A 502,853-nucleotide genomic window follows, 5' to 3' on the forward strand; every position below is an offset into this window, starting at 1 on the left:
TGTTTTGGCTGCAAGACAGACTGGAACAGAATAGCAGGGATTTGACACATAAAAGGACTATTAACGATGCGTCCAAGTTAATCTCGAGCCAGGAAGCCGTCTGGAGTTCAGCACCCAGGGAGCCGGCGGCACAAAACACAGCCGACAGCCAAATCCCTGCTCTGCCTCCACCACAGGAGTTGGTGACACGTGTATACGTGCATACACATACACACGTGTACACACATGCACACACACTGTGCTGTGCACACATGTGTGTACCTTGCATCCATGTATGGGTACACTTGCATGCCCTTATACACAGCTCACATGTGCACGCACAGGCATGTGTATAGATGCATGGGGACATGCACACGCATAAAGGGGGAGGCAGTAGGGGCATGTGAAGGGTGTGCTTGGATTCTCCCGAACTCCGGTTCCCTCTTTTATGGAATAAACCCACTGGCTGTACTTCTGCCAATCACTGAAGTTTTGTGCATTTTTTTACACACAGTGACAGCCTGTAGAATGCTCCGGAATTTCTTCACCGCAGCTCAATTTTGTAAGCACTGACTGACTTCTCTGCCAGCCAAACAGGGCACTCCAGGGCATTCGGAAATATCCGGAATGTTTTGAATCCTCACCCCGACTCCCAGTGGGAGGAGGTGAGGACACTGTACGGTGATGGCCAAGCCTCCAACCAGGAGTGATGCCACCCGAAACGCTGCGACGTGTGCACTCACGGCTGGGGAGGCACAGCCGCTGTCACAGGTGTGTCTGCGGAATTTTCCAGAGAGAGCCTACCTGGAAGGGTGCCCAATTTCAGGAGGCTGGGTGCAGGAGGGAGTGAACGGTCCGCTGGGCATCCCCGGCCCCCTGGCTGCCTGGCCACCTGGCCAGAGCCTCTGGACCACTCCCACCCACACGAGGATGGCAGGTGGGCTGTGCGGACCCTCTGCTACCCTCCCCTGCGGAGGCGCATGCTCCTGCAGGCAAGAGCCAGCAGCTGCCCGTTCCTGGGCCCATGTGGGCTCCCACACGAAGGGATAGCAACCCCAGCAAGCCCTGGGCGGCATCACAGCGGCTGACACTCCAGGTAACCCCGCCTGGTGACCCCCCCAGGTAACCCCGCCTGGTAACCCCCCCCAGGACACTTCCCGCAGATGCTCTCTCCTCCTCTTAGCCGAGTGCAAGAGGCGAAGCCCCTGCCAGCTCCCCTCCTTTCAAGATGACATGACTCCCCACAGAGGATCCCACCCCACACCCCAGACTCTGGGTGCCCCTTCCCCAGCAGTGCCTCCAGCCCGGCCGATGAGGGCAGAGAGAGGCCACCAGGGCTTCCTTCTAGGAAGTGGGGTGCACGCCCACCTGCCTTCGCCTGCTTGTGAAGTTAGACTGTTTCCTCGCTGGAAAGCTGGGGCCCAGTCGCCCCAACCCCACTCAGCAGGCGTCGTGTGCACAGAGGACGGACAGGGACGGGGTGGGGGTGGCCTCATGCCCGTCCCACCTCTGTCCTGCCCACCGACAACCTCGTGGGGCCTCTGTGCACCTGGAGGGAAAACTGAGCCCCCACATGGGGTCAGAGTTTGTGTCCAAGAACCGGGCAGGAGGGGCTCTGTACAACCTCAGGGAGCCCCGCCACAGGGAGCAGTTCGTGGGCCAGGGCGTGGGGAAACCAGCCGGACTCCCCCGCAGCCCAGACACCCCAGGGGAGCCCCAAGAAGGCGCGGTGACAACTTCCATTCACACAGACGACGTCCCTCAGCTTCTGGGCCCACGGTGGGCGCCTCCCAGTGAACACGCAGCCACGGCCCCACATCCTTATTGCGGGCGGACGGGCACGGGGGCCACGGTGGGCGCCTCCCAGTGAACACGCAGCCATGGGCCCCACATCCTTATTGCGGGCAGACGGGCACGGGGGCACGGTGGGCGCCTCCCAGTGAACACGCAGCCACGGGCCCCGCCACGACCCCACATCCTTATCGCGGGCGGACGGGCACGGGGGCCACAGTGGGCGCTTCCCAGTGAACACGCAGCCACGGCCCCACATCCTTATCGTAGGCGGACGGAAACGGGGCCACGGTGGGCGCCTCCCAGTGAACACGCAGCCACGGGCCCCACATCCTTATCGCGGGCGGACGGGCACGGGGGCCACGGAGGCGGGTCAGGATGAGGCATGAGCATCGTGAACGTTCGGTGGAGGTCCCACGGCCACACACGGAGGATGGAGGCCAGAGGCAGGGCCAGAGGACAGTCCCGCCAGCCGGGGAGATGGCCTTCCGGCCATCCCTCCCTCAGGCCTTGGTCAAGGTCAAGGGCGTGACCCCTGGCCCCCTGACGTCAATCCCAGCGCTCTGAAGGCTGCTATCTGCTGCCGGGAACCAGGCGAGGCCGTCAGCTGGGGCCTCGTTAGCCTGCGGCTCTGAGGGCCTGCTGGGAACATCTGAGGACAGCGACTGCCTTCTCGAGTCTGTGAGAGGCACGTGGAGGGCACCTCGGAAAGTGAACCTCGCTCTCTTCCTCTAGAAGAGGAGAATCAGCCTCCAGAAGGTTCCAATGGGGGGTGGGGGGTATGGGATGGTCTCCCATCGAGAAGATAGGGAGGCTCCAAGTGAGATCACCCCTCGTCCAAGGTCGTGAGTGAGGTCATGCCTCATCCAAGGTCATGGTGAGGTCACGCCTCTTCCAAGGTCATGAGTGAGGTCACTACTCATCGAAGGGCTCACAGCTCCTCCCAAGCTCTTATCACATTGAAACGCCAGAAGCCTCGGGCCTCCCACGTCCTTGGAGGAGCTCAGATCTCAGTGAGGAGAGAGAGGAGCACAGGGAACCCCCGACCCCCCGCCCCCCGACCCCAGACAACACAGGACAGACCCCCGGGTGGCAGGAAAGGCAGCGTGGGGCCGGGGTGCTGGGGTCCCTGCCCAGGGGGTCTGTCCGGGGGACGCAGGGGGACCATCACACACGCACAGCCATCACGGGGCCTGAGCGCGTGCACAGACGCGGTCAGAGGGCACCGCCCCCCCGCACCTGTGTTGGGGATTATTCCGATTTAAACGGGGGTGCGGAGGGTCGTTGCCACTCAGCTCGCCCAAACCTCACCACCTCCGTCTGTGAAAATCACGGCCTCACAGGCAGCAAGGGCAAAGGGGGACCCGGGCAGCCCGGCTGCTGTGGAAATGGGGTGCACATGCGCCCCACTTTTAGAAAATGAGGCTCAGGTGCTACGAGGTTTCCCCACGCAGCCCCAGCACAGGGCCCCCTTCCTTAGGGCGGGGGCCCTGGACTCTCCTCGGGGAAGGGGGGACCCTGAGGGCGAGGCCTCATCACTATGGCTGCACCCTGCTCCTCAAGCCAGCAGGACCCAGCGCCCGGGGTGCCAAAGGCCTGGGGGCTCAGCCCCACCCTCCTCAGGAATGGGGGGGCCGAGGGGGGCACTGCTTTTCCTGCAGCCAGGCCCCCGGCCCCGTGCCCACCCCAGGCTGCATGGGCCTCGTTCCCTGCCTCAGGGTTTTCCCGTTTTCACCCCAAATGGCCCCACAGTTCTTCCTCAACCTGGCCACACCCTCTGTCCCCCGCGGGCTGCGCTCTGGGGCCACAGGGACCCCCGATTTCCCCCTCAGCTCCCGCAGCGCCCCGCGAGGAAGCAGAGCCTCCTGGCCAGGGAGCCAAGTGAGGAGGGCGCATGTGAGGTGCCCGCCCGCCCTCCACACCTGGCACCTCAGCAAACGCCCAGGAAGTCGGCGTCCTGGGCCAGTGGCTCTGGGCAGGGCAGGGCCCGGGCAGGCCTTTCCGCTGGAGACGGAACATATTCTCGGGGTAAAGATTAACCAGCGGCCACCAGCTGGCCTGGGCCTGGCCCCGCCGCTTGGGCCTCCCGCCGCACAGGCCTTCCCGGCGTGTCGCCATCACCACGTCCCGGGGCCGAGCCAGAGCAGGCCGGTCTGCTCCCCGAGACACGGAGAAGCAGGGCCAGCCGGGCAACTGCTCCCCAGATCACAGGCGCGGCAGCGGCTCCCAGACGGGACCATTCGCCCAAAGGAAAGCCAGGCTCCAGAGACAGATCGGGCCTTTAGCCGAAAATAACACCAAGCAACCCGAAGGCTCTTTTTTTTTTTAAACAAAAGCCATTCTTCCCGCTTTCTCATCGCATTCATCACGGAGTTTACACGATCTGTCAAATCCAGGGAGACGGGGCCCCTCGCCCCTCCCCGCGGGCCTGGCTGCTGCCGTGGGCTCCCTGCCCAGCGCGCAGACACGGGCAGACACGAGTGGACGCAGGCGGGGCCCCACGACCGTGCTGGACGACACAGGTGAAGGGGCTTCAGAGAGTCTGTGCTCACGTCCGGGGGGAGCCCACGGGTGCGAAGCAGGGGCCCCACGGAGCCGCCGAGCCCCTCAGCACCGATGACACGCAGATGGGTCCGCCACTCGGCGAAGACCATGCGGCTGGAGGGGACGGCCGTCTGACACCTGCTGCCGCGGGTGGGCCCTGGGGGCATGACGCTGAGGAAGCCAGCGGTCACAGGGCAGGCACTGTGCAAGCCCACTGGCAGGAGGCCCCTAACGCAGCCGATTCATCCGACAGAAAGGAGACGGTGGTGCCAGGGGCGGGGGCGGGGCAGTGAGTGTGTGATGGGGACAGAGGCCCAGCTTTGCAGGAGGATGAGCTGTGGACGGACGTGGTAACGGCCACACAAAATGTGAGAGTACGTAGTGCCACCGAGCTGTGCACTTAAAAGTGATCGGGCCCGGCCGGCGTGGCTCAGTGGTTGAGCATCGACCTATGAACCAGGAGGTCAGGGTTCGATTCCCGGTCAGGGCACAGGCCCGGTTGCGGGCTCCATCCCCCGTGTGGGGTGTGCAGGAGGCAGCTGGTCCATGATTCTCTCTCATCATTGATGTTCCTGTCTCTCTCTCTCCCTCTCCCTTTCTCTCTGACATCAATAACAATATATTTTTTAAATAAAATAAAAATGAAAAAAATAGTAAATTTTACGTCACATGTATTTTGCCACAATCAAAAGAAGTTTGTGTTCTTTGACCTGGAACGGCCTTAGATGTCCTCCAAGGACATGACTAGCCGGGCTCTTGCCCCGCGATGACCCGACAGGGCTGACCGCAGGCTGTGGTGACCGCAGGCTCAATGGTCACCGCACCCTGGGCCGCACGTCCACGGACAGGGCACCCACTGTGCTGTCGTCCACACGCGTGAGCGCAGCTGTGACGGTGGAGAGGCTGTCCCAGCCGCGTCGACGCCAAAAGGTACCAGATAGTGCACTTGCTCTCAGCTTGTAAACTGGACACAGAGCGTGCCCGGCGCAAGCGGGGGACGCGCTGCGGGCAGCCCTCCTTCCTGCGCCCCTTCTCCGTCTGCTCGGAGACTGCGCGAGCGCACGTAAATGACAAATCACTTTGTGGACAAGGTCAAAGGACAACTTAGGAGCAAAGACACGTCCATGATCTGAGACCCTCCTGCCCTGAGCACCCCCCCCACCCCGACCTCCCGCCGCCCCTGCTGTCTCACAGGCCTGCCCGTGGGATCAGACAGGACGGACTCGATGCTCCAGCAGGGCCCGGGCTGTGGAGACCCAGGACCCCAGTAAGGAGGGCCCAGAGCCACACGCTGGACAAACAGCCCAATCACACAAACCACACCCGCAGGGAGCGTGTGGTGAGTCCCCAGAGCCGGCTGTGTCCGGGGCTGCAGGGAGGGGACCACGGGGCAGTCACCGTGACAAAGGGCAGCTTTGCCCAGGTTTGTGGCTGCTGGGCCCGGCCGTCCCCTCCCAGCTGCCGCCTGAAGCCTGAACTGTACCTTTGATCCGTGTCCAGAATCATCCGTGGGGCGGGGGCGCTCAGGGAGGTGATGGATTACAACGGAGCAGAGCGCCAGGCCCCAGTCAATGGGGCCCTTTTGTTCAGCTCCGGGAGGAATGTGTGCAGAACTCAGGCGCCCGCTAATGGCCCAGCCCGGCCCCAGGGCGAGCAGCCAGATGTGGGCCTGCTCCCCATCCAGCTGCGGTGAGAGAGGGGACACCCCCAGCGGGGTCCAGGGCCCTCCTCTCTGTGTCTTCCAAACCTCAGACCTGGAGAGCCGGGGCCCGTGTTCACCACACTCACGGGCGCTGCCACACAGGAGGTGTGGCCCTGGGCCCACCTGGAGGGTCCCCTGTGCAGGCGCAGCCTGGCCGGAGGGGAGCAGCCTGGCTGGAGGGGAGCAGCCTGGCCTGGAGGGGAGCAGCCTGGCCGGAGGGGAGCAGCCTGGCCGGAGGGAAGGCTAGCAGCGGTGCCCAGAGTCTGATACACGTGAGAACAAGGCCGCTGCAGGGACACGTGGGGAGCTATTCTCTCTCCCAGGACAGAGGAAGAGGAAGGCAGCAGCCTCCACGTGCGAATTAGAGCCCGAATTAGAGCTGTGGAGGAAGGAAGGGCTGTACAGGGGGGCGCAGCCCCCCCGGCGCCCCCCCTCCCGCCCCCAGGAAGCAGCTGCGGCAGGAACCCTGGACAGCTGTGGCCCGGGCTCCTCAAAACTTTGCCCAGACCGGGGGGTGGGGGGACAGGTGGGGGGCCTTGGAGACCCCTGGTCTTAGGAAGAAGTCCCAGCACTGCAAAGGGACCTGGGTTCCATTCGGGGACCCCACCCAGCACCGCACCCCCACACCCACTCGCAGCTCGGGTCCCTAGGGATTTAGGGGGTCCTCACCTTCTGTGGACGATGGCCAGGCCCAGGCTCTGTCCCCAGACACATCTGAGTTCCAACCTGACCTGGACCACCAGGCCTGGGACAGGCACGTTTTTTAAGCTCAGCGAGTCTCTGCCCAATCCCAAGAAAAGGAGACAAAGCCACGCCTTGCAAGGCTGGGAGTGTCCGGTCATGGCCCTGTTCTTGCAAGGTGACTGAGCTGGGAGCAGAGGGTCTTGTTGCCTACCCAGGGGACATATTAGCAAAGGTGTATCTCCGGGAGGTGGTGGCTCTGAAGACTGCTCCCCCAGAGGGCCTTTTCATGGCCACTGACAGGGACACCAGACACATACATATCTTTATTATTTAGCCCATTTGGGACAAAATATATTGATTCCGGATCACTACCTTCTTTTTTTTTTTTTAATTAGCATAACTCTTTATAAAAGTCTAGGGGTCACCATGATGACCGTCAATCCCTCAGTGACACTTATGGCATCTAACAGTGGCCACCTGCCTCCGCTGGCCCCTCCCTCCTGTCCAGCAGGGGCAGCCCCCAGCAGGGGTCTGGGACACCAGTGGGTGGGGCTGGTAGGGAGCAAGGCGGTGGCGGGACATCACTGCTCCCACCTGAGCTCCCTGACTCACGGCAGCCAGGATGGCGGGAGGGTCGCACGGCAGCCAGAGCCAGAGGGCTGCCAGCCCCCCTCTCGTTTCCCTGACCTGTGAGAGGGGCCCCCACCAGTGCCGGGTCAGAAACGCTCCCGTCTCGGCCTCTCCCCCCCCTAGGCCATTTGTACCCGCCCCCCCCCCCCCAACAAGACCACGGCCCAGGCACAGACTCTGACCCCGTGACCCTGAGCTCCCAGGGTCACATCTGCAAGTGGCTCCATTTGAAACCACGAGGTGCCAAAGCTACTTATAAAGGCCAGTCTGCATCCAGAGGCACCAGCGGGACCGGCTTTTCCTTCCGCTGGGGATTTGTAAACAAAGAATCCCAGGGCTCCGCCGGGGGAGGCCTGCTGTGAGGACAGGTGCAGGCCCCTCAGGGGCAGGCCTCGCACCCACTGTCCGGCCCAATCCCGGGCACACGCCCCACTCCACACTCTCTGTCTCAGTTTGCACATCTGCAAAATGGATCTTAACCCCAACTACCCCCCAGGGTTGTCATTTGGATGAAATGAACGCAGGCAGAGCCCTCAGTACCAGCAAACACCCACGCACAGGCTGTGGCTCTGTGTCTGAGGCCGGACTGGCTCTATTTCACAGGAGGGTCCCTACCACCTTGTCCCGGGGGCAGGACTGTCCAGAGGCCCAGGTGCCCCAGCCCAGCAGCCCTCCCAGAACTGCCTTTCTTAATACTTGTTGATTGATTTGCAAATAGAAGCTCCCGGGGCCCAAAGGCGGAAGACAAAACCTCCAGGACAAGCACATCCAGTTCCCAAGGCACCAGCCACGCACCTCAGGGCCGTCACAGCCCAAAGCCTCCGGGAAGCACCCAGGCTTGCGCCCGACTCCCACACTGCACTGCAGCTGGGGTGAGCGCCCCGCAGGTCCTGCCTCACGTCACTGCCAGGAGCCAAAGAGAAGCGGGGCCTCTGCCCCGGGATCAAAGCTGTGAGAGGCTGCGGCTGATCGTAGGCAGCGCCCTCCCCGTGCTCCCCCCCAGGTGCCCACACCCCGCGCGTTTATGTTCCCGCCGGTTAGAGAGGGGGTCGCCCACTGGCCTCCCGGGAACGGAGGGGGCTCTGTCCTTCCCGCCACCCGCCACCGACTTTCAAGTCGCTTCCAGCAAAGGAGCCAGCGCAGGGCGCACGGACCCGCCCGAGACCCTCGCCCTCCTCCCGCTTGTCAGCGGCGGCAGCACATGCCACAGGTGGCCGCCTCCCCCGGCGACAGAGGGGGCGCAGGGGCCCTCCGCCTGCCCCCGCAGGGAAAGTGGGGACACACGCGCCCCGAGACTGCGGCCCGGGCGGGAGGGCTGCCGCGTCCCTGTGGCGTCCCGGCTCGGCTCCCCGCCCCGCAGTCCCGGACGGTCCTGGAGAGTGAAGTCCACTCGGGCAGCGCCGCTCCGGCCTGCGCCCCGGACCCAGACCCGTCCCCCCACCTCCGCCCGCGCCCCGACCCCGGCCCCAGCCCCCAGTCCCGCCCCAGCAAGTCCCTGCGCGCCCCGATCCCCGCCCCGCGCCCCCTGACCGTGTCTCCACTCCCCGTCCGGGACCGCGGCCGAGCCCGGTCCCCTCGCGCCCCGATTCCCCTGCCCGCGCGCCCCAACCCCTCCCCGGGGCGCAGACGCAGGCGCCGGACCCGAAACAAAGAGGGCGGCGTGGCCCCTCCGGTACCTGGCGAGCGGCGGTCCCGCGGCGATGGCGCAGCAGCCCGGGCGCCGACAGGAGGAGCGGGCGTCCTCCCGGCTCGCGGCCGCCGCAGGGCCCCCTCGAGGCCGCGAAGGGCAATCGCGCCGCCCGCGCCGCGTTGGCCCGTCACCTGGCCTCGCCGCCCTAACAGTGCGGCCGAGCGGGGCGGGCCGGGGTCCCGTGCGCCCCAGGGGCCTCCCGGTGGGGGCCGGGGACTAGGGGACCCATGGAGCAGCCCTCCCGAGTGTCCCGGGGCTGCCTCCGGCGCGGGCGGGCTGAGTGCTGGTTCCTGCACAACTTCCCTCCCGGGTCCCTCCTCCCCTCCGAGGACAGGGCTCAGAGTGGATGCTCCCTGCCCGCTGGCAGCTTCCAGGCCCCTGGGGTCCTGCGAACATAAAGCCACGGGGACCCTCCCAGGCCCGGCCCCTGGAGGGAGGGAGGAGGCAAGACTTCAGGGGTCATGTGACTTCTTCAAGGGCAGCATCCAGAGAGGCCGGGGCAGACAGGGAAGGAGTCCAGGCAGAGGGATGCTCAGAGCAGCGGAGGCAGGTAGATGCCGGCCTCCCCAAGACCCAGGGCCCCACTCAGCTCTGCCTCAGTTTCCCCGCGGCAGAAGCCTGGGGAGTGGGCAGCAGGCTCTCAGAGACACTCCAGTAAAGGCAGGCCCTTCTGCACCCACACCGGATGCAGGGAAACCCCAGGACACCAGGAAGCCCCAGCAGGAAAGCTCTCCACCCTCCCTCCAGCACCAGGGACTAGACTGTCCGCCACCCCACCCGGAGGAGGGCGGGGCCTGGGAGTGTTTTAGCAGGAACGGCCCCCATTCAGGACGCCACACCCAAAGCCGCCCTTGCCCTCGCCCTCCCGGTGGGGCCCTGCGGTGCTGCCCCTGCTGGGAGCAGGCGAAGAAAGGGAGCTACAGGCAGGGGGCCGGGTTCCCCCTGAGAAGCGAAGTCCAGGCACTCAGATTCCACTCTGACCCTGCACCGCCCTTAGGGAGACCGGAGGCCCCTGCTGTGCTGGGTGGTCGTTATGTCTAGAGACACGTGGCTCCCCCTGACTGGGCTGGCCATTCATTCCGCCTTCCAGGGGCCGGAGGGGGCAGGACGTCCCAGGGAAGGAGCCTCCAGGGGTGCGGAGGGCACAGCCAGCTGACCCCTGAGTGGGGCTGAGGCTGGTACCTTTTTCTGTGCCCTCTTTACTGAGAGGGAACCAGATTAAAGTCCTCAGTAACTTGCCCGGCTGGTGGCGTGGCTCAGATGGTTGGGCACCATCCCATGCACCAAGAGGTCACCTGTTCGATTCCCGGTCAGGGCATAGCACCAGGTTGCAGGCTCGATCCCCTGCAACCCAGGAGGCGGGGGCAGCCAATTGATGCCTCCCCCTCCCTCTCCCTTCCTCTCATTCTAAAATCAATAAAAAACATATCTTATATAATAAAAAGCTAATATGCAAATTGACTGAACAGCAGAACAATTGGCCGCTATGACGCACTGACCACCAGGGGGAGCATCTGCCCCCTTGTGGTCAGTGCGCTCCCACAGGGGGAGTGCTGCTCAGCCAGAAGCTGGGCTCACGGCTGGCGAGCACAGCGGTGGTGGCGGGAGCCTCTCCCACCTCCACGACAGCGCTAAGGATGTCCGACTGACGGCTTAGGCCTGCTCCCCGCGGGCTCCCGGACTGCGAGAGGGCGCAGGCCAGGCTGAGGGAGCCCCTCTAGTTAAATGTAATAATGAGGCAGCTTGCCGGAAGTCCCCCAGCCGATCAGAGCAGAACACCGCCCCAGCCGCCCGCTCCGCCGCCCGCTCTGCACAGCTGGACCAACGTACTCTTTGATGAAACACCTTCCCTACTGGACGGCTTCAGGCCGACACCACCCATCGCCCGGCACCACGGAACCTGCCACAGGGCAAGGTCGTCTGGGTGGAATGACTAAGTGAACTTGAACTTCGTCGGGTATGAAATTGACAGGTTTGCCACAACCTCACAGCTGGAAAGCTGGGGCTCTTCACTGCCCTCCGGACGCCTCTCCTAATCTCCCCTCGAAGGCCGCCCTGACATCCCCTGCCGGCTGGGACGCCTCGTTTCTGGGACCACATCTCGCACGCTCACACAGCGCCTGGCCTCGCACTCCCCGCGTGTCCCCGGGAGGGAGAAGGCACACCGGCCGTGTCCTCACGCTGACCCGAGCCCGGGCTCCCCCAAGCGCAGACACCCACATCCTCCCGGTGGGAGGCTCCCGGGCCAGGCCTCCCCACTTCACAGGCCGCAACCATGAGTTTCCAAGAATTTAAACAAAAGCGGGGCCTGTGGCAATTATCTGGAAGAGGGAAAGCACATTTTTTCCATTCTTACCCGTCCCAGATACCTCAAATCCGAAAACAAAGTCTCAAGATGGAGCTGAGGGGAAGCAGCCCCCTGCCAAGAGCCCTGAGCCTCCCGCAGGCGCAGGCGGAGGAGGGGCAGGGGGCTCCCTGTCTCCACCCCCACCCCCCAGGCCGCTCCGCTCCTCTCAGCCAGGAGTGCAGGAGCACTTGCTGGGAGCCTGTCACTGCATAAGGATGGCCTCAGCGATGGCCAGGGTCCAACAGCTTTGTGTCCCAGGACCTAAGGGAGTACGTGGGCCAGGACTTGGATCTGTTCTCCCTTTTCTTTCTGCCACTGAGCATTCTTTTCCAAAGCGCCGCTTAAGGAGGCAGCAGGAATGTGGTGGGAGATGCGGCTTCCGGCTCCAGGGCACAGCACGGAGTGTGAGCACCGCCTGCGGGTCCCTGAGACACCGCGTGCCCCCCCCACCCCCCTACCCCCCCCCCCCCCCGCCCCGGACATGCCAGCCGCTCCTCCCTGCCCTGCTCTCCCCAGACATGGCCTCACCTTCCCGATCCCAGGCCCACAGGGGGCCTCGGTTCCCCCCAGGCCCACGCACCAGCCTCTGCAGAACAGGGGAGCCCTCAGCCTGGACGCAGTGACCTCTGGGCTGCCGACCGGTCCTGGGAAGAGGCTCCTAGAGGTGACAGTCACTCCGAGCGGCCGTGCTGTCCTGGGGCCAGGCCGTCAGTCCTGATGGGAGCCCCGAAGGGGTGACCTCACACCAGGCCCCTTCGCCCCGGGGCCATCCCCACAGGAGGCTGCTGCCTGTGTCCGAAATGGGTCATCCCAGGGTGTGCGGGCGCCCGTGAGGGCCGACTGCTACCACATGCGCAGCAGCGGAAGCAGCAGGGATGCCGGCGGGAATTTAGGGTACAGGCGGCAGAGGCGGGGGGCCGTGCGGTACATGAGCAGCTCATTCTCGTATTGTCACTGGCCAATTACTGCATGATTTTCCACATGAACAACTGTCAGCCGACTTTTGCTCCTTCCTGTATAACAACGTCTGACTTTTATCCCGAGGATATAACAGGAAAAATACAATCCTTTTGTCCACTGCATTTTATAAAATCAGACCGAGTGCATTTGTACGCAGTACTTTATAGTAACAACAGCAATCGAATCACAGATCTGTGACCGTCTGACGCCGTGTCCTGGGGGTGCCGCTAACTGGCCATCCCACAGGAGGGTGGTGGAGTCGGTGGCGGTCCGATCCGTGGGCTCCCGTTGTTCTCACGGGCACCTAACCCGGAGCCCGCGGAGGGGCGGTGCGTGGAGAGGGGGGATTCCCGCACAGCGCCAGGGCAGGCCCAGGGGACCTGGTCGCCCAGCACAGCCTGCGGGAGGGGAGCCCTCAGGCAGCACCCTCAGCCTCGGCTGAGAACCTGTGTTCTCCGAACTGGGGGGTGGGGGCTGGCCACCTCCCCAACAGGACTGGGACTGCGGCGAGCTTGGGTCCCCTGGCCGAGCACACAGTCCTCACAACCCGAATGGCGTCCCCATGGCCCCGGGATGTGATATTTCCCCACCAGAGAACAGAAGACAGAAGCAGCTACGCCAGGAGGCCAGGGGCCTAGGGAGGTGGGCACGGAGCCCCTCCCCGCCACACCCTCAGCCGTGTCCTGTCTGGTGCTCACAGCCCCACCTGCAGGGCCCCAGACAACCACGCGCTGGGCCAGAGGGCACCTGCACGGGGAAGCTGGGCTCATGCCCTCACTGGGCCCTGGAGGCTGGGAAAGCCCTTTGCAAACCCAGCTGCAACCCAGGCGGACATCTCGGAGGAGTCAGCGTGGAGAACCAGCTACCGCGCTGAGGACCGAGCGGGAACTGATCCCCGCCCACTGGCTGCACAGAGTCCCAGCCACCGACGCCCCGCGTGGATGTGGAGGAGAGCCTGGGCTGAGGTGCTAGAGGCCACTGAGGGGGCAGGAGGAGGAGGAGGGCCCCCCGGCCAGGGCCCCACCCAGCACCTCTCCCTGAGGATCACAGGGGCCGCAGGGCGCCTCGTGGTATCTTTGGCCACATCCCACCTGTGCCATGAATCAGAGGCCGTAAGGGACTAACTGTGCCCCCCCCAAATCCACATACTGGGGTCCGACGGGATTTAGAGACGGGGTGTTTGTAGGTGATGAAATAAGGCCCAGGTTCTGCCCTGACACTGAGCCCAGCCCAGGGCCCAGCGGCTCGCTGGAGGTGGAGGCCCGTCAGCCAGGCCCCCGGAGCCCTGCTCCCATGACCCGCGCTGGTCCCCGGGCAGGCGCCGGGCTGGGGGGACTGTCCAGTCTTCCCGCTCCCACACTGGACGCTGCAGAGAAATGACCGTCAGAGCAGCAGCCGCTGGCTGAGGCTGTGGGTTTGCTGCGTTTTGCACGTTAACAATCATGACTCTCGGGAGAGCTACTCAGATGCTACTCAGCAGCTTTCCACGGAGAACCGACACCTCGCACACGGGCGAGGCGCTGGGGCCCGTCCTGGCCCGGCTGGGCCCATCCTCCCGGCCTCCCCTCAGACATCCTGGTCCTAGGGGACCCCGGCTCTGACCCCCAACCCAGTCCCATCAGCCTTTGGCCCAGGCCCTGCCCTCACAGCTCAGAGCTCCCGCGCTTGGGGCGGGCTTTCCATCCCCTAGCACCTTCCTGCTTCCAAGCCCCGTGGCCTCTGCACGGCGCACCCGTTTCTAAGCCTCGGACCACAGTTCTGGGCAACGACACCATTTTCTGCGGATGACGGGTCCGGAGGGAGGAGGGGCGAGCCCGCAGCCACCAACCTGCAGGTGCCCAGGCCCGTCTGCCGCCACGGGGAGCTCTGTGACCAGGAGCCGGAGCCTCCCTCCGTTCTGTACCCGAGCGGGTGTCCTCCATGCACACCTGCAGCCCCCACACTCAGCGTCGGATGAAACGCCAGCTGTGCAGATGCCACCGACAGCCACCAGGAGGGTCAGGGGGACGCTGGGCATCCGCCTCCCTGCCTGCTGAGCCCCTGCCGGGCCTGCCAGGGGCCACGGGAAATTAGGGCCCTGAAAGGTAAGACCAGAGCACTGTGAGCTGCTTCCCCCCCCCCCCCCCCTCCCGCACACACACAGAGACACGTTCCAGGATTATATATAAAATCTTACTACTCTGAGGCCTTGACTTACGAGTGTCCCGACTAACGAGTTTTTTGAGATACCAGCTGTCTCTTGGCCCATTTTTTGCATTGAGTTGACAGAGTAATTTGAGTTAACGAGCTCCTTAAGGAGGAGCTCGGAAGGAATTAAACTCGTAAATCAAGGCCCCACTGTACTTTACAAAGTAAGATTCCTCCTAGAAATACCTTCCTTCGAAACAGGGGGGTGGCTTTGAAAAGCGCACATGCACCCTCTGAGGAATGCATCGGCTGCTCTTGGAGGCCTCCCCCGCACCCCCCCAACCTCTGGCTCCAGGACGCCTCCGGCCCGCAACTGGGAGGCAGTGCGAGGGCTGCTCGGGGATGGCCCACGACCCCTCTGACCTCAGGCCCTGTGCTCTGCTGGTTCTGGTTCTGGTTCTGAAGTTTGAGAGCGCCCCTCTGGCTGACCTGTGGCCGACCTACGATGAAGATAAAGCCAGGTGCTCTCACTCCCTGCAGAGCTGAGGGGCCCTGCACCCCCAAATGGCACCCCTGTCTCCTCATAACAGTGAACTCCCTGGGGTACAGCCTGGAGCCAGCAGGGCGCCTGGAGGGGAAATCCTAGCATGGCCAGTGATTTGCTGTGCGGCTTGGCAAGGTAAGGAACCTCTCTGGGCCTCTGCTTCTTCCTGGCTGGTTTAAGGGCTCAGCACTGAGCCAGCCAATCAGCACGTGCCCCGTGCTGGGCTGCCAGCCAATCCCAGCCCTGCGGGCGATGTTGGCCCTGCCACTCTCCTGGGGCTGGAATGTGACCCGCACTCAGGGGAGCCCCAGACGGCCGAGCAGCAGAGATCCTGGGGCAGAAGCCGCTCCCTGGGCCCCCCTCCCCGCTGGGCCCCCTCCCGATGCGATGCGGAGCCGAGGCCTGGAAGCGGAATGGGGGCCTGCCTTCCGCACAGCCCTGCTGGGGGAGGGGCGGCCGCGGGGGATCCTGACCAAGCTCCGCATTCCAGGCCGAATTCCAGCCCAGGAATGTGCTGCCTGGGGCCTGCCTGTTCTGTCCTGGCCGCCCAGGAGGTGTGTCGGCCTGAGAGCTGAGCTCTGTCACCTTCATCAGGAGCCCCCTTTCTGCTTCACTGGGGGGTGGGGGGGTGCCTGTGTGTGGGGGGGTGAGGGGGGGGGAGAGCCTGTGTGTGGGGGGTGGGCAGGGAAGAATCTGAGTGAATTAGGAATCTGATGCCCAGCGGTCCTGGGGGGAAGGCCAGCTGCCGGCCCGGGGTCCAGCTCACTGCTCCCCTGCAGAACCGGCTGACTGACCGGAAGTGGGGGGCACAGGGAGTGGGGCTCACAGCTGCAGACTGTTGTGCAGCCTGAGAGCAGCCTGAACACGGGGCAAGAGACAGCACGTCCGGTCCAGAAAGGAGGCTTGGAAGGAGCCGCACTCAACTCCGCTCCCCACAAAGGGCAGGAGAGTCCCCATGTGTCCCTCACTGAGCCCCCCAGGAATCTCCTCTGGTGCCCAGGCCCCCACACTCACTCATTACTCCCTCACTCAGCCCCAGAGGGAACCATTGGGCCAGTTTGCTCAGAGGCTGCCAAACAGCACCCAAGAAACCCCAGCCCTCGGGGGAAACCCTGAAAAAACCCAACCCCCCAGTGTGGAACCCTGAGAAACCACAGCTCCCCATGGTTTCACCCCAAATCCCCAGGCCCACAGGATTACATCCATAGAAACTGCCGGGGTCCCGCAGGCCATACTCTGAGAAACGGCAGGATCCCCAGGGTTGCACCCCAAGAACTATCAGGACCTCCAGGGTTTCTGAGCATAAGCAAGTGTGAGTGTGCTTGACTCATGTCCAATATGTGTGTGTGAACAGACATGTGCATGTGCACACACGCACACACGTGCATCCCAAAACAAAGTCGTGCCCCTGTAGACAAAGGCAGAGTGGTCGCGGGACCCGCGGTTCCGGGGAGACCAGGCACTGCCCCACTCCCTTCTCTCTGGCCGGGGGACTTCCAGTCACTGGGCCCGGCCTGGAGTGGTCCCTCCTCCCTCCCACAGTCGCTGGGGGAGGGGCTGGTGGCCCAGGGCCTCCAGCGCTGGCTCCCTTGGTGAGCGCCTGGGGCAGACTTAGAAAACCATAAAAACAAACTCTTCCAAGTTCCAAAGTCTCAGAAGGAAAGCCATCGCCGCTGTGCACCACCTGCGCCTCCGGGGATAGGACAGCGCCCCACCCCCGTGGCCCCTCCCACGCAGCCAGCTGGCCACCCACCTCCCTCCTTGGCCCCTTTCCCCGATTCCAACCACATTCCAACCAAGTTTCTACTGTGACTCAGGAAGGACCTTGGCAATAGATTTCGGGTCCAAGTCCAAGGCCAGGCACCAAGGCCAGCGTCTGTCCAATTTCCACCGTCTCCCCCTCAGCCACTGCTCCTCCCCGTTTTATATGAGAAGCTCAGTCCCAGCGCAGAGAAAACCGGAGGGAACAGCCAGGACCTGCCGCACGCTCCCCCCGCCCCCCTCGACCACCCCCTCCCCCCAAACCCTGGTAGGACGCCAGCCAGGCCTGTTTTCCTGGCGGCTCTCAGGCCGAGCTCTGATAAAGTGGCCTAGCCGGTCTAGCTTCCCCCATTGCCCACAGGCCGCGGCCTGACCCCGGTGGCTGTGGACGTCACCGTCACCGTCACCACACGTGCCTCCTGGAGGGCTGCTTCTGTCCTTGCGCCCGAAAGAGCGGGATGAACGCCTTCCCTGTGCCGCCACCGCCGGGCAAGTTCGAAGGCAGAGGTGGGCGTCCAGCACTCACACCAACAGGTGCAGGGCCCCAGGCGGGCAGTGTGTCCTCTCCCCTCTGTCCCTGGGGCGGGGCCTCCGGACTTGCTGGGCACACGGGTCACGGGGGCGGGGGCTTGAGGTCTGGAGCGGGACCGAGATCGGGCACTTCTCACAGACCCAGGACACCGGGGCCCGGGTCTGGGCCGCGCCCAGGGCCTGTGCAGGAGGGAGGGTGGCAGCCTGAGAGACGGCGGGGCAGTGAGCAGTGCCATTCCGATGCCCCTGCCGGCCCAGGACCCCCCCTGGGGAGTCAGGCTGCTCTGGGCCGGACCTGGTCCGCCTCCGCCTCCTGCTGGTGGCCTCGCTCGGGGCCGGCACTGGGCCACCTTGGGGTCCGTAGGTGACGGGGCCACCTCGCCCATCGGGAGGCCCTGTGCGAGCAGAGCCTGCGTCTGCAGGAATTGGGATCGTGGCGTCGAGGCATCTGTGACCGCCAGCCCAGTGTGAGTCCGGGGCTGGGCCGAGGTCACACTGTGGGATGGGGGCCCAGGGCCGGCTTCGTCCAGGGACGGAACCGCGGACAGGCCCGGAAACCACTCACTCGGCGCTAACTCCTTCCGCACCGGCCGAGCTCAGAGCTGTGGCAGCCCTGCCAGGTGCTCACAGCCCAGAGGGAAGCGAAATAGGGACAAAATAAAAACAAGTGGGCCCACTCCCACCCTGGAGGAACCCAGAGCCTGGGCCCCAAACCGCCTCGTTCCCAGAGCCGCTGGTGCAAAGCCGACGCCTGACTTTGATGCCTCGGCCACACTGTGTCCCCCACCCGAGGCCGCGACCTCTCCTGGCGCCCAGAGAGGAGCTGCTCTGGAGGCCTGGCCGGGAGGTGCTGGCCGCTGGGAGGGCAGGATTCCTGGCCGGGGCTCCCGCAGGCCGGCCTATTTCAGCCAAAAGCCTCAGGCACCCCACGGAGGCTCAGTGAGAGGCTCCGCCGCCTCTGGGCACCACACTGCGGATGGCGTTCATGCTGTTAATCATATTTAAGCCAAAAATGCGCCCTAGCCCCAGTGTGCCCCCCACCCCTCCCATCCGTCAGGGAGACACCAGGAATGAAATGGCAACATTGTAAACGGTCGCAGGAGCCAGGCCTCTAAAATAGACTGGAAATTACAGGACGCCAGTGGGACCCAAGGAAGCCTGAGGTTCCCACGGCCAGGCCTGCTGGGGTGTGGGTGTGAGGAGCCCAGCTCCCCTGTGTTCAGGAGGATCGGGGGGTACCCAGTCCCGGGCCCCAGGGAAAACCCAAGCTGTGTGCCTGGGTGCGGGGTGCGGGGTACAGGGGTGCGGGGTGCGGGGTGCGGGTTGCGGGTGCGGTGCCTGGGTGCGGGGTGCGGGGTGCGGGGTGGGCTGTGAGCTCCTGGCCTTGCCTGCCTCTCAGGCCTTGCGTTTGGCAGCGGGATGGCCGTGGGAGGCGGCTCTCGCGGTGGGACAGTGGTTGTTTGTGGGGACGGCGTGGGCACTGGGAGGGCCACAGGTGGCTGGGAGGCGGTTACGCGGGTGCACCCACACCGTGGTCATTCGCTGGGCGTGGGAGCCCTTTGCTGTGTGTTCCCGGGAGGCACCGTGGAGGGAGGAGCGAGGCCGTAAACCCGTTAACGGTGACGACACTGACTAATGTCACCGAACGTTTACTAGGTGGAAAGCCAGGGGAAAACAAACTTTCAAAAAATGTGTAAGCCATTTGGGGGATTCCCGTTTTATAGACGTAACGGACCAGGTTACGGTGTACGCGCAGGGTTAGGGGCACAGCATGGTGACCCGACTCACATGCACCCTGAGGTGTGACCACAGAAGCCCATCGGCCCCGATGGCGGGAGAAAAAGGAAAAGAAACGATATCCATGTTCTTTGTTCTGCGGCCACGTTCTGTGACGGGGCGTCACCAAGGTCGCCACGGTCACCGCCCACTGTGCCCGACTCCTCCATCTCGGCCCCGGCGCGGTGCCCGCCCGCCCCTTCCTCTTGCAGCCACGGCTCTGCTGCTGTGTCCGTGCGCGTGGTGCTGGGTGTGCTTTCCAAGGTCTCACGTGTGAGAGGCCACGCAGTGCGTGTCTTTCTCCGCTGGCTTCTCTGAGCGTGACCCCCTCGGGCCCCTCCACGGCCGGCATGGAGACTTCGCTCTCTTTACGGCCGAGTCGCTCCATTGTAGATGCACACGCCCGTCCACCTTGGCGCCTTCCCATCACCCGTGGGCGGACTCCGAGCTGTGCCCGTCTTCGCCACTGTGAAGAACGCCACAGCCGGGGCGCAGACGCGGGGGCGTGTGCATTTGGGGGGCAGTGTTCTCTTCCCTCAGACACACCCAGAGGGATCGCGGGTTGGGCGGTGGTCCTATTTTTAACTTTTGAGGAACCTCATGCTGTTTGCATAGTGGCCGCAGCAGCAGCATTTGCATCTCGCCGACATTCACAGGGTGGGAAGTGGGGTCACCCATCCCCCCACCCCGCCGCCCCTCCCCCTCTCCCAGCTGCGGGCCTCCTGAACCAGGCCGAATGCGGGTCGGACGACGGCGCGGAGCACTGAACGCTCACTCCCTGGCCCTCACAGAGGAGCCGGGACGCTGCTGGAAGCTCTCTCCTCCTTACTGTACGGACTTCAGCCTCCATTGCATTGAGCCAGCAACACCCCAGAGTTTCTCCCCCGAACAGATCCGGTGCCTTTAAGACGTGTGGAGCGGCAGGCCCGAGGCGGTCACAGCAGGTGGCACCTGCCGAGCCAGCCCACCTGCAGCTGCCCACCCTCCGGCTCGCGCTCTCTCTCTCTCTCTCTCTCTCTCTCTCTCTCTCTCTCTCTCTCTCTCTCTCTCGGTGTCTGCTATTCTTAGCCCAGCCCTGACGCTTCCCGTCAGCAGCATGCAAAGCGAGACTGCCGCAGCCGGGCACAAGGACAGCCTGCCGGTCAGCAGTGACGCGACGGCCCAGGGGCAGCGCTCAGCCTCCTGCCTGTGCCTTCTGCGTCCTGTGACAGCCGGCGTTGCCCTGCACGCTCCCCAAGGCCCTGGGCTGGGTCATTGTCCCCACGTGAAAGGTAGAGGTGACAAAGCAGCCAGGGCCAGACTGCAGAGGGTCATAAGCCCAGTTACTGAGTCCCCTCCTCCCCCAGGGACTCTGCTGGCCCTCCAGCAGCCCTCACACCTGCCAGGAGGCCCTACGCTCCCTGGAGAAAGCTCACAGTGCTGTACCTTTGCGGGGAGACCCAGGGGTGTGAGGATGGACACAGGCCCCCCAAGTAACTGGGAAGAGCAGAGCCACCAGGAGCAGCCACCCCGCCATCCCCACCCCACCTCACCCAGGCCCCATCTGCCCCCAGCCCAGTCCCCAGGGCCACATCTGTGCTGAGTGACATGTGCCCTCTGAAAAGCCATGAAGCGAACTGTCCCAGGATTGACAGGTGCTCTCAACACGTCCGCATGGAGAGCGAGGCCACCCGGCCGGCCTGGGACTGCCGCCTGCGAGGCTCTGTCCGGCTGTTTAAACAAACTCGAAAGGCGAGTCAGAGGGCCCGGTGACAGAGGCCAGGGGTGGCCCGTCCCCACCTGGAAAGGCCCAGGAAGGGAGGTCACCGGGAAGGGGGTGAAGGGCAGGGTGTGCCCATGCAGGGACCACCTCCTGGGCCCTCCGAGCAGGAGCGGGGGTGATGGATGCACCCGGGACAGAGACACCTCATGGAGAAGGTCTGTGCGAGAGGGTCAGGGTGGAGTCAGCAGCCACCCTAAGTCCGTGAGGCCTGAGGGCTGTGACCTGGAGCCCTCAGCTCCCAGCACTGGGCGGTCCTGCCAGGAGCAGGTCACTGTAGGCGGATTCTTGGGGGCAGAGCCATCAACTCCTCCCCCCAGTGCCACTGCCCCTCCCCAGGGGCCCAGCCAGAGCCACCAGGGCCGGCCCATCATGCCCAGGGATGACCTCTCCACTCCGTGCCCTCACTGCTCACTGGGGGGACTTGGAAGGCACTGGACACAGGACAGGGAGTGAAAGTCAGTGACGTCAGTAGTAGTGCCACGGGCAGAAGTGCGCGTGGTGGGCGTGAGTGACGCTGGAGGGGACTGTGGGAAGGAGAAGGGGGACCAGAGGCTGCGAGGTCCCCAGCCTCTGTGCACTGATGTGGTGACACAGCCACTCACTTCTGTGTGTGCTGCACGGGGACAGCACAGCCGCACGCCACATGGAACCACACAGGCCTACCTGGGATTCCCTACAGATGCATCGCGTGTCTACACATCCTGGCTTCCTAACCCGCTGTTGGAGGCGAGTAAACGTTTTAACCAGCACAGACGGAGCCGGCTTTAGCTGCGTGCGCGGTTTCATCCTGTAAGTCTCCGGCCCACGGCACAGGTGCTAGGGATGCTCGTGTCCTCCCCCCGGCAGTGACTGTGGGGCCGCTGGAGCGCCTGCTCCCCGTTTCCTGGTTGTTTAAACGCTGGGTTGGGCGCGTTCCCGGGCTCCAGACCCACAGCCCAGGGGATCGCAGTCCAGTTCAAACCCCCTTCTCGTGGGAGAAGGCACCCCTGACCTGGCCCTGTTAGTCCACCTTCAAAGCCGTTTTTCTTCTCACGTGCCAGCACCCAGTCCTCGTTGGTCCCCCTCACACTGACATCGGAGAGACTGAGTATTTGAATGTGAGCCCCAGTGGACCGGGACGCCGGGGTTCAGCCGGGCGCAGACCCGCGCGGGCTGCCTGAGTGGGCGCTGCGGGCCAGGCCCATGCTGTGCACTCAGCGCTCATGCCCGCCTTCACATGCGAGGCCGAGGCTCAGCCGGCACCGGACCGTTTCACAGAGCGACTGAAACACGAAATGTTAAGACAAATGGCATCATTGTTTGCCTACATCTTTTATACATAGTTTTGAACAGTTACCTAGGGCTGTTTCGGATCTTACTTTAAAAGATAGACTGGTTTGTATTATATGCAAGTAGAAAATTTGACTTTTTCCAAGAGTAACCCATAAATTTTTAAATCATCTTTCACTCGTATTAAACATGTGGTTTTTGCATCGCCAAGAATGTCAGGATAGTTTATGACGTTCAGAAACTGGTCGTTACTTAAAACGCAGGTGCGACGTCGGGGGGAGTGTTCTGCCCGAGTTGCTGTTCTTGGATATTTCGATGTAGAAAGCTTGTAAGTAGAAGAGCAGAGCTTTGTCCTTGAGTCTTACACTATGATTTTCTCTCTCATTTGTGATGGTTTTAACATTGCATAATATTAGTTCTTCATTAAATCGTTAAAAATTTACGTCTTCGATATTTGCTCCCCTCCTGTGGCAGAGGGAGCGAGGGAACCTGGAACGGTAAGGTGTGGCAGGTTGAAAAGCGCGGCTGGGCGAACCGGAACGTTCTGGAAGCCGTGTCTGGAGGGGAGAGCCCGGTGGAATTCCTGAAGGCCCATTGGGCACACGGGGACCCACTGGGCACTGCACTGGTGAGGACACACCGCCCTCTGGGCACGCTGATCTGCCTGGCGCCCTACGCCGGCCGCCTGGGTGGTGCTGTGCTGGCCACCTGCTGCCAAGGCCGCCCCCACATGCACCCGACGACCTCATCCACTCTCAGGGCTGCAACTGTCATCTACCAGCCATGGGTACCCCAAAGGGTACCCCAGCCCAGGCTCTTCCTGAACCTCAGTCCCTGAGGCACCTTCACCAGGTCCTCAGGGACCAACCCAGCGCCTTGGCTCAGACCCACAGCTCCTCACATCTGCATCCCCGCAGGCCCTGTCTTCCCAGCAGGCCAGGCTGGCGCGATCCGTCTGCTTGCCTTCGGGGCCTCTGCGACCCCTCCATTAGCCATGAGTTTTGTTCTGTTGATTTCATGTCCTAGATTCCTCTCCAAACCCTCCATCTTCTCGGTTCCGCCACCTGCCTCAGGTCAGCCAGTCTGGCTATCTCCTGCCACATCTTTAAAATATATTTTAATTGATTTCGGAGAGATGAGAAGGGAAAGGGAGAGAGAGAAACATCAATGAGAGAATCATCCATCGGCTGCCTCCTGCACGCCCCACACTGGGGATCGAGCCTGCAACCACTCAACCACTGAGCCACGCCAGCCAGGCTCGCCCACATTTCTTAGAAAGTGCCCTGAACAGGCTCGGTCCTTCCCGTGGGGGAGCTGGTCTCTGATGCTCTGTGGGGACAGGTTACCCCGGCTCCCTGGGCTCCAAGGTTATCCCCGGGGTTGGGCTCCAGAGAAGGTTCCGGTGAGAATTCTCTCGCAGACACCACTGGGTTGAGTCCCAGGCACATCCCTGCCATATGGAGTTCTGCACTGAAAAGTTCACAGTGTGTCTTGTAAAACCGTGTGGAACGCAGGCCAACTATAAGGAGCAATAAATCCCCCTTGGACTGCGTTCCAGGAAATGCTTGGTCTCCACCATCAGAGGCGCCTGCTTTTTGTTGTCAGAGCTTCAGGTCTGCATGCGTGGGTCTCCTCCGCTGAGGCGCCGGGAAAGGGGGACCAGATTCGTCAGCCGAGAACCGTAACTGCCGGCTCTGCTCTGAGGCCACGGCCCCTGCTCCTCGGGGCTCCCTCAACCCTCAGTGGGGGCCTCGGCTTTGTCTCCTGTCGTTACCTCCTGGTCTTCACCCTCATGTTAGTACAGTGGGGCCTTGACTTACGAGTTTAATTCGTTAGGAGACCGAGCTCGTGAAGGAGCTCGTTAACTCAAAGTACTCTATCAACTCAATGCAAAAAATCGGCTGAGAAACAGCTGGTATCTCAAAACACTCATTAGTCGGGACACTCTAAGTCAAGGCCCCACTGTACCAAGTTGCAACTTCACTTCCCCTGAGAAAGGAGCATAGCCCTCGGCTGCGCCTTCTCCACACCACTGTTCCCATCTTGTTCAGCCCCCCTGCTCTCAGGCTGGGAGGACGTCACTCTTCCTTTGTGTCCCCTTGGCACCCCGACTTTCCTCTGCCAAGTCAGCTCCCAAACCACCCTCAGTGCGATCTTCCTGAGACTCACGCGGTGGGTGAGCTCTGACAAGTGAGGTTCTTACGCGTGTGATGTGTGCACATATGAATGCCCACATGCACGAACACATGTGAATGCATACGTATCCGCACACAGTGTGTGCACACATGTGCATGTATGCGCATGTGTACGGATGCACACACACACACACACACACACACACATGCATGCGTGTACATTACTTACCCAGGGAGAGAACAGCTGTGTTGAGCCTGGGCTTTGCTATGAGCAGTGAAGTACTCAGAGTCACACGCACCTAAAGGCTCTAAACACCCTGAGGGGCTGGGCGGAGGCTCGTTGCCTCTGAAATGGAGTCGGGTTTGTGCTGCAGCCGAGCTCGCCATCCCAACTGGGCAAGTTTGAGTCAGGGCCCCACTGGAGCAGACGGTGAGGGGCCACGGCGGGGCCCCAGCTGAGAGGAGAGGCCCTGCCCATCTCGGGGAGCGGCTGCTTAGCACCCCGAGGGGAGGTGCTGAGGAACGACCTACGTGCTCCTGACAGCGGGTGGCATCTGCCACAGCCACGGGCGCTCCCCTGTGGCTAACAAAGGAAGGGCCTCTCACCCGGAGCTCTCGCCTCCTTCCTTATCTCCTGGAGGCATCGTGAGAACTGGAGCCCAGGGTCGATGTGGGGTGGCCGCCGTCCCGAGGCCCCAGGCAGCTTCCACACAGACATCCTGTCACTGCCCACGGCTCTGGCCGCCTTTGACCTTGCTGTCAACTCGCAGTGAAGGCCTCTCCCCAGTGGCCGGGCCACTGTAAACACTCAGGATGATCGTAATGACAAGAACCGTGGCGGCTGCGGCAGGAGGCGGCCAGACCCCAGACTCACTGGGGACTGCAGGACGCCGGGTCCCGGGCTCGCGGGCACGGAGAGTTCATCAATCAGGATAATTAGGTGCTGCTCTGAGTATGTGGGATTCTTTGTCAGCGCGCGCAGCGTTTATGGGAAGCAGGACGATGGCTGACCACCCCGGCCACACACACAAAACTCAGGGCACGGACCTGGCACGGCGCCTCCTTCCCATGCCCACCGCCCCCCCCCCCAAGCCTGCCCTGGACCACACATTCCTGTCCGTCCTCCCTGCATGCAGGTGGGAATGGCAGCCAGGACACCGCTGGTGGGGAAGGCTCCCCTGGAGATGCAGGCCCAGAGCTAGGCTTTGGGAAGTAGAGGCTAACACATCAGTGTCAACCTGGGTCGGGGCCACGCTGAGCTCCCCACGGCGTCACCTCCATCCTCACAGCCAGAGAAGGAACATGGGAGCCTGGGTATGAACCACAACCCCAGTCTCCACAGACCCGTGGGTCAGTCAGGCCGGGCTCTGCTGCTGTAACAAACATCCCCGAATCTCAGGGCTTGTTTCCATGCAGGTAAGGCCCCCTGCGGCCCGTGGCTGTGCGGGCAGCCACGCCTGTGTGTTTGTCAGCCCTTGGGCCGCTCCTGCATCCTGCCTGCCATCTCCACGGAGGTGGCCTGTGCCTTCCCACAAGGCAGACAAGTTCATGGAAGCCCCCCCCCCCCCCCACGCATTCTAGCTGCTGCCCAGGACGGCTCTGCTCTTCCGGGCACACTCAGGGCCTACCCCCCAGCTGCCAGAGGCCTGGAGATGGGGGGCTGCTGTGTGTCTGCAGGCAGTCACTGGGTCCTTCCACTTCCCACAGCACCCCAGTGGCCCTGCCGTGGCCCCTCACCGTCTGCTCCATCGGGGCCCTGACTCGAACTTGCTCAGTGCAGCTGGGAAGTCCAGCAGAAACCAGCCAAGCCCACAAGGCCCTGCCCCAGGGCCCCGCCAGTGGTGGGGGTGAGGTCATCAGGCCTCCAGTAGCCTGAAACTTGGACACAGAAAGTCTCTGCCCACGGATAAAACCCAAACCTCCCTGCCTGCCCTTCCTTTGATCTAGCGGCCAAGGGCCGAGTCGGGCTGTGGACAGGATGGGAGCTAGGACCCTGGTGCCCATGGTGACTTTAGGATCAGCCGGAGGGCCCACCACAGAGCCCAGCTGCAGAGTGAGGCTGATAGGAATCCCCGCGCACCCGTCAGAGGGGGAGTTTGGCACCAACACAGGTGGTCAGGGCCCCCATGGCTGGCCCTGGTCAGCTCAGAGCGGCGGGTGTCCTGACCATGACCCTCGAGTCTGACCCGTCCAGACCCTCTGGCTCTGAGATTGGAGCTGGGAGGAGGGGAGGATGGCGGGAGCGACGGAGGACCACGCCCCAGGCAGCAGGGGCACCGCCCCAGTGATGCGCACGAGCGCTGGAATCGCCCTCAGAAGCAGGTGAGCTCTGTGAGGCCGTGTGCCCGGCACACCCTCCTGCCCAGCTCGCAATGACGGCCACAAACTGCCCAGAAGAGGCCCAAACAAGGAACTTTAACAACAGGGTTGACCTTGAAGGAGCCCTAAGCCCTGACTCCTGTGGGGCTGGACCCCGATGCCATTATGGGGACACGTTCGTTTGTGAGTAAAAGGCTAGGATGGCTACCTCCTGGGCCCTGGTACCAGACATTTGTTAGACGTGATCCTAGCTGTTGTTTGGAGGTATGATTTAGACGAGATTAAGAGGAGATCAGTGGACTTTTAGTAAATACAGCAGATAACGCTCACAGTGTGTGGGCCTCACCTCACCAGTCCAAGGGCTCCCGGGAAAGGCTGGCCTCCCTGAGCAGGAGGGGGCGGCTCCAGAGCCTTCGGACACTGACTGCCCTGGGTCTCCAGCCTGCAGATGTGGCCTGGCGCTCACACTCCACGCCTGTGAGAGCCAGTCCCCCGAGGAATCACACTCTCCCCTCACTCCCTCTCTGCCTCACTGGCTCCGTTTCTCTGAAGACCCCTGATAGCTCAGCTCATAACACATGAGCTGACACAGAACCGTTTTGTTCAGAAACCAGTGGGAAGAGCCCCATGTGACGAGGGCCCCCTCTGAGCTGCTGCGCAGACAGGACAGGCCTCTCCTGGCCTCAGGCCGTGTCTGCAGGACGCTGACATGCCCTTCCTGGATGCAGAGCTGCTGTGGACCTGCCCTCAGTCCGCAAAACACACCACACAGGAGACCCCAGGCCCACGCCCCCCCCCCCACCCCCACCCCCCGTCGAGGCTGTGCTGTGCACACCCCAATGCGGCACGAACATTCTCCTGACGTCGCCTCGGGCATGGATCACGCTGCAGGCGGGAAGCCGCATTGCGCGCACTGACTTGGGCCTCATGGAACATTCCCTGTTACCGGGTTACACGTGGGCGTTACGCCAACAGTGGGCTTTGACGCATGTGTAATCAAGAATCAAATAAAGATGCCTGGCTGGTGTGGCTCATTTGGTTGCGCATTGACCTATGAACCTAGAGGTCACAGTTTGATTGCCCGTCAGGGTACATGCCCCGGTTTGAGGGCATGATCCCCTCTCTCTAAAAAAAAAAAAAAATCAATAAAAAAAGCTTTAAAAAAAAGAATCAAATAAAGAGAAAGTTACAGCACAGAGTCACCCACTGGTGAAGTGGTGGGATTTGGTGCCAGACAAAACCTGGTGCTCCCTCGGCACGTTCCTGGTGTGTCTGCCTCAGTTTCCTCACGGTGACCAGACCTGCCTACTTCGTGGCTGGTTAGAATGTTAAATGACCAAAGGAGATGGAGGGGTAAAATGGCCCGTGGAGCCAGTGACCGCAGATGTCGGCCCCTCTGAGGGTGTCGGCGGGAGGTCAGACCCAGCGGGACTGGGGGCAGCAGGAAGCATGACCCCTGGGCGCTAGGGCCTCCCACCCAGGCCGGCTGGCACCCCAGCTGCTGCCCGGCTGTTTTTTACCAGGACACCTGCTGTTTTCCCATGAAGCCAGCGCTGAGTTCAACCAAGCCGAGCCCCCCCGCCCAACTGAACATCAGCCAGACGCTCGCCCGGAGCCAGGTGGAGGCGGTCTGGCCGGATGGCGAAGGGCTAAGCCGATTACCGCGCAGCGATGCCGGTTAGGGAAGATGTACTGTCCCCATCAGCGGCGGCCGGCGGAGAACAGGATCTGCGTCCAGCGTTCTCGATGGGCAGCCTGGCCAGGGCGGGGCTCGGCCCCGTGTCCACCCATCACGTCCATCAGGGGAAATGGGCTTGGGCTCTGGCCGCTGTGCATTCTTAGACCGTCCAGGCATCGCCCGTTCTTCATTCTGATTGTCGCTGGAAATGCCAGTTCCCTGAGCTTTCGATGCTTTCCCAGGAACAATCAAGGGGAAGACGATGTGGATGCGGACCCTGCAACCTGAGTGCGGAAGCTGCCATTTCCCCTCTGAGTGCCAGACGGAACAGAGTGCCTCGAGGTGGCCGCGGCCCCTCGGCACCTCCCGCGGCGCAGTGGGAAGGCCGTGAAATCGGAGGCACCAGGCAGAGGCGATGACCAACACACCAGACACAGCCGGCAGCCCTTGATCCGGGGACACCCTCTCCGCTCCCATTACTTTTGATTGTTATTCCTACAATTTCCTTTTTATGCATCTTATGACGTAGGAGACATATAATGTGGGCCACATGTGCACTTTCCTCTAATGCTCAGAGGATCCAAGAATCAGGACAGAGAATTACAAGGCTATAAAAACAATCACATCCGGAGATCCGCTAAGAGCTTTAGCTCCACATCTTCTCCCCAAATGTCCGCGTCCACAGAGAGCCTGCGCCCGGGGGAGGCTTTCAAAGACCTTTTACGAGGACTGTTTACAGTTAGAAGACCCAGACAGGCTCATGTTTAAAAAGATGTGAAGACTAAAAATGTTCCTGCCCAGAGAGCTCCTCATCTTCCCTGCGATGTGTGCAGCTCAGATGGGAATCAGACTATTTGAACTAGAAGGTTTCCACTCTCCGGGGCAACACCCGTTTCACAGAGGGCGGGCGTGTGGGAGACAGCGCGGGGCTTCCGCCTGTGTTCAGGCCTCGCTGCGCCACCTGAGCTCTCTGGCAGCGCCAGGCCTTTCGCTATCTCCTGCCCACCCCGAGCACCGAGACTCCAGGTTAGGGACTGGTTCTCGTCAGCACAGCGTCGTGACCACACGTCTGAGGCATGCTCACCGACTATGGATACCCGTGTCCCCGGCTCCCCTCCACCCGAGTCCTTGTGTGACTCACCCCCACCCCTCTCTCCTTCTCCCAAGGTCGCCGCTGTGCTGACCTCGAGTGTCATCGCTCAGTCCCGCTCAGTCTTGTATACAGTGCCCCACCCCCATCCGTGGTGTTGCCTTCATGGTTTCAGTTGCCCATGGTCAATCACAGTCTGAAAATATTAAATAGAAAATCGCAGAGATAAGCAACTCATACGTTTTAGATCACATGCCGTTCTGAGTGGCAGTGAATCGTCCCACCCTCTGGCTGTGCTGAGTCCCAGCACCGGGCGTCAGCAGGCTGGTTGCCCAGCAGCGGCTCCGCGGAGGAGCCCCTGGAGACGCTGGACTCAGGGCACGTTCACATCCGGGCCTCAGTGGAAGGGCCGCGTTCAGATTCCAGACACACAAAGGCCAAAGGAGCCCACTCCACGACCCACCCCAGGAGACGCGGAGGCACTGCACTGAGCTGGACAGCAGGCACTGGCTGGTGCAAGGGAGCGTTTGCGAGAATAACCTCACTGGAAAGGTGAGCATCAGCCATGGTGCTAGATCAGCCACTGACAGAGCTGGTGAGAAGGTTAAAAGGCACGAAGAGGAAAGTGACCGTAATTAGGACAGAGATGTCTGACCACAAGCTATGGGCCGAGAGGGGCATGCTGTGGCCTGGGAACGGGATGGAACGAGTTGTTATCCACTTAAAATGGAATTAGGCTGCTACCTGGGAACTGACAGGCCCCACAAACTGAAGCACAAGGTACACGAAGGAGGAACGATAAGCACCACTGAAGAAAGTCATCGAACCGCGAGGAAGACGGCCAGGAGGGAGGACAAGAGGAGGCTCAAACCTGCAGGAACCGTGAAGGACCTGACTTGCAGCGGGTGCACACCATCAATAAACACTTTAAATGTAAATGGACTCATTCTCCAATCAAAGACAAGCGGCGGATGAGTAGGAAAACAGGGCCCAGCTACACGCTGCCTGCAGGCGACCCATTGCAGGCGTGAGGACACGCAGACTGAAGGGAAGGGGTGCAAACAGAACCAAAAGGAGGTTGGAGCAGCTGCGCGCATAGCAGCAGAATCCGCTTTCAAAACAACACTGTAATGAGAGACAAAGACGGGAGTTACAGGGTGACACAGGGGTCACTCCAAGAGGACCTAACATCTAAAATAGCAAGAGCATAACACGCTAATTAGACCAGACGTCCTTCTGGACGTCCCTCTGGACAACCTTCCGGACGAAGCAGGGGCCAAAGGGAAGCCGGTGCTGGCAGCCAGGGGAAGGAAGGTCTACTCTTGCACAAATTTTGTGCATAAGCCTCTAGTTTGTAACTATGTACACACTCAACACAAAAGCACCTGAATATATAAAGTAAATATTAGCAGACCTGAAAGGAGAAACAGACAATAATAGTGGGGGTTTTAATACCCACCCCACTTACATCAATGGACAGATCGTCAGACAGAAAATCCACAAGGAACCGTCAGCCTTAAAGGACCTCACACCACATGGACTTATATACAGGACATTCCATCCCAAAGCAACAGAACACACATTGGTTCTCAAGGGCACACAACTCATTTTTCCAGGATAAAACATATGCTCGGCCACAAAACAAGTCTTAATCAATTCAAGAAGATTGAACTCATATGAACCAACTTTTTGAATCAAATGGTATGAAATAAAAAATTAACTACAAGAAGAAAACTGGAAATTTCACAAATATGTGAAGATTAAACAACATGCTACTGAATAGCCAATGGGTCAAAGAAGAACGCAAAAGAGAAAGAAAAAAGTGCCCGAGACGAGCAAAGATGGAAGCATGGTGCGCCAAAGTGTGCGGGTGCCCAAAGCCGCTGTCAGACCAGCGATAAACGGCGACACAGAAACAAGACAGACAACCCAGCGCTGCACCCCAAGGAGCTAGAAAAGGAAGAGAAAATAAAGCCCAAAATCAGTAGAAGGAAGGAAATAATAAAGATCAGAGAAGAAATCAATGAAATACAGACTTAAAGGGCAACAGAGAAGAAGAAAAGAGCTAAGAGCTGGTTCTTTGAAAAGATAAAATGGACAAACCCATAGCAAGATTCAACAAGAAAAAAGATATTGGACTCAAATAAAATCAGAAGTGAAAGAGGTGATGTTATAAAATATCACAGAAATACAAAGGAGTATAAGAGACTATGATGAACAATGATATGCCAACAAACTGGACAACCTGGAAGAAATTATTAAATTCCTATAAACATTAACCCATCAAGACCAAATCAGGATTAAGCAGAAATCTGAATAGCCCGGTGACTAGTAAGGAGATTGGATCAGTAATCAAAAACCTCCCAACAAACAAAAGTCCAAGTGTTCCCTTAAAAATGGGAAGAAGATGGGAATAGACGTTTTCCCAGAGAAGACACGCAGATCGCCATCGGGTATGAGAAGATGCTCAACATCACCGATCATCAGGGAAATGCAAGTCAGAACAAGAGCTGTGCCTCACACCTGTCAGGACGGCTGCTGCCGCAAGAAACAGTAAGTGCTGGCGAGGACGGGGCAAGGGAGCCTGTGATGGGGATGTGACTGGTGCAGCCACGATGGAGAACAGTATGGAGGTTCCTCAACAACATAAGAGAACGAGCACATGACCCAGCAATTCCACTTTGGGGTATTTATCTGAAGGAAATGAAATCACTAACTGGAAAAGGTATCTGCACCCCCATGTTCACTGCAGCATGACTTACACTAGCCAAGATAGGGAAGCAACCTCAGTGTCCGTGGATGGAGGGAGGGTACAGAAAACACGGCACACGCACACACACACACACACACACTCACACACACACACACACACACACACACACACACACACACTGGAATACTATCCAACCATAAGAAGGAATAAAATCTTGCCATTTGTGACAACTTGAATGGACCTCGAGGGCATTATATTAAGTGAAAAAGATTCTTATATGTGGAATCTTTAAAAAACCAACCAAACAAAAACACAACCCAAGCTCACAGATACAGAGAACAGATTGGTGGTTGCAGAGGAAGGAGTTGGAGGATAAAATAAATGAGTGCAGGGGATATGAATTTATTTTTAAAACTTTAAAAGAGAGTAACTAATGTAAGAGCTGGTTAATTCTGTTGAGAATTAAAAAAGACAAGCAAACCCCAGCTCCTGGGCTCCGATTCTATCCCCCCCCCCCCCCCCCCCCCCCCCACCATCCGTGGCCAGGACCCGGACCCACATGCAGGGGGCAGTGCCGGTGAACTCAGATGCCCATTCCCAAACGGTAAGTGGCTGATCTGACGTGCCTGCCTCGGGTGGACAGTCACTCTAGGACAGAGTCTATGAACAGCCCCCTTGGCCTCTGGGAGCAGACGCACAGCGGCTGTGAATGGGCTGCAGCTGTCCTGTGTTTCTGAGAAAATGGAAGGATGGTTGGTGTTCTTTCGAGCCTGGTTCATGGGGTCACAGCTGATGTGACGTCAGGGGGAGTGGGGCCCCCCCATCACCGGGACGGTCAGAAAGGCCAGCCCTGCTGTTCGCTCACTTCGGCCCCTTCCACAAACCAGGTCCTCTGTGCTCGTCCATCACAGCTTAATCCCTGGGATGGAAATGAGGCCGCGATTCGATTTCCCGGGAGCTTCATTAGAAGGAGGGAAATTGAATTTACCCAGGACGGGAGGAAGCGGTTGAATGAGGACCATGACCGGTGATTGAATTTGGGTCCCTGCACGCTCCCTGTGATTTGATTCTGACCCACGGACCCAGCACCAAGACGGCACAGGCCTGCCTTCCACGCAGACGCCGGCATCTGCGGGACCAGCCCGGTGGGGCATCTGCTCTGAGGAACATGTGGCCAGCTCGCTCCTCAGGCAGAACCGGGTCCTGGGGGGTTAGGGGGGTGGTGTCCTCACCGGCCCTGAGAGCTGTCCCTCAAGCCCTTAACACCCTCCCAGGGCAACTGCCTCTGCTGTTCCTCTGAGATGATGAGGCCTCAGGCTGGGGACGCCGGTGAGAAAGCGCCAGGCTGGGCGTCACTTCTGGAAGGAGCTTCCGTGGGGAAGGACCCGCAGCCTGCAGGGACCCAGTCCCCGTGGCTGAGCTTCTGGCCCCCCCACTCCCCTCAATGGCGCCCTGTTGGGTCTTGCCCGCAGGGGAAGTACTGTTTGTGACAGGCCCACAGCCAGCTCCAGGCTGGGTTACTGAAGAGGGAGTCCCCCGCGTGGAAGCCCCAGCAATGAGAGTTCTAAAGAGACACAGCGCCCAGTGCCAGTGCGAGGCAGGCGCTGCCCCGGGGCACGGCTGTGAGGGCACTGCCTTCGTCTCTAAGAGCAACCTGCAATTATTCTGGCTGAACTGTGTCCCTCAAATCCTGGTGCTGAAGTCCCAGCCCTGGGCCGGCAGAGTGTGGACAGAGGGCACAGGCGCCCGCCCCCTGCCCATCCTCTGTCCTGAGAGGCAGGATGACCGCAGGGGCCCCTCGGCTTTGGGTGCTGACACAAGTGGAAGGCATCCCATGGAAACAGCCTCTTCTTGTGTGGCCTGGAGCAGCCCTGTGACCTCTGACCCCAACAGGAACAAGGTGTGCCTCCCTGAGTCTCCCTGGCAGCGAGGCCGGAGAGTAAACCTGAGCCCATGTGCACTCCCTTCCCTGCAGGTGAGGAAGGCCAAGCCCGCGGCCCTCTGATCACTGCTCTGGTGTTTACAGCGGAGACAGGCGGCTCCTTCACCTTCTCCTCGAGGCAGGAGCACTCCCACCCAGCCTCCCCTTCTCTCCCCAATCAGATCGGAGCCTGCAGGGCTCAGTGGCCAAACACAGGCCCCGGACACAGGCCCAGACTTGGTCCTGGGACAGGCCTGGGAGAGGCTTTGGAGCCTGGCATAGCCAGGCCTGGGGAGATGGCGAGGCCCAGGGGGCTGTGTCCAGTGCCCTGAGGGGGATTACAGAGGACAGCACCCCCCTCCACCGCTCCCGCAGGGCGTACAGGAGGCGGTGTGTCTCCAGGCGTTTCTCGGCGCGTTGGCAGGAACCTGCGGTGCCCCAGCAGCTTGAGGGTTTGCTGGCTTCACCTCCTACACCCTCACACTTGAACTTGTGCTGAGCTGGCAGCAGGGGATGACAATGAGGGTCATTTCCCTGTTTCCTCGATGGCTGATGGTTTGGGCAGCTCCCATTTGCTTATCAGCCATTCAGGTTCCATATGAGTATGGAACCACAGAAGACCCTGAAGAGCCAAAGCAATCTTGAGCTAAAACATACACAAAACACTTCCTTATGTCACACTACATTGCAAAGCTATAGTCCTCAAAACAGTATGGTCCTGGCATAAAAACGGACAGAGACGATGGGACAGAATAGAGAGCCAGGAAAAGGCCACATGCCTACTGTCACCTGGCGTTGACAAGGGCACTGGGCGGGAACACACAGCGAGAGAACAGTCTCCTCACAAACTGTTGGAAAGATTGGACACGCACCTCAGCCCACACCGTCACAAACAGTGACTGCAAACGGACGAGAGAGGAGCCCACAGCGAGACCAGGGCCTGCGGCACACGGACCCCGGCCCAGGGGCAGCCCAGCCTCCTGCCACCTCCCCTGCCAGGACAGATGCCCTGGAACACGGCACTCAATGACTGCTTCTGGATGAAGGAATCGCGAGAACAGCCGGCCACTCCAGAGCCCCTGGGACGAAACAACAGCCTTCAGTGAGGATGTATCCTCCGCATCTTGTGACTTTGCTGGGGGAGGCAGGTGCTCTCTGGCGCCCAGCAGGCGTGGTGCGAGCCATAGGCCACACGACTCAAGCAGGGAAGTCCCATCTGGACGCCCTGTCACAGCTCAGAGATGTAAATGGGGCCTGATCCCAGCCTGCCAACCACGCACTCGACTCCCCTCGCAGAGGAGACCGCCATGTTCCCAGAGGCAGCGGTGCGCACGGAGACTGAAGTGCGTGCTCCGAGCAGGCCCGTGGCTGCCAGGCCCCGTGCCACGTGCCCACGTGGACCATCCCGATTCTGGTGGAACCGCCCTCAGGCTCCACTGGACTCTGCTCTAGGCGGGCGGGCACCTTGTCCGGGGTCTGCCTGATCCGGACACCCCTGACCCTCCCAGGGGCCTGGCCCAGCCCTGCCCCATCACAGCCCACACCCCAAGACTCCGGAGCCGTGTCCACCGCCGCCTGCTCTCACGCCCCTTCTCCCACACTCCAAACAGGAATTTTGAACCTATTTTTAATCCAAAAGTAGGAGCGAATGCTCCAAATTCAATAACCAGCTTAGCAAATTCTGATCCGAGCCTGCAGATCTTTAAAGTTTCAAACATCAGCCCAGCCAAACTCGAAGTGTCCATCTGCATAACCATTTCATGTTGACTCAGGGAATCAGGAAAAATGAGAGCTATTAGTCTGCAGGATTCAATTGTTAACTTTACAAAACGAGGACCTCATTTCAAAATCTCATTTAACGATCTGACTTCCATCCTGGCCGGTTTCGTTGCATTTATTAGATTTCTGAGATAACTTGCACGATCAGACTCAATAGACAGAATAGAAATTCCGCCAAATAAGATTTTAGCCTTTGATACCGAGAGAGTCAGTTAGGCGGACATACAAACGAGCCTCCCACTCGCAGCTCCAGGCGCCTGGCAGAGGAGCCGGGAAAGAGCCGAGTGGGTCCCACCCCACCTCGAACCCGGATGGACAAGTCTGACATGTAAACCTGGTTCCACGTGGCTTCTCACTGCGCGTGGGAGCTGGCCCAGTGGCACCTCTGGGGGCCTGGCGTTCCTCGTGCGTGAAGGAGACCCGTGTTGTAAGCACCTCAGCACAGCCCAGGCCGCAGCGGTTCCTCGATGCCTGAGGGCTGAAAGGAAACAGATCCCACATCAGCCTGCATGAGCGGTAGAAGGAAGAGCAATCAGTGCCCCCGCCATGGGCGGGGGGGGGGGGGGGGGAGGGGGGGGAGGGGCTGTGGGCGCCCAGGCATGGAGACCGTGGGGCAGAAGACGTGGGGGCATGCGCACACTCAGGTGGGAGACCCTGAGTGCCCGCCCCAGGACAGCCTGGAGGTGCCCGTCCTCACTTCCCCCCGCACAGCTGTGTGACCTGGGACAAATTACTTGACCTCTCTGTGCATTATCAGAGCGAGTCAGGAGGAACAATGTGGAAACCTCACCTGGCACTGCCAACGTGCACGGGTGCTCTTTGAGGCCTGCAGCCCTGGCCAAGCTGGGCACCGGTGTTGGGGAGGGGGCCACCCAGGGTAGTCCCTTTGCCCGGTAGAAGGCCACTGCGTGCAGCTCCTCTCTGTGGGAACTGGGACCAGGAGAGGAGGAGGAGGCCAGCAGAGCCGAGGAGGAGGCGGAAGAGAGCCCAGGAAACCCTGGGAGAGGCCGGCAGCTGGCCTTTCGCTGCCTGAGTCACTGGGGAACCCAGGGAACAATGCACCGCAGGTGGTGATGCGCAGCCGCAGCGTCCGATCCTCACCCTCCCACAGATGCCATCTTCACTGTGAGTGGCTCAGGCAAGAAGCAACGCCCCGAAGTTAGAAACTCACATGGGGCTGTTTCCTGAGACCAGGGCACCCAGAGGCGCCTGTCCTGAGTCCAGCCACTGTGATGCCAGCGACACCACCGTGGGGCCGACGCCCTGCGCACCTGCTGCAGGTGAGGCCCGGCCGGGCGGGCAGTGCTGCTTCTGTGGGAACCCAGCCCGAGGCCTCAGAGCAGCCGCCTGAAGACCGTGTTTCCCGGGAAGAGGATGCGGGTTACAGGTCGTCCTGCGGCTGCGCCGCCTCCTCGTGGAGAGCAGGTGGGGTGGAGGTGCCCGCTGCAGCCACATGGTCACCTGGGCGTCTCCCAGGCCTTGACATGAGTCTCCGTGACCACAGGCTGTGACGGCCGGGACCTGCAGGGGCCTGAGCTGCGCACGTAGCCGACTGCCCCCCGTGTACCTGCAGCAGAAGCGCTCACAGGAGAGGGGATCTGCCCAGAGTGTGCTGAGGGGCTGGAGCTGACAAGGTCTCCTTCCCGAGTGTGGAGGGCAGGGCCTGCCAGTGGCAGCGTCAGGCACAGCTCGGCTTTGAACTCGAAGCGGATTCCTGTTTTAATGTTATCAGCTCCTTCCTTTCTTTTTTCCTTTCTTATTATGAAATGCTTTACACTTGATCTTAGCCAAAAGGCCGAGAAGTGATACTGCGATGTGTGTTAGAAATTAGACGTTGAAATATACAGGTGCGGGCCGGGAGGAAAGCAGACATGTCCCCTCATTGGGGTGAAGGCTACTCACGTCCTTCCTGAGGAGGAGCCGTGTCTGCTCCTGACTCGATCTCATGTGAGGCGTGTGGCCCTCAGCCTGTGCGGGGCTGTCGGTGTGGGGTGTGGACACCGCGGCAGTAAATCCAAGGACTGGCCTGTGGCTCTGTCTTTTCACATCTGGGATTCTGTCCGGTTCTGATATCCATGTGCTGCTTTATTTCACAGAAACGCCTCTGGAAGCTTTTCTCCGCCCCTGAGCTCTGGAACTGCCTGACAGGGGGCACGCCCGCGTTCCTAGGAACCTGGTGTGTTTCATGGGGCGCCCTGGGCGAGGGGGCTCTCGGGGGTTAGCTCTTGAGACCCTGTGCACATCGGATCCACGTCTGGTACATGGGAGTCTCGATACTGCTCTCTCTTCCCAAATGCTCTGAATTCATCCTGTTTCCTTAAGGTTATCTTCCTTAAGGTTTCCTTTCTCACTTGTATTTCATTCCTTTATTGTACTCACTTTTATTGGTTCATAGGGTCATCGCTTGGGTTAATTGATCTTTGCTGTTGATTTAATTAAATTATACACTCAGCTTTGCAAATTCCTTCTTTGTGCTCTTAGTTTGCATGTGCAGACACGTGTGGGTGCAGGCGTGTGCATGTGTGATGCACACATGGGTGCAGGCATGTGCCTGTGTGTGATGCACATCTGCATGTGTGCATTTTTCCTGCCTGCTTGAGTACATACATAGTTTACTGTCACTGGTTGTTGCCCCATAACATACGCCAGAAATGCCAGTGTGAACCGTATGGTATGAAGATAAGTGCCTGCTCATCTGCTAATGCTTCCAGTTCACTGCTTTCATGTTACAAACATAAGTGGTCCCCTCTCCTTTTTCTTTCCACTCTTTCACAGTTCTCATTATATGACCTAGTCTATAAAGCTGTTTTGCTCAGGTTTCTACTGACATGCACACGTAAAGTTTTTCACGATGTGCATGATCGTTCATACGTAGCTTGGAAATGACCGGGTAGTTTCACTCACTCGGAGGAGGCTGGTGGGGACCAGGAGGTATTGGGTGCCAGCAGGACACCTCCGTGTCTTCATCCATCACCTACGGGGCTTGTTCTGCTTTTAACAGATGCGGATCCATTTCTCTCCTGGATACAATTATTTGTAAATATATGGATCTATGTCTAATCCAGGAACTTCTCTTAAGTGGTGTCTTCCAATACTTCCCTGTTCCCTGTTCCGGCCTCTGAGGGGACACTGGCCATGCGTGTCCTGGCTGACCTCCATGTGGTCACCGCCCACAGCCGGGTCTCACTCCTCTCTCCTCTCCTCCAGCTGCCACCCCCCCTCCCTCCTGTGGATCTACGGCTCTTTGTCGCTTCACCTTTTCTTCCCCATTTCTGACCTCAACTCCCAGCCTCTCGTTCGCCTTCGTGCATCGCGTAGCGCTTTCATCCGGGCTTTTCCCATGAGCTCACTTGGTGTGGAGACCACCGATCTGTCCCAGCCAATCTGTCCGCTGTCTGACCCAGCCGATCTGTCCGCCGTCTGACCTTCGCATCCTTCTCCGTGGCAGCTGGTGATGACCCTTCCCTGCAGCGCGTTCGCACAGGCCTGGTGACGACATGCGTCCCTCCGACGGCCACTTCTCCCCCAGGGCCCCCGCTTTGCATGAGGGAGCCCTTCCCAGGAGAGGCTAGAAGCGTCTGAGAGCAGGCGCTTCCCCAGGGAGACACAGCCACTGGGCGTGTGCCATGACAACTCTCGGCTGCAACTCTCTCTGGATCCGGGGAAGCCACCACTGGGAGGTGTCGGCATGGGGCCCAGCTCCCTTCCTGTCCGTGTGCACCTGGTGTGTGGCTCCAGGTGTGAGCCACCGACAGCCCCTCCCCCGGCTGCCACATCAGCAGCTGTGGACAAAGATGGCTTTCCTTCAAGCCTGGTCCCAAGCTCTGTGGTGTGGGGTCCAGGCAGGTTCCGTCCACTCTTTTGTTCTAGTACCTTTTCTTCCAGACCAGGGTCTCTGTGGGCCCTCTGTGCTCCCCGGACGTGGCGCGTCCTCCCTGCCTCGGGCCTAATTTTCACTGCTGGGCCGCCAGTGGATCCTGCTCATGTTCTGGGTCACAGCTATTTCTCGGGGCCTCCGAATGGAGCCCACTCTGTCCTCAGTCTCCTTGCGGATTCCAGCTTTAGTCAGACATTCCTGTCCCCATGTGGAGCTGGAAGTCCCATCGCACATGTTACACCGACCCTCAGTTCCTGCCGGAGCGCCTCTTGCCACGGCTGTCACCCACGCTCCCGGGACAGGCATGCACACGGGGTGTGGAACGGCGACTATCTCCCACTTCCTCTGAGACTTACACAGTGAAGAGAACGGATACACCCCTTTTCACGTGCTTACCCCCGCAGCCTGGTCATCAGAAGCCCCCAGCGAGGGGCTGCCTTCTGCCCTGGCCCCAGCCTGTGGCACGTCCCGGGGCGGCTGCGCTGGGAGAGGGACGGGGAGGCGGGCGGACAGACTGTCGATCTTCAGCAGCAGCTCATCCAGCAGGTCTGCAAACTCATCCAGGGAGGGGTTCTGGAGGGAGGAAAAGAGACTAGTACGGCCTCCAGGAGCCGAATCCCCCTCATTCTCTGAAGCCTTTCATGGCACTGACGTTAGGTGGCATGTGCTGTGTTAGGGAGCGCACGGGACCCACATCTCCGTGCCCTCACGCACTGCGTCATCCACAGGCGTGCGCAGACCCTCACGTTGTACAAAGCGTGCACACCTGTCCCTCGTTCAGCACATCACACAGGTGTGCATCTAGGCCAGTGGTTCTCAACTTGGCTGCACATTAGAATCACCTGGGAATCTTTTTACAATCCCGATTTCTGGGCCTCATCCTCCGGAAATTCTGTTTCTTTGTTACTAATGTTGTGGCCCCACCCCACAGCAAAGAAACAGAATTTCCAGAGGATGAGGCCCAGAAATCAGGATTTTAAAAAGATTCCCAGGTGATTCTAGTGTGCAGCCAAGTTGAGAACCACTGATCTAAGTGCTAAGGTTCAGACACCCACATGAAGGACTGTAAAGTGGACTTGGAGGCAGTCATCTACGGAAAGTGCGACAAGCAGTGAAGCCCACACACGCCCACTGCCACCACGCGTGTGGCTGGCTCAGAGCTGCCCTGGGCGGCGCCAGAACGCCAGCCCTCGCAGCAGCTGGGCCCAGTGTGCACAGACCTGCTTTGTTCTGTTTGACTCGGGTCGGGGGGCCGACACTCAGTGGCTAAAAGGACAGAACAGGGGGCGTGCGATGGGGAGAATCCCAGTGCCCCTCTTGCCGACCCTGCAGGGTCATTCGAGGATAGAGGAGTTAGTGGGGGAGCCTGGGCTTGTGAACAGTGATGCCTTTAGAACTGTCAGTAAAGGCCTGTGGCTTTGCAGGGATATTGGTGCAGAATCACAGTCTCGCTTTCATAACTAAAAGCAAAGTTCTGCATCGAAACCGTCGCCTTGGACGGGCTCGCTGATGCAAGCCCGGAGCTTACGTGGTGCGTGGCCGGCTCAGCCTCCTCTGGCTGCCGCCTCTCCAACCCTAGCGAAGAGCAGGCCGCCCCCCACACGTAGGTCATCACGTCTGCAAGTCTCACAAGAGATTGGCTTTGAAAAGATTTTCGTTTGGGAACAAAAGCCATGAGGGAACCTCTGAGCTGGAAAAAATGAAAAAATAAAGACAAACTTCATGTTATTAAGCAAAAAATAGCTTTGTGAATTTGTTCAACTGTAAATGGAGATCATATCTGATATTTTATTTCCTGTCCATAAGGCAGCAGTTGCGTAGCAAAAAAGTCAGGCAGCTCTCTCTCATGAACTGAGCTAAATTGCAGCAAGATTCTGAACTGGACCTGCGTTTCCACAGGCAAGATCCACGTCTCCGTTTTGGCTCCCCCTAGCAGGCCCCACGGGCTGTGCGTGACCCCGCCCCAATGCGCTCCCGCCTGGAGACAGAAAGGGCCCCGCAGAAGGACACAGCTTGCCCTTGTTACAGAAACGAGCTAGCGAAGGTCCCTGCAAATTGGTCCCGGGTGGTGTGTTTCCCGCTGCAGGCTGAGACCTGCTAGCTCAAAAGCTGGCATGCACACTGGATCATGTAAAGAGCACAGACAGCAGCGTTTTAGCCCTTGGGAGCTGCTTTGTGTCCCACAGAACCTCAGACAGCTGTCACCCCTGGAAAGACAGGGCCCTGCAGGTATAAGCCCCAATGCTGCTGCCCTTGGGAGCTCTCTGACCTGGAGACTTCCCGTGTGTTGCTGGGCAACTTTCCACACACAAAACCCTCCCCAAGACTGCCCTCCCCCTCTCCCCATGACACAGCCCTTGGAGTGTCTCAAGGTGTGAGGGACATAGGCACATGTGAACCTGTCACCATGGTGTCCACATGCAGTTGTGGGGGTCGGGCGGGCAGCTAGGGATCTGGGTTGGTGTAGCCAGGGAAGCTCCTAGGGTGACCCCACACTGAACGTTGTCTTCTGAGACTCATAGGATTTACACATGGTGGGTGGAGGGGCGGGGCTGCAGGGAGGCGGTGAGGTGAGGCGCGTGGCCCACGTGCCATCAGGCTCCCAGGGGCACTGTGCCTGGTCGGACACAGAGCAGGCTCCCGGCACTGTCTTCATAGGAACACCTGGAGTAGTTTCTGAAAATCGGGGTGCTCGGTCCCATCGCTGGGAAAGGAGACAGCAAACCTGGGGAGGGAACTAGGGAGGGCCCGGCTGAGAACCCGAAGACCAGGGTGCCAGAGCAGGCAGAGGGTGGGGCGGGGTGGGGTGGGGCGGGCGGGGCAGTGTGGCGATAGCAGGAGGCCTACCTATATCTTCCTTTCAGGTGAGCAGTGAGAAATGGTCAATACAGGCGAGCTGAGCCACTGCAGGGACAGAGAACTGCTAAGGAAGCGTTGTGTTTACTGAGATGGGACTATCAGCGGATGTCCTGTATTTTTACTGGTAAGTCGTCAGCCCTAAGTAGGGGCGGCAGGGAAGGTCACGGGGAACCGTTGAAGGAGTTTAAGCCAGAGGCTGTGTGTGTGCAGGCATGTGTGTGCGCACATGTGTGTGTATGTGTGTGTGCATGTGGTGCGTGTGACATGACTAGGGTTGCATGTGGCAGGTCAGCAGGAGGGTGGGACGCAGGGAGCCCCATTCCTAACTCAGCCCCAAGCCCAGAGAACATGTTCTGCGCAGCTGGCTGTTGGGAGATACTCCAGGAGATGGGAAGATCGAGGTAACAGGACAAGGGGCAGCTTGCACGGCCACAGTGAGATTCTGCCTGAAATCAGGTGGGAGAGAAGGGGTGTGGCTCAGGCTGGGAGGCTCCCTGGAAGAGGCAGCATCCTGGAGTGATTGGTCATCTTGTTGAAACTGTCTAGCCGACTGGACCAGGTTCAGCCCTGCCCAACGCAGGAGAGATGGGCCTCGGGAGTCATGACCGTGACATCTGGCCGGCAGAGGATGAAACGTCTGCTAACCCTGCCCTCAGAGTCCAGGCTGGGCACGTACCATTCCTATCCACAGAGTGGTCACTGCTGCCAGGAGGGCTGTGCGGCACCCAGCCGTGGCCTGCCCCTCCGCCTTGGAGAGGCCCGGGAACGTGTCTCCTGGAAAACGGTGGGAGGCGTCTGCGAAGGTGCCCGATGGAGGAGCCACAGTAAGGAGCGGAATCCCACGCAGGTGGGCGTGGGCAGCCAGCACCAGGACCCCCGCCAGCTGCAGAGGAAAACCCGCCACATTGACCTTCTGAGCATGGAGTCATGGGAGCCCCAGAATGTGGCGGGAACTTCTAAACGCTTTAAAATAAGAAAAAGCCTGGAGGAGCTGTTTTCGGATTGTTGATCACATCATCTGGTATAAGACCTTGGCCCCGCCTCGGGCCTCCTGTGCCAGCTCCGCCCCACTCGTCCCAGGCGCTCAGCCCAGGCACCCTTCTCCCCTGGTCCTCCTCCCACCAGCGCCCCTCCTCCTTGCCATCTGCACCCCGAGCTGCTGGAGGCCATGCCTGCTGCCAGGGGCACCTGTGTCACTGTTTCTGCTCCTGGTGCCCCTCGAGGGCTCAGTAAAACAGGCCACTTAGGAAAGGAGGGGGAGAGCAGTCTCGTGCTGAGTGTAGCTCAGTGACGTCCCGTTGTCTGTGGTAACAGGCCGGGAACTTGGCCCAGACACACGCTGCTCCCTCATCCACCCACACAGGCCGAAGCGAGGGAGGTAAGAAGGCCACGCACCCCTCCTGCACCGAGCAAGCACCCAGGAGGTGGTGCTGACCACACACATCATAACAATAACACGCCAGGGAGAGCCGGAGCAGAGCGTGTAAATGCCCTAACGCTATCCTGAGAGGAGAAGTCTCACCCCTGGTGCGAGGACGCCCGCGAGGGAGCGGCGTGTGGCGAAGATGCAGGACGCCACTGCGCTGTGAGAGCCGAGCAGACGGAGGCATTTCAGGGCCAGGAGGAACGACAGGGTTCCCTGGAGCCACCTCGCCCTCTGCGGCAGAGAACACAGCAGCCACGTGTCACCCTGTTACAGGGCGCACAGCGTCATCACCCCTGCGGGCCGGGCACAAGGGAGGCGTGCTCTGGGGTGAGGAGCACCCAGCCACGCTGTGAGAGGGTGCGCGTGTCAGGCTGCAGAGGGAAGGCACGAGGGAGGAGCAACTAGAGTTAGAGCTTTTCGGAAGGGCCAGCTCCAAGTCTGATCTTGCGGCTCCATAGCGGTCAGGCCCGCTCAGGCCCGGCGCTGCGAGTCGCAGCTTCAGGACCAAGTGGGGAAGGCCACCTCCACACGGCACGTGGAGAACTCAGTGCCCGCCCCCCGCCTCTGTGTGGGAATGAGCGCCTGATCGACAACATTCCTCACGCACGTTTGTAACATTTAATCTTCATAAAACTAGAAGCGCCCCGATTTCTACCGACGGATCCTGGGCTCTGGGAGAGGAGATGACAGAACAAGAGCCGCCTGGCTGAGCAACAGCAGGCCCAGGCCCACCTGTGTGGCCCCAACGCCCGTCCTACCTGATTCCATGACGCCATGGGACTGAGGTCCACAAAGCCCTGCAGGAGCCCCATGTGCAACTGGTTGGTCACCTCCCCGGCCAGAGAGAGCAGGTGGCCGGAGGCTGCGTACCAGGCCAGGCTGGCCCCGGCGAGGGGCAGCTGCGGGTCAGAGAGAGACCGTCAGACGGGCTGCGACCTGGGGGGCAGGGGATGACACCGCCTCGGCGCCTTCAGGCTTACGCCGTGGGGACGGCCCTGCGCTGGCCGAGTGGTGCGCAGGCAGGCCCGGCATAGCTATGTCTGCTGCGAGTTGTGAGGGACACAGGGCCTACCTCCAGCCAGGCCCCAGGTTTTTGCCAGTAGCCAGGGATGCCCTCCTCGGCCAGGCGGAAGAGCTGGAGACACAGGTGGGTCAGGGTGAGCGCCAGGAAGGCCAGCTGGAGGAGCGCGAAATAAGAGATGACAAAAGTCCGGTGAATTGTGTGGGAAGCTTGAAACCCCTGCCTACCCTCAGGAGTGGGCTCGATCCCAGCATGTTCTTGGCCGTGTGAAGCTCTGAGACACATGTGGTCTTTGCAGGCCCCCGGGCATTTGCACCTCTCCACCCACCAGCCTCAGAGACCCGCCCGCGGGCGACAGGGATGCACGTGAGCTCGAGATGGGTGCCCTCATGGAAGCCCTGCCCTGTGAGAACTGCCCAGCGCCCAGGACGTCTCCTGCCCCCCCTGCCCACCCCCAATCCTTCCTCATGATGCTCAAGAGAAAGAGTGCTCATGAATTTGGAAAACATATGAAATGTATTAACAGTTTCCTTGGCCACGTCAAACCTTTGAAAGATCCTGCACATAAGAAATTTCTTAAAGTTCTGTCTATGATGATCTCACCTTGATGATTTCCCATCTACCATGACTTCACTCGCCCCCTCACCCCCTCCCTCCCTGAGAGCAGCAGTGGCCCTGGCCTGTCTGAGGTCACGCGGCCTTGTAGGGCCCTGTGCACCTTCCAGTGAACACTTTAAAACTAAAAATGCCTCTTTGGGACCCCTCCCTCCCTTTGGGGACAAGGGAGTGTGCTGCCGCCACAGATCAGGGGCTGGGCCCCAGGACAAGAATGAGAACAGTAGCAGCCACGTCACAGAAGCTGGAACATGTGTGGACAGCATTGGGTAACCCACAGCTAAGCTTCGAATACTCATCTTTGGTTCTCACAGGTGAGGGACGTCCGTGTCTGAGTGGCAGCCTGAGTGAGCCCTGGACAGGGCCTGGGCTTCAGCCCTAAGCCCCCCACATGGCATCTGTACCCCGAGAGCTGCTCCCTGGGGGTCTTCCTGTCCTGTGCCCACACCAGCGGGCATGGCAGGGGTCTGTGGAGGGCAGGTGGGGGCACTGTGCTCCTCGGGTGGCCGAGAGGCCGGTGAGCTCACCTGGGGAAGCAGCAGGTGGTACCGTGGGGCTGGGTCACTATGGAAGACGGTGACCGACTTCACGAGGGGGGAAAGGGCGAGGCCCCCGGCCGGGAGCAGCGCCACACGCAGGGACACGTGGGAGAAGAGGCGGGTGGGGGGGTTGTAGAGGACGAAGTGCACGGACACGGCCCTGGTGCGGTGATCCACCCAGCGGCGAGCCCTGAGGCCAGTCAGCACGGCGCGGGCTGCGGGCCTGCAGAGCATGCAAATCAGAGGGGGGAAGCCGTGCAGGGAGGCTTCCAGCCCAGGCCCTGCCGGCCCCTGCTGTGGCCCAGCATTCCCAGGACTGCACGGGTGGCCGTCTGTGTCCTCCGACTCCTCACTGCCCACTGCCCCTCTCTCCTTGCCCAGGTGGGACCCCAGGCTGAGGGGACCCTGGAGAAGGGCAGCCTTCCCTGTTCCAGGGGCCCACTTGGGAGAGATCGCCATCTCTCGCCCCAGGACGTGGGAGCGATGGACAGGCAAGTGTGGACGACTTGGACCTCCAATCACACTGACCTTGTCCTGCCCAGGCTGAGCTCACAGTGCTCCCTGCAGGTTGTGGGGTCACTTGGGGCCACTCTGTGGGTCTCTGCATTGGTCACAGAGGGGGTTTCAGAGCCTCCAACTTTGGGGTGACATGTAGGTAGAGAGTCTTTGGGGAGCACGGAGAGCGGCCTGGAAAGCTGCAGAGCCAACCAGAACCAGAGCAGGAGTCAGAGGCGCTTCCACGTCTGCCTTCACCCTGGGGTGTCTGGCCAGGCCATGTGGGCACATGCTGACCTCAAACATGGCCCAAGCCCCTCAGTCCCCTGCGTCGCCCCCAGCTCCCGCCTGAGCCAAGGACCCGATCCCTCAGGAAAGGCTGCACCTGGGGTGACCCCATTCTGAGCTGGGACGTCAGTGAGTTTCCATCACCAGTGATGCAGGGGCGTGCCGTCCTCATCCCCCCCCCGTCAGGACAAGGTCTGTGACATTCCAGTTTGAGATGGAAGCGCCTGGATTTGCAGGACCAGGAGGGAGGCCACTCGGGGAGGAGTTGGGCCAGAGGAGAGGGAGGTGAAGGTGGTCGCCCTGCCCCCCAGCCCAGTGCCCACGATTCATCACAGCCAGAGATGGCACAAGGGCCTGGGTTTCCTGCCCATGGGTTGCTCAGACTTTTCACATTCCATGTGTTTTTAGAAGTAAAAAGAAAGAGCACCTGACCTCGTCGCCTCTTACCTCACATGAAGGGTCAGGAGAAAGTTTTATTTGCTTAAGGACTGCCGGACCTATGAGGTAGCATGTTCCTCCGAGAGCTCCAGGCTGAGGAAAGGAGGACATGGCCGCACTGAAGCCTGCATCCCTCACCCAGCACAGCCACATGGTGAGCCTGTGCTCCTCACCCAGCACAGCCACACTGTGAGCCTGGCACCCCTCCCCCAGCACAGCCACACTGTGAGCCTGGCACCCTCCCCCAGCACAGCCACACTGTGAGCCTGTACACCCTCCCCCAGCACAGCCACGCTGTGAGCCTGGCACCCTCCCCCAGCACAGCCACACTGTGAGCCTGTACACCCTCCCCCAGCACAGCCACACTGTGAGCCTGTACACCCTCCCCCAGCACAGCCACACTGTGAGCCTGGCACCCTCCCCCAGCACAGCCACACTGTGAGCCTGTACACCCTCCCCCAGCACAGCCGCACTGTGAGCCTGTACACCCTCCCCCAGCACAGCCACACTGTGAGCCTGGCACCCTCCCCCAGCACAGCCACACTGTGAGCCTGTACACCCTCCCCCAGCACAGCCGCACTGTGAGCCTGGCACCCTCCCCCAGCACAGCCACACTGTGAGCCTGGCACCCTCCCCCAGCACAGCCACACTGTGAGCCTGGCACCCTCCCCCAGCACAGCCACACTGTGAGCCTGGCACCCTCCCCCAGCACAGCCACACTGTGAGCCTGGCACCCTCCCCCAGCACAGCCACACTGTGAGCCTGGCACCCTCCCCCAGCACAGCCACACTGTGAGCCTGGCACCCTCACCCAGCACAGCCACACTGTGAGCCTGGCACCCTCCCCCAGCACAGCCACACTGTGAGCCTGGCACCCTCCCCCAGCACAGCCACACTGTGAGCCTGTACACCCACCCCAGCACAGCCACACTGTGAGCCTGGCACCCTCCCCCAGCACAGCCACACTGTGAGCCTGTACACCCTCCCCCAGCACAGCCACACTGTGAGCCTGTACACCCTCCCCCAGCACAGCCACACTGTGAGCCTGGCACCCTCCCCCCAGCACAGCCACACTGTGAGCCTGGCACCCTCCCCCCAGCACAGCCACACTGTGAGCCTGGCACCCTCCCCCAGCACAGCCACACTGTGAGCCTGGCACCCTCCCCCAGCACAGCCACACTGTGAGCCTGGCACCCTCACCCAGCACAGCCACACTGTGAGCCTGGCCCCCCTCCCCCAGCACAGCCACACTGTGAGCCTGTACACCCTCCCCAGCACAGCCACACTGTGAGCCTGTACACCCTCCCCCAGCACAGCCACACTGTGAGCCTGTACACCCTCCCCCAGCACAGCCACACTGTGAGCCTGGCACCCTCCCCCCAGCACAGCCACACTGTGAGCCTGTACACCCTCCCCCAGCACAGCCACACTGTGAGCCTGGCACCCTCCCCCCAGCACAGCCACACTGTGAGCCTGTACACCCTCCCCCAGCACAGCCACACTGTGAGCCTGGCACCCTCCCCCAGCACAGCCACACTGTGAGCCTGGCACCCTCCCCCAGCACAGCCACACTGTGAGCCTGTACACCCTCCCCCAGCACAGCCACACTGTGAGCCTGTACACCCTCCCCCAGCACAGCCACACTGTGAGCCTGTACACCCTCCCTCAGCACAGCCACACTGTGAGCCTGTACACCCTCCCCCAGCACAGCCACACTGAGAGCCTGTACACCCTCCCCCAGCACAGCCACACTGTGAGCCTGTACACCCTCCCCAGCACAGCCACACTGTGAGCCTGTACACCCTCCCCCAGCACAGCCACACTGTGAGCCTGTACACCCTCCCCCAGCACAGCCACACTGTGAGCCTGTACACCCTCCCCCAGCACAGCCACACTGTGAGCCTGGCACCCTCCCCCAGCACAGCCACACTGTGAGCCTGGCACCCTCCCCCAGCACAGCCACACTGAGAGCCTGTACACCCTCCCCCAGCACAGCCACACTGAGAGCCTGTACACCCTCACCCAGCACAGCCACACTGTGAGCCTGTACACCCTCACCCAGCACAGCCACACTGTGAGCCTGTACACCCTCCCCCAGCACAGCCACACTGAGAGCCTGTACACCCTCCCCCAGCACAGCCACACTGTGAGCCTGTACACCCTCCCCCAGCACAGCCACACTGAGAGCCTGTACACCCTCCCCCAGCACAGCCACACTGAGAGCCTGTACACCCTCCCCCAGCACAGCCACACTGTGAGCCTGTACACCCTCCCCGAGCACAGCCACACTGTGAGCCTGTACACCCTCCCCCAGCACAGCCACACTGTGAGCCTGTACACCCTCCCCCAGCACAGCCACACTGAGAGCCTGTACACCCTCACCCAGCACAGCCACACTGTGAGCCTGGCACCCTCCCCCAGCACAGCCACACTGTGAGCCTGTACACCCTCCCCCAGCACAGCCACACTGTGAGCCTGTACACCCTCCCCCAGCACAGCCACACTGTGAGCCTGTACACCCTCCCCCAGCACAGCCACACTGTGAGCCTGTACACCCTCCCCCAGCACAGCCACACTGTGAGCCTGTACACCCTCCCCCAGCACAGCCACACTGTGAGCCTGTACACCCTCCCCCAGCACAGCCACACTGTGAGCCTGTACACCCTCCCCCCAGCACAGCCACACTGTGAGCCTGGCACCCTCCCCCAGCACAGCCACACTGTGAGCCTGGCACCCTCACCCAGCACAGCCACACTGAGAGCCTGTACACCGTCACCCAGCACAGCCACACTGAGAGCCTGTACACCCTCCCCCAGCACAGCCACACTGTGAGCCTGTACACGCTTCCCCAGCACAGCCACACTGTGAGCCTGTACACCCTCCACCAGCACAGCCACACTGTGAGCCTGTACACCCTCCCCCAGCACAGCCACACTGAGAGCCTGTACACCCTCACCCAGCACAGCCACACTGTGAGCCTGTACACCCTCACCCAGCACAGCCACACTGAGAGCCTGTACACCCTCACCCAGCACAGCCACACTGTGAGCCTGTACACCCTCCCCCAGCACAGCCACACTGTGAGCCTGTACACCCTCACCCAGCACAGCCGCACTGTGAGCCTGGCACCCTCCCCCAGCACAGCCACACTGTGAGCCTGTACACCCTCACCCAGCACAGCCACACTGTGAGCCTGTACACCCTCCCCCAGCACAGCCACACTGTGAGCCTGGCACCCTCCCCCAGCACAGCCACACTGAGAGCCTGTACACCCTCACCCAGCACAGCCACACTGTGAGCCTGTACACCCTCCCCCAGCACAGCCACACTGTGAGCCTGTACACCCTCCCCCAGCACAGCCACACTGTGAGCCTGTACACCCTCCCCCAGCACAGCCACACTGTGAGCCTGGCACCCTCCCCCAGCACAGCCGCACTGTGAGCCTGGCACCCTCCCCCAGCACAGCCACACTGTGAGCCTGGCACCCTCCCCCAGAACAGCCGCACTGTGAGCCTGTACACCCTCCCCCAGCACAGCCACACTGTGAGCCTGTACACCCTCCCCCAGCACAGCCCCACTGTCAGCCTGTACACCCTCCCCCAGACAGCCACACTGTGAGCCTGTACACCCTCCCCCAGCACAGCCACACTGTGAGCCTGTACACCCTCCCCCAGCACAGCCACACTGTCAGCCTGTACACCCTCCCCCAGCACAGCCACACTGTCAGCCTGGCACCCTCCCCCAGCACAGCCACACTGTGAGCCTGTACACCCTCACCCAGCACAGCCACACTGTGAGCCTGTACACCCTCCCCCAGCACAGCCACACTGTGAGCCTGGCACCCTCCCCCAGCACAGCCACACTGAGAGCCTGTACACCCTCACCCAGCACAGCCACACTGTGAGCCTGTACACCCTCCCCCAGCACAGCCACACTGTGAGCCTGTACACCCTCCCCCAGCACAGCCACACTGTGAGCCTGTACACCCTCCCCCAGCACAGCCACACTGTGAGCCTGTACACCCTCCCCCAGCACAGCCACACTGTGAGCCTGTACACCCTCCCCCAGCATAGCCACAGTGTGAGCCTGTACACCCTCCCCCAGCACAGCCACACTGTGAGCCTGGCACCCTCCCCCAGCACAGCCGCACTGTGAGCCTGGCACCCTCCCCCAGCACAGCCACACTGTGAGCCTGGCACCCTCCCCCAGAACAGCCGCACTGTGAGCCTGTACACCCTCCCCCAGCACAGCCACACTGTGAGCCTGTACACCCTCCCCCAGCACAGCCACACTGTCAGCCTGTACACCCTCCCCCAGACAGCCACACTGTGAGCCTGTACACCCTCCCCCAGCACAGCCACACTGTGAGCCTGTACACCCTCCCCCAGCACAGCCACACTGTCAGACTGTACACCCACCCCCAGCACAGCCACACTGTCAGCCTGGCACCCTCCCCCAGCACAGCCACACTGTGAGCCTGTACACCCTCACCCAGCACAGCCACACTGTGAGCCTGTCCACCCTCCCCCAGCACAGCCACACTGTGAGCCTGGCACCCTCCCCCAGCACAGCCACACTGAGAGCCTGTACACCCTCACCCAGCACAGCCACACTGTGAGCCTGTACACCCTCCCCCAGCACAGCCACACTGTGAGCCTGTACACCCTCCCCCAGCACAGCCACACTGTGAGCCTGTACACCCTCCCCCAGCACAGCCACACTGTGAGCCTGTACACCCTCCCCCAGCACAGCCACACTGTGAGCCTGTACACCCTCCCCCAGCATAGCCACAGTGTGAGCCTGTACACCCTCCCCCAGCACAGCCACACTGTGAGCCTGTACACCCTCCCCCAGCACAGCTGCACTTTGAGCCTGTACACCCTCCCCCAGCACCGCCACACTGTGAGCCTGTACACCCTCCCCCAGCACAGCCACACTGTCAGCCTGGCTCCCTTCCCCAGCACAGCCACACTGTGAGCCTGTACACCCTCCCCCAGCACAGCCGCACTGTGAGCCTGGCACCCTCACCCAGCACAGCCACACTGTGAGCCTGGCACCCTCCCCCATCACAGCCACACTGTGAGCCTGTACACCCTCACCCAGCACAGCCACACTGTGAGCCTGGCACCCTCCCCCAGCACAGCCACACTGTGAGCCTGTACACCCTCACCCAGCACAGCCACACTGTGAGCCTGGCACCCTCCCCCAGCACAGCCACACTGTGAGCCTGTACACCCTCACCCAGCACAGCCGCACTGTGAGCCTGGCACCCTCCCCCAGCACATCATTCTGGACCTACGCATTGTTGCCATGACCCCGCCCACTGCGGTGGTGGAGCAGAGGGAAGCCCACCTGAGCGCCGGGCACGCCGACTGGGTACATGCCATCCAGCAGTGTGGTCAGGCTCCAGTCCCACCAGGCATCCACGCTGCTTAGGCTGCCGGAGGAGCTCCTGGCACCTCTTAACGCAAGAGCAGAAACAAAAAGTCACTCTGTAACAGAGATGGCAGGCAGTCTGGTCTGCGGGAGCTAAGCGGAAGCCATCTGCAGCATGAGGCACAGGGCCCTGGAGCGCCTGGCCCCTGAGCAGCAGCGAGAGGACAGGACAGGACAGTGGACTCGTTCCTGGTGGCTCACCCGCTCAGTCACCCTCTAACCTGCGCCTCTGGGGAGGACCAGCGCCTGCCCGGCCCTCTTCTGGGTGCTGGGGACACGGACAATCAGATCCCTGTCCTGTCAAATCCCATGTCACAAACACATAAGCCAAACACATCAGTGACAAACATCAGGGAGAGAAAACAGCAAGAGACACCGGCGTGGGCCGTGGGCAGTGGGCAGGGGAACCTTAGTTTGAGCAGCCGGGAACTTCAGCACGCGGGGACGTTTCAGCAGAGAGTGAAGGCGATGGAGGTGTCCACAGGGATGTCTGAGGGGCAGGCACAGGCCAGGATGGGCATGTGCCAGGGGTTACGGGAGGGCATGGAGACCACTGAACGGGGGCCGAGCCAGCACAGGACCCGCAGATAGACACATGGTGCTCTCTACACCACCACCCGCTGGCCATGGCTTCTCCTCCCTCCCAGCCTGCAGACCAGAGCAGCAGACCCAGCTCTGACGGCTGAGGTCAGATGAGGCGCACAAGCCAGGCGCACACGGCACAGGGAGGGTCAACAAGCCTAGCGTGCTGCCTCCCAGTGAGCTACTGACCCGTGAGGTAGCCGTCTGCTGCCCCTCGCCCCAGGGAGCTGACCCCAGGACACTGAGCGCTTCAGACAACGAAACCCGTCAGCTCAGCCAAGACGCCCGCTGAACAGAGCCTGGCCATCGTGACAAACGCGGGCCACGTGCGAGGAAAGGAGACAGAGCAACATGGAGCTTGTGGCAGGTCAGTGACATGTCACCAATGTGTGGACTCAGAGGAGGGCAGGGCGGGCCACCTCCCTCCCCATCATGGCCTTCACCGCTCATAGCTTCCTGTGTTTCCAGAGCCCAGGCTCCCCCTGCCCCCCTCCCCGCTGCACGGGCTCCTGGGCCAGCTGTGTGCCGCCCTGAGTGGCTGGAGGCCCCAGGGTGAGCTTCTCAGGTCCAGGAGGCCACCCAAATGATCACTTTGCTGAGCACATGGTGCCACCTGCTGGCAGGAACTGTCCATAATCAACCTTGAACCCCCGGGCCTACCTGGTGAAGGTGTTCCGGATGGCGTGGTTGAGAGAGTGTTCATCCCGGGGGGAAGTCGCGTGGGTTATAAGCAGGTGTAGGAGCAGCATGAGGACGGACATGCAGGTGTCCCTGTAAGAAAGACATTGGGAATGGCGTTTTCACAGGCCGCTGTGCAGACCCAGCTGACCGTTTCCAGTGGACACTTTCGTGTAAGGGTGAGGCCTGTGAGGAGGCTCATGTTTCTGCATATTGGCATCCAAGTTCCCCAGTGCCATCCTCAGAATGAACTGCCTTTGTGCTTTTGTCAAAGACCCGCTGGGCATCCGTGTGGGTCTATTTCCGGGCTCTGTCCTGCTGGTCTGCGTGTGCACCACGCGGTGTCTCGGGTCCAGGGCTTTAGGCCCAGCCCTGAGGTCGGGGACTGGCAGCCTCTGACTGCCCTTTTCCGGGATGGCTCTGGCCAGGCCAGCCCCTTGCTTCCTGCACACATTCGGAATCAGTCTGTCGGCGTCTACAAGTTCAGCTGGCGGGTTTGGGCTGAGGCCGCATGGACTCTACGCCGGAAGATCTGACACGGGCCGCGCCGCGCGTCCGGCCACGAGCGCAGCGTCTCTCCCTTGCTCCAGAGCTGAGCTCTTCTCTCGGGTCTAGTGGTTTTCAGATCCAAACACCGCGCTTTCTTCCACCCGGGGCTGAGCGCTTCGTTTCCCGAGCGCCGTCAGTGGCTTCGCTGTTTCAACCTCCGGGTCCCACTGCCCGTGGCTGAGGTGGGAACCTGACTGGGCTCCCGCCGACTGGATCCTGTGACCCTTCGGGTCCCCGTGCTAGTGCATCCCAGGAGCCTTTCTCAGGATCATTAGGGGTTTTCTGTGTAGACCAGCCGTGGGCAAACTACGGCCCGCGGGCGAGATCCGGCCCGTTCGGCTGTTCTATCCGGCCCGCGGAGCCGAAAGAGCGGAGGGTTCTCTTGCTCTCTCCTCTGCTCCTTCACCACAGCAGTGTTAACATGGCAACGTCGGGAAACACGGCTGCAGCTCCTTCTTCTGAGTCTAGTTTAAGAACCCATTGTGGCCCTCGAGTCAAAAAGTTTGCCCACCCCTGGTGTAGACTATGCACGCCACCTGCCAGCAGGCTGTTTTATTCTTCCTTTCACATCTATAAGCTTTCCGCTCTTTTCCTTGCCCACGGCCCGGCTTGGACTTCCTGGAGGGGCAGTAGGAGCCGGGCTTCCACCTGAACCAAGCACTCACTGTCCAGCAGGTGTGAGGGTAGGTGGGGTCACAGAGGCCCCCTATGAGTGTGGGGACATTCCCTTCTAGTCCTACTTTGCGGAGAGGTTTTCTCGTGTTGTTTTCATGGAGCATCAATTGTGTCAAATGCTTTCTGTACGTCTCCCGAGATGCTCATGTGACTTGTCTTGTTGGATCTGTTCAGACGGTGAACCACGTCAACTCCTTCTTGTGTCTCTCACCCACAGGGAGCACCGCGTCTGTCTCCGCTGGTCTCTCTGTGCCGGTCTCTCCGGCCTCCCCGAGGCGCGCGGGGTGCTGCCCCTGGGATCCGCGAGCGGGCACGGAGCCTGAGCACATTCGGACCGGCTGAGTGGGAGGTCACCCTGCAGGGGACGTGTTTGCTGCCAGGAGACACTTGACGTCTGGTCCTTCTTTTTCTTCCTTTATGTTGGTCGCTGTGACGATCAATGCTTAGGCCCATGAATTCATCAAAGGCTGCCCATGGTCAGGTGGGGCCTGTCGCTTCCTGTAGGGCTGTGGCAGGTCCATAGGGAAAAAGGGCCAGTAAATCTGCCACCACTTCCCAGGCCTGGAGTCCATGGAAAGACGGCCGAGCCTCCGTTGTGTTTGCTCACGCTGGTCCCGGGGTGGCATCTGGCGCCCTCATGGCTGCCCCTCCAGCGTGTGGGTGTCAGGGATCCCCACGTGCTTCACGAACGGCACCAGCGAGATGAGAGGGAGAGCAGGCAACGCCGGGAAGTCAGAGAAAGATCCGCTCCCCACAGCCGTCCAGCCCCACCCACGACCAGGTGGGGGTGTCATCCAGAGAAAGGTGTCAGAGGCCACCCTGGGGAGGCTTACCAGGCACAGGCACTTCCTAACTTTTGGGTTTTATCTAAAAAGCATCATGTCGATGTTGCGCTGAGCCACAACGTATTTAACAGGCAGAGGTTTGAGAACATTGCCCTGGCTCCATCCGCGTCCCAGGTAGAGGTGTTTATCTTACGGCTCCAGCACCGTGTGTGTCCCGCCTGCTCACCACCAGCTCCTGCAGAGCCCGGTTACTCCAGCTTCTTGGCATCCCGTGGACTGGGCGCATGGCGGTGGCTCTGGGCCAGCGAGGCGTCCCCCTTCGCTCCCCCTCCCAGATGCTGGCAGGCTGCTCTGGACAAGAGCGCGGGACCTGCACCCACCTCAGCACTGCCCGGGTGCGCGTCTGTCTCCGCATCCTCTCCCGCGTGGCCCTGAGCCACGCTGTGGACGGTGGACGCGCCCTGCGCAGGCGACGAGCTTGCTGTCGCTCAGCCAAGACCTGTGGGGAGGAGAGGGCCGTGGGCCTGGGGCTGCAGAGCAAGGGGGTGAGGCCTAAGTGCCCGCCAAGCCCAGGAGGATAGGGTCACCGCCTTTGCACTTGGCCTGGGGTTTGTTGGGCAGCTGTCCGGGGAGGCAGGAGACTGTTTTCACTCTGTCCCATCGCCATGGCCACGCTGGCAGGGCCCCGACACAGTCTCGGTCACATCCAGCTACAGGGCAGTTCGCTTCCAGAGCTCAAAGTGGGGAAAGCCATTTTAAAGTGCACTCGTGCCCGGCTGGCATGGCTCAGTGGTTGAACATCAACCTATGAACCAGGAGTCACGGTTCGATTCCCAGTCAGGGCACAGGCCCGGGTTGTGGGCTCCATCCCCAGTGGGGAGCGTGCAGGAGGCAGCTGATCAATGATTCTCTCTCATCATTGATATTTCTATCTCGCTCTCCCTCTTGCTTCCTCTCTCTGAAATCAATAAAAATATATTTAAAATAAATAAAGTGCATTCTTAGCAAGAAATGACCTTTGCTTTCCATGGTCACAGCTCCCGACCAGTCATTCCACATGAGCACACAAGGCCCACACAGGCCACAGGCACTCCCCCGTGGGGCTGGCACACCTCTCTCCTTTTTGTCATCCATGCGACCAGGACAATACTGTGCACATCGGGAAAAACTGATCTGGAAGGAAGCAGGAGGGAGGGAGGAGGTTTCTGTGAGCCCATTGACGTGCAAAAGGCCTCAGCTTCTCCAAAATCAGTCCTCCTCTGCTTCAGTGTAGAATAAGCTGGTTTTCTCGTGGTCTGGCTCTTTCGGGATCGGGGCGAAGGTAAGGGAGCTCAAGAACTAGAATGCCCCAGAGGTCTCTAAAGGTGCAGCCAAATTTGGATTCAGAATGTGATTCAGACACGCACGCCGAGGCCACAGCAAGCTCTAAGCTCAGTGACCCTGCAGGCCCCAGACCCATCCTCACTCTCTCAACCACGCCTGGGCCGCGGGGACGGCTGCAGCAGGACGCGTGGGGAGCGTGGGTGCAGGAGAGCCCCGCCAGGCCTGTGCCCAGGCCCTTGGTGGCCTCCTGTAAAGACTCAGTGAAGAAGCTCTTGTCGTCTCTCCTTTTCCAAGCGAAGCCCAGAGCCACCAGGCCCACCTGCAGGGACAGGGACAGTGCAGTCACCACGCCCTGTCTGTGCCCCATGGAGCTGGCCTGCTCCCCGGTCAGGACCCCAGGGCTCAGTTCACCTGCCTTCACTCCCGCCCGCCTGCTCCCAGCACGGCTTCCCTAAGGCTGATGTCCTCCGGAGCACTGGGCGCCGAGGGCCGTGTGAGACCAACAGCCACCACCGTCAGCCCTGCCTCCTGCCGCTCATCAGGCTGCGACACGGCAGGGACACGTCCCCACACGCAGGCACCATCCCCTCCCGGCCCGATGGTGGACGCGACTCCCACGCCGAGGGCTGCTCACCATAAGGGGCTGGGTGACGAAGACACAGCAGGTCACGGAGATGGTCAGCAGGCACAGCCACTGCCCGCACTGCGCGGGGCCGAACCTGCCGGGAGACATGCCGTCACCTCCTGTCTGTGCTCAGGGCCCAGCTGGACCATCCCCCCCATGACAGGGGACTGATGAAGGTGGGGCGCAGGGCAAGGGGCAATGAGTGGGCTTGTTTTTCTGCCCAACAAAGGGGAGTGAGTCTCCTCCTGCTCAGAGGGGTCGCCAGCCACCCTGAAGCTGCTCAGTGAAGAGAAAGGAGATCCCACACAGGTGGCAGTGGAGGTGGAGGTGGAGGTGGAGGTGGAGGTGATGGAGGTGGAGATGATGGAGGTGGAGGTGGAGGTGGAGGTGGAGGTGGAGGTGGAGATGATGGAGGTGGAGATGGAGGTGGAGGTGGAGGTGGAGGTGGAGATGATGGAGATGGAGATGGATGCGGGGATGGGGAGGGCAATAACAGTAATAACAGCTTCACATCTGCTGAGAGGAGCAGGCACACGCCTGAGCTAACAGGGTCGCTGAGGATCGCCTCTGCTCCCCTAACCCCAAGAGGCACCATCCGCTGGGACTCTCGTAGTTTAGGAGGTGGCCCTTGGAGCCATGACGAATGACCCTGGAGTTGCAGGCGATGGGCCGAGCTGCCGGGGACCAGCCAAGCAGGTGTGGGGAGCGCAGCATCACCCCTACGACACAGGCTCTGCTTCCTCTCCCAGGTGTGCGCTTCCTTCATCATCAGGTGACTGCTAAGGGCATGTTCTTTGCCCTGTCAGAGCTCAGCAGCCGGTTCCCTCCCACCTTGGGGAGGGTCCTGCGACCTCTCCTATCATGGGAGCAGCGAACTCCCGTGGGGTTTGCACAGGACGCTCTTCGCCCCGGGGGATGGGGGAGCCGCGAGGACTGAGACAGCCAGAGCCACTTCCGGGCCCCACCTTACAAGTTCCCCAAACCCAGGGGTTTCCTTATAGACAGTGGACTTGCCGTCCAAAGACCTGAGAATGTTTCACAGCTCACCTGTATCCTAGAAACACTGTCCCCACGCCACAGGCCACAGAGACCATCCCGCAAATGGCCCACGCTGCAGAGCGTAACCACGGCCGCGGCGCCCTTGGCCACGGGGTTGTGACGTGTCCTTCGAACGCACGGCTGGGGGCTAAGGAAGAGAAGACAGAGGCCAGTCTGTGAGCAGCCCTCGTCGTGTCCAACCACACCCAGTGTGGTCACTGATTTTGTGTCACCTGACTGGCTCACAGGGTGCCCAGCTCCTGCGCCACACCCCAACTCTCCCAACGGCCAATGCAGGACGGGCAGGAAGGGGCCAGGCGTGGCACACCCACCACCCACGTCACCTTGTAAACCGGGAATGCAGTCTCTCTTCTCCCTCAGAGCCCACTGGCCAAGCTCAGCCCCGCAGGCCTCCAGCTCAGGGGGCGGCTGGGTGGCCCCATGGCCGCTGGCTGCGCTCTGGGCCTGGGCTCCCCCACAGAGAACGGCCGGTGCGCTTCGCTAGAAAAGACCAGGTGAGGGTGAGGCTGTGCCCCGGGAACGTGGTGCCCTCCACAGCAACTCCCTTGTGAGCCTCTCGGGAGGGCGTGGCCTGGCCGACCTCGTCATGCCTCAGGCTGGGATGGATCCTGGGGGAGGCGCAGGGCAGCCCCAGGCAATGACAGGACACTGACTACTAACAGGCCCTTTGAAGCCGAGAGCGAGTGTGCACCTGCCCCTGGGTGGCTGTGTGACCTGGGGCAGGGGTGGGGTTTGGGCAGAAGGAGAGGGAGCCAGCCTGGTGTGGGGACAGGGCAGTGGAGGCAAGAGCAGCCAGAACACAGGCCTGGGGATGAGTGCCAGGCTCAGGGGCGGGCTCTGAGCAAGGACCTGAGTCCAGAGAGCACAGGAGCCACACCCGACACGCTGCCACGGACAAGAGTCCACTGAAGCTACAGAGGCTGAGGCCTGGGATGGCGGCACCCAGCACAGGCAGTGCCTCGTGTCCCCTCACTCCCTCCGCTGCCCAGCATCTCTTCCACAGACCTGCCCACCCCTCGCCCTCGCCCTCGCCCTGCACTGGGCCTGGGGCCTCTGTCCCCCACAGGACCCATATGTGCTCATGGCTCCTCACGCCCTTCCCACCCTGAGCCTGGCCGTCTGTGGCTCCCAGGGCAGGCGGGGCTGCGCTCAGTGGGGCGGCGGACCTCCTGCAGGGTAAGGACACATTCAGGACGGCGCCCCAGGGCCTGCCCAGGACAGGGCCGCGCAGACGGGACCGGGCACCTGGCTGAGCCTGAAGAGCAGCGACAAGAGCTGTGCCCCCGGAGAAGCCAGGAGGGTGCACAGGAAGCCCATCCAGAAGGACCTGAGGGGGACGCCGGCCGGACCGACACTTGGCGGGAGCTGCAGGGACAACAGAGAAACGTCGCCCCAAGTCAGTGCGGCCCAGAGTGCGGTCATTTGTCATCATGATGCAGTCCATGTGAGCATGTGCGTCGTGGGTAATCACATGGGCAGTCCATGTGAGTGCGTGTGTCATACTTCACGGAGTTCTCTCTCCCTGAACCTTGGACTCCCACGCAGGAGTGAAAAAAGAAATCACCGGAAACGCTGCTTTTCTCCCGCACAAGCCCTCTGGATGGAACAAACGTTTGCTGAGCGCTCCCTCGGCGCCAGGCACCATGAGCAAAGCTGGCTGAATCCTCGCTAGACTCTGACAAGAAGCCATCAATCCCCAACGCGTCCCCAACATAAAAGCAGAGGGAAGATCAGACAACTGTCTGCCTTGGAGGAGGAGCCAACCTCAGGTTCCGGGCCGTGGCCAGTGTCACCGGTGGGTGGACACAGCTGTCCCCTCATGCTGCTCAGTGAGACCCCTACCACCTGCTCACACATCCCACACTCGCTCTTTTCAAAGAAGAACCTGCTGACTTGCAGCTGTGACAGTGACTCCTGAGCCCTGTGCCCTCTGTGGACGCACCACCGGCCCCCCCGCCCCGCCCCGCCCCTTGAGAGCCCTGCATCACCTTCCCAGCCACGCGGGCTGGGAATGGCCGTGAGGTTGTCATAGAAGCAGATGTGACTGCTGTTCCTGCACAGCGGGCTGTGACGGCCTCAGGAGCAGCGGGGTCACTGCTCTAACCGCCTGCCCTGACGTAGAGTTCGCCTCCGTCTCGTGGGGACGCGGACCAGAGCTGCCACTGCAAACTGGCGTTGCACAGCCGGGTGTGGCCATCAGAATTCCTGCTTTTCTGTCATAGGGAACTTGAACTACTTGCTAACCTACAACAAGTTGGGGGGTTCTCACAGGACCCTCCAGGCTGCTGTCCCCTGAGCACCAGCTGAGGGTGGCACGGGGCTCCCTCACGGCCAGTCAGCGGAGACACAGCGGCTGCCCGCAGACACCCCTGGGTCCCGCCAGGCCCACATCACCCCTGGCCTTGAGCACGGGGTCCCTTCCCTGTTGTGAACCCCTCCGAGAACCATGAACCTCGCTAACATGAGTCAGGAAGGTGTCACCCTGCAGGTCTGGGACTCGGGGCCGCTAAAGGAAAGTGTCCCACCTGCCTGTGTCCTGCGGTGGTGACCAGGGCCGCCAGGCAGGCGTAGGCGCACAGCAGGGCGAAGGCCACGCTGAGGCGCGGCGTGTGCAGGAGGCCCCGGCCCGCCGGCCGGCTGTGCACCGAGGCCCACACGTGGAGGTCCTCCAGCTGCTCCGTGAACCTGGAGAACAGGAGCTGGAACGAAACACAAGACCTCGCTGCACCAGGCGTTGCACCAACAGCACAGACACAGCAGCGATCTGACGGCAGCGGCTCAACTGCTGTGGCCCCAGCCTGTGCTCAGCCCCTCAGCCCACGGGACCTACCCTATGCTCTCGGCACACTGGGCGTGCCAGCCCCCTCCACTGGGCCTGAGCTCTGGGACCCTGTCCCCCGCCTCGCCTGTGTCTCCCTCAAGTGTCTTCACGCCCGTCTCTAGAGCCTCCATTCACAGACCTCACCGCGCACACCAGTCGCGTCTCTCCTTGCTGGTCCCTACAGACTCTGAATCCCTCACACTTGGCCCCTCCCAGTGCAGCTAAATGCACAGGGGAAGGCCAGCTCTCCATACCTCCCGCACTGTGTCCGCCCATGGCCGGGGGCCACCTGGGGACACGATGGCACCTACCTTCCGGAAGCCGAGGCCCCCGCGCAGACAGGCCAGCTCCCGCTCCACGCGGCCATCCCGCCTGCCCGCGGCCAGCCAGCACTCGGCGGGGAAGAACCAGTGCCCCCGTCCCTGGCGCAGCTCCTTCACCATCACGTGGCTGACGTACCAGGCGGGACAGGCCCCGCTGCTGTCGTGCCACAGGCGGACCTTCCGGAGTGGGCCCAGAGCAGCCGGAGTGCTGCAGGCACAGCATGGCGTCAGCTTCTCACCCTCAGGCGGGAAGGACTCGTCTATAAGCAGGGACCCAGGAGGCCCCCCGGGAACAGGCCGCAGGGGCGGGGACCCCGCGGAGCTCCCCCAAATCCAGTCTCTCTAACCTCACGGGTCTGTCCACATGGAGCGCCACAGCTGACCTATGTCAGTGGGGACATAGCCTGTGAATATGATCGTCCAGGGAAGAGCAGCTCCCACCTCCTGCCCGCCCCAGGCTGTCCTCCTGGTTAACCCTTTACCCACCCGGCTCTGCATGCCTCCTGCCCTCGTCACCCTCGTTTGGGGTGAAACTAACTCCTTCACGCAGGTTTAGTGACAGAAAACGCATGGTTATGCAGGTACCAGCATGTAAGCCAATCAGCCTTCGTCCTTCTGTCCGTCCCTCACATGGGCGTGCTATCAGTCAACCTCAGATACGCTGTGAACACACTGAGCCTGTCCCCATGGAGCCACCAGTCCCGCTGGAGAGCCGGCCTGACGGCCACACCAGGCCCCACAGCTGCTTCCCGGGCTCTGCGGGCGAGTCCCATACCTGAGGACGAAGGTGTGTCTGGAGTTCCGTTCAAACAGCGGCTTCTCTGGGCAGCAGAGCTCTCTGGGCTCTGAAAGTCCATCTTCACCACATAAAATGATGTAGACCTCCAAACACAGACACGGGGTCAGAGTTCAATTACTGAGCCCGTGACCCTAACCAGTGCTGGGCAGGGCCCCCCTGCACCCTCCTCCCAGCCCTCCCCCCATACCCCCATCCAGGAAGCCAGCGCCCCATATAGACCCCGCGACCTGTCCCGGGACAGTCCCTGACGGGAGGGAGGGGGTAGGAAAGGCCAGTTGCCCCCTCGGGTCACTGGGCACATGGCTAGCTCACGTGTGGCTGCGTGGCTGTCTCACACGAGGGCCCACCCTCCTCCCTGCACTCAGGGCACCGGGTGGGTGAGGGGCCCCATAGACACAGGGTGCGTGTCCTCAGCAGCTGGGCTCGCTGCTCCTTGCTGGGCGGCTTTTGTGGTAAGAAACGTACAATTCTGATGCAGTGCCATCTACCCACCTTCACTGAGGAAAAACCCTTACTTATTTCTGCTCTTTTACATCCTCTCCCGTCGCCAGGGGTGTACTGCCTTGGAGTGACTTCTAAGTGTTTCCACCTTTAAGTCTCTAGCCTTCAGGAGCGCGTTTCTGGGCATCGCGTGACATGAGGTTTCACGTTGCTTTTCCACATGAAGCCACCGTCCCTGAGCACCTCACTGCGTGACTCCTGCTCTGCTCTGGGCTGCACGGCCCCGACATGCCTCGCCTGCAGTCTGTCCCATGCCCTGTCTGTCCGTCTCCTGACATGCGACACTGTCCTAGCCCGTCCCACTCCAGCTGCCTGGTGCCCCTCGGAGTCTGCCTGCCCCCTCTGCTGGTGACACCACCCTCTAAGTTCTGATTTCTTGTGTTTTCTTCCAGGTAAATGTTAGAATCCGTTTTTCAAGCTCCACATAACCCTTCCTGAAGTTTTGGTTGGACTTCATTGACTTTAACCTCTTTGTGCCTGGTTTTCACCTGTATGGGTCTGTTAATAGAACTCTTTCCAAAGTGTTTTGAGGTTTGGGGGGAGTAAAAAAAAAACCCAACATAGTAAAGTCCTAATTCCTGTTAGCTGGTGTTATTACTATTAATGTTAAAGGTTAATGTGGGAGAAATGACAAGGAAAACTGGTTTTCCCGTCCATGAATGAATATTACTGTATATTTACACTAGAAGCCCAGTGCACAATATTCGTGCACTTGTGGGGGGGAGGTCCCCTCAGCCCGGCCTGCGCCCTCCCGCAGGCTGGGAGCCCTCACTCCTTACCACCCGCCTGCTCACTGCTCCTTAGCGCTGCCACGGAGGCAAGAGAGGCTCCCACCACCACTGCTGCACTCGCCAGCTGTGAGCCTGGCTTCTGGCTGCGCGTCTGCCCCCTGGTGGTCAGTGTGCATCATAGCAACCGGTCATTCTGGTCGTTCTGCCTTAACAATCTCTTAGGCTCTTATTATATAGACTAGAAGCCTGGTGCACAAAATTCATGCGGGGGGGGGGGGGGTCCCTCAGTCCGGCCTGCACACTCTTGCAGTCCGAGACCCCTCACTCCTTACTGCCCAGCTCACTACTCCTTAGAGCTGCCGTGGAGGCGGGAGAGGCTCCCACCACCACCGCTGCACTCGCAGCCGTGAGCTGGCCTCTGGCTGAGCAGCACTCCCGCTGTGGGAGTGCACTGACCACCAGGGGGCAGCTCCTGCTTTGAGCATCTGCCCCCTGGTGGTCAGTGCACATCATAGCGACTGGTCATTAACCATTTGGTCAATTTGCATATTAGTCTTTTATTATATAGGATATTTTATGCATATTGTGCCAGTTTTCTCATGATGGTCTTGTGGGTGCCCGGTGTGGTCATGATGGGGAACATGTGGTCTCAGTAATGTTTCCTATGTGGTCCTTGTTGTTGCATGAAGATGCCTTTGAGGGTTTTTACTGTGAGAATAAAAAAGTCATCTTTTCTGTCAGAGAACAGTTTAGGCAGCCGCCATGCTGGCTGCGTGACTTGGCAGTCACCATGTTGGCTGCAGGGCTTGCGGCTCCCTGGGGTCCGCCATCTTGAAATGGCAAAGGCCAATCCCCCCCTTTGAATCAGCCAATCGCGCAGACTGTGTGCCTGCGCTCCAGTCAGGAGTGAGGGCAGGCCAGGCGTGGCTCCCGGACCAGGTGCCTCCTGCAGGAGAGACGCGGCCTGCTGCCCGGCTCCGAGTGCGCTTCCTATTCCGCCAGGACCCTGGAGGGGGCTCGCCTTACTCTTACATTTATGGAATCATGGAATCCAGCGATTTTGTTAAACTTTCGTATTGATTCTCATTATTTGGCCGAAGACCTTCTTACATTTTCTATGCAGACATCAGATCGCCTGCCAGGAACTAATGTTCTCTCCTTCCAAACCTTAGATTCTTGTTTTGTTCTTGTCCTGTTGTCCTCCCTGGAGTTTCCAGGACAGGATGGACAGACAGATGGCCACATCGCCAAGCCATGCACCCACACCTGTGCACACACTGTCCACACCCACACGTGTCTCCCGGATGCCCAAGCACCTTTGCAGTGAAGCGGGCCGGAGCCCGGAAGCCCGTGTCCACGACAACCGCGTACAGCTGGTGACTGGGCGGGGCACTGTCTTGCAGGAAAATGTAACCCGCTTTCTTTTTCTCACGACGATCCATACGTTTGCTTTTAGTGACCAAAAGGGCATAAAGAATTGTAATGGCCACAATAAAAATACTGGGGAGCAGGTTTTCCGGGCGTCTGTAAATAAAGGAGCAGAATAGACAGGGAAAATAAACATGCAATCAGAGACCAGCCGATGTTCCCCACACAGGGCTAATATATGTGCACACACACAGAGCTAACGCATGTGCATGCACACACAAGGCTAACACATGCACACTCATGCACTGGCTAACACACACATGCACACTGGCCAACTCACACGCACATAGGGCCAACACATGCTCGCACATGCATACTGGCTAATACACGTGCACACACAGGGCTAACATGTGCACATACACGCACACACACTGGCTAATTCACATGCACACACAGGGCTAACATGTGCACACACACAGGGCTTACACAGGCACACTCATGCACTGGCTAACACACATCTGCATACACACGCACACTGGCTAATTAACATGCACATGCACACATGGCACACATGTTCACGCGTGCACGCTGGCTAACACGTGTGAAGACACACATGTCTAACACACGTGCACACACACACAGAAAGGGATTCCCCAGCCCAGTGGTGTCTGAAAGCACAGAGGTACTTGCTGTTCCCTGTGTCCTAGTCCCTGACTCCTGGTGACCTCACACCACCAGCATCGGCAGCATTAGTCATTAGCTTATTATTAACTATGGGACCCACTCACCGCTACCCAGGAACCCACTCTCGCCTATTGAATGACCAGGCGGCGTCCCTAAGGCATCCATGTGAGGAGGAGAATGACACCCAGCACCAGGGAATGCAGACTCAGGCCCCACAAATGAGGCGCTGACCCCGTACGGCCTTGGCAGCCTGGTGCCCCTTGTGGGGGATGGACAGACAGATGGACGAGGCAGCGAGCTCCTGCTGCCCCAGCTCACGTTCTGCTGGCCCACATTTCAGCCTGAATATACAGAGCTGTCTACGCAGTGCGATGGCAGGGGCGTTGCAGATTCGCCCCTGAAGCGGGCCCTGCTGAGGAGCAACGGGGCCAGGACAGCAAGAGAGCAGCAGCCGCGGGTCCGGCTGTGTCGCCACTGTGGACACTCACCCACTGGTCAGTCACAACGGCCCAGATTCACACTGACTTCCGTGTGTCCGTCCCTCCCCTGCCAGCAAGTGTGAGCTGACAGTCGGACATGGGCAACTAGGCAATAGTGAGTAACAATCACCTATTAACCGGCAGGTTCTGAAGAGCAAAAGGATCCCAAGTAGCAGGGTCCACGCTCTGCTGACTGACTCCTGGGCAGCCAGTGGCCAGGGAGATAAAAAGGGCCTGGCCTAGAAGGCGGGACTCACCCCCGGAACTGGGCAACGTCCCTGGATTCAAAGCTGGCGTTCAGGCTTCTCCTTGCGATGGAGTAGGCGGCGAGGAGGTTGTAGCTGGGAGGGAGAGGCGGTTAAGTGTGCGAGTGTTCACGGGCGCCCGCCGAGGCGGGGGGGGGGGGGGGCGTGGCAGGGGAGGGGCGGTAGAAGGGCAAGGGGGGGAAAGGTATGAGCTCCAGTGGCTCCCGTGACGGGTTACGACTCAGACCCAGCGAGAAGGGTCAGCTAGTGAGTTAGACGTGGGGCTCGGCCTCTGCGTCTGTGCGCGGCTTCCAAGGCCACGACACTGCTGTCCTTGGCGTGGACCTGGGGCGCATCGCAGACATCTTTGTGAGGCCAGGGGACCAGAGTGCTGACATCTCCATGACAACGCCGTCCCCCCACCCCCTCCAGTCCAGCCTCAGCCCAGGGACAGACTGTGCGCTGTGTCTGCAGTCCGGGCGCAGCCGGTGCCCGTCACGGGTCACCGTGAAGACGGACTCTCCCACAGCAAACCTGTCCCCCTCACTGCCCCATGGGTAGGGCCCTTCGGCGCTGATTCTGTGCCCTGGCTCCCAGGTGCCAGCAGAGAACCATGCAGCAGAGAGCGGACAATTGCTTTAATGCAGAAACGAACACATGACTGTCCCAGGGAACACTGAGCCTAACCGCCAGCCGGAGCAGGCTCCCAGCATCGGCGCTGCGCGCACCGGAGCAGACTGAGGAGCCACGGATGGCGGCCAGCACCGCACACGGTGGTCTGGACACACGGATGGCGGCCGGCACCGCACACGGTGGTCTGGACACACTGCCTCCTCCCAGGCAGCTAGGAGATAGCTTTGTGATTCAACCTTTCTTAAGATGACGGTGATTTCTACACGTGCCTACGAGGTGTTTCTACTGTAACAAACAGCCACGGCCGCTGACAGAACAGCCAGCTCTGCATCTGGATAAAGAGTTCCTGACCGAGGGCCACGCCCGATGCTCCCGGAAATTCCTGGGTGGCTGCAGTCGGTGTAGCGACGCATGTCCCGTGGTAAAGGTCACCCTCACGACTACGCAGAGGGGCAGGCGTGGGGTCCCAGGGTGGGGTGGGGAGAGCAGAAGCCCCACCCGAGGGGGGTCATCAGCATGAGCAGGACACAGCGACCCACACGGGTCTCATCCACCCACCGGCTCCTTCAACCACCAAATGTTCGCTGAGCACCACCCACACCCTGGGGGGAGGCATGTGAACTCCCCTGGGGCTGCCGCAGGCGGGCCAGACGCGGGAGGAAGCCATCCCTGCAAACCTGACTGCTGCAGCATCGCCTCACCTGCAGTTCACCTTCCCTGGGGAAGCCGCCGGCTGTGGGGGAAGACTCTCAGGCTCCCGCCGCGGGTCCCAGAGCAGGCAGTGGACCCCCTGGAAACGCACCACGTAGCTCACGGTCTCGGCCAAGTACCTGTTGGGAGATTCCCTGTCGTAGTCCGCATCCAACAGGGACAGGTACCCCTGGGTGTGGCCTGAAAGAGAAAATGTAAATTAAGAATCACAACCTGGGGTTTGGGAAAAGGCACCACCTGTTCCTGCAGTGGACGAGCGGCGGATGGACAGCAGCACCGCGACCCACGCCACAGCAGGGGCTTCCTCACGGGACCGACAGAGGGCCACGGCATCCCGTCCACCGACCTTCCAGCGCAGCCGCCGGCACGGAGACGTGCGCCGTGAGCCCCTCCCACAGGTGCAGCTGCCTCAGCAGGAAGTCGGCAGGAGTCGGCTTCTCGGAGAACCTGTGACAAGCAGAGCCGTGAGCACAGTCTGGTCTTGGTCTTTCCTCTCCGGGCTTTGCCACCTGCTTTTGTGCAGACACCTTTTCACCAGTGAGGCAGGCTGGGCCCCACGCACCACATCGTCATGAGAACTGTGTGGCACTCACTCTTTGCTTCACTAGAAAAAACACCAGCATGGCCGGTGTGGCTCAGTGGTTGAGCATCGACCTACGAACCGGGAGGTCACAGTTCGATTCCTGTCAGGGCACATGCCTGGGTTTCAGGCTCGATCCCAGTGCGGGGCGTGCAGGAGGCAGCCCATCCATGATGTTTCTATCTCTCTCTCCCACTTCCTTCCTCTCTGCAATCTATAAAAATATATTTTTTTAAATGAAAGATTGAGAGTCCTGCCCAGATGTGCACTGAGAGTCCTGGACGGACACCTGCGCTCTCTCCATAGTCCAGTCTCTCCTGCAAATGGCAGGCTGGGTCCGTCTGAGGCAGCAACACCTCCTCCCTGAGCGGCCGTCACTCCATCTCTTCCACAACCCGCCGCACTCCGCTGCAGAGTGCAACCTCACTCAGGAGTTCTCACGGGCATGTCTCCTGCCCTGACCCCACTACCCACAGCGTCAGCCACGCACCTCACCAGCAACATGACGGGGAACGCCCTGGCGGCCGGCTGGGAGAACTCCACTCGGATCTGCAGGGCCTCCGGGCTGGCTGCAGACAGCCCAGTGAAGTGGTGGACGTTCACTCTATCCCGAAGCAGCACAAACGTCGTTTCATTTCTCCTGTCACCCTGTCAGCATGTGGACAACGAGCAGAGTTGGCTTTCGGAAAAGTGAAGACGTCGCATGTCACCAGGGCAGCCTAAATGCAGCTGAGGGGACCGGGCAGGGCTGTCCTCACCGGGCCATCTTCCTCCCCGAACTCCGCGGTCACGGGCGTCCTCAGCCGTGGCCTGTGCAGGGGCCTTCGGCTGGAGCAGCGGTGCAGGGACAGGGCCAGCAGAGCACCAACCTAGGGACACAGAGCGCCTTGCAGTGGTGACGCCAGCCAGGTGGCGGCTACATCATCGGGGAACACAGGGGTCACTGGCCAGGGGGCGTCACGGCAGGACGGGGTGGGGGATGGCTTCATGTGCACAGCTCTTATTAAGTTAATCATTCTTAAAGTTTGTTAAAGTATTTTATTTCTTATTCTAAAAGCTCATATGAAAGCCACAGCTGCCGAGTGACAGTGAGCAGAGGCACAGATGTCCCCCAGCACTGCTGAGCCCTGCGAGCCTTACCCGAGGATGCCTGCCTGGGGCGTCCGGGTGCTCCTGGGTGGGGACACACTGGGCGGGCAGCAAATGTTCTACTTTTGTTTTTGCGTGAAATCTTCCAAAGCCACTACAATTCCCTGGTTGACATAGCTTGATTAGCTACCTATGGATTCCCCTGAGTGATGCATTCACATAACCAGTGGGCGGGCTGTCTGCAGAGCAGCCAGGTTCTCAGAACTACGGTCGTTCTGAATAAACACATAAAGCTTGTCGCTTTAAGGAAATCTCTCCTGTTTCCTGGGAGGTGGGGGGAGGAAACAAGAGGTCCCAGTGTCTCTGGAGCCCTGGGCGCCTGGACGAAGTGCCTCCAGATGGGCAGACACCTGCTCACTCCACCTCCACCTCCACCGGGTATGTCTCTACACAACTGCACTTTTTAGGCTGAAAAAACTCACTTTAATCTCTATTTCTTTATTGCTTGTTAGTTGGGATTATTTTCATGTCTATTTCCCTAAAAGGAGGTGTGTGACTGCTGTTGAAAATGAGCATTTTTGAACCACATGATGAGTTTGTCATTCATTTGTGTACGCTCATCCATCAGACATTATTGGGGCCCAGGGAGCCAGGCCCTCGAGCGAGAGTCTGCGCACAGAAACAGGAGCATGGCGCTGGGGCCCGGCCCCAACCCCCTTGACCTGGACACAAGCAGATGTGAAGCCTGTGTTCACAGCCCAGAAACGCTGGCACCTCCTCCCCGCGCCCCCACTGCCACACGCCCTCGGCTCTGGTCCCCTCGTGGCTCAGCCTCCCGGGACCCGTGGCCAGCCTCACCGTGACGCGCGCCCAGCCCACTCCGCCTCCGACTTCGATGGTGGGTCCAAGCGGCGGCACAGGAAGTGCTCACCTGGCCGGGAGCGCGTCCCTGCAGAAAGGAGCTCCTCCTGAAGAGCAGGAGCTGGCTCACGTAGCAGGGGCTGGGCTCCCGCCCGGCCAGGTCTGCAGGGAGGCGCACCTGGACGGGGCCCAGGCTCTGCACGGAGCTCTGAGGGTGGCGATGAAGCTGCGCCTGGACCTCCGTCTGCCCGGCGCTCACGTGGACCCGGTGCTCGCCGCGTGAGGACAGGCAGCCCTGGAACAGCACAGGTCCGATATTGACGGGCGGGACCACCTTCCGGATCAGACCCAAGAGGCAGAAACACCTGGAAAGGCCCGAGCCAGGGCTGGACCCCAGGACGGGGCAGCCCTGTGCCCGGGATGCGAGCTGCTTTTGTGTCGATGCGTCTTCCTGAGATGCTCCACTCACTTGTGCCCACAGCTGGCTCCGGGGGCGCCTCAGCCCCAGGGAGCCAAGACCTTGACTACTACATGCGGGACTGCCAGGGCCACGAGCACAGCGCCACGGGCGCAGAGCAGGCAGCGCGGGAGGTGCCGTCTAAATGTGCCGACTGCTGCTCGACTGCGGTCACTGGGCTCACATCGAACACCCGTTCACTCTCTCCTTTCCCCAGCATCACACCAAGTATCAGCTACGTGACCAGCAGGTCTGGGCAGGGGGGAGGATAAATGGGGACCGAGACATGGAAGCTTCTGGAAGGAACCCAACCAATCCTGACACACTGTCCTGTGGTCACTACAGCAGGAACACATAAACGACCGCTGGCGGCCAGGTCTGTCGGGGCTGCTTCCACATAACACCACCACCCACCCGCCTTACTCCCTGCGCCCCTCAGGGGACAGGCCCCCATGTCCCTCATGGAAACCCACTGGACCCAGGGGACGGGCAGGGGTGACATCCACTGCACATTGCACTACCCACGAAACACAGCTCACCGTGAACATTCCCCAAGACCAAGGTCCCCGGCATCGTAGCCATCAGACCCCAGGACCCCAGTTCATTGTGGGTTTTGAGAGCAATTACTAAGCCAGTTCCTGTCCGAGGGAGGAGCAGCTGTTACCCGAGGAGGAGGAGGACCGTACCAGCAGCACATCTGCGATGGCCTGAGCACCTTCCTCCAGCAGGCGGCCGGAGCTCCTTGAGTGACCGTGGTCGCTGGCCTCCAGGACCCCGGACACGAGAAGGATGAGCTCCCGCACCTGGCCCGCCTCCACCGCGCAGCCTGCGGGGGGCCGGCTGGGGGCCAGCAGCGTGTGTGCGCAGCCGAGGATGAGAAGAGCGCTTGCGAGGCTCATCTGCGTGGAAACAGGCAGGGGTAGAGGCCCCTCAACAGCGCCCACGCCACCTGGCCTGCCCTCCGGGAGGGACACCACACGCCAGGCAGGGAGGACGGGCCAGGTCCGGATCTGGATCGGCACCAACTTCACAAGTGACATTAACTCCCCAGAGTCTGTCCCCAGACCCGTAAAGTGACCAGAGGAGAATAGAGGCCTTGGCAAGCTAAGCGCGTCCCAGGGAACGTGGCTGGGCTGTTCGCTGCTCGCGGAGGTGACCCACATCGAAACGGTGACCTTCTGCCTGAACCGAACCTGCCTGCGGGTGCTCACAGGGCCCTCACAGGACTCGGAGCTGCCCGAGGTCCCTGTGAGGGAAGCAGCAGGGACACGCCTGGACCAAGGGACTCACCTTGTTGGGGAAGCGCAGCAGGTCCCTCAGCAGGAGGACAGAGTCGGTCGCTTCCCCCTGACCAGGAGAAACGGAAATGACAAGATGACAAGGCAGGGAGTCAGCCGTCAGTCACGGCCGCACGGCTCAGCTCGCTGTGCAGAGATGGAGCAGACCCCACGTTTGGGCTCAGACAAAGGGAGGCTGACATGGGAGAGACCGTCACCTCGGGCCCACATTTTCCAGCCTATGTGGCCCCCCTGCCCTGCGCCCGCTGGCTACCCCCTACCCTATCAGGAGGGGACTGAGGGCTCAGGGACCAGAGTACAGCAGGGGGAGCTGAGCCCCATGGTGACAATGGAGTGTGCCCTTAGATGTGGCTGTTGTTGCCATGGTGACAATGGAGTGTGCCCTTAGATGTGGCTGTTGTTGCCATGGTGACAATGGAGTGTGCCCTTAGATGTGGCTGTCCTCGCCATGGTGACAATGGAGTGTGCCCTTAGATGTGGCTGTCCTCGCCATGGTGATGCCACAGTGACGATGGCGTAGATGTGACTATCCTCTGTGACAGTGGCAGGACGGAGGCATAGCCATGCTGGTGAGGACAGTGCCACAGCAGTACGTGGTCGCTGCCCTGGAAGCCACAGAATCGTAAGCCTCACTGTTGAGCTGTTGTTACCAGGTGGGATTGGGTTGGGTTTATATCATTTTCTCCTACGTGGCTGATGTGGGTCTCTAGTAACCAGCCCACTGGTCTGTGAGACGTGTGCACAAGTGAGAGCCACAGCCCCACGTCAGCGCGCAGGCCGGCCCACCAGTCTCATGACTGATGGTACCTCACAGCACGACCACTTGCTAGCGAGCTGACCAGTCTCAGTCCCTGCTGCACAGACAGACCTACAGACACTCTGGGCCATACCTGGTCCTGGGGAGCTAATCTGCAGATTGAAGAAATGAACGCGTCCTGGATTCGGGACCACTGGCCACAGGAGGGGCTCCCGCCCTCCCTAGCCCAGCGACTCAGAACCCTGGTGGTCACGGCAACATAGTTCCTGACTTCCGTGTCACTGCCCATCTGCTGGAGGGTAGAGAGGTTCCTCAGGCTAGCATTGTACCTGAAGGACACAGAGCAGTTACCATGATCGTCCAACACGTTCAAAACGCTCCGGCCCACCCACCGCAAGTGTGGTATCCACGACAGAAACACTCTGGGGCGGGTCTGTGCAGAGGAAACGGAAAAGACACAGGGAGGAGTCACATCAAATCCTATGAACCTCCTTTTCAGAGCTGAACAGGCCCTAGAGCCACACAGAGTGACACAGACACATGGCAGGTGAAGGGAGTCAGTGCGAGCTGGACAGGAGACGCCGACAGCTGCAGGGGCTGGTGGTCCCATAGGCAGAGGTGATGAGCAGCACCCAGACCCACAGAGTGGATGGGATGATGCACATGGCCACGTGTGGTCAGTCCAGGAACATAGGAGTGATTCAGGGTGAAACCAATCTATGAAATGCACCAGATCAGCAGGCGGAAGGACAAGCCCTCATGATCATCTCAATGGATCTAGCAGAGCACTGACAAAATCCAATGGCCTTGGTGATAATGTCACCCAAATCCACGAGTGCAGGGCCTTCTCCCACCTGCTCACAGGCACCTGTGGAGAACCTACGTCAGCGCCACCCAAAGAGAGGCTGCGGGCGGACTGCCGCCTGCCCAGGCCTGGGGCAGGACCAGGATCTCAGCCTCTGCCACGTCTGCTCAGCGGAAAAAGCAGCAGGAGTGCGCAGCCGAGAGGGAGTGACACCCTCTCTCATCACTGGTGGCACGTCTCATTCACAGAAAACCCCATGGAATATGCTAGAAGCCCACCAGAGCTAGCGAGTGCGTGCAAGGCTGCAGGACACACGATCCACACGCAAGTATCAGTGTACACTACGGAAAACGCCAAGTAACTATGAACACAAGTCCATTTGTAGTAACATCAAAAAGAACAAAATACTTATGATCCATTTAACAAAAAGTTCAACGTTTGTACCCTGAAAACTGTACGATGTGACTGAGGAAAGCAAAGATCTAAGTCCACGGGAAACTGCTCCTGGTTAGAAGGCTCATGTCGCCAAGGCAGCAATGTTCCCAAGGGGACATCCAGGCTCCAGGCAACCATCAACATCCCAGGGGCTTTGGTAGAAACGGACCAACTATTAACCAGGAGGCTCAGAGTAACCACAACAACCCTGAAAACGCAGGCTCAGCTGCGGGTTCATGCTCCCCATTTCAAAGGTTACTTGGCACTCAGCAGTTGGACAGTGTGGTCCTGGTGTAAGAGACTTGAAAGTCAATGGAATAGCATTGACAGCCCAGAAATAGACACTAACGCTTGTGGCCCACTGACTTCTGACAAAGGGATGAAGACGGTTCGGGGGAGGGGACCTTTCTGGCCTGTGGTGCAGGGACACTGCTTGGCTACGTGCAGAAGCGCAGGCCTGGAGCCTGCCTCGCACCACACGCCCCAGCTCCAAGGCTCAGCTCCGTGAGGGAGACCGCGAGGCTCTCAGAAGAGGGCAGGAGTGACCGTCCTGGCCTGGGGTGGGTGGTAATTTCTTAAATGCACCAAAAGCACCAGCAGTAAGAGAACAGGTTGGACTTCATCAAACTTAAAACTTTTGTGTGTCAGTGACACCACATGGAAGAGAAAACCCAACCCGTGGCAGGAGAAATGTGCACAAGTCACTTCCCTGACGAGGGATGTCGCCAGAACATGAGGGACTCGCAGCCTCAGTCATGGAGAGGCAGCCGGTGAAGACCACGGTGTCAGGACAGACAGCGATGGTTCAAAGCCCGTGGACAGATGCCAGCACTGTCCGTCACCAGGGCCAGGCACAAAGCAAGCTGGTGGGCACGATGCGGGACCCACAGGTACACGAGCAGCCGCTTGGGAAAACAGTCTGGCAGGACCTCACAATGGTCAACACAGCATGACTGTGAGACCCGGCAACCACGCCCAGGAATCCACCTGAGACAGGAAAACACGTCCACATCTACGCTCACAACAGCACCGTTCGCACAAGCCATCAGCTGATGATGGAGAAAAACTGTGGCGCATCCAAGACAAACTGTCATTCAGTCACAAAGAGGAATGAGGTCTGGCAACAAGGATGCACCTCACACACGTAACAGGAAGTGAGTCCAGGAAGCCAGTCACAGAAGACCACCTGGGGCATCACCCCATTGACATAAAAGGTCCAGAATCAGCAAGTCTGGGGACAGAAGTGGGCTCTCGGATGAGACCCAGGGCTGGGGCTGGAGGGAGGAAGCTGGGTGGGGGCAGGGATGGGACCAATGAGAACAAGGACTGTGGAATCGATGAAATGTCCTTGTCTGGCTGAAACCGGTTTGGCTCAGTGGATAGAGCGTCGGCTTGCGGGCTCAAAGGTCCCAGGTTCGATTCTGGTCAAGGGCATGTACCTGGGTTGCGGGCACATCCCCAGTGGGAGATGTGCAGGAGGCAGCTGATCGATGTTTCTCTCTCATCGATGTTTCTAACTCTATATCTTTCTCTCCCTTCCTCTCTGTAAAAAATCAATAAAATATATTTAAAAAAAAAAAAAAAGAAATGTCCTTGTCTGGCAACTCTAAGTGTAGGAAACCCAAGGATGTGTGCACTGCAGACAGGCGAACCCCATGGTATATGAGTGACACCCCATGAAGAGTGAGCTGTGCGAAGAAAGACGACGAGCAGTGCAGTCCCAGAGCGCAAGCGGGAAGCCCGCGCAGACGTTGGGGACTGGGCTGCAGGCGCCACCAAGTACTCCACGGAGGCAGCTGGGGACACAGAGCCTCACTCACACATCCTCGCCGGGGCAGCAGTCCCCATGGAGACGGGGCAGCACAGTCACGGCCACGGCACAGGGCTGCGTCTGGGAGCCGTCACCATCGGTGATCACAGTGGACACCAGGACTGGAAGGGACAAGCAGAGGTCAGCGCCTGTGTCGGCAGAGAAACTTCTTCAAACGCAATGGCAAGGGAGAGACAGAGCCCAGAGGATCAGTCCCGACACCACTGGCCCATCTGTGTGCTGGGCGGTGACGGGACCTCCAGGAGGCAGAGCTGAGGCAACTCCACACGGATCAGGGCAGGGAGGGGGGTGCCTGCGTAACCGAGAGGGAAGCAGCCCGCAGAATGGGGTGGGGGCAGGCAGCTATCGTGCGGAGGGTCAGGAAATGAGTCATGGCGCACACGCTCACTCCCTGTCACTGGCCTGCACTGTGTACCCGAGGCAGCAAGATGCCAGGGTGACCAGGACCGCCCGTCTCAACCTCCCTGCCTACTCAGGACTACAGTCAAGTTAAAAACGTGGTGAGTGCCAAGCGGGCAAGGCCAGGGAGGGGTCCGCAGACCCCGAGGTGCAGGTCCAGGCTGGTACTGCTGGAACCAGGGCCGAGGGAGGGCAGGGCTACGGCAGGTCCAGACGAAGGCGTGGAGAACCCCACTGAAGTAATTTATGCACAGACATGGGCATGGCAGGAAGCAGCTTTTTGGGGACTCGGGAACTCCTTCCTGTGACAGGGCCAGGGTTTGTGGTGGGGGCCCTGCTGGGGAGGCGGAGCGGAGTCCTGCCCACCATCTGTCTGTCTGTCCGGGACTCACCTTGATAACCGTCCACGGGCTCCCCAGCTGGCAGTGCAAAGTAGTGCTGGGCGTCTGTCCCACGGTACAGGGTGTACTTGGAGGCGTTTCCTATCTGGTAACCAAACTCATAGCGGAAGTCCTGCGATCCGTTCCGTAGTGAAGGAAAGAGCACAGGTGAGCAAACAGCATTACCCCCAGTAAGTCCTCACACCCCGTCCTCACCCACCCAAGGTCAGGCACAGATGGGCTGGGGCAGGTACACGCGGCTGTGTCTGTCACTCTCGGCCGTGGGCCCTCCTGGCCGGGACCTGGGACAGTCACAGATGCACAGAGTCGGGGGGATGAGGACACTCGCACCCCCAGCGTTTCTTCAGAGGCAGATGGGGTCTATCCTTCAGGACAGACGGGGTCTGCGTGCTCACCGGTCTCCCCGACGTGCAGAAGACGCTGAAGACGGTGTCTGCCTCGAGGCCACGGTGGGGCTGCACCTGGCAGGCCACGTCCCGCGGAGCCTGGTTGACGGTCACATACAGCTGAGCCTTCCCTAGAAAGCTGTGCCCTGAAGCTGCAGAGAGAGGGGGTAGCACCTGCATGCTGGGAACCAAAGGCAGCCCCGGAGGTTCCCAAAGCGCAGACCGTGTGGCCCCCAGATCTGCGGCTTTGGTGTTGCTGTGACCTTGATAGACCGCGACCCCGGGCCACCCCAACCTGCTGGGTCAGACCCAGAGGGGCCGGCAACCTGCGCCAGCGCCTGTCTCAAGGGACGCTGGGCCCGGGACCCCTGCCATGCGGCACCCACTGATGCAGCACTATTTGGGTGCCCAAGACCCTGAGAGATTGGTGGACGGACGAGACCTGGGAGCCAGACAACAGCCTCGCCAGCAGAATCCACCCCCAGCAAACCAGACCCTCCACTCCCGCTGTGTGCAGCCCTGTCCGGAATATGCAAGTATCGCTGCTGACTCTACAGCACTGATAGGGTTTATATTTGGCTTCTATAAGCTGCACTGATACTGTAAATGTTTCCTGTGATGCCATACAGCATTCAAAATCAATGTCATAAATAAGTATAGTACAGTGGGGCCTTGACTTACGAGTGTCCCGACTAACGAGTTTTTTGAGATACCAGCTGTCTCTCCGCAGATTTTTTGCATTGAGTTGATAGAGTAATTTGAGTTAATGAGCTCCTTAACGAGCTCGGTCTCGGAACGAATTAAACTCGTAAGTCAAGGCCCCACTGTATTCTCTAAACTGCATAAAACGATTGTTTCCCAATGACTAAACATTTCATTTTCCATTACCCTGAAATGATAATTCTCATGCATAAAGTTGTTTTTTACTTTCGATGTCTTTTTCTTGAAATAAATTACAGGCACGAGTTACATGTGTTAAATTGTATAAAACTCCGAGGACGCTGACCCTCATCCTAACAGCAGGCACGCGGCTCAGCTCCCCGCCAGGCCCAGGGGCCACCTACCCACCACTGCTTGCAGGACGTATGTCTCTCCAGGGCGCAGTGAGTGCGGCTTCACTGTCACCGTCTGTCCCGTGACCCCTGCGGAAAAGGAGGGGCGGGGACCACTCGTCAGGGCACCCCAAGGGCAGCAGCTCAGACACACCCTTCCTCGGCCACTGCGGCTGAAGGAGGCAAAGAGGTCCCATTAGCCCTGCTTGTCTCACCTGGAAAGGCCACGTCTGTTCGTTACCTCCGGCCCCTTATTACAAAGCAAGAAGCTCATCTCTGCTCCTGCTCAGAGTCAAACGGAGCCCAGTCCAGGGGCCGGTCAGAAGGCCCTCGCCTCCCAGGAAGGAGAGGACTCTGGGAAGAACGCTGTCCATGTGTTTTGAGGAGGCCCCTCAACCAAGTGGGTCCCTTTCAAACGACATCCTAGTTCAGTGGTCGGCAAACTGCGGCTCGCGAGCCACAGGCGGCTCTTTGGCCCCTTGAGTGTGGCTCTTCCTAAGCCTTAGGAGTACCCTGATTAAGTTAATAACAATGTACCTACCTATAGAGTTTAAGTTTAAAAAATTTGGCTCTCAAAAGAAATTTCAATCACTGTCCTGTTGATATTTGGCTCTGTGGACTAATGCGTTTGCCGACCACTGGCCTAGTGTCTGCAGGAGCGGGAGGGACTCCTGGACCCGAGAGAGACTGCGGACCACGGGGCCCGAGATCTCAAAGACAGAGGCTCACTCAGCCGCCGCCATGCTCCTCGGGCAGCATCCTGCACTCAGTCTGCAGGCCTGGGGCCCACACCCCAGCAGACACACCCACACCCGGGGAGGCGCACCCACACCCGGGGAGGCACACACACACCCGGGGAGGCACACACACACCCGGGGAGGCGCACACACACCCGGGAGGCACACACACACCCGGGCACAACACACCACACCCGGGGAGGCGCACCCACACCCGGGGAGGCACACACACACCCGGGGAGGCACACACACACCGGGGGAGGCGCACACACACCCGGGGAGGCACACACACACCCGGGAGGCGCACACACACCCTGGGAGGCGCACACACACCCCGGCAGGCATACAGGATGCGTGCACAAGGGGGCGGCACTGTCCTCTGCGCCTGTGCCTGCTCAGCAGCCTCTTCCCCCTACTTTGCAAAAGGGGGGGACACCCGCAGGCCTGTGGCCACTGAGGGACGAGCACAACTAAAAAGGCATCGTGACCCCCAGTCTGTCTCTAGTCCAAGGAGAAGGCCCAGGAGAAATGGGGGGAGGGGGAGGCTGGTGTCGGAACCTCTGCGACCGCTAAGGTTCCAGGGCAGAGGGGCGCTCATACCGGACACGGTGTAGCCCTGAAAAACGGCTCGGCTCACGGGGGACTTGGGCCAGTCGACCAGGAGTGCAGGCCAGGCACTGGCGGTCGGGAGGAAGGGGCCCACCAGGTTGTCCCCATCCCCATGGCTCCCGTCCTCACTGGCACTGGGTCCTGACGCTGAGAGGTGCATGCTGGTCCCTAGGAGACACGCCGGGTCAGGGATGGCGGAGACAAAGGTGGCCATGGTTCCCTTAAAGTGCTAGTGGTTCAAGGCTGAGATCAGTGCTGCCCACTCTCTCGGGACCCGCTTGTCTAAACGTCTCCGACGGCACATAGGACAAATGTCGCCTCGCACGATCAGTGGTTCCGCGGCATTTCCTCAGCTCACATGTGCTTGGGTCACAGCCAGGAGTGAGTCTACAGGAAACACCACGGCAGATGGAGTGGACCCTGCCATGTGGACGTCTAGGTGAGGATGTCGGGAAACACTCGAGGAGACACACCACGAGCAGAGGAAAGCTGGTGACAGAAGTGCTCTGGGGAGACAGAGCAGGCGCACAGAGGGGCTGGGACGGGCCGTTCTAGAGCCGGGTGGGCAGCCCGGGGGAGAGGCTCAGACAGAGGGAATGGGCTTTAGAAAAAGCTGCTCAGGGAGGGTCTGGGTGTGGCTGGAGGGGAGCAGGAAAGAAGAGATGAGACCTCAGCTCCCTCCGTCGTCCCCCGTGTGGGCCCTGGGAGGCAGGCCTGGCGTGCTGGGCCGGGCTGGGTGTGTGAGGTGACTGGGCCGCGGGCCTGGGCAGAGAGACAATGTCTGTCTGTCCAGCAGGGGGAGGGTGCCAGGCTTGCTCAGGAAACGCCGACTTTGGACTCCAAACAAATGCCGTTAAACAAGGTGAAATGATAAAGTGGATCCATGTTGGGGTTAGAAGGACTGAACCATCAGGAGGAGTGACTTGTGAGCGCAGGCCTTTCCCTCATTCAACGTTATTTATGAAGCGCCTGCTGGGAGTGTGAAGTGAGCCCCTCACGGGCCTGGGGGAGCAGAAGGAGCATGGGGTGGTCAGAGGAACCAGCATCCAGGCTGATCAGGGGGACGGCCAAAGAGCACAGCACAGTGAGTCATAAACAAAGGGCTCACTGACCACCCATCTGGTCATGCGGTAGACAAGTCACTCTCGCTCACTCAATATTCATTCAACAAACAAACTGTCCGCGGCTGTGCATCTATTACGCATTGTTCATGGGCTGGATGAACCACTCTCTCCTGGTCATGCGTTGTCAGCGAGAACATGCGCACTGAGGGCCAACACAAGTGTACAGCTGCCTTGGAAACCTTCCCTTCCCAGACAAGAGGGAGCTAAAGGAGTTCATCACCAACAAACCGGTGTTACAAGAAACTTAAAGGAACTTCTTTAAAAGAAGAAGGAAAAAAAAAGATCAAACTATAAATAATAAAATGGCGGAAATTACATGTCTGTCAGCAATCACTAGGTGTACATGGATTAAATGCTCCGACCAAAAGATGTAGGATGGTGAATGGACAAGAAAGCAAGACCTTCACATGTGCTGCCTACAAGAAACCCACTCAGATCCACAGGTGCAGGCTGTGAGTCGAGGGTGGAAAAGATATTTCATGGAAATGGGAACTTGAAAGGCGGGGCAGCAGTAACTATACCAGGACATTTAAAATGAAGGCTATACCACAAGATAGAGAAGGGCCAGCAACTCTACTTCTGGGTGCTTATCTGAAGAAACCCAAACACTATTCAAAGAGACGTGTACACTCCTGTAGTCACTGCAGTGTTTTTACAGGAGCCAAGGCGTGCACGCAACCGAGTGCCCAGCAGTAGACGCGCATATAGGATGGAATATGACTCGGCCGTAGGAAAGGGTGAAATCTTGCCATTTGTGACAGCATGGAGGGACCTCAAGGGTACTGTGTTGAGTGAAATAAGTCAGACAGAGAAAGATAAATACCATATAATTTCAATTATACGTGGAATCTAAAAAAACAATGAACAGAAAGACTCATAGATACAGAGAACATACTGGTGGTTGCCAGAGGAGAGCGGTTGGGGGATGGGTGAAGAAGGTGAAGGGATTGAGAAGCACAGATTGGCCCTGGCCAGTGTTGCTCAGTGGATAGAGCACCGACCTGTGGACTCAAGAGTCCCGGGTTCGATTCCGGTCAAGGGCACATGCCCCGGTTGTGGGCTCTATCCCCAGTGGGGGCATGTAGGAGGCAGCCGATCAATGATTCTCTCTCATCATTGGTGTTTCTATCTCTCTCTCTTTCCCTTCCTCTCTGAAGTAAATAAAAATATATTTTTTAAAAAGAGAAGCACAGATTGGCTGTTACAAAATAGTCACGGGGCTATGAAGTACAGCACAGGGAATATAGTCAACAGTATTGTAATAGCTATGAATGGTGCCGGGTGGGTACTGGAAATATCAGGTGGACCACTTAATAAAACATATAAATGTCTAATCACTATGGTGTGCACCTGAAATTAATGTCATATCCTGTCAACTAAAATGGAAAAATAAAAATTATTTTAAAACAGGAAACATGCCTTGCAGAGCAGAGTAAAGAGACAGAAAGAGTCCGAGGACAGGGGGGTGGGGGTACACACTCTGGGCTGGGGAGGGGCGGTGAGGTGAGGCCTGGGGAGGAGCGCCGAGGGAGGCCTGTTGGCAGATGCCGCCCATGTCCGAGGACGGGAGAGGGGCAGTGTCGGGGCCTGGGCTCCCCAGCAGGTGAGCTGGAAACAGGGCCAGACCGTGCCACCCAAAGCGGCGCAGACCGCCCTCAGCCTTGGAGCACAGGGAGGGGCCTGGGTTCAGAGGAGAGCAGACTCACAGGCAGCCGGCTGCCGTCCTCTCGAGGGCACCGCTTCTTGGACGTCACTGTAATAGGCCTCAAAGTCTGCGTGAAGGACAGAATGAGAGTGTTTCCCGTAAACCAGGCTCCCCTGAAACACACAGGACCCCGAGGGAGCACACACGTCGCCCTGGGCCACCTCAGGGCCCCAGCCCTGCTCTGCGGGCACAAAACCCCCAGAGGCCACGCCCAGCACATGGGACAGTGGGGAGGCAGTCGCTGTCCCTGCTCCCCCAACGAGTAGGCTCCGTGTGATTAGTTGGGGGGATGCCGAGGCCCAGAACTGTCCTCCAGGGGCCTCACTCTTGTCTCCCATGGGAGACACCGATAGGAGTGTCCGGCTGCCACTGTCACCTTTCTGTCCCCAGGCATTTCCCTCCTACACTTGAGGGGTTCATGGAGGCTCTCCCACCAACAACCCCAAGGCTGGGACTCTGGGGTGCAGCCCTTTGCCAGGGCACAGGACCATGACCCTGAGCGGCCACGCTGGATAGCATCAGGGAGGGACAGGGGGCAGGTGAGTGCTGGGCCAGAGCCTGGATCACTGACAAGGAATGTCTCTCACCTTCTAGGCACTGAAATAGCTCCTGTCCCACCTGAAAGCGGGGACACCGGGCACCCGTGGTCATTGGGGAGGAAGGATGAGGAGGTGGTGTGGGCAGAGCCTGGCTCAGTCGACTCTCCTGGACCCGTCAGAGACGAACACCAGGCCCGGAGGGCACCCCCAGGGCGAGGGCAGGTACCAGTGAGGGGACAGCACTTACCAGGGGGGTGAGGGGTTGGGCTCCCCAGGGACCCCTCATCCCAGGGATCCCCTTCTGGGGCCACAGGGTCACCAGCAGCGGGAACTTGGGGTGCGGGGACCATGGACTCCGTGGAGGCTCTCCCCGTGGCTGAGAGGTCAGCCCGGCCCAGGGTCCAGGGCCGTGGCTCCCGTGCGAATGGCACAGGCGTGGCGTGGGGCTCTGCCCTCCGTGGCCTCGGGGACCGTGGGTAGGACTCGGGAAGCTTCAACACAGACCCCAATCCTGAGGAGCCCAGCAGCCCCACGGTTCTGCAAAAGGGAACTTGAACACAGAAGACATTTGGTTTCTCTACGTGTACAGATTCCACGAGCATGTTCTGTCCTGAACAACCACCACATGAAAACTGCACCTAGAGGTGTCGCGGGGCAGGCCGGCTGCTGGGAGGCTGGCCCGTCCATCTCCCCTGGGTTCGCCTCCCACAGGTCCCGCCACACGCTCTGCACCCCACTGGGGCGTTCACAAGGATGCTAGAAACTTCTGGGCGCATGGAGCCTCTCCTGACCCGCATTCACCTGCCCGTGCCACAGGACTTAGGAAACAGGGTCAAGAGCAAGGAACAACTTTGCAAGGACGTGGAAGTAGAGCCCACAGCCCTGTCAGCATCCCTGTCGCCACATGAGTCAGATTCTGTGAGAACAGGGCTGGGCCACACCCGAGAGGACGAGCGCTGGCCATGGAGAAAGGGCAGCCACACGGTGACCCCGCGCCCTGGGACACTGAGTACAGGCTCGGCTTCAGACCCACACGGTCACCGGCCAGATGGCACGCGACCCTCCGTGTCATCCTGTTCCTTCAACACAGGGCCACTCCCAGTGTGTAAGCTTCCCGTGGCGCCGAGGAAGCATAAACACGTGAGGAGTGTGGGCGGCACCGCCCTGCTGAGGGCCGCACAGCCAGCTCAGAACACAGCCCCTCCGCTGTCCGGTCCCCGTGGCCCCCGCACGACATCACCCCCGGCCCAAAGCCAGGAGCCTGCCACCCACACCCGCGCCCGCCACCAGGGCTGTGTTCCCACATGTGACTTCTCGTGACTTTGCCTCCTTGCAAAGTCTTAGGACTCACATTTTCCACCCAAGAAAAGAGTCTCAGAGCAGCGCTCCCATCACAGCCGGTGTGCGGAGCGAGGACCACCTTCCACGGCTCTTGGTCCCACGAGTGGCCCCGAGGACAGCAGGAGGGGAGGGACAATGGCCCCAGCAGAGTGGTGGGGGCGTGTGCTATTTCAAAGCACCCAGTGCGTTTGTCACCCGGGAGAGCTGCCCCAGTGGGTACAGCGCAGCCCAGGCTGAGAGCAGCAGCTGAGGCTCCTCGTCTCGGCTGTCACCGCCGCCCTCCCAAGTGTGAAGCCAGGAGGGACTGGGGACGAATAGCTCATGGCCGAGACCAGACACGTTGGGTCAAACCAATTAGATCTCACGCATTTTAGCAATCTCAAAATAACCGCTCCGCCAACAAAGCCAAGCATCGCATGCCCTCACTTGCTTGGCTCAGCAGGTAGAGCGTCGGCCTGTGGACTGAAGGAGTCCAGGTTTGATTCTGGTCAAGGGCACATACCTCGGTTGCAGGCTCAATCCCCAGCCCAGGTCAGGTGCTTGCAGGAGGCAACCATTCGATGTGTCTCTCTCACATCCATGTTTCTCTCTGTCTCTCCCTCTCCCACTTCCTCTCTCTAAAAAAATAAAATGAAAACGAAGCTGGTCTGTACCTTCCTCTCTGTCCCTTCCTGTCGCGTTGACCAAAAAGAGGTCCCAGGAGTAAGAGAGGGCCGCCTCCCCGCAGTCTTCACAAGCCGCCCGCAGCGAAAGCTCCTCGTTCCAGTTCACAGGGACGCCTCGGAATGTCTCCCAGGAGATGTGCACACGCCTGCAACGTGCAAACCAGGCCGGAGCTCCAGAAAACAGGGCAAGACGCTCTGGCCGCATTTTCCAGGTCAGGTTTGTTCAGATCACCTGGTCCCGGGGGCTGATGCACCACCTCACCCCACCACTCAGGGAAGCTCTGGAGCTCACCCAGCGCAGGCTGTGACCACGAGGTGTTTTTACACAAGTAACTGCCCAGACCCCCTGCAGGATCCAGGGACGGAGGCCGCCTGCCCGGTGTCCCGTGGAGCTGAGGGCACTAGGCGGCACCCACCCCCGCCCACCAGGAGGCCAGAGCAGCTGTGGCACACGCCGACCTGCATTCAGGGTCGGGGGCTGGGCGTGGCCCTCGGTGCCCGTGGCCTCCGTGGCCTCCGTGACGTCACACTCAGCTGACAGGTGCCTCCCCCCTGTGGGCCCATGGTGCCCAGTGGCGCCTGGAGGCCAGGACAGAGGCCCTGAGACACTCAGCCTCTGTGCCCTCGGCCCTGGGCCCTGGAGCCAACCCCGTCTCCAGGCAGCTGCTAGGAGGCGAGGGCACCTCCCCCTTGGAGCCCCATGTCAGCACAGCGGGTCGGTGTCTGAGCCCATCTCCCACGCGTACACAGTGGGTTTGTCGGTGTCTGAGCCCATCTCCCACGCACACAGTGGTTTCTTTGGTGGCTCCCACCCCCCCAGCCTGGCTTGGGGCACCCAGATGGGCATTGTGGGGCAGCAGGGCAGCTGGCACCTGAGCGCCACGTCGGGGAGGGTGGACAGGAACACCTGCGCCTCGGAAGAGTTCCGGCCGTGGCTGGACACTGTCAATGTCACAAGAAACTGGTCGTAGCCACTGCTGAGAGAGTCCGCTGCGAAGGACAGGGTGGGCGCCCCGGCATCCGGGCTGCGTGGAGAGGGCCCAGTGAAGCAGGGGCGGCCGGGGGCACTGGCTGGGGTGCACGCCCAGTGATACCTGTGGGGAAGCGATGGAGGGGCTGACGTGCCGGGTCTGGTCAGTTAGCGACCGTGGTGTCACCAAGTGGCTTTCCTGGGGGGCCTGCTAGGGAGCAGCGGATGGTTCTCAGGGGTGCATGTTCCAGGTTACCGACGTGGACGGTGTCAGTGGAGTGTGGACAGTGTCCATGGCAGGACACTGGGTCAGGCACCCAAGGATGGGGAGTGGGTGGAGATGAGGACCAAGGCCTGAGCCCAGGGCCCCGACACTGAGGGACCCAGCACATGGAGGCTACTCATGTTTATTTCTGCCCCTTTCCAAAGCTCCCTTACGTTCTGATCCTAAATGAAACACTACTTTGATAAAAGTCTAAGTCCTTAAAATTGTGTAGATTATAACTCAGCGCCCCAGAGCTGAGTGTGGAGAGGGCAGAGGAGGAGAAAGGCTGGGACGAGGAGGAGGGGCCCCACAGCCCCAGTGCTCACCTGAGAGTGGCCCCGGGCCTGTCGGGGTCGTAGGACAGGGACCCCCTGAGGACCATGGTAGACAAGGGCGTCCTGGGGACGAACAGGTGTGTGCCCTCAGAGATCACGCTGACAGGTGCCCGGGCACGCACCTCCACTCCCACGCAATAGTTGCTGTGCACGGGACTGCCTCGCACCTGCACCTGGAACGTAGGCAACAAGGGGGCGTCAGTGAGGCAGGCAGGGTGCCCACTAGAGACAGAAGGGCTGGAGTCTAGGAGCAGCAGGCCCACTGGGGACAGAGGGGCTGGAGTCTGGGAGCAGGAGGCCCATTGGGGACAGAGGGGCTGGAGTCTGGGAGCAGCCCACTGGGGACAGAGGGGCTGGAGTCTTAGAGCAGCAGGCCCACTGGGGACAGAGGGGCTGGGGTCTAGGAGCAGCAGGCCCACTGGGGACAGAGGGGCTGGAGTCTGGGAGCAGCAGGCCCACTGGGGACAGAGGGGCTGGAGTCTGGAGCAGCAGGCCCACTGGGGACAGAGGGGCTGGAGTCTTAGAGCAGCAGGCCCACTGGGGACAGAGGGGCTGGGGTCTAGGAGCAGCAGGCCCACTGGGGACAGAGGGGCTGGGGTACAGGAACAGCAGGCCCACTGGGGACAGAGGGGCTGGGGTATAGGAGCAGCAGGCCCATTGGGGACAGAGGGGCTGGGGTATAGGAGCAGCAGGCCCAATGGGGACAGAGGGGCTGGGGTATAGGAGCAGCAGGCCCATTGGGGACAGAGGGGCTGGGGTACAGGAGCAGCAGGCCCACTGGGGACAGAGGGGCTGGGGTACAGGAGCAGCAGGCCCACTGGGGACAGAGGGGCAGGAGTCTGAGAGCAGGAGGCCCACTGGGGACAGAGGGGCTGGGGTGCAGGAGCAGGACCATTGTCCTCTCCGTGTGTGTTATCATGAAGCTGGGGTTCTGGGTCTGGGGACATAAGAACACCCAACTATTCCCTGGTTTATAACCTCTCTGCTGACAGTAAATTTTCCCATGGTGTTGATTTTGTTTAGCTTACCCTTGCTTAAGCTCCCTTTCTAACCCCAAACATATCATGGCCTTAAAGGAATGCCAGGGATTTAAGAGAACCCTCCTCTGGGACAGACCGGTCCAGGTCCCAGGGTCTCTGAGACTGATGGGAAGGGAGCATGAGCTTTGGCAGGTGCCACCTCCAGCTGCTGCCCACCTGGGCCAGCGCAGTGTAGTTCCCGGGTTCCAGGAAGTAGTGGGGGACAGTGAAGGTCTGCCTGTGGGTGCTAATGGCAGGAGGCAGGGGCACCGGCGACCCCGCGGAATTGGTGAGGCTCCAGCTGTAGGAGAGGCCTTGGGAGATGTCACAGAGAATGGCGGCTTCGAAGGTCACTCCCAGGGTCACAGGCTGGGACCGCCACACCTGCGTGAGGAGAAAGATGTCTCTTTAGAAATGCGTCTACCTGGTCCAGAGGAAGTGGTTCAAGATGCAGGACTTCAAGTCTGTGTCTGTGTGATCACAGTCAGTGAGAATAAAGACTTATACACTCAATGAGAAAAACCCCTATAAGCATAAATTAATGGGAAAATATGAAAGGAAAAGGTCAATAGATTTGAATATATAAACATTTTAAACTTTGAATATAAAAATATTATTTAAAAAAGCAATCAGAGAAAAAGGGAAATCATTTGCAAAATATATGACAGGGTTAATATTTAAAATCAATAGAAAATTTTCAAAGTCTCCAACAGAAAACTGAGCAACTGATCATTGGAAACCGAGCAATTGATCACTGGAAACAAAAGAAAGTAACTGCATTTCAAACAAGTAACATAGAATGAAGATGTGTTTCAAGTGACCTTAATATACAGCATTTTGAGGCTCTAGTCCAAGCATGTCAAACTCAAAGGCTAACACGGACCAAATAAACGAGGTGTGCGGCCCACGGGCGTCTGGAGCACTAAGAGACGATGTCGACAGCCCATGGAACAACGGAACAAAATATTCCCGAGGACTGTCCTTCAGGTGCAGTGCAAGTGCAGATCCTGCCCAGTGGAACGAACGCCCACGCTGGCCACAGGTGCAGGGCGCCCCCTGGAGGACGTTTAGGGAAGCTCTCCCGTTGAAACTGGAAAGAACCGAGTCTGGAGCTGGGAAGTAGGACTTTAAACAACACCTTGGTATTTGTTGCAAACAACTTTACCTTTGGCTTTCTTTAAATGACTCTAGTCATTACCGAAATTACTTTACAATTGTGCTTATTGTTTCTATCCTGGATATGAGCGATCCCAGCATTTGTCACTTCACAGCCCAGATTTGTGGGCACCTAACACTGAGATGCTGATTCTTATCCCAGTGATCATAACACACAAAACTAGGAAATGCCTGGGGCGGGAGTCGGCTCTGAGAGGCTGACATGTGGGCCAGGCTTCTCCAGGCCCAGGGAGATGTGAGGTCCTGGGGCTCAGGACCTGGAGGGAGAATCCCATGGAAAGGCCACGGGCCCTGGCCTGGCCCTGGGCGTGTCTGTGCTCCCTCATCTCCGTGGCCACATCAGGGCAGGAGGCGCCCGACCTAAGACTCGGGCCCAGTGACCAGCCTCTTGCTAGAAGCCACGGAGAGCTCCTGGCAAATGCAGCCACGCCACAGGCTCCCGTGCGTCTGTGTGGGCACTCTGACCCTAAAAAGGGGAAGTTGCTCCAAGTCAGAAGCCTCAAGGGGTAAAAGGACTAGAAAGCAGCCCTAGTTTTGTACCCACAGCAGGTGCTCACCAAGCAAATGACCACCTCCCGGCTCTCCTTTCTCCTGAACACACTCCAGCTCCTAGCACAGGGGTCTTACCAGCTCGTCCAGATGCACTGAGCCGAACCCAGAGTAATGCGCGAATGGAGGCAGACTCAGAGGCCTGAGGCAGGCGTGTCCCTCCCTGGGGCCGGTCGACTCCGGGACCTCGGGAGCCCTCCCAGGTGCCCTCATGACCAACGCAGGGGGCTGACCTGGAGGAGCGCCCCTACTCGCCCCCCCTCCTCCCCGGAGAAAGGCTGACTTTGGTCAGTGACTGCAGGCCTTACCTGCACCTGCCCCGGCCCCATGTTCTTCACAGGGGGCGGCTGGCAGGGCCTGCGCACGACGAAAAGGTGCTTCCTCAGGGAGACGGTGCTGACGGCATTGAAGGCGACGACCTCAACCGTGAACTCTCCTTCCCTGGGAGGAGACAAACACAGACACGGAGACACAGAGTCCACCCCGGAAAGCGGCCCTTCATCCTCACACCCAGCGGGTCTGTGTGTCACGGTCAGGAGGCCATCCCAGAGGCCACCATGCCCATCCATAGGCAGCTGCCCGCCCAGCACAGGCCGGGACAGACACCGAACCCAGACTGCTGGCACCTGCTCTGCAAGGAGCAAGCACCTACAGGGGACATGCTGCCTCCCTCCTAGGAGCCCCACCCACAGCAGGGCTCGCCTCTGTACCCCTCAGGGACACCCTCAGGCCCCCAGGTGGTGGGCATCCGGACCTGGGTCTGGGGACCTCCGGACCTTCGTGTGCTCTGTTTCCTGTCCTGGAGGTGGCAGACCCCACCGCCTGGAGGCAAGGTCGGCCGGGGGGGGAAGGGGGGGGGGCGGGCAGAGGGGCCCAGCTGGGTGAGAGGCAAGACCGGGAAGGGTGTGGCAGGTAGTTGCTGGCCAAGACGTGGTGCTTTCTGAGGAAACACATGTTTGTTCTGCAAATGATGCCCGTGGGCAGGCACTCAGGACTGCAGGGGTCGCGCATGGAGGTCCCGGAGCACGAGAACGCGGGTCCTGCTGACAGTGCGCTCACCTGCTGTAGACGTGGCTGGCAGAGCTATTCCCCAGGCCACCAGTGCCATCCCCAAAGTCCCAGCGGTAAGCCACGTCGGTGCCAAAGCTGACTCTGAACTGGAAGGTCATGGGAGTGTTCACCAGAGCCGAGTCCGCGGCCACGAGTCCGCTGGCCACCACTCTCCTCTGCACCTGGACACGGCGGGGCTCTGAGACCACGCTGCCCATTCCATTGGAAGCCTGCACCACCACACGGTACCTGCGGGGGGACAGGAGGGTCAGGTGGTGACCAGCGCCAGGTCAGAGACAGACTCTGAGAGAAACTCCACCGTCTCCCAAGAAAGGCGGGAGCTCGCGGTCATCTTTAGGAATGATGGGAGCGCCCGGTGGTTGCGCCTCACTGGGCAGAGGGGTGACACCTTGGCCTTCCTCTTGATCGTGGAGGCACCAGTCACGGCCATGGAGAGACTGCCACCGTCCTTGCAGGAGGAACACACTTAGGCCGCATGGGGCGGAATGGCACCTGCGCCTGGACTGCCTGGTTTCAAGGCCCCACCCTCTGCTGCGGCCTTCAGATCTACGTGTGTGACCAAACCACGGGCAGCACTCTGTGTGAGGGTGACACGACCTCATGTCAGCGCCAGCTTGGCATCTGCAGGCTGCGCTGCGCCTGCCACAGCTGCCCGTGGTGAGGACCACTACGCACCACTGGGGGACACCGAGCCTTCTCTGGATGCTCCTGCGCCTGGTCCTCATGGGCAGGTCTTCTCCGAAGAACCACGTGAACTCCAGGGGAGTGGTTTCCTTGGTAACGGCCACAAAAGTGATGTCGGTGTCAGTGGCAAACACAGTTCCATTGGTGTAGACAGAGACGGCTGTGACAGAGGGTGTAAGGGAGTACCTCAGCGGGAGGGCTGGGATCTGCCAGGGAAGTCGCGTCCCCACCTTCCCGCGTGGCCACGGGCATCTGGACGCCTGACTGTACACGGAGCAGTGGTGGGCACCTGGGGGCACTGGGCCCGAGCTCATCAGGGGACCCGGCCCCTCTGCTGACTCTGCATGGAACCGCCCACCTGCTCATGCCTCCGGGTCTGTGGTTCATGGCGAGTGGGGCCAGGGCAGAGCGAACCACAGACCTGGTGCTGCCATGGCCTTCACCTCAACTGACTGCAAAGGGTTCATTAGACCTGGAGTTAGAACAGAAACGTACGCTGCATCCGATATCGCACGGCCATGCTGGACCAGGCCCGCCTGCCCCCCACGTGGGTCTGCAAGGCGAAGGACACGTTACAGGAGGAAGTGGATGGAAAACAGTGGGAAACGGTGGTGCCTGGAAGGAAAGTGAAAGGCAGAGGGAGACCGTCTCAGAGCTGCTTCCCTTGTCACACATGCCCATAGTTCCCATTCTTCCATCTTCTCTCCTTCAATTCCAATACATTCAAAATTCAAAGTTTGTGTTTTGGAAACAGACAGGCCTGGGAAACATGTACTTTGTCACAAAATTTCTCTCAGTAAAATGTTAAGTGTTGCCCGGCTGGTGTTGCTCAGTGGTTAAGCATCGACCTATGAACCAGGAGGTTACAGTTCGATTTCCGGTCAGGGCACATGCCTGGGTTGTGGGCTCGATCCCCAGTGTGGGGCATGCAGGAGGCAGCCAGTCAATGATTCTCTCTCATCATTGATGTTTCTATCTCTCTTTCCCTCTCCCTTTCTCTCTGAAATCAATAAATATATATATATATTTTAAAAAGTTAAGTGTTTTCTCTCTGGAGAGGGCCCTGCCTGGATGCTGTGTCGGTGCCTTTGAAATGGTTTGCTTCTGTGTTGCATGGGGACTTGTGAGGATGTGGACGCCCAGAGCATGGGGCCGGGTGCCCAGCGCCCAGGTGCACGGCTTACTTCTCAGATCCGTGGGGGAGCCCCCGAAGGCACACATGGAGCCCCTGAGGCCACTGCTGGCATTCAGGAACACAGATGTGGCCTCGGGGCCCAGTTCCACGTAGTAAGGTCCAAGTCGCACCTCAGCTCCGTGAGACTCGCTGTAAAGGACCGTCTGGAGCGCGTAGACACCTTCTGCACAGAGAAGAAGGTGGTTGCTTGGGGAGTGTGACAAGCACGCACAGCAGCTAACACTGTGGCTTGGCCGGGGGGCAGGGGCGGGGGGACCAGCATGTGAAATGCCATGACACACAGCGGCCACACTGTTCCTTTCTCCTGTGGGAACAGGGCCGACTCGTGGGCTTGCTCCCCTGCTGTGGCTCAGCCCCCCAGTCCACAGGGCGCAGCACGTGGCTTCACACTCTGCTGTCTCACACTCTTAGGAAGGTTATTAACAAGGGGTGGCATCTTCATTTTGCCTTGGGCCCTGAGGATTACGTAGCTAATTCTGTGTGGAAAAGTCGCAAGAATGAAAATAGATGTTGGCCTCCCACAGCTGGGCAAGAAGACACTTCAGTAACCGTCCAGTGGAAATGGACTGTAGGACCATCACGGCAGGCTATGGAGTGGCCCCGTGCTTCCTGGCTTCGCACCGGATGACACGACCCCGTAACCCTGCAGGCTGCCCTGCTCAGGCTGGCCATCTCCACCCCGTGAACTGGTGCTAGACTGTGCAGGTGCCTGCGCATGGATGGCTCTCCTCAGCTGTGTTTGTGTGAAGAAGCTGGCTAGCCCGCTGAGTCACACGAGACCCCTGACTGACGTCCCCATCGCCCTGGTGACAGCCAGCCCACCGCCAGGAGCAGCCTCTGATGGAAACCGCCTGAGAGGAGGAGCTCCGGGCTGCGGGCGGTTGTAACACGGCGGCAGGTAATGACCGTCAGCAACTCCCTAATCCAGTGATGGCGAACCTATGACACGTGTGTCAGAGGTGACACGCGAACTCATTTTTTTGGTTGATTTTTCTGTTAAATGGCATTTAAATATATAAAATAAATATCAAAAATATAAATCTTTGTTTTACTATGGTTGCAAATATCAAAAAATTTCTATATGTGACACGGCACCAGAGTTAAGTTAGGGTTTTTCAAAATGCTGACACGCCAAGCTCAAAAGGTTCGCCATCACTGCCCTAATCCCAACCCCACCTGTGGGTTTTCACTTGCTTATCTGACTCCCAGCTTTAACATGTTAGGTCTGTGGTCGGCAAACTGGGGCTCGCAAGCCACATGCGGCTCTTTGGCCCCTTGAGTGTGGCTCTTCCTAAGCCTTAGGAGTACCCTAATTAAGTTAATAACAGTGTACGTAGCTACATAGTTTAAGTTTAAAAAATTTGGCTCTCAAAAGAAATTTCAATCGTACTGCTGATATTTGGCTCTGTTGACTAATGAGTTTGCCGACCACTGGCCTAGACAAGTCTCAACTGGGCTGACTGGGCACTTCAAGCCTCTGCCACGTACCTGTTCCATGCCAGTAGCTACCTCAGGAATGTCCTCATGGAGATGACAGAAGCACAAGAAGAGCAAGGCCTCTCGAGCTGTAGACTTAGAAGCACCACACTTTCACTTCTGCCTCATTCTATTCCCCAAAGCCAGGCACATGGTCAAGTCAGGAGACAGAGGCAGAGGACACTTCAAAGTTAAATGCCCAAGGGGGGGGGGGGTGGATGCAGAGAGGGTAAAAGATCATCCAACCCATCAGCAAGACCTATCAATTCTACCTTAGAAGTACTTTGCACACCTGTCCAATACTCCTTCTATCTTATTGCTACCACCACTTCAGTTCACCATGATCTCTCTTACCTATCACCACCTGACTGCTCTGTCCAAATCTTTCTTGCCCATTCCTTCTCAGACCATTCTCAATGCAGCAATGAGAATCAACTTAAAAAGAAAACCTGCTCTGACCACTCATTTAATTAAGTCTGCCAAATGGTTTCCTATTGTTCTCAGGATAAAGGTGAAAATCCTGACAAAGGCCTGAATTGTTTTCAATTTTCAATGGAGGGGTTGTTTTAAAGCAAATAGATGAACTGGGTGAAAGGGAGAAAGAGAGTGAAGATGGAGTGTGGGAAAGAGAGGCTTTGTAATGACTTCCATGTGAGGACAGCCTGGGACCCCTGTCTCCAACCTCATCTCCTTCCATCCTCTCTTTCACTTTATGGTTGGAACACATCCTAATTCCCCAACTTGTACACTATGTCAAGCCTCCGGGGTCTTGTGTGGACTGCTCTGGAAGAACTGCAATAATAAGCTAGAGATTAGGATGAGATAATAAGTAGTCAATATACCCATAGCTCTCCCAATATGCTCTCTTGATGTTCTCACCATCTTTTTATCTAGATAAACATGTGCACATGGTTATGCCAGGGTGAGGTGAGAGTAGTCTACAGGTGTGACAACTCATCCGAGAGGTTTTTGAGCCTGAGTCTGAGATACAACTGTTCAGTGGGCTTTGCGGAGAAGAAATCTAAGAGGATGGGGTCAGAGGAATGGGTTGGAAAACATACCCATGGTGCAACTTCTTCACTAAGTTAGGCAACCCGCTCTCTGGAAAAGAACTATTAAGCCAAGACTTTCTTCAGGACCGAGGCTGAGCAGAGATGCCTTTTAGTCCACAGGGAGTTCCCCTGTGATTCTTTCAGAGTTTGAGAAGGCTTCTCAGCAGCTAGGCACACATCACCTTATTCCCTGTCTCTTCTCCCCAATTTTCTCGGGGGAATATTTCTGAAGATTAGAGACATGGAAAGAAATGACATACTCTCCTTTTCTCTCTCCTCATGTAGGGATTTCACAATGGAACTACAGGGGTCCTGTAGAATTCTTTCTCTCTCAGTGATCCACAAGAGACAACTGTGAGTGCTTCAACCTCAACAAGTGGTCTTAGTTGAATCTACAGAAAGAAGAAGGTGATTGAAACTCTCTACTTTAGGCCCTAAAAAAAAAGAGACGAGAGGAGTGTAGATTGGTTTGGCTCAATGGATACGGCATTGGCCCGGGGATTGAAGGGCCTGAGGTTCGAATGCAGCCCAGGACGAGAGAGAGAGAGAGAGAGAGAGAGAGAGAGAGAGAGAGAGGGAGGAGGAGGGAGGGAAGAAGGTGCTGCCTCTTTTCCTCCCTCCCTCCTCCCCAGAGGCGAGGGAGCAAGGGGGAGCACCGCTGGTGGAGGAGGGAGGAGGAGGAAGGAGAAGGAGGATGCCTCTTTTTGAGTGAGAGGAGCTTTTTGTGCTGGAGGAGCAAGAGGAGCTTTTTGGGCGGGAGGAGAGGAGGAGGGAGGAGAGGAGGTGGAGGGAGGAGAGGAGGGGGGTGGAGAGGAGGAGGAGGGAGGAGAGGAGGTGGAGGGAGGAGAGGAGGGGGGTGGAGAGGAGGAGGAGGGAGGAGAGGACGAAGGAGGAGAGGAGGAGGAGGGTGGAGAGGAGGAGGAGGGAGGAGAGGACGAAGGAGGAGAGGAGGAGGGGGGTGGAGTGGAGGAGGAGGGAGGAGAGGACGAAGGAGGAGAGGAGGAGGGTGGAGAGGAAGAGGAGGGAGAAGAGGTCGAGGAGTGAGGAGAGGTGGAGGAGGCCCAGTGTCCCAGCACCATTCTTTGGGCCTTCCTGTCCTCAGCATGCCCCGCCCCCTTGCTCCTGAGCACATACCTCTCCTGTACCGGTGGAAGGTGGTGACAGCCACGTCCCCAGTAGCACGGTGGGTCCTCATCTGAACCCCAGAACCATCCCCAAAGTCCATCACCAGACACCTATCAGCTTCAGGAGTGATTTGAACCCGGAACCGCAGACTAGGAAGTGCCTGAGCATCAGCTTCTGGGAAGCGAGGGGCGACAGGATCCGCAGCGTCCTCGGGGCCCAGGGCTGGGAAGGCAGCAGCGGGACACTGAGCGTAGGGCCAGAGCTGCTGGTGCCCAGGCTGGAGCGTGGAGAGGCTGATGGTGCAGGGAGGGCCGGGAGGAAGGCCGTGGGGGCTGTGGGGAGAGGGTACAACCTCAGATCTCAGGACAGTGACACATTACCGGGAGGAACAGGATGCAGCAGGGAGCAGCCGCCAGCAAGGTCTGTGGGGCCTGATCGCGGGCTCACGGTCACTGTTCTCAAAGTGGGGTCCCAGCGCAGCATGAACTAGGACAGAGCCTCCCAGCAGCAAGAGGACACTTTCAAGGCCGGGTAAACAGTGCTAGCGCCTCAGGGCACCAGTAGGAAACAGCGCCACCTGCGTGGTCCTGAGCCTGTGCCTTGAAGCAGCGGCCAGCGCTGCCACTGCCCCTGACGTGAACAAGGCAGATGCAAGATCATGGCTCACTGGGCATTCCCCATGAAGGCAGAGAGCCCCCTAGCAGGGACACTGGCCTCCACGCCACTCTCACCCTACCTTCTGGGCCAGACGGCAGGCTGTGAAGTCGGGATGCTGGTCTGAGCAGATGCGGCCACCTGGATGGGGACCCCCGTGGTGACATCTGTCCTGGGAAGCAGCTCGGGGGCCAGGTCCTCTGCAGAGCGCAGTGGCCGCACAGCACAGGAGGGGACCTCCACCTTCAGGCTGCAGAGCCCCGCGGGACAGGCGCACTGGAATTCAGGGTGACACCGGCGAGGGTCAGGTGGGCGGCGGGGTCTGCGCTGGTGCGTCCTCAGCCAGCAGCCAGCAGGGCTCCCAAGCTCAGTGGCTCCGGCGCTGGTGCCGCCCAGGAAGAGGCAGGCATTCCTACCCTCCGGGGCAGCCAGGAATGCTCCTGGGCCCGCAGTCACCCCAAGGCTCGGTCAGCAGAACTGGGCACAGTGACAGCAGATGTCCACGCTGCGCCCGGCCAGGCGGGTGGAAGTGAGCACTTTTACATCAGCTATAAACCCAAGTCGACAGCGGTGTCCAAAGGACCAGAACTTCAAAATACGGGTCCCAACAGGCCCGAGGGTCACCTGCACCCCAGACACCCACCTGGACCAGCTCACAGAAGGCACCGTCCAATTCCCCAATAGCACACATCGGGCGGTGGTGCCGACCCGGGCCACCACGGCTCCAGCAGCCTGCGATTCCCACCAAAGGTCCCCGGGGGCCTCTGAACAGGAGGGAGAGGAAGCCTGTCAGTCTCCCTCCCCGGTGCTGCCCTTGGCTGCTGCTGGGAGAGTGAAGGGCACGGCTCAGAGCTCAGCGGCCCTCAAGGACCCCTGGAGCCTCAGGCAACGCTCCCTCTCCGCACTGACTCCACATGCAGAGCTCACTCCCAGGCCCCACCCCTGCGCCCTCAGGTGTCAGCGGGGTCCCTGCCCCGAGACTCAGGAGCCGCCACCTCCCCACCAGAGCCAGCCCAGGGCCCAATAAATGCGACAGCCCTCCAGGTGCCGCTGCTGCAGCAGTGACCGCCTGAGTTCATGGACACCACACGACCACTGTAGCGCTCACACCCTTGTGGCAGCAAAGGGGACACGGTGGCCAATGTGGGGTGAGCTGTCAGTGTCTGGATTAGTCTTTGCTACAGCACAGGCCAGGCAAGGAGGCTCAGACCGGGGTCTCCTCGTCACCATGGCACCTAAAACAGCAGCTGGATAGAAGCTCAGTCTGTGTATGGTCCTTTAATCCCAGCAACTCCTGCAAAAATCCCTTTTTCCCTCCATTGACATGAAGGTGGAATGTTCCTTTTGAAAGAAATACTGAATTCATACTTGGAAACACAGCCTATAAGTCACCTGGGAACAGGCAGCTCACCTCTCCTGGTCGCCAGAAACTCCCGGGGCCGGCTCCTGGGCCGTGGGGACTGAGGTCTTCCCTGGGGTGGGTTGGTCATAGCTGCGGTGGCCGGCCGGCCGGCTTCGCCCAAAATCCCCTAGGAGACAGTGAATGGGAGCAGCTCCTGGTGTCAGGACACGCACCACACCACGGACTACAGGACGCCCAACACCCTCCTGATCACAGATGCACGCTCCCCGCCCTCTCAGAGCTCCTCTTAACAAGTGCGCTTTACACAGGGGTCGCGTGTCTGCCCAAGACAAGCCATCTCTCTGGGCACTGCAGGATTCCAAGGAGGTCCGATAACTGGGGACAAGGACTTGGGGGATGGCTACAGGCATCCTCACTGCCCCCACCCCCAGCTCTTAGTTTCATTTGGTGTTGCACCAATCACTCTCTCTGCCCCAGGACTGTGTGTGGATTAGTATTTACCCGAAGAAAGGACCAAGAAGACAGGGTGTTTTGTGGCTCAGAATGGCTCCCAGGATGGGGTGGGGGTGGGGGTACTTGGAAGGGTCCAGGGAGGGTGGCTGAGAACCTGTGGGTTCCGGGCCCAGGCACGTTTCTGTGAACTGTTCCCAGGATTTGCTGTCCCCAAACGCTGACAGGCTAGTGGCCAACAGAGCACGGGCCCCTGCAGAGCTCAAGGTCTGTGCTGGGCTGACTGGCCCCTCATAGCCCCCGCCCTCTGGCTCCTTCCCGCTGTGTCTGTTGGGGGTAAACCCCAGCCCCTTCAGGAAGTGTGTGCCTGCCTGTCCATGTCCTGTGCCTACAGGAAGGACCACTGCAGACAGAGTCCCCTCTGAAGCCTGCGGTGTCCTCTGACCTGGAGGAGGGCATTACACACAGTCTGAAGATTACATGGGGAAGTAGGCAAAAGGTATGCCAAATGGGCAGTTCACAGGTAATGCAGGCTGGGGGTTTGCAAAGGGCTGTCAGCTCTGGTTTCTGCAACAAGGTTGTTAATCTCTCCATGATAACAGGCAGCTCCCAGATGAGGAGGATGGGCTGCGCTCCCAGGTACCGAGTACCTGCCCACTGAGCTGGCCCCCACCCCACAGGTCAGAGGGACCAGAGGATGACACCCTGCTCTGCCTTTTCCTCCCGGGGGATCCGGACGTACTCTACATGCCCCAGGAGTGAAGTGTGCAAGGCCACACACGTAACCCGAGATGACAAGGAGCAGAGGTGCCACGACTGAGGGAGAACTGTCGCTGTGTGTCCAGCCCACATGCTGGCCACAGCCACAGAGCTGCCTGAGCTGGATTCAAAATAAATAAGGTTAAGCCCCGCTGGTGTGGCTCAGTGGCTAAGCATCAACCTATGAACCAGGAGGTCACAGTATGATTCCCAGTCAGGGCTCATGGCCAGGTTACAGGCTCCATCCCCCGTGTGCAGGAGGCAGCCGATCAATGATTCCCTCACCATTGATGTCTCTCTCTCTCCCTCTCCCTTCCTCTCTGAGATCAATAAAACATATTAAAACAGTCAGGTTAGGGTTAGGGTGAGTTTCTCCATCACACTGGCCACATGTCCAGGGCTCAGGGTCCGGACACAGAATGACTGTCACCCTGGAGTGTCCTGGTGGCCGGCACTGGGTGGGGCTGGGGCCTGACCCCGCGGTCATCAGCACAGTAGGACCAGGAGCTGCCCTGAAGCTGGACAGTGTCACCTTGTTTCCGAGGCGACTTCCAGGACAAATATTCCTGGTGCAATTCGTTAAATGGCTTTGAGAAGGGCTCCTTTTAGGAGATCCCCACCCAAGCTCCTCCTTAGGAAGGATCAGACTCACCAGGACTTGACGGGCGGGAGTCCCTGAGGCCTGGATTAAGGGGGTGAGGGGGGGAACCGTGCAGGGCAGAAGCCCCGCTGGCAGGAGCCTGGAGCCCCGGGAAGCAAAGCATGCACCCAGCTACCCACTGTCCTTTGTCTCCACTAACTTGATGAACAAAAGCCTATTTGGATTTTTTAACCACAAGTTCTGTATTTCAGGTTTAATGCCCAGTGTTCAGTTCTGCTCCTCCTGACTCCATAGGACACAGTGCTTAAGGGGCACTGATCCAGAGGACAATTGCTACCTGAGAGCGATAAGAGCCCTCCCGGCACCCAGCCCTCCCCCACACCCGGCCCTCCCCCGCACCCGGCCCTCCCTCCCCCACACAGCCCTCCCCAGCACCCAGCCCTCCCCCACACCCAGCCCTCCCAGGCACCCAGCCCTCCCAGGCACCCAGCCCTCCCCGGCACCCAGCCCTCCCTCCCCGGCACCCAGCCCTCCCCAGCCAGCACGCGGAGCAGCGCAGTGCCCAGGCACAGTTTGGTCACCACTTGGACTCAGGCAAAAACAAGAGGCAATTGCTAGATCCTGGTGAGAGTCCACGTACCTTCCTCTGCGCAGCTCCCAGGCCCGGGCAGCAGGAAGCAGAGCAGCGCCAGGGCTGGGACCAGCAGCCTCCTCCCCGGCTCCATGGCTCCCGCCTCCCCGTCACAGCCCAGGCGAAGCCATGAGGGCAGGGCTCTTAAAGGCTTGACCCTCCCCCTGGCCAGCACCTGTGGACAATCAGCCAACTGTGAGTTCCCTCAGAAACACTCCTCACCCCCACCCCCACCCCACCCGCAGGGCTGCTTCCCTCAGATCAAAGTGTCCTGAGGGTGTTATGCGTCCTCCCTCCATGGGGCTCAACACAGCTGCACTAAAGTCAACCTGCTCTCCCCCTGGGGTGACTGTGACACAGCTGGTGACACGGCTGGTGCTGTGTCCATCACAGGACACCTAGAGCCAGTGTCCGAGGTAGAGGACGCACAAACCTGCTGCCCCGGGACTGTGAGTGGCCCTTTGTCTGGTGCACTCATAGCTGTGAATGAGCACATGGCACCAGGTCCTCCACACCCTCCCCCCTCCCCACTGGCTGCAGAAGAAAATGCAACGTCCATCGTCCATCGCTCTGTGTTCAATGCCCTGACGGTCATCCCAAGGGCGCCTGGTCCTTTGATCCCTGGGAGTGAAGGGATGACTTCCGCCCCACCTGCTCCCTCCATGCCCCTCCCCCTCTCTCTGCAAAGACACCTGTGGCGATGCCACCTGAGGGACAGCGACCGTCCCAGCACCAACCACTCTCAGCACTGCAGGGTCTAGTGACCATCTTGATTTCCCTCAGGCGCGTCAGGGACAGGAAGTCGCCATGACCACCGCTGCCCTCACCTCGTCCCAGTGCATTAGTGCAGGGAGCGTGGCACACACTCAGGAGAAGTTTTTAGTGTCTGCTCATCTGTGTCACTTCAGCCCACGCTCACCCCCACCAGCCTGGCTCTCATCCTTCGTCCTCTTCTTGGGAGTACTTTCCCCTAAAGCCACAGGGAATAAAAACATTATTCAGCCCAGCTGGTGTGGTTCAGTGGCTGAGTGTTGACCTATGAACCAGGAGGTCAGGGTTCAATTCCTGGTTGGGGCACATTCCCCGGGGTTGCAGGCTCGACCCCCAGCAGGGGGCATGCAGGAGGCAGCCCATCAATGATTCTCTCTCATCATTGATGTTTCTATCTCTTTCTCCTTCTTCCTTCCTCTCTGAAATCAATAAAATTATATTTTAAAAAACAACACACAAAACCAACATTATTCAGTAGCAATACCTGATGTCTTAAGACAGGACAGAATCCTCTGGAAGTCTTTGCCATCTGGGTCATCTCACCACGTGATGCAAGTCCAGCACAGTGTCTGCTGTGCGGGGTTCAGGACCAGCCCACATCCACAGATGGCCCCTCGACACCTCAGGGCCAAGCTGGAGCCACCCCTGGATCCCACACATCCAAAATGGAGGGTCCCATGTCCTCAAGACAGGAGAGTCACCAGACACTGACCTCACATTCCTGACTCACAGGACCGTGTGCTGTAGGCGTTGACGCAGTGGAGCCAGGGCTGGGGGGGGGGTGGACGGGGGGGTGGGCAGGCACAGCCATCACCTCCTGCTGCTCCTCCTGCCACCTCTGGGGCCGCCATCCCTGACATCCCCAGATGGGTATCACTTAGTCGACAGCATGCCAAGCAGAGAGGAATGACAGCTGGCTTAGGATGTTGTAAAAATTGCATGGAAACCAGCTTCACCACAGCAGATTTGAAACTAAGATGCTTTCCAGGTTCCTAAAATGATTGGTGGGTGTTAACTTTGACATGTATTACTCATTATCCCAGCCACTTAGCCACAGTGATGGAAAGGGCTACACATGAGACAGAATTCTGGGTCCTGATCCCATCCCTGCCACTGGCCGGGAGAGCCCTTCACCGGACCTGCCAAGTAAAGGAGCCGCAGGGCAAACCCCGAGCGCGGCTGCGCTGCCTGCCTGTCCTCCCCGGACGGCACCGCGGAGGGAGGCACCTGCTAGTTCTTGAGGGAAGAACAGAAGGGCCGCTTTGAGTGATGCAGGGGAAGAGGCTCCTCCACTGTTAACGCACCTTCAGCAGCAGCCTGGGGGCAGAAGGGCCGCCACGGGCTCCCAGGGACAGAGGCCGGCAGACAGGGGAGCCCAGGGCGCAGAAGTGCTCAGGTGGGTCCTGCCGGGCCTGTGGCCACACCTCGCTGAGCTGGAGACAGTGCCTGGGAAGAAGCGCCATGTCAGCAGTTGTTGGTACAGGAGGGCTCGCAGCTCCAATAAAAGGCCTGTGTAAAGTCTGGATGGATAATTCCCTTTCAATTTCTTAACAGCAAAACAAAACAGACATGAGAACAAAGAAGTAATGATAGGGGCAGAAATAGAGTATTTGGGGACCAGCTATAATTGTAAGAAATATTAATCCTGCTCTGTTACCCGTGATTGTTTTATTCTGATTAAAGGATGCACATTCTAACCTCCTGGGAGTTGCACTCGGTACCTGGGAGCTCACCTGGAAATGCAGCCCAACCGCCTCATCCGGGAGCTGCCTGTCATCATGGGAAGATTAACAACCTTGTTGCAGAAACCAGAGCCAGACAGCCCTTTGCAAACCCCCAGCCTTTGCATACTCCCAGCCTTTGTATACCTGCAGGCCTTTGCAAATCTCCAGCCTGCATTACCTGTGAACTGCCCATTTGGCATACCTTTTGCCTACTTTCCCGTGTAATCTTCATCCTTCTGCCCAGTATAAGCAGCTGGCTTATGGTGGAGGCAGAGCAGATGTTTGTGGGTGACCTGCTGCTCTCCCCGCTGCCGGCAGTATTGGGATAAACGCTCATATGACTCAACCCTGTCTCTGCTGAATTGGCTCAAGTCGTGAGACAGCGTGGACCCATTGATTGTCTGCTTACACATTCTGGCAACCACGAAGGGACGTAAGCGAGGGACTCCTCTGGGGTGGGTACTGGGAATCCCAGTGCCTGGAATGGGGTTTCCTGGGGCTGAGGCCTGGACTCTTATTTGCAGCACTGCCAGGTATTGTCCTGTTTTGAGTCCCAGCTGCAGCCTCAGCAATCCCGTCTCACCTAAGACCTAAGTTGGATCAAGCGTGTTTGTATGACAGGAGGAGGAATCAAGCGCGTTTGTACAGCAGGAGACGCAGTTGCTGCCTCTCTGCACTTCTTTGTAAGGCCTGTGCATGGCGCCGAGGGTATTTTACTGCCTCTCGTCTGGGCGAGCCTGATCAGCTGGGTGGCAAGAGACCTCCGGTGGTCCTTGCCTGGTCTTGGAGCCCTTAGTCTGACCCACTCTGGTACGAGACACTGCTCTGCTTCAGTGGTTGTTTCTATGCCAGGCATCCTGAGGTTTCCGTGGCTGGACAGACAAGGAGCATGGTGAGCTCTTGTCTGTAGGTTGTGCGCGCCTGTAAATATTGTACAGAGTGTCTCTGTTGTTGTTTTGGGTCTTTTGTTTTTTGGTTTGTTAACGATGGGCCTCATCCCACTCTGGGGAGCCCCCTGCTGGCGGCAGGGGGAACCCGTGGCAAGGATTGCAGGAACGTCCCAGCAGCTGCTGAGAGTTCTCACTCAGGGGACCTTCCTTGCTCTCCCACGAAGGCACCAGCCACTGGAATTCACCCAAGTCTACAGGTACTGCAGGCAAGCCTGATGGCCGCTAGGTGGCTCAGCTTCTTTGCCTTGTAGGGCTAAGTAAAGCTAAATCATGAGATCCCAACAAAGCATTTTTTTAAAAGTCTATATGATCAATTGTTATTTTTATTGTGTTCATGCAAACAATCAAGCTAAATTGTAACTAGACTTAATACAGTAAATAAATTGGTCTTAATGTGGCTCTTTAATAAAAATGAGGGTGACTTTAGGGGAAAAATGTGTTTCAATAGGGAATTATTAGAACTGAAATGTTTTTTCCTTTCACCAGACTATTTGTTGTAATTCTTGATATTCTAACTTTCGCCCAGTAATACTAAACTTTATAACACAGTTCGTCTCCACCAGATCACAAGCCCTACTTGTGCTCAAGGAAACCACGTCTAGACACCACTGCCACTTCCTTCTGTGCCTAGGCCTCATTGTCCTGACGGAGAGCAAGGATCTCTTGACTCAAACAAAACTTTGTTCCTCCTCAACATGAAGCAGTTTCAGAAGAGACTCTAGGCCCCTTCCCCATGAAAGATTTCAGAGCCCAGATCCTTGTGGGGGGTGTGGTGGGCAGTTAGACAGAATGAGCAGAGCAAGGACGATGGGCCAACCGGAGAAATGGACGGACCCTGAAACATGCTTCTCACCACTCCCACCGCACTGACGCTGGCTGTGGAGGAACCTATGCAGACGGACCTTTACATTTTGCCTAGTGGGACTATTGCTAATATGTAAAAATTACTCTATTCATTTTGGGAAGAAAGTCACATATGGGGACTTTTATGTGTTGGGACCCACTGTCTGGGAAAAGGGTGCAGGGATGTTTTCTTTAAAAGTTGCTGCAGTGGCTTCCTGTGTGGGATGTCTTTTACTGGGTGTCCTAGTTATTGTCTTTCAGTATTAATAACTACAGTATGACTTGGTCTGATCATTTCACCCTCCCTTATAGTAATGGACATACTAAGCTGCCGGCTGGCTGGTTTCTGATATGTAGGGTGACTGTTTACTCATATATCCCTGCCAAAAGCACCGAGGGGCCTTGTTCCTTAGCACAACTAGTCTTTATGCCCCAGAAACATAACAGGGTCCGAACCAGAAGAGACCTTCTCACGGCCGTTGCACTAGACTGCAATGATCACCTCCCCCGGTGGAGCCCTGCTGACTATTGCTTTAACCATCTTTGTTGTGCCAGTAATGGTAGGCCCCTTAATGTAGAAGTGACCCGGCTAGCCTGTAGCAGGGTCAAAGCGCTGAATGCCACTTCCAGGGCTATACAGGGGATAAATCAAGAGCTGAGCCAGGTGAGGGACACAGTTCTAAAGAATTGGGCAGCAAGATTACTTACTGTTGCGGCATAACATGATTGTGAGGAATTTAAAGGACTGTGCTGTCTTAATCTTTCTGACAATTCTAGATAGAAAACAACATTCAACAAATTAGGGAAACCATCTCCAAAGTAAAACACAAGGTTTGTTTTGTTTTTTATGGATTTGACTTCATCAACCTAACTTCCTGGCTACCTAACCTGTTTGGGATGTGGGAATTCTCTTAAATTTTTCTCCTGTTTATTTTTTGTAGTCTGATAGCTTACTGCTGTATTCAATCTCTTCCTATTTTGAGACCCTGCATTCCATCCCCAAGAACTGCTATCGAGGCAGAAGCAAATGCAGTCTGGCAGGATGAGATTTTTCATCTAAAACAAATCTCATAGATATGAGATGGTAAAAATAGCAATGGGGAAATGATAGGGACATAAATAGAATACTGGGGACCAGCTATAAGTTTAAGAAAGATTAATCATGCTCTGTTAACCGTGATTGTTTCATTCTGATTAAAGAGGGCACATTCTAATCTGGCTGGGAGTTGCACTTCATTACCTGGGAGCTCACCTGGAAATACGGCCCCTCCTCCCCATCCCAGAGCTGCCTATTATCATGGAAAGATTAACAACCTTGTTGCAGAAAACAGAGCTAACAGCCCTTTGCATACTCCCAGCCTTTGCATACCCGCAGGCCTTTGCAAATCTCCAGCCTACATTACCTGTGAACTGCTCATTTGGCATACCTTTTGCCTACTTCCCCATGAAGTGCAACTCCCAGCCAGATTAGAATGTGCCCTCTTTAATCAGAATGAAACAATCACGGTAATCTTCATCCTTCCACCCAATATAAGCAGCTGGCTTATGGTGGGGGCAGAGCAGATTTTTGTGGATGACCTGCTGCTCTCCCATACTGTCAGCAGGACTGGAATAAATGCTCATATATGATTCAAACCTGTCTCTGCTTTATTGGCTCAAGTAGTGACAGGCAGTGCAGACCCATTGATTGCCCAGTTACAATAATATGAAGTAACATGTTTATTCAACTATTTCATTAATTTAATTTCTAGTTAAATTATCATGGAGGGAAAAATAAGGGAAATGTACAGAATTTGTGCTGCTGTGAAGACATATTGACAAATGACTGAGCACATCACCCCGTGCCTCTCCGGGTCATGGCAATGGTCTCCGGGCTCCGTGCAGTTGGCAGTGCTAGGACAAGGCCGGGATGAAGTACTGGAGGGACACGTCCTCGTGGAGCAGGTCAAAGTGCACCATCTTGTGACTCACGATATCTGGGGACAGAAAACACCCATCACTATGGAGCCTCTGCGCACAGGGCTGCTCCCTGAATCCAGGACCCACTGAAGACGACGTCTGCTCCAGGAACGCCCAGTCCCCACAGGGATGGTCTGCAAAGGCGAGGTCAGGCACCGCCAGGTACAGGGCAAACTTCAGGCAGAGGCACAGGGCAGATGGAGCGCCCCAGACGAGGAGTGATGGCAGAGCGAGAGGACCCAGCAGCCAGGACCCATGACCACAGGACGTGGAAGACAGAAGCACTTCCAAGCAAAGTAAGTCTCCTCTCAGGGACTGTGATATCAGCAGCAAGGAGACAAGTGAGCCCTTCCTCAGGTACAGGGAACGAGCGTGTGCTCAGGTACAGGGAGTGAGTGTGTGCTCAGGTAGGGAAGGAGCGTGTGCTCAGGTAGGGAAGGAGCGTGTGCTCAGGTACAGGGAATGAGCGTCTGCTCAGGTAGGGAAGGAGCGTGTGCTCAGGTACAGGGAGTGAGCGTGTGCTCAGGTAGGGAAGGAGCGTGTGCTCAGGTAGGGAAGGAGCGTGTGCTCAGGTACAGGGAGTGAGCGTGTGCTCAGGTAGGGAAGGAGCGTGTGCTCAGGTACAGGGAGTGAGCGTGTGCTCAGGTAGGGAAGGAGCGTGTGCTCAGGTAGGGAAGGAGCGTGGGCTCAGGTAGGGAAGGAGCGTGTGCTCAGGTACAGGGAGTGAGTGTGTGCTCAGGTAGGGAAGGAGCGTGTGCTCAGGTAGGGAAGGAGCGTGTGCTCAGGTAGGGAAGGAGCGTGTGCTCTGGCAGGGAAGGGGCCTGTGCTCTGGCAGGGAAGGGGCCTGTGCTCAGGCAGGGAAGGGGCGTGTGCTCAGGCAGGGAAGGAGCGTGTGCTCAGGCAGGGAAGGAGCGTGTGCTCAGGCAGGGAAGGAGCGTGTGCTCAGGCAGGTTAGGAGCGTGTGCTCAGGCAGGGAAGGAGCGTGTGCTCAGGCAGGTGAGCTGCTGAGGACTGGCCGACCAGAGCCAAGGGAGGGGTCAAGAGGACACAGACGTCAGCTTGAGACACAGGAAGAAACCTAGGCATCGTGAGGGGAACCTAAATCCAAGCCAGATGGTGTCAGGGCTGTGCACATGTCAGGTCAGATTAACAAGACAGTCAGCGCATTCTTCCGCAGCCCCTCTGGGTGCAGAGACCATGCCTGATGCCCGGTGAGACAGCACAGCCCCACCTCTGTTACCTCTGAACCCGGGGAAATCCCAATCATCTGCCGGCCCTGGAAAATCAGAGGCCACGTGACCCAGCCGCCATGCATTACGAGACCACAAACCAGCTGAGAGACCACAGGTGACTCAAGCGTGTGAACTATGAAAACAATCACAGGCACACTCACTGCAGACGCCCCTTGTGGGATTCACTTGTTGTCCAGCAAGAAACTGCAGGAACTTCCGGATGTCCACCTGCACCTCCGCCATCTGCTCTGGGCTGCGGTCCTCAGACTCGTTTTCAGAGGCTAAAATGACAGGAACAGATAGATGTAAAAGCAGACTGTTTGCTTAAATAAATGAGCTGTGTTACCCTGATGTTAGCATACTGGACAAATAGTGCGAGATGGAGATAGGGCCCTTTGTTAAGCAAGAACTTATTAAATCCTGACTCTGAAATACTATGTCAATTTCCAGGAAATCTTCATTTCCAGGGCCTTGAAACATGACCCAATCTCCCCCTTTAGGTCAAAGAAGATGGCATCCCTTAGTACACGTGTATAGTTAATGCTTCGTACGCTTATGGACAGCTAATCAAGGCCTCTCATTCCAGAGCGGAAAGAGTCCTTTCAACTATGGAAAGCATCAAGGTAAGAAAACCCTCTTTCTTGTTCATTAAAACGAACACAATGAGGGAGACCAGAGTAAGTCCTCTCCCTCAGCATTACCAAAGCTTTGACCACATGGGCCTCACTCTCCCCACAGCACCCCTCCACTGTGAAGGCCCAGCCCCAGAGCGATGCTAAAATGTGCACAGCAACCCTGGGGTGAGACATACCAATTCTGAAAGTGGAAGGGCCCAGCATAACTGTTTGGGACACAGGCGTGACTGAAAGGGTTTCAGGTCACTAGCAAACGCATTCCCCAGGTCCTTGGCCTCTGTCCCTCCACCCACCCCACCCACACTGTGACTGCAGCACAGGCCTCCAATCCATCCATCAGCCGTGCTCACCACTCACTGAACTGATTCCATGGCCTATCACCTCGCAGGAGACAGGCAATCTGCTCACCTGAGAAAAGTCTGCATTTGCTCATCTAGTCCTCTAAGTGTTAGAGACCCAAGGAGGAGGAAAGGAGAAACGTCATCTACCTTCCAACTGTGCTCCAGGTGGGAACTTTTCATCTTTAGTCGCAGAAACAGGGACTTAAGAGCGGGGATGGCGCCACGTTTCCAGACCGAGCCCACCCTCCAGCCAGGCACACTCATGCCCAGGAGGCCTGTCTCTCCACGCCACTGTGCATCCCAGCAGCACGTAAGCCAGCCTGTCGCCTGTCTCCCCAAGCATAAAACAGTCTCCCGAATTTCACCCTCTTCCCGTTCATTCAGAGGCATCAGTAAGGTGTGAAACAACTTTTCAGAAGCAAAACACAATCTACCAGAAAACCTACCTGATGGCGGATTCCCAAGATCTTTAAAATGAGTTGTAACGCACACTAGTTCCGACTCTATTTTCAGGTTCAAGTCTCCATTGAGATTTGCTTCAATAATCTGCAAGTGGAGTATTTCACAAAGTCTTAAAAAAGAAAAAGAAAGCAAAAAAAAAAAAAAATAAAGTAAAAATACACCACAAACATCAACTTCCATACCAGGTGACGAGGGAGCCTACAAACCCCCAGCTCCCTCCTGACAGCACCAGGACCCGCATGGCATGGCAACAGAGAGAAGACAGGCCAGAGGACAGGGCCTCGGAACACCCCGCAGGGAGGAGCCCTCAGAGCAGAGACCTCGGCAGGGACAGGTGAACAGGTAGAGGCTGGTGGGCGAGGCCTGGGAGGCTGGCTCCCTCAGGAGAAACGCCGGGAGGGGAGAAGTCACAGGGAAGGGGACGGCACCCTGGGTTATGAGGGGAGGGAACGAGGGAACGAGGGAGCGAGCTCAGAGGTCCCGCAGGGGAGGCTCCGAGTGCTCCGGGCCTCTATTGTGGCTCCTGCTGGCTCAGCCCTGCACAGAGAATCACGGGTCCTTAGACGGCTGCCCTGCCTCCCTCAGGCTTGGAAGCTCTCCCGGGGCCCCCAGGGCATCCCCAGAGGAAGCTCCCAGGCTGACGACAGCCCAACGGTAGGCAGGCACGGGAGCACATGTCAGCACAGCTCTCACTGCTTCGCCCGAAGCCAATTGTCAATTAAATGAGCTCTGAGACTAAGCCATGAAAGAAAATTACTCTTAACTGGACACAACTGTAGAGATGAAATGGCCCATGAACCTTTTCCAGGTTTCAGAAAACCTCTGCAATTCCAAAGAGCTCTAAAAAGCCAACCTTCACTCCAGGACCGGCCAGCACGCGAATGGCCCACTGAGTGCAGTCCCACAGGGGCCTGGATGCTGAGACAGTTCCCTTTCCCAGGAGCCAGCAGGTGGGCAGGGTCCTGAGACACCAGCAGGGAACTTACCAGGCAACACCGAGCGGCTCAGAGGAGGGTCGGAAGGACCCCTGGCAACGGGAGAAGCCTGGGAGCTAAGTGCTTTCCAGGGCGATATGGGCAGACAGAACCGGGAAAGAGCTGGCACTGGGGGAAGGGCGCACCTTGAGGGTGGTCCTGCAGGGAGGGTGTGGCCATGTGACAAGGATGAGGACTGGCAGAGGGTGAAAATCCAAAGTTTATGCTGCATCAGGTGGGCAGTGGTTTTTAAAAGCTTCAAGGACACATGACAGGCGCTTGGTTGAATGGAGGAAGAATTCAGGAGGACCAGCTGACACTGAGGCTCCTCCACACAAGGCCCGGCTGCCCCGCGGTGCCATGTCCCGCTGCACAGTGGGCGCCACAAAGACAGAACAGCCACGTGCCATCTACTTGGCATGAGAGCTCTTAGAGTGAGACGTTGTGGCCTGGCCTCACAGGACACTCAACTCACTGCCAAAACCAGCACCTCATAAAACACAGACGTTAGCAGATGTGCAATGTCTTTCCTAGCGTAAGGGAGGGAAGCCAGAGCGGCTGAGCGTGTCAAATCTACTGTGCCGGGGTCCAGCCCCAGCAGGTCCAGGGGTCCCCAAAGGTGTGGACGGAGTCGGCGAGGAAGGAATGACAGAGACAGCGTTCAGTTGATCAGCAGCCTAGCCAGTATCTCTAGCCAAGTTCTGGTCAGGATCTCCAGCGAAGTTCTGGTTCGGTTCTCTCACTAGGTTCTCCAGCCAGGTTCTGTAGCCGGGTTCTCCAGGTTCTCCAGCCAGGTTCTGTAGCCATGTTCCCTCGCTAGGTTCTCCAGCCAGGTTCTGTCCAGGTTCTCCAGCCAGGTTCAGTCACCAGGTTCTAGTCAGGTTCTCTTGCCATGTTCTATCCAGGTTCCGTAGCCAGGTTCTGTCTCTAGGTTCTTCAGCCAGGTTCTCTCGCTAGGTTCTGTCTCTAGGTTCGGTGGCCAGTTTCTGTCCAGGGTCTTTTGCCATGTTCTGTCTCTAGGTTCTGTGTCTAGGTTCTGTGTAGGTTCTGTGTCCTGTTGTCTTGTTACATCTGTATTTATACCAGTTGATTCCAATCCTATCAATCTCTATTCCAAAGGTTAGGGCATTTCTAATCTCCATTCCAGGGAGTAAAGATTATGTAGCCTAAGCCTGATTGTTCGTAGTTAAAGTGATTAATTACCCGCCTGGCACTTAGTTAAGGGGTTTTATTCCCTCCCTAACTTCAGGGGAAAATCCCTACCTGGGGAAACAACCTTTCTCAGAGAGGTGACCTTGGTTAAAACATGGTGCCAAGAAGGTGAGCAAACATATTAAGAACAGTATGCCATATATGCCAGGTCCCTTGAAACAGAAAGGATGGACCGGCTCCCGGAACTACTGTGAGTATAAACACAGGCAGGAGGCCGATGTGGACACTCTCCCCAGGGAGCCCCTGGAGACACTCGGGCAGGTTCCTCAGGGCACCTGGGAAGCTGTAGCTCTCAACCACCGCAATGAGGGGACCCCGCATGCTGAGTGCCAGGGCACCCACACCTCGGGCAGGCGTGCAGCCCACAGCAAACACTTCAGAGCTCTTTGCTAAAGAAGTTGTGACTTACAAGCTGATTGCTGATATTTTTCATTTTTTCCACAACGCTCTTCATCGTCTTCAAGACCGGCAGATAAATGCTCACCTACAGGCCCAATGAGAAAACCAGAGCATGAGAATGTCCGTACAGCAAGTGCTGGCAGGTGCCCGCTCACTACCTGGGTTTGGAATGCGTGGAAGCTTAAAAGCTCCAGAATCCTGGGTTTTTAACCTGTCTGAATAAAGTTCTTTTTAAAATATGAAAATAAAAACTATCAGAGTTTCACTAGCTCACTCCTGCCTCTGGTTACCTCGGCGACCGGTCCCCGTGGCACTTCTGGTCCCAGGACCCGCCTTCAGCTAGAGGCCTTCATGCACCCGGGACACGGTGGTCCTCTGAGGGATGCCCTAGACTCAGGCCTTTCCACCCAAAAACGCGAGGGGGAAGTGCCTGCACCAGCGTCAGAGGGTTCCCACTGTGCCTGGTGCCCTGCTGCTTCCCAGGAGGGGCCTCTAGAATTCCCTCTCCATCCCCCTCCTTCCGTCAGTGTGAGCGGGAGGCAAAGGAGCCCGGGCATCACCATAGTCCCTGCCCCGGGACCAGTCTGCGGAGCGGAAGGGCCTCCCTGCTGGCTGTCACCGGCCGGACATCGCTCCTCACCGACATGGCAGCGTCCCTCTGGGACCCACACCGGTGCCCGCGGCCACCACCCGGCAGGAACGCCAAGGGCTTCCAGGGCAGGCTAGTTGCACGGCCGTCCCTGGGTGGACATTCCCTCTCCACCGGCATTCCTGCCACGCCGGGCTGACTGAGGGTCTTACGGGAACAACCCCAGGCACAGGCCCCCTTCCTCCTGGAGCAGCCTTCAGAAAGGAGCATCCTTTCCAACCAGCAGACCAGACGGCAAAGCCCGTGCTGACAGCGGGGAACTAATGACGCCGCTGGACACCGGGGAGCCACGGGGCTGCCATCACTCACATCAGCGTCTGGGACTGTGGGCTCCTGCAGGTTCCTCCACAGCTTCCTGGGAATGACCTTCACGGGGATGTCGTGGGTCACCATGCGGCTGCTGCTCGACACAGACACCTGCGAGGAACCAGCGGGCCTGAGGGGCGGAGGAAGCCTGCCGGCCACGCAGGTGGGTGCTCTCCGTTCCCACGGAGCCATCGCCACCGCACGCACGGTGTGCAGGTCACGGGGGCACCTGCCCTGCGGCCCCGCTGCCATGACCCCCCACCCCTGCTGCGGCCACTGCCCAGCGGGGCCCCTCCTCACCAGCTCTATGGACACCGTCAGGCAGGGGAAGTGCTTGTTGGTCAGCTTGACCTTCAAGGCCCGGGCGTTCTGCGCGGTTTTCAGGGCGCGGGAGAGGTTCTCGGCCGCGAGCTCCACGTAGATGGCATTGTTGTCCTCGGAGACGCCTTCCATCTGGAACTCGCTGAAGAAGTTCTCCTGGGGGCGGCGCGGGGTCAGGGGCCCGGCCGGGGAGGGAGGCGGAGGCGGAGGCGGGAGGGGCGGCTCACCTGGGGCAGCTCGCACCACATGCTGACGCCGCCGCCCGCTGGGTCGGCCAGGATGAAGTTGAGCGCGTGCGGGCGGATGCGCAGGGTGCAGGTGCGGGCGAGCTTGGCCACCATGCAGCTGACGCCTGCGGGGGGCGCGGGTCACGTGCGGGGCCTGGAGGCCGGCGCGGCCCAGGCGCACGTGGGTGGGGTGAGGACACCGAGGCTCCCAGGGCAGCAGCTCGGCCCCCAAGAACCGCCTGTGCCAGGTTAGGGCCGCCCCGGGACCAGTCCGGCCCCAAACCAGCTGGGGCCCCACTGCCCACGGCCGCCCACGGCCGCCCCCAGCCCCGCCCCCTCAGCCCCTCAGCCCTAGCCCCGCCCCCCTCAGCCCCTCAGTTCCGCGCCCCCAGCCCCTCAGCTCCGCGCCCCCAGCCCCTCAGCCGTAGCCCCTCAGCTCCGCGCCCCCAGCCCCTCAGCCGTAGCCCCTCAGCTCCGCGCCCCCAGCCCCTCAGCCGTAGCCCCTCAGCTCCGCGCCCCCAGCCCCTCAGCTCCGCGCCCCCAGCCCCTCAGCCGTAGCCCCTCAGCTCAGCGCCCCAATTCCTCAGCCACCAGCCCCTCAGCCCCAGCCCCTCAGCTCCGCGCCCCCAGCCCCTCAGCCGTAGCCCCTCAGCTCAGCGCCCCAATTCCTCAGCCACCAGCCCCTCAGCCCCAGCCCCTCAGCTCCGCGCCCCCAGCCCCAGCCCCTCAGCTCCGCGCCCCCAGCCCCTCAGCCCCGCGCCTCTCAGCTCCAGGGAAGCCCTCCGCGCGCCCCTCCGCCGTCGGCCCGCCCTCCCCTCGCTCCCTCCACACCCCCGGGCGGCCGCGACCCGCTCACGCGTGAAGTGGTTGAGACAGGCTGCGTCCGCAATCTTGGCGCGAAACTTCATGGCGGGACAGGACCCGCCAGGGAGACCTGTGGCGGCGGACTGGAGTCCCGCCCTCAGCGTCACGCCCTCAGAGTCCCGCCCTCAGCTTCCGGCCCTCAGCGTCCCGCCCTCAGAGTCCCGCTCTCAGTTTCCGGCCCTCAGTGTCCCTTCCTCAGCGTCCCGCCCTCGGCATCCGGCTGGAAACGCCGGCCCGCGCCCCTTGGTTCCGCCCTTGGTGGGGAGGCGGTGGCTCTGCTTTAGAATGCAGCATCCTCAGCCCCAGGTGTGAGAAGGGGTTCTAGGGGTAAAGAACGTTGACACCGCCCTGGCTGGTTTGGCTCAGTGGATAGAGCGTCAGCCTGCGGACTGCAAGGTCCCAGGTTCGGTTCCGGTCAAGGGCATGTGCCTTGGTTGCAGGCACATCCCTAGTAGGAGGTGTGCAGGAGGCAGCTGATGGATGTTTCTCTCTCATCCATGTTTCTGGCTTTCTATCCCTCTCCCTTCCTCTCTGTGAAAAATCAATAAAATATATATTTTTAAAAAAAGAACGTTGACACCGACGGCCACTTGTTTTTTTAACTATATTTTTACTGATTTCAGAGAGAAGGGAGGCGGACAGAGAAACATCAATGATTAGAATCATGGATCGGCCGCCTCCTGCAGCCCCCGACAAGGGATGGAGCCCGCAACCTGTACCTGTGCCCTGAGCCGGAATCCAACCCTGACCTTCTGGTTCCTAGGCCGACGCTCAACCACTGAGCCACACCAGCCGGGCCTATTGCCACTTTTATTAAAATATCAAAAAAACAATGGTTCATTTGTAAAGGGTTAAATAAAATGCTCGGATGCATGCATCTGCTGCAGAGCAGGCAACTTTAGATCCCACTCAGCCACCCTGGATTATGGTTTAAAATTTAAAATTGGATTTTAAAGAACAGTGACATTAAGTGATGATTCTGCAATTTGTCTCCTGATGAATTTCACTGGGTCCTGTTAAAGTTCTTACAGCATAAGTAACAGAAACGATGTAGACTTTAAAAAGTAAAACAAGCCCCAGCTGGTTGGCTTACTCGCAGTGGTTCTCAACCTGTGGGTCGCCACCCTCTCACAGGGGTCGCCTAAGACCATCGGGAAACACAGATATAATTACATATTGTTTTTGTGATCAATCACTATGCTTTAATTATGTTCAATTTGTAACAATGAAATTGGGGGTCACCACAGCATGAGGAACTGTATTAAAGGGTCGTGGCATTAGGAAGGTTGAGAACCACTGGCTTAGAGGATGGAACATTGGTCTGTGGACTGAAGGGTTCGATTCCGGTCAAGGGCACGAACCTTAGTTGCAGGCTCATCCCCAGCCCTGGTTGGGGCGCATGTGAGAGGCAACCAATCGATGTGTCTCTCTCACATTGCAATGTTTCTCTCTGTCTCTCCCCCTTCATTCCACTCTCTAAAATTCTATGGAAAAAAATCAAAATAAAATTCAATGAAAAAGTATCCTCGGTTGAGGATTAACAAACAAACAAAAAAAGAAAGACCGTGAAATAATACATCTTTTTCTAGAAAAATTCATTTGTTAATGTTCCAACAACATGATTCATCCTCAAAAGCGAAACCATCACCAGGAGATTGAAACCACTTTCACAGTTTTTATTAGTAAAATTCATTCACTTTTTACGGGCAAGTGTGAACCCTCTATTTGATTTCTACACGTGCAGTAAGTCTAAGAAAGAAGAACACGAGTATTCCGGACCCATGGTCGTGGCCATGGGCACCAGACCCTCTACCCATGGCCCCCGGGGCGGCCGTGGACCCGGAATCTGTACAAACACGTGTACTTCGGATGTCCCCAGTTGCTGAGGATTCTAAGTTTCACACACAATAAGGGCTCAGACACTTCATGCTGGAAAAAAAGAAGAGAGAAAATTAATGGCTTATCAAGAAACCCATCTCAAAGGGTCCTAAGGAATTCGGTTGTAATGGGCAAGGAACTCTTTCCTGCCTTAAGTGCAATCACACAAGCTCTAACGCAGTGGTTCTCAACCTTCCTAATGCCGCGACCCTTTAATACAGTTCCTCATGCTGTGGTGACCCCCAATTTCATTGTTACAAATTGAACATAATTAAAGCATAGTGATTAATCACAAAAACAATATGTAATTATATCTGTGTTTTCCGATGGTCTTAGGCGACCCCTGTGAAAGGGTCGTTCGGCCCACAGGTTGAGAACCACTGCTCTAATGGATGAGAAGTGAGCCACTATGAATAAAGAGCTCCTAAGAGGACAAACGCAGGGCGAGGAGAAGACAAGGTGGCCTGGACAGCCACGGGCTCCCACTGCCATGGACACTGCCACTGCCACACCCCACAGAGCTGCCTGCTGGCCACCCCACGGTGGGAGGGAGACACACAGACACTCAATCAAATATGAAACTCCACAGGTACATTCATTTCTAACATTGCTTCTTCCCCATTGGCTGAGCAGTGTCCTAAAACCCTTATTTTAATGATGGAGGTGCCCTCTCCATCTCACTACTCCCTGGGGGTGATGAGAAGCAATGAGATTTTATTTCACACTAGAGGCCTGGTGCACAGAATTCATGCACCAGGGGCGGGGGTTCCCTCAGCCCGGCCTGTGCCCTCTCTCAGTCTGGGACCCCTTGGGGGATGTCCACCTGCCAGCTTAGGCCCGATCCCCAGCAGTTAGACATCTCTCTCGCAGTCTAGGGATCTTGCAGTCTGGAACCCCTCCCTCCTTACTGCCCGCCTGCAGCGGAGGTGGGAGGGGCTCCCACCACCACCACCGCTGCACTCGCCAGCTGTGAGCCTGGCTTCTGGCTGAGCAGTGTTCTCCCAGTGGGAGCACACTGACCACCAGGGGGAAGCTCCCGCATTGAGCATCTGCCCCTGGTGGCCAGTGCACATCATAGCGACCATTGTTCCACTGTTTGGTCAATTTGCATACTAGGGTTTTATTATATAGGAGGATGCCTTAACGACTTCAGGAGGGGTTACATGTTAACAGCTGCTGTTTTTCTTTCTTTTTTAAAATATATTTTATTGCCGAAACCGGTTTGGCTCAGTGGATAGAGCGTCGGCCTGCGGACTGAAAGGTCCCAGGTTCGATTCCGGTCAAGGGCATGTACCTGGGTTGCAGGCATATCCCCAGTAGGAGATGTGCAGGAGGCAGCTGATCGATGTTTCTCTCTCATCGATGTTTCTAACTCTCTATCTCTCTCCCTTCCTCTCTGTAAAAAATCAATAAAATATATTTAAAAAATAAAAATAAAATAAAATATATTTTATTGAAATCAGAGAGGAAGGGAGAAGAAAAGAGAGAGATAGACGCATCCATGATGAGAGAGAATCTTGGATTGGCTGCCTCCTGAATGCCTCGCACTAGGGATCTAGCCCACAACTCGGGCATGTGTCTTGGCCAGGAATCAGACCATGACCTCCTGGTCCAGAGGTCATCGCTCAACCACTGAGCCTTGCCGGCCAGCACAACAGCTGGTGTTTTTTCCCATTGAGTGAGGAAGTTTACCTGCCTTATCTGGTATCAAGTATTTATTCTCTCTCCCTCTGACTTCCTTTTTGCCTCCAACACATCACACAGAAGGTGAGACAGTGACTAACTAACCTAATAGCTTCAAGGGAACCAAACAGGGAAGGGAAGGGCTGAGCAGGTGAATATACATCTATATCTATCTATCTATCTATCTATCTATGAATGAAACCCTAAATGCACACCCCCACACTCCTCCCAGGGACAGAGCCACGAGCAACCTAATCCGGGCGCTCGTTACCTGCAGCTCAAATGTTTGCACGGTGGTTCCTGTTTTGTTATACACAAACCGACCGAGGGAAATCTCTTCTCCTTCACACTCTTTCGAGATGCCCTGTGAGGAAAGTGACAGAAAGGAGGCTGCAAGGAGCGGATTCTCCATCAAAGTCAACGGGGCAGCTGTGTGGTCAAGTGGCGCCCATTCTCCAGGTGCCTTGGGGTGCCAGGTGCCAGCAGCACTGTGCAAATAGCCAAATGCGTGGAATCAGCTCAAAGGTCCATCAAATGATGAATGGAAAAGTAAAATGCAACTTAAAAAGCAAAATATTGGCACGTTATATAACATAGGTGAGCCTTGAAAACACGGTACCAAGTGAAAGCAGCAATTTCACAAGAGACCACACAGGTGATTCCATTTATATGACCCGTCCAGAAGGCCGGTCTATGGAGACACAGTAGATTGGTGGCTGCCCAGGGCTGGGGGACGGAGGGAGTGGGTGGTGGGAGGTGGCAGCTAAGAGGTACAGGGTTTCTTTGTGGAATAACAAAAGTACGGTCAAATGGATGATGGTGATGGATACATAGATCTGTGCGTATACCAAAGCCACTGACGTGTACATTTTAAATGGATGAATGACGTGCGTGTGAATTATGTCTCCGTAATTAAGACACAAACAATGAGGCTGGGAAGCCATGGAAGGGAGCTGGTCATTTCCCATCGGAGAACCTCAGTAGACAATAACCAAACCCGAAAAGTCAAGAAATTAGTAAAAGCAAATACGAAGGCGACAGGAACCTAAATCATTATTTTCAGCTAAAACAGTTCAAGTGGAAGCTTCCAGAGAGTAAAAGTCGGGGGCAGAAGTGGGACAAGGACAAACCGTGTTTTGTTATAAACACGTGGAAATGTCGATGTTTTCATGCTACATGTCTGAGTCTGATGGAGTAAAATTAGGTGCTAGCAATCACCTGGTCCGACCCGCTCGCTGCGTAGACGGCAAAGTGGAGCCTGGGATACGCGGGACTTGGTCCCGGTGATACAAACGGTCCGCTGCACAGCTCAGACCCAGCTCCCCCTTCCTGGCCCACCGCCCTCTCCCCTACCCTCTCTGAACGGAGATTCAGGGGGATTCTCACGTGGACAGAAAACTCCTTGGGGGCGCTGGAGATGCTTCCCGAGGGAGACACCCTCTCGGAGATGTGCTCCATGGTCACCGAGGTGGGGACGATCTTGCCGGCGAGCTTGATCAGGGCGTGGCCCTGAGAACCTGGGAAGGCCCAGCACCTTCCAGGGTGAACATCCGGCTGGAAAGAAGACAGAGCTCAGCTCTTACCTGGTTACAGAAATCCACCCACAATATTGGCCGGCTGGTCGCTACTGGCCACAGGTCTCGCTTACACCTACACTCTAAAGCAGCGGTCGCCAACCAGTGGTGCGCGGACTGCTGGTGGTCCCTGAGGCCCAAAAGGCTGGCGACCACAGTTCTAAAGGCCCTGCCTGGGATGCGTGTCAAACAGGAGAACTTCAGACACCTATAGGGTTGGTTATCCTTCCAGCTCACGTTCTACTTATATCTGTTAGAGCCCTTTGTTATGTGAGAATCTTTTCTTTCAGTGCTCTAACTGGACTAGAAGCTACTAGAAGGCAGTTAGTTGGTAGAGTGGTGATGGGGTGCTGGGGTGCTGAGGGTGGAGAAGGTATTGATGGTGGTGGTAGTGATCACTGTGATGGCGATGGAGGTGATGGTGATCATGGTTATGGAGGTGATGGTGGTTATGGAGGTGATGACGGTAGTGGTGGTGGTGATGGTGGTGGTGGTGGTGGTGGTGGTGGTGGTGGTGGTAGTGGTGGTGGTGGTGGTGGCGGCGAATGTGGTGGTGGTGGTGGTGATGGTGGTGGAGAGGGTGGTGGTGATGATGGTAATGGTGATGGTGGTGGAGAGGGTGGTGGTAGTGATAGTGATGGTGGAGAGGGTGGTGGTAGTGATGGTGGTGGTGGAGAGGGTGGTGGTGATAGTGATGGTGATGAGGGTGGTGGTAGTGATGGTGTTGAGGGTGGTGGTAGTGGTGGTGGTGATGGTGGCGGTGGTGGTGAGGGTGGTGGTGGTGGTGATGGTGGTGGTGGTGGTGGTAATGGTGGTAGTGGTGGCGGTAGGGGTGGTAGTGGTGGCGGTGGTGGTGGTGGTGGTGGTGGTGATGGTGGTGGTGGTGGTGAGGGTGGTGGTGGTGATGGTGGTGGTGGTGATGGTGATGGTGATGGTGGTGGTGGTGGTGGTGGTGGTGATGGAGATGTTAATGGTGGTGATAGTGAGAATGGTGCTGGTCCTGGTGTTCAGGGAAATAAAAGATGTACCATTTCCTAGCTCTAGACCAGTGGTTCTCAACCTTGGCTGCACATTAGAACCACCTGGGAATCTTTTTAAAATCCTGATTTCTGGGCCTCATCCTCCGGGAATTCTGTTTCTGTGTCACTCATGTTGTGGCCTCACCCCATAACAAAGAAACAGAATTTCTGGAGGATGAGGCCCAGAAATCAGGATTTTAAAAAGATTCCCAGGTGATTCTGGTGTGCAGCCGAGGTCGAGAACCACTGGTCTAGACTGTCTCTGGGGTGAGATTCACAGGTTTGCCTGAAGGTGTTTAGAAATTGGAAACCATCTTCAGGTGTGTAAGCTCGAGTAGGAGAGCTCTGCCACCTGTTGCTGTCTAGTGCCTTTCGAAGTGAAGTTCGTGGGCATTTTATCTGGAACTTTCCCCTGTTGTATTGGACTTGCTAACAATGTGCTGGCTGAAAGCATGTGGCTCAGCACAGGCACTCGGGGCACGGACCCCCAACACCTGTGAGCTGGGACGGAATGTGTTGATGGAAAGGGGGCCACGGAGCCACGTAAAGATGCGGACTGTGTCTGTCCTGTGTGAGACGTTCATCATCTAATTTACCGACCTTCAAATAATACATTAGTAATTAATCAATCACAGTTTCCTGACCATAAAATAAGGACGAACTCGTGTGACCTGATGACTATGAATACTCAAGGAGGTAGGTTCAGGTCCTGTGACACGTTCAGAGTTGCTCCCATTTTAGACATTAATGTTTTAAGGATAAAAATATGAACAAAATTCTAAACTAGAAACAGGCTGCTCGCCGTCTAGCCCTCACCTGGAGGATGCTCTCTGGGGGCATTTCGTAATTTAAGAACCCGATCCCGTGCCAGTACAGCTTTGCTTTGTCGCTTTTATAACTTTCCGAGGTCCCAGCTTCAATGATGGAGGCCCCTAAAATGACCACATAGTTTTTCAAGTAAAAAGTTAAAAAACGCAAAACACCTTGTGTGGGTTTCACTGATGTTGTTGGAAAAGGAGGGCTGGGCCGTGTGTGCTGAGCAGTTGCACAGCATTTTGGAAACGCTGTTGTGATCAAACACGGACCCTGAGGCCACTGCTTTAGAGACGGGACTGTGGTGGGCAGCTGTTCCCAGAGGCACAGGGACCCCTTTTAACCACTCACGTGACAGGGGAGGTTTTAGGCCTAAGTATTTTATGTGTGTGTGTGTGTGTGTGTGTGTGTGTGTGTGTTTTAATAACTGTTGTGAATAGTACTGTTTTTTTCTTTTTAAACATATTTTTTACTGTTGCTAGTATTACAGTATTGCCCATCCCCACCTTTACCCCCCCCCTCCCAATAGTACTGTTTTAAATTTTTCTTTTTCTAATCTTTTATGACTAATATCTGAAAACTGTATATATAGGATTTAACTTAACCTCACTGATTAGTTCTAGATTTTTTTGGTGATTTTAGTGCAAAAGTGTAAAGGGCTCTACTGCCTGTGACGTGAACCTAATGGCTGCCCCTGAGGCGCTGGGAACGCAGCTTTCTCTGTGGTCTTTTCCACGCTAACGAAGCGACTCCGTGTTTGCTCTGAGACTTGCACCAACTCGGAGCAAACAACAACCATTTCTATTCTCCTTTTCTGTCTGGATGTGTTCATTTCTCTCCCTCCCACATGACCAGATAGATACATGTTCTCCTAATAAGGAAATATAGAGAGTCCTGCTGGTGTGGCTCAGTGGTTGAGCGTCGACCTATGAACCAGGAGGTCAGGGTTTGATTCCCAGTCAGGGCACATGCCCAGGTTGTGGGCTCAACATCCAGTAGCGGGTGTGCAGGAGGCAGCTGATCCATGATTCTCTCTCATCATTGATGTTTCTCTCTCTCTCCCTCTCCCTTCCTCTTGGAAAAAAAATAACAAAATATTAAAAAAGAAAGAAAGAAACAGAGAGAAATATACAGAACAGAGACACTATTGAAGCGTTTTCCCTCCTCACTCACCTGCCGACTTCAGGGCATAATCCGCCCTCTGGACTTGGTCTTCTCTCAGCTTCTTAAGCACATAGTTTACCAACTTCGACATTTCCTGCACAAATTTAAAAACCATGTTCTGTTAAGTCCCTGCCGACTGCTGAAGTCTGGACTGTGTGCGCTGTGCCTGCAGACCCCAGGCCCCTCACCTGCAGAACAATAATAATAATAGTGAGAGTGTTTACCAGCCGCAGGTGGGCGGGCCCTGCAGTCTCACCTGCACAGCTTGGCGGGCTCAGCGCGTCCCAGGGAGCTGAGCTGTGCTCCCCCCTCCCCGCCCCAGGTCACAGAGCACGTCAGACCTCCAGCCCCTCCAAGGCCCTCATGACCACCCAGCGAGATGGCACTGCCTGTGCGACCTGTTGGGTCCCCTCCTTCACCACCGTCTCTGCTCGCTAACGAAGACTGGAACGTTCTATAGCCATTTAGGAGGAAGTTAGTGACAGAAAGTGCGTGGTTGCTCATGATAGAAATTCACTCACCTTGTCCGTGACCTCCGCCTGGCCCTGGGCCTCCATGGGGTCGCCATCGGGGCTCCCGCTGTAATTGTGCAGACTGGCCCGTGTGTCTCTCAGCAACGCCTTCAGAACTTCGATTTGTTCCATTAAAAGTAGAATTTCACGCAAGTTGCTTTCCAAAGTCTGGCTCTCCTTCCTGTGAATGGAGACCCCCCAACCCCCATGTGAGAAGAGGGAGAGACTGGCTTCCGGTGGGTGCTGTGCTCCGGGGCAAAGAGCAGAAAGATAAACCTGAGGGCAGGGAGCCCAGGGGGCACCGCATCTCAGCACTCCTGCAAAGTGAGGACTCGGGGAGGCAGTCCTGAGGGTGCGAGGGCCCCGGGTGGGCTCGGCCAACCTCAGGGTTCCTGTCTCTCCGGAGCCCTGTTGCCCTGACCTGAGGCTGGTGACTCGCCCACACCCACCCCTCCCACCGACAGGAGCACCGGCCTGGAGTGTGGCACAGAGCAGCCTGGGGGGCCTCAGACCAGCCTCAGGCGAGGGGTGGAGGAGGGCCCAGCCCGGGGCCAGATTTTCCCTTAGCAAAGGGGTTCTGCTACCTTTACCGTCTGAAAATTCCTGGTCATGTCAAGCCCATAGGTATTTCTCTTATGGAGAAAAGGTAAACACAAATCTCCTATTGCTTTTCCAATTTGTAGAACAACGCATGTTCCCAATTTGGAAAATGCAAAACCTTTGGAGAGATAAGCACTGTGGCACTTTAGTGCGTGTGCAAGTGTCATTCTATACAACAGAATGGAGACCATCGTTACAATTTTGTGTCCCAGGCACCTCCCCAATCATTGTCTGTTTCAGATATTCCCGTGGCTCCCTGGGGCTGGGTGGGCTGTCACTTATTCCCCCACGGCCGGGTTCCTTATCTTTCCACTGTCTGAATCGTAAATGATACTGAAGGCACCTCCGTTGTGAAACAATTATCTACAGAAGCAGAAATGACGATCGTTTTCTAATTTTACAAAAACACGTCAGTATTGGGAGCCACAGTGGACAGGCCCACATGTCTGAGCGCCTCACTCACTTGAAGAGTTCCCGCTGCTCCTTGGGCATCTGACGTTGGGCCTGGAAAAAGAAAGCATCTGAATCCCGCCTGTTCCTCCCAAAACCCCAAGGATTGCTCTTTGTTGGTTGGTTGGTTGGTTAATCCTCACCCAAGGATATTTTTTCCATTGATTGTTAGAGAGAGTGGCAGGCAGAGAGGGGGAGAGGGGGAGAAACATGTGAGAGAGAGACATCGATTGGTTGCCTCCCACTCAGGCCTGACTGGAGCCTGGGAATCAAACCCGCAACCCTGCGCTCTACTACTGAGCCACACTGGCCAGACCCGATACCTCAAGTTAAACCAGATCACTTCTGGGAATCTAGCCGTGGCAGGGCTGCCCCTGGGGAAATGATGGCTGCTCCAGGCAGGGTTTCGCTGCCAACCAATGCCCTGCTGGCAGCAAGTGCTTTGTGATCATGGGTCCTCAGCTCCTCGTTGGCCGTGACCGTGATGATGTGGTGGCTGAGGCCGCGCCCTGTGTGACAGCAGGCTGTGTCCTCCACATACGCTGCCCACAGCTCAGACCGCGGGCCGGGCTCTGAACGTCTGGTGTGAATTTCGGGTCCAGAGCAGACAGCATGCTGCGCTCACACGCGTGGTGTCCCCAGTCGTCCTGAGCCGGCCTCCTCGCCCACACGTGCGTTTAGTGGTCTTCTCACTAAGGGGTCACTAAGGGGTCACTTTGAGGTCAGTGAGCAGGCACCCACTGTGCGTCCAGCCCTCCGGTGCCACGTTGTAGCCGTGGCACACGGGGAGGTGGAAGCCGGCTGTGGAAGCGGCATGAAGTCACGGCGATGCCGGCTCAAGGGTCACCTGGAGACGGTGACTGTTCTCTTAGGAACTGATCCCAAGTGAACAATCGAGGATGGTGGAAAGACTGAGCCCAGTGGCGTTTATGTTTATAATGTTGGAAAATTGCAAACAATCCAACGTGTGGAAGTCTGTGTTGAACGCATTGTTTCTGTTTGTTTGTATTTGCTAATCCCCACACGAGGGTATTTTCCCATTGGCTTTTAGAGACAGTGGGAGGGAGGGGGTGAGGAGGAGAGAGACATCGACACGAGAGACACACATCTACTGGTTGCTTACTGCATGCACCCCAACAGGGCCAGGGATTGAACCTGTAACCCAGGTACTTGACCTTGACAGGGAATCAAACCCATGACCCACCAGTGTGCAGGACAATACTCTAACCATTGAGCAACACTAGTCAGAGCTGAGTACATGATTTATGGTGTTCTTAGTCAGCCATAAAACGCTGTTATGCATCGTTGAAGAGATTATAGAAAGAGCCACCATCAGCCTCTGGGCGGGTTGGGGGTGGGGGGCGGGCACAGAGCTCAGGAGTGAAGGCCAGAGGGACCCCTCCTCCTGAGAGCCACTGCCTGGGGGGAACCACTGAACAGACTCTGGTCCCGCTTTATCTCCACGAGATGCCACGTGCAAACACGGAGGACCTCGCACCTACACTCGCCCTGTAGCAATCCAGCCTCAGTGAGCGACTCCCATGATCTAGCCAGCATCACCTGGTAGTTGGAGAGCCGGGAGCCGTATTCCGCGATCACAGTGTAGAGCCGCCGGGGCTTCTGGGTGGAGTGTCCTCTCGGCCACACGTGGCTCCGGAACCCTGTGCGGGAAGACCGGTCGGTGGGTGGGGGCGGGGGGGGGGGTGCCAGGAACACGGCGCGGCGCTTTACACGCATCAGCAGGGCTCTCTCCGCTCGGAGGAGCACAGACCCTTGGGCGACGGACAACACAAGGTGCTGAAAACCTGGTCCCCCCTCCCAGCCAGCCAAGCGGACCAGGATCGACGCTCTGGGAATTCTGATGTCAAATCCAAACGCCACAGCGCACCCAGGGCTGAGGGAAAGGGCAGGCCCTGTGGGGAGGATGACAGCCTTTCTGCTCGCCTGCCTGCCTCCTCCCACAGCCACGGGGAGGCGGGGCCCCGGGTTCAGCTGCTGGTGTCAGCAGGCGACACTGACCTTGTTCTGTTTTGTTTTAAATATATTTTGATTGATGTCAGAGAGGAAGGGAGAGGGAGAGAGAGAGAGAACCATCAATGATGAGAGAGAATCATGGATGGGCTGCCTCCTGCACGCCCCACACTGGGGATCAAGCCCGCAACCCGGGCACGTGCCCTGCCAGGGAATCAAACCCTGACCTCCCGGTTCATAGGTCGACACTCAACCACTGAGCCACACCGGCCAGGCCAGACCTTGTTCTTAAACGGCGGTGACTGAGCTGGGAGCTGGCAGTGCCCCCTGGCCAGCTGGTTAGAGGCTGGCCTTTGGTTTCCCCGCTCCCTTGGGCCAGAATGGCTTTCTGGGAGGCCGCAATGTCTGTTGAAAGATTTCGAGTCATAAACTGGCTATGCCCACCCAGGCAGGGGACAGAGAATGAGGGAGTGGCAGACAGACAGGAAAGCTTGGAGGGAGGAGGCAGAGGGCGTGAGAAGGAAAAGGGGTGCCATGCGCATGCTCAGAAAAGACCCCAGAGACCCCTGTGCTTGCAGTCCCAGCAAACAGCACCTCGAGTGCTGCCCAGTTATCGGGTGGCATTTCCTGGCAGTAACTGGGTGGAAGCCTTGGTTTCCATGGGCATCCTCTCTTCCCGTGGTCCATAAATTGAAGAGCAATTTCCCAGTGTATGGGGGTGAGGGTGGGGTGCGGATGAAGTGGGGGTGGAGGTGGGGGGTGCGATACAGACACTCAGAAAACTGCTCGCCGACCGTTCACGGCCATTTTGTCCAAAATCCTGTGATGAGTGATAGTCTTTGCGGAGTCACTCAGAGTTAGAAAAGGTCAATGGTATGTGTCTGCAATAAAAATGTCAAGTTTTAATGTTAAAGCAATTTCTGTTTTTAAACCATGATCTTAAGAGAAAAAAAAAGTGCTTTCTAAGTTTTCAATAAAGAAGTCTGCTTTGCTCTAGCCCAGTGGTTCTCAACCTTCCTGATGCCGCGACCCTTTAATACAGTTCCTCATGTTATGACCCCCAACCATAAAATTATTTTCGTTGCTACTTCATCACTGTAATTTTGCTACTGTTATGAATCGTAATGTAATTATATATGTGCTTTCTGATGGTCTTAGGAAACCCCTGTGAAAGGGTCGTTCGACCCCCAAAGGGGTCGCGACCCACAGGTTGAGAACTGCTGCCCTAGCCGGTTTAGCTCAGTGTATAGAGCGTTGGCCTGCAGATTGAAGGGTACGGGTTCAATTCCCGTCAAGGGCACATACCTGGGTTGCGGGATCGATCCCCAGTAGGGGGTGTGCAGGAGGTAGCCGATCAATGATTCTCCCTCATCATTGATGTTTCTCTCTCCCTTCCTCTCCGAAACTGATAAAGATATATATAAAAAGAAAAGAGAAGAAAAAACCCCCTGCTTTCACAATTAAAAATAATTTTTAAAAAAAGCTTCAGACGTGTGCAGCCACTTCCGGCGATTTCCGTGTCATTTACGTGGTCCTCCCGCCGTGGTCTCCTCACACAGACGCCCTGAAGTGGCCTGAGGACCATGGCTTAGGGAGGCTTACCGACGAGGAGGAGAGTCAGTGCCAGCACCACACTCAGGACAACCTTCCACGACCGCGTCAGCCTGGAAAGAATAAACACAGCGGGAGGAATTCCACAGGGTCCCTAGGACGCGTCCATCGAACCCTCCCCCAAGTCAGCAGAGGCGCTTGTGGGGCTGCCTTTGTGACTTAATGCCTAATCCACTGTCTTTGGAATTGAGAGAAAATCCTTTCCAGGATGGTATCCAATGGCACCATATCCACCAAGATTCATGAAGTTTCTTTTTTAAAAAAAAAATTTTTTTTATCGATTTTAGAGAGGAAGGAGAGGGAGAGAGAGAATGAAACATCAATGATGAGCGAGAATCACTGATCAGCTGCCTCCTGCACACCCCACACTGGGGATCAAGCCCACAACCTGGGCCTGTGCCCTGACAGGGAATAGACCGTGACCTCCTGGCTCATAGGTCAACGCTCAACCCCTGAGCCACCGAGGCTGGGCCCAGGCTCACTAAGTGTCGGTGTAAACCCTGGTGCAGGCGGGGCCTTGCAAAGCCACCTGTGCCTGGCCCCACCTGGGGGACTCGGCCTCCCTCCCTGCGTGGGGACTCCCACACTTGCTCTCACAGCAACTTGGTAGCACTCCCTCCTCTTACTTCATGGGCGCTTCTGGCAGGGGCTTCGTGCGTGTGTGGGGGGGCCGGGGGGGATGATTACTTTGGCCTTCCCAGCAGCAGAACAGCGCGGGCAGGGAGAGGGGCTGGGGGTGGGGGAGGCACAGGGCCTCCCTGCTGCCTGCTGGCAGGTGGTTGCACACCTGTTCTAAGGAGACGAACCACAGCTGTGGGCTCAAGCTGTGGCCTTTACCACGGTGCGGTCAGGTCCCCTGCAGGGGCGTGGGAAAGAAGCCCCCGTGTCCGGAGTCCCCGCTGAGCCCCGCAGACCGCAGGCCGCGCACGGTGAGGGGTGAGGAGGCGGCGTGTGAGCGGTCAGAGGCCCTCTCAGCAGTCTTGCTTCCTGTCGGTCTCCGGTGTGCGGCACAGCGGTTAGAAAACCACCGCTCAGAGCGGCCCCTGCTGCTTCCCCCACCGGCCACACCGTCACCCCGTGCCGGGACCGCGCCCCCCACCGGCCACACCGTCACCCCGTGCCGGGACCGCGCCCCCCACCGGCCCACACCGTCATCCCGTGCCGGGACCGCGCCCCCCACCGGCCCACACCGTCACCTTGGGCCTGGGACTGTGCCCCCCACCGGCCACACCGTCACCTTGGGCCTGGGACTGTGCCCCCCACCGGCCACACCGTCACCCCGTGCCGGGACCGCGCCCCCCACCGGCCCACACCCTCACCTTGGGCCTGGGACTGTGCCCCCCCCCGGCCACACCGTCACCCCGTGCCGGGACCGCGCCCCCCACCGGCCACACCGTCACCCCGTGCCAGGACCGCGCCCCCCACCGGCCACACCATCACCTTGGGCCTGGGACTGTGCCCCCCACCGGCCACACCGTCACCTCGTGCCGGGACCGTGCCCTGGGCTGCAGGCTGCGTCGCGGCTCTCCTGCCTCCCCAGGTGTCCTGCTTCATCCCTCCACCTTCTCGTGCAGCCCCACCCGCTCCCTCTGACGGCTTCCGTCTGTGCTGTCTGTGAGTCTGTTTCTAGTCTGTTCACAAGGCGCTGGTCCTGCTCTTGTGCTAGTGACATAGCCAGTCAGCGAAGGAGAGGAGGTTCCTTCTCTTAAGCAGGGGCTTCTCCTCCGTGGCCCCGTCCCAGCCGCCGGATTCACCCGGACGTCTGGCCTAGGCCGGTGGTCGGCAAACTCATCAGTCCACAGAGCCAAATAGCAACAGGACAACGACTGGAATTTCTTCTGAGAGCCACATTTTTTAAACTTAAACTCTATAGGGAGGTACACTGTTATTAACTTAATCAGGGTGCTCCTAAGGCTTAGGAAGAGCCGCACTCAAGGGGCCAAAGAGCCACCTGTGGCTCGCGAGCCGGTTTGCCGGCCACGGGGACTCAAGGCCGCCACAGCGGGGTCTGTGGTCCCGAGGAGCTGTGAGAGCAAACGGAAAAGGAGAAAAGCTCCTACTGGGCTACTGCCCAGGAGCGCCGATCCGACGGGACGCGTTCTGCAAAGCGACGCACCTGCTGCGGGCGGCGGGGCCCTCGCGCCCCTGGACCAAAGCCTGGATGCTGTCGCTGCCACTGCTGCTGGCCTCTCCCGCCAGGCCCTGCGCGGGCTCCGTCCTCCCGCTCATCCCGGGGACCGGGGCCGGCAGGAAGAGCGTCCACCTGCTTCCCGTCTTTATCGCGTGGAAGCCAGGAGGCTGCGCATGGTGGCTGGGCTGGCTCGCTGTCTTGCTTCCCAGTGTTTCTCCGCTGAGGGGGAAACTGGAGTGAGCGGGTCTGAGTGCCGGGCCCTCTGTTGTGTCACCCTCTGTGATGCGTCACAATGGCTGCCAGGGTGCAGGCCTCTCTCCTCTCTGTCACGCCCCGATGCCCTTGACGGGGGTTTATAGCAGCACCTGCCCACCCTGCCACGGACTGTGAAGGCCCCAGAACCTAACGGGGTACAAGGGTGAAAGAAATAGGATTTTTATCATTTCTCTTCCTGCCCAGCCAGGGTGGCTCAGTGGTTGAGCGTCGACTATGAACCAGGAGGTCACAGTTCAAATCCTGGTCAGGGCACAGGCTGATCCATGATTCTCTCTCATCATTGATGTTTCTCTCTCTCCCTCTCCCTTCCTCTCTGAAATCTATAAAAATATATTAACAATCTTATATAATAAAGAGGTAATATGCAAATTAACCATCACACCCTCACAAGATGGCTGTCTATGACCAGCCTGTTAGGCAGTTTAGTGAGGGATGACCAAACGACTGAACAGCAGGCTGTGTGGGGTGACCAGGCCAGCAGGGGAGCCATGAGGGGCGACCAGGCCAGCAGGGGGGCAGTTGGAGGTGACCAGGCTAGCAGGGGGGCAGTAACAGGTGACCAGGCTGGCAGGGAGGGCAGTTAGCGGTGACCAGGCCAGTGGGGGGCTACAATTGGGGGCAACCAGGCCAGCAGGGGGGGGCGCGGGCAGTTAGGAGCGACCAGGACAACAGGGAGGGGGCAGTTGGGGGCAACCTGGCCAACACACAGAGACAGTGAGGGGCGATCAGGCTGGTGTGGGGGGCAGTTAGAGGCGACCAGGCAGGCAGGCAGGTGAGCGATTAGGAGCCAGCAGTCCAGGATTGTGAGAGGGATGTCTGACTACTGGTTTAGGCCTGATCCCCAGGTTACAGGTTCAATTTCCCAGTCAGGTCATACCTAGATTGTGGGTTTGATCTCTGGTCGAGGTGCATGAGGAGGCAATCTATTGATGCTTCTCACATTGATGGTTCTCTGTCCCCAGGATCAGGCCTAAACCAGAAGTTGGACATCCCCCAAGGGGTCCTGGATTGGAGAGGGTGCAGGCTGGGCTGAGGGGAACCCTCCTGCCCGTGCATGAATTTCGTGCACCAGGCCTCTAGTAAGAAATAAAAAAAACTCCGTCTGGAAACCATTCGCTTCCTGGTGAGCACTGTCTTCCCGTGGCGGGGTCCTAGGCAGCCTGGGGTGTCGGGTGGCAGGCTGGCTCCGAGGGGGGGTCTCCCACTTTCACTGCCACTCCTGCCCCTCGTGTTTATCGGCTCCCGTGGCTCCCGGGCCTCTTACATTTCCTGTAGACGGTGTGGGTGGGACATAAAGAAACCCCACCCGCTCTGGGCCTCGTTTTCCCAATGAGGCTGAAAACCAAAAAGGCTACATGATACTGACACCCATAACCATTTCTCCAAAGGGCAGCTTGTCCTTCATTTATGTTCGATTACCTTCAAAGAGAAAACACCACGCTTCCAAGCCCCTTGGGTTTGTGAGAGCCGGGTCTAAGGAGTGTGGCTCGGTGGTTGAGTGTCGACCTACGAACCAGGAGGTCAGGGTTTGATTCCCGGTCAGGGCACATGCTTGGGTTGCGGGCTCCGTGCCCAGTGGGGGAAGGAGTGTGCCTGGGTGATGGCCTCTCGGCTGCTTGGGGTTGGCGTGTGTCACGGGGTGAGCAGAGCAGAAAGTGACGGTGAGTCCTGGGGGTTTACATAAATCTGAGTCCGTCAACAACAGGGCAAAGGGGAGAGACTAGGCCGCAGGGAGGGTCGAGGGCTCTGAAAAATCGAAATTTTACTCAAAAACATTTTTTCTCAAAATAGTCACAAACAGGAGACATCCACATAAGATATACTTACAATAACGTCTCTATAGATCAACATCTTGTAGCTATATCAGATATTCTAAAATATACACTATATATAGACATCTACCTGTAGATAGGCGTATAAGACATTTCTATTTATAATATATTTTATCAAAACATCTATAAATAAAACTGAATAAAATTGTGCACAAAGTGAGGTCAGACATGAGGAGACGTTGGGTCCTTCCAAACGCGGAGAAGTGTTACATGACAGAAGGACCACCTGTGGCAAATGCAGGCACTGAAGACACGGAGCTGTTCTCATTCTAAACAGGTGGTTCTCGCTCCCCTGCCCGTTGGCCGGCACCTTCCCTGGAGTCCAGAGCAGTGGTTCTCAACCTGGGCTGCACATTAGCATCACCTGGGAATCTTTTTAAAATCCTGATTTCTGGGCCTCATCCTCCGGAAATTCTGTTTCTTTGTTACTCATGTTGTGGCCTCACCCCATAACAAAGAAACAGCATTTCCGGAGGATGAGGCCCAGAAATCAGGATTTTAAAAAGATTCCCAGGTGGTTCTAATGTGCAGCCCAGGTTGAGAACCACTGGGTGTGATCTGGCATCTGCAAACGGTGGGAGTTTCAGTCATACCCCAAAGGTCAAAACTTCCGGAGCACTCTTCATTATGACTCAGAAATCGACTTCGATTAGTAAGGGGGTGTCCGCATGGCTACACTCTGGCTCTCCTATGAACCCCGTTCAGAAATAGAAAGAGAGACTGTAGCCAGGGGCTCCAGCTCCTGCGATCAACTATTTGTAAAGACCTCTGGAGGGCACAGTCCCGGTGGTGGATGCTGTGACTTGTGCAAAAGAAAGCTCTGTTATTTCCGCGACGGCCTAACTGCCTCTACACACAGCAGGACAAAGAGTGGGCGTTGCAATGGGAAGTGCTGACTGCCCACACGAGGGGCCAGCCGTAGACCCTGAGAATTCATCGCAATATTGTGGGAGAACTGTGTAGACACGGAGCTGTGGCTAGTTCCCGCCACGAGGTACCTTCTCATCGCCGCTCCTGGGCCCCTGCCTTCTGCTGGACTGCCAGGCTTTCCCTGTTCTGTAAAAGCAACACCTTGTCTCACTAAAGTTGCCAAATGAGCGCCCTTAACATGTGTTGATTTCAGAAACATTTTCAGCACGACCAAAGCTCCGTGCTCCTCCCACAGCTCCCATAGCTCCCCTGGTCTGGCCACAGCAGGCCAACCCTGGTCCTCGCTCAGTGTCCATCCGGGGCGGCAGGGAGCTAGCTCTCCAGGAACAAAACCGCAGGGGCCTGGCGGCCGCTCAGACACCCTGAGCCCTGTGCAGACCCCCAGCCCGGGGGCAGGCGGCATGCCCCGCCCTCCACCTGTGCGGACACCCAGCCCCGGGAGCAGGCGGCATGCCCCGCCCTCCACCTGTGCGGACCCCCAGTCCGGGGAGCAGGCGGCATGCCCCGCCCTCCACCTGTGCGGGCCCCCAGTCCGGGGAGCAGGCGGCATGCCCCGCCCTCCACCTGTGCGGACCCCAAGTCCAGTCCTGCCAAACTTTCTCAACTCACAGAAAGAGTCCTGAAAAATCCAGGTTCGAGAAAAGGCGCGTCCAGGATAAGGTTACGGCTGGTGCACAGTCTGATGCTGAGGGTCTGTATTCGTCCTCTTCTTTAAGTGCACTAAGTAAACGAGCGTTTTCGGGGACCGCTTTGGGGAAACTCGGGGTGGGGCAGGTGGGGGGGGGAGGACGCGGAGACCGGCCCCGCCCCCTTCGCGGCCCCACCCACTCGGGTCCCGGGCGGTTGACTGGCAGGGTCCGCGCTCCGCCCCTGTCCCTCATTGGCCTGCTGCGGCCCCACAGGCTGCCCCGATTGGCTGTCGGAACTCCAGCCGCGCCCGCCGGTTGGCCACCCGGCCGTTGCCCGGGCGACGCGAGTTGTTGTGGTTGCGCGCCGCGCAGGGAGTTGGTGATTGGCCCCGCCGCCCGCCGGGGAGACTTTGGCCTCTGGCGCCGCGGGAGGTGCCCACCAGACCCTCGGCGAGCAGGTGAGCGGGGCGGGCAGCCAGGGGTCTGGACGGGGAGGGGGTCACCTGGGAACCCGCTGTCCTCTGCTGTACGCCTGTTGGGACGTGCACGCCCTGCCCGAGTGATGACACGTCTGCATTTGGGTCAGGTGGAGGCGGACGGACAGGCAGAGCGGGGTGCGGACCTGGCCTCTGCAAGAGCTCAGCCCGGCGCGGTGCCCTGCTTCCCGGCTCATCGCGAACACCTGCCAGGAGTGTCTCCGGATTCCCTGCTTCCCGGCTCATCGCGAACACCGACCCCGCGTGTCTCCCGGCATGAGGAACGCCAGCAAGGAGCTGCCTGGCGCCAGCGGCCGCTACGCTCCCTGCGGTGAGTGCCCAGCCCAAGGAGCCCCGCAGCCTCTGCTGCTGGACAGCTCCGCGCCCAGCGTCCCGCGTGCCTGTGGACAGACCAACACGTGATACCCCCAAAGAAAGGGGCACAATGTATGCTCCTGTGCCCCGGTGTCACAGCAAGGCTGAAAGGGAAATGTGGGGGGCGGGGGCGGGATAGTCCTTTCCCCCCATTTTCAGAAACAAAAGGAAACAGAAAACCGAGTTAACTTTGTCCCCTGCTTAAGTGTCTGGACACAGAAACCAGGGTCCCCTGGAGGTGGTGTGGCTTTGCGCTTAGCAGGGTTTGAAGCTGGGCGGGGAGAAGGCGGAGGCCTGGTGATGAGGGCTGTTTTTGCCTTTGTTCGGTTGCTCCCCATCCTGGGAAGGTCTGGAGAGGGGGTGGAGGCGACCCAGGAGCTGGCGGCCAGCGGCAGGGTGGGGCAGCCGGCAGGCTCAAGAGGGACAGAGCTTGGCCTTCATGTGATCTAGCAACCCTTCCAGTCTGAGCTCTAACTGTGACCACTGGGGGAGAGAGGGACAGGGGGACAGGAAGCATGGTGGTTTCCCCTTCTCTGCCACAGGCTCTCAGCCTATGTGTGGCCTCTGGGGCCTCAGTGAGCGGCCTCCCTGTATGAAGAAGCCCTGAAATAAGCACTTTTATACACTAACATTTAACCTCAAAACAGCACGACGAGGTATCATTAAACCCTGGTTATAGGTGAGGAAGCTGAGGCACAGGGTCCGAGGATGCTGCCGGAGGTCGCACCCCTCACAGGTGGCCCCTCTGCCCAGCTGGACCCCTGTTCCCTGAGGCCTCGGCGGCCAAAACAAGGGGAGCGGTGTCTCTGGGAGTCCCTGTGGGGTGTGGCTGTGCCATGCAGCTCTGTGCTTGGAGACGGGAGAGCTGCCGGCTGGGTCCTCGCGGTCCTTCTCCTTCAGCTGTCTCCTGGCTGACAGAGGAGGGCGGTCATAGAAACCCACACCAGAGTCAGTGACCTGGGGCCATGCAAGGACTCATCACCTTTGAGCGACAGAAGCTGCAAGATGATTCTTGTCCCCTTCGGTTGTGTGTGTGGTGGTGACCGTGGGGCTCAGTGGGCAGGGCCCTGGCTCTCTGAGCTCCTTTGCACCCGGTTATAATGGCGGACCCAAAGCTTCCAGTAATGAGAAGAATGAGGCTCTGTGTTCCCTGTGGATTAATTAGTCATCAAGACAGAAAGGGAAAAGGGAGCGAGACGTGCGTGCCTTCCCTCTGAGAGAGAAACGATTCAACCGGAATGCGAGCTGCGTGCGTATGAAGCTCCTAAACTCGCGATTCTTAGTGTGATTCTCAGGGAGTGTTCTACCCCTCCTTACACCTTCCCCAGTGGGGTTCCCTCCTTTTCGCAGCGGCAGTGGCGATGCAGCTAATCACTGCCCCCCGGCAATCGGCAAGACTTCCGTGTTCAATATTCACTTGCATGCAGTGAGCCACAAAATCAACAGAATGTTAGAGAGAGAGAGAGACAGAGAGGGAGAGAGGTTAAGAACGGGCTTACACAGTTGTGAAGCAGGCAGGTCCGATACCTGCAGGGTGGGCAGTCGCCTGGGCCCTGCAGAGCTGGTGCTGTAGTCCTGGGTCTGAAGGGAGCTGGAGGCTGAATTCCTCCCCCTGGGACCTCGGTCTTTTCTCCTACGTCCTTGTCCTTGAACTGATTAGGTGCAGCCCACCCACAATGTGGAGGGCGACCTGCCTTTCTCAGAGTCTGCAGATCTGAGTGTCAGTCTCACCTCCCCAGCATGTGCGTCCCGTGGTCCCAGGGACAATGCGACCCTTCCCGGCACAGCATTCTCCCAGGCAGCGGGCCACACCTACCCGAACCTCACTGCAATGACCCAACCTTGGCCGCCTCCTCTCCCTAGACTGGTATTACCACCTCCCCGTGAAGCGATCGGAGAAGGCTGTGGACGCCCCGCCCATGTCCCAGATCCCAGGCCTCAGCGAGCTCCGGGACACCCCCAGCGGACACCTGCTGGGGACTCGGAGGTACTGGGTCAAAGACACGGACTCAGAGTATGTGAAGTTGGCCAAGCAAGGCGGCCGGCCTGGTAAGCACCCAGCGCTCGGTCTCTGTCCTGGGGGACAGCGGTGGGCCATCGCCATCATCCCTTCCTATGAAAGTCTCCCTGACTGAAGCTGGTGGGGGTGTCAGGCTGTTAGAGATGAGGTTATGGGGCAGGTGGGGGTGTCAGGCCCTTGGTGATGGAGGTTATGGGGCAGGTGGGGGTGTCAGGCCCTTGGTGATGGAGGTTATGGGGCAGGTGGGGGTGTCAGGCCCTTGGAGATGGAGGTTATGGGGCAGGTAGGGGGTGTCAGGCTGTTGGAGATGGAGGTTATGGGGTAGGTGGGGGCGTCAGGCCCTTGGAGATGAGGTTATGGGGCAGGTGGGGGTGTCAGGCCCTTGGTGATGGAGGTTATGGGGCAGGTGGGGGTGTCAGGCCCTTGGTGATGGAGGTTATGGGGCAGGTAGGGGGTGTCAGGCTGTTGGAGATGGAGGTTATGGGGTAGGTGGGGGCGTCAGGCCCTTGGAGATGAGGTTATGGGGCAGGTGGGGGTGTCAGGCCCTTGGTGATGGAGGTTATGGGGCAGGTGGGGGTGTCAGGCCCTTGGTGATGGAGGTTATGGGGAAGGTGGGGGGGTCAGGCCCTTGGTGATGGAGGTTATGGGGCAGGTGGGGGTGTCAGGCCCTTGGTGATGGAGGTTATGGGGCAGGTGGGGGTGTCAGGCCCTTGGAGATGGAGGTTATGGGGCAGGTAGGGGGTGTCAGGCCGTTGGAGATGGAGGTTATGGGGTAGGTGGGGGCGTCAGGCCCTTGGAGATGAGGTTATGGGGCAGGTGGGGGTGTCAGGCCCTTGGTGATGGAGGTTATGGGGCAGGTGGGGGTGTCAGGCCCTTGGTGATGGAGGTTATGGGGCAGGTGGGGGTGTCAGGCCCTTGGAGATGGAGGTTATGGGGCAGGTAGGGGGTGTCAGGCTGTTGGAGATGAGGTTATGGGGCAGGTGGGGGTGTCAGGCCCTTGGAGATGGAGGTTATGGGGCAGGTGGGGGTGTCAGGCTGTTGGAGATGAGGTTATGGGGCAGGTGGGGGTGTCAGGCCATTGGAGATGGAGGTTATGGGGTAGGTGGGGGTGTCAGGCTGTTGGTGATGAGGTTATGGGGCAGGTGGGGGTGTCAGGCCCTTGGTGATGGAGGTTATGGGGCAGGTGGGGGTGTCAGGCTGTTGGTGATGAGGTTATGGGGCAGGTGGGGGTGTCAGGCCATTGGAGATGGAGGTTATGGGGCAGGTGGGGGTGTCAGGCTGTTGGAGATGAGGTTATGGGGCAGGTGGGGGTGTCAGGCCATTGGAGATGGAGGTTATGGGGCAGGTGGGGGTGTCAGGCTGTTGGTGATGAGGTTATGGGGCAGGTGGGGGTGTCAGGCCCTTGGAGATGGAGGTTATGGGGCAGGTGGGGGTGTCAGGCTGTTGGAGATGAGGTTATGGGGCAGGTGGGGGTGTCAGGCCCTTGGAGATGGAGGTTATGGGGCAGGTGGGGGTGTCAGGCCATTGGAGATGGAGGTTATGGGGCAGGTAGGGGTGTCAGGCTGTTGGTGATGAAGGTTATGGGGCAGGTGGGGGTGGTCTCTCCCCAGCGATGGGCTGCCTCTATGAGAAGTTGGGCTCCATAGACGGGACCCGGAGTTGGCCCTGGGGGACTTGCTCCCACCTTTGCCGTCATTCTCATCTCTGGGTCTCACGGCAGAGCCTCAGGGAGCTGCTCCCAGGCAGAGCTCACCGGCCTTGCGGACCGGCCTGCGAGGTGCCTGTCCCTGTGGTTGCTCTTGTCCTGAGCCTCATGGGTCCTGAGCAGTGGTACCCGGTGAGCCCAGCTGTGGTTTGAGGAGAGGGCACCGCCTGGCTGACCAGGAGAAGGAGGCTGCCCACAACGCCCCACGCTGCCCTCTTCACAGGGGGCACTGAGGGTGCTGACCATTGTTTTCTGGCTGCCTTGACCCCCCCCCCGAACAGCGATTCTCAACCTGTGGGTCGCGACCCCTTTGGGGGTCGAACGACCCTTTCACAGGGGTCGCCTAAGACCATCAGAAAACACATATATAATTACATATTGTTTCTGTGATTAATCACTATGCTTTAATTATGTTCAATGTGTAACAATGACATTGGGGGCCACCACCACATGAGGAACTGGATTAAAGGGTCACGGCATAAGGAAGGCTGAGAACCACTGGCTCAGAGGTTGTCATGGGGAATGAAAACCAAAATGACAGCATCTGGCTGCGATGTTAAAGGGCCAGAGCAAGCCCTCAGGCTCATCCACATGAAGCACCCAGCGCAGGCCGCCCGCTCCGGCCGGGGTTCGAGGACAGGAGGGGTCAGCCGGCAAATCTGATTAGCGATGTGTCCGCCTTAACCTCCAGCGATGGCGGTGAGAGGACTAGCGGGGGACAGACAGAGATGAGCTAGAGAGCGGGGTGCCGGCGGGGGTGCCGGCGGGGTGCCGGTGGGGGTGCAGGCGGGGGTGCCAGCGGGGGTGCCGGCGGAGGTGCCAGCGGGGGTGCCGGCGGGGGTGCCGGCGGGGGTGCCGGCGGAGGTGGTGATAGGGACAGAGCAGAGGGGAGGAGGCCGCCGATGGGAGGATGAAGCTGAGCCTGGGATCTGGCTGAATCCTGCAGCAGAATTGGTCCTGTTCTTGCAGCTATTCTCAGCATCAGAAATGTTTAAAAATTGAAAGTTAAACTTCTCTTACTGAGAGTAAGAAGGCAGTCGTGTTGGCTGCCGCCATTGTTCCCCTGTTCCTACCTTCCCTTTGCTGCTGAAACCGACCCTCAACCACCCCCTCCCCCCCCCCCCCCCCCCCCGCCCTGCAAAGCCCTTGGGTGGGCATGGGGAGGACGGGCAGTGAAGGCCAGAGCAACCAGAGAGGAGGCAGGCGGGTGGCGCTAGCCAGGACGACTTCTCCCTAAACTGCTGTGGGGTCAGGGACAGCCCCTCAGAGGCAGAGGAGACCAGACTGCCCCAGACTGCAGGGCGAGACCTGAGGAGTTCTGCCCCCTCAGATGTCAGCCTGAAGCGACCACCCACCCGCGGACAGGGGTGGGTGCTGGAGGCCGCAGATGCCTGCTTAGGCGGGGGTGGCGTGGGGGGATGGGGGTGGGGGGGATGGGCGAGCATGGGATGTCCCTCCTCAACACCAGGCAGGATGCCCTGCCCTCAGCATGTGCACAGGGGGCTGAGGACCAGGGCCACCTGGTTCCTATAGCCCTGGAGCCCAGAGCCAACCCGGAGGTCGGCAGCCCTGAACCCTGTGCCCACTGGCCGTGGGCGTGCCCGGGGGCGGAGCCGCTCACCTGCCCCTTTGCTTTGAGATCTGCTGATGCACCTGGCCCCCGGCTCCAGGAAGGGTACGCCTGCCGCCTACTCCCTGCCCGACTGGTACGTCCACCACAGCCAGCCGCCCGCGGCCAGCCAGAGGCGGTGAGTCCTTCGTCCTCACAGGAGAAGGGAGTTGAACTGATTTTTAAAAAACACCTGTGATTTCTGGCTTCACCTCAGGATTCTGGGAAGCAGGCCCTGGAGAAGGGCGATGCGTTCATTCTCAGAACCTGGAGGGAAGGGCTGGAGGCCCCAGGAAAGGAGAAAGGGTGGTGCTACCTGAAGACAGGCAGAGGAAGATGGAGGGGGAGGGGGAGAGATAGAGGGGGGGGTGGGGCAGATGGAGGGGGGAGGGGCAGATGGAAGTGGAGGGGCAGATGGAGGGGGAGGGGCAGATGGAGGGGGTGGGAGAGGGGAGGTAGAGGGGGTGGGGGAGGGGGAGATAGAGGGGGAAGTGGAGAGAGGAGGTGGTGGAGGAGTTGGAGGGGCGAGGGGGAGGGGAAGTGGAGGGGAAGTTGGCCAGAGGAGATGGAGGGGGAGGGGCAGATGGAAGTGGAGGGGCAGATGGAGGGGGTGGGGGAGGGGGAAGTGGAGAGAGGAGGTGGTGGAGGAGCTGGAGGGGGAGGGGGAGGGGAAGTGGAGGGGAAGTTGGCCAGAGGAGATGGAGGGGGAGGGGCAGATGAAGGGGGTGGGGGAGGGGGAGTGGGAGGGAGAGTGGAGGGGAAGTGGCGCAGAGGAGATGGAGGGGAGGGCTGGAGGGGAAGGGGGAGGGAAGTGGAGGGGAAGTCGGCCAGAGGAGGTGGAGGGGAACTGGAAGGGGAGGGAAGTGGAGGGGGGAAGTCGGCCAGAGGCGGTGGAGGGGGAACTGGCAAGGGGAGGGAAGTGGATGGGAAGTCGGCCAGAGGAGGTGGAGGGGAACTGGAAGGGGAGGGGAAGTGGAGGGGAAGTCGCCAGAGGGGGTGGTAGGGGGACTGGAAGGGGAGGGACGTGGAGGGGAGGGTGGGCCAGGCGGAGGCTGTAGGGGAGGGCGAAGTGGAGGGGAAGGTGGAAGAGGAGATGGTGGGGGACTGAAGGGGAGGGAAGTGGATGGCGGTGGCCAGAGGAGGTGGATGGGGAACTGGGAGGGGAGGGAACGTGGAGGGGAGGGTGGCCAGAGGAGGTGGATGGTGGAAGGTGGAAGGGGAGGGGAAGTGGAGGGGAAGTCGGCCAGAGGAGATGGAGGGGGACTGGAAGGGGAGGGGGAAGTGGAGGGGAAGGGTGGCCAGAGGAGGTGGAGGGGAACTGGAAGTGGGAGGGTAACGTGGAGGGGAAGTCGGTCCCGAGTGAGGTGGAGGGGAACTGGAAGGGGAAGGGAAGTGGAGGGGAGGGTGGCCAGAGGAGATGGAGATGGAGGTGGAGGGAGCTGGAAGGGGAGGGGAGTGGTAGGGGAGGGTGGCCAGAGGAGGTGGAGGGGAACTGGAAGGGGGAGGGAGTGGAGGGGAGGGTGGCGAGAGGGGGGAGGGGAAGGGGAGGGGGGGGAGTGGAGGGGAATGGCAGAGGGATGGAGGGGAAGAGGAGGGGGGGAAAGGGGGAGGGAGGGGGAGTGGAGAGAGGAGGTGGAGGAGGAGGGGAGGGGAGGGAAGTGGAGGGGAGTCGGCCAGAGGAGGGAGGGGAACTGGGAGGGGGGGAAGTGGAGGGGGAGTGGCCAGAGGAGGTGGGGGGAACTGGAGGGGAGGGAAGTGGAGGGGGAAGTGGAGAGAGGAGGTGGAGGGGAACTGGAAGGGGAGGGAAGTGGAGGGGAAGGTGGCCAGAGGAGGTGGAGGGGAACTGGAAGGGGAGGGAAGTGGAGGGGAAGTCGGCCAAGGAAGTGGAGGGGAAACTGGAAGGGGAGGGGGAAGTGAGGGGAAGGCGGCCAGAGAGAGGGAGGGGTACTGGAAGGGGAGGAAGTGGGGGGAGGGTGGCCAGAGGAGGGGGAGGGGATACTGAATGGGGGGAAGTGGAGGGAAGGTGGCCTAGAGAGATGGAGTGAACTGGAAGGGGGGAGTGGAGGGGAAGTGGTAAGGAGGTGAGGGGAACTGGAAGGGGAGGGGAAGTGGAGGGGAAGGTGGCCAGAGGAGGTGGGAGGGGTACTGGAAGGGGAGGGGAAGTGGAGGGGAAGTCGGCCAGAGGAGATGGAGGGGGACTGGAAGGGGAGGGGAAGTGGAGGGGAAGGTGGCCAGCGGAGTGGAGGGGAACTGGAAGGGGAGGGGAAGTGGGGGGAAGGGGGCCAGAGGAGGTGGAGGGGAACTGGAAGGGAGGGACGTGGAGGGGAAGGGGGCCAGAGGAGATGGAGGGGAACTGGAAGGGGAGGGAAGTGGAGGGGAAGGTGGCCAGAGGAGGTGGAGGGGAACTGGAAGGGGAGGGAGAGAGTGGAGGGGGAAGTCGGCCAGAGGAGATGGAGGGGGAGGGGAGGGGAGTGGAGGGGAAGTTGGCCAGAGGAGATGAGTGGACCTGGAAGGGGAGGGGAAGTGGAGGGGAAGTCGGCCAGAGGCGATGGAGGGGGACTGGAAGGGGAGGGAAGTGGAGGGGAAGTCGGCCAGCGGAGATGGAGGGACTGGAAGGGGAGGGGAAGTGGAGGGGAAGTCGGCCAGAGGAGATGGAGGGGGACTGGAAGGGGAGGGAAGTGGAGGGGAAGTCGGCCAGAGGAGATGGAGGGGGACTGGAAGGGGAGGGGAAGTGGAGGGAAGTCGGCCAGAGGAGATGGAGGGGGACTGGAAGGGGAGGGGAAGTGGAGGGGAAGTCGGCCAGAGGAGATGGAGGGGGACTGGAAGGGGAGGGAAGTGGAGGGGGTCGGCCAGAGGAGATGGAGGGGACTGGAAGGGGAGGGGAAGTGGAGGGGAAGTCGGCCAGAGGAGATGGAGGGGAACTGGAAGGGGAGGGGAAGTGGAGGGGAAGTCGGCCAGAGGAGATGGAGGGGGACTGGAAGGGGAGGGGAAGTGGAGGGGAAGTCGGCCAGAGGAGATGGAGGGGGACTGGAAGGGGAGGGGAAGTGGAGGGGAAGTCGGCCAGAGGAGATGGAGGGGAACTGGAAGGGGAGGGAAGTGGAGGGGAGGGTGGCCAGAGGAGGTGGAGGGGAACTGGAAGGGGAGGGAAGTGGAGGGGAAGGTGGCCAGAGGAGGTGGAGGGGAACTGGAAGGGGAGGGAAGTGGAGGGGAAGGTGGCCAGAGGAGGTGGAGGGGAACTGGAAGGGGAGGGGAAGTGGAGGGGAAGGTGGCCAGAGGAGGTGGAGGGGAACTGGAAGGGGAGGGAAGTGGAGGGGAGGGTGGCCAGAGGAGGTGGAGGGGAACTGGAAGGGGAGGGGAAGTGGAGGGGAAGTCGGCCAGAGGAGATGGAGGGGGACTGGAAGGGGAGGGGAAGTGGAGGGGAAGGTGGCCAGAGGAGGTGGAGGGGAACTGGAAGGGGTAGGGAAGTGGAGGGGAAGTCGGCCAGAGGAGATGGAGGGGAACTGGAAGGGGAGGGAAGTGGAGGGGAGGGTGGCCAGAGGAGGTGGAGGGGAACTGGAAGGGGAGGGAAGTGGAGGGGAAGTCGGCCAGAGGAGGTGGAGGGGAACTGGAAGGGGAGGGGAAGTGGAGGGGAAGTCGGCCAGAGGAGATGGAGGGGGACTGGAAGGGGAGGGTGGAGGGGAGGTAAATGGTAAGGGGGGAGGTGAGGAAGCAGCGGGCAGCTGACGGGGTCTCCCTGGGTCTCTGCAGGAGGCTGGCTGCCTACATGCCCGACTACATGGTTCACAAAGAGTTTAGCCCCGACCTGGCCAACGGGAATTACGAGTCCCGAAGGGGGCCCTTCGACTTTGACGTGAAGACCATCTGGCAGAGAGAGGCTGAGGAGCTGGATACGAAGAGGAAGGTGATGCGCCCGCACAGAGGCCTCGCGGCCGGGCTGTGGCCCCTGAAGGGGGGTGTTGCCGCTGGTGCTGGTGCGTCTCCTGTTGTCCGTGAACCACAGGCTCTGAACTTTAAACTGGGGTCTCCTGAGAGGCAGCGGGCCGCCCAGCCCTCGCATTCCCGCATCACCCCTTCCTCCTGGGAAGGCAGCCTGGTAGCCGGCACCCCTGGGGCCCGACCTGGCTTCCCCGCGGCACAGGCAGCGAGAGCCAGGTGTGGTGTGCAGACCCCTGGTCGCTCATGGCTTGTCTTACCCTTCGCTTGTTTCTCATCTTGGTGACGGTCATGAAGCCATTGCCAACCCTTGCAGACAGGCCGTGTGGACGCGGGCAGGCCGTGTGGACATGGGCAGGCCGTGTGGCTGAGGGCAGGCCGTGTGGATGAGGGCAGGCCATGTGGACGTGGGCAGGCCGTCTGGATGCAGACAGGCTGTGTGGACGTGGGCAGGTTGTATGGACAGGCAGGCCGTGTGGACGCGGGCAGGTTGTATGGACAGGCAGGCCGTGTGGACGTGGGCAGGCCGTGTGGATGCAGACAGGCCGTGTGGACGCGGGCAGGTTGTATGGACAGGCAGGCCGTGTGGACGAGGGCAGGCCGTGTGGATGCAGACAGGCTGTGTGGACGTGGGCAGGTTGTATGGACAGGCAGGCCGTGTGGACGCGGGCAGGTTGTATGGGCACACAGGCCGTGTGGACGCGGGCAGGCCATGTAGGAGGCAGGTTTTCACTGCACGTCCGTCGGATAAACGCTGACCAGCTGGGTCATGGCACGGGCATGTTGACCTTCATGAGAAGTCGCCTGCACTGTGGCCGCATCATGTTCTGGCCCTGCTCCCCACAGCACAGGGCAGCTGGGTGCTCCACGCCCTCACGCCCTTGTCCTTGTCAGGTTTGAGCCGTTCTGGCAGGTGCCTCCCGTGGTGGCTTAAACGGCATCTCCCGGGGCTGGTGATGCGTCACGCATCTTTTCATGTGCTCCCCCACCCCCAGCATCTTCGTCGGTAAAGCATCTGTCCTAATCTCGCCCATTTTAATTTTAATTAATTAATTAATATTTTTAAAAAATTGATTTCAGAGAGGAAGGGAGAGAGAGATGGAAACATCAATGATGAGAGAGAATCATGGATCGGCTGCCTCCTGCACGGGCCCCCACTGGGGATTGAGCCCGCAACCCCGGCCTGTGCCCTGACCAGGAATCTACCCGTGACCTCCTGGCTCATAGGTCGATGCTCAACTGCTGAGCTCCGCCGGCCGGTGTGGCCGTTTTAAATCAAGCCTGCTCTCTGGCGGCTGGAGAGTCCCTGGTGTCGCCTGGAGACCCTTCCCTGGACCGGAGCCCGACCTGCATCTGGTCCCCGTCGGTGGCTTGCCTCTTCCTTCCTTCTTCTCTTCACACTGTCTCCGGGAGAACAGAAGTTCTTGGTCTGGATAAAGTCTGATTCATCTGTTTGTTTCATTTATGACTTTATATCTATGAAATCTCTGTCTGACCCCTGGTCACAGTCTTTCCCTGGGACTTGGACTAAAAGTTTCACAGCTCCCCTCCCCCCACCCCCAGCATCCGTCCTTCTTCCCAGCACGCCCCAGCTTTTATTTCGGGAGTAACCTTCCCATCACCCCTCGTGCCTGTCACTTGCCGGGTCCCTGGTTCTATTTCTGAACATCAGCCCCACTCTCCTCGGTCCGTGCCCACCTCCGCTCCGCCAGGACCTCCTCCTCCTCAGCTTGTGCCTTCCAGGTCACCACAGTCCCCCCTTCCCTCCTCTGTGCCCCCCGGAGTTCTTGGGCTGCAGCAAGCCCGCTACCTCAGACACACACGCTGGGTGCCTGGTGGCGGGGCTGTGCCGAGTGACGCACCAGCAGGTCCCTCTCTGCCCTGGCTGGACGGCAAGGAGCCCACCTTCAGCCCTGTCCACTCTGGCTCCCTGTCAACGGCTCAGGGAGACCCCGGACCCCAGCTGGGGCTGAGCGGGGACCCTGCCCTCCCCCGGTATTTCCCGCCTGAGCTGCTCTGCCTCCCTCCTCAGTCGGGGCGTCTTTGCTGGAGCAGCGGTGCTGTGAACGCAACGCCGTGGTCTCCTCACCGCGGTGTTGACAGGGTTGCTGCACTGTGTGGCACCGTGGCTCCTGTGTGTGCGTGTGTGTGCGTGTGTGTGCGTGTGCGTGCGTGTGTGTGTGTGTGTGCGCGTGCGTGTGTGTGCGCGTGCGTGTGTGTGCGTGTGTGTGTGCGTGTGTGCGTGCGTGCGCGTGCGTGCATGTGCGTGTGTGTGCGTGTGTGTGCGTGTGTGTGAGAGAGAGAGAGAGAGAGAGAGAGGGAGAGACGCGCGCTGTGCTGGCTGCGAGCCGCCTTCTCGGCGCTGGCTGCTGAGCGCTTTTCACTGAACCAGGGTTTGTGCGTTTCTCTCCCAGGTGAGGCTCCCCGCCATTCACTCCAGGTCCCCCAGCAAAGCGGGGCCCCCGCTGGGCCCCCGAGATCCTGCAGGACGTAGGCTCTCCTTCCCCCCCATGTAAGTGCTGGGGCTCCCACGCTGGCGGGCTCGGTGGGGTTTGGTCTTGGGTCCACGTGACCAGTGACCAAGAGGCAGCCACACGCTGGCTCACGTGGGCCTGAGGACAGCGGTTCCCGCCACGTGTGGAATATGGCTCTGAGGTTGCAACTTCCCAGCGCCTGGCCTGCTGCCTGCTGCCGGCTGCTCCGTTCCCCTCTCAGCAGGAGGCGTCTCTTCACTCGCCTCAAATGGTGCTGCAATTAATGGGTCAGTTGTCTAATTCTTCAGAGAGAGAGAGAGAGAGAGAGAGAGAGAGAGAGAGAGAGAGAGTGTCCGTGATGTTTTAAGGAACAATAAGCATCTAATTTATTGTCAGGATGTTTGCTGAGAACTCAGAATTACCATTAACCTTGGTACTTCTGCTTGTCGTTGATTTCTTCTCTCGTTCTCAGGCCTGGTCACAAAACCAGTTCCCCCACCAACTTCTCCAAACTCATCAGCAACGGCTACAGGGATGAGTGGCTGCAGCAGCGAGCCGACGCGGACAAGAGCACCCCACAGCCGTCCCCAGCGCCCCCAGCGCCCAAGTCCCCGAAGGACCTTGAGGGGCAGGATGCTGAGCAGCTCTCAGACCCGGAGGCTCCGGAAGGCTCTGCGGAGGCTCAAGGTGAGGTGCACCCAGCCGGCCCGGGCCCGGGGCTGCCCCGGAGGAAGGGGTGTTGTCCTGGTGCCCACCGGGCCCTGGCCCCACGCAGCCCCACGGGACCCCAGGTGGCCGGCCAGTTCTGTTGCCCGCACACCCTCCCCCCACTGTCCGGCCGATACGTGAGCGGTTCCCACCAGCTGCTGTCAGAAGTGCACTTTTGAGCTTTACCGTGGCCGTTGTGTCCTGTGATGTACCGTTGTCAGTAACGCAGCCTTTTGGGAGTTTTTTCAAGTCGTTACTAGAAGCACTAATTCTTTTAAAACGTGTTCTGCTTCATGACATTGAACAACGAACGTGCTTGTTCTTTATTCCAGAGTCTTCTCCATCAAGTGAGTGTTTTTAGAACGGTATTTGCATCGAAACACAAAAGAGGCTGGACACAAACATCAAGGAAGTTCTTCAACCTGCAGCCGAGGCCGCCCAGCCGCCCTGGACGTCCCTCCCCAACCTGCACGCACTCCAAGGGCGACGTTGGCCGAACAGCCGAGTCCTAGACCCAGGGCTTGGGGGCGGCGAGAGAAGAAGCACATACACTATTATCACAAGAACCTGTAGCTTTGTTTTTATGCACAAATAACACAAATAACACACAGTGCAGTTCAGAGACGTGCGCTGCGTCCCACACCAGTGAGGCGCGAGGGCGGCGATAATGGAGAGGCCAGGGCCCAGGGCCTCGCCTGCAGGGACAGTCAGGATTTTAGCATCGTTTTGGTGCAGTTTCACGTATAGAATTACTTCATCACTGACCAGACATGTAACCTCGCCAAGAACTATCGTTTAACATCGTATAAGCTTATACACTTTCTTTAAAAAAAAATTTTTTTTTTTTATTGATGTCAAAGTGGAAGGGAGAGGGAGAGAGAGAGGGGAAACATCAACGATGAGAGAGAATCATGGGTCAGCTGCCTCCTGCACAACCCCGACCGGGGATCAAGCCCGTAGTCCGGGCGGGCGTGTGCTCTGAATGGGAATCGAACCCTGACCTCCTGGCTCATAGGTCGGCGCTCAACTGAGCCCCTCCCCCGGCTGTGCTGGCTTTCCTTTATTTAAAATTATCGGCCACACTGTTCCACTTCCCGTCCGCTCACGGCTGCGCTCTGCATTGCAGGTCCAGGCTCCGCTCAGGCCACAGGGACGCCCACTGAGCCCAAGTAACCGAGCCCAGGATGTGGGAGCATCACGTTGGGACTCCGATGGCTAGATATGAGCCGACCATGTCTCGGCCGTGCTTATAAGGCTCCTGCTCTGCGTTACCAATATAGATTCTCATGAAATAATTGTGTTAAAACAGGTTTGACGTCACTGTGGTGCAGGCGGCGCGAGGGGGGGCGGTTTGCTCCGTGCATTTCTCTGGGGTGCTAAGGAGGGGCCTTTGGGGCGCCATGCCTCCCCCACCCGGGAAGGCCCAGCATCGGGGACCCACTTCCTCCCCATCACCAGCTGGCATCACCCCGACGTGGGTCCCCCTGGTGGTGACATTTTCATTGAAGGCTGTTGTTCAGACTTTAGCTAGAAGAAACTCACAGACTCTCCCTTGATGGGGCCCTGTAATCTCTGCAGAAGTCATTTTTCTGTTAAAAAATTAATTCCAGAATATTGGGATGTACTTTATATCGAGAAAAGGATTAACTTATTAGACCTCAAAGTTTTAAACCTTTAATGTAGAAGCACTGGAGCATTTGCAAGTTTTAAATGTTTGCTAAGTTTTCAATAAACTGGGATCTATACGATTAAACATATATTTTGTCCTTCAAGTAAAAATGTCTTTAATTTCAGTGTTTAACTTAGTAGTCTTCGCAAAAATTCTTTAGTAGTCTGGCTTCTCTTGTTTTATAAATGTTGTTACTGTTTGTATGCAATGAGCAGTTTTCACATTTTGTACATTTCACTCACTCGTAAAATAGTCGTTTTCTAATGAAAGAGTGCCAGAGACAAATAAGGTCACCAACATTTTAGCTTCGTTCCTGGAGTAATGCATCATGCCCCAGCTCACCTGATGAGAAGTTGCCAATTAGTTTTTTCACTGCGATATTAAGTGAGCTCACGCGTCTATATTGTTTGGTCAAACCGACGTCACTGGGGAATGTATGCGATTGAATAGGAGGAATGTAGCATTTTAATAGATTTATTTTCCTTCTTTTCTTCCTCTCCTCCTCCTTCCTCTCCCTCAGTTCCAACCTCATTCTCAAACATCCCCACCCTAAGAAAAATACTGGGGAACAGAGATCAGTAACTTACAACTGTTTTTTAAAAATATATTTTACTGATTTTTTACAGAGAGGAAGGGAGAGGGACAGAGAATTAGAAACATTGATCAGCTGCCTCCTGCACACCCCCCACCTGGATGTGCCCGAAACCAAGGTACATGCCCTTGACCGTATCGAACCTGGGACCCTTGAGTCCGCAGCCCGGCGCTCTATCCACTGAGCCACACCGGTTAGGGCACAACTGTTTTTTTTAAATAATAGTCAACCTCAAACCCATATGGTGGGGACATAAAGTTTACATAGGTGCTTTTTTGAAAAACATGTTTATATTGATTTTTTTTTTTAGAGACAGGAGGGGAGAGGGAGAGACAGAAACATCAATGATGAGAGAGCATCATTGATGCGCTGCCTCCTGCACGCCCCCTCCTGGGGATCGGAGTCCGCGCCGGGCCGTGTCCTGACCCGAATCGAACCCTCAGTCCGATGCTCTCTCCACGGGGCCAAACCGGCCAGGGCCGCAAGGACCGAGTTGTCACTTGACAAGCCAGTCTTCCGCGTTAGATTTCCCGGCTCCTGGAGATGGAAGTTCCTCCCCCGCTGCCCCCTCGCCCCCCCCCCCTTCCCCCAGCAGCAGGCAGGGCGCCCCCCGCCCCGCGCGCCCTCGGGAGGGTATTGGCCGCAGGTGGCCGCGCGGTCCGACCGGCAGCTCCGCGCCTCGGCCGGTGGCTGAGCGGATGGTCACTTCCTCCCCCTGCGCCCGCGGCTCCCGGCTGGGAAGGTCCCCGACGGGGTACGAGGCCGGGGCGACCCGCTGGGCGCAGGGACGTGGCCCAGCCCCCGTTCCCGACCCGCTGGGTCCGCTCCGCATTCGTCCTCCCCGCCGGGGCGGGGCGTCCCCGTCCGACCTGCACTCCCGCACCGGCGGCGGCCGCGGGGACCGGGCTCCCCCGAAGCGTCCGGCCGTCAGACGGGGAGGACAGCGCCCGGCAGGTCCCGTCGGTGGCGGGGGCGGCGCGGGGAGGGCCCGGGGCGTTCCCCGCCCGCGCGCTCCGGGGAGTAAACAATCGGCGGAAAGGGCGGGGAGGCCGGGGGCGCGGCCCGGGGGCGGGCGGACCGGGGCTCGGAACCCAAGTTCCCTTTACTCCGGGTTACCTCCCCGTTCCAGTCGGACGCGCAGCCTCCGGCCCCGCGTGTCCGCCCCAGAACCCCGGTTCCTCGGGCCCCGCGAGGTGTGTGTCGCCGGCGGCGCGCGCAGGTGGCGCGGCCAGGGTAGCAGCTCCCGCGGTGAGTGGTCCTCGGCCCGGCCCCGCTTCCGGGAGCCACGGACGGACCCGGGAGGACCTCGGCTGTTTGCTGGGAGGATGTGAGGGGCGCGGGCGGGAGGCGCTGCAGGAGGAAGAGAGAGGGCGCCCGGAAAGGATGCGAGGGAGGGGGCGCGCGGGGGGGGGGGCGCGCGGGAGGGTGGGCTTCCTCGCGTCCACCCACAGCGGCCTGTCCCGTGTCCTCGAACCCGGGGCACAGCGGGGTGTGGGTCCCCGGCCAGGTTCCACCTGTTGGAGGCGGGATCAGCAGGGTTACCCCCCCCACCCCCACCCCGCAGAGAGCCTCCCACCCCCAGGCCACGCTTTCCAAACCCGGCGGAAGGGGGCGCGGGAGCCCCGAGAACTCCCCGTTTCCTGCGGGGAGAGCAGCTGCACTTTGGACAAGAAGGTTTCGCAGCGCCCAATGGACCCCAGTGGGTGCGGAGCCCGCAGCGACAGATGGTCACAGCGCACGGACTGGCGGCGCAAGAGAAACTGGACTGTCCTAGGTCAAAGGGCACACGGTCCCCGCCGGGAGGGAGCGGGTCCTTCGCAGCTCCTGTCCGCGGTGGGCGGGCCTGGGGCCTGGGGAGCGTCACTGGCTGTCCCCAGATGGCCCCTTCCTAAGCCAGGGCTTGGCCAAGCGGCTCATGGTCTCCCGGGAGCGCGGCGGGCACCGCCGGCACCTTCCTGGACCAGGCGGCACCTCCCTGGCCTGAGGTCAGAGCCTGCCGGGCCCCTGCCCCGCGGGGCGCTTACAGAGAAACCCTGCGTGAAATGCTGCCCGCCGACCCCGCGTTTTCTGCAGGCACCTGAGGACTCCAGGCAACCTTGGCCTTCCCCTGGACACTCCCCACTCCCCGGGTTGTAAGTCCATAAGCAGCCACCCGCCCTGCCCCCGCCCGCCAGCGCTTTGGCTCACACCCGCTCCTGCCCTCTGGGGCTAAAGAGTCCTTCCGTTCTGTTCTGTTCCGTTCACTGGCTCAGAGCTTGTCGCTGAGAAATGGGGATTTCCTAGATTTGAAACCACGCCCTGCCCATCCTCCCAGAGTCCGCTGTCAGGGTGCCGCTTGGGCCCAGCCCTGCTCCTTGGCCGGCTCCAGGGAGCTCCCGGTCCTTTCCTGGGCCCCATCGCTGGCTGTCACTCCGCTGGCTCCTCCCGGAGAGATTACAGTCTAGGTTCCCGCAGGGGGAGCACATTGCAGTTAAAGCGGATAAGTTAGTTTTCCTTCCAATGGTTTCTGTCCAAGTGGACTTTTTTTTGTCTTTCCTGATTGTCAAGTTAATAGTCGCCGTAAAAAAAATAGTAAATAACAAAGTGAAACTTCCAGCTGCTTCTACTACCTAAAGGCAAACTCCCGCCCCTCCCCCCAACACACACAGTTGAAATATGAACTGTGTTCACTTAAGATACCATAAGTATTTGCATACCGTGGGTGAGGGGCCCCTGCTACACCTGAGAGCTCAGGGGAGGCCTGCGTGGGGGCCTCACAAGCTCAGAGACCAGCACCCACAGAGGGCGGCGTGGACGTAATCCCGGAGGAAGCCTGGGCCTCTGTGTGCAGAACAGGCAGCGGAAGGGCCGTCTCCGCGTCATCCCAGGCCCCGGGTGCTGCCTCCGGCAGTTGTCTTTGGTTTGTCTCCATAAACCCTTACGAGGCTTTTTCTTCGCGGGAGCTATTTACACAAAGTAACGTGCCTGTCTGGCTTGTACTTTAATGGGTGATGTTAAAAAATGTTAACTCCCTTTTAATTTATTTATTTTTAAAACTCCCCTTTTTAAAATAAAGGGTTTATGAGGCCATCGCTAGCCAAAAAGGGAGGTTGCAAGTTTTCCAGACATTCCAAAGTTTTGTTACCATAGATGCAAAAACACAGCCGGCTCGGTGAAGATCACAGTTGATTTTTGTCAGGGAAGATGCCAGCCTGGGATGTGACTGCCCACCATAGACTGCTTTTTAATTAAATGTTAACTGCAGGCCATCCTTTGTGGTTAATTAGGTCTCTGAGGGTTAGTCAGGTTGGCACGTGGCCCCTCTCTGTCCACAGGGGCCAGAGCAGAACCTGGCACGCGGCGTCCTGGCCAGGAGTCCGGGACCCCCTCCTGCTGCAGGGACAGCCCAGCCCTGCTGCGGAGGGCAGGCCTGTCTCAGGACACGGCGCATCCCTTCCGAGGGAGAGGTCTGAGCATCGTGTACAGGGTCAGAGGAAATGCTCCCTGAAACTGCTGCAGCAGCATTGCCTCGGTGCCAGGGTCCAGCCTCACCCGCTGAGCAGGAGGCTGGGCCGCGGCCAAGCTGTCAGTTTCCTGGAAGGTGCCTCTCAGGACAAAGGGCGCACACAGCGTCTCAGCCGCAGCCAGCGCCTTGCTGCTCTCGGAGCAGACTTTAAGAAAGAGATGTTTCGATTGACTTCAGAGAGGAAGGGAGAGGGAGCGAGAGAAGCATCGATGAGAGGATCATGGATGGGCTGCCTCCTGCACGCCCCCCACTGGGGATGAGCCCACAACCCGGGCCTGTGCCCTCGGCTGGGAACCGAACTGTGACCTCCTGGTTCATAGGTCGGCGCTCAACCACTGAGCCACGCCGTCCGGGCCAAGCCCTGTCCTTTTGACTTCAGCGGGGACTCTTGCGCGGACATGATTGACAAACTCTTTGGCCACTGATTCAACTTCAAGCCCCTCTCCCCTCCCCAGGGTGGGGGTGGCTGAGGGGTCCAGTCCTCCCATCACGTGCTTGGTTCTGGCAACCAGCTGGTCCTCAGGTGCGGCCCTAAGGTCACTTCATCGATATAACAAAAGACACCGTTCATAGCAGCACAGCTCACCAAGCTAAGGTCTGGAAGCAGCCCGAGTGCCCATCAGCAGATGAGTGGGTGAGAAAACTGGTACATCTACACAATGGAATCCTAGGCTGCGGTAAAAAGGAAGGATATACCATTCGCAATAGCGTGGATGGAACTGGAGAGCATTATGCTAAGCGAAATAAGCCAGTCGGAGAAAGATAAATACCGCATGATCTCACTAATTTATGGAATATGATGAACAACATAAACTGATGAACAAAAACAGATCCAGAGACAGAGAAGCATCCATCAGACTGTCAAACCTCAGAGGGAAGGTAGGGGAGGGTGGGGGTTAGGGGGAGCGATCAACCAGAGGACTTGTATGCTAGCATATAGGCCTAACCAATGGACACAGACACCAGGGGGGTGAGGGCATGAGTGGGGGGCTGGAGGAGGGGGGGGCGATGGGGGTACAGGACACAGATGTAATACCTTAATCCAGCGGTTCTCAACCTGTGGGTCTCGACCCCTTTGGCAGTCGAACGACCCTTTCACAGGGGTCGCCTAAGACCATCCTGCATATCAGATATTTACATGATGATTCATAACAGTAGCAACATTACCGTTATGAAGTAGCAATGAAAGTAATTTTATGGTTGGGTCACAACATGAACTGTATTTAAAGGGCCAGAAGGTTGAGAACCGCTGCTAATCAATAAAGAAAGGAAAATCAATAAAAAGACACTGTTCCCATCTCAGCAGGATGTGGCAAGGGCCTAGGAGCTCTGCCAGGAATGGGAGGAAGACCGAGTATGTTTGTAACCCGCATCAGACCCTGGGACTGGCCTCACTGCTGCCCCTCAGGACTCGCTGGCCTCCTCAGCTCCCTTCGCTGGGCCCAAGGCTGGCGTCTGCAGAGCAGTGACATGTCGATGCCGGGGGACAAGCCAGGGGAGGAGAGGAAGCTGTAGGGAAGCCTCAGCTGCAGGCCCAGCCGGCTCGTTTTCTCCGCGTTGGGGACTGGCTGGCGATAACAGTGACCGGCCCTTCCTCCACAGGCACCTGTGGGGTGTTAGCTGGGTGGCCCGGTGTCTGACAGGTGGCTGGGGAGATACCTGGTTGGGAACCTGCCCTGGCTGGATGGGCCTGGCTGCTCTTGGTGACGCCGTTCACCCCATTTCCTGCCTCGGCGTTGGGTGGCCCTGGTGTCACTCTGCTCATCGCTAAGCTCGGTGTCCCTCCCGCCAGGCGCCAGGCTGGGGGAACCTGGAGCCGCCCAGGTGCCAGGCCAGGTGCTCGGGGACCAGCTGTGTCAGCCGAGTCCCCTGCGCGCTGTGGCTCGGCTCTCCGCCTCCCCGCGGAGCCCTGTCCTAGGCCATGTTTGGTGCCCAAAGTCTATGGGGTTGTTCCCTCCCGGGCAGAGGACCCAGCACCAGCCTCAGTCCTCCCCCCGGGGCAGGTCCCTGGAGCTGGTGCCTGAGCAGCACCCCCTCTCCGAGCGGCGCTGGGGACCTGAGGGAGGACAGGGAACGCGCTGGAAGCACAGGCGGCAGGGGGTCTGCTGGGTGGAGGCGCCTTTCACTGTCTGCAGGTTACCTGGCTTCCCTGACGGCCATGACCTCGGACCCTACCAGGGGTCACTGTGGTTCAGTCCGTTTAACAAGCGGCCACTGGACTGAGGGCCTCTGCTCTGATGCCCTCAGCAAACCGATCCTGGCGGTGCCTCGAGGTCCCCAAATGAGGCCACGAGGCACAGCCAGTCTCCAGCGGCCAGCCCTGCCCAGCCTCCTCCTGCCCCCTCCCTCCCCTCCCGTCCCCTCCCAGGCTCTCGGGGCTGGGCTCGCCCCACTTGCGGTTTGACTTGATCTGCCCTCAGAGCCCGCAGCGTGCTTGTGGCTCAGTTTTCCGTTTCACACGGTTCCCTGTTGCCCCCAGGGTCCTGCTGTGGCTGCCAGGATGGCTCTCCAGGGAGGTGGCGCCAAGGAGCCCGAGACCCACAGGTGAGCCCGGGGCAGGGTTTGGGTTGTGCTGACTGAGGGGACCGTGCCAGCGGCCGCTCAGGACGGGCTGGGGACTGAGACGGGTGCAGAGCTGGGTGGAGGGGTGGTTTCGTGCTCAGCTCTGCCCCGCGTGGGGTTTACCGGACACCTGGACACGCTTCAGGAACTTGGCCCCGTTCTCCCCAGCTCCCTCTTGGTCCTGAATCTTCAGCACTTTCTGGGTTTTTCTCAGTTTTCGTTGGTCGTTCTCATGGCACCTTTTATGTTTATTTGCTGGAAAAGCACCCATTTCCTGTGTTAGTCCCGGTTCCTGTACGGACTTCAAGTCCACTAGCTTTTCTTGTTTCCTGGACACTCACTGCCCCGCCTCTGCCGGGCTGACCCGGGGTGACCTGGGCACCCTGCCCTGCTGCAGTGGCCCCCAGGTCCCGGCGACCTCTGATCTTGAGCCTCTGGGAGCCCCTGCTTGGGGGGACTCGCAGGAACTCCTCTGTGACCCCGAGGCCTCTCAGGCTGGTCACGTGTCCAGGTGGTAACCGCACAGGCACACCTAGCCCCCTCCCTCCGTCCCTGGGGGCTCTGAGCCGTTTCCACGTGCCAGGTGGCCTTGCGAGCGTTACCTGCGGAGATGACTTTGTTTGAACTGGTAGAATCCCTGCTGCTTTCCGTGGTGGACAACCAGGAGGCCCTGTCCCCGACTCTGAGCCCCCCTTGGGTTGAGGACCCCGGGGCTGTGAGGGGAAGTGGTTGAAGCGAAGTTGCAGAAGGGGAGCCGGGCTCCACAGGAGTCACCCCTTCCCTCGCTCCGTCATTGTTCACCCTCCTTCAGTTTTATGTCCACCTGCTGAGGGGCCGTGCCTGGCGAGGCCTCCGCTGCGTGTGGCCTCCGTTGCGTGCGGCCTCTACTGAAGCTGTGACCCCGAGCCCTCGGCATGGGGGTCACTGAGTTATTAGGTCCCAGGATTAGGGACTCATCCCCACAAAGTCGAACGCCTTCTGCCTGACCGTCCGGTGTCTCTGACACGCAGTGCAGGGCCCGACGTGAGGCCGGCCTTGGACTCGGCGTGGTCCCCGCAGCCTCCCCAGCTCCCCAGCCCCTGCTCCCTGGTCCCACCCGCCCTGACACAGCCGGTCTCTCCCTGCTGGTCTGTGCCTCACGCCAGCACATACTTGGTAGTTGAGTAAGGTGAGTGAACAAAGCAGAACTAAGCTGCTTCACGTCTGTGGGCTGGAGACACCGTTACTCAACAATGTGCCCGTGACTCGTCATGTAAAACCCTTCAAGATGCATGTGAGCCCGTCCCAGTCCGTCTCGGGGCGAGTCCACGCCGGCTGGTTTGAAACCATTGCTGGCCCCCAGGGACCACAGCCCTGTTGCGCTGTCCTCTCCCAGAATCGGAGCGACAGGGAGGCAGCGGGCCTTCTGCTGGCGCCCGGCACGCACAGCGCCCTGAGGCCTCATCGCGGGACCTGGTCCCATTAACGGCTGCTGGCGCTCGGAGCTCAGAGGCCGGGGGCGAAGTCAGGCTTCTGCTTGGCCCACAGGTCAGCGGGGGCCCTGGTGACACAGACGCCTGGGTGTGGTCCCTGGAGAGTGGCCTCCCGGGCCCAGGAGAGCGAAACACACCCTGAGTCTGGAGACCCAAGGAGCCTGGTCAGGACTGGTCAGGGGGCGGGGCAGACAGGTGTGGTCCGGGCATCGCGGTGACCTGGGGTCTGTGGTGACCGAGAGGAGCCCACAGCAGCCGCCAGCACGTCCCCTTTTACAGAAAGATCTTTACTGCGCTGTGTCCAGCTTTTCTGTACGAGTACCAGCCTTTCGAAATGTTCAGGTGTGAGCCGATTTGGATGCCACTGCAGGGAAGTGGGAGGGGGCGTCGGGGTGGGAGCCCTGTAGTGGACGGCCGATGCCCAAGCCAGATGGAGGCTAGATGAGATGGTAGAGGAGACGGAGGAGAGGACGCCGTGAAGGCTAAGACGGACGGACAGGATGGGGATGCGATGGCAGTTGAGGCAGACTGGGCGCCTCTTTTTGTAAGTGAGGTCCTATCGGGACGGCCATGCTCCCTGGCGTGTTGCCGGCGCTCCCTTTCGTGGGACGATGGCAGAGCTCAGGGACTCGCTAACCAGAAACTCTTGGTCCCTGGCAATGTTTTCCCTCTGCTCCTGTCCTTGGTGAATGTGACGTTTTAAAAATAAGGTCAAGTTTATATGTGTGAAGTGAACTTGAGTTGGGTAGCAACCGGCTGTACCTTTTGTATGGGATTGAGCCTTTTTTTAAATTTTGTTAATCCTCACCCAAGAATATTTTTTCCCTTGATTTTTAGAGAGAGTGGGAGGGAGGTAAGGAGGGAGAGAGAGACAGAGAGAGAAACATCGATGTGAGAGAGATACATGGATTGGTTGTCTCTCACACCCACCCCAACTGGGACCAGGGATTGAACCTGCAACCCAGGGATGTGCCCTTGACCAGGAATCAAACCCTCGTTCTGTGTGTGGACTGAGGCTCCACCACTGAGCCACACTGGCCAGGGCCTGTGATTGAGCCTTTCGATCTATTAAGAGAGATTCATCCGTGGGCTGCCTCCTCCATGCCCCCAACTGGTTATTGAGCCCACAACCGGGGCATGTGCCCTGACCGGGAATTGAACCATGACCTCCTGGCTGATGAGTTGATGCTCCACCACTGAGCCACACTGGTTGGGCAAACCTTTTGATCTTGTCCATTTTAGGTTCCTTGGGTTGTTTCAAATCCGCTCTCCAGACAGGGCCCTGGGTGTGGGGAGGGGGGAGGGGGAGAGAAGGGGGAGAGGGGAGACAGGAGGTGGAGCCTGGCGTGCGGGGGCCGGTCCTTCCCGCCACGGGCCACATGCTGACCTCGGGCCCTCGTCGCCATGCGGCCACTGGACCCGGTGCTCGGCTGACCTCCCGCTCTCCTGGTGTGGAACAGCAACCGCTGCGTCCGGCTCTGTAACCCGAACATCGCGACGATGAAGGAGGACATCCTCTACCACCTCAGCCTCAGCACCAGCTCGCACGACCTCCCGGCCATGTTCGGGGACGTGAAGGTGAGGAGCTTCCCTCAGCCCCTTTGTCGGCGGCCTGAGCCAACGCCCCCACAGAGGACACTCACCAAGCGACAGGCTTATCGGAATTTTGCGAGTTGTTCCTGGTCTGCGTACCAGCTCGTGAGGAGCAGAAGCTGTCCTCAGGCCTGCCCGTGGGCCCCTCTGATTCCTTGCGCGTTTAGGGGGTAATGGGACCCATGCGAGTGGGTTTCCTAGTGCGCCTCTGAGGGAACAGGAGACGCCGGCGGTGTCTAGGGCGCAGGAGTCAGAGGGGCTGCGCGGTGTGTGGTCCGTGAGTAACACGCACACGGTGACACCCACCTGTTCAGCCGCCTCAGTGGCTTGTTTCATCTTTAGAGACTTAGCTCTTTGACCATTAACGCCCTTAAGCTGGCGCGCTTATTTGCTTTTCTTGTGTAAAACAAAATGAGAAGCTCTTATATACAGACTAGAGGCCCGGTGCACGAAATTCGTGCACAGGGGCAGGGGACCCTCAGCCTGGCCTGCACCCTCTCGCAATCCAGGACCCCTTGGGGGATATCCGACTGCCAGTTTAGGCCCGATCCCAGTCGGATTAGACAGGATCGGGCCTAAACCTGTAGTCGGACATCCCTCTCGCAGTCGGGGACCACTGGCTCCTAACTGCTCACCTGCCTGTCTGCCTGCCTGATCGCCCCTAACTGCCTCTGCCTCAGCCCCTACCACCATGGCTTCGTCTGGAAGGATGTCCAGAAGGTCGCTTGGCTGTCCAGTCTAATTAGCATATTACGCTTTTATTATTATAGATGGGTGACTGCATTAGTTCTCTGGGTCCCGCCCCTCCATGGCCACTTCCCAGGCCCCCACCAGCCCCGGATGCTTGCCACGTGTTGGCCATTTGGTGCTTGGGTGGTGGTGAGAGGTGGTAGACAGAAGCCCATTTTATGTTATTATTTTTTTAATTTTTATTTTTTAAAATATGTTTTTATTGATTTCAGAGAGGAAGGGAGAAGGAGAGAGTGATAGAAACATCCATGATGAGAGAGAATCATTGATTGGCTGCCTCCTGCAGGCCCCACACTGGGGATCGAGCCCACAACCCAGGCATGTGCCCTGACCGGAAACTGAGCCCTGACCTCCTGGTTCCTAGGTCGATGCTCGACCGCTGAGCCACGCCGGCCGGGGCCAGAAGCCCACTTTACAGGCGGGCTGTGGGGTCTGGGCCGCACAGCGAGGAGCCGGCGCTGTCCTAGTCCACCCCCGGCTCCCCAGACCCCGTGCTGCACGGCCGGCAGGCAGGGCCCCATCCCACCTCCCAGAGAAGCAGGTCTGGGCCCGCGTCTGGCGAGCCGTGGCTTTGCTGAGTGTGACCCCACCAGCCTGGCCCCCGGACTCGTGAGCGTCGAGTCACCAGGAGGCGCCCAGGCAGGCTGTTCGGTGGGGCCAGGGAGCTGCATTTCTAGCAAGTTCCAGGAGGCGCATGTGTCGCTGGGGGGGGTGGGCCCTGCGCCCACCGCTCTGTCCTCTGCCCGCAGTTTGTGTGCGTCGGGGGCAGCCCCTCCCGGATGAGTGCCTTCGCCAAGTACGTGGCCTCGGAGCTGGGCCTGGGCCAGTCGGGCGAGGACCACCCCAACATCTGCACGGGGACCGACCGCTTCGTCATGTTCAAAGTGGGGCCCGTGCTATCGGTCAGCGTGAGTACCTGTCCCTCGGGCGGCCGGTCCGGGCTCTGCAGGCCCCTGTCCTCCACACACAGGCCGGTCAGGCCGGGAGGAGGAGGCAGAACTGAGGAGGCACCATCGGCCGCGGCCAGCAGTTAGTGCAGGAGCCGGGAGTGGGAGGAAAGGAAGAGAGGAAAGCCGGCAGGTGGGGGGCCGTGCGGGGCTGGCTGTGTGACACGGTCCTTGGGGACAGCTCTGTGCCGCCTCCCGAGGTGCGCGGCTGAGGTTCGTGCTCTGTGGCTGCTGGGGGTGGGGAGGAGGGCTTTGGGGGTGGGGGGTGCGGCAGCACACACGGGCCGCGGAGCCTGACGCCCCTTCCTCCCGCCAGCACGGCATGGGCGTCCCCTCCATGGCCATCATGCTGCACGAGGTGCTCAAGCTGCTGTACCACGCCCGCTGCTCGGGCGTCACCGCCATCCGCCTGGGCACATCGGGCGGCATAGGTGAGTGGCCGCGTGGCCGGGACTTGCCTGTTCTTAGAATGTTACCCGTGAGCCCGGCTGGTGTGGTTCAGTGGTTGAGGGTGGACCCATGAACCAGGAGGTCAGGGTTCAGTTCCGGTCAGGGCACAGGCCCGGGTTGCGGGCTCCATGCCCAGGAGGCAGCCGGTCCGTGATTCTCTCTCATCATGGGTGTTTCTCTCTCTCTCTCCTCTTCCATCCTCTCTGAAATCAATAGAAACACGTATTTAAGAAAAAATAGAACGTTGCCAGTGCTTCAGCGTGTGGCGTGCCGACCGGCTGGTCTCCCGCACGCGCTCGGTCGTGCCCTCCACCCCCAGCGGCGGTGACACCGCTTCTGTCCTCAGGTCTGGAGCCCGGCTCCGTGGTGATCACCCGGCAGGCGGTGGACGCCTGCTTCAAGCCCGAGTTCGAGCAGCTGGTGCTGGGGAAGCGCGTGGTCCGCGGCACCGACCTGGACGCGGGGCTGGCTCAGGAGCTGCTGCAGTGCTCCGCGGACCTGGGCGAGTTCCCCACGGTCATGGGCAACACCATGTGCACCCTGGACTTCTACGAAGGTGCCGGTGGGCGGGTCCCGGCGGGAGGCGGGGAGGGAGGGAGGGAGGTCTCACCGGTGTGTCCATGTCAGGCGCCACGCCTGCTGGGAGTGGCGGTTTGGGCTCCAGGGCAGGTGGGTGCAGGGGTGTTGGGGGGGTCGAAGCATCCCTGCGCCCTGGTGGGGAGCACCCCATCAGCATGGCCCTCTCCTCGTGTCTGCAGGGCAGGGCCGTCTGGACGGGGCCCTGTGCTCCTACACGGAGCAGGACAAGCAGGAGTACCTGCGGGCAGCCCACGCGGCCGGCGTCCGCAACATCGAGATGGAGTCGTCTGTCTTGGCTGCCATGTGCAGCGCCTGCGGCCTCCCAGGTAGGCGGGCACTGGGCCGCCACCCGCTCCCTTCTCCCGCCCAGTCCATCCTCTCGGGTCCCCACCCCAGCGTCCCCGCCCCAGCGTCTGCCTTCCGCCCGCATCTGTCCCCGAGCCTGTGCTGGACGGGGTGATGCCTGTGATGGTCACGCGGCCGAGGGCAGGATTCTCCGTATCTGGGAGCCCCGGGCCACCAGGTGGGCTGAGGATGGTGGCACCAGCTCCCTCAGGTTTTCTGGGCAACAAGCCCACCACCAGCCCTGCGGTGGGTCTGCTTTCAGCCTTGGATTTGAGAGCCCTGCCTCCCAGCCGGGGATGTGCCTGGGACTCGGTGGGAAGCAAAGGCGGAAGGAAGAGGAGGCCCCAGGCCTCTGTGCTCTCCACCCGTCCACATGCCTGTGGGTCCCACAGGGCCCCATCTCCTGGGGATGACAGGTGGCGCCTTGTCCTTGTCTCATCGGCGCCCTGAGCTGGAAGCCCTGCCCCTCCCGCTGACGGCCCTTTGCCCTCCGCAGCGGCCGTGGTGTGCGTCACCTTACTGGACCGCCTGCGCGGGGACCAGGTCTCCAGCCCCCACGACCTGCTGGCCAAGTTTGAGCAGCGGCCGCAGCGGCTGGTCGTCCACTTCATCAAGAAGAGGCTGGCGGGGGCCTGAGGTCCCTGCGTTCCGGAGACGGAGCCGAGCTCGTCGCGGCTGCAAATAAAATCGCTGTCCAGTCCCCTCTGCGTCCTGTGCACTTGATGAGGGAGCCCAAGGCGGCCTCCGCCCCAGGGTCCCTCGGGCTCCGGGGAGCTGTTCGCGCGGATCGGCCTGATCTGGGATTTCTGTGTGAACGTCCCTCTGAAATGAAAGTATTTCTGGGGGGAAATTTCAGACTTTTAAACGCTAATGGTTGTCCGAGTTCACATCGCTAAGCACGAGGTCTGATTCTAGGGCCAGACATTCCCTTCCTCGTGTCGCCCCACAGCCCTCTGCAGCGAGAGCCACGAACACCCAGAGGCAGCTACGGAGGCTGAGGAGGAAACGCCCCCAGGAGCACACGCACACGCGTGTCACGGTGGACCCTGAGCAACACGGGTTTGAGCTGCGCAGGTCCACTCAGACATGGAGTTTTTCTTTTTTAGAGGATTTTTTAAAAATTGATTTTTAGAGCGAGAGGGAGAGAGAGAAACATAGATTCCTTGGTTGATTGCTTTTTAAAAAATCCTCACCTGGGGATATGTTTTTGTCGTTAATTGGTTTGAGAGAGAGAGAGAGAGAGAGAGAGAGAGAGAGAGAGAGACATGAATCGGTTGCCTCCAGTACACTCCTGACTGGGGATCGAACCTGCAACCGTGTTGTGTCGGGTGACGCTCTGACCAGCCGAGCAGCCCAGCCTGGGCCAGACGCGGGTTCTGTCGTTGGACCACAGCTGCATTGCTGTGCGGTGTCCACCCACATGCTCCGGGGTGCCTGGCGGCTGGGACTGTCGCGTGGAGGCCGGCTCTAGTTACCCGTAGTCGGTCACCTGCGCGGGAGGTGGCCCGCACCGGGTGTTGCTTCCCGGTCCACGGTCTATACGCAGTTCCCTCGTCGCACACAGCCGCATTTCCGGAAACTTCTGTGTCCGCCTCATGATGCTGCCATAACGGGCCGGTCCCCACGCGCAGCCGATGGGGCTGGGTCCTTGGGCCTGTGGGTTGGGATGGTCACGTCTGGCGAGTCGGCCGTGGCTTGTGGAGTCCATGTCAGGGTGGCCACTCTCTGGTGTTGGATCCTGTCGTGAGCACCGGAGGGGTGTTTCCTGGCTGTGCCCGGAGGCCCCTTCCCCCTGCCTGTCCTGCGCCCACCGTGTCCGGCTCTGCTCTGGCGGTCAGCTGAGTGACGGGGGCAGGGCAGTGTCAGACCCGGGGTGTCGCTGTGTGTGGCCCGTGCGCTCTAGCGAAGGCCCTTCCCTGGGACCCTGAGTCACTCCAGGCGGAGGGTCAGGTCGGCTCAGAGGAGGAGCTGCTCCCTGCTCGCGCCTGGAGGCTGTGCTGTGGAGAAGCAGCCCCGGGGCTCTCCCTCGCCTCCGCCAGTGGCTCTGCTGCCCCGACCAGGAGGCTGACCAGGAGGGCAAGTGCTGGAGGGCCGGGCCGTCAGAGCCCCCGGGGAGCCTGTCCACTATGACCCCAGCCCGGGGAGCCTGTCCGCTATGACCCCAGCCCGGGGAGCCTGTCCGCTATGACCCCAGCCCGAGGCGCAGGACCCGAACTCTGTCCTCCGGTCCCAGGCCACTGTCCTCTTCTGCCACCTGTCCCCAAGTTCCCAAGTGCCCCAGACTCCAGCTGGGTGTTGCCCGTCATACCTCAGCCCCGGCCGAGAGTGGCCCCGAGGCCAGTGCGCCGTGGACGCAGGCTCGCTTCTGTGTGGATAGTCGCCAGGCCCAGTGGGCTGCGGCCCCACACTTGCCTGGGAGGGGGGAGGGGCTCATCGCCTGGCCTGTGGGGGCCCCTCCCACCCTTCCCAGGCACCTGTGGCCTCTAGGGACCTGGCCACTCCTGGGAGCGCACCTGGCCAGCAGAGGGGGCACCCACACTGGGCAACTGGCACATTGAAGCTGAAGGAGCTCCTCCCAGCCAGAGGGCTGGTCTCAGGGGCCTCCTCCCACAACCTGGAGCTGAGGCCCCCGAGGGGCAGGGTGGGGGGGCCAGGGCTCCCATGAGGACCTGAGGCTCCAAGCCAGCCTGCACCACCTCCTGCTGGCCACGGGTGGGACGACACGTCACTTACCCCACAGGTGCTGCCTGTCAGCGGGCGGCCCCTCCCTCATGGCCTGCGTGAGGCTGCGAGATGACCTCCTGGGGCCGGACAGTGCCCAGCGCAGGGAGCACCCTCTGAGCAAAGGAGCTTGTTTTGATGGGATAAGAATAACTTCTATCCGGACAACTGAACTCGGATTTAGTCTGGTTACTAAGGTGACTCAAGGTGACCTGGAAAACGCCCTCAAACACGTGTTACCTGGGTTCCTCGCTGCACGGCCCCCCACCGGGTCCTGGCCTGCTCCCGGCTCCCTCCCTCCCCGGTGATGAGAGTGGCTCTCTGAGCAGGGGCAGGTGACAGCGACACTACGCCCTCGCTGCCTGGGCGGGTCAGAGAGAATTGGGGACGATGCTGGGTCCGTTCTGAGGGAACTGTCAGGTCCGATTTGGGAAGCTGAGTCTGGTGTCTCAGGCACCTTGTAACTGGGGGGTGGGGGGTCCCGGGGCGAGGTGTCCAGGTGTAGGTGAAACTGGGGTGAGGCGTTCAGGTGTTTTCATGGAGAAGTACTATTCAGCGCAAATGGAAGGTGGGAGAGTGATTTAGGCCTCAGATTCTCCAGTGGACAGGCGGGAACCCTCCTCACCGCCCTCCTGCCCACCCACTCGGGTGTGGGTGGCCTCCCTCTCGACGTCCCCAATGGATCTATGGGGGTTCCTTTAATTTCCTTAGCTCCGAGGGCACCAGACAGCACGGGAAGATGAAACCTCGTGTTTCTATCCATTTGCCGTCTTTGGAACAAATATGCTTTCACTACAAGTTGGAATTATGGTTTTCTATTAGAGTGAGGAGCAAGACTAATTCAGATTCATGAGAAGTTATTGAAATTAGCTGGATGGAATTTCAGTGTCAGAGAAAATGAGTTATTTAAACCACCCAAGAGGTTATTTATTTTTTCAGGATTTATAAATTACAATTAAATAAGGAACATTTGGGTCATGCAAGTTCTTTCAACTCTAAAACTTCTAATTGCTTATTGCCCCTAATTCTCATAAAGCTTTTAAACCGAGACAAAGAGGCCGTTTCACCTGAAACTGCGGAATAATTTACGTTTCCGTTTTTAAACTGCATTAGCATAACCTTTCAGAGGGACCAGCCGCGTGTGTGTGTGTTAATCTCCTACATCCAGGTTTGGGGCGTGCTCATCCGGGGGAGCTCGTCAGCTCTGACCGAAGCACGTTAGTCTGCAGCGGGTGTCCGAGCAGGGCTCCATGAGTGCGGAGGGACGGAGACGAGGGTCTCAGCCCTCGGGGCCTCGGTCCTCAGTCCTTCCTGTGCTTTTTTAAATTGATTTCAGGGAGAGGAAGAGAGAGAGAGAGAGAAGCATTGATGAGAAAGAAACATCTATGGGCCGCCTCCTGCACGCCCCCTACTGGGCAGGTGCCCTGACTGGGAATTGAACTGGTGACCTCTGGGTGGTGCATGGGGCGACATTCAGCCACTGAGCAGCACTGGCCGGCAGGTCTGGCTGTCCTGGATTAGCCCGTCCTCTCCGCGGTGTGTGCCGGCCTCCTGGCCACCTCTCCGCGGACTCCAGCCTTAATGGACAGGATCTAGCTGAGTGGCAGGGGAGAAGGGATGGGGTGGGGAGGCAGCAAGGAGCGGACGCGGGGCTGGTCCTGTGATCCCTGTAGGCACGGAGCAGCGGGGACCCGGCTAGAGTGACCGGCTCTTCTTCGTGACAGCCTCCGCGTCAGAGCGGGTCCCCAGGACGTTCCATCCTCAGGATCCTTTCAGACCAACGCCTGTCCGCCTGCTCCACGTTCCCTCCGGACCTGGGTCAGGTGCAGGCCCCGCCTCAGCCTCCCAGCCGGCCTCGCCTGCAGGCGCACACGGGCAAGCTTAGCAGCTGGGGCCTCCTTTGTCAGCTGTGAGAATCGGTCCCTGGGTGGTCATGACCCAGTCCCGCCTGCAGGTGCAGGTCAACAAGACACCTATGATCCCACAGTCCTGGAGCTGGTTGCAGTCACGTACGTGCATGCAAACTGGCCGGTACAGACCTGAAATAGGAGCACCCCATGACTGGGGAGTTTCCTAATCCTGGTTTTTAGAAATAATGACAGTCTCCCAGGATGGGAAGTGCTGTTCATGTTACCTGCCAAGGATCAGGTGTGTTACCTGCAAAGGATCAGTCGTGTTACCTGCCAAAGGAACCAGGTAGCGACACTCAGAGGGCAGAATGGGCCTGGAGAAGGTGAGGCCAGGGAGACAGGGCGCTGGCAACAGCAAACCCAAGTCTGTGCGTGCCCGTGCGTGCGAGCTCCCCCCCCCACCCCCCCACCCCCAGGCGGTGGCCCTCACGCTGGAGCAGGGAAATGTGTAACTAGAAGGTGAAAGCTATGGTCTGGGAAAGGCAGGCCCACAGGGCACTTGGGCCGCCCGCTGCTGAGGCCTGGGCCGGGTTCCCGTTGCAAAAGCCGTCGGCCGGGACTCAGGGTGGGTGAAGCGCTTTATGAAACGGGTGACCACAAACTCTGGGTGTCCGAGGGGCCCAGGAGCCCGGCCGCCCGGCCTTGGCCTCGGACGGAGTGGTGCAGCAGCTGCCGCTGAACCGTCTGAGCCGTAGGGCTGGTGAAAGGCGAAGGCGTGGGAATCCCCTGGGTTCAGGGTCCCGTCCCCTCGAGCTGCAGGGCGGGCGGACCCTCGGCTGCGCCTCCTCATGGGCCTTTGGGGCGAGCGGGTGAAGGAGAGGGGAGAGGGGGGAGGGGCGACAGCACCTCTGAGGTGAACCCTCCGCCCTTGGTCCCGGGGTCCAGCCCTGCCATGTCCTCTGGGAGGAGTGACCCCATCCATCAGCCCGAGGGGGGCTGGGCGCAGGGGGAGCTCGCTCCCTTCCCGGGAGAGGCCCGGGGCTGCCCCGGCCTCAGCCCTCTGCCGGGAAAGGAGAGATTTCCCCGCAGACACTCAGCAGGAGGGCATCGGATGCCCGCTGGGGGGGGGGGCATGGCCCCGCTGGCGTCACCGCCTCTGCGGGGGGTGTGACTGAGGAGCACACGCCCCGGCCGCAGGTATAAGCCGCCTTCGGCTCTCCGCCCAGAGCACAGAGCTTCCCGCCCAGAAAGCATGTGGCCGGCCGGGCGCCAGCTCAGGGCCCTGGTCTGGAAGAACTGGCTGGTCCGATGCCGGCACCGGGTGAGTGGGGCCCCTGGGGGGGACCGAGGCGTGGGGCTGCCCCTCCTGCAGGGAGCCCGGAGGCTCAGGCGGTGAGCCGGGACCTGCCCCGCCAGACCCGAGGCCCGCGCACCGCCGGTGGCGTGTGGTCAGGAGAGGCGGGCGTGGGGGCTCGGAAAGGATAGCAGGCGGAGCTTCAGCGCAGCCGTGGCTTCGCCTCTTGTGAACTCGAACCTGTGGGTCCTCCGGCGGCGGGACCAGGTGTGACCTTAGTCCATGGCCCTTAGTCCGTGCGTCCTGCCCCCCTCCCCACCCCATTGCCCTCGGCTGGCCCGGTCCCCGCAGGAGCGCCGGGCGGCCCAGCGTTACCCTCTCCTGCCGGGCGTTCGTGTGGGTTCGCCTCCTCTGGACTGAATCCAGGTGATGGGGGCGCTCAGAGTAGCTTGTGGTTTCTGTTATTCCTCACCAGCATGTCCCCCTCCCTGGTCTTCAGACATGGAAGCGGGGAGCGGGCAGGGGGGAGGGATACAGACACCTTGACAGGTTGCCTCCTGCACCTGCCCCGACCGGGAGCCTGCAGCTGAGGCTCCTGCCCTTGACTGGGATCAGACCCCAGGCCCTCGGCCGCCGGCATCTCACCCTCCAGCCCAGCAGCCAGGATGGAGCCCAGCCTGTAGCCGGCGCCCGTGGGCGGCCCTGTGCCCGGTCCACTCGCTGCCCGCCCAGCAGGGCCCCCAGCAGCACCCGCCTGGCCGTGCCTGAGCAGCCTCATTGCATTGGCAGGGTTGGTGGGGGTGGGCCGGCCCTACGGCCACGGAGCTCATAGCGTCCCCTTATGTCCAGTCTGACGAACATCAGCCTGAGGCTTCTTTCTCATTTGAACAATTTCATGACACAACAAAAAGAAAAAATGTTGTCAGGGAAAAAGGAAATGTATGTTTTTAAGTTTAACAAATTAATAACAAGAAATAACATAAAAGAAATTATAAAATAACGCCTGCTGCTCAGAGTCCTCCTCGTTCTGCAGTCTTGGGGGTTTGATGTGGACGAGAAGCTGACCCACTGCGGCTGCACAGCCCCACCTGCCCGTCACATCCCAGAGCGGTGACTGTTCTCGGGGCGCAATGATGTTCTCGGGGCGCAGTGATGGTCTCGGGGCGCAGTACTGTTCTCGGGGCGCAGTACTGTTCTCAGGGTGCAGTGACTGTTCTCGGGGCGCAGTGACTGTTCTCGGGGCGCAGTACTGTTCTCAGGGTGCAGTGCCTGTTCTCGGGGCGCAGTACTGTTCTCAGGGCGCAGTGACTGTTCTCGGGGTGCAGTGATGTTCTCGGGGTGCAGTACTGTTCTCGGGGCGCAGTGAATGTTCTCAGGGCGCAGTGACTGTTCTCGGGCGCAGTGACTGTTCTCAGGGCGCAGTGACTGTTCTCGGGGCGCAGTACTGTTCTCGGGGCGCAGTACTGTTCTCGGGGCGCAGTACTGTTCTCAGGGTGCAGTGACTGTTCTCAGGGCGCAGTGACTGTTCTTGGGGTGCAGTGATGTTCTCGGGGTGCAGTACTGTTCTCGGGGCGCAGTGAATGTTCTCAGGGCGCAGTGACTGTTCTCGGGCGCAGTGACTGTTCTCAGGGCGCAGTGACTGTTCTCGGGGAGCAGTACTGTTCTCAGGGCGCAGTGACTGTTCTCGGGCGCAGTGACTGTTCTCAGGGCGCAGTGACTGTTCTCGGGGAGCAGTACTGTTCTCAGGGCGCAGTGACTGTTCTCGGGCGCAGTACTGTTCTTGGGGCGCAGTACTGTTCTCGGGGCGCAGTACTGTTCTCAGGGTGCAGTGACTGTTCTCAGGGCGCAGTGACTGTTCTCGGGGTGCAGTGATGTTCTCGGGGCGCAGTACTGTTCTCGGGGCGCAGTGAATGTTCTCAGGGCGCAGTGACTGTTCTCGGGCGCAGTGATTGTTCTCGGGGCGCAGTCATGTTCTCGGGGCGCAGGGGCCTTTCTCAGACAGGTGCCTCCAGTCTCTGTCTGCATCTGGCCTGACTGCCCTGTCCCCTCCCTGGTCAACGGGCTCCAATTCCCCTGACAGGTGAGCACTGGTGCTGGCCTTTGGGTGTGGTGAGCGTTTCCCGAGGACCTGGGCCAGTGGAGGGGCTGAGCTGAGCTTCGTGCAAGGACATCTTGTCCTAAAAATGCGTGGTCCTCTCCCGACGGTGGGTTCGCAGGCCGACAGAAATAATAAAACTCGGCTCAACCTCGTCCCTCTCCACACGAACCACTGGATTCTTGCTTTCAGGGCCACTTTCTCTTAGACGCAGACGCAAATGATGGCTCCTTCACCGGGCTTCTCCTAACCCCGACTTCTCCTCCCCCCCCCAGGCTTCTCCTAACCCCTAGGCTTCTCCTCTCCCCAGGCTTCTCCTCCCCCCTAGACTTCTCCCCCCCCCCAGGCTTCTCCTCCCCCCAGGCTTCTCCTCCCCTCAGGCTTCTCCTAACCCCTAGGCTTCTCCTCTCCCCAGGCTTCTCCTCCCCCCTAGGCTTCTCCTCCCCCCCAGGCTTCTCCTCCCCCCCAGGCTTCTCCTCTCCCCAGGCTTCTCCTCCCCCCTAGGCTTCTCCTCCCCCCCAGGCTTCTCCTCCCCCCCAGGCTTCTCCTCTCCCCAGGCTTCTCCTCCCCCCTAGGCTTCTCCCCCTCCCCAGGATTCTCCCCCCCAGGCTTCTCCTCCCCCCAGGCTTCTCCTCCCCCCTAGGCTTCTCCTACCCCCCCCAGGCTTCTCCTCCCCCCAGGCTTCTCCTCCCCCCCAGGCTTCTCCTCCCCCCTAGGCTTCTCCTCCCCCCAGGATTCTCCCCCCCAGGCTTCTCCTCCCCCCAGGCTTCTCTTCCCCCTAGGCTTCTCCTACCCCCCCCCAGGCTTCTCCTCCCCCCAGGCTTCTCCTACCCCCCCAGGCTTCTCCTCCCCCCCCCCAGGCTTCTCCTCCCCCAGGCTTCTCCTCCCCCCAGGCTTCTCCTCCTCCCAGGCTTCTCCTCCCCCCCAGGCTTCTCCTCCCCCCCAGGCTTCTCCTCCCCCCAGGCTTCTCCTCCCCCCAGGCTTCTCCTCCCCCCAGGCTTCTCCTCCCCCCAGGCTTCTCCTACCCCCCCAGGCTTCTCCTCCCCCCAGGCTTCTCCTCCCCCCAGGCTTCTCCTCCCCCCCAGGCTTCTCCTACCCCCCAGGCTTCTCCTACCCCCCCAGGCTTTTCCTCCCCCCCAGGCTTCTCCTACCCCCCCAGGCTTCTCCTCCCCCCAGGCTTCTCCTCCCCCCCAGGCTTCTCCTCCCCCCCAGGCTTCTCCTACCCCCCCCAGGCTTCTCCTCCTCCCAGGCTTCTCCTACCCCCCCCAGGCTTCTCCTCCCCCCAGGCTTCTCCTCCCCCCCAGGCTTCTCCTCCCCCCAGGCTTCTCCTACCCCCCCCAGGCTTCTCCTCCCCCCAGGCTTCTCCTACCCCCCCAGGCTTCTCCTCCCCCCAGGCTTCTCCCCCCCCCCCAGGCTTCTCCTACCCCCCCCAGGCTTCTCCTACCCCCCCCAGGCTTCTCCTCCCCCCAGGCTTCTCCTCCCCCCAGGCTTCTCCTACCCCCCCAGGCTTTTCCTCCCCCCCAGGCTTCTCCCCCCCCCCCAGGCTTCTCCTCCCCCCAGGCTTCTCCTCCCCCCTAGGCTTCTCCTCCCCCCCAGGCTTCTCCTAACCCCGACTTCTCTTCCCCCCAGGCTTCTCCTCCCCCCTAGGCTTCTCCTTCCCCTGGGCTTCTTCCCTGGCTCCCAGGAAGCCCCTGAGGCTCTTGGCTCCACACTGGAGGGCTCTGCACTCAGCACAAAGCTGAGTTCAAGCCACACCCCCCTCCTGTTAGAGAACCCCAGGAAAGGCTTGGTATCTGCCTCCTGCCTTAGGGCCTGGTCCTCACAGCCCCACTGGGAAGCCACTTGTTTTCTCTAAAATCCTCAGCCTGAGCTCCAAGGACCTCCCACCTCAGAACCTGCATGTGTGCGTTCGTGCGTGTGTGTGCGCGTGTGTGTGCGTGTGTGTGTGTGTGCGTGCGCGCATGCGTGTGGGTGTGCTTTTATAAAACAAACCCTCACATTTCTTTGAGGTTTTGTCCACCCCTGGATTCAGGTGCTGAAAGCCGAACTTGGTGTTGACGGATAGTCTCCCTTGGAGTCAATGAACACGTTGCTCACAGTTTCTGTATTTTCGGAAATTGCAAAAAATGACAGATATCCAGCCCCAGAAGTCAAGTAACTTTTTCTTTTAAGTTTGTTTAAGTCTTAGAGGTAGATTTTTGCTGGTTTTGTATCATCACCTATGTGGTTTTCATGTGCTGGAAAGGTCCAGGAGGCTGAGCAGGACCCAGAGGTTAGAGGTCAGGAGCCTGACCTCTCCGATAGGCAGGCTGGGAAAGGATGGAAGGATGGTTTCTGACAAGATGCTGTAGTTGTTGGGTGTGTAAGTTTTGTTGTTGTTGTTTTATTTTTTGAGCAAAAGCAAAGTTTCATTACAGAAACACTCCCTGCTGCGGGGAGGGGACCCAAGCGGGTGGTTGTGTTTTAAAAAAGCAGCAGAATAGCTTCATACGAGGGAAAAACAGGAAGTTTGAGCAATAACAGATCGGGGCTGCAAGTGCTGGGGAAGGAGTTAAAGCAGCGGTTCTCAACCTGTGGGCCGCGACCCCTTTGGCGGCCGAACGACCCTTTCACAGGGGTCGCCAAAGACCATCCTGCATATCAGATATTTACATGACGATTCATAACAGTAGCAACATGACAGTGATGAAGTAGCAACGACAATAATTTTATGGCTGGGTCACAGCATGAACTGTATTTAAAGGGCCAGCAGGTTGAGAACCACTGGGTTAAAGGAATGATGACCTGTCAGTGGTTTTACACTAAAAAAGGTTAAAAATGGAGTCACTGATGTGGAATCTTGTGCTAAAAGGGGTGACTAAGGCTCGTGCCCCAAATCCTTTCACCTGGAGTCCTGGTGAGCCAACACGGGCTCTCCGCAGCCCGGCAAGGCCGTCGGTGGGCAGCCCCACGGTGGGGAGTGTATCAGTCAGCGCAGCCGTAACAAATACCAAGGCCGCGCCTTCAGCACATGCTTATAGCTCAGCGAGGCGTCGAGGAGAGTTAGGTCTGGGTGTGGGCGGGCTGGGTCCTCCTGGGGCCTCTGGGTGCTCTCATGTCTCCCCTCTGTTTGTCTGTGTCCTAGCTTCTCCTTATTTTTGTTTCTGACAATTTTACTCAACTATTTGGGGAAAATGCATCCTTTTTTTAAAAATCCTCACCCAAGAATATTTTTCCCATTGATTTTTTTTTTAGAGAGAGAGTAGAAGGGAGAGGGAGACACAGAGGGAGAGAAACATCGATGTGAGAGAGATGCATCGATTAGTTGCCTCCTGTTCACACCCCGACTGGGAACGGGGCTTGAGCCTGCAACCAAGGTTCGTGCCCTTGACTGGGAATTGAACCCGCAACCCTGCAGTCTGTGGGCCGAGGCTCTAACCACTGAACAACAGAGCAGGGCAAAATGTATTCCTTTTACGTGGAAGCAGGTTGTTACAGCGACAGATGGAAGCTCGGGCTGTTTCTAAAGGACGGAGCAGGGCATCGGGTTCTGGTTTTATGGGACGCAGCCCGACTGGACGAGGCCCACCTGCTGCCTGAACCTCATCTTAACCAACCGCACCTGTGAGCCCTGTTCCCAAATCAGCTGATGGTCTGAGGTCAGGGGTCAGGACTTCATCGAGGGAATTTGGGGGCACAGTTCAGCCCATGGCGGCGTGTTGGCACCGTCCGCTGGGCTCTGTCCTGTGAGCCCAAGGAGACTCATGCTCGCCCCCATTGCTTGGGCCTTCTGAATGGTACAGGGCCCCCAGGTGGCTTAGACTCAGTGCCACCCCCACCCCCACCCCAGGGAGAAAGATGCTGCTTAGCCCACTGGTGTCAAGTAAAGAGACTCCCTCCAAGTCGTCCTCCCTAAGACCCCTCACCTTCTGGGCTCAGCACGGAGGGAACGAGGACCCCGCCGCACCCTGCCCTCCTGTGGGGTGGGGGGCCGAGCAGTAGGTTCAGGCTCTCGGTGGGACTCCTGTTAGTGTGAACCCGAGTTCCTTGCTGTTTTACAAACAAACCTGATACTCTGGGAAAGCTGGACGGCATGCCCCAAGGGCACAATGGAATTTCACGCCCAGCGCAGAGCCCTTTGTCTCCAAGGAGCAGAGGCCTCAGCTAATTACAGGCTTCCTGCCGCTTCCTGGATATTCTAGCCGCACCCAACGAGGTGTGTCCTCTCACCCAGTGAGGTCTCCCTCCTTCATTCCTTTACAGTTTTATTGTTTGCACAGAATGTTTTATTCCTTGTGGTTTTCAGTTGCAACCAAAACCACCAGCTCCCTGAGCAACTGGAGGATTTAGAAATGGGTTTGCCCTGGCTGGTTTGGCTCGGTGGATAGAGCATCAGCCTGTGGGTAAAAGGGCCCTGGGTTCGATTCCCATCAAGGGCATGTACTTTGCTACTCCCTGGCCTGGGTCCTGGTCGGGGTGCGTGCAGAAGGCAGCCAACCGATGTGTCTCTCTCATATCAGTGTTTCTCTGTCTTTCCTTCTCCCTTCCACTCTCCCTAAAAATCAATGGAAAAAAAATCCTTGTGTGAAGATTAACAGATAAACAACAAAAAAATGGGTTTGAACTCTGTCTGTATGACGCTTTGTTGAAGCGGAAGGAAAGTTACTTCGTCTTCAGGCCTGAGATTCAGCCCAGGTTCCGTCACAGCTGGTGCAAGGATACGGGGCAAACGAGCTATGTCCTTGGTGTGCTGTGTGCAAAGCGGGCTCCCCACTGCTAGCTGGGAGGGCGAGGGTGGGTGACTAAGGGCTTGGCAGCACTGCAGGGCGTGCGAGTGAGGACGGGGCCTGGTCTCCTTGACCTCGGCACCTGAGAAGAGCCTGCCTGCGGCCTCTGCTTCCTCTCCTTTCTCCAGTGACCTCTGGGGCCCTGTCCCCAACCATTGTTCTCAGAGACCCAGGGCAGGGCTGGCGATGACACCTTCACAGGGGGCTCAGCCTGGCCAGTGTGCCATTTTAAAATAATGTTTAAAAAAATGTTTTTATTGATCTCAGAGAGAAAGGGAGAGGGAGAGAGAGAGAAACATCAATGATGAGAGAGAATCATCACCGGCTGCCTTCTGCACGCCCCCCTCTGGGGACCGAGCCTGCAACCCAGGCCTGTGCCCTGACCAGGAATCGAACCGTGACCTCCTGGTTCATAGGCTGATGCTCAACCATGGAGCCACCCAGCCAGGCCTGTTCGCCATTTTTTAAGAGACGGAGATACCGTAACGCTTTGCAGTTTATTCAGCACTATTTTATTTAAAATCAACCACTTCCCCAGGTCCTTTGCCTCGCGGAGTTCCTCTGGCCATGCACGCTGTTCATCATCCTGACAGCACTTCGTTTTCAAGAACCTCCCCGGCACCGAGACAACTGTGAGTGTCCCCTTATTGCAGATCTCAGGGAGAGCGTGCAGCCCTCCTTCTGCTCCCGGGAGCTCGGGCTCTGAGTGGACGCATGGGAGGGCTCCCCTGTCCTATCACAGAGGCTCCGGTTCTGGGGTGTCGGCAGCAGCGTTTACAGCTTCCCTCTTGGAGTAATAGCCACATGGCTGCTCACTCTGCCAGACAGATTGCTTCTTCTAGCTACGCTGACCCACCGGGGCTCGTGGGCAGCTGTCCACCCGGTTCTGTGGGGCACGCCGTGTGGATGTGTGACTTCCACATTCCCAACAGTCACCAGCGTCCCAGCCATTCTCATCCATCGCGCGTGTGTGTGTGTGTGTGTGTGTGTGTGTGTGTGTGTGTGAAGGGCAGGGGGCGGAGTGTGTGCCAAGTGTCGGGGGGAACGTGAGCAGCACTTGCCTAAGGAAGGTGGCTTATTGGGGCCACATTAGTCCTGAAAACCTAGGGTCCCGTCTGGTTTTTCTAAACTTCTTTGTTTTATATGATCATTAGCAGCTACACTCAAACATTTAAGAATGCAAGGGGTAATAGACTTCAGAATTTTGCCCAAATTAACCCCCCCCCTCCCCTCCGAGTGGAACAGAATTAATTAGGCAATAGCATGATAGGACAGGTTACTCTTCTGATTCTAACTCAGTAGCAGTGCATTTCTGCAGCCGGGTGCATGGGTCATCTCCTTGCACCCACCTCCAGGTTACTTGCAGCCCCGGGACCTGCCCAGCCGGGGTGTCCTCCCTTTTGTCCGGGGCCTCCTCTGCAACACCGGGGCGCGGTGCCGGAACACGAGCGACCCGGGGCCCACGCAGCACCATCTCCGGTAAGAGACGCAGCGCCTCTCAGAGCCCGTGGGGAGCGGGGCGAGCACAGGCGCCAGGCTTTTAGTAGCACCTCTGTCACTGGGGACGGGTCAGAGGCCATGACAAGCACAGAGGTAGAGTGCCAAGGAAAACGGTTTATTAAACGCAGATGCGCATGGCAGTGCCTTTCCAGCCCGAGTGGTTCCCACAGCTGTTCCCCAAAGTGGTTGCTGAGCAACTGGCACGTGCCATTTGCATGCAAAGGTTTGTTCCTGTGGTTGAGCCCGACTTCAGAACAACCCGCTGAGCTACCCGTTCACGCTGGTGTCCAGTGCTGGCCTGAGCCGCCCGTGTGGTTGTTGGCCGCGCCCCTGCCGCCCGTAACTGAGCTTTTCCTTCTGGGCCTGGCCCCTCCCTTCACCAGGCGACAGGTGTGCAGCTCTGACCCTTCCCCAGGCCACACCTGTGCTTCCTGTGGCATCAAAGACCACACAGAGAAAGAGCGGGAAGTCTTTTCTGAAACAAGAGCCAAAACAAAGGGCGTCACTTCGAGGCCCTGCCTGGCCCGGGAGCCTCTGGGAGGGGCGGGGAGGGAGCGCTGTCTCCGGGCGGTAGTTTGAACTTACCGGCTACAAATGGCCTGCGTTTCGGTTCCTCGGAACCTCCTGCCACTGATGAGCTAAGACATTTAAAGGTAAAGATGTGGAAACAGGCTCTTTACCTCTCAGCCTGGTGCACTCTACACGGCGCTTACGTTGTCTGAGATGGGTATTGTGTATCCAAGCATTATGCAAAGAGCATCATGTGGAAATAGTCTGAAAGCAGAGCCCAAGACAGTCGAGGGTCTTCTTGTGTGTGTAGAGGAGGAAGGTGTTAACGTAAAAAAACCATTGAAACCTGTAAAGAATTTTTGTGAGTTTATTGGAGCCAAACTGTTGACATATGCCGGAAAGCAGAACCTCAACGAATTGAGATAGTGCTCCGGAGAATGGCGGGGTTACATCCGTATTTATACATTCCAATCAAAGGAGGAACGTAGGTGGGTTCCATGAAATTCATTGGTGACAGACTAAGGAGGAGGGATAAAGCAAAGCAGGGAAACCCCTGAGACTGGATAAACAGTAAGATGATGGACACATGCTTATGGGGGTGCAGGAACAATTAACATGGTGATGAAGGAATCTGTGGTCTCTGTCCTGGGCCCAGCACACCTGGCCGTGCCCCAGGGGCTCCAGGTACAGGAAGTCACAAGTTACCCCGACATTTCAAGGGTATGTTATCACAGACGCAAAAAGACAGATAGGCTCAGTGAAGGTAAAGGTTGACCTTGTCAGTGAAGATATCGGCTTAGGACGTAACTGCCCACCATAACTGCTTTTAGTTAAGGTTTAATTCCAGACCATCCTTTGTGGTGACTTTAGGTCTCGAAGTTTGCAAGACCACCATGCAGGCCTCTCCTGAGCTTGTCAGGTCAGCATGTGGCCCCTTTCGTCCACAAAGGGTTAATGTAAAAACATTCAAACCTGTAAAGAATTTCTGTGAGTTTATTTGAGCCAAACTGTCAACAATTGCTGGGAAGCAGTACCTCAACAGCTTGGGATTACGCTCAGGAGAATGGCGGGTTTTCATCTATTTGTATACATTGCAATCAAAGGAGGGGACGTAGGTGGGTTACATGAAATCCACTGGTGATAGCTTAGGGAGGCGGGAGAAACCTCTGGGACTGGATAAAAAGTGAAATGATAGACATATACTTAGATGGGTGCAGGATAGTCAACAGTCAAAATTAACATGATAATGAAGGAATTTATGGTCTCTGTCCTGGCGCCCAGCACATTAGGTTATGCCCCGAGGGGTCCGGAAAAAGGGAAGTTACCAGTTGCCCAGACATTTCACGAGTGTGTTATCATAGATGCAAAAAGACAGACAGGCAGCCCTAACGGCTTTGGCTCAGTGGATAGAGCGTCAGCCTGCGGGCTCAAGGGTCCCAGGTTTGATTCCGGTCAAGGGCATGTACCTTGGTTGCGGGCATATCCCCAGTGGGAGGTGTGCAAGAGGCAGTTGATCGATGTTTCTCTCTCATCGATGTTTCTAACTCTCTATCCCTCTCCCTTCCTCTCTGTAAAAAATCAATAAAATATATTAAAAAAAAAAAAAAAAAAGACAGACAGGCTCAATTAAGGTAAAGGTTAACCTTGTCAGGGAAGATACCGGCCTAGGACGTGACTCCCCACCATCACTGCTTTAGTTAAAGTTTAGTTTCAGACCATCCTTGTGGTGGCTTTAGGTCTGAGTTCACAAGGCCGCCACGCAGGCCTCCCCTGGGCTGTCAGGTCAGCATGTGGCCCCTTCATCTGGGCAGCACACAGAACCTCTCGGGGAGCAGCGGAAGGGCTCGAGCTCTCCGGCACCTCTCAGGTGCTCATGTCCCTCCTCACTCAGAACAGGAACCTGAAATGCTGTTCGCATGGGAACGGGGGGCAGTGGGGGAGGGGGGCTTCCCACCAGACGGCACTGGCCCTGCCCCCTTCAGTTCTGTGAATCAGCGCACCCTTGAACCTGTTTCTCAGGTACCTACTTCCAGTGTTGTGAGTGTTAAAGGCAAAATAATTTAAAAAATATTTTTATTGATTTCAGAGAGGAAGGGAGAAGGGGAAAGAGATAGAAACATCAATGATGAGAGAGAATCACTGATCAGCTGCCTCCTGCACGCTCCCACACTAGGGATGGAGCCCGCAACCCAGGCCTGTGCCCACCAGGGATCAAACCGTCGATAGGTCGACGCTCAACCACTGAGCCACACCGGCCGGGCAAAGGCCAAACACTTAACACAGCAAGCCTGGCGCAGAGGGGGTTCCCGGAAGCCAGCTCGCGTCCCTGGCTGGTAGTGACCTGTTTCTCCACGCCAGGGAGTAACTGTCCTTTCCTCTGGGTCCCTGCACTTCAGGCTCCGGTCAGTGTGCTGGACGCAGGGATGACAGCGGGAGCCGGACAGGGCCCCCGCCTGCGAGAGCCGTGGTCTTCACAGCAGCGGCACCTCGGGGCTGTGACTGACAGCAGGGAGGCCCGCGTGTGAGAAATGAGGTGCAGTAGAGGAAGACCTGAGGAAAGAGGGGGGAAAGAGGCACCAGGAAGGTGCCCACACACGGGCTAGCTCACCTCTGGCTTCTGACCCTGCCCCCGACGGCCCTTTCTCATTGGTTCTTATGTTGGTTCAACGATGAAGTCAGTTGACCTTTATTGCCATCAATAAACATCCACGTGGCCTCAGTTTGCAGATGCTCTGAGGCCAGTTTCCATTCAAGTCTGTGGAAACACGATCTCGGCTAATTGAGTGTGAACTTCCAGGCCCTTCCTAATCCCCCCGGGAAAGTTCTTGGGCACAAGTCCCAGGTTTCCTCCCATCTGGGCTGTTATGATTCTGCAAACCCACTTCCCTTCCTGGTTTTGCTACGTGGAGCCTCCCCCTTAGCTGGCCAGGAGGGTTTTGGGGCTCACGGGCAGGGTCATTGGGGGTTGGTGGAGAGCGGCAGGAGGCAGGGCTGGAGGGTGCAGGGGGCTAGGGTCCCTGAGCAGAATTGCTTCCTCAGACCTCAGCCGACTTGATTTTAGTGATTTCAGTTTGACTGTGGTGACTCCATTTTATTTCTCACTTTATGCCCCTCTCCTCCCCCCCACCCCCCCTGCCCTCAGCCGTTCCCCACCTCTGGGCCGTCTGATAGTCTCTGACCAGCCTGTAACCCCCACTTGTTCCCACTGGCCAACCATTTTTTTTCTCAGGTTTCAGCCCAACATCACCTCCGCTCAGGCCAATCTTGAGCGCAGTCTCTACAACACACTTCCACGCACACGCAGCCTCATCAGATCTCACTGACCGTCCTCCTGCCATTTACTTCACCCACAGTTTCGAGGCGCATCTGTGGACTCCCCTCCTGTGTCCTCCATACCCAGGGGCGGTGGTGCCTCCGTTCACTGGTGCGTTTATTCCCAGCACCTTGCACAGGGCGTGCTGCAGCACATGCGAAAAATAAATGAAAAAAAGTGACTAATAACCATGTAAAATGGTTACACTTCACAGATAATAACGGGATTGAGAGCAACTTTCTAATTTTAAGTTGGCAAAGGTTGTGAAAACCTGAATTCCACTCTGGATGACAAGCAAGGAAAATGGGTTCCTCGGGCAGCCGGTGGAAGGGGAAATGGGCACAGGTTGCATTGACAATGACTTGATACTTGGCATCAGGAATCTTAAAAACGCGCAGGACACGTCCTCCTGTAGAGGGCTCTGTTGGGCTATCATTCTGCTTGCCTGAAGTCCGTCTAGGTTCGGAGCCACAGATGCCCATCACGAGATCCATGACCTGGCCTTCTTACAAGAGATGCAGGACCTGGCCGATGACGTGCGCGAGCTGATGGACAAGGCAACAGACTTAAAACAACTGTGGGTGGAACGCTCCCGGGCTCCAGGCAAGTCAAGCTCACACTGTCAGCCTCTCACCTGGACACGGGCCTGAGCAGCCCGTCAAGTCCGGGTCACAGAGCAGCCCTGCACTGGGCCGGGCGGCCCTTCTTCCTCTTAGAATAGGCGCCCTGCCTGGATGAGGCCCAGCACCCAGAGAGGCTGCGGAGGGCGAGCGAGGTTCCCACCACCTCCCCCGGGATGGCACACTGGGCACAGCCTTCAGAGCGGCTGCAGCTCACCCTGCTCATCTCTGCAGACCCCCCTCCATTCTCTGTCCTCCTTTCTCCTGTTATTGCTTCCTTCTCATCCCCTCTTCCTTTTTTAAGTCCGATCCTGCCTTACACACACACACACACACACACACACACACACACACACACACACCCCTTGATCACTTGGTTCCTCCCTCTGGTAGACTTGAATGGGTCTTTCTATGCTCATAACACTTCAGTTATGATCTCTTATGCTTGGACCTCAGGGTGGGGGGCAGGTAATTGCCTATCTTTCCACAGCTGAGTTATTGCCTACAAACTTCATCCATACTTTGGGGTCACAGTGATCCTGTTCTCGTGCTTCCCCCGCAACTTTTTAACACAACCCCATCCAGAGTTGCCAGGTAAAATACACGACATTCAGTTAAATTTGAATTTCAGGTAAACAATTTTTTAGTTTAAGTGTGTTTTTATTTCCTAAATCTGGCAACCCTAAGAACCCACTTGCAATTTTTTAACGTTTCCTCACCAGAAGATATTTTTCCATTGATTTTTTTTAGAGAGAGTGGAAGGGAGAGGGAGAGACAGAGAGAAACGTTGATGTGAGAGAGAGACATCAATTGGTTGTCCCCCGCATGTATCCAGACCAGGGCTGGGGATTGAGCCTGCAACCAAGATACATACATGCCCTTGACTGGAATCTAACCTGGACCCTTCAGTCCACAGGCCAACAGTTTATCCACTGAGCCAAGCAGGCTAGGTCCAATTTTTCTTTTTAAGTGATTTTTTCCCTCTTTATAGAGTAATACAAGAAAGTGAAATAGAAAGTTTGGCAGAGAAACGAAGCAGGTGAAGTTATGTATTATTTCTAAGAGAGAAACCAGCACCTTTGTGCAGGGTGGAGCCAGGAGGGGCAGACTTCACCATGGACCAGATGCATTACCACGGACTAGAACGGTTCCAAACACGAACGATGGAGTCCTGATTAGCAGGTGCCCTTGGGATCATTGTACTTTAGTAAAATGTGTTTTTCAAATGAGCTTCTCAACATTCTGTTAAAGAGAGAACTAAGTTTTATGAGAGGCAATCTCCGCTTCATTTTCAGTTTGCCACTATTTGAGCCATTTCTCACGATAAAAGAAAATCTCTATTCACAGCACAACAAATGTCTTGGTTTTCTACACCAAGTAATTCTTCAGTTCTCTGTGGGCACTCACTAGGTCTGGAAAATCACAATTTTTTGCTTTTCCTCAACTTTTTCTTTCTTTTTTTTTTGTTGTTTTGTTTTTTTGTTTTTTTTAATTAAATCTTTATTGTTCAGAATATTACATTTGTTCCTCTTTTTTTTCCCCCCATAACTCCCCTCCTCCCAGTTCCCGCCCCACCCTCCGCCCTCACTCCCCACCCACTGTCCTCATCCATAGGTCCACGATTTTTGTCCAGTCTCTTCCCGCATCCCCCACACCCCTTTCCCCCCCAGGAATAGTCAGTCCATTCCCTTTCTATGTCCCTGATTCTATTATAATCAACAGTTCATTCTGCTCATCAGATTATTTATTCACTTGATTCTTAGATTCACTTGTTGATAGATGCATATTTGTTGTTCATAATTAGTATCTTTACCTTTTTCTTCCTCTTCCTCTTCTTAAAGGATACCTTTCAGCATTTCATATAATCCTGGTTTGGTGGTGATGAACTCCTTTAGCTTTTCCTTATCTGTGAAGCTCTTTATCTGACCTTCAATTCTGAATGATAGCTTTGCTGGATAAAGTAATCTTGGTTGCAGGTTCTTGGTATTCATCACTTTGAATATTTCTTGCCACTCCCTTCTGGCCTGCAAAGTTTCTGTTGAGAAATCAGCTGACAGTCGTATGGGTATTCCCTTGTAGGTAACTGAGTTTCTTTCTCTTGCTGTTTTTAAGATTCTCTCTTTATCTTTTGCTCTTGGCATTTTAATTATGATGTGTCTTGGTGTGGTCCTCTTTGGATTCCTTTTGTTTGGGGTTCTCCGCGCTTCTTGGACCTGTAAGTCCATTTCTTTCACCAGGTGGGGGAAGTTTTCTGTCATTATTTCTTCAAATAGGTTTTCAATATCTTGCTCTCTCTCATCTTCTGGCACCCCTATAATTCTGATGTTGGTACGCTTGAAGCTGTCCCAGAGGCTCCTTACACTATCCTCGCATTTTTGGATTCTTTTTTCATTCCGCCCCTCCGGTTGGGTGTTTTTTGCTTCCTCGCATTTCAAATCATTGACTTGATTCTTGCGCTCCTCTGGTCTGCTGTCGGGAGTCTGTATAATATTCATTATTTCAGTCCGTGTATGCTTAATTTCTAGTTGGTTCCCCAATATAAGATCGAGGGTCTCATTAGTTTTCTTGTAGATCTCATTAAGTTTATCGGCGGCTTCTAAACAGTTCTTGAGAGACCTTAAAAGTGTGGTTCTGAACTCTATATCTTCCATTGACAATTTTGTCCTGTTTCTTTGTCTCCGCATTTTGTTATGCTTCCTTGGTGCACCCCCTAGTGGTCTTTGTGTGCAGTCTTATAGTTAAACCTTGTTGTAGCTAATTCCAGGGAGGGTTTGACCTCCAGGCCAAGTGGCTATGAGAATCAGCTGTGTCAGCAGTGAGAGAACTTCTGTCCTCTAGGGAGGTGCTAATCTAGCCTTTGCCTGAGGCTATCCGGCAAATGCCTCTGTGCAGGGCTTGGGCGGGGCGGGTCGCACAGGATCAACAGGGTGGGCCGGAGAGAGCAGTTATGGCGGCTCTCAGTCCTGTCCCCAGGGGCTCTGCCTCTCTGAGTCCCAGCACCCGCTGCAGACCTCGGAGAGAAAGCTGCACTCGCTCTGACCGAAGCCAGACAGTCCCGATTCTCCCGTTTGAGTCTGGGCCCCTAAAGACTCGCCCGTATCTGGAGCTCAGAGTCTGCGACTCCCTCCCGATTGAAAACGCCAACCGCGCCCTCCGCCGCCAGCCTGCTCCGCGCACTCCGCACCTCAGAATTTGACTTCAGCACTGCGCCTCCTCTGAGTGTCCGTATGCGTTTCTCTTTCCTCCTAGTTGTAGGACTTCCACTCAGCCAGCGTTCCTGTGGTTCTGGGTGATGTCCCTTCCGTTTTTTGGTTTCACTTTTGAAGTAGTTGTTCAAAGCAGCAAACTCCGGTGTTAACCTATGCCGCCATCTTGGTTCAACTTTTTCTTTCTTTGCTTTCTTTTCCTTCACGTTCTCTGTTCTGTCCTGAATGGTCACAATGCCTGTGGAATGAGAGATTGATAAAATTATACTTTTTCTGCAAATTAGTGAAGTCTAGTTTACCAATTTCCCCAGGAATTTACTTTACTATCCATGTGTTTTAGAAATCGAAAGTGGCTGTCTATCCTTCAGTCAGGCATGTAACCATATTGTGGCCCAGACTCTGTGTTGGGCCTTTTGATTTTAGAACTAAACGGCCGCTGAGCAAGTGCGCTCTGACTGCTGGCTGAACTAACACGTCTGAAATCTTCTCTGTTGTAGGTTCTCCTTATGGCCCCAGCTTCTTAACAGTAAGTATTGTGCCAGAAGTTTGAAACATGGTCTTCAGAGACAAAACGGTTAGGCTGCAAACACGGTTTCAATCTCCTGATTTTATCTTCAGCAACAGCCTGTGGACTCTGGTCTGGGGAAGGCACACTCCCGGAGGAGATGGGCTGGAAGAGGAGCTTGGTCTGGGTTCAGGGCAGCAGGTGCAGTGAGGCCTGGGGCGGAGCAGCAGGTGCAGTGAGGCCTGGGGGCGGAGCAGCAGGTGCAGTGAGGCCTGGGGCGGAGCAGCAGGTGCAGTGAGGCCTGGGGGCGGAGCAGCAGGTGCAGTGAGGCCTGGGGCGGAGCAGCAGGTGCAGTGAGGCCTGGGGCGGAGCTCTGATGTCTGTGACATCAGGTTAGCGCTGAATCCCGCATCTGGGTCCTCCTGACTCGCCCTGGGCACGACTCCCGCTGCGGCCCAGGTGTCGCCACTGAGGGGTCCTTGCGCCCGGATGGTCCAGCGGGGCCGGGAGGGTGGAGCACCTTCACCACAGGAGGAGGTAGGGCTTCTGCATCCGCTGGTTCTACTGCGGGTCTGACTCGATGGCCGGGGTTTGGAGTCGCCCGAGAAGAAGCTGGAAGGAAGCAGGACCCGGATGGTACCGCGTCCTGGTGGGACCTGATTGGTTGAGGACATCACTCCCTGTGCGTCGGCTTTTCCTTCCGACTCTGACCAGCCGCAGTGGCAGGCACTGAGCGCATTGAAACGTTGAAACGGGTCCGCGGGGACCGGTCCCCGCAGGTTGGTTCCGCGTCCCGAGGTCTCCGCTCAGCGCTGGGCGGTGACTGCGCCTGCGCGGACGGCCTGGCCCGGCGCCGAGGAGCAGGTCCGGGCACCACTGGCCTGAGGACCAGGCCCGACGGGGCCGCGAGAGACGGAGAGGCCGGGGCCGCGGGGGGAGGCCGGGGCCGCGGGGGGGGGGGGGGGGAGCCGGGGCGGTGGCCGTGGGCCGAGCCCGGGGCCCGCGGACGTGGGGCCTGTGTCCCGGGCGGCGAGGGGCACAGGGAGGCCCTTCCCGGACATGACGGCGCTGCCGCCAGGAGACAGCACGTGGGGCGCAGGTGCGGCCGGGGTCCCCCACCGCCCGGGCGGCCCCCAGCGCCCCCTCTGCGCTTCGCCTCGCGAGCTGGGCCCACGCCCGGTGCCCACGGGCCCGCCCCGCCCGCACCTCGGCCGCCGCCTGCGGTGGAAGCAGCTCCGGCCCGGAGGGCGCTCCGCGAGGTTGGACCGGCTCCTCGCCGGCCTCGTTCTTCTCCGGGAGGAAGAGGCCGCTGTGGGTTCTCACCGAGGCTGTTGGGAAAACGCTCCTGTAGCTGTCATTGTTGTTCATCTTCACTGGATGCTTCCCCATTGGTTCTTGGAGAGGGAGGGGGGAGGGGGAGAGGGAGGGGGGCAAGGGGGAGGGAGGGGGCAGGGAGGGGGAGGGGGAGGCGGCCATCCATGTGACCGCGGGCCTGGGCTGAGACCCAAACCCATGACCCTCGGGTCTCACTGCTGAGCACACGGCCAGGGCTGGCCGTCATCTTTATTTCCCTTTCTCCGCACCGACGTTTCAGTGGTGGTGCCACCAAGCCCTGCGCGGCGGTGGGGAGGGGCTGGGGAAGGGTTGGGGATGTCCGTGGGGAGTGTTCCGATCGGACAGGGTGTGTCACTGCCATTGGGTTTAGCTGCGGTAACAGAAAAGCCCGTCGCAGCGGGTGTCCCTTACGCACAATGGAACACTCCTTCATTGCTAAGACCTGCCTTGCAGTCAGGGAAATTGGCTACAAGAGCAGACCTCGGCCCCTCTTTCCCGGTCCACACTGGCACATTTAAAAGCCCGACCTCACAGTCTTTGTACATCTATCTGTTCACAGCACTGTGACGTAGCAGGCATGGTCTCTGCCAGCTGAGGTTCTGGCTTCTTACACTCTGCAGCCCATGCCCCATCATTTAATTGATTAACACAAATAAAGAGAAAAACCCTTGGTATCTTTTTCGATCAGGTAGATCTCAACAAGACCGAGGAGGTGATAGCGGCATTGGAAAGCCTTCACCAGCAGCCCCAGGTCTGGGACTTCCTGCTTTTCCTGCCCAGACTGTACGCACATCCTGTCCCCATCGACGATGGCCTCCGCGGTGCCACCCGCCTTCTCCAGGCTGTCTTGAAGTAAGATACAAAGAAAGTACAACGAATTGTAGGTGTGGGGTGCTTCCTCCTCACTTTTTTAATGGGAAATTATATATATACCTGAGTAATTATTATTTTTAAATCCTCACCCAAGGGTATTTTTTCCATTGATTTTTAGAATAGAATGGAGGGAGTGAGGGAGGGTGAGAGAGAGAGAAACATTGATGTGAGACACATTGATTGATTACCTCCTGCACGCACCCTGACCAGGGCTGGGAATCAAACCTGTAACCCAGATACATGCCCTTGACCAGGAATCAGATCTGAGACCCTTCTGTGCATTGGCCGATGCTCTAACCACTTGAGCAACACCAGCCAGGGCTCCGAGTAATTATTGGATAACTAGAGGCCCAGTGCACAAAATTTGTGCACTCAGTGGGGTCCCTCAGCCTAGCCTGCACGCTCTTTCAGTCCAGGAGCCCTCAGGGGATGTCTGACTGACGGCTTAGGCCCGGGGGGGGGTGGGGGTGGGAGCAGGCCTAAGCCGTCAGTCAGACATCCTTAGCACTGCCGCGGAGGCAGGAGAAGATCCCGCCACCACCGCTGCACTCACCAGCCATGAGCCTGGCTTCTGGCTGAGCGGCACTTCCCCTGTGGGAGTGCACTGACCACCAGGGGGCAGCTCCTGTGTTGAGCATCTGTCCCCTGGTGGTCACTGTGTGTCACAGTGACCTGTAGTTCCACCTTTTGGTCGATTTGCATATTAGCCTTTAATTATATAGGATTGGACAAGAAAAACTCCACCGTGATGTCATCCCAAAGCTGGAATTCCTGGTCTCCGCCTGCCCTCATGTACCTGTGTAAATATTTTACATAAGTGCAGCAATGCTGTTCAGAGCACATTTTCCTTGATTTAAATTTTTTAACCATTGGCATTTCATTTGCTCTTAGAGTCCTCAAGTGAACATTTTTTAAAAATACATTTTATTGATTTTTTACAGAGAGGAAGGGAGAGGGATAGAGAGTTAGAAACATCAATGAGAGAGAAACATCGATCAGCTGCCTCCTGCACACCCCCTACTGGGGATGTGCCGGCAACCAAGGTACATGCCCTTGACCGGAATCGAACCCGGGACCCTTCAGTCCGCAGGCCGACGCTCTATCCACTGAGCCAAACCAGTCAGGGCTCAAGTGAACATTTTTATGCCTGCGTAACATTCCCTTTTGGTACCATGCCACCTACCATATGTACTTGGATGTTTGGTTATTCCTGAGTTTTTCACTATTAGAGATATGACACGTATATAATAAGTTTAACTAATTTGAGCATGGCTTCCCAAGTTGTTACGAAGGCGTATTTGTCAGTGTAGGAAGAAGGAACGTATTTTGACAATTGTTGGTTTGATTTGTCACTTACACATTTGCACACCTGGAGTGCTTCCCCGGCACGACCGGTTTTCAGTGGCGTCTCCTGTAACCTGGGCTCTGCGGTGTGCAGGATGCCACGCGAGATCTTCCTCACAAGAAGCTGCAGGGAAGAACCTCTCTGGAGCACAACTTACGTCTTTTTGGTCTCGTGTTGCTAAAATTCAGATATTTTCCCATGTCAGTTGAATGGATTTTCAAATTTACACGTTCAAGCATAATTAGTTATGAAGTAAAATACTGATATATAAAAACAACGTTAACACTACAAGCATGTGGACTCCCTGAGGCCTGTGTGTGAAGGGGTTAGATAAACACGATCGCTGACCACTCGGATCCGGAGGTTAAGACGGCGTCCCAGGGGGCGCCTTCCAGACGTGAGCTGAGCACCTGCCCTGGAGGCAGCTGGGCTGATGCTCACCTGCCTTCTGCGATGACAGTGCTTCGCACCCTGGCTGCCCTGCTGATGGTTGGAAAGTGTCAGAGACTCGGGTTCTGTCCCAGGCAGAGCGGGAGGTGGCCCGGGTGCCAAGTGTTCATGAGAGGGACTGGGCTGTTCTGTGGAGTCCCGAGTCCAGGGCGTTGCGGCCACATTGAAAGCCACCACGAATGCTGCGTGTGGCTGGCCCGGCACAGCTGCAGGGGCTGGCACAGTGGCTGGGGCGGAAGAGTGGAGTCCATGCCCTGTGCCAGCGACCAGCTCACGCTGCTTTGCTTTTGTTTGGTTCCAGTTCCTTAGCTTCTCTGGAAGATCTAGATTGGCTGCCACTCAACCCTGCTACCTCCAGGGTTTCCAAAATGCTGCTGAAGGTGACCATTTCCGCGCTGACGTTCCTGCAGGACCATGGAGTGGCAGCCGCTGGTGCGGGTGGGTACCTAAGCGGTTCCGGTATTTCAAGTGGTTCACCTGTTAAATTTATTGACAACCGACGGAGCTCAAGTGCTGTTCAAATCACTTAAAATATAAAGGCAACAAGAATAGCTGTTTCTTTAAGAAAAGGCAGCAGTAGACTGGGAATTGGCGCCTCTGACCTGCACAGGGAGAGCTTACACAGAGACTTCTGTGCTCCTTCCCAGTGTCCCGCCTGTGGAGCCGCCTCGCACGACCCCCTCCAGACCCAGGCCCCCAGCTCTTCCCGCTGCCGGTGGCTCAGCGGAGGGAGGACCTGTGGACAGGAAGGGGTCCGCTGGCCCTGCCGGAGGGAAGCCAGGCTGCAGTGTTTACCTCGCTCTCCTGTGGGCTCATCGCAGCAGGAGCCACGGGTTCTTAATTCAGCACAGAGCCCAGCGGAGTGGGGGACACACAGACCCCCTCGCGGAACCCTTCCGCCACCTCCGTTAACAAATGCGTTGTCATTAGGAAGCTCAGGCTCTGTGCGTCATCCAAATTACACGATCCACTTACCTTACAATTGGAAATATAATTACAGTTAAGAATGTAATTAAAATTAGTGATGTGCTGTTAACTTTCAGTGAGTGAGAGCTAAGAGCCATCACAGAACAGCTTCCGGAGGCAGCTACAAATTGTCTTCATTAATTGTGTCTCCAAAGACGAGCAGAGGACAGCGCGCGAGGGGAGGGGAAGGCCCTCAGTGGCTCCGGCTCGGGGCCGGCCGTGCTCTGTTCGGGATTGTTCATCCGCGTGCTCTGAGCTGTCATTAGCCCCGACTTCCAGAACCCAAGTTGTCGTTCTGATGTTAGACCGATCGGACAGTGTTCCACCCGCTCCTGGGCTGATGTGACTATTTCCCTTTCTTTCCCGAATTCTGTGATCATTGTAACTTGGATGATGCACAGAACCTTAGAGATCCGCAGTCATTCCCGCCGGGAGCAGGCGCCCTCCCCACACGGCCGCACCAGGGCCAGCCTGGGTTTGCTTCTCCTACTTGACTGACCCAATAGCATTGGGTTGCCCTTTGCTTTCCCTTTGAAAGTGAAGGCGCTGTTCTCTGAACTGCGGCGACAGCACCTGCCACAGTGCTGAGGAAGTGACCTGTCCCCCCTGCTGCCTTGCAGAGCCGGTGCGCGGCCTGTCCCTGCGTGGCCTGCTGCGGGCCCCCCAGGAGGTGCAGGCGGACCTGCAGGCCTGGTTTGGATTTGACGACCTCCACGCGGAGCAAATCCTGAATTACTCGGCTGAACTGGACGAGGTGCGCACACTTCCTCTCCTCTCGCGCTTGGCTTTCTCCTTGAGAGACTGGGAATCAATCGCGTGGGCAGGTGGACGCCTTGCTCAGCCATTATCCGGGTCCCTGACTGCTGGGTTGTCAGGGTCCCCCCTCCCCCAACAGAGCCTTGTCATGTGCTCCCTGCCTTCCATGACTGCGTGTGAACGATCTGTTTTGATGTCGGGTGGAGCCACCGTACTGATTGCCGTGAGCTTCATCATCCCCAAGTCTGTGACGTCCGGGGCCTTTGTGACTGGGTGTTAATTATGACCTCATTTTAAAGACAACTGTATTTATACCGTCTCAAACACGTCCGCTTAGTTTGGGAGCATGTTTCACTTGTTTAGAAATGTACCTACTGCTTTCTCCTCTGGGAATGGGAGTGGGGAGGAAGGAGAAATGGGGCTGATGAAAGTGTCGCACCCATCCATTGTTGCAGTTTGTAGTCTTTAATGTCCGAGACATTCAGCCACAATGCAGCTGTGACCAATCCTTTCAGTCTCCCGACCTTGTAAGATGGGCCGTCTGTCACCTCGATGGCCTGTGGATGTCTCTTGACCAGACGCTGTTGCCCCTCAGTCACCGTTGTGACAGTCGCCCTTGTTTCTGACCACAGGTGCTCCATCGGTGGCGGGAGGGCGGCCGAGGCCTGGCGGCGCTTAGGAGCCTGCTGGAGCGAGACCGCTCCCTGCAAGAGGTGGCGGACGCTTTGCAGGCTGGGCTGCTCCTGCTGACGGGCAGCGCGACAACGGAAGGCCCCGGCGGCCACGCTCCGCCAAACGCGTAAGACACACTTCCCGTTTCAGGGTTCTTAGCCCAGAGCACACTGAGGGTTAAAGGGTGAAACTGTTAGAAACGAATTCTTAAAACTGCTGGATCCTGAATCCCAGGCTAGTGAGCCTGTGCAAGGAGGCCACCTGATGGGCAGGGGGTTTGAGAAGGGCCAGCATTTTGGATGTTAGGTTTTATGTCGTTGACGTCTGTTTAAAGATGAACAATAACATTTGTTTCCTATTTAATGAATTTCTCCTTTATCTTTATTAGCCTTTTTACTAAATTTAGTTTGATCTTTTTCCAGCTTCTTGGTTTTCAGGTTTTCTTTCTTTGTAACAGATGCTAGGGCCACCCCCTCTCCTCACAGAGCTCTGGTACATTCCACACAGTTGGATGAGCAGGGCTCTGTCATCAATTTCTAATATTTCCAATTCAAAATCTCCTCATATTTATTGTGAGTTCTTCTGACTCATAGTTATTTAGAAGCAGATCGCTTAATTTCCATGGACATGTGGGGGCTTTTCAAGTTACTTTTAAAGATTGATTTCTAGTTTTGTTTTAGTGAGAGGACATACTCTGGATGTTTTAGACTCTGAATTTTGTAAGATGAACTTTATGCTCACACAATCGATTTTGGTAAATATATGTGCTCTTCCAAAGAACATGACTTCTGTTGTCGGGTACCGGGGTTTATGCATATTAATTAGGTTAAGTATGTTCCTTGTTCGGTCCAAGTCGCCCCCAGCTTACCTGTTTCCATCTGTCTGTCCTTCATCTCGGCCAGAGGGGAAGTCGAGTCAGAAGGATTCCGAGTCCTCTTTTGTTAGGTTTCCAACAGAATCAAGGAACCACTGTGGCCTTTCCTAGACCTGACGTTCCACCCTCCTGAAGTCACCATGCTTTTGTCCTGTTGGGGTGTGAGGGACGCGGTGGGACAGAGCTTGGCATTAGAGCAGGGCTCACAAACTTGGAGTGGATCAAACCTCTCTGTGAAGTTTGCCGTCATATGCAAGTCTGGACCTGCCGCAGAAACGCTGACTCGCCGTGTGCAGGGCCCAGGTTTCTGTAGGTGAACGGGTTCTACAGTTGGTTCGGAGCACACCTGCACCTCTAGGCCTGGACTCTCACTCCCGGGAGGAGGAGGAGGATGGGAAGGAGAACCAGTGCCTTGCCTTACTCTCCTGAAAGTCTCAAATGTTTAATAGCCCAAGAGAGACGGCAACAACCACGGCGTCTGTATGCGCTCCATGGCACGTTCAGGGTTGTGCTTGTGCTTGTAGCAGCCGGCACGGTACCTTCCTGATAGAGGCCAGATGGTGGTGGTAAATGAGTCGGTAGAAGGACAGGAAGCCACCAATGTAAGACAGCGGAGCTGGAGGTGACTGGGAGGTGGACCTCTCCCAGGGAGGGAGAACACGGGGCCACGTGCCTTCCTGTTCCTGCCCTCTTTGAAATGTTTCTTTTCCCACGAATGGAAATGATGATGTACCTCAGAAGGCTGTGGAGGGATGACTGGGATTGTGGCTGTGGCTGTGGCTGTACAGATTGTGAAGGGACACAAAGACCGTGGGGCCACATTCCACTCATGGCACTGGCTCTATACCAAGGGCTCTTCATGCACAGCCGCCTCCTCCCACCCCGCGACCCACGGACCCCAGCGCTGTCAGCCCTGATGACACGCCCCGTGTGTGTGCAGACGCTTCTCGGAGGGCCGGGCAGATGAAGGCGTGGGTCCCTGGCTGGAGCTTTTTCGTTCCAATGGGCATGTTTTCCGTGTTCCGTGGGCCAGAGTAGCCACTCTCTGTCCTGCAAACAACAGGCTCGATTGAGCCCGTGTTTTCTCTGCTCCGGACCCAGGTGTTAGAGAGCAGCACCGCTCAGCTCCTGTGTTTGATCGTCCTGTGTCTCCTGGGCCCAAGTCACACAGCAGGATTAGACTTAAAGAGGTTGAGAAAGGTTCACCCTTTAAGCCATTAATAGCCAAATCTCTTATCCACAATTCTGAAATCTAACGATTCTGTTGACCCTCCACACGTGGTCTGAGTCCATTCCTGGGTTTCTCAGTGGACAGACGTGTCACTGGGTTGGGAAGGGGCTGCCCCAGCCCCTGTGGGTGAAGGGGGCATTGTCACTCATCTGATAGGTGCGCCATGTTTTCTTCCTGATGTCTGAGACACACGGGGCCCAGGGCTTCCCCAATGGGCTTGTCGCTCCTGAGTCAGGACTTCTGTTCACAAGTGTGGGCCTGTCCTGACTCCTCAGCTGCTACTGTGGCAGAACTCTTGTTTTAAAGGTGTGTATTTTAAAAATAAACACTTAGAGGAAAAGTACCCCATGAGGTTGTAATGGTGGGAGGTACAGGAATTGCTTTCCAGAACAGGGACCCAACACTGGTCCTCAGAGCACCAGACAGTGTCTGACTCACGCTGCCCGGGGGACAATCCCTGCAGCCAAGACATTGGGATGTGATGAGGAATTGCACCCTAAGGTTCTTCTGCATAAATAAGCAGCAGACCTGTCTCTAACAGCCATACGGAGGAAAATGGGCTATTTCGGCGCAGCAAGCAGGTTTTTAGCTAAATACTGGCAGCTGCATTGCAGAGTTCTAAACACGTTCAGATGCTCACATTCATATAATTCCTACTGGGAAAACACACTGTCTAGTAAATATTTCATTTATCTTTAACAATAAATCTGATTATTATCTTGAAAATTTGTAGGTTGACTTTATCTTTCTTTTTTTCTGATACCAATATAGTTCTGTTAATATTGTAGGGTCTTAAATGCCACAAAGGAACATCTCATGAAGGAAAAGAAGTTGGATGCCCTTGAGGATGAGCAAATGAACTTTCTTTTGTCCTTCGTGGGATTTTTGGAGAAATTGTTGTTGCCTAACCCTTTTGACTCATCCAGCGGTCCCACTGAGACACTTCTAAATGCAAGTCATTCCTGGATAAATCACTTAAAGAATTTAGGAAGAGAGCCATCTGGTTTTGATGCTCAGAAACTTTTGGAATTTGGCAAAGAGGCGATTGAAAAAATGCACACTCTTAAAAAGGAGGAATCAAGCTATATTTTGAGATTTATGGAAACAGTACTTTCTGGAATTAACCCCAAGCTCCTGGAATTGTGGACGTACGGCATTTCCAAAGGAAAGAGAACTAAATTCGAAAACTTGTCTACACTTTCAAATTTTTCTGTTCTAGAAAATGAGAGGATTCTTAGTAAAAGCTTTAATTTTTCCAAGTTGTTTCACTCGGATTGGCCTGAGTCACCAGCTGTGGGAATAGATTTTGTTCATCTAAGTGAATCTATAATCCACAGTCTCTATGAACTTGGGTTCCTGAGCCAGGAGCAAGTCTCGGAGGCTCTGGACACTGTCTATGCTGTGAGGAATGCATCTGCTCTTTTCTCGGCCCTTTCTGAACCGCAAAGACAAGAAGTTGATAACATTTTGACTCATATCTATCTAAATGTCTTTAAGGACCCAGATTCAGCTTTTCTTCTGCAGGTTTATTCTTCATTTCACCAATACACTGACAAATTATTGGGCATCCAGAGGAGAGAGTCTTTGCTCTCTTTCCTGACTCAAACTTCGAAGCACATTTTTGAGATTTTGAAGCAATTTAATTTTCAGAATATCAGCAAAGCATTTGCATTTTTATATGAGACAACAGAACTTCTTGGGGGAATTTCTGAAGTATCTTATTGTCAGCAATTGCTTTCAGTTTTCAACTTTTTGGAGCTTCAAGCCCAGTCCCTGTTGTCCGCAGAGCACCCAGAGTTGGAAGTGATCCACGCTACTTTGACCGGCCTCAAACAGCTGCTCATGGGGGATGAAGATTTTCGTATTTCTTTATTTCAGTATGTGAACCAGCTCTTCAACAGTTCAGTAGGAACCCTGTTGGGTAATGAATGCTTTGCTTTGAATAATAAAATCACTTCTTCTCTGAGTTACTCAGTAGATGGAGGGCCTCCACTTACTCTTCTGTGGGCACAGATTCATTCAAACCTCTCCGCAGATGGCAGCGTGTTCAGTGAGCGGGTGGCTGTTCACTGTTCCATTTCGTGGCTTCAGGCGTGGGCTGAAATCTGGGGAAGCACAGCTCAGATGTTGGAGCTGGATGTGAATGCTTTCACTCCTCTTCATATCGCGCTTACCCAGCTTTTGGGTGAACTGGAAAGTGATGTGAAAATTTCTGAAAGCTGCCAGGGAATATTTCCCATTCATCGCCCTGCTACACTCATATTAAACCTGCTGAAAAACATGACTCAAGGTGGCGGCTTCCATGACCGGGACGATTTTCGGGATCTCAGGGCCCTCTGGGGAGCAGTACGTGATGCATTGGTTAGAGTCAAGTTGCTCCACCCGGACCAGGTGGAGAAATCCCTTTCCACCCTGGACACCGCCCTGAGTCAGCTGCAGGCATTTCCGCTCAACACAAGAGCAGGCAGGGAGTTTTTGTATTCTGTGCTCAATGTGTTCACGGGGGTAAGTAATACCTCAGGCTATAGAGACAGACATACACACTTGGTCAATCACTTCCTTTTAAATAACCTCACGGATTATGAAGTAAACTCTGAAAGCATCATCACTGACCTAAGAGAAACAATATTATTTCTTAGAAATGTGTCACATGACCATACTTTATTGTCCTGTGCTGATAGTTTCCAAAACATCATTGAATTTATTTTGGAAGATGGCTTATTACATGTAAATACTTCACAGAGGGCGTTACGTATTCTGGCCATGTTAAATTCCTTCTTTTCCTCCGAGGACATCGTGAGTAGACTGGAAGGATGCGTTGAGTGGGTGGACATCTTCAATCATTCGTATGTGGCCTATAACCCTAGTTTTTCACAAGGCCCTCTTCAGGGTGTTTTGAAGCATTTCAGTGATGTGGAAAATAAAATTAATTCTACATTGACACTTGTTACTTGGCTGTTGAATACAGTGGAATCTGGTTGTTCGTTGAATAAGTCAAATGTAAATTGTATGGCTATTTACTTAAAAAATGTAACTGACTTCCTAAATGTTATACTTACAGCAGTATTTGAAAAAGAAAAGGCACCAAAATTGGAGATTTTATTAACTCTTTTAAATAATTCCACAAACCAAGTAAGTATGCTTATCAACAACTTAACAAGAGACTTTGAATTTGCATCTCAATCCAACTGGAAACATTTTACTGAATTAATTCTAAGACCTATAGAAATGTCAGAAGAAATTCCTAGCCGATTTCAAAATACTTGGTTGCATTTAGTAGATCTGGGGAAAGAAATTCAAGAACTTGTGAAAGATATTTTCCCTAACATTCTGGAAAATAACTTCTCTTCTAAAGCTGAAAAGTTCTTAAATATATTTACTGCCAGTCCAAAGGAAAAGGATATACATCGTTTAGGTAATTCACTTTTTCATTTAGCAAGTTACCTTGTCTTCAACTTATCAGATGATCTCCAAAATTCACCCCAAATAATTCCACGTGAAATAATGAGAGCTGTGGGTCTTGGTATTCAACTGATTAGGGATGTGTTCAACTCCCTAATGCCCCCAGTCCATCACAATATTCCAGAAGATCCAGGTAATAATAAAGTTTTAAAGAAGATAGCTTCTTTCCTTCTCACCCTAAAGAAGACCGACATAGACCTTCTGGTAGACCAACTCGAACAAGTTGGTGAAAGCCTAATGGATTTTATAAAGAATATCAGTAGACCAGGTACTGACAGTTTGGGGGTCAAGTTGCTTGTTGGCTTGATGGAGAAGTTTGTAGACAGCTCCCATTCTTGGAATGTCAATCATCTGCTGAGGCTGTCACGCCTGTTCCCCAGAGAGGACGTGGATGCTGTGGTGGATCTGTACTATGCCCTCCCTCGCGCTGTGAGGCTCCTGCAGAGAGTGGTGGACAAGAACGTCACCAAAGCCCTCAAGGATGTCTACGACTTCACAGCCCTTCATGGCATAGGCATTTCTCATGTCACCAAGGAAGACTTCATGTTTGTGATGAAAACTCTCCTGGACACCATTGAATTAGTATCAGATAAGCCAGGGGTTCTTGCCCAGGTTGTAACTTGCCTTCCTGTGGTTTGGTGCCGGAATTACACAATATCTGGATTTCAGCAGGATCCAGAATTAGAAGCCTGTAATGGCCGCTTTTACAGCAAAGTGGCTAGTATACTTGACCACCTCCACCTGTCTCCCCCGGGTGAAGTTTCACAATGTTCAAACAAAAGCTCACGGATGGAAATAACTAAGAAAATGGTCTGCGTAATTCGTGAGCTAGTGGACTGGAGCTCCATTCTTCTAGAGCTGTCTGAAGTCTTCCACGTGAAAACCTCGCTTGTGAAAACTGTGCAAGAATTTAGGCGTAAGGTGTTTCCATTTGTCCTATCTGGAAATCAGAGCAAGGGTAGCACCTCTGGACTCTGTCCTCCTGGCCCCTTGAAGCAAGTTGCTTTACAAATCATAGAAAAGTTTAGAAACGTCAGTTTTACAAAAGCTACGTCAGATGAAAACATTCTTGATAACTTAGCTCTTTTAAACAGGGTCCTTAACAATGAAGGCGCAGAGGCATCTCTTAGGAGCCTTCCCTTAAGTTTGGGAAGGGTGATAAATTCACTTTCTGGGGATGAGAGCCTAGGAAATAGTACTCGCTCTGTAGTCTCTCTATTCATGATGTTTTTGAATTCAAACCTTCTAGGAAGGCATTTCGAAGCACTATCGAGTTTTATTAAAAAGAGTAAAACAGCTTACAAGTTTGAAGATCTGTGGCTTGAGTCTGAACAAGCCATGAAAGATCCAAACCTCAATTTCAAGAGAAGAACCCTGTTCTCTAAAATAAATGAAGAGATTCCAATGATTAACTCAGTGGCTCTTCAGAAAATGACTGAGCAACTTATCCACATTTTGGAAAGCCTGAATTCATCATCGTTGCCTTCATCAGAAACGACTGGAGGTTTTCCATCCGTCACAAAAAACTGGCTTCATAAACATGCAAGTGAAGAACACTCCAGAATAATACAAATATTATTCCTCCTTCTGGTCAGTGAGAGTTCAACATTGATTAAAGATATTAATACCTTTTCGGATTATCTCAAAAACATTTCCAGAGGAGGTGATTCTCACGTTGACCTTCTTGCTCAACTGGTCAACCAAGAACAGTCAACCAATTTCTCAGTTGCTAGGTTGCTTTTGAAAAGCTTCCTAATGAATTCAGTCAATAACTTAGCTGCGGGCTCTCGACAAGCAGCCTGGAACTTAAGTGACACTGACCTTCAGATCCTGAATCTCATTAACCTCACCTTGAACCAGACACCGTTAGAAAAGGGTGAGAGGGTACTTCTCCCTCCAGGAGGCATGGTGGAGTCCATGGGACAGCTTTTGAAAACATTCTTCACCTTTTTAGAAAAGGAAAATTCTGAGAATAAAACATCTCTTTTGCCGAAAGACCTCCACGACATCGTTGCAGAGATGAGGTGAGTCTGCTTCTGTGCAGTACATGTTGTTACACATTCAACCCACTTTACCTCCCGCGGCGCACCTGCCACGAGCAGCACTGTGCCTGGCCCTGTGAAAGCTCTTTGAAGTGAATTGTGGCCTAGCGAACATCTTACTGAAACGTCAGGGTAAAGTAACTGATGACTGTTGTTTAACTACTAAACATACATAGAAACTGCTTAGCCCCTGGCAATTAGTCACTTACTCTACTTTCTTGTCTTTTTTGATTATGAATATAATTATGAAATTCTGTTATATGAAATTAAAATTAGTTTTTAAATATTTACGCATATGAATCATGGTCATAATTCAAATTATTGTAATAACTGTCTAATCGCAACTGAGGAGTTTAAATATTTTCAGTTTATGTACTGTGATGTTTATATTTGGGAATTGACAAAATTCAAAAATTTTAAAACTAACAGTCACATGTTTTTCCCATATACCCTTTTCCATCCCTTTGAAGCTTGCCAACAAGCTTTATTTTGTTTGGAACAAATATTAACTTTCATTGGCGGTGTATTTTAGCATCAGCAACCAGTCAGTATTATCCCCCCATAATGCTCATATAAAACAAAAATAAAAACTATATGTTTTAATCTTTCCATTGCTAAACATGAAATAAAAAATATATATTTACAGCTTTGTCCCAAAGGATAAAGTTTTAGAAATTCTGAAAGTGGACCAATTTCTTACCTACATGAAAGAAGAAAAATTGATGAGCATTTTTTCAAGGTTAAAGGAGACTGTATATCACCTAATCAAAGGATGGTTCATGTCAGACCACACAGACTTTTATTTTGATAATCACCGAGGATGGAAGTTCCTGCGAGATTTATTTAATGCTCTTCTAAGTAAAACTTCTGTGAAAAATAAGACTGAAAATAATTTGGAGTTTCTTACCCAGGTAAGTCAGTTGTTTTTCCACATGAATAGTTCTGCAAACCTCTCCCAGCGCAGCCACCAGCTCCAGGCAGCTCTTCACCGCATGCGAGAAGCCTCACTAGAGATAGCAACTGTTACGGATTCTCTTTTAAACTCTCCCAACCAGGACCTCCGTGCCGCGTGTCCTTCCCTCCGAGAGGTTCTATTTGCTCACCTGACTGATCTGCTTTCCTTCACAAACCACTCATTCCCTCGAAGAAACAGAGCAACATTAGAAACTACTAAGAGCTTTCTTGGTGTTACCTCAAGAGCTGGTGGAGGACGTCCCGCCCCGGAACCCCTCCCGGAAATGCCTGGTGCTCTAGGCGTGCTGGTGAGCGCAGGTGTGGAAATGAGGGACCTGGCCGCGTCTGTGAACTCCACTGTGGCGCTGCTCCAGCTCGCCAAGAAAGTTTCCCGGAAGGTGGCCGCTGCGTTGGAAACTCATCCTGTCTCGGGTACCAACGACACCATGAAATTCTTTGATTCTCTATATTCCATTTTGCAACAGAATGTTGGAAATGTTGTGAATGAAATAACTGCTTTGAAAAAAGTGGATCAGTTAGTATTTGAAAATATAAATGACGTGTTGATGCCATTTCTGGACTTGGCCTTTGGGATGATTGGGATCAAACCTAATATTTCCCAAAACTCTGGTATTTTCAATATATCATCTAGCATATTATCCTATGTGAACCAGTCCAGGGACTTTTCTGATATTTCAGAAGAAATTGCAGAATTTTTAACTTCTGGGGAAATCAATTTGGGAGACATGGAACATCTTCTGGTAGCAATTAACAATGGAACTCAAATATTTTCTATCGATTCTGTCAACGTATGGGAAGAAATCCTAGATTGCTTAATTTCTATAAATCACATCCCCAACCAGACAGACTTACTACGTCCGAATCCCGTTTCCACACGTGGTTTCCCTTGGGATGCTAATGCAGTGGCCCTGGTTTTGGATGAAATGCGGTCACGAGACAGCACGGACCTGGGGCCCCTCTTGGGAATGGTGGCTGACCTGGCCGTCGCTCTGTGGGGTCCCTTAGAGAAGGATGCCTTGAATGTTTCTCAGCTGTGGCTGACGTGGGCTCAGCATGCACACGCCCTTTTGAAAGCCGTGGGGACAGCTGTGGAGGTCGCCCATGGAGGCGCCGGGAGTGGAGCCTGGGCTCTCACCTCCTCTCTGATTCGGGCAGTGACGCCTCGGCACCTGGAGGAAGCCGCCCGGAGCGTGCTGAGCGGGGCAGCGCTCCTGCGGAAAGAGCTTCTCTTGAGCAACCCTCAGTGGACAAGTTCTGCAGAAACTGCGCTTCAGCCCGTCCTTGAGCTTTTCCTTAATGCAGCCTCTGGAAAGAGTGTCACATCAGAGAAAGGGGAGAAGGCCCGGAGAGAGAGGACCGCCTCTCCTGACCTCACACCGGCACCGGCACCGGCACCGTGTGAGAACTGCGTGAAGGGGTTAATTGCGTGGACGGAGTCCTGGCAGGAAGTCCTGGCAGATGAAAGGTATTTCACACTCGCTGTTTCCTACCACAGCGGCTAAAGCAGGACAGGCAGGGCGTACACTGACCAGGGCCCGTGTCCTCACTTCATCTTCATTATTGTCCGAAGGCAGCTTCCATGGCGCGAGTCAAGTCCAGTCTCTTTCACTGTCTGACTCATTTATTTGCAAATAGAATTTGAATTTATCCACAAATTTTCAAAGGTAAATTATTTTATTTTCAACAGTAAAAACCTCTTAACTCTGTTCACCTATCCCAAGACTCGGTCGATACACAGCCTTTCTGTTCATGTGCTCGAGCAGCCACAGGTCACGCTGTGTCAGGTGAGACAGAGGCCACACGCCTCCCACAGGAAACGCTGCTTCTAGCTGTGACTGCGGGGCTACAGCGAGGGGCCAGGCAGCGGTTGGCTTCCTCCCTCTTTAGATTCAACCTCACACGACCTGGCTGACCCACTCCAAGCACTGCCCCCGCCCCTGGATGGTAGGTTGGGGAACCCTGCTCTGAGAAGCCTGCACATGTCAGGCTCAGTTGTCTGCTGCCTTAGGTTGCAGGACTTGCTCCCATGTCTCAGAGATGCTCTGGATGTCCCAGGCCACCCTTTCTTCTTTTTTAAATCCTCACCTGAGGATAAGTTTTTATTGATTTTTTAGACAGAGAGGGGGAGAGGGGCAGAGAGAGGGGGAGAGAATGAGAGCGAGAGAGAGGCATTAATCGGTTGCCTCTGATAAGGGTCCCAACCAGAGATCAAACCCGCAACCTAGGTATGTGCCCTGCCTGGGAATTGAACCTGCAGCCTTTTGGTGCAAGGAGACCCGAGCACTTGTCTCCACAGTGTCAGCTCACAGGACCAGCGCCTCCCTGGGAGCTGGTGGGAACCTGCCCGTCGAAGCCTGTGTGTGATGAGCAAGGTCGCCGGTGCTCTGCAGCCATGCTGTCGTCTGACATCCTGGCCTCGACCTCACTCCTCATTTAGAGGCTGGGACCCTGAGACAGGGACAGTGCGTTTTCATACTCAGAACAACACATCTACTGAGCAAGAATGAAAGTCACCCTCATGGCTGTGCAGAGACTGAATAGTGACTCTTGCTCCCAGGCCCCGATCATGTGACACAACTGAAATATAATAATTAAATCTCATGATTTACCAAAATACATATTAACCTGATGGTGATTAGTAAATGGCTCTACACACCGTCATGGTTTTTTTTTTTTTTTTTTTTTGGCCAGAAAGATGAATTCTTATGTTTGTTCTTCTGTGGCTAAAACACAGTTCAGTAATAACTAGGCTCAGCCACCTTCTCTTCCGGTTCGTCTGTGTTTCCTTGTAGCCGAGAAGTAGACCTTTGTCTCGTATCTGGAGCAGTGCTCGGCTCTCCCGTCTAGCTCCCCGAGGCTGGCCTACAGAGGTGTCAGGTGACTTCAGACTCTGTCACCTGCAGGGGCTCATGGCAACTCCGCAGAAACCCGTTTTCGGCAGCTCGCGGATTGCAGCGGCCCGTCCCAGTGCATTTAGTCACAGCGCTGAGCTCACGTGGTCCTGGCGTGGCAGCACCAGGCTGAAAGCCGTGCCTGCGGTCGAGCAGGAGGCCCTGGTGGTGTGCGCGGTGCCGGGGCCCGGAGTCCCCACTCGTGTGCTGCCACTTGTTCCCGGGCACAGGGAGGACGCCGTGGCCCACACCTTCACCCTTTAATGGCGTTTCTTTCTCTCCCGAGTGTTGCCAGAATGTGCCAGGATTCCCAGCCGCCCGGGAAGCCCGCAGCAGCCGTGGGGACCCTGCACAGAGCGAGGACGCTGGTTCTGCGTGTGCTGCTCATGCTCACAGGTGGGCCGCTCCGTGGGAAATGCTGCTCACGCCCCGGTCTCCAGGCCTGGCTGTCAGCGCGACGGTGGACACCTCCCTAGTTTCTTTGAGGGTGACATGCAGCCTTCCTAGCCTGGCGGCCGAGGCCCTGAGGGGTCAGAGCTGGGGTGGCTCTCCAGGAGGCCTGCCTCCACCCCTCGCTGGCCGTGGCTTGAGCAGACCTCTGTCAGATGCGATGCCGAGGCGCTCACTAGTGTGTGTACAGCTCCCTCCTCTAGCAGAGTCGTGTTTCTTGAAGGCAGCCGCCATGTCGGCACCTGGTGCACATCCTGTGCCTGGCACAGAGGATGCTCTTTCCTCCCCTCCCCCAGGTGTGCTGAGGGACCCACGCGGTCACCTGAACGCAGGGCCCTCGGTGCTCATGTTTCAGGCTTTCCTACCACCGTCTGACTTCCCCGAGGGCAGGGTCTGCTGCTGACTCCATCCATCCGCGTCCCCCCCAGCACCTGTGCAGTGAATGACTAACCCAGCGGTCCTCACACTTTTTAAACGGGGTCCGTTCACTGTCCCTCAGGCCGCTGGAGGGCCGGACTATAGTTTAAAAAAGCATTATGAACAACTTCCTATGCACACTGCACATATCTTATTTTGAAGTAAAAAAACAAAACGGGAACAAATACAGTATTTGTATTTGCATGTGGCCCGTGGGCCGTAGTTTGAGGACCCCTCGACTAAATGTTTGGATTGTAAATGAATTAACTCGTCTACTGAGGTCCTGCTTGCCAAGTCCTTTCCTGCATATCTCAGTGAGCTCTCCCCTCTGTGCTGCTGCTGAAGGAAATGCTGGGCTGCCTCCCAGGAAACCCGCTGGCCACGGAGGGTCTTGTTTTCTGAAAGGGAGTCTGTTTCTGGGTGGGGGTGTGAGGCCCGGGCAGCACGGTCAGTGCAGGGCCTCAGTGCCCAGGTGCCGGGAGGAGGCTGCGCGGGTCGTGCTTGTTGCTCTTCCGCCCGCTTATGTGGCACCCTGCGCCCAGCCACCTCGGAGGTGTGATGATGCTGACATCTCAGTCAGCTAGTGGGAGGGCAGCGGAAGGAATTTACATTCAATAATACCTGAATTTATGTGCGTTTTGTCATTCTGCACTGTGGCTGCTAAATTAATATAGCATACTTGAAGTTAAATTAGTAACAGAAAGTTAATTTTGAATTTTTACATTTCACAACAAGAAAACTCAAATATGTCATCTGCAGGGGAGGCGGTGACAGGCCCAGAGAAGGTACCGATAGGATTCGGGCCCGAATGGGCCACAGTGGGCATGGCTGCTCCTCCAGCATCCGGGCGCGCAGTCAGCCCAGTGACTTTCCTACTGGAAATGGAGTAGCTATTAACATGCCACTGAGCTGAGTTTGAAGCAGGAGGAGAGCTGTCATTTCCTCCTGCGGATCGAATACTTGAATCATGTCGGGATGAGCGTGTGAGAACAGTGACCCGGACAAGAAGTGAGCACAGCCCTGCACAGTCTGGCCCCGAGTGTGCGTGCCGGGGGTCCGTGCAGCTGGGATGAGCCCCTGTCGGTCCGCACAGTCGGGGGCAGGAGTGCAAGACCCTGCGCCGGGGCCGCAGGTGTTCTGAGGCCGGGCCCCGAAAGGCAGGCCGGAGGGGAGGCAGCACAGTGCAGGAGGTGCAGGAGGTGCAGGAGGTGCAGGGGACTGGGGAGCTGGAGCTGGGGAGTGAGCTGGGGGAGGCCCTACATGTGACCTGAGCCTTCGGAGGACCCATAACAGCAGCTCCCTTTAGGGGGAGCCTCAGGCTCAGAGAGGAAGGCGGTGCAGGGGTGAGCTGGGGCGGAGACCCAGCGGGTGCTGTCAGGAGGAGAGATGGCTGTGAGGATGTGAGGTGGGGGGAGATTTTTGGATGTGACCTATGAGTATGCAGGCTGGGTGCCCTAACCTTGATCAGTGTGCCACTTTCCTTCCTTTTGGGACTGAAAGGGCACTGCCATCTCTGCTCAGGGACAGTAGGTGAGAATCTGAACCCTAACCCAAACCCTAACCCCTAAACCCTAGCCCTAGCCCTAGTCCTAAACCCAAGCCCTAACCCTAAGCCCTAACACTAAATCCTAAACCCTAACCCTAACCCTAACTGTAATGCTAGCCCTAGCCCTAATCCTAATCCCCTAGCCCTGGCCCTTACCCATGATATTGATTTCTGCTGAGTCTGGTTTTGATTTTTTGCTGAGTTAGGCTCTTGATTTTTTTTGACTGAGTCATGGTTTTGAATTTCTGCCAAGTCATGGCTTTGCCTTTTTGCTGAGTCATGGCTTTGAATTTTTGCTGAGTGAGTAATTTGAATGGGAGAGAAGCTAGATATCAGAGAAAATGGAAAGAATGAGTCAAGAAGAGAGAGATCAGAGAAAATAGAAGTGGGAAATCAAAGAAAATGGGGGGAATGAAGAGAGAAGTGAGAGGGCAGAGAAAATGTAGAGAATGGGGAGAGAAGCAAGATTTCAGAGAAAACAGAGGGAATGAGGAGAGAAGCTCAGAGTGAGTGAGTACCTTGCCCAGCAGGTGCAGAAGAGGGACCACTGTGGGGACATGGCTGAGGGAAACGCATTTCTGTCCATCGGGTAGGCCCAGGAAACTGAGTAACTAGTTACATTTGGAACTGAAAAGCCACAGCTCTCCCCTCATGTTCCAAGGTTCATTTTGATGATTTAAGAAATCTCTGAATTTGTATCACTTTGAGTCTTTAAGAAATGACACCGGGAGAGCAGCTCCTTCCGGAGAAAAGGGGTGAGTAATTATTCTCTGTCTCCTCTGGCAGAAAACCCATCCTTGGCCAGGGATGCCCTGTGTGCTGCTCGGAGCTGCCAGCCAGGTGGGATGCGGTGGCTCATTGTGTCTGCTCTGCAGGGGGTCCCTGTGCTGCGTGACCTCTACCAGGTTGGTTGTCTTTCATGTTTCAGAGTTTCATGTCCATGGGGTTGGCCCGTGCAGCTTGCTGGTGCTGGGTGTGGGGAGCAGTGAGGGCCCGTGCAGCTTGCTGGTGCTGGGTGTGGGGAGCAGTGAGGGCCCGTGCAGCTTGCTGGTGCTGGGTGTGGGGAGCAGTGAGGGCCCCTGAGCTTGCTGACGGTGTGCACGGTGGTGTGGGGAGCAGCGTGGGCCCCCCGAGATTGCTGACGGTGTGCACGGTGGTGTGGGGAGTGTGGGCCCCTGAGCTTGCTGATGGTGTGCACGGTGGTGGGAGCAGTGAGGGCCCCTGAGCTTGCTGACGGTGTGCACGGTGGTGTGGGGAGTCAGGGCTGCAGGTAGTTATCACTTGTGAACTGGAGGTGCCTTCCTGTGAGGGGTGTCACGCGGAGCCCCAGGGCCATGCCTTCCTCCAGCCTGCATTCTCGGGACCGCCTGACTCCTCACTGTTTCTCTCGTTCTGGGAAAATGAGCTGAAACCTCCCAGCACGTGGGCTCAGACCTGACCCCTGACTCAGCTGCGTTCTGACTCGTTGCTGTTCCAGGACCTGGAGAAGGTGTGGTCCGCGCCCGGTCAGCTGGACTGTGAGGGTCTCCGCAGAAACCTCTCCCGCTCCCTGCGGCGCTTCAGGAGGCGCCTGGAGAGCTCCGCCGCCCGGGGCTGTGCGTGCCCGCCCGCGTGGGACTGGACCCCGCGGCGCCTGCACACGTATGTCAGTGGGCCCGCTGCACCACGGTTTCCTTCAGGTGGGCGCTGCCTTGCCTTTTCCAGTTACGGATTGCAGGCAGCAGCGTGGGCCGCACCTTACCGTGTGCACAGTAACGTGTGTTGTGAGATGGGAGAGCAGCGCTAGCTCTCAGGCTTTGCGGTGGTCGCGGGCTTAGATCCGATGCTGAGACCCGACACTACAGTCAGAGGTTCCCAAACGACTTCCTCACAGTGGAGTCATTGTTTTATGTTCTCCAAGTACAAACCACAGGAGGGGAAATCGGGCACTTGGTATCCTGCTGGAGTGAGGCATTCTTCCGACTCCTAGTTCCTGAGACATCCCTGTGTTCCATCCACCCCTTCATTTTAGTCCTCACCGGAGGACACACTTACTGACTTGAGAGAGAGGAAGAGGGAGGGAGGGAGAGACACAGTGGTGTGAGAGTGAAACATCAATTGGTTGCCTCCCGCATGCACCCTGACTGGGGATGGAACCCACAACTTGGGTATGTGTCCCGACTGGAATCAAACCCACCACCTTTCTGTGCACAGGACGATGCTCCAACCGCCCGAGCCACCCGGCCAGGGCAATGTGCACCCTTATTCCCCAGACTCATCCCGCCCAGCGGGGGGCCCTGCAGCAAGGATTGGGGCGCAGTGTCACTGAGTGGTCGCCCACACAGAGTGCCAGGAGACATGTCTGCTGGTGTGAGGACTCCGTGGAGATGCCATCTTGTGGTCGCTCCCCTCCGGGGGCCAGGCAGGGCTCCCCACCGGGGGCCAGGCAGGGCTCCCCACCCGGCACCGCCTCTGTCGTGGCGTCTTGTGTAAATCAGCTTTAATTTCTGCCATTTCAGGTTGGCCCAGAGGCTCGAAAAGATTTTGTTTCCTGGGAATTTGATGATGACTTCTCCTAGCAGTTTCACAGGAGCTGTGGGTAAGTATGTGGTTCTTCCAAGTTTGCGTGATTAAAGGTGAAGTTCAGTTTCTCACACAAAAATATGATCAAAATAAAACATAAAAGAGAAAAGTCATGCTGTTGTGATTAATAACAGTTCAGAGCTCGGCTGGCTTGAGGGGTTTGGGGTGAAGGAGGCAGGTCCTCAAATCCTGCTGCCAAACCTGCCCTGCTCCCAGGCCACGCGGGGACCCATGGCCCTCACTCTGGCAGTTCACAGCCGCCTGTGGCATTAGTGCCCGGGCCTGGGGCCCCCGGCAGTCCATGACCCTTCTCTGGTGGAAAGCGGTAGATAAGTAGATGCATGGAGGGAAGGGAGGCACGTGGTCCTGCTCCTAAGGGAACCTCTTCCCGGAGGAAATCTATAATGTGCAGGTCCCAGAGAGAGCAGGGAGAGCCGCCGCGCCCGGGGCTGCTGGGCTCCGGTGAACCGGTGAACCTGCCGGCTCCGAGGGGCGGGGAGAGCCGCTGCGCCCGGGGCTGCTGGGCTCCGGTGAACCGGTGAACCTGCTGGCTCCGAGGAGCGGGCGGGGCTCAGGGTGCGGTCAGTAAGACCATGTGGTGTTGGCGTGGCTGCGGCTGCGGGAGGAAACGGGCCTCGCCAGGTGTTAGCATCGAACCTCGTTTTCAGTACCAGCCCCGGCATGCGTTACTGTATTGTTTCTCCCGCTGCTGTTTCTCAGATGGGAGAGTGAGAGACCTGGTGAGGAACCTCACCGCCTTCACCGAGGAGCTTCGCTCTGCCCACCTCTCAGATGACACCATCAGCAGTATTTTGGAAGCAGATATTTCCCGCTCACAGGTACAGTGTGGCCGCTTCCGCCCTCCTCCCGCCCTCCCACACCGGGCTGGGCTGCTGTGATCCATGCCACCCGGAGGCAGAGGGAACTGAGGTGCCCTTGTCTGATGCCAACACCTCGGGGCCCTTAGTGTCACAGTGTTGCCTCCCTGGGGTGAGGAAGGATGAACTTGGCGATATACTTACTCCAGGGATTCTAGCCCCGACGCACACCCCACACGTCTCAAACTGTCCGAGTGAGCTATGGCCGCCTGTAGGGAGAGAGCAGCTGTACCGTCTTACCGCTAGTGTGGTGGGCTGTGGTGAGGGGCTGGGCCCCGCAGGGTGGCTGAGATGCATGGCAGGGCGACTGAGCTAGGGGGTGGGGACGCACGGAGGGCGGGGCAGGCAGGTGAACCTCATGCTGCTCTGGGAAGCACCTGAGTCTTAGCAGGTATTTCTAGCTGCCCTTCCAGCACTTCGGCCAGTTGAGGGTTTACTTTCCCCGCAGAGAACCTTCCAGACCAGTCACCATGAAGATGGCTTTCCAGTGAACATTTTTATTGACAGTCAGCTGGACCCCAATTCCATGTGTTAAATTTCATGTGGATTCTGGCTAATTGGGGCTAAATGCAAACTGTGGCAGGTAGATCAGTTAATGGAGAATGAATCTGTACTAAGAAAGAAATAGAGCGAAGCTAGGAACCCAGAATTCAAATGACAGCATCAGCAAGCTCTTTGTGGTTGTCACAGAACATCTGTCTTGAAGGACAATCCCAAAAAGCGGCTCATTGAGTGCCACGTACCTGGGTAGGGGGTGAGGTGGTAGGAGAGGCCCCAGTGCCTGGGTGGGGGGGTGAGATGGTAAGAGAGCATCTGTATGCAGCTGTGATCAAGTTCCCTGTGGGACCTCCAGGCAGCGGGGCAGAACTGGCTAAGGAAGAGGCTGACCTCCGGCTGGAGCTGGGACAGTCGGCTCCCTCCAGGCCCTTTCCCATCAGGCTCTGACCTAGGCTGGTGCTGCTGCCTGTCAAGCATGCTGCCACCAGGTGTCGCCGGCGCCCCATCTCAGGAGGCTGTGCTTGGAGGAGGCTGTGCAGAGGGACATTGCTGTGCAGATGGCTGCCAGCTGATCCCCGCGTCCCTGCTTCTCCCTCTGCCTGCTTGACAGTGGACGTCACTGTGGTCACCTAACTGCTGGACAGTGAGGCACGGGAGGCTATGAGAAAGCTCGCATTCCTGCCATTCAAGAACACGACACACTCACGCGCTTTGATCATGATGTGTGTCCACGAACCCGCACGCGTCCACAGACCCTGCCTGCGCTTGGGGTCCCTTAGGAGGCGACCCTTGGGCTCTGGTTTCCTAGGTTGTCCCATGGCAGCAGGTAGCGCCCTGCGTGTCCCTGTGGCCACTGCTGATACCCGTCTCCCTGGACTCCGAGCACGGCCGGTCGGTTGTGCCTTCGTCGCATCGGATCCTCAGTCCAGCTGTTGGCCGCCTGCAGGGAGCACTTCTCCACTGAGCAAAGTAGCAGGCCTCACTCACACGTCCACGTGGACATGCCCTTCCCGGCGGCGCCTCCAGAAGCCGGGCTGTCCCCGCTCTGAGCAGCAGGGTTCTCTGGGCGGCGGCTACGTCAGGACATGGGATGCGGGGAGGCACGTGTGGGTGGCGGGTGCTGGGGACCTCGCAGGGGGTGCACCTGTGTGCACACTTAGGTACATAGTTCTGAACCTCACTTTCAGGGTTTGCATTGATCTCTGCAAAGCGCTTGCTATTCTGGCCAGTGATTCTAACGGTCAGTTTCTTTTTCTAAATCCTCACCGGAGGATGTTGATTGATTTTAGAGAGAGGAAGGGAGACACAGAGAGAGAAACATTGATGGATCGGCTGGCTCCCTATGTACACTGAAGGGGGATCGAACCTGCAACCTTTTGGTGCACAAGATGTTGCTCTAACCAACTGAGCCATCCGGCCAGGGCCCTTCAGGTATTTTTAATCCCCTCACTTCTCCGTCTTCTGGCGAAGGTGAAGGTGTGTCTGCACCATGAGCCCCCTGTGATGAAATTGGTGAAGTAGGTCTGGACACAACTGACGTGTCCCCTCACAGGTTGCAAATGTCCTTCCGCACATCCCAGTCATTGTGGGGTTCATTTAAATGCTGGCTTGGCTGGGCCGCAGCACCCAGATATTTGGTCAGACACCAAACTGAATGTCTGAGAAGGTATAAGATGAGATTAACCTTTAAATGGATAGACTTTGAGTGAAGCAGGCAGCCCTCCTTGTGGGGGTGGGCCACATCCCATCAGTTGAGGGCTTCAGAGGAGACTGGATGGCTCTGGGCCTGCGCTGCAGTGTCAGCTATGCCTGGGGCCGCCTTCTTGCTGGCCCACGATTGTGTGAGCCAGTTCCTTAGAAATATCTCTGCATGTTATAGACACGTCCTATTGGTGTGTGCAGGAGAGCCCCAACCCTAACTGTTCATCGTTTTGGGCATTTTATGACGTGATATGAAAGCATCAGATGAGTTCCTCCTGCTCTCAGGCTCCTGGCAATTGAACAGTCGCTTGTGGTCTCAGCCCTCGCTGGGTCGAACGTTTCGCAGCAGTTGTACCTGTCAGAGTATGAGCATAGATAGGAAGGGAAGCTCATGTCTTTAAAATTTTATTGCTCAGTAATTGAAAGCCACACCCACACAGAGAGCAGCTCAGCTCCTCTGAGGGCGTTATCTATATATATAAAAGGCTAATATGCTAAGTGCCTGACTGTCTGACCGGTCGCTATGATGTCCACTGATCACCATGGGGCAGACGCTCAATGCAGGAGTGCCGAGCTGCAGTGACTTGGCAGCAGCAGTTCTAGGGTGACACACCCCAAAACTGGAGAGGAGGGAGCCTGATTCCTTGTGGGGCTGTGGGATTCCACCTTCGGGCGTGGGTTATGTTGTTACTGGGGCTCTGTTGGCCCCAAATCTGGTTTACTGCACACTTGAGTTTGCGTTCCACACCCTGTACGACAGCAACTTTGCAGAGTGCCCTCTCGCACTCTGGACCCCTTGGGGGATGTCGGAGAGCCGGTTTTGGCTTGATCCCCGCAGGCCAGGCCGAGGGACCCCACCTGCCAGAGGGACTCTGTTCACTCCGCTGACGCCGGGGAGGGACCGTGGGAGGTTGGCTCCAGGTCGTGTCTGGCCCGTCTTGCCCAGCCCCACCTCCCTGGCCACCGTCTAATTAATTTCCTTTCAATGTGCACAAATCTGTGCACTGGGTCATTAGTCACAAACTAGATTGAACACAGGTCCTCCTCAGCCCCTCCTTCTGGCTTTGTTTGCTTTTCCTTTTCAAAAATTATAAGAAGCTCAGAACTCTGGTTTTCAAGTTGCAAAAAGAGGAGAAAACACATAGTTTCACACTGATAACTGTGAGAAGTAAAAGTGATAAACTGACAGCAGAGGCTGAGGCTGAATGTGAAGAAAAAGTCACAAGCGCTCCGTCTGAGAGCAGCCAGGGTTGGAGGGCCGGGGGAGGCGGGTGGCCATGTGTTGCCCTGAGTCATCAGAGGGCAGGTTGCTTAAATTAGGCGCACATTTCAGAAACATTTTCATCCCAATGTGTGAGTGGAACTGAGGTGGGCTCGTGTGTCTCCAGGTGAACCCCCCTCATTCAGGGCTTTGGGTGCTCAGGCTCCTCCCTGAGGGGGGCTGCCCGGCTTGGGTGCATCTGCTCGGACCCTCCTCCACCAGGTCCTGTCTGGCGCCCTGACGGTGGCTCTGTCCGGGAGATGTGACCAGGATGTGCTGCGGCTCCTGCTGGCCTTTCCTGAGGACGGGAAGGCTGGCTTTGCCACTAAGGAGCTGTGTGGCCTGCCCGGGGCCAGAGTGTACTCTCTGCTTGTGTCTGTGATCCGCAACCTGGACCTGCGCAACTTCATTTACAAGGTAGGGTGCAGCTGGCGTGGCCTGTGCGACGTCTGTGGGGCTGCTGCCGGGGGTGGGGAAGAGGTCAGGAGAGAATGAGAGCAAGCAGGTCCTCGCCCTCAGATGACGCCCCTGGGAGGCAGAGCGTGGTGGTGGTGATTTCGTGTTGTGTGTTTTCCTTCAAGACTCTGATGCCGGCGGAAGCCAAGAGCATGCTCAGCTCCCTCTTGGACGTCGTCTCCAGGCTCAGCCACCTGCTCCCCAGAGCCAGCCGCGTCCTGGAACACCTCCCCCAGTTCCTTCACACGTCGAACATCACAGCCTTGCTGGACGTGCCCGGCTTTCAGCAGGTGTGTGTTTGATCTGGGCCTCAGGGAAGCATTCAGACGTGCTGGGCCCTCGGTCCTTCTGCCTGTATTTCTTTTGCCACATCTAACTGCTGCCCGAGACAACAATGTAGGGACAGGAAAACCTTTGAATGGCTCTGGGGCAACAGCACGACAAAAAGCCAGGCCCGGCGTCTCTCTGAGAAGGGAGGCTGGGGCCGTCCGTGCCTAGTCTGTCAGCACAAATGAGAGTCCAGGGCTTATTGACTCAAGTCGGAGAGTAAATGCTTTCTCAAACCTGAGACAGTTACTTCCATATAAATAATTGGCATAAAATTACAGGGCATTTCTGCAAATACAAACAAACTCGAAAGGTTAGTGGTGTGATATTCGTCTTTGCTTCAACTCTCTGCCTGGCATGGAACTGACTGGGAGGGAGTGTGTCGGGTGTGGACATGGGGGGCAGGATGTGGCAGATGGTGGAGTGAGTCCTTGGAGCTGCCCATCAGCCCAGGGACAGTTAGGGGAGACGTCGGTGTGGGCAGTTTGCCAGTAGAGACCACACTGAGAGCGTTAGTCTGCGTTGGTGACATTGCGTGGATCATAGTTCATCGTGGATAGGGATTGGCTGTGTGTGTGACCCTACCTACCCCCTGGTGGTTTGCATGGTTTTCGCAGAACAGAACAGGCCACGGCAGGGACTGCACACCTGTGACTAGCTGCCGTATGTTTTCAGTGGGAGGAGGGGGGCTTCTACAGGTCTGCAAGGGCATTGCTCACGTACTGCTCACTGAAGTGTGTTTCCTGTGCTAGGCTTCCCCCCTGGACCCGGCCCGTTCAGCCTTCAGTTCTTTCCAGGCCGTGATGACGATGGTTTGCCAGGAGCAAGAGTCTTTTCTCAGCCACTCGAACATGTTCTTTAACTTGCCCAGAGTTCACGAGCTCTTGGCAAGTGACAAAGAAAAATTCAACATTCCTGAAGACTCAAGTAAGAAGACTGTGATCCATGTCTGCTTTGATTAATTTGCATATTGACCATTCACTTTGCTTTATACAAAATGCTTGGTTTAGAAGGTTGTCAAGGAATTGCTTTTCCACCCTCTAACTTTTATCCTTCCTTCTTATTGGAATTTTAAAATTTCAGTTACAGTTGGCATTCAATATTATATCAGTATCAGGTGTACAGCATAGTGGTCAGACATTTATATAATTTATGAAGTGATTCCCCCCCCTCCCGCCGCCCCATTAGTCCAGTGTCCACCTGGCACCATAGGTGCAAAAATTCTCAACAAAATGTTAACAGATCAAACTCAGCAATACATTAAAGAGAAAATACCCATGATCAAGTGGGATTCATTCCTGGAATGCAAGGTTGGTTCAATATCTGCAAATCAATTGACATGTTACATCACATAAACAAAATGAAAATCATATGATCATACCAATCGATACAGAAAAAGCATCTGACACAAGTCAGAACCCGTTCATGACCAACACTCTCAGCAGTGTCCTTCCTTTTCAGTCAGGCTGCCCGGCGCTGGCGTGGCAGCTGCACATAAACACGAATATGTCTCTTCTGAAATCAAAGTCGCTACTGTCTACATTAAGCTCATAATTTAAAGTGCAAGTTGTTAAAATGCAGAGCAAGCTCTATAATTCATGCTTTAAATTTATTATGTACTCATGCTCTCACTTGACATTTTATGGGATTATTTCTATCGGTTTTATAGTACTCTCTGAGTCACATGGTGAATGTGGAGGAAATAACCACAACCGTGCTCTTCACGCCTCGGGTGTCAGGAATCGGGGATCACAGCAGAGAGAGCATTTCCATTCCACATGCTCTCTTCAGGGGAAATGCAAGAGGGACGGGAGCACGCACGCCGGCTTCAGGCCTGATGACGCTTGATTACTCATCGCTATGGCGATGCAGGCCCTGCCTTCATTCCCACCTGTGCTTGAGTCAAGCACACCCCACTGCACCACCGGGAGGAATGGAGGGTCTGAGTGAAAACAGGCAGTTTCACATATCAAAGGAGTGAGTTCCACAGCTCTGTATAGTGCAGCAAAGACAACCAGTAGCTGTTTATAAAGCGAATTTTATGTAAAAAATCTGTGCTGGCCCCCAAACTCTACAGGCTCTCTGGACTGGGAGCCAGAGCTCCCTTTCTCACCGTGTCCGTCTTCGGGGTCCCTGCCACCCCAGTGCTCCCGTCGAAGCTCAGTTTGGAATGTGAAGGTCACACTCCGTTTCTTTCAAATATCGATGAGAACGTGGTGCCTGAGGCTGCTCATGAGACAGGAGCCACTAAACACAGTCAAGAGCCACATTCCTGAGTCTCCGCCCAAATGCAGACTTGTGTCCATCACTCACTGAAAGCAAGGCGCATGGATATGCAAACGAATCCCCCCTCACCTGGGCATCCCATCTTGGTAACACTCTTTCTGTTTTTAATTGCAACAGCACCATTTTGCTTGAAGCTTTATCAGGAAATACTACAGTCTCCAAATGGCGCTTTGGTGTGGTCCTTCCTAAAACCTGTATTACATGGAAAAATACTGTACACACCCAACACCCCGGAGATTAGAAAGGTCATCCGAAAGGTAAGCTGCAAATGAGGGTCGGGTGAGCCATCCAGGCAGTACTTCTGGAAGCGAGGTGTAGCGGAGGCATCTGCTGTTCTAGACAGTGAGGTCAACATGGGGACCCCCTGGGGAACGGGTGGGGGACCCCGAGGGGAACAGGCGGGGACCCCGAGAGGAACAGGCGGGGACCCCGAGAGGAACAGGCTGGGACCCTGAGGGGAACAGGCGGGGACCCCAAGAGGAACAGGTGGGGACCCTGAGGGGAACAGGCGGGGACCCTGAGGGGAACAGGCGGGGACCCTGAGGGGAACAGGCGGGGACCCCGAGGGGAACAGGCGGGGACCCCGAGGGGAACAGGCGGGGACCCCAAGAGGAACAGGCGGGGACCCCGAGGGGAACGGTGGGGACCCTGAGGGGAACAGGCGGGGACCCTGAGGGGAACAGGCGGGGACCCCGAGGGGAACAGGCGGGGACCCCGAGGGGAACAGGCGGGGACCCCGAGGGGAACAGGCGGGGACCCCGAGGGGAACGGTGGGGACCCTGAGGGGAACAGGCGGGGACCCTGAGGGGAACAGGCGGGGACCCCGAGAGGAACAGGTGGGGACCCTGAGGGGAACAGGCGGGGACCCCGAGGAGGACAGCAAGGGCACACTGAGGTGGACAGGTAAGTGGGTGGGAGAGTCTGGGCGAGAGGTCTCGGGGACACACCTCAGACCCGAGGGCCTTGGAGTGGAGCACCAGGCAGACGGCGCTTGGGGTCCAGTCACTCCCGCTCATCTCTGCAGGCGCCACAGCTACCATCCTTCCAGCTGAGACGGCGCCGTAACCACGGGGCTCTGTTCTGCAGGCTAATCACACGTTTGTGTTTGTGGACAAGCTGAGGACTTTATCACAGACACTGCTGAGCATGGCCCGCCGCTTCCAGAGCAGTGGGCATGGCCAGATGCTGGGGCAGCTGCAGGTGAGCATGGCTCCTCCTCTGAGGGCTGGGGAGTGTGTGTGTGTGTGGGGGGGGGGTGCGTCCAAGAGAAGGGTGTGCGGTCACCTCGGGCGCGGCTTTCCCAGTTGACTGATATGTGGACTTTTTGTAATGGTCAAATATTTTGCCCACCATGCAAGGTATCTATAATAATAAAAGTGTACCATGCTAATTTAGACCAGATGTCCTTCTGGACGAAGCTGGGGCTGCGAGGGAAGCCCGGGTCCTGGGTGCTAGAGGGAAGCCCGCGCCCGCAGCCGGGGGAAGGAAGGCCTACTCTTGCACGAATTTCGTGCATCGGGCTGCTAGTTGTTAATAATTTATTAATAGTTACACAAACTTTATGTTCCATATTAACTTAATGCTTTTTGGGGTGGTTTGTATACTTTTCAACTGTAGGTCTATTAAAATGATCAGTGATCATTTCCTAATATTCTGTGTTGAATACGTAATACATTCCAAGATCCGCGGGCTGCAGTGTACAATGAGCCCTTCCTTGGAGCCTGCAGCCCGCGACTGTAGAGGTGCCGTCAGGGAGGTCACGCCCTTGGAGGCGTGGGTGCCGCTCTGACGGACGCCTGTCCTTTGGGTGAGAAACAGGCCACATCTCTCTTCGAGTTTGGTTATTTCTCATGCCCAGGTGAGCAGTTCAGGTGATGGGAGCAGGGGCTCAGGGGCTGGTCGTCTGGTTCCCTCCAGCCCTGCGCTGTGTGATCGGGCTGGTCACTGGACTGCTCTGTGCAGAGTTTCCTGCCGGTGAAGGGAGGGGTAGTGGTCGGCAGCTGTGAATGGCGTGGGGCGTGTAAAGCACGCGGAGCGGTGTTGGGCAGGCAGGACGTGCCTCGTGTCTGGTCCTTGCAGAGCAGATGCCAGGAGGGGGTAGCACGGGTGAGATTGCATCACAGAACACCTGGCTGTTAGGGCAGAGGAGGCGGGAGCTGGAGGGAGGGCGGAGCCCCCACGGCAGATGGCGATGCAGGTCTGGCCCTGGTGGAGAGAGGGAGGCAGTCGCTGCAGCGTCTGGGACAGCCTTGCCATTAGGGACCGACCCGCCATCCAGCCACAGTCAGTCATCAGCGGGTCCGGTCAGAGGAGCCCTGCTCCGGGGATGGGCTGGTGCGGTGGCCCTGGGCCGGGGCAGGTGCGAGGCAGGTGCGGCTCTGGGCGAACTGGGATGGGCATCCCTGGTGGTGGAGCGTGTGGCCCAGCCGTGTCGGCGCTGGCCGTTGCTGGGACACCTTCTGCAGCTTGTTTGCTCGGGACTAGCGCGCTGACCCAGGAATGGGGCTGCGTTGCTGCAGTGAGTTGGGGTGAGTAGGTGAGGCTTGGGTGAGGGTGGGAGGCTGCGCGGGTGCGAACAGGGTGCACGTCCCTGCGCATTGCCCACCTAAAGGCGAGGAGAGCAGTCCCGGAGCATGGCCCCCGGCACAGGCGTCGGCAGGGGAGGCAGGGGTGGGATGTAGTCGGGAAAGAGGACTGACAGGGTGACAGGGTGATGGTGTGGAGGGAGCCGGAGGCTCAGAGCGTCACAGGTTTAAGGGTCGGGAAAGTGCTGCCCCTTCGTCACGTTCTGCCCGCGGGAAAGGCCGTGGAAGGCCTGCTGGGAACCTGCCCAGAGTCACGCTCCCTGCGTCTTGGCTTTCAGTGTTCGCGACAGGTCCACGCCTGGCCTCGCAGGCACAGCTGGTCCTTTGTTTAAGCTGAAGTCCTACCACATCCTCCCGGGCTCACTGGGACGTGTAGACCCGCTTTCAAGATGACGCATGTTATGTGCCTTTTTCTTGAACAACAATAAACGGAGTAAACCAACCAGTGTTGTCAATAAGAAAAAATGATGCCGTTATTTTTGTTAAACTGTGTTTCCTGTAGGAAGTCCTGAAGAACAGATTCATAAGAAACTTTGTGGAAAGCCAGTTACACATCAACGTAGACAAACTGACTGAGAAGCTGCAGGCGTATGGTGAGTAAGTGTGTGTGAGTGTGAATGTGTGTGTGAGTGTGAGTGTGTGATTGTGAGTGTGTGTGTGTGTATGTGTGAGTGTGTGTGATTGTGAGTGTGTGTGTGAGTGGGTGTGTGAGTATGTGTGAGTGTGTGTGATTGTGAGTGTGTGTGTGTATGTGTGTGTGAATGTGTGAGTGTGTGATTGTGAGTGTGTGTGTGTGAGTGTGTGTGTGAGTGTATGTGTGAGTGTGAATGTGTGTGTGTGATTGTGAGTGTGTGTGAGTATGTGTGAGTGTATGTGTGTGAATGTGTGTGTGAGTGTGTGATTGTGAGTGTGTGTGATTGTGAGTGTGTGTGAGTGTATGTGTGAGTGTGTGATTGTGAGTGTGTGTGATTGTGAGTGTGTGTGTGTATGTGTGTGTGAATGTGTGAGTGTGTGATTGTGTGTGTGTGAGTGTGTGTGTGAGTGTATGTGTGAGTGTGAATGTGTGTGTGTGATTGTGAGTGTGTTTGAGTATGTGTGAGTGTATGTGTGTGAATGTGTGAGTGTGTGTGTGATTGTGAGTGTGTGTGAGTGTGTGTGTGTGAGTATATATGTGAGTGTGTGTGTGAGCATACATGCGTGTATGTGTGAGTGTAGTGTGCATGTACGTGTGTGTGGTGGGTGTGTAAAAACATGTTGGTGTGTTTGCATGCATATTCACTGCTTGGACTTTCTTCGTAAAGTCCTGCACCAGCGTCTGTGGGTGCTGTTGGGGAGCGAGGCGTGGGGAGCGGGGGACAGCCCTGTGCGGTGAGCATTGCACCGACGAGGGGAGGGCCTCCACCTCCGCTCACACCACCTGTGGGGCCACCGTGATGGACCTCTGGGCCTGGGGGCCGCTCCTGCTGCGGGGCCCTCGTCAGAGCAAACCCGGGGCTGGATGCCCCCACACCTGCCCCTTCGGTAGTTGTTGTCCGGGCCTGGCTGTTCTCTCTCCTGTGACCCCGCCCCTCCTCACCCGGAGCCAGTCGCTGAGCCCTCGTGGGGCCTCGTCCTGAAAAAGTTTGATGTGCAGCCTCCACGGCCGGCGGAGGTGTTGCCAATGCCACCTGCTCCGCGGACGCCCCCCCCCCCCACCTCCCCCTCACACGTCCCCCCCCCCCCCCGCCCGGCCGGGAGTGCAGCGGACTTGCCTCCATAACCGTCCGTGGACTCGGCCTTGCCGCGGAGCGGCTACCACAGGCCTGGCTCCAGGGCGGCGCTGGCCTAGGGTCGCGCGAGTCCGGGGGGCTCTTCCCGCTGCCCAGACTGGCTCCGTTTACTCCCCGTCCCCTGCCCCACGTGCCCAGCCTTTGCTGATGTGACCGTTTCTTTTCACTTCCGAGCCGTGTCCGTGTCACGGGAGCGCATACGAAAGGGGAGGGGACGCTCAGCTGACAATAGCAGTTTGCTGGTGAACAAAATTGGGTCTGGACTGGCTCCCCCTGCAGGAAGTTAGCTGGGTGTCCCTGCGCCTGTGCAGTGTCCGCGGCAGGCGCTGTGCTGGGGGAAGCCGCCATGTCCCCTGCTCACTGCCCTCCGCAGGGGGCCTGGACTGGATGCTGAGCCGCACGGGCGCCGCCCACCTCCTCTCCTTGGGCCACGCGCTGGTCAACCTGTCGTCCTGTGTGCGGCTGGACCGCTTCCGGGGGCTGCAGTCAGGGGCCGCCCTGGAGGCCGCCGCCCACAGCCTCATGCAGCAGAACAGCTTCTTGGCCAGTAAGTGTCCAGTGGCGAACCCTGCTCACGGGGCTGCGCCAACACGCCCCTCCCCCGGGACAGCACGCCCCTCTCCCGGGACAGCACGCCCCTCCCTGGACAGCACGCCCCTCCGCCTGGGACAGCACGCCCCTCCCTGGACAGCACGCCCCTCCGCCTGGGACAGCACGCCCCTCCCTGGGACAGCACGCCCCTCCCCCGGGACAGCACACCCCTCCCCGGACAGCACGCCCCTCCGCCTGGGACAGCACGCCCCTCCCCGGACAGCACGCCCCGCTCCCTGGATGTGCCTCCCGTGGCTCAGAGAGAAGTGCCCTCCACACAGCAGGGCTCCGCCTGAGGAAGAGGTGGCCGTGCCGGCTCCTGAGCTGTCACCGCCTTGGCCCGGGCTGTGCCTGCACCTGCCGTACTGGGTGACCCTGTGGTTCTATGGGGAAGTCTCACCGGACAAATTAGATGTTTCCTGATTAAACGGCTCCCATTTTTATCAGTTTCCTGACGTCTGGACTGGGGGGTGTGGGGGGAGGAAGGACAGCGGCCGATTCTGCCCCATCTACTGGTGGTTCCCTCACTCACGGTGAATCCGATGTGTTCTCAGCCGCGACTTGAATAGACATGGAAGGCGCGGGCAGAGGCAGCGCCCTGTGTCCCTGAGCGATGACACCAGGACATCGGTGCTTAGGAATGTCCTGGGTCCCAGAGAGCAAAGTCCCGAGAAACGCAAAACCAGCCGTTTCTGCGCACGGGGTGCCGTGTGGGTTCACTACAGTGAAACGGGGATGGCCGAGGAGCCGGAGGCCTTAGTCCCGTCGCCCCAGCTGTCTGTGCGACGCTGGTGACAAACGTGCTCACGTGCTCCTCCCCCCCATACGTCCTCCCCTGGGGCCTCCCTGCCAGCTGCTCCGTGGTGACGGCCGTCCGTCCATCCATCCGTCCATCCATCCGTCCCTCAGGTGTCATCTTCAACAGCTCCTCCGTGCGCAGGCGCTCCGGTGCAGACGCGCCCCCGCTGCCGCCCCGCGTGGCCTACACCATCCGGACCAGCCTGCTGTACAGCATGCGGACCGACCAGGCGGAGAACCCGTTCTGGAAGTTCCACCCCCAGAGCCTGCCGGCCGACGGCTTCAAGTACAACTACGTCTTCGCCCCGCTGCAAGACATGCTGGAGCAGGCCCTCGTCCGCGTGCAGACCGGGCGGGAGGCCGTGGGGCCCGCCGCACAGGCGCAGCCCATCCCGTACCCCTGCCACAGCAGCGACCTGTGAGTCCTGGTCCCTCCCCGTGGCCCCTCAGCGGGAGGCCGGAGGGGGCACCTCCTGGGCTTTGTGTAGTCACCTCGGCATCAGGAGACCGCCAGGCCGCTCAGTGTCTGAGGCGCACTTCTCGGCCCGAGCCACGGCGGGAGGGACTGCGTGGCGGGAGGGACTGCGTGGCGGGAGGGACTGCGTGGCGGGAGGGACAGCGTGGCGGGAGGGACTGCGTGGCGGGAGGGACAGCGTGGCGGGAAGGACAGCGTGACGGGAAGGACAGCGTGGCGGGAGGGACTGCGTGGCGGGAGGGACAGCGTGGCGGGAAGGACAGCGTGACGGGAAGGACAGCGTGGCGGGAGGGACTGTGCGGCGGGAGGGACAGCGTGACGGGAAGGACTGCGTGGCGGGAAGGACTGCGTGGCGGGAGGGACAGCGTGGCGGGAAGGACAGCGTGACGGGAAGGACAGCGTGGCGGGAGGGACTGTGCGGCGGGAGGGACAGCGTGACGGGAGGGACTGCGTGGCGGGAGGGACTGCGTGGCGGGAGGGACTGCGTGGCGGGAGGGACTGCGTGGCGGGAGGGACTGCGTGGCGGGAGGGACTGCGCGGCGGGAGGGACTGCGCGGCGGGAGGGACAGCGCGGCGGGAGGGACTGCGTGGCGGGAGGGACTGCGCGGCGGGAGGGACTGCGCGGCGGGAGGGACAGCGTGGCGGGAGGGACTGCGCGGCGGGAGGGACTGCGCGGCGGGAGGGACAGCGTGGCGGGAGGGACTGCGCGGCGGGAGGGACAGCGCGGCGGGAGGGACAGCGCGGCGGGAAGGACAGCGTGACGGGAAGGACAGCGTGACGGGAGGGACAGCGCGGCGGGAGGGACTGCGCGGCGGGAGGGACAGCGCGGCGGGAAGGACAGCGCGGCGGGAAGGACAGCGCGGCGGGAAGGACAGCGCGGCGGGAAGGACAGCGCGACGGGAAGGACAGCGCGACGGGAAGGACAGCGTGACGGGAGGGACTGTGTGGCGGGAGGGACAGCGCGGGGGGGGGGGAAGGACAGCGTGACGGGAGGGACTGCGTGGCGGGAAGGACAGCGCGGTGGGAAGGACAGCGTGACGGGAAGGACAGCGTGACGGGAAGGACAGCGTGACGGGAAGGACAGCGTGACGGGAGGGACTGTGTGGCGGGAGGGACAGCGCGGGGGGGGGGAAGGACAGCGTGACGGGAAGGACAGCGCGGCGGGAGGGACTGCGTGACGGGAGGGACTGTGTGGCGGGAAGGACAGCGCGGTGGGAAGGACAGCGCGGCGGGAAGGACAGCGCGGCGGGAAGGACAGCGTGACGGGAAGGACAGCGTGACGGGAAGGACAGCGTGACGGGAAGGACAGCGTGACGGGAGGGACTGTGTGGCGGGAGGGACAGCGCGGGGGGGGGGGAAGGACAGCGTGACGGGAAGGACAGCGCGGCGGGAGGGACTGCGTGACGGGAGGGACTGCGTGGCGGGAGGGACAGCGCGGGGGGGGGGGGGGGAAGGACAGCGCGGCGGGAGGGACAGCCGCGGCGGGAGGGACAGCCGCGGCGGGGCTGGTGGCTGTAAGTCGGACGTTCGGGTTGGGGGTGCGGTGCTGTCCAGGCTCCGCAGGTCAGACTCCCAGGTCCACCTGTGGGAACGACGGAAGCAGAAAACAGCTCTCTTTCCGTGGATTTTTAAAGACGGGTGTGCGGCCCACCGCAGGCCAGAGCGCGATCAGAGCCTGCGCGGCTGCTGGGGGTTGGGGGGGAGAGGATGTGTGTGTTCAGGCGTGGCCAGTGCGCTTTCGGGCGGGGTCCGTGTAGGGGGCACCTGGGACACTGAGGACTTCACTAAGGCAGCCTCCGCGGAGGGGGGGGCAGCCAGGTTAGCGAGGACACTGGGACGGGAGGGCAGGAGGGAGCCAGCCTTCAGACCGCCCAGGAGTCTCTGTAGGCGGGAGAGGGAGGTGGGCAGTGGGAAGAAGAGGCTTTCTTAACTTTTTCTGTTAATCTTCACCTGAGGATATTTTGTTGCTTTTCAGAGAGAGTGGAAGGGAAGGAGGGAGGGGGCGAGAGAGAGAAACGTCAATGTGCGAGAGACACATGGATTGGCTGCCTCCCACACGCTCCCGACCAGCATGTGCTCTTGACCGAATGGAACCTGAGACCTTTGGTGGGTGGGCCGATGCTCCAGCCACTGAGACACACCGGCCAGGGCGGTTTTCTTACATTTTTGAAGAAATAGGGTGCTGTCGGCGATAGTCCAGTAGAAGGCGAGGACTGATGGGTGTAACTGCAGTAATGCAGGGGGGCAGCCCTCGCAAGGGGCGGGGCCGAGCGCAGGCCTTTCATCCAGAGGAACAAGGTTCAGCTCCACTGATCCGAACGCGTCCCATCTCAGCCACAGGTCTCCCCCCTCCCTCTCCCTCCCCCCCCTTCCCTTCCTCTCTCCCCCCCTCTCCCTTTCCCTCCCCCCTCTCTCTCCCCTTCCCTCTCTTTCCCTCTCTCTCTCTCTCCCCCTTCCCCCCTCTCTCTCCCCCTCCCATTTAATATCTATTAGCAGCCACGGCTCATGTTTTGCGGGACATATGGGGGAAATGTCACTTTAGGAGTGCAGGGTGGGATGGGAGCGGGACTCTATAAAATTTAATGTTCCCTTCAGCCCGTGATTCATGGTGGTTATGGCAGGACAACTTTATGGTGCGCTTCGTGCATATAGAGAATTTCAAGTGTTAATACATTGCTTCGGAGAGCAGGGCAACTTAATGAAAGGCTTTCAGGAAATGAAAAACAACAGCCTGCAGAGTTGTTCCATATGCACACAGCCTGGCTCCTGGGAAGGGCACCGCTCTCTGCCCCACAGCTCAGGCCCTGCTGTCCACAGGAGCGGCTGGTCCAGAGGAGGGGGGAGAGCTGGTCCGGAGGAGGGGGCAGCGCAGGTCCTGAGGAGGGGGGAGGGCTGGTGTGGAGGAGGGGGGAGCCAGGTCCACCTGGCCCTGAGGAGGGGGAGGGCTGATTTGGGGGAGGGGGGAGCGCAGGTCCAGAGGAGGGGGGAGTGCTGGCTGGAGGAGCGGGGAGCCACTGGGGGCCGAGTGAGGGCTCCAGGGGAAGTGAGGAGTGAAGGGTCAGGGGTTCATGCTTGAAGTGTCAGGTTCCTGCTTCCAAAAAAATACCAGCGTGACCCTCACAGCCTGTGAGGGCGTCTCCCTACACTCCTGGTCATGTTTTCCTTGGGAGTGTCCTCAGGTGCCTGTAGGAAACCCCCTCTCACCTGCAAGCAGAGCTGTTGTTTGCTCAGAAGCTCCCCCTGCTGGTCGTCCTCAGGCCCAGGAAGGCCCTCCTGTCCGTCCCCCTCCTGCCAGGGGCTGGCAGGCGCTGGGGGGTGGCACCCCCTGTGGGGGAGGGAAGGGATAGACTCTCAGATTGTGTCACCATCACTTTCTCCTGCCTGTGGGCTGGTCCCCAAGGAGGACGCCCTGCAGCCCTTCCCGCTGCCCAGTGGCCTCTTGGTGCTGCTGACCTGTGCCTGGGGCGGGGGTGGGGGCTGGGGCAGCAGGAGGCTGGGTGGGGTGGGGGGGCAGGCACTGCAAGTCCCCCCATCACGGACACTTGGATCAAAGTTGTGTGTCTTTGACAAACACAAGAGCCAGTTTCCCTGGTCCCTCCTGGTGTGATTTGCATTCAGCAGGATGGTGCTAATAGAGGGGAGCCCAGAGAAAACACTGTTAAGGCGAGTGCCATGTAGATGGAGCACTTGCGCTGCAGGAGAGAGAGGTGACAATTAAATGTGCTGAAGACCAGCTGTCCTTTCAGAGTGCTAAGAAGTGGAGCTTTGATCCTGATTGCCCCTGGGGGGCAGTGCTTTTGTTTGGGCTCCTGACCAGGGGCCAGTCCCCAGGGACCTGGGGGGCCTGCTTTCCTAAGGATGGGGGGCCTGCTCTCCTGGGGATCTGGGGGCTGCTCTCTGGGGATCTGGGGGCTGTTCTCCTGGGGATCTGGGGGGCTGCCCTCCTGGGGATCTGGGGGGCTGCTCTCCTGGGGATCTGGGGGGCTGCTCTCCTGGGGATCTGGGGGGCTGCTCTCCTGGGGATCTGGGGGGCTGCTCTCCTAGGGATCTGGGGGGCTGTTCTCCTGGGGATCTGGGGGGCTGCTCTCCTGGGGATCTGGGGGGCTGCTCTCCTAGGGATCTGGGGGGCTGTTCTCCTGGGGATCTGGGGGGCTGCTCTCCTAGGGATCTGGGGGGCTGCTCTCCTGGGGATCTGGGGGGCCTGCTCTCCTGAGGATCTGGGGGGCTGTTCTCCTGGGGGCCTGGGGGACTGTCCTCCTGGGGATCTGGGGGGCTGCCCTCCTGAGGATCTGGGGGGCTGCCCTCCTGGGGACCTGGGGGGCTGCCCTCCTGGGGACCTGGGGGGCTGCCCTCCTGGGGATCTGGGGGGCTGCTCTCCTGGGGATCTGGGGGGACTGCTCTCCTGGGGATCTGGGGGGCTGTCCTCCTGAGGATCTGGGGGGCTGCTCTCCTGGGGATCTGGGGGGCTGTCCTCCTGGGTATCTGGGGGACTGCTCTCCTGGGGATCTGGGGGGACTACTCTCCTGGGGATCTGATGGGGGAAGGGTGCTGGGCGATGTGCCTGACCGGAACTTGTCTCCTCTGTGACTGTTGGCTTCAGAAGTCAGTGGTTACCGACCGAGAGCTGGAAGATAGAGAACGCTAGCTCAGCGCCATCTAAACATCAGGTGGTTGGTTGCTTGTGTCGGGACGATCCCGCGACTCTTCGAGGGGCGATGCGTGCCTCACACGCTGAAATGACCACGTTTTGCCAGGAGAACGCCCTCTCTCTGCTTTGGAAACCCTGTGGCTGCTGCGTGGTGAGCAGTGGGTCACCTGCCTCGATGCTGGTGACCGAGGCTGCTCAGGACAGAGCCTCAGGCCCCAAGGGGTGCAGGGCCTCGGGGGAGCGAGTCACCCGCAGTGGCAGGCGGTGGAGGCCACAGCCCTGTCAGTGAGACGTGTCTCCTTGTGAGTTCGCGCAGCTATTGAGCCAGGACCCCAAAGAGCTGTCCTGCCTGTCATAGACTGTGGCCATGGCCGCGGGAGCCTGTTTCCGACAGCGCTCAGTGGGAATGGGGGCGGCGTGGGGACCGTGTCTGTGGGAGGGGGCGGCGTGGGGACCGTGTCTGTGGGAGGGGGCGGCGTGGGGACCGTGTCTGTGGGAGGGGACGGTGTGGGGACCGTGTCTGTGGGAGGGGGCGGCGAGGGGAGGCATGCCCAGCGTGGTGCTGCCTGGCGGGAGCAGAGCCGCCCGCTGGCGCTCACAGCCCCTGGTGCCTCCGTACAGATTCTTGAACAACGTGGGTTTCTTCCTGCCCCTGATCATGATGCTGACGTGGATCGTGTCTGTGGCCAGCATGGTCCGAAGGCTGGTGTACGAGCGGGAGATCCAGATGGAAGAGGTGAGCCGCCCGGGGCTGCCTGGGAGACAGGCCTCTGCCTGCCCCTCCTCTGCTGGGCTCCGCATGGAGCCTGGGGCCCCTGTCCCGGGAACATCACTGTCAGTCCGAAGCCTGCGGGTCAGTAGGCCTTTCCTTGGAGATGGAGGAAGTGAAAGGCAGGTGACATGGGAGGAGGGAAACCCATGTGCTCCCTCCCGGAGGATGCTTATTGGAGAGAGGGAGGGGAGAGGGAGGGAGAGAGAGACACTGACGTGAGAGGAACATCCACGTGGCCTTCTGTACACACCCAACTGGGGATCGAACCCGCAGCCTAGGTCAGTGCCCGACCGGGAAGCGAGCCGGCAGCCTTTGGTGCCTGGTTGGTGGAGCCGCCCGCCCAGGGCTCAGCCACTCTTATTCCACCCAGGACGACAGGACAGCCAGCTTCCTGTCCTAACGGCGCCGGGGCTCTTCAGGCTCATACTTGCTATTTTTGTCAAAACCTAAACTATCAAAATTGCTTTTAACAAAGCAAGTATTGGGGAACCCCTCCCCCCTTTCGCCACAGGAGGGCGAGGCCAGGAGACAAAGGCAGAGGGTTTATTTACCGGCTGTTTATCAGGCACAGACAAGCGTGCGAGTGCCCCGTGCCCCGCTCAGCTCCACGTGGCGCTGCCTGCTGCTCTGCACGCCTCCCCCCTGCATCCCGGTCTCTCCGATCCAGGGGGGCCCCTGGGCAGAGGGCCTGGGGGACGGTCATTCTCATGGGCTCCCAGCTCCTTGGCCAGAAATCCTTCTTCATGCTCAGTATCGCGATGTTATAGATGAGCAAGTGAATTCATTTTATTGAATTACTTCAAACTGAATTATTTAGCAAAACCCATTCTAAAACCTATGCCATAACCCCTCGAACTTAAGGAAAAGTGTTTCCCCTTTATTGTTTTCTTTGTCCTTATGAAACAAAACCAACACAAGCAAAATGAAAAACAGCACAGAATGGAAGTGAGCAGGAAGCGCAGGAGCGAGGAAGCCTGCGGCCTGCGTGGTCAGCGGGGGCCGGGCGGGACTGGCCTGAGCCGTCCCGTGTGGTCTCCCGCCAGGAACTTGTTCCCACGCACTCACGGCCCAGCTCTCTGCCCTCGCGGGACGGGACCGGCCTCTGTGGGCTCCCAAGAATGAAATGCGGGCGCAGGGGACCTGCCTGGCACGGAGCCCTTGCGGGGCTGGAGGTCCTGGCGGGGTGCCCACCCGCCAGCTGCCTTCCCCCAGGACAAGGACACCCACTGCTGTGGTAACGGCTTCCTCCCCCGCAGCACCTGCGGATGATGGGGGTGCACCCGGCCACCAGCTTCCTGGCCTGGTTCCTGGAGAACGCGGCGGTGATGGCCGTGGGCAGCGCTGCCCTGGCCGTCGTCCTGAAAGCCAGCGGCATCTTCGCGCACAGCAACGCCTTCATCGTGTTCCTCTTCCTGCTGGACTTCGGGGTGTCAGTGGTCATGCTGAGCTACCTGCTGGGCGCATGCTTCCGGCGGGCGCCCACGGCCGCGCTCTGCTGCAGCCTGCTGTACACGGCCAGCTTCCTGCCCTACGTCGTGCTGCTGGTGCTGCGCAGCCGGCTCAGTGCGGCCGCCCAGACGCTGCTGGTGAGTGGGCAGCTTCGCAAGATGCCCGACGAGACGGAACTCCACCACCCACAACACCACGCCCGGCCCTTTCCGCCGGCGGCCTTCTGGTCTCCTTTCCTCAGGGGCCCTGCCGGGGGCTGCGAGTTTCTCCCCTCACAGCCCCTCCCGGGGAGACGGGGCGATCCCCAGTACCCACGGGAGCATGCGCTTCAGGTCTCTGCTCCGCGCGTGGGGAGAATCGCAATTCCATAGCTATCGTAGCGTAAGCAGCCAGCCTTCTCCCGGAAGCCCCATGAATGCCAGCGCATTAAGTGGAAGTCTGTCCGTCAGCAAAGTCAGGCTTTCCCCACTCAGCACGCCTCCGGAAGGAGCGGCAGGACACGTTCAGGTCTGACGTGACTCAGGGAGAAGACAGTGCTGCTCGCCCGTGGACACGTGGTCGGCGGGGAAGGGACGGAGCGTCATTAACGGGGTCGGGCTCAGCGCGCGGGCACGGGGCTGTCTCACGGTTCACCCCCTGCAGGTGCGGCCTCGGCTGCCTGTGGCCTCAGTGGTGGGAGGGTCTCCTGCTGGTGCCGACCTGAGGGTAGAATATTCTGTGCGAACCACATCCCTTTCTCCAGCGTCAGTAGACCCCTCTGTGCCCCGGTCCCCGCGGGCCACGCACACAGCACCGTCTGTGTGCAGGGGGACAGGTGGACGGGCGCTCCTGTTGGGCGAGCATCGTGTGCATGCCTGGTGCCGTCAGTGTGACTACTTGCCTCTCGCCTGTGAAAACCCATGACCACGGTTTGGGGCTGGTGCTGGGTGTTTTCAGGGGAATGAAAGCCGCCGGGGCCGTGCAGGGCCCGTATGCTCTCCGCGGAGGGAAAGGGAGGAAAAGGGCCGTTCACGCCGCACGGGTTTCAGACGCTGCGGCCGGTCTCGCCCACCTCGTGGGGAAGGGCTCCCTGCAAAGTCTGATCGCCTCTGCGTGCTCACGTGGTTTCCAGCCGGGAAAGCCTGCCTCTGGCACCTTACGCTTTAGTAACGCGAGGCGCCTTTTCGGCCGCCTTCCTGACCCGGGAGCTCTGCCCCGGAAGCGGAGCGGCGGTTCCCTCGCGCTTGATCGTCCCGGCGAGGACACATGCGCATCCTCAGCCTGCGCTGGGCTGGGGGCCTCGCTCAGCACAGAACATAGGACAGGCCCTGCCCTTCCCCGCCGTGTGCCGCATTCTGCCCCCAACGTGGGGTCATCCCTGCAGCCGCTGCAGGAGAGAGACCGTTCCTTTCAGCGTTAGAGACGAGCGTATCCCCCGCGTCTCCGGCCGCTGACAGTGGGCTGCGTGTCCAGGTGCGGACACGGGCATACGGGGCCCTTAGGGGGAACCACGTGGCGCCGTGGACATCCTGTCCCGTCGCGCACCAGCGGCTGTTTCTCTCTCTCCTCGCTCCGCGCAGTGCCTCCTCTCCACGACCGCCTTTGGACAAGGAGTGTTTTTCGTCACGTTCCTGGAAGGGCAGGAGGCAGGTAAGACGATGCGCGGTTACAGGCGCTCTCAGTGGCCCGGGTGCTAGGGGTTTGCAGGGTCCTGTTGTGGGGGGACAGTAGGAGGTCCCCACCCCAGAGCAGGGCCCTTGGGATGAGATGCTGGTGCTCAGCGTGGCTGCGCAGCACCTCCCGTGTCCAGCTGCCCTGGCCCTCGGAACACTCGGGAGTAGCCACGGCGCCATGGCCCAGCCGCTGCCCGGTCCGCCCACCAGCCAATGCCCGGCTTTTCCTTACGGCACCCCGATGCCCCGTTCCCTCAGCAACCTTTGAATGCTTCCAGGAACGGGGTGTGCACACGCCCGGCTCTCAGGGTCCTGTAGAACTGGACTCTGCCTCCCTGGGTCTCTGCCCACTTTCCTAGTTCCGTTCCCATTCTCTCTCTCACGTGTCAGCCTCCACTGCGGTCTGCCTGCTCTCATCTCTGCGTCCAGAAAGGGACTTAACCAGTGCAGAGAGGGTACGATTATCCACTTTACTCCCATGATTGCATCCCTATTAATTCGGCCTAAAATAACATTTTAAAAAATTGTCAGCCTTTTTCACTTATCTTGAAATTTTGACAACTGACATCCTAAGCCAGGACAGACATATATTTCTTCCATGTTTACATGGTGTTTGTGAACACTTACTGTTAAAATAGACGCAATAAATGCAGCTCACCTCCAGCTGCTGTGTACCAGCCCTTTCACTGGGCGCTGGTCTCGGAATTCTCTGGCATTTCAGCAAAACACGCTGAGCCGTTTGCCATTTCACATGGAGGCTGTGCCGAGACAGGCGCGCGAGCCAGGCCTTCCGAGCGCCCGCAGCGGCTCCAAAACCAGCTGGTCCGGGAGGCGGAGGGAGCAGTCACTGTCAGGCCTTTGATCATTTCGGACAAATTCCCCCAAGTGTCAGCATTTATTCTGTGAGTTCTAGGCTTGTCCTTAGGGGACTGAGGAAGAGGGTTATCTTACTTAGCGTGTATTTTAACCCGCAGTAAATTGCAAATACATTGTAAGAAATAATGGTCCTAGCCTGTCCCAGGCCTTGTATGTCCTGTTTATATATTTCCTAAGAGCAGAGAAAATGATATAATTTAGGGTCTGGATTGCAAGGAGCCTTCTTTATCTTTTTGTATCACATGCCTTTTTTCTCAAAACCAGTAAATGAGGAAAGCACCTTTCAGAAAGTTTAAATGTTGGATATTAATGTTCATGGTCACTCTGCCTGTAGCATTGAACCCAACACACCTCCTTGGGCTTTAGCTGCTGCCAGCTCTGCCAGAGCCTCCAGGACTAGCACCCCCATCGCCCTCCCCGGTTGACTCTGCCCTCCCTTCCTCCAGGGGTCCAGTGGGGCAACCTGGACCAGCCTCCGGAGCAGGCGGGCATGGCGCTTGGCTGGGTCTGCGGGATGATTCTGGTCGACTCGGGCCTTTACTTTCTGAGTGGCTGGTACCTGAGCAGCTTGGTTCCTGGTAAGACGCCTACACTTTGTAAGATGACAGAATGAACTTAAAGCGAGTGAGCTACTGTGCTGTTGCAGTAAAACTGCTGTGCCAGAGACAGAGGGAGGAAATGTGGGTGCTTATTGTTTAAGTAATGCTGGCTTTCTCCAGTCAATGTGTACATTATTTTTAAAAATATGTTTTTATTGATCTCAGAGAGAAAGGGAGAGGGAGAGAGAGATAGAAACATCAATGATGAGAGAGATTCATTGATCAGCTGCCTCCTGCAGGCCCCCTACTGGGGATTGAACTCATAACCCAGGCATGTGCCCTGACGGGAAATCAAACCGTGACCTCCTGGTTCATGGGTTGATGTTCAACCATTGAGCCACACTGGCTGGGCCTAATGTATACATTTATATAACTTTAAGTTATGTAACATGTTAACATAATATACTAAAACACAAATTATTTAAATAAAATACTAAACAAGGAAATTTTTAATTGATGAAATGTTTCCAAAAGATAGCTAGACATATAAATTAATAATAATGTTCAAGAATCATTGAAGGTAACGACAGCAACTGGTGATGGTATAAAACCTTCCTGTAACTCGACGAGGATGTAAACAGTGGAGCCGTCAGCAGAGCAGATGGCAGCGCTCAGTAGCCAGCCCACTCGTGAGCGAGTCACTCTGTAGTGGTGCTTGCATGTCAGTCAATGAGAAGAGACGCACATTCAGTTAACCTGCAGGAGAGAAAACCAGACTCGCTCCTCGTCATCAGAAACAAACACCGTGAGAATAATGAGTCAATAGAAAAAGCACGGTTGTTAAAGGTAGGGAAGGTTTTTCTAAACACCAAGGACATAAGTAATGAAAATCAATCAAGTTTCATTTATAAGAATTTAAATCAAATTGCAAATAGCCAAATAAAGTTTAAGACAATTTATAAGCTTATAAAACTATTTAAAGAAAATGATAACATTCTCAAATCAGATTTTAAAAAGACATATCTCAGTATTTAGTTAACAATTTTAAAACATCGTAATTTGGTTTAAATGCCAAATGGTTGTTTATGTGGACTTAATGCAACATCTTTTTTCCGTTGTTAATTTTTCTGCTTTAAACATGCACTTCTCCTGTAATGCAGTTAAACTACAGGAATTGACTACATGTTTTGTATTTCATCTTTTCAAAACGCGAATGATTTAATGAGCGCAGAGAGCAGGCGTGTTGGGTGTGGCCCCGCAGCTGCACAGCAGGGAGAGGCGTGCCGGGGAGCAGCCGCTGGTGCTGCTGGGAGGAGTGAGCCTGGAGGCGCCTGTCCTCCTCTTCCTTGGAGACGGGTGCGAGGGCGGGGTCTGCTCTCCCTGGGAGGACTCGAGGGTCGGAACAGCGGTCACAAGGCCCAGAGCGGGTGGGGCAGTGTCTTGATGAAGGTGGTGCTGTGCCCTGGGGAGAGGAACGATGGTGAGGGATGGCCCTCGTGTCTGAGCGGGCTCTGCCCTGGGTCCCATGCCCTCGGCTCACGGCCAGGGGCGCCTGTGTGTCCCCCCTCGCTCTTCCCTCTTGTCTGGTAGCAGGTAGCAGTCCCCGCCCCTCTCTCAGTGCCCTCCCTCTGGCCCTGCCCCCCCCACCCCCCACCCCCATGCCAGCTCGTGGCAGTTTCTGCTGCTTTCGGCTCTGGCAGCTCTGGATTGACACCTGCCCAGATTTGCGCCAAGTTTTGCAAAAGCCCTGCTCTGGGGAGGGGAGAGCTGACGAGAGGCGTGGGGTGGGGAGTCGAGCACCCATGCTGTGCCCCTGCCCCTCGTAGTGCGTCTCTTCCCACGGGCCCACGTGTCCCGCTGGCCGTCCCCCTGGAGACCCTGGCAGCACCCGAGAACAGTCACGTTCACGGAGACGGAGAGTGGGTGGTGGGCGGGCGGAGGGGAGGTCCTGGAGGTTGGTTGGACAGCAGTGTGAGTATGCTCAGCGGTGCTTTAACGATGAAGGCGTGTATTTTGTCACGTATGTTGAAGACAATTACACACAGAAGACTGGGTGCAGAAGTGCACTTGGAGGTCACCTCTGGAGAGACTCAGGTGAAGGAGCTGGTGGAAGCCATGAGGAAGGCGGCTCGGCTCAGGGGCCGATCGGGGCGATGGGGCGTCCAGCGGGTCCTGTGGGGTCAGTGGGCATCCGCCACGCCAGTGGCTCAGAAGAGCGCTGAGTTTTCTTTTTGCAGAAGCTAATGAAGCAGCTCGGGCTCCGGGGACAGGACACCTGAATGCCAGTCGGGAGAAGTTTCGGGAGCCCTTGGCGGGTGGAGAAGGCTGGGGATCTGTCCCTTCCTCCCGGCTCGCCTGCTCGCGGGCTCTTGCTCGGTGCCTCCTGAGGGGAGGGCCGTGTGTCAGCCTTGTACCCAGCAGTCCCGGTGGAGCTCACGGCAAATTTCTACCCATAACGTCTTCTCATGAACTGCAGCAGTTCCCTCGGACCCAGCCACACCCAGCCAGCTCCAGCCAGGGCCCCAGACCGGCGGCTGGCGCTGTCTCTACCTCCCCCGGGTGTGCTTGTCCGGAGCGCCTCCCCTCCCCCCAGGCGCGGCGCAGTGTGTGTACCCCAGTGAGCAAGGCCCCAGTCAGTCGCTTCCACACCGCACAGGCCCGCAGAGGCAGACACTGGGTGCGGCCCCCTCTGGGTGATGAGCACCCCCTCCACACCGCACAGGCCGCAGAGGCAGACACTGGGTGCGGCCCCCTCTGAGTGATGAGCACCCCCTCCCCCTCCACACCGCACAGGCCGCAGAGGCAGACACTGGGTGCGGCCCCCTCTGGGTGATGAGCACCCCCTCCCCCTCCACACCGAACAGGCTGCAGAGGCAGACACTGGGTGCGGCCCCCTCTGGGTGATGAGCACCCCCTCCCCCTCCACACCGAACAGGCTGCAGAGGCAGACACTGGGTGCGGCCCCCTCTGGGTGATGAGCACCCCCCTCCACATCTTGCTTTCAGGACGCACCTGGGCTTAGATCTCTCTGCTGCTGTGCAACCACGTCCAGTGGCGGCCTCGCGGAGAAGGAAGGCCAGGGCCGCTGCTGCACGAGGGACAGGCCTGCACGGCTCTCCAGGCCTCGGCCGTCAGGAGGCTCCCGCTGCCACAGCTCACGGCCACGCCTGGCCGCTCAGGCTTCATGTCTCATGATTTTCTTCACGTGCGTGCGGGCCGCTCGCATTCTCGGGTCTGTCTGACGCCCCTGCCTGCTTCCATCACTGCCAGTGTGGGGCTCGGCTGATGGGTTCCCGGCCTGGGAGGCGAGCTCGGGGCCCATGTGGATGCGCAGCCACACTTGGTGGTGGGCAGGCGCGGAGTGGGCAGCGTGCATGGGAAGCAGGGCACAGGGCAAGGAGCTGGGAGCCCCGGCCCCGCCAGCCTGGGTTTGGCGGCTCCCATTCATTTTCGTTACTAGATCAATGAGGGGTATCTTTAAAGTTCAGATTGGTTAGAGCTGGGATGGCCTAATGAGCAAATCACCATTAATATCCAACTTATTTCTAATGTCTTTCTCCTAACTCTGCAAGGCCTCTCCCAGCTGTCTGCTTTCCACCTGTATTGCCACCTGCTCAGGGGGCCCCAGGGGCAGGGGAGGGAGGGCCCAGGTGGCCCTGTGCAGTGAGGAGGGGTCAGGCCCGAGATTGCCGCTGGCCCGTCCACGGCACGTGTGTGGAACGTGTCGGCATGGAATAACGCGGTGTTCACGCGTTAGGATGTCCTGTTGCAGGATGTTGTTCTGAGTAGAAAAGAGCTGAATGGGTCTGACCGGTGCCTTGTTTCCCAGGCTCCGGGGGTGTCCAGAAGCCGTGGTATTTCCCCTTCATGGCATCCTCCTGGAAGGGCGCGTGTGGCCTGGCCACCCGGAGGCCGTGTGCTCGGGCTTCCAGGCTGTTCTCCCTCCGTGAGGACGTCGGACACACAGGTCTGTTCAGAGCGGCATGGGGCACGGGTTTCCCGGGGTTTCCCACATCCTCCCCTGGTGCTTCCCTGGGGGGCGCATCCTGTTCCTGCTCCCGGGGAGCTATGGGGACAGGCAGGAGGTGGCCCCTCTGCCCAGGCCTGCCATCCCTGGGCCCGCGGGAGACGACGGCCGGGCATCCGAGTGCACAGGCTCTGGGACGGTGGCTCTGCAGCCAGTCTGTGAAGGGATGGTCTCCCCCGTCACACGGGGAATTGGAGCCTCTTAGGAGATCGGGCACAGCAAGCACCTTTCCCTCCTCCGCCCGAGGCTATTGCCTGAGGACGTTGTGGTGTGTGACTAACCTGCTTGCTGCTGTCCTCTGCAGATGTACATGCAACGTGTGCCGGCGTGTGAGTGTGCACGTGTACATGCATGTATGTGCACATGCATGTGTGCGCGCGTGCATGTGTCCATGTATGTGTATGTGTGTGTGCGCATGTATGTGCAGGTGCGTGTGTGCTTATTTTTGTTTCATTACAGAATGGGTACCATGAGGGTACAAACCTTTGTGGCCAGAGGTTTCACTTACTTGTTGCCATTATGTAATTTGCTGTTTGATTTTGGTGAAGAGAGATTTTTGCATGTTTCACGTGTTTTGGAGCCAGAATTCATGTCTGGGGCCACGGCTGGGTCACTGCACTGTGGGGGGTGCCACCCCTCAGGTGTGTTTGCACCTTCACAGGGTCGTGGCCTCAGCAGGGGAAAGGGGAGCGGAAAGGAGTCCCCCCGGGCGTCACCCTGGTGTCTGTGACCAAGGAGTACCAGCCCCGCCAGGCGGCCGTGCGGGACCTGACCCTCACCTTCCACAGAGGCCAGATCACCGCCCTGCTCGGGGCCAACGGCGCCGGGAAGACCACCGTCATGTGCGTCCCCTTCCACCTCGTAAAACTCGGGGCTCCCCTTCCTAAACGCCAGTCCACCGAGCAGCGAGGCTCGCTTCCTTTCTCATGGAGGAAGCATGGCCCTCTGCCCTCTGCCCTCTGCCTTCTGCCTTCTGCCCCCTGCCCCTGCCCTCTGCCCCTGCCCCTGCCCCTGCCCTCTGCCCCCTGCCCTCTGCCTTCTGCCCCTGCCCTCTGCCCCCTGCCCCTGCCCTCTGCCCCCTGCCCTCTGCCTTCTGCCCCCTGCTCTCTGCCCTCTGCCCTCTGCCCCCTGCCCTCTGCCCCCTGCCTCTGCCCTCTGCCCCCTGCCCCTGCCCTCTGCCCCCTGCCCTCTGCCTTCTGCCCTCTGCCCTCTGCCCCCTGCCCCTGCCCTCTGCCCGGTTGCTGTGGCCGCCCCCCCCCCCCCCCCCCCCCGCACAAGCCACCCTGCAGGCCTGGGGCAGGTGCAAGGGGAGGGTGATGGGTTTTAAAATCTTTAATTCTTCCTGTTTTCCTTACAATGAACTCACCTGCTTTTACTTGAGTCTTGGAAAGTTCTAGGGCCCTTTTCATTGTGCTCCTCCGTTTAATTGTGTTTGCGTTTCTGTAGGAAGGTGACATTCAGAGCGGAGTTTGTAGTTTTGTAAGCACTTGAGTAGTTTTTCATGTTCTGATTTTGTGTGGTTGGCTGTTCTTTTAAGATTTGATGTTTAGTTTAGAATCCAAAGGCTGTGCTTTTGGTTAAAGCATCCAGCCTCGTGGTCCCAGACAAATAAGGAGCTCGGACGCGCGTGGCCGCAAAGCAGCCGAGCGGCCTGTGGCGACGGTGGCCCTTTAAGGCTAAGCCTGCAGCGATGAGGGCGTCCCTGGTGGAGCAGCCGCTGTCTCTGCCTCATGACAGCAGCGAGGGGAGAGGGACATACACGAAGCTTCAGGGAGCCCAGTGAGAACCGCTGGAGGGAAAACACGGGCGTTTCCTTCTCTCCACGGGCCTGGGCTGGAGCCGCGGCCCCGCTGAGCCCGCTGCTGTGTGCGGTGGGGAGTGCCCACCGCACCGCGACCAGGGCCCCAGGGCCACACCTGCTCCTGCAGGGCAAGGGGGGCAGGTGGCCCTGCTGCTCCGAGGTCCTCTGACCTCGTCCCTGCAGGTGTGAGGAAGGACCCTGGTCACCTGGGGCTGTCCCTCCCAGCAGCTCTCAGAGGACAGTCTGCAGGGCCAGTTAGCAGATGGGTCGTTACTGTTTAAGCAAAAGCCCTGAGGCACACAGCAATGGGAACACCTCCCCTGTGGTCCATGGAGGTTTGAAATCGCCCAGCAAACAGCTGATCACAAAGGGCATTGAAGTGCAGTGCACCCACCAGGGCGCTGAGCTCCCACAACTCCCTGTGCCCCCATGCCCCTCCACCCGGCCCCCATGCCCCTCCACCCGGCCCCCATGCCCTCCACCCAGCCCCCATACCCTCCCCGGCCCCCATGCCCCTCCGCCCGGCCCCCATGCCCCTCCGCCCGGCCCCGATGCCCGGCCCAGGCCCCCATGCCCGTCCCCGGCCCCCATGCCCTCCCCAGCCCCCATGCCCGTCCCTGGCCCCCATGCCCCTCCCCCCGGCCCCCATGCCCCTCCCCAGCCCCCATGCCCCTCCGCCCGGCCCCCATGCTCACAGACCCAGCACGATGCCCACAGACCCACCCTGCACCCAGCGGCCTGGGCTGGGCTGACCTGCGGGCGCGTCTTCTCCGCAGGTCGCTGGTGACAGGGCTGCACGCGCCCACCTCTGGAGCCGTCTTCGTGGGCGGCAGGAACCTACAGACAGACCTGGCCGCAGTCAGGAGGGAGCTGGGGGTGTGTCCTCAGCGGGACGTCCTGCTGGACAGGCTCACTGTCCTGGAGCACCTGCTGCTCTTCGCAGCCATCAGGTCGCCGCAGCGGACGCGGGCGGAGCGTCGGCAGCAGGTGGACAAGTGAGTGGGGTCCCTTCGGGGCCTCCCTGCTCTGTGCGTCCGTGAGGGGAACAGGGAGAGGCGCTTCGGAAACAGGGGCAGTGCCTTATCACGAGAGGAAGTGAGCACACGGCTCCTGATGGCGGCGACGCAGCCGCCAGCCCTGGGCCCCGAGGAGCGTCTGGGGGGTCTCGCTGACTCACCCTGGAGGGGGTGGAGGACATGGTGCATGTGGGTGGCTGCCAGTGTGAGTTGGTGCCGCGGGCCTGGGTGCAGGGCGAGGGCACTGGGGGTGAGGACAGGAGCTGGAGCTTCGTCGGGCAGGGGTGGCCCTGGCAGCGCAGGGGTCACTGAGGGCAGGACAGAGAGCAGAGCCCAGAGCCAGGCCTCCCTCGAGGAGAGGAGAGAAGTCGGGGACCTCGGCCAGGCCTGGGTCAGGGGTGCTGTTGGCAGCCAGCTCAGCGCCTGGAGCTGCGGGAGGCTGGCTTGTTGGGTGGTGATGGGTGGTCGGGGGCGTGTGTGCAGGTGGACAGCAGGGGAGGCTAAGGACCGAGCCCTTGTCACTCCGACTGGAAGAGGTTGCAGAGGTGAGGGGAGCCCAGCAGGGAGGAGGGAGGCACGTCCATGAGAAGGAGGTCAGGTGCAGGGGTGCTGTGGAGGGTCGTTCAGTGAAGCCTGAGAAGTGAGCTCTGGGTGGAGAATGCTGGGCCTCGGTGGCCGCGGTGGCCTGTTGAGGAAGGTCACGAGGTCGTTACAGGGAAGGAAGGAGTTTTGCTGCAAAGGAGCAAAGACATGGGACGGGATGGCGATGGGAAAGTGAGGTGACGAAGGGAGGCGCCACCAGCACCCGCGGCCGAGGCCGAGGAGGGTGGCCTGGAGCCCTCCGTGCGGCGGGAGGGGCTCGGGGAGGCGGCAGGAAGGACGCAGGGCCGAGCGTGTGGGCTTTAAACCCACGGTTGCGGGGTGGGGCGGTGGGAGACAGTTTGTGGGGTTGAGTGACTGTGGAGGCGGGTCAGCGGGAGAAAGGAGGTGTCAGGAGGGGCAGGAGCAGATAACGAGACAGACGCACCTTCCGCCGCGGGTCAGCAGGCAGCCCTACCAGGGCCTGGGACTCCCTGGGACCCGGCCGTCCTTGGAGCCCAGTGTGACCCTCGAGGTGCCGCTCCTGTCGGCCTCCAGTCTGGGGGCTGCTGGGGGTCAGGTCCTCCTTGCCCACCGCCCTGGCCGCCTGGCCTGGTGCTGGCGGCGGTTTCCGGAGGCAGCAGAGGCCCGTTCTCCTGTCAGGACTCTCCGGGCCGTGGGGCTGACGCAGCACCAGCACCAGCAGGCCCGTGCCCTGTCCGGAGGCCTGCGGCGGAGGCTGTCCATCGGCGCCGCTTTCCTCGGCACGTCGCGGACCGTGGTGCTGGACGAGCCCACGAGTGGGGTGGACCCCTGCTCCCGGCGCGGCATCTGGGACATCCTCCTCCGGCACCGAGAAGGTGGGGCACCGCACCCCGGCTCTCCCCGGGCCGGGCCCCTGCACCGCGAGGCGGCACCACAGAGCCCACCCCGCCCCGATGCCAGCACAGGGACCACAGAGCCCACCCCGCCCCGATGCCAGCGCAGGGACCACAGAGCCCCCCCCACCCCGATGCCAGCACAGGGACCACAGAGCCCCCCCCGCCCCGATGCCAGCGCAGGGACCACAGAGCCCACCCCGCCCCGATGCCAGCGCAGGGACCACAGACCCCCCCCGCCCCGATGCCAGCGCAGGGACCACAGACCCCCCCCCGCCCCGATGCCAGCGCAGGGACCACAGAGCCCACCCGCCCCGATGCCAGCACAGGGACCACAGAGCCCCCCCCGCCCCGATGCCAGCGCAGGGACCACAGACCCCCCCCGCCCCGATGCCAGCGCAGGGACCACAGACCCCCCCCCGCCCCGATGCCAGCGCAGGGACCACAGAGCCCACCCGCCCCGATGCCAGCGCAGGGACCACAGAGCCCACCCCGCCCCGATGCCAGCGCAGGGACTGTGCACAGAGGGCGGTGGGTAGTCGGCCCCGTCTGCATGTTGGTGCTTCTGGCCTCCCCTCCTGTCCTCGCCTCCCCTGCCTGCTCACCGGCTCCCCGCCCGCCTCCCAGAGCACTGTCTGTCCGGCTCCCCTCCTCCCACACGCGCATGCTCCCTGGTCTGAAGGACACCCCTCCAGCCTCACACGGCACCGTCCATTTTCTTACACAACAGCCGCTTCACAGAGGAGACTTCTCCTCCAGTGCCCGCCAGCCTGTTGCCCGAGGATGCGTGGGGAGACGGGGGCCCGGCTTCCTCTCCTCTTTACAGAACGTCTCCTCTGCTCGCACAGTGCTCCAGGCCTAGAGACGGCGGGGACACAGGGCCCTGCGCTTGGCCTGCTTCTCCCGCTGGGCCCGTCCCAGCCCCGAGTGCTGAGGGGGAGGATCTGGGAGCTGGTCCCGACCCTGCGGCCCGCAGAGGGGAGGGTCAGGGCTGCTTCTCTCTGGCTAGACAGGGTGGCATCGTGGCATTGCCCGCTCCCCACTGCCTGTGTCAGGCCGGCTCTGACGCCGCCTTCTTGGCCGCAGGTCGGACGATCATCCTCACCACCCACCACCTGGACGAGGCGGAGGTGCTGAGTGACCGCGTGGCCGTCCTGCAGCAGGGCCGGCTCCGCTGCTGCGGCCCCCCCCTCGGCCTGACCGAGGCCTACGGCCAGGGCCTCTGCCTGACACTCACGAAGCAGGTGACCGGGGGCTGCCTCCTGGGGCCGGACGCTGACATCAGCGGCTGTGTGCTTGGGCGCTGCCCTCATGCCCCCTGCGCCTTCCTCTGTTGGACAGCCTTCCGCTTTGGAGCTGGACAGCCTGCAGGACGCGGCGCGCACCACGGCCCTGATACAGACCTACGTTCCACAAGCGTTTCTCAGGGACCGCAGCGGGCGCACGCTGAGCTACGCCCTCCCCAAGGACGCCGACCGAGCCGGCTTCAAGGGGCTCTTCCAGGCGCTGGAGCAGAACCAGCACCGCCTGCGCCTGGCGGGCTGCGGGGTCGCAGACACCACCCTGGAGGAGGTACTGGGCTCCCGCCGCCCTTGTCGCTGGTCAGTGACGAGGGTGGCCGCCGTGGGGAGGGGGTCGGACACCTGTGTGTGTGTTTATTCCAACTTCCCACCGCCAGGCGGGGTGCAGGCCAGTTCAGAACTGCACACACCCGACCGCGGCTTCTGCTCTTGCGGGGAAGCGAGCACTTGCATAGTGAGAGCGTGGGCGGCGAATCCAGGGCCATCCATGTCCCATGCGGTCGGGCCGGCGCTGGCGGGGGTTCCCTCACGGAGGCACCTTCCCTTTCACGGGGCCTTGTTTGGCTCAGGAGCCCGGGTGCCCCGCGGCCCTTGCTGGGCAGAAAGCCGAGCAGAAACCAAGCGCCAGCAGGTGCGCACGCTGACCCCGCCGGCCTCTGCCGGGACTGCCGTCGGCGTGTGTGGCTCACACAGCTGGCGGGTCAGACCAGGTCCCCCCGGGCCGTCCCCGACCGCAGGCCGGCTGGTGTGGGGCTGGGCTGCCTGTGGGGCCCGATTCGAGTCTCACTTTACATTGCTCAAACCTACAGAAGGCCCTGAGGGGTGAAAGCAGCAGTCAGTGCTGAGATGAAAGCCGGAGGTGGGAGGCTTGCCCGTCCCTGCGGTGCCCGGACGCAGCGCAGACACGGCGGGTGGTGGGTGGTGGCTCCTGGACTCGAAGCCGTGTCAGGAGCTTGAGGAACCACGAGAACTAAAGTCCCGCAGCGCTTAGGGTGCCAGAGCCCCAGCGTTCACGCAGTGCTTGCGCCTCAGATAACGTGGCAGCAGCGCTGAGCACAGGCTGCACAGAGGGGTGTCGCCCAGTGAGGGCTTCTCAGTGTCCCCCTTCCTGCCGCCACACCTGGCACGCCGGCCCTGGGCATCTGCCACCCGAGTTCTGTCAGAGCCTGTGCGGGCGCTCCATGTGGGAGGTGTTTTTGTCTCCGCGTCGCTTCTGAAAACCCTGGTGATGCTGTGTTCCTTCAATATTGCTTTTCTGCTTACTACTCATTTTTGTTCTCCAAAATATTAAAAAAATGTTTAAACATTTTTATTGATTTCAGAGAGGAAGGGAGAAGGAGAGAGATAGAAACATCAATAATGAGAGAGAATCATGGATCGACCGCCTCCTGCACGCCCCTCACTGGGGATCGAGCCCACAACCTGAGCATGTGCCCTGTTGGGAAATCGTTCCTACACCAGCTGGGCTCCAAAATATTTTGATTCATACTTTGCCCATCCATGTTCCTTTTGGAAATGTCTTAATCTTCTTCCTCTTTGCTGCTGTTTTTAAAATGTTTGGTTATTTATGAAGTTGCACATGGCCAGATCCACTCCCCTCAGTTCTGACAAATGCGTGGGGTCAGGGAGTCACACACAGTGGAGGGGCGCCATGCTCCCGCCCTAAAGCGCAGTTCTTCCCGCAGCTTGCCTCTGCGCATGCTCCCCAGGCCCCGCTCACGCCTGCAGTTAGTCACCAAGAAGCCCGACAGCCAGCCCCAGAGCCCGCGCCCGGTTCCCTGGGAGAGGCTCCCTGCTCCCGCCCGTGGTGATTGCCACTGCTACGCTGAGCTCGTGCCTTGCACATAAGAGGTGCTAATAAATACCAGTTGATCAGATTCTGTCTCTCCCACATACAGATGCTAAAAAAGAAGTTATCTGTGTGAAGGACAGCCATAAGCAAAGGATACAAACCGCATTTAACAAAATACAACATGATGGCACATCTGGACCTGTTTGGGAAAGATCTTAAATTGGAAAAAGATTAAGCACTTGGAGAGCTTTCCTTTGTGTGGTGTAGTCTATAAAACAGCCGCCCAGCCAATCTCGACTTCTCACACTCGCCAAGTATTGACTTTCCTGTCTCCTGCCTGCTATCGACCACGCGATCACACGTGCCTGCTTGCTGCTAATCGGCGGTCCTGCCCAGGACGCTGCGGGGAGGGGGTCACAGTCACACCCGACTCTGCGCTGGGGAGCAGGTCTCGCTCTAAACCGCAGGGCGTTGCTCGTAAACATGGTCCCCACGTAGACCCCCAGCCAGCGAGGTTAAGTGTGAAACCTGACCACTGCTGTCACCAGTTTCATTACAAAATGGACACGTTCTTTCTCCTGCGAGGACCTGTGTTTGCCGGGTGTGGGGCTGGGCCAGGGTGCTGAGGGCTCCATGGTACAGGGTGGCGCCCGCACAGCCCCTGAAGCCACGGGTTCTGCTGACGCAGTGCAGTCAGACCGGTGTCAGTGGTGGATTTGTTAATAGACCCATTTTTGGAGCAGTTTTGGGTTCGCAGCGATATTGCGCGGAAGATGCAGACATGGCCCACGTGCCCGCCCCCACAGCACAGCTCCCGTGACCAGCACAGGGGTGTGTCCTCCGTGGCTCTGGAGGGTTTAGGATCACAGGCTGGCGGCTGTGAGGTGGGCGTCTCTGCTTGCCCACCCACTCTGCTCAGCGGGCCCCTGTGTCTCAGGAAGGATCTGGTGCCAGATGGGGAGCATGAGCTCAGACCCCCCACCTGCACGCGGGGTGGAGCTTCGGTCCCAAATGACAAAGATCGGAGCCAGGGGCAACAAGGCCTGATGTTGTGGTTTATGTTCTGCGAACAAAGAACTCCTGGGCAGACTTTGCCCATTGAGTACCACAGGGTGGGGGCCTGGGGCTTGGATTCAACCAGACGGAGGTGGGACTTGTGCTCCCAGCACCGAGCAGAGACCTCAGGCCCTTCCCTCACAGGGACCTCCTCAGGGATGTGCACACAGACACCCAGTCCCCGCGGAGGAAGCTGAGAGCGTCAGGGGCCTCCCAGCTGCAGGCACCGTGGGTCGGCACTGGGACGGGGTTGGGTGCTGTGGGCATGGCTTTGCCGCCTGCGCCTGCTGGTCTGCCCAGTCTGCCGAGTGTAAGGGTCTCGGTCAGGCCACTCCCTTCGCGGCCTGGGAGCCGCCTCTCAGCCAGCCTGCCCCGAGCTGTGGCCTTGGGGTCACACCAACGAAAGGAATGAAGACGGGAGTCAGGGTGCTTGGTGTGTATCTTCGTTAGGACCCAGTTGGGTAACTAAGGCCAATAAACAGTGCAGTGTGCAAGGAGCATATCTAACACGGAGCTCTCTTCATTCTCAAATAGGTGTTTCTGATGCTTCTGCAAGATCCCAGCGAGCAGCCTGACCTGGCCCCAGGGACAGCGTTGGAGGCGCAGAGCCCGAGGCCTCCAGCGCCCACTCCCAGCTCCCACTGTGAGTACAGAGCATCTGCATGGGCTTCCTGGAGGGAAGTGCCTCGTCCCCAGCAAAGCCCTGGCTTTGAAGTTGAACAGAGAGAGACTGAAGGCAGGGCCAGGTGTGGCTGGACGGGATGGAGAGGTTCCCAGCAGGAAGCTCAGGGCTTTCCCCTCCCTGCCCCGCAGTCGCCCTTCCCTGCTCAGGACTGCGAGTTGAGGTAGTTTAGGTGCCTCTGCGAGGGGGCCTCAGGCAGGATTGGTCTCTGTGTCCGGCTTATACAGTGCCCGGCGGCCATCCACGCGTCACAAGGGTCACCCCTGAGCGATGGCCGTGGTACCAACAGGGCACACTCTGTGTCCGTTGCCCTCGGTGGACACGTGGGTGGTTCCCACGGCTCAGCGGCATGCCTCTCTGTAAGATCCTGATTCGGATTCTTTCGGATAAACACCCAGGAACGGGCCCAACGGGTCATATGGCAGTTCTCTTTTTAAAAATATATTTGTGTTGATTTCAGAGGGGAAGGGGGAGGGAGAGAGGGATAGAAACATCAGTGATGAGAGAGAATCATGGATCGGCTGCCTCCTCCATGCGTCCCACTGGGGATCCAGCCCAGAACCTGGGCCTGTGCCCTGACTGGGAATCAATGTGACTTCCTGGTTCATAGGCCGACGCTCTGTTCCTGAGTCACTCTGGCCGGGCGGCCGTTCTCTTTTTAATATTTTCAAGAACTTCCACAGTGCCTTCCACAGCGGCCACACCCATTCACATCCGCTTTTCTCCACCCCCCCCACCCCCCCAAAGCTGGTGCACAGCAAAGGAAATGACCGAGTGAAACGGCAACCTCTCCAATAACCAGATTAAAAATTGGCAAAGGACCTGAACAGACATTTCTCAAAAGAAGACGTAGAGACGGCCACCAGGGGCAGGAAAGGTGCTCAGCCTCCCGCGCGTCCAGGCCTGCAGCGGGAGCCACGTGGTGACCGTGCCCCCGTGGGCACGGCCGTCACGGACAACCGGGTGCTCATAGGTGGGCAGGCGCTTAGGCCCAACTTCCGCTCGCTGGGTTCTGAGGACTCCGACGTCCACGTCTGTTGGAGAAGCGCCGCTTTCCTGTGCGCGGGCCGGGGTCCCTGAGAGGCTGTGAGCGTCGCCACGCTCAGCGTGTGGGAAGGACCCCAGATCCTCCAGTGCAGGGAGGAGCTGGGAAACGTGGTTTCCCCTTTAAGGCTTCTCCACGGTTTTTCAGAAGCCTCCCCTCTCCCGCACGAGGTCTGAGACTGCGTTGACATTCTCAGCTCTCTGGTTTGTCAGGAACACTCCACCTACCACCGTAACCTGTTTTCTCCACAGTTTCATCCCCGGTGCTCCATTCCTCATTGCTGCTTCTTGTGCCGATGGAGAGCAGTGTCCACACTGGTTAGCGGAGGGCCTGTAGCCTCTCTCGTTGGCTTGTTAAGGATTGTGTTTGCACAGCCCACCCTGCGCGGCGAGGCATCATCCTCTGCCCCCTGAACGAGCTGTTTCAGGTTCTCTGTGTCTCCTGGGCTAGCCGTGCTGCTAACCCCCAGGGCTGTCTTTCCTCTGTCCACATTTCCTCGAACGTGGGGCACTGCCTTCCCTGCAAGCCGGCGGGTGGGGGGTGGGGAGCGTGGCTGCTGCCTGTGGTACAGGCCAGGGAAGGCCTGTTTCCCACGTTAGCGAAAGCCCCGTGGAGCTGGTGGCGGGCGCTTTGCAGAAAGCAGTCTGCCCAGATGAACATGGAACTGAGATGGACTCGGGCAGACAGATGCTGGGCAGGTCGGATGCAGCAGGTCCTGTTAGGGGCTGTGGGGGTCGGGGAGGTGAGAGGCATGAGCCCTGGCAGCCGCCCAGACCAGAGCTGCCAGAGTGCGCCAGGTGGTGGCAGGCGGCTCTGGTCCTGGGTCAGGGCAGCAGGCACCCCAGCGGGCTGTGGCCCTCCAACCCGAGCCCCATTCCCTCCCCCACTCCCTCTTCCCTGCTCCCTCTGAGCAGCCCTGCCCTGCTCACTTCTTCAAGCCACTCCCCCCCTGTCAGCAGCCAACTGTGCTGGACTCCGGGCCCGGGGCCCCCTCAGGCTCCGCTGGGTCACTGACAGGCTTTGTCAGGGCCTGACTCCCTCACACGACCAAGAGCCCTGAGGATGTTTTTTTAAAATCTTTATTGTTGAGATTATTATAGATGCTCCTCTTTTTCCCCCCATAGCTCCCCTCCATCCGGGTCCCCCCCCAAGCCCTCGCCCCCCGCACTGACCTCGTCCATAGGTGTAAACTCTTTGTCCAGTCTCTTCCCGCACCCCCCACACCCCTCCCCCCCGAGAATTGTCGGTCCGCTCCCCTTCCATGCCCCTGATTCTATTACATTCACCAGTTTGTTCTGTTCATCAGATTTTTTATTCATTTGATTTTTAGATTCACCTGTTGATATATATTTGTTGTCACTTTGTTGTTCATAATTTTTTATCTTTAAAATTTTATCTTTCTTCTTCCTCTTCTTAGAGAACACCCTTCAGGATTTCATGTAACACTGGTTTGGGGGTGATGAACTCCTTTAGCTTTTTCTTGTCGGTGGTGCAGCTCTTTATCTGACCAGGATGTTGTTCAGAGAGGGCCGTGACCTAGGGCCCAGCCAGTGCTACGTGCAGTGAGCACTAGGCTTTGTTCCCCAAGTCGAACTCGTCTCACAGCCTCTGCTGAACGGGGTGCATTTACAAATGAGACAGATTAATCACATCAATTTTAAGGTTCGTTTCAACTCTCAAATTCTGCAACTCAGTGAACACAGAATGATTAAGTTTCTATTTCATGAAATTGGCTTCATTTTCGGAATAAGTACACAGCGTTTACAAAATGCTTATTGATTACAAGATGCCCAAATACTCATTGTGGAAAAAATCCAGAATATTTTGAAGAAAAAATGTAAAGTAGCCATGTTCTTACCACATAAAAATGTAAACATTTAAGTCGATTGAAAATGCATGTGCTGCTTTAGCTTTCGAATACAAACACGCACTCAGTCAGGGAGCACAGTGTGTGGAAATGGTTTCCTGAAAGACACCCTATTTCATGGGCGTACACACGCCCCGGCGTGTCCTGTGAGTTATGTTTATCCTGTGTGCTGCTCTGCGATACACTCTGTTCATCTGGTGTCTTTCCTGTACTTACAGATTCACATTCTCATCCTCTCCTTTTTGGGGCTCATATTTCCTCCACTGCTCATTTCACCGACTCTTAGACATTTCTTTTGAAAAGATGACATCATCCTCTTGACGTGCTCTATTCACCTCATGACACGCAGTGAGCGCGCCCCGCGTGGGTGCCGTGCTGCTTCCCGGAGGCTGCTCAGCTCGCGCAGGTCCTGCGACCTGTTCCGTCAGCCCCACGCGCGGGCAGTGCGGGTGTTCCCCACTCCTGGCGACTGTTTCCTCTGGGACGCAACAGCTCCTTCTTTGACATCCTTGATGCATTTCACCAGACCCTACTGGGTTCCTGCAGCCAGACTGCGCCTGCCCCCGGCCCTGCAGAGCAGGCCAGGGCTCCCGCGCCCCCTCCATTAGGGTGTGCGCCCCGCGCTCTTGGCCGTATTGGTGCGCTGACGATCTTCCTGCTGCTCCACCTCGCAGTCATCGGTGTGGCCCTCTTGTGGGCTGCCTGTGAGCTGCGTGTCCGTGCATGCGGTCGCTTGGCTATTCATTAGTCACTTTAAGTTGTGTCTCGCTTGGCATTCCGTAGTTGTACTCATAAGTCAGACACGACCACTCCCAACAGTTTGGGTCAGCATTTAATTCTGTCTGTTAAATTATTCATGCAAATGCTTTTATGAGTTTAGCCATGAATATTTGATTGGTGGTTGATTCATGGCCATGAACTATCTTGGCCTTTTACTTTTCCCATTAGCATATGGGGGGAGGTGGGGAAATTCGTTTTTCTTAATATGAGCAAAGCCTTTCCCCCCGTCTTACTGAGCTGATGTGGTGAGCACTTACTGTGACTGAGGCCGATGTTGTCTCTGTTCTGCAGCTTAGTGAGTGTGGCAATAACAATCCTCCTCACTTAGAGGGAAGAGGTCCCAAGTCTTCATTTTAAGGCTGAGGGAAGCGACATTCAGAGAGGGTAGGTCATTTTCCAGAAGTCACACAGCCTGTGTGGCGGAGAGTTCCCCAGCCCCAGTGAGTCTCCGGGCCAGGCCATGGGCACCCCTGGCCACCCTCTGCCTCTGCTCCTGCCTTCTACCACCAGGCACGTTTCCCGAGTGGAATCCACACCCAGTGGTTTGTCTCCTCTCTTTCTGTACCACCTGCAGCCCAGACAAAACCTTCCACATCAGCCCTTACCTGCTGCACACGTCTGAGAAGGTGCAGCTTGTCATTGCCATTGATGTCCTGAGGTGACCCGTCCTGTAGATTTTTCCAGAGCTCTCATTCAGTGAGGGGTCGTCTGTGCTCAGAGCTGCCCGGTTTACCTGGGGCCCGGGCCTCCCAGGGGAAGGGACACAGCCTGGGCCCCAGGTGAGGGGTCACAGAGCCGAGGCCCCAGGTAAGGGGTCACAGAGCCGGGGCTGTGGGGCCCAAGGTGACTTGGGCCTGTGTTCTTGTCCACAGACGGTGCCCCTGCCAGCACCCTCACGCAGGTGGCTGCCCTGCTGACCCAGCGGCTGTGCCGCACGCGCCGGGCCTGGCGGGGTGCGCTCTGTGACCTGCTGCTGCCCGTCCTCTTCATGGCCTTGGCGATGGGCCTGTTCATGGTGAAGCCTCTGGCCACCGACTACCCTGCCCTCCAGCTCACGCCTGGCCGCGACGGGAAAGCCGAGACTTCCTTCTTCAGGTAAGAGACCCGCTCTTTCGGGGAGGCCCTCACTCCCGAGCTCCGTGGGGACAGAGGGCACAGCAGCAGCTCCGGGACCGCGTGTTTCCTACATGGAGTCCTAGCAGGAGGGTCCGCTCTCCAGGCCCCGTTCAGGGTGAACGAGGCAGCCTGGCCTCCAAGCTCGTGTCTCGGGGCACCTGCAGCTCCCCAGGCACCAAGCCCCTCCGTGAGTGCCCCTGGCTGACATGCCACGGCCCGGCCCCTCCAGCCCACGGCCTCCAGCAGGCACCGGAGCCAGGTCTCTGGCATGGAGGTCACCACCCTCCGCTCCTCCTTCCTCTGCGCTCTCCCGGCTGGGGCGCAGGAGGGCGTCTCGCTGCGGGCCGCTTGTCCTCCACTCCTGGGGTGCAGACTGGGGGCGCTTCCTGGTCCCCAGCCCCGGCTCTGCAGCTGGGCTTTAGGCCGCATTCCTGTGCTGCCGGACAATGGGGAAGGGGCAGTGACTCCCAGGAGCCAGGCCCTGCAGCTGCTCATCAGCCCAGGCACCTCAGAGGGGAGCTACTCTCCTGCCTGAGGCCCCCCCATCCCCCCTCCCACCCTCGCCCTCCTGCTATTTGAGCTCCATCTGCAGCAGAGTCATGGGGGGCGGGGCAGACAAGGACACAGGCCCTCAGGGTGGTGTGCCGGCCACACTCTGTGCAGCAGGCTGCGGGGTCGCGTGGACGTGGCACCTCGGAAGTGCTGTTGTGGGGAGAGCACGGGACCCACTCAGAGCCGCCTCAGGAGCCACAAGGAAGCGCTGGTTTCCATCCTGGTGGGAGGGCAGGGTCCCCCCTGCAGCACCTGAAGTAGCCCTGTTCCCGGGCACCACGGAGCAGTCGTGGAGGAGCGAGCCTTTGAGTTTTATGGCACCAGGACAAGCGAAAGCCAGTTGGTTTGTTTTTTCAAACAGTGACCTCTAGACCGAAGCAACAAAATAGCAAAAAGTAAACCATAACTGTAAATCTTGCTCTTAGTAATTATTCCAAGGAAACCACTTTATGGGTCGATATTTTTTCCCCCAGAAAAAGCATGTTAAACTTTTGTGTTTGTTCTTAGATTAATAGGTCGAAAGAGGGCGATCTGAGCATTTTCACAGATGTCACAGGAGCGTTTTCCTTTTATGAGCGACATTTCGGTGGGAAATGTGTCTCATTGTGGAGTGTTTTCTCATTTGTCAGGAACGTGAGGGCTGTGGTGCAGGGGTCACACTGCCCGCTTACGGGACGTAACTTCGCTGTAAACGTCAGCGTTTCCATCAGGAGCGTTTCTGGCTGTAGCCGTGGGAGTCATATTAGGCCAGTCATAAACCATGTTGACTTAACAGTAAAAAACCCAGTTACTTTTACCAGCAAAAGTGGTTTATTCGGAAACAGCAGAGAACTGCAGTCTGGGATGAGGACGCTGTAGCAAAACTAGGCAAGGTAAGCCAAGAGGAGAAAGAGCATTAGAGACAGAGGAGGAAGTGGGAGGGCGCTGTGAATGCAAGTCCCAGGGAAGCGCGATGGCGTCCCATTGGCTGAGCTAGTTGCCGGGCAAGGAGAAAACCTTCCTCCCCCTGTGGGGTGGTTGGACTACAAAGCAGTCTCTTCCCTGGGGCTATGTCCCTGAGGGCCCCACTCCACGTTAAAGGAGGTTTTCTTCCCTCATTGTCACCAGCGCCTGAGCAGCTACGATGGGTGCTGAGTCCGTGAGAAGATGGTGTTTTCTGTGACATCCTCCTGGGGTCTGGGCTGCAGCGGTGGGTGCGTGGCTACTGCTCAGCAGGACAGACCCGGTGTGATGAGCGCGTCCTCTCTGTTGCCGTTGTTCCCTCGAAAGACGAGGCCAGGGCAGAGCGGTTCCAGGGAGTGACTAAGGAGCAGAGGCGAAGGACAGGCAGCAGTGACCTCGCAGCTTTCACCAGGCGCCTCTGGAGAACATGCTGTGCTCCAGCCACTGTCCTTCCCTCCTGGAGCAGGGGTTCCAGGAAAGAGACCGAGAAGCCAGACTTGACACCCATGGAGATGCCGGCAGGGTCCCTGAGCACAGGGGGGCTCACGGGAAGGAACTTACCGGCTGGGGGTGGTTTCCAACCAGTAGCAGGAAAGGGGGTGCCCCTCTGAGGAAGCTGCACCTGGGTGCTTCTGCCGGGCTGGGCTGGGTGTGGCTCCCAGGAGAGGGTGTTCGTCCCAAGATGCGCAGGTCTGAGAGTGCAGAGGGATTCAAACACTGTTTCAAGGCTCCCCCATCGGCAGCAGGGAGCCATTGGTAACTTGCGAGATAAAAAATGCCAGATGGGTCTTGTAGAGGCTCAGAGAAGGGACTAGGGGATTAGGAATCTCGTCAAATCCCCACCGAGTAGAGGGCGACCGGCACAAACATGACGTCACCTCTCATTCGGGGCGGGATTGCTTTCGGGATGGGACAGTAAGCCTGACGGCTCGGACGTCCCTTGCTTGAAAGCTGGTGACCGTCCAGAAAGATATTTGGGAGTCAGTCAGATGGCCACTGTCCACGACCCAGGAGACCAAGTAGAAACAGCGGGGGCTGAGGAGGCTGCGGGCTCGGTGCTCCAGGAGGGGCTCCTGCTGCACGTCCTTGCCCGGAAGAGGAGGTATCTGCGTTAGTCACCTTCGTGCTCAGAGCGCCCACTCGTCTTTGCTTTTGGGATGCATGTTCCCACGGCACGCACCTGAAAGCATGTGATGACAGGCGTGATGTAAGTCTTAGGCCAGGGGTCCTCACACTTTTTAAACAGGGGGCCAGTTCACTGTCCCTCAGACCGTTGGAGGGCCGGACTAATGTTTAAAAAAAAACTATGAACAACTTCCTATGCACACTGCACAGATCTTATTTTGAAGTAAAAAAACGGGAACAAATACAATATTTGTATTTGCATGTGGCCCGCGGGCCGTAGTTTGAGGACCCCTGTCTTAGGCAGTCACAAATCTGTGTCTGTGAGACTGTCCTCCAGAATTTTCAGTAACTGCAGTGAGCCCGACTGCCCGTCAGGCCAGCGTGCAGCGGCTGCAGTGTCGTTTCCTCCACATTCTCCCACATCCGCCGTTCCTGCCGTGGGTGGGTACAGTTTCAGTGGAGTTTGTTTCCACCCTCCCCCCAGACTAGGACCACCCGTCTTCCGCTGGGGTTCCTCCAGGAGGGAACGGTGGGCGGCCTGGTTCTCCTCGGGGGCCCTCGGCTGCCGACGGCCCAGGAGACCTGTGTGTGCCGGCCGCGCCCAGGCTTCTGCGCCGGGCCTTCCTGGGAGCAGGGGTTCGAGAGAGAGCACACATGCGGCGGCGGCACAGGCACGGGGTTTCCCTGCAGGCCTGCCAGGGCGCCGGCTCCGCCCGCCGGAGCTCCAGCAGCACAGAACGTTGGCGGAGACGTGAACGTCGTGACACCGTGTAATACACGCGGCCTCTGAAACTCATTTTAAATCCGTGTAAGAACGCCACAGATGGTAGCGCCACATTAAGCGAAAAGAGGGGAAGAGAGCACACCCTGAGGCGGCTGGGCACACATGGGCCTGTGGTGGCAAACTGGTCAGTGGGAGAAACTTCTTCCCTCCTTCCTGGCTCGGTTTTACCATGGAAACCGAACCAGCCGCTGGCTCTGAGCTGCGGAACCGTGCCTGTGGCCAGCCCAGCGCAGGCAGTGAGGTCAGACCTGCCTGTGGCCTCCGTCTGACAGCTCTGCACCCACCTCCCCCTGCCCTGTGTCTCCCGACAGCAGTGACAGCGATGGCATGGACCTGGCCCGCGTGCTTCTGCGCGAGTTCGGAGACGGGGAGCAGCTCTGTGCCAGCCTCGCCCCAGGCCTGTGAGTATCAGTAATTCCCAGCATCCCGTGTCTGTGAGGAACCCAGCGCTAAAACATGAAGTCGCAGTTAACTAGGCCTGCCATTTACTTTTAGGGAAACGTGTGTGTGTGTGAAACAATTCGCTCTAATTCTTCTTTAACTGAGGGACTTAGTGACTTTGGGTTGGGAGCCAATTGACGTGAAGGGATCCTAGAGGCCTGGCCTTCAGCGAGCATGGCCCGAGCCCGCTTTCTCGCTGAGCCCCCCTCGCGGGCCTGGCTGCTACTTACTGAGGAGCTCCATGTGGCGGAACCGGGCAGGTGTGGGCACGGCCTGGACTCAGGCGTTAGCGCTCTGGGCAGAGCAAACGGGGAAGAGATGAAAACCATGATGATGTATTAAGGACAGCAGTGCGTGTTTCCAAGTGATAAATATAAAATGCAGACAGTAATGCCATGTTGGGAATCTCTTTTTCTAATTGATGGGGACACTTCTGCCCATTAGTCATGGCGGCCATTAGCTCCAGACTGAAGGGCTGGTAATGGTCTCGGCAGGGGGATTAATAGAAAATTAATTATGTTGTTTTCCTTTACTTTTCTTCTGAAAACAAAGTAATTGCTTTAACTAAATAAAGCTGCTCTGTGAGGCTTTCATTCTCTGCGACTGAACTGAGCAGGACGTGAAATCATCTGCGAGGAGGAACTCGTGGTCTGGGCCACAGAGAAGGGCATGGGGCGGGGGGGGGAGGCGGTTCCTTATCTGGCCTCTCGAGGGAGAAGGCATAGAGCCAGTGCCAAGGGCAGCAGGACGCTTTCCACGTTCTGTGCAAACAGCAATTTCACCTTTAGGTTCTTGGCCAGGCAAGGCCCTGGTCCCCAAACTCGCCAGCCCAGCCTGCAGGCCACGCTCTGCCTTTCCCCTGCCCTCCTTCCTTTACCTGTAAAACCCAGGTAGCCTGTTCCTCACTCCTATTTTGTCTCCATTTCTACCCCTTTCCTTGGGCAAAGGCTGGGCTGCGGGCTGCCTCATGCAGGGGTGCTGGGCGCACCCCGTGAACAGCAGTTGCCGTCCATACCGCACAAACAGCTGAGGTCTGAGACCGAAGCAAAGGCTTTGACTTAAAACAAGGGCCTTGGCTTCTCTGGGTATAACGTGTGGCTGAGTCCCGTGATTCCTACGCGCTCCCTTCCTGGCGGGCCCAGCTACCGCCCGGTTCCCTGAGAGGAGGCCGCCCGGTGCTGGTCACACCTGCGTGCTCGGCGGCCTCTCTGCTGAGCTCTGAGCGGTCAGGCCTGCAGAGCGCCTGCCCGTTGAGACTGAGCTGTCGCGTTGTTCTCCTAAGGGGTGTGAAGTCTGAGATGTGCCGGCATTGCTAACTTAGAAACAGGCGGCAGGTTTATGTCTAGATTCATTTTATAAGGTAGCAACCCGCTGGCACTCGGGACGATTCCCTCACGATTTCGGAGGTAAAATGGTCCCTTTCCCACCCGTTCTCGCTGGTCTTTATCTGTAAATTGAAAGTGGGAGTTAGCCAGTCCATGTTCCTGTTGAACTCCTAAGGCTGCGTGGGGAGGGCGTCGCTCTCTGTGCGGACTCCACCGCAGCCACAGGAGGGCCTCCCGGTGGGACCCCCAGTCCCAGGCGGCCCTGTGTGCTGTCTAAGAGGGAGCAAGGGAGGAGAGCGGGGGGGGGGGGGGGGTGTTGGAACAAACAGACTGTTTTGGAAGAATTCGCTGTTCCGAACACTCGCTAGCAGTCATGGGAGGCATGCAGAGCGCGGGCAGCCTGCTGAGCGGGAGAAGCGAAAGGAGTCAGGGTCGGATCGCAGTCCGACGAGAGTCGTGGTCTCCGCCTGTGCCCAGAAGCAGGACTGGGGAGGCTTGAGGTCAGTTTTTATACTTTAGAAAATGAGGTGGAATTGCACTCTGCCCACCGGGTAACAGGAACACGGGTTTCTTTTCACCGGGCGGACGCGTGTCCCTCGGTGCTCTGTGCTCTGCCCGCGCAGAGGCCGCTGAGCTCCCGGCCCGGCCCGCAGCGGAGGCTGGAGGAGTCGCCTCACCGCCAGGCCCCAGCGCTCCTGCCCCAGGGTCCGTCCAGTCAGCTGCCTCCCTTCCTTCCCAATCCCTGAGTAAATAGGAATATTCTCACTAAAGCAACGTTTGACTTACATTCATAAACTCACAGCACGAGGCCTTCGAGGAAAGAGCTCGGGGGACTTCGGAATAAACAGGGGTTTGAGCTGTGGCTGCCAGTTGTTTCCTAACAGTCCTGTGTGCAGCCTTCTCCAGGCAGAAGTGGAGCAGTCGGTTCCTCTGTGAACGACGGCCAAGTGCGTGTCTGTCGGGTGGACAGCGCGGTTCACCATGCACGTGGCCTCCTGTGCTGCTGCTGAAGGTGCTGGGGTTTGAGACCAGGACTCGACCCGAGTCTGGAAACCCTGTCCTCAGGCCAACATCAGCGTGGGGGCGCATGGGGGCACGCGGGGGCGGGCTCGCAGCCAGCGATGTGCCTGTCGATGGGACTCGCCCAGAAGCCGGTGTACAGCCCGAGCCTCACTCGGTCCTGTTGTTTCCGCAGGACGAACGCCTCCTGTTGGCACCCGGAGCCCGCGTCTCACCCAGAAGCCCCGGGTTCCTGTGGCTGCCTGGTAGGTGTCAGTGGCATTCTGGTTTTTTAAAAAAGTCTAAACCTCAAGTAACAATGTTTACTTCACTTTTAAAACCTCCGTTTCTGTTAACTCTGAGCCTGGGGGCTTCGGTTGACGTGGGGAGCTGCCCCTTGGGAAGGTCCATCCCACAAAGTGAGCGTTCATACCCTCGGACGTTACGGACGTTACGTGGGTTCCACGGCGGCCCCTCGTTTACGCTTCAGCTGACGCCGGGAAGCTGGACTCGCCTGGGGGAGAATCTCCCCACATCCCGGCAGGATGCCTGGGCTCCTGCCCCATGTTCTTTACATGAGTTCTGAGGACGGGGGTGAACGCGAAGATGCCATCCGCCTCCTGACGACGGCTGATGCCTGCTGAGCGGAGGTGCTGGCATCGATTCCAGGCAGAGGCCTGGCTGCCCCGTCTGCAAGGAGCGCAGGTCGGGATCCACTTGGAGAACTGATTGGAATTCATCTCAAAGGAAAACTCAGTGGGCAGTTAATGCAGGCGTCGGCCTCTCAGCCACAGTGGGCAGCTAACGTGGGACCCCGGTTACGAAAAGGAGGAGAATCAGCTTCGGAAGCCGATGCGCAAGCCAGTGTCCTGTCCGGACTCGTGACAGTCCTCATGCGTGACCTTCCCTACACGTCCCGAGAGATGGGAGGAGCACGGGGCCCGGGTCCGAGGCGTGACCTTCCCTGGATGTCCTGAGAGATGGGAGGAGCACGGGGCCCAGGTCCGAGGCGGCAGGCAGGGCCTCCCCCCGCTGGGCGGTGAGTCCATGATTCTGAGTGTGTGAGTCACCTGAGAGGAGCGGTTAGGCTCCTGCTTGAGGCCCTTCGGGAAGAAGCCCCGAATTCACCCTTCGCTCTCCCGACTTCCCGCCCCTGCGTCTGGGCTCCTCCAGGTCACGGGCGAGGAGGCACTTCCCTGCCGCGTGCTCACCCACCTGCCTATCTCACACCGAAAAGCACCCCCAGTTCCCAGTGTGACCGGCGCCCCATCCGGCGGGTCTGTGTCATGCAGATGGGGGCGCCCCCAGAGGAAGTTTGAGAAATCAGCGTAGACGCCAGTAGGAATGATGCTGCAGCGATGCCTTGCTTAGAACGTCAGCCCACCCGCTTGTGTGGGTTAAAAACACGTTTCCGTTCTATCTCCCTGCCAGCACCTGCAGAGCTGCCACAATGCCAGTGCCCGGGCCCCCGCCCTGACCGACCTCCGAGGCCACACGCTGCTGAACCTGTCGGCCCTCCGCCCGGAGGAGTACCTGCTGGCGCCCGGGGAGAGCCCCAGGTGGGTGCGGAGCCGGGAGCGCTGGGCAGGGCCGGCTGCTCCAAACGCAGTGTCCTTAGGACGGGACGTCTCGCAAACGCTTTGGGGTAAAAGGCCCCGACCACTGACATGCCCTGGGCATCCCCTGGTCACATCACCGCCAGAGGGGGAGCAGGTGGGAGCCGCTCGTGAGCGATGCCCCTCAAACCCTCTGCTCTCAGCGCCCCTCGGGCCGTGTGTCCCAGCTCCGCGTGGGCTGCAGGGAGAGCTGCCGTGTGTGGATTCCCTGGGCCTCAGTGGCCAGCCAGGGCAGGGGAGCAGGCAGAGTGCCTCTCGTGGTTTTAAATCACACCACAGCCCCAGCCCCGCCGCACAGAGCAAGGCAGATTGCACCCCACCGAGGGAGCGGGAGCACAGAGCAGGGAGCACGGGGCTCGGAGCCGCTGGTCTGCAGAGAAAGGAGCCTGAGTGGCGATTAGAGTGTGGCCATCGCGGCCATCCTGTCCGTGGCGCCTAGTTCCTCCCAGGCGGTGAGCTCCAGCAGCCACGGCGGAGCCCCCTGCAGGCCTCCTGTCTGAGCAGCTCCCTGCCCCGGCCTTGCGAGCTGCCGTTCCTTCTGCTGCTGACCCATCTTTGTGGCCATGTCACCGGGGCGGATGCTCAGCCAGCTGCTCTTCCAGGGCCATTAAGATGAGCACGGTCAGGACGAGCGCCTGCGGGGGGCCCTGCACGCCCTCGGCAAAGCCCTGACCGTGCTCCCTGTCCCCAGGCTCGGGGGCTGGTCTTTCGGAGGGCGAGGCCCGGATCCTGCTCAAGATGCGAACTCAAACCTGTCAAAACCAGAAAACCTGGCAAAGGTAATAGTTCTTGTTGTTTGTTTTTCCTGTTGGGAGGCATTTAGGATATCATACACCTGAGACCCAGGTATATTCGTGGGCTCAGGAGGAACCAGGCCAATCCCAGCGTGTGTTCCTGTGGAATCAAAATAGTTCAACGGCCCCGAGCGAGGTCCTTTTCCTGTAGCCACGGAGCACACGGCCTCTGTTGGTTAAGACCAGACCCACCCAGTAGACCTGAAGCACATGGGAAGGCGCCTGGGGCAGGACAACTGGAAGCGCCCCTGGGGCCCCTGGTGGCGGGACGTCCTGCGCACTAGCCTTCCCCCTCCAGAGTCCGGAGGCGGGGCCCAGAGACCACACAGACGCAGGGGCTCGGCAGGACTTTCCTGTGCCCCGCGAGTGTGCAGAGGGCTCCTCAGGTGAGGGGAGGAGGACGGGGAGGACAGGCCTCCCACCAGCGGGAACTCGGGTGCTGAGTCCCAACAGGACGGTCACAGGGAGGCCACAGGGCCTCACTCACCTGCACACGCGATCCCCGATGCGGCCTCACTCACCTGCACACGCGATCCCCGATGCGGCCTCACTCACCTGCACACACGAACCCTGATGCAGGGCCTCACTCACCTGCACACGCGATCCCCGATGCGGCCTCACTCACCTGCACACACGAACCCTGATGCAGGGCCTCACTCACCTGCACACGCGAACCCTGATGCAGGGCCTCACTCACCTGCACACACGATCCCCGATGCGGCCTCACTCACCTGCACACGCGATCCCCGATGCGGCCTCACTCACCTGCACACGCGATCCCTGATGTGGCCTCACTCACCTGCACACGCGAACCCTGATGCAGGGCCTCACTCACCTGCACATGCGATCCCTGATGAAACATTACGTTGCTGTGTAGACTGCTCAGCGGTCCCTCCTTCAGCAGGCAACACTTTTGTTCATTTCCTCTAATAATGTTTTAGCCTTTCATGGCACTAACACAGACCTTCCTGTTCACATGGGTGCGTCTTCGCTGGCATCTGGGCCGCAGCCGGACCCCCCAGTCTCTGCTGCACGGGGTGTGGCCTCCGTGCTCCCCTTGCGGCTCCTCTTCCCTGGGCTTAGCTTCGTCTTCTGCACCGACCTGTGGGACTAGGGGCTTCTGCAGTCTTGAGGTTGTTGATCTAAGAATGTCCAAACCTACAGAGAATTTTTCTAAATTTCCTGCATAGAATTTTTATGAGTTTATTTGAGCCAAACTGACAACATGCTGGGAAGCAAGGTCTCAGACGTCCAGAGGACATGTTCGCAGTTTCTTTCCTGCGTCTGGAATCCATGAAAGAGGCCGGCGGGGACGGCTACGGGGAGAACAGGATTCTGTCTCTGCAGGGCCTGAAGAGGGGGTTTCACAGGTGTGCTCACCGGGGTGCACAGGAACTGTGGGCAGAGCTGGCCCGAGGCAGAGATGAGCCCGTTAGGAAAGGAGTCACCTGCCTGGGAGCCACCATCCACCATGAGCCGTCTTGTTGGACTTTATGGTCCGATCGCCCGCCTGTGAGGTTACTGCTGTTAGAGGTATTACAGCCCCCAGTTTTCCCTCTGTGTGCTTGGCGTGTCCGTGGCCGGGCACAGGAGTGCTACCGGCTGCCTTGGGCACATGTGTAATTTCTGTGACAGTGGCCCTCGTGCCAGCAGCAGAGCCTGTCTCCGTCGCCGTGCGCATCCCAGCTGTGAGCAGCGAGGGGCTCGGGAAGCCCGCCCTTCCCCCTGTGCGGCACTCGCTGCTGGCCCAGTCCGAGGCCTGAAAGTCGCCCGGGGAAGTGTGGGTGGGGAGGGTGCCAGCCGGGGCTGTGGGTGCAGTCCAGCCGGGAGCCCCAGGGCCCAGAGCATGGAGCAGGGGAGGGGCAGCCCCCATGTCTGTGTCCCAGCCCCCACGGCCCCACTTCGGTGTTTATACCCTTGTACGGTGTCGTTTTTAAGATGAAAAAAGTCACCCTGCTTTTAAAACAAATGTAAAACAAAGCATGTGAGTCCCCTGATCTCATACAAAGATGCCACTGCTCCTCGCCTTCTCCAGCTGAACAGTCGGGGAGGCAGGTCGCGGCCAGTGGGGGTGCAGGGTCCACAGGCAGAGGTTTTCTCCATTTGGTCCCTCGACTTGCACAAAGCCCCACGCTTCTGTCACGGCCAGAAACAGGCTGGCGCTTATGCGGGCGGCAGGCGAGGGCTGGGCTCAATCCCGCAGGCAGGAGACTCGCTGAGTGGGTGCAGGAGGCCGGCACGCCTGTGGGGTGACACCCCTCCTTTGGGGCGGCCAGTCCGTGCTCCCCTGCTTTTCAGAACTGCGTCTGTCACACACGGATCTGAGCTCCCCTTGGTGTCTCCACACCGTCCTGCCATCCGCCATCCGCCTCTCGTTTGCCAGCTGAGGGCATCGCGCCGCCCTGGGTCTCCAGCGGTGTTCCTTCCACTTGGAAACGCTGGAGGAGGGAGAGGGCAGCGTGGCCTCTAGAGGAGACAGGGCCCATCTCCTGAGCTGCCAATGAGGTGGTTGTCTGAGAGAGGGGGGTATACGGGTGTCCGTTGTAACCACGTGGACAATCGTTTACCACTTAGCTGTTCTGTGGGCATCATAGTTGCCACACGGGACCCCGGTTAAGCGTTGGGCACAGTTCGACGAGGTGGGAGGACAGGTCTTCGGGGCCTGAGAGCTGGTCCGAGCACGCGCACTCTGGGAGCAGCCCAGCTCCGCAGCGGGGGTCTGTCCAGGGATGGTGCGTCCCGACAGAGTGAGAACCAGAGTTTGCTGGTTGATGTACTTTCTTCTTTTTTTAAAAAAGTGTTTTTTACTTATTTTTAGAGAGAGAGGAAGGGAGGAGAGGGAAACATCGATGTGAGAGGGAAACTTCCACAGGCTGCCTCCTGCACGCCCCCCACCGGGGATCGAGCCTGCAACCGGCACATGCCTGACCGGGAATCGAACTGTGACCTTTCGATGCCGGGACGCTCAGCCACTGAGGTGCACCAGCCCGGGCGATGCACTTCTTCAAGACACTCGCCAGCCTTCCACATGGAGATTGTTTTTTAAAATTCTCTTTAAATATGAGTATTCTGAAATACGGATACTGATGGCTCAGTCAGCACCTCTTAGTTACTGATGATCTCAACTTTAATGACGTCGTCCGTCTTGCTCCCTCCCTCACCGTCCTCCGCTCTGGCAGGCGCGGCTCCATTCTCCACGCTCAGCAGATGCTCAGCTCCCTTGATTTTAAGAAATCATGTCCCACGTTCAGTTATTAATTTGAAAGTAATCTTTTTTATCACTCTCCCCACTTTTAATTTGCAGGTCAAATTTCATTAGCTTACCAACCGAGAAAGAAAAAAGATGATGGGTTTAGGTTTTTTCTCACTGTGAGAATACAATTATAGAGCAACATTCACATTTGTTCTGGGGAAAATTAATCTATTTTTAGCTGTGAATTATATGCCTGAGATAAATGTGAAATTAGCAGACGGGAGCTGGCCGCTCACAGTCAGCTGTGCACGGACATCGCTCTGAGGCAGCATTTAGGTCCCGCGAGGCCGAGGGACACGCGTGGTCCTCGTGTCTGAGAAGCACTGGCGAGGAGACGCGCCCCCCCCCCCCCCCCCCCGAGCGCTGCAGCTGTCCTTCTCTCCCAGGTGTGGTACAACCAGAAGGCCTTCCACGCCCTCCCTTCCTACCTGAACCACCTGAGCAACCTCCTCCTGTGGAGGCTGCTGCCGCCGGCCGCGGACTGGAGACAGTACGGTGAGCCCTCGCGCAGGCTGCACGCCTCTCCCTTCAGACGCCCGCGCTCCACTAGCGAGAAGCAGGGGATTCGGAACAGGAGCCCGAAGGTGGCGAGCGGTCAGCCGCGCTCACTCATGTGGTCGCAGGCCCTGCTGTGTCGGGTCACTACGGCTCCCTCCTCGGGCTGTGCTGGGGGTCAGTGATGGGGGAGCTCTCCCTAGCGGGCTGGCCGGGGCTCTGGGGGCTGAGGCAGCCTCTGCCATCACCGGGACCTCGGGAAGGGAGGTCGAAACCCCTCGGGCTGGGCCTCGGCCCGTCACGGCTGTGTGGGTCACGGTCCACGTCCAGGCCCGTTTTGGCAAGCGACGGTTCATCCCAGGCGCAGAGTGCATGACTGGCTGCGGAGAGGCCGGGTGCTCCACTTGGGGGGGTGGGGGGTGCGGGGAAAGTTGTAATTTACCAAATTCATCTCCTTTTTTTTCAAAAAGAAAGAAAAGACGTATAAGCACCAGCCGGCCCTCTGCACGTAGTTTATTCACCAAGTCTGTTGCCAGCCACGTAGACATGAAGGGAAACCTTCGCCCCAACGTCCCAGCACCTCGTTCCTCCTCACCTGTTCTCCATGTTGGGCTTCCCTCACCACCCGCTTTAAAAATACGTTGGACTTGCTTATGTGGGGGCCCTGTATTTTGGAATAATAGTAGCAAAATAAAAGCTAGAGAGGTGGCTGGGAACGGACGCGCGCGTGAGGACTGCAGCGGGCAGAGGCCGCGTGGAGCACGTGTGGAGCCGAGGGGCCACTAGATACTCGGCATCCCTGGTCTCGCTGCGTCTTCCCGTCGCTCTGCTTCCTGGTGAGACAGGACTGCAGGCTCGGGCCAGGGCTGGCTCTGCCAGGGTGCGTCCCTGAGCCGGCTCAGAGGTCAGAGGTCACTGCTGTCGGGCGCCCGCCTGGAGGGGTCACACACACTGGGTAGGGGTCAGGGTGAGAGAGGAACCATGGCGTCCATTCCCAGAATAGGCTGGGCCAGTGTGACCTTGTCATACAGGAGGGTGTGTGTGGGGGGGTGGCCGTGACCCCTCCAAGGCCATCTGAAGCCAGGCCAGCTGAGCTGGACCAGCAGAGAGGAGTGTGACCTTTACCCTGCAGGCAGAGGATGGCTTGCTCTGACGTTTGGGAACGAGAGTGGCATGTCCAGCTTATCCGTTAGGGAGAACCCTCTGGAAGCCGCGTGGGAGGGAGGGCTGGCTGTGCTGAGAGGTACCGGGCAGGCTCGGGCATCTGGGAAGTGACAGCAGACAGGTGGAGACTGGGGAGGGGAGATGTTTAAAGACTCGGCAGCCAGAGTGTTAGGCCCCCGGCGTTAAGAGGGAACTGCGTGTGAGGTAGGTTATACCTGTGGTCGGCAAACCACGGCTCGAGAGCCACATGTGGCTCTTTGGCCCCTTGAGTGTGGCTCTTCCACAAAATACCACGTGCGGGCGCGCACCTACAGTGCGATTGAAACTTTGTGGCCCATGGGCAGAAGTCGGTATTTTGTGGAAGAGCCACACTGAAGGGGCCAAAGAGCCGCATGTGGCTCGTGAGCCGTGGTTTGCCGAGCCGCGGTTTGCTGAGCCGCGGTTTGCTGAGCCGCAGTTTGCCGACCACTCTAACCGTTAGAGTGACACCCGTTCGCATGGGGTCACTTTCAAGCCGCTGGAAGGCACTGGCCTAGACCAGGCGGACGTGGCTTCCCAGTGAGCCCCCAGGTGGGCCCACCGGTAGGAAAATGGTTGACTGAGCTGCTGTAGCCATCCATGGAGTACCACTGCAGCTCTTTAAAAGAATAGATTCTGTTCTGACCTAGGAAAAAAGATGCAGCTCCATTATACGACCTGTGTATTTGTGGGTCACGACTGGACGCATTGTGTGGACTACTGTCATTCTTTAAATTGACGATTGGAGGGAAGAGAGGTCAGTGCCCTGACTAGATAGTCAGGTGTCACATGTTTGAAAACTTCCTGGGCACCAGAGGGAAATGGCCCACTCAGGCCACGGGGTGCTTGTCACAGCTGGAGGGCAGTGTCCCCCTGTCAGCACCGGGCCTGTCGTCAGGTGTGTCCAGGGTGCTGTGGCCTCCCCTTCCAGGGCACGGGCGCCCCAGCCAGGGCAGAGCCCACAGGAGTCCTTGGGCTCCCGCCGCCCGTCCAGGGGGAGGCCCGGCTCACGTCCCCGTCTCTCGCAGGAATAACGCTCTACAGCCGCCCGTACGGAGGGGCCCTGCTGAACGAGGACAAGATGTGAGTTGGACGGACGTGGGGCAGGCGGCTGAGGAACAGATCTCTGGGTGACGGTGGAGGCGGCTCTGCGCTGGCCCTGAGGGAGGCTGGCACGGGAGCTGGGGAGCCACTGGAGCTGCCCCTGCCCGCTCCCTGGGGGCTGCTGTCTGGCAGGGCCACCTCGGCCGAAGCCACAGCCCCACAGTGGCCACTCGGGGACGTCTTTCCTTGTAACTGGGGGTCGGGCTCAGTGCTCAGGAGCCGACTTGGAGGTGCAGCCTGGGAAAGCCCCTCAGCTTTGCCCTCCTCGGTGATGCCCTACACGTGGGAGCAGTGTCCCTGCTGGAAAGGTGGTGGCTGATGAGTGAAGGTTTCCACGGCTGGTCCCACCGGCAGGCAGAGGCCCCGCTCTTGGCCCCTGACGAGCTGCTCTGTCCCCGCAGCCTGGAGAGCATCCGGCAGTGTGGTGTGGCCCTCTGCATCGTGCTGGGCGTCTCCGTCCTGGCCGCCTCCATCGGCAGCTCCGTGGTCAGGGACAGGGTGACCGGAGCCAAGAGGCTGCAGCACCTGAGTGGCCTGGGCTACGGGGCCTACTGGTTCGCTAACTTCCTGTACGACATGGTAGGTTGTGGGTACTACCCGAGTCGCACGCATGTGACCTGTTCGTGTGCGCGCATGTGTGTGTGTATGTGTACACGTGTGTGGTGTTATTTGGGGGGCCTGGCCACCTCAGACGTGAACAGAGCAGGGGTCATTTCACGGGCAGAGCGTTTCAGGTGAAGTCCTGTGCGTCACCGGCGGCTCCCGGCAGGCTCCTGCCTTGGACCCGGTGTGGAGCTCAGCCGACCGGGCCCTTCTGAGCATGTAGCTGGGCTTGTGGTGTCTGTGGCCACAGCGCCGCGGCCTCAGCCTTTCCGGCGGCTGGAGTCTATGAGGCTTCCCCCGCCTGCCTGTGCGCGACGCCTGGGCTCCGGGACAGACGCTCCCCAGACCTGCCGCGGGTCCTGCCCGGGCCGCGGGCCTGAGTCGCACATTCGTCAGCCCCGGGGGGTTTAAAGTCTCAGCCCAGACTGAGAAAAGCTGGCCCTGGCCCCACCTCTACTGAGGGGCTCTCGGGTCAGGAGAGGACACGGCCGCCCCGGCCCATGCCCACTCAGAGCAGGGCCAGCGTCCAGTCCTGGCTCCCTCCTGTCCCCATCCGCACGCTGCCATGCCCCCCATTTAACCGCAGCGACGACAGCTTCCCCGGGAGAAGGGCAGAGGATAGGCCTGGAGAGGCCCCGCCTCCAGGACCCCCAAGGCCCCTGCCTTCGCCTGTGTCCCCATGGCCACCCTGTGCCCTTCGGTGTCCCCTCCTCTTCCTGGAAGGACACCGGTCGCATTGGCCTCGGTCCGGCCTTCCTCTCATTTTGCCGGGATTACCCTTTGCCAGCCCAGCTCCAGGTCCATGTCCAGGACACCAGGGGGCGCTGGGCCTGGACACACAAGCTTGGGGGACCGGCCAGCCCGGCTGCGGAGCCTGCGACGAGCACCATAAACGCACGGCACTGTGTGGGACAGAGTGCGCCATGGCGGTCGGCGGAGCTGCCACAGGTCCCTCTGTCTCCTCAGCTCTTCTACTTGGTCTCCGTCGGCCTGTGTGTCGCCGTGGTCGCGGCCTTCGGGTTACCAGCCTTCACCTTCCGCGAGAACCTGGCGGCCACAGCCCTCCTGCTGGTGCTGTTCGGGTGCGTGACGTGACCAGCCGCGTGGCCGCTCAACCAGGCCTGTGTCCTGCGGCAGGAACCCCCGGGGGCTCTGAGCCGCTGTGGGCTGCGTTCTCGCTCCCTTCCAGCGCTGAGGCTGCTTCCATGGGGGATGCTGCGGGAACGCGGTGCCGAGAGCCGGGGGAAGGTGCCAGGAAACTGTCCACCGAGTGAGGAAGGCGGCCGGGCCGGCCATTCCATCCTCATGCAAATAAGCAGGGAGTAAGCACGTGTCCGCCTGACTTCCAGGTACGCGACCCTCCCGTGGATGTACCTGACGTCCGGGCTCTTCCCCAGCGCGGACGTCGCCTTCATCGCCTACGTCTCGCTGAACTTCGTCCTGGGCCTCTGCACGCTGCTCATGACCACCATGCCCCGGCTGCTGGCCATCGTCACCAGGGCTCAGGTCAGCGCCGCCGGCGTCACCAAACCTAGTCACCTCCCCAAAGCCCCGCCCCCAATGTCATCGCGGGGTCAGGGCCTCCCCAGATGGCTATTAGGGCGCACACACTCAGTCCATAACATTCTACCCTGACTCCCCCAAGTCCATGTCCTTCTCGCATGAAGAATACATTCATGTCATCCCAGCAGACCCCAAGCCATAGCTCATTTCAGCACCAGCTCTGAGGTCTGAAATGTCACCTGAATCCCACCTGCCAGGCCCAGGCGACTCAGGTCTCTTCGTCCTGAGAATTCCTCTCCAGCCAGGAGCCTGGGAGGCAGATGAGCTCCCTCCTGAACCGGTGGGGGGCAGCGTGGGAAAGACTCCATCTTACAGGGAGACACAGGGCCGTGGGTCCCACCCAGCCAGGCGGCGTCCTCAGACCCGGGCTGTGGAGTAGACAGAACCACTGCTGCCCGCGGAGAGTGTGACAGAGGCTGGGATTGGGCAGGGCGGGGTTGGGGGCGGCGCAGGAGAGCGGGGCCTGTGAGCAGCCCCGAGCTGGGCTTCTGTTCCCTCTCCCTGTGCAGAGTCTGCAGACCATCTACGAGGTCCTCAAGTGGGTGTTCATCCTGTTCCCCCAATTCTGCCTGGGCCAAGGCCTGATCGACCTCTGCTACAACCAGATCCAGTTCGACCTGAGCCACAGCCTGGGCGTCGACACCTACGCCAGCCCCTTGCGGATGAGCTTCCTGGGCTGGGCCTTCGTGCTGCTGGCCTCGCAGGGCACGGTGCTGCTGCTCCTGCGGCTGCTCCTGCACGGGGACGCGGTGCGGAGGGCCAGGTACGCGCTGCCCCTCGGGCGCCCACGTAGAGCAAAGGGGCGACTGTCCTGGAGGCTGCGGGCGGACGGGACCGCGTCTGCCCCGCACGCTCTGATGAGGGGTTCGTGTTCCCTTTGCTTTGGGGTCGGGCGAGTCATGGACACGAGGAGGGACAGTGTGAGGCCCTGTTCCCTGACTTACTCGTCCCAGGAGGTTCCTGGCCAGTGCGCAGCCCCTCCGCTCTGACGTGGCAACTCAGGTGCCCTTGGACGGGGAGGCGGCTGTGTGTGGTGAGGGTCACCTCCCAGGCGGGTGTGCACGGCTCAGCGCCCACAGCCACGTGCCATCGCCCAGTCCTGTTGCCATCAGGCTGTGTCTCCTCTTTGTTAGGGAGGGATGGGTGTCAGGGGGACGGGTGCTAGGGGGATGGGTATCAGGGGGACGGGTGCTAGGGGGATGGGTGTCAGGGGGATGGGTGTCAGGGGGACGGGTGCTAGGGGGATGGGTATTAGGGGGACGGGTGTTAGGGGGACAGGTGCCAGAAGGATGGGTGTCAGGAGGGGACCAGGTGCTGGGGGGGGGGGGTGATGGGTGTCAGGAGGGGGGACGGGTGTAGGGGGCATGGGTATCAGGAGGAGGGGACGGTACCCGGGGACAGTGTTGGGGGGGATGGGTGCGGGGGGGCGGACAGGTGTCCATAAAGCTTCCCTGGTGACTGATGACAGGCCAGCCCACTGGTGGGCACCTTGTGGCGGGTCCTGATAGCGGGAGGGAAGGAAGGGGATAGTTCCTGGTTGAGAGACGCCCCTGGGAGCCGGGGCTCAGGGCCGGGGTGGGAGGGGGGAGGGGAGAGAGCAGTCTAAAGGCACGTATAGAACTTGATGAATTTTCACCAATTGGACACGCGTGTCACCTTCCCCAGACTGAGTGTGTCAGCCTCTCAGGCCCTGGGGACGTGGGCCCGTGGGCTCTGCAGGCGACCACCTCCCTGCCCTCTCCCCACCCCTCCCCCCTTCCCCCTCCCCCACCCTTCTCCTCTCTCCCCTCCCCGCCCCCTCCCTACCCCTCCCCCCTCCCCCCTCCCCACCACCTCCCCTCCGCTGCTCCTATCTCTGCTGCTGCTCCCGTGCGTTTCAATGCTACACAGATGGGATCGTGGGATGCCTGCTCCCAAGTATCTAATCTTTCCTCATTAGCTGCGTTGTCTACGGAATAAAGTGTGATTTCTCCATTGGAGGTTTCAGGGACAGAAAAATAGTACAGGGAGAGGACCTGGGGCACTGAGGGCTGGACGTGGAGGTTTTATTTTATTTTAAATACCTGCTAATTTTAAAGTAGTTTAGACGCAAGAAATTGCAAAATGGGGGCAGAGCCCGTGTCCCCTGCGCCCAGCTTCTCCCAGTGACACTGGGTCATGTGCTGACACGGTACCTGCAGGGCCAGGACACAGGGTCGGAGGACACAGCCGGCGGGCTGCGCCCTGTCAGTGAGTCAGGGCTGCGCGGTGCGGCTCACAGGGAAACAGAGGGTCCCCGGAAGTTCCACGCACCGGTTAGCGGTTAGCGGTCGGGAGCAGGAGTGGGGAGTGAGCAGCTTGGGTGTGAGTGAGTAGCTGGAAAGTGAACGTGCGTCCATCTGACAAACTCATTAAATGCAGGAGCAGGCGTCGTGCGGGGTGCCTGGGCTCAGTCCTCCCTGCGGCCCCGCATGGCGTGGGACTCAGCCGCGGGCTGTGCCATGCAGCCCAGGGGTCTGAGTGCCCAGCGTGGGGACTCGCAGACAGCAGCCTGCGCTGACCTCTCTCCTTCAGTGAGGGTGGTGGGCGTGTCTCATGCAGCGAGGGGCTCGGAGGGTGTCTGCCCGCTGCCTCCTGGGGACCCTGCCTGCCCTGGTGGGACCAGCGCGGGCCGAGCTGCTGCTGCCTGCTGCTGCCGTCTCCAGGCCTCCTCGGTTGAGACATCTCTGACCTCCCCTCTCTGATGCCCCAGGCCTGTCCGGGTGTGGACTAACAGCGTCTCTCGTCCCAGGAGGCGCTCGGCCGTCCAGGGCACAGTCACAGCCTGTGCGGACGCAGATGTGGAGGCGGAGCAGGTGCGGGTGCTGAAGGGAAGAACCAACGGGGACTTGCTGGTGCTCTGCAACCTCAGCAAGAGCTACGGGCGTTCCCGGCGGCCGGCCGTGCAGGACGTGACCCTGGGCCTGCGGAGCGGGGAGGTGAGGGGCTGCGTGTGTCCCTGTGACCCTGGGCCTGCGGGGGAGGAGGTGAGGGGCTGCGTGTGTCCCTGTGACCCTGGGCCTGCGGAGCGGGGAGGTGAGGGGCTGCGTGTGTCCCTGTGACCCTGGGCCTGCGGAGCGGGGAGGTGAGGGGCTGCGTGTGTCCCTGTGACCCTGGGCTGCGGAGCGGGGAGGTGAGGGGCTGCGTGTGTCCCTGTGACCCTGGGCCTGCGGAGCGGGGAGGTGAGGGGCTGCGTGTGTCCGTGTGACCCTGGGCCTGCGGGGGGGGAGGTGGGGTCTGAGTGTGTCCGTGTGACCCTGGGCCTGCGGGGGAGGAGGTGGGGTCTGAGTGTGTCCGTGTGACCCTGGGACTGTGGAGCAGGAGGTGGGGTCTGAGTGTGTCCGTGTGACCCTGGGCCTGCGGGGGAGGAGGTGGGGTCTGAGTGTGTCCGTGTGACCCTGGGCCTGCGGGGCGGGAGGTGGGGTCTGAGTGTGTCCGTGTGACCCTGGGACTGTGGAGCAGGAGGTGGGGTCTGAGTGTGTCCGTGTGACCCTGGGCCTGCGGGGGAGGAGGTGGGGTCTGAGTGTGTCCGTGTGACCCTGGGCCTGCGGGGCGGGAGGTGGGGGTCTGAGTGTGTCCGTGTGACCCTGGGACTGCGGGGCGGGAGGTGGGGTCTGAGTGTGTCCGTGTGACCCTGGGCCTGCGGGGGAGGAGGTGGGGTCTGAGTGTGTCCGTGTGACCCTGGGCCTGTGGGGGAGGAGGTGGGGGTCTGAGTGTGTCCGTGTGACCCTGGGACTGTGGAGCGGGAGGTGGGGGTCTGAGTGTGTCCGTGTGACCCTGGGCCTGCGGGGGAGGAGGTGGGGTCTGAGTGTGTCCGTGTGACCCTGGGCCTGCGGGGGAGGAGGTGGGGTCTGAGTGTGTCCGTGTGACCCTGGGACTGTGGAGCGGGAGGTGGGGGTCTGAGTGTGTCCGTGTGACCCTGGGCCTGTGGGGGAGGAGGTGGGGTCTGAGTGTGTCCGTGTGACCCTGAGCCTGTGGGGGAGGAGGTGGGGTCTGAGTGTGTCCGTGTGACCCTGGGACTGTGGAGCGGGAGGTGGGGGTCTGAGTGTGTCCGTGTGACCCTGGGCCTGTGGGGGAGGAGGTGGGGTCTGAGTGTGTCCGTGTGACCCTGGGCCTGCGGGGGAGGAGGTGGGGTCTGAGTGTGTCCGTGTGACCCTGGGCCTGTGGGGGAGGAGGTGGGGTCTGAGTGTGTCCGTGTGACCCTGGGCCTGCGGGGGAGGAGGTGGGGTCTGAGTGTGTCCGTGTGACCCTGGGACTGTGGAGCGGGAGGTGGGGGTCTGAGTGTGTCCGTGTGACCCTGGGCCTGCGGGGGAGGAGGTGGGGTCTGAGTGTGTCCGTGTGACCCTGGGCCTGCGGGGGAGGAGGTGGGGTCTGAGTGTGTCCGTGTGACCCTGGGACTGTGGAGCGGGAGGTGGGGTCTGAGTGTGTCCGTGTGACCCTGGGCCTGTGGGGGAGGAGGTGGGGTCTGAGTGTGTCCGTGTGACCCTGGGCCTGCGGGGCGGGAGGTGGGGTCTGAGTGTGTCCGTGTGACCCTGGGACTGTGGAGCGGGAGGTGGGGGTCTGAGTGTGTCCGTGTGACCCTGGGCCTGTGGGGGAGGAGGTGGGGTCTGAGTGTGTCCGTGTGACCCTGGGCCTGCGGGGGAGGAGGTGGGGTCTGAGTGTGTCCGTGTGACCCTGGGCCTGCGGGGGAGGAGGTGGGGTCTGAGTGTGTCCGTGTGACCCTGGGCCTGCGGGGGAGGAGGTGGGGTCTGAGTGTGTCCGTGTGACCCTGGGCCTGCGGGGGAGGAGGTGGGGTCTGAGTGTGTCCGTGTGACCCTGGGCCTGCGGGGCGGGAGGTGGGGTCTGAGTGTGTCCGTGTGACCCTGGGCCTGCGGGGCGGGAGGAGGTGGGGTCTGAGTGTGTCCGTGTGACCCTGGGCCTGCGGGGCGGGAGGTGGGGTCTGAGTGTGTCCGTGTGACCCTGGGCCTGCGGGGCGGGAGGTGGGGTCTGAGTGTGTCCGTGTGACCCTGGGCCTGCGGGGCGGGAGGTGGGGGCTGAGTGTGTCCGTGTGACCCTGGGCCTGCGGGGCGGGAGGTGGGGGTCTGAGTGTGTCCGTGTGACCCTGGGCCTGCGGGGGAGGAGGTGGGGTCTGAGTGTGTCCGTGTGACCCTGGGCCTGCGGGGGAGGAGGTGGGGTCTGAGTGTGTCCGTGTGACCCTGGGACTGCGGGGGAGGAGGTGGGGTCTGAGTGTGTCCGTGTGACCCTGGGCCTGCGGGGCGGGAGGTGGGGGTCTGAGTGTGTCCGTGTGACCCTGGGCCTGCGGGGGAGGAGGTGGGGTCTGAGTGTGTCCGTGTGACCCTGGGCCTGCGGGGGAGGAGGTGGGGTCTGAGTGTGTCCGTGTGACCCTGGGCCTGCGGGGCGGGAGGTGGGGGTCTGAGTGTGTCCGTGTGACCCTGGGCCTGCGGGGGAGGAGGTGGGGGTCTGAGTGTGTCCGTGTGACCCTGGGCCTGCGGGGGAGGAGGTGGGGTCTGAGTGTTTCTGTGTGACCCTGGGCCTGCGGGGGAGGAGGTGGGGTCTGAGTGTGTCCGTGTGACCCTGGGACTGCGGAGCGGGAGGTGGGGGTCTGAGTGTGTCCGTGTGACCCTGGGCCTGTGGGGGAGGAGGTGGGGTCTGAGTGTGTCCGTGTGACCCTGGGCCTGCGGGGGAGGAGGTGGGGTCTGAGTGTGTCCGTGTGACCCTGGGACTGCGGAGCGGGAGGTGGGGGTCTGAGTGTGTCCGTGTGACCCTGGGCCTGCGGGGGAGGAGGTGGGGTCTGAGTGTGTCCGTGTGACCCTGGGCCTGTGGGGGAGGAGGTGGGGTCTGAGTGTTTCTGTGTGACCCTGGGCCTGGGGGGGAGGAGGTGGGGTCTGAGTGTGTCCGTGTGACCCTGGGCCTGCGGGGCGGGAGGTGGGGTCTGAGTGTGTCCGTGTGACCCTGGGCCTGTGGGGGAGGAGGTGGGGGTCTGAGTGTGTCCGTGTGACCCTGGGCCTGCGGGGGAGGAGGTGGGGTCTGAGTGTGTCCGTGTGACCCTGGGCCTGCGGGGGAGGAGGTGGGGTCTGAGTGTGTCCGTGTGACCCTGGGCCTGCGGGGGAGGAGGTGGGGTCTGAGTGTGTCCGTGTGACCCTGGGCCTGCGGGGGAGGAGGTGGGGTCTGAGTGTGTCCGTGTGACCCTGGGCCTGCGGGGCGGGAGGTGGGGGCTGAGTGTGTCCGTGTGACCCTGGGCCTGCGGGGCGGGAGGTGGGGTCTGAGTGTGTCCGTGTGACCCTGGGCCTGCGGGGCGGGAGGTGGGGTCTGAGTGTGTCCGTGTGACCCTGGGCCTGCGGGGCGGGAGGTGGGGGCTGCTTCTATGGACGTGACCATGTGGCTGGGCTGCGAGCTGGTTTGCCCTCGTTGGACAGTCAGCCCAGGCTGCACTGCCTCTGCGCGGGTGGGCTGGTGGGAGGAAGCCCGGAGAACTTGAGAGGAGACGCTGATGCAGGCCACACTCCCCATGGGCTCTTCTGCAGGCCTCCAGGGAGCATCGCCGCTCAGCTGCTGGCCGGGGTTGCCTGTAGGCCTGGGGGGCGGATCGGGGGAGCAGATCCGGCTGAGAGGTGTCCCTGTTCCTCTGAGGATCTGTGATTGCCCGGAACTGGGAGATCGTAGCACGCCCAGTGTCACACGGTGGCATCGGTGGCATTACACTGGGCTGCCTTAGAGCTTGGAGTCAGGGACGGAGGCTGGGTGGGGGCATCTGGGTGGGGGGCATCTGGGTTGGGGGGCATCTAGGTGGGGGGGCAGCTGGGTGGGGGGCAGTGTGGGATTCTTGAAGGACTGGTGCATTGTGGGGTGCAGTGTGGACAGCAGTCAGGTGCGCTGTGTGAGGGACGCCGTGGGACAGGATGGGCCGGGGGTGACAGGCCCAGCTGAGTCGGGGAGCGTGGCTATTGAAGCAGGTGGGACTCAGGGAGCCACGGCCGCCCAGAGGGATGCAGTCGGTCCTGGGATGACGAGTGGGACGGCGGCAGAGAGCCCACAGGTCAGTGTCCAAGATTCAGGGAGGCAGGAGGCCACTGGAGCCGCAGACAAAAGGCCGCCGTCAGGAATGTGCGCCTCAGAGGGAGATGGGAGGAACCAGACCCGCAGAGCCGGCACGTCGCCTCCACTAGGAGCGCGCTCAGGGCCGGCGCCCAGGTGCCAGGGGAGGACCAGGTGCAGGAATGAACTAGAGGACGTTCACGTGCAGGGGACCTTGCGGAGGCAGCAGATGGTGGGGTGCTTGCTGACCCCCTGTCACTCAGCTGGGCAGGAAATGGGGTGTGTTGGGGGGACTGGCCCTTCTGCCTTCACTGGCTGATAGGACATACGACATGGCTGAGCCCAGAGCTGGCTTGGTGCTGGGAGTCGAGGCGCCACCTTGGGAGGGAGGTGGGAGGAGGCGGAGCACCTATAGAAAGTGCTGGCATGTGCAGGAGCCAGGGGACAGTGATGGCCATGCTGTGCCTTACGGCATCCTAGTCCCTGGAGGGAGACGCCTGGAGCTGCTGGGCGGCCGCAGGACGCGGCATCACGTGGCCCCTCTGAGCTCCACGTGGGTCCCTGTGGTCAGGTTCCTGGTCCACGCCGCGGGCCTGTCAGGACCCTGTCAGGACCCTGGCAGCCCACAGGCCGCTCTGTGCCCGAGGCTGCTTACACTGCAGACAGCACAGGAAGCCTCGGAGCCGCGGAGAGCAAGTGCCGTCTGACCGTGACATGTCCTCTGCTCACCCCTCCTCAGTGCTTCGGGCTCCTGGGCCTGAACGGGGCCGGGAAGAGCACCACGTTCAAGATGCTGAGCGGGGACGAGGCCCCGAGCGCAGGGCACGCCGTGGTCAGGACGCCCGCGGGGTAAGAGCCCGTCGCCACTTTCCTGCCCGATTGGGGGGGGGGAGTGTGTGTGTGTGGGGGGTAACCCTGGAGCCGAGGGCCCGACACCTGGGTCCTGGGCAGGAGGTCTCCTCCCCGAGTGCCCTCACTCCCTCCTGGGCGGGGAGAACAGGGGACCTCGCTGGGGCGCAGGTGGTGGGGTGCTTGCTCGCGGTCCCCGTCACTCAGCTGGGCAGGAAATGGGGTGGGTGGGGGGACTGGCCCTTCCGCCTTCACTGGCCAGTTCAGCTTCACATCCCCCGGGACTGATGGGGCTGCCAACCTCGTATATGTTTTCACCTCCTGAGATAAATCTGCCTCTAGAACAGCGGTTCTCAACCTGTGGGTCGCGACCCCTTTGGCGGTCGAACGACCCTTTCACAGGGGTCGCCTAAGACCATCCTGCATATCAGATATTTACATGACGATTCATATCAGTAGCAACATTACAGTTATGAAGTAGCAATGAAAATAATTGTATGGTTGGGTCACAACATGAGGAACTGTATTTAAAGGGCCAGAAGGTGGAGAACCACTGCTTTAGAACGTCTTTTCGCCAGTCCCCATGTTCTACCCAGAAGGCAGTGCGCTTCTCAGTAATGAGGGGACCATTTTCTCCATTTCCCTTGGCCGTGCCTCTGATCCCATTGCTCTTTGTTCTCCCTGAAGCTACCAAAGCACCTTGACCGTAGTGCATCTGACTGCTTCTATGTAGTACTTCTATTTTACTAAGTGTGGTGGTTTGAAAATTATATACATAATATTTCTTACCTCAAGGAAATATTATTTTGCAATTTTATTAAAAGTTCTTTAAGGAAAAATTTTAATTTATCAATTTAGCATTCATATTTTATAATTCTTTTTCTTTCCACATAGTTATCCTATATAATAAAACCCTAATATGCAAATTGACCAAAGGGTGGGACAGCTGGCGAATGACCAGTCGCTATGGTGCACACTGACCACCAGGGGGCAGATACCATAAGAGAGAGGCGACCAGTGGCGGCAGCAGGGGGTGAGGCTGGTGAGCAGGCAGCACCAGGCTGCCAGCCAAGGCGGGTGCCAACAGGGGCGCCCAATTGCCCTGCCCACCATTGCCCCACAGATCAGCCCTGATCGCCGGCCAGGCCTAGGGACCCTACTCTATCTATTGGGAACAGTGTCCTAGATTTAAAAATTAAAACCTGGCAAGGCTACTCTAACACTGAAAAACCAGGATGATGCAGCGATGACATGCATGGATCAGGCTTGCACATTTTGTGGTCAGCCCTGATCTGACACTTAAAACTGTGACAAAGCCAATTACTTAACCTCTCTCTGCTTCAGTTTTTCCACCCATAAGATGGGGGAAATGGTACTACTGCCCCAGAAGGATCATGTTATGTGCTACTTTTTATAATCAGGGCCAAAAAATGTAGCTGCCCATAAAATAGCAAGATGCCTTTCACCTGTGTGAAAAGCATCCCAGATTGCGAGGGGGATGTCCAACTGCCGGTTTAGGCCGGGATTGGGACTAAACTGGCAGTCAGACATCCCCTGAGGGCGCAGGCCACCCGAGGGACCCCCCCTCCTTGTGCACAAATTTTGTGCACCAGGCCTCTAGTATCATAAATAAAACATTTCTGATTATTGATCTGTCTTTCCCTTTCTGCAGTAAACATTATTTTCTCATGGATTTAAGTCTTTCTTATTTGCTGAATTTTATGTAATATTTTAAATTTATGAGTCATAAGAAAAATTAGTTTGTTGTTGAAATCTTTCATTTCCAATCCTTACTATTAAATTTTCATTGCATTTTGACAATTTGTATTTTCTTACAAAAACTTAATTTAAAATTGTTTACTACTCTTCATAGAGTCATAATTATCGTAAGATTTGTATTTTCATTCTATCCCTATACCAATATGCTTGAGATTTCCTATAAAACTATCTGTATACTTTCTCAACTGTGACTGTTTTACTTTAAAAAGAATGAATGATTGAATTTCTTCAGCAACTCAAGTCTTTTCGTTTCCAAATTTATGAATTTTGCCATTCTTATTAAGCCCTCCACCATGCTTTTCTCAGTCTTGTTTTGTTTTTGACCTCTTGATTTGACTTTTAAAATCTTTTAAAAAATAAATTATCAAATCATTAAGTTTATAAATATGCTTTTTGGTAAGCTTAACCTGGATCCTAAAAACTTGATAAGTGACATTATTGGTGTCATAGTCTCTAAATGACACATGTAAGTTTGATTTAGTCTTTCAAAAATTTACATGTAGGAGTATTTCTAGATGCTCAATTTTGTGTTCCTGGGCTTAATATTTTTCTTTTTCTTTTATATTTATATTTCAGATATATGCAGGGATGCACAGTATAGCATAAGGATTATAGTCAATGATATGGCTTATGATTTTTGAAATTCCTGAAAAGTATTTATTGGAGTGTAAGTTACATATAGAAAAGAACATCTTGATGCATTTTCACAAAGTAATATTCTTTTATAATCTGTACTAGCTCAAGAAACAGCACAAAACCATCCCATTAAATCCTTTTCCGGTCAGTTCTCCCCTCTGGGTAACGCCTCTCCTGGTTTTAAAAAAATGCCATTTTATGTATTACTAGAGGCCTGGTGCACGAAATTCGTGCATGGGGGGGTGGGTCCCCTCCGCTCAGCCTGCACCCTCTCCAATCCGGGATCCCTCACAATCCTGGACCACTGGCTCCTAATCGCTCACCTGCTGGCCTGCTTGGTCGACCCTAACTGCACTCCCCCTGCCGACCTGACTGCCCCTCACTGCCTCTGCGTGCTGGCCTGTTCACCCCTAACTGCTCCCCCTGCTAGCCTGGTCACCCCTAACTGCCCCCGGCTGCTGGCTAGGTTGCCCCCAACTGCCCCCTCTGCCAGCCTGGTTGCTTCTAACTGCCTCCCCTCTGCCAGCCTGGTCACCCCTTACTGCTCCCCCTGCTGGCCTGGTTGCCCCCAACTTCCCCCCTCTGCTGGCCTGGTTGCCCCTAACTGCCCCCCTTGCCAGCCTGGTCACCTCAACTGCCCCCCCTGCTGGCCAGTCACCCCTCACTGCCCCCCTGCCAGCCTAATCGCCCCCACTTGCCCCCTCTGCCAGCCTAATCGCCCCCAACTGCCACCTCTGCCAGCCTGGTTTCCCCTAACTCCCCCCCACTCTGCTGGCCTGGTTGCCCCCAACTGCCCCCACCCGCCAGCCTGGTCACCCCTCACGGCCCCCTGGGCAGACTGGTCGCCCCCATGCAGCCTGCTGTTCAGTTGTTTGGTCATCCCTCACTAACACCCCTGCTGGCCTGGTCATAGGCAGCCATCTTATGAGGGTGTGAGGGTTAATTTGCATATTACCTCTTTATTATATAGGATTAGCCCATTCCCACCCAATAGATTCTGTGTGGCTTCATTACCAGGAGTGTCTGAAGACACCACAGTTTAATCTCGCTCCTTTGCCAGCACTTGGTGTGGTTTGAGTCTCTGGATCTCAGGCTCCCTCTCTCCATCTCCTTCTTTCTTTACAATCTACTTGCTGGTCCCAGCCCTGGGCCTGGAGAGCGCGCTGTCCAGGTGGCTGTCTGCATGAGAGGTGAGGACCCCTCGGGCTCAGAACCCACAGGAGCTGCCCTGCCCCTCCCACCCGGAGGCACTCGCCTGTCTTCACGCCTTGGGTGCTGCAGCTGGGAAGCCTGCTGCCTGGTTATGCCTTCGCTCACTCACTGGGGGTTGCAGCATGGCGATGCTCCAACTCATTTTGTCTTCACTTCTGAGCCTGAATAATTTTACAACGAGTTGCTCTCACTATATTTTATTTGATTACTCAGAGCTATAGTTCATATGAAAAAGGACAGGTGGATGCTCATTGTTCCCCTTCTTACTTATCCAGTTTCAGGATAACCGATTTCCGGTCACCCTCCGTGTGAGCAATTAGGGGGTGTGTGTTTTGGTGACATTGTCCTGGGCTCATTCTGACAGATGTGGGAGCGGTCACGGAGTTTGCCGTGCTTCCTGTCCCTTTGCTCCTTCCGGTCCCCTATCCCCACCCCCCCTCGTCTGTATCCTGGGGTGATGACAACTCCAGGTGTGAATGACGTCTCATAGGAAAGCCCCCCTATCCAGTCACAGGACGCTCTTCCCATTTAAGAGTGATCCCCTCTCCTAACTGAGGTGAAGAATGTGGGAGACACGAAACCTTGTCTGCCTCACTCCTTGTCAAACCTCCATGTTTAGCTGCCAGGCAGTCAGTCCACTGTCCCTATCCACTCCCAGCTGTAACAGCGTTGCATATCGGCTCTCAGCTGTCACAGTGTTGCATATCGGCTCCCAGCTGTCACAGTGTTGCATATCGGCTCCCAGCTGTAACAGTGTTGCATATCGGCTCCCAGCTGTCACAGTGTTGCCTATCGGCTCCCAGCTGTCACAGTGTTGCCTATCGGCTCCCAGCTGTCACAGCGTTGCCTATCGGCTCCCAGCTGTCACAGCGTTGCCTATCGGCTCTCAGCTGTCACAGCGTTGCCTATCGGCTCCCAGCTGTAACAGCGTTGCATATCGGCTCCCAGCTGTCACAGCGTTGCCTATCGGCTCTCAGCTGTCACAGCGTTGCCTATCGGCTCCCAGCTGTAACAGCGTTGCATATCGGCTCCCAGCTGTAACAGCGTTGCATATCGGCTCCCAGCTGTAACAGTGTTGCCTATCGGCTCCCAGCTGTAACAGTGTTGCCTATCGGCTCCCAGCTGTAACAGTGTTGCATATCGGCTCCCAGCTGTAACAGTGTTGCCTATCGGCTCCCAGCTGTAACAGCGTTGCATATCGGCTCCCAGCTGTAACAGTGTTGCATATCGGCTCCCAGCTGTAACAGTGTTGCCTATCAGCTCCCAGCTGTAACAGCGTTGCATATCGGCTCCCAGCTGTAACAGCGTTGCATATCAGCTCCCAGCTGTCACAGTGTTGCTGCTTGCAGGCAGAGGATACAGTTACACTTGGGTTAGTCCCTATCACTGGAAACAAGTCAATGTTTCAAACTAATTGTGTTAAGAACTGTAAACAGAGTGGCTGAGGGAGTGTGTGGTGAATGGAGTGAATCACGCTGCAGGTCCAGGTGGCCGTGTGGAAGTGAAGCTCTCAGGCTGTGTTGTCGGTTTTCCCTGCAGTCCTAGGAGTGAGAAGGTGTTCTGTTGATTGGGTGGCGTTTTGTTATATATTTATTTATTTTGGTAACTTCTCTGTGTACAAGTACAAAAGGACAAAATAATCAGAATTCAAAAGGAAAGAAAGATATATGATTTATTTTCTCATCCCTGGGAGGCTGTCTGTCTCCTTTGTAATCTTGGTCCATCGTTTCTAAAATAATTGGGAAATGAAATTCAAATTGCTGCTCTGGAAAGCAGCAATGAATGTACATCTCCATAATGGTCAGCAAGCCCTGCTAGGCTACATGTCTCTGCAGCTTGTTTAATTGTAAGTAAAGCACCCCTGCATTCATTATAGTTTCAATCTTGATTACTTGTAATGTGAATTGTACATTGGTATTCAAGGAATTAAAAGGCGATTAGGGCACAATGGAGTGTTAAGCACTCAGTGTATATACCTTCCTGCCCACGCAGCTCACAGCATGCCCTCCGGACGGAAGCATGTGATTCCGGCCCCATCCTATGGAAGCTCCTGCCCTTTAAGGTTCCAGCATGAGGAGCAGTGCTCTTTTCTTGTTCAACCTATGAATTTAAAACCTGACACCGGGCGATAGTCTCGTCGATAGTCTCGATGAACTAGGTGTCCGGTGAGCTGTCTTGGTGGGGAGACACCGGACCCCGGCTCCGCGCTCACACACCGTTTCCCGTGACACACGCAGCCGTGGCCGCAGAGTCTGAGCGCAGGTGCTGCTCAGGCCGGAGCCCTCCTGCAGCGAGTTCCTCCTGAGACAGACCTCGGTGCCTCCGGGAGGGGCCGGGCCCAGGCCTGGTCTGTCCTGTGTGGAGCTTTCTGACCGCTGCTCTCTGCAGGGAGGACGTGCCTCTGTTCTCGGCAGGGGCGGCCGGTGTGCGCGTGGGCTACTGTCCGCAGCAGGACGCGCTGGACGAGCCGCTGACGGGCTGGGAGCACCTGCGCTACTACTGCCGCCTGCGCGGGATCCCAGGGCCGCACATCCCCAAGGTGAGGCCCCCAGGACCAGGACGGGCCAGAGCCATGCCTCTCTGCTCCCCGCGGCTCGGGGCTTTGCTCCCAGTCAGGCCCCCTGCCTGCCCCCTTGGGCTGTCTGGTGTCCGGCCGCCCTGGCTCCCTGGGCTCCAACCCAGCCCTCCGAGGGCTCCCCGGCCCGAGCGCCCCTGGAGCCTCAGGAGTGAGCCCTGTCTGTCCTTCCTCATCACCCAGGGGGGCAGGGGGAGGCGGAGGGGCGGGGCTGGGGCCTGAGTGGGTTGTGCACAGACTCCTCTCCTCCAGGTGGCCGGGGACCTGGTGAGGCGCTTACACCTGGAGGCCCACGTGGACAAGCCGGTGGCCACCTACAGCGGGGGCACCCGGCGGAAGCTGTCCGCAGCCCTGGCCCTGCTGGGGAAGCCCCACCTTCTCCTGCTGGTGAGCAGCTGGCGTCAGCGGGGGTGGGGGAGGCGGGGGGGGGGGGGCGTCCTAGGCTGGGGGGGGGCGGGGCGGGCTTGAAGTAACGCTCTTCCGGGTCAGCGTCCCCCACAGTCGGACCCGTCCCCGGGAGTTTATGGAAGTGAGTTTACTTCTCGATGGTCCCTTTCATTGCCAAATTGACACGTCAATGAAACTGTGACATGAAGAGCAGCATTTGAGGATCCGGACTCACCCGGAAGCTCACCCACCTGTTTGTCCTCTGCCCGGAGGTCACCGGCCTTTTCCATCTTGGCACTCAGACCCACGGGTGACGTCCTGCGGCACAAGAATCCGTGTCGTTGTTGCTCTGACAAAAGGTTAGGTGTCACTTGGGTCCCTCCACATGGGACGCCGTGGCTGTGCTGGCTGCTGTCCCTTATTGGACAGTCTCGGGGGAGAGGCCGGCGCCCTGACCACCTGGCAGGGAGGCCTGTGTACACATCCCCGCGGCGCCCACCCGTGGAGAGCGGCCTGAGCTCTGGGAGACGTGTTGGGGGCTCCCCGGCCGCACAAGCCAGACCTCCCACTGGGCCAGCATCTCTCCCGGACACTCCAACAGGATGTGCTTGGCGTTGAGGGGAGAAGTCAGGCTCCAGGAAATGGCACGTGACTTGAGGTTGCTGAGTAAATGGAGCCTTTTCCTGCCGTCGTACGTCCTTCTTGGTGTCTCATTCTGAGACTTTATAGCAGCTGAGGGTGCGTCTTAGAGACATCAGGGGACTCACTCCCCTGCCCCCGTGGAGGAGCTGGCATGGAGGTGCCGTGGGGAGCACGGTGTGAGGTAGCGCGGACAGCGGCCCTGGAGCCGGAGCGGGGCTCCTCAGGGCCGGGCCCCTGACCCATCACTGTTGCTTTCCTTCAGGATGAGCCCAGCTCAGGGATGGACCCCTGCTCGAAGCGGTTCCTGTGGAAAACGATCACCAAGGAAGTTCAGGAGGGCTGCGCTGTGGTGCTGACCTCGCACAGGTGAGCAGGAAGCGAGCTGCGGGCCCACAGGCCGGGGCTGGGCTCTGGCTGCCCACAGGGTCCTCCGTGTCCACAGCAGCCTGTGCCCTCCACTGACCCAGGGCCGTGGCCAGCGGCAGCACAGCTGGAGTCCGCACCTGGGGCCTGCTGGGTCCAAGGTCCCTGGAGAGCCGGGCCTCCGGGCTTCCTGGGCCCTCGGGCCTTTCCGTCTAAGGCCGCGTCCCCAGCAGGAGGACGGGCTGACGTGTAGACAGCAGCCTCTGAGTTTGGTCTCCTGGCTTCTTGCTCACAGAATTCATCTTACGATTCGATGTCAGAACCTCCTTGGCCGCGCAGCACTCGCATGTGAGGCTCACAGAGTCGCTCCCGGCGAGTGGGCTGCATGCTTGGCTGATAAGGCCCGAGAGAGGGGTCAGCCCCTGGCCCTCCCTCCGTGGTGGGTGCAGGCTGCGTCTGCGGGCCTCGCGGGGCCCCACGGGTCTGGGGGGTCTCTGTCCTTTCTTTTCGGCCCTGCTTTCTCTCGTCTCAGATTTGACCGTCTCTACAGGTTCATCTTCACGGTCACCGAGTCTCTCCTCCATCTCAGGTGTGTGGGGCCCTGCAGGGACGGCTCATCCGGAAGCTTCCCCTGCCTTTCTTTTTAAAGATGCATTTCCGTCCCCTGCAGACTCTCTGTTGTGATGGCCATGTGATGGCATTGTCAGACGTGACTCACTCTGTAAACATGGTGCTTTTGGTTGTCGGACACATTTCCAGGGGCCGGGTTGAAGCGTTTCTGCTCATCTGACATCTGGGACACGTGGAAAAGGCTCCTGTGCCCGTGGCCTGAGCACACCACGCATTCTTTGTTTCTTGCATGTCTAGGGTTGCTGGGGGCCAACCCCAGCAGGTCCAGGGGTCCCCAAAGGTGTGGACGGAGTCGGCGAAGACTATCCACCCTCTTCCTACGGTGGAGTCCTATCCATCCCGAGAGTGGGGCTTACCTAGGGGTCCCTGTTCGGGCGCCAGATGCTGGGGTCCAACCCCAGCGGGTCCAGGGGTCCCCAAAGGTGTGGACGGAGTCGGCGAAGACTATCCACCCTCTTCCTATGGTGGAGTCCTATCCATCCCGAGTGTGGGGGCGATTAACTAAGGGGTCCCTGTTCGGGCGCCAGATGCCGGGGTCCAACCCCAGCAGGTCCAGGGATCCCCAAAGGTGTGGATGGAGTCGGTGAAGAAGGAATGACATGGAGACAGCGTTCAGTTGATCAGCAGCCTAGCCAGGATCTCCAGCGAAGTTCTGGTTAGGATCTCCAGCCAGGTTCTGTGTCCATGTTCTCTTGCTAGGTTCTCCAGCCAGGTTCTGTAGCCATGTTCCCTTGCTAGGTTCTCCAGCCAGGTTCTGTCCAGGTTCTCCAGCCAGGTTCAGTCACCAGGTTCTAGTCAGGTTCTCTTGCCATGTTCTATCCAGGTTCTGTAGCCAGGTTCTGTCTCTAGGTTCTTCAGCCAGGTTCTCTTGCTAGGTTCTGTGGCCAGTTTCTGTCCAGGATCTTTTGCCATGTTCTCTCCAGCGAAGTTCTTCTGTCTCTAGGTTCTGTGTAGGTTCTGTGTCTAGGTACTGTGTCTAGGTTTCTGTGTCTTGTTGTCTTGTTACATCTGTATTTATACCAGTTGATTCCAATCCTATCAATCTCTATTCCAAAGGTTAGGGCATTTCTTATCTCCATTCCAGGGAGTAAAGATTATGTAGCTTAAGCATGATTGTTCATAGTTAAAGTGATTAATTACTCGCCTGGCACTTAGTTAAGGGGTTTTATTCCCTCCCTAACTTCAGGGGAAAATCCCTACCTGGGGAAACAACCTTTCTCAGAGAAGTGACCTTGGTTAAAACACATAGTGCCAAGGGGAGCAAACATATTAAGAACAGTATGCTATATATGCCAGGTCCCTTGAAACATATGCTGTGCAGATGTTTCTTTCCTGCAGTGACTGTGTGAAGCAGCAAGGATGGACCGGCTTCCGGCATAGGGTTTGCGGAGAGGTGGACGTTTTAGGTACTAAAGGTCCACCCGGACCTGACTCCTCCCCTCTCCAAGTGCTGGTGTTGCCAGGGTGTTTGTGGGTCGTTGTGTGTCTGTGTGGGGTTGCCGTGCCAGGGGTAAATCTCTGAAACTGTCCCCGAGGTGGGCGAGCAGCGACCGATGCCTCCACCAAGTGTGTTTCTAAACATTGTCATTCTTATTTATTTATTTTTATTATTATTATTTTAATATATTTTTATTGATTTCAGAGAGGAAAGGAGAGGGAGAGAGATGGAAACATCAATGATGAGAGAGAACCATTGGTCGGCTGCCTCCTGCACGCCCCTCACTGGGGATCGAACCTGCAACCTGGGCATGTGCCCTTGGCTGGAATCGAACCTGGGACCCCTCCATCCGCAGGCCGACGCTCTATCTACTGAGCCATGCCAGACAGGGCATGTTGTCGTCATTTTCAGAGTCTAGGTGCTGAGGTCCTCCCAGCTTTCACAGCCGCTACCTGGGCAGGGCTGGTGCTCAGCCGCCTTGAGCAACGGGATTCTGACCGGGTAGGGATCTGCGTGTGGACAGGGAGGACACCGGGCACAGGCGTTTCCTAGCTGCCCAGGCTGCTTCCTCCTGGGTTCCGTGGTCCCCGAGACGTGTGTGGGGAGCCGGGGACCAACATGGAGTGTGTGGCTGCACAGGCTCTGCCCTGCCCACAGGGTACAGCCTGGCAGGTGTGGGCCGCCCTGGCCCCACCATGTTGTCTGGCAGGTGTGTGGGCCCGACCACACCATGTTGTCTAGCGGAGCCCAGCTCAGGCCGGGGCTGGAGCCATTGGCGCTGGCTGTCCCCTCGGCTCTAAGACAGTCACGGCACCGACCACGGAGTGGGGCGTGGACATTGCCCAGTGGTTCAGCCGTGAGTCCTCGTGCCTGACTCAGCAGCCATGTAGGGAAGCTGGAGGCCTCAGCTCAGACCTTCCCCTGGCTACGCAGGTGTCAGCTGCGTTTCTCCGGTGGCTCACGCCTTGGTTAATATGCAGGATTCGGAAATGGCTGTTGTTGCTCATTTCGACCGGTTTAGAGTTGTTTTGGGGGAAGGGACTTGTCAGTTCTCTCCATTGGTTGTGACCAGAAGTTCTGCCTTTTTAACTTCTGTATGTGTTTGCTCTTCAGAGAATAGAATTTCACGTTTAAATGAATTAAATGTGACAAATGCACTCTTGCCTGACATGACCCCTTTGCTGGCCAGTTGTGGAAACTCCGCCTGCCCTGCCCGTGCTGCCTCAGGTCGGGGGGGCGGGGCTCTGAGGTTGGGTGCCAGTGTCACATGACACACCCCTCCTGCTCCCGTGTTTCACATGACTGTCCGACTGCCTCAGAGGACCCACTGCTACGGTGCCTCTAGCAGCCCCTGCTCACAGCGACGCCGTGGCCTCGGTTCATGCCTCTGTCCACGTCCACGCACAGAGGTCTGAGGGCCAGTCGTGCCAGCAGGACGGCTCGGTGACTCCCTCCTCTCCTCACTACTGACCCTGGTCCTGGGGGCCGCAGGGGCAGGAAGTGCGGGTGGGAATACGGAGAGGAACTACAGTTAGTCCAGGGCTGGCCGGGCCTGTGCCTCCTCCCTGACCTCAGGCCACGCACGTTCTGAGATGTTAATGTCTCGTCTGTGCTGTCCTCTCCTGGGCCAGGGACCGCCTGCAGTGCCTGGTGCACGACCTCTGTCACTGTCCCAGCCCCATGCGATGTGGTCCCTAAACAGGGCCACCCTCCCCTCCCCTCAGACTTCCTGCCTCTCAGAAATGCTTCTAAAGATAGACATAAGAATTACTCTAAATTTCTCATCCGGAGTGATAAAATGTTGATGGGCATGGTACCATAGCCTTATTATAATTAACTAGAGGCTCGGTGCACGAAATTCGTGCACTTGGGGGGGAGGGTTCCCCAGCCTGGCCTGTGCCCTCTCACAGTGCAGGAGCCCCGCGATCCATCTCCCCAAAGAGGTAGGCCCCGCCCACCCATCCGGGGCTCCTTGATGGATTGCCCTAAAGAGGTAGGCCGGGGCCGGAGGTCCTGCCTCCATGCTGCATGGAGCCACCGGGACCCACCCACCTGTGCGTGCCTGCAGCCTCTTGGTGATGGATTGTTACGGCCTGAGGGCATCATGGTGCGTGACGACCACATAGGCTTTTATTAGTATAGATGTTATATTTTATATAAGTATAAGAATACAATTAAAAATTATAAATCTTCATTAAATATTTTGTATCAAAATAATGTTAATTTATATTACAAAATGAATTATAATTACAAGTTTCATTGTTATTTATCGTATTGTATATTAAATATCACATATTTATTTTTATATATGGTAAACATATTTTATACATTTTTTTACTAATCACATTTAGTGTTTATGCTTATCATATTTGACACTTAAAGTTACCAATCATATTTTACATTACAATAATTTTGTATAATAATTTTTATATTGTAATAATTTCCCATTCTAAAAATATCCATTCTTTCCTTTTTTTAATGCTTCGTTCTGTTGATTGAAGTCTTCATTTAAGTCCACCAGGAAACTTGTTTCTTTCCATAAATGTCACCGCTTTGGGAGGGTCCTTCTTGCTGAGTCGCACTTTGTGCTGTTGCTGGAGGCGCTCACGGATCTCACCTGCTTCCTGGGCTGGAAACACGCAGGCGCTTGGTTATTGTGGGGTCAGCGCCCACCACTGAGAGGTGCTCTCTGTGATGCTGACCGGGTGCCGGCTGACCTATGACCTGCGAGCCGGCTGACCTGCAGGTGTGGGTGCCGGCTGACCTGTGGGTACCAGATGACCTATGACCTGTGGGTACTGGCTGACCTGCGGGTACCAGATGACCTATGACCTGTGGGTACTGGCTGACCTGTGGGTACCAGATGACCTATGACCTGTGGGTGTGGATGCTGGCTGACTTGTGGGTACCAGATGACCTATGACCTGCGGGCCGGCGTCTCGCTGCTTTGCTGACGTGCTCCTTCCTCCCCGCAGCATGGAGGAGTGCGAGGCCCTGTGCACGAGGCTCGCCATCATGGTGGACGGCAGTTTCAGGTGCCTGGGCACCCCCCAGCACCTCAAGGACAGGTACGTCTGCTTCTCTCCCCGCCTATTCGTTGTCGTCCGCAGCGACGGGGTGGTGCCTGGAGGTGCTTCCCCGCCGGAAGGAGCGGGTGATGAAGCCTCAGCTCAGGGCCCGGCCCTTCCTGCTGCCCCGCTGTCTCCTTCCCCGGCGACGGGGACCACTGTGGGCTCGGGAGGGCTGGCCGTCCATGGCAGAGTCGAGATGAAGATGGACAGGCTGTCCTGCAAGGCTGTGCCCGTGCCCCTGGCCCCGGGCGAGGCAGGCGCGTGCTGGCCTTGGAAGGCCTCCCGGGTGGGAGGGCGGCAGCCGGGCGCCGTGGGTGCTCCCGTTCAATGGTGAAGCCGAAGGCACCTGGGCCCACGCCTCGCGCAGGCGCCCCTGGCTCAGCCTCTTCGTGTCCTCTTTCCGCTCCTTGTTGGACTGTTAGTGATTTTGTCATCAGTTTCTATGAGTATTTTATGTCCCAATATAACTTCTTAAAAACTCGGTGTTGCCTAAACTGTTTTCAAAGTCTCTGTTTTCCTTTTAATTTGTTTAACCTGTTTTTTATATCGGTTCATTGTTAAGTCAATACATCTCTTCTTGTTTTTGTTTGTTCGATGTTTTTAACGTTAATTGGCGAGCAGAGATGTGTTGAAGAGCCATAGGTGTCAGGTTAATATGCTTTTATTTATGGAGAAAGCCCTGTGGGTGCTTGGCCTGTGACGCCGTGTTGGGGCGCGAAGGTCACCTTTCCGGGCCCGGGTGGGTGTTGCTGGGTCGGTCGCCCTCCCGCATGACGTTAACGTCCGTGTGGGCTCTCCTTCGTGTCCTGGAGAGAAACTTGCCTTCTACTCAGTGAGCCGCCTCGCCTGGCACTTCCTTCCTGGGTGGTTGAAACCACCAGCTTCACCTCTTCCCTTGTTGGAAGTCTGTTTCCTTCCCTTCTTCTGGAGTCGGGCTCAGCAGCGTGTGTCGCTAACAGCGGTGTCTGGAGACACAGCCGCTCATTTCCTCCCTCCCTCCCTCCCATGAGGCTGGGCGTGCCCCGGCTCCCAGTCCTGATCCTGGAGTTGGAGTCTCTGTCGTCTTGCTCGGTCAGTAGGGCTAAAGGTTGGTGAATTTTGCTGATCGTTGGGAAGAACCAGGTTTTTGTTTCATTGATTTTCTTTCTGTCTCCTTGGTGCCCGACCTGATCTCTACGATCTCCGCGCGGCTCCTTGTGCAGGTTCAGCTCACTCTCCTTGGCTGGTGCCTGGTGAGGGGCTCAGTTATTGTCTGGTGACTGTTCTGACTGGTAATACAGGCATCGGAGCTACACTTGCACTCAGCGTGGAGATGCTGTGATGGCCCATGCCCGGCACCTGGCCTGTAGCGGTGGGATAACGTGGCTGTGGGCGGCCCGTGGATTTGGGGAGGTCACTGTTTGATTCCCCAGCTGTGGCCCTCGGGTCACAGGGGGCCCCCTGCAGCTCCTCAGGCTGCCCTCCTCCCTCGGCCACAGGGGGGCCCCCTGCAGTTCCTCAGGCTGCCCTCCCTGGGGCCGCAGAGGCTCCTGGGGTTGGTGGTCTCGCAGGGGCAGGTGGGCGGCTGGTTCAATGACAGCCATGCTGGCTGATTGCTCCCTATCCCTTGTCCCTCTGTCCTTCCCCGGCCACCTCGGTCCCTGCAGACCTGACAGCCCTGCTGGGGGAGGGGGGTGGGGGGGTGGGTGCTCCAGCAGCTCAGCTCCCACCTCAGCACTCGCTTTCTCAGTTTGCATTTTCACCTTCCTCTCTATCAAATGGGTGTTGCTTCCAGGATTTGATGATTTTTTTAAAAGATTAACTTAGTGCTCTAACCGGCTTGGCTCAGTAGATAGAGCCTGAGGACTGAAGGGTCCCAGGTTCGATTCCGGTCAAGGGCATGTACCTTGGTTGTGGGCACATCAGCAGTAGGAGGTGTGCAGAAGGCAGCTGATTGATGTTTCTCTCTCATCAATGTTTCTAACTCTCTATCCCTCTCCCTTCTTGTCTGTAAAAAATCAACAAAATATTTTTTTTTAAAAAGAAAAGGAAAGAAAAGAGATTAACTTCGTTTTTGCTCTAATTCAGTATAAGTTGAATCAGAGCAAACTACATAACAGCTATAATTAATTTCTGAATATATATACACATGTCCGTAAACTGGTGGCCTGGTGCACGGACTCGTGCACATGGAAAAGAAAGTAATTAGAAGAAAGATTCGTGTGGTAATTATGTTGCTGCAAAAAATTACATGTCAAAATAGTATATATAGTATAGTATTATAAGATTAAAACACAAAATTAAATTGCCAGTGCGCGTCATATGTACCGGCCGGTTGGTCACGTGTGATTGGCGACAGCGAACGCTTTACATGTATCGCGCATGTGCGAGTCAACTTTAATTTTTAAATTGCCAGTGCGTGTCATAAGTACCAGTCAGTCAGACAGACGGACGGTCAGTCACTAGGCCTTTTATATATACAGATATATTTTAAATATATTTTATTACTGATTTCAGAGAGGAAGGGAGAGGCAGAGAGAGACAGAAACATCAGTGATGAGAGAGAATCACTGATTGGCTGCCTCCTACATTCCCCACACTGGAGATTGATCCCACAACCCAGGCATGGGCCTGACTGGGAATCTAACCGTGACCTCCTGGTTCCTAGGTTGATGCTCAACCACTGAGCCGCACTGGCCGGGCGTGAATATAGTTTTGAGCTTCCAAGACCCCAGCATTTGGAGTGGTTGCTTCTCTTCCTGCCTCCTGAGCAGTGGACTCAGAAGGCACTGTGTTGGTCCGAGCAGTAACCACGCTTCCCTGTGCTCAGGTTCGGGGCCGGCTACACCATCCGCGTGTGGGTCTGCGCGGGAGGAAGTCAGCACGCGCTCTCCGACCGCCTGCAGCTGCGCTTCCCGGGAGCCCGGCTGAAGGTAGCGCCAGGGACCCTGCTGAGTGTCTGTCTGCAGCGAAGGCTCCTGTGGCTGCGCTTGCTCCTTCTGCTTCTGTCTGCGCAGAGCAGGGGCCGCCTCCTGCAGATGTGAGCGGGCGGGAGCTGGTGGCGCTGAGAAGGGGGCTGCCTGGGGTCCCCCAAGGAGACTGTAGTCACACCTTGTCCTGGGCACAGCTCCTGGCCCGGCTCCCTGGATCCCGGACAGATAATGGCCAATGTTACCTCGGTGCCGGAGGTGGTGACAGGCCGAGGGCCTCTGCCTTCTCCCCAGGGCCCCTGTGCCCCCTTAGCCTCTCCCCAGGGGTCGCAGTGCGGCCACAGCCTCCCCCCGGGACTGTGGGACCTGCTGCCTCTGAGTCCAGGCCGCGCTCTGCCTGCTGACCTTGAGCAGCGGAGCCCCGGGGCCCTGGCTCCAGGGAGGCCAGCAGCTCCCCCTGCACTGCCTCCAGGAGGGGCTGCCCCGTCGCGGTCACCCGCTGATTCTGCTGTGAAGGAGGAGGTCCCGCCAGGCAGAGCGCGGCCGCAGGGACACCCTGTCCGGTCGCTCTATGGGACTGGGAGACGGTCACGCCCAGGGGCTGCCCTGCCGGCGGGAGGCCAGCGGGGATGAAGCCAGGGTTGCTGCGCGTCCTGTGCGCCTCGCGGTAAACTGTCCTCTCCCCACGCGGAGACCAGGAAGGGACCCTGGCCTGCTGTGCCCGCGTGGGTGGTGCCCAGATGGGTTGTGCTGATGCCTGTGTCAGGGGCCACTCCGTCTGGATTCCAGGGGCAGCGCCTGAATGTGCTGGAGTATCACGTGCCCGCGGGGTGGGCCTGCCTGGCCGACCTGTTCCAGCTGCTGGAGGACAGCAAGGCCGCCGGGAGCATCCGCCACTACGCCCTGGCCCAGGCCACGCTGGAGCAGGTGGGCCGCACGAAACGCCCCGTGCCGTCTCCGCTCCCGGGCGGCGCTGATGCTTTCGCAGGACGCGGATGGGGTGACCAGTGGGAGGCCTGTTGCTGTCGGCTCTGCACCCCGGGTCCCGGCCTCCAGGCTTCCATTTGCTCAGAGTTACCCCCCTGGGGTTCAATTTCAGAGGTTTTACCTGTTTAGGGGGACCCAGGAGGACGTGGGAAGAGTGAGTCTAGGAGGGTGGGAGAGAGAGGGTCTAGGAGGGGTGGGAGAGAGAGGGTCTAGGAGGGGTGGGAGAGAGAAGGTCTAGGAGGGTGGGAGAGAGAGGGTCTAGGAGGGGTGGGAGAGAGAGGGGCTAGGAGGGGTGGAGAGAGAGGGTCTAGGAGGGGTGGAGAGAGAGGGTCTAGGAGGGGTGGAGAGAGAGGGTCTAGGAGGGGTGGAGAGAGAGGGTCTAGGAGGGGTGGAGAGAGAGGGTCTAGGAGGGTGGGAGAGAGAGAGGGTCTAGGAGGGGTGGGAGAGAGAGGGTCTAGGAGGGGTGGAGAGAGAGGGTCTAGGAGGGGTGGAGAGAGAGGGTCTAGGAGGGGTGGAGAGAGAGGGTCTAGGAGGGGTGGAGAGAGAGGGTCTAGGAGGGTGGGAGAGAGAGAGGGTCTAGGAGGGGTGGAGAGAGAGGGTCTAGGAGGGTGGGAGAGAGAGAGGGTCTAGGAGGGGTGGAGAGAGAGAGGGTCTAGGAGGGGTGGAGAGAGAGAGGGTCTAAGAGGGTGGGAGAGAGGGGGTCTAGGAGGGTGGGAGAGAGAGAGGGTCTAGGAGGGTGGCGAGAGAGAGGGTCTAGGAGGGTGGGAGAGAGAGGGGTGAGGCTTTAGGAAGAGCTGGGTGTGCTGTGGGAGGGTGTCCTTGTATAACACTGAGGAGCGGGTGGCCGGGTTCTTGTAGGTGACAGTCATGTTCACTCTTCCTTTCAGGTGTTTGTTGATTTTGCTGAGCAGCAGTCGGCTCCTCCAGCGCCCTCTGACCCGCCTGCCCAGGGCTGCCAGCCCCAGCCCCTGCCTGTCTGAGCCGGGACGCCGCTTTAGAGGAAGGAGTCTGCCCCTGCCCCCCGCCTCCCCCCCCCCCCCCCCCAGCCCCGTCAGTCCTCAGCCAGCGCAGGAGCCTGGACACGCCCGGCCGGGGTTCCTCTGTCGCCTGCGTTTCCCACGCTCACCTCTGTTCATTAATAACCAAGCCTTTGCGCGGCTCCTCCAGCCCAGTCACCCCGTGTGAGCTGGGGGGTGGGGAGCCCTTCTTGGTGACGCACGTGTGCGTGATTCTGAGTCCAGACTCAGGCTGGGCGCTGGCGAGGCCCTGGGCCTCACACACTTCACCTTCCTGTGAGGCCCGCGGCCACGCCCCTTCCACCTCCTTACAGGGAATGGTCCCAGGATCATGTTTTAATTTGTCATCTTTTTACTGGATAAGCTCTCAAGTGTCTAAATAAGATTCCAGTGGGTTAAATGCAAATTTCCCTTGCACTGGATGATGGTATATGGTATGACATGAAAAAAATCACCTTTCTTTTCATCTCAAAGATGCTATAAAAAAGGATGATTGCTTTCGCAAAATTAAGTAATTTGAACTTGGTAATCTGTATGGTTTATACAAGTTTTATCAGAATTTCACAGATGATAATATTAGGGGAGTATACGGAGCGATGGGATGGAAATGCCTTTTCTTTTTCTTAGTTTGGATCAGTAGTCACCATTTTTAAACGCTTTTAAATCAGTAGTTTTCAGCGGCATCAGCAGCTCCTGGGCGCTTGTTCGAAGGCAGGTGGCCCGGCCCAGCAGCCATGGGTCTGAGACCTGGGGGAGCCCTGCGACCTGAATTCTGAATAAGCCCCCCAGCGATTCTGACACGCATTCCTGCTACGCACCCAGCCAGCACGGTGTAGGGCAGAGCCACCATCGCAGACCTTTAACCGCCCCCCCTTCCTAAAGGCCTCAGGGCACTGTCCACGTCCGTCCTCAGGTCTGACGTGCTGACCGAGGCTCTGAGAGGCTGCGCCTAGCGTCGCCTAAATCCCTCGGTCACATGTCCACTGCTGAGGCCGCTCCGGTCGGACGGTCTGCGCTGACACCTCCCCGTCTGTGCTGAGTGGCCATCTCTCCAGCCTCAGTGCAGGGCGCCCGCTTTGACTCCAATGGAGGGGTCGCCAGTGGCCACGGGCGCTTCTGGGAGCGTCTTCGGGCTGGACTCTGCCTCCCGAGCCCCCAGGGCTGGGCTGTGACCACAGGGACGGGGCCATGGTGCGTGGTGAATTCTGCAGTTCACACGCGTGACCTCCCTGGTCGCATGTGGCTCATTGTCACACGGGAGATGTAACCCTTTGTTGTTGTTGCTGTTGAATCAATAAATGAAGTTGTGAAACACGCCTGCTTAGAACACGCTGAGCGGTGACTCCGACGCCCGCGGGCTGCACCTCGGGGTGGGTCACTCGGGAGGCGGCCCCCGCGCGCCCCGGGCACTTGCGGCCGAGAAGGCTCGCAGGTCCCTGGTTTCACTCACTGTGTCTGCTCCAGGCTCCTCTCCTGGTCTCTGGCGGGTGGGCCTGGCCGCGCTGGAGGCGCCTTTGAAGAGCAAACGGTCAGGAGGAGCCGCTGCGACCGCTGCGCATCAGGTCCCGTGTTCACCGTGTTGGTCGCATCGACCTGTTCGGCAGGTGTTTCCTGGCTTAGGACGTGGACGCGTGTCTTCGGGCCTTTGGGTTAAGGCCACTCACTGGGGCACACAGACCGGCTCTGGGAGCGCCTTGCCTGCTGCGTGGGGGGCGGCCACTCCCGGTGGGGGGCGGGGGAGCCTGCAGACAGAGCTGACCTGACAAAGGCGTGACCGGGATTTAGAGACAGTCCCAGCCGTCGTGCAAACTCCAGACTGAAAGGCAGATAAAAAGCACAGCTCCTGGCGGCCAAGCGCAGCGGCAGGCCATGGCGAGCTCGGCTTGTGGGGCCTGAGTTGAAAAGCAGCTCCCACGCTCCCGGCAAAACCTCACGTCACCCAGGGCCCCGCCCACACGGGGATGCAGACGTTCAGCGTGTTCAGCGGGTGTGAGCACGGGTGCACCTCGGCTTCCCATCGGCTGCAATGGTTTCAACTCGGGGCGCTCTGGTTACATCGGTGTCACCCTGCAGTCCTCAGCCCTTTCAGATCTGGGCGCGCACACTCACGCCGCCAGCCCCTCTGAGCCGTCTGTGCACGTGAGGAGACGGCTGGCACCGTAAACACCCGCGGGGTGAAGAGGAAGAGGAGGATGCCACAGCTCAGCCGGAGACGCACAGGTGGGGGTGGGGGACGGGAGGGGGGCACGGGGAGACCTCGGCCGCACGCGCTTCCTGCTCCAGGGCCCAGTGATCAGGTGGCTCCTCCTGGCCAGGGCCAGGGACAGGGAGCCGACTTCATGGAGTAGTTTCACCCGGTGGGCCTCACCCAGGGAGGGAGGGGCCGGGCATTTGAGGGAGAGAGACTCCCAGAGCAAAGGAACCAGGTTCAGGGACAGCCGGGTGCCTGCCTGTCACCCCAGGAGGGTCAGGCCCAGCTCTGCCACCTTCGTCATTTCCCTCAGCTCCGCAGTGGCTGCTGCAGCTCCAGCGCCCGCAGGGCTCAAAGCAGCAACAGGAGGCATTGGACGGAGGGAGGGCGCAGCCGTGGACAGGCCGCCGGCCGGCAGCCTCATTCATCCTGAGGCTTGTGTGACCTCGGCCCGGGACACCCACAGAGCCAGCAGCGCGGCTGCAGGGATGTCTGGGCCGTGACGCGAGGCCTGCCTCCAGGCGGGAGGAAGGGAGCAGGCCCGTGGCCGCTTTCGTGGGAGCAGAATGAGAGCGATGGGCGTGTCGCGTAAACCAGGTTTCCGGCTTCAGGATGAAAGCGCCCGTCACGGTCTGTCGGTCAGACACCATCGGGGCTCCCACACCTTTGCCAAGTCAAGGGCGACAGACTCGGGAGAAGCAAGACGTGCTGGCGGCTCCCACGAGGCCGAGCGAACAGCGCCGCCCTGTCCTCCCCGCGAGGGGGCGTGTCCTCCCCGCGAGGGGGCGTGCCCTCCCCGCGAGGGGGCGTGTCCTCCCCGCGAGGGGGCGTGTCCTCCCCGCGAGGGGGCGTGTCCTCCCCGCGAGGGGGCGTGTCCTCCCCGCGAGGGGGCGTGTCCTCCCCGCGAGGGGGCGTGTCCTCCCCGCGAGGCTGCTGGGAGAGCTTTACAGGCAGCTTTTCCTGCTGGAAAGGGTTCAGGCAGAGCCTCTGCTGGTCGTGGCACAGGCGACCTTCCACGACCTCGGTGAGCCCACCCGTCTCCTGACATTAAAGTGTTTAAGGAAAAGGGTCCTCCGAGTTCAACCATCCCCGCCTGCGCGGCCCACGGTGCAGACCAGCCGGGGTCTCGGGCGCATCTGCTTCCAGGCAGGAGGCGGCATTGCGAGTGCCCTGTGCCACTTTCGGCGTTTGTGTGATTTTACCTGCCCCCAGGCCGGGGCTGTGTGCTAGCTTTCTGGTTTTGTGCAGGAGGAGCTGGGACCTGCTTCAGATGCACCTTTGTGGGTCCATGACGTGTGGTGAGGCGGGTTTGCACCTACCCCCACCCGTGTCAGACCGCCTTCTGCCCAGACGGCGTCACAGGAGCACGTGGTGTGCCGGTGCGCGCACGGAGCTGCCCAGGCGTGAGCGGCAGGTCCGGTGCCGAGTCTTGCCCGGGGCCACCCAGTAAGAGCTACAGCGCCGCCTGGGATCGTGCCTGCCTGTGGGGCTGGGAGCACCCGGGAGGGCTTACGCTGGAACCGAGGCAGCTGCCATGCTGGTGCCGACTGGGCCGTGGACCGAGAGAGATTGGAGGGAAGCTGGGGCGCGAGTGCAGGCTGCCCCTCGCGTGGATTGGCCGGGAAGGAGGTCCGAGAGCGTGTGAACGGGCTGGGCCGGGGCCTCGAGAATCACCGCTTTGGGGGTGGGCGGGGAGCCGTGTGAGCGGGTTAGTGGAGACTCGGATTTGGTCTGTGTGCACCTGGGCTCACACGCTGTGTGTGTGCATGTGGGGGTGCGGGGGACGCCCCGGAGAGCTGCCCCTCAGCCCGCCCTGAAGCGGGAGGTTCGGCTCCTCCCCAAGTCCCTTCCCTGGGGCCCTCGGGGAATGTGGCCGAGTGAGTGAGTCTTGCTCAGGCCCTTGAAGAGGGTGCCGGGGTCCACAGAGCATGTGCAGACGTTCTGGCCCAGCCCTGCAGACCACGCGTGGCCGTGAGCCCGCCACCTCAGGGCCCCCACCCCCTCCTGCGTGCAGCAGCCTCACTCCCAGGGAGCTGCTCTCCTAGTTTCTGGGGTGGGAAGCTTGTCCCCTCGTCCTGCTGCGGGGAGTCTGGGTGGCTTCGGGCGGAGGGAGGCAGCGGGCCTGGGATCAGAAGGAAATGGGGGGCTGCTGGGGTGACTGTGCTTCTCAGTCTCAGCTCCACGTCTCTGACGGCATCAGGCGTCTCTAGCGCAGAGGGTCTCATGCCTGAGAACCATTGTTTCCGATGGTATTTCTCATTCTTTTTATTATATTTTATTAAAATATATTTTTGTTGATTTCAGAGAAGAAGGGAGAGAGAGAGAGAAACGTCAATGATGAGAGAGAATCATGGATCTGTGGCCTCCTGCATGCCCCCCACTGTGGATCGAGCCTGCAACCCGGGCATGTGCCCTGACCGGGAATCGAACCCTGACCTCCTGGTTCCTAGGTCGACGCTCAGCCACTGAGCCACACCGGCCAGCCAGGCATTACTTATTCTTTTTAGCTGTTTCAGACAGGAAGGCAAATCTGGTTCCTGGTTCCTCCGTCCTGTCAGAAGTCAGCCTCCCTGTAAACACCATTTTCATCAAGGACAGTGAAGCCGACGGGAAGAACACAGGCTGCAGGCTACTCCAGAGTGACGGGCTCACTATGTGTGGCCCCTTCAGCAAGAGAACACGCCAGACCATAGCAGAGTACGTGACATGGAATGCCATCGACTTAAGGTGCAGAATTTACATCAAAATGGCCAGCACGGGGTTCGCCAGATGGAAGACTAATACTGGGGGAGATGGTCATGTCCTTCCATTAAATTCCTCTTGCTTTTCTGAGACAGTAACGGTTCTGAAACGACTGGCCTCACAGTCTCAGAGGTTCCCCTGCGAGTTATTTTGAACACTGAGCTGTTTTTCTCTGTCTGTGGGAAACAAGCTTAAGGGTGGAGCTAGGTTATAAGGCACAAGGTGGGTACACCTACTCTATACGGTTTTTATTAATTGGAATAAATAAAACTAGGTTTTTCCAAACTCTATTTCTGAGATCTAAGGAGCTACGCTGTGTTTTGTGAAGATTCTGAGAGGAACGCTCCTCATGCAGCTCCCCACCACATCCTCATCTTCATTCTGCTTTTAAATAACGAAGCGATGCAAACTGTGCTTCATGCATATGGACTAGAACATTCAATTAGCTTCAATTATGTACCCGGCTGCTTTTAAGAAACTCCCAGTGTGTACTGTGCTAACACCAGCTCCTTCCTTTTCTGAGCCTTACCCAGTGTTAAGAAATCGGCTAGCAATCCTGCAGCAGCTCATGGACTGAGGAAGAAAGAGATCACGAGGCTTCAAAATAAAGAGACAGCCTGTCAGAAAGGTAGGTGGAAATTGCTAGACGAGCACAGAGAAAGGACATCCTAGCAGACAAGAGACTAGGAGACACATCCAGAGATTCGTCCGTCTGTCCGTCCATCCATCCATCCACCCACCCACTCACCCACCTATCTACTCATCCATCCACCCACCCACCCAACTATCTACTCATCCATCCATCCACCCACCTACCCATCCATCCATCCATCCATCCATCCATCCATCCACCCACCCACCCACCTATCCATCCATCCATCCATCCATCCATCCATCCATCCATCCATCCATTTATCCATCCACCCACCCATCCATCCATCCATCCACCCACCCACTCATCCATCCACCCACCCACCCACCTATCTACTCATCCATCCATCTATCCATTCATCCACCCACCACCCACCCACCTATCTATTCATCATCCACCTTTCAACCCATCCATCCATCCACCTATCCATCCATCCATGCACTCATTCATGCATTCATTTACTCTTTCTTAGTAATTAAACATTTGTACTGTGCTAACATGTACCAGGTAAAGAGCTGAGGACTGTAGACGGGGCTTGGGAAGGGAAATAGACATGCAAGCAGCCTGCCCGGCGTGTACCCAGGGAGCTGAAACTGACACACTGACCTGCTCCTCTGATGCTTGCCCTGGGAAGGCATTGGCATGGCCCTTAACTAGTCAGGTATTCCCACAACACTGCCAGGACGTGCCTGTCATTTCACAGGTGACGTGACCGGAAAAAGGTTCCCCGAGCTGCCAGGCCGTAGCGGAGCTGCAGCTCCAACCAAGACCTATTTGGTTCTAAAGGACTTTCCCTGCCATGAGGCATAGTTCCCCTTTTCTCACAATTTCTGTCCTAAATGAATAGCTTAAATCTGCATGAAAAAGGGAAGCAGAGGACAGAAATGAGGGGTGCGGTTTATCATACCTGCTCTCCCCACCATCTGCCTGCATGCCCCCTGCGGATCGAGCCCTCAACCCGGGCACGTGCCCTGACCGGGAATCCAACCGCGACCTCCTGGCTCACGGGTCAACATTCAACCACTGAGCGTGCCGGCTGGGCATTTTCTTTCCTTTTTTAAGGAAAAATGTATTTTTACAGACTTTTCTTCACAGGCGAAAGCAGAAAGTCTCTGGCTCCTTTTCCATCAAAGTCGGGTAATTTTCCTATTTGTTTAGCAGCTGTTAAGCTTTTTTCTCCGAGTAAGTCTTTTTTGATTTAATGCTCCTATCTGGGGGGGTCACTGCCCCCTTCAAGACTCGAGTGTTGAGGCCGCCCTGTGCGAAGGGCAGCCCGCCGTCAGCCACAGCCTGGGAGCCTGCGGGCTGGTTTCTGAAGGAAGGTTTGCCGTGGCGCCCTCATCAGTCCGAGGGCGCGGGGAGGTGTTCTGTCTGCAGCGTTCCCCACGTCATCAGCCACGTAAATGGTTTTGCTCTTTTCAGACCATAATTCAGAAGACACCCCGAGGCCTTTAAAGATTCTGAGGCAGGAACTCATAAACTTCTCATTTCCCGGCGAGAAGCGCCTCCAGCGCTGTGAGGGTTAGGCCTCCACACTGCAAGGCCATCGTCACCTCCCACTGGCCACGGGCGCCGCCATAACGCTGCCGGTGCGGTGCCGCGGATGCTGCAGGCAGAGGCTGGGCACTTAACTCCTTCCGACCTGACCTCCGTCCTCACGGAGGCCAGGAGACTCCAGGCCCGGACGGAGGTGCCCGGAAGGAGGGGTCGTGGGCACTCCCTCATGCTCTTTTTTTTTTTTTTGGTTCCTCCTCACCTGAGGATATTTTCCCATTGATTTGTAGAGAGAGTGGAAGGGAGCGGGGGACAGAGAGAGACACATCCATGTGAGAGAAACACATTGATTGGTTGCCTCCCTCACAGGCCCGGCCAGGACTGGGATGGAGCCTGCACCCGAGGTACATGCCCTTGACTGGAATCGAACCCGGGACCCTTCAGTCCACAGGCCGACCCTCTTACCACTGAGCCACTGGCCAGGGCCCCTCCTTCATTCTACCAGCGCCTGCGTCCTCCGCCTGTGGGGAAAGGGGGCCTCTCTGTGGCCACAAGCTACACAGAAGGGTCACCTGGACGGCCCTGGGGGAGCCGGGTGGAGGCAGGCTGGTCTCAGCAGCGAGGAGTCGAGGAGGCGAGGAGGCGAGGTGAGAGGGAGGAAGGGGGAGAGGGGGAGCCCGGGGCGGGCGGGGGCGGGGGCGGAGGCTGTAGACCTGGGCAAAGGAGTTCAGATTCTAGCCACGAGCAGTGGGAAGCGGAGGGAGTTTCACAACCTGGGGCCCTGCTCCCCGTGTGAGAGGTCCCTCTGCCCGGAGACTGGGGTGGAGGCCGTGGCTGTGGGGGTGGAGGCGGCGGATGGGGTGACGGTGCATTGATATTCTCCTGGCTGGTGGCCGACCAGTGATCCTCTCTCATCACCGATGTTTCTTTCTCCCGCTCCCTTCCTCTCTGAAAGCAGTAGGAATACGTATTTGTAAAAAGCCCTAAATCCTCGCCACTATGAGGACTGATTTCAATCTTGGTAACTCACCTGGGGCCCTTAGCACCTGGGGCCCTTAGCACCTGGGGCCCTTAGCACCTGGGGACTTACGCGGCCAGCGCCTGCGGGTGCGTTTCTTACTAGCGAGTTGCTGTGGGAACAGGGCGGAGGCCCCGCTGGCCAAGGGCCAGGTGGTGCCTGGAGCCTGAGATGGGGCCGGAGAGATGGGAGCTGCTGGCGGGGGAGGGGCTGCGTTAAAGGAGAAAACCATCCAAACTCAAGAGAAAGAACAGCTGATGCCCCACCTGGACCGCTGCCCGGAGGGGGGCGCAGGGGGAGGAGGTGCCGGGAGGGGGCACCATCCCCCAAGGACACCACCCCTCCCCGCTGCTCCTCCCGGAGCTGCCGCTCCTGTCTGTGGTCATTAGGGACCTTCTGTGTGTGAATCGTGAGTCTTTCCTGAGTGGCTTCCACCCACGTGAGTCCTTAAAGCGCGTGGGAGCCGTCCGCTCTCCCTCCCGTTGCCCGCCCTCCCGGCCAGGCTGGGCCGCTTCCAGTCCTGGTCTAAAGTGAGAGGCCAGCTCTCCCTTCCACCTGAACTCTCGGCGGCCGTCGTGGGTCATCAACTGGCCCAATTTCAATATTGTTGTGTCTCAGGAATAGGGGGACCCAAGGAGCTGGGGCGGGGGCTGGCCACGGATGGGGCAGTCGCAACGCACACAGCCTCTCCCTGTTCAGCCGGCAGACGGTGCGGCCCAGGGCACACCCGGCAGTCACAAGGCAGCCTCCGTGGCCACCGACCACAGGCCACCCGACAAACATCATCACGGAACGTTAAACTGTTGCGAGGGTTCCCGAAATGTGGCCAAGAAGCACAAGGTGAGCAAATGTTGGGGAAATGGTGCCGACAGACGTGCTCAGACAGGGATGCGACAGACCTTCAGTTCGCAAAAACAATAACACACCAGCACACGCGTCTCCGAGGCGCCTGAGAGGCAGCACCTTAAAGCCAGTCCCGCCTCTGCTCAGTGGGCTTTGCTGGGAGCGCCTCACTTTCAAGAGGTTTGCTTACCCCACCGCCACGGCTGTTCTTTTCAATTTTTTAGTAGCAATACAGTTAAAAAATGCAATTCCCTGACCACACCAACACAATTTGTTACTTGGAAAATGAATTTGGCAGAGGGAACATGCACAGACATAAATGGTATAGACATACATGGTATTTAAAAAGTTTGTTTAAATGTTCAGTAGTGATGGCAGCAGGCATCCTGTGCTTTTTATTGTCTTGCTCCCTCTCTAGGCCGTGGGCTCTGGGAACGAAGGGCTTGTTTCTTTTGTGTATCTGCAGCTGCTGCACAGGACCTGACAGGGGGTTAGACTTTACTTTTTTCCACTAATTGAAATTCTGCAATTCAATTTCAAAATCACACATGCCTTAAAACGCTAATAATTTTGTAAGACTATGTTCAATATTCATTATAAGTAAACATCATGATCTAAGTATATTTTTTAGCTTCAAGAACATTTGATTTTTCAAGCGATTGAGCCAGGGCTGTTAATGATGCAGGAATGCTTCTGACGCCCAGAGTGTGATGGGTGGATAGTTTCATATTATCCCAGGAAACCACTGGTTAAAGCGCCGTATGAACAGTATTCACTTTATTCACTGATGCTGATACTGAAAGTGTCTCGTAGACTGTACAGTGGCCACTGAACAAAACCATCTTTTCATAAAAAGTCTGCGATGTCCTTGGACAGAAGCAGCACAGACCGTGCGGCCGGGAGCCCGCGGCGCCTGAGGCAGCCCCCACACTCAGGAGCAACAAGCCACAGAAGGAACAATTGATCGTGTCACTTGGCTCTTGGGTGTAAAATAGCGAGGGGCGAGGGGCTCTCATCACAGCGTCCCATGTTTCTCCATGTTCCTTTCACTTCCTGAGGCGTTTGTGGGGCTGCTAAGTGGCAGTTCTGCTGCTGGACCCGGAGACACCGGGCCCTGTGGTAGGAGGCCCAGCAGGCGGAGGTGCGAGTGCTCACGGTCCCGTTCCTCATCCTCCCCACGCCCTTCACTCAGCGTCGGTGCTGTGAGCGGGGGGAGGGAAGGGGGATCTAGGCAGAGGGCACGGGGACCCGGCGCTGGCGGGCACGTGAGGACCAGGGAGAGTCCCAGCAGCACCGCTGCTGGGCAGGTAAGAGGCTCCTTGCACACCGCACTGCTTTATTGGCCTTAAATACCCAAATGGGTCCTAATGAAGAAATCCACCAAGCATCCTGACTCATGTTGTCATTCCTTTCGTTGGTGTGACACCAAGGCCACAGCTCTGGGCAGGCTGGCTGAGAGGAGGCTCACAGGCCACAAAGGGAGTGGCCTGACCGAGACCCTTACACTCGGCAGACTGGGCAGACTAGCAGGCACAGGCGGCAAAGCAACACCCACAGCACCGCACCCCTAACCTGAAATGCTAACCCTAACCCTAACCCTAACCTGAACTGCTAACCCTAACCATAACCCTAATTCATAACCCTAACATGAAGCCCTAACCCTAACCCAAAACTGAAATGCTAACCCTAACCCTAACCCTAACCTGAAATGCTAACCCTAACCCTAACCTGAAATGCTAACCCTAACCTGAAATGCTAACCCTAACCCTAAGTCATAACCCTAACCTGAAATGCTAACCCTAACCCTAAAACGCTAACCTGAAATCCTAACCCTAACCCTAACCTGAAATGCTAACCCAAAGCCTAACCCTAACCCTAACCTGAAATGCTAGCCCTAACCCTAACATGAAATGCTAACCCTAACCCTAAACTGAAATGCTAACCCTAACCTTAACCCTAACCTGAAATGCTAACCCTAACCTGAAATGCTAACCCTAACCCTAACCCTAACCCTAAGTCATAACCCTAACCTGAAATGCTAACCCTAACCCTAATTCATAACCCTAACCTGAAATCCTAACCCTAACCCTAACCTGAAATGCTAACCCAAAGCCTAACCCTAACCTGAAATGCTAACCCAAAGCCTAACCCTAAACCTAACCTGAAATGCTAACCCTAACCCTAACCTGAACGCCAAACCATAACCCTAACCTGAAATCCTAACACTAACCCTAATCTGAAATCCCAACCCTAACCATAACCCTAAGCCTAAATATAACACTAACCTGAAATGCTAAACCTAAACTTAAGCCTAAATCATAACGCTAACCTGATATGCTAACCCTAACCCTAAGCCTAAATCATAACCCTAACCTGAAATCCTAACCCTAACCCTAACCCTAATTCATAACCCTAACCTGAAATCTTAACACTAACCCTAAATCTAACCCTAACCTGAAATGCTAACCCTAACCCTAACCTTAACCTGAAATCCTAACCCTAACCATAACCCTAATTCATAACACTAAACTGAAATCCCAACCCTAACCATAACCCTAATTCATAACACTAACCTGAAATCCCAACCCTAACCATAACCCTAATTCATAACACTAACCTGAAATCCCAACCCTAACCATAACCCTAATTCATAACACTAACCTGAAATCCCAACCCTAACCATAACCCTAATTCATAACACTAACCTGAAATCCCAACCCTAACCATAACCCTAAGCCTAAATCATAACCCTAACCTGAAATGCTAACCCTAACCCTAAACCTAACCTGAAATGCTAACCCTAACCCTAATTCATAACCCTAACCTGAAATGCTAATCCAAAGCCTAACCCTAACCCTAACCTGAAATGCTAACCCTAACCCTAACCTGAAATGCTAACCCTAACCCTAACCTGAAATGCTAACCCTAACCCAAACCTGAACTCCAAACCCTAACCCTAACCTGAAATCCTAACACTAACCCTAATCTGAAATCCCAACCCTAACCATAACCCTAAGCCTAAATCATAACCCTAACCTGAAATGCTAACCCTAACCCTAAACCTAACCTGAAATGCTAACCCTAACCCTAATTCATAACCCTAACCTGAAATGCTAACCCTAAACCTAAGCCTAAATCATAATGCTAACCTGAAATGCTAACCCTAACCCTAAATCATAACGCTAACCTGAAATGCTAACCCTAACCCTAAGCCTAAATCATAACGCTAACCTGAAATGCTAAACCTAAACCTAAGCCTAAATCATAACCCTAACCTGAAATCCTAACCCTAACCATAACCCTAACACTAACCCTAAAATGTAACAAAACCCAAACCCTAAATCATAACCCTAACATGAAATCCTAACCCTAACCTAAAATCCAAACCCTAACCCTAAAAGCTAACTCTAACCCTAACCCTAACCCCAAATCATAATACTAACCTGAAATCCTAACACTAATGCTAACCCTAAACCAAACACTAAATCATAACCCTAACCTGAAATGCTAACCCTAACCCTAATTCATAACCCTAACCTGAAATGCTAACGCTAACCCTAAACCTACCCTGAAATGCTAACCCTAACCCTAACCCTAATTCATAACCCTAACCTGAAATCTTAACACTAACCCTAAACCTACCCCTAACCTGAAATGCTAACCCTAAACCTAATTCATAACCCTAACCTGAAATCCTAACCCTAACCCCAACCTGAAATGCTAACCCTAACCTGAAATGCTAAACCTAACCTGAAATGCTAACCCTAACCCTAACCTGAAATGCTAAACCTAACCTGAAATGCTAACCCTAACCCTAACCTGAAATGCTAACCCTAACCCTAACCTGAAATGCTAACCCTAACCTGAAATGCTAACCCTAACCCTAACCTGAAATGCTAACCCTAACCCCAACCTGAAATGCTAACCCTAACCCTGATCCTAACCTGAAATGCTAACCCTAACCCTAACCCTAACCTGAAATGCGAACCCTAACCCTAACCTGAAATGCTAACCCTAACCCTAATCTGAAATCCTAACCCTAACCCTAATTCATAACACAAACCTGAAATCCGAACCCTAACCATAACCCTAAGCCTAAATCATAACCCTAACCTGAAATGCTAACCCTAACCCTAAACCTATCCTGAAATGCTAACCCTAACCCTAACCCTAATTCATTACCGTAACCTGAATTCTTAACAGTAACGCTAACCATAACCTGAAATACTAACACTAACCCTAACCCTAATTAATAACCCTAACCTGAAATGCTAAACCTAACCCTAACCTGAAATGCTAACCCTAACCCTAACCCTAACCTGAAATGCTAACCCTAAACCTAACCTGAAATGCTAACCCTAACCCTAACCCTAACCTGAAATGCTAACCCTAAACCTAACCTGAAATGCTAACCCTAACCTGAAATGCTAACCCTAACCATAACCCTAACCTGAAATGCTAACCCTAACCCTAACCTGAAATGCTAACCCTAACCCTAACCTGAAATGCTAACCCTAACCTGAAATGCTAACCCTAACCTGAAATGCTAACCCTAACCCTAACCTGAAATGCTAACCCTAACCCTAACCTGAAATGCTAACCCTAACCCTAACCCTAACCTGAAATGCTAACCCAAAACCTAACCTGAAATGCTAACCCTAAACCTAACCTGAAATGCTAACCCTAACCTGAAATGCGAACCCTAACCCTAACCCTAATCTGAAATCCTAACCCTAACCCTAACCCTAATTCATAACAGAAACCAGATATCCGAACCCTAACCATAACCCTAAGCCTAAATCATAACCCTAACCTGAAATGCTAACCCTAACCCTAAACCTATCCTGAAATGCTAACCCTAACCCTAACCCTAATTCATTACCGTAACCTGAATTCTTAACAGTAACGCTAACCCTAACCTGAAATACTAACACTAACCCTAACCCTAATTAATAACCCTAACCTGAAATGCTAAACCTAACACTAACCTGAAATGCTAACCCTAACCCTAATTCATAACCCTAACCTGAAATCCTAACCCTAACCCTAACCTGAAATGCTAACCCTAACCTGAAATGCTAACCCTAACCCCAACCTGAAATGTTAACCCTAACCCTAACCTGAAATGCTAACCCTAACCCTGACCCTAACCTGAAATGCTAACCCTAACCTGAAATGCTAACCCTAACCCTGACCCTAACCTGAAATGCTAACCCTAACCTGAAATGCTAACCCTAACCCTAACCCTAACCTGAAATGCTAACCCTAACCATAACCTGAAATGCTAGCCCTAACCCCAACCTGAAATGTTAACCCTAACCCTAACCTGAAATGCTAACCCTAACCCTGACCCTAACCTGAAATGCTAACCCTAACCTGAAATGCTAACCCTAACCCTAACCCTAACCTGAAATGCTAACTCTAACCCTAACCCTAACCCTAACCTGAAATCCTAACCCTAACCCTAACCCTAATCTGAAATCCTAACCCTAACACTAACCCTAATTCATAACACTAACCTGAAATCCCAACCCTAACCATAACCCTAAGCCTAAATCATAACCCTATCCTGAAATGCTAACCTTAACCCTAAACCTAACCTGAAATGCTAACCCTAACCCTAACCCTAATCTGAAATCCTAACCCTAACACTAACCCTAATTCATAACACTAACCTGAAATCCCAACCCTAACCATAACCCTAAGCCTAAATCATAACCCTATCCTGAAATGCTAACCTTAACCCTAAACCTAACCTGAAATGCTAACCCTAACCCTAACCTGAAATGCTAACCCTAACCATAACATGAAATGCTAACCCTAACCCTAAACCTAACCTGAAATGCTAACCCTAACCCTAACCCTAATTCATAACCCTAACCTGAAATCTTAACACTAACCCTAAACCTACCCCTAACCTGAAATGCTAACCCTAAACCTAACCCTAACCTGAAATGCTAACCCTAACCCTAACCTGAATTGCTAACCCTAACCCTAACCTGAACTCCTAACCCTAACCCTAATTCATAACACTAACCTGAACTCCTAACCCTAACCCTAATTCATAACACTAACCTGAATCCTAACCCTAACCATAACCCTAACCGAAACTCTAACCCTTAATCCTAACCCTAAAACCTAACCCTAACGCTTCACCCTAACCCTAACCTTAACCCTAAAACGTAACTCTAACCTTAACCCTAAAACCTAACCCTAACCCAAACCCTAAATCAAAACCCTAACCTGAAATCCTAACCCTAACCCTAAAACCTAACCTTAACCCTTACTCTAAATACTAACCCTAACACTAAATGCTAACCCTAATGCTAATCATAAATCATAACCTTAACCACAACCCTAAATCCTAACCCTAAATGCTAACCCTAACTGAACCGTAATCCTAAATCATAACCCTAACCCTAACCCTAAATCTGAACCATAACCCTAACTCTAACCCCTAATCCTAAACCTAGTCATAATCCTAACCCTAAGCCTAAACCTTAAAGCTAACCCTAAATCTAAATCCTAACCTGAACCCTAACTCTAACCCTAACCCTAACTCTGACCCAAAATCCTAACCTTAACCCTAATCATAAACTCTAACCCTTAACCCTAACCCTAACCTGAAAACCTAACCCTAACACTGAATCATAACCTTAACCATACATCCTAAACCTAACCCTAAATCCTAACCCTAACCCTAACAACCTAACCCTAACCTTGATCTTTTGCCGAGTCATGATTTTTAAACTTTTGCTGAGTTATGCTTTTCATTTTTGCCGAGTCATGATTTTGACTTTCGTGGAGGCATGCTTTTCATTTTTTGCTGAGTTGTGGTTTTGACTTTTTTTGCTGAGTTGTGGTTTTGGTTTTCGCTGGGTCATAGTTTTGATTTTTTTTTGCTGAGTCATGCTTTCTCTTTGGTAGTTGGTCCCACCCAGTGGCATCCACTCCAGGTAGTTTTCCACACTTCCTGTCGGGACGGGGAGTAAAGGGGCCCCGGAACAGACCCGGGGGCCAGGAGGGAGGCCCAGAAGGAGCCCAGGCCCGAGGCGGCCCTCTAAGCCGGCTGTGGCCCCGCATGGCGGAGACGTTGGCCGGTCACCACCCTGGCGGGTGCCGTTTCCTCCTAGAACGTCGGAGCCGGAGGCGCTGGAGGCCAGTTTACCCGAGAGGTGACGCTCACTGTCCCTGGCTCTGGGCCACCCAATCTGCACTGTCAAGTTAACAGAGAAACAAAAACAAACAGCACGTTACCATACCTGAAATCAACTTTGCTATGAAACGAACAGAAAAGTAACATTTAAAAAGCAACATAAAATAATAGACGACTTTTCTGTTAAATTAACAAAAATAATAATAGAAAAGGAAAAGAAATACGGTGACACTCGATGTCTTGGGAATGAGCCTGGGTGACCTACATGCCGAGCGGCCCTCCCCTTCACCAGAACATTCTTTTATTTCCCTCCTTACGGTGCGTTAAACATCGTCCTCGATGCAGCACTCCCTTCCCCAACAACAGTTTACATTTAAATGTCTTGATTTAAGGTGACAGACTTTGATTTAATTCTACTATTTTATCTTCCAACCCAGAGGCTCGGTCTCGCCGCCGCCTGTAATGTTCTGGTTAAAATCAGTAAAACGGCGGCCCCGTGGGTCTTGCCCGGTAATGAGCTCAGATGAATTCTGCAGGTCTCCCCAGATTCATAGCTGGAAGGGGAACTGGCGATTAGAATGAATTTATTTAAATTTCCACTGATTGAAACCGAATCTCCTGCAAGTCTTTACTAAAAACAGCTTGTCCGACAGGGAAATGTGTACAGTGCATATTAGAGATTTTATGAAACTTTAATTCCCTTTCGGTGCTTCCTCTGTCAGGGAAATATATTGAAGTCAAGAAAATTGATCACCCCCCTTAGAATATGTAATGACCGAAAGAAAGGAAGGCAGAACCAATTCATGAGACGTACTCAGCCAAGGCTTAACCCCCGGGTCAGAGTGTGGTGGAGAAGGACTCGAGCTCTGGAAGTTGTTCAGGAGGCCCACGCGGATGGCACCCCCACTCAGCACTCACCATACATCCTAACCCTCACCCTCACCCTCATCCTCACCCTAACCCTAACCCTCACCCTCACCATACATCCTAACCCTCACCCTCACCCTCATCCTCACCCTAACCCTCACCCTCACCATACATCCTAACCCTCACCCTCACCCTCATCCTCACCCTCACCCTCACCATACATCCTAACCCTCACCCTCACCATACATCCTAACCCTCACCCTCACCCTCACCATACATCCTAACCCTCACCCGCACCCTCACCATACATCCTAACCCTCACCCTCACCCTCACCATACAGCCTAAACCTCACCCTCACCCTCACCATACATCCTAACCCTCAACCCTCACCCTCACCCATCCAACCCTAACCCTCACCCTCACCATACATCCTAACCCTCACCCTCACCCTCACCATACATCCTAACCCTCACCCTCACCCTAACCATACATCCTAACCCTCACCCTCACCCTCACCCTCACCATATATCCTAACCCTCACCCTCACCCTCACCCTCACCCTCACCCTCACCCTCACCATATATCCTAACCCTCACCCTCACCCTAACCATACATCCTCACCCTCACCCTCACCCTCACCCTCACCCTCACCCTCACCATACATCCTCACCCTCACCATACATCCTCACTCTCACCCTCACCCTAAATTCTAACTCTCACCCTCACCCTCACCCTACATCCTAACCCTCACCCTCACCCTCACCTTCACCCTCACCCTCACCCTAAATTCTAACTCTCACCCTCACCCTCACCCTCACCCTAAATTCTAACTCTCACCCTCACCCTCACCATACATCCTAACCCTCACCCTCACCTTCACCCTCACCCTCACCCTCACCCTAAATTCTAACTCTCACCCTCACCCTCACCCTCACCCTAAATTCTAACCCTCACCCTCACCCTCAACCTCACCCTCACCAAACATCCTAACCCTCACCCTCACCCTCAACCTCACCCTCACCCTCACCCTCAACCTCATCCTCACCATACATCCTAACCCTCACCCTCACCCTCATCTATGGGAGTGCAGGGGGTGTGTGCTAACTCGCCCCGAGCCGGAGCCATGCAGCACAGCAGCCAGGGGAGGGTGGCAGGGCGGTGCCCTGTCCCAGTGTGTGACTATCACACAGGCTGTCGCTATGTCACCCATGTGCTGGTGGGTGCCTCCTGCCTATGTGGGGACTCGGATCAAGAAGGGAGGTGCTTCCCTAGCTTTTGGGTGACATAATCCCATGGTTCTGGGGAGATCACATTATGTGATGACGTAACTGAGAATAAATTCAACAAGTGCCTCGCAAAGGCCTGTCACATGGAATGAGATTAAAATGTCTCCAGGAATAAATATTTCAATTCTGATACAATGACTTTAAATGGTAATATTTGATTTTCAGAACAACTGGTAAGAATTTCACATTCGAGAGCCACCGTGTATGGATTTTATACAAAGTTCTCTCCGACTCCACTTTACAGCTCAGACGGTCGGGTACAGGGAGACACGGGAAGGCGATCAGCTTTGGTAAGTATTTTATAAAAAGCCTCGTGTGGCAGACACGGATCACCTTCCCCGCCTTACCCCCAGGGGCCAGGGGCAGCTCGCCACGCGGGCCTGTGCACGCGATGCTCTCACCACCAGGCATCTGTGGGGCACGGCTGCTCTCTAGTCACCCCTCACCCCTGCGTGCATGGCGTGCACACGTGTACTGGACAATGTCTTAGGGAGCCTGCCTGCGACAGCCAATCCCAAAGCATTTGAGGACACTGTGACGTGAAATACACATACATCTGAACAACTGACACTTAAAGGCAAATAAACAACCAATTAGGAAAAGGCTAAAGGAAGACGAACTGTCTCTTGGGATGACCACGTGAGCTCCTCACTCCCCGCCCTGCGGTCGGCAGCACGGCCCGAGGGCCACCTGCTCAGTGCAGGGCTCTAACTGCTCTCCTGGCCCGTTCTTGGCTCAGCTGGAGCCAAAGCTGCCGGGAGGGGGGCTCTGGGGCGTGTTCCCCACAGTAGGGGCACTGCCCACGATCTATAAATTCTGGTTTGAAGAATGTAGAGACGTAGCTCTTTAAAAGCAAAGGTGAGGCCGGCTGGTGGGGCTCCACGGTTGAGCACCGACCTAGGAACCAGGAGGTCACAGTTCGATTCCCGGTCAGGGCACAGGCCCGGGTGGCAGCTCGATCCCCAGTGGGGGGAGCGCATCATCGGTGTTTCTCTCTCCCTCTCCCTTCCTCTCTCTCTAAAAATCAATAAAAACATATTACCCCCCCCCCCCCCAAGGAAAGAAATACCAGGAGCGCATTTGGTTTGAACAAGTCACAGCGCAGGAGCCCTTAGCTTGTGAGTGCAACTGTTTACAGCAGGTGGTGTGGCCACCAGCACGTCTTCCTGCAGCCCGTTTGGCAGCGGGTTCCGGGGTCTACGGACGCGCGTGCCTAAGCTCGGTGGGCACCCGAGTCCCACCCAGACCCACGCCCCTGTCTCCGCGGGGAGCTCTCCGGCCTGAGGCTCCTGCTGACCGTGATGATCTCAGGTCGCCTTTGTCCTCAAACCACAGCCCCACTGGTGTTGGTTCTGCCCAGTTACCTCCAGGGTTATTGGCGAGGAGCTTATGAAACGCGTGTCCAGCGCTCGCGTGCTCTCCGAGAACCCGCGTCCCGCTCGCCCCAGGCCCCTTCCCAGGCGCGCCTGGCCCTGGAGCTGCGGCCACTGGGGGCCGTGCATCCCGCAGCCCCCGGGAGCTCACTAGCGCCTGCACTGGACAGAGAACAGAAAGCACGCGTGGCGTTTTCCGTGAAAGGAAGTGACGTGTGTGAATGGAAAGTGCGAGGCACTGGCTCCGTGAAGCAGACACCAGCGCTGGGGAAGGGGTCGCCGTGTGTGTGGGTGTGTGTGGGGGGGTACGGGCGGGGGGGGGGGAGGACTCACGCGGAGGCAGCTCCGTGTCGTAGCCAGTTACTCCCCGTTCATTAGCTCACACGTTCAGTGGCACCACCGGCTCCCCGTGGTGGCAGCGAAGGCCTGGGCACCTGTGGGAGCTGCAGGACGAGGCAGCCTGGCCTGCTGGGCGGACTTGGTCATTGTCCCCCTGGCGGCTCCATCGGGAAAGGCCGGTCAGCTCTCACCTCAGCAGGTCCCTGCTCAGCACCGGCCAGCAGAGAACTAGGCACGCGTGTCCTCTGTCCCTGCTGCGTGTCCCATCCCGGACAGAGCAGGGAGCGGCCTTCGCCCTTGCCCTCCTGTGAAGACGCTCCTCGGGGGGCCTTCGGTCTTTCCTCCGGGCCCGGCGTCTCCTTCACCGTGTCCGTGTCGTGGGCACGGACTCCACCACCTGCAGACGTGGAAAGGGGGCCTCAAGGTCCTGTGAGCTACGTACAAAAGGGTCCCAAGCCTTTGTTTTGACCATGACCCCTGTTCATAGACACACGTGGTGCAGTGTAGTCTGAATCCCAAGCAATGGAACCGTGACACCCTCACTTGCTGTGTCAGCATAAGCCGACCGACCGCTTACCTTCCTGTCGTCCTGAGTGAGGCCGACGGCGTGAGGAGTCCTCCTGGCCTATCGCACCCTGACTCTCAGGGGACTCGGTGCGAACCCAGAACCTTCCCAATCACGTTCGTTGGAAACCATGAAAATCAGGACACTCTGTGCCATCCGCTCTGCCGGACAGAAGGGGGAGTCTGTCTGCTTGTTTCCTATCAGGGCTGCGGTGGGGAGCGGAGGACGGAGGGGTGTGTTTCTCAGCCCCCCCGCCCCCCCCCCCCCCCGCGCGGAAGGAGGAGCTTGAAGAGTGTTTCTGAAAATTGGGAACCGACTTCCAAATTTCATCTGAAGGCGGGGGCTTGTGAGCGGCTGTGAGCGGGGCCAAGGCACTGCCTGGCTAGCGCCTTCTGGAAATCGCTGATCACCTTCACCCACGAGGGGGGGCCGGGGCCGCCCCCCTCTGGCTGGGGCCACCCGGGGTCTGTCTCACTCCTCGCGGGCTCGCGGCGGCCGTGGCAGCCCCTGGCCTGGGAAAGCCAGCAGCCAAGGCCTCCGACGACCGGAGAGGCGCCTGGCCCTGCCCTGCAGCCGTTGTGTGGGCAGTCGCTCACCCTCCTCCCTGGGGCCCGGGGCCCACGGCGCCCACATGGCACCCGGCAGGGCGAGAGGAAGTGCTGGCGAGGGAGAGGATTCGGTGAGAAGCGGCTGTGACGGGGACAGTGACCGAGATAAGGATCCCTGCATTTGAATACAGAATCACGGAACCGGCGCCGTGGACCGATCCGACTCCAGGAAGCCTCGGGCTGCCAGCAAAACGCGGCCCCAGCGCCGGCGCGGTCCGGGCTGCACGGCGTTCCCGCATCAGCGAGTCCCCGCATCCGCAGCGGTGGCTCAGCGAGGCGTGCGCTCCGGGACTTGTTAATGGTCACACGCCCTTGATGGAGCCGGCAGGTCACGCACCACGATTCTCCACTCGAGACGAAGCTTTAGAGCCTGAGATGCACTTGGTTTGGTTCTTTTCCCCCTTTAATATACATTTTTATTGATTTCAGAGAGGAAGGGAGAGATAGAAACATCAATGATGAGAGAATCACTGATTGGCTGCCTCCCCTACGCCCCCTCCAGGGGACTGAGCCCGCAACCGGGCATGTGCCCTTGACCAGAATTGAACCTGGGACTGCTCAGGCCGCAGGCCGCCGCTCTATCCACTGAGCCGCACCGGGTAGGGCATCGGGTTTGGTTCTTAAAGTCCAGGGTCCTCGTTCCACGCTCAGTGCTCGGCCTGCTCCCTCCTTAGGCCTCTCAGACACTCATCGTCACAGGGCACGCCCGCCCCCTGCCGACCAAGCCCCTTCATAATCAGCTGCTCTCCTGCTGCTCTCGTGATGAAGGCTGCAAACGGAGTGGGCTGGGGTCCCGCCCAGGTGCCGTCGACACGGCACAGGAGTCGGTGAAGATGGAGGGCGCGATGGCGGATTCACCAGGATCTACTGAGCGGGCGGTGCACCATGGGAACAGCAGCAGGACAGACGGCAGCGTCAACGCTGGAGCCCGTCGTCACACTCACGAGGTCGAGACGGCAGGACGAGGGCACGAAGTCGACGCTGCAGGATCCGCAGAGTGGGGCGCCCCTGGCACCGAGGGGGGCTGTGGGCGAGTGCAGCCCGGCCCGGCCTCTGCCTGGACTGTGATGCGGGACCCGTGTCAGCGACTTCATTGAAGCTGGGATGTTGGCAACATCGCATCCCAGAACAGGAGGGTCCGGGTCATTAATATTCTAGAGAAGAGAGAGCCCTGGCCGGTTTGGCTCAGTGGGCAGAGCGCTGGCCTGTGGACTGAAGCGTCCTGGGTTCAATTCTGGTCAAGGGCACGTACCTCGGTTGCAGGACCCCAGCCCTAGTAGGGGTGCATGCAGGAGGCAACCAGTCAATGTGTTTCTCTCAGATCGATGTTTCTCTCTGTCTCCCCCCCTTTCTTCCACCCTCTCTAAAAATCAATGGAAAAATATCCTTGGGTGAGGATTAACAAAAAAAAAATTCTAGAGAATAATGAGTGATATATATATGAGAGAGAGGGAGAGAGGGAGGGAGGGAGATTTTAAAGATTTTCTTGCAATAGATGCAATTGAAACATTTAAAAAATCTGAGACACATCACTTAAAAAAGTCCCATCTGCTTTGGCCTTTCTCTCGTTTCCATGGTGAGGAAGCGGGTGCTGGGCCCCCCCTGAAGGCCCCGCCGGTGAGACGCTGGCTGCTGTGAGGCGCCCACTCACACGGGCGCCCAAATGCCCCCGCTCAGCGCACGGTGCTGGGAAGTTCGCGTATTTGCAAAACATTCAAAAAACGCGGGTCTTGCTTTCCAAGATCTGTTAACAGTGAAGTGATGGCAGCTCAGCAAGTCAGGTCAGAAAGCGGCGGAAAGGGGATGAAGCAGTCAGCCCTGCGTGGTGTCCAGCAGGGCGCTTCCTGCAATAGCACCGAGGAGTTTCCTTTGTGCACCGTCCGGCTCGCAGCCTCTGGGCTCTGCACCTGCCCTCTCTGCCCCCTCTGCCCTCGCTGGGACCCGGCGCTGGGACCTGGGCAGGGACCCTGCAGTGCTTGCCTCGGCTCCGTGGGAAGCTCGTCAGTAGAGGGCGCTAGAGGGACACCGCGGGGGAGTGTCCCCTTCCTGGTCCGGCTGCTTCCTGGAGCCCCTGTCCCTGTTCCTCAAGGTGACACGCCGGGGGTTCCCCGGCCTCTGGCTTTCCATCTCCTGCACATGAGCTTGGAAGGCTCAGAGGATGGTCTGTTCTTCAGCAAAGACATTGTTAGAGGTGGTGCTATAAGGAGAAGCCCTATTTTAAAAAAATGTATATATATATATATAACTGACTTCAGAGAGGAACAGAGAGAGAGGGAGGGAGAGAGAGGAACATCAATGACGAGAGAGAATCATGTCTGGCTGTCTCCTGCACACCGCACGCTGGGGAGGGAGCCGACAGGCCAGCCATGCGCCTTAACGGGGAATCGAACCATGACCTCCTGGTTCACAGGTCAATGCTCAACCACTGAGCCACCCAGCCACGCCCAAGCCCCCTTTACTACACCAAACGTCAACTAACTTCCTGCAGGCTGGCTTCAGAAAGAAGGCCAGGGGACTAGTAGACAGTGACCTTTAAATTGAAATAAAGGCAAAAGTCGGTTGCCGCCACCACGTTCTAAAAAGGGAGACAGGCTGTTCCCATCACAAGACAGCGGTGAGTTTCAGTGGGGAGTCGTGCTGCTCCCAGACAAGCAGCAAACCCGCGATGCGGTCAGAGTCCCTCCACGCAGAGCACTGGCTGGCGGTGTGGATTGTGAAAATCATTCCTTCGGCCCCTTGGCTCTTAGGTTCTAAAAGTTTATATAGTTTCTCGGGAAATCACAATACTTGATACTGTCTTGAATGAGCATATTATTGGAACAAAGGAGAAAAGAGGACAAAGATAGACGTAAGGCTCTCTGATAAACGGAGTGACAACAGCAATGGCTAAATGGTCCTACAGTTACTAAAAATTAAAAAGTCGATCTCAGCAATGTGGAAATACTGTTTCCTGGTAAACGTCCCGTGACCATCTGCACAGCTTTGCAAGTAAAAGTTTGTGTCCGGCCTGTAATCAGTTATGCACAGAAGGCACCATTGCCACGGGAAACACAGAAATGTAAAACAGGGCTGGGCTATGAACAATTGTATTCTCTTTAAAAAGAAAACAGTGCTAACAAAACAATCAAATCTCATCTTATGGCCACAAGGGTAGGTTTTCACTTTAACTTCACCGATGACGCTAAATCAAAGTCTTGATATATATTTTTAAATGTTTAAATCATGTCTCAGTATTTATGCATTTTGCCCTGGCCGGCGTGGCTCAGTTGGTTGAGCATCCCATGCACCGAGAGGTCACCCAGCAGTTCGCTTCCCCGAAGGGGGCCTGCAGGAGGCAGCTGAGGGGTGCTTCTCTCTCATCCAAGTTTTGCTCTCTCTCCCTCTCGCTTCCTTTCTAAAAAACCCACAAAAACATGTATTTTTTAAAAAAGGTCACATGCCCGATAGACCCTGTAAAACACATCTAATTTGTCATTCATGTTGGCTTCTGGACTTCTGGTGGCTTTTTAGCCTTGATATTCAAGTGTAAAGGTTTCTCCAAGTCTGTGCTACCCCTTTGTCTCCAAGTCCATCTCCTACTGCCCACCTTCCAGGCCCTTCAACTGGCAAACCATACAGGCTCCCCTTCCTATTGTAGCCGTGAGACCCGCGCTGAGAGGAGCCACCTATCTGGGTCAGCACGCATTCACCATGGCAACGAGGACAGGTCAGCACGGCTGAGCCTCGAGAGGAGTCTGGGAGCACGTGGAGATGCGGGGAGCACGGGAGGACGGTGGAGCACGTGGAATGCGGGGAGCACGGGAGGACGGCGGAGCACGTGGAATGCGGGGAGCAGGGGGAGATGCAGGGAGCACGGGAGATGTGGGGAGCACGGGAGGACGGCGGAGCCAGGTCAGGAGAGGGTGTGGAGTGTGTGGACTTGAAACTGAAGGCACGTGGCGGAGGCTGCGTCCTCACATCCATCTACTAAAGCTGTACCCTGCCCCCCCCCCAGTCCTCCTGGTCGCCGTGCACCTCCCTTTGTCCTCCCGGCGCCCGCCGTCTGTAGCCTGTCCAGGACCTGGCGTGGCCCCGGCGTGCAGGCTGCGGTGCAGACCCTGCCTCTCCAAGTGCGTCTCGAGGAAGACCTTCTGTGATGGTCGATAGGTATGTTCTTTCTTGGCAGTTACTGTTTTCAGAACGTGATTCTGTCTGTGCAGAACGAAACGTGAATAAACGTTTCAGTGTGACTCACCTTCCCAGCTTATGAGCGACTCTCTCACATACGACGTCCCCTCGACTGCACTGTCTGCCCGAGTCAGCAGCTGAGTGCGCACGCGCCGAGCTGCCCACAGCTCCTGGGAGCGGCCAGCACATCTGCTGGCGGGATGGCTATTTCCTTCCTTCTCGTGCTCCCTGTTCTCTGAGGGGCGAGAAGCACCATTTACATTCTCTGGCCTCGGGCAAACCCCAGCCCAGTGCGGAAAGGAGGCAGGTAAATAAACACTCTCAGGAACACGTTGCCCACAGATCTGGGTCTTTGGGTCACAGGAAGGCTCATTGGCCAGAGAGAGGCAGAACCGGCCTCGGGAAGACGAAGGGACATGTACAACGGCCAGGAGCCGAGGCTCCAACAGGAAGGGACACGGTGTGGCTGTGCCAGGTGAGCAGCATGGGCAGTAGAACATGGGCTTGGAGAGAAAGGGTGAGCACAGACGTGGAGAAACCTTCAGGTTTCGCATCAAGACTAAGAAGGCACCGAGTCCGGGGGCCAACGGGAGAGACAATTAGACGTGTGTGTTACAGGGTCCCGGAGCCAGTGGGCTTGGCCGGCAGACAAGTCAGGAAGGAGGAGAAACGGCTCGAGTGGCATCGTTACCGGGCAGAGCTCTCGGTGGGACGGACACGACAGAAACCGCACGGAACAAGGCTCGTCACCAATGACTGTTTACCTGAGCTCGGGCGCTGCGTTCTCTTTGGGGTAGAAGCTGTAGAAGCTGTAGAAGCACGCTGACGTTTAGAAATTCTTTACGCTCATTGGTTCTTTGTAAAAACCCAGGGCTGTCTACCGTTTCTGAATAGAGGGCGTTTACCCCCCTTCTTGAGACCTATTTTTCCAAATGGGCTTGTGTATGACGTTATGGAACCCCACTAGGTGCTGTGTAAGGTTAGGAAATTAGCCTGTCACTGTCGCTAAAGAAAAGCACCCATTTAAAGACCACTTTACAAGCACAGACGCAGAGTGGAGAGATGGTTTTATTGGGAAGATGCCACCGGGAGGGGCAGGGAAGAGGAGAGCTAATCTGCTAGACGCCTCTGGTCACGTCGAGGCCCAGAGCCCTGGGGTAAATGCAGCTGTGCCTGCCGTGCCTTTGGATGAGGCCATCGGAGGACACAGAGCCCTTACCTGGCCGCTGTGCCTGCCGCGCCTTTGGATGAGGCCGTCGGAGGACACAGAGCCCTTACCTGGCCGCTGTGCCTGCCGCGCCTTTGGATGAGGCCGTCGGAGGACACGGAGCCCTTACCTGGCCGCCACCGTGATCTGGGAAGGAGTTAGGCTAGCAGTGAATTTCTCTGCAACATCGCGGCTTCCAGAGGTTCAGAGCGCGACCCAGAAGGAGAGGAGGGTGTTAGGAAGCCGTTTAGGAGAAAGAAAGAGGAAACAAGGGAAGCTCTCTAACATGGCTTTTTGCGTAGAGCCGCGGGCGATGCAAACCTCTCCCTTGGTCTGACTCCTGGAATAAACACCCAGAGGTCACCACGCTCCCTTCTGTTTTCATATGAGTGGATTCTTCAAGTGCAACGTGAATCCGGGATGAATTCTACCCACGCTGGTGAGAGCACTGCTCAGATGACCGTGGCGAATGAAAACTCTTCAGCCTGGTGAACAAAATCCTCTTAAGTTACACGAGAGGCTGCCTACACAGTAAAATGGCATGCGTGCAATGACAAAATTGTGTTCCTAGATGATTTCAATATATGCATAGAGATTTATCTCATTTATTTCCATTGAAGAAAATACTGAAAGCTCAAAATTGAACATTGTCGGGGGCCGGCCGATCAGGACTCTAGTGTTGCTGGGGTCCGACAAGATTGTCATAATCTTTTTTTTTTTTTAATATATTTTATTGATTTTTCACAGAGAGGAAGGGAGAGAGATAGAGAGTTAGAAACATCGATGAGAGAGAAACATCGATCAGCTGCCTCTTGCATATCCCCCACCGGGGATGTGCCCGCAACCCAGGTACATGCCCTTGACCGGAATCGAACCCGGGACCTCTCAGTCCGCAGGCTGACGCTCTATCCACTGAGCCAAACCGGTTTCGGCAAGATTGTCATAATCTTATCGTAAAGTATTTGTAACAAAATCATACAGGGAGCATGTGCTACTTACTTTCGGAAAGTAGGAGATATCTTAGATGTGGAACGGAAGGAAATTGCAGGTCAAAGGGGCAACTGATAAGCACATGAGCCGCTGGGCGGGTCAGTCTGGGCTCCCCGGTCCAGAAGCAGGCTCCAGCCTTCATAAGAGCCGTATCCAGGTGCGGGAGCTCAAGACTGGAGGGGCAGGGTGTGGAGTCACCGCCTGGGGGCCGAGTTCAGTCAGACACTTGGTTCATCCTACCTCTGACTCTTCCTGTGTGAACTCAGTTGAGTTACCTGATCTCTGAACGTTCCTTTCTTATTCCTTTTAAAAGACAAGACAGATTCTGTTTATGCCACAGCGGAGTAAACATTGTTAAAATGTCATCAAGAACAGAAATGGAAAGCAAAGGAAAGTTGGGCAGAGTCCCCGGATTCTGGGATAGGATAGCGGTTCTCAACCTGTGGGTCGCGACCCCTTTGGGGGTCGAACGACCCTTTCACAGGGGTCACCTAAGACCATCAGAAAACACATATATAATTACATATTGTTTTTGTGATGAATCACTATGCTTTAATTATGTTCAATTTGTAACAATGAAATTGGGGGTTACCACAACACGAGGAACTGGATTAAAGGATCACGGCGTTAGGAAGGTTGAGAACCACTGGATTAGGAGAAACAGCCCGGACCAAGCTGACTAGAGTCACTCAGCACCACGGACAGGGGCAGAGCTCGCTGGCCACCCTCCTTTCTTTGCTCTATTTTGTTTGTTTTTGTTTTTAAAAATTTATTTTTTAATGATTTCAGAGAAAGGGAGAGGGAGAGAGAGAAACATCAGCGATGAGAGGGAATCATTGCTCAGCTGCCTCCTGCACACCCCACACGGGGGACTAAGCCCACAACCTGGCCATGTGCCCTGACCGCAAATTTAACCGTGACCTCCTGGTTCATAGGTCGATGCTCAACCACTGAGCAACACTGGCCAGGCTTGGGTTTTTTTTAAGTTAATTTTTGACATTATTACAGATGTCCCTTACTCTCCCCCCGCCCAACACTTCCCCTGTCCGCCAGCCCTCACCCCATTCTAGGACTTCACAACACTAGTGCCCATATCCATGGGCTACGCATATACACATGAGCTGTTTGGTTAACCTCTTTCCCCGATCCCTCCCCTCCCCGCTGCCCTCTGAGACACTAGGAAGAAAGAAATGTATAGGTCAGTATCCCTGATGAACATAGATGCTAAAGTCCTCAATAGAATATCAGCAAACTGGATCCAGCCATACATTAAAAAGATCATACACCATGACCAAGTGGGATTTATTCTGGGGATGCAAGGCTAGTACAATATTCACAAATCAATAAATATAATACATCACATAAACAAAATGAAGAATAAAAATCACATGATCATATCAATAGACACAGAAAAAACATTCAACAAAATCTAGCACTCATTTTTGTTAAAAACTCTCAGCAAAGTGGAAATAGAGGGATCATACCTCAGCATAATAAAGGCCATATATGACAAACCCACAGCCAACATCATTCTCAATGGGAAAAAACTAAAACCATTTCCTCTAAGAACAGGAACAAGACAGGGATGTCCGCTTTCACCACTCTTATTCACACTAGAGGCCCAGTGCACGAATTAGTGCACCAGTGGGATCCCTTGGCCTGGCCTGTGGGATCAGGCCAAAACCGGCTCTCCGACATCCCCTGAGGGGTCCCTGATTGTGAGAGGGTGCAGGCCAGGCGGAGGGACCCCACCGGTACACGATCAGGGCCTGGGAAGGACCATGGGAGGGCGCCAGGGCATGTCCAGCCCATCTTGCTCAGTCTCCATCAGCCTAACCCCAGCAGCAAGCTAACCTACTGGTCAGAGTGTCTTCCCCTAGTGGTCAGTGCACCTCATAGCAACTGGTTGACAGGTCGACTGGCCCCTGGTGGTCAGTGCACATCATAGCGAGCAGTTGAGTGGCCTTAGCATATCATTAGCATATTACACTTTGGTTGAATGGACGACCGGACAACCAGACACTTCGCATATTAGGCTTTTATTATATAGGATAGTACTGGAAATGCTAGCCACAGCCATCAGATGAGAAGAAATAAAAGGCATCCAAATTGGAAAGGAGGAAGTAAAACTGTCATTATTCACAGATGACATGATATTGTGTGTAGAAAACCCTAGAGACTCCACCAAAAAACTACTAGATTTAATAAATGAACTCGGCAAAGTAGCAGGATACAAAATTAATAAACAGAAATTGATGCCATTTTTATACACCAATAATTAATTCTCAGCAAGAGAAACTAAAACATAATCCCACCTACCATCGCAACAACAAAACAAGATACCTAGTTTCTTCATTTTTAAAGAAAGAGAGTAAGATAGTTTTTGGGACTGTTGGGCTGTGTGGATAGAAGATTAAGAGTGATTTGTATGTGACTCAGTCATAGAAGCTACTCCATAAATGTGCTCGTCTCTCGTCTTGAATGAGCCACCAGCCTGATTTCTCAGTTCAGACCCCAGAATGTTAATGCTGAAATGGTTAGGGAGGCCACTGGGTGCCAGGATAATAAAGTCCTTTATATGTACAGCACTTGGCTCTCCGTGAGCTCATTTACTTCTCACCGTAGGCCAGGGATACAGTCTAGATTTTCCCCTCCCAGAAAACCAAGATTTAATGGACTTGCTCACAGTGACCACTGGTCAGTGACGGTTTGAATTAAGATTCAAACTCCAAGTCGTGCCTTCAAGTCCACAATAAAACGTGATTTGTTCATTTCTCCTGGAGACAGGCTTGTCACGGGGGTTTCATGCTCAGTCTTACCCAACACAGTGCGAGTGCTTGACTGATGAAAATCACCCTTTGACCAATTCTTTGGATTATCCGTGCTTTCCCTTGCCGGGCGTGAACTATTTCTGGCTTAAGTATCTGCAGATGCAGGTCCTCAGACTGAACCGGGGCTCCTCTCCCATCCTGTGGACAAGAGCCCCAGCTCCGTCCGTGAGAGTGAGGCCTGCTGGGACCTCATTGCTGGGCGTGCCCGCCAGTGTCATTCATAATGAGACTTGGGTCTGTGCTCCCGGACAGGCGACCCCCGCAGTAAATCACTGGGGATCTTCGTAGTTAACTGGAGAGGTAGGCCTCATCACTGAACCACTTTATTGGTTTGTAAATAAACTTTATGGGCTTGTTTAATGTTTTCTTCCTAAAACACTTCAGGATCTTTTTCCTTCCCTGGCGTGTGCATGAAGGCAAATCTTGGGGCTCTTCTCCAGCCATGTGGACCCAGCGATGCAGATTTCTTTTTCTAGATTTTTATTGACTTCAGAGAGGAAGGAAGAGGGAGAGATAGAAACATCAATGATGAGAGAATCATTGATCAGCTGCCTCCTTCACACCCCTTCCTGGGGATCGAGCCCACAACCCAGGCACATGCCCTGACTGGGAACTGAACCATGACCACCTGGTTCATTGGTCAACACTCAACCACTGAGCCACACTGGCTGGGCTGTATATTTCTGAAGACAAATCTCGTTTTTAATTTCCCCTGGGCTGTCTGTCCTGGACTAGACCAGAGTGGACTCAGATGACGCTCCTTGCTGTGAGCTCCCAGGCAGCCCGGCTAACAGCACGGGAGCTCCCAGGGGCCTGCCAGCAAGGCAGGGGGGAGCCAGCTGGGAAGGAAAGGACCTGGCCTGGAGGAAGGGAGGGAGGGAGGAGCCCAGACACGGGGCCACACCTGCCAGGTAAACAGAGCCTCCTTGCTTGTGACCCCCAGTCTGTCTGGTCTTTGGAGTCACTTAAGCCCCTGTCCTGAGTGTCCCCAACAGAAAACTAGGTAATGTTTCCAAGAAGACTGCGTGGAGTTTATATACAAAGCAGTACCCACAGCGGGGACTTGAGGCAGAGCTGCCGTGACTTTGTTGTTGTGAGGCCCAGCAGTGGGGGCCTTGGCAGCGTGGCATCCGCCCGTCGCAGCGCCCTCCCAGGCTTTCCAAGCACAGGCTCCAGCGCTCCACTGGGGTGGTCCTCAGTTTTCTCGTCCGCCTTCGTGTTTGTTCCGCCTGCGCCCACCCGTCGCCGACACACTCCTGGCTCACACCCCTTAGGCCCCGCTGCCTTGTCCCGTCTCCCAGTTCCCTCAGGGCTCATAGATGTCACCTCGGGACCCCAACATCCAGCACTCACGTGCTGCTTCCTGTGCTCACACCTGGTCCCCATTTCGATGATCTGCACATGTTCCTTCCCCCCGTGACCGCAGGGCCCCAAGGGCGAGTGAGCCCTGCTTACCGGCTGGACCCGGACCGCCAGCAGCCACGCCTCCAACGCGGCTTTCCCCACCTCCTGACCCCCCAGCGGACGGGGAGCCAGACCGCTGCTTTCCTGACCCGCAGGAGCTGATGGGGTCAGGACTTACATCACACGACGGCCCAGCCGGCCTGGCTCAGGGGTTGAGTGTCCGCCTATGACCCAGGAGGTCACGGTTAAATTCCCGGTCAGGGCACAGGCCCAGGTTGTGGGCTCCATCCCCAGTGGAGGGTGTGCAGGAGGCAACCGATCAATGATTCTCTCTCATCATTGATGTTTCTCTCTCTCCCTCTCCCTTCCTCTCTGAAATCAATAAAAACATTTTTTTAAAAAAAATCCCGTGACGGCATCTGGTGCGCAGTGGAGGGGCCAGGGGAGGCGCGCACCGGCGGACACTGGCGGCCTTTGTGGATGTGGCGGGTTGGGTGATGCGGTGGAAGGAGGAGAGGCACAGCTGTGGGGGCCATCGCCTCCCCTGGACCAGGCTCAGCAGCCCGCGGAGCGCTTCCAGCCCTGGCACACCTGGCAGGGGGGACAGATGTCACCCAGGCTGGGCTCCCAGTTCAGCCAGCAGGAGCTCCGTGGGCAAGGATGGCACATGGACACTTGGCCTGGCCAGTGACCGAGCTCTGTTCATTCAGTCATGCTGCTCAACTGTGCTGTTCTCTGCTCTCCCACTGGCAATTCCCTCAAAGAATCCCCCCTCCTCCTCCCCTCTCTCTCTCTCTCCCTCTCTCTCCCTCTCTCTCTCTCTCTCTCTCTCTCACACACACACACGTTTCCTGAGCAGCTTCTATGCGCCAAGCAAAGGAATTCTGTTACTATGGTTTATCCAACTGTAAGAAACACATACATATTACAACACACAAGACATATTGCAGTGATTTGATGTGCGTGGTCCACATTTCACAGGAGGGACATTAAGGCACTGATTTCAGTTAATTCACAGAGAGGTTAAGCCACCTGCTTGGAGGCGCACAGGAGATGAAAGAATAAAGATCTGCATGCAGGGCGCTTCTCTCCTCTAGTTCCCAAAGCCGGGTCCTTTTTACTCTTCAGCCTCCCTTTGACATCGATGGCTCGCAGTCACGTTCCAGGTGCACTGACTACGTCTCACGGCCAGAGGCCGACACGAGCTCTGAAGGAGAGCGAAGCACAGACTGGGCTGACGGGCGTCCCACACCAGGACTCTGTTTACCAGATGGCCCTGAGGCCTGGCCACCCTACGCCCCTTCCCCAGTTGCCTGTGTTCTGCCTGCTGTTCTGCAAGTGGCAGCTTTCCATGACAGTGAGCCCCTGGCTGGTCTGGAACGCAGGGGGCTCATCGAGCCCCAGCTGAAGAGACGCGCACCTGCCTGCCTCCTTAAGCAGCTCTGGGCGCATCCCTCCCTCGGTGGACTCTGTGCTGCTGAGCGGGTCTGTGCCTCTGGCTGCTCGAGGGCCAGGGAGTCGTCCTTCATCTGGCTCACCGCGGACCCCAGCACCTTTGTTCAGTGGGTTCACTGCGGTTCCATGTGCCAGGGCTCTGGTGCAACACATCATTAACGAAGTGGGTCACGGGACTTGTCTTTAAAGGGGACGATAAAAGGGTTACCGCTCCCTTGGACAGGCGCCGCAGGGACTGTCAGGAACAGAGACTGAGGTTGTTTGAAGCTCAGACGCCGGTCAGCCCCGTGGGCTGGGGATGCCCGGACTGAGAGTCCCGGAACACGGCACGTGCAGGGAACGCAAGTCCTGCAGCCCCGCGGGAGCCGCGCCTCCCCATCTGGCCCTGGGCCCAGCGGGAAGGGGACCCCTGCTCCAGTCCTGGGCTGACTTCCGGGCCTCCTCCCGGGAGGAAGCTGCCGGAGGGGACAGGTCCTTTGGAAATACAAAGGCAGAAAGAAAAGGTAACCTGCTCCCTGGGGTTCTGAAGAGCTTTGTTCTGATTGGCTTTCCACGGCGTGTGAGGGCGGGAGTGCGAGCTGTCAGGAGGGAAGGGGAATCGCTGGTGAAGGTGCCCGAGGCGGTGTCTTGTCTTTCGGGCTTTTTTACTTTCAACATTTCCCTTCATCTGGGCTCCCGCGCCAGGCGCTCAGAGGAACTTTTTCCTTATTTTCTGCTTTAATTTAACTTGATCGCTTTTCAGTGTTTCTTCCGATTTCTGTCTGCATCTCCCCACTCAGGGCTCACTTTCCGTCCTCTCATGTGGGAAGTGAGGAGTGAGACACTCGGACGGAGGCGGACGTCCTGTGGCCTCTCCTGTGCCGGCACCTGGACGCCGCTGACCGTCTGCCTGTCACACGGAGGCCTGTCACCTCACAGCCAGGTCTTTGGCTCCGAGAAAATCCAGACCAAACAGCTGATTTCACACGTGAGGAAGCTGACAACTTGGCTGGTGCACGAGTTTCTCAAGGTCACGAAACTAATTCAGGACCTCCCCCCCCCCCCCCCACGACTAACCCAGGAGCCGCCTCATTCCCACACTGCCTCTCGGGCCACGTGGCTTTTCAGGCTCGTCCGTCACCTGATGGAAGCGCTCTCATGCCCAACGTCTAGGAGTGCCGCCCTTGGACGAGACGAGGCGCTGGGTGTGAGATACGGGATCAGGGTCAGTGTCTGGTGGTCTAGTCCTCAGACATGTCCAGAGCCCAGCAGCAGAGCAGGACTGTTTGGTAACAGAGGAAGTTCCCCATCGTTGCTGCCAAAGGCATGGCACCCCCCCCAACTTCACCAACATGGCGTCTTCCCACCCCCCTCCCCCGGGGGATGCAGGTGCCACAGCAGGTCACTGGCGCCCACTCAGTTCCGTGTCATCAGAGGAGCGGGCTCGCAGGACCCCAGGAAGCCAGGCTCTCAAAGCCTAGGTTTGTCATGGGGGGGAGCCTGGGTGAGAAGCTGAAGAGATTAAGCAAAGAAACAAAGGAAAGACTCATAGACTCAGACAACAATAGGTGACTGCAGAGGGAAGGGGTGGGGAGGCAGAGGAGGGTAGAGGGGGATCAATGGTGATGGAAGGTGACTGGGTGGTGAACACACAGACGCTATCAGATGCTGGATTACAGATGTGCACACCTGAAACCTATGTGACTTTATTAACCAGTGCCCCCCCCCCCCCACACACACATTCAATGATACCGCAGAGTGCGGGCGGGAGCGCTGCCCCAGGCAGACCGAGCTCGGATGCTGCCGAGTCTGTAGAAAGTCAACCCTCAACCCACCCCGCGGGTGGGGAGCTGCACGTTCTCAGAGGCCCGAGGCCCGCGCTGTCCCGAGGCCCCGCCCGGGGCGCTGCCACACCGACGCTGGTGGCTGTTGTTCTGGATGAGATGCTGTCCCAGCGGCTCCCGTGGAGGCGGCGACAGGGGCTTCTGCAGCCGAACGAGAGCGATGAGGCCTGACTGTGGAGGAATGGAACGTAGAGACGCTCCGTCTGTAACCAGATTCTTCCCAGAACCCAGGTGGCTCACACCCCTGCTCTCTCACCAGCACAGGCCTGGCCACAGCCCGCTGCCCATGCCGTCTCATCCGCGTGAGCCTTCGCTTTGGTTGCCACTGCGCTTGTTGCTGCCTTGGCACGACCTCATGGTACTGAGCCATGTGAGCGGCGGTGAGAGCTTCAACCAAGGACCCACCTTCCTCCTCCTCCTCTGAATGAGGTACGTTTCCCACGCTGTGGGCGCCTGAGTAACCTGCACCTAATCCAGTATTTCCTCCTGACGGAACTGGCGAGGCCCGGGGTGGGTCCACCAGGCGCTCTGGGAGCCCAAGGACGGAGTGTAAGCGCAGCTCCTCCCGCGCCTGTGCCCCGGACGGGCAGGTGTCCGCGGAGAGACGAGTGCCTCGCCGTGTCTGCCCCAGAAATCTGTTCTCAGACGAGCGTCAGTGTCAGCTCTGGAGCCACGGGCACCGAGACCAGGAGGCAGGCGGCGGGATTTGTTATTTAAAACATGTTTTCAGATTTTACACTTTCGTTTCCAGTTATAAACCCTTGTGCTTGAGATGATGGGGCCATCATCATAAAGAATGAGACCCACCAACACCCTCCTGTTTCCCTACAATTCAGACCACATATGCCCTTCCCTGTTCCCTCCTTTCCTTCCCCCTTCCCCCGGGCGCTGATGCCTCAGGGGAGGGCTCGCAGGGTAAACATACACACAACAGCAGGGATTCAGATGCAGGAAGGAGGCTCTAAGTATCGGGAAACCTGCCAGTGTTTCATTTATCTCTTAACGACCTCACCACTGTGACACCATTTCACAGACAAGAAAACCGAGTCACCGGAGTTCCCGCCCCATTTCAATGGTCTGCCACGTGGCAGATCCGGAAACCGGAACCTGCTCCAGACCCTGGTCACCCTTATCCCCAGGAAAAGGAGAACCCTCTGCGGGCCACTCACACCTACCGGGAAACACAAACACCCATCCTGGTGAAGTACTGTGACATTCAACACAACCAACCAAGGAACATTCTAGAAGCTGGACCAAAAGAGGAGAAGACAACCATGATTAGGAGTTAAACTGCTGCCGGACTCCCAGAGGCAGCACACAGGGCAAAAGGCAATGGGGCTGTATTGTAAACGCTGAAGGACAGGAAACCAAGAAAATAAAACGAGACTATCCTTTTCTGTTTAGAAAGTATCTTTCAGACGTGATGCCATAAGAAGGATATTTGTATTCAGTTAACGAGAAAACCAACCCCAGAAGATACCCCAAGTCTAAATTATAAAATCTCATCAGATTCATGGTTGTCTGAAGCAAATTAAACCCAGGACCAAAAGCAAACAAAATACAAAGTGTGGCCAGAAACCGTATCCGCGGACACGACAGCCAGCGCACTTGCGCCCGTCGCTCTGACACGGGGCTGCCCGGGCATCAGCTGTGTCAGGGGAAGAGACGGGCGACGCGGAGTTTGAGAAATCAGTAAGAGTAATAAACACAAACGGAGTCTGGAGCAACCACCAACACCCCGACATCTGACAGGCACGTCTGTGAGTAGGTGGGAGAAAACTGCCGCGCCCACAGGCTGGCCCGGAAACGATCGAGTCCCACCCGGGGCAGCCTGAGGTTGGACTGGGGTTAAACGCGTTTTCTCTTATGTCACCTGCACAGGCCGGCAGCCTGGGGGCGCGGCTCCACCGGAAATGACTGGGCCCCGGACTCTTGCTGTGCCGCCCCACCATGGCCTCCACTCAGGGGCAGCTGGTGCTTCACCCAAATAAAGGCTGCAGCCTCCACCGTGGCACCCGCCCCTCGGGGGGGGGGAGAAGCAGCAGGTGCTGGTCAGCAAGCTCTGAAGGCGCACGCGGAGACCCCCCACGCCGCCGCCTCTCCACTTGCTTGGACAGACTGCCCCCCCCCCCCCCCCCCCGTCACACTGCAGAAGATACTCCAAGTACAAACCATAAAATCGCATCAGATTTATGGCGCGATTTGTATTTTGTTTGCTTTTGGTCCTGGGTTTAATACTCCTTTAGTTTCGGGAGGAGTATTCCCGTGGCCTCATGACTATAAAACTCAGAGCTTCTGGAGTCGGAAAGAAAGGGGGCGCTGCCAGGCGGGTAACTGGTCGATTCTGCCCAAGCCCTGGGGGGCAGGGTGGTCGCCCCCTCTCATGGGATAAAGGGCCTGGAGCCGGAGCAGACGCTGTTCCTGTGGCCACGCACTGCCAGGCGCTGGCCCTAAACCTGGACGGGCGCATGTCTTGCCCCAGGGTCTGCGCTCTTCCCGGCAGCGCACAGGCTGGGAGCGCTGCCTGCAGGACCACGCGGCCCTTGCTGAGGAAACAGGACCGAGATCAACGGTGAAACCTGGGGGGCCTTGTCGAGCTCTGCGGGTGTCGGCGCATTTTGCTGTCGTCGGTCATGTGTTCCGACGGCACGCACTTCCTGAGAGAAAAACGTCCCCAGAGCCCGGCCGGCGTGGCTCGACCTGAGCATCGACCTAGGAACCAGGAGGTCACGTTCAAGTCCTGGTCAGGGCACAGGCCCAGGGTGTGGGCTCGATCCCCAGTGTGGGGTGTGCAGGAGGCAGCTGCTCAGTGATTCTCTCTCTTCATTGATGCTTCTCTCTCTCTCCCTCTCCCTTCTTCTCTGTAATCAATAAAAACATCCTTTTTTAAGAAAGAAAAAAGCCCACAGAAGGCGAGACTGAAGAGGATGATGAAGAGGATGGTGACGGTGGGCGAGGAAGCAGGTGCGTCTCTGAGACATGGGTGCAGCTGGGAATTTTTACAAGTGCTGCCTGTGTGCACGTCCTAGCGACGTGGCTAGACAGTAAAGATGTCTCCCTCTACATGCACCAGATGGAGGAAGTTTCAGACAGAGGACACACGACAAGCACTTCAGAAGCATAACTGCATCAGAAATGTAATGAGATGAAAGCGTCTTTTCAATAGGAATAATGGGCCAGTGGAAAGGGCTTGTTCAAATGATTAGTGATCAAAATGTAAATCTCAAATGGCCCTGGTTTAGACAGAACGTAGACTGGGTCATTTGTACCCTTAAGTGGTAATTCCAGAAAGTGTGGGATCCAGGAAAGAGCAGCCTAACAGTTAAGTTGTACCACGACCAAACTATATGCTGAGAATCTCCATTAGTGCTCCATGCACACCAAGGGGCTGAGTCCAAGGTCCACATATTTTTATTTATTTTCTTTTGTCTACTATTTTAATAAAAATTGTATTGTTTAAGGTATAAACAGGATGATCTGATATATATCCTATACAATAAAAGCCTAATATGCTAAGTGTCTGGTTGTCCATTCAACCACTCAAAGTATAATATGCTAATGATATGCTAAGGCCGCTCAACCACCCGCTTAGGACGTGCACTGACCACTGGAGGGCAGACGCTCTGACCAGTAGGTTAGCTTGCTGCTAGGGTCTGGCCTATCAGGACTGGGTGAGATGGGGCTGGACATGCCCTGGAGCCCTCCCGCGGTCCCTCCTGCAATCCCTTCCCTGCCACTGGCCCTGACTGGCCGGATCGGGACTGGGCGAGATGGCCCTGATTGGCCCGATTGCTGGCCAGGCGGAGGGACCCCACTGGAGTGCGAATTCCTGGCCGGGCCTCTAGTGTACAGAAATGATTGCTACAGTAAAACTAGTGAACACATCACCTCCTCGTATAGTCGCCATTGGGGGTGACGGAGCACCTGAGGCCGACTCTGTTCGCGCTTTCCCAGTATTAACCATGGTCACCGTGCCGCACATCAGACCTCTATCATCCAGCCCCCCAGGGAAACTAGCCTCTGACCAACGTCTCCCACTTCTTCCACCCCGTCCCTGGTGTCGCAGCCCCTGCTCCTGTGTGAGCGGCTCTGTGGATTCTCTATGTGTGTGGGATCGGGCAGCTTTATTCACCCTCCTGGGCTGGCACATCTCCCCGGCACACTGTCCTCCAGGAGGCACTTCTGGCTTCGGAGTGAGGAATACTCCATGTCGTGTGCTCCGCCGTGTCTTCATCATTCATCTGTTCGCAGATACTGAGGTCATGTCTGATCCCGGAGGTCGTGACTGACGCGGCAATGAACCTGGGAGCGCAGACATGGCTTCCGGGAGCTGACTTCATTCCCTGTGAGCGCATGTGCCCGTAAGAGGATGTGTAGGGTCCTAGGAAAGCCCTATTTTAGTTCTGAGGAACCTCTATGCTGTCCTCATAATGGCCCAGCCGTGATGAATGAGTCACTGAGTGGATGAATCCAGGCGAATTGTAATTGTGAATGTAAACTTGGGGAGTTAGGAAGAGCTCGGTGCTGTGAGGGTGAAAGATACAAGGCTGAGGCTGTCGCTGCTCTAGGCATGGATTCCGACCGCGGGAAAGGAAAGCCCAGCGTCTCCTGCAAGGGCACGGAGCAATTCCAATAGGTGATGGTAACTGCTGTGACTCCTCACCTGAGGGTATTTTCCCAGTGATATTTGGGGAGAGTGGGAGAGAGGGAAAGAGAATACCATCGATGTGAGAGACACATCAATCAGCTGCCTCTTGCACGCACCCGACCAGGGCCTGGCTGCGGAGGAGTCTGCAGCTGAGGTACATGCCCTTGACCGGAATCAAACCCGGGACCCTTTGGTCCACAGGCCGATGCTCTATCCACAGAGCCACCAACCAGGGCAGCTGATGGTAATATTTACCAGTTACAGTTACAGTGCATCTCAGTATGGAGACCAGCCAGATCTGTGCTTGGATGGACAGTCATTGTCTAGATTTGGATGACAAAGTGGATTTGAGGCCTTGAGCACCAGTGATGGGGAATGAGAAGGGAGAGAGCTGAGATCGGGCCTGGGGAGAGCCCTGCTGAGGGGGGGACAGGAATTACACTGATCCACCCTGAACCCAGGGTGACCCTCCCTCCCCAGGTCCTTAACTCAGCCACAAAACCAAGTCCACTGTGTCCTGTGAGAGAACACGTTCCCAGGTGGCCGGGACTAGGACGTGGAGCCCTCCAGCGGTGGCATGATTCCGTCAGCTCCATTATCTCACAGGCTACGCAGTCACTCCCGGGGACTGTGACTGCTGATCAGAAGAGTTACAGCGCATCTCCTCTGTGCGCCATGGAGGGTCTGCAGAGACGGGAGATGAATGCTTGTCCAGCTCCGACCCGGCACCTGCATGAGTCCTGGTCCCCAGGGGGTATATGCTGGCACCCAGGACATGGAAAGCTAAGAGGAAGAGAACACAGGCACGCAGCCAGGCCCCGTCTTGGCAGCAGGACACTCTGAATTGGCAAAAGCACAAAAATCAAAAGTCAAGCCGCTAGTCAGTGCGAAGACAAAGCGATGCTTTCGTGAAAACAGGACCAAACCAAACGCAAACAAGCCCAGAAAGCAGGCGGCGGGTTTTCAGGTGAGCAATACTGTCAGTGAGGTAACGTCTTCGTTCACATCGGCTCACACGCATTTCTGAACGCAGGGGACACTGGTCTTAAACCAGGTTCCTGGTGCCCTCCCCACTGTATTAATGGTTGCTCTCTGGGTCTCTTGTTATTTTATTTCGAGAGAGCGTTTCTGTCGCTTTGTGATGATTGAAATTCCTGAGCACAGACAGGGCGCATGCTGACACTTGTTTTCCGCCATCAGATTGGACGGAATCTCATTTCGGAGGCAATGAGACCGTCTCCCCGATGTGCCGGGGAGGAAGGTCATAGCGGTGGATTCACAGGCCTTCAATGTGGGGTCCACTCCCCCTGGGCCGGGCCTGGTCAGCGGGGCTGCCACGGTGCTGGGCGGGAGGGGCCGTGGACACAGAGCAGCATTTGCGCCACAGAATGGCTCTCCTGCTCCAGCGCGTGCAGGTTCTACTCGTTCTTTCAAACCCTGGGCCACCCGGAGCCCCTCAGAGGTGCCTGGACCGAACTGGCTGCAAATGAGCGCGGACAAAACCCCCAGAGCTTCAGTGGAAAGCAGCCAGGTGTCCGTGTGGACTGTCCTCCATCTAAACTAAAGCAAAGGCAGCCAGCAGATCAGCCCAGACCGAGGGCAGCGAGGCCAGAAGCGACTGGAAAGAGGGTGTACGCTTTCAAATATTTTGTGAATTAAAAGGCAATCAATCATGTCCTTTTATCTACTTACATGCCTTTTCCTTTAAACTTTATAAAAATATTTATATATATTTATAGCTTTCTCTTATCTCCCGAAACATTTCCGAAGTAGATTGCCGGCCTACTCGGTGCTGTTTTAGCTAACGAAGAAAGGGAGGAGTCACCAGTTTGTCCTAAGTGGTTAAAAAATATAATCCTCGGCATTATCCTATTCCTGACAGTAGATTCTACAAAATATACCATTTCATTTGTCTAAAACGTTAGAAGCAATAGAACAGCGATGACTGCGCCAGAGGCGAGGAGAGGGGCCAGGCCAGGCCAGGAGGGGAGGCCGGGGTGGTGCCGTGTCCTGCACTCGGCGGTGGCCGCACGCGCTGTGTGTCTGTCAAAACGCGGTGCATCTTAAATTGGTCAATATCTTACCACACAAACAGCAGAAAAGTGAGGTGACAATGAGCCCCGAACAGTCGCACGTTCCCAGCTGCTGTCCGGAGCGCTAGCTGGCCGGCCCCGCCCGGGGGAGGCGACAGCAGGTGGCAGGCTTTAGCCAGAGCGCCAGTGCGAAGGGCGTTTACGTGCCAAACAGGAAATGACCCGAGGCTCCAGATGGGTCCCAACTGGCTGAGGCCGAGGAGCAAAACGCTTTGGCGCTAACGTGGGCATCTCAGCCGCACAGGAGTCAACAAGTGCCATGCTCCTCACAGCGCACCGTCTCCCAGACGAGCCCGATGCGAGGGGAAGGCTCTCGTGGGTGCTCCGCCAGAACCCACGCTCACCCCGGCCCGGCCACCCTCACCTGGGCGCGGCCACGCTCACCCCAGCCCGGCCACGCTCACCCGGGTCCGGCCACGCTCACCCCAGCCCGGCCACGCTCACCCGGGTCCGGCCACGCTCACCCTGGCCCGGCCACCCTCACCCCGGTCCGGCCACGCTCACCCTGGCCCAGCCACGCTCACCCGGACCCGGCCATGCCAATGGCTACAGGTAAGCAGAGCCGGGGAGAGAATAAACGGGAGGAGCTTGAGAACACACAGTCCCGCCCCCATTGGAAACACCCCTTCCACGCACCGTTCAGGGCAGGGTCTTCCTGAAAACGGGAGCCGTTCTTCTGGTCTCCTCTCCCCTCGGCCAAGCAGTGGTGTCCTTTGGCGAGGCTCGCTGGAGCGATACATGTGGACGGCGATTGTAGAGACAGCGGCTCTGAGGAACGATGATGAGGGGGAGCAGGCGTGGGTGCTCAGGGAGTCCTTTCTGAGGATGCAACGGTGGTCCTCGGCACTGACGTAGGAGGGACGGCCACAGGGTTCCAGCAGGAGAACATTTTCAGCAGAAAACAGAGACGGCACAGGGCTGAAGCAGGAAAAAGCCTAAAATTGTTAACAAAAATATGACAACTACTGTGGGAACACAGCCAACCAATAAGAGGGTCGGAAGGAGGTCACAGGGCCACGGAGAGCCGGCGGGTAGCCTGGGGGTCCACCGTGAAGAATTCTGATGTTGTTACACTTACGATGGGGCCCATATGAAATAGGTCAGTGATTTTTTTGTTGTATGTTTAAAAAATAGATGTGATCATTTGAGAAATAAACCCTAAGTGGCCAAGAGTAGAGACCGATGGATCAACCTGAGGGCTACAGAGTAACCCAGACAAGAGCCGATGTGCCGGGGAGGAAGGTCATAGCGGTGGATTCACAGGCCTTCAATGTGGGGTCCACTCCCCCTGGGCCGGGCCTGGTCAGCGGGGCTGCCACGGTGCTGGGCGGGAGGGGCCATGGACACAGAGCAGCATTTGCGCCACAGAATGGCTCTCCTGCTCCAGCGCGTGCAGGTTCTACTCGTTCTTTCATAAAAACATCGCAAACATCTCTCTGCTTTTGTTGTTTTGCATCTTATTCATTTGTACGCATACTTAGATTTACTCCAAGCACAAAAGCGGTGTCTTATTCTACCTCTTAAAAACTCCCACTTCCTCATGTTTGGGTCTGTTGTCAATTCTGTGTGTGTAGCAGGGTGTTTGGAGCGGTCTGTGGGCACATGGACAATTAAACACCAAATCGCATTTTAATTTAAACTCTCAATAATTTCTTACAAGCAATTATTTAAGAGAAATCACTGTACACTATCTGCCAGGCGGTGAACTAGATCTTCCTTAGCACTAATTGTGGGGCTGCTTCAGTGCCGAGATCACGGGATGAGCTTCTAAGAGCAGCGGAGCTGATGTCCCTGTAGGGGAAATGGAGTTCCTGCTGCCTCAGCAGAGGACTGTGATAAACACTAAAGAAGTTCACGTAAATAAAATGCTCACTGATGCTAAAGTTACATAGATATCGAGGATTATTGTAGAGACCAATAAAGTCTAATTGCACCCACCACCCTCCTCTTCGTTCTTCTATGTGTTCATTCTCTCCCGTAACAAATGCCCTGAGTCCCTCGCCTGGGCCAGAACTGATGCTCTGCACGCATCCCCGATCCCTGTGCTTCGGCACTGCTTCCCTGGTAGCCTCGGCAAAGCTCCCTCACCTCCCCAACCCTCCCCCTCGCCTCGAACTGGGTGTTTATGGGACCCACCTCGCTGGGTTGCAATGGGACTAAACGAGTTAATACACGTAAAGAACTTAGAACAAAACTTGGCACAGGTCCCCATATTGAGTGTCTGTTGGTGATGATCACTTGTGTCATTCTCATTAGGGAATGCGCTCTGGACTTACACACTTACCGGGCTCAGGAAGCCAGAGAGCAGGGTTCAGTGTCACACAGGACTCTTCTCCTCGACTTGGAACTTGGAAGAAAAAAAAAGGATTTCTTCTGGACACAGAGCACCCCCTGATGGGCTTTAGGGCTGTTCCAAGGCAAAATCTAAAACGCTTAAACGTAAAGCTTCAAGTTCCTTTGAAAGTGAATGTTATCCATTTGCCTATTTGTTTATTTTTTCGCCTGGTAGAAATGTGGTTTCTTTTGTGGAAGAAAACTCAGAATATAGTTCGAAAGAAGCCTGGATCAGGCTGCATTTGGAAACCAAATCTTGAAAAAATTTTGCTTCCCAAGTTGAAAACCAAGCCATTCCCTGGCGCTCTGTGCTTTGCCTGAGGGGGGGCGGGGGGAGCTTTCCAGGGGAGCTGCTGTGACGCTAACCCTGACTCCTCGGGAAATGGCTTGTAATTAGAAGCTCCTCTGGGCCGACACGTGGGTACGTCCAGATGCGTCACTTTCGCTGTTTATTGAATGAGTAAAATAGCCGCTTATTCAAAAAACGAGTGAACCTTGAAAACCGGCCACATTTCAGAGGCTGCAAAATAATGACTTGCCTCTCCGTGCAGATGGGCAACTGACCTCAAAAATCTCCCGAATTTAGCAGAGGGACATGACGGATATTTCCCGGCCCTCTTCAGCAAGTACCCAGCGCGCGCACAGAACAGTCCATTTCTTGGTTATTAGCCAACCAGTGTGTACCAGGGCACAGTGCTTTTTCACGGGTAAATGCAAGATAAATTAGTCTATTGTTTTCATTAGAGAAGGAAAGGCAGTGACACGCAATTCCTCGAGGCCGGCGAGTGGGAAACCGACAGACACTGAGTGTCTCCTCCCGGACGCTCACTGGAGGAGCCATCGAGTGGCCGATGGAGGGACGGGGGTGCCCAAGCACGGCTGGCTCTCCTCCCTCCTCCCTCGGGGATGGCGTCGGGCTGCGGAACCTCCGGGAGAGGCAGCCTGGCTGCCCCACGTGCCCGGCTGACACTTACATGCTCTTTCGTTTTGTGAAAACACAAAGCATTGTGGGTCATGAGTTTGCACTCAGTTCTAGATTAAAATTCCAGATTTTTCTAAAGTAACCTTTTATGGCTAGCTTTTTTTGAGTGTTTTTATCATTAAAGAATGTCAGACTTTGCCATATGATTATCGAAGTCCATAGAAATGATATGTTTTTTCCCCTTTCATTCTAATAACAACAGTCTATTCTATTGGCTGATTATTTTTTTTGTATGTGAAACAAACCTTGCATTCCTGTGATGCATGCTACTCAGTGAGCATGAATGTTATATGTTTACTAGAGGCCCGGTGCACGGATTCGTGCACTGGTGGGGTCCCTAGGCCTGGCCTGTGGGGATCTGGCTGAAACAGGCTCTCTGGATCCCCGAGGGATCCCAGATTGTGAGAGGGCAGTTCTTGGTGACACACCCTGGAATCGGGCTCCCTCCTCTCTGGTTCCGGGTGTGTCACCTGAGAACTGCAGCTGCCAAGTCACCGCAGCTCTGATGGCCAGTGTGCATCACAGCTACCAGTCGGACGGTCGAATGGTTGGGCGGCTGCTTAGGCTTTTGTATATATAGATATGTTACTGGATTTAGTCTGCTAGTATTTTGCTGAGGATTCTGGGGTCTGCATTCATAAGAGAAATTGATGCATCGTTTTTCCCCCTTGTGATTTCTTTCTTCGTTTTGGTCTCAAGACAACACTGGTTTCCTAGAATGACTTAGGATGTAATCCTTCCTCTTCTATTTTTGGGAAGAATATGTCAAAGACTGGTGTCCATTCTTTTAAAAGTTAGAAAGACTTTCCAGGAAAGCCACGAGGTCTGGCTTTTCTCTGTGGGAAGTGTTATTAGTACTTGAATCTCTTAAGCCTACTTAGGTTTTCTGATTTCTCTAGATTCCGTTTCAAGTAGCTTGTCTCCTTGAAGGAATTTGCTCCTTGAATTGAGGTATTGTCTTAGCCGATTGGTCTGCTGCCACAGAATACCACACACTGGGCAGCCCAGTAACCACAGAAAAGCCCAGCATTACGGCACCGGCCGATCCGGCGGCTGGTGAAGACCCGCTTCCTGGTTGGTAGGCAGCTGTGTTTTCCTCCGGGTCCTCACCAGGTGGGGGGAGCTGGTGGGGTCTCTTTCATACGGGCAGGGACCCCACTCCCAGGGGCCTGCCTGCCCCACCTAATCATCTCCCCAAGGCCCCACCTCCCAATGCCAGCACGTCGGGGATTAAGTTCCCACCTGGGAACTCTGAGGAGACACAACCTTCTCCGCTGTTGGCAGAAGCTGCCCGTGGTATTTTTCTATGATCCTCCTCAGCCCGCTAAGGCTGGTTGTGATGGTCCATCCATCATCCCTGCTTTTGTCACTTGAGTCTCCTCCCTCTCTGTCCATCTGTCTGTCTGTCTGTCTCATTAATCTGGTTAAAGTTTGTTTCAAAGAAAATCCTTGGTTGGGCTGACTTTATATTTTTACCCTCTATTTCATCGATGGCCGTTGGCCCAAAGACAAAGAACCTGAGTCACCACAGAGACTCTTAGGAAGCGCAAGGGGCCACTGTGAAAACAGAGCGGCCACCTCTGAGCCTCCGTCTGTGCCTGAGCTCGGGGACCCGGGGAATGGCTGGCAGCTGGCAAAATCTGTGGCATTCATGTGCGTTTGATAAATAAATATTCATATTCGAATTCACGCTTGTATTTGCAGCCAGAGTGTTAGCTGTCCCTGGAGACAGGCTGTTTCTCCTCCTGCTCTGGCTGCCGGACGACCCCCAGGTCTCCGTCCTGCGAGTCAGCACGGGCAGTGCAGGTCCGTGTGGAGTCGGCATGACCCGCAGCAGCAGCCCTTACCCGGGGCTGTGAAGGGTCCGATCGGGCTGGTCCTCTCTGCACAGTATCCTCCGTGCTCTCTGTGCGATGGTTCATATTCCTTCCCTCAGCGACGAGCGGGTCTCCGTTCCCCTTCGCCAGGCAGCACGCTGTGTAGCTCTGACCATTTCCATTGGGTAGAAAATACTAATTTACTTTTGTTGTTGCTGAGTGACTTGACTCCCTTACAGGAAATAAGTCACTCCGTGGACACATTTCCCAAGCGCCTGAAAGATACGACAACTTGAGATCTCTCTGAGGCGTGTGAAGACACTTTCCTATCTGGTTACCCTGCACCTGAATGTCGGCCTCCATAAAAGACGACTTAGATTTTGTTTCGGCTGCATAGAGGTCTAAGCTGCACTTCATAACCCCTGTCAGATAAAGGTAAGAAAACTAATTAAGTAATAAATCTGTACAAATGGTTACAGAAAAATGATGACTTCCTTGCATCTTTTATAATAGGAATCGTGTATTAAAAAATCGTTAGATAGTATTGCTGGGCATGACCGGTCGGAAGACAAACACACAAACAAAACAAAACCGACCTTTTCTCATTGATAAATCTGTCCTGTCTGCTCGGTGGGGTTTAGAATAACCAAGCAGAAGCTGATTTCAGATGTTTGTAAACTTTAAAAAATATAATTTAGAATATAAGTTCACATTTATTAGCAGTAAGTGTAGTTGTGTAGGAAATAATTTTTTAAATTATGGAAATAAATTTCATCTTGAGATAAAAAACTAAATTTCTTCAACAAACATTTCTTTATCGGCCGTCGTTGAAATATTTCATTTTTGTTGGCAGTTGTGTGTTTCAAGTACTTTAAAAGAACGGAGCATCCGTATCCAACTCACAGGACTGCGGGGGGGGGGGGGGGGTAATGAGTTAGCAGGTGCCCAGCTCGTAAGATGCCTGCACGGGTGAGACCGACGGAGGCACAGCCCCAGCCCCAGCCCCAGCCATGCCACCGCCAGCTGCATCTTGCTGTTCCCGAGCAGGATGTGACTGACGGGCGCGCCCTGTCGTCCGTGGCAGGGGGGAGGCACAGCAGGCGCGTTTGTGCTTCGCTCGGTCTATGCGCGGCTTCTCTGGGAATAACAGGGGGAGGTGGGTTTGCACGCAGAGCTGGGGCCCCAGGCAGGTCTGTTTGTTTAAACTGGAGCTCGTTTGAGCTCGTTTTCTGGTCGCGGGTCGGTTTCTGTTTCATTTGATGAAGCAAAGGCAACATAAGATACCACCGACCTGCAGGTTTCGTGTCAGCGATGAATGAGAACCCGGGGGTGTTATCTGTCTACGAATGTTTCCTCTGCTTCCCCCTGACAGGATGAGAGGACCAGCGGCCTCTCCGTGGGTCTCTCCACTCGTGCGCAGACGGTCGCCTCCTCCTGGCAGGCACTGAGGAGCGAGGGCCACCGCGAACCCTCCAAGTACAGGCCCAACTGCAGCCAGAAAAGACCTGTCAGACCACGATCCAGCGGCCACCCCGAGAAGAGGAGGTGCGAGTTCTGCAGCTGCGCCTGCCCTGCCCCTGGGCGCCGGCCTGCTCGCTTTCGTGGGGGAAACGGAGCCTGAGCTTTTCTCACTTTTCCAGCCTCTGAGACCCCTGGTTGGCTGTGATCGCACCAAGCCATCGTCTGGATCTGAACGGCTTCTTTCTGGAATCAGCGTGCGCACAGCGCCAGGACGGATGCGAACAGGGACAGAATTCCGCGCGCGGGCCGGCCGCTGTGCGGAGCCGGGGGATGCGCACCGCGTCACTTGAAACAGGATGAGCTTTGGGCAGCGCGGCAGCGCCTGCACTGGCAAATCGGGCGAGTACATGCCTGCGCGCCCGGTCTGCTCTCTCCTCGCGAGAGGGTGCCGCCGCGCACCCACGTATTCCAGCCGCGTCACTTCCGTCAGGGGACCCGCTGTGGCCGCACCGTTTCCACACAGGACTGTCAGCCCGTGCCAAGTGCCACCTGACGCGCCCTCCCCGCCCAGGAGGGTTCACGTCACTTCCTGTAGCAGCTTCTGCTGCTGAGGAAGGAGCCAGGAGCTCCTGCAGGTGCCGTTCCGGACCCTGAGTCAGGGGGCAGGACACACGGGTCCAAAGGCACAGACGGGGGCTCGGCGCAGCTCAGCGGGGTTCCTTCCGTCAGAGCCTCCTCGCCCACCTAGGACAGGCTGGAGTCTCCATATACAGGCGGATAGGAAGGGGTTCGCAGGCTCCCTCTTTTAAAAATATGTATACATATACATAATTGATTTCCGAGAGGAAGGGAGAGGGACTGAGAGAGAGAGACAGAGAGACATCAGTGATGAGACAGAATCATGGATCGGCTGCCTCCTGCTCGCCCCATCAGGGATCGAGCCTACAACCTGGGAGCCTACAACCTGGGCAGGTGCCCTGATGGGGAATCCAACCGTGACCTCCTGGTTCCTGGGCCGATGCTCAGCCACTGAGCCCCGCCGGCGGCAAGAGTGAGAACTGTTATAATCATAAGACCCCGTGTGGTTCTCAGGGGCAGGACCAGCACCGCCTGGACGGGGAGTGGACTCGTGAAGGAAGCCGCAGGGACTGGGGCACGGCCCGCTCCTGCCTGCTCCTCTTGGAAAGTGTGCGGCTTCCATCGTTTCCTCACGCTCCGGGCTTGGTGCCGGCGGGCAGGACGCACAGGCACAGGCAGGACCCAGGGGCACAGGCGGGATGCACGGGCACAGGCGGGACGCACAGGCACAGGTGGGACGCACGGGCACAGGTGGGACGCACAGGCACAGGCAGGACCCAGGGGCACAGGCGGGATGCACGGGCACAGGCGGGACGCACAGGCACAGGCAGGATGCACGGGCACAGGCGGGACGCACAGGCACAGGCAGGACCCAGGGGCACAGGCGGGATGCACGGGCACAGGCGGGACGCACGGGCACAGGCGGGACGCACGGGCACAGGCGGGATGCACGGGCACAGGCGGGGCGCACAGGCACAGGCGGGATGCACGGGCACAGGCGGGGCGCACGGGCACAGGCGGGACGCACGGGCACAGGCGGGACGCATATGCGCGGAGAGGCGAGCTTTCTGTGACGTCACCGGCCGTGGCCACTGTGTCTGCTGCTAGAGCCTCTGTCACACCTTTGAGAACTGGAGACGTAGCCACAAGGTAGCCAAGCAGACCTACTGGACGCATTCTGAGGCAGATTCAGACCCAAATCCTAAAGAACAAACAACCGTCTGTCGCCGGCCCCTATCAGCTCCCCATTTACCAGTGCATCGCCTGTAATTCTGCAACATCTGACTCAAGTTTCCGCTCCGACCCCATCATCCGCGATCTCTGAACGTGCAGGCGCGTTTTCTGGGCCACGGTAACGAGTCCTGTCAGGGAAGATTGGAGGCGGGTTACTGCCTGGTTCTGCGGGGCTGCTGCTAGGTCTTACTAACGAGGATCTGACTCCCCTAAAATCAATTCCCATTAATGTGGCACCCGATTTAGGTCTGGAAATTGCTCGTGGGACTGAAATTTCCTGTGGCCGCAGCTAATGTCCCCCTCCCTGTAGCTCTTCCATGTTTGTGACGACACGAACTGAGTGAGACGCCCGTCAGCGGGCACGCACCTCGCACCAGAGACTCCTCCACTAACGTCCTCTGAGTCCTCCCAGGGGAGCCAACCGGCTGGCTGGTTCCCAGGTAATTTATGCAAAGAAATCAAACACCCTCGCCCGTAGCCTCTCACTCCTCAGTGTCAGGCCAGGAAGTCAGGGAGAGTCAGTCCGTCTTTGTGTCCAGGCTTTGAACAAGCCAATGACTGGAACCAGGCCTAAGTGTTTTTGCCAAAACATTGATGCCAGCAGTGACGTGAGCGTCCTGTGTCACCGGGTGGCTCCTACCTTGCCCAACGTCTTGCAACCCTCCTGATCTAACGCCCTCCCCAGCTATTCCCAGGGCGATCACCTTATTGCTTTTTTCTTTAAATAAATTTGTATTGATTTCTGAGAGGAAGGGAGAGGGAGAGAGAGATGGAAACATCCATGAGGAGAGAGAATCATGGATCGGCTGCCTCCTGCATGCCCCACACTGGGGATGGAGCCCACCACCCGAGCATGTGCCCTGGTGGGGTTTTGAAGTGTGACCTCCGGGTTCAGGGGTCAACACCCAACCACGGAGCCACGCCGGCCGGATGCTGCCCTTGTCTCTTGCTGGTGCCTATTGCCAGGCCCTGCACGTCCTCACACACCAGGCTGCTTAGGGGACTCACTTCCGGCCAGGGCTCTGCTGCTCTGAGCCTGGCAGTGGCCCAGGAGCAGCGGGAGAGCAGCACCTGCCCCGTGAGGGCACCCTTCCGGGAAGGCCAAGGGAGCGGATGCTGATGACCGGAAAGTGGACATGTACCTGTTCTTGATTTTCCACGTCATTCACCCAAATGTCTGCATCCCAGGACTGAGGCCCCACCCCTTCTAGTCACAGCCCCGACGGCAGACCCTCTGCCCCCTGCAGCCCAGCACTGACAGCACCTGCGCGCCTGGTGGGGGCGCACCACGGCGCGTGGATGCCTCTGGCTCTCGGAATGCCTTTGGGTGGCAGCTCCGTGATGCGAGGCTGTGGTTTCGGGGTCCACAGGCAGAGCTGTGCGAAAGCTCTCCACCTCCAATGCTTGTATCATCGCTGCAGCGGCGCCCCAATTCCAATCAGCCACAGACTGGAGCTCGCAGGGCCGTGGAGCTGCTGCCTGCCAGGCTATCACCGTCCGCGTCCCAGGAGCACCCCCTGTCCCAGGAGCGAGGGCTCCGCCCAATAGCACTCAGACAGGCTGCCACCCAGCTTCAAATACACGCTTGCCCGCGCACGATGCAAACGCCATGCTGCACCGGGAAAGCAAGGAGATGGGAACAGCGGCTTCAGACCTGCCGCGAGTCTGATTTTCCTCAACAGTTCCAAAATGAACAGCTGATTAAACATTCATTTTAATATGATGGTGCATTTTAATTTCAAGGGAGGGCTGTGAACTTGTTAAGAAACATTTCTCTCTAGCCCTTGGGGTTCCTCTAACATTGATTTCAGATCTTGTAATCTGCACATTTTATAACAAGTAGCCAGCAAACAATAAAACAGCAAACAATGAAAAAGGCACCGAGGTGAAAACAGCAGTGCAGGTGGACGGGCCCCGGCAGACAGCGGAGGATGGCTCCTTTTCCCAAGAGCGTCCTGGAGCTGGGCCTGGGCTGGGCGCTCGGCAAATTGCAGCTCTAATTGGAGGCCTTTAGAGAGAGCCGCGCAGGAACGCCCGCCTTCCACGGGAGCTCGCCATGCCACGCTGATGGCCGCTCTGCCGCTCTGCGTGCTTTGCTTCCATTTCATATTAAAATAGTTTCACGGAATTATTTTCCCTTTGAAAAGGAGAGACACGCATCAATGTGAAAAAGCGGTTCCTTCCATTTCTGCTTCCCACTGCAAAGTTCTATTTCCCCACAGAGGCCGGGGCGCCCTGCGCCTCAGGGCTGTGCGGGAGAACCTGTAAATGCAGAAGAGAACGCACTGTGAGAATATTAAAGCGGGGCTGCAGGGCCCCCGTCCTTCAACACCTTCCGTTTGTGAAATGAAAGATGCATCACGATGGTTTTTGAAAAGCATGTGACTGCTATTTATTTGCTTTTGTAGAGAATTTGCTACAAAGACTTCACTGGGCACGAAGTTATTAACGAGGAGACCAGAGGAGAACGCGAGGACGCGTGCTGCCATCGACGTGCTGAGAATCAACGGGAAAGCGCAGCAGATATTATTGCATAACTGACCCAAATCAGCAATGTCAGGCAGAGCACCCTGAAGCGAATTAGAACCCACACTTTACTTTAGCGGTTAAACATGTACAGATGAGTGAAGATTAAACAGTAATGTAGACCGTGGAGATAAAACTTGCCCTATTCGCACGCGTTTCCACAAAGAGAAGACACTCAAATGACTGGGGCTGAAAACTGGTAACACAACCGTCCTTCCTGCCTCTCCCACAATCAGTGACAGCGGCTTCACGAAGGACGGAGACTGCCCGCTTCCTCCTGGTGGAAGGTGAGTCCAGCACAGGCTCCACCGAAGCAGGGCCCATAGAGAAAGCCGCTCTGAGCCTACGCCTTGCACACATGCCCCCCCCCCCCCCCCGAGTGGTTACTCTACAGAGATTCCTGAAGATCATCACCCCTGCACAGCCCCCGAGAAAGGCCAGAAGGACAAAGGACAAGGCCATAAAACTATGGGGGGGGGGGGGGCGGTCCTGACACCTGGGTCAAGCCGAGCCCGTCTGCAGCTCTCCCTGAGCACAGAAGACCTGCTTCCACCCCAAGTCACTGCTGGCACGTTCTCCAGTCAGACCACATGCACCAGGTGCCTGGAATAAATATTATTTTGATGACACTGAGCCTTGAGTCCATTCTGTGTGACCCCGGCCCAACGCTGCACCTGTCACTAGACATGGGCTTGCCTAGCGTCTCCAGGCAGCTGGTGAGACACGCAGGCGTGCGCCAGGGAATATCCGTGCGGTAAGAGTTTAATCAAAAGCTGCTAACGCAACAGAATAGTTGAGTCACTTTTGAAGAACCGACAGGGTGGGGTAAGGAGGTTATGGTTGTTCGTATGGAAAATAATACAATACTTAATAAATAATAATATAAGAATAAACTCTTGTGCACTCACAACTGTAAACCTCCTTTTGCCCACCCAGTGTATTACTTCAAGTTGGCAAATACCCCACTCCTTCGCTCAAAAGGTGAGATTATTATACAGATTTTAGCCTCTGTTCTAGATGTGAAGTGGGAGCCATAACTCATTTATGGACTTGCTTCATTGCAATTAGTGACTGAACGTTCCTTCATTTACATCCTTATGACGAATCTTTATGGATTTATACCAAGAAATACTTCATTTCCTGTTTACATGCAAAATGCCTGGTTCTGACTAGTTTTTTAGGTGTGTTTTACTGTAAGAGCATTACAGACGTCCCCCATTTTTCTTCCTTTGCCCCCCTCCACCCAGTTCCTGTCTCACCCCAGGCTCACCTTCCTGCTGTCTCAATGCTTCTAACTTAAACGAATGGATGTAACCCTGGTTTTCGGGAGACACCTGTAATTTGCACATTGAAGATAAACTGCCACTTTGTTAATTACCAAAAGTGTACAAACATTATCTTCAAAAACGCAGGTAACTTATGCTTCCTACCAGAGCGCCAAACAGAAAAATCGCCTAACGATTATTTGTAACATTAATGAACCAGACGCAGGGCTGCCGGCCTAGTGAGAGAGATAAAGCATGTCCTCGAACGCTAACGCCGAAGTGGAAGAACTGCTTCAGAACCTCCCCCTGGAGAAGGTTCTGAGGAAATGCCAGGAACCGTAATGCTGAGGGGAACACAGCAAACAATGCCGCAGCCGTTGTCCTGCCCCTGATGTCTGTGCCGCACTGATGGGACCCTTCATGTTTGCAATAAGCTCAGCTTCCTGTAGGAATCGAGTGCCGTTCTCCTGAGAGGTGAGAGAACCACGGTTATGCGCAATGGGTTCATTTGCAGCCGAGCACACACAGTGAGCGAGCCTCTGAGCAGTCCTTTGAGATGTCCGCAAGCCTTTGCCACGCGAAGTAAGTCCACTGTACGCAGGCATATTAGCCTCTCCAATGGACACAGGCACCAGGGGGGTGAGGGCATGAGTGGGGGGCGGGCAAAAAGGGGTAAGGACACACATGTAACACCTTAATCAATAAAAAATAAGTAAATTTAAGTACATAGATGATTGACGGACAATTCAAGTGGAGCTGTGAGAGTAAACTTTTATTTCTCTATTTCTCTCAGGGTGATTGGAGTTTGAATGATTAACCGTAAAACTTGCAAGAGAAAAATGTCAGGCCAGGGGCCTATTTAACTTGTACTTGGAAGTGTTCTCGCACAAGCCCTTGGGTTTTAGTTACTGTGGAATCCATTTGACAGTGTTTCCTGTGGATAATATCTTCCAACTCTATGTCTTGTTTACTGTTTTCACGTCCACTCTTTAGCGTCTGTTTATCGTGACTGAAGGACAGTTATTATTAACTAACTGCAATAATTTGGTGCATCTATTCTGCATGCCTTTTTACTGTCTTGATCCTGTCTCTACACTCTCACATTGGAGCAAATTTACCACACTGACCTTCAACTGTCCTTCATTTTGTTTTGCCTTGTCCTGGTTTGTGGTAACTTGGATTTGTTTGCACTTTAAATGGATGCAGGTATATTCATGTCGTAGAGAGGCCGCATTTTTGGGGGGAGTTTGACTGGAACCCTCTTCTAACACGTCCTGCTGTATATACCAGTATATTTCAGGTTACATCGTTTGCTTCTTAGTTTGCACATCACCTCTTCTCCAGGGCCCAGAGAGGGGGTGCCTGCGGTGGGTCTGTGGGGAGGGGAGTTAGCTCCCAGTTAGTCCTGATTCAAGGTGTGCTTTTCGTTATTATTCTTCCAAATGTGTCAGCGGTGACCTGTGGCGACTCACTGCCCGGGTGCTGAGCGTCCACACACGCTGCTCCCCCAGTCGGGCCTCGCACTGCTGGTCAATGGGCCTCTGGGGGTGCGTCGAGCTTTGCCGCTGGGAAACACTTTCCCCCTGAACTCTTCAGGCTACTGTTTCCTATCTCCCCCATTTCTCTTGACCTCAGCTGGCCAGGCCTTAACCACTGGCTTGTCCTCCCCTCAACCCTCGCAGCGACCAGCCTGAGGCCAGTGTTGGCCGGAGGCAAGACCTCAATCTTCAGATGGTTCGAAGGGGAACAGCACAGCACAGCACAGGCGTGAGACGGAGCCTCAGCCAGCCTCGGGCAGCTGCTGGACACCGGGGCCACGGAGCTGTATTTAAAGAGGGAAGGCGCCCCCCACCCCCACCCCCGGGCCCTGTTCCGCTCTGTTGGGGCCCCTGGAGGTAGTCATCGCCCTGCCTTTAACTTCGTTCCTGAGGTTGAGGGCTGGGAGTCTTTCTTGGCAAATTCGTTCCCTGTGGAAGGACTGTGTCCCACAGAAGAACAGTTCACCTAAGAGGTGCGGGCCCGCCTCTGCCTGTGACAGATCCCAGGCCCATTTCCTCCCGCTTCTTCTGACTCATCTCTAAGCCCAAGGACATGGGACCTGTGACACGTCCAGGTTTCTCCAACTGTGTACACTGGGCCGGAAGCCGCACGGCCTCACGGGCAGTAGCAACACTGGCTCTGGGGGCAAGCAGAGCTGTGTCAGTTTGCAGGCTGCCAGTTCGTTGGGAAAGTAATTATTATGATTATAATTTATGTCTCAGAGAAAAGAATGTTCAACTCTTTTAAGCCAAGATTTTCTAAATGCATTTCTGCAGTAAACAAGAATTCCGTGAGCTCTCAGGAAGAGAGCATTCCAGGAACGAGTTAAGCACATTTCTAGCCCACTTTTTGAGCACACTATTGATTCTATAGCAAACTCTTTTTAAAAAAAAATATATATTTTATTGATTTTTTTACAGAGAGGAAGGAAGAGGGATAGAGAGTTAGAAACATCAATGGAACACTCGTGCACTGCTGGTGGGAATGCAGACTGGTGCAGCCACTGTGGAGAACAGTATGGGTTTCCTCAAAAAGTTAAAAATGGAACTCCCATTTGACCCCGTGATCCCACTTCTAAGACTATATCCCAAGAAAACAGAAACACCAATCAGAAAGGGATATATGCACCCCTATGTTCATAGCAGCACAATTCCCCATAGCTAAGATCTGGAAACAGCCTAAGTGCTCGTCAGTAGATGAATGGATTAGAAAACTGTGGTACATCTACACGATGGAATACTATGCTGCTGTAAAAAAGAAGGAATTCTTACCATTTGCAACAGCATGGATGGAACTGGAGAGCATTATGCTAAGTGAAATAAGCCAGTCAATGAAGGAAAAATACCACATGATCTCACTCATTCATGGATAATAAAGACCATTATAAACTTATGAACAAAAATAGATACAGAGGCAGAGCTGCCTCGAACAAACTGTCAAACTACAGCGGGAAAACCGGGGAGGGTTGGGGGGCAGGAGGGGCGGAGGGTAAGAGATCAACCGAAGGACTTGTATGCATGGATACAAGCATAACCAATGGACATAAGACACTGGGGGGTAGGGGAGGTCAGGGGATTGTCAAGGGCGGGGAAAAAAGGAGACATATGTAATACGCTTTGTAATACTTTAAGCAATAAAAGAACATCAATGGGAGAGAAACATCGATCAGCTGCCTCCTGCACACCCCCTACTGGGGATGTACCCGCAACCAAGGTACATGCCCTTGACTGGAATCAAACCTGGGACCCTTCAGTCCGCAGGCCGACGCTCTATCCACTGAGCCAAATCAGTTCCAGTGGTTCTCAACCTTCTGGCCCTTTAAATACAGTTCCTCATGTTGTGACCCAACCATAAAAATTATTTTTGTTTCTACTTCATAACTGTAATGTTGCTACTGTTATGAATCGTCATGTCAATATCTGATATGCAGGATGGCCTTAGGCGACCCCTGGGAAAGGGTCGTTCGACCCCCAAAGGGGTTGTGACCCACAGGTTGAGAACCGCTGAGTTAGGGCAATATAGCAAACTCTTGATTTCCAAGCAGGTTTGAACTTTTCTACATCCACGTCCCTATATCCTCCTCCTTCATATTTCTTCTTGCAAATCCATCCACTCTTTAAAGATAACCTGCCCACGTGTTTCTCCCCCGTAATCATATCACATCTGCGGGTGTTCAGGACGTCCTTGTTCGGGCCTAAGGTTTGTGCCGTCCTAGCAGAGCATCCTTACTGTGAGGATCATGACACTGACCTCGTCCACGGGCCCCGCCTGCCTCTCCTTCCGTCACACACTCTGATTCTTCTAACTCTGCAGTCCGAGCTTTGGTCCCGTTCTTCCTGACGGAACTCTCCACTTTGCTGAGTTCAGAGCTTTCTGATTTGGTGGTTAAATACCCTTCGTCTCCGAGTCTGCTTACAAAGCCCATGGAAGGAGGGATGACCACCTCTTCACAGTCTCTCCCTCCGGGGCCACGTCCACTCGGTCATGTCCACACGTCCTCCTTCCCCCCCCAGACACAGGGCGGCCACTGCCCACTGGGTCTCCAAGCTTTTGTGAATGTTCTCAATGATCATTAGGGATCCTTTTCAACCTTAAAACACCAAGAAACATTTTTCATGTTAACAGAAAAATAAATGCATTTATAATTGTTCCAGTGCTTATTTATTTCCACCTGGTCACTTGGTTTTAAAAGCGCATCTTAACAAATACACATCGGATGTGTAACTCAACCTAACGGGAAGCTGGGGAAAGGGCAGCAAACCCCCCGCAGACTTGGAGAGAGGAAGGGCAGGGACGCTGGCTGGTGCCTGCCATGCTGGGGGGGACGCGGGCTGCTTTCAGGAGAACAGCCCCCATCTGTGACTGAATGGGGCGGAAGGCAGTGCTGGCTCCTCGAGGGCCCGCAGCTGTGTGGGACGCTGCGAGGAGTGAGATGCAGCACTGACAGTGTTTGTGAGAGCGCTGCCAGGTTCTCTTTGTGCGAATGAAAGCTGAGAGCCCGGAGCGACTGTCACTTATTATAGCGAACATCAAAGGAAGCCGCAGCTGGAGTGACAGAGATGAAGCCTGGACCGAGCACTAACCAGGGGAAGGAAGAAAAACATAAGCCAATGTCAGCTATGCAAAAATGCTGCTTAATGAGGAGCTCATTCTCTGGTCACCCTGCCAACCTCGGCCGAAGACTAGTTACTTACAACTAAGAAAATCTCAAACCGGACTTTATGGAAACATCTGTAGAGTATGTTTTCGTGCACCTGCTTCCCTTCTTTCTTTCTTTTTTTAGTTGATTTTAGAGAGTAAGGAAGGGGGTGGGAGGAGGGGGGAGAGAAACATTGATGTGAGAGAGAAACATCAAGTGGTTGCCTCCCATACTTGCCCCAACCGGGTATGGAACCCGAAACCCAGGTGTGTGTCCCGACCAGGAATCGAACCCACCACCTTCTGGTGGCCGGGATGATGCTCCAACCAACTGAGCCACACGGACCAGGGATGATTTCTTTAAATTTTATATTTTTAAAAGCACGTTGTTTTTTCGTTTGTTTTGAACGGATATAACTTTTATAGGATTCACTCATGTGCCCTGGAAGGGGCGAGCAGACACGTTTTAGAAGCATGAACATTAGCATCTGGGCACTGCTGGCTTATTCGGGGTAAAAGGAGAACCCATCACACCCTCCGGGGAGGTGCCTGCCGTGCCCGGCTGACTCAGGGGAGCGCCCTCTCTCCAAAGAATCCAAGACTACCCCACACCTGGCCTCAACTCCGACCACGTTATTTCTTCCACTAAGTCGCCCATTCCTCCCAAGAAACCCAGTTCTCGTCTCTCCTGAGTAATTTCCGTTTGTGATGAAAACATGCAATGCTTCTGTCAAGTTACGGCTGAGAACACGGTGTTCCCGGCGTCTAGTCTATTTCCTGCAATTGCACCACCCTTCCCGTGGGTCTTGGAACCATCCAGAACGCCCTCATTCCTCACATTTGTCCCCAAATCATGGTGATCTGTGCGGTTACAGTCATTATCATCTTTACCATCAAAAATAATAACAAGTGGGGGTCATTTCACTGTCCCTCTATTTCTACCCCAAACCAGAGAAAAGTTGTGGTAAAAATCCCGATTCCCTTCAAAGGAAACAAGGCTCGGTGGTGTCATCTGCCCAAGTCCTGCCCTGGCCCCTGGCCCGCTGCCTGTCCAGGGTGCAGGGGTCCAGGGGTCAGGGGGCCCATGCCCCTGCAGCCACGGCCCTGAGACCCTGCAGGACAGGGCCCTCCACCCTCTGCCCGTCGGTTAGAAGGGAGACGCCTGGAAACCTGGGAGGGTAACTGTGCTGGCGATCACCCATGCAAACGGGCCGGCTGGCCCACGTGGAGAGTCCTGGCTCGGTGCAGCCCAGACGCTGCTGAAGCTGTGGGATCGTGCGGTGCTTCTTGAATGAGGATAAATTAATGTCATTACCCAGTTCTTCCTACTGGTGAGAAGTTTCAATAGCGTTTTAATAAATCGTGTCTATTTTTTTCAAAACACAACAATTGTGTACAGAACTGGCAGGCGGCAGACCTAAGTCCGCGGCAGGAGGGAAGGCACGGCCGTCCATGAACCGTGAGGTGCTGGCGTCCTGAAGTGAACGACGGACGCCAAGTCCAATGTTTGCCAGGATTTTCTGAAGCGATAAAACGATGTGAGTGTAACGTGCACAAGTCCTTTAAAGCATTTGATAAACTAAACCGCTATCTTGTTCACAGGGCTTCCATTCAGCACTAGCACACAGTTTGCCCTTGGGAATGTGGGAAACTATTGTGGGTCCATGATGACACTGAGATGCGCTATCATTCCTGCTGTAGGCAGACAGTAAAGGGAACATCATCCCTCTGCCCCGTGGCCTAAGACATCTGAATGACCATGAACTGCAATTATTGTTTACTGAATCGGAGGTCATGACTAGGGACAGGAGACTAAGTCTGTAAATGCTGCTATTTTTACAAAAGTGGGTAATTTCAGCAAAGGGGAAGAACTTCGCTGAAGAAGGCAGCTCAGTCACTTAGCAACAGCTGCTGAAACAAACATGTGAGATGCGGATTTGCGGGGCGGGGGCTGAATCAGAAAACAAGGGGGCGGGGATGGTTCCCTCAATCACAAGTGCTTGCACGGTGTGACGCACCAGAGGCGGACTGGGGCCATGTTTTCAATGTCTCACACCCAGTTTCGCACGCCTAATCCTCAGTTATTGTACAAATAGAGCGAACACGCTATTGCTGTCGCCACTAAGGAGCGACCAGGCCCATTCAAGATCTTCACGGGAACAGGAGCGGATTGCTGCCGGGAGTCCTGCTTCCTAGACAAGGAAATGAGAGGCCGGTCAGTGTGCGAGGACAAGCGGGATTTTCCGGGCCGGGTATCACCGGAGAGCCGCAGCGGGACAGTGGGGGGGGGGGGGGGGGGGCGGGGCCCCCGGGAGTCGGGTGGGGGCCGAGGAGTGAGTGACTTGAGTGAACGTGACCAAGTCGTGCTCAGACATTGACCCTGAGCCCCAGGGAGAAGCTCGCTCCTCTTTACTCGGGGCTGAGAGTCACACGCTCCCTGCAGCCACTCAGCGACTCCCTTGTCCGCCTCCTGCTCTTGGTTTCTCGAAGCAACTCATTCTCACTTTTCTCTCCTCCTTAGAAGACATGTCCCTGACTTTCTGAGTCCCGACAGGTCTCCTTTAAATACATGGCCTGGCCGATGCTCTGTCCACGGAGCCTGCGCTGTAGGCGTCACCCCGAACACAGGACCATCGACGGCCACTTAGGCTGGGTGAGGCATGTTAGCAACAGCGACGTCAGATCGACAAAGCTGCCAATCGTTCTAAACAAATATGTCCCCCTCTCGAAGAAGGGGGCAGGAGACAGCCACGAACCCTTCCAGGAGGTGAGGGAACGGCAGCAGAATGCCAGTCCTGTTCCCACAAACCCGAGAACAGCAGCTCCCAGGGGGACAGCAGCAAAGGACACAGCAAAGATTCACAAGAGAAACTTCTATTTGAAACGTGTTACACAACAACATACTATTTCGTATATAACTTATGTATATGTGATTCAGTGGTAATATTTCATATTACTGTACCAATACTACCAACATAACCATATTAATATAAACAAAAAGTACAATTTCAGTCTCTAAATTGTCAAATAGTTTGGCTAAGATAAGTAAAAACTGTATATATGATTTACCATACCTATGGACAATTCTAAGGAATAACTCTAAGGAATTCTAGGCGTTGGACCCTAAAGTAGAATTTCCAGCAATTTATCCTAATAAAATAGCTGAATATATAACTAGGTTGCTTATGACATTGCTTTATAATCCTGAAAATAAAAAATAAATTTTTCCCTAAGAGTTTAAATAAAAATACTCTGCAACTAATGCATAAATGTTATGAATATCTATATATCTCAAAACAGATGACTGTGCCATCAGTGACAAAACCAGACAGTCTGTCCCAGTGGTGGATGGTAGAGCCACGAGATCCCATTTTGGTTGAACAGTTACAATAACTCACACACGCACACGCATGCACACGCACACGCACACGCACACAGCTATGCATCTGATGGAATTTCTGCCTTTGTTCATAGCGCATGTTTGTTATGGGCCATGGAAGTGGGTGCTCCTTTCCTATCACATTGGCTTTTGTGTACAATGCAATGTTTCTGTAATGATTATGTATTTTTAAATAATTAAAGATGGAAACATGAATAAATGATTAACTTCAAATAAACTGGCGTCTTTACTACCCCACCCCCCAAAGCAAACAGGCCCCAGGGGGCGCCAGAGGCAGCTGCGAAAGCAGCGAGCTCCTGTCAGTCAGAGCACCACCAGCTGGGGGGGAGGGGGGTCCTCACTGGGGGCTGCCCTTTTCTCCAAATGTACTTGGTGGTTCATCATGAGCGAAGGCCGTGTGTGCATGTGGTGTAGACTGGATGTCACCAAGGTGAGACGTTCAGATGTTTAGGGAAGTTCTTCAAAGCAGTCCAAAGCAGCACAGGAGAGAAACGTTATTGAAATAAAACTGTATTTCTTTTTTAAAAAAATATATATCTATTTATTGATTACAGAGAGGAAGGGAAAGGGAGATAGAAACATCAGTGATGAGAGAGAATCATTGATCGGCTGCCTCCTGCACGCCCCCTATTAGGGATGGAGCCGCAACCAAGCATGTGCCCTGCCCGGGAGTCAAACCCATGACCTCCTGGTTCATAGTCGACGCTCAACCACTGAGCCACACCAGCCGGGCGAAACCATATTCCTGGAGAAAAGGTCCCTGTTCTGTCCCCTCAGGCAGTGAGTCCACAAGGCAGTGTCCTCAGGGGACTCCTGCAAGCAGCCCCTGGAGCCTCAGGCCGACTTGGCTCCCTTGTCTTCTCCGACTCGAGGTCAGCTCTTTCCAGTGACCCCTGTGTGACGTCACACCAACACCATCAGCTCTCCTGCTGGGAGCAACCCCCTGCTGGGAGCAACCCTCTGCTGGGAGCAGCCCTCCTGCTGGGTGCAGACCCCTGCTGGGAGAAACCCCCCTGCTGGGAGCAACCCCCTGCTGGGAGCAACCACCCTGCTGGGAGCAGCCCCCCTGCTGGGAGCAGCCCTCCTGCTGGGAGCAGCCCCCCTGCTGGGAGCAGCCCCCCTGCTGGGAGCAGCCCTCCTGTTGGGAGCAGCCCTCCTGCTGGGAGCAGCCCCCCTGCTGGGAGCAGCCCTCCTGCTGGGAGCAGCCTCCCTGCTGGGAGCAGCCCTCCTGTTGGGAGCAGCCCTCCTGCTGGGAGCAACCCCCCGCTGGGAGCAGGCCCCCCCTTGCTGGGAGCAGCCCTCCTGCTGGGAGCAACCCCCCGCTGGGAGCAGCCCCCCGCTGGGAGCAGGACCCCCCCTGCTGGGAGCAGCCCTCCTGCTGGGAGCAACCCCCCGCTGGGAGCAGGACCCCCCCTGCTGGGAGCAGCCCTCCTGCTGGGAGCAACCCCCCGCTGGGAGCAGGACCCCCCCTGCTGGGAGCAGCCCTCCTGCTGGGAGCAGCCCCGCTGCTGGGAGCAACCCTCCTGCTGGGAGCAGTCCCTCTGCTGGGAGCAACCCTCCTGCTGGGAGCAGCCCTCCTGCTGGGAGCAGCCTCCCTGCTGGGAGCAGCCCTCCTGCTGGGAGCAACCCCCCGCTGGGAGCAGGCCCCCCCTTGCTGGGAGCAGCCCTCCTGCTGGGAGCAACCCCCCGCTGGGAGCAGCCCCCCGCTGGGAGCAGGACCCCCCCTGCTGGGAGCAGCCCTCCTGCTGGGAGCAACCCCCCGCTGGGAGCAGCCCCCCGCTGGGAGCAGGACCCCCCCTGCTGGGAGCAGCCCTCCTGCTGGGAGCAACCCCCCGCTGGGAGCAGCCCCCCGCTGGGAGCAAGACCCCCCCTGCTGGGAGCAGCCCTCCTGCTGGGAGCAACCCCCCGCTGGGAGCAGGACCCCCCCTGCTGGGAGCAGCCCTCCTGCTGGGAGCAGCCCCGCTGCTGGGAGCAACCCTCCTGCTGGGAGCAGTCCCCCTGCTGGGAGCAACCCTCCTGCTGGGAGCAGTCTCCCTGCTGGGAGCAACCCTCCTGCTGGGAGCAGCCCTCCTGTTGGGAGCAGCCTCCCTGCTGGGAGCAGCCCTCCTGTTGGGAGCAGCCCCCCTGCTGGGAGCAGCCCTCCTGCTGGGAGCAGACCCCTGCTGGGAGCAACCCTCCTGCTGGGAGCAGACCCCTGCTGGGAGCAGCCCTCCTGCTGGGAGCAACCCTCCTGCTGGGAGCAGCCCCCTGCTGGGAGCAGCGCTCTTGGTGGGAGCAGCCCTCCTGCTGGGAGCAGCCCCCTGCTGGGAGCAGCGCTCTTGGTGGGAGCAGCCCTCCTGCTGGGAGCAGCCCCCATGCTGGGAGCAGCCCTCCCGCTGGGAACAGCCCAGCTGGGTTTGCTGAGCGACAATCAATGGCCCCGGAGGGCGGCGGTGACCAGGCCTGGTGTGGTCTCAGCAGTGAGGCCTCCTGGGCTCCAGGGCACATTTCCTCTAAGGAAGAGCCCAGTGAAGGAAGCCCGCTGTCCGCCCCCAGGGAATGCTCAGCATAAAGCGGCCTCTGGGAGGAGTGTCCTCGGCCGGGACACCCTCCTCGTCCCCATCTGCCTCCTCGGGGCTCGGCCACCCCCCACCCCACCCCAGTCGCTGGAAGCGCGTGGTGAGGCTGATGTCACGGGGGGGGGGATGTTGCCTCCTCTACTGGTTGTCTCTGAGGTTTTGGCAATAAATTGCTGCTCCTTCCACATTAACTCCCTGTCATAACACAGATAAAAATACAAACAACCTCTTCGCTCTCCACAAGCTGTTGGGCATGGATTCCAGAACATTCCGGCTGCTTGAGTAGGAGAGGTAACAAGCGGCTCCTTAGAGGTGCATGTGAGCCGCGGTCAGCGCGTGGGGCTCTGTCCGGGTTCACACGGAGGGGGGCGCGGACTGGCTCTGCGGTGGGAAGGACGCAGCGCAGAGGGTGGGGGACTGTCCGGGGTCCGGGCTGGAGCGACTGAGAGGAGAAGATGGGAACTAGGGCAAGCCCCCGCCCGTGCTCACTCCACCCACAGGCAAACCCGTAAGAGGGAGGAACTGGATGTGGCTCGAGTGCCAGATGGCGTGATTTTGTCTCTGAAATGCTGCAATCAGGTTGAGTCAGGAGTGGGCTGCTTAATTAAGGTCCTGGACAGATGTTGCCACCACAGCTTTCCTTGCTCCTCAGGGAGTTGTATGCGCTTATTAAACCCTGTAGCCAGGTGGATGGTTTTTCCTCCCCACAAACAGGCTCTCTTGTCCCAGGGGAGGCCCTGCCCTCCTGCCGCACGGTGGCTGAGTGGCTGGCAGCTGTGAGGGGCGCCCAGTGCTTTCCCGACTCCTTGACTGGTCGCTGAAGCCAGCCGACGGCCACGGTCTCTCGGAGCGAGACCCGAACTCCTCCGGACCTGCCCTCCCTCTGCGTGTACCCAGCATTGGCAGAGGCGGCCAGATCAGTGCTGAGGGGTTTAGAGCAGTAAATGCAAACACGGAGAAAAGAAAAAAAGTCTCTAATCAGTAACATCGGCTCCCACTTTAGAAACTAGAAAAAGAAGAAGAAAATAAACCCAAAGCAAGGGAAAAAGTAAATAAAAGAGAAGGGAGAAAGCAATGAAGTTAAAAACAGAAAAATGAGAAAAATCAGTGAAACAAAATGTTGGTTCTTCATCACATGATCAAATCTCTAGCAAGACACCGATTCCTAACATCAGGAACGAGGCCGGGGATAGCAGGACAACCGCTGCAGGCATCAGAGTGACAACCAGAAAACCCTACACACAACCCCACAGCCAAGGGACCGATTCCTCCAAAGCAAACGCTGCCAGGACTCACTAAACATAAAGCATAATTTGCTTGGCCTTGAAACCAATAAGGAAAGTGAATCCATAATTATAAAAATTACAAATTAAAGATATTTTCAGGCCCAAGAGGAATTCACCAGAGAATTTAGCAAACATTTAAAGAAGAATGAACACCTATTTTATACAATATCTTCCAAGAAAATATAAGAGGAGTCTCATTCTAAGAGACCAGTATGACTGGTGTCAATACCTGATATGAAAAAACAGCCCATAGGCAAAATCTATGGACCAATATCTCATGAACGGAAATGCGAAAGTCTTCTACACAGTTTTAGTAAACTAAACCCAGCAATTATAATAAGAATAATGCCACATGACGAAGCAGGATTTATTCCAGGTATGCAGGGCTGTGTCAACATGAGATCAATCACTGTTAATCACATATTAACCATATCAGCAGGTTAAAGAATGACATTATTATATAAATTGAAGCAGGAAAAGGATGTCGCAAAATTCATCTATTTGTGTTAAAAAACTTTCCAAATACTATCTACACTAATAAAAGAGAAATATGGAAATTGGTGTCACTCTGCTACACCCACCAGCCAATCAGGGTGAGTATGCAAATTAACCAAACAAAGATGGTGGTTAATTTGCATATGTAGGCACGGAGCAAAGACTGAAGACAACTAAAGACTGAAGACAACTGAAGAGCAGTGGTTCTCAACCTGGGCTGCACATTAGAATCACCTGGGAATCTTTTTAAAATCCTGATTTCTGGGCCTCCTCCTCCGGAAATTCTGTTTCTTTGTTACTCATGTTGTGACCCCACCCCATAACAAAGAAACAGAATTTCCAGAGGATGAGGCCCAGAAATCAGGATTTTAAAAAGATTCCCAGGTGATTCTAATGGGCAGCTGAGGTTGAGAACCACTGTTGAAGAGGCTTGGCTTCTCCACTGCGGTCGGAGTGAAGGCCTGGGTCCCGGGTGCCGGCAGAAAACTGGTGCCGGCAGCCAGGGGAAGGAAGGCCTATTGCACGAATCTCTTTGTTCAACGGGCCTCTAGTATGTATATAAAAAGCCTAAGCAACCGTCCGACCGTTCGACCGGTAGCTATGACGCGCAATTACCACCAGGGGGCAGACGCTCAACACAGAAGCTGCCAAGCTGCAGTGACTTGGCAGCTGTGGTTCTCAGGTGACGCACTCAGAACCAGAGAGGGAGCCCGATTCCGGGGTGCGCCACCTGAGAACCGCCCTCTTACAATCAGGGACCCCTCAGGGGATGTCAGAGAGCTGGTTTCGGCCTGATCCCCGCAGGCCAGGACAAGGGACCCCACCTGTGCACTGGGCCTCTAGTGTTAAAATATAAGCTGAAGCACATTAAAATATTCAAGAGTTTAGTTGAGCAGAAAATGAATTTGAATTGGGCAGACTCAACTGGAAGTGGAGAGGAACACCCACCCATAAAACCTGAGGGGAGAGTTTTTATAGATCAGATGTGGAAGCCAAGCAGAAAACTATTTGATTGGCAGTAGCTTATGTCATTATCTTATTTGGGGTTGTCTGTTTGTGATTGGTTGCTCTTAGCTTTCAATTTCTTAATCTTGAGGCATTTATAGGAATTAACACTAGCTTAGGTTTTGGTTTGCTTATCAAGGCATTAAACCATTTTAATCCAAAGGCTCCTTGCATAATTACTTTAACAATTAGGAATAAAGAGAACCATTAAATCCCATACAAAATTTATTTTTAAAAAACCTTATAGTTAACAATATACTTAATGGTGAAAGACTAATCACTTCTCCTCCAAGATCAGAAACAAGGCAGTTATATTTGTTCTCTCTGTCCCTGTTCAGTATAGTACCGAAAACACTAGCCACTGCAATAAGGTAAGAAAAATAAAAGCCATGTAGTATGGAAAACAAAGAAATAAACCTGTTTCTACATAGAGATAATGGCCTGGTTGTCTACATGGAATGTCTCAAGTAATTAACAAAACAAAACTCCTAGATTTAATAAGTGAGCTCAGTCAAGTCATGAGATGAATGACCAAAACACACACCAAAAAAACTGTTACATTTCTATATATTGACAACAAACAGGTGAAAAGAGAAAATTTAAAAACACAACACTATGTACATTTGCTGTAACAAAAATAAAATACTTAGGTATAAGTAAATTAAAAAAACAAAACAAAACATGTCCAGGATCCATACGCTCAACTTTACAAACAAAGAAGAAATGAAATGCCCACACTGAAGGAGAGGCTGTGTCCATGGCCTGGGAGACACGCGCGGGGACCATGCTGATACTCCCTAAGTTGATATATACGGCTAAGTTTCAACAATTTTTTTTTAAATAGAGAAATCAAGTTCATTTCCAAATTTAAATGGAATACAACAGCCCTGGAGTAGCCAGAAATGTGTTGAAAAGGACAACGAAGTGGGAGGAGCCTCTTCCTGATGCTCAGGCTCTTGTCGCTACAGCGACGACGGGCGTGGCTCTGACAGAGGGAGGACGGGCAGACAGGGCATCTGTGTCAGCAGACAGGTGACACGAGGGAGACTTGTAGGGTGATGGAATTTTCTATACCCTGATCCCAAGAATTTATACGTAAAAGGTTAAAATGTCTGGGAATTTCCGTAAATAACTTAGCAATATAGAATGGATCAATGAAGCAATGAACATATGTGGCAAAATATTGCTATTTGTTGAATTTGGGTGAAAGTCTTTGGCTTGTATTATTCCTTTTATTTGGACATAAGACACTGGTGGGAAGGGGAGGCCGGGGGAATGTCAAGCGGGGGTGGAGGGAAGGAGACATATGTAATACTCTTTGTAATACTTTAAGCAATAAAACAAAATTTATTCCTTTTATTTTAGTGCATGTTTGCAAATTCTCTGTGCACGCACACACACACACACACACACACACACACATTTTATTCTGAATCACTTCAAAGTAAGTTGCAAATACGTTTCCACTTCACCCTTTAATACTTACATTTATTCCTTAAAAAAATAACATTCTCCCATATAACTGCAGTACAAATCAAAATTTAAAAATTATGACCATTCTATAATCAACAGAACCCACTTAAATTTGCCAATTTTTGCTTGAATAGTTTTCTTATAGATCCACAATCCCATCCATGAGCACATATTTTATTTAGTCGTTCTGTCTCTTTAGTCTCCTTCTGTCTGAAGCAACTGCTGTCTTTTTATTTTTTTGTTTTTCACACTTTGATATTTTGATAACTACAAGCTGTTTTCCTTCTAGAACATTCCCCAGTCTGGATCTGTCAGGCATTTGCTCATGGTTTATGTGTTTTGGGTGGACGTACCATAGGAATGATGTTTATTTCTCATTTCATCAGGACACCATGAAGTTAACTTACTCTGTCACTGGTGATGCTGAGTTTCTCCCTTTGCTATGACATCGGGAGTTTTCTGCACTGGCAATTTAATTAGTAATTAAATTTTACTTATTGGCAGGGGTGGGTGGGAAGAGATTAATCAAAGAACTTACATGCATCTATGCATGACCCCTGTACACAGGGTGAAGGCCCGGGTGGGAGGAGAGGGGGCTAGCCGAGGTCAATGGGGGGAGAAAAGGGTACATCTGTATTACTTCCAACAGTGGTGATAAAAGATAATTTAAGTGAAGTAGAAAATAACTATGTAAATATCATGTAACTATCATATTCCACATCAAGCTTTCATCCACTCATTTTAACACTTGCTGCCAGTTGCCCTGAATCCACGATGACTGTGGTGGTGGCCGAGTGGAGGTTTCATTCCTACCAGACTATTTATATTTATTAAGCTGTGCGCTACTGTGAGGCTGAGCTCACCTCTTTCCCGTGTATTGACTGATATCTGTGAGGACTCATAGATTCCAATTTAACTCAATGTGTCACAATCCATTACTATCATTGTGTATTTGGAAGCTCAGTATTTCTCAGACCCGCCAACGGGAATCCTTCAAGCCGGCTCTCAGGTCCTTCTGACAAGTCTCATCATTCTCTGAGCACTTCCTCACATCCTGCTGTGGCGAGATCCTTCGGCTCATCCCGTACTGTCCCTGGCCAGCCACGGAGGGAGGGGTCGCTGGTTCTCTGCTGTGGGGGTGTCATTACAGCTAGTCCCTCTCAGCAGACGGAGCTGGAAAAAATTCATGTCCGTACATCTATGTCTATATGTATCTTTATCTTTTTTAAATATATTTTTATTGATTTAAGAGAAGAAGGGAGAGGAGAGATAGAAACATCAATCATGAGGGAGAATCATTGATTGGCTGCCTCCTGTATGCCCCACACAGGGGATGGAGCCCATAGCCTGGGCATGTGCCCTGACCGGGAATTGAACCATGACCTCCTGGTTCATAGGTTGAACCTCAACCACTGAGCCATGCTGGCCGGGCTATGCATACCTTTATATAAATACTAGAGGCCCAGTGCATGAAATTAGTGCAGGGAGGGATGGGAGTGGTCCCTCAGCCTGCCCTGTATCCTCTCGCAATCCAGAACCCCTAAGGGAATATTGGGCCTAAACCAGCAGTCGGACATCCCTCTCACCATCGGGGGCGCTGCATGCACCAGTGACCATACTTTTCACACAGGTGAAAGGCATCTTGCTATTGTATGGGCAGCTACATTTTTTGGCCCTGATTATAAAAAGTAGCACATAACATGATCCTTCTGGGGCAGTAGTACCATTTCCCCCATCTTATGGGTGGAAAAACTGAAGCAGAGAGAAGTAATTGGCTTTGTCACACAGTTATAAGTGTCAGAATCAGGGCTGACCACAAAATGTGCAAGCCTGATCCATGCATGTCATCGCTGCATCATCCTGGTTTTTCAGTGTTAGAGTAGCCTTGCCAGGTTTTAATTTTTAAATCTAGGACACTGTTCCCAATAGATAGCCCTAGGCCTGGCCGGCGATCAGGGCCATCTGTGGGGTGACCAGAGGATGGGGCAATCAGGGGGCCCTTGCTGGCACCCGACTTGGCTGGTGGCCTGGTGCCGCTCGCCGGCCAACCCCACCCCCTGATCACCACCGCCACTGGTCGCCTCCCTCTCGGGGGGCAGATGGTCAACACAGGACGCTCCCCCCAACTGGGGCAGCTCCTGCACTGAGTGTCTGCCCCGTGGTGGTCAGTGCACATCATAGTGACCAGTTGTTCGGCAGTTCAGTTCATTTGCATATTAGGGTTTTATTACATAGAATTAACCACCATGAGCTCACACTGTGACCAGGGGATTCTAATTCAGTGCCACGGGTTAATCCTAGCCTTATTTATTTTTATGTTTTTACCACCTTCTGTAACCCAGTTCCTATTATATTGAAATATTAACTTATATACTACTAGAGGCCTGGTGCACAAAATTCTTGCACTCAGTGGGGGGGGGGATCCCTCAGCCTACCCTGCGCCCTCTCGCAGTCCAGGAGCCCTCGGGGGATGTCCGACTAACAGCTTAGGCCCACTCCTCATGGGCCTACAGAGGCAGGAGAGGCTCCTGCCACCGCCACTGAGCTCCCCAGCTGTGAGCTTGGTCCTGCATTGAGCGTCTGCCCCCTAATGGTCAGTGTGTGTCATAGCGACTGGTTGTTCTGCCGTTTGGTCGATTTGCATATTAGCCTTTTATTATACAGGATTTTCTTTGTGCTTAATCTCTTGGCCAGCAGATCCACATGCACAGGCCCAGCTATGCTCCCTATACCGTCCACCCCAGGGTCTTCTAAACATGCCCCTTCCATCCATACTAGGCCCATAGGGACTCAGCCTGCCCAGTGCAGATGGAAGAGGCATGTCTAGACCCAACCCAGGGGAAAGTGTTTGAACATAGTCTATAAAAAATAGACTTAAACATGAAAACCACATAGCAACTTGTAAAGGCACATTCAACCAGATCAGTACATTTTAGCTAAAATTAGTCATACTTTTCCACATAAATATTGAATAGATGGTCCCCAAGTAGATATGTCATTGGCCCTATTTTCTGCAAACTGCATGTTCCATCTTCTCTATCCTTGTTTTCCCCATCAAATGTTTTCGGTTTCTTTCTTTTTCTTTTCTTTCTTTTTTTTTTTTGGTTATAATTGTTTGCTGTACTTTCTGTAATTGGGGGAGGGGGGCGGTTATAATTCTTTGCTTAATTTTTTTTGTACCAATTTGGGAAGAAGGTTTTTAGAAAATCTGCTTCTGCTAGCAGCTAGCTGGATTTAATTTTATTTAGAATGTATTTTCTCAAGTACATATTTTGACTTTATTTTCTTAATTATCCGTCATGAACAGAACCCATAGTTTCGGGTTTTTGCTGCACACAGAGCTTCCGAACGCCCACTCTTGCCCGGTTTGTTACTTGCATCTAAGTTTACACATCCAGCTTACTATTAGGCAACATTTGTTTCGTTAAAAAAATAAAAATAAACAAAACCATGCTTTTATCTGATCTTCAAGGCCAGCTTCTTGTCTTGTGCTTCAACGGAGCAATTATATTTACAAGGGTCCTCTTAGCTCACCTCTTTATACTTAGTGATGTTTTTGTTACTTACTCTCAGACATTAATTTTCTAATTTCGATTCATTTGTGAATTACTTGGCCAGTGGCAGGAAGAGTGGCTTCCTGTGGCCTTAGTGTTATTCCGCATAAGACTCTCCTTTGAAGAGTCTTTGAATGATGTCTTCAAAATTATGGAATGAACAAAAATTAGTTTTTTTTTTAAAACCAGCAACTAGGGATTAAGGTCTGTCGTACTTTGTGTAGCTGACGGCCCATCGCTGTGGCGTTGTTAAAGTGGTTCTGCAAGGATAAGGTAGTTGATGCTGTAACTTCTTAGCATTTTCCTTCTTAGAACTCTCCCTGCAAATGTAGCGAAGGAAATTGCTTCTGAAGATAAGTGCTAATGTGGTGTTCAGCTATTAAGGATGATGCAGTGTTTGGCAACTTAATATTCCTCCCACAGTCCACCACCACCTAATGGCATAGATCTTGTGATTAAAATGTTTACAAATAGGTATCTTTGAAGGTTGTTTTCATGAATATCTTGAATAGTAAAAGTCAATAAATCTTTGCACTGCTCTGAGAGTGTTATTTAACTAATTGGCTAAGTTGCCAAGTTTTACAAAACAATTTTAGACCATTAGATTTACAATGCATCAGAGCCGATCTCTATTTAAATTTCCCATTACAAGATAAATGTTTATAAACCAATGTCCGGACCTGAAATAAGGCGGGTAATCCATCTGGCAGAGCAAGAAGAACTACTTAAGGAGAGACTCTAAGTTCCACTGGAAAGTGTTCCCTAAGTGGCATCTTGGGTCATGTATCATGGGCGCTGCGCACGCTACTCACATATGTGCCTTTCTCCTCCTTAGGGTCTTAAGTTCCTGGGGTTTTTTGAAAGCAGTGAGTTACACAGGCTTACAGGGGTTCTCAACCTGGGGGTCGCGACCCCTTTGGCAGTCAAACGACCCTTTCACAGGGGTCGCCTAAGGCCATCCTGCATATCAGATATTTACATGACGATTCATCACAGTAGCAACATTACAGTTATGAAGTAGCAACGACAATAATTTTATGGCTGGGTCACCACATGAGGAACTGTATTTAAAGGGCCAGAAGGTTGAGAACCGCTGCTTTAGAAAGACGCCGGGACATGAAAGCACGTGTAAGACAGGCTATTTCAAAACATGCGGCTGCTCTGGCAAATTAACCACCCGCACACTGACTGGCCGTAAATGATGCCTGACCGGCGTGGGCTGAGAATAAACACTACGGCCCTGGCTGGTGTGCTCAGCGGGTGGGAGGGTTGCCATGCACCTGAAGTGACAGGTTCGGTTCCCAGTCAGGGCACGTACGTCGTTTCCACCATGCACTGAATTGCTGACGTGGTTTTTGTAAGCTACAACAGCTAGAGCGAGTTCCTCTTCCTGGTCCACATTCAAATGACACTCGTGTCTACTTGGAGTGACGGCTGCTCCTGGATAGGAGCCGCATGTGCGCTCTCTCCCCCGCCGCCCCTCATCGATCCCGTAAGGAGCTGTGGCAGTAGGTCCTTAACTTAGCCCCTGCCCCCTTCTGTGGCCCACCTCTACCTCTGGCTGCTGCCAAGGCGCTGTTCGGGCCTTTATAACAGTCCTAGGCTTTCGAACCCCCCTTCCCCCACCATGGTTCCCAGTCACGTGGACAGAGCCTGAGCCCTCAGGAGCCAGCAGCCTCCCTCCCCTCGGAACTCTCTCTGAGCGCCCTGCGTGGGTTCAGCTCTGAACCCCCTCCCAGCCCGTCTTCCCTTCCTTCAGGCTGCATTTGAAACACGGCTCAAGGGCCCGGCCACAGGGTCCCTGTCCTTCCCTCCGGACAAGTCCGAGTCCCTCACGCAGGCCCCCTGCTCCTCCTGGTCCTGCACACCGGCTGGGCTCCCGTGGCACCGGCCTCAGTGGCCCAGGTGTGTGGGCTCCTGGAGAGGGGCCCAGCCTCGCGCTCAGTCGGCACCTCCACCACCTGCTGGCACTGCCGTCCCTCACGGTCTGGCCACACGCAGGAGAAATCCGCCCTCGTGGGCTCTGGTCCACGTGATGAGGAAGTGGGCGGACGACAGAGGAAGAGGTGTATCCTCCCCGAGCCTGGGGCCTTCACCGGCTCAAAGTGACGCCGAATAAACTCGCAAGTGCGCGAGGCCTGTCCTCAGGACGATTTAGCCCAGCGCCCCCCGCCCCCGCCCCCCGCCCCCGCCCCTCCCAGGTTTCAGGGCGAAGACACCGACGGGTGCGGGTGCGGGTGCGGGTGCGGGCAAGTGATAAACAGTAGAACGTCCACAGTTAGGCGTCAGTTCTGCTCGCGTCAGCACCGGGTCCTTCACGGAGTCAAAGCCAGTTTGGGAAGACGACTGGGAGCTGACACTTTATGCTGTGGCAGCAGCTTTCGGGAGCAGTGTGTTATGTTATTAACTCCTATTGTATTCATCCCCGTGCTCGATAACCGTATGGTTATTAGATTTAGAATAATATTAGCATAAATGCAACCTCAAGGAACATGAGAATGCACGTGAAGCTCAGCGGCAGCCGGGAGCACGTGCGCCTGGCTCACGGAGGCCCCCACCCCAGGTAGCCTCACGGAACCAGCCCGCGGGCGCGGGTGAGGAACACAGGGCAGCGCCAGCCCACGGGCGCGGGTGGGAACACAGGGCAGCGCCAGCCCGCGGGTGAGGAACACCGGGCAGCGCCAGCCCGCGGGTGAGGAACACCGGGCAGTGCCAGCCCACGGGCGCGGGTGAGGAACACAGGGCAGCGCCAGCCCACGGGCGCGGGTGAGGAACACCGGGCAGCGCCAGCCCGCGGGCGTGGGTGGGAACACCGGGCAGCGGCGCTGTTTACGGGGCAGTAAGCTTATGGGCGACAAGAAGCAAGTCAGACTTCAATGGACATTAAAACGAGCCTTTCCCTGCTTCTCCCACGTCCTGAGCTCCAGTCTGTGATACTGGGCACCGCCAGGGTTACTGTCTTCCTCCCCTGACCCTCCTGTAGGTCTGGCCAGGAGCGACTGCCCAGAGGTGAGAATGCAGAAAGGATGTCCTATCTTCTGTCCTGGAACTCCAGTCATTCCAGCACCGCTGACCCTGGCCATGGCCCGCGGACTTCTCAGCAGTGAGATTGCATCAGCTTGCGCGCTGCCAGCCTGGCCCTTTCCCACCGTGAAAGCCATTTGCAGGACTCCTAGCCTAGGTGGATACTGACTTCTTGTTCCGATGAAGGAACTGGATTATGTTTGAGAAAAGTAAGTATTATGCCCGTCCTGGTATCGTTTTTATTCAGCAAGAGGGACTACACGCAGGGACATCTGAACGTAAGGGAGGGTGTCTTGAAATGATTGAAGCGTCATGCTTGGCCGGGTCAGTCTCCGAGGTCCTCTCAGCAATAGGTTAGATGCCAAAAAAGTAGCGCAAAGAGGAAGGGCGAGGAGCAGCTTCCAGAAAAATGGTCTCTACGTGCAGAGAAGCCGACATTTTGGGAGCAAATGCAGGTATTTTTAAATGAGAAGAATTCTTACCAACTTTTCAGAAGTGATGGCTCAGACATGTGCCATGAAATCATTTTTCGCAGCGAGACAGGAGGCCTGGGGCCCGGGGCGGGCACAGGCCTCCTGTGGGCACTGGACTTTGAAATCGAGGGATGGGGCCCTGAGGCTCCCATGTAAGTAGGAAGGCAATGCACCGCCTACAGAGCTTCTCGAATGTAAGAATCATTCCCGTTGGTCCTTGGCCTTCTTTTACAATGTTTTTCCCTCTGAAGTTTCTACAAAGTATTTGTTTCAGTTGTCCTTTCGACCTTGTTGCATATCTATTGTGTGGGCACTGAAGTAGACGAGTTCATTAGAAAAGCTGGTTAGTGTCTCTCCTATTGCTCCTGTTCCTTTAGAAGATGTGTTTGCATCTCGCCGTTCCTCCGTATTAGATTTAAAATTGGAGGAAGGAGATCGAATTGTATCTTCCTTGAAGCTTCTGTCTACACCTTAGACCAGGCTCAGCAAACAACAGCCCAAGGCCAAATCAGATTCAAATTAGGCCCACCAACAGCTGTATAAATAAAGTTTTTTAAATGTAGTTTTTCTTGTTGATAGTATTACAGACACCTCCCATTTTCCTCCCCTTTCCCCCCTCCTCCCAGCCCCCACCCGCCCCCCAGGCCTTCACTGCCCTGTTGCCGTGCCCGCGGCCATGCCTGTTAGTGTGTAAGTTCTGGGTCTATCTCTTCTCGTACCCGCGGCCCCGCATCTAGGTGTGTCAGTCTGTTCCATGCTCTACAATAATTTTCTTGTTTTGGTTAAAACCTACTTTAACCTGTCATATCACAAATGCTAACACCACCAGTTATTCCTCACTTAGCGCTTCCTGTGGACAGGACGGGGCGAGGGGCCTCAGGTGTGGGGCTAAGGTCGTTGCCTGGTCACCCTCAGACAGTCCAAGAGGGGTGATTGGCAGGAGAGAGGGCGCTGTGTGCTGGGGGTCAGAGTGGCATGGCTCATGGTCACACATCAGAATCCCCTGGAGCTTGGAGGTGAGCTTTGCTCTTAGTCCCCCTGATCCCCTCGTAATTAACTAGTTATGAATAACTGGAAAGGAGCAGAGGAAGGCCAAATAACTCATGCCCAGTAAAGTCTGGGTGACACGGGGAAGGTGCTCGCCTGTCAGTCACATCTGGGAACAGGTCATTGACCAAAGTAGGCGTGGCCCTGTAATCGTGGGAATATCTGAGACACTAAACTCCTAAACCAAGGTGCTACTGTCTCCTTACAGACAAGAGCATCAGCGCCAAGGGAATCACGACTCCTCACCATGGGAGGTCCGGAACTTGACCTTCAACTCGCATTTGTTGTGGTTGTGAAACACCAGCCCATGGGTGCTTGGCGCTACGCTGAAGTGTGATCCAAGCGCCCCCACTCTGAGGTCCTGCCTGGCTGCACGTGACATCCGTCAAGGGCTTCATCTCCAAGCCTCAGTCCTCCACTTGCAGGACAGGCTCAGAGAACCTGTTCCCAACGCAGGCCAGTGAGACGATTCGCCGTAACCACCTCGTCGCCCATGAAGAGCTCCCAAGTATAAAAGCGCCCCTGCTTCCTCCAACACAGACATGAAGCTGGCAGTGGGTCCTTGAAAACCACGATCTTGAGAGCAAAGAATTAAATGGTTGTGTGAACCGCTGGTATACAGCTTACTTGTGCCAAAATGGACGTTGGTGCACACAGGGCAAGAATTCACTATTCTGAAGCCACTACTAAAACAGTGATGGGTCAGGTCTCTGAGGGGAGGGGCAAAATGGGAAGAGGGCAGGGGGACAAAAAAATCACTCTTCAGTGGTCTAAAAAGAGGTAATTTGCAAAAAAAAAAAAAGGTATGAATTAAGATGTGTGTGTGTGTGTGTGTGTGTGTGTGCGTGCGCACATACACACTAGAAAAATATTAGTAATATGCAAGAGCCCAAATTGTTTCCTTGCTTGGAAAGTAGTTTTATTTTAGTGAGACCACATGCCTGGCAACACCATTAGAAAAGATGATAACATTTTTTAAAACAAAAAGAAAAATACTAATAAAAATATCATTTGTAAAACTAAAATGTTTCAAAAAATTATTCTCAAAATTTTTATCGCACTGAGTTAAAAGGAGCTAAAAACTGATTTTTCATCTATGGCTGCTGCAGTTGTAGTTCTTACTCTGCTCGACGCATGATTAGGTAATTCATGAAATAAGGAGAGGGAAGTCACCGTTTATTCAAACAGCCAAATGTCATTAAACCTGCTCATCAATACCATCATGGACATAGCAAAATAATTAAGAAAATGTTAAAGCAATCATCGATAACCTATTTCTAGTATTTTCAGCTTAGAACCTTACATTTCTTACATGTGTTGTGTCGCCAAATTTTCCTAACAGTCACTAAGAAAGGAATCACTATTACCCCCATTTTACAGGCGATGAAACTGGGTATTTAAATAACTTGCCTGATGTTTCCTAACAAGTAAGATGCTGAACGGGGTTTCAATCTAAACGGCCACCGAGCGAGTACTTGGCTGCAGAAGCAGAGCTCATGGAGAACATGCATTTGGTATCTCCCCGTAAATACACAATTAATTATTGAGATATTGCAAGTGCTGATGAACCAGCTGGTAATTTTCTTACGTATTTTGTACTGAGCAAAAGTAGACCACATGCAAGTCACATCCGAGCTTTCATCAGACGAATCGAGTTTATATTGGTTTCCTGAATTAACAGTGAATTCGCTGGTCAGTAATGAAACTGCATTTAATCAATTTGAGAGAGAAAAGCCACCTGTCAGGTGTGTGAGCCTGTCCAGCCACAGTGCTGTGAATGGACCCGCATATAATGGTGGTGATTTTATGACCAAGAGCAACAACTCTAACATACAGAATTTTGTCCTTGCGCTTCATGCGACTCGCAACAGCTCGTCAAGATTATTTCTGGGAGGCTCTTCCTACTTCGGCTTGAAAGACAGCATTTCACGGGAGATGCCTCTGAATGGAGACATCTGTCGTGAGGCGGAACTCACAGCTGCCTCGTGTGGAAGGGAACAGCCACTCACCCAGCGCCCTGCACGGCCGGCCCTGGGCTGCCACCCGGATGTGACGGGCGCCCCTGTAGGAGGCGCTGCGGTAGGCGCTGTGGGATTCAGCGATGGCCAAGGCGCCGTTCTCCACGCAGAGTTTCACGGTCAGGGGGCTGGTGGGAGAAATCTAACGCTCCCTGAATGCAACGTATCAAGTTCTCAGTGAATCCTCACGCCCTGCTAAGTGGGTGTTTCTATTTCACGAGACGATGAGACGTTACAGTTGGTGAACGCAGAGATTTAATAACAAGAGATGCAGTCGGCAACAGTGATTTCCCCCCAATAACCCAAACTCCGCGGTCATGGTAAGAGTTCTCTCACGCGGCACCAAATTAGAAGGTATTATTTTAGTGCCTAAGTGTGAGGATGAGCAAAGCCCCTTAAACGGAATAATGAAGAGAGGGGTTCTCCAGCAGGAATTTTAAAAATTGTATGGAAGGAGGATTCGTGCAGTTCCAGGATTTTCACAGATTTTATTTTTTAACAGAAAGAAATATCCAGACAGCTGGCACATAGGGGTGAAATCTGTAATTTACAGGCTGGGATTTATAATTTCACACACCAGATGAAGATAGGATGGAGACAGAACTCTGATCCCAACAAATGAATTGGCTGGTTTGACATCTAAGTGCCTGCAGGAGAGGAGGGGAGAGCCGCAGACAGGAAGAGGAACAAATGCAGCGGGAGGGGCGGGGCCTGTGCGGGCATCCTCCGCAGCCCCAGGGCGCTGCGCCCGCAGGACCAGTCACCGCTCCCTCACCTGGCCCTTCAGTCTCGGCCTCTGCAGCCCTGACTCGCTCTGCACAGCTCGGCTGCATCTCAGAAACACTGGCCTCCTAGAGCCCACGCTCTTTTTATGTGGTGAGCAGCCCGCTGTTCGCTCACTCATAAGAATGACGAAGGCACATAGAGGCGCTTATTTGCTGTGGTGCTGGATACACAATACAATATACAGGTGTTGTGTACAACTGCACCCCTGAAACCTCTATAACAGTGGTTCTCAACCTTCTGGCCCTATAAATACCGTTCCTCATGTTGTGGTGACCCCCAACCATAACATTATTTCCGTTGCTACTTCATAACTGTAATTTTGCGACTGTTATGAATCGTAATGTAAATATCTGATATGCTATATGTGCTTTCCGATGGTCGTGACCCACAGGTTGAGAACCGCTGCTCTATAATTTTACTAGCCAATGTCACCCCAATATATTCAATAAGCACTTAAAGAGACGCAGAAAGAGCTTATCTGAGTGTCCTGAGCAACTCAGCATGAGCGCGGCCAATGGCCCCAATTTCCTAACATCGCAGGAGCCTCGGTCACTCCTGGCACCATATCTCATGAGGAAACAGTTTTCATCACCTTGGGAGCCACGGCCACCTCTGCAGCGAGGGATTTAACCTCCTGCCTCAGCCCGTGATAGGTCACAGGACGCCCTGACTCCGGAGCGGACAGCACCCGGGACACCCAATCTGCACACCCAGGCCCACCCGGCCCACATGCCAGGCTCTAGGAATCCTTGTCCTTGAAACGTGAAGCCAATGCCCACGACTTGTGCACGAGGAGGGCAGCGGGCAGGGCCGGGCCTGTCTGTGGGGACGCACCTGCCTGTGTCACGCGGTGCTGCCATGGCCTCGCTCTGCGGTGTGCTGGCCGCCCGTCACGGGACAGGCATTTGTTCACAAGGATGTAACAAGTCTACAATTGTGACCAAAGGGAGGATATTCTGCAAACAAGCAAGAAGTGCAACCGACGGGGAGAAACTTTATGAAAAAAATCATTCCTGTTACATAAGGGGCCCAGGGCCAGCAAATGCCGCGTTCAGTCCTGCGCGCCTGCCTTCCTCGTCTCCCCTCGGGGCTCTCCAGGGTCCCGTGCACGCTGTGTGTTCAGGGCGCATGAAAGGGCCCCCCTGGGCCACAGGCAAGTCATCGCCTCCTGGACCTTGTCATTACCATATCACATAGACCCAGCCCTCGAATCCGATCACCTCAGCAACATCCCACGGACGGGACGCTTCCCGGGGTTTGTTTTGGGGGAAGCAGGATGCTAGGCACGTCATCTCCATGCTGCTTTGCTCCTTCTGCCTGCATCGTGGGAAAGTGCTGGCTCATCTCACCAGCAGGTTCCATTCTCAGCTGCTGTGTTTGGCCATGTTTTATTGGAGAAATGGTATCTGGGTGGAGTTGAGGACCAACTGGATACCTCGGCGTCAGCGCTTTGGCAGAGCACAACGTGCACATCCCTGCCCCGTGGTCATGGGCTGGGGGGCACCTTTTCATTTCCTTAAGCACAGGGGGCACTTGGGATATTTCACCCCATTTTGGTCAGTGAGGGCGAATTGCATTTCCCCTGAAAGTTATTTATGCCACCTAGGTTTCCCAATTATTTATATAGACATATACTAGAGTCTCTGTCTTTTGTCTCTTTTGACAATTATTTTGTAAATTTGTGTTTATATCTTGTTAAAATTAGTCTTGGGAGTTGTTGTCATATTATATGGATTTTTCCAAGACAGCTTTTTATTACTTTTAAAGTTTCCCCCACTTTTATAAATTTTTTAATTTCCACTTTTATCTTCATTCATTCTTCTGCTTTCTTTTAGTTTGTTTCATATGCCTTTTTTATATAAGATGATATATTTATTTTTTAACGTCTGCTCTTCTCAGCTAAAATGGCAAACGAGGGCTTTGCTTTTCAACAAATGACAGACCTTTGCTCCTGACTGCCGTCTTACACGAAGAAAGCCGGAGGCTGAGAAGTTCATGAGGCGCCCAAGGTCACTCCAGCGGGAGGCAGTGGAGTTACAGGCAGAACTTGAACTCTGGCCTTTGACCTGACTTACTGAGGAAACCGTCATTCTTTTACTCAATTGGGACTTGCTGAATAACCTTTATTCTGCAGGTCTATTCCTACAGAGATGACTAGCTACCTCCCGGCCGCTGAGAATTTCACAGCACACAGTTCTTCCTTTATTCTCTTTCATTTTTCTTACCCTCCAACCGAAGGAATTTCTTGCTCACCTCCTCTCCCTGCACTTTTCCAAGTCTAAGCCCTGTGACCCGGTCCACACCCGACTACCCTTAAGATCCACACGTGACCTCTGCCTCGCCTCGCCGCCTGTCACGGGAAGCTTCCCACGGAAGTATTGCCTCCACCATGGACAGTGTCCCTCCTCGTGATGTCCCCAAACATCCCTTCTACCTCTCACTCACCGTCACTCTCTGTTGCTGTTGTATTCAGGAATTTGTAAATCCACGACATGGATAAAACCCTTTAGAACTTACCCGTCTAGTCACGGTTTCCCCACTGAGTCCAGCGAACCCTTCCTCTCGGCTCTCCTTCCCTTTCATCCGTCAACATTCCACACGCCTCCTCCTTTCTCGCTATCCTGACGGTCTCCAGGCAGCTTCCCCGGAGCATCTGCTACCGCCTTCCCACCCCCACGTGCGGGGCTCTCGCTGGAATCTTTCTCTATATAATCACATTCTGGGCCACAGACTTCACTGTCCCTCAGAGTAAGGTCCTGGCTATGTCATCAGGATGGCTCATGACATGAAGAGTGGCTGACATTTAGAAAGTATTTGAAAACTGTAAGTAAATTAATTGATTACTATGGATAAATGTGAAAAAAAATGTATCTGAGTGGCATTTGAAGAAAAGACTGGAGTCCTAGCGATAAGCTAGAAACGTCCAACGAATTCCGTGGCAGAAGTTCCCCCAGTCGGTGAGCATCTCCCCCTCCTGCTCCCGCGTTCCGTCTGGAGTGCACACCTCTGACCTCCAGCTGGCAGAGCGTCCGATGGCGGACGGACAGGTTTCTCCGGATCATTGAATAACACTTCGGTTGTTCTAGTCAGAGCCAGAGGCACTACATGCAGCAGAGAAGCTGGGGCTTGTGATCACCAAAAACTCTCCCTGAGGGGAATTTATGGGACTGAAACCATGACGTTTTGAATGTCCGCACGCTGCCTCCCTGTCCGCAGAGCTCGGGAAGTATGTCCCAGCGCTGCGGCTGATGCAATGGTGTGAGCACCTCCACCATGACACGCTTCCTCGGCACACCAGGAAGTAGCAACGCCCGCCTGAAGGAACTCCTAGAGCCACGTGCACAGTACCCCAGCCTTTCAGCCACTGGTCGCCTGTAGCAACGTGTCTCCCTCTGGTTGGTCCCCTCATGCTATATATACCCCTGTAGTTCCACAACAAAACGGACCTGCGTCACCGAACCTGATCTCCGGAGTCGTGCATGCAGACGCCCTAGTGCGTTGGGGCTCCGTCGTCCCCACCCCCGAGGGAGCCCCTGCTTCATCTGGCGCCCGAACGTGAGGCCCCCGGAAAGGCTGGACAGGCAAGCGACCCTCTACAGTAAAATGGGAAACCTACCCCCTTCGGCGAGAGCGTCACAAGCGTGCGCGCTCCACGCCTTACTGCAGAGCAGGCGAGTTAAGGTCTCTGAAAAGGAACTCCAAACTCACTGGGAGTATCTATTACAGTCCAATCCGTGGTTAATCGAGGCCCCCACTTGGGACCCCTCCACTTGGGAGAAGGTCTTGAAAAGGATTCGATCCGCTGAGGTCCACGAGGAAAAACCGTTACCCCCTTCTCTGACGCCGGCCATCCTGGCGATCCTGGCTTGCCTGTCTGGCGCTCCGCCCGAACCGCCACTCCCAGTGCCCACAGCCTTTCAGCCACAGCGAAGGACGAGCCTCCCCCTAAGCTTCCCTTGCCACCTCACAATCCCCCGGTCACGACCACCACTCCCTCGGCACCTGAGGGTCCCCCAGAGGCCGACCCTTGGGAAGTATCTACCACCAACAGAGCTCAGAAGGAAGCGGAACAAAACGAAACTAAAACGGGGAAGCCGCTGCCTTGGCCGAAACAGCGCAGGGCAGGAAGCCAAGCGCAGGTCCCCCGCAGCAAGGGAAAAACCCCCTCCGTTTGCCCCGCTGTAGAAAGGGACTACACTGGCGCAGGGACTGCCGATCCAATAGGGATAAAGATGGCAATCCACTGCCCCCTTTAAACGAGAAGTGGGGCAGCTCTCAGCCCCGCCAGTAAGAGGGCAGCCGACCCAACGGGTATATCAGACGCTACCTCTTACACAGAGCGAGGCGTTCCTTACCTTAACGGTCGAGGGAGAGAGAATAGAAGGGCTAGCAGATACTGGGGCAGACGTGTCGGCTATTCAAGAGGAGAAGCGGAGTTCCAAATGGCCGACCACTTCCGGTCCGCTAGTTCAGGGAGTCAGCGGCTACAAGAGGGCTGTCCAAGCTGCCAGGGGACTCTCCTGGGCGGACTCAGATGGGAATACTGGGACTTTCCTCCCACTCTTCATGGCTGACATCCCCCACACTTTGTGGGGCCGAGACATCCTTGAGGCGGTCAATGCAATCATATACACCGCACCGCCCCCCCAATCCTAGGGGCCACTGTTCACCCACCGGCGCCACAGCCGATAAAGTTATGGGACACCACCGACCCCATGTGGGTAGAACAGTGGCCTTTACCGCAAGAGAAATTACTTGCCCTTAAGCAATTAGTACAGGAACAACTAGATGCTGGACATGTTGAACCCTCACTCAGCCCTCACAATACACCAGTCTTTGTCATACAAAAGAAGGATAAAGTAAAATGGAGATTTCTACAGGACCTCAGAGCTGTAAACAGTCACATGAAAAAACTAGGCCCTCTACAACCGGGACTGCCTCACCCCTCGGCTATCCCAAGGGGAGCACATATAAAAATCATAGATATTAAAGACTGCTTTTTCTCTATCCCGTTGCACCCGGAGGACAGGCCCTACTTTGCCTTTTCAGTGCCCTCTACCAACCATCAACTACCGGCAGATAGATACCAATGGAAGGTACTCCCCCAGGGCATGAAGAACAGCCCTACCATGTGCCAGGCTTACGTGGGAGTGACAACCAAACCTCTAGCCAAACAATGCTTTATCACTTATTACATGGAGGATATCCTTATTGCCCATAGGGACCCTATATGGCTAGAGGCATGCTGCCAAACACTTATTAGCAGCCTACGAGCTCTTCACCTCCATATAGCTCCCGAAAAGGTCCAGACCATTCCTCCATACTCCTTTTTAGGATATAAAATACATGAACAAATAGTACCATTGCTCCTCAGCTTGCAATTCCTGATACCATCTCCCTACATGTGCTACAGGAACTATGTGGCCAGATTAATTGGGTTAGGAACAGCTTATCAATCTCCACCGGGGCCCTAGGCCCCCTCTTCCAATTGCTTGAAGGAGACACAGGCCCCCTTAGTACCCGCTCTCTAACCCTCAAGGCCAAAGAGGTCTTAAAAGCTGTCAACCAGGCTCTAAGGGAGCTAGAGCTACACAGAATAGACTTGACCCAGCCAATCCAAGCGATAGTACTGGCCACCATTGGGACTCCTACAGGAGTACTATTTCAGGAGGGTCCTCTTTATTGGGTACACTTGGCCTACAGCCAGCTTGCTAAAGTAACGCCCCCAACAGCAGCCTACGCCCTCATAGGACGGAAGCTCAGGCAGGCTTCGCTTACCCTATATGGAAAAGAACCTGACACTCTCATACTTCCTTATACGCAGGAACAAATCTCTCATCTATTAACCACAGATCTGGAAACACAGTTACTTCTCCTAAACTACCCAGGGCAGGTAGATAATCACCTACCCAATCATAGGCTCCTCCAAACCCTCCAAAAGGTACCGTTAGAGACACTAGGTCTGGTATGCCCCTCTAGTAAACCTATCCCTGGAGCACCCTGCGCCTTCACTGATGCGGGGAAGCATTACTGTGCAGCAATAATAAAGTCCCCTTAAACTTCTACCAACCCCACTTATCTTAGATATACTTATCAAGGCTCAGCACAAGTAGGAAAACTCAGAGCTATAATATACGCCCTTCTCTACTGTCAAAATAGTCCAGTCAATTTATTCTCAGATAGTGCTTACACGGTGCATAGGGCAAAAAATATAGGGTAGTCCACCTTAAGAGTTAAAGATACCCCGCTAGATCAGAGCCTCCAACTCCTAAAGGACAGATCCTAGAGAACCGGAAACAGCCCTGGTATATCCAACACTTAGTCTCAGACTGGCCTACGAGGCCCACTTTCCCTAGGCAACGCAGAAGCGGACAAGCTAGTTCTTACCCTACAACCCATAGAAGAGGCCAGACTCCTACACACCAAATTTCATATGTCAGCCTCCTCTCTCCATAAGCTCTTCCCCCATCTGCCCCTTGCTCAGTGCAAGCACCTCATACGTGCTTGCCGATCCTGCGGCCCTCTACTACCCCTCGGGCCTTTACAACCCAGAGGGGCCAATCCCTGAGGACTACAGCCCAATGCCATATGGCAAGCGGATGTCACGCATGTCCCAGCATTTGGCAAAATTGAAATATGTCCACACAGTCATAGATACTTTCTCAGGAGCCACGTTCGCCCAGGCCCAAACGGGGGAAAAAGCCAAACATAGCATTGCCACCTTCATGGCTGCCTTTCTCATCCTTGGATTCCCGTGGGAGATAAAAACTGACAATGGACCATGCTACACCAGCACTCTATTTCAAGACTTCTTAAAATCACACGACATCAAGCATACCATGGGCATCCCCTATAACCCCCAGGGACAGGCAACTATTGAAAGACTACACAGGGAACTCAAGGCCCAACTGATTAAAGAAAAAGGGGGAGTGATAGGGAGAAATCCTCATACACTGCTAGCCCAAGCCTTAACTACCCTCAATTATTTTCATTTTGATGAGCATGGATTAACCCCTATGTATAAACATTGGGGAGGACTCTGGGACATACCAACACCTCTTCCTGTGGTCCGGTGGAGAGACCCACTCACCGGAGCCTGGAAAGGCCCCAACCCGCTCTTAACCCAGGGGAGAGGGTTTGCTTGTATTTTTCCAGAAGGCGACAAAAGTCCCGCATGGATCCCTGCTCGTGACGTCAAACCCTACACCACCAGCGATGAGCCGTAGATCGCCACCATCGCCCCCCGTGGAGGAAATGGAGGACCTGACCATAGAAGAGAACCAGCCCCGACTGCGGAGACGACCTAGACACGGACGAGCCCACCCCATCACCTGGGGTGACATCAAGGCTCTATAAGACCAAGCCGCACGCATGGCGCCAGAGGGGAACCCGTCGGCAGGAACGTTATTCTTATTAATGTGTGCTATCATCACAGCCAATAGCACAGGTGCACACAGATAAGGACTGTGGACTGTGATACCTCACCCTGGCGTTCTCATGCCAGTTGGTGTAGACTAGCCGTGGGCAAACTACGGCCCGAAGGCCGGATCCGGCCCGTTTGAAATGAATAAAACTAAAAAAAAAAAAAAAAAGACCGTACCCTTTTATGTAATGATGTTTACTTTGAATTTATATTAGTTCACACAAACACTCCATCCATGCTTTTGTTCCGGCCCTCCGGTCCAGTTTAAGAACCCGTTGTGGTCCTCGAGTCAAAAAGTTTGCTCACCCCTGGTGTAGACAGTACTCAGTTTCCAGTGGCACGTGCCTCTGCTACTCCTTGTACCCATCTATAAGGCCACCCTTCTATCTCCTTCTGAGTAGTGACAACTCCTTTGCTTTGGCGCTAATTAGAAAGGAAGGGGGAGATGTAGTAGAGCTCGGGAAGTGTGTCTCAGCACTGCGGCTGATGCAATGGTGTGAGCACCTCCACCATGACATGCTTCCTCGGCACACCAGGAAGTAGCAACGCCCGCCTGAACGAACTCCTAGAGCCACGTGCACAGTACCCCAGCCTTTCAGCCACTGGTCGCCTGTAGCAACGTGTCTCCCTCTGGTTGGTCCCCTCATGCTATATATACCCCTGTAGTTCCACAATAAAATGGACCTGCGTCACCGAGCCTGATCTCCGGAGTCGTGCATGCAGACGCCCTAGTGCGTTGGGGCTCCGTCGTCCCCACCCCCGAGGGACCCCCTGCTTCACCTCCCCAGACGTCAATGGGAGCCCTGTGGTTGCCCTCTCAGAAATGGGGAGCTCATGTTTCCCAGCGAGTCCTCCCCGGACGCTGGTGGCAGCGACCCGAGTATCTCACAAACGTCTGCACACGGGAGGCCGAACCGTGAGTAACTGGCGGACGCACATCCTGGCGCTTGCTAGTGGCGTGGAAACCGTCACAGAGAAATTCCAAAGCAGATGCGGCTCGTCTTTAGCTCATCAGCGCCAGTTCCTAGTGGCTCCTGCTAGTAAGCAGCTGCGCGAGTGGCTGTCAAGAGGACCCGTGGGGGCGCCCCTGAGCGCTCTGGGACCTAGGGGGTGCAGTCCCTAAGAGGGGGTGCTAGCCGTGGCATCACCGTGGTCACACGCTGGTGTCACAGCAGCTACCAGGTCTGAGCTCATCAAATCCCGAGGCCTTGGGTTCTTGCCTGCTCACCAGCTTTGAGTTTCTGCCTGCCAGTGATCCCAGCAGGAATGCATGCCTGGAGGGATGGACGCCTGGAGGGACGGACGTCTGGAGGGACGCCTGGAGGGATGGATGCCTGGAGGGATGGACATGCCAAGCAGAGCTGGTCCTTGCCATGTCCGAGGGCCTGTGCCCACGGGTCTGTTCCGTGTCTGTCTCCTCCGACACAGCCTCTGGGAAAAGGATTGAGGGTCCAGTAACTTACTGAGGACGTGATCCTGGCGATGGAGAAGCGAGGATGGAAGAGAAGCCAGGGCAGAGGGCATTAGTGGGTGTGGCACTCACGGTGGGGGACCCCACTGGGAACCCAGCAAAGCGACCCTCGCCGGCATCCAAGCTGAGGAGTGCTGAGCGCTCACGGGTGGAGAGCTGTGCTCTGGGGCAGGTGACAGGAACACCTGTGTGAGGTGACACACACACAAGCCTGAGTCAGGCATGGAGTGAGCGTGGCTTTCTGGCCACAGGAGGAAAGATGAATGAGTTACAGAACAGTCTGAAAAATGGGCGATCCATCTGGGCAAATGGAACTCTGTGACATTTACCCCATTAGAGGAGTTAATGTCCACAGTGAAGAGTGTTGTAATCTGTAAGGAAAGCTTTGCCATAAACCAGGGAATCTGACCTGGAGCAGAGTTGGTGCTTACCCCAGGGATGCCTCCCTAGTGCAGGCCTCCGGGGAACTGCGCTGGCTTAGCCTCGGTCTCCGACCCCGAGCTGGTGAGCGTGATGCTTGTCCTGCGGCTTCACACACGCGGGTGCAGGGGACGCACGGTGTCCGCTGGGTACGCGTTGAAGTCCCGCGTTTGAAATGCGCGTCTTATACAAAATCTGCTGTGATGTCCAGATCTCCTGTCGCCCTCTCTGCTATTTGCCTTCTGGCTTTTCTCTTGTTCACAAATCAGGAATATTCTGGATGACGGTCATTATCATTTCTAACATGGAGGAAGCTGGAGAGGCCCAAGGGCCAAAGAGATGGCGAAGGAAGCCGATCCGACGTGGTTGGTGAGCGCAGAGGCAGCACACAGACGGAGCACAGAAGTGTCCACCTGCAGTCCACATGCGTTAGTAACCAGCGTCACCCACACATTTAGTGAAGTAAACAAATACAAGGTCCTAATGCCGGGCGCTCCTGCGGGGACGCGTGACCCAGGCCCGCGCCGACGCTGGGCTGCTGGCAGGAAGGGCAGCCATGGTGCACGGGCACATCCTCCCGGCTGCCCTGGCAGAGGCCCACACCTGGCCTTTCGCCCCTCAGGGGTCGGGGTGGCACCTCGTTGACTGCACAGTGTTTATCTTGAAAGCCACTCACAAATGAACTGAGGGCTCCCTGCCCTTCACAGGCACCTGGTAGGTACCCTTTTAAAAAAACTTTATTACTTTGTTATTTTCAAAATATGTTTTACTGATTTCAGAGCAGGAGAGACAGAAACATCAGCGATGAGAGAGAATCATGGATCAGCTGCCTCCTGCATGTCCCACACTGGGGATGGAGCCTGCAACCCGGGCCTGTGCCCTGACCGGGAAGCGAACCCTGACCTCCTGGTTCATAGGTCGATGCTCAACCACTGAGCCCCGCCGGCCGGGCGCGCCCTGTATTCTTGAATGCTGGCAAGGCCTGCTCAAAATCAACCAAAACCATCACTGGCCTGATCCCCTCCTGGTCCACACACCTTAGAGAAAGTCTCTGCTCAGGGATCGCCGGATGAGGCGCTTCCAGAGAAGGACCGTCCCTCCTGGCTGCTTCCTGGATAATTAGGGCAGAAGGACTGGGAGATCGGGATAGGCCTGTTTGAAAATTTAGAATTTTACCCTGGTGACTGCCAGCCATGATGGATCTTTCTTTTTCCCTGGCCAACCTGGTAGCCACACCTGCTCGGTGACCACTGGAAAGAAAAAGAGGGCGGGGGAGTGTTTTAAAGACTTAAGCTTCATCCCAGTGAACTTTCATAAAGTGCCATTATCCGTCTTGCACTTGACCCTCCGGGTGAAAGGTGTAGGTGGCATCAGGAGACGCCTGGGAAGACGGTGGGTGCTGAGTGACAGGTCCTGGACAGGGACACCCACACTTCCTGACAAGCACGCCCAGGACTGGGGAGAAGCACCTGAACCCCTGGACTGACGGGGAGAGGGGGCACTGAAGGTCCGAGAGCGCTCACCCCAAACAGCGTCCCGAGCTGCCTCCTGGAGTCGCCGTAAATGCCCTGAAGGCAGCCGTGCGAGGGGCGATGGGAGTCCCGGCATCAGGCAGCGGGAAGCTACTTGGGACGTCTGTGTCCTACAGGAGGCCTGGCCGCACCCTGCCAGCAGCAGCGGGTCTGAATGGCTCCCTGCTGTGCTGTGCGGCCTAATGTCTGATGGCAGAATGGACGAGGGGATGGGAAACAAGCTCAAGCGAGCCATGTATTTATGCATAAGAAGGACCACACCTGGAAACAGCTTCCACTACTGACAGTGCGGGGGGAGGGGGCCTGAGGAGGACAGGCATAAAGACACCTGTGCTGGGACCGAGGTTCCTGAGGACAGCAGTCGCCAACCTTTCAGACCTCACGGACCACCAGCTGGCGGCCGCTGCCCTCGGAGACCAGGGGAACCCACCCCAATCCAGACACGCCCCCTCTTGTGCCTCCAGCCATCCGCCACCCTGTGCACATTTTCACATGAAGATGCCACGTGCAAAGGAAGAGTCTCCAGCTGTGAGGCCTCAGTGTGGATCCTGACTCTCACACGGAGAGGATCTGCTTTCTCATCTTTAAAACGGGAACAATACCTCCTGCTCCACGGGCTGCCGGCTCAGTACGTGAACACAGATGTGAAAGCCCATATTCATTTCCAGTGTGTCTGAAAACATGACCCACTTTTCTTTAATTAAATCGCGTGGCTCTCTGTAGCCCTGTGCTTAGGCCAGTGATGGCGAACCTTGTGAGCTCGGCGTGTCAGCATTTTGAAAACCCTAACTTAACTCTGGTGCTGTGTCACATATAGAAATTCTTTGATCTTTGCAACCATATTAAACAAAGACTTATATTTTTGATATTTATTTTATATATTTAAATGCCATTTAACAAAGAAAAATCAACCAAAAAAATGAGTTAACGTGTCACCTCTGACACGTGTGTCATAGGTTCGCCATCACTGGCTTAGACGATGCTAACTGGCAAGTCGAACGTTTCTGGATGGATTCTCATTTTGAGGAAAGACACGGGTTGTAGGTCTCTTGGAACCTCCATCCCTGATTCATTTAGTGAGTCGTTCATTCAAGCGTTTGTGCAGTCACTCAAGAAGTATTTATTGACTGATTCCCTATTCAGCAGGCACAGCCGACCTCAGTGCAAAACAAGACAGTCTCTATGCTCAGAGCAAAACTCAGGTGTGGGTGTAGGGTGATCATTTCCCTCTTTCCCTCCACCACTGCTTTGGGTGTTTGTGGATTCTGAACCCAGAGAATCACACACCGCACCACGTCATTTGCACAGGTGACATATTTACATGCGTGACAAGGCCTGGGACATGACGAATACCTGCCAAGCTCTCTGGTTTCCTCTGAGAGCAAAACCTTCCCTGTCACCATCCCCCAAAGAGTCTGCCTCGTGGGCGGGTGCGTTGGGTCGGCGAACCCCTGGGCGACCACACCCCTTTCTCATGCTCTGGCTGATGCTGATCGGCCCTTGCTCCCTGCCCCTCAAGGCAGTGCCTCAGCCCGGGGACCACCCTGCGAGGCCAGGCAAAGGATTTGGGGGAAGCAGTTCCACCCTCACCCAGGGCTGAGGCCCCCTAGAGCAGCGGTTCTCAACCTATGGGTCGCGACCCCTTTGGGGGTCAAATGACCCTTTCACAGGGGTCGCCCAAGATCATTGGAAAACACATATATAATTACATATCGTTTTTGTGATTAATCACTATGCTTTAATTATGTTCAATTTGCAACAATGAAAATACATCCTGCATATCAGATATTTACATGACGATTCATAACAGTAGCAACATGACAGTTATGAAGTAGCAACGGAAATAATTTTATGGTTGGGGGTCACCACAACATGAGGAGCTGTATTAAAGGGTCGCGGCGTTAGGAAGGCTGAGAACCACTGCCCTAGAGGATCCCTGTGTAAGATCTCTGCACACAGCTCCCCTCAAGGCTGCCCGATTCTGGGAGAATCACAAACTCTGCAGCCCTGAGACCGCAGACAATCCCAGAGTCAAACGTTAGCTGCTCTCCTGGAAGCAGTCTCTGAACCCGTGAACCCTCTTGTTTTCCCACCTTTCTCTTCTTATGAAGCAATGGCGTTTCTCATAAAAGTGTTGCTGGATAAACACATGGAAACACACTACTGATTTAAACCAGCCACGTAACTCTGTGGATCCGTATAAAAAATATCTCATTTAGATTCTAACAAGCCATCAGGTTCCGTCTTCCTGGAAGAAACCAAGATGTAACAGTTGGTGTCAATAAATCCTCAGTGAAGCCCCGACACTCATGGCACGCCCTGCGCTCAGAGGGGCTTTCATGTGCGGAGGTACAGCCTCACCTGGGAAGCTGTCTTGCTGACTGGCTGACAGCCGTCACAACCAGAGCTCGCCTGGGCCCACCTTCCTATTTTGCAAATGCGGCCATTAAGGTCTGGAGATGCTAACCTGCTGAAGGAGGTGACACACCAGGGGCAAAGCTGAAAGCCGGAGCCGCGCCCCGATCTCCCTCAGCCTCTGCTCCAGGTGGTGGCAGTTCCCACCCAGAGGCCCGCACGTCACCCCACACGGACGTCCCCCTCCACACCTACCCACCTTCACACACCCACACACGCAAGGGCCGTCAGGAGACTGGGTTCAAAGCATCCGAGAGCCTGGTGACCTTCGGACAGTTTGTTAAACTCTATAAGCTTTAGTTTTTCAAATTTTACAATGAGGAGAATTATACATTAATCAGGCAAGGAGAGCAGGAATTACGATTGTACATGGAAAAGGCCAAGCGACCAATAACCACTACTCTGGTCCATTCTTCCAGGCTTAACAATGACACTGTTCTAGGAAAATTCAATTTTCATAGATGTTTGGTCTTTACAGTAAAGTAAATGTTCTTATTTAAAAAACTCATTTATGGTCAGAGTTGTTTATTTTATACAAATTAGCACCTATCACCTGCTCTATTTTTTGAGAGCTTACCTGTGAATGAAGTCCCTCTCATCCCTTCTTCTGTTTGTAAATAAGTCAGCAATTGCTACCTCTTTAACAAACCTTATTCTTTTCCATTTTTCTCCTAAAAGCTCGGGGGGGGGGGGGATCTTAGTCACACTGTTATGACAATCATATCATCTAAACCTTCACATTTAGGAAAAAATGCCATCAAAAGATGAAGTCACTTGGTAGGAGTCACTAGGGCACTTACTCATGGAAATGGCACTGCAAGCCAGAACCCAGTCTCCCGCTTAGGAACCATCCGGCTGTGCACACGGTGCCTCCGCGTGTCCCGGGTGGGGCTACCCACCGCCCTGCAAGCACTTCCATGTTGTTGCCCGTCTTTAGACGTAACATGTGAGCAGATGAGGGGCCGTCCTGCAAGTGAAATGCTGACATGGCGTTCAAGGTCATCAGCATCTCCTCCACATATTTAACAGAAGCACCTCAAGTATTAGCAGGAGGGGAAAGAAGGTAAGGAAGGGTGGCAATAGAGTGATCTGCATAGAAAATAAATGCCTTCTTTGCCAAAACCACCCATTGTAAGATGTGCATTTAGTGTAACCTAATGGAACGCATAAAAAAGGAAAACAATATTAAATGTGAAGTCATATTTTTCATGTAAGTCGCCTCGCTTGGAGTTTGTATGGAGACTGTTCTGGGTCAGAGGTTAAAGTGAGCGAGCGTAGGTTTTCTCTCCTTCCTGTTGACAGCTGCCTGACGTCCTGAACAGTTTCCGGAGAGGCCCCCGGAGTGTCAGGTGCACAATGAACACAGAGCGCTACGCTGAGGACGTGGTCTGGGCAAGGCTTCCCGAGGCTGCGGTATTGCAGCTGCACCAGGTGCTCTGCAGGAAGGGACACGTCTGCTGGGAGGGGTGCGTGAGAGGCGCGGCCAGGGAAGCGTCCGGAGATGAGCACTGAGGTCTGGGCATGACGGGAGGGGCCCAGGTTTCCCAGGTGGTGGGCGAGGCAGTTGGAGGACGGGGAGCAGCTTGGGGAGAGCAGGTCCAGGCAGAGGAAACATGACCAACACCGCTCTGCAGGCGGAAACACGAGGGGTGGGAGGAGCTGTCCTGCTCTGCGCTCAGAACCGGCATTTACCAAACCAGAGCTGCTCAAATTTAGGGCCACGTTGAGAAGAACCATTTAATAAGATGCAAATAATGCTCCCGAGAGTGCTCTAGACCACCCGCCCCTCCATGCACTTCAAGCAGGTAGCAAAGGAGATTGGTCATCACATGTGGAATCATCTTTTTAAAATACTTGAGAGAACATGTTATTAATTCAAAAAGTTTCCCCAAATTAACCAAAAGAGTTATACCGTATCTAATCTGTATTCGCTCCCTACTGGTACTCTCACAGAGCTACGGCTTAAAACAACCTGAGCGTATTCTTTCATTGTCTGGATGTGAGGAAGCGAGTCTGACATGGGCCTCCGGGCCTCACCAGGTGTCGGCAAGGCCACACCCATCTGAGGCCGAGTTTCCTGGATGGGGACTCCTTGCAGATTCAAGGCCAACAGCAAGACAGCTTGCGTTCTATTTCTGCCCCATTGTTACATCACCCTCCTCTTCATTTGACCTTCCTGACTCTGTTTTACAAGGACACGATCACAGATTTAGCTACACAGTTCATAGGAGTAGAATAATCAAAGGGCTGCATCACTGAGCCCAAAGGGTTGAAAGTCTCTATGGTCCCTGAGACCAACATAATTCTGGACATGTTGTATGTGTGTGTGTGTGTGTGCGTGTGTTTGTCAGTATCCCCTATGTCCCACTCACATCAAACATCTTGTTAATCCGAGAGGAAAATTAAAAATTATCCTTCACCTGTTCAACCTCCCACACTCAATAATCTGCATCTTCAAAAGTGAGCAAATTGTGTGGAAATACCTATTCTGCTGTTGCATCACCTAGAGAAGAGCTGGTGTAAACTAAAACATGCACATTTTTTCATATAAATTATGACATAATTGATATTCTCTTTCTTAAAGTGCAAAGTGCTGATAAAACCAGAATGTTAAATCACATACTATACGAAGAGATCAGAAACAAATTAGAGTCCAAGGAGAGAAAACTTGTCATAAAAACAGCTTTTAAAACAATCTTATGATCACAGACAGGCAATCTGAACTAACAAATATCCAATTTGCAAATGGCTGGCTCCTGGGAACGGCAGGTCTGACACATTTCTCCTCTCTCCCTGCTGTCGTCTGTATTGACCTGCTAGAGCTGCTGTAGCAAAACAGCACCAACTGGGTGGGTGAAGAAGTAGAAATTCACTGTCTCGCAGTCTGGACACAGACATCCGAGATCCCGGAGGGCAGAGTGGGTTCCTGCTGAGGGCTGCGCAGAGGGCGTTTCATGTCTCTGTCTGAGCTTCCCGTGGCTCATGGGAATCTTCAGGCTCCTTGGTTTATAGAAGCTAATCCCAGTCTCCACCTTCAAAAGGTGGCCTCCCTGCGTGTGTGTCTGTGTCCAAATGCCCCATCTTTATAAGGACAGTGGCCGTGTTGCATGAGTCAGCTCCAGTGTGACTCACCCTCGCTATCTATTTACATCTGCAAAGAACCTATTTCCACGGAAGGGAACACCTGGGGTTTGAAGTACTGGTGGCTAAGACTTCAACACATGAATTTCAGGAACCAGAATTCTACTCATAACATTCTTCCCTCAGCCTCCCCACTCTCTGAATTGTCTTTCTCACATGCAAAAATATTCTTCCAATCCAATCATCCCAAAAGCTTTAACTCAGTCCAGCATTAACTCTAAGTACCAAACCTCATCTAAGTATCAGTGAAGTCAGGTGAGTGAGACTTGAGGTATGATTCATTCTGAATTCCTCTCTGGCTGTGGACTTGTAAGCCAGACTTCTCAACCAGTTATCTGCTTCCCAAATGCAGTGGCCAGTCAGGCACAAGGCAGACATTTCCACTCAAGAGGGGAGATCAGAGGGAGAAAAGGGCCAGAGCAAGTCCAAAACATCACAGGGCAATTCCATTAGACGCCAAGGCCTGGGGAGAATCCTTCTGACTCCACACTTTGTCCCTCAGGCCTTCAGGGTGAATGCTATGCCCTCCAGGTCCACCAGAGTGGTGGCCATACCCTGCCTGGACCCTCGGCCCCTGGTGACAGTGGCAGCTCCATAGGTCTCTCATCCATGACACTGCCCACCCATGACAATTCTTCCTTCCTTTTGTCTTTCTGTCCCATTCTGGACCAGAAAATGAACCTGATATACTACTTATATTAGTCTGACTATAAAATAAAACAAAAACAAAAACGTACTAAGAAAGTAAGCTTATAAAAGAGTTTATATAAAGCTACCCGTGTTAATCTTCATAAATGTTAAACCCAGTTTTTTCACCTCTGGCCAAGTTCTTATTACAATTTAACAGCCTGTCCTGTGAGCAAGGAACAATAATATTGGCAGTTACACTATCGATGTCCAGGTGACCCACATTGAAAATAACATCAGAACAGCAAGAATGAGCCTGAGCAAGGACTGCACATTGTCAGAAATTCCACCAACCCATCTGTAAGACATGAGTCTGCCATCTTCTCAGGTTGCTGGCACCTGAATAAATCACTTTCCTTCTCATCATAACCTGTTGCATGAGTTTGGCTTTCATGGCGGCAGGCAGCCGAGCCTGAGGATTGTTCCCCTGGTTTCACTTCTGTCCAGGCAGGTTTGCACTGTTACTGCTGCTATAATATTATCAAAAATCTTGTTGGCTTCCTCTGCAATTCAAGGGGGTCCAAACCATTGGAGGAGACTGAATATTTCCTGGGGAACCACATCTCTGTCTGGCATCTGCTGAGATAAAAACAACCCTGAGATAAAAACAACTCATGGAATTGGATCCATGAGTCAACAGATAATCTATTTAGCAAGTGGTTGTCTAGCCACACCCTTGGCCTTGTTTCCAGAACTCACCATCTGGAGACACTAACAATCTTCCAATCATAAAGAGCTGGTTTCTCCTTGCTTAGCAGTTGCTTCTTCAATTTATGTCTCTCCTCTTGGCTTTTACTATAAATAACAAGGAGAAACTAGGCCGCACATGTAAGAGTTTGCTTAGAAATCTCCTCACTAAATATCCAAGTTTATCACTTTCATGTTCCACTTTCCCTAAAACACTGGGACAAAATGCAGCTAATTCCTTTGCCATTCTGTAACAATAATTGCTTTTCCATCAGTTTCTAATAACATATTTTTCATTTCTGTCTTAGTTCTCATTAGAAGTACCTTTAAGATTTATAGTTCTGCTAACAGTCTCCTCATGGCATCTGAGTTTTTTTTTGGTTTTTTTCTTTATGGGTCACAAAACTTTGCAGCCTCTACCTACTATCTAACTCTACAGCTGATTCCACACTCTTAGGTATTTGCTACAGCAGCACCAACATCTGGTATGAGCATCATAAAAAAATTAATGAACTTCATAATTATGTTGCATTTATTTTTTTAAGAATGAGTTAATGATGGCATAGACTAAACCAGATAGGACTACAATTCAGTTGATAATACAAGCAATTGGTGTTATAATAAATTCTATGCCACAATTTATATGACTTCCTGTTCTATACTTTCCAAATGTCAAAACAGAGTTCACACAAACTATGCACAATGACTCAGCCCTGCTATGCTAAAATTTAACAAATATGCCTGCAGGGCTTTCTCTAATTATTGAATACCTATTCTTTTAAAAGTTTTTTTGATGTAAGACTTCATATATCAGTTTGGATCAATAGCAGGGTTGTTTTTGCCTCCTAAGTTCCTGATTTGTTTCCCTGACTTAGAAAATTGCTTCTTCCTTGATTAATATGCATATTTGTTCCCACCAAAATATCATAGGATCCAGTGACCTTCTTCAGCACAACTTCCCTTTTGTCTCTAGTTACCTCTGTCGTCCGCTCAGTGTCCCTGGGGGAAGATCTGGATGGAAAGCTGTAGGGTCTCTGATTGTGTCTGTCTGTGTGTGTGAATATCTATGGATATGTTATGTGTATGTGATGGTTTTCTATTTCTGGAGGGAATGGCCAAAATTAACCTGTAAAAGAGCTCTGTTTAATTAGTTTAAAGAATGAGCTTTAATATCAATGTTGTACTTAGGTAAAACTCAAACTTAATTTTCTTTCATCTGTAAAAAGGAAGAAGTTTTTCTGTACTATTTGTCTCTTCCTGATAAAATTGTGAAATGTTTCTACATTTTAAGTAATCTGCCTAGAAAATAAAAATTCTAGTTTTTAAAAAATACATATTTTCATTGATTTCAGAGAGGAAGGCAGAAGGAAAGAGAGAAACACCAATGATCAAAAAGAATCACTGACTGCCTCTTGCACACCCCCTACTGGGGATTGAGCCTGCAATGTGGACATGTGCCCTGATTGGGAATCAAACTGTGACCTTCTGGTTCATAGATCGACACTCAACCATTGAGTCACATGGGCCGGGCAAGACTCTGTGTTTTATCAAAATAATTTCCTGCACTTTTCTTCATGGTCTTTATCAGGTCTTTGATTAGTTAAGGAATCAGAACCTGTCTATTAAAAGAGGTAACTTTTTCAAAGCTGTAATCTTCTGAGTTTTCCATAAAACTTTATTTCCACTTCACTTACATAGGTAATTAAGTATTATTTCATAAAGATCTTTGATCTTAGTCAACTTTGATATTTTGACAAATGTATCCTCGAAAATCAAATTCTAAATGAAGTATTTCTGACTTCTAAAGCAACTTGGGATTTTCCCAGCTTGTCACTTGAACATCTCAAAGGATTTGTTCTCTCTCCCTATCAAAGGAAGATGTTGACGTATTTAGGCTTATTTGGTGCTAAATTCCATTGGGGGCATTGTCAAGAGAGAAGTGATGCTAAGCTTTCTTTGGATTCTATTTGCATGAAAGTTATTAGTATAAGTGTGTTCTGGAAATTGCGTAAAATTCCTAAAAATCTGATATGGCACAATGCCGTCAGTCATGATTCTAGTTATTACTTAAAATGTCTGTGACATTTCACAGACATAACCACATTCCTTTGTCAACTGTGTTATAATGAACTCTCCTCAGATCTCTAACCATGGCCATGTTTAACCATTTTGTCATTTACAGATAGTTACTGTACCAGGAAAGTGAAAAGACGATGCAGATTTAGTTTTTTAAAAATACGTATTTTAGAGAAAATATTTTCAAATCATGGAACTGATAAATGTCTAGCAACCAGAATACGATATAACTCTTAAAACTCCACAATAAGGGTCAACCACAACTAAATACGGGGGGGGGGGGGGGGGGGGTATTTAAACGGACATTTCTCCAAAAAAGGTGTAGATTAAAATACTGCTCACTAAGCACAAGGCCCGAAGCCAGGGCCTTCTCCCGATGTTCCTGCCACGCTCCACCCGGACGCACGGGCCCTGGCACCTGAAGGGCCTGAGACCACAGGGCTGTGTTGGAGGACTTCAACCATGCTCGTCCCCTGAAGCATCCATCTCCTCAGCCTCTGCTGCCCAGCGTTTCCCCCGCTGTTATTCATGGGTCCAGGCCGCAACGCCTCATGCGTTTGCTGAAACAGTTACTGAAATTGTCAGCACAGCTTCTGCGGGGAGTTGCCTGGAGCTTCTGAGTGGGATGAGATAAAATCAAAGCCCGGGAGCTGGTCTTCCGGGAGCCACGGACAGCGGGCAAAGCACCAGGCCAGAGCCGACCTCGCTGCCCAGGCACCGTGGAGTTTTTGTTTTGCTTGGTTTTTCGTGAATTGCTTTTCTGGGTCGTGTAAGATCTGTTAGTTTACAGGTTTTCAAATGCCAGTTCTCAACAGTTTGTCTTCATGATTCATTGTTTCTGTGGAGAGACAAACCAATGGTGTTTCTATTCCCGCGTCTGTGCCATCTCCCCAGTATGTTTGAAGCCACGTCTGAATTAGTTTCTTAGGTGAACAACTGGGAATAACAGAGCTTTTCTCCAAAGTTTTAATAATTTGGAAAGCTTTTAAGGCCAGTGCAGTACGATTTTTAGTAGCTTAATTGAAAGGTTTCTTACAAAAGTGTGTTCCTCTTGGACATGATGCTTCACACTGTTTTCCTTTCTTGCTGTTGAAATCGTAAAATAATCAGGTTTTTTTTTTTTCTTTCTTCATAAATATGTCTTAGCATCAGGCACAAAAATAACATATTCCTTTTGTCCTCTTTCTTTAATCGTCAGGTATTTATTTTTACCTTGGAGTTTTGAATGGGAGGGGTGATCTTGGACCCGGAAGCTTATTTTAGACTGTGAATACGATGCCCATTTGCATATCTTTCACCAGAAAACCCCCTTTCCCTTCAGAAACTGCTCCCGGCCTCACCTGTTCTTTGCGGGCTTACAGCTGCCACCTCTTTTGGCAAAGGCTGAAGGTCATGCTTTGAATTGGACTTTATGTAATGGACCTGACCCCCTTTGTAAAGGGAAATGCTTACTTTTCTTTTTGTTGTGCGGCAGCGGGAATCATTCCTATTCTGTAGAAACCCATGGAAAAGTCTCCTGAGAAAGAACTGGGTTGGCAAAGTGAAGGTGGCACAGCCCCGGGAAGCTCCGTGTTGGCACTTGTTCAAGCAGCCGCGGCCGCTTCTCGGCAGAACCTCTCCTGGCGTTCGGGTTGGTGATGTTTATGAAATACAGGCCCCTCAGCAAACACGGGCGAGTGCTTTCTGCGTGCCAGTTGCTCTGCGAGGCACTGGGGAAGGGACACAGGTCACAGTCCTCTGGTTCAAACGAGCCTGAGAAAGCAGGCGATGGGCTGACAGGATTGGGCGCAGAAGGCACGGCGAGCCCAGGGCTGGCGGCCTGCAGAGAGAACTGCCTTTCCTTTCGTCTCGGGATCGCTGTGGCTTATTTTGCGAGATTTTGTTTTGATGAGTCACATCTCAAATATGTAATGTGCCTATAACCCTGGGGTCTCCCATCGCTGGGAGAACAGAACTCGGTTTTACCCAGAGCCGTGCACTGGCAGCTGCCGTTCCCGCTGAAGGAGAGTCCCTGAGGGCGCGGGGACAGACGGCCGACCGCGTGGCGGGATGAGGAGGGTCTCCAGCGGCCGGACCAGGGACGCGCGGGGGGCCTGAAGCGGGCAGGCTCTACAGCGGGGCGGTGGGCATGACCTGACTCTCAGATGGCCCAGGCTTCCTCCAGCCGGGGTGCAGACGGACTCCCGCCCACAGAGGGTCGGAGGAGCTGAGGGCAAGGGCGGCAGCGCATTAGTGACGCTTCAGGTGTGAGACTGACTAGACTCGGATGCTCCACGCCCGTGAGGGAGGGTCTCCACCTGCTCCCCCTGGAAGAGTGGCTGCTCCACCCGCCGCCGGCCCAGTGCACTGAGGTTGTCCCTGGGACTCACTTTTGACTCAGCAGAGGGAGGGAGCCACTTGGGCCACCTCCGCGCTGTGTGGGGGCAGGGAGTGCGGGCCTGCGCTCTCTGGGGTTGGACGGAGGCAGCGCCCGAGGCTGCTCTGTTTCCCATTCCCGGGTCCCAACCCGTTCATCTCCTTACCGGCTCCTAATGCTCCCTCTGGTCGCCTCTCCGTGCTTCCAGGGTTTTATTCGTGAGGAGGGGCAGAGAGGAACGGTTCCATGCCGTCTCCTCGGTCTGAGGCTCTCTGCTCGCATGTTCATGTGTGTGATGAGTGTAGGGCCAGCCCGGCCTGTGGCGCTACAGAGAGGGCGCCCCGCCGGTCCCTCCTGCGTGTCATCGCTGCCCTCTTGCTTTTCCTCCCTCTCACCTCACCTCCACACGCCAGCGGCCTTGTCTGGGTCCTCGGGCGCCTCCCCTAGGTCGCCGTGCTCCGAGCCACAATATTTTGTATCATTTTGCGAATACCCTGTCATGAACCTATTTGGAATTTTATCAAGAGTAGTTGGTTATGGCTGGAAAGATAAGGAGAGAGGGAGACACAGGAGACCACCTGTCCTTCACCGCATCCTCACACTTTATGCAGCAGCTGTGGTCTCCCACCAGCTGTTTCCGCATCTTCACCGCTTTCCTCCTGCTCCGGCACAAAGCACAGGGCTAGGCGCCCAGCGTCCAGCTGGAGCCTTCGCCAAACAGGCCAGGAAGGTTTCCTTCTACTTCTTCCTCCCGCCCACCCGCCCTCCTTCCCCCCTCTCTCGTTTCCTTCTTTGTTCTTTCTTTTTTTTCTTTTCTTTTCTTCCCCCCCTCCCCTTCCCTCCCCTCCCCTCCCCTTCCTTCCTTCCTTCCTTTATTATTTACTTTTTCTGGTCTGTTCACTCTTTGGAGCTTTAAACAGGAATTCTAAAAAGCCGAGTACAGGCATAATGGGGAATAATTTTCCACTCTGAAAATTGTTTTGAGCAAATGACTTTTGTCTCTATTATTTGGAAAATCAAAGAAGTAAACAATGGGAGGAGCATTGTGAGCTATTAATGGTTCTCCCACTGATGAAGCCCCGACAAAGGGATGCGAGAGATCCCTCCCGTGACTGCGCGGCAGAGGAGGGGGTGTCCAGGAAAGACGCCGACCCTGTCCCTGACCCTGGCTTCCTGTCCCCAGGGCTGTGAGGAGTGGATGCCGCTCATGGGCAGGTGGATGTGAGGTTGGATGTATGACAACACTCAGGGAACCCAGGAGGCCCTGAGATTATGACACATGATGCTCAGTGAGTACAGGCGCCATCCATCATGTACCTACTTATCTGAGTTCACAGAGAGAGAGAATAAAGTGGCGATACCTAAAAATGTATTTTTAAGTGAGTTATGGAAATAACATTTTAATAAATCATTACTGATGTGACAGAACAATTAGAACTCTAGCAGCAGGAATACCTACATATATCTTTATAATTATTGAAAGATATTCTTATCTCTGAGACAGGAAGGTATAAAATAATATAATGGGTTTTGAATATGTATTAAATATCAGGGTTTCTGCCAAGACTTATTACATATAGTATTTCATTTAGTTATCACAAGAATACAACAAGATAGGAGGTATTACACTGGTTTAACTAAAAATAAAATTTGGACTCTGATACATTAAGTGACTTTCTCAAGGTCACGCCACACTGAAGTAACAGGTGTGTCTATAACATGTGAAATTCTGAATGGAAACTCACGGCCCCTGAGGAACGCCTGGGGCAGCGGCGGGAGTATCCAGGCGGCTATGCTGCTGTGACAGCCCAGGCAACATGACACGGTCGTCGATATGAAAGAGACTTTATTGGACAACTATGGGCCAGAATGAGCATTAAAATAATAACGCATGCCATCCATGAAAACACGCGTGTAGAAATCGTAGCAATAACAACAATGCCTATGCCGGTAACCAGACATCGAACGTCAGGAGGAACAAACCTCGGAAACAGAGGAGGGGGCCCAGTGATGCCCCAGCCTCACTCTCTGGGGCGTCTGCAGCCTCACAGGGGGGAACCAGGCGGAGCAGCACAGATACTTTAACTGGAGAAGGCAGGGGGTGAAGGCCTGCAATGTCAGGGGGGTGGAGTCCACAAAGCAGGGCACTGGGAAGAAGAAGCCTGCAAAGGAAGAGAGAGAGAGAGAGAGAGAGAGAGAGAGAGAGAGAGAGAGAGCGAGCTGCAGAGAGAGAGAGAGAGAGAGAGCCCTCTTTCAATTCTCAGCTGAGTGGCGGTCAGGAGGAACCACTGAGCCTGGTAAGGATCCCCCTTATGTTGCACTAGAACATGCGGTGCACCCAGGGCTGGGAATGCTTTGCGTCCACATCAGCTGGAACGGGTGAGAAAACTCCCCAAGTACAAGAAGGACCAGCTGAGCGGATCACAGAGGAACATGCTCACTGACATCGCCAGGGGAGGAAATGTCACCAACAGCAGAAGGTGGGCCTCAGGCTGTGGCTGCAACAGGGGCTTAGTTAATCCTGAACTCAAGACTGCGGCTCTTCCCCAACAAGCTTCAAAGTAGCGCCAAGAAGATGAAACCAGTGGCAAGTGAGCTAGCGGAGTCCAAGATAAAGTCCCGTAGGATTTAGAGAGTTTAAACAATCTACTACAGGGTCCGCCAGCCCGGAAACCAGGGCCAGGCGAGTAAATGCAGAACAGTATGAATGCGAGGAAGAGAAGAAAGCAGCACATTGAACCTGACGCACGGATGACACAGGTGACACCACGAGGAGGCAAAGCTTAAAAAGTTATGATTAGGAACAGTGAGCTTTAAGATGAGTGAACTTTAAGACACAGTAATAAAAACTATCCCAAATAAAATGCGGAGTGGAAACGTTTTTTAAAATCCACAAAATATCATTAAACTGTGGTATAATACAAGAAGCCAAATATATTTGTAATTTCAATTCCCAACAAAGGAGAAAGACGTCTGAAAAGAATAATGGTCAAAATTTTTCCACATGTAATGCTCTTAAAAATACTAAGAAAACATCAACAAATAGTGCTTATAAGAAAAAAACAACAAATAGAAGTTGTAAAATTGGAAATTAAATAGCAGTACTTTAACAATCTTGTGAGATGGGCTCAGTATTAGAGAGGGGATGACAGAGGACAGAATGAGTGAACTTCAAGACAATAAAAAGGATTTACCCAATCTGAACAGGAGAGAGGATATAGAGTTAAAATACATAAACAGAGCCGCAGGGATCTGTGGGAAATACCAAAGTATTCATCATCAGTATCACAGTCTCAGAAGGAGAGGAGAGGGGGAGTGGAAATGAAAGAGAATTTGAAGAAATAATGGCTAAGAACTTCCCAATATGACACATGATTTAAAACTAGAGATTAAAGAAGCTCAGTAAGCTTGAACAGTATTAAACCAAAGAAATCCGCATCAGGACATCTCATTATTAAATTTATGAAAACTAAATCCGAAGTGACAATCCTGGAGACCGTCTGAGAGGAAAGATGAGCTTCCTGCGGAGGAACAATTCAAATGGCCGGGCACACCCCCCTGCAAACCAGGGCGGCCAGGCAGGAGCGGCCGGCATTTAAGTGAGAAAAGAACTGTCGGCTGCACGTTCTGTATCTTGAAAAACAAGCCTTCAGAGCTAAAGGGAGAATAAAACCTTATCAGACAAAGAACCATGTGTTACTGGTAGACTAAATCATAACGATTGGTAGGGAAAGTTTTTCAAAAAGTAAGAGAAGGATTTTTTTAAAATTCTTGGAGCATTCTGAAAGAACAACACAGCAATCAGAAATGGGGATGCAATTAGATCACCTTTTAACGCATCCATTTATAAATAGTGATGAAACAAAATTATTAACAATATGTGACACTGAAGACAATGACATTTAAAAGTGGGGAGAGCAGAGAAACCTGTGGCAGTGAGGATTTCAGAATTAACTCAAAGTAGTAAAATGTTGACACTAGGAAGATGTGATAAGTCATGTGTTCATAATGTAATACTCAGACAAGCCATTAAATATGTATACAAAAAAATACATCCAAAAAATCAAAATGAAATCTTGCATAATGTTAAGTAATCCACAGGAAGGAAAGAACAGAGAGAGGAGCAAGAACTAAAGAAATACACAGAAAACAAGTAATAAAATGGTAGACTTCAGAAATAACAAATCAGTAATTATTGGCAAAGTACCAGTTAAAAGACAGAGACTAAACTGCAGATAAGGATCACCCACATTTCTGCTTTATCCAAGAAACGAAAGTCAGAGTTAATGGCACAGGTAGATTGAAAGTAGGAAAAAAAAAAAAAAAAGAAGAAAACAATATACTATGCCAAAATTAATAAAGCAAAAACAGTAGAGGGTGTATTGATGTCTGATAAAATAGACTTCAGAGCAAAGAAAATTGCTAGAAGAGAGATATTGCATAACAATAAAACAATCCATCAGAAAGACATACTGATTACAAACTGTGTGCATCAGACAGCAGACCTGCAAAGGATATGCAAAAACTGATAAACTCAAGAGAATAAACAGGTGAATTTAAAACCATAGTTGAATATTTCAGAAATCCCCGTACGCCACTGAAGGGCACTAGACAGAAAATGAGCAAGTCCAGAGACCTGATCAGCACCGTTCACCCACGCTCTCCGATGCAGCCGTTTGCAGCACCATGGACAGCAGCAGAGTGCTGCCCGCAGGCACCTACGGGATATTCAGTGGATAGAGCGACCCTGGTCTTGACTCCAGCCAGACAGCATTGAAATAACTGAAGTCGTAGAGAGGGTGTCACCGTGGTGGAGCCAAACAGAACATCAATGACAGAAAACAACAGTAAATATTTCTAAAAAATTACTGTGTTGAAGAACTTTAAAGGTAAATTTAAAAAGTAGATTGAACTGCACTACAATTAAAATATAACAAAATCTGAGACAAACATGTGGGCACAGAAAATCAATGCTGATGTCTCAAATGCCATCACTACTACCACGGCTACTAAAATACAGTAATTCCCCGTTACCTTTAAATACCCAATCAATAGTAAAATGTCCCTCATTGTTGTGTATTTTTAAGTAGTTGGCCATTTGAATCAGAATCCAAATAAGGCTCACATATCACATTTGGTTGATGTGTGCCCTGAGGTTCTTTTAACCTGTGAGTCTTCATCCTTTTGTACTGGCCCTTGCCACGTACTGATTGAAGATCCCCAGTCGGTTTTCTTATAGAATTCTCCACCGTGTGAACTCTGTGCCTGCCGTGCCCTGGGCCCTTCACCAGGCTCCTCTGTCACCTGTGTTTCTTGCAGTCCTGCGCTCAGTCAGGCTGGTTTCCTCATGAGTGTTGGGTGATTCTGAGTCACAGAAGAGTCGAGCACCTTGAGTTGATCATGACTGAAGGTTTACATCAGAGGGTCAAAAAGGAAATAGCAACTTAACACCCGGGGAACAGGGTGTTAACAGAGAGGTGACACCAATCTCCCTCTACAAACTCAGAAAGTTACAGAGATCACTTGTTTTATAAATCAGCGCACATTCTGAGAACTCACAGTCAAAAATCGTTCCTCAAAGTGTGCAATAGCTAAGATTTGGAAGCAGCCTAAGTACCCATCGGCAGATAAGTGGATTGAAAAACTGTGGCACATCTACACAATGGAATACTACACAGCTGTAAAAAAGAACTCTTGCCATTTGCAACAGCATGGATGGACATGGGGAGTATTATGCTAATCGAAATAATTCAGTCAGAGAAAGATAAGTATAACATGATCTCACTCATATGTGGAATCTAATGAACCAAATAAACTGATCAACAAAAATAGACCCAGAGTCACATAAGCATGAACAGACTGTTGAACCTCAGAAGGAAGGCAGGGGAGGTTGGAGGGGAAGAGATCAACCAATGAACTTTCATATATTCCTAACCTGTGGACACAGACACTGGGGTGAGAAGGGCCCGACATGGGGGGCGAGGGCAGGAAGGGGGATAATGGGACATATGTAATACTTTCAACAACAAAGATTTTTCAAAAAATTTTTTAAAATGAGCAAAGCAGTATCATATTTCTTGTACATCTGCATTTGTGCAATGAACCACAGTGTCCCTGTAAGCAAAGTTGGGTTACACACAAGAAAACCTCCTGTTTGTGCCTGTGTGCACATATGTATGTCATTAATGTCTAGAAGAGGGGCCGCTGAACTTCACGGGCTGTGACTCTAAATATAGGCTGTCCCCCAAAAATGTACACACACTGTAACAGCTGAGAGCTCAATTATGAAAATGAAATGTACCTTAATAAACACTCTTTATATTATTCAAAGTGTGTGTCTACGTTTTGGGGGGACACTCTCTATTTAATGATCTGACCTAATTTCCTTCTGAAAAGTTGCTTTGGGTTTCACTTCCCAAATGGTCCCCGTGTTTGGCAACAGTGTTCGTTGTCAGTGTCCAGTGGAGAAGAAATGACTAAAGGCTTGTCTCCCCCACATCTGTCCTCTCACTTGATCTTCGTCATAATCCTGTGAGTTAGGTCTCAATGAAGCCAATTTGTAACTCCTCACACTTCACACTTTGAAACTGTTAGTGGAACCTGAATCTGTCCAATTTCAAAACTGGTTCCCTTGGTAACATGGGAGGCTTCTCTCGGGGAAAGCAGAGATGGTTTTTTGATGGCAGCAGAGCAAATAGGCTAAATCTTGAGGGATTTTTTGAGAGGGAACAGGTTTATGATGTAGGTTTATAGATCTCGACAATGTGGAGGCCTGAGATAGCAGGAGCCGTCTTAATACCTTCATCGGGCCTCCGGGATCTGAGACTGAACTCCAGTTCCACGTACCAGAATCTACAATAAAGAGGCTTACTTCTAGCACCATTATATATATTTTGGCCTACAAAGAAGTGTGTGTGCCTAAGAGAGGTTTAAAAATATTTAATGTTTTATTCCCCTAAGGCAGTGATTTTTTTGAAATGGATGTTGTTTACCTGCCCGGCATGGCTCAGTGGTTGAGCATTGACCTATGAACCAGGAGGTCATGGTTCGATTCCCCGTCAAGGGCACCTGTCCAGGTTGTGGCCTCGATCCGTGATGGGGGCGTGCAGGAGGCAGTCGATCAATGATTCTCTCTCATTATTGATGTTTCTATTTCTCTCTCCCTCTTCTTTCCTCTCTGAAATCAATAAAAATATATTTTAAAAAAGAAATGGATGTTGTTTGAGGAATGTCATATTATTTTTTATTTTGGTGCCTACAAACGAATACACGACTCTTTCCCAGCAAGTTCAGCTTTTCATTTGTGACAAATTTAAAGACCCAGATGGCTGAGAGTGGAGGCTTACTCTCCCTTCCCTTTGGGGAAGGAGGCATTAGGTCTGAAATCGTCTCAGCGACAAGTTCCTCTCCTCCCTGATCCCTGCAGGGGCCGCCAGTTGCCGGGAGCCGGTCCATGCTTGCTGTTTCAAGGGACCTGGCATATATGGCATACTGTTCTTAATATGTTTGCTCCCCTTAGCGCTGTGTGTTTTAACCAAGGTCACCTCCATGCTTGCTGTTTCAAGGGACCTGGCATATATGGCATACTGTTCTTAATATGTTTGCTCACCTTCTTGGCACTATGCGTTTTAACCAAGGTCTCTGAGAAAGGTTGTTTCCCCAGGTAGGGATTTTCCCCTGAAGTTAGGGAGGGAATAAAACCTCTTAACTAGTGCCAGGTGGGTAATTAATCACTTTAACTACGAACAATCATGCTTAAGGTACATAATCTTTACTCCCTGAAATGGAGATAAGAAACGCCCTAACCTTTGAAATAGAGATTGATAGGATTGAATCAATTGGTATAAATACAGATGTAATAAGACAGCAAGAGACAGAACTTAGAATACGGAACCAAGAGAGACGGAACCTAGGCACAGAACCTACACAGAACGTTCTCTAGAGACAGAAGAACTTCCCTGGAGAGAACATGGCAAAAGATCCTGGACAGAAACTGGCCTCAGAACCTAGAGACAGAACCTAGCGAGAGAACATGGCAAAAGATCCTGGACTGAACCTGACTACAGAAATTGGCAAGAGAACCTGACTGGAACCTGGCTACAGAACCTGGCTGGAGAGCCTAGCAAGAGAACATGGACACAGAACCTGGCTAGAGATCCTGGCTAGGCTGCTCATCAACTGAACGCTGTCCCCATGTCATTCCTTCTTCGCCGACTCCGTCCACACCTTTGGGGACCCCTGGACCCGCTGGGGCTGGACCCCGGCAGCCAGTGACAGAGGCTCCGAGAGGGAGGCGACCTCAGCCATGGGATCAAGCCATCTTAAACAGACGCGCTGAGCACACGCTTCCCCGATAGACTTTCCGTGTTTAAACTGGGCCGAAGGGGCTGAAAACATGACATGAAGCGAAATGGCATCAAGTCATCCAATTATTTTGTCACCAGAAGTGAGTTTTTAAACCTCTTTCTCTTGTTTTAGGACAAGAAAGAAGAAGGCAGCCGGACTCTTGATTTCCTTCAAGTTGTCTGTGTTGTTTACAGAAGAACCCCCTTTAGGTACTAATGTCATGGTCAGCTCTGCTCAACGCCGGCCAAACCAACTTCTGAATGTTCTTGCATAGACTTTCACTTCCTGGAAGGCATACTGCGGACCTACTACGTGCCAGCCTCTGTGCCACACCCGTGGAGATGCTGCCTGTTTCATGAATCATTAAATAAAGCTAATAAGATCTTTAAAATGTACTCAGTAGGGTTTTGTTTTCATAACAAGAGTTGATTCACTTATATGGATCTAGTGATGCCAACTTCATGGTGTTGAAGGAAGGATTAAAACCTGCTGTGACACAAGCTGCCTAGCACTCCTAATTCCTATGATTCAGGAAATCCTGGTTCCATTTCTGTGCCATGATGCCACTCTCAGAGCTCACAGTTCCTGTTTTAAATGTGGGAGGGGCGTCTGGGAGGTGGGAGGGGAAGTCCTCAGACTAGTGTGGCTCCACAGGAAGGAAGGCATGAAGCATTCAGTGACCCCTGAGGTGGGAACAAGGTCTTATGACCCACGTGAAATTGCTTGGAAAATGTGGATGAATGTATGTTACTAAGCAACACCAGTGAGTACATTTACACATTCCACATGGGAACCAAAATTACCTTGTTTCATAACAGTTGTTAAATTATTAGGTATGCTGTGTTTTACACAAATGTTTTCTTTAATCAGTCATAGTAGTAGCATCTCTGAGAACATTTTGTGAAATGCTAGCTACAAGCTATTTCACAACTTTCAGGAAACCAGAGAGAGAAAAAGACCTAACAGAAAAGCAAACTGTATTTGAAACTGAAAGAATATATCTTGGGTCAATTGTTAGTACAGATGGATAAAAGCTTTCTTCAAGGTGTGCTCATTAAATCATTGTGCCTGTCCACCCCCGGGAGCACCAACAATACCGGATACGCTGAGGCTGGGCCCTCGCAGCGCAGTGCACATCCTGAGCTCATCTAGGCTTATCTCAGCACACTGGGCTTCCTGCTCCTGGGACTGAACTGAAATCAATTCAATGGAATGGAGGAAAGAATCCGTGCGGTTCCCCAGCGGCAGCCACTCTGGAGTCTGCAAGCTCAGGCACTAATTTTTAAAATATCCTCCTTGTTTTTCAAAGTGCCAGTTAAGAACTGCAACAGTACCTTGTTTTATTTTGCTTTTAAATTCTGAGTCCAGAGATCCTCTAGACACACGAGGAATCAGAATGCCCGGCCATCGCCTTTAACAAGCTCCCTGCGGTGTCATTGGCACAGGGAAGTCTGAGAACCATCTCAGCATATCTTAGGCTCCACTCCATGACGATGGCCATTGTGCAAGGTCAAATCACGATGAAGGTCAAATCATGCATTCACTATATATTCATATGAATGTGTGGCTTCTTTTTTCATAGATTAACAGTGCCTTTTACAGAAGTAATTATTTTAAATTAAAAACCCAACGTGTCAGTTTTTTCTCCCCCCATGGATTGTGCTTTTGGTGTCATGTGTCAGAAATCATTGCCAAACCCAAGGTCACCTAAGATGCTACATTATCTCTAGGAGTTTCATAGTTTTGCATCTACATAGTCTATGGTCCACTTGTGCACTAGCTCTGGGAGAGAGGGAAGTTCTGTGCTAGATACTTCCTCGGCGTGTGGATGCCCAGTTTCTCGGCATTGTTTGTTGAACTGACTATTTGCTCCATTGGACTGACTTTTCTGCTTGTCACAGATCAGTGGACCACACATGTGTGGGTCTGTTCTCAGCTTTCCAGTTTGTTCCTGATCTATTGGTCAACTTTTCAGGACACTGTCTTAATTACCATAGCTTTATAGTATGTCCCAAAGTCAAGCAGTGTCAATTCTTGGATTTTGTTCTTCAATATTGTGTTGGCTAGTCTTGGTTTTGGCTCTTCATATACGTTTTTGAATTATTTTGTTAATATCTACAAAGTATGTTGTTTAAAATTTTTTATTTGATTAGTATTTCACTAGAGGCCCAATGCATGAAATTCCTGCAAGGGGCTCGGCCCACGCAGCCCCGGCTTCGTCCGGAAGGTCGTTCAGCTGTCTGGTCTAATTAGCATATTACACTTTTATTATTATAGATTACCTCTGTAGATTGTTTATAAGAATTGCTATCTTGCCGAAACCGGTTTGGCTCAGTGGATAGAGCGTCGGCCTGCAGACTGAAAGGTCCCAGGTTCGATTCCGGTCAAGGGCATGTACCTGGGTTGCGGGCACATCCCCAGTAGGAGATGTGCAGGAGGCAGCTGATCGATGTTTCTCTCTCATCGATGTTTTTAACTCTCTATCTCTCTCCCTTCCTCTCTGTAAAAAAATCAATAAAATATATTAAAAAAAAAAAAGAATTGCTATCTTGAAAAAATTCTTGGTATTCTATATTCATTTATATGATACATTTCAAACAACTAAAATATAAATTTTTGTAAAGACAGAGTTTTTAAATAAAAATTCTCCATTAAAAAAATTAATTTTGATTTCATCTCAGCACGGAGGGCCTTTCTGTTGCTGTGTACTCCACGATAAACAGATGCAATATTTGCAGCAAAAGCAACATCAATGGCTTCAAATGAAATTGTTAGGACCAGCCCATCCTTTCCCTGGCATGTTCCAACCTCACCCCCACTAACCTCTCCATGACGCAAGGCGGAGGGGGGCCATGCGTGCCCTTTGAAGATGTCACCTGTGCCGGTCCCCTGTGAAGTCAAAGCCACAGCACTTCAGCCTGTTGCTAATATGATGGAATGCTGGTGTCACTTATTACATACCTGTGTTTACAATATCCAGAAACTGACTTTACATGCAAACTCAGGGAAGGTGTTTTTCCCCCCAAAATACATTTTTATTGATTTCAGAGAGGAAGGGAGAGGGAGAGAGAGATATAAACATCCACGATGACAGAGAATCATTGATCGGCTGCCTCCAGCATGCTCCCTACTGGGGATCGAGCCTACAACCTGGGCATGTGCCCTGACTGAATCAAACCATGACCTCCTGGTTCATAGGTGGACGCTCAACCACTGAGCAATACCAGGCAGACTTAAGTAAGGCTTTACCTTCCTTCTACAAGACGGTAACCTAAACCTTACACTGTCTTCTTTTCCAGAAGAATGAGCTTCCCATTCTCTGACTATGTAGGTAACAGCCACTTCGTGGCCCCGCTTCATCCCATCCCCTCCTGGAGGACAAGGAAAGCTCCCCAGGGCGGGCTAAGGGTCAGTGCTGTTTGTTTCCACTGTGTGGTCAGCAGAACAAGGCCCCCTCCCGAAGTATCCACTTCTCAATCCGCCCAACCTTGCATGTGCCGCCTTATGTGCTTATACACTGACCCTCACAGACAGATGTGACGGAGGACTAGATAAGCAGATGCGGACAAGTACAATGGAATGCTACTCGGCCATAAGGAAAGATGAAATACTGCGACAACATGGAAAGGCCTTGAGATTATCACATGAACTGAAATAAGTCAGACAGAAATCGCTAAGTACCATATGATTTCACTAATTTGTGGGATGTAAACTGAAACTCACAGACACAGACAACAGGATGGTGGTTCCCAGAGGGAAGGGTGTGGGGTAGGAAAAGGTAAAGGGGGCCTAATATATGGTGACGGAAGAAGATCTGACTTCGGGTGGTGGCGGACAATGCAGTATACAGGTTATGTATCATGGAAATGTACACTTGAAACCTATATGATCTTATTAACCAATGTCACCCCAATAAATCAAAAATATACTGAACCTAGAGGTGGTGAGATTATCCAAATTGATGCAATCTAATCATGCAAATCTTTAAAAGCTGAGAATTTTCCCAGCTGTGGTGACAGCGAGAGGGAGCGCGTGCTGTGGCCTGGGAGGAGGGTGAGGAGTCCAGGAGTGGAGATCGAGTGAGGAGATATTCTGATTTACACCGCACTCTCCCTCTCAGGGGTGTTTTATGAAACAGTTACCATGTGGGGAGCCGCGATCACATGGCAGCGCCTTTAAAGCATGTGGCTATAAAGTTGAAATGTAGCGGCGGGTGGACTTTGCAAAATCATTTTTATGTCTCAGGATGCACTGGGGAAGCAGAACAGCTCACTTAGAGCGAGAAGAGGCCGTTCTGGACCAAGCGGAGACTCCCCCGCACAGTGCGGTGGCCGAGGGGCGGAACACATTCTCCTGGAAGGAGAGAGGGAAGGAGAGAGAGCCTGTGTGCAGAACAGGTCAGGGAGCCTCGGGTTGTTTACTGCCCCCTTTTGAAATGCGCGGCTTGAAATACAGGGCACAAGGAGTGAATTCTGCTTAGTATTACTTTCTAAAGCTGGAAAATAGTCAGGATATAAGAAGCTGCTAACTTTAAGAAATCCAATGCTGAAACGATGAATTAGCATGGAGAGTGTTTGGTCTGAAGGATTACCTACAAATCAGATGCAATTAGCTCTGACCATTTCAGGGACATGTTTGTTGGGTGAAGTCAGGGGAAATTAACTGAGCCAGAATTAATCCATCTACACTCCATCTCAGGGATTATTGCATGTGTCCTGTGCATCGTAATCACCCAACCAGCCCTGTCTCCTCCGGAATGTGGGAGACAGAGAACCCTGAAACTGTCCTGCAGCGCCTCGATGTTTATCCTCACTCAACACATCTGTTGGATAAGTAAATTGCTTAGTCCAGCAAAATTAGGCCAGATTATCACATGATACCAAGATTGATGGTAGTGTCTTCCTAGATTCAAGCTGGTGAAGCTGACTGTTGTTACCTATATTACCTATTCTGATCTCTCAACATTTATCCTCACTCAACAAATCTATGTTGAATAAATAAATTGTTTAATACAGCAAGATTAGGCCAGATTATCACAAAATACCAAGACTGATGATGGTTTCTTCCTAGATTCAAGCTGGTTAAGCCGAGACTGTTGTCACATACATTATATATTCTGATATCTCAACAAAAGCTCATACATTTGATTGTATTTTTGTTCATTTTTAATTCTGCAATTGCACTGCATTTCAGGATCTTTTTGACTCTCTTCCCACTGATGGGGACTCCTTCCAGGTGGATGTGGGGGCACTGGCAGGTGGATGACTGGCTGCTTTCCTGGGTCCATTCTCACCCTCAGCCTGTGATCAGAAATGTCCACTCGGATTATCATTTCCTTCCTTCTCCAAAGCCAGATGCCCAATGTGCCACCCAAAGTACGAGCTCTTGGCTGATACCAAAAACTGTGAGATTAGAGTTCATAGGGTGAAAGTCAAGGGAAGCCAAGCAATATGAGCAAAACCTACAAAAAGCTCTGCATTGGGGATAATTCCAATTTCCACACATCTGATGTTACCCATGTCACTGGGTAGTATCAGATGATGTCACTCTAGTTTATCCACATGTTAAACTGCAGAGTAACAGTGATGCCATTGCAGCATTAACCCTGGCGAAGGCTGCCCTTCCCAGCCTCGGCCTCACCTTTGCTATTCCCTTCCCTGCCTCTCCCAGCACAACCATGGACACAACATCTGTGGACAGAGTTAGTGAAACACAGTCCGCTAATGCTCTGGAGGTTCCATTTCTTCTGTCTTCATGTCTGCAATGTTCCCATATCTTACTTTTCCACATGGAATCTTCCTCAACCCTCCAGGCTCCCTGTCAAGGGCACCTCTTCTGCAGGTGTTCGTTGTCCCTGGTTGAGTTAGTCATGCTCACCTGTGATCTGTAGCACATCGAACAGTTTCTCATCATCAGGATTATATCTCCCTGACAGTGGGCCTCACCCCGTGACCCCCTCTGCATCTCCATCCTGCTCTAGGGCTCGCACTGATAGGAAGGTTGGAAGTGCTTCTGGAGTGTGTTGACATGGAATCAGAAGGAATTTCGATGAGCTGCACCGAAGTGTGTGAAACTGCCTGGGATCTGTAAGCTTAAGCCTCTGAAGACTTTTTATTTCTTTAAGAAGTGAATCCAGATTTAATTGGAGGCATCAATTTCATTTTAATCACCATTAGCAGTAGGCCTGTAATGTAGACTGACGGCAGTTTTAAATTTACTGTAATAATTCTCTTCTCTAGTTATTACCTTGGAAATGCTTGTTTTCCCTCCAGGGTTAGTTTAAGATGACAAGGACATGGGGGTAGTTTAGAGGCCCACGTCCTTCTCCAGTGGTCAGTGCTGCTCTCCTTTGTTGCGACGTATGAGGCCGTATGCCTTCCGAATGTCATTCACATACTTAGAGGGTGTCCACAGAGAAAACTCCAGCTCAAAGATGATTTCTCATCTGTCTTCCCAGTCTTGAGGTTCTGTGCGTACAGAGCTTGTCTCTTGAAAGGAACAGAGAGGGAGCTGTGGAGTGACATTTCCTGTGAGCTCCTACCTCTCAAACTCTTCCTTGGAGTTTACTAACAGGCAGGACCATGAGTCTCCTTCCGAGCCCTCTGCTCTGACTTCCAGACATACGTAGGCTTAACCCACGCGTCACCTGTCCTCCCCTGACCCAGCCCTGAGCCTCCTCTCCAGGCTTCACTGGTTGAAAAAAGCAGTGACGCTCATGCCCTCACCACAGTTCTAGGGAAACCCTCATTGGTGCGTTAGTTGTATAATCCATGCCTGCCTGTCTGTTTTCCATTGTAACTAGGTTTCCGGAAGAAGGGATTCAGTCTCGTTGTATGGCCATTACCTCCCCCAGTACCTGGACTGTTTTTAAGCATTTGCTGTGTGAAACGAGCTGATGGGTGACTAGCAATGCAGTCTGCTGAGGAGAAGTGCCTCTGGCATCCGGCGCTGTACTTGAACTTCCTGATGCTGGTGGAAGTAACTGGAGGGAAAGGGGAGCCACTGCCCCGAGCCCATGGCAGCAGCGATGTTTTCTGTCTCCCTCCTCTGGGGGTCAGGTCACTGAGAAACCAACAGCAATGGGCTTATCCCCGACTGAGGTGTGGACAGAGGAGCATGGATTCGCAGCCCTCTGGGTCTGCGCACCATTTGTTTTCCTGCCTGAAGCAGGTGTCAATTACTGACCCAAGGATTTGTGAGCTCATTGCTGGGCTGCAGGAGAAACTTCAAGTCTGGAAGGAAGCTTGCATTTCAACCTGAAGTAGCTTCGTGGATTTATAGAATGAGCCCAAAATAAACTCATGACGAAAAGCATTATGGGGAAATATAAAGAAATGAGCAATCTCAAGGGGATGGTGAGTGAAAGAGTTGAGACTCAACAGATACACAAAGGAACAGGATTGTGGGCAAGCGCGGGACTTGGTTGGAAGGTCTATAAGGAGGATTCTCTGAAAGGTTGGGGGTCTCTGGGGGGACCTTGCTGAAGGCGGCAGCCCCTACGTTGACTTTTCCAAACAAGTCTGATCCCCCGGGTATTTTACTAGAATCTTTATGTTTAGACTTCAAAACATCCTTGTTTAAAGGATGCCTGTGCCTTCTCAAGGATGCTTACTCTGCCGATAGTATCTAGTAGTTAATTTTAGTTCAAGCTGTTGCTGTAATAAAAGCCACAGGAGGCAGGCGAACAGGGCTACTTGATGGCGATAGCCAAGTAGTTCCTTAGCCTCTCTTTCACAGAAACATGTGTCAGAATAATCATTCATCCGTCGTTCAGGATCTGGCGGTCAGCCCGGCACAGGATGAGGGATCTGGGCATGTTGCAAGCAAGGGCCTAGTGGAAGGTCGGAGGATAAAAATCATGACACTTGACAAAGAGAAATGGACACAAAACCAGAAAGTCAACAAACAACAAAAAATGCTAGTTGGAGGGCAACTCACAGCATGTGAGCACAAGGGTCTGAATTCCTGGTCAAGCCAAAACCACAGATGCAAGCATCTTTCCATGCGTTTTCTAAAAGATTTTGAATCAGGAGCAAACAGCTTGCGAGTGAGTGTACAAGGATTCCCTGGTATTTAATCTCCCCCTCATTCAAACAGTCATCAATAAATATGTATGAAGCTGCCACAAAGTGCATTACCTGAGTGAAGGATTTTCAAAGGATTTCAAAACACTGTTCTTGTTCTTAAAAATATTAAAATCTAAAAAAAGATAAGAGTTATACATAAACATATGTGCATTTTAGCAACAATCATTTACAATCCCAGATTTGAAAGGCACCTTTAGGGTCATTTAATCCAAAGTAATTTTCAAACTATACAGCCACAGAAACAGACTTACAGATACAGAGAAAAGACTGACAGCTGTCAGAGGGGAGGAGGGGGTGGGAGCCCGGGTGAAAAGGTGAAGAGATTAAGCAAAGAACAAAAAAACCCTCATAGACACAGACAACAGGATGGTGATAACCAGAGGGAAAGGGGGTGGGAGGAAGTAGAGGAGGATAAAGGAGGAATAAGTGGTGATGGAAGGAGACTTGGGGTGGTGACCACACAACACAATATATGGCTGATGTATTATAGAACAGTACACCTGAAATCTATATAATTTTATTAACTAATGTCACTCCAATGAATTTAGTAAGAATAAAAAAACCCTACAAGAAAGCAAAATATGTGGCCAATGACGCACTCAAATCAGGGGGTAGGGAAAAAATGGACTGTCTGCTTCCAGTGATTTTTTTTATATGGTCCTTTGGGTGTGCATTTGTGCATTTTGTCAATGATCTATCCTGTGATTTCTATGAAAGTGAGGATGCTGGTTAATTTCAAGCAGATAATAACCTTGATCAGAAAAAAAAATAGAATCTGATTTTCAAAAAATCACCAGTGAGGGAAATTCCATGGTAAGAGCTGACATCATCTTTGCTGCTGTTGTCTCTGTTTCTTTGGAAACAGAAAGAGCCCATGCTCCCTGCACGTCTCAGCAGATACGGCGCCTCCTGCCACCTGTTCTGAGCATCCTCGTTTATTCACATCGAGAGCAAGCAAACAGCATAACTCTACAGATCAACATTTTAAACAATAATTTTTAAAAAAAAAATTTATTGGAGAGGAAGGGAGAGGGAGAGAAAGAGAAACATCAATGATGAGAGAGAATCACTGATCAGCTGCCTCCTGCATGCCCCACTGGGGATGGAGCCTACAACTCAGGTATGTGCCCTGACGGGGAACTGAACCGTGACCTCCTGGCTCAAAGGGTGATGCTCAACCACTGAGCCATGCCAGCCGGGCAGGGATAATTTTATTGCGCTGCTTGCTCCTGGTAAGTTGTTGTAATTTGGATGTTCTCTTTATTTCCCCCTGAAACAGCAATAACCGCGTGCCTGTGCTGGGAAAGAGCAGGAGTGAAGATCGAGTGAAGATCTGACTGGACTGGTGTCCACAGAGCAACAGTCACATGCCCAATGGCTGTTCTATAGAGACTCATGTGGCTGCAGAGTAACTGGAGGCGGGAGCGGGGATAAACAGACACGAGCATCCACGGCCAGGAATCACGTGGCGGCAGCTGTCAGCGTCAGTGCAGACTGAAGGTCGAAAGCTAGATCTGCATTGTTTGGGCGAGGGGCGCATATGAACATGAGTTAATCACGAGGTCGGGTCAAGATCGTCTGGGCTTTCCGTGCCAGGAAAGACAGAAACCAATGGGACTCTGAGCAGTGCTGCCTTTCCAGTTTCTGGCCACGCCGCCGGCTGCTGGGAAGCGGGCCACCTGGGGCAGGTCGCCAAGATCCCTGCGCCAGTCAGGGATGGCAATAAATGGGCCTTCAGACAGCTTCACAGAGTCTAAAGGCCCATTTCCAGGTGCAGTAGGTCCTAAGGTGACGTCAGAGATCCGTTCCTAAGGCGACATAACACGATTTTCGCCAGAAGTCAGAACCCGCCTACATTAGCACCTACGTCACTCCCATGGAGCACAGACACAGCAGTCATGAAGGGAAACAGTAAAACAATTTAAAAGAAAGATAACAATTCCTGGCCTTTACTTGTGGTAAAGAAATAGTAAAAAACATAAAGCACATATGGACATACGTCGAAATGATGGAACTTTATTTTTTTTTATAAATAAATGGGAGATGGCGACGTAACCACGAAACAACGTACGTCGAGTCGACGTAACCCGAGGACTGCCTGTAATTCCACATCGTTTATACTTGGGGTTCCCTCAATAAGTTCCACGGGTTTTCTATGGATTTTTAAAACATGCTGATTGATATGCTACATGTCGGCAAGATGCAACGTTGGAAAGATGGCCAAGCTGTGTTCTGTGTGCTAAGTCCCCTTGACATCAGCAGAGCGATCCCGGCGTCTCTGCTCCCGCTCATCAGCGAGGTCGGGGACACTCAGCACCCGTACCTGCCCCACAGAGTTTGCAAAGACTTAGTCAGCTCACGCCAGCACTTACCACAGTGCCATACAGATGTTAGCACGTACTACCGGTTAGAGAAATTCAATTGACATTACATAGTAATTTTTTTTAGCATCTTCTGAATTTTGGAGTTTTTAAGGTATTTTCTTGAAGAAAGCAAGGGATGTTTGTGTAGAAATTCAAATGGACACAAATAAAAGCATTAGACTCATCACATTTTGTAAATTTAATGGGAAGAGAGACATGAGTTTTCACAGAAATTTATGGCCTAATTTTTCCACAAAGGAGTTTGAATAAGTACAAACATCTTGAATATTTATGAAAACCCAGCTTAACTTTTTTATGTCTCTCATTATTAAACGATACATTAAATATTATAAAAACTCAATGAAAATTTATATAAATGGAAGCTTTGCAGTTCAGAAATATTTTTAAGTTGCACAAGACACAAATTATATATTAGAAAACAAGACGTTCAAAATTAACATCATAAAATATAACAAGATAGTCAAACTATTATAAACAAGTACTTTTATGTCCTGCAATAATATCTCTATAAACAGTTGAAGATGAAGAAAAACAGGCCATTTCTTCATTTGTGTTTCCATTTTGGATTTGATGGAAATAAGAATTCAAGAACAGCATCTTTGTCCTCTGTGGCAGGTGTTCTGAGTGGTCGGGAAAGCATTTGAGAAGGAGTTTCATATTGAAGCAGAAAGAGAAATGGACTCAAATAGGAAGACATGCACTGCATGACAGGGAAAACTCCAGCAAAACCAGAGCCACTCCGTCCTGGGCTCAAGTCTGACAGCTCCGATGATGGACGGGTCCTTAGGAGAGTGTAGGCCACCCTCAGGTAAGGCACCTGGAGGACACATTCATCTCTGAAGTTTATTGAGGTCACTTATTTCTTTCCGTTTGTGACATCATTTTCTTGAATGTGCTGCACGGGATGGACTGGCTGCCCGATTTATGGGTTAAGTGGGAAACGATTTGGCAACCTGGTAGACGAGGGAAGTGGATGACAGCAGGTACCCTTTGTTGCGTTTACTGCATGCCAACTGCCATGATAAAGACTCCGTGTGCTTTATTAACGTCTTCCAATGTCACGGTGAAGGACATCTAAACACAGATGGGGAGCCCAGCCTGTGAAGGCCATTGACACACACAGTATCTGGCTTGGGAGGAGGGTCAGCACAGACCCTCAGAACGTCCGTTCTCTGAGGTCTATTTGGAGTCGGAGAGGAAGAAGCTTCCAGAAAGTGGATCTCTCGTGGATTTATGGAGAATATCGTCTGGATATATTTCTCTAGATGTTGTCTGAATATATTTGTGCACACTCACTCGTGTAGAAGGTGTGCTCTCATGTCCACTAATGACAACGCAGTGTGTGCTATGCAAGTAACAAAAGAATTTCTGATTTTCCCTAGATCAGAGGACTGACCAAATGGTGTACTTCCGTGACATGTAAGGGCTGATTCATCCCTCTGGTCTCTGTACCTGGAGCCACGTGACACCACCTGTCACAGAGGCTGACTTCCTGGCACGCTCGCTGCTCTTCTCAGCGAGCGCATGCGAGTCCTCTGTGCTTTTCAAAATGGAAAGTGTGGGTGGAAAACCCTCTACAGGCTCTAAGATGCCCTCATTTCCTCCACAGTGCAGCTCTCCAGCAATACATTGTGGAGGAACCACAGGCTACTATCACGATCATTTTAACTTAGTGAGTGGACATGACCTTCCGCCACAGAACGAAGGTTCCTTTTGGAAAGACTTTTCATGGTGCTGCCTGATGAGAACTCGTGAGCTGACCTGGAGACCCAGGCTCCACTCAGCCTCAGGATGTGCACCCTCCATCTGTCTGAATGCTGAGCTCGTCAACTGATTATCTAAGTCGTCTAACCCAGAAGTAGTTGTCAGGAGATCACCCCTGAAAGACAGTGAGGACTTCAAAATACTGAAGGGCCACCACATAACCGAAAAAAAGCGCCTGTGTTCTTTTGTCAAATCTGAGAAAAGCACAAAGTAAGAGCTGTTCAATCTGGGAGAAGACAGTTTATGAAGATAATTGATGTCCCCAAACTGGGGATGATCAATGAGAAGCAGGATGAATAGACTGTCCTCTTGGTATACAGCGTTCCTGCAGAGGTCAGAAGATTGAGCTGGGTCTGCCGTCCCCACATCTGCAAGTCTGAGTGATTCTCAAACCTGAGATCTACCTAGATATCCATGACACTGACCTCGCTCCTCTAACTAAAAATTAAATCAAACATATTTTAGAATAAAATGTGAGATGAAAAGTAAAACAAAAAAAAAAGATTCTAGAAGTTCATTTTCTCTTGTGGTTTGTGGAAAGCTACCTATTATGCAAGTCAGAATTCTGAACTATCGGCAACTTCCTTAACTTTCTCATTCTACAAATTACTATTGCTGACCGATGGAATAGGGGTAGCTAATACATTTTTCTCCGAGTTGCTATGAAGACTCAGTGTCAAAGTCTCTGTCACCACTTGTAGGCAGTAATGATATATACTAAGGTGTGTCACTCTTCAATAAATTATAAATGCCTGCAAAACTCAGAGGATGACATGCAAGGAAAAAAGTTATGAAGCTTATGAAGCAACTTTAAAGAAAGGAATAACATAATGTTGGTGAGTTATGTGAAGAGGGAGTGTCAAGAGAGCCAGATGAACTCAGGTTGATTGGCATTCACACACCAAAGTCAATAACGTGAATGGCCCCCAGGTAGCATGGAGTCTGGAATCTGATCATGGAGGAGGAGGGTGGAGAGGTCCATGGTCAGTGAGTGGCCTTTGCTAAATATAATGAGTAAATTGGCTTCAGGCAAAAATGTGGAGTGATTTCCCCAGTCTCTTAGGGAATTCAAGGTCAGGACTTGGAGTGAAATCTGTAAGGGAATTGCTTGACAGACCACAGGCGGAAGCAGGCTAAAAGGGCACACTGTATTAATGCTAATAAGCCAAAACAAAAGCTGTGTTTTATGCTGAGAATTTCCAGGTACTTGGGATTTCTTAATAAAAGCTTGGCATGCAAGAAATCATTCTAAGCAAGCCTCATCATAAATGTGTTCTAAAGGTGAAAAACAGGCGTGTCACCCAGAGAGTAAGAATATTTACTCTGCCCTTCTGCAGAGACACGTAATAAATACAGGTTATGAAGGCACATCAAACCAGCTGTTGCTTATGAAAAAATGTTAGAAAGTAGCTGACAGAGTTTTAATCCTTTAAAGAAAAATTGGAACATCTAGAAAAAAGGCTCAAGAACCTACTAGTTTGATGGACTAAATGAAAGGATATCACCACATTGTTACTAATGATTCTTGACAGTTTATAAAACACGTTCACACTCATTGGTTTCCAATGTACTTTCACAAACCTGGGAAGAAACATTTCCGTTTTATAGTTAATTAAGTTATTCCCCATGCCACCTGGTTAAGACCTGATACAAGGGCTTTAGAATGCAAATGAGTTATCTCTAGTTCTTGGGACATTTTCAATAAACTCCCAAATATCTCAGGTTCCATTAACTTTTGCTTCATCTATCCCTTATACTGCTCCCTGTATAATCCTATATAATAAAAAGCTAATATGCAAATCGACCAAACAGCAGAACAACCAGTCGCTATGATTCACACTGACCACCAGGGGGCAGATGCTCAATGCAGGAGCTGCCCCCTGGTGGTCAGTGTGCTCCCACAGGGGGAACACCACTCAGCCAGAGAAGCTCTGAGCTGGGCTCACGGCTGGCGAGCGCAGAGGCAGTGGCAGGAGCCTCTCCCGCTTTTGAGGCAGCGCTAAGGATGTCCCACTGCCGGCTTAGGCCTGAGGAGGGCTCCTGGACTGCGAGAGAGCGCAGGCCAGGCTGAAGGACTCTCTCCCTCCCCCTCACCCAGTGCACGAATCTCGTGTACCGGAGCCTCTAGTGTAATCATACAGCTCACGCTCTTCACTTACATTTTGGTACCAAAAAGCCCAAACTCCATAGCCAAACCAACTCTCAAAAAGCACTGCAGATTACTCTACAGAATCAATTCTCCTTAACCTGCTTCTCTGCTCCAGGCACAGCGTAAGGTCCAGATTTTCAGGTGCTGAGTCCTTCTAATGGTCATTTCTGGCCCTTCCTCTCAAAATTTGGGTCAACTAGCAAGACCAGCCACAGTCTCACCTTCTCAATGGAAACGTGTTGACCACCTTGGCTAAGGCTCCATCTCAGACATGAGATTTATGCCCATTTTACTCTTGGGCATGGGCCAGAGATGGAAGGTCTTAAGGACCATGAAAAGGACTTTTTATCATTGTTAAGCCTGATGAAAAACTACGGAAACATTCAAAACCGGCAGCACATGTTGGTTATGCTGAGTCATGAAGAAGGAAATTGAGTGGAAGGAAGCAATTATCGTCCACTGAAGAGGTGAAGGGCTGGTAAAGTGACACTGGCTCAATTTACTTCATGGCTTCCATACCTACTGCTGCCTGCTTCTTTTTTAGAATTTTATTAAATGTATGAGGGTAACATTGGTTAATGAGATTATACAGCTTTAAGGGTACAGCTCTATGATACATCATCTGTATATTGTATTGTGTGTTCACCACCCAGTCAATCATCTGTCACCAGATATTTGACCCTCTTTACCCCTCACTACCCCCTTTCCCTCTGGTAACCACCAGACTGTTGTCTATGTCTATGAGTCTGTTTCTTGTTTGCTGCTTTCTGTTTTATATCCCACGTGGATGAAATCATGTGGTTCTGACTTTTTCCACCTTATTTCTCTTAGCATGATATTCTGGTTTTTAATTTTGCTTTTACAACATCTGGTAACCAAAACGCCATGATGAGCCTTTGTACCAAGTAGCCTAGATTCCACCACATTTGTAGCTCCTTCCCCACTAGGTCAACGTGACCTGGAGGACTTACCTTCTGTGGGAGAAACCCATTAGTGTGACTAAACAGTTTCCCCAGAAGCTCACTGCCCTCCCAGCAACCTGGTCTAGCTCCTCCTGGTCCCCCTCCTGATCCTGCCCATCCACAGAATGGGGAGCTCCAGGTATGCCCTGTGCATGCCCTTTCCTGAGCTCCTGCCGACTCCACACAAGCAAGCTGACCCTCCGTCTAGTGCAGGGGTGGGCAAACTTTTTGACTCGAGGGCCACAATGGGTTCTTAAACTGGACCGGAGGGCCGGAACAAAAGCATGGATGGAGTGTTTGTGTGAACTAATATAAATTCAAAGTAAACATCATTACATAAAAGGGTACGGTCTTTTTTTTTTTTAGTTTTATTCATTTCAAACGGGCCGGATCCGGCCCGCGGGCCGTAGTTTGCCCACGGCTGGTTTAGTGCTTCTCCAGGACAGCAGGGTCTAGTCATCTTTCCTGGAAAGTTTCTGTTACTTTTTAAACTCTCTCTGCCATGTCCTCAGACAAGTATCGGGAACTGAAAGAGAAGCCTGTGTTTCCTGTGTGCTGAACTCTCCCTGGGGGGAAATGCTACTGAGTTGTTTTTCACAGCCATCACTCTCTGAGAAGGAAATCAGCAGGTGGAAAGAAGAAAAACTAGCAAACAGCAGGAACCAGGAAGGTTGCACAGAAAAAAATGCCTCGTAAGCAAAAATCCAGAACGCTAACCAGCGTCATTCTTTAAGAAGGGAGAGATCTTAGCCTCCCCATCATTACCACCCACTGTTAGACATTGGATAGGACGGACTGTATTTACAGTATTCACTGTCCACAAACACTCGGGCCATCTCTAAGGCCTCTTGGAGAGCTCAAGGCCAGAGAGTGTTGGGCCTGAGCCCTAATTTGAAGAGCACCCACAGGGCAGGAAACCCACAAGGCTGTGGTGTTGTCTGAGCTGGGTCTTCTGAATGCAGGTCCGGGGCTGCTCTGACACAGAGAGGCCCAGCGGGTAAATTCCACCCCTTCAGTCGCACCGAGCTGAGATTGTCTCAGTCAATCTCCTGGCTGGCAGAAAATCAAACTTCATGCATCAGAGTAGACTCCTGTCCCCGGAGAGGCTGTGAGCCCTGGGAAAGTGAACTTTCCACTGGGCTCCCACTAGTAGGAAGACAAATATCACAAATCAGGAGAATGACAGTATCCTTCACCCCTTCATAAGCGACAATTTTAGGAAAAGGAGGAATTTTGGTTAATGTTAGTTTTTAACTCAGAAATCAGGCAGTATTATATATTGGCTAACTTATTGTATGCCTCCCCATGGGAAAGGTCTTGGTCAGGCCTGGGTGGTCACAGATCCGCAAATGGGCCTCCAGTCTCCAGACTCCCCTGTAGTGCTCTAGGTCAGTGGTCGGCAAACTGTGGCTCACGAGCCACATGCAGCTCTTTGGCCCCTTGAGTGTGGCTCTTCCACAAAATACCACGTGCGGGCGCGCACATACAGTGCAATTGAAACTCCGTGGCCCATGAGCAGAAGTCGGTATTTTGTGGAAGAGCCACACTCACGGGGCCCAAGAGCCACATGTGGCTCGTGAGCCGCAGTTTGCCGACCACTGCTCTAGGTAACAAGGTAACTACAGAATCAGACTTCTCTCCTCATTAAAATCTTGGATGGCTTCCTACCGTTTTGAGATTAAGCCAACCTTGCATAATAAGCATGACCAACAGAAAGGAAACCAGTGAACTTTCATCACACAGCCTGTGTTTCCTAGACCTCCCCTCCATCATAAACCATGTTCTCATTAAGCCACATGGTCTGTGTGTTCATCCCCATGGCCACACCCACCCTTGCCCCCTTCATCACCCAATTCAGTCCTGCTGCCCTGGGAGAAGTCCGTCCAACCTCCTGCGCGTCAGGAAGCCCCCGGCTGGCTCAGGTGTGCTCTGCTTTTTACACCTGCTGTGTGCCTTCCCAGACATGAGTGACCAGGCAGGGCTTGTTTGCTTCCCATTCCCCACTTTGGATGAGATATTCTTGATGAAAAGACCATTTCTTCTTATCGGGACATCTTAGCATTGAACCTAGAGCCAGGCAGGCATAGAAGGGCAATAAGACTTTTGGAATTTATTTAAATTCTAAATAAATAACATTTCCTTTATTTGGATGAATGCATAGATGATGCAACTGTATCTATTCTCCATTTATAAAACTTGGGTTTCAGATTTGATGATTCGTAAGTTTTCAAATAACCCTGGGCTTTGCTGAGTAGGCAGCTCTAATTTAGAATCAGTGCCGTCCACTCTGCCCTAATCAGGGAGCCATAACAGTGCAATCCCGTTTGATCTGTCAGCACCTGGAGGGTGAGTCAGCGTGTGAGGCACAGGACCAGCACTGGGTGCGTGTGACCCGATGTAACCAGCATTTCAGCCCACAAAAGGCGACTGTTTTCCTCATTCACAGGTAATGGGGCTCCAGAATGCTGAAGTGCATTGCAAGTTAGGTTGCCATTTAGTTCATAAAATGAGATGAGGTCCTCTCTGGATCAAATTCAGTTCAGAAATATACCAAAAATCACGTTTTCAGAGATATTTCTTTTCAAAGCAACACTATCATCAATAACAACCACCAATGGGTCACCTGCACCATGGACAGGCCGGAGCTGGACTCTTGATGCCAGCAGCCACCTGAGGCCCCACCTGCGCCCGCCCTGCACGTGGGCCTGCCTGGTCCCATTCACAGCCCCCTGCGAGACGGGCCATCGCCATTTGTCAAAGGTCACTAAGCTCTCAGTCTCAGGTTTCTCATCTGTGAAATGAAATTCTTCAATGAGATAGATCCTTAAGATTTCTTCCAGCGATTATATGAAGCTAACACATTTGCATTTTAATTACAGTTCCCACCCGAGGCTGAGAACTGGAAATCTCTTCCGAATTTGGGATAGAGAACATTTACAGAACCACCCAGAGCAAACAGGGTTCACGCTTACTTCCCGAAAGTCAGAAAACCACCTTTTAATAAAATCACACACCTACACTCTTTCATATAAACCCTGAGTTAGAAACCATATTGAAAATCGCCTAGCTGAGCTGCGCGACCTGATGAAGGTCAGCAGCCATTTCTTTATTACTAGCTAACAGCGTGCAGACAAGCAGACTGGACCTGTCCGAAGAGGAACCCGAAAAGAAAAGAAACAGGAAATACCCCATGAATGTTCCCTTTCCGATTTCAGCCTTTTCTCTGCGTAGCTGCCAGCTTCCACCCTCGGAGCCTGTATTTTACTCCCATGTTTCTTGATGTCACAGGCTCACTGCGGAGCACAGAGCAGTGGTCCCCAGGGCTTCTCCTGTGTGTCACCCTGTCCTCACTCTGCTTCTCCAGGTCTGTGTCTCCTCTCTGCTGCGGGATGGAGTTTCCGGGTTGGCTCCCCGTGCTCCATCCAACATGGCCCATTTGAATCCACCAGAGGAATAGCCCGGTTTCAGCATCTCTGTCACTTTGCTGATCCCAGGGGCTCCTGCGCACGGCAGAATGAGGTCTCCTTTCCTGAGATTGGAATTCAAGGTCCTCAGCTCGAGTCTCGCCAGACATCCTGTTCTATATCCCGAACGCTCTTTCCTTTCTTCCCTTTGCAATGGACTCAAACCGACGTGAACGTGTCCGTGTTCTGTTGAAGAGCTGATCAGTAAATTTTCAAAGTCTTGTCATCGGCTCATCGTTAAAGTTGTTGTATAAACTTACACTTAAATCAATGAACAGCAAGAGTAGTCCATGCTTGGCAGCCATCAGCTCTAAACTATCTGTGCTCGGGGGCACCTGTGGGTGGGGATGCTACCCAAGGTGTGTGCTGCCATGGGTCTCTCCCAATGCCACCTGCCGGGGAGCCGCACGGGTATTTTAAGTTGGCCAACAGCACAAAAATGGGCAAATGCTCTGACCAGGCTTTGCTGCCCTGCCCTGCAGGCAAAGTTAAACCTCCAGCCGCCTGCACCGCCCATTCCTTTCCCAGGGAAGTTTGCCTCCATTGTTCTTTCTCTTTTTGATTTTCAAGTCCTTCCTCTCCTCTGGTTCTTTAACTTACAACATCCAGACTCTAACTTTCTTCAACTTCTTTCATGTTTCTGTTTATCACCATGTAGATTTTTTTGTCTCTCTGACTCACCGAAGCTCAGGTTGTCCGAGGGCAGGTATACGTCTGACTTGTTACTGTAACCCCAGTGCCCAGCAGACTGCCTCATATGCAGGATGTTCTGAAAATTTGTTGTGGAAAAAATGAACACCCAAGACTTGACTATCCTAAAAAATGGAATAAATTCATCCCTCATACTCACTTTCCCTCCAACTAACTTCCCAATCATATTTTCCTTGAAGGACCAGGTCAACACTCACCTTCCTCTCTAATCTTTCAAGACTTCTCCAATCTCATGGTATCATCAATATGGTCTTTGCTATTTTTTAACACGTATTTCCTCCCCAGATACACGGCTGACTCTAGAGCAGTGGTTCTCAACGTTCCTAATGCCGCGACCCTTTAATACAGTTCCTCATGTTGTGGTGACCCCCAATTTCATTGTTACAAATTGAACATAATTAAAGCATAGTGATTAATCACAAAAACAATATGTAATTATATATGTGTTTTCCGATGATCTTAGGCGACCCGTGTGAAAGGGTCGTTTGACCCCCAAAGGGGTCGCAACCCACAGGTTGAGAACTGCTGCTCTAGAGTTTGTGGGTTTGGGAATACAGCTACTCAGGCTCTCGGGACACAAGAAAACTATGGTTAAAAGAGATAAAAGGATAATCCTGGGAGAAAAGATACCAAGAGAAATCAATACTTCCTTCAGAGCTCTGATTCCACTGACCCGAGGGGGGCATTGCAATTTGCAATTAATTCTGCATTCTGGAAGGATATCTGAACTTTCAGAAAGAAAATAAGTCTTCTTAAGATAAAGGTCCTGCTGCAAATTTTATTGACAATATCTATTATAATAGATTTCATAGCTGTAATAAAGATAGATATTACAATAGATTTTATAACAGCTATAATAAAGGGTGGCCGGTGGCTATATTTCAACTTATTCAGAGCAGAATAAGTATCTCCATTACATTTTTTCTCATTGCAAAATAGTGCATAATAATTAGTAGCAAATAAAAATATTATAAATAACAAATATTACTCATAATCCAAACATCTCAAGAGAACCCATTCTAATATAATAAATACTAGGAGCACGGTGCACGAAGATTCATGCATGGGGCCGGGGGAGGGGTGCAGGGGGGGGCGTCCCTCAGCCCGACCTGCACCCTCTCCAATCTGGGAGCCCTCAGGGGAGCCCTCTCCAATCCGGGAGTTTCTGTCTGTCTTTGCAACCATATGAACGAATTGTCTGAGATCCCCAACCCAGTTTGGTTTGTTGCTCACAGAATAATAGAGGTATTTTTTTTCTTTGTTTCATTGGTGGAGATTTCCTGGAAGTTTTAGGATATCTTCCCTTTAATTTTTCCTAGACACTGATTTTACTTATGTCTCTCATCTTTGCTTTCCCTCCATCCCACACTGCAACAGTAACTTGCTCAGGCTCACTTTGCTCTAGTGCAGTGGTTCTCAACCTTCTGGCCCTTTAAATACAGTTCCTCATGTTGTGACCCAACCATAAAATTATTTTCGTTGCTACTGCATAACTGTAACGTTGCTACTGTTATGAATCGTAATGTAAATATCTGTTAGGCGACCCCTGTGAAAGGGTCATTCGACCACCAAAGGGGTCGTGACCCACAGGTTGAGAACTGCTGCTCTAGTGTAGGAGATGCGTCTGCCACCAGAACTACGATTCCCAGCATTCCTGGTGCTCCCCGCGCTCTGGGCTTCCGCTTCTGGTCCTGGGGCTGCCATCAGAATTACTATTCCAAGAATTCCTGGTGCTCCCCGCACTAGGAGCAACCAAGGGAGCCACATCCCCCCAAGGGAGTGACCGAGAGAAGCACGTTCCCCCAAGCTGCCTGCTCTCCCGCTTCTGCTCTCCACCCAGGTTAATTTGCATATTCACCCTGATTGGCTGGTGAGCATAGGGAAGGGATGGCCAATTTACATGTTTCTCTTTTATCATATAGGATTTCCTTGTTTTTGTTTTTACATATTTGAGGTTACTTGGTACATACAACTCTGATCCTAACCACTTTGGATCATAAGCATTTTCCTTCATCATTAAGATATTTTTAGGCTATTTAATAGACAATACTATATCATATAGATTTAGCAGAATTTCCTAAAAATTTTCTTATTTTTAGATGGTCTTCTAAGATTTGATCATTTTAACTAATGCTTCAATAAAGAACTTTCAACATGAAACAATGACAGCGTATCAAATTTTTTATCACACAATTTAAAGTAGAATTACTTAGGTAAATGCACACATGTGATTAAAACTTAATTTACATATTAATATTTATTATCAGACATTTTGTCCCAATTTACATAGATATCTCTGTAATCTCATAATAATTTAAAACTCTGATAATTTTAAAACAAAATGGTACCATTTTTGTCAATGACTTTTCCCCCAGTTATGTATATTTTAATTCCATTTTTTATGTGTTCAGAACACTCTTGCTTACAGTATTATTCAGTCAGATCTCTCAACATTCTCTATGGTGATTTTTCTCATTGATTTTGCAATAATTGTCTTTTTAAAGGAGTATTAATTTTATAGAAAAATCGAGAAGATTCCTAATAGTTCCCATATAACCGACACCAAGTGTCCTCATTGTTCATGTCGTACATGATGATGGCACACTTGTCACAGGCAACTGACATTTTCAGCTAAAGCCAATACAGTCAGGTAGCTCAGGATGCCATTCTGGTCAATGACGAACCACATGTCAGTGGTCCCATAAGAGGAAGTTGAATTTTCTGTAAGAAATGGAAGATCATGTGGTTCCAGAGGAAATTTTTTCTTTGACAGAAGCAACAAGTGTGGATGTGGCAATAGACCCCCCTCGTGCTCACAGCACCTCCATTCTGAGTGCACAGATTCTGTCCTCATCTCCCCGCCAAGGACTTGTTCGTGCTCACAGGAGCCTGCCCCCAGCGCTGCCTGTTCCGAGGGCTCTCAGCCCGTCCAGTCTAGCTCGATGGTCCTCAGGTACACACATGTATTCATAGAAAATTGGGAGAGAGGGTTCAAATAAAATAATTGACATTAAAGAACAAAACCCAAAATGTCCGCAGGCTTGGGACCTTATTAGGGGAAGTGATTGGAATCGATCATTTTAAAGTAACAATTATCATGGCATCTATTTTCAAGTGATGATTGGAACTTTAAGTGATAGAAATGAATGGCACCAGGCTGGGTGATAACTCCCAGCGGAGCATGGAGGAAATTGTCCTGTTCCTCACATAGCCATTCCCCTTCCTGTTTGTTACACAACCAATTGATATACATCTGAAATATTAAAAAAAATGCTGCGAACATGGTCAACTGCCTGCCACATACATGCTTCACAGTCTACTTAGACTCGGGGAATTATACTTCCTGTCCCCAGAAATTGGAGGAGCAGGGATTTCTAACCTGCCAGAGAAATAAAAGATGACCCAAATAACATGTCAGAAATGCCTTTGATCTTCAAAGTTATTTCAGAGGCTGGAAGCAGATTTCGACTGTGACTCAGAAGAAGAGACAATCAGGTCATGACCCGTCCCGGCACCAAATACAAATGATGACTAAGCCGACCCAGGGAGCAATGAGCCTGAACTTTTAAAGGAGAATTTTCCGAACTAGCTTTGTTCACTCCAGGGACCAAAATCCCCAGCGATATGTCATAGCCCTAATAGCTAAAGATGGCCCGACCTACAGAGGTCTTTTCACTCAGGATGTGATGCAGACCTCAGGGTATTAAGAATGACTAAGCTCCCAGGGGTGGTGAGAAAGGGGTGTAATGTCCTATGTATATACATCAGTCTGCCTGCACCAAATCAGCAACTGTGGATTCTGCTCAGTGCATTCTGACATTCTGCTTTAATAGTCATAATAGAATTATATAATACTAGTGGCCCAGTGCACAAAATTCGTGCACATTGAAAGGGAATTAATTAGAGGAAATATTTTAATATTGCTATTTGCCCTTTTTCTATAATAAAAGTGTGAGAGATAAAAGAAAATGAGTACAATGTATATGAAAATAATACATAATATTAATAAACAAACAATAAAATGGTATAACAACAAACTCATGATATAAAAACAACACTGATGCAAATAATGACTGATAAAGTGATTAAACTTATTCTAATATCTCCCTGTACACCACATTAAGAGTAAAAACACTTTCAGAGTGCTTGACTAATTTCCCTTGGGATAAAGTATTTGCAACTTTAACGTCACACGCTCTTCAAACTCGAGAGAAAGCAACATAAAACTGACCATGTGGGAAAAACGGGTTCAGGTAGGAATATTCCTACTCTGTCTAGAGTTTGTCCTTGTGATTTATTAATAGTCATTGCAGATGCTGGCATCACGGGAAACTGTCATTGAATTAATTTAAATGGGAGACCAGTGTCAGATGGGGACAAATCAATTCTTGGAATCAGAACAACTTCTCCCTCTGCAGATCCGGTTAATACTTCAGCTTCGATAATGTTAGGTAGTAATCTTTTGATAATAAATCTGGTACCATTACAAAGACCCCATTTACTATTGAGATTTCTCAATAGCATGATGATTGCACCCACTTTCAATTTTAATTTATGACACGACATTCCCGAAGGAGTAATACTATTTAGAAATTCGATGGGAAAATTTTCCTTTTCAGCATCATCTGTTGAGTCAACTGAATCATCACTCAAATATGTGTGAAACTCTCCATCAAGTATATCCAAAATTTCTTCATTTAATTTTTGAACATGCTCATTTTTTGGACAAAGAATTTCACGTTTAGATATATTTTTAATATTATCTATAGATATACTATTTCCAAAGGTGGCTTCAATAATAGATCTGTTACAAATCATTTCATGGGGGATTTCAATAATATCCATTCCTAAATGAAAACTGCTATCAAGTTTGCCATCCCCAAGTCTTACTAACCATTCACTATAAGCAGAATCCTCTGATCTCATATTTGTTTTAAGAGACAACTTTCTGAAACATCCCCAAACATCACAGCACTTTAAACTTGTTTGTACTACGGCCGATCGCATAGCATGCGGTACAATACTGAGACATTGTCGAAAATCCCCTCCAAGAAGGAGAACTTTCCCACCAAATACAACATTCAAATTCATAATTTCTCTTAGTAATCGATCTATGGCGTTTATAGCATGACTGGATACCACAGTGCATTCATCAATAATAAGAAGTTGGGCCTTTTTAATGATTTTAGCAACTTCGCTCTTTATATCGAGCCTAGAAATTGAGGTTTCATTTAATGGAATTGGTAATTTATATTGGGAATGAAAGGTTCTTCCACCAAGAAGTAAATTTGCAGCAATTCCTGTAGATGCTGTGGGTAGAATACCACCACGACCTCTAATATAATGTGTTAAAACTTTATACAGATATGTTTTTCCACTACCAACTGGACCATCCAAGAAAAAGCATTTGGGGTGTACAGTTTGATCTTCAATGGCTGAAGTTATAGTCTGAAAGGCTGCCAACTATTCATCATTCAGAGAATTTATCAAAACCTCTGCCCATTGTTGCTCATACAATTGATCACATGTATTTGCATTCATTAATAAAGGACAGTCCAGAAGTTTGAAATGTGAACATTTCATTCCATGCAATGTGATTACCTCCTGAATTTCGATAAGGGCATGCATTTCACAGTTTACACACGCACCTTCTCTTCGGTGTAATTTCCAACAGAAATCTTCAATAAAATGAGATTTATTCTCATCCCATAATTTGTCTGCAGCAGAAGGACATCCAAACACACATATATATGCAAAAAGCTGCCGTAGTTGTTTGGGCATATTAAGGATGATTGCATCATCAATTGTATCTTTCCAGATAGTGTCATCAAGTAATAATCCTTGGTGTTTATCAGCATCATGAAATGTATCATAAGTTACACCTCCTACAGTTTGCAGATCCTCAAAACTTACCGCACCTTTTATATGCAGAAGCAAAAGTCTAAGGTAATATTGTTCTGGTTCTCTAAAGCTCACAGTGAACAGTCTACCTAATACTTTATTCCCACCCTTTCAGTGTTTTGTCCACAAAGAATTATTAAACACACTAGAGGCCCGGTGCACAAAAATTTGTGCACTCGGGGGGGGGGGGGTCCCTCAGCCTGGCCTGTGCCCTCTCACAGTCTGGGACCCCTTGGGGGATGACCACCTGCTGGTTTAGGCCCACTCCCTGGGGAATTGGGCCTAAACTGGCAGTCAGACATCACTATGGCAACCTGGGAGCCCTTGAGAGATGTCCACTTGCCAGCAGGGAGCAGGCCTAAGCTGCAGTCAGACATCCTTAGTGCTGCTGAGGAGGCAGGAGAGGCTCCCACCACCACCGCTGTACTGGCAGCTGGCAGCCTGGCTTGTGGCTGAGCAGAGCTCCTCCTGTGGGAGCGCACTGACCACCAGGGGGCAGCTCTTGCATTGAGCATCTGCCCCCTGGTGGTCAGTGTGTGTCATAGTGACCAGTCATTCCCAGTCTTTCTGCTGTTAGGGTCAGTTTGCATATTACCCTTTTATTATCTATAGGATAGAGGCCTGGTGCATGGGTAGGGCCGGCTGGTTTGCTCTGAAGGGTGTCCCGGATCAGGGTGGGGGTCCCGCTTGGGTGCCTGGCCAGCCTGGGTGAGGGGTTGATGGGTGTTTGCAGGCTGGTTACACCCCCTTCAGGGTGGGGTCCCCACTGGGGTGCCTGGCCAGCCTGGGTGAGGGGCTGATGGCTGTTTGCAGGCTGGTCAAGCCCCCTGAGTGGGGACCCTCACCCCATGGAGGTTTGGCCAGCCTGGGTGAGGGACTGATGGCTGTTTTCAGGCTTGCCACACCCCCTTTAGGGTGGGGGGTCCCCACTAGGGTGCCTGGCCAGTCTGGGCGAGGGGCTGAGGGCCATTTTCAGGCTGGCCAAGCCCCCCAGCGATGGAAGCTCCCAGCCTCTCCTTTTTTTCTTTTTCTTTTTTTTAATTCTGGGATTTATTTACCTTCTATAATTGAAACTTTGTTGCCTTCAGTGGAGCTCAGAGCTGGCCCAGAAGCTTGGCTTCCTCCATCACTGGAGCAACCAAGTCTCTTGCTTGCTTCAGCTCCGTGGCTGCTGGCTGCCTTCTTAGGTGGGTTAATTTGCATATAGTCACTCTGATTGGCTGGTGGGCGTGGCTTAAGGTGTAGCAAAGGTATGGTCAATTTGCATGTTTGTCTTTTATTAGATTAGATAATGCTGTAGAATCTCCCAATAATAATTACGTGCATCAGAGTCTTCTCTATTCAATAAGAACCAAGCCATCAAAGTTGAGTTATGCCTTTTAGCCCTATCTAAAACTTCAGCAAAATCATCTGCATGAAAATATAAATTCTGATCATTTGGCAAATGAATAGCTAATCTTGTGATTGCATGAGATTGGTCATGCATTCACATTCCAAAAAGTCTCCAAACAGCCTCAGAAGCACTCACATACCTGGAGTCAATGAAGTCCTGTACTTCGTCATGATTGCTAATATTTTTTTCAGAAACAGTCATTCCACCACAACTATGTTCTGGAATTGCATCCTCATGTACTCCATTTTCGCTGAGAAGGCAGTTCCTACTGGTATTGGTAGTACTTGTTGATGATTGTTCTCTAGACATATTCTGTCGCCACCGCCTTCTTTCAACTTCAAAGGCACGTTGATCTTTAGACATTTTCTGTCGAAGACACCACTGTTTTTCGGCTTCAGAGCAACGTTTTTCCAGTAGCTGCTCTTCAGATACATTCTGTTGCAGGCACTGCCTTCTTTCAACATCAGACGCATGTTGCTCTGCAGACATTTTCTGTTGATAATGCCAGCATCTTTCGGCTGCAGAGCTACACTGTATCAACCATTTTTCTTTGGACATAGTCCCACCTCTCTACTGTCATGGTCTGAGATGCAGGTGAATGAGAGTCCTGCCTGTCAGGCCGCTGAGAGCTGTGTGACCAACGGCTGATTCGGGATGATTCTGTGGGGGTGGGATTTCCTTCTCCCTGCTGTCAGTTTCCATAGCTGTGACAGAGGAGCCACACTGTCCCGCCCCGAGTTGCACATGGGAGGCGAGGATGGCGGCCAGGCAGGCGGCGGATCGCTGCTGTCCCGCCCCGCCACCCTGGGTCGCACACAGGAGTCCTGGATGGTGGCCGGGCTGGCGGGGGATCGCTGCTGTCCCGCCCTGCCTGCAGTATGCAAATTTAACAGCCATCTTTGTTGGGTTAATTTGCATACTCTTCTGATTGGCTGATGGGTGTAGCGAAGGTATGGTCAATTAGCATCTTTGTCTTTTATTAGTGTAGATAGACTGTCCCAAAAAATGTATACACACTTTAGCAGCTGAGGGCTCAATTTTGAACATGCAATGTATTTTAATAAACACTGCCTTTATAATGACTCAAAGTGCGTGTACACATTTTTGGGATACCTTATATCTAATGAATTTCTCCCAATCACTGAGGGTGGAGAAAGTGTTTTCTAGGGTAATACTGGCACCTAGTATTCAGCTTAGAGATGGGGTGCTGCCATGGCTGAGCCCTGCCTGGCTGTCATTGTATGAAGGGCCTGGGCACTGTGTCTAACATGCCACGGAAGACATCAGGTTCCATGTGCCACACATGTGGGCTGTGGCGGACATGTGGCATCAGTCTCAATCCCAGCCTTGGTGCTGAAGGAAAGGGTGGATTTCTCTGGCTCAACTAGGATGGAATTCTCTAGTTCTTGCTGAAATCTGTCTAAAATTGTGCTTGAAATCAGTTGTCAGACATTCTCTACCCAACTGGAGCTTCCTGTCACCACTCAGTAAAATGGGCAGCCCCGTTGCAGACTTGAGCCTCAAAATGTCATATTCCACAATGAGGAGGCATCTGACTGCAGCGCCAATGCCAACATCAAGTTCCACCATTTCTGTCCATGCACAATGTCTTTACCGGCCTACAAAGCCTAACAGTGGCTGCCATTTCCACGTCTCTTCAGAGATGGGTGATGGCGAAATCGCTGTTATGATGGATCCGGGCTAAGGGACTGTCTCAATTCTGTCCCTCTGCAGCTATATGATCTCGAGTAAGTCACCACAGTGCCCCAGATATGTTTACCTGTAAAATGGAACAATTCACAGTTTTCTTATGAGGAATAAAGCCAGAGGTGGTTTGATTTAGAAAGCTGTGGTATCCTTAATCTCTCATGAATCTGCAATCATTTTGTTTAAATAAAGAAATCTCTTGAAAATACAAATTCGGTATTCAGCTCCTAGATATTTCATTGCTCAAACAAAACCAAATATTTAACCCATCAATGTTAAGTTTTTTGTTTAATACATAGTAAGATGAATAGCACTGAAACACACGTTGAAATATAATATATACCAGGGGTCCTCAAACTACGGCCCGCGGGCCACATGCAAATACAAATACTGTATTTGTTCCCGTTTTGTTTTTTTACTTCAAAATAAGAAATGTGCAGTGTGCATAGGAATTTGTTCATAGTTTTTTTTTTTAACTATAGTCCGGACCCTCCAACGGTCTGAGGGACAGTGAACTGGCCCCCTGTTTAAAAAGTTTGAGGACCCCTGATATATACTATGTGTATTGTATATCATGATACATATTTTGTTTAATATATAAACATATTTACCATAATTACAGTAATAATATTTTATGCATTATATTTTATGTACTTTATACCATGTATTATATTTTATATTAACATATTATGTTATTAAGGTAATTTCAAGATTCATAGAATTTATATTCTTTCATGTTCAATTTTGAATACATTCTCATAAAGTTATCCATGTGAAGTTACTGCTAATGTAGCTTTAGTAAAATCTTCAGTTGATAGCTAATGTTAACGTGTTAAATGATTTAGCTCCTTTGTTGAAAATTATTTGCCCATATATATGTGGGTTTGCTTCTGATCCATTGCTCTGTGAAACCTATAATCTTATTAACAAATGTCACCGCAATGAATTTATTTTTAAAACAAGATGATTTAAACTAGCTGCTTTTTGTTTTCTTTAGTAAGGACTTTTTATGTCCTTTGGCTATTAATATGCAAGTATTGACATCAAATAAATTATGGATTAACTGTTGTGAGTAGATCGGTCTTCTGTTGTAATGAGTCAGGAAAGACATTGAGCCAGATCAGATGTTTCCTCTCAAACTGATGTGTGGGTTGATCCAGCTGCCAATACTGACAAGGAGACAGCAGGCACACTATAGAACTGACAAAGGATTTTTTTAAAAAAGTTCTTACTTACTCTTTTTTTCTATACCTCACATGCAAGAACCATTACCTTTCTAAATGCAAAATGGATGCTGCCTATATTACCTTTGTGATAAACTGTGTTAAACATGTCTTTTTAACTGGAGAGCAAACATTAGTCAGTTTTACCCATGTGTAGAGCCTAAAGCAGCACACCGGCTTTCCAATGCTTGCTGAGTATGCTGACATTCTCCTGGAGCCGTGTTCAGGCCACTGTCTGATGGAAGTGAATATTAGAGACAAGGGAATCACAGTCACAGCTGTAGATACTTGTGCTAAATATGACTTGTTCGGCAAAATGAATGAAAAGAATGTTAAATCAGTCCATATTTGTACACACTGTTCCTTCGAGTAACCATAGACAACACTATGGTTTTATTACTGAATTTTGGAGAATTCACATATATTTGCTCTGACAATCGATTTTCCACTGGTTGTTCGCCTCAAGGTCAGCCCTGCTGACTACAGAGACCAGACCACTAGCAGAGCACTAAATAAATGGTCTCATTCTCCATCCCATGTCAATCAATTAATCCATAATTTGAAACTCAGAGATTGTTATTAATTTGCTCTTTGCCCCAGGGGTCATCTCTCATGTTGTTTCCTTAGTTTGTCTCACTGAGGATCTGCTGCTCCAAGGATAGCTACTTGGTGACGATGTCTCCGTATGTGAGGACAGAAAGTAAACATATGGGATGAGGAGGACAACATCCAACATCGGGGACTGCATGCCTCGTGTCCTCTATTCAGACAGCTCAGGAGGCGTGCAGGTATCTAGTCTGGAGACAAAGACAATGGGTTGGAACTGGCAACAATGACTTAGACACGGGACTCTCAGCAGAGATTAAACATTAGTCTGAATACTTGTTTGGGAATGTTTCCGGTGAAGTCTTAGTTATAATATATGAGCCAGGATACATATTCTCTGTAATACAAGGTTTAGTGGTGATTCCAACCTCAAAGGCGGCGGGGGGCTCAGAATATTATGGTCAGAGGGATGCAGGGATGGGAGCCAGATAAGCTTGCTTGGATCCAAGACAAGGTGCGAAGCCTCCCTAATGAGTGGCTAAGGTGAGGAACGTTATTATGGACCATTGTATCAACCTGGGTGCAACCAGGAGACAGACTCTTCAAAAAGAACTTTTAACATTTGTTTAATAGAAGTTGAACCTAGGAACTAACCCTGGGTGTGTGGCTGGGCAGAGAACCACAGATTCTCCCATCAGACGCACCACTGCTGACCATGCGATGCCACAGAAGCAAAAAAAAAATACCAAAACAGAGCAGGTGGAACCAGGGAGGCCCATCCTCCCACAGGGCCCTTCCAGCGCCCTCACAGTGAAAGCGCAGCAGCAAGCATGGCACTGAAATCCCAGAATCCTCAGGATTATTTCACAGCAGGCATGAACCAAGTCACTGCCCTCTGACCTTTCTCTGGCTCTTCTGAAACCTGTGTTAAAGGCTTTATGAGGTCTACCAAAGCTTTAGTTTCCAAGAGCTCTGCTGATTAAACCATATTTATATGTTTGCTGAAAGTTGAAGTACAACTCTCTAAGTGAAACAAAAATAGAATTCATCTGATGACAAGTGTGATTTAAACAGAAGTTGAGAAGTAGGACATGAAAAAGTGAAGGAAGTGATGTTTAAATTGTACATCACTTCAAATTTAGCATGTGCAAAGGGAATGACCAGGCGTGTGCCTCTCCATGTTCTCATGCAACTAACAGCATCCTGAGCTTGAAGTCAGTGAGCTTGTTCTGTTTTACTTGTTTATTTTTCATAGAGTTGTTATGATACATGTACAAATGGAAGAGCATATAATTCTATATGAGCATTGTTTCCAAGTTTAGCATTAATCATTGTTTCTCTAATTTATATGCTCGACAACAGAGGAGACTAGTCCTATGTCATTTCTTACTGCCCTATGGTGGGAGGCTAATTTCTTTATTTCCCAATTTTCTTGTTTCTTAAACAGATGGCAATATCTGTTTGGGAAAAATCCAAAATTCCTCCTGTTATTCTTGGATCATCTGCATGTCTGGACTATACCTACTTTTCCTTTGTTGGTCATAGTTGTTACTGGATGAAACCTCCAACACCTAGAATCAAATTCTTATCTTTCTAAAGTGTAAGATCCTGTTTCTTACCTAGAAAATTGTCAAATTCTAAGAGTTCATACTGGTGGGGCTCTCTCTCCTTGAATATATATATGAAACTTTCTTCCACAAACTTAATACAATTATCACTAGAATAGAATTTCTCGCACCCCAAATGAGATCTATTCTGTTCAATAATATAAGTTGTGACTAAATGGCTGGGCATGCTAATTTTCTCCTTCTGACACTATATTGACTGTAAGCTTATTCCCGAATGCTTACCTAGAATTTATAATATGCATGCTTAATGGGCCAAAGTCTAAGTGGAATAAATGTTTCTTTTTTTCTTCATAAATCTTACAAGTACAAAGAATGTAGAAGAAAACTATTTCTGATTATACTCTTCTCTCTACTTGTCAGTTACTAATACTAAACATTTCCTTTTTTCTAATTCTAGAAGACATTATTTTCTTATGCATTTTCTTTCTTTACTTTCTTTTTTTAAACTTTGTCCTTCAAGTCTCTTACTTGTCCTATGGCACACCTCTGTATTCCCATGAGGTGCATTCTGGTGACGTCCTCCTATCTATCTTCCAGTTCATGAACTCTCTCTGCAGCTGTATCAATCTGCTAGTATACCAGATAGTAACTTCTACATTTCAATTATATTTTTGTCACTTACAGATGCTCTAGTGTTATTTTTTTAAATCTGTTAGGTTATGCTCATAATTATACATTTACTGTAGATACACGAAAGTTCTATTTTACTTATTCAAGAGTGTTAACTAGTTGTTTTATCATCTATTTATTTATTCAATTTATTAGTGCTGCTTCTTATTCCTACTTGCTCATGAGGCCCTCTCCCCGTGTGATTGATTGCTTATTTTTACTACTGTGGCCTACAGACAGACCCTCAAAACCATCTCTACACTTCCCAACATCCTCAGTGCCACTGGCATAGTCAAGCCACCTTGACCTCTTCCTTGATTTACACAGCAGTTCTGGCCTTACCCTCTCCATCCCAATTTATCTACCCACCCAGGAAAATTATCATTTTTTAACTACAAGTCTGAACTATATACAGCATAATAAAGATGCTTTGTGACCTGAGCCCCGCTTACTACTCAGCTTTGTGTTTGCCTCTCTCGGTGACTAACACATAGCCGAGCTCCACTAAGTTCCTTGATGCTCCCGAACACAATGAGACATGGCCTCATTGTCTCTTGCCTTTGCATGAGCTTTTCCCTCTCCTAGGTCATTCTTTGCCTTACATCCCGGGAAGGCCATTCCACATGCTTCACAATTCATTTTGCAGTACTTCTGTTTGTTTCTGATCCAAATCACAATGAAAGTTAATTAACACTCTGTTCTATGCCCCCCCCGAACCTCTCATTCTCTCTCCCATACATATATATATATATATATATATATATATATATACACACACACACACACACACATACACACATATGCAGGGATATCTCTCTATTTTGCAACACTCACCACTCTTTGAGCATTTTTCCTGACACACTGTGGGTGCAAAGACCATGCCCTTCATCTCTGTGTCTCCAGCAACCAGCCTGGGATCCTGAAGCATAACAGCTACTGGAAAAATGTTGAAAGAACATATTTCAAATATGAATCACAAGAAAGATCTATGAGCTTATTATGCTTGCCTTCCAATGTATAAAGGATTCATTTGGAAAAAAGAAAAGAGGTTCTATTGTTGTTTTAGAATGAGGACTAGTGATAAAAGTTTCAAACCATGATTTGATTCTAACATAAGTGAAAACATTTCACATAATAAGTATTGTCAAGGGGTAGAACGGCCGGCTCCCAGTCCTGCGCTCCTTGGTCCAGTGTAAAAACGAAGCTGCAGCGGCATCTTCACTGGGTGATAAAGAAGAAGCTACCCCCCGCCCCAGGAAACTGCTCTAAGTGGTCTTCGGGGTCCCCTCTAACTCTTAGGAGCATGTGATTTTGTGGTTGTAGAAAGCAATAAAAATGTTTTAAGGTGAAAATACATGTTTTCATAAGCAAGATGACTTTTATCACCTTCCTCAAAAAGGTTTTATTGTTTTTTTAGGATAAAGAAAACCTCGAATATTACCCTGATATATCAAGACATTCTGTTCAAACCATCTTCTGAGCGTGAGCAGAGAAAATTCGCCTCTGCCCCAATTGCCTTTGGCTTTAAAATGCAATATGTACTGAAGGGCAAGACTTTTGTTACTAACATGCAGACACAGTAAATCTAAAATATCAAACAAAAGTGTATGAGAGCAACTTTTTATTTAAAAAACTCAGCGGTAGAAAAAGATAATGATTTTCAATGAGAAACACACTAGAACGTGAACAGGCAGGTGCAGACGGAATGGAGCTTGGCAGTTACAAGGGAGGTACCAGCAGAAAGGGGTCTGGTTTAGAGAGATCGCACCCCTGAAGGGCAAGGATAAATAGGTCCAGAAGAAGAAACGAATAAACTAATCATCACAGCTCACTAACTCTGGCTGGTGTATTTTGTATATGAAAACGCTGGTCTTTGAAATGTCATTTCCATTAGCGTAAAGACATGTATCTCGACAGTTGTTATTTTATGTGTAAATGGGTCATGGATCCATTGCGGGGTTTGGCTTCATGTTACCCAACATAGGACCTCCTGCCTTTCCTGGTCAGAGCACCTGGTCTTGTGGAGATGTCAGTCTATGCCCTCTGCCCACTCCCCGCCCTCCTCCGACTAGAAGGAGGGGGTTATCCTGGGGGGAAGGGGCCTCCAGCACTCGCTCACCCAGCACTTTCTCCTCAGGCTGTGTCTCCTGTCACAGCGCCCTTCACTTATGCAGTCAGATGTGCAGAAAGTGGTGTTTTCACACATCTGCCTGAGCTCCCTGTCTCACAAGGTCTCCTGAGAGTCTCCACAGGCACCAGGCTCCTGCTCCAGGAAGACCGGGGAAGAGAGAGGTGCTACAGAAAGAGGGAGATCCAGCAGTCACAGGCTCTGTGCCCAAGTGTCCCCATGATGAGCTCGTGACCCCAGATGCATGCATAGAATCAGGTGCATGCAGAGAGGAGAGTGAAGACGCTGCATGGAGTAAAGCTAGCACCGTGTTTGCTTCCTCCTCCATAGAGGGAGGCAGCTAGCTAGCACATGTTCCCCAGGAGGCTATCCCTTTGCTTATCATTCAGCTACTCTGTGGCAGGTGCCCTGATGAGCAGAATGGACAGCAGGAGTCAAGGTCTAGGCACTCTGAAGGCGACGGGAACAGCGCAGGCTTGAATGAGATGGAGGCAGAGAGCCCGAGCACTGCACCCTGTGACGTGCTCACTGTGTCCTCACATGGAGGAAGGCTGAGGGACTCTGTGGGGTCTTTTTTATAAGGACACTAATCCCATTTCTGAGGGCTCCACCCTCATGACCTGAATACCTCCTCAAGGTCTTACCTCCAAATACCATCACCTTGAGGGGCAGGTTTCAACTTATGCACCTGGGGGGAGGCGCATGTCAGAGACAGAAGCACTCAGGGACAGTGCTGGCTGGAGGAGGGCTCCAGGCAGCAAGGACCTCGGAGAGGCCTCCAGGAGCAGAGGGTGCTCCCAGCCACTAGCTCGTAGAAAGGCACTTTGTACTTGGCTAACCTATTTGGCATCTTAAGAAATAAGGCCCATGTAGAATTATATTTAGAAATGAATATTTCATACCTGCTTCTTATTTAGGAAATGCTTGGCAGTTCAGAAATTATTTAATTACCTTAATCAATGGCCTAAGATCTGAAAGTTAAAGTATCTGGAAATTAAAACTTAGTGAATAATATTAAATCTTTATGTTTCTTCCCATTGTGAGACTATTACAAAATTTAACTCTATAGCCCTAACCGGTGTGGCTCAGTGGATAGAGCGTCGACCTGTGGACTCAAGGGTCCCAGGTTCGATTCCGGTCAAGGGCATGTACCTTGGTTGCGGGCACATCCCCAATGGGGGTGTGCAAGAGGCAGCTGATCGATGTTTCTCTCTCATCGATGTTTCTAACTCTCTATCCCTCTCCCTTCCTCTCTGTAAAAAATCAATAAAATATACTTTGAAAAAGAAAAATTTAACTCTATAAAATGTCATGTTGTACATGTATTTTTAAATTTTAAACAAGTTATGAAAAAATAGTTATCTAGTCTGTAAAATGAGTTTAGGGATTTTAGGAAGCTAGAATCAGGAATTAAATTAACTGTGTTTTAATACAAACAAAATTATTGTATGAACTTTTTTGTATGAGAAACTAATTTTGAAAGATGTTGAATTTTTAATGACTTTGTCCCACACGTACTGTTTTATCTTGGACATGAACTTTTTGAAAGCGCATAGCTATTTGTAAATGTACTTACTATTAAGGGTGGAGAAAAAAGAAATATAGTTTAATAACTTTATCTTTTTCTTTTTTTCTTGATTTCAGAGAGAAGAGAGAGGGAGAGATAGAAACATCAATGATGAGAGAGAATCAATGATTGACAGCTTCCTACACGCCCCCATATGGGGATCGAGCCCACAACCGGGGCATGTGCCCTTGACCAGAGTTGAGCCCAGGACCCTTCAGTCTGCAGTTCGACGCTCTATCCACTGAGCCAAACTGGTTAGGGCTTTTATTTTTTTTTCTTGGTGCACCATTCCCGGAGGTACTGAAATACCAGTCGATGCGTGGAGTGGATGGAGCAAGCTCCTATTCCATTTCCCTGCTCCAAAAATACATTTAATATAATGTCCTCAGAGAGAGGACGTACCAGATATTAAACTGATAAGAACAGACACTACACTTGATCTTAGCCAAAAGGCGAGAAGCGATAAACTTTGTCTTTTTTTATAGATATTTTGACTATCTGTCATGAAAGGATACATACTAGTATAAAGTGATTTTTTTTTTCAATCTTTCCCTGCGTAAAAAACTTTCCCAAAAGACAAGAGATAGGGTTAGAAAATAAAATGAAGAAGGTAAATATAAAATTTTCATTGTTAAAGGGCTAATTATGTTTCTGGAAAGAAAGTTTAGATGTAGAAAAAGAACCTGTGATGCAAACACCCTAGACCAGTGACATGGAGCTGGCTTTGATACCGGAAGTTTCCTTAATGGACACGCAGACCCGCAGGAGCAGGACGTGGACGATTCTGTGACTGTCACAGCGGACCGGTCTGTGAGGGCTCAGGCGTGAACCGCGGCTGACGCTGAGTGGTAAGCAAGCAGCAGGCGCTGCGCTTAGCCGGGGCACATGCGGTCTGGTCACTGTCGTGTCTGGACAGTGTTGACGTTCCTGTGCGCAGACGTAGCCACAGGGGTCTTGTTTTGAGTTGACCCAGGCAGTCACCACGTGGCTCTGTCTGAGCTCTGCGGGTCAGCCCGGACCACGCTGGTGTGGGGCGAAGTCAGACCTGGTGCTGGGACCGCTGTCCTCTCTCTGTGCCATGTCACAGCTGTGGCATCAGCTCATGACAAATATGAAAAATGTTGTTCAAGGTTTGACCTTATTGACAAAAACATTAGTCAGACGAGAACAGTTAACTGTTTCAGAAACAGTCTAATTCTGCTTTCCCATTTCTATTAACGAATGCATCCCGTGGACAACCATCTCATACCCCACAAGGAGAAATAAGCGAACCCCATGTCCTCATGTATCAGTGTAAAGAAGCCCATGTTTAAGGTCCCTGGTTTAATACGTTTACAGCAATATCCCAGGGTTCATAGGACTTAGAATGCAATGCTTTGGCAACGAACAATTGTTCATGAATAAAAATGCTCACCCACTAAATAGGACTCAAATCAAGGATAAAAGCAATAAGGCTGCTCTTGTTTCTGGAAATTGCAGCAGCTTTGTGGAGCGATCTTTAGCACAGTTCCCAGTAGCCGCCCAAACCAGTGGCACTGCATGTATCTGAAATTTTGAAAGTGTCCTGTCGTTACACCAGATGCATTTCAATTGATGCCTTCGGACTTTCTAATCATATCTGCGGTGTTGAGTGAGGGGCTGTGTTTTGGCCACAACGAATCATCAGGCGGCATCCATCGGCGTCCCATGCTCACGCTCACGCTCATACACACGCTTACACACACACAACCTCCCCACTAGCTCCAACTGCCTTCTAACCTCCAACCTCACAGAGACACCTGACAACGGTCCTCTCGGGTGTTAAACCGGCTCCCTGCTCACACGACATGCGGGCTTTGATTTCAAACCAAAGCTGCTGAGTAAGACTCAGCTCAGACTAGGTCTCCAGGCCCATCCTCAAATGGCACCTCGGCCCCCGTTGGAACGCAGAGTTGCCTGTTCAGGCAGCCGAAGTGATGAGAACTTTCGCTGAGTGAATGAAAAAAAAAATGCCCACAATCCCCCACCTGGAGGCTAAATCATAGGTGAGATTTTGACGTGGTTGCCTCCACTCTCTGAATTAGACACTACTTTCTGCAAGCAACGTAGGAAGCATTGTATATATGCTCTGGGTATGTTTCCAACACACACCACAGCTTGTTTCTCTTGTCACTTACTTTCTTTCAAACATGATTTTCATTGGCTTTGTATGATTTAGTCAATGGTTGCATATATAATAAATAATAACTCTGTGATGGCCCTTCTGTGAGGAAATCTGGGTTTGCATTTGTATTGTTCCTTTAGGAGAGAACCCCTATTAAGGATAGAGTAAAATGATGTGAAATGTTTATTTTGAAATACACTGCAAAATTTCCACCGTCAAAGCCTTTACTGAACTCGAACCCCACACATCACAAATGAGCATATCCATCTTTTTACAACTTTTCACTTATAAAAGCATCGCCAAGCTGCCAAACCAGAATGAGGAGAATGAGCGACTACTTTCACATGGTGAGTGATGCAGAGTACTTCACCTTGTTGGGCCCACCCACAGGTCTGAGGGGCGCCGGGCCTCAGGCCTCCTGCAGGAATCCCCCCCAGCAGCAGTGATGGGGGAGAGGGGGAAGAGCAGGGCCTCAGGCCTCCTGCAGGAATGCCTACCCCCCCCCCCCACCCCCCCAGCAGTGATGGGAAAAAGCACAGGCTTGGGCTGCTGGAGAGTCAGGCCAAAGGCACAGTCTGAAGGCACAGGCTGCACACGACTGAGGCGCCAGCTGCAAGGTTAGGGTCCCGAGGGCCACTCTCACTGCAGACCAGCTGGCTGACTACTTGGGGAAATGTCCCCCGATCACGTTCAACACTGACCTTTGCTAGATTAACTCACAGAATTATTCAGGAAAGTGCTGCCCCTACGATTACAGCCAAAGGAGGTGAACTGGGCTCGCCAAAGGAAGGGGTGCCTGCAGGGAGGCCGGGAGGGATCAAACCCCAGCTTCCAGGCACCCCTCTCAGGGGTGGTGTCTCCTCTGAGGGTGTGTAAAGGCCCTGCCCTGCCCCAAATGTCAGTGTCCAGAGACCTTGCTGCGGGGCCCTTCAGTGCACAGCACCTCCCAGAGGTTCCCTCGAATGGCTTAGTCTCAGGTTCCTTAGAAGCCAGCGCTGACAAGACGTGTCCCAGAGCCACAGCACCCACCACAGTGGGAGCCTGGCCGAAGCCACGGGGAACGAAGACCTGCGGTCAGGAGGGACACCAGGGCCTGGATTTCAGATTTCTCTTTGGGAAGAGGCAGTTTTTAATGCACAGGCTCAGCCCTGGTGTGAATTCCAGCTTAATTACATCCTGTTTAGTGGATGTTTTTGTTGCTATATTTGTATGGCATGTTTTCTAAATGTTCATTTCTTCGTCTTCTGAATAAGGATGATTTCGAGAGATAATCTACATGGCCCATCTGTCACAGAATTTGGCAAATGCTGGCTCTACATCCTCGAGATTTCCTTCCTATCTACTATAGAGCAAGACAGGCAGAGCTAAACTAAAGCCCCAGGCCCAGGACTTACCCGGACAAGGTAATACAAGCACAAGTACAAATCTGGGGTAGTCTCCATGTCCAGGTACTACTATGGCCAAGCTCCCTCAAATGCCATTCACAGCATTACCTAATGCATGACTATGACAGATCACTATTAAACATTTCATTAAACCTCTATTCATTTCCCTCCTCGGCCATTTACCCCCGACTAAACTCTCTACAACTGACATTGTCTCCCCAGAAGCAGTCGGAACCAGACTGCAGCTCCTGGTCTTAACCAAATCAATCAAACAAACTACAGATTAAAAACCCCCGTTAACACTCAGGCTGCCTCCAGCCTCCTAACAATGGTTTCCTCTCGACCTCATGAAGGAAGGAAGTGGTCAGTTGGCCCTTGATGGTCCCACCATGTCCTAGGTTAGCGTCAGGGTCATTTTGGGAGGGGGCTGTGGAGGAGGGCAAAAATGGTGTCTGAATAACAAACAATGTGCTCACTGGTAACCCCAAACCGGGCATGATCTGATGATGGAATGGCAGTGACTGTCCAGAAGGGATGTTGCTCAGCGGGAGATTATGAACACTGATTAAGCCGAAGGTCTGTGGGACCCGTTCTTCCACAAAGAAAGGACACCAAACCCTAGAAGAAATTATAGCACAGGATTTTACAGTGACAAATGTGGAGGGAAAGGCGGTGCCATTGGCCACTTTGTTCCTCTTTTGAGTGAGATAGCTGAGGGAAGGTACAAAATAAAGGAGAAGCAGCAGTGCTGCTTTCTTGTTTGTGAAATTTCTACTCAGTTTATAATGTGATGATGTTAGATTTACATTTCAAAGCATCAGGTGGCTTAAGAATAATAGTTATGCCTCAGATGCAGGACAAACACACTTCCAATTATCAGTTGCAGCAGAAGCAACATAATTTTTAAAAAATATTTTTACTGATTTCAGAGAAGGGAGGAGAGAGATAGAAACATCCATGATGAGAGAGAATCATTGATCGGCTCCTTCCTGCACGCCCCACACTGGGGGATGGAGCCCACAACCCCGGTATGTGCCCTTGACCAGAATTGAACCCAGGACCCTTCAGTCCTCAGGCCAACGTTCTATCCACTGAGCCAAACCGGCCAGGGCAACACAAATTATTTTGACAGAAGAATAATAAAGTAAAAAACTGTTAAAGCAGCTTCTTACAATGATGCTCTAATGCCACTGTGATCCTAGAAGTGAACTCCAGATGACAACCTACTACATGGCACAAGCACTGGAACACAAGCTGGTGTCTATTCCAACTTAATGGCATCCTACTTGGTAGAGGCTTTGTTGCCGTATTTGTTGACAAGATGAGTAAAGTGGCATTAAGAGAACAAAGTGAATTCTCCAAGATTATGTCAATTAGTTAGGAGCGAATGGTTGTTCCTCTTCCTACTATTCTAATCCCATAATTCATTGTGACTAGAAGACCCATTTCCCATGTACCACAGAACTCTAATATCATCCACAACATAATCTGGGACATGTGTCGATGGCTGTCAGAACCTTTACAAGTGGTGAGGATGTGGGCTGATTTCAGGAGCACACTGCTGAGCTCCATCCAGAGGGTAGCCTGTGCGGCTGCCATTGTTGGCCACAGAGCCATGCCCACCGCCTAGAGCTTCTGACTCATATGAACGCAGAGCTGCAGATGGACTTCTGGTTCTTCCTGAACCATTATTCACATGGGAACATGGGGTCACCCGGCCCATCACTGTCAGGAAGTCTGTGTGGATGAGGGAGCAGCCACATTCACCCGGCAAGACTCCCATTGGGCAGGGGATGAACGCTGTGACTTGGCCTGTCCTCAGCTCACAGCCTGGAGCACGAGGGTGGACATTCTCTCCTGCAGCCGCCAGCCTGCATCCTGAAGGACAGGGCTCTGTGGTTGCCTCGGCCTGTGGGGGTGTAGACAAGGACGTCTGCTCTCAGCCTTGCCTCACACCCGGTGCTTCGGGATTTTACAGTCCAGCATTGATGAAGACGGATTTCTAATTCCTTGCTCTCATTCTCCTTGTTTCTGAATGATGCTCAAAAGGCCAAGGTGGCAGCGACCATTTTCCTCAGCGTTTCTGTGAGGGGGCTGCATGGTGTTTAAAAAGAACTTCCGTGTGAATAATCACCTGTCCTATGGCACGTCTGTGTGCTGGGACATTGTCTCCAAGGGCATAAATCACCAGCATCAATGAGGCCGCAATGGCAGCACCTTGATTAGAACCAGGTGCTTCCGTTTCCAAAGGTTCCTCTGTGACATCTGAACACTCGGTGACATCTGGAGTGAATGACCTAAGCTAGCCAAGCCCCGATTCTCTGGACGTCAGAAGAGGACTATGGTGTCATTGTGAGAATCTGATGAAGCAGTATGTGTCAGGTACTGAGCCCATGACACATCGTGACAAATGCCCAATTAGGTCGCATTACAATGAACGAACAAATGGAAGTTAGGAGACGGAACTTGACTGGCAAATGTGTGATTTCCAAATCGCTGTGCCAGCGGTAATCTTCAGCCAGGCCAGCGATTACAGCACATCCCAGCCGAGTGGGTGTGATGAGAACAGAGGGGAACTACAGGGAAGGTGCCCAGCAGCGACGGGATCCCTGCAGTCCGCGCAGGTCACCCTTGGCCCACTACACCCCGTCCCAGCCCCGGCCACCCCCCCCCCCCCCCCAGCGAGGACACTGCTGGCTGAGAAAAGGCCGCTTTCTCTCTGGAAAGGAAGGAGAGTAACAGACTCTAACTTACAGGTCGTTAGGAGTTTTAAGTAAGATCTGACGTGAAATGTTTGTGCACCCCCAGCCCAAGGACCCTCCTGGGAGGTGCTCTATTTCACTCGTGATCTCACGTGCACACGGAGCCATTTGGCTTTCTGGACAGGAGAGGCGGCTCTGTCTGCTTAGCCCACTGAGCACCCCTGTCCCTACCAGGGGACACTCCTGCCCACATCTCATAGACTGGCCTCTGGGTTGTGGGCCAGGCTCTGGGTTCTTGCACAGCCCTGTGCTTCTCCTGCATCTGGAGTCTGTAAACTGTGAGACTGTGAGGCTGAGAACCAGCATGCAGACATGGGGGTGCTATAAATGGCCAGCCCGAGAAGACAGCTGGCCTCCTTAGATGACACTTGCACTCCCACGAAACCCAAAGGCTCACAAAGGACGTCACAAGTGGCTGCGTGCTGTCTCCCCCACTGAGCTCCTGGGAGGACCCAGGCTTCCTCCTCCGCCCCAGCTCCTCCTACTGACCTCCACCTGCCCCTACTGACCCCCAGTTCCCCGCCTGAACCCAGCTCCCCTGACTTACTGAGCTGGACCGCCTCTGATTACTCAGAGGAAATGCTTTATAATTGCAAATCATTCCGGGAAGCCGAAGCAATTGGCATTTCTAAGCTATTTTTTTCTGTGAAGGATGCTTATCAACTTAAATACTGAAGCAGATCCAAACTATTACTCATCTCCAGTTACAGAAACAGCATAATATGAATTCCCATTCAGAAAACCAGTGAAGTCAATTATCCCTCTATGGCTTGTGCTAAAACTAACATAAATAGCCTTAAAGATTCAGATGCCGATGTCTGAATGCTGAGGGCGGTGTTGGAGGCTCACTGTACAACGTAGGTGCCTACACAGGGGAGATGCTTGCCCGACAGCACAGGCTAGCTGTCCACGAGACCCCTTGTGCGGAGGATTAAGAGGCCGGTGCTTCCTTCTGAAGTCGGCTCCATGGACATGAACAGCAGGTCACAGGCCCAGGCAGAAAAGGCAGCCGAGAACAACTGCAAACAAAGGAGGCCAAGGGTGCTGCTGTTTCAAGGCCCGCGCTCTCCTCAGAGCCCGCCACCTTCCACGTCCTCCCTGCAGAACTGTGAGATTCTGAAACGGCGAGAAAAAACCCTGAAACACTGGGACATGAAAGCGATATTATTATTAGGTTCCAATTGTCGTTTTCACGTCACCTGAACCACGTTTAGCTTTCTCACTCCCCAGCTTCCAGCTGGCCTGGCACACACGCACCTCGCACACTTCACACGCAGGGATGCTTGGCATAAGCACGAGAGCATCGTCCCTTGTCCTCAGCGGGAAAACTTCTGATCTCGCCTTGAACAGAGCCTCCTGCTTGTCTCTCCAGCCCTGACCTCCAAAACTCAGGCCCGAAGGTTCTGGATGATCACATTTCTGGATCCACCTCCTGTCACCCACTGGGAACCAGCCCCAGTCCTGGCCGGTTCCCTGTGAGATGCCCAAATTGCCTGTTTGCCCAACAGCTCTGACGAATCTCACCTCCACACCCCTACAAAGATAAGCAGGATAGATGAATGACTGGAATTGGGGAGGGTGTGGTGAGGGTGGGAGGACATGAACTATGTTCTGCGGCCCCTTCACCCCTATTCACAAGGCGGGGAATTCTCACCAAGGTGCCCTTACCATTACCGTGGAAACCCTGTCTGCTCAGAGACCGAAGATTGCTCCCCAGCGAGTCCTCCAGTAGCAGCAGAGGATGGATGGACTTTAGAGATTGCCCTTCCTCCACATGTAAACCATCCCAAAGACTCCTCTGTGGAGGTACTAGAACGGCCATCCTACTGCCTGTTTCCATCAGTAACAATTTAACGGAAGGTCATTCATGACGTACCACCTAAGCCTCCGTCGCACTACACTGGCAGAGGGAGTGTTGCAACAAGGACCATGAGGCCCCAAACCTAAAGTCTGTGCTCTCTGACCCTCATATAAAGCAATTGCTGGTTAACGCTCAAGACCAGAAACTGGCCGGCTTTTTGATAACGCTGGCATTTATTTTATCATGTGTGGTGTTCTCTGTTACCAACGGTTCGGTATTATATGACTTTTCTCTGAAATTGACTAGACAGGCAATGGTGAACCTTACTAGTTAGTTTCTCCAGAATGGGAGTTCTCCCTAATAGGAGGCCATTTTTCATAACGCATTTTACAGTTCAATTACAAAGTTACCCATAAAACCATCATAACCTGTTTGCACACATCAAATCATGCATTCAAATCAACTTCACCCAATTCTTCTAGGGTGTCAGAGGAAATGAGTAACACAAAGGTTGCTACTGCCTAGTCCCTGCCTATGAAGCCAGTTACGCTGTAGAAGGACCACCACATGAGTTGAGCAAATGTCAAACATGTGTCCTTAACTTCATATCGGCACACAAGTCATATGTCATCTCTTTAAACGTTACAATCCAACAAACATACCTGAAGGTTTGCAGTGGGATTCAAAGATAACGCTCTGTCCTATTCGTCATATGGACCGTCAGACCGAGATGAACATTTTATTGCCTCAGCCTGCCACACAATGGAGTGTGAGCGGAAAGGGAAGGCTCTGGACGGATTCACGGAGGCCTCCTCACCTCCCAGACGCCCTTCTCCCAGAGGGAGGGTGGCATCCATCTGCATCAGGGTTGCCCACTCCAGGCCCAGGAGACTCACTGTGTTCTAAGCCTCTGAGGTCAACCATGTCTTAGCCCTACATGCTTTCCCCAGAATCACATAACTTCTTCCTCAGAATACCAAGATCGAACAGATCACAACTAAAGGATAGATTTAGGAACAAAGAGGTCCCGACAGTCTCTGATCAGTGACTAGCGAGATCAAACCAGTTCTCCATGCCATGTAGGACAAAGCACATGCCATCATGTTAAAGACTCAGTCCTCCAGTCACGAGTTCTCCTCAAGCACCACACAAGTGGCCTGTGAAGACAGTCACCAGGTTTGAGGTTTCGGGGACTGGACAGGTGCCATTTCCCTAATGACAGTCGTCTGAGATGATGGCTTTTCATGAGAACTCTGTCCCCAATATCCTTTTCAACAGCTTTGCTTCGCATTTTCCCCAACATTCTACCTCTAGGAGTCTCTTTATCTATCCCTTGAGGTTTTCAGTCTTTCCCATTGGCTCCAAGCTCCATAAAGGACATACCTTCCACTTGGCTTACCCTTAAGTGACATATTTTTTCACACAAGTGAGCTTGCTGTACAAAGTCTATGGATATGTTACCAAGGATATTGGATTCACTCTATTAAAGGGAATTAAAGTTGATGAATGGGCCATAAAAACAGCTATATTTGTTACTTGGGATGACAGCATGAAGACAATCTTTCTCACCACTCTGAACAGAGATGTTTCGCACAGAAGTTGAAGCTGTGGAAAGTCGGCTGTTTCTCCCATGGTGTGAAATCTGTTGCACAGCTAACACTCGGGCTATACAGATGGGGAAATAAGCATATGCATGAAAGAAATATGCTGCTAGGTCCTTAACATCAGTGTGTGGAAGCTCTTCTTCCTTTCACAGGGTAGTTCTCTTGTCTACACATTTGACTCCCCAAGGAGACTGTAAAGTCCTGGGACTGGGGCTGCACCCTATATCATTCAAGCAGGCTTTTGAGGGTGGATTTACACACCAATATTTTCTAAACCTCTCCCAGACTCTCCAGTGGTTCTGACTGAACACATCTTCCATATGTTTGCAAGTCAAAATTAACCAAAATTAAATAACGTATGTGTCATGGCAAAATGAATAGTGAAGCTTATGTTTTGTAAAACAGGCAATGTGATTTTAAGTGGGATATTTCCATTCTATGTTATCCGATTTTAAATTAAATATACTACTAACTACCTTACAAGAGTTACTCAATTAAGGCAAGATTATCTTTTCGCAGTTTCAACCCTGTAGTGTGTCTGAAAAGAATTTAATGATGTTTATACCTTCAGAAACTCAACCCATTCTGAATTTTGAAGTGTAGATACATGTATATATATAATGGTGATATATATATCATTTCCTTATCTACTTTTCGCTCTCACACCAGCCCGAGTGCAAATCACACATCACAAACCCCCCTTGTACCTTTAATATGTAGGCAGAGGAATGATATTTTCCCTATGTTGAAGAATATTAAATACATTTATGCATTATATTGATTTAAAAAGAGTCTGCTTTGCCCAACCATTGTGGCTTAGTGGATTGAGCACCATCCTATGCACCAAGCGGTCCTTGGTTTGATTCCAGGTCAGGACACATGCCCAAGTTGCAGGCTTGATCCCCAGTAGGGGGTGTGCAGGAGGCAGCCGATCCATGTCTCTCTCTCTCTCTCTAAAGAACCAATAAAAACATATTTAAAAAATAAAGTAAAATAAAATAGAGTCTGCTCCAACTAATATTCCATTTAAGAAGACATTACTACTTTCTAAATAAACTTTCACAGTAATTGTTCCTGCATCCCTCCACATGCACAGCTGAGGCCGGCATCATGTTTCTGATAATGACTGTGTCCTGGATGAGTTATATCCCTAACTTCCCTTCCTGCCGGCTCTGGGGCGTTGATTGCTCTTAAATACCGTAGAAATATTATGACTCATTCTGTAGACGGTTGGTGTTTATGGTAACATCATCCCAAAATCAGAGCGTATATTCATTTAAACTACAGTGGTTGAATTAGCTGATTTTCAGCTGAATCGTTCGGAGTAGATTACAACATAAAAATAACCTATGCTTCTCCAATGTTAAGAGTTTTGAACGGGTTAATTAGGGAAAAGGCTACATAATTATATTGTTCAGCAGTGTGAGTACTGAGGACTAAATCAGTTACTTCGCTCATTCCCCAGAGTGGCAGTAGGCTCCCGCGAGGGGAGTGGCCTATCGCCGACACCATGTCATGTGCGGCAGCTCCCTTCTTGGGCAGGGAGCGCTCGGGCCGTCCAGTCAGGGGCGCTGTAGTGCCCACAGGCTCAGGGCTGCTTCCGGAGCTGCTGTCCGCGGTGTAAGTTGTGCCTGGTGGGCAGACATTTAGTGCACATGTCCGCCCACACCGGAGAGGAAGTGACAGTCCAATCCGGAAATGGAAAACCAAGGGAGGGATGAAAAGGCACAGGGCCGCCCTGGCGAACCCTCCGGAGGCTGTGGGCTTTAAAGGGGCCCCGGGCGCAGGCTCACTCAGCACCCATCGCCGGTTTCCGGAAAGATCTCTGAGCTGAGACGGCAAGGCCCAGGTGTGCTCCCCGCTGAAGGGCTGGCCAGGCGGAGAGGAAGGCAGAAGCGGGGCTAAGCCACGGCTGCACCTGCAGCAGCCCGTCCGCACGCGGGGAGGCGACCCACGCACGCAGGGAGGGGACCCACGCACGCGGCGGGCGGGCCTGCGTGCAGCCGGGAGACAGGCAACTCAATTAGCCGCGTGAGACGCACCTTCAGACGGAAACACCGGACTGAGACTTTCTACCACAATAAAGCCAGAGGCGGGTTTACCTCACCCCCGAAGCCAGAAAAACCCGCACAAATGCACCCAACAATGGTTCCGGGACACTGCCCGGGGGCGGCCCCGGCGGCCCCAGAAGATGCTCACCCAGTGAGGCCAGGGGCAGCGGGCAGTGGGCACCGCCCCGGGTCCCCCGGGGCAGAAGCGGGGCGGCGGAACCGGCGCAAAAGGAACCCTAACCATCAGAAGCCAACGCCGCAGCACCAGGGAGGCCAGGCCATCGCCTCCCCTGGAAACAACATGGCAGCGACCACCCACTTTCTCTCAGGCCACGGTCCTGCCCGGCCTGGGCCCCTGTGCACAGCCCCCTCCGCTGAAGCCCGCAGCGCCCTCGTGTTCCCTTCTTTCCACCTTAAGTACAGACGCTCCGCGAACGTGCGTGCGGTCTCCAGGCCGCGCTGACCCTCCCGGCGTGTTCCAGCACCAGGCCGGTGCGGCCCGAGCGGGCAGTGCTCCTCTGACAAGGGCAGACCTTTAACTCTGAGGAGCGTTTGCTGAGGACCAAGATGGCGGCGGCGGCGAGGACCCGTCTCCCCTCCGCAAGCAAAGCGAACCCACCCGATGCGGGAGGAAGCTCTGGGGGTGGGTGCGGCCCAAGGGCTGGGACAGCCAACCAGACAGAGACCAGAGACGTTGGGGCGGCCGAGGTGCCGCAGCCTCCAGGCGGGAAGCCGGGAGCGCCCCCCCCCTCCACTCCCGCCTGGAGCTGCCGCCTCACGAAGGGCACGGGCCACGGCAAAACCGCACCTACCTGGGCTGCGACCCTGTCCCGTCCGGCCCAGAAGTGCTGTCTCGGCCCAGGCGTCCAAGCGTCGCCGCGTTGCCACAGGCCAGGAGCCGGAAGTGCCTGCTCAGCCACGGCACCGGAAGTCTCTGCTTGGCTCAGGTACCGGAAGTGCCTGCTTGGCCACGGCACCGGAAGTCTTTGCTTGGCGCAGGCGCCGAAAGTCCGGCTTGGGCTCAAGCACCGGAAGTGCATGCTAAGGCCCCGGGGCTGGAAGTTTCTGCTCGGTCCAGGAGCCCGAAGCACCTGCTGGGCCCAGGCACCGGAAGTGTATGCTGTGGCCTGAGCCTGGAAGTTTAAGCTCGGGCCCAGGCACAGGCCTCTCCTGCCCGGCCCAGGTGCCAGCAATACCTGCGGGCCCAGGTGGTGTAAGTTCCTCTTGGCCCAGAGGGAAGAACCGCCTGCATAGCTTCTCCAACTACCAGCCTCGTGAAGCCCGAACGGAGGTGGCTTCCACGCGGGACACCTTCCAGCACGACAAACAAGAGGGAGGCCACATGGGGAAGGCTGCGGGGCGCACCAGGGCTGCAGGACTTCTGGGGCTGGAGGGTAAGGAGCACCAGGGCTAAGTCCCTCCCACCTCTGTTGGCTGCGTGGGCTACCCACGTGCGGGGCCTGCCTGCAGGGTCTCTGTTCACGGCTCTCGCTGGAGCCTTTTTAGCCGGAACAGGAGGTCACTTCGCACACCTGGCTTTCCCACCTGGAGCTGCTCCTGGGCCAGGGCCCCGATCCCTTAGCCACACGCTTGGTTCCTATCAGCCTCCCCAAACACAATTAATACCTCCCTTCCTTAAACCATTTCAAAAAAGTGAAGTGGAAGAAAAACTTCCAACCCCATTTGATAAAACCATCATTACCCTGATAGCAAAACCAAAGATTATGACAGGACAATATCCTTGATGAGCAGAGATGCAACCATTCTCAACAAAACGTTAGCAGGTTGGTTTCTATGATACATAAAAAGACCCATATGTCTCTGATATCAAACTGCACTATAAAGCTACAATAATCAAAACAGTATTGTAGTGACACAAAGCCTGACACATAGATCAGTCCTATATAATAAAAGGCTGATATGCAAACAGACTGAACAGTGGAACCGAACAACCAGTTGCTATGACATGCATTGACCACCAGGGAGAGTGTGGGGAACATGGTGGGCATTGGCTGGGGCAGGATGGTGGAGCAGCGCCAGTCACTATCATTGGGGCAAGCCTCTGGTGGTTACTGAAAATTCTTTGCTCCCACACACTGCGGTCCTGCCTGACGCTTGCACCCCCTGCTGGTGCCTGGGGCTGGTCCTGATCACTTGGCCCCATCAGCGGGTGCGAGCGGCAGCTGCCGGCCCTGATTGCCCCCAAGGGCTTCTCCACCTCCCCCTGCTCCTGAGGGGCAATTGGGGCAGCAGCTGCCGCTCGTACCTGCTGCTGGCACTGGCCCCAATTGCTCCACACCCTCAGCAGATGTGAATGGGGCCGGTATCATCAGCGGGGCTGCCAGCAGACAGGACAGGACTGGGGGCTGCGGCGGGAGGGGCCTAGTGGGGGAGCAGAGGATGGGCCGAGACCTGCCCCTGTGCCTACTGCAGCCTTACAGCCCACAGTTCATTTTAAGGTGCATGAATTCATGCACTAGGCCCTGAGTTAAATATAATAGGAGCCAGAAATAAACCCTCATTTACATGGTCTATTTATGACGAATGAGGCAAGGATATACAGTGGGGAAAAGACAATCTCTTCAATAAGCGGTTGGAAAAACTGGTCAGATACTTGAAAAAAAAATGAACCACTTTCTTATACCATATACAAAAGTAAACTAAAAATGGATTAAACTCTTTAATGTTAGATGTGAAACTAGAAAACTCCTGGAAGAAAATGTATGCAGTAAATTGAGATCGCTGTTAGCAATATCTTTTTAGGTATATCTCATCAAGAAGGGAGACAAAGGGGAAAAATTAGCAAATGGGACTATATCAAGTTAAAAGGCTCTTTCACAGCAAAGGAAACCATCAACCAAACAGAAGGACAGCTTACTGAATGGAAACAGATATTTGCAAATGATACATATGATAAGGGGTCATAATCAAAATACATAAAGAACTCATACAACTTGGCACTGGAAAAACAAACAATCCAATTAAAAAGTAGATGGAGGACCTGAATACACATTTCTCCCTAAAGCACAGACAGATGGCCAACAGGCATATGAAAAGATGCTCAACATCACTAATCAGGAAAATGCAAATTAAAACTATAGTGAGATATCACCTCACACCTGTCAGAATGGCTATCATCAATAAATCAATGTAACAAGTTGCTGGCGAGAATCTGGAAAGAAGGACACCCTCGTGCACTGTGGGTGGGGATGTAAATTGGTGCAGCCACTATGGAAAACAGTATGGAGATTCCTAAAAAAAGCATAATAGAGCTTCCATATGATCGAGAAATTTGGACTGGAGAAAAAGGAAGAGGTCTAAAATCAAAACACCATTTCAGTATTGTACTGCGTGTCCTAGCACGTGCGATAATAAGTTAAGGAACAGTAGTGAAAGAATAAAGGTTCACAATAAAGTAATGCTATAAATATTCACAGATGGCAAATCGTATACATATAAAATCCAAAGTAATTCAGTAACTGATCCCTACTTTACAATCTGCAGCTGATTAAAAGGTGTTAATTGATAGCACTAGATAACAACATACGCTGAGGAACACATTTAATGAAAAGAGAAGCAAGACCTCCATACAAAAATCAAAACTCTAAACAAAAAAAAGTACAATACTTTCCTTACTTTATTCATGATGTACTTCCTCAAGAAATACATGTTAAGCACCCAATACGAGTAGCAAAAAGTCCTTTTTTAATTTCCTGAATCCTTGGATTTTCCTCCCTCCCAATATTTGGAGGGTGGGAGTTTAAAGTTCCTTTCAAACCTTAAATATTTCCCAAGTGAATCCATCTGTTTTCCCTCCTGTCCATTTCTGCAGTACCATGGGTGCTGCCGTGGTCCCCTAACTGATTTTCGCATTTCCACACTTGCACTCCAGCTCCAATCAATTCTCTCCACCAGCCAGAAGAATATTTTAAAATGCAAGTTGAATTCGGTTTTCTCCACTGCTTAGAGCTCTTCAGAGGTGGTCATGGAAATTGGAGGGAGGGCTCTTCTGTGTAAACCTGTAACAGTTTAACCATACAAAACACAAAGAAATAATAACCGAGGAATATAAGAACCAACAGAAAGGATAGAGATTTGGAGATGGAACTGGACAACAAATGGATCTGGGCTGCCTGTCATTTCTTGAGCCAATTAAGCAGAGACGGGGTTGAATACCATATGAGCGTTTATTCCAATAAATGCAGTAGGGAGAGCAGCAGGTCACCAGCCAGTTGCTTATATGGGGTAGAAGGACAAAGATTACATGGGGAAGCAGGCAAAAGGAATACGAATGGGTTTGAAGAATACAAATATATATAATGGTTACAGTTTACAGGCAATTTGGGCTGGGGCTCTGGTTTCCTCAACAAGGTTGTTAATCTTCCCATGATAATAGGCAGCTTCTGGATGAGGAGGAGGGGCCACATTTCCAGGTGAGCTCCCGGGTCCCTTATACAACTCCCAGCACGTTAAAATGTGCTTTCTTTCATCAGCACAAAACAATCATGGTTAACAGAGCATGATTACTATTTCTTTATTGAATAGCTCATCCCCAAGATTCTATTTCTGCCCCTAACAGAGAGAGGACCAAGATTAGGGATGTCCCATACCTGATGGGAAACAGGTGGGCGCGGGTCGAAAAGGAACTTACATTGTTGAGCCTAATGGGCTGGGGAGCAGGAGCCTGTTTGTTTCACCAGGAAGCGACGGCATTGTCCTTCCAAGGGTACTAACATCCTCTTCCCCCCACGTAGGGACCAGCCAGCCCTCCCATTCTGAATTGTCTGGGGAGCAGGGGGAGATAAGCACATGCACAATAGAAGTCAAAATGGCACAGGGGGCGCTGTGTGACCTAGAGGCCTGTCAGCTTTACCTTGGAAAGGGAGCACTGTCTAGCAGGGGTCCTCAAACTTTTTAAACAGGGGGCCAGTTCACTGTCCCTCAGACCGTTGGAGGGCCGGACTATAGTTTTTAAAAAAAAACTATGAACAAATTTTTGTGCACACTGCACATATCTTATTTTGAAGTAAAAAAACAAAACGGGAACAAATATAATATTTTTATTTGCATGTGGCCCGCGGGCCGTAGTTTGAGGACCCCTGGTCTAGGGAGTGGGCCAGTCAGGAGCCTGCAAAAGCTTGGGGAGTTGGTTGGTTATTTTGAAAGGGCTCCTGATTATGACCCCAGGTGAACAATGATCTCTCTCGGTGACTCACACTTGCCCCATGTATTCCCATGCTCTCTCACCGGGGACACGAGCCCACGTGGGCCTAGCGGGCATGGGGCCCACAGCAGACCGTGTAGTCTCCAAAGGACTGACTAGTCTTTCATGCGAAGCAGAGGCCTTGGACCCTGGACTTTGTTTTGGCCTCACTGAAGACACGGCTGGATTTTGTTCCCGGCAGGACAGAGGGACATGGGGAACCCAGGACAGCCCTTCCCGAATAACCCTGGCCACATAGTCTCCCCTGCGTGGGTCCGTGAAGTGTTTTCCTCATGGTCTCGTGGAAAAGCCTCATTTCCACCGACCACACTCAGCTGTACTCCACCACGATAAGCGGCAGCATAGCCACCTGCCCCCTGACCTAGAGAATAAAGTCAAACCTGGAATAAACTGGACTCACTAAGGAGACTAAGCCAGAGCGACTTAGGATGCAGACACTGGTCGGAGCCAGGGGAAAACGAGGCACTGCAGTGGAAGGGGGAGGGGGGGAGGAGAGAATGAAAATGTGCATATTCAGTTGTCCAAAGACCACGGTGCCTTAAAGGCTCAATGAACACGGGAATCATAACTGAGCGAGTGAGTGAGAGAATGAATAAATAAATGAAATATTTAACAGTGGGTGTTTAAATATTTATAGCTTTATGCTTTTGTGATTTTACCATTTTTCCAAATCTTTTCCTGGAAAGAAAATCTAATCTGAACAATTGAGTGTTAATTGCAGGAAACCGTCAGCACAGAAACCGTCTAACAAGCGGGTGGTAAAGGGCGACCCCCCACCCCACCCCACCCCCCAGCGACCCCCGGCGCCCCTCGATGCAGGGAGCTGCTCTCATCAGCACTGCCTGTCCGGGGGTCTCCCTGCAGTGCATCTAGAACAGAGACATGTGGCTTAGCTAACCCCCAGCCCGGCTGGGAGCGAGCCCAGCGTCGGAGCTTCTCCCAGAGCAGCAGGAATCAGTGGCGACGTTAATGAAAGTGTAGCCATTTTCTTCAGGCTTTTCCAAACCCAGGAGTCATCATTTGAATTACATTCACTGGTTCAAGGAATGTGCTTGCATCCTGCCAGCATCGCCCTGCCTGTTGACTGCAGCTCTTGTGACTGAAGCAGTCCTCACAAGCTGTCCTCGTAGCTCTCAAATGGACAAAGGCCGCGAGCACGTCCCCAGCCGTTTACGCTTCCCCGCAGTGGCCGGGTTTCATGGAGCGGGAGTGCAAAGCGGGCCTGCAAACGAGATGAACAAGGCACAGCCCGGGGACGGCCAATACCGCCTGTGAATGTGGATGCCGAGTTCTACGCCTGATACTAACAAACCAGGCAGAACAACGTGTGAAAAGGATGGCACATCATGATCGAGTCGGGCTCTGCCCACACTGTGTTATGGATTTAACATGTCAAAAATCAATCCGCGTTATCAACACTAACAGAGTAAGGTCTCCGTTTATTTGGTCATCTCAATAGATGGAAATAAGTCATTTTCTGAATTACACCCTTTATTTGAGATAAGAAAGACACTTGAAATCTATATGATCCTAGTAACCAATGTCACCCCAATAAATTTAATTTAAAACAAAGACTGGTAAACAGCCATAGGCATCAACATTGATAAATCTTAGACTTCTTGAGCAAAATAAACAAGACACAGAAGAACATGCGTGGTATGAACACATTTCCATGGATGTCAAAACCACTCTTGGGAGTAGTCACATGGATGCTCACCTTACTGTTCTTCAAAATCAACATACATAACTTCCATGCTTTTTGGTTTCATGTTGCTCTTCTGATGAATAGGATTTTTGTCAAAGTAGCAGTGAGTAGTGCTGCAGGAATGATATGTTACTAAGGCATAAGCAGCGTATGTGCTGACAAAGCCGTGCAGTGAATGGGATAGTTAGGGGGGAGTTGAACAAGGGGGGCGCTGGCGTTGTTTCGGAAAGTACGTTGTCAGCAGTGTGGACGGCCTTAGCTGCCATCCAAGGAGGTTGGCAGCAATGGGGAAACAGCAAAAACGCTCACAAAGAGGTGTGACGTGAGAGTACATGTCACCACCACATCTAGACACGTGGGTTTTTTCCTTAGTGCGCACACGTGCAAGCACACGTTCAAATACCTAGCACATGAAGCTATAGGAAGGAGCGTGGGGAGTCCTAAGGTGACATTGGATGGGACTCCGTGGATACCAAGTTCCCTGGCTACCAGGATAGTGAAAAATGTATGGTTCTGCAGGTATGTCTGTTCATTTTTGCAAGTGCTATTTTAGAGGATCCTGAAGGATAGCCAACTTTTACCTGCCAGGTGGTTGGAAACACAGGGGGGGGGGGGGGAGAGGAAGTGAGGGAGGACAGTGTAGACCGTGGATCCTTCTTCATGGAGGAAAGGCGGAACTCTCAGAGGATGCGATGTAGAGGGACCAATAGAGTCGACAATGACAAAGGCAGAACCCCAGGAGAAACCCATTCATAGGAGAGAGGGAAAGAGGATGGGAAGAGGTAGGAAAATCACTAATGTTGACGTCTGACCAGACTCAGGGAAGGAGAGCCGTCTGGGGAAATTCCAAGGCCACAGCAGGTCTGAAGCTTCTCTCTAGAAGCGTTGTCTCCTTTGATATCCCCACTGATGAATCACAGCAGGGGGAGACCCTCTCCAACCATCAGACCGACCCTACAACTGCCCCACCTCTCCCGCCCTTTGCATTCATGCTCTCGAGCCCCTCTGTGGGACAAAGGTGGAGGTGACTCCATGACTCGCTGACAGAAGAGGGTCACCTGTCTTGCTAGCAGACTGTCACTTGCTAGTTTGATGACCCACGCGGCCATGGTGCACACTTCCCGTAGGAGGGGCCCACATAACCAGGACAGAGGATGGCCCCAGCCCACCACCAGCCAGAAACACAGGCCCTCGGGCTTACAACTGACAAGGCACCGTCAGCGGTCAATGCCACCTGGCTCAGAGGGACAGCTTTCACCGGGTCCCGTGGGATGAACCAGGGCCCTGACCAGCGTGTCACCTGCACTCTTGCTTGAACAACATGTTTTCATTGCGTCATTTCTGGGAGTCAGGTGTCCTAATGGGATTTAGCTGCATCCTTTTCCATCACCTTCAGTTTGAATTCCTGGCTTGCAGAACAGTTAGAACATAAATTTCTGTTATTGGCGCCAACTAATCTGTGGTGGCTTGTTATGCCAGCTCCTTGCAAACCGAGAGAATGAGAGAAGCAGAGAGAGAGAGAGAGAGACTTCAATTCCTCTGGACTATAATTTTGCCGTTTCAATTATTTTTTGAACAATACTGTAAGGGAGGCACTCACAGGAGGGTATATTTTTAGAAGTTATTTTTGCATTTTGCTCGTAACTGCACAAATAATCCTCATTGATCCATTGCCAAGATGATTTTTGTCAGCCGCCAATTTGTCTGGAAACAATCTGGCCTGCAGACAGGTGTTACATATTGGAGCATCATTCTGCTTGGAGTCTCATCCTCTGTTTTGTTAATAGAGGAAAAACAAATGTTACTGTCAGTGCGCCGTCCTGGGGACCACAGAGCTTCCCCCTCGCACTCATCACCGGCGAGGGACACGGGCCCAGATGCAGGATTCCGGGCTTAGGTGGCCAGCAAGCCCGGTGCGCTCCCATTCTGTGAACGCGTTCCGGGCGAACAGGCTGCGCCTCCCTGGAGTCCCTTCCCCTCTGGGCATGTGGTGCAGGTGTAATGCAAGCTCCCCGCCCTGCACTGTCTGCGCCCGCATTGAGGACAGCTCTCTGTTCCTTACACGACTCTAACCACTAATCCCATCAATGCTAATGGGAACGGCCGCTCCACAGCCCGTGGGTGCCAATTAACATGCCCTCAGTCCCCAGACACAACTTGGATGCATTTCATGGACTTAATCTCATCCCCGGAGGGTTCTATGTTGTTGTACAGACGCAGCGGGACGCGATGCCTGCAGCCAGGGCCAAGGAGGAGGGCGACCGTGGGCGGTTCATTCCGGAGCTGTGCGGAGAGCCAGCCCGGGGAGTTCTGGAAGGACACTCACAGAGCGCTAGGAGAGCCTCGGCGCCTTTGGGAATGTCCTGCCTCCCGCAGACTGTGCCTCCGCGGGGCGCCCTCAGGGCCGGCGGACACGCAGGGCCCCAGGAAGGCCCAGGGCCTCGCTAGCACTTGGGCGTCCGGCCTGGCGGGGACCATGTTAGGGTGACCCTCTCGCTCCTCCACATGCAAATGTCCATGTCGCTTCCCGGGATGCGCGGCAGCTGCGTCCTAGCCGCACGAGGCTGCAGGAAGGAACTCACTGGTGCGCGTGGGCACGCTGGTGCCCTCAACAGAATGTAAAAGAGACGAGAAGAAAGGAAAGCTTGGACTCGCCCGAGCTGCACTGCAGGCCTGTGCGAGGTGGGGGCGATGGGGGAGGAGAATGGGGAAGCGGCCCGGGGGGGGGGGGCGGGGGGCGGGGCGCGGGCAGCAGGCTGGAGACGGGTGGGGGGACAGGCGGACAGAGCGGGGCCGAGGCTCCTGAGCGGCTCAGGTTGGAAGGGGCAGGAGGGGCGGAGGCTGAGGGACGATGGGGGCGTGGGAGGGGGACCGAGAGCACCAGCGCCCCCGCGCGGGGGAGAGGTCCCCACAGCGAGTGCTTTCCTGGGCATCGTGAGGCTTCAGAATCCTCCCAGCCACGTGCTGGGGGCCGGCCTGGCCTGCACAGACCCCCTCCGTCCTGCCCCCAGAGCCGTGAGCTCGGACCCCTGGCTGAGCCCGAGCGGTCGGCCCTCCAGGGGGCGCTGCGGCCCATGCCCGCTGCAGCCCGGCCTCTTGTGCATCTTGGAAACCTTCGTGCACCCGTCGGTGAGCAGTGAGCCCCGGGGGACCGCCCCCAACCCAGCCCCGCACCCGGGATGCAGGCGGCCCCGCCCCCCCTGCCCGCCGCTCCCCCGGACACCACTGCAGACAGACGGGCTCCTGCGTCCGTCCAACCACCCTGGACTCCCCTGGACTTGGCAGGTCTTCAAGGACCGAGCAGGGGCGCAGGGAGGGGCATGACATCACCACCCTCTCTGCCTTCCGCCAGGAGGGCCAGTGGGAGCGAAGGGCCTGGACCATGTGTTCGTCACAATGCACCCCCAAGCTTCTTGTCAGCCGCCCCCCCCCTGCCCCGTGAATGCTTGACCCTCCTCCCCACACAGATGCTAATGGGCTCGGCTTTGCTTGGAAAGCCTCTGGCCATCTCACCAACAGAGCAGACTTTCCTACATATACACATGTACATATATACACATATGCATATACATATACATGTATACACATACATGTATACATATACACCTATACACATACGTATACACACATACACATACATTACACATGTATACATATACACATACAAATATACATGTATACATACACCTATATACACATACACATACATACATGTATATACATGTGTATATGTGTGTACACATGTATACACATACACATGTATACAGATACACATATATGCACATGCATATGTATGCACATGCATATACACATACATGTATACACGCGCATGCATACACATACATATGCATGCACATATATACATATACACCTGTATATGCACACACATGCATGTATATACACATGCATGTATACACATACTCACATGCATACACAAGTACATATACACATACCCTCATACACATACCCTCACATACATATACAAATATACATACACACCCCCTTACACACAGGTCCTTGTGTGCAGACTTCCTCATATGCCACATAGAGCAGTGAGATCTCCCTCCAAGCACCTCCCCCCCCTCTTACCCCCACTCCCCCCGCCCCCCTGCTTGGCCTCAGCCCCACCTCTGACCCCCGCCCAGGAAGGTGTTGCTGACGCCCAGCGTCTCAAGTCTCTAGGTGCTTACCGGGTTTCATAAAACCTGTAATGGAGCTTCGTCTTCTGCTGAAGACATGGACATGAGTGTGATCAACACGAAACGTTTCTGGGAGGCAGAGAGCAGAGTTTTCTGTGTTCACAAACCGCACAGAGCCCACAATTACCATACGCTTCAGAGCGATGTGTTTGAGCTGAGATTTTCATGGCATCGCAGGCTCTTGCGCTGAGCCCTTTGACAGATATCAATAGAGAGGAACCTGCCGGAACATCAGAGCCCCGTCTGCAGGCCCTGCCTCCTTCGCTCGCTGCTTTGTGGGCTTTGCGCACCTGTTTTCTCATCTGGAGACTGGAAATGGCCGTAATGGCTTCACGAAGGTCGTGGCCCAAGCTGAGAGCCTTCCTGTGAAATTGCCTACACGGTTCTGTGGCAGGGAAGGCAAATTAAACTAAAATTCCCTGTCCTCCTTCCTTGGGGACACAAAGCACTGAGAACAATCAAGTTCGCACTCCCTCCTCAAACTTGACGCTCTTACCGTCTGCTCTCTTTCTAGGATCTTATAATTAAAGAGGACCAGACCAACTCATTATTTTTCCTTCTGAGGAGAATGAGCGTAGTCCGATTTCCAAGGCAACCCGTGGGAGCTGCACCACAGCACAGGAATCCCATTGTTTGAAGAAGCGACTTTTTTCTGGCTCCCGGCTGGTGAAAGACGACTGACTAGCATCGAGCACAAGCAGAGAGAGCATCCAAGCGAAGGAAGTGATTTGCACAATAAAAGGAGCCAAGAACGGGAACCCGCATCTTTCTGTCTATCGCCGTCTTCCCCGATGACATGCGCACGTCTCTCAGAGACCTGCCCGCTCGCCCTCCCAGGGACGGCTCCAGGCTGCTGTTCCGGATGGAAGCTGAGTGCGGGGCGGTGCGAGCAGCGGAGGGACGTGTGGGCCCGATTCTCCCCATGGGGGACCTGCTACACATTCCAGGTGACATCGGCCCCAGGGAGGAGAGGACGCAGGTCAGGAATCTGGGAAGGCGGGAGATGAGGGAGACAGAGGAGTATGAAGTCTTTCCCAGTTCTCACAGGAGAAATCTCAGCATGGAGCCCCACTGTGGTTGACCTTAGTCCCTAGTCCCAGTCCCTGCAGCGATCAGACTGGCACAGCGTGGCCCAAACCCCCACTGCCAATCACTCGTTTAGCAGAAACTACCTGGCAAATAAGCCCAGCCTCTGAGGCCCGATGCCAGGCGCACAGCTGAGGGGAGTGGCTGGAGGTGTGTCATGAAGCACTTCCTGCGGCGGAGACATCCCCACACAGGGCACCTGGATACCTCCCCATGTGCTGGGCCAGGGGCTGAGTCTGAAGGAGGTAGGGAGGGCATGGGGGGCCCCTTTCGATGTCCCAGAGGGTCTATGGCTTTGTCAGAATCTCCTGATTACTGACTGTGCTCATCCTTGAACTTACTCCCAGCCCTTGACACCGAGGAGCTCTGATGGAGCATGTTAACTGCCAACAGAATCTAATGTAATAATAGAGGAATATGCCAATTAGCCAGGACGCCATAACGTCACGACCAATCTACAAGCGGCAAGAGCTACAGGAGGGCGGGCAGCGAGCTGCGAGCAGCGGAGCTCTACCAGTGGTGGTGGGCAGCCTGGCCAGCTGAGGCAATGGCAGCGAGCTACTCGCACATGGATTCGTGCGCAGGGCTACTGGTTAATAATAATAGGAATTCACACAGCGCGTAGCCCGGGAAGGTGCCCTTTCTGTCTTCCAGGGAGCTTTAATGTCAGCCTTGCACACCTGTGACCACGTCCCGCGCAGGGAGAAGTACTTGAGCTGCAGACGGAACCAACTGCCCTGTTGAAATTGGCATCCCCCCGTTGCCTTTAACAACGTCCATATCTTTCCCTCGGGGGGATGACAACACAGAGCACTTCAGATGAAAGTGGGATTCGTCACTTTTATCAGCACCATCTCTACCAGACAGAAGCCAGTGATGGAGTAAGAACGACGGAGCCCTTGCCGAGGGCTCAACAGTGCAGCCCCCTGGAGACGGGCTGTGGGCTCGGAAGTCAGAGAGGATGCCAACTGGCCTTCACAGGCTGATTCCCAAGCAGCTGTGTTGTCCCAGCCCAGACTTCGCCCACCTTTTCTCAAGCTCTTTCGGGCTCATTGCTCTTCTCGGAGTTCGTGAGGCAGAGTGGAACCCTGGCCAGGCGAAGGGTGAGGTAGTATCCCGGGAACTCACCCGCAGCCGGGGCGGGCATCCCAGGCTGGACGGGGAGTCTTTAGACTTCTACGGGAGCAACTTGAAGGGACACCTTGTTTTGTTTTGTTTTAATTAATAAGCGATTGTTTGAGAATAGGTTCAGGCTGACTGAAAAATTTAGCAGAAAGTAGAGTTCCCATCACCTGTCCCACTCCCCCACACACAGTTTCACCCATGATTAACGTGTTGCATTTGGTGGTACATTTGTTATAAGTGATGAGTCAACAGCAACAGTAATATTAACTAAAGTCCATAGTTTACACTGTGGTTCGTTCTTTGTGCTGAAATTCTATGGGTTTTGACAAATGGATAATACATGTGTCCACCATACAGTCTCACACATAAAATGCGTTTAGGTTTTATGGCCCTAAAAGTTCTCTGTGTTCTTCCCGTTCACTCCCCTCCCCTCCACCCCGCCCCTGGCAGCCACTGACCCTTTTACTGCCTCCATAGCCTTGCCTTCTTCGGATGCACGCAATTGGGAAACACAGTGTGTGACCTTCTCAGGTTGACTTCCTTCCCCGCGTAGCAGGCACCTGGGTTCCTCCCTGTCTTCCTGGGCCCTGGCAGCTCCTCTGCTTCTATCACCAAACCACAGCCCATTGTCTGCGTGTATCACCGTTTGTTTGTCTGCTCACCTGCTGAGGAGCATCTGGGCTGCTTTTACGGATAAAGAGCAATTACGAATAAAGCTGCTATAAACATCTGTGTGCTCTTTCTGTGTGGATGTAAGTTTCCAACTCCTTTGGGCACATGCCAAGGACTGTGACTGCTGGACCTCATACCAAGACTACGTTTAGTTTTATAAGAAACAGCCAAACTGTCTTCCAAAGTGGCGGCACCATGTTGCGTTCCCCCAGCGATGCACGAGCGCTCCTGCTGCTCCACACCCTCGCCCACGTTCGGGGTGGTCAGCGTCCCGGATTTTGGTCGTTGTGATGGGTGTGCCGGGCTATCTCACTGTGGTTTTAATTTGCTGTTCCCTCGTGACGTATGACGTTGGACATATGCACTGAGTATCTTCTATGCACTTGGTACTAACGTAAAGCACATCCCCCGGGAAGGCAGTCCTCCTCCCATACAGTCCTGACACACACGTTCATTTACTGTAACTTAGAAACAATGTGTCCCTCCCACAACACAGCCTCTATTTCATTACCAAACTCTAATGTGAGTGCATAGAAGCCAAGCTTCACTGTGGCCCTTCAGTCAGAAGGCATCGCGTTAATCAGAGACGCGCATCTGTCCTAATAAGGAGCCAGCCGCCGCATCGCCCGCCGAGGAGACTGCCTCCCCCTCTCGGCCTGAAAGGACGGGCCCCGCCCCGGCTAACCCCTGTGAGTCCCCTCACCGCTCTGCTCCACGGGGAACCTTGCTGCTTTGAGACATTAGGGCAAGTCACTGTTGCTGTAAAGGACACTTCCGGGCAACTGAAGAGGAGGGGCAGTTAGAGTCGGGGCCAAGACCTGCCCAGGGACTGGAAGACAGTTCAGAGATCTGATCAGGCCCCATAGCCTTCGAGGTTCCCAGGGCCTGACCCAGTGGAATCTGAGTTTGGGCGAGTACAGATGTCACTCAGGTGACCAGAGGCACAGGGGAGGGGAGGGGTACTCATGCATCAGCAAAGGGCCTGAGAAAACATGTGCATCCTGGACGCTGTGTCCACTGAACCAGAGCGAGGCTGGGAGAGCTCCCTGGGAAGAGGGCTGGAAAGAGAAAGAGCACGTTGAGACCACAGAGCCCACCACACACAGGACCCTGCAGACCGAGGACGTGGGATTTGCACTAATGTCTGTACAGTACACAGTATCTAATCAACACCAAGAGGGTGGGCTGGGGATGGTCTGAGTCAAGCTAGAACTTAGAGCTGCTCTGAGCAACCACCTCTTCAGCGAAAGGACCACTGAACAAAAACAAAAACAAAAACAAAGGAGCAGGTCTGATTGGCAGCAAAGGATGTTCTGGGCTCCATCTGGGCTCTAGGAGTCATGAGCTCCGCGCTCCAGGTGGGGCTGGCGGCTTCATTTAAAGGCCCAAGTGTTGAAAGATGGAGCTGTGGCATAGTTTCTGATTCATTAAGTCCTAACTCAAGAACCCCTACCCCTCATGCAGGAAGCCCTGTTTTGAGAAACGACAGAGGAGAAATGGGACTTTACTTCAATGAATTCTTATAGTTGACCTATTCTAAGCACCTGACTTTGTTCAGGGGCAGAGTTGAATAAGGCATAGCACCTGCCCTCCGGCTGCCTAGTAATATCAATGATAACACGGGTGTAGTTAGTACACACTGTACCAAACACTCCACATGGATTATCTCATTACATCTTTAAAAAACACATAAGGTGGGTTCCAATAGTATCCCCATTTTTCAGTGAGGAGAAGGAGCTCCCATAGCCTTCACAACCTAACTCAATGTGTTGTAATGTTAATCTATATATATAAAAGCCTAAGTGACCGAACAACTGGTCGACCAGTCAACCAACCGGTCGCTATGATGCACACTGACCACCAGGGGGCAGACACTCAACGCAGGAGTTGCCCCTGGGTGGTCAGTGCGCTCCCACAGCAGGAGTGCCCCTCAGTGTCCCAGTGGCCCACCAGCCCTGCAGCAGCCACGCACTCCCTTAGTAGGCCTGCAGGTCCAATCTCCAAAGAACAGGCCAGGCACTGATGGACCAGCGCCATCGGCATGATCCAGACAGCACTGCTGGCCTCCTGGAAGTCAGCCTCGGGCACCACAGCTGCTTCCCTTCCCTAGACCTCTGCACTTAAGAAAAGATATAAAAGCCAATGCTGGGTGGCTCCCAACAACTGGCGTGAACACCAGTGGGATGGATCCGAATCCCCAGCTGGCCCACAAGGGCATCCCACTGCCCGCCCGGAGGGCCGATCATGTCCCAGCCCCCCCACTCCCCTCAGACAGGTGCCAGACGCAGGGCTCATGGCTGGTGAGTGCCACTAAGGTAGCATAAATCTCTCCTGATCAGGACTGACTGGGCATGAGCCCGCAGCAGGTACAGCAGGCTGGGATTAGCAGACTGGCCAGCAGGAGCAGCAGGCGGTGTTGGACTTCCGGTTTCGGCCCAATCCCCGCAGGCCACACTGAGGAACCCCACCTGTGCATGAATTCGTGCACCGGGCCTCTAGTCATGTAATAAAAGACCAAGTATAAACAAGTATGGAACCACCTACAAATAATATACAAACCACAAATGAATGTAATGTGGATTAAAATAATATGTGAACGAGGCAGAGGGTGAGGCTTTGCAGCCGTGAATTGCAGTTGTGCGTCTGTGAGCCCGAGCACCGGGATGACTCGTGTCTCCCACCGCGTCCCTGTCTGAGCGACTGTGAAACCTCATTAGTGCCCTGTGCCACGGTGCCATCTGGCCTCCACTCGGCGAAAGCACATCACTTATGAGTTAACGCTCCCTAGTACTTTGCCCATTAGCGGTGACAGTGAGGGAAGAGCTCTTTGGCACCAGCTCGATAATAAACACAAACCCCTGTGTGGGCACGGATTCTCCTGGCTGGGATCAGGTGTACGCCAGCGAACTCCCAGAGAGATTTGGAGCCAGCTAAGCAATACTCCATTCTGCCTCCCTTCAAGCCTAGTCATCACCAAAAAGGTGATTATCTCCCTGTGTGATAAACGCCAAGGCAGAGAAAAGTGCAGGGTCCCACTGGATTGTCGAGGACACCAGCCCATCATTTGGGAGCACAGGAAAGCTTTTCTGAAAGCATGTTCCTGGGCTAGTTCTTAAGAAGGTGGCCGGTGGAGCGAGAGCGGGGTTTCCCAAGTGAAGGAAACAACATGAGAAAAGACAAAGGGGTGTGAAACAGCATGGTGTTTGCACAAAACAGAAACATGTATCAGTAATGCATAAGGAATTAGAGAAGGGAGGGGGGTTGGAGAAGAATGTATGAGATGGGACATGGGGTATCTACCAGTATATCTATAACTATATCTACACCTCCACTTCCATCGCCATCTTCATCTCCTTCTCAATCTTCATCGCCATCTTCATCTCCTGCACCTCCACCTCCATCTCCACTTCCTTCTCGATTTCCATCTGCACCTCCACCCACCTCCTCCATCTTCATCTCTGCATCCTTGTCAATCTCCATCTCCATCTTCATCTCCTTCTCCGCCTCCATCTCTTTCTCAATTTCCATCTTCACTTTCATCCACATCCTCCATCTCCATCCCAACATCCTCCTCAATCTCCATCTTCATCTCCTTCTCCATCTCTTTCTCAATCTCCATCTTCACCTCCATCCGCCTCCTTCTCTACCTCCATCTTCACCTCCTTCTCAATTTCCATCTTCACCTCCATCTGCCTCCTTCCCACCCTCATTCTTCACCTCCACCCACCTTTTTCTCCATCTCCATCTGCATCTACCAGAGATCCATCTACTTTAACCTTTATTTCTAGCTCTACATTTGCATCAATATCCCAACGTGGCCCTGTTCCATGTGATAAATGAGAGAAAAGTAAAAAATATTCTTGAAGAGTTTCCGTTTCCACTGCCCTCTGCACCGGTTTCACAGAGAGCTCCCCTCCTGCATTGGAAATGGAAAGGTCCTGACTTTGATGAGGCAGCACTCCCCCTCTGCCCCCCCGCCTCTCCCCGGTTACCCTGGACGTCCCCCTTTGCTGTCAGCATCCTACATCGGACAGGCCAGGGCAGCAGGAGGCAGGGGCTCTCCGGTTGACAAGAACAACACTTGGGGCTCTTTTCGTTCCCATCTCTGGCACTCGCTTGTGTTATGCAACCGCGGGTTGCTAGGTCCTTTACATCACGGTCCCACTTCCCCGCGCGCCCATCATTGCCGCTCTCGTGGCTACATTCCTTAAAGCAATGACTTTCATTTACAACAATGTTTTCTTAACAGGGGCATGTTGTCCAATATTCATGTGCACTTACTTGCATAGCATTTTTTTCACCCGGGAGCCTGTGCCCACACTAAGTAGCTGAATTTAATAACCGCAGAGAAGCATAGAGAAGGGAATAAACATGGCCCAGGAGCCCTTCTTGGAGATGCCGTGTGTGGTTGACGTGCTTTCTTCAGAGCAGTTTCCCTGCATGAGGAACGCCTGAATTCTGGTTTAATTGATCACATTATCATATAATCACAATCGATTCTGACTGTCTGGGGAAACAATGTCTGTGGACTCTTTCCTTAGATCTGTCATACCGATGTTGACTGTTGCCCCCACACTGTGTCCTTCTTTGGTTTATGTTTCTTTTATCAAATCTCTGTTGCACCCACAGCACGAAGGACTCAAGGCAGTAGGATGAGCACACCAGCACAGTCCCTGACATCAGAGAACTTACAGTCAAAGGGGCAGAAGCAGAAAACGAACCAGTGAGTCCGGGTCAGGGTGCTGCCCACCGTGCGGGGCCGCAGCAGCCATCGCTGGCTCTGCAGAGGGAGGCCGCCCCCGGAGCTGGAGAAGGCAAGGCCGGGGTCCCTCCCGGAAGCAGCGCCGCCTGCCAATGCTTTGGTGTTCGCAGGGAAGGCCGAGGTCGGGCTTCTCACCCCCAGGACTAGAAGATAAGCAGCGCGAGGTCCTTTAGGCCACCCCTGTGCGGTCATGCACACACCAGCCACCAGCCGGGTCCCTGCTGTGGGTGAGCTCCCGGCTCAGGTCTGTGAAGAGAATGGCCAGGGGAGAGCCCACGCTGCCCCTGCCAAAGGGGGTGGGCTCTGGCCTGCACGCCCCGTCGCCCCCACGAAGCCCCCTCCTGCCTCGCCGGGAGCACCTCTCCGCTTGCAGGGGAGTTTCCAGAGCTCGGGTCTAACCCGTGACTTCCCTGCTCAATGACGCTCAACAGTCGCTCACAGCCCTTGCACCGCATTCGGCCCACAGCTCCTATTTCTATAACTTCTGGTTGCAGCCCCCAAACCAGACCCCTGGTGTTGGCTGTGGGTGCCGTGCAGTCCCCTGAAGTCATTGTCCCTGCTCTGCCTCCACCTCCTGGCCCTTCCATGTGCCACATGAGGACCACTGGTCCAGTGGCCACCCCTCCCGACCCCGGACTGCGCTGCGAAGGCTCTCCGCCTGGACAAGAGTCTGTCCCTCATTTGAAGTTTAATGGCAGCTCAGCCATATTCCTAAATGTTGACTCGGCACCCAACGCGCGGAGCTTTGTGTGCGCCTCTCTCCCTGGCCCGCGTCTGTGCACCCCTCCTGCGGGAGCTGGTCCAGTACCAGCTGGTCCAGCGAGGGCACCTTGCAGCCAGAAGTCATCCCGAGGGCACCTTGCAGCCAGAAGTCATCCCGAGGGCACCTTGCAGCCAGAAGTCATCCCGAGAGACGCGAGTGAGCGACAATGGACCCATCCCCAAGGCCGTGCTGCACGTTCTATTTCTTCCCTCCGAGACCATGATCCTCAGCCTCATGTCATAGATGAGGGAGCCAGGGCCTGAAAACTTCCCATTATTTGCTACAGGCTCTGAGGCAGGACTCACACAGGGGCGCTAGCACCGCCACCTGGGCTGGGCCCGTGCGTGGATCCTCTCAGGTAAGTTCTGGTCCGCCCACCACCCTGAGCCTCCTCACTCACAGTGTCCCCATTTCCTCCGGCTCTCCCCCTGCCCACCTGTTCTCCTCCTGCGCACCTGATCTCCTCCTGCCCACCTCATCTCCTCCTGCCCACCTGATCTCCCCCTGCCCACCTGATCTCCCCCTGCCCACCGGCTCTCCCCCTGCCCACCTCATCTCTCCCTGCCCACCTGATCTCCCCCTGCCCACCTCATCTCCCCCTGCCCACCGGCTCTCCTCCTGCCCACCTCATCTCCCCCTGCCCACCTCATCTCCCCCTGCCCACCTCATCTCCCCCTGCCCACCGGCTCTCCTCCTGCCCACCTCATCTCCCCCTGCCCACCTCATCTCCCCCTGCCCACCTCATCTCCCCCTGCCCACCTGATCTCCCCCTGCCCACCTGATCTCCTCCTACCCACCTCATCTCCTCCTGCCCACCTCATCTCCTCCTGCCCACCTCATCTCCTCCTGCCCACTCACTCTCAGTCAAACCCTCACAATCATGACGTGATGGGTGGCCTCCTGCTCCGATGTCTCCCTCACCTGCAGAATCCCCACCAGACGTCATACTCCCCCCACAGCTGCCAGGTGCTCCTCAGGCCCCAGCCAGCCTGGCCAGCAGCCTTGCTTTCCAGGGAGAGACTGAGCCCGGGGCAGCGCCTTGCACAGGGGGGCACAGCTGACATTTGCTAATCTGGCCCCGTTTTCTGGCTGGGAGCACAGGGCACCAGGGCCATCAGATCCGGAGCCCCAGCTGCAAGGCCGGGAACGTCAGTGGTGAACAGAGATGTTCATGGCGACGGGGCCACCGCTGAACAGAAACCAGCTGTTGAAGTCACCCTGCCATCGGGCTGGGGTAAGAGAAGCGAGGTCAGCGCAGGGCAAGGCGTGGTGGCAAGCCCACACCCACAGGAGGGCCACACGAGCCCTCGGAGCCCCCGCAGCTCTGCCTCCACCCAGCAGGCGGGAGATAGCGAGGCAGCCACCAGCCGCCTCCCCCGGGAGGCATCACCACATCTGGTTATCAGCACCGAAACGGGCTTCTCACTTAAAGCTCCACTCAGCCCAGCTGCCCGGGGTGGGGGCTGTGGGAGGCCTCCTGCCACCGCTTGCATCGCCCGCAGATAGGACCTCGTTTGTGTGTTTGTTCCCCCCCCCCCCCCCGAGCTGGTGCTCAGCTTTCTGCAATTAATCCATTCACTCCCCATCAGCAGACACCCAGGGAGCACCCTCTGCCCACGGCCTCGCGGCTGACGGAGGGTAAACACCGAGGAGGCAGGGCCCGAGCCCTGAGAGAACTGCCAACTAACCAGGGGGCGATGGGCCTCTTCGTTCCATCACCTAGACCAGGAAGGAGCGGGTCCGACACCCGGTCCCCTGCGGGGGGTGAAAGGGTGGGTGGGATCGCGACCATGTGGCTGGTAAACAGAGATGCGACAGAGTGGACAGGACATGGACATGGGCCAGCATTTGCTGACATCGCTGCAGCCAAGGCTGCTGACCACAGCTGAGGGGATTCACAGGGTGGGGAGGCCAGGAGCGTCCAGATAGAGAGTTGGGGTTGGGGGTAGAGTCTGAACCCCTCAACACTCAGGAGTTGGTGTGGGAGCACGTGCCCAGGAAGCTGCATCAGCCCAGGAAATGCTGTTCTCCAGGGAAATGCAGACGGTACAAATGTTCATCACGGTCGCTGTGGGCTGAGTGTGTTCCCAACATTCACCGATGGACCCTGACTCCTGTGCTGCTACTTGGTGGGGGGCCTTTCAAAGGTGATGGGGTCATAAGGGTGAGGCCCATGGGCCCCAGAGAGCACCCCACCCCTCCCACCGTGTCAGGACAGTCAATAGATGGCCCTCCACGGACCAGGAACCTTCACCAGACAGCGAGTCTGCTGGCCCTTGATCTTGCACGTCTAGTCTCCAGAAGAAAGTCTTGTTGTTATAAGCCACCAGGGTCTGGCACTGTTATTCTAAGGGCTCCAACAGACTCAACACCATGGCCACGGAATTTGCATGAGAGGCGGCAGAAGAGTGCATGGCTTCCTGGCAACAGCTCATCAGCACATGCCCCAGACCCCACTCGGGAAGCCAGGAGGCGGAGGGGACTGGCCTCGCCAGGTGGGATAGCCTTCAGGGACCCAGAGGCACGCCTTGATGGATAAGTGGGCTTTGCAGGCTAGAAAGCAGGAGGGAGATGCACCCTTTACGTCCTAAGAACGACCATACACAAGGGGGGAATAAGAGAGAACAGGTCCTTTCAGTACACGGTGAGTAGGTGGTGGGGAGACAGCACTCGGCCTGACAAGACGAGAGGTGAAGGAATCGGCGGGAGCAGATGGAGAGGGCGCTAGGCGGGCACCAGGGGCCTGGTCAAGGCTGCAGCCTCCAGCCTTAGGCCAGCGTTTCTCCGTGTTTCCTGCAAGGACCCCAGCCCACAGCGCCCCATCTCCTGAGTAAATCACCATGACGCGCTCATTCCCTGGGGGCGGCGCCGCCAGCCGCGGGGTGCGCTCTATTCCCATCGCCTGGGCTGGTTGCGCCTCCTCCTCAGAGCTGGCCCTGCGTTACCGGTGTGCCCACATCCCATGAAAGCGGGTGCTGTAAGCCCACGGATCGATGAATTAATTTTTAACTAAATCCATGGGATCGATGTGCATTAATGAAGGATAATTCTGTCTGTGTACACAAGAAAGAACCAACTTCAAAGAATTTTGAGAAGCATTTGCTGGGAGAATCAGCAGGAATCGAGCTCAGAGGACAGAGAGGCCCTCCCATTCCCTCCGCCCTCTCCCCGCGCAGCCTGTGCCTGGATGGCCTGCCACACAGCAGGGCTCACCTGGCCGGGGCTGGGCCACAAAACCTACCGCTAGGGCTCAGGCCCACTCACTTCCTTCAGAGGGGCCCAAAGGGACCTGGGCCCGGTCAGGCCTCCCCTAAGTGTGACGTCACCTTGGATTTGTCTCTCATGACCCATGCCTGTGCCAGCACAGCGGGTAGAAAACATTCAAAGGCTGTGGATGAAAAGGGGTTCTATGGAAAGTAACCTCCCAGGGTGATCTGATCATAAATTCTGACCTGGGGCCAGCTGGCTCAGTGGTTGAGTGTCGACCTATGAACCAGGAGGTCACGGTTGGATTCCTGGTCAGGGCTTATGCCCAAGTTGTGGGCTTGATCCCCAGTGTGGGGCATGCAGGAGGCAGCCGATCCATGATTCTCTCTCATCATTGATGTTTTTTTCTCTCTCTCCCTCTCCCTTCCTCTCTGAAATCAATAAAAACATATTTAAATTATTTTTTTAATTTAAAAATAAATTCCTGCCTGGGCAGGTCAAGGTGTCTAGTCATGCCCAGGCCTGTAACATTTTTAGAGAAGGGTTTCTAAGCCAACCTGTCCATGTTCCTATGGGCTGTGCTGGTGCAGGTCAACACTCCTTTCAAAGTAACACCCCTCAAGGTCGTAACCACCACTAAGGCACAAAACTCTAACCCAATCCAACACTGGGAACCCAAGTCTCCCACCTCCATGCCATCTTCATCATGCATCTTCATCATGCATCTTCATCATGCCCTCCTTAACTCCAAACACATTTTAAAAATGGCAGAACTGTTATCCTCTGGAGAATTTGGGATCTTGCTCCCTGACAATTATGTTTGCCTCAAATTAAACTCATAAAAGTTCTCTACAGGTTTGGATGCTTCTTACCTCAGTAAGGGGAAGAGGGGGAGGTGGTGAAATAGAAAATCAGTAAGTTACTTCTAGATTTAAAAAATGAAATTAAATAATGTTTCCAATTGGATATTGATATTTTTCTTTGAAAAAAAAGTTTTAAAAAACTAAAAAAATTGATCAATCAATAAGCAAATACTTGTCAGATATACACTCATCTCCCAGAAGACTCTGAAACAAAGGTCCACAGTGAGGGCTTTTAGGTAGGAAGGAAGCTCATGGGGAGGAGGAGCTCCGGCCCCCGCACTGGGGATGCTCAGGGGGTCTCTCTTCTGTGAAACCAAAGTGATGGTGTAGATTAATTCATATATTTCTATTTTTGACAAAATGCAAGTTATAAACCTTATGATTGTGTCCCCTTTTCATTTGTTTTAATGACATGTGTTCCAGTTACATTACAGAAGTCACTTCTCCGGTTCATAGGTTGACGTCTTCATCAACTCCACACGCCAAACGGTGGGAACCAAACGGTGGGAAAACACAAGTAGAACATGAATCGAACAATGCTCAGCTGTCCAGGTCACTCGGGAGGGCGTAGACCGGAAGGACCTAACAAACCAGTTAGCTCTCCTGAGACGACCCCTGGTAACTGCTTTCTCAGGGGTGAAACTCTCCGTAGCTCTCCACCCATGCCTGCTCCTTTCAGATGCTCCCCAAACTCCAGCTGGGGTGCCGGATGTGGATTCATAGGATGCCAGCCTGAGTGAGAGGAGACGGGAAAGCTTACAGGAGTAACCGTCACATAAAACAGAGACCAACGACACAACGGGTACATCCAGAGACGCTTCTGTACAAGACGGTGAGCCTGGCGATTCGGTTCTTATTGTACCTGCATTACCGACTGCCTTCAGCATTGCCCGCTGTAGCCTCTACGTGACCAGCGTGGATTCTGAACTGACCAGAGGAAGACAGACTCTACATTTTTTTTTAATATCTCTGGAGAAATAAACATTTTACCCTGTAGACGAATAGATTCTAATGATCTATTTGCAGTGTCCCCGTTACTGCCAGCAAGTTCCTATTCTGAAGGCTCTTTGGCCAGTTCGCTCTCTCCGTCCTAAGCCCTGCCCGTGGGTGCCCGGTCCTTCTGGGACGCCCACCGCCTTGCGGAGTCAAGAGAAATCTGAATGCAGGAAAGGATCCCCCGCAGCCAGTGGTCAGGCCAGAGTATCACAGGCCTCTACAATCGCCGGCATGCATCCATCCAAATTTAATCACGAATGACATTACGAATTCACAACGTCCGCTGAGAACACCAAATTGGTAAAACATTTTCTGGAAAGCAATTTCAAAATATGTTTTAAAACCTTAAAATCAAGACACCCTATGGCCCAGTAATTTCAAGCAAAAATGTAGAAGCAAATTACCAGAAATCCAAGCACAGATTTACGCTTTCAGCACATTTTCACAAATAAGGGCAAAAAAAGTGGGGTCTCCAATACAGAAAATGGTTACATCAAGTATGGTCGATCCATAACATGCAATCACAAAATCAATGAACTTTATTTTTAAAAGCAGGTAATGACACAGGACAATTCCTATTGGAATGTTAAGTGGGGGTGGGGGGAGGGAAGCAGGATAGAGAATTAACGTGCTTTCCATTTTGCGAAAACAAATCGTGACTCTCAGTCTCCGGGAAGTGGGATCTGGTTGACTTTCTCTAGGTTCTACAGCTTTAAAATTGTGCACAAGGAAAACGTAATTCACCCACAGCTAGAGGAGTCCTCTGTGCTTCTTATTCAAGCCACACACTTACATAACCAATTTGTTCTCCAAGGTCAAGCCTGGTCACCGCATCCCAGAGGCACCAAGGCTCCACGCAACCCTCTGTATCCAAAGTGCCAGCCTGATGCAGACCTCTGCCCTGTGCCTCTGCGCCGACCTGCTTGCTCTAAAATCCATCTCAGGCTGCCACCGCTTCCAGTTTTTGCAAAAATGGTTTCCAAGCCCAGTGAAGTGCTCAGAACTTGCACAGCCTCCAAACTGCCGTCAAGTTGGCAAGCACTGAGCCTGCAGCTGCACAGCTCCTCTCGGCTTAGGAACAAGCGCGTTTAATGATGGGAAAGACCCCGAGCAGGAAGGCAGCCTGCTTCAGAGGCACACGTGCGCTCCCCGGAACGTCTGCGTCCTGCTTACGTTTGCTGGTTATTATTTTAAAATATTTTTTCTTGATCTCAGAGAGGAAGGGAGAGGGAGAGAGAGATAGAGACATCCATGATGAGAGAGAACCATGGATCGGCTGTCTCCTGCACGCCCCCTGCTGGGGATGGAGCCTGCAACCCGGGCCTGTGGCCTGACCGGGAATCGAACCATGACCTCCTGGTTCATAGGTCGACGCTCAGCCACTGAGCCAGGTCAGCCAGCACACGTGCTTGTTATTGATGGACGCACTTATGTCACCATTGCCCCTGGAGCTGTATGAGAATAGCCCCACCTGTCGAAGTTGCTGTGCAGTTATGCTCAGGCGGCGAAGGGGCAGGGCACCGCCTTCTCACTGGGCAAGAGGATGGTGTCCTCCGCCCCAAAGGCAAGTTCTGCACCCGCAGCTCGTGCCGCCCAGGGCCGGTGCCCTGGCTTTCATTCCGGAAGCCTCTGTCTGGTGAACAAAGGAGGAAATTGATCTCCGAGATTGTGGTCATTAGTGTGGAGCGGGGAGGTCAGCCCTGACGTCCTCCTGGGCACGTTCTGCGTCTCCGGCTGCTACATGTGTTTTGAGAAATCAAACGAATAACGATGCATTTACAAAGCACAGGCCATTTACTGAGGACATTAGCGTTAGAAGTGGTAAAACGTATTCACATAGAAAAGCAGAAAAATAAAGACATTCTCTGGTAATGTTCCTACTTTTCAAGCGTCCTCTTCAAAGTGTTCTGGTTGCTATTTTTCACTGGTCTTGTACATTTTAGTATATTTCTATTTTGACAAAATTTAAGTTACAAAAACCTTATGACTGTGTCCCCATTTCCTTTGTTTTAGTTACATTACGGAAGTCACGTGAAGCTGATTGACTGAGTACTTAATCCACGTGTTACTCTGGTGCGTGGCATGCTCTTCCTGTTAATCAGTTCGAATTGATTGTGGCTGATCCATGTGAAAGCCGCTGGGTTATCTATGATGAGTGTGTGCCCTGGGCATTACCGCCTTCTCCGATTCTCTGCTTTTGTTTTCTAGCGCATTCTCTGGGGTTTCCTCGGTAACCTCCCCACAAGTTTCGAATAGTACTTGTGTCAACCTCTTTGCAATGTTTGTAAATCTATTTGCTTTCTCTTTGTCAAAAGTTTCTGCTGGTAGAGTCAATGCAGCACGAAATCATCGAAGTGGAGAGCACATGTCACAGTGTGGTTCCCGGCTCTTATGGAGATAAGGCCAGAAGGCTGGATTTCGGCTGGAACGGGTAAGAGAGAGAGAGAGGGAGAGGGAGAGAGAGAACCAGGCGGGAGACTGGGCTTCTGAGAGGACAGGGGTGAGGCTCGGCTGCTGCACGCAGACCCCCCGGGCTCGGTCGGCTTTAGGAAGCTGGGGCCTGTGAGTTCGCAAGTTACCCTTCGGGCTCCGTTTTTGCTTAAACTAGTCTCACAAAACCTGTTCTTGGTGAAACAATGATTCCCTGGTTACACACACACGCTCTTTAAAGTAAGGCAATGTGGAGACATTTGTTGGTAAAGCAACAAAAATATGTGAATTCATGAAATTACCACAGAGATTCAGATCCAAGTTTAGGGAAAAACTGTGTGAGGTGACTTGTTAGTGCTGGCTCACCAGGCTGTGAGGGATTCCCAATGGGGCATATTATGCAGCATGAAAAAGAAGGAAATATGACAGCGCCGACTCTTTCACCCCGGCCACGAAAACCACGCGCTTGGCTTCCAAACCTGCTTGCACAGCAGAAGTTTAATCAGGCCCTGGGGCCCTGCAGGTGGACTGATCCAGAGGCAAAGACACGGCCCGGGTTCCTCCCCAGCCCTCGGGGGCCTCCTGGGCACAGAGCCATTCGTGCTCAGGCTGTTTTTATTGTAAAAACAAACAGGGGCCGGTGGAGGTGGCGGACATGGCGAGAGTCCTCCGCTGAGAGAGGCGGTGCCAGGTGAGCGGCTGGCACCCTCCGCCCGAGTGTTCTGGGAGGTTCTGGGCGGTCTCTGGGCTCAGTCTCTGCGCACGACTCGGCCTCCCGTCTAAGATGCGGTGCTGAGCGCAGCTGCAGGCCCACCGGTCCTCAGGGGGTTCCCCGGGGCAGCCTGCGGGGTGCACCTGGCTCCCTGTGCGGAGCTGAGCTCCTGTGGTCACCACTCTGGTCCTGGTGGGAGGTGCCCGGGAGGGGCTGTGGCTCTCTTGGCAGGGGGCGCAGAAGAAACCCGTGTGTGCCCCCCGCCTCGCCATCAACAACGCAGCTGGCCAAGTCGTTCTGAGACTTTAACTGCCCAGCACCTGAGTCCACTTCTGAGTTGGTTCTGAGTCTCTGAGGCAGGGACACGAGTGGCTAGAAATCCACGCGGCCAGGGGCCCGGCACCCGGTGCTGATGCTGGCGGCCTGGCCTGGTCCCCGCTGAGCTCCCTGCAGCGCAGGCCCCAGGCCCCGGCTCCCAGACGCTTCCCGGAGGGAGGCCATGAGCAGGGGAGGCCCAGCACCTCCGTCCCTGCCGGGGGCAGAGCCTCGCTCCCCCGTGGTGATGACCGAGGGGACAGGCATCCAGTGCAGCCGAGGAGCCCCGTGCTGGGCCCGCAGGGGCCGTCTTAGGCCTGGGAGCACGGCTAGCAGGGACTGGCGTGACCGGCCCCAGCTCACAGCAGAGCCGCTGACTAGGGTGGGATTCAACAATAAATCAGTGTGTGCTCAAATGATTACTGAAGTCATTCTTTTATTTCTAAGAAGTCTGACTATTGGTGGGAGTTTTTGAAGGTTTTCTTTGCTGAATCTTACAAACTTCAGCCAGAAGACACACTGCATATTGAGAGCAATCACTGCAAGGCGTCACTCGGCCACAGGGATTGCTCTGGGGCGTGTGTCTGATATTTGCTCAAGTTTATTTCCCGTGACCTGCCTCCACCTTGCGCGTTCGTTTACTGTCGCAATCACGCCGCCACCACTCAGCGATGCCAGTGCTCGGGGTGCTACGGGTCAGGAAGGCACTAAGGCAGCGGTTCTCAACCTTCTGGCCCTTTAAATACAGTTCCTCATGTTGTGGCCCAACCATACAATTATTGTCGTTGCTACTTCGTAACTGTCATGTTGCTACTGTTATGAATCATAGTGTAAATATCTGATATGCAGGATGGTCTTAGGCGACCCCTAAGGGGTCGTGACCCACAGGTTGAGAACCGCTGCACTAGGGCTTTATGTGAAATCACTTAAATAGGCCAATTGCTCCTTGTTACAAATGATAAACTAAAATACTCAAATATTTGTATTAACTTGCCCAAATTTCCACCTCCGTTCTGAATGTTCTGTAATGGATTAGTAATTAAGTTTTGGACTTAATAATACCATGGCCGTCTTATCTATGCTAAATTAGGAATGGGTCTCCAAACTGCTCTGTGTTTAAAATCATGAATATTTTAGCAATACTATGAACTCCATTTTCCCAGAGAATGCTGTGTCTGTGCACCGCTCTCTTCTACGGGAGTACCTTTGTGCGGCGGGTTCTGTGTGTGTCTGTGCACCGCTCTCTTCTACGGGAGTACCTTTGTGCGGCGGGTTCTGTGTGTGTCTGTGCGTTGTCCCTCAGCAGCACATGCCGGTCTGGACGAAGGCAGCGTATTGCTTCCTTGCGAGATTATGTGAGGACAGGATGAGGTCACGCCCAGGAGTCCTGCTGCTCTGTGAGCCACACAGCTTAAACGCTAAGTTACTCTCGGCTCCTTTTCTTCCCTCTTAGTGACACGTACAACTATTTCAAGTTTAAATAAAACTTTATTAAAACGCTCATGGTATTGAGAGAGATACCCCCGCCATGTCCTTGTGACCACCGGGCCCATGTGCTAAGTAGGAGTTGACGGTTGCAGAATCTCCATTCTCCTCAACAACCATTCTCCCATCCAATCCAGGTCAATGAATGTATGTTGAGAATAATCATACAACTTGTGTGCATGCATATGAACGTAACTCATGAATACAGAAGTAGGGGGGTGAGGGCATGGGCTGGGGGGAGGGAGCGGCCAGGGAGAGGTTAATGGAAAAAGGAGACATATGTAATACTTTAAACAATAAAGAATAGAAAGAAAAAAGAATAATCGTACACCTCAGCCAATGTGGCTCAGCGGGTGAGTGATGGCCCAAGAACCAGGAGGTCACGGTTCATTCCTGATCAAGGCATGTGCCCAGGGTGCAGGCTCGATCCCCAGTGTGGGCTGAGCAGGAGGCAGCCGATCCATGATTCTCTCTGATCACCGGTGTTTCTATCTCTCTCTCGCTCTCCCTTCCACTTCTCTGAAATCAATAAAAACATATTCTAAAAAAATAATTTTAAAAAATCATCCAATAGAAACATGTGATCACAATTTTTCTCCTAGAAAAATGCATTTGAACTTTAACCCCTCGGAGACGGCTGCAGCAGGTGGACGTCTGGAGAGTGAGCGATTCCCTCGGAGGAGCCCCTCGAGTCCCCACTCGGCAGCAGCTCACACATCGGCTGCCAGGACGCGAGGGATGCAGCGGACAAGTCCGCATCTGTGTCCCGAACTAACCCACAGTCAGAGCAAAGTTCACTCACTGCTGTCAGGGACACGGCCACCCGCAGCGGCCTGGGCCTGAGGACAGGGGAGCATAGCCATGGGTTTACCCCTCAGAAAGCACAGGGGGCAGAGCAGGCTTGCAGTGTTTGTATGGAAAATGGTGCAGTAACTAATAAATCGTGAGTCAAGGATAACTCTGAGCTTTGAGGACTCTAAACTGTACCTCTACCTGCCCGCCCCCTGCACGTGTCTACCCTGCACTGTGTGAGACTCAGCTCCCACCCTCTGGGTTCACCCTCAGCAGCTGCTCCTCGGTTCCTAACCCAAAGGCAAGCCCGGATTCACCCAGGCAGACGCGTGTCTCCCAGGCGCACACTCGCGCACACACACTCCCCCAGGCCTGGCTGCATCCAGCCTTCGCACAGACCCAGTGCCACGCTGGCGTGTTCCTGGCACAGACCGTCCAGTGGGGGAGACCGTCCTCACAGCACATTTCCCGCCTGAGCCGCCCGCTCAGAGCATCTTCCGTGACTTCCCTTACCGCCGGCGGTGGCTTCCTCTGGACGGAGATGAGGCCACAGCACAGGAGGAAAGTGAAGCGCCGAGTCAGCCGGACCTGGACTCCGTTCCGGCTCCATCGCGAACCAACGCTCTAAACTGGATTCGCCGATGAGCTCGTCGGAGCCTCGTTTCCTAGAGGGACGGCAGGCCCGCCCCCCAGACGTTCTCCCTGCGCCCTTCCCCGTGCGGCTGCAGCCTGTCCGCTTCCCTCAACTTCTGCTCCTGGCGCTCCTGGCGCTCCTGGCGGTGGCCAGGTCTCCTGGCCTTGGCCCTGCCTTCCTGGGTCATCACTGTCTTTCCAGCTGGAAAACAGACAGAGAAGGCACTCCATCTCTGGGTCATGAAGGCATGGCGGAGCTCGGCAGCCTCGGTTTGCTAGTCCACAGTCCTCCCGCCACTCCTCCTTGTGCCAGGCGGGCAGCGGTTCCTGGGGCCCCTGGGGCTCCTGGGGCTCCTGGGGCTCCTGGGGCTCTTGCCTCTGTGCGCTGCCTTCACCCCGAGAGATGCCCGGTGCTCAGCAGTGGCGCTGGGCCTCGTGCTTCCGGCCGAGGACCGTGCCGCGTTCCCCACGCTGTCACAGCAGGTCGTCAGCTTCCTGTGTGGAGTCACCTCCAGCCAGGAGCCGCCACCTGGCGAATCGCATGGCCCAGCGCTGTTCCCTGATGCGCCTCAGCTGACCAGGGTCCCTCCTGAATCAGAGGGGGGGTCTCTGCAGCTACAGATCCCTGGCGGCCACACGGCGGGGGGGCCAGCGAGGAATGGGGGAGACAAGACTGTCTCGCTGTCGCCAGGTCTCTGCTTCCTACAGTTTCCGAGTTCCGGCCCCTGTGCTCCTGGCCAAGGCTCTAGAACCGACAGGACCCGGTCGGTCGGGTGCAGGGCGCCCGGAGAGTACGCTGCCCTGCGGCGAGCAGCGGCGCTGTGTTCCAGGAGGAGCACCTGCGTGGCTGCCCGATGAAACGGTGGCAGCGTTTGCTGAAGCTGCAGGGCGTCCTCGTGGCCACACGCGAGCGTGGCCGTCTCCTGGCGCTTCCATCCTGCAGCCCCGCTGCTAACGCGGACTCACAGGCTGGTGAGCAGGCGCTGGCGCCCGGAGAGGATGCCAGGAAGGGGTTCGATAAACGGCGAATTCAACTACGACTGATCAGCCGCCTGTCACCCAACAACTAGGAGGTACTCACAACCCATAGCGTCACGGGACGTGCTAATACTTTACGTCAAAGTGATGTGGTTGATATGAACGTCCGTCTGCAATATGTGGTTTTCTGGGAAACAGAAGTGATGCGTGTGGGTGGGCGTGAAGACGGAGAAGACACGAAACCATCAAGAGTGCTGGGCCGGGGGTCATAGAGACACTTTGAACAGTGGAAACAAGAATAAGCATTAATTTAAATCTGTACTGTCCACAGACCCCAGGGAGAGCCCAGCACGTTGTAACGAATTCACACAGCTTCTCAGAGACACCGTGTCCCATGAGTAATGTCTGTTGTGTTCAATTAAAAAGCGTACACACCCCAGTGCCCCTGCCTCATACATCCACGGCGGCACCTGCAGGACCGGCCCGGCCCGCGGCTGGTTGGTGGGCGGCATTGATCACCGCTCCCTGCTCGGATGGCCTCCTCAGCTCCATTAATTTTCCACCGTGTGGACATCCTGCAGCAAAACGAGCCAGCGTGCTGCAGGTGTGTGCATCGCAGCGACTTGTAAAGCTTCACAAATAAATGCAAATCCATCCCCATCTGTCAGAAATCTTATTCTCATCAGCCACCGGGCTCCTGCCTCCATCGGCACCTATGGCAGGGCCCCCATAACCCTGTGTTTTTCCTCATGAAATCCTGGAGCCGCGAGCACCTCCCGGCTGAATTCCCAGGGCTCGGTGCTGCCGCTCTAGCCCGGAGCTTGCCCATCGCAACCCGATTCCCTCTTCCTGGGGCCGGGCGCTGCCTTGCAGGTAGGTTCACCGAGTGCAGCTCTCCCTTCAAATGAATCGGCCGCCGTCAGCATCATCCTGGCTGAAAGACGTGTGGATTGCACACTATTTATCTTCTTAATAACAAAACATTAACCTGCAGAGGAAAGATCGAGGGAGGCGTCTGCTCTCCGTGTGGGGGGCAGGGCTCTGAGGCTCTGGGAGAGAATGCCGGCCTCCTCCCGTTCATTTCTGGGGGCCGTTGTTTTGTCTAAACATGGTGGCGTCTGGACTGGATGTTTCCAGCATTATTCCCAGGATGCCCATCAGAGTCACTCCAGTCTCACTGAGACGAGCAGCGCCCTGTGGGGAAATGCAGAGAAGCCCTCATCGCCACCCTGCCCCACCCTCCGCCCCCGCCCCCGCCCCCACCACACACACACTCATCCCTTCCCAGGACCGCAGACGGGGCATCCACTCCCAAGGCAGATGCTGCGAGATGCTGGAGGCACCAAGCCCCTTCCTTCCTGCGGGTCAGCACCTCCCTCCCTCACAGCCCCTCTTCGCTGCTCACCCGCCCCCCTCCTCCTCCTCATTCCACAGTGCGATGGCGGCGAAGACGTGCTCATTGGTCAAGCCAGATAGACGCAGGGACAAGAAGTCAGACGTGAGTTTGTGTCTGTCTTCACTTGGTGAGAAGTTATCACTTTTCTGTGATCATGACACGCTGTCTGAAATACCTGAGATTTCAGCCCAGCCTGTGGGGCTCAGTGGTTGAATGTCGACCTATGAACCAAGGGGTCAGGGTTCTATTCCAGTCAGGGCACATGCCCGGGTCGCAGTTCGATCCCCAGTGTGGGCGTGCAGGAGGCAGCCGATCCATGATTCTCTCTCTTTCGCTCTCCCTTCTTCTCTGACGTCAATAAAAATATCTTTGACAAATAAAAGGACCTGAGATTTCAGATGGCACAGAGCTGAGCCCACCCTCACTCCTCCCTCCGCCTCCCGGCCGGCCTCCTGCCCTCTCTGGGCCTCAGTTTGTAAGTAACATAGCCACACTCCCCGCTCTTTCCAGGAGAATGAGCGTGTCCTACACACGTGAAATCACGCGGAACACAGACCCCTGGGCAGTTGTCGCACGGGAAGAAGGCGGGGCCGTGGTCACCTTTACTCCCAAGTGCCATCCGGGGAGCTTGACAAATGTTCTGTCTCAGTGACCTAGTCAGCGATTAACCAACTTATATTTTTCTCTGTGAGACAGCGTATTTCCTATGTAAACGACAAGAGAGTCCATTTCAGACAACAGTGAATCAGAAAGGTATTCACTGCCCTGGCCGGTGTGGCTCAGTGGATAGAGCGCTGGGTTGCGAACTGAAGGGTTCTGTGTTCGATTCCCGGTCAGGGCACATGCCTGGGTTGTGGGCTGCATCCCCAGTGCAGGGTGTGCAGGAGGCGGCTGATCCATGATTCTCTCTCATCATGGGTGTTTCTCTCTCTCTCCCTCTCCCTTCCTCTCTGAAATCAATTTTTTAAAAAGGGTAGTCTGCCCTAACCGGTGTGGCTCAGCGGATAGAGCATCGGCCTGCGGACCAAAGGGTCCCGGGTTCGATTCTGATCAAGGGCACATGCCTGGGTTGTGGGCTCGGTCCCCAGTAGGGGGCGTGCAAGAGGCAGCCGATCCATGATTCTCTCTCATCATAGATGTTTCTGTCTCTCTCTCTCCCTCTCCCTTCCTCTCTGCGATCAATACAAATATATATTTAAAAAATAATAATAAAATAAGGGGAGTCACTGCAAAACCCGAGTGGGGGCAGACGCGCTGGGCCGTGCCTCTCCTCCAGCTGAGGTGGTGCCAGGCGTGGAGATGGTTCATATGGTCCTTCCAGACCTGGCAGTCCCCGCCCGCAGACAGGGAGGCGCGGTGGGCATTTATGTCCGTAATTACCTGATTTGCATAGCTAATTACCCGCACTGCATGTGCCGGGGACTGAGCCAGCGGCCCCACGCCGGGCTGGCAGCCAGCGGGCACCCGGCTCCGGCTCGGCTCTGGCCGCGGTGCGTTCACTGAGCGGCAGCCCCGCCGCCCGGCGCCCCCTTCCCGCCCCGCAGGCTGCGGCAGGGGCGGCGGTTTATACTTGTTTCCAATTAACCGGCCGAGCGAATGCATGTAAATGCTCCGCAGGCAGGTGTCAGCGCGCGGGTGGGCGTCAGTTCCTGTGACTGGTGACCGCGCCTCACTAGCGAGGCCACCGCTAGCCGACCCGGTGGAAAGAGAACTGCAGGTAAGTGGGGTGTGATGGACATGACCACGAGGTGCCGGCTGGTGAGGATGCAGAACGCACGTGCAGCACGGGTGAGCCTGGGAACCTGGGCCTAGGGACGGACGCCGGGACAAATTCCACGTATTTGCATCAGGTAACTCCATTATAAATGGAAAGGCTTCTGCTAGGCGAGTGTAAGAGGCAGAGAGCAGGTTGGTGGCGGCCTAAGGCTGCGGCCAGGGGCCTGGGAGGCGGTGGGTAGAAGTGGGCGTGATGGGCCGTGGCGCTGGGGCTATACCCGCGCTCTGAGGAAGCTGCATGATGGTTCCTGAGTGAGCGGCTTGGAGCATCTGTGCTCGAGGCAAGAGCCCCGGTGGCATGTACCCTGAGCCCGCGCCCCTCCCCCAGCAGAGAGGCTAGCGAGTCACCGGGTCATCCAAGCCCCGGAAACATCTTCCTGCTCAGCTCCGCAAAGCTGGTCCAGGACCCGCTCCTCCCCCGCTGGCCCAGCCGAGGCGCCCGAGGGCAGGCGGCTGCTCAGAGCCACACGGTCAAGGGGACGGTGGACGCGGGTGAGGCCGCAACCCCAGCACCACCTGTCCCTCCGTGACAGAGGCGCGGCTTCGTCACCGACGAGCACTACGAGACGGGAGCAGCCACTGCGCCCTGGGGGTTGCACTTGAAGGCAGACTGTGCGCTGTCTCTGTCGCTTCCATCTCAGGCCGAAACGCCGGGAGGATTCGCTTTCACGTCCGCAGTGAGCAAGGGGCACCTGTCCTTGACTTTGAAGCGGCAACTCTTGTCTCCCGTGTACCTGACGCTTTCTTCTTTACAAGTTCAACCCTTGACACTAAGTTATTCGCTTCGAAGCTCTCGAAAAGCTGTGGGGAACGGCTGCCAATTCCTCATAACGTCTGCCAGGAAGGGGAGGGTGGCCGGAACCTTGTGAAGGAAACACAGTGAACGCGGACTCATCCTTCCGCAGCCCGTGTTCCTAAAAGTGCGTGAGCAGAGCAGGACTCCCAGAGCGACGCTGGACTCGGTTTCTTTAACTCGGGTGATGCGTTCCCTCCTCTTTCCTCTTCTTTAGGAAAGCGGTGCAACCACCGCGCCCATGGCTAGCGGGGAGAGAGGCCTCGCCGTGTAACAGGTGCTAACTTAGCCACGAGAGCACTCCCCTGCCATTTCCCAAACGGAACACAATCGCGTTACACGGAGCGCGCCATTAAACGGGAAACGCTTTTTAAACGCCTCGTCTTCAGGCTGAATTAATAGCCTCCAGTTTACTGGCTCCCAGAAGGACACCCGCTGCATATGTCTGCTCCTCCGTGTGAGCAGTCCTGTCCGCCGTCCCTCTGGAATGAACGTGCAGGACGGACATGTTCCTGGTTGTAAGGCGAGAACAGAGGCACAGTCAGAGGTCGGGAGGCCGGGCCGATGTGGACGTGGCCCTGGGAAGCCGGGTTTCAGGTGGGGCAGCAAGAGGCCACTGCCCAGGGGAGAGCTCAGCGCAGTACGAGGCAGACGCGGCCCCTGCTACGTCCCAAACGGCGCACTAAGAGACATTGTCCCCTTAGACTTAGAGGTTTAAGGTCCCCCCCGTCACAGGGCAGTACAGTGAGTTTCATTCCAGGGAACAGGGAGACCGAAGCCAGGAGGCGGGAATAGCAAATTCTCAAGATAAAGTGACTTTTATGTAAATCTTACATGGAAAGAATATGTAACATCAGCAAATCTTACTGAGCTGGTTAAACTAGTGTAGCCCGTGACTTATGTAATGGTCAGGAAGCCCTCTGAGAGAGTGTTGCACACATTTCCCAGGTGAGGACGCAGAGAGCAAGTATGTGCACCCACACGTCAGTGGCCAGGGCTGTGTCCTCGGAGAGGGCGGTCTGACTCTGAACCCCTGTGGTGAGCATCTTCTCTTGGAGGATTAGCAGGCAAAAGGCTGGAGAGAGGCCCTGCAGGCATTCGGGCCAATAGGAACACATCACCACCCCATGCACTTGCTCAAGAACCTGCCATCCCCTGGAGGCCACTCAGGGGAAGTGACCAGGGGATCCGTGGTGGGGAGTGAGGCCAAAGGATCAGGAGGGCCCCGCTTCTGGGAGGTGCTGTAAAGGACTTGTGACTGCCAGCTCTTGCTTCGTAACAAACAACCCCAGAGTCTCATTCTCAGCACTGGCTTCTTGCTCACATATTAATGGATCTGTGGGATGACTCACCTCCACACCGCTTCCACCCCCCATGAAGGATGAGCAGGCCACGACGTATGTTCTTCCCGGACAATACAAGCACACGCAAAGCCCCTGTCTGTGTCCAGCCGGCTGTGACCAGCTGTGTTACTGGACACAAGGCACAGCTCAAAGCTGAGGGGGAGGAAGGGGATGCTGCCTTTGTGGTGTGAATCCCAAAGCGAAGAGCAAAGGGTGGTACGGGGAGGGGTGACGTGCTGAGGCCAATGATTGTGGAAACTCACCTCCAGAGACAAGCACGCCCGAGTCAGGGTGAGACAGCACCAACGTTCCTCGTTCCTCGTTGCTCCCTTGTACCCACACGCCTCTGTGCGCTGTGTTCAATGTTAGCGCTCCTGCACCCACCAGTGGGAAAAAGTACGAATCTCTCCATTTTACTCTTTATCAGACTCTAGAGATTTCTCCGCTGTACTCCTCCCACCTCCTTACTCTACTGCCAACGGATTTCATGTACCCTTCCTTGTGGCTTTTATTCTCGTGTAGAAAATGAATTGCAAAACTGCTCATCTCCGGAGCACTTTCTTAATCCTTTGAGATTTTTCTTCTGGGCTGGCCGTCGGTCTTGGATCAAATAGACTCTTTATTCCTTTCTGTCGGTAGAGAACTGCTTTTGTTGAAAAGCATAAGAGTCTTTAATTTCTCCCAAGACCTCCCATTAAATGTTAAAACAAATCTAGTTGTGCTTGCTTTTACCCAATGTGAAGACACTATCTGTTTTTTTAACTATATTGGGAATAAGACTTTATCTTTTGTCCAAATTTGTCAGAAAATTGTCTCATGGATGGCATCCTCTTGGGGCAGCACATTCATCACGTTTTGAAGTGGACACAAGCCAGGACAACCAGTGAATTTATGGGATGGCAGCATCCCAAATGACCTTATGAGGCTGTGGCAGAGCCAAGATAATGGAAATGAACGAGGATGAAACTCCGTCCACTAGTTTGGGGGAAGGGGAGGGAACCAGGTTGTGTTTGTTTTCCTCACGCCTACTTGCACAACCACAATATTACTTACATCTGTCCCTGCAAGACGGGAACCAAGGAAGGGCTGGGGAGGGCAATGCCAGGCTGAGCCCACTGAGGCTGCCCAGGAGACAGGCCGGAGGGGCATTAGGAAGACAAGCAGGAGGCCTCATCTCCAGACAGTCCGTCCAAGACAAGCTGAGCCACAGCCAGGAGTCAGCGGGTGAAGCAGTAAGTGCCAGTCTCAGGAGCACTAATAAATGGCGGTGCCAACACTGAGACAGGGGTGGCCGTGACGAGGGAACGGAGGAGCAAGCCAGAGCCCGGGGCAGGTGACGGGGGTGCGGGAGGGGGGAAACCTCTGACCGAGCTTCTGAACCTGGGCCTCTGACTATCGCAGCGTCCCAGGGTCGGAGGAGGCCCCAGAGACACTCTGCTCTGCTGAAGGATTGTAGACAGGCTATCAATTTGGGCGCCGTGTTCTAAGAACAGCATAGAATCTTCTAGAAAGACTCACTTACAATCTTACCAAATGTAACACGAAAGCAGCATTACCTTTGCCATATTCTATTGGAGGAAAGCAAGCCACAGACCCCGCCCACACTCCAGGGGAGAAGACCACCCAAGTGGTGAGAGCCAGGAGGCAGAACCATAGGGAGCTCTCCCACACTGGCCTTCTTTTTTTATTTTTTAAATATATTTTTATGGATTTCTGAGAGGAAGGGAGAGGGAGAGAGAGAGAGAGAAACATCAATGATGAGAGAGAATCACTGATCCGCTGCCTCCTACACGCTCCCCAGTGAGGATTGAGCCTGCAACCCGGGCATGTGCCCTGACTGGAATCAAACCTGGGACCCTTCAATCCGCAGACCGATGCTCTATCCACTGAGCCACACCAGGTAGGGCCACAAGGGCCTTCTTTACCTGGGGCGGTGGCCGGGTAGAGGGGGTATGGCGGCTGGCGGGGAAAAGGCTACAGTTAAACAAAACCCAAAATTGCACACCACCCCTGCCCATGATACTCTCTCTTCATCTCATTGTAAGAAAGATCTCTCTACTATGAGGGCTCAGAACAGACTCAGGAAGGGAAGTGAGTGGCCGCTGGAGGTGTCACGCAGAGACAGAGCCCTTGGCTGGTTAAGATTTGGGGAAAGATGCAGTGCTTGCACTCCATGCCCTTGGATATCCATTTTCTAACATAAAACACTGGAAAGGACATGAACGTGAGCTGACCACCTATTATTCATCAGACACCATTATAGATGCTTTACACAGGCTGTTAAAAGTAATGACACAACTCCACAGAGCCTGCGCTTCATAGAAAAGGGAAATACAATTTGTAGAGAAAGAGAGCTTGCCAAGATTCTACATCTAGAGAATGTCAGAGCTGGGATTTCACCAGAGCTGCCCAAGCTTTCTATTTTATTTCACGGGAATCTTTATTGGCTTCCCTCACAGTTCAAGCCTATGAACTTGGTCCATGAGAAATGAGTGTGCATGATCACGATGTAAATTTGATGTAGTTCGGCCTTTTTCATTAGCGACTAATCACATTATCCTGCGAGTCAGGAAGGAAAACAAATAAGGCAGCAGTGTCTGCGGAATCCTCTGCTCCCAGTGGGTTGGCAGAAAGGGAATGAGAAAAGCAAAAGCTGTAAAACACCTCTGAAGATAGAAATGAAATATGACGCTACTAAACGACACGGGCCCTTCCTCTGGCTGCCGACTCTCCTGAAGTCAAGAAAATGTCGCTTGGCTGGAGTCGGGAGAAATGTGAAAAATAAAAGCTTTGCCCTTTAGCAGGGGTGGGAATAAAAAGATTTATCGAAAATCCAGAATCTCAATTCAACTCTCCAAATCCCAGGGCTTCCCTGAAGACAGAATTTAAAATTCCTGGAGAAGTATGGCACAGCGATTGGCTGGAAATGCTTCCATGTTCCCCAAGTCCTCCCTGTGGAGTTCCCATTTCTGAAGAGTTGTCAAGTATAGAAAAAAAGGAGAAATCTAAAGCAAGAAAAGAATCTCCCTTCAGCCGTGTTCATAAAAACAGAAAATAGGCAACTGTTCAGAGAAGGAGAGTTTTAAGAAGGGGACTGTTGTGGTAGTTAAGAGCAGAGAGAGGGTAAGATGGATGGAAGTCCAGCTTCAGAGGAGGAGGGGGTGCAGAAGGCCTGCCCCTCCCCTCAGATGTCCTAAACTCCAGTCCAGAAATATCCATAGTCTTTCATCCACCTTTTCAGTTGTTGACTGTTAGGTGATTTTAGGTGTTGACAATTGTTAGGTGATTTTAGGTGTTAGATGTTAGGGTTTGGCCCGAGACGAGGGATGGGAAAGAATTCACAACTGAAGAAAGAGATGCACCGAGGAAGTTTCTTGTACTTTCCACAAAGGAAAAGGGCTGGTGCATTGCTAACCAATAGAAGGGCAAGAAACAAATGGATCCTTCACCCCTTAAGTCCTGGCTGTTGCTAAGTGACAAGGAAGGGAGGAAAATTTGGGGCTGAAGTTGAGTTTGTTTTTTAGGAGACAGTCCCGCAGAGTCCTAGGGAGTTGTCTTATCAGTATTTTTTCCCAAGCCTATAGAGCAGTGGTTCTCAACCTTATGGCCCTTTAAATACAGTTCCTCATGTTGTGACCCAACCATAAAATTATTTTCGTTGCTACTTCATAACTGTAACGTTGCTACTGTTATGAATCGTCATGTAAACATCTGATATGCAGGATGGTCTTAGGCGACCCCTGTGAAAGGGTCGTTCAACCGCCAAAGGGGTCATTCTACCGCCAAAGGGGTTGTTCGACTGCCAAAGGGGTCGCGACCCACAGGTTGAGAACCGCTGCTGTAGAACATTCTTAGAGCAAAAGTTATGAAGAGTTCAAAAGAGGCTTGTTTGAAGAATAGCGGGGAAGGGAACTTTCTACTAACTAGAGACTCATTGGCGCAAATTATCCCTGAGCTGTGAAAACAGCAGGGAGGAGGTAATTGCAAGAATGTAGCCTCGAGAGTAGGTTTATTTTGTCTTGTAGTTTGAACGGAGGGCCTGTTTGAATCAGAGGAGCCTGCGATCTTGGGGTTTAATCACCAGAGGCTTCTCATAAGTTGTGGAAGACCACAGCAAAGAAAAATAAAGACCTTTTTTTTCTGTCCTTACATTAGGCACCATTCCTTATTCTAAATGTTGATACTGGAACCACAGAACAAGCTCAAAATGGTCCTGTCCTGTTTAATAAGGTACTGAGCTGCTTTTCAGAGACAACAGATCCACATTGCAAGTCATGCAGCTGAAGCACACACAGAGGAGAGAACTTTGTTCTCCAGCTGTTCCCAGAACCAAAGTCTCGCCCTGACACACAGACACAGGGAACCTAAGGACAGTGACACAACAGGAACTTGAACAGGAAAACCAGAATCAAAGAGTCCACTGTCCAGGAAGACCTGGTGCTGATACTCCTTCACCATAAATGGTCAAGATTGAAGGTGACCTGATTAAAACTTGCCCTGTAAGTGATCCCACTTCCCTGTTCCCCCTAGGCCCATATAACCTGCCCTGTACCCTGGATTGGGGATTCAGGCATTGGCTTTTTATCTCATTGTTTGGCTGCCTTTCAGAATAAACCCTTCCCTGTTGCACACTCGGTGCTTCAGTGATTGGTCTTGCTGCACGTCGGGCATAAGGACATGGGTTTGATTCCAATATCAGAAAAACACACCATTTCTCTCAAGAGCCCCTGGACTGGTGCGACAGTGGGGTGCTTCCTAGGGTGACAGGGACCCAGAGGAGAGGGCCTGAGATCCATATCTGATGGGTCAGGGGTTAAAAAGAAGAGTTGATATGTAATAACTTCAACAATAAAGAATTATTAAAGAAAAACAAACAAAAAAATTATCCTTAAACATAAAAAATAACTACTGCAAAACAAAAAAGAAGAGTTGGCCAAACGATTAACATTATAATAGCATTTTTAGCTACATTCAATATAAATAAATATGCAAATGGAGCCAGAATTGTTTCCCATTGAGTGAAGAAGCCAGGGGGCTATCTCTACAGGCAGACTGCCTCCTGTGAGTCTCGGCTCCAATGTTGACTGTCTCTGGAACCTTGAACAAATTATTTAAACTCTCCTAGCGAAATGAGCACACCAACAGACCTATTTCATGGTGGTTTTCAAAATGGGGATAAGCAGCGACCCATGTGGTTAACACGCTACCTAAAATGTATTTTTATCCTATGTAAATGTTGGCCATTATTTTCATGATCAATTAGATGCAAAGACCTGGATGTATTCCCTTCTCTGAGCGTTTATAATCCCATAATCTTCTGGATAGAAACCTCCTCAAGGAGCCAAAGGACCAAGGGGAGGGAGATGAGTGCTCCGGGGTCAGAATGTGTTGCTTCTGGCGAGGGCAGCCGGGCTGGACCTGTTCTGGCGATTCATGGCTCGGTTACAAAAGGTTGAGTTATTTCTTTAATAAAACGGTATTGGCATTGGAAGAAACACTCTTTCAGAACGTCTGGGCAGCCGGGTTACGAAGTGAAGAAACTGGCCATGTTTCCAAGATGACCCAGGAACAACACCGGCATGTCTGAGCGGGAGCCGGGTCTTCATACGACAGAGTGGAGAGAGGACAGCCTCCTGGGCACACAGTCATTTTGGTCTTTCAGGCACCACAGCACCGGGACCCCAGGTCCTCAGCACGGAAGAGCCAGTTCTCCCCACTTCGGACCCTGCCACCCCCGATCTGGTTTGTGATCCTCCTCCCTGTCTCCCTCACTTGGCTGCAGGGCACTGAGCAGGGCAGGACGTGGGCCAAGTGCAGAGGGTCATGGAACGGAGATCTCTGGGTGCCTAGCAACAGGCAAAGCTACAAGCCCGTGCACACCAGGCCCTTAAGCATCAACCCCTGGAGAGGACATGTGGGCTTCAGTGAAGCAGCCAGACCAGCTGAGTGACTGCACCGTGGCGGACTGACACCAGGAGGAATGTCCATGATGAATGGCCCTGCCCTGGCGCCGACCAATCAGAAGAGACCATGACCCTGAGAAGCCACAAGGGAACGCTGATGAATATTCTCTTGAGATCCTCCCCTGAGAGAGACCTCAGGTAAAAGCCCTCGGGGTGTGGCTCCCTCTATGGCCAAGCTTCTCCCACCCCTTTTTCTCCCCCAGGATTCGTTCTCTCTCTCTCTCTCTCTCTCTCTCCCCTCCTCGCCCCCCCCCCCCCCCCCCCGGATCCCAGGACCCTTCTTTTGCTGTAACTTGTTTCCTGAGCCCATTTCTTCTATGGCTCACTACTACCTCTGTGACTTTCTAAATAAATTTAGGGTTTGAGTCTTGGTCTGCTCACACCCTAAGTGCGGCTGACACCCCTCAGATGCAAGAGGAGTAACTGGTCAAGAGGCAGCAGTTAATCTTTCTGTTTCCCTCATCCACATCTATTTCTTGACAATCTTGCCTTCATTAGCTCCTTAACTGACTGGCGTTCTGTACCTAGTAAAGCCCTAAATGGCCCCCACTTATTTCCTTATAGTCACGTGGCGACTGTTACCATTGAACCTGGACTTCTAGGGGCACTCTAGAGAATTCCCTAGTATGCAGATATATAATTCCCACTCCACAGTGAGGAGCAACCCCATTTCTCCTTAATAATTGGGAACAATCACCCCAAAGAATACAGTACTCTTACGGGCCCATGGGTTCAGAGCCCTCAGGAGCCAGCAGTAGTCAAGGGGCGGTCTACCTTCCCATGGAATGGGGCAATGGGCTGGCCACAGACACAAGGATTTCTCTTTTGAAAACTAGGATCTCTAAGCCAACAGGTCTCAGAATTGAAGGAACAGGAAGCAAAGGTTATTCATGTGATGGCCCGCCACCTAGTCCATCCTGGAACACAGCAATCAGTCCTAAGGGAGGCTCGAAGCCAGTGGTGACTGAGTAGAACAGGAATGCATCAGGGTCTTGCTCCTAATTATAGGGGACACGTCAAGACCAGTGCGGCTGGCGGAAGCATCTGGGCACGTGAAATACATCTGTCCCCAGGACGTGAGGTCTCTGTCCCCAGCCCATCGTGATGAGGTTACCGTGTTGGGGTGACCAACCTGCCCCCAGGGGTCTGCAGGGGCCAGTGAGGGGAGAATAAAGAGGCTGCGGGTAATTCAAGCCGATGAATTAATAACCACCAGGTTGTCTGAGGCACGAGGAAGCAGTTCAATTCCTGCTTTAACTAACCTGGGAACTTAAACTTTTGAACTTCTTAGTTGTGCTGGGAGCACATAATCTTGCTCATTCCCTGTGTCCAATCATAGAGAATCCCCCTGCTTCCTCCCACCCTCACATAATCCTCCGGAGTCCGAATTCGTAAGAGGAACTGCGCATCTGTCGCTCTCCGGAGAATCTGAGACCTGCTTCCTGGCAGGTCATCATTTTGGCTCAAACTCACTCAAATTCTCTAGCACTTGGATGTTTCTTGGGCCGACACTCCTTCCTGACGAAGAGGTAAACCTAAGTGAGCATTCTGTGCGCCTCGCAGAGTCAGTGACCTGAGGAGTCGCTGGTGGGGACGCCGGCTTCGCAGCCGGCCCTTCATACGTCTCAGGGCTCTCCGCTGCCGTCCGAAGTGGGGGCAGTCCCCTCGGACTAAACCCCAAACGCTGTGGAATCAGAGGCCAACTCCAGGTAGTTAGTATCGGAATTGAATTAAATGGTTGGACACCCAGTTGGTGCCTGGAGAATTGGTTGTTCGTGTTGGAAACAAGCCCTTCACTCAATTCCAAACCCGTGGCTAAGTGGCCAAACCCTAAGTCCTTCCCCATGAAGAAGTCATGTCTACACCTCCCGCCATTTCTCCTTCTACTCGGAGTGCACAGCCCGACGCTCCTTGGGGAAGCTGTCCCGTCGGAAGGGCTGCCCGTAACCACGCGTGGTGGGGCCACGCCTCAGGGGTTTATCAGGGCAGCATCAGGCTGGCTGAGGCCAGTACACGGCACAGAACCTGCGGAAAGCCAGGGCGGAGGTGTTTTCCTTCTCGCTGTCAGAAGTTCAGGGAGAAAAACAAAGTAAAGCCCGTGGGTCACGGAAGTAGCCACTCGCCGGCGTGTCTGTGTGCACCAGGAGCACGGCTTGCAGGCAGGGGCCATCCGATGAGCGGGTGGGGGAGGGGGGGGGATTACAGGGTGGCCCATAAGCGAAAAGGAGGAGGCTGTTAACCTTCCCAACCATCCATGATCACCAGGGGGTCCAGACGGCGGGGGTGGGGAACAGAGTGCTTCCCTCACGCCATTCTGAGGGAGATGCTTCCGGTTCCTCCTGGCTGTCAGAGGCATTTACAAGAAACCCCCCCCACCACCCCCCGCTGGGCTTGGCTTACGTTGAAGAATAGGTGAGACTTAGTTTTGCTGACGTGGCTTCCATGGTTTTGCCGGCTCAGGAAATTCTCGGGTCCAATCTCCGTTTGGTGTTTAATTTTAACATCACTAACTGGCCAAAGGGAGTTTCCCGCGCGGTCACAGATGTGGGCTGAGGAGAGGTCGGGAGAGAACAGGCCTGTCTGCCACCTTCTCACGCAGGCGCGGGCGCGGTGGGCGCCTCAGGGCTCGGCCTGGCTATTTGTAAACACCACTTCCATGTTAAATATCCCGGCCACACACTGCAGCTGCCTTGTGGTTTGGTGAATCGATATCGACCAATTCACGGTGGGAAACAAGCCAGCCAGAGAAGACAAGTGTTCCGTGATCTCATTATGTGTGGATCCAATGAACAAAATAAACCGACCAACCAGAGACGTTGAAGCAGCAACAGACTGACATGTTTCGAAGGGAAAGGGGGCGGGTGGGAAGAGATGAACCAAAGATCTTATATGCATAGAGGCTTAGCCCATGGACACAGACAATAGGGTTGTGAAGGACTAGGGAGGGGGTGGGAGGGTGGAGGGGGTCAATGGGGAAGAAGGGACATCTTTGAAAAAAGGGAAACTCAAGTCTGAGTGTCACGTGGACCTGGTGGCAGGAGGCGGCCTCCGCCAGGATGGGCTGTTTGTTACGAGGCATCGTCCTCGGCGGAGGGAGGCGGGCCTTTGCTCTGACCCATGACTGCTGTTCGGGTTGGCCAGCAGGAGTCAGTTTCCGTAGATGTCCCCTCGGGCGCCATGGCACCCACGGGACCACGGGGCAGGAACCGTCCTGCCCAGCCTGGACCTGCCACCCAGCTGGCCTTCGGGCTGCCCTCGGAACCAGCAGCCTGGCGGGCTAGCCACTCCTGGGCTGGCAAAGCACATTTCCAGAAACCTGGCTCCAGCCCTTTACTCTGCACCGACTCGGCTTTTCCGTTCCCGCCTGTGTGCACGGCCTCGGGATGATTAGCTGCGCCTGGGAGGCAGCCCCACCGACCGGCCGACCGCCCGCCCGCAGCACAGAGCTCGAGTGAAATTCCTCCCACCTCCGACTCACAGACCCCACTGATCTCCAAGTTACTTAGGCAGCACCTGTTCCCCTCTGCCCCTTCTGCGTTCCCTCCTGGGCTCCGTGACTCCTAAAAGATTTTGAAAGAACAGCTTATTGATTTTTTTAGAGAGAAGGGAAAGGAGAGCACAACATGGACTGGCTGCCTCCGGCACCCCTGCCCCCCGGGGTCCAGCCTGCAACCCAGGCCTGTGCCCTTGCCTGGGACTGACACCACGACCTGCTGGCGCACAAGACGGTGCCCAACCAACTGAGCCACACCGGACGGGGCTGGTTCTAAAACGTTTATACGTTAAGCTTCACTCATTGTGCTGTAAGCATCTGTAAGTTTTCACAAACGTATAAGGTCATGTATCCAGCAGTGCAGTATCATACAGAATGGGTTCAGTTCGCTGAAACCTACCTCTCCAACACTGCCTCCTCCACACCCCTAGCCACCGCCAGGCTATTTGCTGGCTCCTTAGATTTGATCTCTTAATGTCATGTCATGAGAATCACGTGGCACGAAGCTCTGTGGACCGTCTGATTTTACTTGGCGACATGCGTTTAGGACTCAGCCATGTCTTTTCGTAATCGCAGCTCGTTTCTCTTTCCGTTGAACAGCAGTCCGTGGCGCGGATGCAGCCCGTGTTTCATCCATCCGCCCGCGGAAGAACAGCTCGGCTGCTTCTGGTTGCAGGTGACCATGAATAACATTTGTAAACCTTCTCGTGCAGGGTTTTGCAAGGACACCAGTGCTCACCTCGGTGGTCATGCCTCAGGTGTGACTGCTGGGGCCTGTGGGAAGGTTGGGGTTCGTTCTGTAAGAAACTGCTACCCCATCTCGCAAGGGGCTGAACCGTTTGCGTTCCCAGCAGCCACGAATGGGAGCGCCTGCTGATTCGAGTACTGAACAGCGGCTGGCGCTGTCCGTGTCTGGGTGTCAGCCGTCCTAGCACCTGGTCGCGGCCCCGCACTGTTATCTTAATGTGCGATCGTGACAATGACGCAGAGCCTCTTCCCGCAATGGTTTCCCATCTGTAGGCTGGACTCGCCCGCCATCACCACAATTAAGTGGACCGCGTTTTCCAATACGACTCACGGAGGAGAATGAACGATTCCATGGGCGGCGACTGATACCAAGGAAGAAGGGGACATGCTTTGGATGCAGGTGTCTAGGGAATAGCCCGCATGATCAGGATGCAGTGGAGAGGGTTCGGATGGGGTGGGCTTGGGAATGAACACGTGAGAGGCAGTTCAGAGAGAAAGGAGCTCTTGGCACAGACAAGGGGCGCGCCCTCCAGCTGCCGGGCTGGGGCTTGGGGCCTCCCCCCTCCTCTGCGCGCAGTGCTCTGCCTTCTCAGCACTGAGCCCGCTCCCTGCTGCGCTCGCTCTCTGGCCGACAGTGCGCACCACAGCTGTCGTCTGAGACTCGCTGTACAGGAAACTAGGAGAGAACGGGACAGTCACATGCACAGTTACCTGGTGAGACTGAGCCCCAGAAAAACGCAGTGCTTTTGGAGACCTGGAGGTGTTACTGACGTCAGAGGGGAAGGGCATCCTGGAAGGCAGGTGGCTCAGCAGTGAGAGCTCAGGAAGCGGGGCCAGGCAGCAGGCCCTGAAGAACGCGGGTGTCCCCACGGGAGGAGGTGCTGCGTGGGGAGGACACACCTGGTCCTGGAGGAACCTGCGCTGGTGCGGGCAGCTCAAGGCGGGCAGCTCAGGGCGGGCAGCTCAGGGTGGGCAGCTCAGTGCGGGCAGCTCAGCGCGGGCAGCTCAAGGCGGGCAGCTCAGGGTGGGCAGCTCAGTGCGGGCAGCTCAGTGCGGGCAGCTCAGTGCGGGCAGCTCAAGGCGGGCAGCTCAGGGCGGGCAGCTCAGCGTGGGCAGCTCAGCGCGGGCAGCTCAAGGCGGGCAGCTCAGGGTGGGCAGCTCAGCGCGGGCAGCTCAGCGCGGGCAGCTCAGGGCGGGCAGCTCAGGGTGGGCAGCTCAGTGCGGGCAGCTCAAGGCGGGCAGCTCAGGGCGGGCAGCTCAGCGCGGGCAGCTCAGCGTGGGCAGCAGCCTTCTGGCTGTGTGGGTCTCCCGCTACGTTCCTGGGGGGGTGTAGGAGTTGGGGGGAGCCCCGCTGCGGTCGCCTCCCTCAGAGCAGATGAATAAACTGGCGCCCGTGGCATAGAGATAATACCGCCCTCAGCAGCTTCGTTAACTCGATTCGGCGCCGCCGGCTCTAGGCTCTGACAACACTGCGCAGCCACTGGGCAGAGCTCCAGGGCCAAGCCCGGCTCAGCGAGTCCTCCAAGTTACACCTGGCGTTGTGGCCGCCTCCCTTGCCCGGGCGGCCACACCACCTTCCTTACCTCCACACCCACACGGTCACTCCGCTTCAAAAGCTGAAACCAGAAAAGTCAGAGGTAAAGGGGCCGAGGCCGGTCCCTCTCGGGGAGGGAATTCCCAGGTCTTTTCCAAGGGCCATGATCTCCGTCTCTTCCCTCCGAGGCCCAGCAGCCCCCGCCCCCGCCCGGCCTGGGTGTCCGAGGAGGGCCCTGGACGGACGGCACGTGGCACCGACGTGACGGCCCAGGAGGCGCTTGGACGGCACACGCAGAGGGACCTGGGAGAGCCTCAGAGGAGGGCGGTGCCTGCAGGTGTAGCAGGAGAGTGGGATGCGGCAGAGACCGTGTGACCACACGCCGCTGTGGGAGCAGCAAACGCCGGGGGGCTGGTGCCCCGTGACCCTCCATCCCGCGCGTGAGCCTGGTTCCGAGCGTGGCGTCCAGGCCCGGCTTCCTGGAGACGGACGTCCAGTGATGGACGCGGCGCGGCGTCACTTCTTGCAAAAATAACAAAATCCAGGAAGGTGATGAATGGCTTAGTGCAGCGAGGGAGTCCGTGGGTCCGAACAGAACCAGCGAGGTTCCTGTCCTCCTCAAGGGAGGCTGGGGGCAGGTGTGGAGGGGGGGGGGCGGGGCGGCAGGGGGGCGTCTGGGGCTGGAAGTCTGTGTCCTCGGGAAGCAGGGTCCCCGGCATCGCGCCGTGCAAGGAGCAGCCGCCTCGGAGGCCTCGGGCTCGGCAGGCACCGCTCAGCGCAGGTCTGACTCGGGGCGGCCTGGGACAGGCGGCCTGTTGGGGCGATACGGTTCCTCTAAACATTTTCAACTCCCCCCTGAATTTTTTCTGATAACGTTGACTAAGCTCACAATATGTGCTGGGTTCTGTTTTTTTATGCGTGGGCTAATAATGATATTGCAAGATCTTATCAAATATTAAGGACATAAGCAAAACTCTGATTACATTGTGTACTTAGCTTCTCCTGAGAGAAGAGACCCATGCAAATGTGTCCACACGAGGAAAAACAGGAAAACGGAGCCATAGCAACAGCAGCTCTTCCCAGGGGTCTGGGGGGGGGGGGGGGGGCACGGGGAGGCGAGGTGGGGACGCAACCTTCCCAAGTCAGGCCCGAGGGAAGTGGCCGCCTCATCGGCTCACCGACGGGTCAGTGACCCCCACATTCAGATGGAAGGGGTGCTTGAAGTCTGACGTAGGACCAGCTGAACAAGAGGGGCTCGTGCTATAACGGGCCTGGGACGGTCTGTAGAGATGGAACAGGAGCTGGACAAACACCATACAAGCTCCCGGGGCGCCAGTAAGAAGTCAGGATCCCTGTGGTTAAGGACGGAGCTACTCACACCACAAACCCCGAGGGCTTTGCTCCAGAGCCTGGGAAGGAGGCGGGGGGGGACGGGGGCACAGTTCAGCAGGAAATTGCCCAGATGAGGCCTCAGAGGGGCTGCGGCCCGAGCCCATCCCTGCACCTAAGACCTGGATCTGGGACCGGCAGCCGCGGTGAGCTCTGAGTTGGCGGCATCAGCATTCGGAGGTTAGGTTTCTCACTAGCAGCGCAGGGCATCCATGATACATCATAATACTCGTTAGCGCCCTTGGATGCTCATAGATTAGAAGGAATAATGTATTGAAAGCGCGGAAGCACACTTGGATCATGGAAGTGGGTGACCCTAGCAGGTCACACGAGTGTGCTTTGGGGTTGTGGCTCCATTGGTTTTATTTTTGTTTTTAACTGAAGAGTAGTCATTGCCTATCAGCATTTCTTGTGAATGGGAAAATCAATTTTCTTCCCACAGTCAATGAGCAGGGAGTGCCAAATGTGCCACCAGGCTCGCCTTCGCTGGCTGGACGCCTGGACAAAGGTGAGCCTGGGGACAACCGGGCTGGGAGCCCCAGCCAGGGACACTCAGTGGGTTGTCTCAAGGCAGACGGGGCTCCCAAAGGTGTCAGTAAGGGTTTCAAGAGAACCCGGAGGGGTTCGTCCACTCCTGAGGGCACAGAGGACGGTGCAGGCGGGCCATGGGGGGCGGAAGCCAGCAGAGGTGAAGGGCAGGGCCAGGTGTCCTCAGGGAGGAGCACGGACAGGACCCAGGCCCCGGGTCCGTCCCCGGCTGCTCGAGGGAGCCCTGGGGATAGTGATGGCTATGAGCAGAGCACCAGGGTGTCCAGGCTTTCACAGAGAGCTCTGGGAACCTCTGCGCCTTTAAATGAAATTTTATTCTTTAGTCCTGACAATTAAACAACAGGAATCATTGTTCAAAATTAGAAAGAATAGAAACGTGTAAATCAACTACACAGCCCCGCTCAGAGGACCACTGAATCATTTCACATGTATCACACCCAGTATTTTTGCCAAAATCTTGTACAAAATTGAAATGCTTCTGTATGAATGATTCTGACTGCTGCTTTTTCACTGGAAATTACCTGTATAATCTCATTAAAATCCTCATACATATTTGGATCACTCCATATTTTACTATAGGGATATATCAACAGATAAAGAGAGATGAATGCTATACATTTGAAAAAATTTAAAATCATATTAAACAACGCGAAGGTCAAGAAAAAAACGACTCATCTGACTTGCCCTCTGCCTGTTCGTCACGTTCACTGACAGGTATTAACCTTCCAGCGCAGAAAACCGCAGGGGCAGCTGCTTCCTCAGTCCCATTCCAACAAACACTAACGATGTCACCAACACCAGAACCCACCAACCACCCGATCCGAAAAGAGGCTACGCCAGGCAAAGCAGGCAGAGACACAAAACCACAGGTATCACTTATGAACAGAGATGCATGCTCACAAACAGAGCCCAGCAATACGGAAAAGCCTCCCCAAATCACAGCCAAGTGTGTTTTATCCCTAGAATGCAAGCTGGCTCAGCATTGGAAAAGCCAGTATCCCGTATACCGCCCACTGTTACACCTGCACAGGGAAGGCGCTCAATACATATATCTTGAGTGAAAAAAAAAAAAAAGAACAAAGAGTGTATTGCTACATTAATGATCCACATCTCTAGGCTAAATAAGAATAATTACAGCCCAGGCTGGTGTGCTCAGTGGTTGAGCAACAACCTAGGAACCAGGAGGTCAGGGTTGGTTTCCCCATCAGGGCACATGTCCAGATTGCAGGCCGGATCCCCAATGCGGGGCCTGCAGGAGGCGGCCGATCAGTGATTCTCTCTCATCATTGATGTTTTTATCTCTCTCCCTCTCCCTTTTTCTCTGAATCAATAAAAATATATATGTTTAAAAATATATTTTTTAAAAAAATAATAATTACAGAAACTGAAAGGGTGAGGGACAGGGGTGAGCATTTATCTTCACATTTAACGCGCAGCAAGCGGCGAGGCGTGTTCCTAGTGAAGGCACCAGGATCTTCTGCCGGTTCCTTCCCAGGAAGGTCAAGGCCAGGAACACAGACCCCGGCGTCCCGCTAATGAGGCTCCCATGCCCCCCTTCCATCTGGGGAAGCAAGAACCGGCGGCCCAGATGCGGGTTGAAGTAAAGCCCAGCACATAGGCTGCTGCACAGGCACTTCCCTGGTTACCGGGCACAGCGTCCCTGGTTGGTGCGCTGCAGAGCAGGAATGGCTAAGGCTAAGGCGGTCCCCTCTGCACAACGCCAACATCCGGGGTGCAGAGATGGCCCTGGCTGGGAGGGAGGGAGCTCTGGGACACGGCCTTCGGAGAAGGACCTTTCAGGGGCTCCCTGGCCTTTCCGCTGGGAAATGCAGCCACTGCATGCCCGGGCCAGCTCGGTTTCCTATTGAAAGCACCTCCGGCTCATCACCTATCGCCTCCAGAGCTTTCAAAGGCCAGCTCTCCTGCTCCGCACAGCAGCCTGGGCCTGCGAGGGACTCCAGCCCTCGCTGTTCCGCAGAGACAAGGCCTCGGGCCTGAAACTGCTTGAGGCGGGAGCTTTGCAAACCCAGGTGCCCCCGCGGAGGGGCCCGGCCGCCCCCGCGGAGGGGCCCGGCCGCCCCCTCACAGCGCCCTGACCGCAGCTCCTCCCACCTGGGGACGGGGTGTCCCCAACGATGGCATTTCCACCGGATGTTTACTTTAGCGGTGGCGTGTCCTTTTCCCCTTAAAAACAATCAACCTCCGGAATCCAGTCCTGGCAGAAGAACAGGACGCACACGCAAACAGACGTGAGAAATGTCACACGGATTCCATTTTCCAGAAAGAACCATCACTCGTGTGTTGGGTTATATCCTCCCAGGCTTATGGGCAGACACACACACACAGATATATAACCCATGCCTTTACTAATCTACATTTCCTCTTAGAATGCAAGGCTTTCCTTGTAATAAATAAAATAGCATTATCATTTTAAACAACTTCTGTGCTCAGTAGGCCATAATTTATTTAAAATTCTTTAGCTAGAGGCTAGAGGAGAAGCTTTATCAATAATAATGGGCTTTTAAGGGCATAAAATGGCAAAAGATCTTGGGAGACTGTGTGGGTGAGTAGTTTATGTTCTAATAAATGAATCCATTTACTAAAACCCATTTGCAGGCCGTCTCCTGTGTGCGCGAAATCTCCTAGGATCCGGGAAGGAAGCGAGAGGAAGCAGGTAAGATTCTGATCGCACGGGGTTTACAAATGGGGACGGAGACAAGCGCCTTAAATAAATAAACATCCATCCCACCGCTGCACAACACGAGGAGGCCTTTACTGGGCGGCGCAGGGCAGGTGCGGCAGAGGTGCCAGGTCTATGCGGAGATGCGGGGATCTCCACTGGGCGAGCGGGAGGCCGTGTTGTGGAAAGGTGGCACTTAACTGGGTGCTACAAAGGGACGCATCTCATGTCCAAATCGGCTAGAAAAGTTCCGGGTAAGTCAAGAACAGCCATACAGAGCCCACTGCAAGGGAGCTCCCAGAGTGCATTGCAGGGGAGATGGCCTGGAGCCTGGGAGCTCCCAGAGTGCACTGCCGGGGAGATGGCCTGGAGCCTGGGAGCTCCCAGAGTGCACTGCGGGGGAGATGGCCTGGAGCCTGGGAGCTCCCAGAGTGCACTGCGGGGGAGATGGCCTGGAGCCTGGGAGCTCCCAG

The 502,853-nt window shown here is 55.0% G+C and overlaps 7 protein-coding genes and 1 non-coding gene across 12 annotated transcripts in view; 3 read left to right on the forward strand and 5 right to left on the reverse strand.

The window, feature by feature from the left end:
* TNS3 (tensin 3) overlaps positions 1-9,370 on the reverse strand; it is a 102,697-nt gene extending 93,327 nt beyond the window's left edge. The window contains 1 exon segment of the mRNA XM_036327197.1: positions 9,007-9,370. The gene's annotated coding sequence lies outside the window, so the exon portion shown is untranslated.
* A 30,308-nt stretch (positions 9,371-39,678) lies between these two features.
* On the reverse strand, positions 39,679-102,976 carry PKD1L1 (polycystin 1 like 1, transient receptor potential channel interacting). Its single transcript, XM_036328974.1, has 52 exons — positions 102,818-102,976; positions 100,752-100,917; positions 98,350-98,467; positions 97,021-97,188; positions 96,294-96,616; positions 92,621-92,794; positions 91,932-92,051; positions 91,428-91,596; positions 90,741-90,980; positions 89,990-90,122; positions 88,134-88,340; positions 86,929-87,110; positions 86,240-86,461; positions 85,356-85,513; positions 83,609-83,911; positions 83,457-83,527; positions 82,824-83,202; positions 79,985-80,161; positions 78,660-78,737; positions 77,605-77,747; positions 77,201-77,321; positions 76,399-76,510; positions 73,472-73,667; positions 72,574-72,630; positions 71,970-72,182; positions 70,897-71,160; positions 69,635-69,745; positions 69,367-69,524; positions 68,643-68,743; positions 68,287-68,476; positions 66,965-67,048; positions 65,493-65,700; positions 62,921-63,027; positions 62,134-62,353; positions 61,527-61,700; positions 60,240-60,366; positions 58,990-59,128; positions 57,952-58,036; positions 57,460-57,636; positions 56,375-56,493; positions 53,968-54,078; positions 52,642-52,750; positions 47,300-47,383; positions 46,598-46,764; positions 46,058-46,292; positions 44,967-45,071; positions 44,653-44,793; positions 43,991-44,125; positions 43,145-43,351; positions 41,138-41,299; positions 40,006-40,182; positions 39,679-39,807 (listed from the first exon to the last, which is right to left on the reverse strand). The coding sequence occupies exons 1-52, from the start codon at positions 102,974-102,976 to the stop codon at positions 39,679-39,681; spliced, it is 8,415 nt and encodes a 2,804-aa protein (XP_036184867.1).
* Positions 102,977-106,713: 3,737 nt separating this feature from the next.
* HUS1 (HUS1 checkpoint clamp component) lies at positions 106,714-114,732 on the reverse strand. Its single transcript, XM_036327198.1, has 8 exons — positions 114,604-114,732; positions 113,748-113,872; positions 113,500-113,676; positions 113,203-113,310; positions 112,255-112,329; positions 109,644-109,743; positions 108,383-108,502; positions 106,714-107,006 (listed from the first exon to the last, which is right to left on the reverse strand). Exons 1-8 carry the CDS (start codon positions 114,653-114,655, stop codon positions 106,924-106,926), a joined length of 840 nt encoding a protein of 279 aa, XP_036183091.1. The 5' UTR covers positions 114,656-114,732; the 3' UTR covers positions 106,714-106,923.
* A 1,553-nt stretch (positions 114,733-116,285) lies between these two features.
* On the reverse strand, positions 116,286-130,379 carry SUN3 (Sad1 and UNC84 domain containing 3). The gene is made up of 10 exons (XM_036327199.1): positions 130,003-130,379; positions 127,878-127,939; positions 125,865-125,965; positions 124,318-124,358; positions 123,264-123,435; positions 122,752-122,836; positions 121,582-121,697; positions 119,559-119,726; positions 118,444-118,536; positions 116,286-116,540 (listed from the first exon to the last, which is right to left on the reverse strand). The coding sequence occupies exons 1-10, from the start codon at positions 130,113-130,115 to the stop codon at positions 116,421-116,423; spliced, it is 1,071 nt and encodes a 356-aa protein (XP_036183092.1). The 5' UTR covers positions 130,116-130,379; the 3' UTR covers positions 116,286-116,420.
* Positions 130,380-134,010: 3,631 nt separating this feature from the next.
* Positions 134,011-148,741, forward strand: CUNH7orf57 (chromosome unknown C7orf57 homolog). The gene is made up of 9 exons (XM_036327200.1): positions 134,011-134,142; positions 134,271-134,491; positions 136,399-136,584; positions 139,900-140,008; positions 143,617-143,770; positions 146,217-146,314; positions 146,749-146,963; positions 147,317-147,331; positions 148,111-148,741. The coding sequence occupies exons 2-9, from the start codon at positions 134,437-134,439 to the stop codon at positions 148,155-148,157; spliced, it is 879 nt and encodes a 292-aa protein (XP_036183093.1). The 5' UTR covers positions 134,011-134,142; positions 134,271-134,436; the 3' UTR covers positions 148,158-148,741.
* A 1,425-nt stretch (positions 148,742-150,166) lies between these two features.
* UPP1 (uridine phosphorylase 1) lies at positions 150,167-162,150 on the forward strand. Of its 5 annotated transcripts, XM_036327204.1 has the most exons (9): positions 150,844-151,019; positions 151,319-151,377; positions 155,230-155,294; positions 158,245-158,362; positions 159,877-160,035; positions 160,391-160,505; positions 160,871-161,080; positions 161,283-161,429; positions 161,945-162,150. In XM_036327204.1, exons 3-9 carry the CDS (start codon positions 155,251-155,253, stop codon positions 162,082-162,084), a joined length of 933 nt encoding a protein of 310 aa, XP_036183097.1. In that variant the 5' UTR covers positions 150,844-151,019; positions 151,319-151,377; positions 155,230-155,250; the 3' UTR covers positions 162,085-162,150. The 5 variants fall into 5 exon arrangements, with proteins under 5 accessions (XP_036183098.1, XP_036183094.1, XP_036183096.1 ...); XM_036327205.1 differs by lacking the exons at positions 150,844-151,019; positions 151,319-151,377 and adding an exon at positions 150,167-150,199; XM_036327201.1 differs by lacking the exons at positions 150,844-151,019; positions 151,319-151,377 and adding an exon at positions 150,317-150,493.
* Positions 162,151-167,271: 5,121 nt separating this feature from the next.
* Positions 167,272-290,506, forward strand: ABCA13 (ATP binding cassette subfamily A member 13). Its single transcript, XM_036328975.1, has 56 exons — positions 167,272-167,340; positions 174,713-174,806; positions 175,530-175,653; positions 179,949-180,100; positions 183,821-183,849; positions 185,852-186,015; positions 188,133-188,263; positions 189,418-189,551; positions 190,186-190,352; positions 193,119-197,816; positions 198,481-200,274; positions 201,987-202,096; positions 204,900-205,018; positions 205,591-205,754; positions 206,612-206,691; positions 207,396-207,514; positions 211,236-211,430; positions 211,595-211,759; positions 212,549-212,723; positions 214,200-214,339; positions 215,169-215,282; positions 217,170-217,260; positions 218,810-218,983; positions 219,937-220,243; positions 225,570-225,684; positions 226,977-227,306; positions 228,729-228,798; positions 230,144-230,275; positions 234,066-234,203; positions 234,925-235,105; positions 236,841-237,059; positions 238,323-238,519; positions 239,624-239,781; positions 239,879-240,109; positions 243,221-243,333; positions 244,561-244,593; positions 247,949-248,155; positions 251,891-251,980; positions 254,541-254,610; positions 255,785-255,903; positions 256,652-256,739; positions 260,394-260,502; positions 262,713-262,767; positions 263,190-263,367; positions 264,358-264,473; positions 264,741-264,897; positions 265,464-265,717; positions 267,725-267,911; positions 272,747-272,856; positions 278,872-279,022; positions 279,311-279,445; positions 280,350-280,453; positions 285,494-285,586; positions 288,399-288,501; positions 289,288-289,425; positions 290,373-290,506. The coding sequence occupies exons 1-56, from the start codon at positions 167,272-167,274 to the stop codon at positions 290,463-290,465; spliced, it is 13,983 nt and encodes a 4,660-aa protein (XP_036184868.1). The 3' UTR covers positions 290,466-290,506.
* A 146,793-nt stretch (positions 290,507-437,299) lies between these two features.
* Positions 437,300-437,488, reverse strand: LOC118666705. Its single transcript, XR_004971047.1, has one exon. It is a non-coding gene; the product is annotated as a U2 spliceosomal RNA (small nuclear RNA).
* Positions 437,489-502,853: the final 65,365 nt, after the last annotated feature.

Source organism: Myotis myotis, unplaced genomic scaffold (genome assembly GCF_014108235.1).
Source record: "Myotis myotis isolate mMyoMyo1 unplaced genomic scaffold, mMyoMyo1.p scaffold_m19_p_11, whole genome shotgun sequence".
NCBI classification, from domain to species: Eukaryota; Metazoa; Chordata; class Mammalia; order Chiroptera; family Vespertilionidae; genus Myotis; species Myotis myotis.

Bases quoted from the DNA above. Each gene is read 5' to 3' on its own strand.
- PKD1L1 (XM_036328974.1), bottom strand. From the start codon at position 102,976: ATGGCGCTTCTTCCCAGGCACTGTCTCCAGCTCAGCGAGGTGTGGCCA. The intron at 87,111-88,133 runs GTGGGCAGCAGC...CCTACGTTCCAG, and splicing joins ACTACACTGCGCTGGCCCAG to GTGCAGGTGCGAGGCAGTCC. The intron at 83,912-85,355 runs GTACAGACCAGC...TCTGTGTTCAAG, and splicing joins AGGAAGGGACAGAGAGGAAG to TTCCCTTTTGCAGAACCGTG.
- HUS1 (XM_036327198.1), bottom strand. From the start codon at position 114,655: ATGAAGTTTCGCGCCAAGATTGCGGACGCAGCCTGTCTCAACCACTTC. The intron at 113,677-113,747 runs GTGAGCCGCCCC...CGCCGCCCCCAG, and splicing joins TGTGGTGCGAGCTGCCCCAG to GAGAACTTCTTCAGCGAGTT. The intron at 109,744-112,254 runs GTAAGTCACAAC...CTCCACTTGCAG, and splicing joins AAAATATCAGCAATCAGCTT to ATTATTGAAGCAAATCTCAA.
- SUN3 (XM_036327199.1), bottom strand. From the start codon at position 130,115: ATGAGCGGGAGGACGGAGCCCGCGCAGGGCCTGGCGGGAGAGGCCAGC. The intron at 125,966-127,877 runs GTAAGCCTCCCT...CTTCCCGCACAG, and splicing joins ACTGACTCTCCTCCTCGTCG to GGTTCCGGAGCCACGTGTGG. The intron at 118,537-119,558 runs GTGAGAATCCCC...CTTTCCTCACAG, and splicing joins CCAAGGAGTTTTCTGTCCAC to GGCATCTCGAAAGAGTGTGA.
- CUNH7orf57 (XM_036327200.1), top strand. From the start codon at position 134,437: ATGAGGAACGCCAGCAAGGAGCTGCCTGGCGCCAGCGGCCGCTACGCT. The intron at 140,009-143,616 runs GTGAGTCCTTCG...GGGTCTCTGCAG, and splicing joins CCCGCGGCCAGCCAGAGGCG to GAGGCTGGCTGCCTACATGC. The intron at 146,315-146,748 runs GTAAGTGCTGGG...TCTCGTTCTCAG, and splicing joins AGGCTCTCCTTCCCCCCCAT to GCCTGGTCACAAAACCAGTT.
- UPP1 (XM_036327205.1), top strand. From the start codon at position 155,251: ATGGCTCTCCAGGGAGGTGGCGCCAAGGAGCCCGAGACCCACAG. The intron at 158,363-159,876 runs GTGAGGAGCTTC...CTCTGCCCGCAG, and splicing joins CCATGTTCGGGGACGTGAAG to TTTGTGTGCGTCGGGGGCAG. The intron at 161,430-161,944 runs GTAGGCGGGCAC...TGCCCTCCGCAG, and splicing joins CAGCGCCTGCGGCCTCCCAG to CGGCCGTGGTGTGCGTCACC.
- ABCA13 (XM_036328975.1), top strand. From the start codon at position 167,272: ATGTGGCCGGCCGGGCGCCAGCTCAGGGCCCTGGTCTGGAAGAACTGG. The intron at 202,097-204,899 runs GTGGGCCGCTCC...CTCCTCTGGCAG, and splicing joins TGTGCTGCTCATGCTCACAG to AAAACCCATCCTTGGCCAGG. The intron at 212,724-214,199 runs GTAAGAAGACTG...TAATTGCAACAG, and splicing joins CAACATTCCTGAAGACTCAA to CACCATTTTGCTTGAAGCTT.